At 41.4% G+C, this 576,716-nt stretch overlaps 8 protein-coding genes across 14 annotated transcripts in view; 5 read left to right on the top strand and 3 right to left on the bottom strand.

Moving 5' to 3' along the window:
* LOC125903130 (protocadherin-15-like) overlaps window positions 1-212,982 on the top strand; it is a 324,152-nt gene extending 111,170 nt beyond the window's left edge. Inside the window, exons 4-38 of the mRNA XM_049599840.1 lie at window positions 13,493-13,558; window positions 46,046-46,206; window positions 50,049-50,204; window positions 54,458-54,577; window positions 54,705-54,815; window positions 56,953-57,123; window positions 63,800-63,908; window positions 64,068-64,180; window positions 67,418-67,624; window positions 69,902-70,036; window positions 79,035-79,184; window positions 80,772-80,965; window positions 82,008-82,140; window positions 85,191-85,270; window positions 94,784-94,877; window positions 102,322-102,450; window positions 113,208-113,513; window positions 117,486-117,716; window positions 120,371-120,487; window positions 129,324-129,464; window positions 132,235-132,347; window positions 163,692-163,801; window positions 167,332-167,472; window positions 174,255-174,382; window positions 184,617-184,832; window positions 187,253-187,341; window positions 189,801-189,977; window positions 193,568-193,786; window positions 195,203-195,211; window positions 198,116-198,235; window positions 206,341-206,362; window positions 207,009-207,047; window positions 207,194-207,267; window positions 209,185-209,299; window positions 209,469-212,982. Coding sequence (XP_049455797.1) covers window positions 13,493-13,558; window positions 46,046-46,206; window positions 50,049-50,204; window positions 54,458-54,577; window positions 54,705-54,815; window positions 56,953-57,123; window positions 63,800-63,908; window positions 64,068-64,180; window positions 67,418-67,624; window positions 69,902-70,036; window positions 79,035-79,184; window positions 80,772-80,965; window positions 82,008-82,140; window positions 85,191-85,270; window positions 94,784-94,877; window positions 102,322-102,450; window positions 113,208-113,513; window positions 117,486-117,716; window positions 120,371-120,487; window positions 129,324-129,464; window positions 132,235-132,347; window positions 163,692-163,801; window positions 167,332-167,472; window positions 174,255-174,382; window positions 184,617-184,832; window positions 187,253-187,341; window positions 189,801-189,977; window positions 193,568-193,786; window positions 195,203-195,211; window positions 198,116-198,235; window positions 206,341-206,362; window positions 207,009-207,047; window positions 207,194-207,267; window positions 209,185-209,299; window positions 209,469-211,409 — 6,437 coding nt within the window. The 3' untranslated portion in view covers window positions 211,410-212,982. The remainder of the gene's footprint in view (window positions 1-13,492; window positions 13,559-46,045; window positions 46,207-50,048; window positions 50,205-54,457; window positions 54,578-54,704; window positions 54,816-56,952; window positions 57,124-63,799; window positions 63,909-64,067; window positions 64,181-67,417; window positions 67,625-69,901; window positions 70,037-79,034; window positions 79,185-80,771; window positions 80,966-82,007; window positions 82,141-85,190; window positions 85,271-94,783; window positions 94,878-102,321; window positions 102,451-113,207; window positions 113,514-117,485; window positions 117,717-120,370; window positions 120,488-129,323; window positions 129,465-132,234; window positions 132,348-163,691; window positions 163,802-167,331; window positions 167,473-174,254; window positions 174,383-184,616; window positions 184,833-187,252; window positions 187,342-189,800; window positions 189,978-193,567; window positions 193,787-195,202; window positions 195,212-198,115; window positions 198,236-206,340; window positions 206,363-207,008; window positions 207,048-207,193; window positions 207,268-209,184; window positions 209,300-209,468) is intronic.
* A 32,062-nt stretch (window positions 212,983-245,044) lies between these two features.
* Window positions 245,045-520,636, top strand: LOC125903271 (bifunctional 3'-phosphoadenosine 5'-phosphosulfate synthase 2-like). 2 transcript variants are annotated; one of them, XM_049600093.1, is made up of 13 exons: window positions 245,045-245,048; window positions 501,393-501,498; window positions 503,711-503,825; window positions 503,926-504,161; window positions 504,272-504,410; window positions 504,506-504,624; window positions 510,771-510,884; window positions 511,499-511,610; window positions 512,937-513,142; window positions 513,360-513,495; window positions 516,915-517,183; window positions 517,665-517,894; window positions 519,172-520,598. In XM_049600093.1, exons 2-13 carry the CDS (start codon window positions 501,472-501,474, stop codon window positions 519,311-519,313), a joined length of 1,845 nt encoding a protein of 614 aa, XP_049456050.1. In that variant the 5' UTR covers window positions 245,045-245,048; window positions 501,393-501,471; the 3' UTR covers window positions 519,314-520,598. The 2 variants fall into 2 exon arrangements, with proteins under 2 accessions (XP_049456050.1, XP_049456049.1); XM_049600092.1 differs by lacking the exons at window positions 245,045-245,048; window positions 501,393-501,498 and adding an exon at window positions 502,067-502,205 and having other exon boundaries at window positions 519,172-520,636.
* On the bottom strand, window positions 262,420-264,749 carry LOC125903280 (dickkopf-related protein 1-like). Its single transcript, XM_049600106.1, has 4 exons — window positions 264,016-264,749; window positions 263,744-263,888; window positions 263,428-263,562; window positions 262,420-263,307 (listed from the first exon to the last, which is right to left on the bottom strand). Exons 1-4 carry the CDS (start codon window positions 264,229-264,231, stop codon window positions 263,042-263,044), a joined length of 762 nt encoding a protein of 253 aa, XP_049456063.1. The 5' UTR covers window positions 264,232-264,749; the 3' UTR covers window positions 262,420-263,041.
* LOC125903270 (cGMP-dependent protein kinase 1) lies at window positions 266,304-409,810 on the bottom strand. 2 transcript variants are annotated; one of them, XM_049600091.1, is made up of 18 exons: window positions 409,139-409,810; window positions 396,588-396,754; window positions 354,693-354,806; window positions 316,735-316,840; window positions 311,215-311,278; window positions 302,314-302,391; window positions 299,266-299,360; window positions 286,021-286,086; window positions 282,070-282,144; window positions 274,933-275,029; window positions 274,682-274,821; window positions 272,451-272,540; window positions 271,756-271,897; window positions 271,105-271,268; window positions 270,762-270,884; window positions 270,595-270,657; window positions 270,414-270,480; window positions 266,304-268,847 (listed from the first exon to the last, which is right to left on the bottom strand). In XM_049600091.1, the coding sequence occupies exons 1-18, from the start codon at window positions 409,393-409,395 to the stop codon at window positions 268,749-268,751; spliced, it is 2,007 nt and encodes a 668-aa protein (XP_049456048.1). In that variant the 5' UTR covers window positions 409,396-409,810; the 3' UTR covers window positions 266,304-268,748. The 2 variants fall into 2 exon arrangements, with proteins under 2 accessions (XP_049456048.1, XP_049456047.1); XM_049600090.1 differs by lacking the exon at window positions 409,139-409,810 and adding an exon at window positions 405,353-405,920.
* sgms1a (sphingomyelin synthase 1a) lies at window positions 451,412-472,215 on the bottom strand. The gene is made up of 6 exons (XM_049600101.1): window positions 472,110-472,215; window positions 457,582-458,471; window positions 457,360-457,477; window positions 455,362-455,515; window positions 454,335-454,501; window positions 451,412-452,583 (listed from the first exon to the last, which is right to left on the bottom strand). The coding sequence occupies exons 2-6, from the start codon at window positions 458,193-458,195 to the stop codon at window positions 452,407-452,409; spliced, it is 1,230 nt and encodes a 409-aa protein (XP_049456058.1). The 5' UTR covers window positions 458,196-458,471; window positions 472,110-472,215; the 3' UTR covers window positions 451,412-452,406.
* On the top strand, window positions 478,497-495,446 carry LOC125903274 (multiple inositol polyphosphate phosphatase 1-like). 3 transcript variants are annotated; one of them, XM_049600098.1, is made up of 5 exons: window positions 478,497-479,205; window positions 479,286-479,480; window positions 481,740-481,837; window positions 482,862-482,992; window positions 483,354-483,818. In XM_049600098.1, the coding sequence occupies exons 1-5, from the start codon at window positions 478,605-478,607 to the stop codon at window positions 483,730-483,732; spliced, it is 1,404 nt and encodes a 467-aa protein (XP_049456055.1). In that variant the 5' UTR covers window positions 478,497-478,604; the 3' UTR covers window positions 483,733-483,818. The 3 variants fall into 3 exon arrangements, with proteins under 3 accessions (XP_049456055.1, XP_049456054.1, XP_049456053.1); XM_049600097.1 differs by lacking the exons at window positions 479,286-479,480; window positions 481,740-481,837; window positions 482,862-482,992; window positions 483,354-483,818 and adding exons at window positions 486,094-486,288; window positions 490,197-490,294; window positions 492,527-492,657; window positions 494,805-495,446 and having other exon boundaries at window positions 478,512-479,205; XM_049600096.1 differs by lacking the exons at window positions 478,497-479,205; window positions 479,286-479,480; window positions 481,740-481,837; window positions 482,862-482,992; window positions 483,354-483,818 and adding exons at window positions 485,317-486,013; window positions 486,094-486,288; window positions 490,197-490,294; window positions 492,527-492,657; window positions 494,805-495,446.
* Window positions 520,637-523,100: 2,464 nt separating the features above from the next.
* ptena (phosphatase and tensin homolog A) lies at window positions 523,101-536,751 on the top strand. 2 transcript variants are annotated; one of them, XM_049600099.1, is made up of 10 exons: window positions 523,101-524,009; window positions 528,035-528,119; window positions 528,238-528,282; window positions 528,384-528,427; window positions 528,634-528,872; window positions 529,211-529,352; window positions 531,233-531,301; window positions 531,870-532,036; window positions 533,938-534,219; window positions 535,628-536,751. In XM_049600099.1, exons 1-10 carry the CDS (start codon window positions 523,931-523,933, stop codon window positions 535,811-535,813), a joined length of 1,338 nt encoding a protein of 445 aa, XP_049456056.1. In that variant the 5' UTR covers window positions 523,101-523,930; the 3' UTR covers window positions 535,814-536,751. The 2 variants fall into 2 exon arrangements, with proteins under 2 accessions (XP_049456056.1, XP_049456057.1); XM_049600100.1 differs by lacking the exon at window positions 531,233-531,301 and having other exon boundaries at window positions 523,102-524,009.
* Window positions 536,752-573,069: 36,318 nt separating this feature from the next.
* Window positions 573,070-576,716, top strand: part of fas (Fas cell surface death receptor) — a 7,096-nt gene continuing 3,449 nt past the window's right edge. For both annotated transcript variants that reach the window (XM_049600103.1, XM_049600102.1), the window contains exons 1-4: window positions 573,070-573,211; window positions 573,637-573,731; window positions 576,370-576,504; window positions 576,633-576,716. The exon at window positions 576,633-576,716 is cut by the window's right edge and continues 34 nt beyond it. In XM_049600103.1, the coding sequence (XP_049456060.1) occupies window positions 573,141-573,211; window positions 573,637-573,731; window positions 576,370-576,504; window positions 576,633-576,716 (385 nt within the window). In that variant the 5' untranslated portion in view covers window positions 573,070-573,140. The remainder of the gene's footprint in view (window positions 573,212-573,636; window positions 573,732-576,369; window positions 576,505-576,632) is intronic.

Below are 576,716 nucleotides of genomic sequence, written 5' to 3'. Positions count from 1 at the left end.
CTCATCTCATTTGAGAAGAATAAATGGTGGTGCACATGAACGCTTTCTCCACACTTTTTCTTCAGTATAACAGTGAATAGACACCCTTTGCTGGTGTTGTAGTGCTTGAGATTGGCCTTGGTCTCAAGAACACTTTTTGTAGGTCTCGTCCTTGTCATGGACTCGACTGCATTTTACTCATTCTTGTCTCAGTCTCATTAAAAGAGGATTTTATTTAAGACTGGTAACTAGAGCACAACTGTGGGAATTAAGCTTAGGTGGTAGCTGTTTTTTTTTTTTTTAGCATATTCATGCCCTCCTCTAATAACCTTTCGCTAAGCCCCGCCCCTTTGTGATGGTCTAACAAGCTGTCACAGTAAGCATGGAGCCCACACTGCAACTAACTGCACTACCTGAAGAAATATTATCATTATCTTATTATCAATATCATCAATATCTTTTTCCAGCCTCTCCAGGTAACGAGTATCATTAATACACGACGTGCCCCAGGCACAACATTTAGCTCCAAATCCACAAAACCAGCCTGAAAATGAAGGAAATCTGAAACGATAGCATTAGAGTCAATGGAGCACAGCTATGTTGTTGGACCCTGGTCTGAGCTGGCCCAGTACTACGTTATGATTGGCCGGTCTGCATCCGGGGGCGGGGGTTAAAAGGTCAATTTGACTTTGGTGGTATCTATTTTTTTCCCGTATTCATACTTTCCTGGAATTTCACTGGGGTAAACAGTATACAATGGTATTAGCGTGTGGCGCTACCTAGTGAAGTTGATACCAGCTCCCTGATGTTTGTGTGCTTGCTGGAGAACAAAGGGAAATTCCCACACATAAAATTCACCTTGGCAATGCCTTTTGATTATTCTTCCTAGACATTTCTCATTGTACACTCATGCATGCACACATATATACAGTATATGGCACAAAAAGAGGTGAAAGAAGAGAAATCTTCATTTGTTTTCTTCGGGTGTTATTACAGGAATGTAGATCTTTCAGATCAATTCAAGGAGTGCCTATGGTTTGCATGTTCCATGGTATCATAACTGTGTCATGCAGTGTGGGACTCGCACTGGTCCTTGACTTTGTCTCAGCCACTCAAAGTCTTCATCCTGTCTCGGTCTCGACACATTGTGGTCTTAGTCATAACTCGGTCTTGGTTTAATTGGTCTTCATTACAGCACTTCAAGTTGACTGTTAAATTATTCTCAGTACTGCATATGGCCCAAAATGAATCTCAACATTGTTAAACAGTTTGATTCATTGAGTCATTATCTCTGTTTTGTTGAAATATTGTATATTAGGAGTTCATCTAAGGCTGAGTATGTATAAAAGTCCCTAAATGTCAAAGAGTTAGTGGCTGTTAAATGCGAAAATTAAAGTTAACAAGCATTTCATTGTTTTATTTGCATTGTCTCGTGAATTCTACTCAGCTCTTTATCCTTTTTGTTACATCTCATGGTTTTGCAAGGAAGAATCACAAACACAATTCTACAAATTGATTGAAGCTTGCTTGCGCTCATTTTTCCCCCCTTTTTTTCGCTGATTCCTCTGTGAGACAAACAGCGATCACTCTGTAATTGAAGTTTTACTGCTTCAAGTCAACATTGTTAGGTTGATTAGTGAGAAGATCTCCTTAGGTGAGCGCAAATTACCCAAAGGCCAAAATGAGAAGATTTTGATTGTCTTTGGATTAGAACTCTGAAGTGTACAGTGCCCTGATTACCTGTTAGTGATTGGAGGCTGCTTGTTGCATTTGTTATAATTCCCCCTCTTTTTAAGACCCTGGCTCCACCCCACTCCTATCCAATACTCATTTCAATTGGAACAGAGAGATCAGGTCGTTAAAAGAAATGCTTCCTGAGATGTATTAAACGTAGCCTGTTGAGCATCAGCTGAGGACTGAGAGAGAGTTACTACAGCCATACAAGCTGGAGAAATATACAGAAGTACACATTTTTATAATGAGGCTGCTTGCTTTGTTGAGGATAAGCACAGAACCTCAGCTCTTAGTTGTTCAATTTGAAGCCAACTTGGTGCAGCATGCCAACAAACCAAAGTAAGTCTGCAATGCTCCTGCTGCGTGAGATAAAAACCAGTGGAATCAATTTATTGGCTTTGAAGTTATGTTTTCTTGGTAATACAAAAATATATAGCATGGTCAAACATTGTGCAATCTACTTATCTATCTGGACTTAATTGTTTTGGCTTTTCTTTTGTCTCCTCGACTATTTGGCTTGTGAGTGTCGCAAACACCTGATGCACTCTTACAGATGCTGAAATATTAGAATGCAAACATGACAGAGATAAAGCCAATATTGGCCAAGAATGAGACAATGTTTTTTATGATAGTCGATGAAACTCTTCTGCCAGAAAGCCAGCTGAAGCCGGCTCAGTCTGCTCCTAGGTCAGTACATCCTCTCCAGTCCGTGGTAATTTTTTGCTTGTCTTACAAATGTGCATACTTTTATGTGTAGGCCTATATTTAATTCCACGCAGGAGCCTGGCCCTGTTCAGAAGGGTCAATCCAAACAATTTACACCCCCATATTAACTCTATCAGCCACTGTTGGTAACTATGCTAGCAGTGCAAGTTGCCTGTTATCACACTGCTGACATAGAAATTGTACAGTGTACAATGGCAAATGGACCTGCACTTGTATAGCGCCTTTCTAGTGTTCTGTCCACACAAAGCGCTTTTACACTGCTTGTCACATTCAACCATTCACACACTGGTGGCTGAGGCTACCATACATGGTGCCACCTGCTGATCAGTTTTAACACTCACATACCAATGGCACAGCCATCAGGAGCAATTTGGGGTTCAGTATCTTGGCCAAGGATACTATAGTGGAGAACAACCTCAACCCCTGAGCCTCGCTGCCCAATACAAGGTTACAATGTGTGCAATAATAGGTTTCAGAAATGTGCAATGGTGAATCTCTAAAGCACCATTGAGAAAAAATATGGTAGCTAGAATTCAGTAGGCGTCTTTTGGTTTCATCTTGGGATGTGATTTGCAATGTTTTTGCAACCCATCGCCAACCCCCGTTAACCAATGGGGGCAGAGGGTTGTTGGGACGGGAGTGTTACTCTTTAAAATTAATAAAACCTTGTTTCGAGTGTAGACTTGCGCATAGGGTATTGCTTCCCTTAGTGCCTCCTTGACTGTTTATCACTGTCGCGAGAGTATGAGCTCTGCACCTGGGACATAGAGTGTAGGTCCACCCTGTACACACACAGTAACAGGGCTAACTGTTAGCATCATATGGCTAATATTACCCAACGGTTTAATGACAGAGTGGAGCCGTTTCAGTTGTTTGGACCGTTTCACAGTTGGTGTCTGACGTTAGCTGCTGCTGCTGTGTTAGCTGATGCTAACTTGAGAGAGGTTCAACTGACCACTCTGTGTAATGGCAGCAACAGAAAGTTGGCTGATCCTTTCTACCAATGAAGAGGGTTAGTATCCATTGAGATGGGGATTGTCTCTCAAAGAGGAGTCCACCACTGCCTCTGGGTCATTAGCTTGTTGAGGGGTGCTGTAGTCCCAGGAGCAACATCATGAACTTGCCCTAGTGGCAGCGTTCGACTCCAGTCTGGACAGCAGAAAATGTTATTAACATCCCAAGTTTAATCGAATATTGCCTCCCAGTCTTCTGGGTCATCTCAGACTAGACATGTTTGTGTCCCTGATCGTGTTATTTACCACCCATTGAGTGGCTGTTTTTATGATTTAGTCACCACAATACTTATTTACTGACCTTAAACTCACACATTCAAGACACATTTCTTATGTCCACTGGAACATGATGTTCCACCACTACCTTCCACTTTTCTAATGCTATTGATTTTTATCAAGACCAAGGTCTACAGCTCTTTCCAATAACATACCCACACTTTTTACAATCACAACATTTGACCCAGGAAAAGAACCACATACATTGTATTCTTAAATCGGGTTACTGTTGAAAAAACACACACGACCCCGAGCCTGATGAGCAGATTTGTCGAAAATCTACAGACCTCAGTAAGTGAGCTCCCCACGCTGCTGCATACCCCCCTCTCCCTGAGCTGTGTGATCAACTGTGTCTTTCATCTGGTTCCCATCCTTCTGCTATGTATCGCTTTTGACTGTTTACCTTTTTAAACAACTGCATCACATTTGATCATGAGATAGACACAACATCCCCCAATGCAGATTGAAAAGGGCACATTTCATCTAATGTTACAGTTTGCTCTTTAACCCCTTCTTTTCCAGAGTACTCTGCACTACATATGTATATATATACTCTATATTTCTACAGCATTGTATGAAAAGCTTGACTCTACTCTGCAGTTTGACCCTCTGCTGCCCTTTTTTCTTCCTAAATCAAGGATGTAGCTCTTGTAGGATTTGTCATGGTCCTCTAGATAAGTAGATTAATCTATAAGTAGTTTTCCAATCATGTATGTTTACGGTATGTACGTATGTATGTATGTCTGCAGGTTTAATCCTACATTATTATCTTGAGTGCTGCAGGAAGCGGTGTACAGGAGATTTGGTAGAACAATTTCGCACAGTCTTGTATACCCTTGTGTACCCAGAGAGCCAGGGGGGAGTGAATTATTATTCTTGGAGGCTTCTTAATGGGAGGAAAGCTTGACGTAGAATGTCAATAGAAAATATCACCCCGCTGTTAAAAGGTGTAAATTTGGCAAGAGGCTGGCATCATTTCATTTTCGTAGTGAGTATGACAGAAAATGAACAGACTTTGCTGCTTCAAGTTTGTGTTTGTATTCACATGCATGTGTATGTGTGTGCCTCATTTGTCAGTGCAACATATGTTTGTGCTCTGATCGCAATATAGGCCCGTAAGCACTGCAAATGGAGGCACTATTCCTTTTCTCTGCACGGTTCTGCCTTTTGTCTTCAAAGCAGACTCCTCACATCTCCTTCCTACTGCCACAACTACCACTTAAAGCTGCACACACACAAACATGCACACGTGTGTGTGCCCGCACAAACACACACACACACACACACACACACACACACACACACACACACACACATTCGTGACTGAACACACATATGCAAAACTAACAAGGCAGACTGTCTGTGATCCCCTAAAAAGCTTCTCAAAATGAGCGCAAGTAACTTTTATACCACACACTCACACGCGCACACATGTGCACGCTCTTTCTACTTCACACAGCGTATATTCTCTCCGAGTGGATTTGCATACTTATTTTGATGTTGCTTGTTGTTTATGTCTCCGATTGCGAGGTGTGACCCACTTGCTCTGTTCATTTTGTCGCTATTAAAGGAATCCCTCATCCTTCTATTTCTTCAGCAGATAGGCACAGGTTTTCTAATTGCTGCAGAATCACAGAACTCTTAAAACGAACAGTGAGTACACCTTAGGAATTAGCAGTGCAAGCCAAGTATGTGTTGATAATTGTTCCCCAAGGATTTTAGATTAGAAAAGGTTCGGTACGCTTCGTGACATATTTTCTTGTACCGAGACAGGATTTTCACGCAGCCAGTCACATATGGAGCAAGGTGAGATGCGCTGCCTGCATGTATGTTAATCTCTGCTCTACATAAACTCTTTATTGAAAAACAAAATGTCCAGCTCATGACACGTGCTTAAATTAGATACAAGAAGATGAAAACGGAATCAACGATTTGCATGGGATGCTCCACGCTGTAGCCTCAGGTTTTCATTGCCATTTAATTGCTAATTATTGTGTGTGTATCTGCACTTTGGAAACAGCCATGATTAAAAATGCAGCAACATCACATCCTAAGGTTTTTATCTCTGATTAAAATGCACTTTTAAACCACCACATTAGTGAAGGCTCAGGGGCATGCATATTTAACAAGAAAACTATCCACTGTTATGCACCTGGCAACAGGTGCATAGTTGCAGAAGTGGAGTCAAGCAACAGAAGGTGGGTGTGAAACCAGAGAACGCTGACTGTTGGTTTGGTGTCATCGACCATGTGTCTCTTTTTTTCTGTCCGTCTCTGATTACACGTGATGTAAGTAGACACCACCTGACAGCAGGCTGCTTGAGATTCAATATATGTCAAGATGGAGGCAGAGCGATATAAGAAAGAGAGATAAAAGGGGTTTCAGTGCTGTCTCTAAAAAAAGAATTCACTGGTTTAACTTTAAAAGATGAGGGAGTCCTGTCTGTATTGAAAAAAAATAATAATAAATTAAGAGAAGGAAATTATAATTCAAGATGGTTACTTATTTATGAAACATGTAAAATGTGAAATAAAATAATAAAAGCCTTAATCATATAATGTATTTAATTTTTGATTTATTTATTTTCTTTCTTTGGTATAGTTGAGATTCTGGGTTATCCTTTGGTTAATATATGATAGGCAAAAATAAAACTGGGGCTTCAGCCTAGTCCTTTTGTTATTGACTGTCAGAAAATTTGTGTGAAATAATCTTTTTTTTTTCCAGATGTATGTAACCAGTCTATAGAGTAAATCTCATGAGTCTTATAGAAGAGCCAGTTTTTGATAAAGTAATAATAATGGAAAATTAATCTGGAGCGGCAAAACGTATTTGAACCTAAGGCAATGCAGCCTACTAAGTCTAATGTAGCCAATCAACATTACCCAGTGATGGCAGTGTCATTCATACCGAGTCTCAGCTGAGTCAAGCAACCAGACCCAGCCAGGCTAATTTCATTCGGCATGCCAGGTTTGGGCTAATGCTGGGCCAGGTCATTTCTGTTAACAGCCCAGTGACGGCAGTGTCGGCAGCCAGAATAGGGCAGCAGATTTGGCCTGATTCTGGGGTGTCATTCATACCGAGTCTCAGCAAAGTCAGGCAACTGGATGTAGCGTGGCTAATCTCATTCGGCATGCCAAGTTTGGGCCAGTGCTGGGCCAGGTCATTTCTGATACAGTTAAGGTCAAAATTATTAGCACCCCTTATGAAATCAAATAAAACCCTTATCCTTCCAATGACGTGGGCCATAACCTTAAGTGTTTATAGTTTGTGTGTGTCCGCAAGAATAAAGACAACATCTGCACATTTTTATTGGTTTGCTGAACTGAAACAAGAAAAAAGCAAAAAATGCAATGGTCAAAATTATTAGCCCTCTGACAACTAATAGTCAATAGTGTAGCCTTTCTGATCCAAAACTGACAACAACCTCTTCTGGTAGTTTCTAAGTTGGCACATGTCTCCGGAGGGATTTTAGCCCATTCTTCCTTGGCAAATTGTTCAAGATCATGCAAATTGCTTGGTCTCCGAGCATGGACCCGAACCTTGAGCTCCCTCCACAGATTCTCGATAGGATTGAGATCAGGGCTCTGAGAGGGCCACTCCAGAACCTTGATTTTGGTGTCTTTCAAAAAGTTTTTGACTAACTTTGATGTATGCTTCGGGTCATTGTCTTGTTGGAAGACCCACCGACGACCTAACCCTAGACTGGCTGCAGATGTCTTGATGTTAGCCTTCAAAATACCCACGTAATCCTCTTTTTTCATGGTCCCATGCACCCAAACAAGGTTTCCTGTCCTTGAAGCAGCAAAACAGCCCCACAGCATTATGTTGCCACCACCGTGCTTCACTGTGGGGACAGTATTTTTAGGGTTGAAGGCCTTGCCCTTCCTTCGCCAAACAAAAGCAGCATCCATATGCCCAAACAGCTCAAGTTTGGTTTCATCAGACCAAAAGACAGACTTCCAAAACTCAGCCTTATGTTTCAGATTGTCTCTGGCAAAATTCAGTCGGGCTTTAATGTGCCGCTGTGAGAGCAATGGGGTTTTTCTTGCACGATGACCACGAAGTCCACCACAATGAAGAACCCTCACAACAGTCTTGCGTGAAACATCATGTCCAGAGGAAGCCAGTTCAGCAACAGTCATCTTTGCAGAGGTCTGGGGATTCTTGTTGACATCTTTCACTGCAAAGTTTTGGAAATCTTGCGTTTTCTACCATGGCCAGGTTTATTTTTAACAGACTTTGTTTCTTTGTGCTTTGCAATGATGCAACGCACAGCTGTTGAAACGCTTGGAAATGGCAGTATATCCTTCCCCCTGAAGATGAAGATCCACTATCTTCTGTCTGAGGTCCAGACTGATTTCTTTGCTTTTTGGCATGATGATATTGCTTCTTACGAAGATTATAGAGCAACCCTGGAGTATCCCTTTCATTCAAGTGGTCAAGTGATACTAACTCTGCTTCTTGAAGTCACTTAAATAAGGTTCAGTGCTAATTGATTGCTCAGGTATGTTTTCAAACCTAATTGACTGCTCAGGTGTGGTTTCAAACCCAGTTAATTTGTTTTGAAAGCACAAAATCACATGGGGGCTAATAATTTTGACCATTGCATTTTTTGCTTTTTTCTTGTTTCAGTTCAGCAAACCAATAAAAATGTTCATTTGACCTTATGCAGATGTTGTCTTTGTTCTTGCGGACACACACAAACTATAAACACTTAAGGTTATGGCCCATGTCATTGGAAGGATAAGGGTTTTATTTGATTTCATAAGGGGGGCTAATAATTTTGACCTTAACTGTAAATGCACAGTCATGGCAGCTGGAATAGGGCAGCTGATTTGGCCAGATTCTGGAGCGTCATTTATGCCGAGTCTCAGCTGAGTCAAGCAACTGGACCTGGCCCGGCTAATTTTATCCAGCATGTCGAATTCAGGCTAGTTCTGGGCCGGGTCATTTTGGCTACCTGGGTACTCATAGGTCTAAATGAGCATTCATTGACATGTTTTACTATGTGGTGGCTACTCTGCAGTGGGCTCTTTATAATTATTTGGAACTTTAACCTCACAGAGTTGGCAGTGAAAGCAAATTAAGCCGTCCACACACTATTGAACTCTCTCTTCTCCCCCGAGACGTTCATTTTTTTTGGATTTTGAATCATAGCTAGCCAGGCTAGGAAGATTTCAGACGAGCCTTCGCTCTTGAGGTTTGGCAAAAATAGGAGGAAAAGGTGCCAAGCTGTAGATGTTTGAGCACATTTTAGTTGATGAAATATGAAAAATTATCTGTTTAGGCCTACAACATTAATAAATAAACATGTTAAAAAATAGCTGTTATATATATATATATATATATATGTATATATGTATATGTATTTTTTTTTTTTTTTTTTTTTTTTTTTTGGTCAAAGCCACAGGAAGCCACTGGAGAGGGGCTGAAGAGCTGCAGGGTGCCTCGCTCTGGTTTAGTACAGCTGACATGATTTGCTTCGACCTTGAAAAACCTAATTAAGTTGAATTAACTTAATATTTATTCAAAAGTTGTGTTAATATTTAGTGGTCAAACTATTTTATTCAAGCTATTCTAACTTATTTATTTATATTCCATCCTAGTCAAAAATGTTTTGGATTTTGCCAACTTATTTAAATAAGTTGTCAACTGAGTAAAACATGTTAATAAAACAAAGGTTTTATTTTTTAACGCTGAAAAACTTCTTTATTTTAAGCATTATCCACCGACCCCATGAATCATTTTTAGAGTGTTTTTCCCCTCTCCAGAGCACATGGTTAATTTACCGAGAGATGCTGTTTTAGTTTTTGAATTGATTCATATTTGTACTGCACCCCACTGCCTCCCTTGCGGAATAATGTCAGCCGGCAGCAACTGGCAGCGAGAGGAGATCAGCTGGCCATATTTGTGAAAACTGTGTGTGGTTCACTAACATACACCATTTGTAGAGCGGAGGCTTCTACAGAATATCTGTGCTGAAACTGCCTGTCCTTTCCCCTGTTTTCTAATATCTGTTCATTTTTGTATAATGATCTTTTTTTCTCCTTTCCTAACACTAAGAGCTGTTCCTCAACCAACTGTTTCATACTTTTCTTTTCTTCCATGCTTCTGCTCTGCTTCCCTCTGGCTCCACTAACCCCTGACCCCTTCAGACTGGCAGTACGAGGGTAAGAGGGCAACCATCCGTTGTCTGTTTTCTTTTTTTTCATCACATTCCTGTATTCTCTTTTACCGTCTCCCTCCGCCGCTGTCTCTCCCCTCCTCTCTTCCCTGTTGAAAGACATTTAATCCCAAACTTTCCTCACATCAGCTGCAGAGCGCGTCGCCTCGCAGCGCCTGCTCCTCTACACTAGACACCTTCCTCCTGTCTCCTCTTCTCCACCTCTCCTGCTGCCCCATCTGGTGCTGTCTGTCAAGCTGCCATTACCTGTGTCCCATGTGCTCGTACCATCTAGCTGCTGTGACCTCCATCTGTGAAGCCGCTCTCGTCAGTGCTCTGCTTATGATGTTGCCACATGCTTTGACCACCCTGTTTGTCTGGTGTCAGTATCATACAGTCCATTCCTGTTGATGTTTGTGCGCTAGCAGTCATAGATGCCACCTGCTATAAAAAAGATGTGTCAACTTGACAGCTTATGGCATGACAGAAAGGCAGCGAAACAACATTTTGAGGCTTATTTCCACAGACCAATGAAATATTTACAGTGTCAGTGATTGTATGTCATGGTTTGTTTTTTTGCAGTGCTGATCTAGCATTGCTGTAGGCTATATTCAGACAGCACTGTACTTCTCTCTTTCAATCTAAATTCTGTGTCAGTTAAAGTATAAAAATATTTACAGTAAAATGCATTTAAGTATCAAAAGTGAAAGAACCAATTCTCTTGAATAATACCCTTGGGACTGATACATTATCATATCCTCCTGAGACCTGAGCTTTTGTTTGGGGTGCATTTTCAATTTCTCCTTGCTATTTCAAATCAGTAGGACCTGATAAGTATAAAAAAACAAACATTTTCTATGATAATTAAGTCCCAATATTCTCAAATGAGATGTTAATAAAGTTGTTATGTCCTCAAATGAGACAATAATTAAGTCTCAATATCCTTCAACAAGCTGATGAAAAATTCCCAATGTCTGCCAATGAGCACTTTCTAATTAACAACGTCTTGGCTTGTTACTGTTGCTAAAATTGGTCAAATTTGTGTGACATATCAAACTGCAAATGTTATTATTCATAAAAAACAAGTTTCACCCATTAAATGTGATCAGGTTTTGGACCTTGTCTACTTTTGTGTCGCAATCGGCTGCAGATTGACTTGGCAGAGATAGACTCACAAGTCAGTCTTTAGACGCTTTGCTTAACTAAAGACTGATGACTTTCTCCCTGATTTTGTGTTTAGATGGGCGGATACAATTTCAGAGTTTAAAAAAACTCCCTACGTTGCAGAACCAATAGTAAATCCGCAGGGCGGTCCTTTGGTGGCTCGTTGAACTCTTGTGCTCGTAAACATAGTCCGCTGTAAGTCCTTCATTTCCACAATCTTGTGGACTGAGCACATGTAACGTTGGTAAAACGCAGTTAAATCTCTCGGCATCTGTTTTCAAGCTCTCTGTGTGTTTGTTTCCTTGTGGACGAGAAAAGGGGGAGTGCACATTTCCGGGAGGGCGTGTCCTTTTAAAAAATGCAAGAGGTGTTGCTTTGTTGCCGACCGTTTTCGCCGGTGTGTTAAACACACTTTAGAAAGGAGTGTCCCCAGACTATCAGAAGGTGGAGATCTCTGATTGTCTGGTGGCGAGACTATGGCAGAGATGGCTGCCATCTTGTTTTTACATGGATTAGTGTATTGTGCTCTAACTGACACGAGATGGCACAAAATATGTGTCCACAAACGAGGACAACAGGTCTAAGTTAAGCAGAATGACGCATAAGGTCCGGTAAACCCAAAATGTGATGTCCCCATATGAGGACAGAGGGTCCCAGGAGGATATGTTACAGTCATAAAGCATTAATGCTGATGCATTTACTGCTCAAGCTGGTCAAGGTGAAGCTAGTTTTTATTACTTTATAAATAAATTAAGGTACTTAAGTCCAGTGATTCCCAACTAATAGTAGAGCTTTGGCCCCAGTGGGTCCCAAGATAAATCTGTGGTTGGGAGTGGATTAATATGGTTCAGAAAGACGAAAAGCAAAGTTCTGCTACATATATTTGTGTTCATTTTTTGACTTTTACAGGGGTGCAAACGTCTCGGCTTTTGGCAAATCACCATTTTGAATCTAAAACAGGTCATTTGTGAGCTTCATGCAGATCCGATGAGTTTTTAAAATGGGCTTGGAGGGTCTGGGTCTGCAAGGACAGTTAGTTTTTGACTGCCCACATGCTTTAAGGTAAAAATAACTGAAAAATTGCCTGATATAAGCACCAAATTTTGGTACATATATGGCTTAATATATGTAGAGGACATCTGGATATTGATGCATCACAGATTGACTTTCTGATGACTATGGTGGCAAAATCCAATATGGCCGCCGCCTGAAAACCGCTTTGGCTAAAACTTTTGAATCAGATAAACTACAAATTTCTCTACTCTAAGCAGCTAGAGTCTGAGATTAGCAAGATTATAAAAAGAAGGGTGCTCCCATTGATTGGCCACCGATCATCAGCAGATATTTGTTCTCAGTAGCCAATCACATGCTACCATCTCCTTTGAGTGCCTTAACTCTTACAGTACTGAGGAGCAACAGTTTAATGTAAAGATTTTTCAAATAAATGAACAAAAAGTAGACAGTTAGCTGGAAGGGACCAATATCACTTATGATACAGTTAAATGGAAAGCTTAGTACAGGAGCATAATTAGTTTGAAAAGAGAGCAAATGTCAAATGTCAAGAAAAAAATGACAGAAGCTGAACTGAAATGACCTTGTGACAGTTTTTCTTTCAGTTATTGTGCTTGTGAAATCAATTTATCGTCGTATCAAAGCCCTGTCTTTTAATTGACCAAACAGGGGTTGCAACAGCAGTAAAGAGCAAAACCCTCTTGAATTTTTACGTAGTACAATGTACTTTAATAAAATTTTGGACTTTTGGCTTTGCACTCTTCTGACTGAACTGATGTACCACATACATTACGTTTGTAGCAGTAAGATTACATTGAGTCTATATTCTCATGCTAAAATCGACTGGAAAGCCACATATTAAAACTGATATTCTAAAAAAAAAAATGTACTTCCTGGGGGGCACACCTCTGTCAGGACACCCTTACAAGGTTTGCATCTGTGTCACCGTTTGCACCCCTGCTAGTTTAATTGTTGCTTTATTGGTAAAATATTCAATATTTGACATATTCGGGCCTCAAACAGTTATATGAATGAAATATACAAGAAGCTGAAGGGCAAACGTCTCTTTGGTGGAACTTCTAAAACCTCATAGACATCTGAGAAGTGACAAGGGGCCTGAAGTAGATACTTTTTAAGCCACAAAGGTTGGGGATCACTGATTTATTCTTTAACAATGCGATGCTTTTTAAAAGTTCATGATATACTTTATTTAAAATGTGCAATCTGGAGAAAGATATAGCTGTCAAATAAATGTAGTGTATGAGTAAATTGAATATCTCCCTCTGAAACGCATTTTACTCTCCACAATATGCAGTCATTTTCATAAGCTGCCATGAAGCACAGTTGAGATTGCAAAGTAAATTATGTAAATGCTGCAAAGAGGGATTGTTTTTCCTGATTGCTCATTTGCTTTTTCTTTCTGCAGAGTGTAAGCTGTCCCGGCCTGGCCCCCCTGCAACCATAGTGACCATTGATGAGGAGAGCCCCAACGGTATGTACCTGCAGTTTGCTCCTCGCTTATGTGTGCTGCGTTTCATTCTGTATTCTGCATGATAAATGCTCCTGCACTCAAGTGGCGTGGATTACACTGTTGGGATTGTTTCTCTCTGTTGCTTTGGTAATGCAATACATATTAATACTACTTTTTCTACTGGGACTGCTGCGGTGTTGTAGTGTAATAGAGTACAGTCGCTCAGCTGATGATCTCCTGGGGGCAGGTTGGTTGTGGGAGATGTTTTGTCAGACATATTGGATTGTCAATTTGATTGTATTTTAAATTAAAGATAAATAAATTCTAGTTGTTCTTGGTGTGTGTATTTGTTCTGCTCTCCCTGGGCAAAGCAGAGGTGTGTGTCTGAGCGAGTGAATACAGATGGTGTTTGTCATACAGATGTGACAGGGGGCTCCATTAATGAGTTGTGTGCTCCCCACGCAGGTTGTCTTTACTGTGGTGTACCCGTGCTACAGCAGCACAGGAATCGCTGATGCATAGAGCAGACACGCGGCACTTGAGTGGGTCAGGTGCAACTATTCTGCTCCTCTTTTTCTCTTCTTTCCCCATCTTCCCCTGGCCTCTCCATCACCTGCACCCACTTCTCCACTCTCTCTACTTTCCCTTCTCTTTTCCTCTCTCACCTTCATAGCTCCTTGCTATGAGTTCTGAGCGGTTGCCATCTGCATTTTGTTGATGAGTGTGAGAGTGTACGTGCGAATACATAGTGTGTATGTGAAGGGGAGTGCTGACTGCTGCTTTGGGAGGAGCTATATGTTCATTGAGGGAATGAGAAATGCATTCCTCTTAAGTGGAGCAGGTGTGTGTTTGTCTCAGCTCTCCCTGCAGATATTAGTGCTGGAGGTTAATAGAGTTTAATGAGCAGCTCTGACTGAAGCTAGAATCCAGAGCTTGTTTATACAATCAGAATAGTATTCCACAGATGCTCCACTCCCCTGCAATATGTGCTCTGGGCATTGCTTTGTGGGTGGTTGAGAAGGAGAGGAATTGTGTGTGCGCACATATGCATGCACCCTATGTGCATGTTTGTATCCCAAGAGTATGATTGGGTGGCTCTGTGTCAGATGAGGCTGCCATTCGTCAGCGCAATAGCCTCCAATTCAGGCTGTCATACTGTCTCACCTACTCCTTCCTCTCTGTGTGTGCAGCTGTGATTTGGGGCTTTGATCGATTGCCGGGGGAACGTGTGAGATGGAGGTAGCCAAGCCTGCATCCGAAAGCCTCCCTCAGCCCACATGCGCCGATGCTCTGTGTGTGGGGGATTTGCGCTAATCTTCCTCATAAAGCACTCATTTACCTGGGATACGGGTCTCTTCTGGCTCCACCGTCCTTTTATTTATCTCTCTGTGATGAAACAGCCCAGAGCCCGTCCTCCCCGTAATGGAATGTAAAACAGGCAACCAGCCGTTATTGACCAAAGCAATTATCCTTCTAAATGTGTTTCATCTCTTCTCTTCTGTCACACAGAAACCATACAAATGGCACGTAATAAGATTCCATCTTTGCCGAGCATTCGCCTTTATATTCATTCATGTCAGTGAATGGGGAAAGCAAACAACGTAATCACCCGTCTGTCTGGCTTTGTTTGGCCGAGGTCAAAAAAGATAGACAAACAAATACATTTAAAATCCTCGGCTGCGCTGAAGAGCAAATTTACCATCAGTCAGAAGAGCCAAGAAAGTATAAGATTCCATGTGGAAGACGGGTGCTGCTCAGAAGCATGATAACATTTGCAGGGGGCTATATTTTATCAACAGTTGTTCGCTCATTGATTGTCGGGGTGGAATTGTGCTTGACTGAGTTAAGACAAAAGGCCTCGGCTTAGGCGTTGTGAAATAAGCCCATTTTCTGGGTCCTGGCTTTGTTTTCATTTCAGCGTACTACTGTATGTTGTATTCTCGGAGGTTTTCACTTAAGAGAAGCAGATAGTCACGAGGGGATAGAAACCCAGTTGCTCAAATGAAGCGTAACATGTTTAATTTATCCAAGCTGCTGCTTCTGCGGACCCACTGACAGGTGCCAGACACAACCCATAAAGTGTAACTCACATTCAGAGTAGATCTCTATTGGGAAGACAAGGCTTGTTTTCTATAGGCTCCTTTGTTTACGCAGCCTATGAGCTAAATCCAAAAGCAGTTAATCAGATTGAAGAGATTTCTATCTCATAGGATAGGGGCAGCTGGATATGAGGAGAGAGAGGGAAGCGTGAGGGGTGTGTGTGTGTGTGTGTTTTCTCAATGACAGAAAGCTTCCGACAACAGCAGTGGGAAATCAGTGTGTCCATAAATGAGCATGCCGTCTCCTAGCTTTTATCTTGTCTCTGCAAATTCGTGATTTGTATCAGCTGTTGCCTGGAGGGTGTGGGTCCTCTCAGCCCACTGTATACTGAGCAACAGCTTATAGGAAATCAAAGAGCAGTGTTGGCTGAAGGGCTTTATTAAAAAGGAGTCAGTTTAGCATTCTTTTATGTGGTGTTCCTACCAAGGTGGATTCACTCTACACGCTGATAAATCATTGCATCTTGAGGAAGGCTGACATCCACTTGAATGAGTAAAAAACCTCCACAGGCTGATGATGCAAGTAATCGTATCAGTCGCTGAAATGCATGCTTGACCTTAAACATTATGCCCCTGGATACACTGAATGTCCACAACAAGTGGTTTAATCGAACCTATTCAACCAGCAGTAGGGGAATCCCTTCTGTTATTGCGTCTTTGCTTCGGTACAGTAGTTCTTAACGCAGTAGTTTGGTCTTTTTTCTCCTCACATGAACCTAAACGTGGAATATATTTTAATATATTTGCAAATTAAACTGATTTATATTGAATGTTTGACTCTTTCTCACCAGTGAAGTCCAGTGCAAGTGCCGGCCTGGGCTGCGGTCCAGCTTCATCTGATAGCCGCTGCGATATACCTTCAGTGGACTTACAGTAATTGTTGTGACAAGCTGTTTGAGTAATTCATCATAAGCCTCCTATTAAAGCCACAGTCATCAGCAGTCTTATAGCTGTGCAAAAGTAAGACAATAAAAACTTCATGTTAGCACCGCAAGCTGTTAATATTATGACATATTGAGGAGCTAGGCGTAAAATGAGACACGGTATCAGCTTGCATTCCTCCCTGTGTAGTAAAAGTGTGGAGATTATTTGATGGTAATTTAAGTCCAGTTTCAGTTTGCATGAGCGTCATATTTTGTAGTCTTTATATTGTCAGAGAATCCCAAAAACAAAGAAGAAATAATGCTTGTTATTTGAATTATATAGCGATGAAAATTGAGAGCGGCACTCCAACACAAAGCTCCCCTCACCTTTCCATCACTCTGTGCCCTTTTGTTGTTACAAGCCCTCAGACCAATCATTCATGGGATGGAAAGTACCCTCTTTTTGGAAGGAAACAATATCTTTGTCTCGTCTCTGCCTCGTCACGCTCATCTCTGAACTTGCACCAAAGACAGCCACACAAAAGCTCGTCTGATAGAAAGCGAAGTGACAACTGCGCCAGTCTGTGTGAAGACGAAACAAAGGGAGCAAGTTAAAACTTCTGCACTGTTTGAGCTGTTTTCTCAGTTTTTTTGTCAATGCCTCGCTTTCATGGCCTCATTCGTATGTTGTGCTCAGCCTCGGCGCTTCTGTTTTTAGACCCAAGACAACTGGCCACAGAGAAGCCTTGACACGGCATTAAAAGATTTGAGGGAGCTGAAATGATGGCAAACAGAGAAAATGTGGAGTGCGGATGCAAAATACCGTCTCTCCTCTGTAGCTCTCACAGAGCAGTGCAGGCTTTCCCCCTGAACAACACACCAGACCATGTGTCTGCTGGTTTGCCGCTAGGACTGAAGGGCTCGGAGGCAGCTGTAGAAAGTGTTAAATGTGTTAGCAGGTTTAAACAATTAATGAGATGAGCCAGCCTACGTGAGTGTTTTTCTCAGCCGCCCTGGACTCATTAGCTTCTCTCCTTAAAGTTAATTCAATCCCTCACACTCGTTCTCTCCACCGAGCTTGTGATTAGTTGGACCATACTCTGTTGCTTCTTATTGTGTTGTGTAGTTAGTCTGTTTGAAGCCTTGACCTTTTTTTTTTTAAGTCTACTCCTTTCCTTTTTTTATCTATATTTTCCAGACACATCATCTTGCCTGTTGTAGGAGCTTGATGTTGTGTGTTCATTTTCACTTTCTGATTTATGCACCTTTCACTCTTAAATCATGGGATGTGATTAATACGCTTAGAAATGATCTTTGAATTCGTGATGCTTCTTTTGGAAAGTGGATATTAGTTCAGAATTTTAAACTGAAGTTGTTTGGCTGGAAATTAAATGTGTGGTTCAAATTTAGGCGCAATTTCTCCTAATTAAAAGTGAACTTCCTCAGACCTACATGAGACAGCTGTAATTTTTATTCCATTAGTTGCACCTGGAAGGCAGCAACACGTCCTCTGAGGTTAGCACAACAGCGGGCTAACACTCCAGTTAGACACCCCCAAGCATGTAGCACCATGCCTTACTATGATGAATCTTCAGACACCCATAGTCCTGAATTCCCCTGGTTTCAAACAATAGTAGTTGTCAACAGGGGAACAAATTGATGTATGGGGCTTTCAGCGCAGCGCTGTACAAATAGCAAGGGCATAATTTGTAACCCTTTTGCCAAGTGGGGAAAAAAAGTCTTGATCCCTGCACAAGGCATATTGCTTTGTTGTTTGCCACAAGTGAACAGAGTTGACAAACTGTTCGCCACCTCGCTGCTTTTGAGTTGTTGCACAGGAAATTGGCAGGTGTGAGGATGTGTGTTTCAGGCAGAGACCTGAATTGGAAAAAAAAAATAATGTAACATCCAATTTCGTTATCTGAATATGAAAATGACAAATCAAATGTCTGCTTTTCAAGTACAGTCTGTCATCTGTGCTACATGTTTTTTTTATAGATGGATTGATACTTCAGTTACTCGCAGCGTAAGCGTAAGGACATTCATAATTGTTTTCATAACAATACTCCCTGTTGAGTCAAATTCCTGCAGGCTTATATGTATCTATATATAGTCCACTGTCACTGTTTACTACGTACACATTTAATTAGGTGGAAAGCACAAGCAGACTCATTTTATATGGTGAAGTGCCTGTCATTACTCCTGCCTGCTCGTTGTAAATGGAGCTGTGCAGTTTACTATTCTGCTGCTACACACTGTATCAGATACTTATAAAACACAGGTACAAATTAATAAGAAATTATGATCAAATTCTGCATGATCCCAACCCATAAATCTGTGTACTGTCAGTACATGCTTCACAGCATCCATTAGAATATAAAGCCCTTTTTAGACAGGAAAGCACCAATCAGTCTTCTTTCAGCATTGGCTGTATAAACACAAAATCGGGGAGTGCAGAAAAATGCTGCCTGCCTACTTTTGTTTATACAGAATGTACCTTTTTCAGGGTAATGGGGGGCGTGAGCAAGTAACAAAACGTGTAGCTCAGCGTGTGACGTAAACAGTGACGTGGGAGGGCAGCCACGGCTGGTCAGTCCTTCGGCGATTCTCTCGTAAGTCGGCCCATCCTTCACCGTCCCCGTCATCTGACGGTTAATGGCCTCTTCGTTTGCGAGGACAAGGAGGGCGCGCAATTCTTTGTCTCCCCAGTTGTTCATCTTTACTGTGTCTGTCAGGTTTGCGTTTCCCTCTTGCTACTAGCTGCTCGCTAATTCCTGCTATCAGCTGTTTCCTGTTTATCCACCGCCAGTGGCTCACATGTGTGGCGTCATCAACAGCTCCTCCCACAAGTCTTCAATAGCCCCTCCCGTTGCGGAAGGCCGCCTCAGTCTGTTTAAACTAAAAGGGTTCCGCCACTATGACTACCCTACGAGGCGGAAAATTGGGCACCTCGGATCAACTCGCCAATCCGGCTCTGTGTGTCTAAACGCTCGCAAAACGGCCCAACATTCGCGGAAGATCTGGCAGTGTTAAAAGGACTTAAGTTTCAATGCAGGCAAGGTAGAAACTGAAAGTCTGCTCACTGATCTGCTCCTTCATTTTTGTTGACATCGGTCTTTTAGCCTCATAACAAGACAGGTTAGCTATCAGTAGCTACCATGCTACCTGACGGCAACAGACCGAACAAAGTAGAATCTGCAGTAGGGCTGAGCAGTATATCAATATTATACTGATATATGAGACTGGATAGATTTTGGATATCGTAATATCCAAAGTGCTTTCTTTCCCTGGTTCAAAGTCTGCATCACAGTAAAGTGATGTAATTTTCTAAATGTACCAGACCGTTCTAGCTGTTCTATTATTTGTCTTTACCCACTTAGTCATTATATCCACATTACTTATCATTACTGATCAAAAATCTGATCCAAAACAGGAAGATATTAGGTCAGAAATAGTCCCTATATCCCCCTGCTCTAATCTGAAAACTCTTGAGTAGACTTCCATGACTTCATCTCTCGAAACTAGAGATAAAACACTGCAGTGGGTCTTCATATAATGTACCTTCATGTCACCTTCATTGTCACTGCAGACCGTTAATGTAGTGTATTATAATAAATATAATTCATGGTACATGTTGTAATCACTAGCTAAAATACTGTTCAGTCAGATTTACTCTGTATATTCTCCAGCTGTAGTTCACTGCCAACATTCAGTGTCAGTGTGCAGGCAGTAGTGTACAAACTCTTATATCCCTTGACACTAACATTGCCCTAACCCTTGACATCCCGAGTCTGGGTTTTGCACTGTGTCTTAGAGCTGGATGATCTTTCCTTAACCTCAAAATAGTTGGTATTGAATGTTGAAATATGTCTAATATCTGATTTAGTGCATTTGGTTTGGTGAGCACCTCAAGTTTGAAAAGCCATATCGAAAATATGTTTGATATTCTCACAAGGTTGGCTTTAATTTTGCTGATCAGGACTTTGGACCTCCCAGCTCTGCTTAATAATCGCAAAGTAGCAGGAGAGGAAACATCTGGGCGAATCTGGCTGGAGCTACCCAAGTGGCCAATTTGATTTTGTGGAGCTGTGAGTCTGTGTTACTCAAACAAAACGAGCACTGCTGCTCTGTATGCGCACGCAGCTGAGCATTTAAAGCAGTTGTGTTTGTGCTTGTTGATGTGCAATGCGTGTGTGTGCGTGTGTGTGAGTGATATGTGAAACGTGCTGCATTTTTTTTTTATAATTCAATGCACACGTCTGATAAGGGTTCGATCACGTTCTCTCTGTTCCCTAATCTGTCTCTTTCCCCCTCTCTCACACACACACACAAACACACTGGTCTTAATTCTATGATCACATCCAGTTGTGATGATTGCTAGGTCATCAATATATAATTAGAGCATAGCTGAAAGGCAGGATTAGTGCACAGAGCACCTGCTCCTTTTGGATTAGAGAGCAAACGGGAGGGCTGGACATGCAGCGAGGCTCAATTACACATTTACATACAGTGCATTGTGACTACCTCGGTACACCATTTATATTTTTGTATGGTTTATGCACCTAACAAGCCATTATTTTTTTTTAATAATTCAAGATATGGTAAACTGTGTCTGGTCTCCAGATGCTGAAGGTCTTTGTTAATCAGATTTAAAGTGGCCAGTAACAGCCTGCACTTTCCCGTCTACTTGCCCCCTAATTAGACCACTAGTCTTGTTAATGCTATTGTTTCTCTTTAGTAGTGGAGAACATATGTTAATGTTTGATGTGCAAATAAAGCCAGCAATTATAGAATATTGTGGAGATAAACGGTCAGCATAATTACTTCTGTTTCTGTTGTAAATCACTCTGTGCTTATCCTGATTGCGCCATAAAACGGGCCTTTCATGTGTTACGCTGCGCTGCAACGTTATTTGCATGAGCATACTTGGATTCACCGGTTTAAATATCATAGTAAAATATTCAATGCTCTGAGATGCAAATAATCTCTGACTCAAACTGCTTAATCTGATTTAATGTGTTTACTTCACGCGTGATCAGAGAAAATCACATTTTAAGTAAACAACCAATAAATTCAACCAAACTGTTTTGTTTTCCATCACCAGACTTTTTAAAGCTGATGGAAATAAATGTCTTTTTTATGAGTGCTGGCCCTCACTGCATTATTCAGCCAGTTTCCCCCAGAATATGGTGGGATTGTCAACTTAGATTAATAGTGTCATCATAGAATATGTGTTTTTTTTATTCCCCTCTCTCCAAGGGAATCCCTGTGTTCTTTCACTGCAGCATCCCCCCCCCATGTACGTGAAGAGACTATAGAGCAGAATGATAGTTGCTAGTTCTCCACACTGTACTGTGGCACAGACGAGCAGAGAGGATCACTGCAGTACGTAAAAAGTAATGTGTTGGCTTCAGCATGAGCAGCATCAGAGTAAAATCTGTTCCACGAGCACACAAAACAGAGAAAAGCGTTTACAGCTCATGTAATATGTGTGATTCTGTGAACAGAAAACCAACCTTTTTGTCTTGTAACTCACTTGACATTCAAAGACTTTTTCTCCCCCTAAAGCTGCAGAGCCAACACTGTATTGATGGCGTCGTCAGGAGAGAGATCCCGGAGCTGCTTCACTGAAACAATGATGCCAAGTTTGTGGGCACCATAATGATGCTTGGGGCGATTTTAATGATGCTGGCATTTTCTGGCTCATAACTGTTAACACTGCAATGAAATTAAGGTTAATCAAAACCTCCTTGAGTCTTTGGAGTTGCACACAGCTCGTTGTCAACAGAATGGCGCATGGTTTCTGCTCTGTGATGGTCCCTCGTTAGGAAATATTGATTGTAAATTCTGCTTTATACCAAAACTTGTAGGAATTATTGGTGGATTTTTGCTGCTCCTGTTTATTGTAGGAAGGTAATCATTGATTTTTCCATTGTAGGGAAACATATACTGAATATATGTTTGTGTGCTTGCAAACATTTTAGTAAAACATGTCCTTAATGCGTATTTGTTTTCTTTAAAATACAAAGAATCGTGAAATATTTGCATCACTTTCAAAAGAGAAACATCTGAAAGCTCTCTGTATTGTCAGATATATTTGGGTCGTCAGCTGGTAATTTGCATCCCTCGGTTAATAAGATATATGGAGCATTCACCAATTAATTTCCAGCATATTGTAGTGAGATGGTGGATTAGTTTAATCCTCACATTAGGCTGAACAGACATTAAAATGATTGGTCATTCATATTTTATGTTTGGATCTCATTTTCCAGCAATGCAAATATGCAGGCAGGGTACAGTGTCTGCTGTTCAACAATAGAAATGTTGCTCTAGAGATTGAACCATGCATCTCTTTCAGTCGTAAAATTGTGACAGTAAATGGACTGCACTTTCCTTTAGATTTTCAACCTTGGTAGGACAAAGCGCTTCACTGTTTGCTATTCACCCATTCACACACTGGGAGCAATTTGAGGTCTGTTGAGTTATTTGAAGAGTTGACCCTCTAACGCTGCGTTTACCCAACAAACTCAACTACCTCCTGACCTACAGCTGCCGCCTGTCAGCTGCTCCCCTGCAACAATGCAACATCAATATCTCCCCGTCTACTTGACCTTTAAAGCTAATGTGGAATGGCTGTCGGAGTTTGGTGAATGCTGTTGGCGTCTCGGCTCGAGGGTTGACGAAGTTGATGGACTGTGCGGTCACTTTCTAAACTGAAATATCTCAACAACCATTGGATGGATTGTCACGATATGTTGTACAGGCATTTGCAGCACCAGGAAGATGAAGCCTAATCTATGTTTTGGAGTCGTCCATCTGTATGTACATCCATCCCATTCTTGTGAAAGCTATTGTTTCGTCAAATTTGGCACAAACGTCCAGGTGGACTCAAGGATGAACTGATTGCATTTTGGTGGTCAGATGTCACCGAGACCTGGCATCTGTCCCATTCTTGTGAATGTTGTGTCTTTAGAGTGCGTTGAGGAAATTTCTTCAAAATTAGCACAAACATCCAGTTGAACTCAAGGATAAACTGATTAGATTTCAATGGGATAAGATCACTGTGACTTCACAAAATATGTTTTTGGTCTTAACTTAATAATTCATGTGCCAAAGGTTCAGTGTGACATCATGATCTTCTGCAAAAAACATTTGTCTGGCCATTATTTAACACCATACAGCCCCTATCAGAAATTACTTTGCAAGTTGCAAAAGGCATGGTGCACTGCCTTGTTTTTTTTTCTTTAATTGAATGCCACTAGTGAAAAAAATGCTTGCTGCACTGTTTTATTGTTGCCAGGCAACCACCCAAACCACCCAAAATGGACAAGCAGAGGGTACTTCTTCTTGCTCTGGCTAAGGGTGAGAGGCTGTCAGCAAACAGTGTGTTGGGTACAGGGAAACAGAGATATGTGTGGGTACATGAGACCCTAAAGAAGAGGGTGGATCACAGGGAGTACCACCAGTTGGTCCAGGAGCTACGTCTTGACAGCCGTACAGCTCTGGGTATGCAGCAACCGCTACCACTAGTTTCCCCTTGATTGTTTACCAACTGTAAACTTGTTGCTGCGACTACCACAGTTGGCCCACCTCTCAAATCATCAGATTGGACAATGGGAAAAATGACAAAAAAAGAGATGATTTGGGCTGCTTTTCTCCTTGAGTTGAAAACACTTCAACTCAAGGAGAAAAGCAGCATTCAGAGCAATCTGGCAAACTATATCAAACGCCAGGCTCTGAAAGCGCAGAAACGTGAAGTGGGTCGCAATGCAAAAACTGCAAACAAAAAGCTTCATTCTCATTAAAAACAATTACAAAAAGGCATCTCCTGCTGCTAAACCGCTTTCTGTGTGATCAGGGCCTAACTCAGGAAGAGAAGGGGAGACATTTGGTTAGATACTGAATTAGTGACGCTAATCTTGGGTGTCCACCTTAGACTCACAAGTCAGTCTTTAGACGCTTTGCTTAACTAAAGACTGATGACTTTCTCCCTGATTTTGTGTTTAGATGGGCGGATACAATTTCAGAGTTTAAAAAACTCCTTACATTGCAGAACTGAACTCTTGTGCTTGTAAACATAGTCCCACTAGAAACACGTGTAGCAGTACAAAATGGCTCAGCCGTGCTCGCAGAAAACGCCGTCAAAGTTAGTGGATGTTTGTCACGTTTGCGGCGACACATTCTCGCCAACTAAAAGAAACAAACATAATCTTTTACAAAGCCATGACTCATCCGTCCACCCGGACTATAGAGGGAATCACCTTGTTGTTTACAAGGCGATTCCCTCTATAGTCCGGGTAGAAAACCAGCAGAGTATTTAGCTATATATATATATATATATATATATATATATATATATGACTGAGCTAGCAAAGCAGTATTGTGTTGCTATGTGTGGTATTTATTCAGTTTTGGGAAATCACGATGTCTAGAAAGCATCAGTGGCTGCAGCTGACAGGGACAGCTAACAGCAGCAGCAAAGCTAACAACAGGACGTCATCTGTTAAAAGCCTCCCGTTGTCGGATACGACATGAAACTGCTCCAGTTAGCTCAATCATGCTGTAATTAAGTCATCCGCTGGAAAAAATATTTTCTTCACGGATGAGCACACGTTTGATAAAAGGAAGTTTAATCTCTCGGCATCCATTTTCAAGCTCTCTGTGTGTTTGTTTCCTTGCAGACGAGAAAAGGGGGAGCGCACATTTCTGAGTAGGCGTGTCCTTTTCAAAAATGCAAGAGGTGTTGCTCTGTTGCCGGCCGTTTTCACCGGTGTGTTAAACACACTTTAGAAAGGAGTGTCCCCAGACTATCAGAAGGCGGAGATCTCTGATTGTCTGGTGGCGATACTCTATCCACCTTGAAACACTGCTGATTGTATAGATCTTCTTTGCTGCCCTGCTGAAGATGTGTATGAAGCATCCAAGTTTTAGAATTCATAGCTTCTTTGCTGCAACATGCATATTTGAAGCGCTGTCAATTGTCATGGCCTCATATGAGTCTGGACAGACATGAATGTAAACTGTAATTGCAACTTGGCTGGTTTGCGGAGTAATTTTAGTTCATCTAGCTGCACCAGATGGATTTGCAAAAATTCTCTGACATACATTCATAAAGCCTAAGCAGTGCCAAAGGTTGACATTTGTGGTTTTGAGTGTAAAGTCTCAACAACTCTGGGATGGATTGCCATGAAATAAAGTACACTTTCATATATACACCTCAGGGTCATATATGTATATATCAGGTCACTGTGATCCATGCCTTAGTCCATGAACAATTATAGCAAAAATTATGAGATGCCTGACAGCCTCAGCTGTACTTTGTGTTTTTTGCCAATCATCAAATGTCACCATGCAACATGATAAATAATGGTGAACATGGTAAACACTTTGTCCTCAACCCCTGCTTGTGGACGTTGTTATTATGGGAAAACTGCATGCTGATGTATAGTTTAAAGCTCAAAGCACGGCTGTGTGCACTGCATGAGGACGGCCCTACACAGCTGTAGTCTCTTGCATTTCTTATTTAGCAGCGCCATACTTCTAAATCAAGTTGGCAGACTTCTTTTGAAGATTTATGTTACAAAGATAAGAGAAATGACTTGGTTGCTTCTGAGGCATTAAGGTGCTTATTACTATCTGCACTACATGCCAAGGCTGAGCTACGCTTGTACCAGCTTTCTTTATCTTTTAGCTGTTAGTTCAGCATAGACAGTAATCACAGCCCCCCTAGTTAGTTACAAATGAGGCAAGATGGGATAGAATATGAGTCATAGACATCACCGATTTTGAGAGGTAGACTGGCGGATGAAATTCTGACTTCTGTTTCCTTTGAAAATGCTGTGCAATGTTTGCATGCACACAAGACACCAGTCTGCTGGGAGAAATCAGGTTATGGCTGCAAATTGGAGTTTACATGCACTGCAGTAACCTGGTTAGTGTAAAACCCATCTTTAGTCAGTAATTAGATTTCTCCCCCGTGGTGCTTTGAAATATTTGTGAATGAAGGCTAGAATACTTAAGGAGTAACTAAACCCCAGAGTTTTGGCTGAAGTGCCTCTACCCTGAAAATTTGAAAAATGCCTCTAGAAGGGTGAAAAAGGTATCAACATGTGCAGGGCTGGGAGTGGAGCACTCCTTTGTGCTGGAGGAGAGGAAGGGGGGTTGGTTGGTGATCAAATTTGCTACCAAGTCAGCCAATAGGAAAGTTGAATTGCATAGCCAGGTTTCAACCAGTGGAGGGCAGTTGCAATGCATAATTATAACACCATATAAAACTCGAATCCTTTGCACTAAGATGTTAAGATATGAAAATGAGTCCATTGTCAACTCTACTAAGTAGTCATATACATTAGTTTTCAGCTGAAAAAAGTGGTGTGAGGGGATTCATGGATTCATTGTACTGCAGATCTTGGCGCTTTTTTCAGGTGTAAGTTGTGTTGCTTTATGGCGCACACACAAGTCTCATGCACTCTGTGAATGTGATTTGTTTTTTCCTAAATCTGAAATACTTCCAAATAGGGGTGTGCCATGTCATATTGTTCACAATAGTACCAGTATGATTTTTATTATGATATGAAAAGGGCATTTTGTGATACTCGCGATGTTTCCACTTATTGACATATTGACCTCATACTGTTACCCTCGGCAACAACAAGCATAGCTAAAAACTACATATATGTGAATGTGCGATAGTTCTGGTATCATAACGGCCCGTCACAGGTTGCAGCATGATGATTAGAGGAGAAATGGCAGAGCATAAAGGTCCAGGTGGAAAAAACTTAATCATTTAGGATTTTCCTGAAAGAGAAGGAAATCACTTCTTGATTTATAGACAGAGATCCCAGGGTACATTTTTAGTAGTAGTATTTGAGAGACATTTGTGCTCTAGTTTTTGTGTTAGATTTTGCTTTGTCTCACTCTGAGTTAGTGTTGTTTACAAACTAAATAAATTAGAGATCTTTTTTTGTTTTTACTGAATATTTGAAGACAGACTGTAAAACTATATCACTTATTTTGTTGCAATTGTATTTTCTTAGATTAATAATTAGATTTTTTTTACTAATTTGTCACATCATCACGAATATCATTATCACAAAAATACCCTGAAATATGGTGATGTTGTTTTAGGGCCATATCGCCCGCCCTACTTCCAAAGAACAGATGATGACAGATGATCAGTTATCCTTTGCTAATACAGGGCCAGGTTGTGTAAAAGGCTTCTCTTAATGCCTTATCTTGAATCACGAAACCTTGTTTCATAATCACATCATGTTTCTGAATTTAATTTACTACCAAATGAATCCACTGAATCATTGAATCCATCTGATTAACAGAGGCTGTGGTGGGACCCTAAGATGATCAGAATATTTTCACTCACTTCAGGTTTAGCACCAAGTAGAGTTATAAAAAATAATAAGTGACTGCAAAGTATTCAGTCATGTTGAGGAGCAAACCCCGCTCTTAGTTTTAGATGTGGTTATTGCATACTACAGTGGAGCTCCTGCAAATTGTGTCACACATAGTTATTTTTGTCCACAAGGAACGACTCCATCTTTCAGATAGTGTATTCCTGTCAGAGTGTGTTATATTTGTCAGAAAGAATGTGTACATTTTTGGCTTATGAATGTTTAAATTGCAGATGGCAAATATGGATATACATCATTAAACATGATCATGAAACATAGCCTGGGTTAAATCTAGCTGTCAGGAAAATAAAATGTCATTTCTATGCCCTGTAACACTTTGGAGTGTATTGGTGAATATTCATCACTCGCTCCCAAAGCTAGAAATAAGAGAGATGAGTTTGCCCCATCTCTGGTGTCATCCCAATGTACAGTTGCATAGAGAACTGCTTAAAAATGATGGCAGTCATTGGATGGGAGTCAGTTCCAATACCCCAGACATCTTTCAAGCTAACGTTCTAGGAATGCACAAAGTCAGTCTCCCATTCATTATCAATGGAGCAGCTCCAGGCTGTAAATCAGAATGACATCACAGATGAAAAGCTTGGTTCTTGAAATCTGAGCTTCGGACATACCACATTTATTTGAGATTCAGATACTAACTGAGGCGGTTACAGACACTTCGGCTTCATGCTGCGGTGCTTTATTCGATGCCCCAATTTTCAGATTTTCACTCTGAGAGATGCGGCCTCCTACCTAGCTTTACTGGTGAAGAATATATGACTCAAGGCTTATCCAGTTTCACATTAAGAATGCCCTGATGAATACTTGAAACTTAAATCAAATCCAAATCGTATCATTACTATGTCTCCTGCTGGCTGTTGGTCCTGATGTAAAATGGCACATCTGAATGGTTATAAACAGCCATTTGAATCTGCTAATCAGGAACAACCAGATTGTCATTCAGAACATTTAAGCACCCTCTTCAACTCAGCTAATAAAGACATGCCCTGCTTTTATGTGTTTAAAATTGTCACGTAATCAAGAAGATTACCAGAGCAGTGTCAACAGACAAAAGGCTATCTGGTATTCAAAAACTGATAGACATTCAGTCATAGATCCGAGCCGTCTGTTCTCTTTGTCAAAGGAGCAAGTATAGCTTTCACATACCACTTCATCTTACTCTAAGTAATGAATGTTCTTTCTATCCAGGCAACAAGGATCTTGTTTAATGTTTCAACCTGTTTAAAGGGCTGTAAGGGTGTAGATTATGGTCTTGGATTGCCTGTAATACTCATTCTAAGTAACCCCAGATAATACCATGTGTAATACCTGTGATGTGCAGTGTGAGGTCAAGATCAAGAGAAGATAAGATCAAGGACATATGCTAATGCATAACATCCTTTCCGAAAGTCATAAAATGTGACCGTCATGTGCTGGAGGCGCACGGACAGAGCTTTAAGGGAAAGTACAAGACAACAGTCTGCAGAAAAGATATTATATGCAAAGTGATCTCATATTGTAGCATCACATTTTTGGCAGCAGAGATATTACATGGATTGTTCTACCAAATAAAACTCCCAATATGCAGCTTAAGTAGCCAGTACCAAGCCAAGCAGACCAATAGTACAATTACCTTGTTGAAGGTGCTGTTGTTGGTAACCTAGGAAATGGTATATATGGTAGACTGTATTACACTGATAGGACTACATGTACAATATAGGTTGTAATATTTACCTTGAACATGATTCAGGACTTAATATATTGAAATGTTAAGGTTACTTGAAATTAAAAGTTACAAGCAGTGATGTCGATAGGTTTTCAACAAGGACCCACAGGTAGTCATATATACATATATAAAAATCCCCCTCTGACCCTCCCCCCCATGGAGGATGGTGGTGTGTCTTCCCTTTAGCTCAGGTCCTCTACCAGAGGCCTGGGAGTTTGAGGGCTCTGCGCAGTATCTTAGCTGTTCACAGGACTGCACTCTTCTGGCCAGATGTTGCACCTGGAATCTGCTGGAGCCACTCTCCCAGTTTGGGGATCACAGTCCAGAGTGCTCTGATTACCACTGGCACCACTCTTGTCTTTGCTCCCCACATCTTTTCTAGCTCCTCTTCCAGTCCTTGGTATCTTTCAAGCTTCTTATGTTCCTTCTTCCTGATGTTACTGTCGCTCAGGATTGCTGCATCTATCACCACTGCCTTCTTCTGTTGATTGTCAATCAACACGATGTGCAGTTGGTTAGCCATCACCAGTTTGTCAGTCTGGATCTGGAAGTCCCACAGGATCTTAGCTCAGCCGTTCTCAACCACCTTAGAAGGTGTCATTCGTTCTGACCTTGGGACTTCCAGCCCAAACTCAGCGCAGATGTTCCTGTACACTATGCCAGCCACTTGGTTATTGCATCCCATGTACGCTGGTCCTGCCTGCATCTAACACCCTGCTATTAAGTGCTGAACCTGGGGTCCTGTCTGGCCTGAGTATAGAGGGCACCAAAGTCATCTACACACTATGAAGTAGGCCTGAATCAAACGTGATATGATTGTGCTAATATGTGAAATTCATAAAAGTTTAAATGAGATAAATTTAATAAAGCTATAGATTTAATAGTCAAACATTTTAATAAATAAGCTCATTCTCGTTTTTTCTGAGAAGAGTTTTTGTGTTTCCCTTTCACTCATTGAGATTATGAACAAAACAGAATCTCGTAGTCTTGCGCAATATCTACATTTACATTAGGAAAATGGTGGCAGCTAGTGCCAGTCTTTCTTCAATGCACGGTGCTTCCCCTGAACAGTAGACTAGGCATCATCGGGTCATCATGGACATGAGTGAATACAGTATCTGATGTCACAGTAGATGTGACCTATTTGTCTGTAGTAATATCCTCCATATACATGAAACCAGATACATTATATGAATCTAAATATATAATGTTATTGTCTACTGGCGGTCCTCAGGAACTTCACAGGTTATTTCTCTTCCAGGTAGAAAGTTTGAGCAGGGTTTAGCAGGACATTCAGAGTGACAGCGATCCGAGCTAATGCATGCTAACTACACTAATGACGCATCAGAAATGTGCAACAATATTTCTTGCAGACTCTAGTCATTAAACAAAATCCAGAGATTGTTCCATATTGAGTTGCTATGAGCTGTAAATTCACCACTACTAAGCAGAAGGCATAATACACCATTATTCCTGAGCCTGACAGGGCAAGGTCTCTCTTCATTTGGGAAGCTGCCTAGGTCTTACTCCGACTCACCCTGGCTCTGGGTCTGCAGCTGCCTGTACCGGAGAGCAGCATTAAAGCGAGGAGTGCTCACTTTGTAGCTACATCTGAGGACCAAAACGTCCTCAGATGTACCCTGCACACTGACTGACAAAAAGCCCCCGGCTGCTCTACTTGAATAATCTCAGTCGACTGAGGGGTCTCTGAGTGATGATTCAAATCTTCAGCTTTCAGAGGGCAGCTCTAGTTTATATTCTGAACAGCAGCTATATCCAGTGGACTACCTGGAAGAGAAATAACCTGTGAAAGTAGGCTATGCCTTTTATTGTTGTTCAGGAGACAAAGCAGCAACAGCCTTGCTATCTATTTTAGTACTGTCTATTTAGAAACAGTGCTGATGGCTTAATGTACTTTTCAGCATTACCATTACGTCTGTGTTGTCCGTCTTTCCTTTCACCATTCAGTCTCCTGCAACAAAGTAGCCTTGTTTCTTTCTTGGAAAGCCCAAGACATCACTTGGTTCTGATGTTAATAACATATCCCCTCCCTGCAATCAGTATTGGATTTACAATCATGAAAATACAGTGTAGTGTAGATCATCGAACATATTGGCCTCTGTGATGGTTTGAGGCATATTTCACTATCTGTTGTTGAGTTTATGCCTTCTATCCACACAATGTGATATGACTGCTTGACCATTCTCACAACACTGTGAAAACCTCATCACATTATTATGAATTTATGGAAGTTGCACTGTCAGAACCAATTTGCAGGACCAGTTTGCCTCTTTGGCTTACTTTCAAAAAGAATAGTATTACTACACAAGAGAGATGAAATCATCCTGACCATGTGTGGCTCATAATAATAACAGTAATGTATTTCATTTGTCCCCGCAGGGAATTTCTTTTTCTCTTGATTTCCACACATACAGTATATGCATCAAATGTGCAGAGATGTGAAATATTTAAATCTTTTATCTGTCTTCAACTTGAGCAGTTGATGTAGGCAGCCATTTCTAAAACAAGCTGGCAAGTTATAACAAACATACCTATACCTACAGTGGATACGTGTATTGAAATATATTAAGTCCTAACTTTCTCACTATCCACATTTATTGCAACTGGAAACCAACGTTAACAACTTGAGAGACAAATCTGTGTGGGAACAGGTAGCAGAAGCCACAGTTGGCGGCTATCCAAAGAGGAACCTTTTTCTAACCTTGTAAGCATGTTCATCATTTGCAAAACAGCCTGGATCCTGCAGAGGCGTGAGGTGCAGCTTTGGAAAGTGTACACAAAGATTGTACAACCGTACGAGAGTATGTACCGTAGGCGGACAATGAAGTTCCCAGTGCAGGATTTAGTCAAAGAAATGAGGGTGTTTATGTGTGTGGTTATCAGTAATTTTGGATCGGACAGGTATCTATTATCTAGGCTTGATTACTCTAATAGTCTTTTCTCCAACTTGTTTGTGAATTACACATCAGAAGTTTCCAACTTCTAAAAACTGTTACAGCTAAAAAAAACTTGCAAAGACACCATGGCTTTCCTGCACTTGCTGTCTGTAGAAGCTGGAGCTGATTGGTAGGGTTTTCCCAAATCTTACAATACCCTGAATGGTGGAGCTGCATCATATGTGTGTCATATTGTTAGTGAATACACTGAGCTTTACTCTGCGCTCACTTCATGCACAGTAGTGCACCTGCCAGCACTGCTTCCTGCCCTTGTAACACAGAGTTAGCCTTGGATTTGAATTATTTAACCATGTTTGTTATGTGGCTCTATTTATGGCAATGGTAGGTTGTTAACCGTAATCACTTTGATGATTCCCTGACTTTACGATGTAGCACCATCAGGTCAAAATGATGTCCAGTACTGTGGTTTGTGACTGAAAACCAGCAAAAACATTGACATACCCGGCCTCAGCTGCCCCTATGTGTTCAGTGCTAATAAGCAAATGTCAGCCAGCTCACGCGCTAAACTAAGATGTGGAGCATGTAAACAGTGTATTTGCCGAACATCAGCATGTTAGCATTGTCACTGTGTGCATGTTGTGAGCATACTGACTTTAGCATTTGGCTCAAAGCTCCGCTGCTTGGCCCCGGTGGTGTGCGACCTCACAGGTCTGCTACCATGGCTGCTGACTGTTGAAACAGCCCTTCTTTTTGTTTGGAACTCATTTTTTATTTCCAAAATGCAGGAACACAAATTAAAGCATACAGTTGTCATCTTCGTCTTAAGTCTTAAGCTTCTGACGTGCCCAGAATGTATGAACATAGTTAGCCGACATCCTTCCGCATGCCCTCCAGCAAGCACTAGATGCAGAAGTATCAAATGTACATGAGGTATTCTAAAGAAGCGTACAATAAGTTTCCATCTGAATTCTCTCCATATATTTGATGTGATGACCGTGTGAGACCCTGAACAGATCTTATTCCAGGTCTCTGTGGGAATTGGTTCTGGTAATTGCAGCTCATTTTCCCATTTGGATTTAATATAGTGGGAGTCAGTCTTATCCATAGTCAAAAATGCACTATACATACTGGAGATCATTTTTCCCATTGAGTTATTTATTCGTAGATTCATCAACAACCTTTCAATTGCATTAGGAGCTTGAATCTTAATAAGGTCATCTTTTTAGTGTAAGAAATGTCTAACTTGTAAATATCTATAGAAATCTATCTGCAGAAGATAAAATTATTTTCTTATTTGTTCAAAAGACTTCATAGTTTGACCCAATTGATTAAAAAGCTGATGTACATATATGAACCCAAATCTTGACCAGTGAAACAGCCCTTCTGTAAGACAATAGTAGGGGTGTGTTGCTGGTAACAGATCCATGAGTTCGAAGGCTTATCAGATGCTAAAACGCTGCACAGAGATCTTTAATAATCAAATACAGGATTTCAGAACTCTAGGAGGTGTCAATAGCAGCAACAGTTTTATCTTTCATCACAACAATTGCTAGGCACACGTTGCAGCAAAAGTCCAGCCAGGTAAACTTTTTGCTGAATGAGCTTGCATTTTGATTGCCAGACTGGCCTCATTCCAATGGTGCAGGTGTTACTGGGCAGTGGCCTTGTGGGTAACCTGTGAGGGTGACATGTTGTTGACGCGTTGTGTGCGCAGCACTATGTAGTCAAAATGCACAATACTGGCAGTCACCACTTGGGGCAGACAACAGAAATATAACCCGGAAATCGTGAAGAATCTCATGAGAAGAATAAGAAGGGTCTGGTCTGATCATCCGGTCGGGTCACTGTATGCATACGCACCAGATATTGCATCTCAAGCACGTGTTGCGGTACCTCGTGTTGAGATGTGCGTACGATGCGTCAAACGAACGCAGATCACGCGTGGCAGCCATGATGCGGTTGCGTTTGCACTGTTTGCAGCAAGTATATTACGGCCCTAAGCTGTCTCTGAGGGAGGTAACACAGGGTAGGCTTGCGACAATTGGCGATTGATTGATTGGTGATAGATTGAAGGGAAGAGCGACAATTTGGATAACAAGTAGCTTTATTATTTACACACAACATCCTTTTGCTCAACTTTCGCATCAGCTTAAACCCAAAACTTCCCCAAATACAAGATGCTGCATTTTTCTTTGACACAAACTGAGTCTTCCATGCTAGCATCCTGTGACGCAGCTCCCCCCACCCCTTCCTACTTCCATCACCCCTGGAAATAGAATTGTCTATTGGTGATCTCGAGTAACCACGATTGGACGATAATAATAAGAATTGCCCGACCCTATAGCAGGCCTGAAACCTCTCTGAACATGTCTTTAGTTTCATTGTGAAGCAAGTGCGGTATCTGTTAAGTATATGTATGTGTGTGCAACCTTTTCTACCATAAGTGTATGGGTTTTCTATCTCCTGTGTGTGAAGTGTTTTAAGACTTCTCTCAGTGGAAATGTCCCCCTAAATGTATTAAAATTTATACGACGCTCAGAGATGTGGTAATAAAGAGGGCATGTGGTTTCAGACTGAGCATAGCAAGAGGCTTGCAGCAGCAGGTTTGACATCACTACGCCATTGTGCCATAGTTATTTTTATACATCAATTTGCAGTCACTAAATTATGTTTGTATTTGGGCTATTTTGGGCAATCCACTGAGGCAAATTAGCAGCCTGCCAAAATGATGGGAAAAAGTTGATAGTTTCACCCAGTCTGAAATTAACCCAATTGTCAAGAATGGCAGGGTGTTAATTTTATACCCTGGGCCCCATATAAGCTCAGCATGCATATATGCATGACATGCACCTCACCCAGTATGAAAAGAAATTAAAAAACACTTAATGTTTCTCCAGAGGAAGAGATTGCTGCAACACTGTTTTTTTTTTCAGAGCACTTATTGGGTTCTCTGTTTACTGAATGAAACAGCTGCAGCTTTTTTCCGTCATCTCTTTGACTCCAGTTTACTTTGGCAGACATGCATAAACAGACAGATGTTTTTCATGTCAAATTATATCAAAAGTAATTAGAGGTTATTAAGCATTTGGAGCGCTAAGAATGCAGCAATATTACATCCCTCCTCATTTGGTAGTGGCTGTAATACACATATTTTAGTTGTGGTGATGTGTGCTGCACAGCAGGCCCTTTGACAGCTGGTGCACATGTTTGTACCAAATGTGTTCATGAGTGTGAGGATTGTCGGAGACTCAAACCACCTAGTTTTATATTCTGACTGCGTCCTAAGTGCGCCTTCACAGTTTCCATTATTGCTGGTTGACCACCACTCACTGTGAGCACACAGTCATGTTCAGTTTTAAAACAGCTTAGGTGTACATCATCCTTGTCTTTCTCCTCTCAGTCATGTCAGGCACCATTGCTCAGACGGCAGTGATGCGCTGCAGATGCCCCACAGTCATGACTACACAAGACTTTGATGGAGAAAGGTGTCGGCTACTGGATATTTTTTTTAGCAGCATCATTGTGTACTTTCATTTTATATTTATCAAGGAATATGCCCTGGATGTTGTGCTTTTTGTCTGTGGAGTGGAACAGTTTATACTTTACAAACATTAAAAGGCGATGGACGAAGCAGGTGATATTAAAGGGAAAGATACAAATCCACGCATGGTAACCCTTATTACTGCATTCATTTTTTGGTTACATGTCATTTTCTTATTCTAGTATATGAGTGCTAATGAACACCCACATATTTAACACTATCACTAACTGCATATAAAATTAATCTCTGTGGCCACAAGGGAAAGTAATTTTGCATTACTTTTAAATATCTGCTTCAGTTCTCTGATTAAGAACCACATAGCAGTATATTATCTTAATGTTTCCGTGGCACAGTGTGGGGCAAGACAACTGCCAAATTTTATCTGTGATTGTACCCAGTATCACTATGATGAACAGTAAGCAGTGGAACAAAAAACAACTGATATGTTTTGTCAGGCCTGTTTAATTTATTTATGGACAGGCCTTCAAATCAAGTGAGTTCATTTAAACTCTTTTGGCAGCATTAAATGAATGAACAGTTTTTGAGACATTTGACAGTAATTTGATATCATGATAAGCTTAATGAAATAACAGATTATTGAGGAAAACAAACACACTGAGGCTTATCCTTTGTTACCATAACAGTAATTGAAATTCTGCAGATAGACAGCAACATGTCCTTGATCTGGAGGAGGGAAAAATAATGTCCATATTTCCAGGACAATAGGCTTAAACATCCGTAACTCTTGGCTACTTTGTGCAGTGATTGATTGATTGACATCATTTGATTCTCTGCCATAAGGTCGGGTGACCCCACAGCATTTTGAGTACGTTTTTAAAAACTTATAGAAATGCTTTGCGCAATAGTCCACCTTCCACCTTCTTTTCCCCTGTCTGTCTCTCTCAAACACACGCACATGAGACAGGAGGATTTGTCCGCTATGATGAAGACAAAAGTAAAGATTACAGAGCCCATTTAAATTTCAGTAATTTCCTCCTTGTTCTTTTGTTTGTGGGATATGTGACATATGGTGCACAGACTGCTGTCACATCCACAGCTGATTAACTGATCAACAGCACCTATGTACACCTGTGAAATGGGTGCAGCAGTTTCTATTTAAGCTCAATGTTGGAAGTAATGGTGTTGAACACTATTGACGAAGGTCCAGGAGGACCAAAACGTTAGTTACTAATAAACTGTGAAGCTGAGCAAGAGCAGTGTGCGGGATTTTCTGTTTTCTGTTTCAACACAACTGCATTGGACACAGTTGGATGTGCAAAAACCTGTCTTCAAACAAATTTCAGTAATTACAATTGCGTTAATTTGAAAAATGAATTAGTTATAGTTCATGTTTGTGCCAGAAGTAGTGGAATTTTTTAAATCCAAATACTGGTAACAGTACTCAACAGATACAGTTTGGTTCATAGCCCAGTTCAGTTTATTTATTTATTTATTTATTTTTTTTTTTCAAACAGATATTAGTGCCAAGTGTTAAAGATGTATTACACTGTATGAACACTGAACCAACACTTTACCAAAAGGCAACAAGTCACAACAGACTTTAAAACTGAAAAGCATCTCTTTTGCTGTGAAATTGAAAATACCAAAATACGTAGATAAAATAATTTGTATGTATTAGGAGGAGAGTTACAACTTATGTCACCTTGCCTGTATTAACTTTTGGGGCACCCAAAAATGTATCATCCCAGCAATTGGCAGATCTAAGTCAGTGGTCCCAACTGGTGGGTTGCTGTCTGAAAGTGGGTCGCGGGCCCATTCTGAATGGACCTCAAGTGACTCGCAAACGTGTCAAGTTTGAAAAAACAAACTTGATTTTTAAGTATAGTGAATTTACGGCACAGAGCTTTTGATTTAAGTGTCGTTTCCTGCTGTATAGTGAGTGACTAATGGACAGCTACTCAACAGAGAAAGCAAATTAGCTCGACGACATGGCTAAACGCAAGTATGACGCAAGTATGAAGTGTGTGGACCTTGAACTGAATCCAAGTGATTCAGTTGAATGAGCATTAGCATGTTGGATCTGTTTCCATTCACACACCCTATAATGGTGGAACAATGCCAGCACAACATCCTAAGTCTTATATGCAGAACAGGTGAGTCTTCTAGCTCTGCTGTTAATATAATGTGCTTGACTTATATGTGTGCTAAGCTCAATACATGTTGCTGACAGTATACAGCTCAGAGTTTCTGGGTGAAACTTGTAAACTGTGGTTCCACATTATGTGCCTCAGTCTATATACCCTGTATTCTGTGTGCGGCTGCATGCACCAGACCATGACCGTTAAGGCTCCAGTTGTTAGTAGAGATAGTGTTTGACTCTGAGATTCTTCATTATCAGGAAACTGGGCCAGGGTCCTAATTTATCTCATTCCACAGTCTAGGTACCTGAATTGCAAAGGCTGATCTCTTTGGTCTGTAGATTTTTGAACATCTAAAACAGGAACTTCACAGGATCTCAGACAAAAGGCTGACATATATGGAAGCCGCCCCCCTGTGCTTTTAAAGTAATCAGTAAAATGTAAAATCACTTCTAAAATTAATAAGTAACAAGTGAAGAGATGCCAGGATGTTCTCTCATATTAGTGCCAGAAAGATTATGTATTTATTTATATATTTATTAGCATTTCCAGAGGAAGGGGAATTAATCCAAATGGGGCATTACAAAGACAGAGACAGTCTTCAGGTTTGTTTCAGGTAGGAATGTTTAGTCTCTGAGCTAAAGTAGGCATAATCAGACAACTGTTTTTTTGTTCAACGGATTTCTCCTGTGTTAAGAAACACACTCGGTCAGAGGGATGCAGGGGTTAGAATCAGGTGGTTTGGTTATCTTGGCGGGTTATGAGGATCCCAAAATATTTTGGCATCAGTAATGGATGTCCTAAGGACAGCTGCGGCCACAGCACATTTGTGCTTGGTCATTGCCCAAGTAACTCCAGCCAGTCAAACACATAATGATGGAAAGAGATATTATGAGTGTGAATTAGATGTTAAAGAGGCAGTGTGGAAAATATGGAATAAAAATAGGGGTTCCCGCTGAGACATACTGAATTGACCTTTACACTCACTCAGGCATACACTCAGAGATAAAAATGAATACTGAAGCACTGTGTTGGTAATGACCACCCAGTTCTTAGTCAGACTGCTAATATTGCAGCTGTATCAAATGTTAGAAAACTGGAGAAGGATTTCTCTCACTGGATTATAATCATTCATTTATTGCCTTCAGGAGCGCAGTTTCACGTGAATGATAAGCTTTAAAAACCAGACTGAAACTTTTTTAGACATAAAGTTCTCATTTATTGAAGCCAAAAGTGGATATACAATTTGGTACAACACTGTTAACATCCCTGGGAACAAGTGCAGTCTGTTGCAACAGAGGTTAAAATTGGGAGCTGTGAGTAGAAGTAGAACCATTTAACAGCCGTGAAGGAGTGAGTTCATATTTAATGAACAACTGAAATTGTTGTTAATTAATATCCTGCATGCTGTCGAAGGAAGCTGTCTGTGCAAAATGATCACAGCTATTTTCTCACTAAATTAATTGCAGCTTATATTCTTTAATGATATACCGCTTACACATGTGCTCGTTAATTTAATGATCACGTAATGTCAAACAATTTTTAAAAGTTGTTTCACTGACTGATTTCAGCCTTTTGCAACAACAACCGTCTTCTTGCCATTTTAATATGTTGTAATAAGTTAACAGTTTTTTTTTACTCTCCCATATCATCTCTGTATTTTGGTGCGCTTCCTTGTGACAACCTTCTTAGACCATGGATTGAGCTCTAAGCCAGTACCAATAAACCTTAAAGGGGAACACCACCTAAATTAACATAATAAATCCCAATGTTATTTGTGTTCTCAACCCAGTCTCAATCCGAAGTTGTCAAAATCTGGTGCTCGGGCAGTGAATGCCAACATCAGACACACACAAAAAAGGCGCCCTTTATCGTCAGTATGATACGTGGCTGGTTGTAGTTGTGGTTTAACGGTGGTCGGCGGTGTCAGGGGGTAACGTGGCAAGACAAGAACGCAAGTTAAGACGGTGAAAGTCTGAGTAAGGTTGGCAGGAGGGGTGGTGGATGGGTCCAACAAACACCGACTTTCACCCGGAAGAGTGGTGTTTGTGTCCCATAAGATCATAAAGCCAAACCCTGTTCTTTTTTCCTAAATCTGACCACGTGATTTTGTTGCCTGAACCCAACCACATGTGTAAGTTGTTCTAGTCTATTCACATTGTTGTACTGCTGTAGTGCATTTATTTTGAAGGAGACTGCATGTGGACCGTAAATTTCATGTGAAAATTAGTTAGAGTATTTTGAAAGAAGACAATGCATGTAACGGGCAGAACCTCACACGGGGTCCCACGGCGTCAACAACCAACGCACCCAGGGTACCTTTTACGTCGTACCTGGACGTGGAAAGTCCATGACCAAACGTCGATATGGGACAATGCTGAAGTGAGAATATGTTGGTGTTCTGGGAAAGTTCAGTCACATAAGATACTATATCTCAAAGCCAGAAACCAGAGAAATAAGTCTTGTGATGTCATAGGGTATAAAGTCTGAAGCTGCACCATATACAATAAGATGAAAAGGAAGACTGGTTTTGTGGACCTGTAGAATGTTTGTTTTCATTTTTATTCCCAAATGAGGTTTATACTGTTGTAATATTCTCACTTCTGAAACAGAAACCGTACCCATAGACCATAGACACTCCTCTGGGTGCTCTCAGTGTCATCTGTAACATCTTTTATGATGTGCGAGAGAGTTGTTCATGTTTACTAATATTTTTTGGACTGTCTTAAAGCATAGAAGCAACACTTGAATACTGAAAATGGGTTTAGTTCCTCTTAGTACAACTAACTTTTTTCTTTTTCATACTAAAACTGGAGCCCTAACAGAAACAGGCTTCCAGTATTATCAGGGGCCATTATCTATGGATGCCAACATTATTGATATTTGGGATGAAAGCGAGCCCTCTGTGTTGTCTCTGTGGTGGTAGTTCACTGTGAAGCCCAGATCAGAGGCGCCTCTTACCGGAGATGAACCTGACTGAGTCACAGGCTACTAAACAGAGAGCAATTTTATTTATTTAGAGATGAAGTACCCGTACAGCATGGTGGAACTTGTTTGTATAGGTCTGACAAACTCTGGCATCCTCTCCACTGATGAGGACAATGACTTTGTTGTGTGACTGAGATTGAGAGAGGAAGTGCCCAAAACAGTGGGAGGAATGGCTGTTACGGGGAAAAAAGCTGAAGTTCAATTAACTTGAAAAAGAAAGGAGGTTCTCGGTGCCCTCCCTTGCAATATTATCAGTGGTGTAATTTACGACCTGAGAGTTTCAAAAAGATGTAGCTCACCACTCAAGTTACTGAGGCAGATATATTTATGAAAAGCTGTGTTTTAGATTAATGAACCAGGAACAGGGGGGTCTTTTGACTTTTAAATTAAATTTTTAGAAGATCCATTTTTCAGATGGAGTTTAGCCCAAGTGAGACAGATAATTATAGGTCCTTGTGATTACAACACACAAATGCATCAAAACCCGACTGCTGCAAACAGGCTGCCCAGTCATTAATAGTAGCATAAAAATGCAGGGTATTATAATTACAAGGCAAAAGCTTCCATCACACCTCCATCTGTGCTGCTTTTTGAGTATCTTAGAGTCTGAGTGCCTCTGTAAAATGGATGAACCTGCTTTATGAAAGGATGAAATTCAAGATGTTATGGGCAGTAATTAAAAAGCCCATTAAAATACCACCACCCTCTTAGGTTTTACAGCTGGTAGATTGGCGAGGCATGTCAAGTGCTTTTAGTTTCCACAGGATTTTAGCATCTATATGTGGTCAGGAAGCTTGAAACTCACTTTCGGGGGAAAACACAGTGCACTTTGAAGACTCATCGGCTCACTTTGGCATATTTGATTACATGTGAGGTGTGTTTTGCATGTGGGATGAATTAAAGTTGCACAAAAAAAGAAAACAGAAAATCCCATGCTCACATGGTTTAGCTTGTCACAGTGCTGTAACTCCTAAATGTATTGTTTGTCATTTGGTGTTGAAATGCCAAATATTTTCTGTCTAGGCATTTTAAAAAGCAGTATTGACCACTATTTTGTTATGCCACTGCGCCGCCGATAGCCGTAGCTGGAAACATTATGTTTTTGGGTTATACGTACACATGTACGTTGGCCCATCCCATTCTCATGACCACTGTATCTCATGAACACCATGAGAGAAATTCTTCTACGTCCCATTGGGCTCAACGATGAATTAATTCATTTTTGGTGGTCATATGTCAAAGATCAAGGTCACTGTGATTTTTTTACAGTCTCAATCTCATGAACACAATATCTCATGAGCATCTTGAGGGAATTTCTTCAAATTTGGCACAAACGTCCCCTTGGACTCAACAATGAATTCATTATTTTGGTGGTCATAGGTCAAAGATCAAGATCACTGTGACCTTGTTTGTCTCATTCTCAAAAATCGCTAAATCTCAAAAATGCCTTGAGGGAATTTCTTCAAATTTGGCACAAAGTTCCCTTGGTCTCGATGATAAACTGATTATTCTGGTGATCATATGTCAAAGGTCAAGGTCACTGTGAACTTGTCTGTCTCGTTCTTGTGAACACAATAGCTCAATAATGCCTTGAGGGAGTTTCTTCAACTTTGGCAAAACTGTTCACTTGAACTGAAAAATAAACTGATTTGCATTTGGTGGTTGAAGGTCAAAGGTCAAGGTCAGTGGGACCTTGCAGAACATGTTTTTGGCCATAACCCAAGAATTCAAATCTTAGTTTTGACAAAATGTCACACAAATGTCTAATAGGACATAATGATAAAGTGATGACATTTCAATCTCCAAAAGGTCAACATCACATAAAAAACACTTTTCTGACCATTACTCAACATCATAACTCAGGAACAGAAGAGGACATATTTGGTCAGATAGTGAATTGGTGACACTCATCTTGGGTGTCCACCATGAAACTGTGCTGACTGTATAGATCTTCTGTGCTGCCGGGGACAAGATGTGTGTGAAGCATCTGTGTTCACAGACATGGATGTAAACTGTAAGAGAAACTTGAGGCATGCAACCACGGGGCGCTAATTCTAGTTATGAATGTGATCAGTCATTTACATATCCAATCACAAACTGAAGTGATGCATTTTCCCCCCTCACTTTCTATTAACTGAGACACGCCATGTAAAACTACCAACAAGCGTAGACAGTGTAAACACATTTTGTCTGCAGTTTATCTGCCTGACACGGATCATTTTTCTACAGCATGTGTAAATAAATCATGTTTTATCCACAGTATGCGTTTGGTAACTGAATTGCTTATTCTTATGTGGCCACTGATGGAGACATTTTTTATTTTGGCTTGAAAGCACCGGCACAGAGTTTTGTGAAATATATTTAACTGAATCTGATATGTGATCTGTATCATTTTTTAAAACTGCTCAAAAGTTTAGCATACAAAAGTAATACAACCTGAATGATGGGCTTACTGCAACCTACCTGTAGTTGCTATATCTATCTATCTATTAGAGTTACTGGAATATCTCTGTAAACAGTGTGATACAGCAATAGTTTGTACATGTTTCTTCTTTGCTTGTGTTCTACTTGTTGTGGGCATGCAACTTTCTAATTACTTTCACTGAAACTTTGGAAACAGTAGTTTTGGAATGAGACACTTTGACTTTTTCTTTTCCAGCAAGGTGTACTGTAGTTAAAGGTCCAGTGTGTTGGATTTAGGGGGATATATTGACGGAAATGGTGGCACAGTGGTGCAATGGTTAGGATTGTGGCCTCAAAGCAAGAGGATTCCTAGTTCAAACCCAGGGTGGGGGAGCCCTTTTGTGCGGAGTTTGCATGTTCTCCTCATGTCAGTGTGGTTTTCTACGGTACTCCGGCTTCCTCCCACAGTCCAAAGAAATGCAGTTTAGGTTAATTGGTGACTAAACTGACCGTAGGTGTGAATGTGATTGTGAATGGTTGTCTGTCTCTATATGTCAACCCAGCGATAGTCTGGCGACCTGTCCAGGGTGTACCCTGCCTCTCGCCTAATGTCAGCTGGGATAGGCTCCATTCCCCCCGCAACCCCTAACAGGATAAGTGGTTATGGAAAATGAATGAATGAATGAATTAATTAATTGGCGAAAATACAGTATGATAATTATGTTTTCTTCTGTGTATAATCACCTGAAAATAAGAATCATATTATTATATTATTATTATTATTATTATTATTATTATTATATTTTTGTTACCTTAGTATGAGCCGTTTATGTCTACATAGGGAGCAGGTTCTTGGCTATGGAGATCTCCATGTTGCACTGTGTTTCTACAGTAGCCAAGGACAGACAAACCCAATACTGGCTCTAGATAGGGCCATTCGTGTTTTGGCGTTTTCGTAATGGTTCTTGTAGTTAGAAGCTCCTCAGTGATGAGCAGCATTGGAAAAAAAACACAAAGTTGTTAGGGTAAAACTGCATTATTCAGTGATTTTACCAGTCTAAATTACGAGGTCTGTTTGTTTGGGAGAGGAGGAGGAGACCTCTGCGGATAGTTCGGCTCACAATAAAACCTCCTAGACTTCTTGAATCTTAAGTTATCAGAGAAAAAGTCTAGGCTAACAGCCTGTTTGTTGCATGCCAAACAGCACCAGAGAATCTGATTTGCAATGTGAAACTGCTTTATTCATTTACTCATTGTCTGTTTGTTTTGGAGAGAAAGCGACCTCTGCAGATAATTTGGCACCAGCTAAAAACCTTTTAAGAATGAACACTGAAGGAATTCTAATCAGAAGTTTCAGCTGCTTCCAATCCTCACTAAATCTTACACACTTTTCCTTTAAAGGGATCATCTGCTGATTTTCAAGCAGGTCTGTGTTGCTGCTGTGTGGGGAGTGTGTGCAGATAAACAGTGTTAAAGCGCCCCCTGTGCTGCCTGCTCCCAGAGCTCCCCTCTTATCTGCCAACCAAAACTTGCTGGATGATTTACAGTGTGTCATTTTACATCATCTGGCAGATTTTTGCTCAGACAAACAGTGTTTGGCCTCCCCAAGTGCCAGCAACGCGCACATCTGAACACACTCCCCACAAAGCAGTAACACAGACCTGGTTGAAAATCAGTAGAGTATCCCCTTAAGTATGATTTTTTTTTTTTTTTTTTTTACACCACTGATCGCAATTGAAATACCTCATCACTGCTCCTCTGGATTTTCCTCTTTTTTCTTTCTTTCAGTGAACCACCAATTATTTTATAATTCCACTAAGTGTGACATTTAGGAGTCAAACAATCCTCAGATTTAACAGGCTTTTAGAGGGCTGTCCCAGAGGGCTGCTGTGGCAAAGTTTAATGAGTCACTGATTAAAAGCTGTGGAATATAACCCAGAAGTGTCGGTGCCCTCAAGGATGATAATTATCAATTTTTAAAGATTTGCCTATTTGAATAGTCTAGACAGATCTGTGGCATTATTTCCAAAGTCTTCTGGGGTTGTTGAATCGTCAGCGTGGGAGTATGTTTTAAAAATCATCTTATTTTTTATTTGGAAATAATAAAAAACAAGTTAAAAGACTAATGCAACTGTATCAGATACTATAAAACCTTGATTCAAAGAAGCTTCAGGGGGTCATTATTTAAGAAAATTGTGCTCCTCTTGTTTTTTATTTCTTTTCAATTGAGCTGATTGTTGGAGCAATATGACCTTCATTATCCAGTGTACTTGATTTTCAGCGTGACTTTACCACAACAAAACATTTTGTCAATGGGTAACAGGTCGTTTGAAAAACCACTTAATGTTTCATTTATTTTCCACCACCAAACTGATTTAATAACAAACTGTTGGAATAAAATGGTGATGGTGAATGGCCTTCAACAAGAGAGCCATTTATTAATTGAAGCGTGCTCTGGCTTTCCAGGTACAGTTTTGGTGGAAAATATGCAGATAAATGGCCGCGCCCAAGACCCAGGCAGAACCATCTCACTGACGTTGCTGGACAACTATGACTACTGGGTGATACTGGAACCAGCAAGACAGAGGCTCTACCTCAACAGCACCGGCCGCGTTCTGGACAGAGATGTGAGTACAGGAATAAAGATGGTGATCTGTGGTGAGAAACTAGGAAAAATTTCAAAAGAGGTTTGAAATTGTTTTAACTTCTTGTGCTCATAATATGGAGAAGAAAATCAGCTGTATCACAGGAAGTAGCTCATGAATAGTCATCAGTTTTCTTAGGACTTCAGAGCATTTAGTTTATGCCTTACAACATGAGAACACGATACACAGGCCTGTCATATCTCTGTTTATATGATTATAACATCAGTCTGATACCTGATTGAGTGTTAGCCACTTATTTCTGATCCAGTTGAGAACGAACATATTTTAGTTTTCGGCTATGTGGACTCTTCTTGATTTAGCTTTTCCAATACAATACAATTTATGATCTGAATTTCTTTGCTTAAGCCAATACATCATTTACCCTCATATTTGTTGTTTTACTGACAAACTACCACATAACTTGAAGAAGCACCTGCACACACTGATGATCAGAAACCTTGACGAGATGCTAACTTGCCAAAATCCTGGTTTCTTAAGACTGCTCCAGCTAGCATATCAAGGTTTCTTTAAAGCAGGATACAGGGTGATGCAGGACAGTGTTTCCTCTAGGCCAGGGGTCAGCAGGAATCAATACCTAGCCTAGTGAGGGACCTAGTGAGGCGAACTGGCCACCGCTATTTATGTTCGCCAAAATTTAGGAGAAGGCACCAGGGTGTAAATGTACCTCACACACTTTGGTTGACAGAATGTGTAAAGAGGCCTACACCAATGAAAAATTAAAATGTCAAAAAAAAAAAAAGAATTCATTTCCATATACACTAGATTTTTGTCAAAGTCACATAGAGCCTCTTGAGAGGAGCTTAAGTGCCTCATGTGGCTCCAGAGCCGCAGGTTGCCTACCCCTGCCTACCCCTTCATATCAGCATCAATTAGATCCACTGCAGAGCACTTTTAATAAAGAAAATGTGTCACCTTTAAAGCTGGTTTGCCTAGTACTCTCATTTTTTCCGTCTTCCAAAACAGTGGTGAAGAACACCAGTAGCAAATGCAGGGAGTTGAGTTTTTATCAGCATGGAGAACAGCAAGGGCAAAACAGCATCACCAGTATGTTTTAACTGTGTACTCCCTGGTGTAGCTCACCTAAAAACATGGAAAATGAATCCATCAGCACTTTAGCATGTTGTTTACAACATGAACTAACCATAGACACTTTGTCTCTTCGCCTTATTCATGTACTCTACTACACTATAATGGTTACTAAGTGTTATCTTTAATTTTGGCATTAAAAAAATATTTTTTTGGCATTGCAGGGGCCACCAGACCTTCACAATTATAAGGGAAACATTTCAGGATATGGTGTTTACATGCACAAGACATAACCAGGATACTCTTTTTGTGTTGCACTGTCACTTTGCCCTTTTTTTGCAGTTCTTTGTCATCTTTCATGCTTACAAACAGTGAACAGATAAGGAAGGCGATAAATTAAACTTGTCATGTGAGATAGCCTAGATTAGCATTTTGCAAATTTGACTGACTAGTCCATAGCCATTGGTAGCTTTGTCACCTTCTACCTATGCCAATCCTCAATGCCTATGTGCAGTTTCACAGACTGACCACGTCAGTGAGTAGAAAAACGTGGGACAGACAGAATGACACACTGACAGTTTCCATGATTATGTACAGCATACCATACCATGACTTAGTCATACCAAAAATTAGAAGAAAAAAACATTGGGCCACAGGGGGAGCCACAGCGATCAGTCGCATTTTAGCCATTTTTAAGCATTTTTCTGTTGTTATAGCGCCACCCAGTTGCCAATCAGAGTTAAATTTCTCCAGTCACCTTGAGGCGTCCTGTTCTACATATCTACCAAGTTTAGTAAAAATCGATATGGCGGTTAGGCCTATATAAGAAATTAGCTCTCTAGCGCCCCCATTTTGTTTGATGGGGTCAATAATGGAGGGGTCCCCTCAGATTATGTGTGGTCATATGCCTACAAAGTTGCGTGTTGATCGGTGAAACCCTTGAGATGTTATACACCTTTATGTGATGAGCCACGCCCTCCGCAATATTCATTGCCTTATAGAAGCTCAGTTTTAGTAAGTTTTCCAACTTTTGCCAAGAGGCAACTTTAGATATTGGTCCCTAGATTATGTTCACCGAGTTTCATGCAGATCGGTCAAACTTCCGAGGAAGAGATCGATTTGAAGTGTTTTCAAAAAATTCAAAATGGCGGGAAATCTATATAACCGGAAGTTATGGGTTCTTGAGGCAAATTTGTTCCTCATGAGGAGAGGCATCTCTGTGCAAAGTGTCATGTCTCTATGACATACGGGGCATGAGATATGCCCATTCAAAGTTTGCAATATCAATCGGTTGCTATAGCGCCCCCCTTTGGCCAATTGATGTAATATTGCTTCATTCACATCCTCCCATGACCCTCTACCACTGTGTTAAATTTCACATGGATTGACCAAGTCAGTGAGGAGAAAAACGTGGAACAGACACAGACACACACACATAGAGTTTTCGTCATTATATAGTATAAGATAAGATAATAGCAATCATGTCAAAATTACCAATACAATAAGGCAATTAATCTTGATTCTGACCAGTTGTTGTTACAGTAACCGTTTAATCACCACTATTTCCCCATTGCTCCTTGTTTAATAACACATTTTTATTCATGATGGGGTTTTTTTTAACTGTTGTTTTGCTACAAACTGAGTTAGCGGTCAGTGGTCTCAGTGTAGCATGATAATTCACCCATAGCGCTAAATACTGAATAGTAAGTGAATGAATAAATGCAGACGCTGTCTCTACGTCTGTATGTAATGTGTTCAGTTCTCGAGGGTATCCAGAGAACCTGCAGTGAATACAGATCAGTCTAAGTGGTACAGTATAGGATATGAGGTGTAGGGAGCACTGGGTGTTAAGTGTTGTGACTGCTGTGGGAAAGAGGCTGTATTTGACGTGTGTGGTTAGGCACTATAGGGAGGGAGCTATACATAAAGCTGCTAATGGGAAATCGCCGAAATTATGGCCAATTAACAGGAGACATGACAATACTGGAGGAGCACATGGAAGTCAAACCCCTGCGAGTGAGAAGGAGAGAGGGGAGGGAGACGCTAACCAGGCTGCATTACATCACTACTGTTTCTAAATTCAGAGGATGTCTGACAAGTAGCGGTGGCAAGGAGACAAGCTGCTGTTGTCCAATATACATTTTAAACAGAACATGGCACAAGGCTCGCAGCTCTCTGTTTGATCAGACATTTTAAGAATTTATTACATGTAATATTCAAAAAGCAAAATCAGACTGCGCAGTCCAGCTTGAAATTAACAAACACAATAGCAGTGATTTGTTTGTACTAATACTATCCAGGCAACGTGATTAACAAGACTGAAGGACAGTTTTGTTTGGATATTTCATCCAGACTTTGGTAGACTCAGTCAGGATAAAATCAGTGTTAGAATACTGTTCACCAAAACATACGGTGATTTAAGTGAATTGGTTCAACCCTGGTGGATGCTGGTAAACATGTTTTTATCAAAGCCTCTTTCACCTCTTTCTCATTACTTCGAGCATCATTCGTGCCCATTGTTTATTTGCTGTATTGGTTCGATAGCTTGTTCATTGTAGGGACCTGAAACCCATGAAGGTCGGTGCAGCTCTTATTTTACCATCTCAGACAAATATTGTTCTCCAGAAAACAATAATACACTTATATGCAACAATAATACACTTATACCTGAGTCATAATAAGGTCAAGTGCAGGTCTGTATGTTTGAAGATAGGACATTAGAACATAAATAAACACTTTCATTGTACGTCAATAACCTGTCCTTCTCTTTCTCTCAGCCTCCCAACTACATCACCACCATTGTGGTTCAGGTCCAGTGCACCAACGAGCTGGTCGGTACTGTCATTTTGCACGAGGTACGGATCGTTGTGAGGGACAGGAATGACAACACCCCTCGGTTTCAGCAGCCACGCTACTATGTTGCAGTGAACGAGGTAAGGGAGCGACGTTGCAGGATTTGTAACTCGACACATTTGTGCCAAATTTCAGTGTTTGCTTCAGCTTCTTTTGATTTTTTCTGATTGCACAAGTTTTTGTTAGCTTTGAAAAATGAGCAAATCCTAGAGAAAATTGGTGTGGTTTATGTGTTGGGTTCAGCCCATTCATCACAGTGTCCCTGAGTTGGTTCCACAAAAGGAGGGCACAGTGTCATGCGTTACTGTCTGCCACAGAATCGTTTTTTTGACAGTACCAGTGGGGTCACCAGAGCTCTCAAATCCAGCATAGAATTGCTTTGAATCTGAGCCCACTGGTGCCAACTGTTCAAATATTGTTGAGAAACTTCTTCTAGTAAACTACACATTATTGTTGGGTCTCGGTTTTGGTATTTAAAGTTAAATATCTTTTACCACATTTCTGTACAATATATTTTTCCAACATTGAGTGTGTTTACAATGATTACCTGTTTATGAGCCAGTCTGCGATGCCAGGGCTCAGCATGGCTGGTGTCTGGTCCCTGCTTGCTGCTTGGCACACACGGCACCTGACTCTGATTCCTGTCCTTGTGGATGGTGGGCCCATAGGATGGTGGCCCCGGTGTCTCCATACCGATCAAGGTACTCATAGTCCAAATGTGCCACATGATCGACGTCCTCTTGAAAGTGGGACCACTTTACCTTGGGGGACTACTATGTGCTTTTAGCCTTGGACAACACAACTCCTAGGATCGCAGGGACATGCAAACCCCTCCACCACATTAAGGTGCCAGTTACCCCAAATATGATTATGACCTGGGTAGGGCTACAACAATTAGTTGACTAATCGATGACTAATTGACTATTAAAATAATCTGTGACTATTTTAGTAGTTGACTAATCGGTTTGAGTCATTTTTCATAGAAAAGTATTATAAAAGTACTCCAAAATACTCTTATTGCAGCTTCTAACGTTGAAATATTGGCAGCTTTACACACTCTCCCATGACATTGAACTAAAACCCTTTAGCGTGAGTACGAAACAAGACATTAGAGACATAATTTGGGGTTTGGGAGAGACAGACCGACATTTTTTAACATTTTAACACATTTTTCAATGAAATGATTTGTCGACTAATCGAAGAAATAATCGACAGATTAGTTGACAATGAAAATAATCATTAGTCGCAGCCCTAGACCTGGGTAGAGATGGGGTGAGGAGCACAGCCATCTGGAGGGAGCTCGGAGTAGGGACGCTGCTCCTTCGCATCAAAAGGGATGACCCCTTTCGATAATGGGTGGTTCGGGCATCTGATCAGGATGCCTCCTGGGTGCCTTCCATTAGAGGTGTTCCAGGCACGACCCACTGGTAGAAGCCCCCAGGGTAGAACCAGACCATGCTGGAGGGATTACATATCTCATCTTGTCTTGGAACGCCTTGGGGTCCCCCAGGAGGAGCTGGAAAGCATTGCTGGGGAGAGTGACGTCTGGGGTGCCTTGCTTGGCCTGCTGCCCCTGCGACCCGGCCCTGGATAGTGGATGAAAATGGATGAATGGATGTTTAATGAACACAGAGAAATTGTGTTGTGCGTTTTCTCTCTATACATGAAAAATACTGGTTTCCCAGTTACTGATTACTGTGGTCAGTTTGCACAGGCACCTGTGATGCTTACAAAAACAAACCAGCAATGGGAGATGAGAGCGACAGAAAATATGAGACACTTCATTGTACATTTACCACCACTTGACAGCCTAACTGCTAATTCCTCTGATCACCAACAGCTGTCTGCTCTGAACACTGACCTCCGTCTCCCTGTTTCTCTCTGTCTCTCAGCCGTACACAAACTCTATACTAAGCTAACATTATTCTTGAAAGGAGCTTATGTTACACTTCTCTCATATTACTGTCATCTACACCCGTGCCAGACTGTCAATGTCACTATCACTGCGTAGGAAAGGGAGCAGTGGATGAGAATACACAGCCTCTTTCATTACCAAAAAACTTTCTTTCTTCATTGCTCCACAAGTGAGGTTATTCATGCCCATGTAAACACACTCACTGTTACTAGAACAGCATTTTAATGCACCACTTCCCTATAAGATATAACAGTCAAAGTATCTGTTCTTTTTTTCTAAAGTTTGTACATTTGGTAAATCTAGTATGTATTTATGCAAACTTATGGGTCAGAAGAGTTATTTAGTTTCATGCAAAAGTGTGGGCGCTGCTGGTCAAAATTTCATTTACTGTGAATAGTTAAGCAAGTAGGAGATGACCTGATTTCCAAATGACAGTATGTTAAAGATGACACATTTCTTCAATATTTTAAGCAAGATAAAAAAAAATAATTTCAATAATTTACAGTTTTAAAATGACAAAAAAAAGGAAAAGGGCCTGAAGCAAGAGTTGGGGCAGCCTGCATGGTCAGTGCTTGGTAGTGCCCCCTTTGGCAAGTATCTCAGCCTCTAAAGTTTTTGGAACCAGCAAAGAGTCTTTCAGTTCTTGTTTTTTGCCCATTGCCCTACAAAAGGTTTCTAATTCTGCGAGATTCCTTGGCCGTCTTGCTCTTTTGAGGTCTATCGACAAATTTTCAATGCTGTTTAGGTCGAGAGACTGTGAGGGCCTCGGCAGAACCTTCAGGTGTACCTCTTGAGGTAGTCCATTGTGAATTTCGAGGTGTGTTTAGGATCATTGTCCTGTTGTAGAAGCCATCTTCTCTTCATCTTAAGTTTTTTTTAAAGATGGTATGATTTTGGCCTCCAGATCTTGCTGGAATTTAACTGAATCCATTCTTCCCTCCACTGGTGAAATGTTCCCTGTTCCATTGGCTGCAACACAAGCCTGATCAATTCACCCCTGTGCTTTTTTATGAAACTCTGCACCCTTTTTTCTCCCAAAAAATAACTTCTGACATTGCGTCCAAAAAGATCTATTTTAACTTTATCAGTCCATAAGACCAAAAAGCAACAGGCTTGTTTCGATGTTTGCTTTAAAGTTCGAATGCTGAATTTTGTGGTAAGGATGCAAGAAAGGTTTTCTTGTGATGACTCTTCCATGAAGGTCATATTTATTCAGGTGTCGCTGCACAGTAGAACAATGCACCACCACTTCAGAGTCTGCTAAATCTTCCCGCAGGTCTTTTGCAGTCAGACGAGGGTTTTGATTTGCCTCTCTTGTAAAGTTTTCTTGTTCCTCCAGAACTCAACTTGACATGGACAGTTCCTGTTAACCACAATTTCTTAATTACAATATTACAATATTATAAACACTTCACTATTTTCTCAAAGCCTTTTCCTGCTTTGTGGGCATCAATTATTTTAGTATTCAGAGTGCTAGGCAGCTGTTTAGAGGAGCCCATGGCTGCTGATTGACAGGACAAGGTTTCAGGAGTCAAAGTATTTATAAGCTTTGAAGTTTGTATTACTTGGCCTTTCCTAACAATGATTGTGAACAAGCCTTAGCCCTAACAAACCAATTAAGTTGTCTGAAAGGTGTCTTGGGGTGCCTTTCCATGGTGCTCCTTTTCTTTTTTCACTCTAATATTGTACAAAACAAAAATAATCTTGCTTAAAATGTTGAAAGCATGTTTCATCTTGCCTTGTGGAAATCAGTCCATCTTCTACATACTTAACTATTCACTGTAAAGTAAATGTCGATCATGGGCGCTCAGACTTTTGCATGCCACTGTACAAGTCTTATGAGAACCAGATAGGACAACCTTTTTTGCCTCCAAAACAAACCTGCATCACCTGCCCTGATTTAAAACAATGCATCTTCTGACTTTACAGTTATGTGTTTTAAGACTTTAAGACTATATTTCCCTGCTGAGTCCTGGACAACAACTTTCATCTCCATTGTTCCCACATTGTGTACATCGCGTGTTTGGAATTCCTGTCACAGTGGGTTATCATAGCCATATGCAGCAGCCCCAGCAGTAGAGTGAGTCATTCTACGTTGCTGTCAACTTCTCCCCTGAACAAGCCCTCCTGCCCACTGCCTGGTCCTGTGGACTTTTTCTGAGGGCTCAGGGGAACAGCAGTGGTTCTCATACTTACTTTTTATTATTCTGTCAGCACTGTGCGTAAGCCTTCAGACTACTGCTGACTGCAACATTTCCCCGTTTTGATTTTCTTTTTTTCTTTTGGTATACTAATGGGCTGGAGTGGCAACAGTAATAGCTAAATGCATGGGCTCTCTGCTGTAAGTAGATGTTAAACTCACAGGGGGCTGCTTGAGCTGTTGACTTTTCATTCTCCCTGCTCATATTTTTCCTCTAGCTCACACCAGTTGGAACCACCATTTTCACTGGCTTCTCAGGAAATAATGGAGCTACGGACATTGACGACGGGCCAAATGGACATATAGAATACGGCATCCTTTACAACCCCAATGACCCGGTATATGGACAAGTCACGCCATGATAAACACCCTCTACACCATTGTAAATTTCCTCAACAACCAAGACTTATTGCTCCCATCCGCCTTTCCTTCTGTCTTATTATATCGACTTTGTTTTTCTTTCAGGCATCTAACAGCACAGTCAGTGTCGCAAACACCCTTTCAGGACACATTATTCTGGCAGAGAGGCTAAACTATGAGGAGAGAACTCGCTACCTGGTTTTGGTCCAAGCCAATGTAAGTGAGCTAATCTGCACAAGCACAATCACTTTTGATTCAGTGTCAACAGGTCAAAAATAGGCTTTGATTTTATACATTTCATTGAGTGTGTCTACCTCAGCTTTGACCTTGAGGGTAAAGAACTCTTCAACGCCACAAAATATTCACTAGCAGCAGCTGTATTCACAAATTTTCATTCGGAGTGTGGAATGGGAGCACTCAAGGACCTGTTTTTTCCCTGGCCTAAGAGGGTTACTGTGTTTCTTCCGTATTTCAAACCTTTCAGTTATTTTAGGGTTTTAGGAGGCGGATGTTTTGAACATGAAGTCAGTAGTTTGCTGCTTCAATGACTCAGGTCCTTACACTGCATAATTTCTATTCCTGAGTGCAGCTTTAAAGCAAGATCTGGTGTATATTCTCTTTTTTTAAAAAAAAAATGTACTCATCATTCAGCAAGCCATCCTTTTCATTTTCAGTTTCACCAATCATAAAAGGGATTCTTGTTCCTTTTTTACATATTAGTAAGATGCAATTAGAGATTTTTCAGTAACCAGTCAGTGTAAGGACATCACACAAACAAGCTGTTTAACTCACACTTAACTAATACTAATTCAGTGATTGCTCACAGTCAGCAATATTAAGATGAGAGGATTGAACCTTCCAAGGTTTCATTGCTACTTGATTGAAGCTGTCTTTGAGGCATTCTAAGAAAACTGTCTGCAGCCTACAGTGGAACAGCTGTGCATATCAGATGTAATTATGGATGTATAATTATATATTTTACTTGAGGGCATGACTTTTCCTTCACACTCTTCACAGGGCTACATATCTAAGAAAATACTGTAAAACAAGCACCCGTAATGATGCCACTAGAGTTACAGTGAAGGCAGTTGTATGCTTTTTCTCCAGGCTTTACCCGAAGCCATTAGGCAGTCGATGTCTGTTGACCAAGAGTCACCGCAAAGCCACTGGTCCAGAATTTGACTTTAACTAGAGAAACAGTTCTGGATGTTTCAAAGCCTTCTGCTTTCAAAGCTAGGAGTCTTGATATACAGAATCTCTCTTTAGAAGAAAAAAAGCATCTCACATCATTATATTCACTTTCAAATCACTGACTAATTATCCTAACAAGCAGCGGCCAGATATTACACTCTATACTTTAAAATGGAAGTACTGCAGGACAGATGATAATTCGGCAGTCAACAACATGTCTCCAATTCTCTCCATTTCCTGCATGAGGGAGCAAAAGACTTCAACCCTTTAGCCCGACAAGAGGTCCTTCAGGGAGATTTCATTTTCTCTTGCAAGAGGACGTCAGAGTAGAGAAAGAAGGAAGACATGGTATTTACTAGAACTCTGCGCTGCTTGTGTCAAGAGTTCAATTACACCAACAGCGCCAATCTTTGAAGTGCTGTGCTGTTCACTTCTCAGGGTACCACTCTGGGAAGCAACAGCACCACAAGGGGAAATCTTTAAGGGTAGCGGCTGAAAAGATATGTTTTATTGCCAAGCATTATTTCCTTAAGAAGGAAAGGTTTAGTAGAATGCAGAGGAGACGTGCTGTTCCATTTGGTTTGAGAAATGTTGGGCACGTTGTTTGCATCATAACTATTCAAGTACATGGACAAGAGGGAGCCTTAAAACTGGAGTTCAAGTTGACAAGCTCTCTACAAAGGATATACTTTTATAATGTAAAAATATTGTAGTCAACAAACCATTTGTTAGAATGTTTTTCTTAAATTGTTCCTTAAAGCCAACTTTTAAATTGTTCATTTGTCTATCTTTTTTACATATATTTTCCATATTGCATTAAGGCTGTTGTTTTGTAGCATTTGTTGTTGTGATCACACAGTAAAATTATTTATATTTTTACTGCAGAAAATATTTTAATAATGTTCAATGTGAAGCATAAGAAAATATGTTCCAGTGCCCTTTCCTTCAACCAAACAAACGAAGAATGAAAACAGAATTAATGCTCTCCGTGAGCTTCCATAACGTCCACCCCTGTAATATATGCTGAACATCTTCAGAGATCTGTCATAGTTTAACATGGTATATTGATTTAAGCCAGAGCAGTGTGTAGCCATAGTGCACAACGCAACAGTTCACCTGGGAGATGGAAGGTTTGAATTGAAATCATTTGTTCATCCTCCAGGACCGAGCTCCGTACCCGCCTAACAGACGAACAGCTACTACAACTCTGACTGTGGACGTTCTGGACGGGGACGACTTGGGCCCCATGTTCCTGCCTTGCATTTTGGTGAACAACACCCGCGACTGCAACCCCCTCACTTATCGTGTTGCCATCCCTGAATTCACTGAACCGGTAAGAACCAGGCAGACAGGAAAGTGTGAACACGCTGCTGCTCCACAAGGTCATTTTCACAGAATTCCTCCTCTTAATAGTATGTGCATATTTCTGTTTTCATGCATGCGGGTTGTGCTTTCATCTGTCATCCTGTGTGTGCATGGTGCCACATAATTCAGATATGTGATAAATTTGTGCTGCGTATGTATATCCCTGCTAAATGTCTGACCGTGCTACACCTGTTAAATAGCCTAATTGTCCCCTTACACCTTGTTTTTGCCTCCACACCTGGAGGCAGAGTAAGCTTTGCTGTTTTGTCTCAGCATGGTAATTCCAGGGGCATTTTCTGGTCTGTTGGACCAGCAATTAGAGCTGAAGGCTGAGTTGACCTGGGATGACAGCCAAACGCCACTGGAATTCATAGAGGCAAGAAAAATAGAGAGTGAGATGGTGTGGCAGCTGAGATAAATAGTCTGAGGTGGTGCACCAACAGAAATTATATGTATATCTGTAAACAGTTGATCTATTTCTAAAGAAATGTATATCTACTGTGTATTTCTGTGCATGAAAAGGTTGGACTGTACTGAATTATGGTATCGGATTAGACCAGTGAAAATGCATGTATTTGAGAGGTTTTGAGCATATGACTGGATAAATAAGATTTAGGCTATTGTGTCCTTATTGTTATTATTTGCTTAAATCACTGAACTTAACAGACCTATATTTGGGACAGGCGTCCATATTGGACCTTTAATTCCTTTACATGAAACTGTTACTCAACTAAGACGGGAAATACAATCAACATATTCTGGACACATATTCTGACTTTATGACAGCTTCAGAGAAAGAAAGTCACCACTTGTTTTTTGAGATGCCTGTAAATCTGAATGAAATAAGGTCTTCTCTGGTGCTCAGAGTATCAGTAAAATAAAATGAACTGTTTCCATGGAGGCATGCATGGGGGAAAAAAAAGGTGTTTTCACATTTTCAAGGTAAAAGAGCATGACTAATTGATACAGACAAATGATCATTTTGTGGGTGAAGTATTGCTTTACAAAACAATCTCACTTTAAGGTTCATTTAATACTGTTCTGGAGCTTTTGCTCATATCACATGATCCTCATCAGTAGATGGAGTCTGAACAGTTGCCATCGAAATAGAGAAGTATTAACTTTTCATGATTCAGAGGATGTCTTGGATAGGGCTGCCCCCGACTAAGAATTTTCCTGGTCAACCAGTAGTCGTCATTTAGGGCCATTTGTCGATTAGTCGCCAGCGTGTTTGTGATATTAATTTAATTATTAGTTTATATATTTTGGGCGGGGCAACACAATGGTTTGAGTTGAAGGTGTGAGAAAGAATAGTATCAGTAACATTGTTAACACTGTGCTACATTACAGAGAAATACAAAACCGTACTAATGAACCTTCATTAATATAGGCCTATATTTTATCTACAAGTGCACGTCACACACTGAGCGAGCCACCTGTTTTTGACGCTGTGGGCAAAGCAGTAATGATTGTGCTAAGTGGCTAATGGGCATGTAGCTACTGACATGTTTCAGATGATACGTCATGTTTGTAGTCGACCAATGAAGATGAGTTTACATATCACCTTGGGTTCGTCCTTCACCTTCTCAAAATGATCCCACACTTTGGATTTCCTGCCCGACATGTTATTAACTAGCCTGTGGAATAACCGCAGGTACCAGCCCTGGAAATTAATGTGACTCCTGTCTGACTGCTGAGTAAATACCTCCTGTGTCTGTCCTTTCCAATTAAATTCATTTAATTCATTTTGACAAGGCGCAGCTCCTTTCTGGTACCATTTGGTCAACTATTAGGAGGCAGCCCTGGTCTAGGACTCCTCATAAAAGTTGAGCCTGTTTATTTTTGATCTTGGAAACAGAGGCTGACAAAACAATCTCAGCTCTTACTTGCTTGTTCTGGGGGTTACAACAGTGTAACACAGTCCTCATCAGCAGTCTAGACTAGACGAGAGTGGACTGTGTTGAACTGAATTGAATTGGATTGGACTGGAGTAGTCTGGATTGGATTTGATTGGATTTACTGGACTTGACTGAATTGAGGTTGGCATCATGTTGTCCTTAGAGTAGGAACGTTTGAATCTTAGCCCGGCTCCTTTGTGTGTGAAGCTTGTATGTTTTCCGCATCATCACATGAGTCTCCTGACTGCTCCAGTTCCCTCCAACAGTCCAAAGGCACTGTAGAGGTGTGAATTGGAAACTCCAAATTGCCCAAAGGTGTGAATATTCTTGTCTGTGTTTTCGCTCTCGATCAACAAAAAGTCTTTTATTTTGTCAACCTGCCAGTATATTTTTTTCTCTGTTTTAGGCAGTATGTTATTAATGTAAAAAATTACTTTTATGTCAAAGCATTTTAGTTTTTTAATATATGGAAATGCTCTACAAATAAGTGCCAAGTTATTTTATTGTTTTTGTTAATTGTAGCTTGGCAGCCCAATTTATAGTTTCACTGGCACCACCAAGTGAAGCGTGATGAAATTATTGTATACACATATCTGAGAATGCTGCTGAAGCAGTTATGGGAAAAGGCTGCATTGAGTGTGGGTTAAGTGTACTGGCTTGACATATTTTGAACAGGAGAGTTGAAGTGAATTGAACTGAACTGAAAGAGAGATTAAATAACACAAAAGCCTGCAATAATGTCACAATGGGAGCTCCATAGATTGGTTGAGAAAATCAAATGTTGTAGATTGATGCCTGGAGGGAGAGAGGGAGTATTAAAAAAAATGTATGCAGTATAACTTATCGTGTGTGTGCGTGTGTGTCTGTAGCTGTGGTTAAGGGGAAGCTGCCATAGTGAGTCACAGTTGTTTGTCCAGACTTTCAATTCAGAGTTTGCCCATGTAATGTATAATTTATGATAAAAGGTTTGCAGACTGCTAAGTATGCAGGACCTGGGAGCACCGGCTGCACACACCAAAGCTTTTTTCATTGGTGTGAGAAAATGTTGGCCTTTCTCCCTGTCTTATTGCTTTTTCCCTTCTGAACATTGCATGGTTTCATCATGCCAAAGCTTCATACCAGTGAGGTCTGATGTTACAGTGATGGCACGTTCTCCTTCACTCTACAGTGACATCTCTCTCAATAGGTTGTTTCTTACACATTTAGGAATATTGTCAGTGTGTATTGAGTCTGTTTCATTACATTTACCTCCTATGTTCGTTCTTTTACTCTCCTTAAGCAGTGTGCAATTTAATTTCATAACAGTTTTTAAGGAATGGCCTACATCAGCTTTGCAATTTTCAGTCAGTTTTTTGCTGGTCTTTGATTTTTCTCCATTCTGCAGTGTAACCATTATGCTAACATGTCTGTCCACGGGGAGATTTGTCTTCTCATAATTGATGAGTGTATTGTAATTAATCACAATGGCTAGACAGGCATTATTAAGTTGATCTGTATTTATTTTTTGCCCTGGGGGGATATAATGTAGGCTCTGGAGTCCCCCGGATAATGACTGCTGGAGGAGGGTATTATAGCTAATCATCATTGTGCAGAGCTAGGGGGATTTGATTTAGCGCACCTCCAGACATTGTAAAAGCGAGAGGGCTGGTTAGGGAGGGGTGTAAGGATTACTTCAGAGCTGAGGGATATAAATATACCCCCTCAGGGAGGGATTCTTCCTGCCAGAGAGCTGTTAGCCATGTGCCTGTCTACGCTAAGGAAGTTTAGCACAGGCCTCTCAGCATAGTCACAGATACTGTATCAGCCATATGGAGGCATTGTGCATGAGGAGAGGTATTCTTAAATGTGATGTGCTAAACATATTCCCACTTAGCCATATGTTGTTGCGAAAGTGTCGAGGTAGAGCCGGGTAATTAGTGCTGATGTTGTCTGAGTATGCATGAGCAGGAAAAGTAGCCTACAGCACCACAAACAGATTAGCCTTGATGTGCAGCTCTATTAGGCATATTTAGAAACAGGCTGATGAGAAATAGATCTAATAGCACTGGCTCATTAATTAAATATCCTAATAATTGTCCAGTTTGCTATGGATTATGACTGCGAAGGCACTGGCCTACATCAGGAATGTGGTTCTTTAATTAGATAGCAGAGCAATTATTTTTACGTCTCCGTGCCAATGACAGCTGTGGCCTGGGGCATTATGTTTTTATGTTGTCCATCTGTTTGTATGTCCGTCCCATTCTCTTGAAGGCGGTATCTCAACAACGCCTGGAAAGAATTTCCATGAAATTTGGAGTCAGGGATGAACTGATTAGATTGGGGGCTTCAAGGTCTTTTAGGCCAAGGACCCTTTAGCTGAAGAAGAGACGAAGCAGTGACCCCTTACTACATATATTCTGAGTTGCACTTGAGAAAATTGTCAGAATATTTTTGGTATTTGCTTGTATCTGCTAAGTCAGCAGCGGTTATGGCATGACTAGGTGCTTTAGCCTTCCCCTCTGCACTTTTGCTAGTGGTTTCTGACCTGGACAAGGAAGTAGGGGCTAGTCCCAATACCCCCTCTTGGACCTACCCCTACATTTGCGCATTCCCGCGAGGGGTAGGGGTGTCCTTTTTGTGTGTAGGGGTAGGGGGCATAACGAGGGGTAGTGGGTATGAAACTAGCCCTTCGGAGCGAGGGTTTTCAAATGCTGCCCTGCCAGGGAGGGGTAGACGTTGCCATGGCTACCACCGAGCAAGAGACGGGGGAAAAAGTTCATACATAGCTAACATTACTGTTGTCAGGTTGCTTGTAAGCTAGCTAGCTAGCTCGCACTATCTGGCATCTGTCATCTGTCCTGTTCTGCAAAATTGTCGGATTTTTCACATTACGATAACACGCCAGCTAGTATAACAATGCTGCCTTGTAATGTTAGCTGGTTAGCTAGCTATCTAGCTAGCAGAAGTCCCCTGTCATTTGTTGTTCATCAAACAAAGCATGATGAATAATGCAAACGCGGGCGGTAGGATGAACTCAACTGGAGACTCCATTGTAGATGCAGGTTGGAAATGTAGATGGCTCGCAGCTTCCTGTTTAAAATAGTTATATATGCATGGATGTAATCTACGCGGTGACATAGTGAGTGGTGTTCCAATTCCTAGGGAAAGATTTCAACCCCTACCCCTCACTGCTTAATTTCGAGGGCCAAGGGGTTATGGGCAATGGCTAGGGGTAGGGCCAAGGGCTAAGGGGTAGTGGACAAGGGGGGGTACTGGGATTGGGCCTTAGTCTCTTGCTTGATAAGTTACAAAATGATCCCTTGTGGCTCACAACAATGTCTGTATGCTTGTAATAATAATTTTGATATAGTCAGTGGGTCAGTCTTTCAATATTAAATAACTGTTAGAGCTGGCCTCACTGTTACGGATATGTGCAGCACAGTGATTAAACATTAGCTAGGCCACTTGATTGCAAAAGGATCCAAGGGTAACAGTTAGTCTATCATTAATGTTTTGTACTGTGAATTAAATGTTTTCATGAATCATTATCTTTGCTCAAATATTGGATTCATGTTAATGTGTATTTTCAGACTTATTTTAATTTTGGGGGAACATTTTTATTTATCAAACAATAATTTAGCGTCCTACCCTGCAGCAACTCTGATAACTCTCTGTTAAAGACCCATGGATTAGATTGTGGAGCTCAAAGGCCAATGTCACTGTGACCCTGCGCCAGTCTCATTCTCGGGAACGTGACATCTCAGGAACACCTTGAGGGAATTTCTTCAAATTTGGTACAAACATTCACTTGGACCCAGCAGTTTAGTGATTAGGGTGGTGTTCAGAGATCAAGGCCACTGTGACCTCACAAAACAAGTTTTTTTGGCCATTAAAGAATTAATAATGTGACAAAATTGCTCACAAATGTCTAACAGGATAAAATAATGAAATGATGACATTTTATATCCAAAAGTTTCAGGGTCAGCTTCACTGTGATGCCATAATGTTCTGCTTAAACACTTTTCTGGCCACTTCTCAACCTCAGAACTCAGGAACAGAAGGGGAGACATTTGGTAAGATACGGAAAGTAATGACACTATCTTGGGTGACAAACTTGAAACTGTGATAACTGTATAGATCGTCTGTGCTGCCGGATTGGAGATGTCTGCAAAGTATCCAGTTTTCGATATTGTAGCTGTCTGGATTGTCTGGACAATTGTCCATTGATCATTGTCTGGACAGGCATGGATGTAAACTGCAACTTGACTGATTGGTGGAGGCATACAACTGCAAGGCTGTAATTATTTGTATTATTGTCTTTTCTTTTTTCAAGTCCTAATATTCAGTCTTTAAGAATGCCCAATCGCTCTCCCATCCCCTTCAAAAGCATAAAACAGTTTAATGAGGCAGGAAAAGAGTTCAGGGCACCTTCTCTATAGAGCTGTTTTTATCTGGGGGAGCACAATTTAAAGTGAGATACAACACAATGCATAAAATTATACAGCAGCCATACTGATATACTGCACACACAATATGTTTTGCAGAGCTGATGATATCCTTTCTAAGTGGAATTTTCCACTTCATAAGACACCGAAATTCCTGTCTTTGCATAATGATGCACTCAATGTTATTTTAGGAGACAATATCTGTGCGACTATAGGATACAACTACACAGTCAACAGAAAATGAACAGATTTGCATTTGATTGTGTCGCTGTGTTGTTGACTTGACTCCCCCTCCCTCCCTTCCTCCCTCCCCTTGTTGCAGAGCAAACTGAACCCACTGAATGTGACCCCTGCGATCCGGGCTGTGGACATGGACAGAAACATACAGCCCCCATCAGACAGACCTAATATTCTTTACTACATCCTGGTCGGTAGGTCCATCATGTATCTTGATTGATTGTACACATTTAATGTATTTGGTGTCGTCGGCTTGTCATGACTCGACTTCTGAATGTTCGTCCTGGTGTTTCTGATGTTTTCGTGAGGTGATCCGAGTCCAAACCTGTCAGTGTTCTTCTTCATTATTGCAGGTCATCCAGCGACATATCCGGAGTATTTCACCTTGAACAGAACCACTGCAGAGCTGCGTGTTCTGCAGCCAATCAGCAGGGACTTGTATCAAAGGTTCACACTCATCATCAAGGTAAATAATACAGCTCAGAATCAGTTTTACTGTGTAAAAAGTTACAGTCACTTTTACTGATGGCAAGGCTTACTGCGTGACTTTGATTATAACTAAACCCGCCACAGAAACACTGTTGAATGCAAATCTACTTGAGATTTGTTGTGGTTCATTTATTATGCATACCGTTCATGCTCGGACAGAAATCGTGAAATGAAACTCGGTTTTAAGTCATGGACACCCATTGCCCAAAATATGAAAGAAATATGTGTTGACTGAACCAGATGGAACGTGCAGTCTTATCAGGGTACAGCCCAAGGTAAAATATTGATTATGCTGCTGTCTCCACTTTAGGTCAACAAAGTTTTATGAAACAATTCTGTACTTCTATATCTTTAATGTGCTTGTGTCACATCAAGTTTAACTCATATCTCGATAACTTAAGCATGCACCCATACCCACTCCACCTAGATAACCTCAGTCCTGAAGGCCATTAACCTTATCTTTAACTGCTTTGGAGATGAGGGTGAAAAAGATGTTATGATTTATGGACTTAGCAGGAGGACAGGTTGCTGCGCTCTCATGAATCCTAATTTCGAGCAGAGTCAGGGATTGCCTCGGTGCTGCTGCTGCAGAGCACAAGTGCAGATGAACTTTCCATCCACCCATCACTAACCTCTAGACACCTCTAAGCGCTGTGTAACCTGCTGTTTACCGGGATAGCTGGGGAGCAAAGAGATGAGAGGAAGAGCTGATTTCCACAAGAGGGAGAAGGCGAGGCGAGATTGATCATGTGAGAGGCATTTTGCATGTCTTCAGGAGGATTGTGCATAGCCAGGGGAAGGGAGACAGTTCAAAGGGGGAGCAGGAAAACACCAAGATAGAGGGAAGTGTGAAGGATGGTACTGTAGGAGCCTTATCTACCTGACTCATAGAGAGGGGGAGGAACTATTGCTCAAGGACTCCAAGGGGCAGGGAAGTGAGAATTAGACTTGGGTATCTTGAGAGTGCTCTGATGCAGCACAGTATGTGGTGTACATAGCTAATGCTTTAGGAGAGGGGAAAAAAGCCTGTGGCGGAGTGAGCTGCAGCATCTTGAGAAAATTTTAGAAAAACACATCTATTGTTCTTCAGAAGTCATGATTGATGTTGATAGAGCCATATCCACCAGGATGACTGGAGTGGAATGAAGACAAGTGACAAAGGCAGGTGGAGATGGATAGAAAGAGTCTGGTTAAAGAGAAAAAAGAAAGCAAATAGATGCAGTATGACACTTTAAAGATGATGGAGTCAGGACAGGGGAATCAAGACTGATAAAGACTTGACTTTTGCCAGTAGTGAATCTCCTGCAGGCATGTGTGTTGTAGCAGTGGAGCGCAGGTCATTTAGCACTGGCTCCCTGAAATAGGGACACCGCTAAAGAGCGAAATCACCAGGGAACACTGTAATCCTACACCCCGTCTTTTCTATCTCAGACAAAAATGTGTGTGTGTGGACGTTGAGGGGAAAAAAAGGAGAGAACATCCAGACACACACTTTGTCTGTCAATGACAGCACTTTTCCCTCGGGTGTTTGTGCGAGCAGATTGGATCTTTGGGTCAGCGCCGTGTGGGTGTTCTTTATTATCGCTCAGATAAGGGAAAAAGGTAGGAGATGTTTGGGAGAGATAGTCTGGCATAACATTGCGATACCAATAAAAACATGAACTGGAGTGAAACGCAACTTGATGTGCCAAAACTTCAAAATTGTATAGAAGGGGTCTGCAGTGATAGGGAATACACACAAGCCAATAAACACAAAACTGAGAGGTTTTTTTTTTGGCCGCTGCACTTTACCATTTAGCAGTAGAACTTTATTCCTCTGTCACAATCGGCGCTCTGAAACACAAGCCCAGTGAAATCAAGCTAATGTGCAGAATTAGTTCCAGGTCATGGCTTAAACTGATGTCGCCTCACTCCCCCTCTCCATCTGTATTTTTAAAGCCTTAATGTTTCTGAAGCATCCAAGTGTGGGAGCCAATAGTGACATATGTGCCTGGGATAGCTGTGACAGCCTGACGAGACCACATTCGTTTAGTTTTGTCTTACTGGGCTGGTGTCAGGCACAACTTAGGGTAAAGTACAGCTTCTATAGGTTTTTGTACAGTTTGAGTAGCTGGGACAACACACACATTTTGGTTTGTGGTAGTGCACTGAGCTCCTTTAGCAGTCGTGTCACCCGCCAACTGTGCCGGGAAATGAAGGGGAAGGGATGTTTACATTCTGGTGATTGTGCGATACAGTGTGGTGCGTGTTCCCACTGTACGTGACACAAATACAAACTGGTTTTGGATGCAGGTGAGTCAACATTTCACTCATGCATTTTTGTGAGAGTGTACAGCCCTGGGAATTCATGTGTAAGCTGTGTTGTAACATTTATTATGTCCAATTACACTGCATCTTCTAGTGTTTTTGCAGTAGTTTATAGATTAAGGAAGTATATTGACTTCATGTGGTGGGATTTGTTTGGGACTGTTACCTGATTCAGCAATCTGAACCTCACTATTTATCCCGACTTGCAATGTGACATTTAAATTGAGTCGCGTTCCATGGCGAGACGCTGCATGTCAGTTTTTGGAGAAAGATATAAACATGTCAAAGAGATGAAGAGGTTGTCAACTTGGATTTTGTCACATCAGACTGTTTGACGGTTCATTCGAGCTTCCTGGCAAAACAGAGAGACACCTCGCAGAAACACAGAGGGTTCAGCTCAGTTGAATTTGCACACAGACGCAGACCACACTGGAAACAAGTACGAGTACCCTCGTTTGCTAGTTAATCGGTTAATTCTGGCACTGTCTTCTCGAGTAATATTTCCATTGAGCCTCCTTCTATCATTGGTCACCCATTCGACAGAGTAGCAAGAGCCACTAATTACTGCCTCTCCCCGACAAATGATGGTATTTGCGTTAAGTGCTCTGGTAATTACTAAGGCCTAATCCTAAGTGGACCCCTGATTAAATTTAGTCAATGTAGCTTTTTGTAATTGAAATGACACTCAGAGAAATTAAGCCTTTCTGTCCCCCTGCCGGCACAAGAGTTGGGACGGCCTAACTCTTGAGTGTGTAACTTTCATTATTAGAACTTCTTAATAAATTTCCAGGCGGCTGGTTATCAGATTTTTATTTGTAGACTTTTCTTACAGCCTTGTTGATATTTGACACACTAACTATGACTTTCTCTCCGTCTTTCTCTCTCGTTACTTGTCTTTTTATTTCAGGCCGAACAGGACAACGGTCACCCCCTCCCGGCCTATGCTGACCTCATTATCGAAATCCTGGATGAGAACAACCAGGCGCCGTATTTCCAGTTTGCTACCTATCAGGGCTATGTGAGCGAGTCCTCCCCCGTGGGTACAACTATCTCAGCCAGCGCTAACCTTACTGCACCCCTGGGAATCGTCGCTCTGGATAATGACATTGAGGAGGTAGAAAGAAAGTGGCCTTTATCAGGCTGTGCTCACTGTTGCATACACTTTACTCACGCCACCCGTGCATGTGTGCATACAAACACACAGAGCGATCATTAAATATTGATTAAAGGTCCATGTTTGTTCATGTGTTTGTGTTGTGTACTCACAAAACACATTCATGAGTCATTTTCCTGTATTCTTTCCCTTGAAGCTGGCTCCTGGTGATACACCTGTAGGTAAAGGGGTTGCTTTAGATGCAATGGCACACACACGTACACACGTACACACACACACACACACACACACACACACAGTGTAATGGGGATGTCCCGATCAAGTTTTTTACTCCTAATCTCCAGTGTGAGTCTTTTTAATATTGCGTATCTTTTGATACAGCGATTAATCCAATATTTATGTTTTCCTGCATAATACAGCTGCACTGTGCACACTTAATAGCTTGGAGTAGGCCTCCAGTTATATCAGTAAAGCCAATTCAATTAAGGGATTTGACTGCTTAACAGCTCTGCATTAAACCTGCATCACAGCCTTAATTGGGTTCGTACAATATTTAACGTATAGCGTCCTGGAGTGTTTTTTGTGTAGCATCTTTGCAGAGAGGAATGTCGGTGAGAGGCAGGGAAAGTTTTGACAGGAACTTCTCTTCATCTCCACTTAAAACAAAACGCTGAAGGTTAAACGCGTTTGTTTTGTTTTGTTCGCTTGGTGTAAAGTACTCACTTTGCTCGCTGTGGCACAATGTCACTGTGGATATTATTAATTGAAACTGACGTCGGCAGTTTATTTGTCGGCCATGCTGCACATTAGAAAGCGGTTCCAGTGTTTTGCACACATTGAAACGGGGCGGCTCTGACAGCTGCAGTACCTGGAGTGCAATAAGTTCCAATAAACAAAGGATCAGAAGTGGATAGGCTTTACATTGCCAATACTGATCCATTAAATAAAACCCTTGATCAGCTTGATTCCTGCTCTGCAGATTGACTCGGGACATCCCTACTGTTAATTCATGCATCACATAGCAGAAAGAGAAAACAAACTGAGAGCACTCATCACTGCTGGAGACATCCTAAACAGCAATTTGCGAGCTTACCAATGTGTTTGCAACAGCAGAAATTACATGTTTTCTGTTATTTCAAAATTTCATAAACGCTGAATTAAATACTGCGCAGGTCTCCAGTAATGACAGGTGTGTGTAGATTAATCTCGCTGACTTACTTTCGTATCCTGCTGGGAGTGTGTGTTTGGAGTGTTTTGCTGTGCTGTGTTTTTCTTCTTTATATGCAGATGGATGTGTTTTTTGCTGTGCTTTCTGCAGTCAGTCAAAACTTATGCAATTATTCTCTTTGAATATACCAAACTTTGCTCTTCAAAAGCATTTATATTTTATGAATTGATTGCATTGTGTTTGCAGTTGGATGAAGGCAGTGTTTTGAGATATTTGTTTGACACATTTAGCAAACTGTGTGGTTCTGTGTGTGCATGTTTGTGTGGCGAACGCTTTAAATTCCATTATACACGAACTGCACTGATGGATTTATATATGAATGGATGAAAACACACAGCCAAAACTAATGACTACTACCTTTAGTTTGTCTTTCAAAATCTCCCTATACTCAGTCTTTGGAGAAGATTAACAAATCAAAGCAGAGTGGAAACAGAGATAACAAAATCAATAAGCCACCCAGTCCTTGTGTTTACCAAACTCTCTCAAGAGGACTCATTGATGGACGTGAATCGAAGCCGACTCGCAGCATTGGACCACAATGGACTCCAGGTTTATTTGTTAACACAGTCTAGCCACAGCAGTGATGACACGTCTTTGGTAAATAGCTCTTCTTTAAAAAAAAAAAAAAAAAAAAAAGGTTTTCAAGCTTAGTTAGCGTCTGGACACCCTGAACGATAGCTGTAAAATCCATTCCTTAAAGGACTGCTTAATGCGGTCAATATTTTCTCCCTAAAAAGGAACAGAGGCTGTAATGGGTGGACATTGTTTTAGCAGAAGTAATTTCCTCTCTTCCGTCCCTTATTGATAACTTCATGTTAAAAATACATTGGTCTCTGGTCCTGTCCTCAGCTCCTTCACCACTGTTTTCTGAAGACAGATGAGAGACCTGCCAGTGGATTACTTTTTCAACTCTTTGGCAGATCAAAATGTACTGTTTGATAGGTTTTCTCAGCCCCACAGCTGCGGCCTTGGAAAAAAAAAAAAAAAATGATGAAACACTCATGTCACCATGGTAACATATTTCTTTTTGTATATCTTTCTGTTGGAAGACCAAAGACCCCATGGTGAAGATTACCCTGGATGACTACACCACGATCTTCGGCCTGACCCCAACAGGGATAATCCGCTACCTGAAGCTCATCAAACCTGTGGACCGGGAGAAGCAGATGGCCTATACTTTCACGGTAGGCCTCGGACTCAACGGTGGCTATCTGCAAGACAGCACTAAAACCCTGTGACCTACATCTCCTAGTCTGTGTATATTAATAGAAGTCACAGGTTAGCTCTATACCAAGAGGCAGTTGCAGATGCAAAGCTAACCTGACACTTTCAGAGCAGTATGACCTTTATCAGTGGTCAAATAGCAGTGAAGTAAAACAGTCTGCTCACTTGAATTTATATATTTCCATCCCAATGTGAACCACAGGCGCATCAGACCTCTATAGCTTTGTAGGTTCAGTCAGAAACAAGGCTCTTACCTCATGTCAACTCTGCTTTTTCACCATGTAGAGTACCATAAACTTCTTAAGAAAACTCACGTCTAAAGAAAAGCACAGGCAAATGAAGAATACATCTTCACTGCTCTGACAGCACGTAAAGAAATGTGTGCTGTGAAAACAGACAAACACAAACAAATAGAGACGTGCTGCAAGTTGTACAGAACATAATGAACATTTCTGGCCAATGTTGTAAACTGATGAATACTTCAACCAGTTCCAGCATTCTGTCTGTGATTCCGATATTATTGGAAGTAAACGTCCAAAGTTAACCACACTTGACTCATGGACTTTCCAGGCGTGTTCCTGGGAAATTTTGGAGTGCTTAGGGCTGTCCAAAGCCACAATCCATCCAGTCCACAGTGGCCCTCAAGCAGACTTTCTGCAGACTTCCTGAGAGTCCACTTGGGGTGCAGACTTCACCAGACCTCACTAATTTTAATTGCCCATATCTCATTGCAATACAAACGAGACATTGTAGTTTTTCCATTTGCCGCTATGAAAAACAAAACAACTTTAAAGCAGTTGACCTCTCGCTACACCCCGCCCCTTTGTGATGATCCAACAAGCTGTTGCAGTAAGCATGGAGCCCACACTATAACAAACTGCACTCCCTGATGAAATATTATCATACTGTTGGAAAACTGAAACAGTGTTAGAAGCTAAAACCGAACTATAGGCTACAGATCACAGTGTAAAAGTGAACCACCACATCACTGCTGATCGCCACAGAAGACAATGGGTCTCATTCATGAAACGTGAGCAGAAGGAATTTGTGTGTAAACTGTTCGCAGACGGAAATTTACGTGTGTGTCCGCATTCATCAATATTTTAGTAGCTCCGATCTTTTCGTAGCTACTAACAAAATCTACTCCTGCTCCTGACCACTCGTAGTGCTTGTGTAAATTTAGTAAAGCACATAAATATTGCTTGTCACTATTGGAAATTACAATTTTAATTCGTATTGCGCTCTGTTATGTACACAATACACAGATGCCTTTGAAACACGTAATCTAAACATGACAAAAATATTAAAAATATAACACATTTAGTTAAATCAGTTGGCAATTAGCAGGTTTAAGATCCAGATTAGGTTCATGATTGTGAATTATCTATGTAAATCGACTCAATAGATTACACGTTCTTACATGTTGAATGGTGATAATAAAAATATCCGTAAGGACAGCCAGATCACAGCCTCTTCGGCCTCGGTGACTGGGTTCAGCGGGGGAAAAGGAGCAGCAGGTGGTGGAGCCACGAAGGAGCACGTGCCAGCTCAAATAATTATTTGAGACAACACGTTTGTTTTTTTGTTGTTGTTTTTTTGTGGCTTTTTGATCATTTGAATGAATATATCTGATTTGAAAAATGTTTAATTTATGTTGTATAAAACAGAGCTTTAGGCTATTAAGATAATCAAATAATTTGAAGACGATGCATACAAACTGCTGTAGGCTATATGTTATGCGTATCATTTGTTATAATAAATGTTAAATAGCTCTACATTCCGACAGCCATCACTGATTTAGAGTTTATACATTACACACAAAACTTCTCTGGTTTCCCGTTCCCACTTCATTCAAAACCCCACCAATCTTCTGTTTGTTTGGTGACCGCTGTATTTTTTGTGTGTGTGCTTATGCGTTTCTTTGCCTCCAGTTTCATATCAAACCATTTACGCTTCACCTCTGACATGGTTCTTTGTACTACGGAGACAACATTAACAGCATCTGTTACCTCCCTCCAGGCCTTCACTTTGCCTATCCCTGTCACACCACTACTAACTGAAGAAAATAAAATGTTTTTTCTTAAGTCCACTTCACCCAAAATTATTTCGATCTCCGCTTCGGAAAAATTATTTTTTCTTTCTCTCTCTTTCTTTGTTTGCGCCATGACTGACAGGTCGACAGGATAGACCTACACCTCCTTATATGGTGGTCATTGGCTATTCATGGGCAGGGATTTATGCTAATTGCTGATTACCGGGAGCGTGCTGTCACTTTACGATGGATTGGCATTCATGATCATACATACGTGTTTACGATCAAATCTGAGTTTCCCGCAGTGCTCCTGAATCTGAAGTAGGTTTTTAGTAGAGTAGGCAAATCTACACACAGATTTACTAACTTTTCATGAATGAGACCCAGTGAATATAAAGGGAAGCTTTGCTGATATTGAACCAGCTGTGTGGCATCGCAGTGTGTGCAGATGACACACAGCTTGTTGAATATCAGCAAAGTTTCCCTGCTTCCCTTCACTGGTTCCTGTTCCTGTACAGCAGGGTCGTCTTTTGGAACAGGGAAGAAACGTATATCTTTTTCCAACCTCTCCAGGTAACGAGTATCATTAATACACGACGTGCCCCAGGCACAACGTTTAACTCCAAATCCACAAAACCAGCCTGAAAATGAAGGAAATCTGAAATAATTGCATCAATGGACTCAAAAGGTCAGCTATTGTTTTACAACCCTATTTTAATGGCATAGGCCAGAGAAAGGATTCAACCACATCATGACACAGATAAATGTAAGTAAAGGCTACAAAGGTAGCCTAACCAAAATGCATTTTATTATTGCACTCTTGCCTCCGGGCTAAAAGCTGTGCAGTGAAAACGCAATTAATAGGCTAAGAAAGTTGGCTAGAAAACTATAAAAGGTGCTCCAATGCAAGAACTACCCAATTTATAAAGTTATAGTCTGGTCCTTATTCACAAACATGTTTGTATTTGAATGTGCTCAGCCTATATGTTGTATAGAAATGTATGAACAACATTTAGAGCAGTCACAGAAAAAGCCTGTAGCCCATAGGGGATTTATATCTTGTTATCTACTTGCACAGATGAGCAGACAGAATATGACAGCAGCAATCACCTTGTACATGACTGTAGTTGTTGCTCGAGCGTTTCCACAGCAACGAGTGAAACGGCCTAAGTACGGTCCATCAGCAGCTGGCAGTCTCCGTCCTCACTCACTTTACATGATGACAATAAGCATGTCACAGAATGTACGACTGAAGTCTGCGAGGGCTCAGTCTGCATGTCCAGGGAGTGGACATTTGGATTCAGCCTATTATTAGTTTACCAGCAATAAGTTTCCCTGGAAACTAGCATTGTAACCTAGCTCTGTTGTTGTGAAGCATTTCTCTTTACGCTTGAGTCTTCTGTATTTGCAGCACATCTCTATATGTCCCTTTGGTACTGTCAGACTGATGAGTGTGTTTCTTAATTTGCTTATGTTTTATCTTTATATTTGCTCGTGGTTCTTAAGCTGCAGCTCGTCTCAGCCACCACAGACTTCAAATACACATCTTATTGTCTCTGCAAAATCTACAATAAAAAGAAATGTGGGTTACAAATCATTCCAACACTCGTGCAAACAAATCTCAACTAACTCACGGAAAGAAAGCAAATAAGGAATTTTTTTCCTAAAAAAACGTCAAACTATTCCTTTAAAGAGATGTATGAAGAGTATATTCTGTGGGAACTCTCTAATTTTTTAATATGTGAGACAGTTCACTCTCACTGAACTCCACAGCTCCCTTCATGTTCCATTAGGATTCTGAAGCGGGTTACGTATAATCTTTTTTAATGTTTTATTAATCTTCTTGCTCTATGGTGTTTTGAGTGGGCTTATTTAAGTTTCTGTTTTACTGCTGTCACATTGACGTCAACCGCCTGATTTACCAAAGTGGCTTGTTTCTGTGCTGCTCAGACGGATGGCAACGTCTTGGGAAATACAGTAGCTCCCTCCATCCAGGGGTATTCTTCTGGATTAGAGAGCATCAGCAAACCAACAGTGAGCTCTGTGGGAACGGTTCCCTTGAGAGTGCACAAGTTTTTGAACAGGCTGGGTCCAGTTCACTGTCGATTCGGATGTAATGCTGGATTTTGTTGGGTTTGTTTGGCCATCAACACTTTATGAAGGTATAATATGTTTATTGTTTGCGCAGACTAAAGTTGACGTGCGCAGGTTTGTTTATCTGTTTACTACTTCTGTTCGTGTCCAGTATAGCTTCCTCTTTTGTTTTGTGTACGAAGAACTCAAATGCTCTTTTGTGTTGTCTGTAAGTGCTTCACAAAGCTTTTACTCTCAGGATCCACTCTGACTACACTCAACAGTGTGAGCTGAGAGTGTGCTTCCGCTTTCCAGTGTTGACTGTTCAGTGCAGCTCTTTTGAATGCTTTCAGCGTTCAATACTGGATGTAAAGGAGATATTTACTTCCACAGTCATCAGCAGCATAGCACTCTCTATCTCTCACTCTTAAACATCCTCCACATGAGGAATAAAAGATGATGCTCATTTCCTTGTGAATAGTGTAGTGGTTGTTCTTGAAGATGTTTCAGGGAGCCCCGCTGTACGTGAAATGCTCGGTAGCTTCACGGGTAGATGTTTTGTGTAATGACCTAACCCTTTTACGCACACTCTTGTGAAAATACTCTAGATGTCTTAGATATATGGAGTAAAGTATCAGCCATTTGCCAGTAGGTATGAATCATTTACAAGAAAACTCTACTCGAGATGTGCAAGTTTTACCTTGCCTTATATCAGACAGAACTGTCTACTTGTTATACCGTTTCCATCTTCAGTCTGACACTGCGTCCACTCTAACTGATTTCCGAGGGGGATTATATTTTACCTAATCAGTCACTGAAGACCTATGTATACGCCTGAATCTAACATTATCTCAAGCCCACACTGATGCATAGCCATGCAAGCATACTTGTTTTGCCAGAGTTTTTGTGGAGCAAAGTAAAAACAGACCAGGATGTTGGCCGATATTGAGATTTATTTTAATATAGAACAGCCTCCATAGCAGTGTCTGTCTTGTCTGTACACTGTTTCATGGTGTCTTTCAGTTGCAAGGAAATGACTTTGTTTTCCACTTCTGCTCTAGCTACTACTGGCCGAAAACAGTAAATGAAACGCTGAATTTAAGTCCTCTTTAACTGAAATACACACATTGGGAAATACCAAAATTAGTTCAAGGATGTTACTGCTCAATACTAGGTTGTTCCTTTCAACAAGGTAGAGACTTAGGCCCAATCCCAATACCCCCCTTGTCCGCTACCCCTTAGCCCTTGGCCCTACCCCTTGGCCCTCGAAATGAAGCAACGAGGGGTAGGGGTTGAAATCTTTGCCTAGGAATTGGGACACCACCACTACGTCACCGCGTTCGTTACGTTCATGCATACATAACTATTTTAAACAGGAAGCTGCGAGCCATCTACATTTCCAACCGGCATCTACAGTGGAGTCTCCAGTTGAGTTCATCCTACCGATAGCATTTGCTGTATTCATCATGCTTCATTTGATGAATGACAGACAACAGGGGACTTCTGCTATCTAGCTAGCTAACCAGCTAACGTTACAAGGCAGCATAGTTATGCTAGCTGCCGTGTTATCGTAATGTGAAAAATCAAACAATTTTGCAGAACAGAACAGATGACAGACGCCAGATAGTGCAAGCTAGCTAGCTAGCTAACAAGCAACCTAACAACGGTAACGTTAGCTATGTATGAACTTTTTTCCCCATGTCTTGCTCGGTGGTAGCCATGGCGATGTCTACCCCTCACTGGCAAGTCAGCATCTGAAATCCCTCGCTCCGAAGAGCTAGTTTCTACCACTTCCCTAATGAAAAATGAACCTGCACAAAGCGTGGATTGTAGTGGTCAAAAGAAAGAACTTGACACTGTTGGGAAACTGTAGCACTCATATCATTGCCGGTAGGTTAGCTTTTTCAAGCTAATGATGGCTAGCCAACATTGTTAGCTTATCCAAGCTAACGAATTCTAGCCAACAGTCAACACAGGGAGAGCATTTGTATTTTTGTGTGCCATGTGTCTGTCTTGTCATTTCCATTCTTCAAATGTTGGGAGACTTACCGGTAATGAAATGAGCGCTACAGACCCTGGAGTTTCCTGACTGTGTCCAGGTCTTCTGTTTGACCGCTGCAATCCATGCTTTGCGCTAGTTTGTTTCTTTTGGGAAGCAGTAGACTTTTATTTCTGACATCAAGTTCGTATTTCGTCAAAGGGAAACAACCTACCATTAGAAACAGGAAACACCTTTCTTTCTCCCAGTGTGAGTAATTTAGTTTCATATGCTGATTACGTGGTGTGGTGGCTGGACCAGAAGTCTCAGTGGAACAATGTTGTAGTTTCCTAGCAACAGAAAGACACCTCGAAATGTCGTGTAGCATTCACCGTTGTAATTACTCCTCATTGGCTCCAGCACGCCGCTTGAAAACAGCTTAAGTTGAGCCCATGGCGCTGAGCGGTTAATCGTTAGTCCCCCCTCCTGCGCTCATTGGTCATTTTTATTTCAACTGGAAAAAAGCTGTTCAATATCACAGGGCCAGACGAATCAGCCCACAGGGTGGATTCAAAGGTCTGGACCCTGGCAAGGTTTGACCATAAACCCACAGAGGAACATCCTGATGATAACAACACATTACCGTGATTATCACAGTTTTCAGAGGGCACTGTAAACACAGCACAGTGCGCCTGGCACTTCACTGGCAGTTGAGTTTGTTTAGCCATATGGTAACACCTTTTTACTGGTCAAACAGGGACAGGGCCCACAGCAGGACCCGTGAAGCAGGCTCTGGCTACTGTGGCCACGATTTAATGCTGTTGTAGTAATTTAAAGATGGTGTGCAGAGGAGCAGTCATGCTAGTGGCTCGTAAGAGACCAGTACATTGTGTGCCACTGTCCATCACTGATGTGTTCCGATGGCCTTATAAACCTGGTTTTACTGTGAATACCAAGCAGGTGACAGTAACTCCAAGGGTCTTAAATTCCAGAAAGGCTGAACGTCTTGCAGGGCTCTGCTCAGCAGCTGACCCAGAGCTTCATGTAGACTCTTTTGACTGTTTATATATGTGTATAAAGTTTTTAAGTGTGCATGAAGTCAGATGTCTGGTGTATGACAGGTATGTTAGACCATAATTGTAAATTTATCAAAGATTCTTGATTGGTAAACAAAATTCAAGGCAGTCATAGTGTCAAGATGTTTCTGTATTTCAGCACTGATGGTAGTGTTTAGGACTAGTATGGTAGTATTGTGTTTTATTGGCATTTTACTGTATGACCCGAAGCGTCTTTTTAGGTTTTAAGTGTTTTTTCTTTCATTTTATGCACATAGCGTCAGCACTTTTGGTTCTGAGCGCTGCCAAAATGCAGGTGACCTACAGCACACAGCACAGCTGCACTGTGCCTGAATGCATCCGGAGGACTGAAGCTGCTGCTGCTGCTGGCATCCCGCTTTCACTACACAGGCTGTGCAGACAGTGTGTGAAAAGCATTTAATAAAAACGAAAGTGACCCATGACATCAGTTTTGTGTACCAAATCTCCACTGACATTTCACAACCTGCCGTCGTGTCCGAATATCACACACAGCTTGTTCAATATATGAGTGCATGAGTCAACAGAATGAGCTTGATTCATGAGTCAGATGCCTTTTTTCCACAACTCTAAATGATCTGCGAGACGAGAGACAGAATTTTGGAGGAATAATCTTAGCTGGGTAGATTATCAGACATAACACGTGAACACAATGCTTTCCGAGTTCTTGCTAAAAGCTTGTTAACGTAATGTTCATTAGATAACGACATAGAGGCTTTGAAAGTTGTGATTTTGCTTGTCTAAAATGTTTTTATTTCAGAGATTGTCATTAAGAGAAATCTTGTCTTTGCGTAAATGCTAGCATCGAATCAATTTTTTAATTACTCCATGCGTCCTGGACTGGAAGGCGAGAGTACACGGATCCAATTTAGATAAATATCAGCCTTCAAGGATAATAACGTTTATGTTTTGTTGTCAGCTCTTACTGTATGTGTGTGAGAGGAAGCTTGGGATAAGGCAGGCATGACGTTGTTTACATCTGTTTTGTGCACAAGCGTTTGTGCAGAGACGTGTCAGCACATGTGTATAACTGTGGTGTTTCTGTACATACAGTTGGGATGATTCAGTAAATCCAAATCTGTTTCCTCCCTCGGCTCCCAAAAATTGTCTGGCTTCTCTCTCCTGGGGCTGGCTGGAGAACAGAGACACTATTTGATAGGAGAGAAAGTCGCGGCTGTCGTGTACGTTGTCATGTGTTTATGTACAACACCGTCACTGTGTTTGGCTGTTGTTTGGCTGCCAGTAAAGGCACGCTCCTGATGTACAGTATAACCAACAAGACGTGTCATTTCCATTTCAACGCTGAGTGCAAATTTTTGGGCAAAAAGCAATTTTCCCCCACAGAAACATGCATTCCTTGCCGCTGCCACAGTTGTTGTTTAGATCTCATCTCTCTTACACTTCATTTGTTGCTCTACTCAGTCCATTTTCCTCCTCCCTGCCAAGTACTGGAGATCAGAGATGCCAAGGACAAATAAACATGCAGTTTGCTCAGTTTGCAGACAGTACTTTAGGCAGGCTTTGTACAAGCTCTCTCTTCAAAGGCATTTCCAATGTAAAAGGAATAAAGAATGAACATACACAAAGAAAAAGAGTACGTGACTTAATGGCGGTGGTACAGTAGAAGCACGTCCAAGTTTGACACGTTGTCTAATCGCAGCAAAACAAGCCCAAAAAGCGTGAAGGAAAAAAAACCGTTCTTATTCCAACACACGGACCTTGTTTACTTGTCTTCAGTTTTTAAAGCTGCAATACATATTTCTCTTTTCTTGTGTTTACAGATGGTGGCATCAGATGGCGTCCAGCAGAGTAGCCCAGTAACTGTCAACATCCTGGTCATTGATGCCAATGACAACACGCCCACGTTTGCCGAGGTCTCCTACAGCGTTGAAGTCTTCACAGACATGCAGCCGGGGGAGACGGTACTGCAGGTAATCAATCCAACGATCACTCTCTTGGCTTTCTACTTCTCTTTCTGTGTCTTGCTCTGGCACTCTGCTTTTACGCCTCCGTCTTTGTCCCCGTCACACAGAATCTCTCACGCACACACGCTCTCTCATGCTCAAAGTGAATAACCACAACAATCGAACGCATTGTGTTGACAGGCAAACCCCTGGAACAGTTGCCTTCGTCTCGTCTGCAGTCTTGACAGACAAGTCACTGAAAATGTTTCTCTTGATCCTCAGTGCACAGGCCAGGGAAACCTTTTACCCGGCAGATCATGACTGAAGTTAATTCTTTGTGGTAGGCATCAGAGATGACCATTTATCAGTCCTACTGCTTGAATAAAAAGGATTTTATAAACAGGATTTTATGTTTCGAATCACAGACTAGTAACATAGTTTACTTGATTTCATTAGAGCGCTGGCTCTAAAGGTCAGATTTTCTTTTTATACACACACATACGACACATCCTAATACCAGCTAAAGGAAGCTTTTATGCACTTGCACAGGGCATGTGTTGTGACATGCATAGGCACTCATAAATGCATAGAAAAAGTAAATCCATAACCTCTTTCTGCTCCATCTATTAATACGGGGGATTTTCATCATTTCTTTGTCTCTTATTTAGTAGTTGGAGCATGATCTTTTCCTCATTCAGCCGATCTGTCCTTTCGACACAGCCTCCCCAAAACAAAAAAATGTCAGACGCTGAAAAGGTCAAGTTTAATCTGTCTTTAAAAAAAAACGCAGCCGTTTCGCCCTCCCTGAAATGAGGCCAGGGGTCACAGAGTGTCTGGTATGACCGCTTAACCGATTTTTATAAGCCGTTTATGAGAGCCGCGGGCCCCTGGAGGATGCCGCTGCTTATTTGATGCTACAGCTTTTACTCCAACGTCAAGAGGAGCATGAAAAAGGAGGTCTGGGCAGCTTGGATTAAAGTTTCAAGGCCTTAAAAATATCAAGCCAACTACACCATGAGGATTCATAATTACAAGCAGCGGGATGCCCTAAATAATGGGATTGGAGGAAGTGGTGCCTGCCTAATTCATTTGATAACAGAGTATCAGATAAATTGCATATTACTATATTATTTTTTTTCATCTTTCTTCTGTCTATTTGGCAGTTGTCTTTCCACATCTGTGTAATACATCTCATATGAAAGGTAGCGTGTAATTAACTCCATCCAAACTAAACTTGATTGATCATTAAGGTCACCAAACTGCAATTACTGCGGGTAAGGTTGTTGCTGCCAACAGAAGTAGTTGGTCAGATTGCACCGGCAGTAGCATGTATGCATGCAGCTAAATGCCAACTATTTGTTTCTATCATTACATGAACCAAAGGTCATGTCTCTATTAGTTGATCATAGGGTATCAAAATGTATTCTTCTGTGGGCTGTCAACTTGGCATAAGTCAGTCGCAACCTCCTACTGAGAAATATTTTAATGCTTGACTGGTTCATTAAGCATTTTGTCGGCAGCTGCGCAGAACTCCCCCTGTAGAAGTACAAAGTAAAGCTAAAAATAACTTATTATAATGTGTATCTGTCTCCGTCTCTCTTTCTATTCTCCCAGTTAACAGCGACAGATGCTGATGAGGGACTGAACGGTCTGGTGACCTATGAGATACTGGCTGGAGCCCAGGGAGACTTCATCATTAGTAATCGCACTGGACGCATCACTGTGGCGCCTGGTGTCATCTTAATCGTGGGACGATCTTACGCACTGACTGTCAAGGCTTCTGACAATGCACCAGAGGTCCATAGAAGGTATTGTGCAGTCGCTCTGTTCTCTGAGCATCAAAAAAAAATGTCTGCATTTCATCGCTTTTTTACAAGAAGCAGATTTGTTACTAAGATTTGTTTCAGAGCTCATTCGCAGTCAGTTTCGTTTTCCTCAGGGTTGCAGAGCAGCTACCAGCTTGTGTTGTTTTACAAGTCCTTTTTAATTCAATATGTGCTCATATTGATTCATAACTTAGCTTCTGAATGACACGGAAAGTTTTCTCTGGGCAGAATTATTGAGGAAATAACATTTCTGACAAGCTGTTCTGAGCCAAAAAACAGATGGTCTTGTTCCATCTAACACTGTGGAGACTCTGGTGCGATATGTTTCATACATTGTCTCCTCTTTATCTCGTGATTAAAAAGCAAGAGCTCATTTTGTGCAAAAGCAAAAAAAAAAAAAAAAATCTGCTCAAAGTATAAGACGTTGTAGTTGGGGGTGGAATTGGTGGCCTCTTTGATTGCAGCAAGTAAAACAACGACACATTTAAACTCTGGATGAAAAGAAGCTACAGTAGAGCAGGCTGCAGGTCGACATGACGACACAGGGTTTATGCAAAATGTTTACCACACATGTTCGGCCATCTTCAAGTGCATTTGTGCATGTGTATAAACAGCAGTTCAGAAAAAGATGTCTCACACAGTGAATGAATAATCAACACAGTCAGTTCCATTTGCACATGTGCTGCTTTGAACAAAGTAGAACAAGCAAGCTGATTTCAAGCAGTTTTTTTTTTACTCATGATCAAATCATGAATGAAATGAGAGAGACATTTATGATACCATTGTGAAAAAGATAAAGATCCCACTTAAAAGAAATGAGACCAGAACCTGTTGAGGTATTTTTTTTTTTTTTTTTTTTTTTTGCTCTGCAATCAAAACTTCACCCGAGAGGTTTGATGTGGGATTATATAATATGAACGTTTTTCACTATGCTGTGGGCAAGGTACTTCAGTCCGGCTCAACAGGTTGTCAAGGAGAAAGCGGTGCTGTCAGTGGGCTGATGTGTGCATTTCTTTTCTGCTAGGAGCTCCATCACTACGGTATACATTGAGGTTTTGCCTCCCAACAACCAGAGCCCCCCACGCTTCCCTCTCTTCACCTACAGCCTGGAAGTCAGCGAGGCCATGAGGATAGGAGCTATTCTGCTCAATCTCCAAGTGAGTCACTGACAAGAAATCTCACACACACGCACACAAACGAGGCACATGCAAATCAGAAAATGTGGAATTGTGTAGATTTTCACACACAAGAAATTTGCCTCAGTGTTTTGGTGCATAACATTGTCAGAGGAAATGAAATTAAAAATACAAAAATTGAGCCACAGTTTTCAGAAGTGGTATTGTTTTGCAGAAATGTGCAAAATTGTCCAGGGAATGTGCAAATGTTCACAGAATGAAGTATAAAAAGAATATGCAATGTACAGAGATAAAGTCCCAAAGATGTGCATTGATGTAACTTATATAGACGGATAGGATGATGTTAATGTAATATGTAGGATCTATGGGAGGGGAAGGAGTCCATGACAGTCGGGGTCCCAGGCTTTGTTGTTACATAAGGCGAAACTGCTTCCTGCCAAAAGGGGATGATTCAAAGTTTGTGTTTGGGGTGGGAGGGGTCGGCCATAGACTTTCCTGCCCACCTCAGGGTCCTGGGGGCATGCAGGTCCAGAAGGGAAGGCAGATCTCAGCCAGTCCTAGTTTCAGTAAAGTGAATGATACACTACAGTCTACCCTCATCCTTGCTGTGGCAGTAGTGCACCAGATGATGATGAAGGAGGTGACAACGGACTTGATGGTGGAGGTGTAAAAGTGTACCATCATGTTGAACCTCTTCAGTTGTGTTTTGTTGCAGCTGGAGCTAAAGTCCAGCTCCCACTTGAGGTCCTGGATGGTGTTGGCGCCCAGGGAGCGGAATGACTTCGCAGTATCAACTAGGAAGTCACACAGGGTGACGGGGTGGGTGGGGCTGCCATCTCCACAGTCTTCGGAGCGTTGCACAAGTTGTTCTGTCTGCACCAGGTCATAAATGGTCAATCTCCCACCTGTGGGCAGATTCATCCCCTCTAGAGAGGAGCCCAATGAGGGCAGTATCGTCTGCAAACTTTAGAAGCCTGACAGGCCGGTGACTGGAGGTGCAGCTGCTGGTATACTGCGGCCTTGAGGGGGAACCAGCGCTGATGGTCAGGGAGTCTGAGACGTGTTAACTTTCTAAGGCTCCCTTCCACTGCAAAAAAAAGTAAGAAAAGAAACACCCACTTTCTTAACTTTCTGGAAGAGTTAGGATCAGCAGTGATGGATATACAACCGGGTTGAGGTGCTAATTTTAGCCCCTTTGCCAGTGAGAATCAATGACAGGCCACCACAAAATACCATCTGTCTCCTCCCCAAGCAGTGCTCGAACATCGCTCAAAACTAGTTGGCACCGAGTAACCAAAAACAAGCTTTCTACTGTTCATTTACAGTACCTGTTTTCAGCCCACTGTGATGTCAAACACCACACCAATAATCTGCAGAGCCTGATAATGTAAAAGGAGTCTATTACCTATTTTTAGCAGGTTTTCCTGTGTTTAAAAACCTGTGTACACCAGCTTATTGGAAAAGGGGTATGTGTGGACAGTAGTGGAGAGACCCAGGCCCCCGCTTTGTCTTTCAAAGCAACAGCAGAACTCATTCAGTACATTTATCAGGTGCAGGCCATTAATGGAATGGGGGGGCTTTAGCCTTGTAGTTGCTGATCTTTCTCAGTCCCCTTCAGACAGAAGCAGATTCATTAGCTGAAAACTGCTTTTGGAGTTTCTCAGAGAACAGTTATTTAACATCTCTCACCGCCTTGCTTAACCTGTACTTTGCCTCTTTATGCCTGTCCTTGTCCCTACGTTTAAACACCTCTGCCTTTGAGTTTAGCTATGAACCAGGTTTCATCATCGCTGTAACTCACCCTGGTACGTGATCATATTACTGTTGCCACAGAAGCTGATGAAGGACGTCACAGCTTCTGTGTGCTCACCCAGACTGTTGGCAGTAGTCCGGAAGACATATCAGTCCAAGCACACCTGAAGATCTCCATAGCTTTACTGGTCCACTGATTTGATGTCCTCATAACAGGTTTACAGAGCTTTAGTTCATCCGTGTATACTGGAATCAGGTGGACCATGATGTGATCAGGGAGTCCCAGTGCAGCGCAGGGGACGGCATCAAAGGCACTAATAATTGTAGTGTCACAGTGATCCAAGATGTTCTTGTCTCTGGTTGGGTATTTCATTAACTGCCTGTATTTGGGGATTTCATGACAGAGGTTACTGTTGTTTAAGTCACCAAGGACAATAACTAAGGAGTCAGGGTTTTGCTGCTCCACATACAGTATCTGGTTGGTGAACAAGGTCTGCATATGCAAGATTGAGGAGGAACATACAGTAAACACCGATCAGAATGAATGAAGCAAAATCACCGGGGAAGTAGAATGGTTTGTGGATTATAAAAAAAGGTTTCCAGATCAGATCAGTGCTGTAGAATGACTGTCACATCATTACACCACCCACTGTTAGTGTAAAAACAAACACCTCCACCTCCACCTTTCACCGGAGAGCTCATGTCGCGATCCACTCTGAAAAGCTGGAGGCCTGCCAGCTGCAGCACAGAGTCCGGTATTGATCCACAAAATCACGTCTCCGTGAAGCACAAAACAAGAGATGAAGAGAAGTCTCAGTTTTTCAACAACAGTTTCTCAAGTTTGTCCAGTTTATTGCACAGAGAACGCACATTAGAAATAAATATTCTGGGGAACGGTGCGCAAAGTGGACCAACCCGTTTCCTTTAGTGTCTCAGGATGCCCAGTAATGCCACTGAAGGGGTAAAAAAGGGGAAATAAATTGACTGCAGTTGATCCTCTCATCTTCATGAGCCTTTCTCTGGTGAAAGAGCTCTGGGTACCATAGCTAAACACTGAATTGACAACTAAACAAGACAAAATAAGGTGCACCAACACACCAAGGCAGTGTGACGCTACAGTTTGATGACATCTTTACATTATTAAAGTACATTGTATTTCTAGACAGCAACACATTTTTCCCCTTTTCTGTCATGTTTCACTCTCCAGCATCCAGACCAGCATCCAGCATCCTTGTTGCTCAGCTGCCATATCTCATTGCCTTCAATTTTAATGGTACTATTTGATCTTTAGGATCCTGCATTTCTTTTCCTCCCGCCAGGCCACAGACAGAGAAAACGACCCGATCACATACCGCATCGTGAGTGGGGATTCCCAGAAGGTCTTCAACCTCACTGAAACGTAAGTCCAGATATTTTTCAACAGACGGGCCCCATAAGGCCTTCCTGCCAAGGCCTACTGGATGAAAAAGGCTGATAACAAATTGATCTGCAGCATTTTGCTCATAAGTTTCATTGACTTTAAAGTGAAAATAAGAATATGAAACTGTGTAGAGTTTGCATGCTCGTCTTACGTCTGCGTGGGTGTCCTCTAGAGTGTCTGGTTTTCCCTTAATTCAACAACATGCAGATTGCTACAGGTGAACTGGAGACTGTTTGCTGGAATGTGTCTCTCTCCCAAACATGCTGAACAGGATACTTGTATAATCCTTTATCTATAATCCTTTTTGCAAGGATTATAGTATATACACTACAATAAAAACATAGTTTGCCAGGGGCTTGTTATGGTAGTTGGACTGCGATCTACAGAAACCTTGTTGAAATGCTCTTTAAACTCTAATATCAGTTTTTAAGTGTATTGAGGTTTCTGAGCAACAAGACAAAGTTGCTGTGTAGCGTTGCTGGTTTATCAAGGACAACTCAGCATTGAAAGTCTTTGTTAAGCTTGCGTGTTTCATGTTGTTCTCACAAGTGCAAAGGCTGCACACAGACGAAGAGTAATAGTATGTTGCGACACGGTGTTCATTCCTTCACAGTAACAGGTATGGACGAAATCCTTCAAACAAACCAGGCAGGGTCATCATTAGATTCCCTCTGATGATACAGACTGCTGGGGAGAGTGATGGTGGTGCAAAACAAGGGGTGAGAGGAGAAGGGATTGTCATGGTAGGGGGGTAGATGCTGACTTGCCAATTATTGGTTTTGGCTGAATTATTAGCCAGTATGTGACTTTGTTTTATGAACGCTGGCGCTGGCTGCTGGCACCCTCGAGAATCCCAATGAACCAAGTTGAAAAGCGTGCATGTTTACACTCAGCGGCTGCCGTGGGTGGTTATTTGTGTCCATGGTGTCAATGTTCTAGTCAAAGTTAGTTTAGCTTTATTTGTTTAGCCCAAGAGCAGATTTACAATATGTATAGCTTTAACTGAGATGAAAAAGGGAAGAAGCCTCAGAAAGACTCAGATGTAGAGAGCAGACAAACAGAAACAACAGTAGTGATAAAATAGAATCAAATAGGCATCAATATTTTTAGCGCGTTACTTTTAGATTTTTCTTTGTACAGTTTGTAAATTATATAAGAAAGTGTGTCATATTTGCTGAAACTGTCACTATATTCTGAGAGACGGAAATGATACAGAAAATCTGTGAAAAGAAATCATGTCCATCCTTCTCTTCTTAGTGTTTCTGTGCACTGACAACAACCAGTCAGAGCTGAGGAGTCTCTAATACAGCTGTCAATCATGTGAATCGCTGTTCATCTGCCGTCAAACTGTCAAACTCGGCATTCATTCATTCATTCATTCATTTTCCGTAACCGCTTAACCTGTTAGGAGTCGCAGGGGGGCTGGAGCCTATCCCAGCTGACACTGGGTGAGAAGCGGGGTACACGCTGGACAGCTCACCAGACTGTCTATCACAGGGCTGACACATAGGGACAGACAACCATTCATGCTCATATTCACACCTACAGCCAATGTAGAGTCACCAATTAACCTGCTTGTCTTTGGACTGTGGGAGGAAGCCGGAGTACCCAGAGAAGACCTACGCTGACACGGGGTGAACATGCAAACTCCACACAGAAGCACTCTAATCCCCCACCCTGGGTTCAAACCAGGAACCCTCTTGCAATGAGGCAACAATGGTAACCACTGCACGACTGTGTTGCTGTCAAACAAGGCAGCGCTGATTATACACGAATCAAATTTCTGTTACTGCATTGCCTATTTCTCACCTCAGATGCTTTCAGAAACATATTTCAGTGTACTGTTTAGCTGTAAAATGAGGAAGTTTGTCCCCAGGTCGCCATGTTGGAAGCAGTTGACCAATGTGCCAAGCACTGCCCACCGGCCAGACCAAATTTATAGCCAAACAGTACACTGAAATATGTTTCAGAAAATATTTAAGGTGAGAAATAGCCAATGCAGTAACAGAATCTTGATACATATTTAATCAGCGCTGCCTTGTTTGACAGTTTGACTGCAGTTCAGTGACTGACATGACTGACAGCTGCTTTAGGGGCCGTACACATGCCATGCCTTTAACCACCTGGAAAACACAAGGTCGGGAGCTGGGCACTACTCTTTTGCCTACTCTGTAGCAACTTCCAAGGGCGTGGGGGCAGGTTGCTTAGCGACCGTAACCAGCACCGTATCCACATCATAGTCTACTTACATGAAATCCTGAGTGCAGAGTTGATCTACTTCAATATCTAAAGTTCCCTCTTGGCAAAAGTTGGAAAACTTACTAAAACTGAGCTTCTATAAGGCAATGAATATTGCGGAGGGCGTGGCTCATCACATAAAGGTGTATAACATCTCAAGGGTTTCACCGATCACCACGCAACTTTGTAGGCATATGACCACACATAATCTGAGGGGACCCCTCTATTACTGACCCCATCAAACAAAATGGGGGCGCTAGAGAGCTAATTTCCTATCTAGGCCTAACCGCTATATCGATTTTTACTAAACTTGGTAGATATGTAGAACAGGACGTCTCAAGGTGACTGGAGAAATTTAACTCTGATTGGCAACTGGGTGGCGCTATAACAACAGAAAAATGCTTAAAAATGCTAAAAAGCGACCGATTGCTGTGGCTCCCCCTGTGGCCCACAACTTTTGGTATGACTCATGGTATGGTATGCTGTACATAATCACGGAAACTGTCAGTGTGTCATTCTGTCTGTCCCATGTTTTTCTACTCACTGACGTGGTCAATCTATGTGAAACTGCACATAGGCATTGAGGATTGGCATAGGTAGAAGGTGACAAAGCTACCAATGGGTATGGACTAGTATTTATAACAGACTGATATTTACGGAAGAAGGGATAGGTATCCTTCAGCTGTGACTGGCTGTTCCTTGTCACATGACATGTGGTGTGCACTGCTGCGTTCCAAAAGTAAAAAAAAAAACACAGTAAAACACAGAAACCGTTTATCTCAGGGTGCAGCCCTGAAAAAGAGACGCTCAGGAGTGCGCGCGCACCACCCTGGTGTTGCTCTGGCGTTGCTCTGGCATTGCTCTGGCGTTGCTCTGACGTTGCTCTGGTGTTTGAGCACGCCTACGTGTGTCTCCATTGAAAACAATGAATTTGAGGACGCAAAAAACGTGGCATGTGTACGACTTCTTAGGGACTTTTTAGCTCTGATTGGTTGTTTTCATTCACGCACAGTAAGGCTATTAGGAGCGCAACAATGTCATAGAGTACGCGGAGGAGTATGATTTTCTTTCTCAGTTTAAGAAAATATGAAAAAAAATTAATTAAAGTTACCAATTACAGCTCTAACTGTCACTACATAATTAAATGTGTCCTATAGTAGAGCTCTCTTGCTGTGTTATTTGTTACTGTTTGCAAGACAGTAATAGACTAAGTGGTATGGTGAGGTAAAAAGGATATGTTCTTTTCATATATCATGAGAATACCATTAGAGTATATGTAAGCTGAAAGAACACAATGAGAGACATAATATTTTACCCAGCCAGGGTGATTAGGTCAGAGCTACTGGCAGCTAATGGGCAGAGCTGACTCAGAGGAGCTTTGCAGAAATAACCACACAGAGTAAAACTTTATTTGATAGCTGGCTCTATTCAGAGCTTCTTTCCTTTTTCTCTCCAACCCTATCCCCTTCTCTGCCTTTCTGCTGACTGAGAGAGGACAGGACATAAAACACCACACATTTCTGGAGAGGAAGTTGACCCCCCTCTTGGCTTACCTCTCATAATCAACATCGGCATTTGAAAAACCCACCTCACTCAACCACTAGTCGAGAGCAAGGAAACGGCATAAAATATTAAAGTGCTGGGTGCTTTTTACCATTAAATAAGCAAGCATGTATGGAGGGAAGAGACGTGGGGAGACTGAAAATGCAGGACCCTGCCAGACACGTTTCTCACTAATTGATTAAAGCCTCTTTTGTCTGCATCCTCGGTCTCCCAGCTATGCAAGGACAGGCAGTGTTGCAGCAGTGTATCCCTGCCTTTTGTTTACTCTTAATCTGCCCCAGTGTTAAAATTGTTTGTTTTAAGAAGGGATGCTTACATTTGGTGTCATAGTGGTAATGGTAAGCAAAAACACAATGACACGTTAAAATAATAGGAGACTGCTATTTTTGCTGTTGCCACTGTGATCTTTTCAACAAGCTATGACAGAAATCTTTTTGAAACAGATCCGCCTCCTTGAGTACATTCTCCGTATGGCAGAAATATTACAATCCCATCACAAGCTCTCAGCTACCTTGCAATATAATAACTTCAAGCAGGTGCTGATTTAGCACATGATGAATCAAAGAATGATTAGCTGGTGTGCCTGATGAGTTTGCAGTATACAGAGCCCTACCTTCAGAACGCTGATATGATGCAGTGAAGAGATTTTCGCATTGCTGCATGTTTGGATTCAGGCTACATACAGGGCTGGCTCAATCTAGCTATTATGAATAATGAGCTCTCCAGTCTATAACTCCCTATAAATGGGGCAGGTTGTCCCGAGGGGATAGCTGGAAATGCATCAGATTTACTCACCATTATGGTAGAGAGCAGGGCACACCCTTGAATCAGTGGCTCTGAGTCTGTCAACCAGCAGGCGCCGTACAGAGAGCACTCAGTAATGACATACTAACTGGCAGAGACAGGATCACAGTTCACACATCATAAAGAAGTGTCAAGTGTTTCTAGTGAAGTCCAGCGTCTGGTGTGACTGATGATCACTTAAGACATGCTCCATTGTCAGAACACAGTACTCAGAGTAACTTTGAATGTTATAGTCAGGTTGTTTTTTGTGTGGCAATATTGTATTGATAGACAGCCTCCAAGCAATGATTTTTTAAATTCTATACTTTATTAATATTGCAAATACCAATTATACCTTTGGTACACACTTGACTATTAAAATCAGTTGCTTTTATAAGTCCACTAGAAACCTTTTGCTGCAATAAAAATGGCTGAAGTGAGAAACTTTATCTTTAAAACAGTAAAGTTGTCCTTTAGGGACATCTCACTAGCCACTTTATTAGGTACGCCTGTCCAGCTGCTTGTTACACAAATAACTAATCAATGAATCCTGTGGTTGCAACTCAGTGCATTTGGGCATGTAGCCATTGTCAAGACGTCCTGCTGAAATTCAAACTGAGCATCAAAATGAGGAAGAAAGCTGATTTAAGTGACTTTGAACATGTCATGGTTGTTGTATATCTCAGAAATTGCTGATCTACTGAGATTTTCACACACAACCATCTCTAGGGTTTACAGAGGATGGTCTGAAAAAGAGAAAATATCCAGTGAGCATCAGTTCTCTGGGTGAAAATGCCTTGTTGATGCCAGAGGTCAGAGGAGAATGGCCAGATTGGTTCAAGATGATAGAAAGGCAACAGTAACTCAAATAACCACTGGTTACAACCAAGGTCTGCAGAAGACCATCTCTGAACCAACAACACATCCAACCTTGAAGCAGATGGGCTACAACAGCAGAAGACCACACCAGGTGCCACTCCTGTCAGCTAACAACAGGAAACTGAGGCTACAGTTCACACAGGCTCACCAAAACTGGACAATAGAAGATTGGAAAAACGTTGCCTGGTCTGATGAGTCTGGATTTCTGCTGCCACATTCAGATGGTAGGGTCAGAATTTGGCGTAAACAACATGAAAGCATGGATCCATCCTGCCTTGTATCAACGGTTCAGGCTGCTGCTGGTGGTGTAATGGTGTGGGGGATATTTTCTTGGCACACTTTGGGCCCCTTAGTACCAACTGAGCATGGTTTAAACATCAGTATTGGCCTCAAAAGATCCAGTATCGATCAGGCCATAATCCACAGATTTTGCTGCTATCCTTTTTTCATTGATAACAGCATACCCTTTGAAGCTAAAGCTTTTTTTCTGTAGCTTGTCAGAGTCACAAAAACCTAACCTAGAGACCATGCCAACTTTGATTCTTGGGCTTTTTTCAGTGCCCATGTCTCCAGTTGGCAACCGATTGTCATTGCTTCACAGTGAAATTGAAACTGAAATTGAAAAGAGTTCAGAAGAAGTTGCACTTTTTATTGCCCTGTGAAACCAAACACTGCAGAGTCTGTTCTAAGTAAACAGACTCAAAACAAGTCTATTAAATGATGCTGCTCAAGTACAAATAAGTGTCACAAATTTGTCTTTAATTTCCTGTCATGGAATCACTGAAGTTTATCTTATATTGAGAGATTGTTAATGAATCAGAGTTGTTGGATCTAAGGTAATACATTAATGCCACCTGGCACTATCCCTCTGTACATCAAGACCAATTTACTATTTAGAGGCATGATCTGAGCAGAATGATAAATGGACTTAGTGCGGCTGGGATGGATAGCCTCTAACCCGCACCATTGTCGCTGCAGACGATGCTGTTAACAGCACCCTGTCAGTCTGACAACATCTTTTCATTCGGGGTTGCTGGAGAGAGGAGGCTGGACGCTATCACACATGATCAGTGAACCTCTCAGACCCAGCCGCTCAAGTGTGGTTCAACACTCCAGATGTAGTAAGGAATAAACTCCCCAGGCTGGCTAAGTGGCATTAATCATTCTAATCTTTGTCATCATCAGCATCAAGATCATCATCATTATCACTGTGATTATGACAATTATCACTGTATATCTTCATTATCATATTCAAATCAAAAGGCTTCCTGCACCTTTAGCTTTACTGAGCTCAGTGGCCTATTTTCAACTCTCATGCTTACGTATAAATAAACATGAGCACAGCGGCCAGTGTGGGATGGTGTGCTGCATTTTTATGGTGTTTTTAGAAAGCTGTTTGCCCTCTTGAACCGCCGATCACGAGGTGTATTGGATTGAAAGCAATGTGTTTACCATAACTTGGGGGCAAGTGCTTTGAGAAGTAGACAGTGTTAATCGAGGTTTCTGTAATTTGCCTGTCAGATTTTTAAGATGAGGCTCTATAGTTTGACGGTTATGGGCCAGAGAGACAGGAAAGAAGCAGCGGTCAGGTTCTGCTTGGACTGTTTGGCCAAAGGAGCTTTAAATTAGAATTGTGAAGGAGCTGGGGGACAGTGGGGAATTGCAACGGGCATTAATCTAGCAGTGCGTTCAGATGCATTCGTCTTTCCTTCCGTTTGCGATTCTGGCAGAGCCTCTCCTGAGTGTGGCAGTGAAATTGTTTTGTGCATGCTGTTTGTGTGTGTGTGGACGTGCACTCACGTGTCTTGCGTGCCTGTGTGTGCAAACAAAGATAATTCAGCGTTCTGCTTGGGAATGCATCCACACTTTGTGTTTGGAATGCCAGAGTGCCAAATTATACCTTGTGAGCGAGCGTGGAGGGCCGCTGTGTCTGCTGCAGTCATTGGAAAGGAAACATGAATCTTTCTGTCTGTAGTCCATGTGCTGTGGGAGCAAGAGGCGGGCTACACAGAGAGAAAGACAGAGTGGGAGCATTTAAAAGCCCACCTGCTCTTGCACAAAACTCATCCTCCTCTATCAGTGACCGTGTTTTATAAATCTGTCCAATCTGGAGGTAAATAAACTCTGAAGTGCAGCCCTCTCCATCACCCTCTGTTGCATCAGTGATAAGGTATCCAAAACCATTGTACAAATCCCATTGTACCAATAGAGTTTGCATGTTCTCCCCATGTGAGCGTGGGTTTTCTCCAGGTGCTCCAGCTTCCTCCCACAGTCCAAAGACATGCAGGGTCCAGGGTGTACCCCACCTCTCACCCAATGTCAGCTGGGATAGGCTCCAGCCCCCCGTGACACCTAACAGGATAATCTGTTATGGGAAATAAATGAATGAATAAATGTACAAATCCCTTAAGATGAATGCTCTTTCTTTATATAACTAGAACCAAATAGGGTTCTTCAGCTTGTCCCCGAAAGAGAACGGTCCAGTCCTACCTAGAACCATCTGTGAAAGGTTGTACCCAATACCCCCTATGAGAGGTTCAACAGAGATCCCTTCTATGGTGTAATGCTGCCACCCAGAACCCATTCTTGGGGTTCTATCAAGAACCTTTTCACCTTCTAATGCCCAGTTCAGACCAATGATTTGCAGCGAGATTAAAGTGTTTTAGAAAGTTACAGAGAAAAGTTGCAGCGGTGTAACCTGGCAGGTCTGACATCGACTCATGCCGGCTGATGTGTCACCTGCAACACAGCTGGTCAAATTGCTGGCTTGTTTAAGAACATGTAGCATGTCATCTGTTTCAACAGCCAGTCGGCTTGTAGTGAAGTACGTTGGTCAAGTCGAAATGACCGCAGACAGCAGGTGCTCCCTCCCCGTCAAGCCCTCTGTTATAGTCCAATGGTTTAATCTACAACTGTAAAACCTATGCAGGGGGTTCTAAAATAAATCAAATGGGGTTGTGTTTTCCGTGTTCATTAGAAAAGTCCATATGAATGTCCCCCTCTTGTGCTATTCACAACCTTATAACTGGATATGGATGCAGTTTTTGGTGGAAGTTAAGTGAATATATTGTCATATAGTCATAAAGAGTTTCTCTTTGTAATTTCTCTATATGTCTGAGCAAAATGTTGACATTCCCACCAGCCTCTTATTTCCCTCTGTCATCATGCCTTTACATTTTCTGCATTACCTTACCTACTTGCTAGCTTGCTAGGTTGTTGGCCTTGATGGTTTCTCGACGTTGATAGGTTGATAGTCACCGTTGCCTAGCAGCGGTGTTCTTCCGACTTAACCTCTTGAACAGCAAGTATATAGTGTGGACAGCTTCTCATGTCGTGACTAGAGCTGACAAGTTAAAAGTCCCACAGGCTTTGGCTTAATGAGGCTCCTGAAGGACTGGAACTAGCACAAACCACAGTGCTCATTTTGCACAACTACATTTCTAGGGGCTAGAGATTTAGTGATATCACGGCCACTACAGCCTCAATGGTGCAGTAGGGTTTGGAACAGAAACTTGGTTCCAAGTTAAAACCCAATACAAAATGCTGGCAGACTGTGTGGTATTGTATGGCATGAAATGATGGTAACGCTATCATTTATGGCTGAACACAAGTAAAATGGACTGATTAAGGGGATTCTACATAGATCTACATTTAAGAATATAATTCGAAACACGGGTAAACATTTGAATATTTGAGTATGAGGATCTTTTAACAACCATTCTTTCAGAAATTCTTGAAGAACTCTTTCTTCAACAAAGGATTATTTGGATGAAGAGTTCTTCATTGAACCCTTAGTCTTACAAAGAACCCCTGAAGGACCCTTTCTTCAAAAAATGTTTCTTCAGAGGCAATTGGCTCTGGGTAGAACCTCTACTGTGCCTTCAGGAACACCCTTTTTGGAACCATTATTTTTAAGAGTGTACACAAACCCCAGTATTATATTCTTATTCTGTGAGGTTGTTGTATCAATGTCTCTGGTTGTCTTTGTGTAATAATAACACACGTGTCTTCTCTGACCCCTCTCTACAGGATTGGCCTTCTGCTACTGGGAAAGCCTCTGGACAGAGAGACCACAGATCAGTACCGTCTGATTGTCACAGCTTCTGACGGCAACCCAGGAGGGGTGAGGCACAACCCTCTTTATTAAACAATTGGCCTGATTCCTCGGGGTCGGCAATCCTCAAACATTTTGAGCACATTATGCTCAAATAAGATCTCCTCATACAAGCTTATTAGCTCGGTAATTTGGCTCGCTGAACCCAAGAGCTTCATTAGCCTGGAAAATCTAATAGTGCATTTGAACTCGCAGAACCTGTGATTTTGTCACAGATTCATAAAATCTGCAGTAGCACTGGAGTTCAGGAGCACCACTTCTTTGTGCCAAACCAATGCGACACCAGGATAATAAGGGTTGCCTACTAATTTAAATCCATGCAGTGTATGTGGACATAATAATTTTGGTAAGCTGTTGAGGTCCTTTAGTGGAATTTCTTTACTGATTGATTGAAGTCATTGAAAAAAGGACAACTGTGAATACAACTGTGTAGGGGTTAGAGTTATTTTTTCCCACAGCACAGATTAAGGTCTTTGAGACTATTAGTCATTTTCCGTTTTTCAAACTCGAATGATTCTCACTCACCAAGCTTTGCAATTAATAAGGCAATGGGCAATTACTACCCTGCAATAATGCTAATATTTTTTCACTGGCAACGTGCTAAGTGATAACTACATAAGCTGGCAAAATATTTTGAACATCAAGGTTTTAAAGATTGCAAATTGAACTGCTGCAAAAAGGTTATGTTTTCTGTTCAGTTTGTTTGTCTGTCTGTTAGTAGGATTACAGAAAAACTGCTTGGCCCAATTTTGATTTAGCTCAGTGAAAGGGTGTAGCATGGCCCAAGGAAGAACCCTTTATATTTTGGAGTGGATGCAAATCACAGGGTGGATGCACAAATGGTTTTCACTTTCAGTAACATTGCAAGAACAGGCATTTTGGCCTTGGCGAAGGTGTGCACTCTCTGAGTTCACCTCTTGGTACATTTGCTGTTAAAATTTTACATCTGGGAAGTGTATTTAGTGAGTGGGTATTTTGCCTTTAGCTGCTTTCATCTATCAGTGCAGTTTTGCTTAACAGAACAGTTATGTGTTGTTTGAATGGCCAAAGGATCATGATATATCGTACATAATTTAGGTAATGTGCTAAATTCATATTAAGACAAGATAACAATTCTTTAGGCAAGAATTTCACTGAAATAGATCAAGAGCAAGTTCAATGTGTGGATACAGCTGCAAACTAGTGGAAGCAGCACTAGTGTTGTGTCTTGCTGTTGAGTTTTCTTGATACCCACTCGCACAGTGGCTATCCTGCATGCAAAGCTAATTCTTAAAGCAGTACTCTGGTGACTTTATATTGCACTTCCATAAAATGTAGTTTCTCATTTAAAAAAAAAAGGAGTCAGCAGCAGCAGAGGCCGAGATATCCTGACTTTTAGGTGCTAATATGGGTCATGCTCCAGAAACACTGTATACTGTATAACATCATGCAACCAGTAGCATATTTTAATTTAATCCTCCTTGTCTAGTAAATGCACACATTTTTTTAAACTCCACATCTCCAAATTGTATTCTGTTGACATCAGTGTGACATTATCAGTTATTTTCTCAGACTTGGAAAAACCTCTCAGAGCTTCAGAAGCAATTACACATCTCTTTTTTTTTCAGCTGAATACTGAATAGTAGTAACAGTATTTAGTAAACTGATCTTTAATTGTAAAATTGTTGGATTGCCCCTTTATAAAACTGCTGCCCTTAGGATGTCATCATGAGTTGTAACTTTTGGGTGTTTACATTCACAGAGCTGTCTTTGTAACTGAAAGTGAATGCTGGCTGCTCCATCTCCCACCGAGAGTTGATAATCATATAAACCGTCTTAATTTAATTAGACTTCACCTCAGTTGGCTCAGTTTTCACAGCTGTCTCTCTCCCAGGCAGAGGTGAAATGCGGCTTCCTTTTTTAAGATGCTGTGCGTGATAGATAATGAACATTAGCTGATGAGCTGTCACAGGAGTGATGCTGATTGCCCCCCTCTCACCTGCGCACACATAAACACTCAGAGCTACAGCTCCTGTTCGTCTGTTGGCAGGCTTTCATGTGTTGGTCAGGTGGAGCTGTATAGAAAGCATATATGCTACCGGTGTGCCCTAGTATTTGTTAGTGTCCCAGAACTGTTGAAGTGCAAAGCGGGGCAGTTAGAGTGGGCGGGACAGAGGAGATGGACAGTGACAAGGTCAGAAACAAGAGAACAGATAAATGAAGAGCGTATAAGGTGGGGCTTCACCTCACAGAATGAGGTAACCACAAGCTGGTGCTCTTTGTCCTAATATTGATGGACAGATTGTACAAGTCTTTACCTGTGTAGTGTGTGTATGTGCATGTGAGTGTGTGTGCGACACGTCTCATCCACAGAGAAAATTACTGGCTGACTCGTGTGGGCTAAATGTCACAGCTAGGAAGAAACGCTGTCACAACAGGAAGGAAGTCGAATGACTGAGAGGGGTAAAGGGCTGCGGGAGGGTGGAGGAGGGGGGCTCATTCAGCGAGACGAAGTGCTGTGAGGAAGGCTGGGGACAGGGAAGTGATCAAAATAAGCACAGGAGGAGGGCACAGAGAGGAGAAAGCGACAGAGAGAAGGAGGGGGACACCAGGGATTCGGATGTGTAATTAGTGCAGAACTTTGGTAACCATGGGAACCGGGCACAAGGAGCGAAGCGAGCCATCCTGCCTTCAGTGCTCTCTGAGTATTGTCAAATCTGCACACACACACACACATACACTCACAAACTTTTTCTCGTTATACTTGTTGAATTTAAACTCTTAATGTAGTGCATTTTGTGCATCCAATCCAGAATGTGTATCCACAACAGTGCAAGCTGTAATCATAACTGCCAAGCAGACTCAGATCCACAAAACTCACCCAGGGGTGTTGGATAAAGCTGTTCTGCTTGCCCTCAGAGGAGAGACGACTAACAGCCTGATCACTTTAGTCCCAACATAGCTTCTGGTCAGGGTTTGTCACTTGAAAAGCAAAAGCACCATCGGCCATTTCTGGATCCCTCAGACAGTGAGGACACAAGACGAGACATCACAGCGCTCCATCTATTTCATGTTAAATAAATAATAGCAGCTCATTAATCACACTCCTGGTTGTAGAGGTAGGCTTTTTTGGCTTTGATAAGAACACCCACGCCAGGATGGAGATGCTAATTGGCTTCAGGTCCTTCTGTTAAGTTGAAAAGAAGTAGATCCCATCACCGCACTGATGGTGAGCTGCGTCCTCTCGTACTTTAGTAGTGAAAGAGAGGCAGAGGAGGCATGAAGTGTGATGTTTTTCAGCATGGGCTGCCATGTCAAGTCATTCATGAAAGCACTTATAATGTATGTCTCAGAAGCCGGAACAAAGAAAACAACAATGGTGGAGGAATTCCCAACAGACAGCAGGATGAAGGTGACATTAATTGGGTCATTTCCTTCGTGACATTGCTGCTGAGTGTCTCATCTGCCAGGGCAACTTCAAACAGCTGTCTACTGGGAAGTATTTTTTCTTGCGAGGGCCAACTCCTCCCACAACCCACCCATCCTTCCTCCCTCAAAGGAGACCATTTACACCATTATTTGCATACAGCTTCATCCCAGTGCACCGAGAGCTTATAGGTTGCGCATGTTCAGCCATTTTTCTCTGTTGATTTATAGGAGTGCTATACGTGTGTCTAGTGTGTCATTGTTTGAAGGTTAACGGCAGTACCTTGCTACACATTGGCTCTGCAAATGAATGGACATCTCAAATGAGGCGGAGGGAATTTGCTTTGGCCAATGAGCTTTGAGATCGAACAACCCTGAACATTATACAAAACACACATAAACATAATTTAATTTACTGTGGACGTGACTGAAGTATAGTCGACAGCTACCCATCTGTCCATCCATTAGTTTTCCCCCACTTATCCGGGGCCAAGTTGTGGGGGTAACAAGCTGAGCAAGGTACTCCAGACATGCCTCTCCCCAGCAGCGCTTTCCAGCTCCTCTTGGTGGATACCGAGGCTTTCCCAGGCCAGATTAGATGTGTAATCCCTCCAGTGTGTTCTGGGTCTACCCCAGGGCCTCCTACAAGTTAGACATGTCCTGAAAACCCTCTGCCAGGAGGTATCAGATGCCTGAAGCATCTCAACCGGCCCCCTGTGACGCAAAGGAGCAGGGGCTTTAGTCCGAGCTCCCTCCAGATGTTCGAGCTCCTCACCCTATTTCTGATGCTGAGCCCAGCCACCCTTCTAAAGAAACTCATTCTGGCCGCTTGTATCTGCAATCTCATTCTGTCGATCACTACCCAAGGCTCATGACCATAGGTGAGCATCAGAATAAAGATGAACATTGAGGCCTACAACTATGATATCTTCCTATACCATAAAAAAGGTGCCAGTGTCGATAAACAGTTGTTGAGTAACAGAATTCTGTATCCTCTGCGCATTGAATCTTTGCCCTAAAAGTAAAAGCATATCATCAGAGGGAGGAAGATGTGATGGATCTGATTTCATGCTTTCATACCCCAGATAGTGGCCCACCCAATCTTACAACCTTAATAGTTTGCTCTTAATAACTACCATCAATATATCTCCCCAACAATGCAGCAGGTTAGTACATCCTGAATAAGTGCACCATGTTTTCTGCAAACAAAACATTAGTGTTGGCGTTTAAATACCACTTGAAATCGCTGATAGTATGTAAGTGCTTGTGGGTGTATTTCTCAACACATTTAATAGTTTTGTTATTCACTTTTACAGGGGTTATGACACCGTCGATGTTTATGTCAGCAATTTGCCATTAATTTGTGTTCCATGTAATAACAAGGCCAAGAGCCCTTTAGCAGCTCTGTGAGGTTGTACTGGATGGGACAAGTAGTGGACGGATTAATATTTTTAGAAGACGTGAGATGATAAGTCAGGGAATCACAAAGAGATGATTTGGGAATGTGAATATCTGTACAAAATGTCAGGGCAATCCATTCAATAGTGGTCATGTTGTGTGATTCCGTTTCCATTTCCATCAGGTGAAAGACTAACAAAAGCTTTATGATCTGCTGATCGGTGTACAGTTATAATGTTGCCTGTCAAAATCTTCAGCAGAAAGTGCCAACAGCAAGAGTGACAGCATAGTTTACATAGTTTAGTCTTTCTAGTGTTATAGTACCACTATACTATAAATTATATAAATATGATTTGAATATCCTGCCAGACCCCTTGTAACTTTCTGACATCTTCAAAGCATTACAGTAGTTTGACCAACAACTTGTGCAACATTTGAGGTACAGCTACATTACATTTGGGGTAGGGCTTTTTATGTAATGGGATAAGTTTTTACATTTTCCCCCCAAACAATGATTATTTATGAGTCTAATAGTGCATTTTGCAGAGTTTGCTGCAGCATATTATAACAGAAGTGGGCCTCAAGTGCAGTAAACTAAAGCTCAACACCTATTCTCACTAATGCCCAGGAGAAAACACTGCTTTACTCAGTTGGCAATACCTCCTAACTTAAAACTGGGGTATGCAGTTTTAATTTGGTGCTTATGGGCAAAAATCCCATAGTAAACTTTGAGTATATTGTTACTGAAGTGGTCTGAGAGAACACCAGACTTCTGCACCTCCTCTTGGCTCTGTTTTCAGACTGGAGAAATCCTGGGCTGTAATGGGAGACTTTGGCCAAGCACAGGTGATTTCAGAGAGAGGGTGTTCCTATTGGCTGTTCTACAAATGCAAATCAAGGTCCCTTCAGTGAAAGCCTGATTCAATGGTAGGGAAAGTTGCTCTTCCAGCATTGGCAACAACTGGCCACACTGCAGAGCAACCCAAAAATGGAAGACGGAATGACTCATCAAAAAGGGACTCTAAAAAAATCTGACGAAAAACAAAGTACGTGCCAATATCAGCAAAGCATTTCAGTGATGGAGAGAAAGTGTTGCTAATAGTCTTCTTCTAACCAGAGCCAAGGGCTTATGGGCCTCATGTCCGCTTCTGTGCAGCTCACGTTAGCTAGAGCGTCCAATAATAGTGTGTCCTCCGCCTCACTCCCCGCTGATGTGGACCACCTTGCCGGGAGGAGAGCGAGCAGCAGCAAGTGCAAACCCCTGACTCCCTACCATATCGGCAAACCTTCCGCTGCTGCCATTACACAGGTTAGACCTAGTACTGCTGCTGGCCACCAGCCCACTTTAACACCCAGCACTGGGGAATTTGCACTGGCCAAATTTAGCCACTACATCTGCCAGCTGACTGCGTCTCAAGAGCTACTGCCTTCTCTCCTTCCAGCAAAGCCGTCCATAGCAGCGGGGAGTAAGGCGTAGGGCCTGTGGAGTGGCTAGCCTTCTTGTCTTAACTCCACTCAAATAGACAAAGAGTGAATGAGTGGGTGTATTCTTAAGATTCTATTTTTTCATTTTTTGGCGGCAGCATGCTGTAGTGGTTAACATCGTAGCCTCACAGCAAGAGGGTTCCCGGTTTGAACCGGGGGTGAGAGGGGCTCACCCGCCCTGGGTTCGAACTCCCGGGCAGGGGAGCTCCTGCGGAGCTTGCATGTTCTCCGGCTTCCTCCCACAGTCCAAAGAGTGCATGTCTTTGGACTGTCTTAGGCTAATTGGTGATTCTAAATTGGCCGTAGGTGTGAATATGAGCGTGAATGGTTGTCTGTCTCTTTGTGTCAGCCCTGTGATAGTCTGGTGACCTGCCCAGGGTGTACCCAACCTCTCGCCCAATGTCAGCGGGGATAGGCTTCAGCCTCCCTGTAACCCCCAACAGGATAAGCAGTTAAAAATGAATGAATTCTGCCTGGCTATGCAGAAATCTTGGCAGATTTAATAAATAATGTATTTGTATTTGGCTGGTTGATGACATTTTCAGAGTAAAGCAACACTAGTATCTTCATAATCTTTTCTTAAATGTACAGATTTGTCTCTGAGTGCCATCTCTTTCCTGATCAGAATTTTTCAGCAGTACCCATCTGTCAGCAGTAACAGTTCAGCATTGGGACCCCTCTCCCCCAACCCCCATTAATATTGTGTCCTCATCCATGTCTACTGTTAAACTCTTGCATTTTGTTCACCAGTAATAAAAGAAGAGCTGGGTCATGCATCCCACTCATGAAAACATGGCCGCTAATCTTTTTTGTTTCTCTACAGCACCCCAGTTATCTTTTTCTGTCTTAAAATACCACCGGGTCAAATGTGCTGCTTAAAATCATTATTTGTTATCAGTGCGTTTTTGGCAGTCGACCTTGTTTCATTCTAATGCTTCTAAAATTATTACTTGAGCATGAGATAAGTTTCCAGAGTCATCACATAAATCATTAATTCAAAAGTTGGCTCCTCATTTTAGCCAAATGATATTATCCGATTTTAATATTATGTTTCTGTGGTTTATGCTGTGTTTATGGTCTCTGTATTTATAAAATGAATAATATTCAAGGGAACATTGGATAACATTGGTCTTCATTGTGCTCTTTGTTGTTGTTTTTTCTGTAGACATCCACTACGACGGTGAACATAGTCGTCACTGATGTCAACGATAATGACCCTGAGTTCGACCTCACCATACCCACTAATTTTACTGTCCAAGAAGAGGAGGCCAATTTGTTTGTTGGACAAGTCAGGGTAAGTCTGATGTCTTGTTCCTCCGAAATTAATAACCTCCTGTTTCACCAGCATCCACATAGGCCTCCTTTTTACATCCTTTCCACTGTTGTATAGCCATTTTTTGTTCCTCATAAATTTTACTGATCACTGAGTCACAGCTGTGCCTCAGTCCCTGTTGCTGTCCATTAAAAAAATACCTGCCATTTTTCATACATAGTCAATGTTGTTGGACAGATTTGTCACTCAGAGCTGGATCCCTGTTGACTAGCTTGGTTCAGCACCACTGAGCAGCCCAGCTATTCCAATTACTGTTGTAGATTAATTGGCCTGATGTTTGTCAGTGGATTAATCATGGAATAATGACAGGAGACATCGTCTGCACGTACAGTGCATGCTTACTGTACAAAGTGGCAATAAAATCAAGGGATCTTGATTTTTATTGTAATTGCCTCTTCTTTCTTTTTTTCAGAAATATTATAGCACCCCTAAATCCCAAGTAACTGTACTGTAAACATACTTCAGTAAGGAACACTTTCGTCAAAGAACACTTTATTTCCATTTGCAGTATTATATTTGGCGGTATAGCTCTGTTCTGGGGCCTCTCTGCCTTTCCTCAGGCCTGCACAGAAAGCCTTTTCCATGCGCCTACGTGGAAAGCATAAGGCAAAGAGAGCACACTTCTCTGCCCTTCCACGTGCCTGTGTGGAAAGCCTAAGGTGGAGAGGGCACACCTCCCTGCCCTTCCATGTGCAAACAATTAAAGTCTGAGGCAGGGAAAGCAGCAATCAAAGACTCACAGGGAACAGAACAGAGCAGCATCAATGACAAATTATATTGACAAGTCAGACACGTCACGAAAAGGAGGAGCTGGGGTGGAGGTGGGTTGCAAAGGTGCTTGCAGAGGAAGCAGCAACAGTAGGCAGGCCAGAGCAATTTAAATAGGGCACCTTGAATGAGATTTGCCAATTGGTTGCATAGAAAGGAATCATGATCAGCTGATGAAGCTGGGATGTGAGCTGAGCTTGACATCATATCCTGCCTCAACTAACGAAATGCTCAATTTTTGAAACTCAGTACAGTTTAGAATAAAATTTCAAAACTGTTAATACTGTTAAAATAAATAAATAAATTAAAAAAACAAAACAGTCTGGTCTGAGGAATGTCTCTTTGTTGCAGGTTCACAATATCAAAAAAATAAAACTGAATAATTATGGTCCATGGTGAGATAATTAAGAAATAAGTTTGATAACAAATGAATGTAATTAGTTTGATAATGAGTTACCCAATCTAATCAACTTGTGCAGGATGATTATTGAGTTAGTGAGTTGTGCTGTTTTACATATCAGTGTGTCTTGGACAAGATAATAGCTCTGCACATTTAATTCACAACACTATCTGTATCTCTGTGTAGGTGTTGATATTTCCAAAATATCTTCATCTTCTTATCATGGTAGATACCAAAGTGTGTGTGGCTTTAAATTTTCAGCACTGGAAAACTTTAAGTATTTTTGCAATCACATTTTGATCAGAGTTATTTCCTTTAATGCTTTTTCAATTTCTTCTCATATCCTTGTAATTCCTTATGCAAACTATAAATTTACCAAGGGTAAACAGGAACTCTCATATCATTCACAATTGTCGCCATTCAGGATATATACTTTTAACATTAGGCATCCCATTACATTTTCAGGAGGTAATAAAATGGACCACCAGAAAATGTTGTGAGTTTATGAACTGTGAAATAAGACAAAGGGACATGTGATGGAAGCTTGGTGTATGAATGAGGTGAAGCTAACTTCAATCTCACCCCCATGTCTTTCCTCACAAATGCAGCCAGCAGCTAGATTAGAGCTTAGACCACCCCACCGTCTCTCCTTCTCTCTCTTTCTCTCTGTTTCTCTGCCCTGCCTCGAAAGGTTTTCTCAGCTGGCTCCTTGCCGACTCGAGCTGAGGCTGTGCCTTTCTGACTGAAAGAAAAGTACATTAAAATACTTAGCTCAACACAATCCTGCTCTCCATGCACATGCACATAGAAAGGCAACAGCTTAGCCTGTTGTAGCTGATCAAGTAGGTATTGAGGCGGTTTCTATTTTGATGCAGCACTTTTTCATAACATCTCAGGAAAAAAAAGCACAATCTCTCCAACATAGACAGGTTACATACTGTAGACACACATGACAAAATATAGTAATGCTACAGTAGAATAGATTATATGGCAGTACCATGAGTTGGATGTGTAGATTTCACTTTTTTCTCACAAAAATCCTGCAAGAATGTAAGATTTCTTGTTGTAGCTATGCAGATGACACCCAGATTTACTTTGCTCTTACACCAAAAGACTTTGCTCTTAAAAATTCAGTGTAAATACTTAAAGCAAGTAAACAAGTGGATGTGATTTCAGTTACAGAGGGACAAATCAAAGATACTAGCTCTATATAAGAAATGAAGCTTTGCGTTAGTTCATACAGGACATGGAAGTCATAAGCCCCATTTCCACCAAGCAGTATGGTACATTACAGTAAAGTTCAGTATGCTTTTTTTCTGTTTCCACTGTGAAAATTTGTGGATGGTACTGTTTCATACCATCCCCATTTTTGGTCACCCCTCTGTTGGGGTACCTAGCACACAGATCTGGTACTAAAAGGTGGAGCTGTAAGCACTGCAGTCCATTGATTGGTCAAGAGGAGAACATTATCTCATTTCTGTGTATGCAAAGATATATAACGGCTATGACAATAAAACTGAACTGAACTCATTTTGTTCAGAAAATGTTTCCATGCAGCCTCGTTCTGTGGGTGATGAACGAGGTGCATACTTCCATCTGTGTCACGGGTAATGAGGAAATACAGTGACAACAACCCCGCCTACATTCACAGTACTGTTTGTAGTGGAAACGCTTGGGTCGAGGTACCATGTATGAGAGGTTACAGCTGGATGGATCGTTGTTTCTTATCAGTCACAGACCAATCACAGCCCATCCCCACAAAAGGCAGTCCATTTAGATATGGCTTCCTACTCACTGATTCCTGCTATACCGATGCTGCCACACACCCCTGCTCCTGCTGCTGCTGCTGCTGCTGCTGCTGGCAAAGCTTAACCTCCACCACCCCAGCCTCCACCTTTCTAATTCAGAGTCCTAACATGGCTCTAAGGTCAAAATGGTACTTAATGTCCTGCTTGGGCCCACTCTTGTGTACCCAGGGGGTTTCGGCATTGCCCTCCCTATTTTGGCATAGCATGCTGCCTGTCTAATCCAGGGAGCACCTCGAGAGCGAAGCCTTCGGTGCCAAACATAACTGTTTTTCCATTTGTTGCAATAATTGGTTAAATCTATAATGGGAGTGTTCCTCACTTAAATGTGAATAATTCTCTATATCAGCAAGGTGGTTAAGTTATCGCTCATTTTTCGATGATATAGGCCAAACACTAAATATTTTAGCAGAAAATCAGTGTAATTAGCCTGCAGTCCTTTTGTCATTCAAAACAAACTGAAAGAAAAAGACATTCCACATCCTCATTCATGGCTTCACCCCATGCTGGATGGACTGTTTCTGTGATCTCTTTTCTGGTCGTTCAACCATTCAACTGCTGCTAGAGTTCTAACATGACTATGGAGAACTGAGCACTTTACGCCTGCCCTTAAGTATTTCTACTGGCCTCCAGGTAGTCATAGAATACATTTTTAGAGCTGCTTTTATTTTACAAATCACTGTATGACTTGTGTCAAAAGGTTCCTTAGATCTTTAAGAAATTTGATGAACTTGACGTGAACCTGACAAGTTTTAGCCACTTTAAAAACGAAATTAAAAACTACGCTCTTTTCTTTCTTAATAAGATTAATTTATTACGACATTAACAGTTCTATAACTGTGCCATATCTGTCTCTTTAATTCATTTTGTCTTTAATCTATTTATTCCCTTTTAATTTATTTTCCTCCTTTTTGTTTTCCATTTCCACTGACATCGTTGATTAAATGGATTTTTTTTTAGCACTTGCCTTGTTTTATAAGGTGGAATAGAAAATGGTATGTCTTTTAATTAAATCAAAAACACTTTGGCTAAAACATGGAGAGAAAAAACAAATGAAGGCAAGTGAAAATATATATATTCACACAAACACACACACACACACACACACACCAAACCAGCCCACTACCACTGAAATCCAACCTATGAATTCTGTGTCCACCTGCAGACTTTTTCTCTTATCTTTCTACAGCTTCTTTCTGGTTTGTTTCCTTCACTTCACACTTTCATAGTGAGGTGACATGTTCCTCATATTTCATGCATGGAGACTATACTTGCATTTTAACAGACCATGCTCACTATACAGTTCTTGAGGAGACCGTGCCCTTCAGGGGAGGCCTCAATAAAAGATGACGCTTGGGCTGTAACGTAGATAACACAATCTTAAAGTGTTTAGTAATGGGTTGCAAAGTGTCTTTCTCTAAGATTTTATGTATAGTTGCAGGCAAGGAGCAAGGGAAACTACTCTTACTCTATAATAGCTCTGGGCTATTGGTTTAATAAATTACCCAATTTCAGCCATAAAGACATGTGGCATTTAGATTAAAAATGGCAATAACTGCATATAATGTATTTGAAAATGTCACATTTTTAACTCTCGCTTTGTCTCATTAAGTCATCCACAAGATACACAGGAGGTTAAGAGGGATAAAATATAGAAATGTCGAGGGAAGTCTTTTTTTTTTTTTCTTGAACAGACTCTACGATCTAAGGTTGCAACAAAGAAGAAAGACTCAGTGTTGAATGGTTTGTTAACTAATAATAGAGCTAATCAGGTGATAATAAAAGGAATGTGTGCAAGAACTCAGATCTGTCCAGTTTATACACCGGCGCACACAAACACACACCTCCACATGGCAACAGTCTTGTTAAAGAAAATGAGAAAAGCAAAGGGTTGAAAAAGAGAGCATCATCATTTAAAGGGACATTGTGTAACATTTTCAGTTGTTTATTGGCAAAAATTGATGTCTGCATTCAGAAATATGTCATCACTGGTGTACTATTACCTCCACCGATAATCTGACCTATTCTCGTAAAAGGAGAATTTCGGATTTGTCTGTACATTGTGCGGGTAAGTCGTCTGTGGGGTTCCATTACGTTTTGCCATCTTGAGAATACACCCGCCAGCAAGGGACATACAGCACCACCTTCGGCGTTTTCGTTGAGAGCCAGGCCAGCACTGCGTGACTGAGGAGCCGAAGGAGAGGAGCAAGAGGCACTTTGCTACTACCCTGGCAAATTTGAAACAAAGTCCCACTCTTTGAGCATAATGCAGGATCATGCATATGCAGCATCATGGGAGACGGAATCCTTGTCGCCAAGAAAGCGCAAAAGGGAATAGAAAGGCAGCGTGACCGGCGAATTAAAAAGCGAAGGCCCACATCGGGGTAGCCTTTCCCAGGTAGAGAGAGCTGCTGAGGGAGAATGGTAATGCAATCACAGGCCAGCGCCGCTGTTGGCTGTTAGCCGCTGTTAGCGGCCAGTTGCTAACAGCCTCATCCCTCTCCTCGCATCACTGCGCCGCTGTTAGCTGTTAGCTGTTAGCTGTTAGCTGTTGGCCGCTGTTAGCGCTGGCCTGTGATTGTATTCCCTTTCTCCTTCAGCAGCTCTCTCCACCTGGGAAAGGCAACCCCAATGCTGACCCTTGTTTTTTTAATTCGCCGGTCACGCTGCCTTTTTGATTCCCTTTTGCACTTTCTTGGCGACGAGGATTCCGTCTCGCATGATGCTGCATAATACAAGATCCTGCATTATGCTCAAAGAGTGGGACTTTGTTATGCGGCAGTAGTGCCGCTGGCCACTAACAGCTGTTAGCGGCGCAGTAATGCGAGGAGAGGGATGAGGTGTGTGAGGTTGAGCCACTTGTCAGTTGTCAGAGGACAAGACGTGATTGGTTTGTTTCAATTTACATCTGCCCCAACAGTCCTATGTTGTAAACACAGCCAGCATAGTGAGGAGGGGGTTTGTCAACTCGCGTCACGTGTGTCTGTGTAGGAGCCTGAACAAATACTCCATGTAGTATCGGATGACATGGTTTCATCAGTATTATCATAGCTTTTTGGTACACAGCAGCTACAGTTGTTGCAATACGTGTTTGAAAGAGTGAGGCGCTAGAGTGCGCCATCTGTTTGAATACAATATATGATTTCAGCGTTAGATGGGAGAAATTCCTACACACTGTGGCTTTAATATACGCCACTTGCGTATTTTTCAACGTTTCGTCATCTGGCCTGATAAATGTTCTGTAACTGCTAGCTCTCTTTCCTCGGGTCTGAACATAGATCCCCCCATGGGTTTGTGGACTCCAGTTTTAAAGCCTTGAGTTTGGCATGACGGCCGTTGGCATATTGGTTTTTTGGAGCCAGAAGTGGCCATATTTGGGTGAGAGGCTGTGGAGAAGTGAGGGGTGGATCTGACTGAGAAGCTTAGGACACTATCAGCAGACAGTCCATCACTCAAAGTGGCCCACCCATAATTATGCATAGAAAAATTGGGAAATTGACCCTTTGCTCAGTCCCGCCTCCAGATGCAGTCTGGTCAATCATAATGTAGCATGAGGCCTGCTCAGACCAGGGTCCGACAACAACACAGCTGTGCTCCATTGACTCTAATGCAGTCGTTTCAGATTTCCTTCATTTTCAGGCTGGTTTTGTGGATTTGGAGCTAAATGTTGTGCCTGGGGCACGTCGTGTATTAATGATACTCGTTACCTGGAGAGGTTGGAAAAAGATATACGTTTCTTCCCTGTTCCAAAAACAAAATCAAACCCTGAAAAGTGTAGGGTTAGCTAGCTAGCTACTGAAGATGTAGCCTACTGAATGTATACACATGCTGCTTTTGCTTTTTCATGATTATAACAGTGGAAAAAGACCAACCCTGCTGTACAGGAGCCAGTGAAGGGAAGCAGGGAAACTTTGCTGATATTGAACCAGCTGTGTGTCATCGCGTTGTGTGCGGATGAACGTTGTTGGACTTCCCCCAGAGATCTCTGCCCATCTGGTGGTGGAGGTGCGGGTGCTGGCAGTGGCACGAGGGCGAAGCCAAACACTGTTCATCTGCACACACTGTGATGCCACACAGCTGGTTCAATATCAGCAAAGTTTCCCTTTATATTCATTGTCTTGTGTGGCGATCAGCAGTGATGTGGTGGTTCACTTTTACACTGATCTGTAGCCTATAGTTGGGCTTTAGCTTCTAACTATCTTTGTCTTTTTAACCTGTTGTTGCTGCTGAGTCAGTTTGACATCCTGGATATATCCTTCAAACACAGACTGTAGACCCCTCTGTCTGCTTCTCTCTGGAATCACTGTTTCATTTGTCCAAAAATATGATAATATTTCATCAGGGAGTGCAGTTAGTTACAGTGTGGGCTCCATGCTTACTACAACAGCTTGTCAGACCATCACAAAGGGGCGGGGCTTAGTGAAAGGTCAGTTAGCTATAGAGACCAAAACCTTTTTTTGTACCAGGCTTTAAACATTTTTAATTATAACATCAAGTTGGGCATTTTACCATGGGTGTCCATTGGGATTGACTGTCTTCTGGAGCCAGCCTCAAGTGGCAATTAGAAGAACTGCAGTTCTCGGCACTTCTGTGCTGCCTTCATTTATCAGGACCGGAGATTGCAGCTTGTATCTAAATAAAGTCTTGTGATGGTCTTGGAGATTTGTTTAAGAGCTTTGTGTGCAAGTGCATGTCTGTTACAAGTTAGTCTTATTGAACAGATGTTGTCTCTATCAGAACACCAGCCTACAGCTCACTGTCACATGACACGCTAAGTGAAAGATGAAAGAATGTATGAGACACATTCGGCATGAATTAAGGTGCTATTTGTGTCTGCTCAATTATTTCATATTTGAATGTGATATGCTACTGTAAAATCAGTTATTTTTCCTTTCCTGTAGCGCCTTAAATTTCCCTGCAGAGAGGGAGTAATAATGCAGTCCAACCACAAGGCTGCAGGCAACTGCCAACGGTGAAGATGACTGCAGTGCAAATGCATAATGCTATTAAGTAGCTTAATGCTAGCCCTAAAGCGTTTTGGATTATCGTTACAGTAATTGGAACTGGTTCCCACCTGTTCTTATTTTACACACACTCACAGAGACCGGAGACGATTTGCTGGGTTATCACAATTGACAGCATTGCTGGTTGTGCTAATAGAGTCATTTGTTCTGTGACTGACAAATCCTACACCATACAAGCCCATTCTGTTTGCTCACAGCGGGGAAGCATAATCTGAGCATGCAGATGACCTGAGGACAGATTGATTAGCATTCGTGTCAGACGCATCATGAAAGCATCATGTACAATTGTTGCTAATTGGAGAGGCTATTGAGTGTAATGCCTTTTTGTTTCTCAGCCAAGCAGATTCCTTGATTAAGTGAGTTTGATGGGTTTATCTTGCAGTGCTATGTTGTATTTCACTTAACACACATACAGTTATCACACCTTTTTTCTCTGGTTTTGAGAGGGGGACAGCAGTGCTTAATGCTGTGTTTGAAAACACTGTGCCCAGGGTGCAGCGAGACATCATTCTGCCAACAGTGTAAGTGGGCAATTCAAACTAAATTTCAGCTTTCACCATTAATCATCCAAAGCAAGATGAATATGCTTGTTTTGTATGCAACAAGAAAAAAGAAACGCTGGACCCAAGCCGGCAGCACACAAAGGAGACACGTTTCTCAGGTACTATATATTAGAGGTCTGCGTGGGCTTGTATTTTTTTTAACACTGCAGCCACCTGCTCAAGCTGCTTTTTGTACTCCATCCACCTGCAGGATGTTCCTCCGCTCCCACAATCGATTTACAGAGCCTGCCCACCAGCTATCTGGAGTCTGTGCCTGTAACCATCACTAAATGAGCCCTGATTGGAAAACTACGTGAAAGATTGCCACACACGCTGCTACAGTGTGAGGAAGAAGATGAGCTATGATTTAGGGCCTCATGGTTAGAAAATAGAAATAATTTGCTCCTAATAATTTCGGCAAGCAAACCAAAGGCATGACAGTCTCCACAAAGGCCAGGCATCAGGACATGAATGCCAATATTTGCCGAATCTGCCAACATTAGCTGCAGGTCTGGCCAGACCTCTGCAATCCATACAACACTTTGTCCACTGGGAACTACAGAAATATGCACATTTGTTATTTGATTTAATTGAATAAAAATTGTGAATAAATTGGATTACACCCCTTACAAGGCAAGGAGCAGTGAGAGTGTTTGTTATGTAATCACTGCAGAGAAGTTGTGATCCGTATGCACATATTGACATGATGTGCTTTAGTCTGCTTTGCAAAGGCTTAATGCTGAGGTCCAATTTTAGCCCTGGCTTTGAATATTTGTCAGGCACTCTGTGTAAAATAACTCGGGGTTAGCTTTTAGCAGCCATACGTGTGTGTATGTGTGTGTGTGTATCCTCCTCCCCTTTTCCACTGTTCCTCTTCTCCCCCCTGTTTGTGCTGCCTTGTCCTTACTTGCACTGAGGTTGAGAAAATATTGCCAAACCGACAGATGAAATGTGGCTTGATCTCCCTTTGTCTTTTTTTCTCTCTCCCTCCTTTCCTCTCTCTGTCTCTCTCTCAATTACAACAAAGAATTACCACGACACAGGAGACCGTTGAGCATCAACACACACACACACACACACACACATATAAACATGCATAATAATGACCTGTCATACCCACGCGGGAATTAAAATTTGTAATTCAGATAACTTATTTTAGCCCAGCAGGATCATCACAGCAGTACTGCCTCTCATAAGATCATCAATCTGACCATTTCTTTTTTTCAGTTTTCATTATTGTACTCTTTCTATTGAGAGGCATGTCTGCTATTAAAGGGTGATTGAGCATTCGAGGATTTCCTTTTGTTACAACGATCCTGGCCTTTTGAACCCACAAATGATCACTAATGAGTCTGTGACAAAGACTCTGATCTCAATACGAAGAACAGGAAATGAGACTCAAATGTATGACAGTTGTTTCTGCGCTGTTGCGGCACTCTTGCTCAGTTGGGGTTATGCTTGGAGCCTCTGTAAATATGTAAGGTGTTAAGATAAAGCCAGGCTCTAATGGATCATGTAATGGATCACATTAACCTCACAACAGCTGTTTGCTTCGAGGGAAATACCTCTGCATTTCAGTTTTAAAACGTCTTATTCCTATGCTGAGTGTTGGTGGATATTTCTATCTCTCTGCTATCATTGATGCATATAAATGGATTTTCAGAGTTAACCACAGGTTGTCTGTTAACTTCAGCAGCGTCAGGACTCAAAGGCGGTTTACTGATGACATTTTATTGATGTTTCATTTAGCGAGCCCGCTAACTCACATTTTTTTTCAGCATACACAGTCTCTGAGTCCACTGGAAGATAATGGCTATCGCAACATTAGCCGACCATTATGCCTCCATTTGATTATCCGGGTTGTGTCTCTGTAGTTTGGCACAGACCACTACTCAAACAAGTGCAGATAGGCCTGTGCAATGAATTATGGCCATTGTAGTTCGCTTTCCTTGGGAGCTTGGCAGCATTAAATGGAGATTGGTTGAAAATTACATCAGCCAAAACCACAAATGTGAGACATCAGATGAGTCAAACTGCAGCCAAGCAAAACTCTAATTATGGGTGACCTACCGAGAAATTTATATTGCATGGGAAGCATTTCCTAAATTCCTAAAGTGAGTAGACAACTATATTTACATACCCATAATGGAGCCCTGTGTTCCTACTTCTCTCCACCCAGGCCACAGATCCAGATGCCGGAGTTAATGGCCAGGTGCGCTACCGGATATTAAATCATCCAGACTTGTTTACAATCAGCGCTAACGGCAGCATCTACACAAGAGTGCCTCTTGATCGGGAGCTCAGGAGCCAATATGACCTGGTGGTGGAGGCCTCAGATGGAGCAGTGGATCCACGGCGGACCACCTTGACCCTCTCAGTCCAGGTCTTGGACATTGATGACAACAGCCCAGTCTTCTCCCAGGAAACTTACGTGGTGAACGTACCTGAGAACAGCCCTGTGGGGACTGTGGTCCTGAAGCTAAGCGTGAGTACTTGCTCATGTGTTTGTTGCCATGTTCTTTTCCTTTTTGCATCTTTAAATGTCTCCTGTCTCCCTTCATATAAAGTAGCACGTTGCTTGATACAGCAGTTGTAGTAACAGGCTTTTAGCATCTCTTAACTTCAAGTGCGAGCAATTTAGTGTTTAAATGTCAAATGCTTCCAGACGGAAACATTTATTCAGACAGAAACATACACAGCCGTATATACACAGCAGAGAGAAACATTTTTTTTCTGCCGTCATGACAGCTCTTTGGGCATTTTTAGACTCAAACAGAATAAGACTTAAAGCTGGATTTTTCAAGTCATAACCAGCCTTTAGTGGAGGATCATTTTTCCATCTGTCCTGGCAAACATGAATATAATGCACCAGACATTTTGAGAAACTTTTCAACTCGGCGGAATCTGTCTTTTGGATAGATTCAACACTGCCATACGTCGGCTCACGTGTGCACACTGAAATGAAGTATAAGGACACCGTGTGCAGGCAGAGCAAACACAGAGTGGAGGGGCGAGTAATTGCCGGCATATTGTGAGTGACATTTCACAGAGAGGGATAAAGCAGCAGGAGAGGGTGAGGAGCAGGAGGGTTAGGGTTGGGGGCGAGGGGTGGGAGTGACAGTGGTACTGTGACACCATTAATCTCCCAGACAACGTCACCTCAACTCTAAACGGACGGGGGTGGCTGGAGAGACAGCTAAAGAGCAAAAGTGAAATAGACTCTGAGGAAAGGAAGTGGATGAGTCGGGTAGCTTGAAACTGACTGCTTACACCTGAATGTATGTTAGCTTTTTTGTATCTCAGTAGCTGTGGTTACATGGACAAAATTTCTTCAGTTTGACTAAAATCAATCTGTTTATTAGAGCAGATAGAAAGCACAATAATATTTGGTAAATCCCTTCTCAGCTCCCGCACATACTTGAAAAAGGGATCCCACATCTTGCAAAATTTCAGGGAGCCCCTCATTATGCACCTGGTTCTTTCCAGTCTGACAAAATTAAGGACCTCCCTTATCCATAGAGTGTGTGAAGGAGCTGTTTGGGACTTCCACATGAGTAACACCCAACGTCTGGATAATAAGGTAACAAAGGCTGTAAAAGTTTCTTCATAGGAAGAGAGTGGCACTGTAGGAGGAGTTACACCAATGCAATCATAGCTAAGGTTCAACAGATTTTCCAGTAACCCTTGACCGTGATCTAAAGATTTCCCCCCAGTTCGTCTGTAATGCAGGACAAGACTAGAACGTGTACATGGCTTGCTGGTGCTTGACTACACCTGTCACAAGTCGTGTTCACATCTGTATAGATCCTAGAGAGCCTAACCTTTGTGAAATGAGGAATCTCCTTGCCCAGATCCACTTCCCAAAGTGTTTTAATAGAGTTTAAAGAGACTAGCTGCAGGGAGAGAATGTGAGCATATATAGACAACATTTCTTTCAGAGTGGATACTTGGCTTGAGGAATGTGTCCAAAGGTGAATCAACTGGCAAATGAGGACTTACATGAACATGATATAAAGCGATCAGAAGTGCGTTTACATGCCCCAAAGTATGTAATCAAAATGTATTTTTAAATTGTGCAAGGTGGTTTCCCCAGCTGTGAAGCATCTAATCTGCAGGATTTATAACAAGTTTTTTTTTCCTGCTTTAATGAGATAATCCAATTCTATTACTGAATAAAGTATACAAGAAATGGTTCCGTCCATTACCACAATTAAGGAGTCAGTTAAGGAGAAAGTAATGTGAATGTAACCCAGGTTATTTTCTCTATCTTACAGATATCCCCTTAACACCTCACATGCAGACTATTGTAAACGCTATAATTTACAAATGTTCTCTAAATGTCACTGGTAACGTTAGCAATAGGTGATTGTTAAGACCAGCAACCCCACAGTTCAGCCTTGAGCAACAACGTTACGTAAGGCTGCTGTTTAAAAATCAAATAATCTATTTATTTTGTGATTTTTTTTATTTTTTTATTTTTTTTTATTTATTTATTGCATTTTTGAGGATTATTTAACATATGTAGAAACCGAAAAAGATAAGGTAAAGGGGAAAAAAAATACAGAAATACATACATTGAACATAAAACAAAAGTGTAATAATATGATGATAATAAATTTAAAAAATTTAAAAAAGCAATTTACTTATACATTATTTACTTTACATTATTTCATGTAGTTAAATAAATACATAAATTTAAATTTAATTTAAGTTAGAGGATACATTATATAACAACTAGGTATACCATAGGTACACACAGATATTAAAACACATAATACCCACATGCCTAATCATACATGCTCGCACCCATGTCTGTGTGTGTACCCAACACGGACACATAGTTAACCATATATTTATGTGAGCAATAAAGAACAAGAAAAAAAACTTTGAGTCAGCAAAGGGAGGCACGAAGAAACAGCTGTTGCAGTATGTCATTTGCAGCAAAGTAAATGACTTAATGTTACCTTTATGTGGGGCAAACATGGACAGAAATAATATATTTATTCAAACAGAAATCATCAGAATAAGTTTTGACATGGTTATTAAGTGCTACTGAACAGATTATCGAAACTTTACAGTACCACTCTCAACCTGAAAATTCCTGCTAATCAGGCCAGTCTCTTCCGATTGAGGTGGTTACACAAGGCACTTTAATTCTGATTGGGCTCTCATCTAATTATTAGTATTAGGATCCACGTTAACACACCTAATAAATATTATGTATGTGTGTGAGGGCGCATTGACACAACACCACGTGTTGCAGCATCCACACACTGCATCTAATCATCTCCTATCGCAGCAGCCTTTGAAAAATCTATCTGCTTTCAGAGTTGTGATTTTATGCAATGAGGACCAACTTAAGCTCCCCTTAGTGGTTTAATTTAATCAGAACCTATTAATGATTGATGTAAGTAACCCCTGCAGCATAAAAACGCAGAATTAAAATAGAAACATTAATATTCATTGTCCTCAGCCACACTGCTTATATGTATATGTAAGGTTCAAATTTTGGAGATATATGTTGCTCTTTCTCCTTCTGTCACCCCACGTTTTCTCCATGTGTCCTTAGATGTTGTTTGCACCCATGTGTCCACAGCCAACCATGCTATATTCCTGGGTATGATAGTGATGCCGAAATATGGCGTTAATACGAATGGGTCTAAGCAGCTTTTCTGCTTAGGGTTATGTACACAGTGTGCATTCATTCACTGGGGGGCAGCTGTGGCTCAGAGGTAGAGCGGGTCGTCCACTAATTGGAAGATTGGCGGCTCCTCCAGTCCGCATATCCAAGTAACCTTGGGCAAGATACTGGACCCCAAATTGGTCCCAATGGCTGCTCCATCGGTGTGTGAGTGGTTACTGAGTAGCAGGTGACACCTTATATGCTAGCCTTGGCCATGAGGGTGTGAATGTGTGTGTGAATGAGTGAATGTGACATGTGTTGAAGAGTGGTTGAAGGACCAGAAAGTCGCTATACAGTGCAGTCCATTCAGCAGCTTTATACATCCTGAAAACTGAAAATAATACGTCAACTAAGTCTAAAGACGATAAACCAACCCTGACTCACACGTGATTCAAACCTCTGTCTCCTGTGAGAAAGTCTTCTGCTAAGTCTCTCTAGCACATCTTACTAACTCAGTCAACTGTGTCGCTCTTTATACTACGTCATCTGCAGCTTATGTGTCTGCTTTTTCTCAAAAGATTTACCACTGTAATGTCAGAGATGGTCGAGATTGGATAGTAATAGCCCTAACCCTACCCACTGCTGACCCTAACACGTCAATGTGACGAGTATTACCCAATCACAGCACACAGTGGGATCCATAATAATGTGTTGTAGGGATGGATGTAAATAGCTGAATAGCTTTAGTGGGACTACTCCCACCAGGGTGCAAGTAGACACTCTGTTTCTTTAATATACTGTAACTGCTCATCCCTCTGCTCTTCCTCCTCATAGGCAGTGGACTCAGACCTCTTCTCCAATGTCACGTACCGGATCAAGACTGAATCGGCCAGGCAGCTGTTTTCTCTGAACCCTGTCACGGGGGAGTTAGCCGTGCTGCAAACCCTGGACTTTGAGGACCTGGCAGCTATGGGCATGGGGGCCTCTTACACTTTCCAGGTGGAAGCTGTCGACCAAGGAGGGGTCATGCCCCCAGGGCAAGCTACCGTCACGGTCCGCATCACGGTAAGAGCCCCCGGGTAGTCAGTCCACCATAACCCATCAGTGATCTGTTCTCCCATCTATCCTCATTGTCCCTCAGGAGCAGCAGCACTGTCGGTGAATATGTGGTGACTCATTAGCAGAGTTTTACAGTAGTAATAGCTTGTCTGAGCCACAGTCCAAAAGGGGATTGGAGACATATTGTACAGTGTTGCACCTGTGCTGCTTTTGTGATACGAAATTCATTGTCATTCTATTCAGAGCTGAATGCATTTCCCTTGTAAAACATGTTTTGGCCTCCCGACCTGTTTGTCCTGGTAGCATCAGCAGGACAAAGACAGTTTGATGGATAGGTGTTTCTGTCTCACACACAGCGCTGTTCCAGATCTGAATGACTCATTAGCTTTGTGACAGCAATTATGTCAGGTTTTTCAGGAGCTTGTATTCCCTTTACAACCTTTCAAGAGATTAACAGCTGAATCCCAACGAAAGGATTAGACGCCTTATGTTGTGGCACTATTCATGTGTGTATGCGTATGCGCGCCTGTGTGTCTTTTCGCTCGGCTTCTGCGCTTTCAAAATGTGTGCACTCACATTTATCTGTGTGTATGAATTCAGTCCACCCCTAGTGACAGTCTCAAAGTCTGCAGAATTAAGCTCTCTATATTACGCTGAATGGGAGGAAGCGTCTAAGCTTATTCAAGCAGACTCGCCGCATGGCCTGCCAACCTGTAGAGTGAGTTTGTCCTCTGATAAGGACACGCTTTGTTGTAGTGTTCGTGCTGTCACCCAGGAACTGTGTTTGATAGGATAAGGCATTGCACAGCCACTGATATCAAACCAATGTCTGCTATTTGAAATGGCAGACATGAATTAGAATGAGCCTAATGGATTCACGCAGGCTTCTCGGGGACTAGAATTGGAGCTGATTCCACTGATTCCATTTCCTTCCTCATATAACACCTCCAGAGGGTTATTTGAAGTCGTGTGCGTTTGATTTCCCCTTGTATTGTTTTGTTGTTGCCTCTTTCGTTGGATGCCTCACAGTGATGGATTGAGTGTCCTGCGTGTCTTTTTTTTTTTTTTCGTTCTGGATGAGTCTCCCAAACTTTTTTTTCTATCCTTGTACTCAACAAATGTAATCCAGACACCTTGCATTTGTAGGTACAGGATTGTGTGTGCTTGTGTGTAGGCGCTGTATGTCGCACATGTTTGTTTCAAGCCAACACGAGTGTGTCCGCGCTCGCATCTTATGAACACTTGCAGCAGAAGAATGGGGCTTTGTTGTTCAAAGTAAGATCTGGATCATAGATTTTCTGCTAGGAAACACTGAACCTGTGTATAGATCAAAGTTAGGCTGCCCTCCACTGAGTTTATAGAACACATACTGTTGCCCATGGCTCAGTCACAACAGTGGAAAGTAAAGAGAAAGGTCAAGAGAAAGGAAGATCAGGCTCCAGCTGTTACACTACAGAGCTAACCTATTCCTGAGGGATATGTGAATGGCTTGCTGAGTTTTTCTTTCTCACAAAGCAAAGCAAAGGCTGCACACTTAAGAGGATTTCATTTCTTTGCAGGCCCATAAAAATGCTCGAGCTCAGCTGTGCATTATTTACAGAGAGAAGGTGATTAAAAGCAACGGTGATGTTAAGTTCCCACATGTGTTCCAGGGAGCACTATTTCACTGGAAACAGTTTCATTGCCTGAAGGAGTAGAGAAGACGGCATAAGAGATCACTTTCCATTAAACGTCAGGCTTTATGTTCAAGTGGGTCAGAAAGCCTTGCTTGTGGTTGTCATCTTAACAAGAAGTAAATGCACCATAATGGTCCTCAGAATTCTTGAGAGATATCTTTGGAGAAAATATTATTTAATGCATTTTCCTTACAACCATTTAAAGCCTCGACACAATGAACAGCTTTTATTTTTATCATCTTAATTGGCAGTCATCTGGTACTATAGAAAGTAATGTGCATATCAGCAATAATATACCATACACAAAGAGAAATGCATTAATTATGAAACACTTAATTTCACAGCAGCAGCCGTATTTTGTCACTATTTAATAAGATGTTACAATGAAATACCAATACATTATCACAATCCTTAGAGAAAAGGAGAATGTTGTATTGGTTCAGTTTACACAACAGTTTTTAGTGTTAATCAGCCGGCTACAATATTTTCTCTGTTCACATATTTAGTGGTCAATTTTATGGATGTATGGAATGGATTATTTTCATCTGCAACGGTGTGATTACAGTAACAGTGTAGCTCAGATGCACAGTTCTTTAAATACATGGACAACGCCTCAGGCATGGTGAATAACTGCAAGTGGAAATTTTTGCCTGGATCCACAATAACTTGCTGGAAGTGTTGGCTGAAATCAAACAAAGCAGCAGCTGCAAAATCTGCAATGCTACAATATTACTCTTTCAGCATGCAGACAGCATCAGCAGAAGTGGTAGTAGAATACATTGATACACTTATTTGACCCTTTTAGCGCCAAATCTGAAGGGAGATGAGTTGCCCGTTCTCTATAACCATTAATCTGCTGGAGTGTAGCTGAACATTTTGCACCGTCCTGACCCAATGTTTTATACTGACATATAATTGCAATGTGGTTACAGATATCACCAATATATAACTGTATAACTGATACACCTATCTCTTTTTGTTTAGGACATGAATGACTTCTCCCCAATCTTCACCCAAGACTTGTATAAGGGCATGGTGGCACCCAACGCAGAGAAGGGAACAGTCATCACAACTGTTTTTGCAGAGGACCAGGACCCTCCAGTGAGTATAAAACAATAAATCTCATTTATAGACTATAAAATGGTCAGACTTAAAATGTATATTAAAAATGCAATGTGCACAACATTGGTGGTTAAATTTAAAAGTGTATGGAGCATGTTAACTCCATTTTATGTCTTTAATAAAGGTAGCGGAGATAAAAACATTCCTTGGTGACCTTTCTCTTTCTGCTACATCCTCTACCTTCTGAATATCAGCCGATTTCAGCCATAGCCTTATCATATTAGCATAGAAGAAGTATTTCACTGCTGGAAAGATGGTGTTTTTAATAAAACTGGGCTGTAGGAAGATGCGAATACTTTCGAAAATTGGTGTGACATGACCAGAAAAAAGTGGCTGTGGCATTTGCTTTTACTCAGGAAGTAGAAAACCGATAACTACTTGAATGCACTGTACCGAACCGAACCAGTAAACACTGGTGAGTGATGTCCGTTTTGACACAGGAAACAATATGGCACCCGGCTTCAGGGTAAAAATCTGTGCTCTGGTCTTAACTTTTCACACATTTATCTGCACACTATTGTTAGGTTGTCTTCAGAAGTCAGTAATAGCTCTGTAATGTAGCTCCAATAATAATGTGAAATTAACCAAAGCTTTAAGGGTCATTTCGGTACTTTTTAACCTGGACCCTATTTCCCATGTTTTTGTGTCTTGGTTGCTAATGGGAGCAGCAGTTTTAAGTGAGGGCACTGCAGCTGACAGCGCCGAGACATGCTGCAATGATAGGTTATTGGGAGATGTGCTCTGTCAATGTAGGTCCACAAGGGGTGCTTGATCTTGAATTACAGTTAAACAGTGAGCTAAAATATGTTTCTGAAAACATCTGAGCGAGAAATAGGCAACACAGTAACAGATTCTTGGTTTATAGCTAGGGATACACGGATATGGATTTTTTCAACCGATATCAATAACCGATAATTACCTGCTTCTCATGGCCGATAACCGATAATTTCACATTTTTGTATTTCAAAAAGAAGTATATAATCTCTAGTTTATGTACACCTGAGAGTAAGATGTAGTGAGAAAATATGGCTGATTTAATATTCCATAGACCAAACCAAATCAAACCAACATCACTGTTGTTAACACACCAAAAACGAAGAACATTTCTGACTGTTCATACCTACCAGCATCAGGCTGCGAAAAAGAGGGAACCTTTCTGGGGTATTGTCAAATGGCCTACCTTCAACACCCCTGTCCCCATATAACCCTACACTACAGATGAACATAGGAAATACAAAGTAATATGACTTTTAATCAGTATTAAATTTATAGTTAATGGTAAGAGAGAGGTAGATCATGAGGCCTAGTGTTACTGTGTGATTCTCTGGTGTAACAGTAAAGTATATAAACTACACTGCAGAGTGGAGTCTCTACTAACAGAGACAAACACTGACAGCTGATATGAATGTGCATCGGCAGGTCCGTGTTACATCTGGCACCGTCTTACCATCCCATGACTGACTAGCCTACAGCTACCAAGCAGAATAAAGATGTGCTATTGATTCACCTCAATATTAACACTCAACACAGACAAACAAGCGGCTGTGTCTCACACACATGCAGCCAGAGAGGTAACGACACAAATAATCGCTAACTGTAGCATCACATGGCTAGCAGTTATTAATAAGTTAAACAACAGAGTCAAGCCTTTTAAAAGCTTGGTGTTGGATGTAAGCCGCTGCTGCTAATTAGCTCGTGCTAACACTTTAAAGACAGTCCTTCAGCAAAATGTCTAACCTGTGTCAGGTGGTCAGAGATCAGGCCCTTGGTGCAATCCTGTTGTCTTCTTCTGGAAATATGACAGATGTCCACACCGCGGCATGTTTTGCCCTCTACACAGCGTGCGCCAGTTGTTGTTCTTCTTCTCTGTGTTTATTGGCGGCTTGCAAACCAAGTTTAAAGGTACATGTACCACCACCAACTGTGTTGGATGTGTAGATGCTGCCCTTGTTAAGTCAATGAAAGCAGTCTGGCTTCGTATTATGGTGCTATTTATCGGCGATTATTTTGATTATCGGAATAATAATTATAAAAATGTCCCATTATCGGGTGATAATTTATCGGCCCAGTATATATCGTGCATCCCTATTTATAGCTGATTAGTGCTGCTTCGTTTTGCCATTTGATCTGATTTTTTTCAGCCTCCGTTTTTACAGTACAGGAAACAGTGTTCTCTTTCCGCTTATTCTCATATTAGAGCCAAACAGTGCACTAAAATACACTTCTGAAGACATTTGGGATGAGAGATAGACAATGCAATAACAGAATCTTGGTTTATATTTGATCAGCACTGCCTAGATTTAAAGTTTGGTCTTGGCAGGCATTCAAAAATGAGGAAGTTCAATTTGTGGCTTGAGAAAGAGCCCTACTGCCAGCTGATGCGAAAGACGTCATCCGACAGATTGTAACTGGGAGGTCTGGGAGCTGGTTACATGGAGGGAAAGTTTACCACAGCTCATTTACACATACTACCCACATTGTTATGATAAAAGCTGGTTGAAAATCAGCAAAGTATCTCTTTAATAATGTTTTTAGGACTTTGCTGCTCTCATTTGAGCTACACTACGGTGCTGTGTGTGTTTATTGTAAGGGGGTCTTGTTCAGCGCCTTCACTTGTATGACTCATCTATCAGTTGCCTCAGACAGCGTCATGTTTCCTCAGACTCCTTCAGCTCAGTATATCTGAGCAGGTTCTCCTGGGACTGGAGCTATGAAGAGTTTCTTTTTTTTATGGAACCTGCAAACCAAGGAGCAAAATTACACAACTTGTAGGAGATACTGTGACACCCTGTTGAGACTAGAAATTGTACAATTAATAGGCACAATGGAGAACATTTTTGCAGGGATGGGGTGGGGGGTGCATCACATGACTTTTTAGCTTCTTGCTCTGTGGCGTCAGATGTATATTTAGATAGCACATGTTCTGAGAATGTTTGGCTCCACGTCATTCACCTCAGCTGAACTTGTTTTATTGGCAGTGCCACCCACCTTAATATTTCATTGCGCTTGGTGAGTCAGCAGTCTCCTTGTTCACATCTTCTCTGTCTTTTTGGTTGTGCTGAGTTTTTTTTTTTTCTTTATAGAGACTTCACCATACCAGCTTTTTCTCTCAAAACACACTCCGTCTTTTTTATTTATTTATTTTCAAATTTTCACTATGAAAAAGGGAATAGGAATCCCCCAGTGACCGCCCCTGTCTTGCCCTAATGGCTTCCAGCTCTGTATGTTTTTCAGTGAAGTCCTGTATGGCTGGACTCGATGCTTGTTATTAGTGGCCCTCCTGCTGATGGGATCTCACCAGGGCTGTGTGAGCTTTGTGTACTCTCCACGGCACATAAACACTGAGGGATATGAATGCCTGTCAGTCCCAGCTGTGGGTGGTAAAACATCTCCAGAGCACCACAATAACTGCTGTACGTCTCACTTCTCCTCTCAGAGGGAGACCCACCCTCCTCCTGCTTTCCCTGCCCATCCCCTCCCCACCTCGCTGTCTATGCAGCTGTGAAATCTTTTTTAATATGAACCTTTTTCCTCATACAGGATTTTTTTTAGTCTGAACTGCTCTTGTAGTGAAATCTTGTACAGTAAAAAAACACCCAGCAGCACTGAGGTACAAACAATTGGGAGGAAATAATCATTATGTTGCCATGAGCACAGCAGCAGCAAGCGAGACATGGGAGTGACTCTGGAAAGTGGTTTGACAGACAGAGGGATTAGATTTTCTAACAGGAGCTGACTAACCCAGTCTCTTTATTGACCTGGATTTGAGAGCTCAAAGCATTTTATTGACAGGATGCCTGTCATAGACACCTCTGCTGGAACGGGGCTTAGTCTAGCACTTGCTAAATACACACACACATTCTTTCTATTACACAGGCTCATAAAAACCTGTGCACACAAAGACAGAAAGAGAGGAAGAGAGTCGCTCTAGCTTGTAGTCTTGATGCGACAAACATGAGCCATGCATATCTTGTCTAAAGCGTTCCTTCTCCTATTTTTTATTTCCACAAAAGCCACGCTGTCCATCCACCTGCACCTTGAGAGAAGTGATACTAATGGTTTTTGAAAAAGTGGCAGTATTTTTGGCAGTGCCACTGGACCCCATACCGTGAATGTTAATATCACCCTGAATGAGAGAGGAGATCACCATGGAGACAAAGGTTCCAAGAAAAAGCTTTATCCTTCAGCACACGATTTGTAGAGCGTGTTCTTTGTGACTGAAAATGAACATTTATATTTCTTTTTCATTTTCATTTCATTTCATTTCATTGTTCACCACAGCAGAGAATGTTTACTGTTTGAGGTTTCCATCTTTTAGCTACTTGCGAATCAAATCCAATAATCATTTCGCAACCCTACCAGGTTTTAAGTTGCGTTAATTATGAAGGAATTTTTCAGCCGCTGCTCCTTCGCGTCGAAAGGGGTCAGTTGAGGTGGTTCGGGCATCTGATCAGGATGCCTCCTGGGTGCCACCCACTAGAGGTGTTCCTGGCACGTCCGACTTGTAGGAGGCCCCGGGGCAGACCCAGAACACCTTGGGGTCACCCAGGAGGAGCTGTAAAGCGTTGCTGGGGAGAGGGACGTCTGGGGTGCTTTGCTTGGCCTGCTGCCCCCGTGACCCAGCCCCAGACAGGCGGATATAAAAAGGAAAATGGAATGGAAGAAATTCTGTCTCTCATAGGAGTGATTAATTTGGGCATTGACATGTAGTTGACCTTAGACGCATCAGTGCACCTGGCATTTAACATGTTTTATGTTGGCAGGCTCCTGCCTGTCTGGAAGATAAGAGGTCGACATTGTTGGTGCTCCTGAGAAACACATGCCCTGCTTACACACTGGTATTAACACATGTCCTGGGTAATAGCTCTAAGTACAGATTGTGAATGCACCAAATGTGTCTGCAATGCGTATTGAGATCCGATCATTTAGACTACATTCAGCCTTGGATGCCTGTGGCCACATTCTTTCAGGAGTGTTACGCTCATTTGTTCCTTGGCCTCACTGAACAATTGCTTCCTTGCTTATCTGACACCCCACCGCATTAGAAAACTTTTGGTGGTGCCATTGAACAGACACAAAGCTGAAAGACAGTCTCTGGAACCACTCTGCTCCCAGCGAATAGTCACTTCAACGTCTGCCCAGTTAGCATAAGCTAGCACATCAGCAGCTACTTACACCTACACTGAAACAGCTCGACTTTGTTGTCAAACGCACCAATAAACGTCAGGTAATGTTCGCTGTGTGGTGCTAACAGTTATGTAGGATTTATACTTCCGCATCAAATCGATGCCGTACCTACAGCGTAACCTGATGTGCACCTTCCAAGAAATGCAACCACATGTCGCGGCGATGCAGACCTCCTGTCTATTTTTGTAAGCTGAAACCATTTCCCTCAGTGGAAACAAAGCTTTAATATACTTTAATTTCACATATAACAAACAATAAATTGTGAAGACAGTAAAGCCTCCACTAAATAGCTAGATTTATCCTGGCTTCATATGAGTAGATGAAATATCTGCTCATTATACAATGTAAAATGCCATAGGCTTGTGCTAATAACGTTAGCATGTTATCTTTGTTTCGAAAGTGTGTTTGTGTAAAGCAGTTGCTTTGTTGGTGAACCTTGTGAGTTGTAATGGAGCCGAATTTTGTAACGTTACCCTTGTCAAATGTTCCTTTTGTCCCTAGCTTCATATGAGTAGAGGAAAAGTCAGCTAGCTGCTAGGCTAATTCATACAATGTAAAATGCCATAGGCTTGTGCTAAAAACATTAGCATGTTATCTTTGTTTCGAAAGTGTGTTTGTGTAAAGCAGTTGCTTTGTTGGTGAACCTTGTGAGTTGTAATGGAGCCGAATTTTGTAACGTTACCCTTGTCAAATGTTCCTTTTGTCCCTAGCTTCATATGAGTAGAGGAAAAGTCAGCTAGCTGCTAGGCTAATTCATACAATGTAAAATGCCATAGGCTTGTGCTAATAACGTTAGCATGTTATCTTTGTTTCGAAAGTGTGTTTGTGTAAAGCAGTTGCTTTGTTGGTGAACTTTGTGAGTTGTAATGGAGCCGAATTTTGTAACGTTACCCTTGTCAAATGTTCCTTTTGTCCCTAGCTTCATATGAGTAGAGGAAAAGTCAGCTAGCTGCTAGGCTAATTCATACAATGTAAAATGCCATAGGCTTGTGCTAAAAACATTAGCATGTTGTATTTGTGGGGAAAATGTGTCCAGCATAAGACAAGTGCTTTGTCTGTGAATGCTGCGAGTTATAGTGAAGCTGATTTGTGTACTTGTGGTTGAAATTGTCACTGTTAAGCCATGTTTAATGTGTGTTTTGAATCAACTTAACTTTACAGCACTTCACAGAAACTCAACCGTCAACTAGTGTTTTGGAGGTGTACCTGCAGAGTGATATAGACACACCACCCCACAAGTATAAATGCTCACAATGGTGTAAGCCACATGCATTGGCTTCGGCGTAGGCTCTACACAGTGCTGACCACAAGCATAAATCCTGCTTTAGTCTTGCCACTGTGTGTGTGCACAACTGGGCATACTCTTACCAGCTGTCCCCAGCATGGCTCTTACCCTCCTGTAGTGGTAAACTCTTGGTGGCGCTTGTCTCATGATAAACCAAGAGAGATGGAGAAAGGAGCTGTCAATACACTGTGTGCAGCCCTACAATTAAATAAGATTATACTCATTTTAAATAAAGACTCTAAGTGTGTCTGCAGCAAGACAAACCTCCCGCTGGTTGAAAACAACAACACATTTGGTTTTTGCAAACAGAAATGATTCTCATACTTATTTCCATATAGAGTGGGGAAGTGAGATCAGATCACATGTGGTCACTCAAGATGCATTCTAATGCCAGGTGTGGACAGACAGACATGGAGCTGTCAACGTGTGATCAGATTACCCAGGACACATGATGATATCAGGTGTAAACAGGCTCAGGCACACTTTATCAAACTGTTGTCCTGGGACGTGATGATATGAGGATCTGAATAATGTGGGACAAGGCTGAAGCCATTGTTCTGTACTTTATGTCTGTCCATGCACATGTGTTGTCTCGAAGGCTTCTCTGATATCAGATTTGTGTTGTACTTAAACTTGTATATTCAAGTAAGAACAAATGAGCCTCATCGAGTTCATTTTATTGTCCATCAAAATGAAGATTGATAAGACTCCAAGTGTTTCTGCACCATTAATGTGTCAGCTTTGCCTTTTTACACTCTCAGCTCGAGCCTTGCTTTCGTGTAGCGTCTCTCTTAAGCATCATTCAGTGCTTTCCAGTGCTTCCTGACTTGTTCTTTAATTCATGAACTGCCTTTTCTGTGCTAAAGAGAATTGGATTGTTATAAAAAGAAATACAAGCAAAACAACAAAACAAAAAAAAAAAGCTATGTGTTGCAATAAGGAAGCATTATTTTGATTTAGATAGTACTATATGTCTACGTTTTTTTTGAAGCTCATCTGCAATGTTAATGACACAGTGAGTTCACTCTCACGTCGGACATGAAACATTCATGATCTGTGAGTCGGATGCCAGACGAGAAAAGCTGTTGTACAGCTGAAAAGTCTGTAGACAGAGACAGACTGAGATGTTACTGTAAGCACAGTGCATGCAGTACATTTTCAATCATCGTTCCTGAGACACTGTGAGTTGTGGCACGAAAACGTACTTTGGAAACAAATCTCGCTTTGAAACAGTGCAGCCTGCTCAGGAAAATACAAGACATATATTTGAATTGTATTTTTATGAGTTGAGGAAATTGTCTTATCATTGGTTTGCTTTCGCAGGGTCCTGATGGTCTCCAGCTAAGTCAGACATGTGGGTTTTAAAAGGCAATCTAACGATACAAATGGGAAGAACAAGAGCTAGAGGTTGGCTGCAGCTACTAAGTTGACTCCATTGTATGTTTAGCCTTGAGCAAAGTACTTTTAAGTTTCTGTGCTAGCATCACTGTAGAGCTCTCGCTAGTGAAGCCACTGTATTAGATTCTTCTGTGAGAGGTGTTTTTTTATTAATGGCCCTGTCCTGACATCTTTTCCATTTCATGTTGGAAAACAAGTTGAAGAGCTTTTAGAGATGAGGCCCCTTTTTTTCCGAGAATCCCCTTAGTGAATTCACTCAGATAGTTTTGTAACCTCTTAGAGACACATTTGTGTGAGTAAGCCTCCCAAGGGATCCGCTGCTACTACAGGATTTACCTCTCTCTAGCCCCGGGTTTTTACCCCCATCCCTGGGGAGCAAAATCAGTTCAGGCAGGAGAGCAGAGCTTCAAAAAAGCTTATTAAAAATCAGACTGAATTTTAGGTCCAAAGGGATGAAACTGGAATAAGATAAGCTATACAGATGATTAGTAATCAGGAACCGTGATTAATCTTAATCAAAGGGTCACATTTAAGTCCGGGCGCTCGCTAATGAATGTAAGTGTGTTACTCTGGAGACTGGAGGGATGGGTTTAATGGTTTTTTATTCCAAATGAAAGGGAAGAGGCCTGAATCAATGAATAGCAGTGAGTTTACATTAGGCTGCCTGATGAGGAGAGAGAAGAGTGAGACATTAGGGTAATTTTTCAGGTTACACAGAGAGGAGAGTAACTTTTCTCACTTAAACAACCTCAGCTCGGAGGAAATAAAATGTAACAACAGTAGCATTGTATCTAAAGCAAACTCACCCTTATAGCTTGAATACATTTTACAAACCTTTTAACTTTGACACAGTCTCTCCATCTCCAGGCTTCATTGGAAAATTCAAAACGTGGAATCCAGATAAGTGGATTTATGTGTTCATGTTCTTCTTCGTCCTTCCTCCAGGGCACTCCGGCCAGTTTTGTCCGCTACAGAGTGGACCAGGACAGGTCACCGTACAGTGGGAGTATCTTTGATGTGGAAGAAGAAACTGGAAGAGTCATCACTAAGGTCAACCTCAATGAGGAGCCCAGCGTCACCTTTAAGGTGAGTGCTGGTGATTACAGTGACAAACGCAAGTATGACGCTGAACATATTAAACTGCGTTGACCTTTAACTAATGACTAAGGAGAAATCTGGACCCTGTGGCTGGACCAGTTGGGAACCACTGCACTAGATAGCACCGTGTTTTCAAGAATTGTGACAAAACCAGTTCAAAAATCCAAGCTAATTTGGTGGAAAAGAGGTGTAAAGCAATCCAAGCTAATCCTTCTTAATAAAGACATGCACATATGACCACGAGATTAATACTATCAGTATCAATAGCAAAAATAAAGCATATAGGAAGAGATGGGTGTGGTGGTCGAAGCTGTGGCAGCAAACAGCGTATCAGCAGCATGATAGCAGCAGGTGTCAGGTTACAATGTCCTCACTGTACACCTGCATAATTACAAATGGACATTAGTAGTCAGCCCATAGCCACACAGCTAGTGAAACAGCCAGTGATTGCTGCATGAACAAAACAGTGGATGCCACAACTAATGCCAGTGTGTAGGATTTAGTGCCATCAAAGAGTGAGGTTGCACTTAACTTAAGCTCAGTTCAGGACAAGATTTGTGACAAGACAAAATCTTTTTAGAACGTTGCAGACCTGTCACCTGGCTCTACGTCCAATCGGCTTGTAGTGAGGTCCACTGTTTAAGTTAAAATGACCGCAGACACCATGTGGCCCTATCTAGAGCCAGTATTTGGTTTGTCCATCCTGGGCTACTATACAGAGCAATATGGCAGACTCTGCTGAAGAGGACCTGCTATGTAGGTATAAACTAGTTCATACCCATTGAGTGCACAGTTGCCCACGTACAGTTTCACATGGTGTGTGTTTGGGATACAGGTCATGGGAAATTGCAGAGTGTTTTTGTGAATTTGATAGTACGATTGCTTTATTGAAAGTACAGTAGTACCATTGTCAAGAAAGTAGCTTTGTCACCTTCTACCTATGCCAATCCTCAATGCCTATGTGCAGTTTCACATAGATTGACCACATCAGTGAGTAGAAAAACATGGGACAGACAGAATGACTGACAGACAGAATGACACACTGACAGTTACCATGATTATGTACAGCATACCATACCATGACTTAGTCATAGCAAAAATTAGAAAAAAAAAAAACAACAACATTGGGCCACAGGGGGAGCCACAGCGATCAGTCACATTTTAGCCATTTTTAAGCATTTTTCTGTTGTTATAGCGCCACCCAGTTGCCAATTAGAGTTAAATTTCTCCAGTCACCTTGAGGCGTCCTGTTCTACATATCTGCCAAGTTTAGTAAAAATCGATATGGCGGTTAGGCCTAGATAAGAAATTACCTCTCTAGTGCCCCCATTTTGTTTGATGGGGTCAGTAATGGAGGGGTCCCCTCAGATTATGTGTGGTCATATGCCTACAAAGTTGCGTGGTGATCGGTGAAACCCTTGAGATGTTATACACCTTTATGTGATGAGCCACGCCCTCCGCAATATTCATTGCCTTATAGAAGCTCAGTTTTAGTAAGTTTTCCAACTTTTGCCAAGAGGGAACTTTAGATATTGGTCCCTAGATTATGTTCACCGAGTTTCATGCAGATCGGTCAAACTTCCTAGGAAGAGATCGATTTGAAGTGTTTTTCAATAAATTCAAAATGGAGGAAAGTCTATATAACTGGAAGTTATGGGTTTTTGAGGCAAATTTGTTCCTCATGAGGAGAGGCATCTCTGTGCAAAGTTTCGTGTCTCTACGACATACGGGGCATGAGATATGCCCATTCAAAGTTTGCAATTTCAATCGGTTGCTATAGCGCCCCCCTTTGGCCAATTGATGTAACATTGCATTCGCATCCTCCCATGACTCTACACACTGGGCCTTTAATCTTGCTAGATTTTAATAAAAAAAAACAAGTGTTTAGCCAACAATGATGATTATAATCATGATGCTGGCATCGGCAAGTTTAATTCCATGCCTCATAATCCTGATCATCATTAAGCTCTCAACCAATCACAAATACAAGACAGTTCCTCTACACTGCATGGATGCTATCTGCTTCTCATAGTTGATGTTTAGTGCTCTGCCTTGTTTTAGTGTGCTTTAATTTGCAGTGAGGTCCAGCAGGTCAGAAATGTGCATATTGATTTTAAAATCGAAGAACATTTTTCGGGCATTATTACTAAATTGTCTCAAGGATCATGTCATTGCTTCTCTCGTGTCTGTGACCACTGTTATTGAGTTTCCTTATCGATTAAACAAATTCCCTCCCCAGTGCTCACATAAAGGTTTTTTTTACCATCTTAAGGTGGTCTTACATAGGTGTATCTGTGGTTGTCAACACCAGACCAGGTGTTCGACATAGTGGGTCCTGATGTGGATGTTGTCTTGCCTTTCCTCTATCCTGTGTCTTTTTTCCCCCTCCTCTGTTTTTCTTTCTCAGTTTCTTTAAACATTTGTCTGTGTTTATTCTCTTTCTGCCTATCTCTCCCTCTCTGCTGCCCCACTCCCCCTCGCTTCCCCCAGGCTCCATTCTCCACAGTCTATGAAAGTAGATCAATACATTCATACTCGCTCTCTGGGAGCTTTGCAGGATGCTCGCCAGATCCTATTTTGCCAGTCTGTCTTTATTAGGATGCTGAACATGTCTACAGAAAAATGCCTGGCAACCTCAGAAAGGGAATTATTTGTGTAGGGGGTAGTAGTGTGGTAAGAAAATAATAATAATAATAAAGATTTTGTGCTTGCATTTAAATGTGTGCATTGCTTATATGTGCTCTTCTGCCCGCTGCAGTTGTTCGTGATTGCCTTCGATGACGGGGAGCCGGTGAAGACTAACAGCACCATGGTGGAGATCACCGTTCTTCAGCCTTCTCGCATCCCAATTTTCACCCAGGAAGAGTACAGGTACGTCTCCTTGACACACTGTGGATGCAGCTGCCTCTGCCTGTAAATTCACACATCAAAGAGCAGCTTAGGCTGTAGCGGCCGACAGGGAGAGACAGTGAGAGGCTGGAAAGGGTGGACAAAGTATCTTAAAAAAACCTTGACACACATTTGCATCTGTGGTCACACCTTCCTGCCAGCTTCTGTCATACTTTGATTAATATTTGATGACTAGGTATATTGTATATTCTATCGTGAACTATTCTGCGTACAGTTATTATTTTGCAGTAACAATAGCTTTTTGCAGATTATCGTGGCCCCACTTTTGATTCTTTGTCTGTGTCTTTATCACACCGTCTCTTCCATGCATGACTGATTAATGAGTTTTGCATATAAATATGCATTAAAGCTTCAGGGTAGATGCTGCTGATCATCACTGCTGTAAACCACATTTGTTTCTCTCAGCGGGTAACGCCGGGCTTCCCTTTGAGTTTATTAGGAGTCTCCTTTGACAAGATTAAGTGTTTAGACTGTTAAACTGGCAGAGATGAGAGAACATAATCTATAGTGGACTGAGGTGACTGGCTGCTACACACGTGATACATACGGCTGCACTGGGCACGGGCTGGGTGGAGTCCGTCTGTACCGATGGGGCTCAGGAGTAGGCCAAGAGGTAATTTATAATTAAAAATAAACATGGATTATTAACACTCCAGCTGAAGCTGCTTTGAAAAATCTTTGAGTGCTAGCATTAACAGTTGCTGTCTGTTTTGTCGGGCTGCAGCAGGTACCTGTCTGCAGTGTTCAGGAGATTATATCCAGACTGTGAAGCTTTAGGGTCTGATGGCAAAGTTGCCTGGCACAATGCAATATCTGGGAGCTTTAAGTAAAGCCTGTTTTAAGTGGATTGATTTACTAACTTGTATGTCAGTCAAAGTAGGGAGTGTTGGCAGACTATCTTCAGTAACAGAATTTGATATGCCTTTATGCATAAGACAGGGGATGTAAATCCTGCCCAACCTGTCAACACATCAGCTGACGTGTGTGTGTGTGTGTGTGTGTGTGTGTGTGTGTGTGTGTCTTTGTTTGTGCACAGGTACGCCTTTCTGCCCATCTCGCTACCTTTTTGTGAATGTGTTCCTGTGTGTCTGTTTGTGTGGGTACATCTGTATATCCCAATACAGATGAATGTGTATGTGTGATTGTGAATCTTTTGTAATCCAGCACTTTGTGTGTGTGCTCACGTTCTCCCGCTGCTGCGCTTTATTCAGTGATTGATACACAGGCGCAGCAGCATAAGCCGTTGAAAGGCCATTGATTAACGCTTTGAATGAGTGCTCTGTCTGACGCACACACAGAAGGTCGGGACCATAGGCGCAGACCTCTGTAGGGTGTCACATTGACAGTGCCAACCAGAAGCAGTGGCAGGCCTGCTGTAAATTGTGAGCCATGAAAGCATTAGCCAGGTGCTTGAGCCTCTCCTGCTGGACGAGGCTCTCTCCAGCGGAGAGCGTCCAATCTGCTCGCTCCGCAATGAACTGTCTCCTCATCGCTCGGCGCTCTATCTCTCCCCATCGTCCTCTCCCCGAGGAACCTTCTGAACACAAATCACTCTCTAAACGTCCACAGAAGATCTCGTCTGTCTCTGTAAAGGCAGTTAGTTATGGCAGCAATCAGGTAAGCTATGCCTACAGCTCCAGAGCACACAATTAAAACAACTCTGCAGGGCCTTGGCTGACTTAATGATTTCTGCTCCTGCTTTATGGTGGGTCCCCTCCATCTGTCAGAGGGAAATGAGGGGCTCCTAGTCATTGTTGGCTGAAATAAATGGCTCGTGCTGTAGTTGCTACTGTGGCAGCATGTTGCCACTTACTTTTCAAAAGGTTTTGCAAAACACCTTGTGTTGTTTCTTTAGAAATACAAATGATATGTTTAAAATTCAAATTAAAGTTTGAAGGAATGCTTCATCCCCCAAACGACCATATGTATATCAATTACTCACCCCGTGTACCAATGCATTTGTGACAAAAACTTTGTTTTCTTGCTTGCCTCCACGGTGACCTCAGTATCCAAAAACTATATTGAGGCATCTGTTTGCAAACTCTCATACAACTCGTGCAGTATGATCCGCATCCCTTTTATCCATATGATTTGACTTCCCAAAAAGACATCCCTTTCCAGCGGGGAACTAAACTCCAAGGGAAACTTAACTATGCTCTCTTCAAAGCCAGACTCCATTAACAAAAACAGTAATTTTACATCGCTCAACACAGGAGCTGCTGGTCTACCGCTACCTCGATATGTTACTTTGTTTGTGTTACTGTGTGACTTACAGTGTTTGGGCTAACGCATTACAGTAATATTTTGCTTTTCGAGTAATATTATTACATTACAATGTCTCGTAACATGTCAGCACCTGAAATAAACTGTTTATTGTTTACATATTTCATTTATCCACACTGATCCACACCGTTTCACTTCCGCCCGTGTGCCACCAAAAAAAACATCCCCGAAGGTTGTTATAGTTATCATTCATTATACGTTCTCTTATAGAAGGGTGCTGATGATCATGTGTGTTACCATGTCCAATGTGTTTCCATTCATGTACCTACACTGTATCCCGTTATCCTTTTGCATCCTAAGATAAGGAGCTGGCCTCCAGTCTGTTTTGTCTTTGTCTCAATGATACCACACTGGGTAATGTTAGTATATGTTGAATGTGTTTCCATTCACATCCTGTACAACTGCAGGGCAACACTAGCACACCGTCTCAATCTTATGCATAACTCTCTGTGTGGTGCTGCTGTAGCTGACCGGCACACGGGGAACCCACATTTGGTGCTTCCAGCTCCGGTGTATTGATCTGCATTTGTCATTGTGACTGACTTGCCATTCTGTTTGTTGTGCTAACCTCAACATTTGTGCATTGTGTTTCATATTATAGAACAACAAATATTGATCTATGTCTCCTCTTGATCCTCTGCCTGATCCTCTGCCTGACCCTCCCTGTGCTCAAGGCTTTTCATTTATTTTAAAAGTCCAAGGCTGTTTAATTGTTCGATATCATCATGCTATTATTAATATAAGCAGGGGATTTTAATATAAAGAGGTAACTACTCTATGCGAATGAATGACTGGGTCAGACCTGAGCAGCACTGGATTCAAAATGAACTGTAATTAACTGGAGCATCTGTGAAACAACATGACCCTCGTCCATTTAAAATGCTTGCTAGTTCTTCTGAGGTCATTTCTGTGAAAGTAATGCAAAAGTAGTGTAATAAGTAACTCATTACTTTAATACTGTTACGTATTAAATTACATTTTACACTGGTGAGTTATTGTCGTTTTGCAGGGTGTCCCACAATTTCATTTATTTTTGGCAAGCCGCCATGATTAAAACATCTGCCGCCACTTTTTCTATTTCTGGAGATGGACCGTTCATTAGGTTCACCGCAGAACCATTCGGTTATTATTTGCTCCACAGACGGAGAGCGCAGATGGAGCAGCAGGCGCAGTGAAACATAACTTAAAGTGTGCTGGGTCTTAAGTTTGCTTTCACTCACTAACAGCTGCTCCTCTCATCTATCGATCTGATCTGATGAGCTCCCCCGCCCCCTACCATCGTCAGCTACTGCCACACATAGATTATAATTCTGTGGGAAACACTTGTGTGATTTGTACTGGTGAGTCTGAAGTAACGCTTCACAACACCAAAGTCGCACAATATCTTCTTCATCTTCAGCCCCGTTTCAAAAAATTTTACATTAGCAAATAACACTTAACAGACTAAATTTAGCTAAAGTGAATATCAGGTATTTGGCAGGCACTTTAAATCAATGATTTAATAATCAAGCCTTGAGTTTATGTTTTTAACTGCAGCTTGGCAAGACTAAGATAACAGCGCAGCAGTTCTTACTGAGTCAACTCCTCCACACTTCAGTTTTATGAGCAACCTCTCAGATGCTCTGGGACAGCTTTTCTTACTGTTCTCAAAGTCAAAACACAGAAAAGCAGAGTTCAGTTTTTATGCACCATATATCAAGAACAAACAGCCAGAAAACTCTCAGTTCTTTGAAAATATAGGGCTTAACTTCTGTCTGTTTGACACTCCATTTAAATATGGGGCTATTTATTCATATCTTGCACTCTACAATCATTTTTATTCTTCTGTTTGCTTATGCTTTTTCAATTTAGCTTTTTTAAATCTTTTTTTCTGTTTCACATTTTGTCATCCTATTTATGTGTGGCGTTTTTTTCATCACCTTGTGTTTCTTTTATATCTCGTCTTAAAAGCTGTAAAGCTGTAGTTCGTAACTTTAATAGAACATAACTCTTGTCATATTTAAATGAGACGGATCATCTGTGAAAAAAATCATATCCCTCTGCCTTTTCTATTGCCTGGTAGCACTTCTAATGGCATCACAGCAACTTAGTCTTTAATGCAGCTGTCAATCATGTAAATCGCTATTGTTGAACTACAGTCTAACTGTCAAACTAGGGAACACTGATCAAATTCTGTCACTATATTGCCTGTTTTGTGTGCCTTTTTTTTTTTTTTTTTTTTTTTTTCAAAAATTTTAGTGTACTGTTTAGCCGTAAAATGAGAATGCTGATACGGATGGTTGATGGTGTTTGGTACTATACACAGTGGCGCCAAGAGGGCACTTTAGCATGCATTTTGGCTCTCAGGAGGGCATTTTAGTGTGCGTTTTGGCTCCAAAGAGGGCACTTTAGCGTGTCTTTTGGGTCCCAGGAGGACACTTTTACGCGCGTTTTGGCTCCCAGGAGGGCACTTTAGCGAGCGCTTTGGCTCCCAAGAGGGCACTTTAGTGCGCATTTTGGCTCCCAGGAGGGCACTTTATTGAGCGTTTTGGCTCCCAGGAGGGCACCTTAGCATGCGTTTTGACTCCCAGGAGGGCACTTTAGTGCGCGTTTTGGCTCTCAAGAGGGCAGTTTTGCGCCCGTTTTGGCTCCCAAGAGGGCACTTTAGCATGTGTTTTGGCTCCCAGGAGGGCACTTTAGTGCGCGTTTTGGCTCCCAGGAGGGCACTTTAGCATGCATTTTGGCTCCCAGGAGAACACTTTAGCATGCGTTTTGGCTCCCAGGAGGACACTTTAGCGTGCGTTTTGGCTCTCAAGAGGGCACTTTAGTGCACGTTTTGGCTCCCAGGAGGGCACTTCAGCATGCGTTTTGGCTCCCAGGAGAACACTTTAGCGTGCATTTTGGCTCCCAGGAGGGCACTTTAGTGCGTGTTTTGGCTCCCAGGAGGACACTTTAGCATGCGTTTTGGCTCCCAGGAGAACACTTTAGCATGCGTTTTGGCTCCCAGGAGAACACTTTAGCGTGCATTTTGGCTCCCAGGAGGGCACTTTAGTGCGCATTTTGGCTCCCAGGAGAATACTTTAGCGCTCATTTTGGCTCCCAGGCGGGCACTTTAGTGCGCGTTTTGGCTCCCAGGAGGGTACTTTAATGTGCGTTTTGGCTCCCAGGAGGGCACTTTAACATGCGTTTTGGCTCCCAAGAGGGCACGTTAGCGAGCGCTTTGGCTCCCAAGAGGGCACTTTAGTGCGCATTTTGGCTCTCAGGAGGGCACTTTGTTGAGCGTTTTGGCTCCCAGGAGGGCACCTTAGCATGCGTTTTGACTCCCAGGAGGGCACTTTAGTGCGCGTTTTGGCTCCCAAGAGGGCAGTTTAGCATGCGTTTTGGCTCCCAGGAGAACACTTTAGCATGCGTTTTGGCTCCCAGGAGGACACTTTAGCGTGCGTTTTGGCTCCCAAGAGGGCACTTTAGTGCGCGTTTTGGCTCCCAGGAGGGCACTTTAGCATGCGTTTTGGCTCCCAGGAGAACACTTTAGCGTGCATTTTGGCTCCCAGGAGGGCACTTTAGTGTATGTTTTGGCTCCCAGGAGGACACTTTAGCATGCGTTTTGGCTCCCAGGAGAACACTTTAGCATGCGTTTTGGCTCCCAGGAGAACACTTTAGCATGCATTTTGGCTCCCAGGAGGGTACTTTAGTGCGCATTTTGGCTCCCAGGAGAATACTTTAGCGCGCATTTTGGCTCCCAGGAGAACACTTTAGCACGCATTTTGGCTCCCAGGAGAACACTTTAGCGTGCATTTTGGCTCCCAGGAGGGCACTATAGTGCGCGTTTTGGCTCCCAAGAACTTTTTCAACAATTGGGCCACCCCCTTAAATGTGGTTGGGGTTGTTGTCACTCACTGCTCTGTCAAGCACCTGATGTATTTCCTTATTACCGGTGACACAAAGGGAAGTTTGCACCTCCTTTATCGTCCACAGAATGGGGTTGTGCACTGACATTTTCAGAACAAAATAAACAGGCTGCAGTGAGAGTCTGTCTCCATGGCATATTTAAACATAGCAGGTATGTGCATTTAGTCCTTCTAAGGCAAGCACAGGGGTTTAGTGTTGTCGGAGCCCACAGGAACAACGCTCCACAATGCTTTTTTTTCTCCAAGTGAGGATAATCCAGTCGGAATTCATAATATTTTCAAACGCTTGAAGATCCACTCACAACTAAAAGTTTATGTCATCCAAGAGAAACAATAGAAACTAATGCAATGGTCAAAGTTGTCGAAATTTAAGGTGCACTGATTGATTAATGTTGTCAGCTCATACATTGAGTAATGTTACAAGTTAACGTTCCACCTTAAAATTCGCCGGCAGTCGGTAGCAAAACATCCTTTCATTTTATAGTTACAGTCTACTAATAAAACTCTCCACAGTACCCCAACAGGGGGGGAGACCAAAAATGAGGACAGTACAGAACGGTTCCGTTGGTACCATCCACAACTTTTTACAATGGAAACGGAAAAAAGAGTGTACCAAACTGAACTGTACAGTACTGCTCCATGGAAATGGGGCTATAGACCGCGCACAAATAATGATTGACATGATTGACATTTAGAAACCCCTCACTTCTGATTGACTGTCTTCAGTGCGCCAGGGTAGGTTTTACCAAATGCCGTTAGAGGCAGTAAGAAGATTATCTCTCTCGTGTTCTTCTTTCAGATTATAGTGACATTTTCCACAAATATGACAGAAAAATTACTCTCATAAAAGTTACTTACTTTAGCTTTAATACCTACCTGTTTAAAAAAAAACCTTTTCATTGCCTCGTCTTGCCTCGGCACAGTTAGTCATGTGTCATTTTTTGATGCAGCAAAGGGAGAAATTAAGAGCAGATCTACCTGTCAATCCACGAACAGCAGGACCGGTCATGTATGAATGAGGCTGCGTAGATGTATGAATGGAAATGGCGATTTTAATATGATTAATCATGCAGCTTCACCAAGTCCTACTCAAAAATCACTTAATGCAGCTTCAACTCATTTTGTAATTATTTAATGGCTTTTATAATGGCTTTTTTATTTCAAATTGAATATGTGAATCAATTATAGCTAATGTGCATGTAGACAGATATAAAGTTTTGGACAGACTTTGTTTTTTAGAGTGTGTGGGTGTGGGTGGAGGTGGGGGATCCATTTTGGAGCTCTATCATTAAACCACTGTCAAGGGCTCATTTACATGGAGCTCACGGACGCAACCCTTTAGGGAAGTATTTAGCACTGGGCACATGGGAAGGGAATGAATATTTATTTTCCCCAGTGTGCGTGGCTGGAGATGAGGAGGGGTAAACTGCTATCTAACACAGTCCCGCTATGTGAATTCCCCCCTCTTGTACCAAGGCTACTGCTCTGGCCCGGTGTTGCAAACCTGTGGTCTGAGCAGTTTTCCGTGCTCCTTATCTCCCCTGCAGCACTTCCCCTCCTAAATCTACTCTAAATCACATGAGACTTTTGCCTCACCGCTCCTGAGTATGTCATTTTGCTCTCCTCCTCCTTTCACCCTCCCAAGCCCCGACATCCCCAGAGTTTTTCCTTTCAGCTTATATCTCTCTCTGTCAGTTTCTTTCTCACTTTGTCTTCCCTTTGCTTCACTCCTCACTGTACAGTCTGTAGCCCTTCATTTTCTCCTCAGCAAGGGGCTGGATTTCTTTGTGTGTGGGTGATTCTGTGTGCCTGTGCTCACACTTGTGCATATCTCCGTATAGAGTAAGGTTTGTGCTCAGTGTAATTTAATTATTGTTAGTTATGCAGTGCTGCACATTAACCTCTTATGGCTCCAACAGCTCTTCATTTTGAGTTCAATAAAGCAATGTTACATGAGAGGGTGTGTTTTATTTCAGTCATGCGTACATATGCAGCATTACTGTCATGGCAATAACGAGGATGAAGCATACCCTCACATGTAATATTGGAATTATATAATAGTTTTTCTCTCAATTTTCTCTCAAACTAAAACACTTTCAATGCTGAGTGTTGTCTCCATTTCAATGGAAATAAATTAAGTCTGGCTTATAAGTGGAAAACAATCAGTCACGTCAGTAGTTTACTACCCCAACAAGCAGGCTGACCCTTAGTTACGACCTAAGAACAGAGACGATTTATAGTCACTGTCGCATCAGCCAGCCAACGTGAGCTAACGTTAATACACTGTAGAGATCATGGGATTTCCAAAATGAAAAGCATATCATGCATATAAAAACAAAATCTCGTTGTTACTAGGAGATCTACTGAAAAAGAAAATTCCGTGGACAGATTTATCTACTACGTCCACAAATGTCACATGTAGGCTAATTTTAAGATACCGTTACAACCCAGCTCTTAGGCTGCAACAAGGATGGGCGACAAGACGAGTTTACAAAGAGTTAAAAGCTTATTTGTTTCCAAAATAGTGATAAATAACTGAATAAAGGTGAAAGTCAGTCATCAGCCATGTCTGCATGCATGAGTGTGTGGAAATGTCTGCATACAAAAGAAAAGAACAGCAGCTGCACCATAAGGGAAGAGGAACCTTCTGTTGGAAGGTGGTGAGCTTTTATATCATGAAGCACATCAGGCTCAGGTGTGGCTCATGATGTCAACGATGACCCTCTGCCTTAATCTGCATCCTGTAACAAAGGAGAACAGCCAGGAAACAGGCACACCTAGTGGCGTGGAGGGGTCGTCACATACCGCCGTGTCATCAACTCACCAGCACATCTCATTTGATCCAAGCAATTCCTATAGCAGTTACCTCCAGAGCATTACAAAGCTATAAAGACAAAATTTATTGAAATAAGATAAATGTAATAATGTCCAAAATTCACACTATGTTTTGATCAGACAAAATAATAATGCTTTCATCTATATTTGTTGGCATGCAGCCTTACAAAGTCAAGAACTTCAATACGGTCACAAAACTGTTTTCTCTCCAACTTGCTGCACACAAGGGAGGCAGGAAGATCTACTAATGGGACAGTCTCGAGTCAGTTTAACAGCACCATAAGTGCTATTCATCAAAGAAAGTTGATTTGAATCAAAAACAACAACAAAACAATCAGTTTTGAATCAGTATTGTAGCCTCCTGGTTTTTTGTTCAGCTCTGGAAGGTACAATGTTGCCATGGAAATGGTGGAGTAACATTTTTAGTAATGAGGTAGGTGTGCCATCATGCTGACTTGATCAAAGGGTGATTTCACACAACGTATTTTTAAAACAAATGGAACGCAGTCCAACAGAACAACAAAAGTGCACCAACAGAAAAGGGACTCAAGTATTTTTGTTTTCACATGGCCAGTTAATTTCAAAATGGACTTCTCTTTCTGCTCACACTATAGCCTCTGTATAATATATGTTGACTTAGTTTTGTTTTTACTTTGACGTGGCTCTGCAGTGTGCCCCTCGCTTTCAGATGAACTTAAAATAGAAGGAAATTGGGTGCTGTAGGCTGTTGCCGTTTGATGTATTCTACATTCCACATCTGGAGACATGCAGTATCTTCAGTGGACCAAACTACTCCTCATCCTGCGTCTTTGCAAGTGTTACAGGCCGACGGGTTTTTGTCTGTTTTTTCAAGCGTCCCAGTACAACAGCATGTGATCTAGAGGGCTAAATAGAATTGGAAAGAGCAAAGTGAAGCTGGAGCACTTTGTGTTCACAGTGCACAGGTCAAGCGAATTGAGCACCTCCCAAAGTGGTCTGAGAACAGTTCGCTTCAGAGGGGTCTGAGTTCTCTTGGAGAGTTCACATATGTGTAAAAAATGCTGAGTCACCGCTCTGAGTTCGCTGAAAGGGCTGAAAAGGATCAAACAGGAAAACACCCTTAATGTCTAGTTGACTGTTAGATTACTGCTCGGATCTACTTGTTGCTTAATTGTCTTTTTAACACATGCTACTGGAGGTATGTGTCCATATTAACATATTTACAGTGCATCTGTGTTTCTGTATATATAGTATATACCATTTAGTGTATCATAAGAGGTAGGTGATGTATTTTACCTCTAACATTTTCAAAAGATGGTCTTTTTAGTGATCAAAGGGAGCATTTGGGGGTAAAATGTCATGTCATGTAATTGCACCAGAGTCAGCCACAAGCTAATTTGCATCTGTTGTCCAAAAACAACCACAGAAAAACAAATGCACTACATGAAACAGCACAACACATAAAAGTCCATCAGTCCATTATTTAACTCAGTGCAGTCACAGACAGCAGATGATTAACTCAGTGCAGTCGCAGACAGACAGCAGATATTCAACTCATTGCAGTCGCAGACAGACAGCAGATATTTAACTCAGTGCATTTGCAGACAGACAGCAGATATTCAACTCAGTGCAGTTGCAGACAGACAGCAGATATTTAACTGAGTGCAGTCGCAGACAGACAGCAGATATTTAACTCAGTGCATTTGCAGACAGACAGCAGATATTCAACTCAGTGCAGTCGCAGACAGACAGCAGATGTTTAACTCAGTGCAGTCGCAGACAGACAGCAGATATTTAACTCAGTGCATTTGCAGACAGACAGCAGATATTCAACTCAGTGCAGTCGCAGACAGACAGCAGATATTTAACTCAGTGCATTTGCAGACAGACAGCAGATGTTTAACTCAGTGCAGTCGCAGACAGACAGCAGATATTTAACTCAGTGCATTTGCAGACAGACAGCAGATATTCAACTCAGTGCAGTCGCAGACAGACAGCAGATATTTAACTCAGTGCATTTGCAGACAGACAGCAGATATTCAACTCAGTGCAGTCGCAGACAGACAGCAGATGTTTAACTCTGCAGTCACAGACAGACAGCAGATGTTTAACTCTGCAGTCACAGACAGACAACAGATGTTTAACTCAGTGCAGTCGCAGACCAACAGCAGATATGTATCTGTGCAGTCGCAGACAGACAGCAGATGTTTAACTCAGTGCAGTCGCAGACAGACAGCAGATGTTGTGCCGTACCTGTCGCTTAAATATGCAGTCTGAGAAGAGCACCACAGCCTGTTATTGAGCGATGCTCATAGTTATACTGTTAGCATAGTAAACAGTGTCAACACTAAGTATTACTACAATCAACGACATGCTGTCACTATTATGCCTGCCATCCCACTAATTACACAATTAGTGACAGTATGCTGAAATTACTGTGTAGCCATTCTGTTTTCTCCTCCTTGCATATGTGAACATTCAGAAAAACATTTCTTGGTTTCAGCCGGCGCTCATACAGGTGCCTTTCTTTGAAATAGTGATACAACATTTCTCAGCCCTGGCACAGCTTTTTCCTTTTTCTCCATTAGACATTGTTACTATGGCCATTAATGTGAATGTCAGAGGTAATAGCTCAGACTGTGGAATTTTATACAGCACGTCTCTTTCCTGCAGGTTCTTGACGTTTACAGACCATAGAGACTGCCTGTGTAAATTTTCTGCTGATGTCCGACCACGGTGTGACCATTGATTTAATGTTCTCAGCGGTCTGATGCACAAATGGCTACACAGCACCTGAAGCAGACATATCCAGTAGCTTGAAATGCCAGCCACACAGGACTCTGCAGCCATTAGCCACCGATCAAAAAGCAATAAATTACTCATCAAATTTGAGGCACCAAAAAAAATATGCTCGTTTCAGGGGAATTAAAACTCAACTCCACGCCCTCCATCAACTCTTCGCTGACATCTGCAGGAAAAATAGCATTTATCGTTTTTATAGAAAACAAATCCATCCGTATTTCCAATTCAGACAAGGCAGTAATTCTCACATAATTAGGCAGATGACATGCTTTCACAGCACACAGCTCTTTTACTGGCAGCCTTCTCGCAACTGTTGTCTTGCCAGACGTGTATACAAGTGATAGAGGTCCTCACAGCCTACTCATCCGCACTCATTGCCAGGCATTTAAAGGGTTAGCTGTAAACCCCACAGTGTGCTCTCCCACACACTGTCGTCGTGCCTCACTTCAAACATACATTTAAAAAAAAACAATCTCAGCTCTCTCTATTTCTTTCTATTTATCCATCCATCTATCATTCCATCCCTCCTTGTCTGAAGCGCGGGTTAAGGTGTGGAGCGCTTTCATACTTCTGAAGGGCATGATTGATTTTCAGCCACAGGTTTGAATCTGCTGCCCTCAGCCTTGAACCTCTGAGCACCAAGAGCGCACTGACCTTTCACTTGTCTCTGCTAAGTAGGCAGGCATCACTTGACTGTCTAACAGGCGCCAAGTTCCACTCATTGCACACATCCCACATATCAGCTAAAGGTCGGTGCTGAATGCCAGGGAAGAAAAGCAGTATGACCTATTATCAAAGGCTAAGTTCCCACATAATTACCAGTGACAACAAACAGCATGTATGGGTGAGAACTGTCATGTTTTAATGTGTATTATGTTGTTGTATTTGGATTTCTGCAGTGTTTGAACAGCTATTTTCATCCACAAGGGTCAGCAATTGCATTACCTGGTATTACTGAGAGCGATGTTGAAGCAGGACATTATTGCACGAGATGTTGTGTGTGCTTTGGTACAAATTAAAGTGCTCCTCTCGCATCTGACGCCGGTGCTCAATTTTTGTGACATGCAGGTTATTTTTACTCTACAATTTTCCTACTTTAAACAAAACAAGGGATGATAAGCAGCACAACAGTGGTGATGTGAGGGTGCAATGTAAGGGATTCATTTAAACAAATTTCAAAGTTTGTGACAAACACATAATTTAACTCAAACACAATTAAAAGTTAACAGCTCTCTCTGGCCTCGTATGAACTGAGATCCAAATTGGAGATTGAGCTACAGGCATGAGACAAAAGGGGAACATTTACCTGTCTGGTCAGACACTGAACACAAATGGAGGGACAAGGGAACATATTAAAGTAAAGGGATAACATTAACAGTAACTGGAAATAGTTTATGAGTTTATCACAAAATATTGCTCTTCTATGCATGATTTGAGAACAGAAGTCATCTTTGATGATACGGCAAATATAAAGTAATGACTTAAGCTGTGAGCTGTACTTGGAAATCACTATGAGCATCAACTAATGACCAAGTAAAAGTAAAATGAAATGGTCTGGGGATGAGCAGCTCAGCCTATGACAGCCATGTTGCCAGAAACAGTGTTGGCATTGTACGTTTCTGCAGACCAGGGATAAGTTACATGCGCACGGTATTATGTCGTGGATACATCAAAACTTTACGCTTCAGCAGTCTGAATAGCATTGTTAAAATCTGCTCTAAGATGACAGTGACACATTCCCCCGATCCCAAATAGATCCCTTACACACTCGTTGACTCAAGCCCTAAGCCCTTACAGACTGACGGAGAATTGGGACACCACTTCCCCTCATGTGAACGCGCGAAACTAAGGGGAAGGGCCAAGACAAGGGCTAAGGGGAAGAAATGGAATTGGTCCTAGGTCTGTAAGGGCTTAGGGCTTGAGTCAACGAGTCTGTAAGGGATCCATTTGGGATTAGGGGAATGGGACTTGACCGTTTATTGCAATCAACAAATCTTCCAGAAAGCCACAACTATTTTAGCTTCTTCTGGACATGTAGGCGTTACCTTTACCTGCTTGTAAAACAAACTGGTATTCAAAATCTTTTATTCTCTCTGCTATTCGTCTTTTAAATTCTCTGTCCATTAACTTTTATTATCTATTATCTATCTAACTATCTATCTAGATTACTTTATTCCACTGAACTCCTTGGCATATTTTCTGGTTTTTATTTTGTTGTTGATTAATTTATGCGTGTACATGTTACTGTATGTTATGTTATCTTATGTGTGCAAGGCAAGCTGTTCAAACAAATTGCCCCTGGTGATTAATAAGGTTGTCTGAATCTGAATCTGAAACAATGCATGCTTAGGTTAAGGCACAACGAACACTTGGTTATGGTCAGGAAAAGATCATGTTTTGGCTTGAAAAACCTGGTTTGGAGGGCGCTTTCTCAGCAGGAAAAGTAGCGACTACTCAATAAAAACAACAGCTTTTTGCGGCACTATTCTGGCAGGAAAGCAACAATTGCGCGTTAGAAAAGAACAGCTGGGGCATCGGTGGATTAGTGGGTAGAGCAGGCGCCCCATGTACAAAGACATTGCCCTTGCTGCAGTGGCCGTGGGTTCAGTTCTAGCCTGTAGCCCTTTGCTGCGTGTCATCCCCTCTCTCTCTCTCCCCTTCACGCTGCACTGTCCTGTTCATTAAAGGCATAAAAGCCCAAAAAAATTGTCTTAAAAAAAAAAAAGTGCCACTATCCTGGCAGGAAAACCAGCTATGTCTTGGTAAAAACTGCTTTTTGCGCAACTATCCCTGCAGCGATAACTCGTTAAAAAACAATTGCTTTACCTGCCACTATCTTGGCAGAAAAGCTGCAACAACTCGATAAAAAGCAACCACCTTTGGTTCCTAAAGAGCATCTGGAAAAAACAGTGACGGGTTGCTTAAAAAGCTGATGAAAACACAGCAATGCCTCACTAAATCCAAACCAGTTTTGTTATTTGTTGTCTCAAAGAGTTGTCTGCGGTGTCTGTAGCTTGACAGGCATCTCACAGAGGTGTCACGCCATCCATCATCCCTTTCACTTCCAGGTGAAAAAGTCAGTCAAATTTAAACATTGACATTATATTTCTGAAACAGGCAAATGTAAAGTATTTTAGGTTTGCAGAAAGCAAACAGCATTCCCTTCTGGTGACTGGGCTGCCCTCGCACCTCATGACACATTCATGTCATATTGCAGGTATCATAATTACAAGTTTCTGACTTGTAAGCATTCACGTCAGCATTTAAATCATAATTACAAGAGGGACACTCAGATCATTCTGAAACCTCCAATATATCTGACTTTTCACTCAATAATAATGGAAGTGCCTGAAAATCAGCCACAGTCTGCTGTTAAATGTAATTAAAACAAATTTGAATGCGCATGTTGCACATTATTTTAATCATCAAAAAACCTCCTTAGATAACCAAATTGATGACATGATCATACACAAGATGTTAAAGTGGATTCTTTCCTATTTCCTCCATCCCTCTCATAATGTGACGTGTGACTGGGCCCTTACTAAAAACACTCACAAATATTTTCTGTAATTAGTGGTAGCCAGTCCAACACACAGTTTCTGTTACTGATATTCCCTTCAGCATTCTGCTAGTTAGAGAGCCACTTATGTCTTTCTGTGGGTCAGGCCTCCAGGTGCTGGTGTGGGAGAATAGATCATTTGAGCAGGAGCAGTAATTTGACAGTAAAACATGCAGGATGGCATCAGTACCTACATGGCGCTGCGTGATATCATACTGCAAGCCTCAATAGCTGAGCCAGTTTGGACAACACACTCATCCACCAGCGTCCAAACATTCGCTGGCCAGGTCTCCTCTTGTGTGCTAAATGACCCAGTGGATGATATGTGAAGTGATGTCCTGTGGGCTGACATGGCTAAGCTGGCACAGAGCGCTACCACTGTCTGGCTGCATGGTAAATGTTGTTTCTCCAGCTTTGCTAATGTCTTCCATCTTGCCCTCCAGAAGATATTTTTGATTGAAGCCTCTTTCTTTCTCGTGGAACTCAGGAAAATGCCTCGCTGTGAACACAAAAGAAACTGGGTCTGGTGTGGCAAGATAAGTGATCAGAGGAATAGCTCAGGGAGGAACATGATCAGACGAGAGGTTGTAAACATTTTTTTTCCCTTGTTTTATAGAACATGATGGTTTAATGTGAATACTTTCTGAAGCATTACTTCATGTCAGAGGTGTTGGATTTGTGAGATGTTTGCGAGCACCAGAGCTTTTTTTTTTTTTCCTAAATCCTCTTAGCAAGTGTGAGTCAGCAGCTCATAAGCATTATGTGTTAATATCTGCTGGTGTCGAATTTGGTTTACAACTAAGAGAGCATTTGCTGGAGGAGGTGATGAATTGTTCATTTGTAGAGAATTTTAGGAATTTGAGGAAGCCTCGATTGGTATAGATAAAATGTGTAATAATAGTTTGGAACTGAAGTAGCGGGGGATAATGTTGTGTTTGAAAGCTGCAGGGCTTTCATATTTAGCATAAGCTGTGCAGTGCCGAGAGGCTGGAAGGACAAATTTACACTTAATGCATGACAAAAACTCCATTTTGAGATGAACATTTGATGCAGAATGATTTCCAAATCATTCCGGATCTTCTTTATCAACAGGGCTATTTCCTTGTCTTGCTGTGTCAGCAATTATGAAATATCCTGAAATATATTGCCAATCGAAATTTATATGAAACAAGAAATTGCTGCAATAGTCACACAAATAGATGACAGATCTCCTGAAACTGTTCTTTGACCAATTCAACTTATTATTTACTCATAAAGAGTATAATGATCACGTACACTTGAATAAGTTCTCTCTGAAAAGAAGAGCTGGCCTTCTCTTATCAGTGCTTAGGAGACATAGCTTAACGTGTTATTCATTCAGAGATTCTGCGTACCTTGGTTGTAACCAGTGGTTATTTGAGTTACTGTTGCCTTTCTATCATCTTGAACCAGTCTGGCCATTCTCCTCTGACCTCTGGCATCAAGAGGGGATTTTCGTCCCTTGGATGTTTTCTCTTTTTGGGACCATCCTCTGTAAACCCTAGAGATGGTTGTGTGTGGAAATCCCAGTAGATCAGCAGTTTGTGAAATATACAACAACCATGCCACGTTCAGAGTCACTTAAATCACCTTTCTGATGTTTGGTTTGAACTTCACCAGGCCGTCTTGTCCATGTCTACGTGCCTACATGCAGTGAGCTGCTGCCATGTGATTGGCTGATTAGCTATTTGCATTAAAGGGAAATTTCGGTTTATTTCAGCTGTCTCCTATCGTCCTAAATTTGTTTCAAGTGACTAGTGACATAAAAATAATAGTTAGCATGTTAGCCGTTAGCCTAGATACAGCCGGGGCGCATAGTAGCGTCAGACCTGTTAAAATGTAAGTGAAAGGGCATACTTCAAGTGCAAAGTTAGTCCACTAAACAAGCTTTTTTTCCACAAAGACCAGGTCATATCGTTAGGATAAATGTCAGAGAACATATAGAAAACGACATGTAAACGTGTTGTCTTACCTTACCGGTGTGCTGCCATGTTTGTTTACCGTTTAGCTCTGCTTTCCAAAGCGCAGCCGAAATATCGCGAGAACAAGCAGCGATCTCATACCGTGCCTGAAATCTCAACCAGTCCCATTCCTTGCAACAGAGGCATTCCTCTTCTGTGGGCACTGGGGCACAGCATTCACATGTACACCACCAATCTCCAGAGCTACGCAGCCTTGCAGCAGCCATTCCTCCTCTGTCGTCCTTTACCTGTTGCGCCTCTCTCTCTCCTCCTCCGTTCTTCAATTTCACGAAGCTCTTCGTCAGTGTATTCTGGCTCAAATAAATAAGGGCGGCCATCAAACTCTGCAAAATCAAATTCCTCCTCCACAAAGTCGAAGTCTGGCAAAAAGTCAGCCATTATTCTATAAATCTTTCATAAAATAAATAAATGAACTTTTCAGGCTACTGTCCGGTTCTGCTTTCCAGCTGTTGCTGCTTGTTCTTGTGAGATTTCAGGCACGCTATGAGATAGCTGCTTGTTCTCGCGATATTTCCGCCACGCTTTGGAAAGCAGAGCTAAATGGTAAACAAACATGGTAGCACACTGGTAAGGTAAGACAACACGTTTACATGTCGTTTTCTATATGTTCTCTGACATTTATCCTAATGATATGAGGCGGTCTTTCTGGAAAAAAAAGCTTGTTTAGTGGACTAACTTTGCACTTGAAGGATGCCCGTTCAATTACGTTTTAACAGGTCTGACGCTGCTATGCGCCCCGGCTGTATCTAGGCTAATGGCTAACATGCTAACTATTATTTTTATGTCACTAGTCACTTGAAACAAATTTAGGACGATAGGAGACGGATTGAAATAAACCGAAATTTCCCTTTAAGGAGCAGTTGAACAGGTGTACCTAATAAAGTGGCCGGGGAATACATATAATACCAATTTTTACATTTAAATAAGTGAACATGTGAATCATACAAATTATATGAATATATATTATTTTACCAGTATGTACACGTGTGCACCCACATACCCGTAAACGAATTAGTACTTCCATATAGATTATTTAAGATTTGCAGCCTTCACCACCTGCCATGTTTTTGCTCTTGAGCTTTTGGAGTAAAATCTTGATTTCACCTGAAGCACTAACAACAATGTATTTTCACTTCTCCCAACCCGGCCATGCAGGTATGTTTGGTTTTATGAAGTGAGATTTTAAGCTGAGATATCAGCCTTCAGATTTCTGCCACCACCACGATTCATTTGAAAAATTTAACAGCAGAAACAAGCTCCCTGTTTCTCTGGATAATCCACAGACTTCACTTTGGACGGATTTAATCAGAACTATCTTTTTTGTTGTTGAAGCACCGTCAAATATTCACATACAAGGCTTGCCCTGTGCTCTGATGATGTACAGTACATGCTCAAGACAAACACAAAGGCATCATATAGAGAGCTTTCTATATTTCTTGCCAGAGTGTAATAAGACCTTCGTGACATCTCAATTTACACTGTATCATAATGTGCGAGGACTTTTTTTTTTTTTTTTTTTTGTCCTAACAGCACTTTTGTATTGTAGCGGACAGCACAGAGCTCCTGTGGACAATGTGTGCTTTATCCTTTATGAAGCGTTAATGCAATTTAATCTGAACTTCCTGACAGGCAACACGACTACGCTGCAGTGCCATTGCGGATGTTGTATTCACAGTTGGATCTCTTTTTTTTTAATACAGAATGGCAGTAGCGTATTTTATATTCTAGGTAGAGAATTGACTCTTGACAAATGAAATAGCTGTGTAATACCCTGGCTGATAGACCCTGCACTATTTCCTGAAACCTTTTGAATATCTTGAGTGGTTTCAGAATCTCGTAATAGCTCTTTTTATCTCTGTTTCTCGTTTACCTTCCTCCCCTCCACCTCCCTGTCCCCTCTTTGGTCTTGCCAAACATAACCTATAATCTTTAAAGTTCACTCCTCAGTCAATAATACAGTACAGCTCAAACCCTGAGATAATATTACATTATATGAGGGGTGGTGTACTTCTTATTTCAGCTTGAACTTTTTATTTCAATGGACTGCAATGTTGGGAAAGAGGAAAATACATTGGACAGAGTTTGACTGAGCACATAATTTAAAGACCTCGATTGCATGGTATGAAAAGCAATATTTGCAATACTTAAAGCTATGGTCTACGTTTAGAAAGACTATGAGAAAGATTTGAAAAAAGCATCCCCCCCACACACACCCCTCCCTCTGTGCTCCATGATCCCTCCCCTCCGAGCTCGTGTCCCCCTCCCCTCGGAGCCTCCTAACGACAGCCTCAAGCAAATAAACACACTGATGTGACAATGTGTAAACATGATAGCAATTTTAGCTTACAATGCTAAAAATTAGGCTAACGTCGCCGTCGAACAAGTAAACAAGTGTTCAATAATAACAATATTGCAGACAAAAAACTAACGGCAACTTTCACAGTCATAAGCCAGCATTGGCATACAGTTATCTATGTCACAACATCCACATTAAAAACTAAATATTACCTGTTCAACAAAAACTCCGTTGTATCAGCATCACTTTTGAGGCCCAGATCTTGCCGGAGCTTTCTCCATCGGCCAAAGGACGACCTGATGTTTACTCTGCTGTAAGCCCTCAATTTGTCGCATTTCCTCTTCGTTTCTACCTTTTCAGAGGCAGACTTACGCTTCCTTTCGGCCTTTGCCGGTGGGACAAGCAGAGGCCGCTTGCTGCTGTCGCTCTCTTTATTTTCCATATCAACACTCTGTAGCTGAATCGCTCAGGGCCTTACAAACCGCTCGTACTTTCAAATGCGGAGAGGGGTTGGGACGAGGAGCGGAGGAGTGTAAAAATGGAGCGAGGGGATTGGACGGAGGGTAAGAGAGAGAGAGTGCAAATTTTAGCAAGGAGTAACTCCCATGCGGACCGGATGGCTGTGATTGGTCAGTTTCTGTGCAGGTCTGCAGCCACCAGAGAGAATGCTCTTCACATTGTGTAGCTAGCACTATTGGGCCATAACCACCATCTAAATGATGTTAATAATAATGATCAGTCTTTCTAAACGTAGACCATAGCTTTAAGTAATGAGCCAGTTGTTTTGAATGTTAGATAAGCTAATTAATTTTGAAAACCCATCGTAAGATTCAGGTTAAAAGGCTATTTCCTGTGTATATCATGCTGTGTGACTGAGCTGACTTTGCCTTGGCTGTCAAAATCACTTACAACTGTGGTTTTAATGGAGAACACGAGCTCTGGATTCACAGCAGTGGTTTTTTTTTCTTTCTTTTTTGTCTGCTTATGTTTCAAGGAGGAGCTGAAATGCATTCCCTATGTGTAATTTGTTTCAAGTCAGAGGAGCCTGTTTGTCACTCTCCCAGTTTGCTTCCAGGCAGGAACAAACAAGTTAACACCAGGGTGACATTAACAGCTAACTAACAAACTCTCAAGCACATATCCACCTCAACAGCCATTGAAATAGACTGATTCATAATTGCAGAACGAAACGTGCAGTATAATGCCACCATCAGTAGTCAGGCAGAAATGTGCTGCAACACATTTGCGAGTACATCTTTACGGCCATTTGCTGTTTTTAAGATGTTTGCTGGTGAGCACATTACAGTTAAATGACTCATGTCTGCCTTTGTTGTTGTTCAAGACTTTTATGCAGCACTGCATCCACACATCCACCAGAAGGACTCAGAGACTCGCACACAGCGAGGTCACTCTTTGTATCTCCTGGCGTCTCCATCGCTGCTTGTTCACTCGTTGATGCGATGCATGAACAGAGAGGGAAGGCGCAGAAGAAAGAGAGTCGACACGGTAACAGAGGCCCCTGTGGCGCACGACAAGGTTTATACGCCTCTGCCTTGTCTCGTAAGCATCACCCCGCCATTGGCCCTGGGGCAGAGTGCTTGCTGACACCTGTGTGCCGCCCGCGCTTCTCAGTGGCGTGTCATTCAACCTCTCTCATGTTGACACCAGGACTCTCTGCTGCTGCCTGTAGACATGTCAGCATCTTCCCGTTCTCTTTATCTCTCTGTCTCGCGTTCTCTCCTTCTCTCTCTTTCTGGATGGGATTTTTCCTCATCTGAATATGAAAGGAATGAAAAGTGGCTTTGGCCCCACTCAGTAGCACATGGTATTGCATTATGCATAATTGACTCTTTGAATTCGCCTACTACTTGACTCCTGAATACACAACTTATTTACCTTCCCTGGTATCTGCGAGTCTCAGTATATCAGCCAGCTCATAACTCCCCCCATTTAATTATCGGATATTATTGGAGTGCTTGTGCTCAAGTAGCTGTTTAGATCGTCATTCCTCCGTCGCATTTTATGGCCCTACTGTATATGTTTCTATTTTTTCTTCAGTCTGCCCCTCCTCTATCCGTCTACCTATCACTATCTACTGTATCTAACCTTTGTGTCATCTCGTCTGTGTACTTGTGGATACACCTTAATACTAATCTGCACACTTCATACACCTTCACACCCCCCTTGGCATTTCTCAGCAGCTTACGACCCTCAGGCAGAGTCACTTTGTAGGGAAGTGGTAACATGTCAGCTCTGCCTCTTCCTGGCAATCACACCATTCAGCCATGTGCGAGGCTCCACACAGCCTTTCATACCACAATCACGCTCAAAGAACAATAGGGGAGAAATGTACAAATGGGTCAGTACAGGTCATCCAGCCCTGCCTCAGACAGGAGTTTTAACAAAGCTGCAACCATAGAGGCTGAGCAAAGAAGAAAACATAGTGTTTTGAAATAATTGGGGATAAATGTCCAGACCCTCTGCAGGAAGTTATTGTGCCTCATGCAAGAGCTACTTATACAAATGGATTTGCGGGACTCATTCAGAGAAGTGCATGGATATGTATTCATGCAATTCTATTACTGTTCATAATTACGAGAATCTTTTCCATCCGTTTTTAGATCTTTTTCTTGTAATTATGAGGTAAGATGTCTGTCTTTCTTTTGTGAATGCAATTTGGTACGAACAAAATTGACAAGTTGTCCTGACCTGTTGGACGACTCACATAGAGACAGTCTACCCTTTTCCACAAGGGAAATGCACTTATTTGACTTATAATGCCTCAATTTAAAGGGTTTTATGGTTAAAATATGTCACATAAATCAACTTAAAATGAAAGCAAACAACTTAAATAAAACACATTGAAATTAACACTCTATTCCCCATATTTGTGTGACAACTTATCAGTTTACCCCTTTCACGTTGCCTCTTCAAGGCAGGAATATAAAAGGTACAGTCATGGAATGGGGGGGTTTGATTCGCCTTGAAGCCTGCAGTGGAGTGCCGAAACAGCGTCTGTGTAAAAGGGACAGCCAGCAGGGCGGGACCATGTTTGGGACAGGCATGACGTTATGACTAAGTGTTGTATATGCGACCCACCATGGGGGTTTTAAAAAGTAGTTAATAGTAGTTAGCAGCTAACTCAAAGTTGCTGCGAATGTCCGCAAATTAGGAAGCAATGAGGTGAGGGAGCGCCTTACCCTCCGAGCAGAGGACAAGGTCAGCCACCATATATAATGTTGTTGTTATAGTTTATAAAGCGCTGCCAACGTGTATGTTATATGTCACACGAGAGGCTGATGCTGTTGTGTTGCAAACATCATGCCCGTCAGGTCTCTTCTGTTTCCAGGATGCCAGCATGCCGTTGAAAATCACTCACCCGCAGAAACATGATGCTGCTATTGTTTTGTTCTGTTTAAAAATGCAAAGAGAGCGTAAAGAAGGGACTTCGTACTGGCCCTGTTGCGCAAGGTCTGTGTAACGCCTCTGGCCCTGCAGAGGTAAGCTGCCAACTGGCTCAGCTCCGGGCTTCAGAGCTGTACAAGCTGGATGCCTCTGGCCCCGTGGAGGAGAGCCCTCAACTGGCTTGGCTCCTGTCTTCAGAGTCATCCAAATGTCAATTTTATGATTGTTTTTCTTTTCTTTTTTTTTTGTGACTTTAAAGATTTTATTGACATATTTTCCCATGATAACAACAGTTCATTAGCTGCCAGGAAAAAAAAATCTCTCTTCAACACCTTCCTCAGTTTTGCAAGCATGTCTAGGGGAACACTCTCCTTTGCTCCTGACAGTGCAACATTTTATATATGGTTTGTTAAAAATTAATATATTAAGTATCTATCTATCATCTATCTCTTTCCATCATGGACAGCTTTTAGGATCTATAGAAAGCCACATTTGCTTCAAAGGTCTTGTCAATCTCGTCACTACAAGTTTCATCTGCTGAAGGTGTGGAGTTCTTCTTACTCTTGGGTAACGTTTTTATGTAAACGGGTGACTTGTTCCGCCCCATTCACCCTATATAGCAATCTGAAGGTGTTAAGTATGCTAATGATCAAATCTCATGAATGCAAACCTCCTCATGAACAGGTGGTGTTAATCAGATTGAAAGGAGCTATTTAAGTTTGTGCAGTTAAGAGAGTTTGGTAAATTGGGCTGGGAACACATGTACGACCAGATCTCAGGGAACAATAAGAGAGATGTCAGAAAACAATATGAAAATGTTCATGCATGAGGCCCATTGGGTTTTTCTAGATGAATTTGGAGTTTTAGTGACTAATGCCACAATTTATATGTGGTCTGGCAGTGATTTTGAAAGTGAATGTTTCATTAATAACACAGACAGGCTCAAAAACAAGTATTTTGGGGGTATTTTTGACTTAATTCAAGGTTTTCTTTTAAAACTCAGCTGGCAGCGTTGGTGCTTGCTTCTACCTCTGCTTCACACTGAGGCCCAAATTTGTTGTCCTGGCTGCAATAAATCTCAAGAATTGGGTGAGCAGAAAACCCTGTTTCAGGCTTCAGAAATGCTACACTATCTCAGTGTATGCAAGTACAGCAGACAATAGTAACAATAGATGATTTGCTGGATAATCATATTTATACATTGACCAAATAAAGAGAAGCAATTCAATAAATCCACTCTCATTTCTCTTGTCAACATCACAGCGGCCACTTACGGTTTTATCAAAAGGCTCCAACCTTGTTGAGCAGTGGCCTTTACAGCAAGTAGTTGAATAGTCATATACCAGTTGAGTCTGTGCTTTAAAACATACATGCACACTTGTGTTAGTCTCCACCACAGCCGCTTAGCAGCAAGAGAGTTGTTAGTGTGTGTTGAACAGTCTCATCTGGCCCGTGACACCCCCACCTCTGGGCTGTTAATCTCCACAACAGACATTAGATTGCTGAGAAGTCTATTAAAAGTGAAAGGCATATAGATTTAGTGACAACCATTGTGTCACCCTTGGTTCCAATGAGTGGCACATTTATATTACTGATTTAGAGTCACGTGTTGAGCCTCACCGTGCTCACGTTGTTCAAGGGCTTGCCTCTGTTGTTGTCGGCCTGTTCCCCAGCCAAACAGGTAATCTACTTATGTGAAGGCCACATTAATGAATTGGTTCCCATCAATGTGGAGCATGGCGTGGCTTCATGCTCTCGGATGCCACAGAAACAGCAATTATTCAGTGACAGGCCAACGGTACACCTAGAGGGAAATTGAACGGAACTGATTCAGTAATATCCAAACAACACATTATTAACGTGTCAATAACAGCAGTGCACTTTTTGTGAAAGGTTTTGTGAACATGTGGGATTAAGTTCGCTAAAGCCCACTCTCAGCAATATTATCTCTCAGGATGGTATGTTATTTCACTGTCTGTCCGTGGCTCAAAGTCTCCAGAATTATTCTCATTCTAAGATGTCCTTGGGGATTGTTTGTCTCCATGGACAGCAACTGTCGCCCCCGGGATGGATAGACAGATCTTTTTCACTCTAATGTCCTTCAAGAATGTACACTATATTGTACAGTGACTGTTATACCTGCCAACTCTCTAAAAACTTAGTGTTGTTTTACTCCAGTGAGCAGCGTAGATAGTATCATTTATTGTCGCAACACCTGTGTATCCTTTCACTCCTCTGTTTCTGTATGAATGAAGCTCTTCCCAGTCTTCACCACACTGGAAAACCACCCACAACTGCAAACCTATGTAATACCAGTCAACTCTTAGGCTGATCACGTTTTTGTTCTTTGAACAGTTTTATTAATTATGCAGTCTCACCCCCAGAAATATTTCCAGGTGACCAGATGGGGCCACTGAAATCCTGGGATGGCACACCTAGACCATGACTCTGCCAGTGCTATTGAAGCATGTACAGTAGGCCAGTTGAAGATTATGTTAATATGGAAAGTGAAGGAATCACAAAATGATATACCTTGTTTTCTTATTTAATTTATTTATTAATATTACTAATTATTTTTTGTGCGTAGACCTCTACCGTCAGAGTAAATATTTCGAGTTCCACAACAATCCTGTTTTAATGCTTTATGTATCTTTACACGATAGACAATTCATTGTTCTCCAACGAGGCTGGTTGTCCTTTCCCTTAAAAAAGACAAATATATAGTTTTAATTTGAAGAAGCACATTGAAAAGAAGGAACAAAACATCTACTGGAAACTAGGCGTGTGCCACATCATATCATTCAGGATAATGCCGGTATAATGTTTATATACAACAGTTAGTTCCGACCGAGTAATTTAATTGGACAAGAGGCATTCTGTGAGTGCTGATATAGAGTATAACATCACTGGGACATGTAACAGTAAAATCACTCCGCTCACAGGTGTTATAAATTTAAATACAACCGTTAATTAACCAACTGTCACACTCGCTACATTGATGCAAACTGACACTATAGCGTTACACCAAGAAGATGGATATTTTCCCCAAAATTACATTTGAATTAAATTATGAGTGGTCGTCAGGAGAGGACGAGGAAAAGGAAAGCCAGGACTCCTCTGTCCAGACCTCCAGGTGTGTTTGAATCCGGCCGTGCCAACATCCAGGTTTGCCAACGTTTCATCAACCAAACTGGATTACACAGTTGCAGATCAATGTAAATACAAAGTAGTTTGTGAGTTCCTGGCGTGTGTGCTGCGTTGCCTGGCAACAGACCGGGGAAACTGTTTTTTTGCGGAGCTGTTGTTGAACTGTTGTATAAAAGCAATATCACATTTGAGGTTGTGACGTTGTACTGTATATTGTCACGGCTGTGATTCAGTCGTAGGCACGAGGCCACACCAAATCACAGCCGTGATGATATACAGTACAACATCACTCCCTCTCGTGTGATATTGCTTAAATATGATATGAAAAACTCATATCGTGATACGGCAACAACAAGCATGGGTGAAAGCGAAATTATTACAGACTCCGCGGTGGTTCCAAAAAGAGGTGCAGCTTCAGTAGTGTGGAATAAACTGTGGCGTCCTGAATGTTTTATGAACAGCCCCGGACTTCTCAGACTCTTTTAGCGAGTTACCCTTCAGAGGGAACTCATTCAGCGGCTCCTCTGGCAACAGCACAGCGTCTCTCTGTCTCCTCTCTCGCCATGCGCACGGAGTCAAGGTCGTAAAGTTTTGTTTTGTCATAAGCCTTTGGTCATGTACACCTACTTGAGGCTCGTGGCTTGACAAAAAACTTATATGTGAATGTGCGACAGTTCTGGTATCATAACAGCCTGTCACAGGTTACAGCATGATGATTAGAGGAGAAATGGCAGAGCATAAAGGTCCAGGTGGAGGAAAAAAAACATTAATCATTTAGGATTTTGTTAAAAGAAGGAAATCATCTGTTGTTTTACATATATATAGTTCCCATATTGTTGAACTATTAATATTGTATACAGAACCTGAATCTCACTCTGAGTTACTGTTATTATTTACAAACTAAAGAAATAAGAGATAACATTTGTCAAGTTTTTACAGAATATTTGAAGGTCAACTGTTTGTTGCAATTCTATGTTCTTAAATTAATAGTAACATTTTTTTTCAGTCATGTGTTATATCGTCCAGAATATCATTATCGCAACAATACCCTGAAATATTGTGATATTATTTTAGGGCCATATTGCCCACCCCTAGTGGAAACAAGGCCTATCAAGTAGAGGGGAATCTTGTGTTCCACGAAACCCATTTTCAGGCAAGAGCTCAAGGGACCCCTTTGAAAATGGCCATGCAGGTGTTCCCTTGGCAAACTTTATACTTAATTTGGAGCGTTATTTATCCTGCTTCTAGACAAGCTCTGCTGACATGGTCGACATGGCTGACATTACTTTTACAAGATGCCACTATTTTTCTGCTAGCTTAAAAAATGAACGCACCACAGCCTCTTAAAGATCACAAAATCTGCCTCCAATTACTTTCACCAGTGGGGGTGCCAGCTATTGTATTCACTGTATTCATGTGTTAAAACTGAGGGGTCAGCAGAGTAGACGGTGAATGCCATGTTATAAACATGGAGGCTGGAGGCATCTTGTCCATGTTTATAACTTGGACTGCCATGATAGCATTTTCCCCCAAATCACCACGTAACGTTGACATTGATTGTAAAATAGAATCTGACTGTCACAGATTATGGTTTGAGTATTACTCCCACAACATTGTCACAGATTTTTTACCACTGCTGTGAATAATAGTCAAACTTTAAATGGAAACTGCAGTAGAAGCCATACCACCGTGCGTGCACAATCGCATACGCACACACCTCATATGAGGAGATGAGAGAGTAAGTGAGAAAGCAGCCACAGTATCACAAGAGGGGTGTCACAGTGAGAAGACATTATCAGCTTAAATCAGCCCTCGCCGACACACCGCCAAGACAGGGTTCCCTGCTATTTATGGCGGCAGTAATTCCTGTGGAGAGTGGTGACAATCATATCTGCTGGATATAATTACCCGCTTGTACGCCTGATAGTCAAGCCTAGTCATTAGCTGTTGCAAAGTCTCACTTATCAGGGGAGAAAACATTCACAGAACAATCCATGCTGCATTTACTATCAAATCTTTTATATGGATAATTTCTTTTATCTGGTAATAAAATAGTCTGGGTGAAAATGTCTTAAAGAACATTATATTCACAATAAATAGGAATAAATGGATAAATGAGCTCAGCATTTTCCCTTCATTTTCTCATTTTGGTCAGAGTTAAATTGGGGAATTAGAGCAGCCCAAACATGTTTTACCCCAACAACTTCCTCCAGCTCCCTCATTGTGAAAACCACAGCACTCTGAGGAGGGCTGAGAGATCTAATTCTTCCCTAATATGTAGGTCCTGCCCTGCTGTCTCCTCCCAGTAAGTCCCACCCCCTCAGAAGAAAGCAGTCAGGGTGCATCCTCACTCAGAGCCCAAACAAGCCCAGCTGGTTCGCACCAATACAAAGGAGCAGCACCTCAGTACAGAGGGTTTTTTTCTGAACCGCTGAACCCCTCGCTTTATCACGTAGAGTGAGACCAGCCGCCCTGCAGAGAAACCTCGTCTCAGCTGCTTGAATCTTCAATCTCATTCTTGCGGCCACTACCAAAAGCTCCAGACCATGGTCGAGAGTCAAAGCAAAAGCTGAGCAGAAAAAATGAGAGCTTTGCTTCATAGCTCGGCTCTGTCCTTGCCACCACGCTCAGATACAAAGCCGGCGTTACCATGGGTGCAGATCCCAGGGGGGACGGGGGGGGGACATGTCCCCCCCAAATTCTGAAAAACACAAATTGTCCCCCCCAATTCTAAATAGCTTAAATGATTGAAATTGAACAAATGTATACAGTAGTCCTATATACTGGGAGAAAGGGAAGATGATGAGGAGAAATGGGAATCTGTGAGAGGTGAGAGATGAGAATATGAGTGGACATAACATGCCTGAGACCCTGAAACTAGAAGTAGCATTAACTAACAGCGAAGCAGTGAAAAGGAGGGTGATGGCTGGTTCCATGTACTTCTGGCTGTTTAAGAGAAATAAACAGTAAAGGTAAGCGTATGATTCTCTTTGTAGTGCTTTTTGAATGACTTGGTGATGGTGATGAGCCTCTATGAAATCGTGAAATATGCTGGCAATCTCAAGCGCTCTGTGGGCATGATTTGCACGCGTGCAATTAAAAAAATCACAACTGACTGTGTCCCCCCCAAACTTGTCATCAGATCTGCACCCATGGGCGTTACTGCTGCTGATGCACCTAACCCACACTCGGTCCTTTGTGTGTTCTTATCCTCACTATGTAGTTATTACTGGATGTGTGGGGAGATTTGGCATCGGTTCAAGCTGTTGCAGATTATTTATTTATGAGGCTTTTTTTCCCACAAACTACGATGTGCTCCCTCAGAGGAAAATCGTTTACTTATTCATTTACCAGAGAGGAAAAAATAATGTGCAGTATTGTTATCTGGAGACAAGAGAGAAGTTACAGTGAACGGTAAAACCACTGAAAAAAAAGAAAAGAAATCAAAGCAAAACAAAATCATTGGAACAATAATTGACTGTTGTTAAACACTTTTACTGAGATAAATACGATTTTTTTTTTTTTTTTTTTGAAACTTCTATTTAATTCAAAGCAGATTTGAAAAATACGACCTTGACAATAAGACTCCCACTCAAACAGTGAATTATTAAAGGGAAATTTCGGTTTATTTCAACCCGTCTCCTATCGTCCTAAATTTGGTTCAAGTGACTAGTGACATACAGATAATAGTTAGCATGTTAGCCGTTAGCCTAGATACAGCCGTAGCGTCAGACCTGTTAAAACGTAATTGAACGGGCATCCTTTCAAGTGCAAAGTTAGTCCAGTAAACAAGCTTTTTCTCCACAAAGACCGCCTCATATCGTTAGGATAAATGTCAGAGAACATATAGAAAACGACATGTAAACGTGTTGTCTTACCTTACCGGTGTGGCGCCATGTTTGTTTACCATTTAGCTCTGCTTTCCAAAGCGCAGCCGAAATATATCTCGCCAGCTCTAGATAAAGCCCAGCTGGATACTAACATTACTCCAGGTGGAGGTGTCTCGTCCTCGGACATATCCAGACCTTGAGAATAAGGCTGCAACCGGTCCCATTCCTTGCAACAGAGGCATTCCTCTTCTGTGGGCACTGGGGCACAGCATTCACAGGTACACCACCAATCTCCAGAGCTACGCAGTCTTGCAGCAGCCATTCCTCCTCTCTCGTCCTCTAACGTTACCTGTTGCGCCTCTCTCTCTCCTCCTCCTCCTCCTCCGGTCAGGCGACCGTCCAGTTCTGCCTTCCAGCTGTTGCTGCTTGTTCAGGCACGCTATGAGATTGCTGCTTGTTCTCGCGATATTTCGGCCGCACTTTGGAAAGCAGAGCTACATTGTAAACAAACATGGCACCACACCGACAACAGACAACACGTTTACATGTCGTTTTCTATATGTTCTCTGACATTTATCCTAACGATATGAGGCGGTCTTTGTGGAAAAAAAGCTTGTTTAGTGGACTAACTTTGCACTTGAAAGGATGCCCGTTCACTTACGTTTTAACAGGTCTGATGCTACGGCTGTATCTAGGCTAACGGCTAACATGCTAACTATTATCTGTATGTCACTAGTGACTTGAAACAAATTTAGGACGATAGGAGGCAGGTTGAAATAAACCGAAATTTCTCTTTAGGAGGGGAAAAGCTGGGAAATTATATATATATATATATATTTTTTTTTTTTTTTTTTTTTTTTATAATAAATACATATATTCAGAATCAAAACCACTAAATGTCACTGCTGGGCAAAAGCTTTGTCTCGGGCAGATGGTTCCTTCCAGGATATTATGAATTATTATAAAAAATGATTGAATTACTTACCAAACATTTACACAATCACAGTAATTAATACCTGCTCTGTACTGAGACAGTTCCATAGCAAATCATTTTCTGTTCTGAATGTGAGAATTCAGTGATTGAAATCAATCCTGACTTAATCAGTTTGACTTTATTCCAAACATTTCTTTTTTCTACATACAGTAGATATACTGTAGCTTCTGTGGCAATCCTTGCATTCATCCTAACCATTTTTATACCTATACCTGTGATATGCAGCTGAACTAATCTCTCAAATCTCAATACCGTCTGTCTTATGATGTGTGCTCTGTGTCTTCCCAGGTTTCCTCCAGTTAGCGAGCTGGCTCCATTTGGTACACCGGTGGGAACAATTCTAGCTGCTGCAATCAATCAAACCATCTTCTACTCCATTGTGGCGGGAAATGAGCTAGGTATGTGCTGCAGATCATATACCCTACAGTCAATTAAGCCAATTTTTACAAATTATATTTCATTTCCCAACACTCACCGGACACTTTATTAGGTACACTTTGCTAGTACCAGGTTGGACCCCTTTTGCCTTCAGTACTGCCTTAATTCTTCGTGGCACAGATTCAACAAGGTGCTGGAAACATTCCTCAGAGACTGTGGTGACTGTGGAGGCCATTGGAGTACAGTGAACCCATTGTCATGTTCAAGAAACCAGTCTGAGATGATTTGAGCTTTGTGACATGGTGCGTTATCCTGCTGGAAGTAGCCATCAGAAGATGGGTACACTGTGGTGTTTAAACCATGCTCAGTTGGTACTAAGGGGCCCAAAGTGTGCCAAGAAAATATCCCCCACACCATTACACCACCACCACCAGCCTGAACCGTTGATACAAGGCAGGATGGATCCATGCTTTCATGTTGTTTACGCCAAATTCTGACCCTACCATCTGAATGTGGCAGCAGAAATCCAGACTCATCAGACCAGGCAACGTTTTTCCAATCTTCTATTGTCCAGTTTTGGTGAGCCTGTGTGAATTGTAGCCTCAGTTTCCTGTTGTTAGCTGACAGGAGTGGCACCTGGTGTGGTCTTCTGCTGCTGTAGCCCATCTGCTTCAAGGTTGGACGTGTTGTTGGTTCAGAGATGGTCTTCTGCAGACCTTGGTTGTAACCAGTGGTTATCTGAGTTACTGTTGCCTTTCTATCATCTTGGACCAGTCTGGCCATTCTCCTCTGACCTCTGGCATCAACAAGGCATTTTCACCCAGAGAACTGCTGCTCACTGGATATTTTCTCTTTTTCGGACCATCCTCTGTAAACCCTAGAGATGGCTGTGCGTTGCCACATTCATAGTCACTTAAATCACCTTTCTTCCTCATTTTGATGCTCAGTTTGAACTTCAGAAGGTTGTCTTGACCATGGCTACATGCCTAAATGCATTGAGTTGCTGCCACGTGATTGGTTGATTAGCTATTTGCGTTAACAAGCAGTTAAACAGGTCTACCTAGAAGTGGCCAGTGAGTGTACACTCAGTCAAATTCTAACACAAGCTCTGTGTTTGAAATACAAAGCCCTGTTGTCCATGTCCTTTATGTATTTTTCTACATAAGGTAAACATATGTTTGTGTCAGTGCGTCATCTTCTACAAAGCCTTTTGTTCTAAAACCTGCAGATGTCCACAAACCAGATTTTCATCACAGTAAGGAAATGTGCCCATCAGACTGTTTTGGAAATTGCAGGATGCATGTCATAGCTATAGGTACTGTTTGTACCTTCTTTGTGCAGAAGTAGTCAGTTTTGACGTACTTGCTGCTGCACAGTGCTTTTCACAGTGACTGGCAAATTCAGAAAGAATGGACAGCAGCTGTTAGCGCTATGAATTGTACATCACTTGCAATTGCTATCTCCCAGTCTCAAGGTCCAAATCACAATGATGTTGTCCTAATTATATTACAGTGCAAACACATCCAAGACATTTTGCAGCTGTGTGCAATTTGCCCTTTTTTGCTTTTATTGCAATTTTCCATGTGGCAAAATATAAATATTGCCTTTGTGCCAAGAACACTTTAAGCAGAACAACAGCAGAGAGGAGAAAATAATTGAAATTTTTGAGTCAGCGAGCTACAGGTCCTGATCGACAGGGTGCAAAGGCATCCCTCAAAACTTCAGGTAAGAAATTTAAACGAGACAGACAGAGAAACTGTATTTGTGAGTTAATATCCCAGTCTGTCAGTGCTGTTGGTGTTTTCAAACACACACCTTAAGACTGTCAAAGAAGATGACATGAGTTGAAGCGCATGACAAAAGGGGGACGGGGGGGGGGGAATCATTCGATGCCTCACAGGCTTCTCAAACACTTCACACTGCTGCCATTATTACTGGAAAGCCTTGGCGCGACATCCCTTATAAACGTGCCTCAGTTCCCACTGACTCTCTGAAGACTCTAATAATTTCCCTGTAATTGTGTGCGGCTATTAGCGCTGATCTTTGTGAATTGGACTGTTTTTGCAATTAGGCTAATTTACATAGTCAGGGACCGATGCACCAAATGTATGCATATTATCTCATTTAAATATTAGCAAGTAGGACAGGAGCGCTGAGACGTCTTTGCTTGGAAGCGCAGTTACGGGTGCATTTCACCCTTTGCAGGTGCTTTGAGTATGACTGTTTCTTTTTGTCTCAGCCTCAAAAGCTGTGCAATCTCATTCTTAATTTGCCCCTGAAAGTGTGAAGAACATAATTACACCATCGTAAAGAGAGAACACCAGAGTCAGAGTGGCCACCGGGAGCACTTTGATTGTCCCCATATCTGATGCCCTAGTGCTGCCTATGGCAAAGGGAGTAGTAGGAAGCTGTCCATCAGTAGCCCCTTCCCACCATGCACCTCAAGTGGTCCTGTAGTGGTCTGTGGCATGTGGAAACATGAGCTCGAGTCACTTTTCCTTAGATGCTGCTGCTGGAAATCGCAGGCTCAACACCTAATAAAAGTGCTATAAATCTACCTCCAGGCCCCCAGCAGTAATATTCTCAGGAAAAGCAATAGCATTCTGAAGTATGGCCTTTTTACATGGCCACAGTGGAGTTAGGTTCCTTCCATGCCATTGAACGGGGGGAAAAAAAAATCTGCCAGATGTATTTCTGTGATATTTCCTTTGTCATTGCTCCAACTCAACAGTCATTTTCCTGCAAAAGAGCACTTTAAAATCCACCAATTACACAGCTTCCATTAGAATTCAGGTAGTTTTTATGTGATTTCTGTTCTGTCCAACGGGTGCTCTTTTCTTCACTTGCCACCACGACAGACTGCTATTTTAAATTTTTCTATAGCACATGTTGAGAAAAGGTTCACACCTGTGTGGGGATCTGACTAATTTAACTCAACATTGTTGCAGCGTCTTTGTGTGAAAGGTGTTAAAAAGGCTGTATAGAGCTCGACACTTAAAGACCAATTGGCCACAAAGAGAGAACAGTATGAATGCATTCAGTTGTTAGACCTGCAGAGTCACATTTGATCAGATGTGTGGTGCCAAGAGTGCAAACAAAGACACACAGCTCTGATCAGAACTTTATGTACAGTACCATGCAACTAACGAGTGCTTCCATCCACTCCCTAGGCAACATTTGCATGTGGGGCTCATGTGGGTAATAAATGGGTCTTAGAGTATGCGGGATTGTCCTTGGGTTCAATAATGGCCCCATGTCAGTTGCCCACATGGATGGGTTCAACCAAATGGTCCATGCATGGGTAATGCTAGGGCTACCTGGGTACCAAGTTGGTATGGGCCCAACATGTGGATCTTATCTGGAGCTCACTTGGGTAAAATCAATCATGTTGGCAATCAGCATGACACCACTGTAGAACCTGTGGACACTCAGCCCATTTACACCCCACAAAAGCCCCACATAGAAATGTTGTCTGGGTTTGCTACTAATGTCTTCGTTTTGTCTTTTTTCTCCTCACTCTTTGACATGCTCTGATTTTGTTTCTGTCTAGGTCATTTTCAGGTGAACAACAAGACAGGCGTCATCTCCACAGCTAAACCTCTGGATTATGAAAATGTGACCAGCTACGTCCTCCGGGTCCAGGCAGACTCTATGGTGATTGTCATGTCCAACCTGCGCGTGCCTTCTAAAAGTAAGACATAGCATCCAATAAATGGGTGAATGCGGAGGTTGTGTTGTAGGAAATCAAGGATGAAATTCTGTTTCATATGATTCCAGATGCTCCATTTATATTTAATCATAATAATCCCTCAGTGTGACAGATTATGATTGAATACAGGTGTAGGATGTCTATATTTGTATCTCTCGTGTTTGTTTCACATTATATCTTTGTACATATGTGTGGATTATGCTCACTTCTGCCTTTTACATTTAATTTAATATATCTGTGCTACCTGCACTGTTAGGCTGCAGATTTGGATCAAAACCAGGGAAACATTGTGTCACAGGGTGTACGGCTGTATGCGTTATGCACCGTTGCCTTTTTCACTGCTCTGATCCATTTGTATAATTAGTGGCAGGTCTGCTGCAGCCTGTGTTGGGTTGTTTAGTGTCTCACTCCATTGAACCAAGAGCTGATTTTAAATTGACTAAGGACATACTGTATTTTGCAGTTTTCTCTTGTCTATTTGTTTGTCTTAAAATATTTGACCATTACGGCCTTTTCATACATTCAGGCTAAGATGAGTTGTCATATTACTTGAGTAACTACGTTGCAGTGCCGGCAGTTATTTTTATTCATTTGTGGAATTACTCAGTGCTTTTTAAATGTGGTTAATATTTGACCACCCTCTGTTCCACCCGCAGGGCGCTATAGCTCTGTGTAGACCTGTCACTGCGAGACTGCCAGTACTCTGAAAAGTTCAATGTGAACACGCAGAAATATGAAATATATGCATCGACAGATTTGACTCTGATCTGTCAGTCATGATGTCTATTAAAAAATAACCTTAAAAATATGATTTATCCCTGCCGTCAAAGCAGCATCTCATGAATCCTAACCAACTTTATGTGTCCGAATTCGTCGCAAGGGGTCTAATCATCAGAAATAGCCCATTTGTTTTAATTTAGCCAGACCGCCCTCCAAACGAGGGTGGGTGAGGAAACATTAATCATAGCAAACTGTGTGTGTTCACATTCTGAAGGCCTCAGTGTGCTTGAAACTGGATTGTGCCAGCCGATGGTGGTCACATTGTCACGATCTCTTGCTGGCTGAGTTTGGGCGTGATGAGTTGCATAATGAAGATTATGGTGCATCTTTTCTCCCCTTAGAGGGATTCATGACGGAGGTGCTACTTAGAGAGAGAAGTTCAACTTGCTTTTCCTTGTACCAATCATAAATTGGGCATGATTGTCAGATTTTCTGTTTCAGAAAGTTGCATAAATTGTCAAACCCACTTGCGGTCAGAGAGGAGGTTCGAGACGCTGTTTGATCGTCTGAGAAGCACTTAGTTTGAACTACACTGAGACCTTCAGACTGCACTCTTTGACGGCCATGCTTCAGCTGGAGCATCATTAGGCTTGTTTGTGGACAGTTAACTGACAAAAGTTTTGTGAAATGATGAAGTGCTAACAACACGTCGGGTTCATACCCCTCACTCGATCTATTTGAGCTACCAATGAATAATCAATGTCCTACTCTACCTGCCTCCCTCCGTCTTGCACTGACTGTCTCTCACATACTAATGATGGCAATTACAAGTGCGCAATACTCAGGCACACACACACATCACTTACCTGATAGATGTTAAGTAGAGGACTTCCTCTCTCACACACACACACACAAGGGAGAGAGCTTGCCTGGCGTCTACAGGCTGACATTCTCTTTTGGCCCAGTGTAGAGAAATTGTTTCTTTTGTCACTTGTCTCACTTGTATTACTGTACTGCAGATCAGGACTCCATGACAGGGACATCTGTCTTCTCTTCATCCAGTTTAAATAATCAGAGCATTACTGGACTGATTTGTCAGACAGATTTCTCTTAGGGCCCTGACACACCAAGCCGATGATCAGCCTTTGGTCAATGTCAGGCCGTCAGTGAGCGTCTGTCGCCCTAGTTTTGGTGGCGTGTCCCACATTGTTGGCACTAGTCGGCCCTTGTCTGTTACTGACGGTGAATGTAATCACCTGCCTGACGGTGAATGAAATCACTCTGATTCCAGTTAAGCACAGTGCATGAGAAGAGAAACAAAAGTGAGGACAGCAAACAAACGGCTAAAGACAAGAGGGCATGAAATCGGAAGAAGCCATTGAGCTCTGTGGCAGAAAGGGTTCATAATTGTATGTTGTTGTTGTACGGTAAATATCAGGTTGTGTATTTAATGTGTTATCTGGCAGGTAGCATCTTGAAGCTGTCTTGTCAGTTTTCTGGTTTCGCTAATGGCAAATGTCAGACTATGACTAATAACAGACTAATGTCACCTTTTGTATGCAGAGTAGTGATATCAGTTTCAGTTAATTTTGCTTTCAGTTGCCCTACACCCATCAACCAGTAGCTCAGCGGTTCATTTTTAAAGAAAAAAAAAAAAAGAGCTGAAATATGAGAGGCCTTTCCTTTTAGCCTCCTTTTAGCACGCATTTCAAAGTGCTATTCATTTAGAAGTGGTGAAATGAAATGTTTTGTTATGTAAATATCTTGCCTTTTATTTTATTTTCTCTTGGCTTTGATGGCAGACAGCTGGCTAGCTGTTTGAATGTACGTACGTAAACATAGTGCCCACTGCCCAGGCTCCAGTCTCGCTGGTTACCTCACGTTAGCCTTGGTCGCTCCGCACCGTGCACCACCCAGGTTAGGTGGGATCCAATGATAGCTAGTGGCACCGCTCATTTGAGATTACCGCCGATAATGCTATCTTGATGACGGGTGATGTTGCTGTGATGCTTGGTAGCCACCCTCCAGTCTCCCCCCAGGTGGCCCCGGTGACTATGTGGCTTCGTTTTGAGCCGCAGAGCCCCATTATCAGTGTTTACTTGGATTACTAGGCACTAGAGAGGGTTTGCCACTCAAAATTGAGCCAGAGCGACCTGGTGGGAGACTTGAGGGTGGGTAGTGTCTCCACAGCAACAATTTTGGGTGGGGATGTTGTTACTGGTGGTTATTGCCAAATGACTGCTGCTGCTAGGTAACGTTAGCTCCCGCCCGACCTGGCTGTCGCGCAGTGCATAGTGGCCAAGGCTAGCTAACCAGTGGAGATCAGAGGCTGGGCATTGAGCACTGTGGGTGCATTCGAAAATACAATTCGAGCACACTCTGGCACACACCTGACAATCTGTAAATTCAGTGCGCTGTTGGAACGCACCATTCGGTTATCCGGAACACCACACTGTCAGAGCAGCAGAGTGTACTCTCAACACTCTATCTGGGAAGACGGAGAAGAGCACCACACAGAGCAAATGTGTGATAAACATTACCAATCATTAATCCATGTAGAAGTAGAATTCTTTGTTTCTTCAGACAACAGGGCTTGATTGATTGATACAGTATAGTATCGCAATATTTTTGTGTCACAATATTGTATCGTCACACAATGCCAAGTATATTTTTTGATTATACAAATTGTTAATTTTAAAAATACAAATTAAAGTTCAGGTTGCCTACGAGAATAATATAATCAATTGCTGTTTCAGTTCTCTAAATACATCTTGCTGCTGCAAATAAATGGTTAAAATGAGATGAACAGACTGAAAAGTTATTGAATAAAACAGATGTTGACAGAGTTTTCCTTTGGTGACATAATTGACCAATGGGTAAGCCACGCCTCCCTCCACTCACCCGGACAAACTATCAACATTCAGTGACTGGTGCTATGGCAGGTGTCGCAGGAGGCAACTGATGATTTCTGGGGACATAACGATCAGATGTCATTGAGAAATAACCAAAAGGGCCTAACTACACATTGGAGGGATATATTCATCATTTTATTGTTGAGAAGGTCGATGAAAAGCTTAAATTAAAAGCCAAAATTTACAGGTCACAGTGTGACCCGCATCTAGTTGCCGTTGCCATCAAAGACAACAAGTTTAAGTGCCACTGAAGTTAAGGTTTTTGGCTCAGAATATGATAAAAGGATAACGGCCTTTTTCCATCTTTACCAAGAGTGTCTCTCCGTTAGTTTGGTGCTACATTATTTACACTGAATCATTCAGCATAACGTTTGCCAACCTTTGTTATCTCTGCGATTACAGATAAGCTAATGAAGCTAAGCTTCAGAAGTTAACGTTAGCTTAACGAGAGCCCTTTGGACAACAGCTAACAATGATGTACGATCACCAAAGTACAAAATTAGAACAAAATAGGCTAATGAACTCCCAGCAAACAAGGTGACATGATGAACAACGCAGCTAGGAGCTAACGTTAGGCTAACTTTAGCTAACACAATTTTGACTTACCTTATAACAGATATAGACATTAGTGTTAATCTTATTCACGTTGAGTTGATATTGTGTTCAAACATTACCACACAACTTTATCCAAAGGAGACACTTTTCTTGGTTGAGATGTGGTTTAAAGTGTAAAAAATACACCTTGTCGCCCAGCCTCTCAGGATACCTTGTGTTAGAGTTGCATGTACCCCATGCACACTGTTTGACCATTTTTAAACTTCAAATCTCAGAAAAAGCTCATAAAACCGAACAAAACTGACTTTCTGTAATGCATTTCAATGAACGTCCAGGCAGAGAATGTCCGAGTGTATGGGATTGGTTATACGCACTGTGATTGGCTCATCGAGTTTGAGGGCGGGACTTAGTCATAGGTCAATTTACAGTTGAAAAAAGGTAATAAATCACAATATTTTGCAATATATTTTATCGAACTACGCAATACATATATGGCAACATATTTAAAATTGCAGTAATATTGTATCGTGGATCCTCTGGTGATTCCTACCTCTATACACAGGCGAAGAGAGCTGACTCAACAGTCTGTATGCTTTGCCACTTGTTCTTAGGTGTCTGTTTGGGGAATCTAGGCCTTTAGCCCTATTAGGACCATTGCACTGTATTTGTACACACATGGCCTAGATTCACACTTACACACATGCATGCTGATATTCATATGTAGATGCACATATGTAATAGTCAAGTTTTCTAAATGGTAACGAACTCTTGGTCACACTCAAGCTTACTCTGCCTTAGCAGCAATCTCTCCCTTTAATGGGCGCGTTACTTTCATGCATCTTTATCAGTGTGTGTGAGAGACTGAGAGAGAGAGAGAAGGGGGGTATTTATGTTTTCATATCCTAATACTCTGAGGATGGAATATAGCCACTTTCTACAAAGAGAGGGAAGAGAGAGAAACTCTGCAGACCTCTTTTCCCGTCCCCTGGAGTCTTTCCTCTGTGCCTCACACTCCAGCTTTTGTGCCTGTAATTTGATGTGCTGTGTTTTTGTTTGTCCAATTCCCCTGGTGCATCCTTAGCTCCAATGCCACATGGCTTTACATTTTTGTATGCCGCCAGAAGAAAAATGGTCCTTGACACTGCATATTTTGTACCTAAACTGCAGTGTTGGAAGGTTTTTTTTTTGTGCTGTACATATTTATGCTGTTCATTGCATAGGTGTAACTGTGACAAATGATACGGGGGGGGGATGGTTATGCTCAGTGTATATGTGTTTTCCTTTTAAAGGGGCAGCAAGCCTCACAAAAAAGGCCAGTTAACCAGTAAATTCAGTTTTAAAATACCAAATGTTCTGCCTCTACTCACTCAGCATTTCTTCCAACTCCAGGGAAATTCTTCCTGCTTGATTATTGGCTGCCCTTCAAATTATTATTCCCAATAATGTGCAAATTGCTTGCCTGTTGAACTTTCAGAGCCTTTTATTGATGGTATTGCTCAGCACCAAGTTGTTGGGAAAACAAACTCTTCAACAATAAATTATGCGAGGTAGACCTCACTTAAAAATAATGGCTCGGAAGGCAAGATTTCATCATCGTTTTTATTATTTCACGGAGCCATATTTTACTCAAAGTGTGAGTGTTATCAGTATTTGGTTGGTAAACAGAATGCAAACTGGCTCAGTTGTTTTTCCTGCTCATCTACTTATCAGCAGCAGGGTAGAGAGGAGTCATCAACACACTCCAGACTTGTTTTTTTCTCCATCCAAAATTATTTGCTGTAATCTAAGCAGAATTAACCTCCTCATTATTGACTCAAAGTTGCACCAAAATAGCTTCGCACACTGTTTCATTAGAAAGGGATGAGTTAGGAAAGGGAATGTGTTTCTCTGCCCTGCATGCAATTACAGATTCACTTGGCAGTGCAGCTGAAAATTGCTACTAAATGAAGAGAGGTTTTCCCAAAAGTCCACTTTTGGTCAAAATGAAACAGCAGTGAAGCAGAGAATATTCTCGAGCAGTGGATATTCTAACACATTTAGGCAGATTTCAAAAGCTAGGTGAATCTGGTTCCTCAATTTCAGAATGAATCACATTAAATTCAAGATTGGTCAAAGCACCCGTCCTCAGATGATAAAAAACTATTACTTTATATAAAATTGGTGATGGCTGGTCATACTGTGATGTTCCCAGCGATGACTATCTTGCAATATACTCTGGGAAATGATTTATTTTTTAGCTCTCTTTTGAAGTTGTGGACCAGCCGATGACCATGCAAAAATTATAATGACGTGACAATTTTGAGGCTCAGTTGTGCAACATTTGATCAGCGTCAGTTGGGATGACTTCATAGATTTCTTTATTAGTGGCTGGGACAAGATAAACTTTCTGGGCTTGTGTGTCCCAGTTCTTGGGTGCAGCATCCTTGATTAGGTACAACGAAGTGCACCAACCAAGACTTAAATGTTGTGTGCTTGTTAGTTGTTTTCTGTTTCATATGAACTTTACTAGGTCTGTATTTAAAAGTGAATGACTTCCACATGGTTTAGATGAGTCAGCGTGCAATTTTGTTTTTGCAGCAAACACAGCCAAGGTGTATATCGAGGTGCTGGATGAGAATGACCACCCTCCCGTATTCTCCAGAAAGCTCTACATAGGCGGCGTGACGGAGGACACAAAGATCTTCAGCTCGGTGCTCAAGATAGTGGTAAGAAAACATCAGCTCTGGTATTTTGTTTTGTTGGTTTCGTGTCTGATCCTGCTCCCACCTCCTCAACACTTACCCTGCAGCCATGGTGGGAGAATTCATCCGATCTGCTCTGTGCTGCACAGTTTCATCTCCTGCCTCTATCGCTTTCTGCATCTCTTCCTCAATTTCGCTCTCCCCACTGTCTGCCTTGTCCAAGAGCAGGTGGGATCAGAGCGAGCTGAGTGGTGTAATCCCAGTATGTTCACAGAGGCATGGCTGGACATCTGATTATCAGCCCACTCTGCCAAGGAGCTTCCACTTTGTCGTCCTGTATACTACACTGTATGTCTATTTTCTGTATGCGTGGGTGAGTGTTAGTGTATACTTAAGCTTGTGTTTGTGTACAAAATCCTTTCAGAACCAGTGTCTTTAATGCCTACCTTGAATGTCAGCACTACAGCTGACACACTGTCATGCATTTTTGTGTGAATGTACAATATGTCACGACAACAGATTTGTTTATTTGTCAGGGTTTCAGGGGTTTTGGGGGGTTTATCTGTCTTTTTTTTTTCACAGGGTGTGTCATTTGTATTTGATGCACTTAAATACAGTCAACGTAAGGGCTAACTTTCCAAAATCCTTTTTTTGATCTCTTTACATTTATTGTTTCAGGTTGACTTTTACCACGACAGTCTCAGAATTCTAATACCGTCCAGCCCCGTGCTCGAAGTGGAAAAGAATAGTGCTCCCTTTATTTACATGTTGGAGTGTACATTGGGGGTGGGCGGGTCAACAACATGAACTTGGTTACTTAAAACAGCGGGTCTTCTCATCGTTGTGGTGGTAGCCGCAAGTGGTTTTGACGATGCCAACGTTACATCAACAGGCTCTTCGCTGCTGCTGGGAGTGACACTACTGTTGCTGCTCCCATCCTGCATTCCGTACATTGAAATTGACTTTTGAAGCTCTGTTGTGTCATCTTCTGGCTGTTTGTGTCTCTTTGTGTTGTCCTTTTGGAGCCAGGCCAACATCATCCTAATGTAACGTAATGTAAATAATTACCTGCTTCTCATGGCTGATAACCGATAATTTCACGTTTTTGTATTTTTAAGAGGAAGTATATAACCTGTAGTTTATGTTGTAGTGAGTTTAGATGTAGTGAGAAAATATGGCTGGTTTAATACTCCATAGCTCCTCAACGTCCATTCCCCATATAACCCCACACTACAAATGAATATGTTAAGTACAAGGACATGAAAGTAAAATGACTTTTAATCTGTATTAAATTTATAGGTAATGGTAAGAGAGAGAGTGGGAGATTTTGAAGCCTGGTGTTGCTGTGTATAAACTGCACTGCAGAGTGGAGTCTCTACTAACAGAGACAAACACGGGCAGCTGACGTATATGAACGGGTTGAATGCACATCGGCAGGTCCGCGTTACATCTGGGGTATGAAATTTTTATATCGTCACGCTACATTTTTATAAACACACCCAGGCGCCTGCTCACCGTCCCATCATTGACTAGCCTACAGCTACCAAGCAGAATAAAGATGAGCTATTGAGTCACCTCAATATTAACACTCAGCACAGACAAACAAGTGGCTGTGTCTCACACACACACAGCCAGAGAGGTAACAATACACTATCTGTAGAATCACATGGCTAGCTGTAATAAGTTTAACAACAGAGTCGAGCCTTTAAAAAACTTGGTGTTGGATGTAAGCCGCTGCTGCTAATTAGCTCGTGCTAACACGCAGGAGACAGTCCTTCAGCGCTGTGTCTATCCCCAGCAGGCGGTCGGAGATCAGATCAATCTTGTTGTGTTCCTCTGAAACTGTGAAAGACGTCCACACCACGACATGATTTGCTCTCTAGACAGCGTGCTGCAGTTGTTGTTCTTCTTCTCTGTATTTATTGGCAGCGTGCAAACCAAGTTTAAAGGTACGTGTACTGCTACCCACTGTGTCAGGTGTGCAGATGCTGCCCTTGGTAAGTCAATGAAATCAGTCTGGCTCCATATTAACGGCACTGTTTTTCAGCTATAATTATGGGAGTAATGCATTATTCTAAAAATGTCCCAATGTCAGCCAATAATTTATCAGCCCGATATATATCCTGCATCCCTAATCTAATCCTTAATATCAGTCTTGTGGGGCAGCTAACCTGAACCTTGAACTGGATTTACAGCTGAGTATCATTCACTTTACAATAAAAACATGAAATCTGTCCAAGTGGACAGCAGGCACCTGATGTACTAATGCTGTGTCCTTACTGTAGCGGCCGCAGATCGATTCCGTCCCCTCTACCTCCCCTTTTCACTCTTAAACGGGCACTGTGTAGGAATTTCTCCCATCTAGTGCTGAGATCATATATTGCATTCAAACGGATAGCGCACTCTAGTGCCTCACTGTTTCAAACGCGTATTACAACAACGGTAGCTGCTGTGTACCAAAAAGCTATGATAACATTGATGAAACCATGTCATCCGATACTTCATGGAGTATGTTTACAATGTAGGACTGTTGGGCAGGTGTAAATTGAAACAAACCAATCACGCCTTGTCTTTTGACAACTGACAAGTGGCTCACCCTCACACACCTCATCCCTCTCCTCGCAACACTGCGTCGCTAACAGCTGTTAGCGACCAGTGCCAGTAACAGCGGCTAACAGCTGTTAGCTGCGCAGTTAGCAGCGCTGGTCGCTAACAGCTGTTAGCCGCTGTGAGCTGTGATTCTCCTTCAGCAGCTCTCTCCACCTGGGAAAGGCTACCCCGATGTTGACCCTCGTTTTTTGAAATCACCGGTCACGTTGCCCTTTTGCCTTTTTTCAAAGGCACCGGCACTTGTGGCTAGCCTGCTTGCTGCTGCTTTTCGTCACTCTACCTGCAGGCAGAAACCGGAAACCGACAAGCAAAAACGCGAAAGACGATTCCGTATTTCTCAAGAATGTCCCTGTACATACCTGTATTTTCAAGATGGCGCACGTACGTGATGAGACACCAGTCGTAATGTATATGTAAATGAGAATTTCGGCGCTTACAGAGACATACTTAGATACGCTGATGGAGGTAAGTACACATGTGCTAGGACACACTTTTGACTGCAAAATTTGTTTGTTTGTCTCGAAGAACAACTGGAATTGTTACACAGAGTGCCTTTAAGCTGTCCTAACTGTGTGACACTCGTGAGGTTACAACACAGCACAGACCAACAACATAGTAACACTGTATTATGAGTTTCACTAATGCCTTTTCAGATATTTTAGAGGTGAAGGGAAACTTCACTGGGAGGAACTGTAGCCAGCTTAAATTAAACTGGGACCTGGCCAGAAACATGGGAGCTATATACAGTATAATGGACACCAATGGTGTCTAGAGAACGTCTCAGAGAAGGAGTGGGTGTAATATCTAGCTGGCAGGTTGAGGAGTACAAAGGTCATGAAGGAAGATTCATAAAAAGTATTTCAGACCTTCTGCCTCTGCCAGATGTGAAAATCAGCCAAACTCATCAAAGGATACAGAGAAGGGAGCTGTCACTCATCGTATATCCACAACCTTATTAACAAAATAGACGAGTTCTGAGAGCTGCTGCTAGAAGAAATACAGGAATAACAGGGGCAGTTTGAGATTTTATTCATTGTATTGATGATCGCAAATAAAACTCTGGGGTTGCTTTTTCAGCAGGAAATGAGCTTATTCCTAATCCTTGTGTTATAACTTTGAAAAAGGTCTTGTAGGACAGAGAAGCATTCCTCAAGGACTTGGTAAAGATAAGATGAGATGAGATAAAACTTATTTATCCAGAGGGAAATTGCTTTGCAGCAGTTGCAATCCAGAGTTGGGAGAGTGCAGATAGAAGACAGTGTAAACATACGAAGGACTAAAATAAGAACAGCGGGTGCGAAATATAAAGACATAGCTAACAGTAAGGTGCAATGTGTAATGCTATGCAAGTCATTCCTTACAGCGTTCGACAACTCCAAACATGGTATAAGCATGTGTTTACAAGACGAGAAGAGCTGCAAAGTTCTCATCAGATAAATAAAATTATTCCTGTGCATGTGCATGAAACTTGAACATAAACATTAAACCATTGTTACATGCAGGTTTTCATGGCCAGTATTTATTTAAAGTCTTGAAGGTTTGATCTGGTATTACAGAAGTGCACTTTAGCCACTTCAGGATATTCAGCCTTCAACCATCATTCAGTATATGATTGTTTGTTGGTGGATAGGTCTTTATGTAGTCTATGAAGTGTGTTTGTCTAAGATAAAACAGAGAGGTTAATAACCGGGCACATGGACAGTACATGTGGCATGCTATGTGCTATTCTTATGTTATTACAGTGTTGTTAAAGTTGTAAAAATGTATTAATGTGTCATACATGATCCCACATTGTCACGTTCAAACTGGTTTGCAATCTCATATTTGATTTTGGGCTGTGTTCCATAAAGCCGAAGTACATGGGGCACGGATGTGGCACGTCGCGTAGATGGGGCAGAGCGGGGTTTCATACCTGCTACACAGACTCCGTCTCTGTATTGTGTGGTTGCTGCCAGCTCCACTGTGTGCATACTGAGTTCTGCCAAGTGATAATGCACTTGTTTATGCAGGGTTTGGAAGCATATGCCATATGAACTGGTACTGAATTAATTAACTGGATCATTTTAACTACAGGATGCATTGATTTGAGCGATTTGTTTTAATGAGAACTGTAAACACAAACATAAGGTTACTGTGCTGCATCACATTTCCTCTGGTACAATGAGGTATTCATCTGAATCCTTTTTAAACAGATTGCACCTGTTTTTTTTTACACAGTCATATATAGTTTTTACCTGTTGGAGGGATGTGGAGCTGCACGCAGATTAGAAAAAATACACCAGCTGCTTAAAAATAAAGAAGAACGGCTTCCATGCTCAGTGTAGCAGCTTTACGTGATTATAATGGATGCGCTCTGCTGCAGGCATGCTGCGGCAAATTCATCAAACCACATCCGTGTCCCATGTATGTCAGCCGTTAAGGATGGACTAAAGATTAATGTAACTCAGAGCATTGTTAGCTGTACAATAAATAATTTTCAGAAGATATACACATTGAAGAATGTTGAGGGAACTGTCCCTTATTCAGTCAGGAGAGACTGGTTTTTATAGTCAAAATAATATTTATTAACATGTGCACATAAGAATGAAAAATGTGAAAAGACTTTGGCAATTGGACCCCATCGAGATGGTATGATTTAAGGAGGGTGATGAATCCATAGTTGAATAGGTCTGGTCACTGGTAGTGTTGGTGGTAAAGGTGGTGAAGATGAGATGAGAGGAAGATGGAGAAGTGCCGATGATCTGGATGAGTAGAGGAATGAGCCTTTGTTGAGCTTGTCCTGGACTCTGGATACGATGGCTGGAGGCGAACAGGGTGGAGGAGGTCGCGACAGTTCTGCCTAAAATGACAGCTGACAGCAGCAGAGGAGAGAGCAGATTTAAAATTTTGCAGTAGCATCCTGATTGGCTGATAAAGATCGTGGCAAAGTTTGACTGGATAAGTAGAAGAGTGAACACCCATAGACAGCTGATTAGAGGAAGCAGTGAGAGTGGGAGGCAGAGAATTGTGAAAGTCTTCCTGATTGATTTTTCGCTGAGCTTCATTAGACCTTTTTTCTCAGCAGACATTTTGTGTTGTCATAGCACAGGTGCTACTACTCTGAACAAAACTATAAACGCAACACTTTTGTTTTTGCTCCCATTTTTCATGAGCTGAACTCAAAGATCTAAAACATTTTCTATCGTTCAATCGTGGGAGAGTTAAAAGACATTGTTCGGATGATCTAAGAGGTCAGGACCTGGAGTAGGGACAAAGTTCAGCAATATACTGATGTGCCAGCCCATGTATGTCTTTAAAAACAAATAAAAGGTAGGGTAGAAAATTGGTGTAAACAACATGAAACTATTTTTTGTTAAACTATGCTGGAGTAGAATTCACACAATGAATGTTGAGCTAACAAATCTGCTACATTGAAATCCACACCACAGTAATCTTGGCTGCCAAGTCAATGTGTCCTTCAGTGGTCTGAATTGAATATCAGGCCAACAGAAGAACATTTACTTAATCATATTAGATTTCTTAAGGGAATAGCAAAGATTCGAGAAAACATTTTGAGAAAACATTCAGGGCTGGAGCCCAAGAAGCCACCACACCAACCCACTTCACTGCTGCGTGCCGGCAAATCATCATGCACAATACGAGGACCCTTTAAGTAGCAAATGTAAATGATGCAGACAAAATTACTGCCATTACATCTGTGTTCTTCCTGCTGTTACTTGTCGAAATGCCTACAGTGAAAACAGTCTAATTTACTTTACACCTGGCATAGATGCCATTAGATGCAATTACTTGCAACATCTTTAACTGACTGTGTGTGTGAGTGTGTGTGAGGGAAAGAATGTGTAGGCTCAGATGATGAACTAAACACTCTGCACCATCTACAGGCACTTGACCAGTTCAGAATCCTTTTTCTGCCTTTCCTTTTGCCTTTTGCTTGGAATAGACACCAAAGTGTGGAATTATGGGTCAAGTGCTATCTATAATTTCCCGAGAGCCTGGGCTTCTTTGGCTAGTATGGCAAGTGTGAAGTGTTTGTACTTGACTTCATTAGTAATGAAGCTGAGCGCCCCTTTCTCTGGAGATAATCATTAGAAATATCGTCAACATTTGGCATACTCTACTGACACTTCTGACCTTCTGTTTTCACTCGTAGTCAGAAATAGTTTAGTCACATAATATGGTCGCAAGCAGTAACTGGCAGACCTTTTTATACAAGCAAATGAACTCCGCAGTAGCAGACAGGTTTGCTTCATTTGCTGCTAAAGTCTAATTTCAGAGGTTTGGGGAAGTTAAATGGAAAATATTTCATTAAAAATTTTAAAGTCTGTTTAGAGGAAAATCTGATTGCATGATTACACCCTGCTCCTCGTGGCACTTCCTTGACCCTGTTTTTTAATCAGTAAGTAATTGCATTCACGGGTAGCCAAATGACAGTCACTTTTTCTCAGTGCCCTCTTCGACTTCTCCGCTCGTTGTTTTCAACACACTGGAGGAAAAGCTTTTTAAGCAAAAATCAGACACCAAAACGCCTTCAATTTTTTCCTAAGTATGACAGTTAAGGCTTAATGTCTCCTTAGCTGAGGGACTTAAAGTGATGCACAGAATTTCTTAGAAGTTTTCCAAGTTAAGGAAAATCATTAACTCAGATACTGTGTTGAAAGTGATTCTACAGCGGTAATAGTTTCCATGGAGATTGTTTGTTTGCTTGGACTCGCACATGTGAGGCCTGCTTTCATCTCACAAAGTTGACTTGTATTTAGTTAGATAGTGTTGATGAAGATTCTAAGTCATCCAGGTCATGGTAATCTTAAGTGTTATATCATAGGCAACTGGACTTGCTTGAGTTCTCTCATGAGACGGTTCACCTCTCATCCAAGAGGCTTCCTCAGTTCTAATGGACTGGTGCAGAGTCGCAGGCTTTATACTCTGTGTGGGTGTGAAGCCTTGCAGAGTCAATGAGGTCACATGTGAGTCATTGACCCACCCGGCCATCATACTGGCATAAAAAGTGAAGACAAGACAACCATATTGATCAGAGGAGGATAAGATTATACTTCTGGAGGAATATAATCATAGAAATCACAATCTACAGAGTAAAAACAGAAAACGACTGTAGGAAGAAATTGCAACAAAAATTAATTCAGTCAAATTTACAGTGTAAAATCAAAAGTGTGTCCATTGGGTTCTTCTTGGGATGTGTTAGTTTTTACATTTATTACCATAAACTCAGTCATGTTGCAGGTAAGATAGAGTCAGAGGTACCTTTTTTTTCTACCTTGCTTTGGTTGCTAAGGTCTGTTGTGCACCATTCTAGGGATTCCTCAAGAATACGACCAAGACAAGGAGAAAACCACCAAATACCTAAGTGAACATTTTAAGGGAACCTTAAGGAGAGGACTTAAGGGTGTTTGTGCAACCAATCTTATTTTGAGGAAACCTTAACCAAGACCTAAAGGAAGATCCTAACTTAAGGTGTTTTGTGAAAATGGCCCCAGATCTCTTAAAGTTTTTATTTTCACGTAAACCTTTGGGATTTACACATCTTCCCCTTGCTGTTTTATGGCAGCTTGCAAGCAAACCTCACACAGTCATAGGTGTAGATTTACAGGGAACGCCATCCATTTTCATCCGCTTATCCAGAGCCAGGTTGCAGGGGCAGCAGGTCAAGCAAACCACCTCAGACGCCTCTCTCCTCAACAAAACTTTCCAGCTCCTCCTGGGGGACCCCAAGGTGTTCCCAGGCCAGATGATATATGTAATCTCTCCAGCATGTCCTGGATTTACCCTTGGGCCTCCTACCAGTGGGACGTGCCTGAAACACCTCCAACTGGAGGCGCCCAGGAGGCATCCTGATCAGATGCCCAAACCACCTCTACTGACCCCTCTCAAAGCAAAGAAGCAGCAGCTCTACTCCGAGCACCCTCCAGATATCCGAACTCCTTACCTAATCTCTGAGGCTGAGCCCAGCCACCCCATGGCCACTTGTATCCACGATCTCATTCTTTCGGTCACTACCCAGAGCTCATGACCATAGGTGAGGGTTAGGACATAGATGGACCAGTAAATCAAAAGCTTCACTTTTCGGCTCAGCTCCCTCTTCACTACGATGGTCTGGTGCAGCGCCTGCATCACTGTAGATGCCACACCAAACTGCCAATCCATCTCACGCTCCATTCTAGCCTCACTTGTGAACAAGACCCCGAGATACTTGAACTCGTCCCCTTCAGTATTTAGAACGTGCATTTTTCCTCCAATAGAAACATGAAAGTAGCTAAGGACTTTTATTTTGACAAAATCAAAGACATAAACAAATTAGTGTGTTTCAAATGCATAAAAGGTTTGCCCTACATAAACGATGCCGGTACATATACTGTATTTGGTAAATTTGTCTTCACCCAATGAGGATATCTCACTCTGCTGATTTATGCAGCCCTTTCATCGGGACCTTGCCCCCCCTTCCCTCCTCCTCTTCCAATAGCCGGAGAAAAAAAAAGGAGATTGCTCCTATTCATCAGTGTCACTCTCTACAGACAAGCACTCCGAAAATTGATGCCTGTGTGAGAGCTCAGTGGCCAGTCAGAGTTTGTGCCTCAAAGGTCGATGGGAGAATTCTGTGGTTTTGCCAACAATGACACAGAGTGGTTGGAGAGACTTCATGCAGATTACTGACATTACTGAGGATTTAGTGGTTTTTGCTCCAGCCATTTTCTTGTTTTGATTTAAAGTCATTACTAGAATGTAATAGATTTACCTAATTTAAAGCAGCTGTAATTTATATTCAAATGTCAATGTCTAACAGAGGAGGGACGTCACTTAAAGCTCCAATCTTTCACTTCTTGTTTGAGTTTGCGGTGATCAAATTATTGTTAATAAAGAAAAAAAAATGAGCCAGACTGTCAGTGGATCCCACTCCAACCAGCTGTAGTTTAACGTAATGTTATAATGTTTCTCCATCAATGATTTTGACGTCATTTGATTACATAATTTAATAACATGGCAACAAATTACGGAGGCAATGCTGCCCTCAAAAAAAAAGTTTTATAACCAGACAGCTCTGATGCTTTGTGTTCATGAGAAAATTGAATGGTTTTGATTTGTCACATGCCTGCAGAACGATTGTGCGATAAATCACAGCAAGATTGATGCACCGTGGGTGAGTCGGACAAGAAAGGTCCGCCTGCAGTGTTTTCCATTCAGACTTCGTAGCATATTGCTCTTCCAGCCCAACTCACCAATGTCACAGCAGGTGTTTCCCGTCGGCTGTCAAAGAGCAGATAAATCCTGCGATATCACTGATTGGGAAGTGTCCAGAAGTGCAGTATGCTGGGAAATAACAGCCACCATCCTATTTAAACACTGTCATGATTTGTGAATGCTGGCTCAGGCTGGATTGAAATCTCAGAGTAGTCCATTTCTTAGTAGTATTTTATCTTTATATTTTTTATTGTTATTCTCTATTGTATTTTGTGGATTACTTATTTGAATTGTAATTGTCATTGTTATTTCTATTGTTCTGCTGCTGGCTGCACCACAGATTGCCCCTCGAGGACAATAAAGATATCTTGAACTTGAACTTATATTATTGTCTGGAGTATAACACGTAGATTTTCTCTTATCTAACTGTACGTGTGCTGTATGTGTGTTGCAGGCCACTGATAAGGACACTGGGAATTACAGTGAGATGGCGTACCGCCTGATTATCCCACCCACACCAGAGGGCCAGGACAGCTTCGTCATCGAGACCTACACAGGCATCATCAAGTCGGCCATCATGTTTCGAAATATGCGCAGGTCCTACTTCAAGTTTGAGGTTATCGCCACGGACGACTATGGAAAAGGTCTCAGCAGCAGCGCTGAGGTGGTGGTGAGTATCCAGTATGGTGCCTTTTATAGTGTGCACAGTATGTGTGCACTGATCAATATATATACTGCACTTGTAATGGTCTGTGTGCACACTGATGAGCACTCTGTTAGTCCTTGACTTACATGTCACCTGTACACCAGTGGCATATTGATCACACATTGTATACGGCTTCCTCTGTCTTATGTCTCTGCAGGGAACACTCCTGTGAAATGTGGGATTGGTTTTCAATATTAACATCTATAATTCATTGATACGGGATAATGAGGATGTGGGACTGGGATACTGTACAGTCTTATCAAAGGGGCATCCCACCAATTTTACACATCAAAGTCAGGTCAGGAGTCAGTGGGGAGCGCTGCATATCTTCTGAACACTAAGGAAATTAGTTTAGTAAACTTGAAAGCACTTTTAGGATTTTTAAAAGTTCAACATTTTGGGGAATAGGGTTATTTGCTTTGTGATACAGGTAGTAAAAAAAAGAGTGATACTGATGTATCATACTGATGTCTATATGACAAAAAAAAAAGCTACAGCTAGAAGCCTTTTAGCTTAGCTTACCACAAAGACCAATTAACAAAGACCAATTAACCTACCACCCCCTCTAAAGCTCACCAATGAACATCTCCAAAACCAAAGTGTAAAAATTACAATTTCGCATTTCAGGCCTTAAGTCCACCGAAGACATTTGTCTCAGCTGAAAATGCCAGGTGCTCCTCAGGAAACAACCAGCTGGGAGCACTTGAGAGATCTGTGTTCTGAGACACCCTCGTTGCATCTGGTTGCTATGATACAGAATATCCATGTAGCACGTAGGGAGAGAGGACAGACTTGCTGGCCTGTGTGGGTTCAAAATAGTAAACATATATTAATAAAAATATTTCTCCTCTATTGTTGTTGTTGTTCAGTACTGACAGTTGGTCTTTGTGGTATTTGTCCCACCTGTTCCCCACTGTGACTGGACAGCTGAGTAAAAAGGGAGAGTGACGAGCGCAGTATTTTAAAGTTAAACATTTTCAAGTCTAGGAATTAAAAGCAATACGTACAGCAATGCTAGCGGTTCTCAGCAAAAAGACTGTGAAAATGATCATTTGATAATCATATTGACACTTAAATTACCCTATTACAGTTTTATTATCCAGATCACTCACAGACATGAAGAAACATTACTTATATCTTTCTCAAACTTTCCCGTTTCCATTTCAAAATAAAAGCGTTCTGACTATGTTTCTGTGGACAGAACCCCTTCATTTAATGCAAGGCTTTTAATTGTGTCATATTGTCATGAGCCGCAGCAACAACACTGTATGTGTGAACGCCACAAGCGTCTTCCCAGTCTTTATGCCACGCTAAGCTAACAGAGAGCTAGCTGTAGCCTTATATTTACCAGACAGATATGAGAGTGGTATCGATCTTCTTGTCCTGATACTCAAACGCAGTATTAAATTTCTCAACTACTCCTTTTGACATGTTATTTATTTTATAGAGTAATGTTTTGTGAAGTAGAATTTGAGGTATGAATGGCTGTTTCAATAATTCTGTGTGTAGTAGATCAAAAGATGCCTGCCAAAAACAACCAAAAGCTCTGTATTTGGTTGATTAATTGTGAAACCTCTGCTCTGTTTTTCTTCATACTAATTTGTTCATTATGAGCCTGGATGGTGCTTTTTGTTTTTTGTTTACTCAGTGCTAAATGTTTTGGTTCCAGTCTATTGAATTATTCACAATAGGTACAGGACACACAACATGTGGCCTCTGCCACTGGCTGATGATCCAATTAGACTCTTTCTTTCAGCCGTGTGTATTAATTTGGTTCATATTACGTGTGTTTCTCTGTGTCCATGTGTGTGTGTCTGTGTTTGTCTTATGTCTATGTGTCCCGTCTCTGTGTGCATTTCTTTTTCCCAATAATTTCCCCACACACCCACTGTGATTGGGCTCAGCTTTGCCCTCAATTCAATGCTTATCTTTCCTGACTGTGGGAAGGCTTATTTTTCGTTTCAGTGAAATATGTCTGGCTAACAAGCCTCTAACGAGACAGAAGGAGGGTCTGGGACATTGCCTGGATATGAGAGAGCAGCGAGTGCGTAACCATGGTGCTTGTTAATTTTCAAGGGGAAACCTAATTTCACAGGAGCCGCATGGGAGATTTGGCTTCGGAGCACAGAGGCTGTTGCCTATGCGCTTAACTGCGGCATCAGAATTAAGTCCTGTTAAGTTTGCCGCATGCCACCAATGCAAGCAGGCAATTAGATGGTCCCATTTGGTCCACCGACAGAGATTTGAATGAGCCAACAAAACGCACAGTACTAGGACATATGTGACATACTGGCTTAATCGCTGTTTATCACTATTTTCCACTGTGTGTTTTTTACCCCTCGGTCTTTTATTTATCTCTTTCCCTCTGTCGTGCTCTCTCGCAGGTTTCTGTGGTCAACGCATTGGACATGCAAGTTGTTGTGTCGACTGTCCCGCCCACGTTAGTGGAAGAACACAAGGAGCAACTCATTAGGTAAGAGAACATTTACCATGGTTGTAATATGAAAGAAAAAAATGATCCTGTTAAACAAGAAGAAAACAATATTAAGTGTTCGGGGTTCATTGTAATATAAAGGAAGCTACCGTGTAATAAAAAGGTGAAACAGGGCCAGTGTCCACATGGTGTTGTTCTTTGTCAGAAAACGGATGACAGGGTGCTGAGGAGCGCGTCATCGCTACATGTGGGTTTTGCTTATATGACAACAGTATTTTGACATTAACATTAGCTCGGTAGCTAACAGCACCACACAGTTAGCAACAAGTTTAAGGTGGCAAAAGCACGACACTCTGCTGCAACATTCATACCCTTTATCCATTGTCACTTTTGTCCGCACCAAGTAAAGCCATGCTGCACCGATTTGTGTTCACATTGTCAGTTTAGACGCGCAGTGCCATGCTGTGCCACGCTGTGAGAGATGGAAAAGTTGGGCCGCACGCCCTCAAGCGGGTAGCAGTGACATCTCGCCAACCTCAGCCAACTCCCGATAACCCCCGTTCGTCCCCCCAGACAAGCGTGTGTGTTATGAGACTCTACTCACCTCTGTCTGCAGGAGACTAGAGGCGTTTTTAAAAGTCTCCATGTGTTCAGCTCTCAGTACTTTTGTTGCTTTTAAATTAATCTCTGAGGTTTGGAGTTCAGTTTTTCTCATGCATCCTGTTTTTACTTTAGATATCTGCTTTATTTTATTGTTTCATGTTCGCTCTCAGCTGTATTAGAAGTTGTGTGAAGTTGGTGCTCGAAAATTCAACAATTTCTTATTTTGCTTCTTCACAATAAAAGTTTATACATAACAAAAAAATGGGAGACTTTTATTGTGAAGAATCTGTAGTGGAACTGAATTGAATTAGCGGAACTTTGTTAGCAGCTTTTCTCCAATAAAGGCAAGTCTAATAATACGGCAGGGAGGGAGAGTAAAGGCAGAAATAGCCACAGTAAGATGTTGATGAAGAGCTGCAGACAACAGGCTCTTACTGCACCTCTGCAAACAGCTCACCTCCAACAGGTAAACCTCTTTTACCTGCCCTGCTGTGGAAAAACACATCAGCAAAAATAACAGGGGACTTTAATTGTGGATCAGCACTCTGCTTTTAAACGTCATCACTCAAGACAAACCATCATCAGATTAAGACACTTCCTCAAGAAGGTAGCCCTATCGTAATGGAAATGCAGATCCCTGCTGTGCTGGGCAGACGGCCCAAACAAAACCAAGCCAAGCCAAGCCAGCCCATGACTGTTGAAAAGGAGTATCAGTGTCCAGACAATGTGCTATCATAGATGTGTTTTTCTGTGTTAGTGATAGTTTCATCGAGCTTTGGGTAGACTAAATTTGCAGCTAGCATCTGTCTGAAAAGTTCAGAGATGTTCAACTGGTCTGAAAAAACACAACAGGCACTGTGCTTTTGTCTAGGTACCTGCATTTGACAGCATACACTGGTGTTTATATAAAAAACACTATGTGGACACAAACACAAAGACAGAAAATATCCCACCCTATGCCTATTCAACGTATTGATTTCTTGCCCTCTAATATTCTTTTCGTTAATTGATCTCAGAAGGAATTGACACTGGAAATTAATTGCATCTGTGCTGTGTTATGAGGTTAACTTGGCTCAAGCTGGAGCTTGGTTTGCATATAAAATTATTTTTCAAGGACATAGGAGTATGATTTAGCTGTCCCAAAAGGCAATCGTAAACAAACAGGGACTAATAAGAATTTATGTTAAGTACAACCTGTCTGTTGTGGTTCAATAACCATTGACCAATCAATTAAGATCATGGATTATCCAATGAGACAGTTGGGTCTATCCTCGAGAGTCTGTTTTCCTGGTCCAGATTAATTAATGAAAGAGATTCATGAAACATCTTTTCGCAGCTCTTGGGGCACCGTGTTTAGTCTAATTAGTCAATCTGAAAGGCAAATGGGTGTTAATAGTTGTTTTTCAAGAGCTTGCTGTGTCTCTGCCACACAAGTGACACCGCTCTTTAGGCTAAAAAATACACACATTAGTCATGTTAAGCTCTTTGCAGCAATGTCATTCGAGAGGTCTGCAATTTTTGCACAGTGCTGGTGATCATCCAGGGCCATTTTACCTGAGTGCTCAAACTGTTTATCCACCTTGGCAAAGGCAGACGGCAAGGCTTTTCTTTATTGGCTGTAATTTGAGGTGTGGATTTCTCCCTGCCTGAAAGGGATTATCAAAGCCAAGAGCCCAGTGTGGAGAAGCAAAATGCACCCCAACGGGACAGTCATTGCCAGAATAGAGTACTTAAGATTGGTGGCTCTCATATTGCTGTGGGTGCAGAGGTGCCAGAAATGGTTGGAACTAATGCGAACCCAGATTTTGGCTTATATAAGTCTAGGCATTAACTACTTTTAATATTTACAAGGTTATTGCTTTCATTATATAAGTCTGACTCTGTGTTTATTTTAGCATCCTGGAGCGACACGTCCAGGACCAGATTCCAGGTGCCAAGGTGATTGTAGAGTCAATCGGGCCTCGTCGTCATGGCGATGGCTATGAACTGGAGGACTACAGTAAGTCGGACCTGAATGTGTACGCCATTGACCCGCTCACCAACAGGGCCATTTCGCCCAAGGAGCTCTTCAAGTGAGTGGGTGAATTTTATTACAGGAAGTACAGTCCACCATTTGGTTTAAATTGATGTCCTAATGTTCCTGCTGTGTTGCACATCTTCCCTGCAGTCTCTCTTTACCCTCTGTCCATACAGTGAGTCAGCAGGCTCCCCGTGGCTTCCTCCTCTACAGTTTTTTTTTGTTTGTTTTTTTAACTCTGCCTGACTATCCTGCAGGTGCACCAGATCTTTCATATGTCACAGGAAAGGAGCAGATATGAGGGAGAAAAGGGGAGGGTCGGGGACAAAGTGAAAGTGAAGCAGGGAGTATTTCAATTAGTCCATTCAAACTGTCATGCCGGTTCCTGAAAGAGCCTGGAGATATGCCAACAATACATTTTGTTCCTTTAGTTTTGGGGGCATAGAGATAGAGGGATTTGTATGTGCTAAAACCCTGTTTGACCACAGAGAGGCCGTGTTCACATGCTATTAAAGCAGCCTGGAAAACATGCTTACAGGACACTTTTTCATCCCTTTAGAGGAGAAAAGGAGAAAAGACCTGAGCTGGCACCTGAGGACAATCTCACCTTAGCCTTGGTTCTTAGCCCCTCTGTCAAAGCGATCAGACACCAATCTTAAAACGGCAACTCCATCAGAGCATGAGAGTCGCCAATCAATAGGAAACACCCCCCTTCTGAGTTGTCCCCTTCACTCTCTACCAATTTGCCTCCCTGCTTGCCTTACATCGAGCGATCTGACACCATCTTCTGTCTTTGTTTCTCTTTCACTGCGGTTACTGCCAATTCTGTTTTATGTGTGGCTCCGAAGAAACCTCCCTCCTTCTCTTTGCAATGGGATTGTGACAATTTCAGTTGATTTAGAAAAGCTCCACTCAAACGATATTAGAGGTGCTTTGTGTATGTACTGAATTAATCTATAGGCATTATCTCAGTGTCCTTGACCATCAGAGTAGAGCCTCAACTGTTTTTAAGTGGGAGAAAGAGGCTGGAGTTACTGGAAGTGTGGCACTTGTGTCATAAGAACAGCTTTCTTTTTTTTTTGTGCCAAATCTAGCAACTGTCGCCATTTAAGAGAGCCAAGCTAATATTAAAAGAGACTTGCTACATCCCTGCTTTAATAGGAATCTGCCTCCTTAGATGCTGATACTGTCAAGGAAATCATTCAGGCCAGAGGAGAAAGGCTTTTTACGCATGCAGTGCATGTCTGACAATGTTGTGGGGTAATTGCATGTAATATATCTGCGACTTTGCTGTCATATCACAGAGGGAGAACGAGAAAGACAACACAGCGAGAGGATTCTTGCATTATGGAGTGTCCTTATGCCACCTTGAATACAGCACTCTCTACCATTTGAGCTCTCTGAAGGATAGATTGCTGGAGAGGCCAGTTGATAACCTTCATCTCCACTCATTTATTCACCTATAGAAAAACAAAAATGACAGTAATTGAATGTGGCAGTGTGCTCACTCCTTTGTGAAGCAGGATGTTTGAAAGCCACGCTGGTTATTGTTACAAAAGAAACAATGGGAGAACAGTGGGTGGATTGCTTTTATGCATGTTTATTTTACTACAATAGTGATGCAAATTCTGCAACATGTCTGTAATTGAAACTGTGCGGAAGTATGAATCATCAGGAGAGGAGAGGTCGTTATATCAGTTTGACATACCACTTGCACTTAAAGATAAAAATACATTTCCATGAGCAGCGTGCAGATCCCCCTTCTCATTTACATCATTCATAATGTGATGATCTAAATTACCAGATGCCACTGACCTTGAAATAATTGTCTCTCGGCAAATGAGCTACTCAGACCTGCAATAACAGAATTCTGTCGGGTACAACGGAAACAGTTGTTAAGACAGCACTGACATATCATCACCTTTTAAGCTGATAACCTGTTAGCACAGACACACTTTTACATAAATTTCGCAGTTACAGATGAGTGTTAGCATTCATTTAGAGACTCTTTTTTTCCTCTGTTTTGGGTCTCTACCAACTACTGAGGGGAATTTCGATCTCTTGAGCTGGTCACTTATGCCCCGTTTCCACCAAACACTTTCAGTATGGTACCTTTGGAACCAAAAGTAACCCTTCAGACATGGTACCTAGACACTAGCGTTTCCACTTCAAACAGTACTCTTAAATGTGGGCGGGGCTGTTGTCACTCACTGCTGCGGCCAGCACTCACTGTATTTCCTCATTACCAGTGACACAGATGGAAGTCTGAACCTTGTTTATCGTCCAGAGAATAAGGCTGCACACCAACATTTTCTGAACAAAATAAAATAGTCTCTCGCCATTAGATATTTAATAACAACCGGTTTGTCCTTCTAAGGCAAGCTCAGGGGTTTAGTGTTGCCGGAGCCCACAGGAACAACGCTCCGTGATGCCTTTTTTTTTTCTCCAAGTGAGGATTAGAATATATGCAGTTCATATAATCCAGACCAAATTAATGTATATAAACACTTGAAGATCCAGTCATTACTAAAAGAAACTAAAGTGATGGTTAAAGTTGTCATATTGAAATTGAAGGTGTGTTGATTGATTCGCGTCGTCAACTCATGCATTGAGTAACGTTACAAGTAAACATTCCACCTTAAAAGTCGCTGACAGCCGGCCGAGTAAATGAAGTTATTTTATTCTCCAACTACAGCTGCTGCAAGAGGCATTGATACATCCTTATAGTGATTGTCCCCTATTGACCAGTCAACAGACTGCAGTGTTCACAGCTCTACCTTTTAGTACCAGATCTGTGTGCTAGGTACCCCAAAAATGGGGCGGTACAGAACGGCTCCATTGGTACCGTCCACAACTTTTCACAGTGGAAACAGACAAAGCATACCAAACTGAACTATACTGTACTGCTTGGTGGAAACTTGGCTAAAAACTGAGCTAACACGCTCTGTAAAGCCGAGCTGCAGATTCAGGTGCCAATTCTCACCACTACAAACAACCTCTTTCACACTGGTCCTGCTTACATCTTGTTTTAAAATGCATTTTGGTGGTCTGAACACAAGCGGACAGCCGAGACACATCAGCTTTCACACCTGTGTCTATGAAGCGTCTCCAGCTGATTACTTGTGTTCAGAGTTTGTTACTGCCTGAGTCATTTATGCTACAAAGTCAAAGGCCTCCTAAGCACAGTTGCCAGACACAGTAAAGCTGGAGATATCGCTGTCGGCAGAATCAAACACATCTTCTTCCATAGGGAAAGACGATGGACGGGCAAGTGTTGATGCATTGTCACCAAAACAACCACCACATCCTGCATTTGTGCTGTATTTACCCGTTACATCTTTGTCAGGGAAACATCAGGACACATTAGCGTTTACATAACAAAAGATATCTGGTCAAATGCGTCCCAGACCACCCCTGCAAGTGGGGTCAGATCACAATGCGTCTTGGTGATTGTTTACACTTGTATTTAGCATCATCCACTTGTGATCTGATCACCCAAAGATGCATTTTAAATACCAAGTGTTAACAGGGTCATTTCATATATTATAGCTTCTTTAAGATTAAATATGATACTCAAGAGTTTGCAAGATTAAGAAGATGAAAACCACTTCCTCTCCTGTTGTCATTATATGTTATTAATCACAGATTTCTCGATGGGAATGTGCTGGAAATCAACAAGGAGTTCCAGCCGTACCTTGGCGAGGGTGGCCGCATCCTCGAGATCCGCTCTCCAGATATTGTGGCCAGTGTGAAGAAAGCAGCCCAGGCTGTGGGCTACACAGAGGGAGCTCTCCTGGCCCTGGCCATTATCATCATCCTCTGCTGTATCCCTGCCATCCTCATTGTCATGGTCACCTACAAACAGTGAGTAATCTCGCCTCAGTAATCATCTCTGGCTCTTGTAATCGATTAATCATCTTTAACTGGTTGTCAGGAAATTAAGAGGGAAATACATTTTAATTAAGCAGACCATTGTCTCGGGAGATATTGTGTTACACTCGGTTTTTGCAGAAGTGTTTTGGTCCTCACAGACAAATCAGATATTTATTGTGCGAATGTAAACCATTGTTTACATCCTGTACCCTGTGGCCTGTTAGAATAGAGTCAGCAAAACCACAAACAGCATTGTTGAAAAGTGTTTTTGTCAAGTATTTAAGATAAATCGAGAGCACTCCTTGCTTGGTTGCTGCCTTTTTGTGTGTGCGTCTCTCTCTATCTCTGTCTCTCTCATTCTCATCAGACATGCTGACTGCGCACTCTGCTGGGCTAATCTCCCTGCTCATGCTCTGTGAAAGCAGATTAATTAACACTCATTTGTGACAAATATCTACAGCCAATTGTGACCGTCACAGTGCGTCTTCACGCTACTTAATCATCTCTGCCTGACACGCACACAATAAACAGTGTCTGGCTTGCTGGCTTCCTCTCTCATCCACGCAGACTCTGTGCAGTTTACAAAAATATGATGCTTTTAGTTTCAAGCATCACTCAGATCAGCGAGGTAGTTGAACTTTTGCTCGGCTGAAGTCGAGTTCTCATCCCCTGTAATCGTTGGTATGCTGCGAGTGCTCCATAAACGGTGATGTTTGGGAAGTGTTTATTCACAGCAGATGGGCGGAGTGGTTGTTCTTACGCAAATGCACAGACCAAACACACAGCAGAAAGCTGTTGATTGTGACATTAGCCCCAACATGCAAACTGTCATAGCAGATGGTGCTTTGTTGGTGGCGTCATTACTTTAGTAAAATTAAATGATTTAGGGAGTCATTTTCTGCGTGTCGACATAACTCGCCGTTTGCCTAAATTTGGGAATGAAGGTAATATTTAAAACATGAATCTGTTTATTCATGTGGAATAATTGAATTTTGTTGTGAATAAGTCATGGTGACATGAAGCATAGCAGATTCACTTAAGGAGAAAGCAATGGCTACTTTTGCATGTAGCCCTGCAGTCACTGCTGGAGGCTTGAGTGCTCCCTACTTTGCATAGAAATTGGAGTGAACGTACAGAAAGTTTTCTCCTGTCGCTCCTGTTTTGTGGTTAAATAGATAAACATTGTATGTTGCACATAGATCTTTTGTTGCATGGAAAATGTTCATTGTTTGATCTAACATGTGTCTGTCCTTTAAAAAAAACCTCCCAATATTAAATACCTCCTATTATTACAATTGTATGGGGTTACCCTCTTGACAAACTGTGTAATTTGTCATCTTCTTTTGTCTCCTATCTCTCTCTCTTCCTGTCTCCTCGCCTTTCTTCTGAATCAAACCCCATCACCAGGTTCAAAGAGTAAGTAATTATTCTTCTTCCTGTTTTACAAGTGATCGTTCTTTCACTGCTTGAAGTGCGTATGTGTGCGAGAAGTACAGTTTCTCTCATCTTCATTATTCATTAGTTATTTAAAGATGAGTTGAGTGTGTGCGGGTGATGAACAAAATGCATGCTACAAGCTAATGCCACCCTTTTGAAATGTCTGCCAGCATCATGACATAAAGAAACACTGATTCATCTTGTAGGTTACGGAATGAATGTTTAATTTGACAGTTTGGAACGGTTTCTCTTCATGTGGAAAATCTGATGAAATTCGAAAAGGAAAATCAACCCAGAGTCAACAAGGCACATGTTTCTGTACTGATATCCTCTTTTCTCAACTCTAACTTGTCACTCTGTTGAAAACCTGTTCCCCATCAGTTCTGCGTGGGCATTAATGTTGGACTTCTAGTTGAGAAAAGTCTAACTATGCAGAATGTAACTCAAAAAACATGTTAATAAATCAGTGGTGGATCTTCTAATAGGCAGCATTGGCGGCCGTCTAGGGACAGCTTGCCTAGGGCGCCAAATGTGCTACAACTGGCACTTTTAAAAACAAACGAAAACTAATCGCGGCTGTTATAAACGACATTAAGAGGTTGAAGATATGTTTAGAAGATTTCTGATAAACAACATCAGCATAGTCCAGTATCAGCAGTAACAACTGTGTAACAATTAGGGATGTGCTCGATTAGACGTCTAAACGATTAAACATCTTGCTAGTCGGCAGCAGAAATATTAGTCAGTTAAACCAATTAGTGTTTTATTCATGTACAAGGCTGCTTAACTGTCATGCAGCCGCCTGCCACTAGTGGGGGCTACAGAGCCATCAGGCAGCAGTCCCCCTCCCCGCAGTAATGCTATTATTATTTGTTAACTTTAAGTGAGTTGTTGTCAGAAAATGTGCAGGGTTTACATTCATACTGCGCAGTGCAAAATGCCTCTTATTTCAGCTGAAATTTAATTATAAATTAGATGTTTTATTAACCTTAAAGTGAATTGCTATCCTTTCTGTTGGATAATCTGCAAGGTTCAATGTGCCTCACATTGCAGAGGCTATTTATTTATTTATTTTAGATGTTATTTTAGTGGTTAACTTTTGACTGAGTTGCCGTCATGTTCACATTCATACCGCACGGCGCAAAGTGTCTCGTACTTCAGGGGCATTTAAGATCCGACATGTAGGGTTGAGTCGGTTCTCGGGAATACCAATTCGGTTCAGTACTCCGTCTTGGACCGTTTTTTGGGGGGGGTTTTTTGTTTGTTTTTTTTTTTTGAGACCGACCAGACCGCATATGTCATTTTACAGCCTGTGTCTGCCTCTTTGCCAAGCGCACAGCGAGCAGGAGAGAAAGGGGGTGGGAGTGGGGCGGGGACTGAGCTAGGGGGTGCGAGTGCGCATGCGCCAAGGCCTCTACTGTAGCCTAGAGTTTGTTTAACAGTGACAGGGAGTTAATAATGGCAGACAATTTAGTCTTGAAGAAATCAAAGAATGTGCCAGTATGGCAACACTTTGGCTTTGAGCCAGACGAAAGAGGCAACCCTTGTTTGCACTGATTGAGTAAGCTGCAAAATGTATTTGTAAGGAATAAAAGTAGTTTTTTTATTTTAAATTGCGCCCCCAAGTGGTGAAAATCCGGTATTACCGACTTGAGGCGATTTTTCACAAAAACCTGACCGTTTTTTTTTTTTTTTTTTTCCTCATACCGACCCAACCCTACCGACATGGCTGTTGAAGATTGTGATTAAAGGCTACAAAGGGCTCTTAATGCACGCAGTATTTTTTGGGACTGTTTCAAATACTTAACAATAAATAATTTTTGACAGTTTTCTGAATGTTTTCCTCTTTTTAGACTAGTCGACTCGTCTTAATTAAAGCTTTTGTTAAGTCGACACGAAGATTAGTCGCTAGGAACATCCTTATAAACAATTATTTTCCTTGTTTGAAAATTAAAGCAATTTTTACAACAACAGTAGAGCTATATTTCAGTTTAATTTGTTGAGTATTAACTCAATAATGATAATAATAATCATGTCATGTAATGTCACGGAGAATTGCGTGTATTTTCCCTCAAACTGAAAATCTGAGTTACAGGACTATATTATCATAACTTCACGGCCGCCTTGCAATCTAAAACACTCCTGTGTTGTGCTTGTGTCAATCTCATGCTTCCTGCTCATTAAAAGAAATATATTCGGTTGTAGTACTGAAACAAATGCCTACCTTAAAGGTGAGGCTAGTACTGCCGATTCCATTAAGAACCTACACTTGCAGCTCTACACAGTTCTCTGAGTAAACAAGTCGCTGCTGAATTCAGTCGAACAAAGTAACATGAGCCATATATTTGTCCCAGGAGCTGGCAGAACAAGCCGGGACTGAAATGGCAGTAAATATTTGGACTTGAATAGCAGACACATGGTCATTAAGATGACTGAGTTAGGTTTATTTTGGAATCTTTCTGTTTCTGACCGTAACAGGGTGAAAAACTTAATGAGACTTTGCGTTGACATCAAATAGGAATAGATGCTACTATATTGAGCGATTCTTTTCCTCTCCTCAACATCTCTTTACACATGAGTCAACATAACAGCAACTTTCATTTTACCATCAGTCACTGCATGTGCCTCTTTTTTTTCCAAAAATGCCCTGTGAAAGCACATGGTTAATTCATGTAGAGGCTTCATGCATAAGTGATGTGTCTAACTTTTTAACCACACTGTTCTAGAAAAGAGGACATCATTCTTACTACTTTAGATGTGAAGAAACACAGACTTGATTTTTGGGTTGGTTTTTCTTTGTATGTTTGTGTTCTTTCATTTCTTTTTGGCATGTGGACTATGAGCACGTACCTCTGTGACTGTAAATGTTAACACTTTGCACAGGCGACAGGCAGAGTGTGCCAAAACTGCCAGGATTCAGATGGCTTTACCGCCGGGAGGGAAAGCAGCTCCGGCAGGTGCTCCCAGTGCTAATCTCTACGAGGAGCTGGGCGACAGCAGCATGTGAGTCAACCCTGACCCTTTATTGTCTGTCTCCCATCCCACCCGTGATAAGCCGCTGCTCTTGCTCCGCAGGTTTTGAATTTCTGCTCAAACGCAAATGCTTTCAGGGTGAATGCAAACATAACCTGTTTTTTACACCAACTGTTGTCTAGAACTCAAAATCACATCCCTCTGCTCTCCTTAAATTACCACTGGCAGCTCTGCATGTTGACCTCAGACATCCACCTACTGCTTTAGACATATTAGCCCCTGCCTCAATGGATCATCCTGCTCTTTAGCTGCCTAACTATGATCCACATGTCGCAGCAGAGATTGGACTTAGCTCATGTGTGTGTTCCTAATTCACTGCGTGCATTTTTGCACAACCCTCTCTCAAGGTAAGAGTGTTTCAGTTCATAAAATACTGGAAATAGAAACAAACACAGAGTCTGGCCTTTGCTTAATAACTGTTTTTCATGAATGACCTCACCTACATTGAATGTTTCCTGAGCTTGCCTTTATATTCAGAGTGTCTCGCCATTGGATTTCACCTTTAGCTTTAAATACTACCCCGAACGTGTAATGAAATGTTAATGCTCGCTGATTAAACGAGATTGAATTGAAACTGCTGCCCCGCTGGGTTTAATAATTTTGATTTACAGCATGTTAAAGAAAAAACTGCTATTAACATCACAGTCGCTGTTAAAGCGGAAAAAAAGGAAAGAAAATGGAAATTTAACGGCAAGCTGTAAAGCGCTTTTGCAATGTTTACAGCAGATGTTGACCAACACTCAACAACGAGCCGAGGCTTTTGATTCTGTAGCAGGAGAAAAGCTCTCGTGGGGATTGTATTGGAGCCGAGCAGCCTCTCTCTCTCTCTCTATATATATATATATATATATATGGAGGTTATTTTCCAGCTTGCGCCAGGAACAAGAGGAGTCGGTCCTTTAAACAGCCCCCGTTAAAACGTCATGTGTAAAACTAAGTTTTTTATGCAGACAGGTGTCGGTGTGTGTGCTGACTTTGTGTTTGTGCCAACAGTCCCGCGTACTCTCAGATGCACACAGCAAATAAATCAGTACAGTATTGACGTACCCTTGAGCTTATGCTTCATCCACACCTCTGACATTTCTGCTTTAGTCTTCTTACCATCTGTCTGTGTTTCTGTCTTCTCCATCATTTCTATTCCCCTGTCTCTCTGGATTCAGACTGCAGTAAGTAATCCCAAAACATATGACGTCTGTGATCAATACTATTTGTCAGTTTGGCACCGGAGCAGCACTCTCGTTTCCTCCCCTGCGTGTAGTTTTTGCTGAGCATATGTATGGACTATATATAGATGTGATTTTAACCTTTTTTCAAATGGTAAGATTTGTCTTTTAGCATTAGTGCCTTAATACGGTATTAACTGACAAAGCCTGTTTTTGTAAATTGATCTTGGTGTCGTGGTATTTTTTTAAGTTTAGTGAAACCCTTTAACTTCCATGTAGTCAGGAAAATTAAAGCACTCTCTGTTCTACGTACTGCACTTCAGTAGCCACCCCTTATATCCCTGTAGATAGCTCGTACCTTCACATCTCTTAGTGTTGTGACTGATCGCACTGCTGCATCCAATATGGGTCGATGCTGCTTGTTTATATTATACTGTATCTTTGGAGCAAAGCCCAGCATATCTGGGCATTTTACAGTTTCAATATTTGATCCTGTCACCTTTTAGTTTTTTTAGCATAAGTGCAGAAAGTTTTCTCAAAGTCAGCTTTTTCATTTTATTTGCCTTGAAAATACAGTCTGTTGGAGTCAGCTATGCAGATGTTCTGTACCAGTCACAATGCTTAGTGTCAGAAGCAGTTAAGTAGGAATAAATGATAGCAGTGTTGCTTTCACCTCACCCTCTCCCCTTCGCTACGTTCACTCCCAGATCATCAATCTTCATCTGTTTCAAGTCTTTTTTCTTCTTCACCTCCACCTTTTACCGGGGCAGGGCTAAAAAGTCTGTCATTGAGGAGGCTGACCACCAGAGGATTCTTAGCACCTTTGCCTGTCGCGCCATGGCAGCCCGCGGCAACGGAGCACTGCACGTCAACTTGCCCAAGTCGGAGAGCAACGTGACCTTCTACTCTGACCGCCGCCCACTCACCACTCACAACCCTGTGTACGAGGACAACAGCCCCCTCGGCAGTCCCGATGTCTCTGCGCGGGGGGAGAGCCCATCTGAAAGGCGGTTCTCCTTTTCTCCTTCCCACTCACCAAGGTCAGAGTGCGTCTGGTCGATGCCCGCTCGCATTCACGGAGGGCTGTACTTGCCAAGGAGACAAGCTCTTATGGATCCGGACGATTGGGAGTTTCAGTTACTCCAAGCTGGCAGGAGCGGCAGGCGAAGGCAAGACAGTTCGGACACGCTTAACCTGAGTGGCAGCACGGAGACCAAGTTGTCAGTCCGCGAGCAGGCCAGACAGTTTGAGCAACAGGCCCTCCAGGAACAAACCCTCAAGCAAAACAGAGGCTCCCTGGGCTCCCTCTCTTCCATCGTTGTCCGGGACAGAGACAGCGATGACATGCTGGAGCTGACCTCGGAAACTCTGCTCTCCATCATGGATTACCCCTACAGTCCCACTTCTGTGGGCAGGGATGTGCCCCCCAGCATTATCATCACTCAGGGAGATGACTTGTGGCCCCAGGCTAGCCAGAGACCCACTCCACCCGTCCTCAGGAAGTTCAGCTCGAGCATCTCCAGCTACATGACAGTTCAGCCTTGTCAGATCACTGTGGAGATCATACCAGACCCACCGGAGGATCCACCACCACCACCTCCTCCTCCACGGCAACATCCACCTCCACCTCCACCTCCACCTCCCCCACCCACACCCCCTCCCTCTACTCCACCTTCTTTTACACCTTCACCTTCCTACATTCATAAACCTCAATATGCCCCTCCCTCTCCCCCTCCTCTTGTCAATAAACAACCCGCGCCCCCACCTCCACCGCCTCTTCCTCCCCCACCCTCACCTGCTATCAGCGATCAGTCGCGCCCTGTGGTCCAGTTTGTTCCTACCTCTTTGCCGCCTTTGTCCTCGCTCCGTCCCGTTTCAGAACGAAAACACCCCCCTCCTCTTGACCCATCGCAAACCGACGTCGGGAGGAAGGAGCTGAAAGGGATCCTGAAAAACATCCAGAATCTAGCCGACATAGAGAGGTCTGTTGCCAACCTGTACAGCCAAGTAGACAAATCTTGCAAGGTGCCCAAGTTTAGCAAGAAACCACAAGTGACTGAAGAATCAGAGGGTTCTAACAAACCGCAAAGCTCTGATCCCTGGGATGAGCAGAGCACGCCAAAAACAACCAACTCCACCTCTGCGGTCCAAATCAACTCGACAACAAGTATGAACTGTGCTGAAAGTGGAACGAGTGAACTGAACATGGCAGCAGACGTTCAGCAGACAAGCCAATTGAACTCGAGCAGCCCAAACCCTGCTGAGCACTCTTCCTCTCAATCCACAGTGTTCTGACTCTTTCTCTTTGTCTCCTCACTCTCATTATTTCCATTTATACACATCCATGCCTGTTTTTTTTCTGTTGTTTCGGAATACTTTTTATTACTTTACACAGTTGGTAGTATTTTATATCAGCTTTAGCTTTCGTCAAAGATTTTTTTTTTTTTTGACTGTGTGGCTCTGTCAGACAAAATGCTTTTTTTTTTTACACGATACCTTGTGTGGAAATCAACTTTTAGTGCCACTTGCCAAGAGATGTACTCAGCTCTGCTACATTGAGTGTACAATATGCTTACAGGCTTGCATTAGGACATAAAAGAAGCTTGCATGTGCAGAATCACTTTGGCTCATTTGCATGTTTTAATTATCTCAACTGCCATGAGATGTATGATGGGGTTAAGCGTACCCCAGAGTTAACAGATTAGTCATTCCATCATGTTATAAGTATGTTATTTCAGTTCATAATCTCAACATTAACATTTCATAACCAAAGCCACTTTAATTAAATTATACTAAACACCAACATTTATAAATCCCACAACCCCGGGGTCTGATTCCTCAACCATTTGCTGGCTGCATATTGCTGATTTAAAAAAATTTGCTCTTTCACTTCTTCACATGAGATAAGAGCATGAACATTTAGGCATGCTGTTGCTTTGTGTAGAATCCAAATAAGGCAAAAGAAAAAATTATAATGTCAGACGTTTTTTGTTTTGTTTTTTTTCAAATGAGGGGGAATTACCATAACTGTTGAGAATTTCCTAAAGGTATGCAAATCCTATGAAATGAGCTTCAGAGCATTCAGGAAGGATGATCGCATATTTGTTGATGAAACATATTCAAGGCGTTGTTGCAGTGACTTAAGCTCACATAATATATGACATTATTTTTAAGTGTATTTAACAGGAACTATAGACAGTATGATGCAGTGAAAAAGAAAGAACTAAGCAAGGTTAACAGAGGACAATATCAACATAAATAAATATATATATATATATATATATATATATATATATATACACTGAAAGCCACATTAGACAAAGCTAAACTAACTGGATATTACACTATGGCAGGCTACAGGACACCCTTTTATTAAATGTACTACAGTCAAATTCAGATACGACAGAGCCAGGCACTTCTAAGTGAAAACATCTTATGTCAGCTGAAGCATCGGCTATAAAAGTACATCAACTGGGTTCCCCGGCAGGCTCATGTTGAATGAACAGAGCCAAGCTCTTGGGGAGCTGTCTGTTCACATGTCTGCAGAGATCCTCCCAGCATGATAAAGTAGTCACTGTGATGTTCGGCTGCACACTGGAAAAGGCTAATTAGAGAACCAATCAATCGTTAACTAGGGCCACTGCCGGTGGGACTGTCAGCTACTGTTACCCTCTCCTTTCCTTTTCCATCTCTCTGACCTTCTGCCTGTCCCATTTGTCTGTGTTTCTCTCTCCCGCTGTAGTTAGTTCTAATACTTTCCAATCCTTGGCCTCTTCTTGTTAATCTTTCCTTGCAGTTCTCGGGAGATTCTATTACCTTCTTTACTCTCATTGCAATGCGGCCTCTGTCTGTCTGGGTAATCTCTTTTGTAAAAAGGCAAGCAGCTCACATGCTGTTTTTTTCCAACCCAAAGAGCAGTATGCCTTAATGGATGGTATTCTTTATATTCAGTTTTTACAATAGGTTTTCATCAAACTCTTTTGTGTCGCGGCTGATAATTCAGTACAGTATCACACAGAAATAAAACCTTATACCACTCCTAATAATTAAAGTAACTCGAAACTTTATTTCCAGAGCCCTTTTCTCAGGAAAAGTTCCAAAATTAGGGATCAAAATAACAAAAATCAAGCTAAAATTAAAGAATGCCTTGAGAAGAAACTTCAAAAATAACACTGTGTGAACTAACCGGATCTCAGCATGGTATGTTCAAGAAAATACTAACCATATGGTATACAAAAAAATTAGACTGTGATTAATGTCCATGTAACCACAAAATGCTGATCAGAGAGATGAGATTCAATGCTGCATGAAAACATCCAGCTGCTCTTAGACCACTTACTGTATTTAGGTTTTTGTTACAGGAATAGTTCATAATTTTGGGAAATAGAAAAAGAAAGGAGTTTGATGAGACCACTCATGTCTGTTTGGTAAACTGTAAGCAACCCAATGGCCAGAAAAAATGTTTGCACTGAACGTTTCAGTGAATATTTTTATTTGTACATAACCGTTTAAGAGCGTTGCTGAGAAGAGTTGCAGCGGTGTTAACTGGCCGGTCTGAGCTTGAATCAAGCCGGCTGATGGTGTCACCTGCTACTCCACTGTCAAATTGCCGGTGGCTGGTTTTGGAAGAAAGGTTGGTCACCTGTTTCAACAGCCAATTGGCTTGTAGTGAGCGCCCCCTGTTTCCGTCCTCTCGTGTGTTGGTGTCGGACGGTGGGTCGCTGCTCGTCCATATGTGCTTATGCCCCTGCCCACACACACACACATATTCTCATTGACTGATTAATTGGAGCTGCTTACTCATATTACTGTGGTGTATTTATTTTGAATAAAATCCATCTGATGCTCTTTTGTTTATGTTTTTCACCATTTCATCACTACTACAAATGCAACAGTATCTCACTATCACTATCTTCATTCATATTTTAAGAGGCTACAAATTATATTCAGCCACACAATCATCCCGAAAAACTGGAAATCAGAACAGAAATACAGAGAGATGTTGCATAGAGATGATACACCATCTCATCTGGTTGCATTGGTGTGAACCGGCCATTTTTTAGAACATTGCAGAACCGTGCATTGCAAGTAGCTGCATGTTTCAACTAATCTTGTCGCACATCTTTGGTCTGAACTGGGCTTAATGCGTTGGTGAAAAAACACCCCGGTTGCATGGCTCTAATGTCGCAATGGGTCAGCAAAAAACACCCAAGTTATGTAACTCAAATGCCGCTGGGAGACACCACGATGTGTTGGTAAAAACACTCCAATTTAGTGCCACAAACACTGGTGGAAACGCTGCAAAGCTTTGTTGTTTGTTGGGTTTGATCAATGGTCTGCAGCTCGGCAAGCATCTCTCCAAGGTGACCTACCCTCCACCATCCACCTCCCCATGATAAAGTTAGCAAATACATATTACACTTTAGAAACGTTCATATAATACATATGCAAATTTAATGTATCTGGGGTTTGCAGAAATGTACAATGGCAACATTTTCTTGTGGTGACTGGGCTGTATGAAGCTATAGAAACAGGGAAACAGCTAGTCTGGCTCTGTCCAAGGGACAAGCACCTCTGAAAGTCCACTGTTTAATATGTAGTATATATGTTATCTTAATGTCAGCAGTCTAACTTCAGGCAAGGATAAGCATAGTTCCCAGAATGACCAACAATTCCTTTAACACATTTCTGCTGTAATTTGTGAGGTACATTTGTTGTGTTGGTTAAGGTGTTTGTGGCAACAGAATAATTAAGCATACATTCATTATTTTCTATATAAAAATATGCATTACAAAAAGGAAAGCTAGTTATTTGTAAAGCTGAGATCTCCTTCTTGTTGTGGATATAATACCCTGAGCTCTTCAGTATTCAAGCCTTGCTGTAATTCTGAGCTCACCCCTCTCACCTCTTTTTCTACAACATTACCTTATCACACATCTTCCCCCGAGTCTCCTCTTGTGCAAACTTCCTATGGCTGCTGTCCACTGGGCCATTTTTCTTGATGTTGCATGAAGCAGCAGTAGCCAGCAGCCAAGCCAACAGGCCATCCATCAGATCCCACTCCCATCATCCACTCTGCCTGGGAGGTGTGGCCATATGGCTGTGCCCTGTCCCCTGGTCCCTGCCCATAATAACAGATTACAGCTCTCCAGAGGAAGCTCACATCATTGCTTGGCCATATATCTGAGTGTGAAAGTCATCATTATTTATGGGCCCAGGCAGGTTACAGTTGTACGCTTGTGAAACTGGAGGGTTCAGCCGGGCTGCTCCATTACTCGCCGTTTCTCATTGACTCGTACTGAATGCACTGTAGATGCACTGTTGTCCTCAGGAGCAGCTCCGAGTTGTTTCTGTGTTTGACAGAGTGACATTCTGCAGATTTACTAACTTCAATTTAGCTAAAAAAACACTGCCGTGTGTTGGAAGAAAATGGCACATAATGACATGATAACCAAAGACGATTTTATTAACTTTCTTTGAGTCAGTAATTCCTCCCTGAATCACAATGTCCTTTTCATATCTGCGAGGAGATGCTCTAGATATGTCTGTATAAACACTGACTTCCAATCTTCCCAGCCTCTTTGATATTTGCATTTATTGTGTCTTTTTTTCCCCCCCTCCCTGTTTGGATGAGATAACGTGGGGGAAAAAACAGCCCACACCAGCACGATAACATTGTGGCCTAAGGCACCCTTTTTAAAACTGAACAATATCTGCAACTCTGTAATTTAACACTTGAAAATGCACAGTAAGTAAAGCTGCAATTTCCTCACTGGTCAGCAGAATGTAGAGCCGCCAGTGCTGTAGACTTAACATTTCATTTATCTAAAAGCACTTGAAATGTTGCTGTCAATCCATATTCATTGTTTGTCTTATTCTCCTCCCCCACCCCCCCCTTTCTGCGGCACTCAGGAGGCGAGGCTATGGCAGACAGGTAAGCATTCCTGTTGTGATGTGTTTTTATCTTTATGTTGCGCCGAGACATTTTGTCACTCTCAAGGCAGCTTGAGGCGGCTTATATCCTATTATTCTTATCTACAACTCACTTGATGGAAAACACTGAATGAGATTAAGATGAGATCCTGGTGATAGGACTTCTAAAACTGACATTACAGTTTCGGTTTGATTCGAAACGTCTGTTGTATTCCCCAGTGTTCCTGTCAAATTGCAGATAAGCATTTCGATGAGTTTTTCTCCTGTGTTGGTGAAAAACTAATCAGGGACCAAACAAAGTGACTCTGTTTGACATTAAACTATTTTTTTTTGTCACCTTCAAATAAATTGTGAACTGTCAGCATCTGACATGAGCTGGATGGTTTATTTTTTCTTTGCAATTCCTTACTTCTTTCATCGCTTGGCTAATGTCTTCCCTCATTTTCCGTGCTTTGTTCCCATCAATATTTTATCAATCTGCTTCACCATTGTGTATAATATAGATTTACCAATACTCCTAAGAGACGCCTGCTTTTTCTGGCTTTAAATCTGAAATGTATAGAGTGAACTCTTCCTTATGTTTGTGTCTCTCCTGACCATTCCTTCCTTCCATTACTTTATCCTTCTTCTGTACTAATCTTTGGCAGCAACAGCAACTGCTGAGGCCATCTCTTCTGAGACCTGAGGTAGAAACACTCCTGCTTTTCTTAATTCACAGGGATTGTAGTCATTCTGCTGTATACTCACCCTGTATGCTGCTGCTGCTCTTCTTCTTCTCGTCTTTCTCCGCCGAGTGCTGACTAATTTCTCTCTCTGCCTCTCTGAAATGCAGGAGCTCTCCATGGAGTCAGGTATCGACCCGGGCCAGGACTACTACACACAAGACTACTATAATTACGACCAAGGGTGAGGATGCAGCCGGCTGACCCTCTCATCTCTCATCAGTCTTACTATAATCCATGGAACTGATCTGCACCGGTTCATTTAAAGCTAAAAAATTACATCGTTAGGGCTTATTTATTGTGACCTTGCCTTCCGGCTCCCATTTCCCAGATCCTTGGGGAGAGTGGAGCATTTTAAAGAAGTTCAGAATAAAATGATGAGCATAACTTCCGCTGCCCCGTCAGCTGTACATAACATCCCGAGTGTTTACCCTCTCTACTCCCATCAAATGAGATCAATTATGCTGCCTTGAGTCGGGCACCTGAGAGTGTGAAAGTATTTTCCCATGGTTTAATAAATAGAGGGTGCTTTGGCTTGCCTGGAACATAGTCCATATGGTCTAAAGAGGAAAAACATGGAACTCAAAGCCGTAACAGCTGCTGAGAAATTGTTATTCATTAAACACTCCCGCTCTATGACAGGTGACTGTGGGGAATTACAAGAAGCTTTTGCACCTTACGGGCTTAAATCGCTGAAAGAGAATCTGACAAATGTTAAAAGCTGTCCATATTGAGATGAGGTGTTTTAATTGCTACTGTAGTTACTCACCGGCTTACCTTGCGTAATCTTTACTAACTCTAATTACCTCAGCTGTTGCTCATGGTTTCTGAGTCACGCCGGCCTTCATTTGCGACAAGCCGTAATTATATTTTAATAGTATGTCACAAAGTTCATTGTAAAAGCTGCTGTTGCTGATGGGCGTACCGTCACGGTGACCGAACGCCTTTGATGTGTTCCTGTTTGCATTGACACACACTTAAACAGCGGTCTTTTAATCCAGCAATCACCAGACCCTGTGGTGAGCTGGCCTTACATGATCCAAACGTGGCGGTGACACACATTTCCATCAGCCTCTTTCCTGTAGGCTTTTCTCTAATTCAGAATTGGAGAGTGAGAGGAATAATCCACATGTTCAGTATCAATGATCCAAACTAATTGAGGCCATTTACCACATTAATGCAGACAAACTAATGATGGGTAATATTTTGAAATATTAAAACTGTGAAGCAGAAAAACAATAGATAAATGATTAAATCTCCTCTCCTTTGTCTTTCATTTTGATGGTAGTTGGCAGAGAATAAAAGTCCATGCTGCTCCCTTTAGTGGGGAGTTGTTGAATAGATGGTCTCATTTAACACTCCCCTGATGAAAGCCATGTAGCCAAACATGCTCTGGAATTAAAAAAAAAGCCAAACAGCACATTGGAGAGGAGTTATGCAACAGGATTTTATTCAAGTGTTTTAATAGGCTTTTAGGCATTACTTATTTCTCCACAGGTTCCCATCTCAGCATGTGTTTGTAATTTATTAAACCCGTTTGACAAACACGGGCAAATATGTACTCCACTAAATTTATTTTTGGAAACGCTCAATCAGACGCTGCAACTTTCTTGCTCCCCGTTATATCCGCCCAAACTTACAGAGCAATTTCTATCGAGTGCAGCAAATCACCACAGCAATTACTGCCTATCTGATTGAAGATATTGCCAAATCTACAAAGAAAAGACCAAAAGCATTGGTGAATGGGGCCAGGCTGATATAGTAGAGGGAAACGTAGATGTTAATGAACACATTTATTTAAGATAGTAATTATCAAAAATAGAAAAATGCCCGTGCACAGCTGAAGTCAAGGTGCTGGTACTGCGGCAGAAGTACAAACATGTAAAGAAAAAAACACATAAATTGTGACTACGTACCGCACACAAGACAGGACTAAGAAAGAGGATCGAGAATTTAATAGAGCAACGCGTTTCGCTTACAGCTTCATCAGGCTCATGATAATTATAATTATCAGCTTGTTGCTGATGATGTCTGGTTTTCTGTGGGGATTATTAAAACTAAAGCAAATGTTTTTCATATTTTGTGTGAATCTATTTCTCAGGTATGACATTCCTCAGTATGGCAGCCGGAGGAGGCTGATATCACCCGTGTATGATGAGTATGGAGAGGTGATCATGGAGGATGACGGATATTACTACAGCCCCCATGGCCCTGAGGTATTACTTTTCTTTAAATGTGAATATCAAACTCTCAGTGATAATGTAAAGATTGTCTTAAAAGGGCCCCATTTTTGAGTAATGTATTATTGAAACAGCAGTATCAACCCTACTAACATTGTGGCTGTATCATCACAGATTGTTGCTAAATTAAATATGACTGTCTTAGGGCCGGGGCAGAGGCAGAGGCAGGGGCCGTGGTAGAGGTCCACCCAAGAGGGTTGCATTTAGGGACGAGCAGCCAGGGGATGAAATCGAACAAGCTGAGCCAGCAGAGGGAGGCGAGCCTTCTAAGGCTGCCAAGAAACTGAAGTCTGTCATGAAACTCAGCAAACTCCTGGCGGCCAGCAAGCAGCCGTCTGATGCTGGTCCTTCTGGCGCATCTCCATGGAAGAAAGCCAAGATGCTCAAGATGTTTGGTGCTGGGAAGAAGGACAAGGATTATGCCAAACTGATGTCAGCCCGCCGTATTGACAGCCAGGAGAGTCTTACAGGCGGACCAGCAGTTACGGGACCAATTGACAGCAAGTCTGATACCCGCAGCAAGCTAGGAAAGGTTTTGAGGAAAATAAACCTAGGCAACAAGTTGCAGCTTCGGAGGAAGTCACTAAGCAGCGTGAGCCGTGGCTCGGCCACAGGCAGCGAGAGAGACGAGGAGGCCTCGCAAGTAGCCAGCGAGGATGACAAGAAGTCGAAAGTGTCCATTAGTGTGACAGAGAGTGAGCCAGAAGCAGGTGCAAGTGGAAGCAGTAAGGAGAAAGATTCTGACGAGGTGTCCTCAGAGAAAAGCAGTGTTGACAGAGATTATCTAAAAGTAGATTTAGACCGGGATGATGCCAACGAAAGCACTGTGGACTCCGAGGAAGAGCCTGATGAAGAGCCAGGGGATTCAGAGGAGGAAAGCAAGTCCAAATCTGAAGAAGAAGAAGAGGAAACTGAGAAGGAATCTGTCAGTGAGAAAGAATCCGGGACTGAAAAAGAATCAGAGTCTGAGAAGGAGTCAGAATCAGAGAAATCATCAGCTACAGAGAAAGAATCAGAAACTGAGAAAGAGTCTGAGTCAGAGAAAGAGTCTGAATCTGAGAAGGAAACAGAGTCAGGAACTGGTACAGCAACAGAGAAGGAAACTAGCACAGAGAAGGAATCAGGGACAGAGAGAGACTCAGAGGAAGAGTCTGGGGAGGAAGAGTCTGAGGAAGAAGAGGCTTCAGGGAGCACTAGAGAAAGTGGGTCCTCTGCCCGCTCTTCCATGAGATCATCAGCTACTGAGGCCAGCAAAGGGAGCAGTGCTTCAGGCAGTGGCAGTGGCAGTGGCAGTGGGAGTGGTAGTGGCAGTGGCAGTGGCAGTGGGAGTGGTACCAGAGAAAGTGAGAGTGCAAGTGAGAGTGTCAGTGGTAGTGCTAGCAGTGCTGCATCCTTATCAGGATCGAGTGTTAAATCGTCACAGAGAACCAGATCATCAGGAAGTGCAGTAACTTCAGAGAAGTCCAGCGAAGAACTCAGTGAGGCTGAGTCAGGGACAGGGACCGCCAGCGAGACAGAGGCAGAGTCAGGGTCAGGAAGTGAAGGCTCTGTATCTCGAGGGTCCAGCCAGAGGAAAATGTCTGGGTCAGAATCTGGTGGAGGGTCCTCCTCCGGCAGTCAGATGACAGACCAGAGCTCCCTGGGCAGCGAAGAGAGTTCAGCTGGTTCTCGGTCCACCAGAGGTAGCCAGCATTCCGGTAAGTCCATCCTGAGCCGCGGATCTGAAGACACAATCACAGAGGAGAGTGAAGACGAGGATGATGACGAATCTCAGACTGCTGACGAGGGCAAAGAGTCAGCCAGTGAGCTCAGTGATGATGCACCTCCTGCCAAGTCCAGGGTGGCGTCTAGAGACCCTGGGCCCTCTGCCCCCTACGCTGGTCCCTCATACAGCTCCGACATCAGAAGTGACACCTCTGTAGAGACATACGGAGGACTGTCCCCTATCACTGAGGTGGACGAGGACGCCATCTCCTCTTCAGCCAGTGGCTCTGCTTCAGAAGCCGGCAGTGCGTCGAAGAGCTCGGGAGAAACAGGAGCATCAGATGCTGATTCAGACTCTGAAGGAAACTCAACTGCATTCTAGAGAGATATATTGTCCACTGTGAAGTAAGAGTGAATAAAATCAATTACCCTTGCATGGGAGTGAAGAAATATTGCTTGCCACTACAGAGTGTTTCAAACGTCCACTTTTTCCTCATTTCCCCTAAGCAAGGAAAACTTGGTGGTTTCCTGCTGCAAAATATCAGTTTTGCTCTTTTTCTTACACCTTTGACTTATTCTTCTCTTTGATGTTTCCTGGGTGTGATTTCATGCCTTTACTTTTTCTATGACATCATGCTCTTGTTGCTGCAGTGGGATTTTGCATGTTGCAGTGCCGTCTGCTTTGACTGAGTGTTTTCCTGGATACTGAAGTGATAACTTTATGCAGTGTCGCTCTTTTCTATAGAGAGATTAGATTTCTTGCCATGAATTATTTTCTAATCCAGAACTGCAGATACTTGATCATTACTTGGGTTTATTCTCATTTTCTGAGGATAGTCTGTCACATTTGCTAGACAATGAAAATTATTTGTTGAACAACAGTTCCTCTTGTGCATACTTATATTACTGTAATAACTAGGGCTGCCCCTGAGAAAGAATTCATCTAGTCCACCAATAGTCGTCATAAAGGGCTATTAGTCTACTAGTGGCTCAACACAATAGTTTGAGTTGAAGGTGTGAGAAAGAATAGTATCAGTAACATTGTTAACACTGTGCTACATTACAGAGAAATACAAAACCGTACTAATGAACCTTCATTAATATAGGCCTATATTTTATCTACAAGTGCACGTCACACACTGAGCGAGCCGCCTGTTAATGACGCTGTGGGCAAAGCAGTAATGATTGTGCTAAGTGGCTAATGGGCATGTAGCTACTGACATGTTTCAGATGATACGTCATGTTTGTAGTCGACCAATGAAGATGAGTTTACATATCACCTTGGGTTCGTCCTTCACCTTCTCAAAATGATCCCACACTTTGGATTTCCTGCCCGACAGGTTATTAACTAGCCTGTGGAATAACCGCAGGTACCAGCCTTGTTAATTAGGGGCCGTGAACATGCCGCATCTTTAACTGCCTGGAAACGCAAGGTCGGGTGCTGGGCACTACTCTTGTGCCTTTTCTGTGCCAGCTTTCAAGGGCACGGCGGCAGGTTGCGTCTGAGGTTGACCTTAACAAGCATCATATAGCCTGTTTACCTGAAACCCTGAGTGCAAAGCTGATCTTCTTCCAGGCACTGTTTATAAGTGTGTAGGCCTATCGTCCGTGGGACAGATGTAAAGCTCTGGGTAGCCCTGCACTAACATGATCAACTTTTTCGTGTTTATCAGACTGAATATTTACAGAAGAAGGGAAAGATATCTGTCGCTGTGATTGGTTTGTAACGTGACTCCTGTCTGACTGCTGAGCGTGGCCACTTCCTGTGTCTGTCCTTTCAGATTAAATTCCCACATGGTCCAGTCTTATAGGTTTTGTTTTATAATGACAAGGCACAGCTTCTATTAGTTTCACGTTTGTTTGTTTTTAAGTGACCAATGAAATCTTGCCGACTAATGACCTGTCTAGTCAACCAACGTTTGGTCGACTATCAGGGGGCAGCCCTAGTGATAACACCACGTTATGGTTGTATGTCAGTATTTGTTTTGTAGCATTAATTAGGTTTGTGAAAGGCATCTTTATTTCAGTACATGATAGTCCTCAAATACATAGGAGCATTAATTTTGCTTGGAAGTATTTTTGAGTGTATTTTCTGGGACAAAGAAGTAGACTATGGCAAGAATTCCCTGTGGATACCATGATCTTGATGGCTGGTATATAACCCAGCTAGCTCTCTGCAGTGTTTGCATGTTTCGTAGAGAAACTTGGTCTACTGTACGTCCTGAAAAAACAATATATTGACCTTGACCCCTTCTGTCCTCCTCAGCCGGGGAAAAAGAAGCGCATTAAGCTGGTGGTAGATCGGGAGAATGAGACCACCTCCACAGGAGAGGAGAGCACCACAGAGACCCAGCGGAACCGACTCCCCAACAGCCACAGCAACATCAACGGGAACATCTACCTCGCACAGAATGGCACTATTGTCCGAACTAGGCGGACACCCCACCCTAACAACTTGAAGCTGGGCTCCCCATGTCGGCTCGGTAAGCATTTTAAAAAACTCGACAAATTGGGCGTGACTCATGAAGAACCCCCTCCCGTTATTAGCATCGATGGCACAGGAAACGAGACAGAAAGTGGAACGGATACGTGTGTTCCCTCCAACGTGGACATCAACCTTAACACTCGGTCGTCCTGTGGCTCCCTGGGGTCCACCATCACAGAGCTTAAAAGTTTTGGGTCCAAAACCAACATGGCCAAGGCTTTGATTGACAGAAACAGCAGCGGCCCCTGTGTCAAGGAGGAGCAAGAGACTTCTGTTGACAACCACAAGGACAGTAGGGAGACACTGGAGTCCCACAGTGACCACACGTTATCAGACGAGGAGGAGTTATGGATGGGACCGTGGAACAGCCTGCACATACCAATGACAAAACTCTGACTGACCATGCGGAAAATTTATTTCCTTTTTTGTTATTTTCATATCTTTATCATTTTTTTGTTAAGAAAATAATCATTAAAAAAATGATTGTGTGCCTCAACTGGATAAACTCTGATCACTGTCCACGACAGCTGATTGCACTTATAGTCAAATTTTATTTAACCCTGATAAGTTCAAACTTGTACCAAGCGTTTATCAAAGACAGGGCTATTACAGATGGGAACATAGAGCTGCAAGGCAATGAGTGCCTCAAAGAAATCTGAAATTTTACGTGAACCGTGCTTGACTGTAATTTTAACTCTTTATGCACCACAGAAGATGGGCCTCTTTTATCCAGAAATTCCACGTTTGTTTCTTTTCTCAGCCTCAGTTTATTGTTTTAATCCTGAAACGGATCGCAAAGAGATTGTCGTTCATTTCACTAAAGATATTTCCAGAGAAATCACGGAGAGCATAATGAAGAAATTATGATTATATCCTCTATGATAAAGTAAAAGAAAACTTATTTTGCTAATAGCAGTTTACTTGCTAATGATTAAGATTGTCATTGATTATTTTATGTTGTGATCACTTGACAATGTTTTTGAAAATTTCTGAAAAATATATGAAATTATTTTTGTCTATTTTGTATCTAACAGAGATGGAGAATCTAACATATGACATTAAAGACATAATACCCACACGGCTGTCACCGCTGTATTTCAACAGTGAGATGTGACAGTGTGATCATGGTGTTTTTATATGGACATTTGTATCTACAGAATGTGGTATTTTCAACTCCTTTGCAGATTCATGATAATTTATTAACTGACACATCAGGACCCCGCGCAGGGGGGAAGAGGACTACCAAAAAATGTACCGGATTCAACAATAAAGTTCTAACCTATTTTTATGTGTATTGTGAAGCATAATTGCAGGTCCTCACTATTCCTGCCTCTGCATCCTAACCCCTATTTCAAGGTGCTTTAGTAAAGTGGATAATGCTCCAAGCAACTTGCAGTTTTGAAAATATTAAAGTGCATCAGCGTGTGTCTTTATGACAATGTGAACAATGCATGGAGCTCTAAAGATACAGTCCTTGAATTTCATAATAGGGATAAAAGTTGAATATATGGTAGCACACAGCAGTCAAACTCAGCAGTACGCTCATAAAAATACGATGTCTGCAGGGAGAGGTCTGTCAGAATGAGGCCTTCACCGTGCGGTGAGCGTTCGCTCTAAAGAAGAGCAATGACAGGTCACCAAACATGGGGATATGGATAGTTACTGTATCTCTGAAAAGCAGTGGGAAGTATGCGGGGAAGTATGAGAAACTGACAGCCTTCCTGAGCCCGCTCTTTCACCTGTCAACACAAACTGCAAAAAAAAAAAAAGAGAAAAGGAAAAAAGTGTTTTTAAAGATGGCAGTGATTGCAACCAAAAAGACGATGGAAATCTCGAGCACATTCTCTTCATTTGTGTCTTGGTTTATCGGAGATTGACACATCTAACACAACCGGAATGACATTTACAAAAAGTGTCCTGCAGTCAATCAAACTGTGAGAATGCCAATCAAGTTCACAGAGCTCTTTGGAGGCTGAAGTTCAGAAAGGAGCAGGAGCTGAATGCCAGAGTGAAGTAGCTTGAAAAAATGGCTCAGAAAATAGGTCAGGAGGGAACCTTGTTCCCACCACAACAAGCCCGGTGTCCTAAAGGATCAAAACAAACTTCAGCACTGTGCTGATGGAAGCAGAACAAAATATGGAAGCAAGACCTGCAAAAAAAAAAAATTGTTTTTTTTTGTTTTAATTATCAGTTGTGTCTTTTTTAACTGTTAAATGTGTGACATCTTGTGCGGATTAATTTTTGGATGGGCACAGACAAGAACAGGGTCTCTGTTGTGTTCACTGTCTATCAAGAGCCACCAGCTCCACTCTGCAGGCACACTGACAGGAGAGCAGCACTGTACAGACCCTGCTCGGGGCTCAAAATCATGCCGTTTTTGGCAAATTTAAACTTGTATTGTACATATTATTTAACAAAGCCTTAAAATGAGAGTGAAAAAGCAGCAGCCAGAGAGAAAAATAATTACCAGTGGATATGAAATGCATCTGTGCCCCCGTCTCCTCAAACACAAGGACATACTTCACCAATCTCTTTTTGGAATACTCTCCCGATGAATTGGATTACAGCTGGCCCGACGAATGATGGAAGCATTTCAGTCTGTCACAGGATTTTGTCCCAGGCTTTTTTTTTTACTCTTCACCCTGATTATTTCACTTAGTAGATTAAATGACAGCATTAAGAACGGGCATTTCCTGTGGTAATTAATTTTTGGTTCAAGAGGACCCACAATCCAATGTCTCCTCAAATAGGATTTACTTGTCATTTGAATTTCATATTCATAAAACAAGACTGTCAAAAGATGAAATGTTTCACACTGCCTGGAAAATCTGAAGTTTCATTACTGGTCACTGTCACAACAGTTCGGCTATCTGTCATAGGCTCGTGTAGGCAAGAGTCAGGAGAGTACAAAGTGATAATTGCAACGATGCAACGACCTGCTGTGATCTACAGAAAATCATTACAAAGTCTTGAACAGGTAATTTAAAATTAAATGAGATCAAACTCAATTTACCTGAAAGACAGGTTATAATTGGATGAGCGTAAGAGGAGGGGGGAGACATTAAGTTTATTGACATAAAACCCAATCTTTAAAACTCCACCAGCACTAAAATGCACGAGCCACTGAGCAAGACAAGACAATTTCATAATCTGGTTCATTAACGCTCGATGGTAAAAACATTTTTGACAATGCCAAGAGTTTCTGCTTTGGAAGGAAACAGCAAAAATATAGTTAAGTGGGATGTGGGCCACTGATGCTTATTGGTTCAGTAAACAATTCTGTTCCAAAGACATCCTAGAAAATAATTATTTGGTAGTTGGCATATGGGACTGCACAAATATAATCCAATCTCGCATTCTGTCTTTATCATGTTGGGACTAGATTATATTATTCACATCCAAAAGTTATGCAAGATTCTCACTCTTCTATTGCCTAACGCTGCATTTTCAATCACATACTTTACTCCATGACCTTTACTTAAAACAATGTGTCACCTAGTATAGATGTAACATCAGTGTAGATATGCAGGTGCATGAACAGCTGAGGTCAGTTGACTACTTTGGTCCAGACTGAAATATCACAACAACTATCAGATGGATTGCTGTGACATTTTGTACAGGTGTTCATGTTGAGAATTCATCTTAATGACTTTGATCTGCTGCCTTTTCTTCTTGCTCCACCATGAAGTTGACATTTGTGGGTGTAAATTAGATGTCTTAAAAACCATGTATAGACTCGTAAAGAAGTATTCCCTCTCACTCATCACTTCGGGCCCACAAGAAGTGTGTGGTGGTGTATTTTTCTGTTTATGCCTCCACCCCAGCAATAGACTGTTTTCGGGTTGTCCTTCCATCCCATTGTCGTCAACACATTATCTCAAGGATGCCCTGAGGAGATTTCTACAGATTTGGCAGAAAAGTCCTTGTGGATTTAGGAATTAGTTTTGGGTGGTCAAAGGTCAAAAGACATTTTTTAAATGGATTACAAACATTCACTTGGACTCAAGGATGTACTGATTAGATTTTGGTGGTCAATGGTCAAGGTCACTTTGACCTTGCCTGTCTCATTCTCTCAAACGTGATATCCCAACAACACCTAAAGGACATTTTTTTTTTCAAATGTGGCCCAAGTATTCATTTGGACTCAAGGATTCAATTCAATTCAGTTTTATTTATAAAGCCCAATATCACAAGTAACAATTTGCCTCAGAGGGCTGTACAGCATACGACGTCCCTCTGGACCCTCATAGTGGATAAGGAAATCTCCCCCCAAGAAAACCTTTAATGGGGAAAAAAACTGATTTTGGTGGTCAAAGGTCAAGGTTACAGTGACCTTGCAGCTGTCTCCTTCTCATGAAAGCGATATGTCAAGAACACATTGAGGAAATTTTCACATTTGACACAAATGTCCATTTGTACTCAAGGGCAAACTGATAAGAATTTGGTGGTTGAAGTTCAAAGGTCAAGGTCATTGTCACCTTGTTCGTCTCATTCTTGTGAACGTGATATCTCAAGAGGGCCTTGAGGGAATTTCCTAAAATTTGGCCCAAATGTCCACCTGTCCTCAAAAATGAAATGAAAATATCAACATATTTCTTGCCATAACTCAGGAATTCATACGCTAATTCTGACAAAATTTCACACAAATGTCTAATCGTATAAAGTAATGAAGTGATGGCATTTTGAATCCAAAAAGGTCAAAGGTCAGCTTCAATGTGTATAATAATGTTCTGCAACAACACTGACATTTAGTCAGATACTGAATTGGTAATCTAATCCTGGGTGTCCGCCTTGAAACTGTCCTGATTGTATAGATCTTAGGTGCTGCCAGGTTAAAGGTGGGTGTGAAGCATCCATGTTGTCACAGTAATGGAACTAAATTGTTACTGCAACTTGCAACATCTTTAATAACTATTTTGTGGATTGTCATGAATTCTAGTACATATTACCGTCTCATGTAAAACTGTAACAACTTTAGTACCTTTTCATTTAGCAAAGATTCTAATCCAGCACTTTGATTTGGGACCAAATATCTTAAAAAATAATGACATGCCCATCAGCCTCAGTGGAACTTTGTACAGTATTTAGTGCTAATTGGCAAATGGTTGTTAGCAAGGTAAGGGTTAGCTTTAAGCACTGTTGTCCCTCAGTACGGCATCACAGAGGCTAGCATGGCTGTGTGACCCTTAGTCTTGTTTGAAAATGTGTCCTTAACCTTTCTCAAAAAAAGAGATGTTACTACACATGAATGTAGACATCCACGTGGGTTTCTGATCATTCCAAACATGCATCGTTCAGGTCATGACAGTTTGTAGATGTGGGTGACAGCTGCAGTTATATACCGCCAGTTTTTGTGTCTGTAAATTGCTATGACGAATCTGGCTTTCACAGTAAACAAGATATGTGGAAATTCAGGTTTATGAACTGATCACAGAAGTGGCAAGCAGTATTTCTGTACCCCTGTATCATATAGTCTTCACCTCGGGGTTCATTTAAATGTATTTATACACCCTGCTAAACAGGTTCTGCCATAGTTTGTGTTTATGCGAAGTCATTTTCTGAAGCAGTAATTCTATAATAGACCTGCGGATGTAAATCATGACACAGAAATACTGCTGTGCTTCACAGAGATTCATAAATCTCAAAAGGTTTTATGAAGGGCTATTATTCATACAGCAGGGAGTCCTCAAAGTTAGCAATGCAGTGTATGCTCCAAACAATGGTAAGTCTGGCTCTATCTCTGTGCTAGCTTGTGACAGTTTGCTTATTCTAATTGGTCTTTTGAGGCCTTGTTCCCGGCCCTTAGTTTAATCAGCGCAACGAGCTCATGCATGCATTCAGCTACGCCTGACGCCTCCTTAACAAGTGAACAAATTCATTGGCTTGCTGAGGATGTAGTATCACTGCAGCAGACGGAGCCACACAGCTCCTGATATGTTAACATTCAATTTGACGGGAAGAAGAAGTGGGAGCAACTTCACAGAAATGCGTCAATATTAAATCACCTTATAATCAAATATTCATAGTGAATGTAAAATAGAAACATACGCTCAACAGGAATTGGGATTCTGGTTTTTCTTTATTTTAAATATACAAGTGTCAGTAGTCTGATATGCATCAACCCTGTGGAGTGACGATTCCCTGCTGGCATTATTTGAGCACATTTCTCATGCCATCTTATTGATGTCACAGGGATTATGTACTGAGCAGCACGGATCTCTTGTGTACTCTCCTGATGCTGTTGCAAAGAGTATAACTCGTATTATTATCACTAATGTTTGAAAACATAATTCAAATTTCAGGAATGTTTTGCTCTCAGGGTGATGAATCATTTTCTGTGCATCACTGGCAAACAAAATAAAAATGTAGCATTTAGAAGCCCAGTTTCACTCGTCAAAATCCGGCGCTTGGACAGTGACTTGCAGCTTCAGAAACAAACAAAAAGGCATCCTTTAATGTCAGCATGATACGCGGCTGGATACAGCCCCCGGTGGCATCAGGGGAAAAGGCAGTGGGACAAGGAAGAAAGTTAAGGTGGCAAAGGTCCAAGTGGGGTGTGCCTAAACCAAACCACGTGCTTTTGTTGCCTAAACCAAACCACATGCTTTTGTTGCCTAAACCTAACTATGTGTTTTTGTTGCCTAAACCTAACTACGTGTTTTTGTTGCCTAAACCTAACTACATGTTTTTGTTGCCTAACCCTCACCACGTTTTTATTGCTTAAACCTAACCACGTGTTTTTGTTGCCTAAACCTAAAGACTTGCTTTTGTTGCCTAAACCTACTGTAACTATGTGTTTTTGTTGCCTAAACATAAAGACGTGCTTTTGTTGCCTAAACTTAACCACGTGTTTTTGCTGCCTAAACCTAAAGACGTGCCCTTGTTGCCTAAACCTAACTACGTGTTTTTGTTGCCTAAACCTAAATACGTGCTTTTCTTACCTAAACCTAACCACGTGTTTTTGTTGCCTAAATCTAAAGACGTGCTTTTGTTGCCTAAACCTAACTACATGTTTTTGTTGCCTAAACCTAAAGACATGCTTTTGTTGCCTAAACCTACTGTAACTACGTGTTTTTGTTGCCTAAACATAAAGACGTGCTTTTGTTGCCTAAACTTAATCACATGTTTTTGCTGCCTAAACCTAAAGACGTGCCCTTGTTGCCTAAACCTAACTACGTGTTTTTGTTGCCTAAACCTAAAGACGAGCTTTTGTTCCCGAAACCTAACAACATGTTTTTGTTGCCGAAACCTAACCACGTGCTGTTGTTGCCTAAGCCTAACCACAAGTTTTTGTTGCCTAAACCTAAAGACGTGCTTTTGTTGCCTAAACCTAACCATGTGTTTTTGTTGCTTAAATCTAACTATGTGTTTTTGTTGCCTAAACCTAACTACGTGTTTTTGTTGCCTAAACATAACCACGAGTTTTTGTTGCGTAAAACTAACCATGTGCTTTTGGTGCCTAAACTGAACTGCATGTTTTTGTTGCCTAAACCTAACCACGAGTTTTTGTTGCGTACAACTAACCACGTGCTTTTGGTGCCTAAACCTAACCACAAGTTTTTGTTGCCTAAACCTAACCACGTGTTTTTGTTGCCTAAACCTAACCACATGTTTTTGTTGGCTAAACCTAAACACTTGCTTTTGTTGCTTAACCTTACTACGTGTTTTTGTTGCCTAAACCTAACCACGTGTTTTTCTTGCCTAAACCCAACCACATGCTTTGTTGCTAAACTTAACTACATGGTTTTGTTGCTTAAACACAACCATGTGTGTTTGTTGTTGAAGGAAAAAAAACATCAAATTGCAGTGTTGTACCGACGTATTTTGAAAGAGCCTGTATGTAAATGTTAAATTTCCTGTGAAAACTGAAGTGTATTTTGAAAGAAGACAATTCATGTTAACAGGCAGAACTTGACATGGTTTCTCTGAACGTTAACAACCAACACACCCAGGGTTGCTTGCATGCCGTATGTGGACGTGGAAAGGCCATGACCCAAATATCAATATGTCACAAGATCGGCGTGAGATTGTGTAGCATCGGGCCAGCTTCAATCAGGGTCCAACAACAACACAGCTGTGCTCCATTGACCCTAATGCAGTCGTTTCAGATTTCCTTCATTTTCAGGCTGGTTTTATGGATTTGGAGCTAAATGTTGTGCCTGGGGCACGTCGTGTATTAATGATACTCGTTACTTGGAGAGGTTGGAAAAAGATATACGTTTCTTCCCTGTTCCAAAACCAAAATCAAACCCTGAAAAGTGTAGGGTTAGCTAGCTAGCTACTGAAGATATAGCCTACTGAATGTATACACATGCTGCTTTTGCTTTTTCATGATTATAACAGTGAAAAAAAGACCAACCCTGCTGTACAGGAACCAGTGAAGGGAAGCAGGGAAACTGCTGTTTGACTTGACTGATGCCAAACACTGTTCATCTGCACACACTGTGATGCCACACAGCTGGTTCAATATCGGAGAAGTTTCCCTTTATATTCATTGTCTTCTGTGGCGATCAGCAGTGATGTGGTGTTCACTTTTACACTGTAATCTGTAGCCTATAGTTTGGCTTTAGCTTCTAACTATCTTTGTCTTTTTAACCTGTTGTTGCTGCTGAGTCAGTTTGACATCCTGGATATATCCTTCAAACACAGACTGTAGACCCCTCTGTCTGCTTCTCTCTGGAATCACTGTTAATATTTTCTCAGGGAGTGCAGTTACTTACAGTGTGGGCTCCATCCTTACTCTGACAGCTTGGTGGACCATCACAAAGGGGCGGGGCTTAGTGAAAGGTCAGTTGTCCAGAATGAAATCTGCCCTCATAAAGACTCCGAGGTCTTTGCATTATCATGTAGCGTAGACACAGTGTTAAGATTATTGTTTGTCTTGTGCGCCCGTGTTTGTTGATCTTTACCCCTGAGTGTGTGAAAAAGCAAATACAGCAGCCACACTTGTATCACATGTAAATACTGCGTGTCATAAATGTGTAAAGAGATGTTTGATAGCTGAAGCCATAACATAAGCATGCAGATTTGATTTTCTGTGTGCACAGAAGGAGTGGCAAATACGTTAATACCATTTCCACTTGCTCAGGAATGTGCTTCCTAGATACAGGTAAGCACTGTTCTCATTCCAAGTCCACCGGCGAGCCTCCTGAGTTTCACCTATTAGCATAGCCTATATGGGATATCCTGGCCTACAGCAGGCAATATGGTAATCTACCCATGACTCATTCTAAAGGAGATTATCACAAATCCCCAACGGAGGCAGGAGAAACCCCTCATAATACCTATCCGTCACCATTGCTCATTGCATGCCCAGACCTGGAGGGCAAAACTCTTCGTTTCCTCCAAAATAAAATGATCCATTTCTCTACTTTAGTCTTGGAGGTCACACATTCATTCACTTTTGCAAAATCAGTTGAGTACTGAAGACGAGGAGAGAAAAAATCATACACTTTCCAACCCTGAGCAAAATACAGAGGCAGTGAGTTGTGTGTTTTGAAAGCACCACAGCTACTGGTGAAATTACAGCTCATGCCATGCATCCGGTGTGTCATTATTTTTGTTGTGCAGTGAACTCTGGCTTTTTACTCATTAAACTAGATCAGATCTGCCCTGCAGCCAGCACAGGGACAGATGGGAATAGTTCAATCCTGCAGGAGAGACAAGGGCTGGTCGCAGGTTGGTTATTACAGCGGAGCCACATTAGAGGGTGCTGTGTGATACTGTTTATTCCAAACACACCATCTGGTGTAGGGGTCATTTCTTTGATAAACAGCAAAGCGGTGAGGTGAGGGTCTTTTTTTTAACAAGTCTGTAGCTTTGATGATTTTCTTTGAATTTAAACAAGGTGCACGCTGGAAGTTTTTCTGAATCTGGGATTTTGTTGAACACAGGTACAGTACAGGATGCTGTGATCAGTGTTTAACTTTAAATGTTACGCTGTTCATAGTGGCCTGAGGTCATTCAGCGGTGTGCAATAATGAGCTGATGATGGGATTTTAAACTGTGTCTAGGTTGAAATTGTAAATCTCTGTTTTGCCATTCAAAATATAGAGGAATTATTGTGAAAATGAGCTCAGGGACTTTCCAAGCTAAGGGTTGAGACCCCCCACAAGGGGTAGCAAGGTAAATCTGAGCAGTCTCGAGGTGATTAACAGGACAGGCAACAGAAACATCACTAAATTGTTTATTTTTCCTACTTTTTAGCTGCGACCAGCAGCTCTGCTCATTCCATCGGTTAGCTGGTCAGCCCACCAAAATTTTCCCACCCTTTGGCAACCACAGCTTCTGCCCTAGGAGGTTGAAATTTGGCATGAAGGTGTAGTGTGTCTGTGTGTTTGTGTTCATGCCAATTGGCTATAAAGGTGGTGGTGGTGGTGGTGGTGGTGGTGATGAGGGGGGTGCAAATGGATTCACACGCTTGCCCAAGATTGTGTGGAAAGATTGGTCATGGGCCAACGAACAGCTGATTAACTGGTGTGATGCCAGTTGGCAAAACAAGAGGCAACTAGTGGGTGAATGCGCATACATGGTTGCAGCTGTTGTGACTGTGCACTTGTTTTCTTGAGAATCACAGAATGATTGGACCTCTTCAGGTCTCTAGTGCATCGGTTTTCTGACTGCTGATCTGGCCTCGTCATTTATCCATGTTTTCATGAGAGCGGTGTTGAGTTTTTCTATTGGTACATAGGCTTCCTCATCATTGAGGGAGAATTTGGTGTTACTATCCAGTGAGGATTCAGTAAAATACATAAAAGGTCTTCGCTGTTATATGATGCTAGATGCCTGAAAATTCATAATCATAAATACCTGGCTACCAACAACCATTGCAGGGTGCAAAATTAAACAGCAGTAAAGAGTGTGCTGCTTTTAAACGTCATCAGCTCAAGACAAGCGCAACATAAGTTGAAGGCTCACCTTCATGCAGGTTGCCCTGTTGTATGGCGATGCAAATCCCTGCCGTGCTCGGCTGACTCACCGTTTCAGAGTCAAGCAAAGCCAGCACATGTGTATAAGAAAGGGCTAATGACCATTCCTCTGCAGAGCATCCCTCACAGCCAAGGTTTAATGAAATACTTTAAACTGTTTTATTGGTATGATCATGTCCGCAAAGAAACAGATATAGCTGGAGACAGCACTAATCAGCTCATCAATATGTTAATACCTTTTTAACCAGTTAAATCTTGAGACGCCTGAAGCTTTGCAACGGCACTCTCAGCCAGATCCCTTCTCTCTTTCATTTGAGCTTTACATCTCTTTAAATGTGAGCTGCAAGTTTAAATAAGAATATGGTCAAATGACCTGAGAGGGGGAGTGCTAGAGAATTTTATGCACCTTCAACAGAAACATAATAGACGTCTATTTTATGCTACTGTGGAGAGAGATTATAGATTACAGTGGTTTCACTCGCCAAAGACAAGACTGTGACATCAGGGGAGCAGGAGTGCAGAATTTGTGTTGTAAAAAGTATCAACAGTGTTTTTTGGACTGTATCGTGAAAGCCCAAATTGAGATTCAGTTGAATTGAACTGAAGCAAGCCCACTGCCCTGTGCTATACTGTGGTGTCAGTATCACTTATGGTGGCCAATACATTTTTAGAAAGCTATCCCTCAGGTATCCCAACAGAGATATCCACTTAAAGGTCCAGTGTGTAAAATTTAGGGGGATGTAGTGGCATCTAGTGGTGATGACTGTAGACTGCAACCAGATGAAACTTCTCTGGCTTAGAATTCCTTCAGTGTTCATTGTTCAGGGTGTTTTTACCAGATGCAAAATTTTCCTCAGAGGTCTCTTTTTCAAAACAAGTGGACAAGGTAATTAAAACCAGTAAAAAAACACTGAATAAAGCACTTGAATGTTGCAAATCCGTGTTTCTCCGATGCTGTATGGAATGTCAGAGACAGGCTGCGAGTGTAGCACCTGCTAATCTGCCCTCACCTTTTTTCTCTGACGTAGGAAACAGGCATGTTTTTACTGGGAGACAAAATATCCACAGAGGTGTCTTCCTCTTCAAAACAAATGGACCCAATGATTTCAACCATTAAAACACTGAATGAAGCAGTTCCACATTTTTCAAACTCTCATGTCGCAGAGGGGCTGCTAACTACAATGGCTGGCGTGAAAATGCAAAACGCGAATGGTCCTGTCTGAAGCCAGTGTTTGGTTTGTCTGTTCTGGGCTACTGTAGAAACACGGTGGACCCTGTGGACAAGGGCCCACTCCATATGTAGATATAAACAACTAATTCTAGAGCCCAGTTTAACTCCAAAGTCATCAAAATCCGGTGCTTGTCAGAAACCAACGAAAAAAAGGCATCCATCAACATTTGCATGATACACGGCCAGTTGCTGTTATAGTGTAACGGGGCAGGACAAGGACTAAAGTTAAGGTGGCAAAAGTCTGACTGGGGCAGGCAGGAGGGGTGGTGGATGGGTCCAACAAACACCGACATTCACCAGAGAGAGCAGTTTTTACGTCCCTTAAGATTCTAAAGCCAAACCCTGTTCTTTCCTAAACCTAACCACTTAATTTTGTTGCGTAAACCTAACCATGTGTGTTTGTTGTTGAAGGGGAAAAAAAGTTAATTTGCGGTGTTGTACCGATGTACATTTCCTGTGAAAACAGAAGTGTATTTTGAAAGAAGACAATGCATGCAACAGGCAGAACTTGACACAGTGTCCCAGAACGTCAGCAACCAACGCACCCAGGGTACCTTGCATGTCGTATGTGGACGTGAAAAGTCCAGGACCAAAACGTCAATATATCGGAGTGAGGATGTGTTGCATTCTACGATAGCAAAAACACAACAATTCTTTGTGTCAAGTGATTAAACATTAAAGTAAACATACTTATTGTATTATATTTCATTTCTGCCATTATAGCCTCCTCCATCCTTCACTCTGGACCTTTAAGCCAAAAGCTTTCTTTAATTTTTGAATATATTTTGTGAAACACAGAAACCACCTGACGTGAGCTCAAGACCACAGAAGAACAAACCCTGGTGGTCTACCCTCCAAGTTGAAGGGACACCTAAGTCAAGAAGAGCAATTAGTTATCTTATACTCAAGATGAAGAGCAGAGACACAGGTATGTGTTGTCCTTTCTGCTTCATTAGTGCCAGATGAAGTTACATACTATATTGCATTGTTCTTGTGCCCTTCTCTGTTTTGCTTACACAACTCAGACACTTATCGAGTTTGATGTTTTTTTGCAGCTCCTGATAGTTCATTAATCCTGCTGACAAGTGATGGTATTGTAGGAGCTTTGGCCTTTCCTGATCGATGTTAAATTCATCAAAGCTTCCCCACTGGCCATGATTCGATTAACCACACTTAAGTCCAATTCATAAACATTCTGCGAATTTTCTTCGAGGCACTCGGGAGCCACTAATTTCACTGGTGATCAATTTGGCTCTCACCTTCTTTTAGTTTTGCCCTGCAGCTCAGCCACCTGTTAAGATTACACTTAACCCAGCTTCTTCACATTTCAGCACATCACTGCTTGCTAATTAGATTTCCTCTGGAGTGCGGTGGAGTTGAAACTCTGATTGGAGAGATAGCAGGAGAAGCCAACTGAGAATAACTTCGGCAATCCCTGCATGACCCTGTGGAAGCATCGGAAACTGCTAATCCCACAGAGAGAGGCACCCTGGGAAATGATAAATGTCCGGCAAGAACATCAGGAGCTTGACTTTATTTTTGAAAGGAACTAAGTATTTGCAGCGAAATTACATTAAGTCACTTCTCACAAGTTCTTCCCATGCAGGCCTTGCATCATATACTTTTTTTTCTTACCCTGCCAGCACTGGCAGCAGCAACATTTCCATGGATTCACCAGTATTTTCTTTTCCTTTGCTCCTCTTGAAAAGTGAGCTTATAGAATGTCATAGTTATGAAATGTTAATTATCTCTCAGCCGCTGAGTGCTCCTGCTGCCAGTCATACAGAACATTTGATTTTCACATCATAAAAAGGGAGGCAGCAGAGAGAAGATAATGAATATTGGGTTGATTTAAAAATGTGCCATTTGCATTCACATTAGTGGCTTTTGCATAAATCAGCACCTAGCTGTCATTTAAGCCGCATTTAACTCTTTAAGAGGAGAAAATTAAACAATGTAAAAATCGACATGTCTATATTGTATTTATTTCCCATTTGTGTCTGAGTGAAACCAGCAAAAACAAAACCACTCTAAACTTAACTTATAATCTGATGTTTGGCTTGAAAATGCCCTGAGTGCAGTAAAACCGTCTGATTAATTCATGCTGCATTTTCAGCCTCATGTGAACGCAGATGTTTTGCAGACGTGGCCACAAGATGGCGCCTAAAACACACGGCTGCGGCTTGACATCTGCCTGTGAGATGAGAAGGCAAATGAAGTGATGAAAATTGCTTATAAAGAGGTGGTACTGACGGAGTGGAAAGATATATATATATATTTGACTTTTACTCTCTGAAGACATTAGAGGCTCTTCAGCATGGTGGCATATTTATCTTGTGTGGGTTTATTACACCGCTAAGTGAGGACATGCTGTAAACGATGACACTGGTAATTATCTTTGGAGCAAAATAGCAATGTGAAAATACTAATGATGAAATAGTTGTTGCATTGAAACAGTCTCATTTTAGGAGCCTTTTTGAACTGAACTTTTGTCTTGCTCGTGTTGATAATTTGGTTTTTAACTTCCCTGTCTTTGTAGCAGCCAATTAATATTAACACAAATTTGTATTAATTGGGTTTTAACGCCTTTGCTCTGTATAAACAAGGCCGTGATGGCACTGTTAACATCAGTGACTGCCTAATTAGTTAGATTTCTTTCAATCTGATTATTTTCTTCTTTCTCTCTGGCATGTGGAGGACAACAGATCACTCCTATTTTCAGAGAGCGGTGCTTAGGCAGAGGGTAGATTCAAGTCCATCATCATCTCCTCATTTCCTGCAGCTATTTAAGACTGTGCCTCTCCAAAATAGGCGCCCGATGACCGCAGCCGAAGCTATCTGGGGACCTGCTTTCAAACTAATTCGAGGATATTAGGATGTCTCCGAATGTTTTGTTTTGACATTTCTATACCTTCGTCGGCCGTCGTGTGCGCAGAGCGTGTGCCATCTGACTTAATGCCATTTTAGAAGTCATCTCAGATGTTTTTAGGGTTTCCATAACTATATATTGTACATCTTGAGTGCTTTATAATTTCTATGCTGCACATTGTTATTTTGGAAATGTACTCAAAACCCAAAGTAAGGTTTAACTGACAGACAGGTCACACACACACACACACACACACACACACACACAGAGTGCAGCTCAGCGAGCCCAGTCCTTCGACATCCCGCCCAAAGGTTATATTCTATCCGAAATGTTGGGTGTGTAGTAAAATACATGCTCCACACTGTCTGGCTCTCCTAATGAAGGGGTTTATGACTGGTAGTCCTGTGTTTGTACCATGTATCATGCACCGCTCTATCACTGGCTACAAGGTCAGATCATATCTCATCCTATATCTGCCAGCAGTGCAAGTCTGCAACGAGAGCCCAGGCTATTAGACTCAGTGGAGACATTACTCCAGGACATGAAGCCACTATTAAAAAAAAAAAAAAAAAGATTTTGATAGCTCCTGGGGCATAGAAATATAATTTAATGCCTTCTGGATGCTCTTTCTGCTCTCATTGTTTGCGATTTTATAAACAGCACATAATGGAGTTTTTCACAAAAAGCCTCTCTTGTGTTATTCTGAGTCAGACGCAGCTGTACGTGGCCAGACTTGTCAGACTGCAAGCTTTCAGCACCCACAGTGTTAATGTATAATGTCAACGCAGTAGGGAGCCTTGTTAAAAAGCAATTAAGCCAAAATGATTTAAACATTGTGCGGTTTGGCCATCGGCGAGCCTCGAGGTACACACTGTGTTGTTGTCTTAAAATGAGAATTTCACTGTCTGCTCACACTGAAAACCGCTATTTGTGTGAGTGTAGCTCTAACCACACTTTCCCACACCCGCCAAACCATACCAAACCACAGACTTCAGATGAGTATGCGCACCACACACACACACACACACACACTTACACACAAACACACACACACAGTATTCACATGAAGAGTAATTGAGGGGTTTGACTAGTTTTTGGTGCATTAAAACAGTAGCTGTTTTAAATGACAGGGGCTGAGACATACTTGCATTGATGTCTGTGAGGCTGGTAAAGATGGCTGATTACTCAAAGAGGACGTGGCATTCAGTAACTCTTATTATATTCCTCTTTATTCGCTGGAGTTTGACTGAATCACACCATTTAAGCTGTTCCTGACTGTAATACATTCTTAATCCGAGGCTTTCTCGCTTATTTCTTGAGTGATTTCAGGCACAAGCCTTTCTGCAAACACTGTTATACTTGGTCTTATTTTTGATGATCAAAACATTACTGCTGACAGTTGAGAGTCTTCGACAGGCAACCCATAGCTATTAAGTTGTTCGCCCTGTTTCCAAAGCAACAGCTCATCCCATATTCCATGTGATAATTTGCCATTATGTGTGTGTCTCCCAGTAAGTCTACCAGGGTTACGTAAGCAGCTTCAATTTTAGTTCCAGTGGCCGTTGTCTTAGACTAAGATTAGTGCTAGGCCATAGTCAGACACATTTTAGCTGTTGGCAGATTGTTAGCTAACACTCTGTGTGCAAATGTGCTCATCACAGCCAGACTGCTTGGATGTGGTTTGGAACATCTGTGTGGTCCCCACTCCAGAAGAAGACAGACAGGGGAGAGACAGAGTGTGAGGAACAGCGGAGGGGAGGGGAGGGGTGGTGGGACCCCAGGGCTGCTCAGAAAGAAGCCCTCAGTTTTTCCATCACTGCTGTCGCCACCACCACGGTGGCGATGTTGCCTGCGAGCAGAGCCAGGGGACAGTGTGAGGCAGATGCAAAGCGTGCGTGTGTGTGTGTGTGGGAGAGGAAGTGAAAGAAAAATGGAGGAGAGAAAGCAAGACTGGGGACAAAGCGACTTGTGGGGAGCCGTCAGTCTAGTCGATGACTGATGAAGTTGAAGGTTAGGTCTGGCAATCCGTGGAGCTGCTGGCGGGGGCGGGGAGAGGGGCGTTGAAAGGAGCCTTGGTCCAAACCTGCGGTCGGCTCCCCCACCACCAGCAGCAGCACCACAGCCCAGCTCCCTGCCTGTATGCGTGTGGTGTTTATTTACGAGCCTGTTTAACCACGGCGCGGTCCCTGTGGTGGACTGACACAAGATGACAGCAGCCTAAATGTCTTGCCCTTTAAATCCAGCCTAATGGTCGCTTAGTGCTATGGAGACAGGCACTGGGATAGGCGCCTGGGGTCTTTTCATAGGGGCCCTCTGAGTAACACATCAGCTAACACATCTATGGGCCACCATCCAGAGCCTTATTACTACCTGCTTCTGCGGCTGTGGCGCCACTGATTTAGCCATGGCTATGTGTGGGGGGACAATGCGAGCATGGGAATAGACACTATCCACCTATTACAGCTGCCTTAACAATGATTTTGGACGTGAATGTCTTTTTAATATCTGTGCCTGTGGCGTCTGGGACAGCTTGAATAGCCACTGGATGGCTGGTTATATGTGGAGTTCAAAAAAACTGCAATTTAATATGATGTTTGGGACGTCTGCGCTCCACAAGAGCTGAGTTTTTAATTCTAAACCTGCAATTTAATTTTTAGAGAAGAAAAATTGCAGTCTTTTTTTGTTGTTGTTGTTTTTAACATTGCTGTCCAGACGAGGACACAAATGGTTAATCCCTTGTGTTTTCGCCTGAAGTAACTCTGTGGTAAGTTAATAGCAGATGTGAGTGTTATTGGGCAAATTATATGCAATATGAGAGCAAACATACACTTCACATAAAAACGACCTGCGTAAACACACCATTCATAACTGCATACCATTCTGTGTGGGCTTGCCAGCCAATGCAATTAGACGCTTTCTGAGAGGAAGAAAAGATTATCATCCAAAAGCTTGTGCCTTGCTCAATTCGTGTGAAAAGGGAGATGTTTATTGTGAGTCAGAATCTGCCTGTCAATAATCCACTACAGATCTTAGTTAAAGTCATTCTGATCGCACCTCTGGGATCTCTGAGAGGAAACAGGCAAGGGGAAAAAAGTCAGCCACAAATCCCATGGGAATCCATCTCTGCAGAAGAGTCTTCTCCTGAATCACCTGTTGGCCTCTCTCACTGTTGTTACCCCGACCTCAACTTGTTGCTCAATGCAGCGCACACACGCACGCACACACACACACACAAAGGCTTTGAGCTTCAATCTGCATGCTTCGGTCCTGTGCAAACACAGATCAGACCATACTCATTGGGCCGTGTCTCTGGCACTCATCAGGCTGTTTGTACTGCAATTTCCTCCCCGCTCTTATCCATGTTTTGTCCACTGTCATTCCAATGGGATTATGGGATGCTTTCATCATGCAGGAACCTCAACTGAGGCAGAGGGGGGAAATGCAAAGGAGGCATGTTGTTTTGCTCCTCTCATCACACGTAGTGTTATCATCACATGCCGTAATGAATGCTGCAGTCTGGAGTTGTCCTCAGAGCTTATTATTATTTTGCTGCTGCTCTCCTGTCCATCTAAAGAAGTACAGTGTTTACAGCAAACTCACATTCGTTCCGCCTCGTCCAACCACCGGCAAACGCTGCATATATCGTGTGTATAATGTGTCCTTAAAAGCTATTGCAGTAAAAATAAGTTATATTGTAGTAATATTATCCACTCGCCAGGCAAAGTTGAATATTATGTCATTTGGATGAGTATGTTTTTTAGCTGCATTCACCCAAACATACCTGGCCTCATTCATGAAAAGTTCGTACACACAGATTTGACCGTAATTTGGATGTTTGAAAAAATAACTTTTGTGGAATTCAGAGATGTTTTCTTCAAGGTCCAGTGGGTAGGATTTAAGGGGATATTTGCCAGAAATTAAAGACAAGAAAGTTTGTTTTTATAATCACCTTGAACTAAGAATTATTGTGTTTTCGTTACCTTACAATGAGCCGTTTATATCTACATACGAAGCAGGCTGTCTTCCACCAAGTCCACCACGTTGTCTCTACAGTAGACCAGAACAGACAAATCAAACACTGGCTCTAAAAGGACAATTCACGTGTTCTCGCCAGCCACTGTAGTTTTTCTACACGCTTAGCAAACTGGAAAAGTTTCAGTTAATTGCAATCTGAAACTTCACCACTAGATGGCACTGAAAATCCTACACATCAGAGACCGGTTGCGCAAAACACCTTAAGATTTCGAAGTATGACAAGGCTTAAGGCTTAATTTCTCCTCAGCTGAGGGACTTACACAGTTGCACAGAATCCCTTAACTGTGTTGAAAGAGATTTTACAGCAGTACAAGTTTCCATGGAGACTGACCATATTGATCAGAGGAGGAAAAGATTACACTTCTGGAGGAATACATTCATAGAAAGCACAAACTACATGAATGTAGGAAAAAAAATTGCAACAAAAATTAATTCAGTCAAATATAAAGTGTGAAATCAAAAGCATATCCATTGGACCTATCACCATAAACCTGGTCATGTCGTAGTTAGGATGGAGTCAAAGGTACTTTAAGTGTTTTTTTGTCTTTTGTGCAACAGTCTAGGGGATTCCTTGAATATAAGGGGAAAAGAAATCTTACGGAGAAGATGTGTGAAGGTGTTTTGTGCAACCAATTTTATTTTGAGGAAAACCTTAACTAAAACTAGGACTAAATCTTTATTTAAGGTGTTTTGTGCAACTGGCCTCAGACCTTAAAATGTTTAAAGAACACAATTTACCAATGCAAACCATCAAACTTATTAGCTACCTTTGAACATAAACATAAGTTGGTGTTTTGATTCAATTTTTGGGATTTTTTATTTTATTTTTTATTTTTACTTTTTTGTCCTGTTTCATTTATCAGTTTTAGTTTTATTACATTTTCTCTCAATCAGTTTTTAAGAGCAAATTTAAGAGAAAAAAAATAAGAAAATATAAAATATTTGCGAATAAGGCCTATTTTTATAGTAACAGTACGGGCAACGATACATATCCCACCTGTCTATGTACATCCTTGTTGATTTATAGCGAACAAAGAAGACAAACAGAGAAATAATGCAACCAGCTTAAACCAGATCCAAACTAAGCCCAGCCTGAAGTACATAATTGTTCCAATTCAACACATTTATAGCCTCACATCGGCTCAGTTTAGAACTGATTTGGAGGTTTACTGATCACCTTTAAGGCTTTAACTGTTCTAAAACTAAACTACATCACAGAGCATTTGGGTCTATGTTTAATAGCAGCTCTGAATTCCAGATTAAAAACAAGACAAAACCTCTTTGTGCTACCAGAGGTACAAGTCTAAATTATGTCAAAACATGTGTCACTGTTAGGCTCGTGTCTTCTTTAAACTAGTTTTTATAGATGTGTTTTGTGCAACAATCTGTGAGCCTTAATTTTATGGTGTACAATTGTTTTTACTGTCAGTTGTGTGTTTATCTTTGTAGTAAGTGCAGTATACTTTGGCATTTTTTTGCATTTAAGCATATGTGTACACTTTAGTCGTGCGCCTCTACGTGTAATCTTCTTCCTAAACTAGACCAGTGATGTCAATATCCTCATCTGCAAGTTCTTAGAATAAGTCATCAGGGTAGATTAAGGCTCCGTCTAGACACAATCTGTGGTTAGTTTTGTGTTTTCTCTTCATATTAGTTAAGGCTTTGGTGAGGTTAAGATTATCCAAAGACATCGCTTCGAGGCTTCGGCCACTCGTGGCTCTAATCTGTGGGGGGACAGTTTAGTTGATTCAGTCTTTGATGAGGTGCCCTTCGTCTCCAATACTGATGAGCTGTTAGTCGTCACCACTGCCCAGCCTTGCTGCTGTGGTCTAGGCCTGCCGCCTCCTCTCTATCCAAGAGCCTCATTCATCCCAAGACAAACAGACACAGTCATTACAATTAAGCAGTGCTATTAAAGGGACAGGCTACTGGCAGATTAAGAGCGGAGAAATGAAGTGGCTCTTTGTGTTATTGCAAGCAGTCAACTCATTAAAGGTTGAGTTAGTGAAGTTTTGTTTGTTTGTCCATGAGTCTAAATATACTTATTAGCTTGCATGTGGGGATTTGTGCACGAAGTCACGCTCCTGGAAAAATAGCTTTGTGACTGGAGAAGTTTTTCTAAGTTGAAATTGCCCTGCTTTGTATCTCAAGAGCAAATGAAAACAGGGCAGAGGAGACACTGAGGGCTCAGACTCAGTTCTTAAGGGGCCTTGAGACTTGAAGGATTAAGATTATGGGGGAGGTTCTTTTAAATGACTGATAGCACAAAGTGAGAGAGGGAGCAAGGCAGGGCAGGGCAGGAGTCTGTGTGGCGGACCAGCAGCAGCTTTACTCTTCAATCAGTGAGATGAAAATTGCCACTCCTGTCAAAGTAGAGGTGTTTACTGAAAGGAGGACAAGGGAGAAAAAGAAATAAAGAGAGACCTCTTGAGAGGGAGAGTTATGCAACCTGTATAGTCCAGGGTTCCCATGGAGCAGGGTGGCTAAATTTGGCCAATCAAGGCTAAAGTTGGTACCTCTCAAAGTCTGCGGGCAGAAATAGCCGAGGTGTTGAGAGGTAGGATTGAGTATGATCCTGCAATGATGTATATTGACACAAAACCAAATTGCACATCTCTGAATGCGGCTTAAATGTGGCAAACAGAATGACAGTTTTCCGGGAATGAAAGTAGTGCATCAGAGTGTTGGACAGCTGTAAGACACACTCTGGATCTCCTGTGAGTGATTCCACAAAATATCAGGGAAAGTGAGGCGGAAAAGCTGCATCTGAAACTCCAGAAAACTGTTTAAGGCTATGAGAGGCTGTCGACATGTAAAATGTCACTCATGACCTCAGCTCTTAATCATTTACAGGGGTTTGAGCATAAGTGATTCCCATTAGAAGTAGCCTAAATCTAAGCCGGGTGCGGTTTGGTATCATGGTGGTCTCAATGGTGATTTATGATACAGTAGGGCCTCGCGGCAATGCTGCCCGCAGTGTATTTTGTGTCTGTCTAGATTTTATTGATCGGTGATGTGATGGAGAGCTGCAGTCAGGCCTCTTTGTCAAGGCAGGATGTCATTGTTAGGGCACTTCAGCTGTGATGAGAATCCCTAAAGTTTTATGACCTCTGTGGCCTCAGTGATTTGTTGTTTGTAAAATGTATTTTTAAATGTGAGTTTCTTTCAAATTTTTCTTTCAAACTCTGCCATCCTGTTAAAGAACTTTGTGGCCTCCATAATTCAGAGCAATTTGCAATTTGATGTCACCAAGAAAGGCCGCTAGATTAAATGCTCATCCATTTAGCTTTTTAGGGAAAGTGGATCATATTTTTGTGGAGTGCATTCTGACATCTTCATAAATCAGCCTAATCATAGGGTTGTGGTGCACCCCTGCCTTGTTTGTGTCTTTGTTAATGCCATGCACATGTGACCAATGACATGCTTGCATAGATGAGTGAGCGCCAGCGCGCTCTCTCAGCTGTAGAGGCGGTTAGACGTCTGCTTACATTCAAGAACGTATTGTGGGGGGACATGCCAGACGTTGTTTGGATGTTTTGCTGTGGGCTTTGGCACAAAGCCGTGCTCCACATCTTAAAGGTACTGTATGTAACTTTTTACATGTATACATTGTTCTTTATTGGCACTGACTGTAACGTCACCAAAAAACTGAAACCTTTCCCAACTTTCTCGGTGGCCTCTAACAGACTTCCATGTAAAGGACTCAGGACAAACTTTCCAGGAAAATCCAAACAATGTGATGAACCTTAACTAAGAAATCCTTTCTGGCAGTGTGCAACAGTTAGCTAAGAAAGTGAGTCCACTAAGGTCAACAAATGACTGGCATCGGCCACAACACAGAGCCCACAAATGCTGTGTTTTACATTTTGCAGTGGCAGTCTGGTGATAGACTTTTACTTACTGCTGAGGTTTGCACTGGCTGAATTTGAGGTGTTACAGCCACTGACTGAAAGTCCGTCTGCAGAGCTGCTGTCCACTCTCCTCCAGAGGAGGTCATCTCTGAGTGGCAGAAGTTGAAGCGGAAGGACAGCCTAGTGCACTAGCTAATTCTTGTCTCATTTGTGGTCTGATAAACAGCAAACGTATCAAATTAAGTGCCCCATAATTTCAGTGCCCCCTAGTGCTGACAAGAATCACAGAGGGAAACACTCGAATGTGAAATATATTGTAATATTGTGGTGTAAGCTGGCTAATATTAGCTAACATTGGCTTGTGTCCCAGGGATGATGTTTTTCTGTAGGCCGACGCAGAAATTAGCATTGCCGTGGTTCCCTTAACAAAAAGCCAATGGGATTTTTCCATTGGATTTTGGATTATTTCAGAAAATAAGCTTTATGGGAAACAATCATTTATGAAACGTACTTGCTTTGTTGAGCAAGATAATCTACACAAATGAACACCACTTTTATGCACTCTGAAGCTTAAATGTAATCGTCAGAAGTAAAAAGCTAACCTTAGGCTATGAACAAACTGAACCATGGTGATGACTTAACATCCCTACCTCAACCAGGCTGTAAAGCCGAGTATCAGCGTTGCCAGGTGGGAAATGTAGGATTATCGTACCAGAGGCTCAAACTTATCGTATTTTGAGGGAAATTATCGTACATCCGTCATAACCAAAATAACAATCCTACTGTTGCGCTATAGGCAAATATAGTCACTCTTGTGTTTACTTTTTTGGTTTACTTTTTTCCCATTTTCCTTGCTTCTGTTTTCCTTCTTCTTCTTCTGTTTTGAATCTCATTCTCGCTCGACTTCCTGACGGGTCCTAGCGCCTCGTGGGACGGGTACAGCTGACCATTCAGCCAATCGTGCTCATTGTTCAGAGACAAACGTCACCCGTATCTTACACTAAGCAAAGTGCAATTGGCTGGAAACATGTCACATGGGAACAGATGCCTTCAGGGCTCACAAAAAACTCTGGCATACTGATTACAACCACACATTCATGAAATGGTCAAATTATCGTACATTTGGCCTTTATTTGGGATTATTGATCGTACATTGTACAGAAGGCCAAATTATCGTACAAATACGATAATTATCGTACACCTGGCAACGCTGCCAAGTATGTTCTTTAGTCTCATTTAGCCACTTGTTTGCAACTGTCTTTTTTAAGACACGTAAAAGCTTCAAAATTCACAAGTTAGGTATCTACAGACTACTACTAACTATTTTATGTCACAGAACAAACAAAAAAATGAAAGTCTTTTAAGCTTGTGTTAACAACATACCTTATCAGGTATCTTACCAAAAAAACTTTTTTTTTTTGGAACCAAGAATTTACTGGCATTCGTATGTACTTACACACATATTTTGCTTACATCTGATTCTTCTTTGTTACATACATACAAAAAAAAACGAAGTTATACAAGAAATGTATAAACTAAACAGTTGAATCAGTAACAGTTTGGCAAACAACTCAGTCTTGTTGGATTGTTTCTGATATTCCTCTACACAAATCACAAATACACTCGGACAGTTCTCCTAAGACAGCACAGTTTAACAGTGTTTCACATTGGCAAATTTAAGTAAGCACTTATGGGAGACCATCTAGTTCTGAAAATGTCCATCTTAAGATGAAGGTGTGCTGTTATCTTCTCCATTACATATATCTTCTTCACCCTCTCATGCCACTGAAGTATAGTAGGAGGAAGTGGTTTAAGCCCTGATAGAGTTATCATCTTCCTGGCTACTAATAGAAGGACATGTAATAGATACAGCTTTCTTTTTTCCAATCTCCCCTTAGGGAGTGCTGCAATAATATAAAACTGTGGAGTCAGAGGTAAATCAGTATTCAATATAGAGACTAATTCTTTCCGAATCCCCTCCCAATATTTTTTTTAACTTTGGGGAGTCCCAAAATATGTGTGTGTGGTGACCTATCTGATGACATTCCTTCCAGCACAAATTCATTTTACTACTATCAAATTTGGAAGTTATGGAGGGAGTTCCCCAAAAACCCATTAAAAAAACTTTTAGATGAGGCAACTAGGAGTGCAAAAATGCTAACTTATTTAAGGGTTCTAGGATCCTAGAGCACTCTATTGGATGACGTCAGCTGATTCATCCAGACTCACAAGGCTGGTTTGCAAAGTCAGCTTTTTTATCAGCCACAAAGCACCCAATGCTACAAGTTACAGCTAGCTGGATGGCAGATGACTGCAACCTAAGCTAAGGTTAGCCAACTAGCTGTAATGCTATTGATCTGTAGTTGGTTGCTTTGTAACGTCAGCTGATTAAGTCATTTGCAAACGGCAAGCTAGTTAGAGCCAGTGGACTGAATGAAATATAAGAACATGCAGATAGTAACATTGCTGTATTCCAAATATGACTGTAATTTATTTGCCAGCTTTCTTTCCACAGGATGACGATCATGGTCAATTTCTTGTCAGTCAAAGTTGTGGAAGTTGTAGAGGATGCTGACTGCAGTTCACTTAACGGCCACAGAGAGGAGTGTCACTAAAAACAAGGATTTTCTGAAAGGTGTACACTGAACCTTTAAAGCTAACCTCCTAGAGAACTGAATATAGTAAATAATAGCTTCAACTTACCTGTGATCACCTGACCATGCCTATTCCACATTTCCCTTTACCTATTTGCTTACTACATCAATCTTGTTGATATATTATATAGATTTTGCCCTGTTGTTTCATACAGCAGATTATATGAGTTTATCTTCATTGAAAAACATTAGGAACACCTTTATTGCAGCAATATATTTTACCAAGAGGAAGTTGACTTGCTTCAGGCTGAACACAGCTGGGCACCACATGCCTTATATCCTTGGTGCGTTCCATGAACCGTTCAGAGACAAGATACTACTCCCGTCTTTCTCTCACATCACTGCCTTCTTATCTATTTTTGTCTCCTTCTCTTATCCAAAGATTTCTATCAGGCACTGTATCTACAGGCTGCACCCATCATCAGACACTGCATTTAAGTTCTCTTTAAAGAGCTCCGTGCAGTCTAAAGTGGAGGCAGGCCTCGTTCAGATGGCAGCTGATGAGCGCCGGAATGCTTTTGGTCTTATCATGTTGTCGTCACGATCCAGCCGCAGCAGGCCGAGCCCGAGTGACTCACGAGTGAGACACGATGTCATCTTGAACTGAAAGGTTTTCACTATTCCGTGAGTCACGCTTTAAATCAACATTTCCCTCTGCTGCTTTTACGGCTTCAAGTCACACACAAGCGACTCCTGTGAGAACAAGGGTGCCACTTTTCATATTGAGATGGAGTTTCCTGCTGGAGCATCTAATTTATGTGTTTTTGTGTTGAATTATGGCACTTTTATGGTTTGCGATCCAATATAAATAGCTCTTTGAAATGTTTATCAGTCATTTAAGTGCTGAAAACATGGAGCACTTACTGTATTTTCCCATGAGATCTATCCAGAGTATGTTTGGTTATCTTGTCAGGCTTATTAGGGACCTGTTTGTGATACAAAGAGCTCTTCATCTCCTGTCCTGTTCATTTAAATGTCCCAGTGTAGGCCCTGCTTGCTACATACCTCAATGTTTTCCAATAGTCTTGTTTTTCAAGTATCCATGTACTTATTTTATGATTATATCTGCTCTATATTTTAAAAGGAATGTTACTATAATCGCTAATGCTAGGTGACCACATGAAGAAAACAACCTATTAAACCCAGTGGGTGAATACATTTGAACATTGTGGTAACCATCAGTTCAGTCACTGAAATATGGCGAGCGTTTCTTTCATACCCAGAGTGCTGGTGACACAGGCGACAACAGTACGACTGGCTGTCTGTCAAAGTTTCCAGCAGTCGCTCGTAGCCCACGGTGAGCACAGATCTGGTTGTGATTACTATAACGGAGACAGTAAATCATGACGCAGCATGAGACTAATTTGTGGTGGGGGAAAAAAAAAGACCCGGCCCTTTCTTTATGGAGTCGTAGTTAACTACAAAAGACACATTAACACGAGCGTAAGAACGTTTCAGTGGCAGAAAATAAGACAAGAGGAGCAGCCGCAAGAATGGGAAAGAAATCTACTTTTGGTTAATGCTTGTGAAATCATTTACAGACAAATTAAGGGAAACACCAACATTAGGTGTCTTTGGAAGGTTTTGGGCCACCATGAGCTGCAAGAACGCCTTCAGTGCTCCTTGGTATGGGTCATAGCTTCTCAAAGTGCAACCTGAAAGCCAACGTCTGCCCTGAGAAATATTCTGTGCAGCCCCTGAATGTGACATGAAATGCATGCATTATATTTTAATCATCATCAGTCTGTTTCAGTACTATCACTTTCAAGTTTAATACACTGCTCAGCATCTGTCAAGTTAGGGTCCTGACACACCAAGCCTGTGGTCAACCATTGGTCAATGTAGGGCAGTCAGCGTCTGTCGCCCTAGTTTCTTTACGACGTGTCCTGCACTGGTCAGCCCTTGTCTGCTTTTTTTTTTTTTTTTTTGAGGATTCAGCATGTTGAATCATCAGCGCTGGAGTTCGTCAGTGAATGAAATCACTCTGATTGGCAGTTCAAGCTCCGTGCGCAAGAAGAGAAACAGAAGTGAAGAAAGCAAACACAAGGCGTCGAGAAGTCAAGAAGGCGTGAGATCTGAACACACTTTTTATCATGGGTCAGATTATTTTTTTTAGCCACTGAGCTCTTGTTTTCAACATTGAGTTGTGCTGTTTATGTGCTAACTGGCTAACAAGTGTCTTGAATCCACCCTGTTGGTCTTCTAGATTCCCTTTCTGAATAACAAATACAGACTACTGCTGCCTGCTTGTGTGGAGAGTTATTTCCTCTCATGCAGGCTCAGAACATACATGCTAACTGGCCATTCGCTGTAGTCTTTGCAGTGTGTTAAGTGAAACTTTTAGGCCCAGACACAAACAACATGAGGCAACGCAAAAGTTGGCCTTCATTGCCACTAGTTCTTTGATGTCGTTTGTGTGTCTGTGTCTTTAGGAGTAACAACATCTATAAAGCCACTGGGTTGCATGGCAGCTAGTGTTGTGGGAATTACGTTCTTTGATCAATGCTAATGCCGTTAGCTAATGTTAACGATTTTGGAGCGCAGCTTGGCAGTTTAATGTGGAAGTGAGACGCTGATTCAATCATATGTTGGCTCCTTAAACTGGCAAGTAGTCATCAAACTTTGAGGACCTACAAGTCTCCAAACTCTACTGGAGGGCTGAACATCTAATTTGATGCTTTAATGATGGTGGTGGAGAGAATGCATTAAAGAGCTTTGGCGTGGCTGGCCAATGCCTCCCCAAACACATAACTACATGCAGTAGTGTATTGGAGGGTATATGAAGGTATACGAGGTCTCATTCCGAAGTCTTCGAATACCAGCGCCTGAGGAGTGACTTCCATGTCAGACACTGATGAAAAAAGCCATGCTTTTATGTTGGCGTGATGTGCCAGGCACCGTCAGTGTATAACAGCACTAAGATTAGTTAAGGGGTGAAAAAGTCTGAGTATGATGGGTGGGAGGGGTGGTCGATAGGTCCAACAGTCACTGTCTTTCACCCGTCTTTCACCTAACCACATGCACTTGTTGCCAAAACTTTATCACATGCATATGTTGGCTAAACTAAACTACATGCATTTGTTGATGTAGGACAAAAAATGTCATTTCGCTGTGTTGTAGCGATAAAGTACATTTATTTTGAAAAAGACTGTATGCAAACTGTGCATTTCCTGTAGAAAACAATGCATGTAACAGGCTGAAGTTGAGACAGCATCCCAGAACGTCAACAACAGACACACCCAGGCTACCTTGCATGTCATATATCGATATGGTAGGTCCACAACCAAGCAGCTATACGTGATGAGGTTGGAGTGAGACTGTGTTGTATACCCACTTCCTCCTCAGTGACCTACCCATCTACCTCATACTACACCCACCTCATCAACTACCACTACACCACTGACTACACGTCGAGGCTGTGGCAGCTGCGAAGATGCCACATGGAGGCCATAACGAATGTGACTGGTTAGCTTGGGCTGCTTGTTTTCTCCTGCAATTTTCCAATTCTGGAAGAAACTGTTGGTGGTGACGACAAAATGTGAAAGTAACACACATCTAAAAAAGCCCCTTTGTGTCCTGTATGGAAGCATCTGTGTTTGTTATGCTTCTTGGCTTATTTATGCAGGGGTTTTTTTTCTTTAATTTGTGTGTGAGAGAATGTGTTTGTGTGTATGTGTTTGTATGCAGTTGCAAAAAGCCCTGAGTCACCACTTTACCACTCAATCAATTAGTCATCACTCATCTCCTTAATCGCATTACAACCGAGTGGAAAAATTGGAAAAATGCGACATGAGTCACTTTTGTTTGTTAGCTCACCTGTGTGCATGTTGTGCATTTACACAAGAGTCCCTCTGTCTCACACGCAGATCTAACAGCGTTTAAGTCAGAATTTTCCACTCTGGTTGGAGGCCTAGTGAGTCAGCATCAATAAAATTTTTAGGGCCATCATGCCCTCTGCGAGCCAAAATTCAGCGCTACAAACAGCAGGCAGATAAAGTGGGATTGCCTCGCATATCATCTTTCTAGGACAGCCTGAATGGCTTATTAGGACACTTAATCCCAGTCTGTTTGTTTTGGAACAAAAACATGTTGTTTTTTTACTATAAAACCACAAAATGTTTGACATAGCCCAAAGGAGCATCTTTCCAGAGAGGCTATAGGGGTATGGGATAACTAATAGGCGTTGTAAAGACTCCTTAATTTTTCAAGTCTCCCATAGAACACAAACAATGTTTAGAAGTGCTCAGTCTGCCCCTTAATCTTTGGCTGTTGAGATGTTTTTGTCTCTGCTGCTCTGCTTTTCAGTTTTAACTCCTTTGAATCTGTCTCTCTGGGTCAAATGATTCCCTGGCTTCACAGCAGTTCTGTGGTGGCTCCACTAATGGCGCTGTAATTTTGCATCTCTTTGAAGTTCTCCCCGACCGTTGTGTTACCTGAAGTCTACGCTTCTCTGAGGTTTTGGGATGGGGCAGGGTAGCTACCCTCTGCAGCCTAATTAAATGTAATTGCTCCATTTTGTAGTGGTGCCCGTGTGGAGAGGGGAAGCCTTGTAATAAGGGAGATTGCGTGAAGGGTCCGAGGATCACAGACGCCAAAGAGGAGCCACGAGGAGACGATCGGAGACGCTTCCCCCTCTGTCGCCTCCTCTGTCCTGAGCAGACCTAGTCATTACCCCCTCCACTCTTCTCACTCTGGCTCTGTCTCTCCTTTTCTCTGTTGCTCTCTTGCTCCTTCACCCTCTCTGTCATCATCACTCTTCCATCCACAGTCATGCATGTGCAGGAGTGTTTTGAATATTCCACTCGGGAACATGCTTCACATGCAGCTAATTTGTTCCTCAGCCCCTAAATTCTATCATCCGGACATGAAAGAGAGTCATGTTGCTGCTGGATGATGATTCCCGAGTGTGTACAGGAAGTGTCTGGTATGATCTCTATGGCATTCCCTCAGGTGGCGTCACAGTCGTGGGTGCAAAAGCTGGAATTCTTGGAATCTTTCATGCACCTCTGGGACTCCGTAACTGAGTCAGACACCGAAATGGGCTGTTTAGCCCCTTGACACTGACTGGTGGAGCGACAGGAGACACATTCTTTCCGGGAAAGAGGAGAGGGAAAAAAAGGAAATTACAGAGCAGGAGAGAGACAACATGACACACAGAGAGAGGGAGCGCCAGCTTGACCGTGACCCTGTGGGATGACAGGCTGACAGGGGATGTGTGATGATGTGTGTGCTGTGGGTGCAAAGGTGACTTAGATCGAGGGATAAGCATCATTCTTCCTCTCTGTTGTCTCTTCGTTTGGGAAGGTGCCAGAAAACCCTCCAGTGGGGATGATGGCATTCCTTCCTGCGTCTTTAGCTCTACATACTTTTCCTGCGTTAGGGTGTCCGGCGATTTGCCTCCTTCGCCTTCCTCCTCCTCCTCCTCCACCGCCCGTCTTCTCCGTTCTGTGGTGCCAGTGCGTCTGCCACACGGCCCGTTAAGGCTAATGCGACACAGGCTCCGGATCACATTTCAGCCTCACATGAGCACCCCCTCTACTTCATCCCCCCCCAGTCCTCGTCCTCCACACCCTCTCCATTTCCTCTCCTCCACGCTGACCAGGCCTGGCCCCAGGAAGTATACATTTGATCGGAGAGCGCAGATCAATAAAAGCACAGGATCCCAAAGCCATCATTTGGTGTTTTATGATCCAGGAAAGTGTCCGCTCAATGATTTCTCTGCTTGTTAAAATAGTTTTGTGAAGCTGGAAATGGGCAGCAGTAGCCAAGCTTCTGCTCAGATGAAGCGTGTGTGTGTGTGTGTGTGTGTGTGTGTGTGTGTGTGTGTGTGTGTGTGTGAGTGTGTGTCTGATTTCCTGACAGTGAGAGTAGGGGTCTCTCGAGGAGCAATGATAAAAGTTGAGGAGGGAAACATCAAAAGTGCGGTGGGGGAACGAGTGTGGTGAGATCGCACACAGTGCCGGGCCTGCTGTCTCTCTCATGACCTCCCTGTCATGTGGCTTCCATGAGAACCAAACATCCAGCCACAGTTGTTTCCATACAAAACCAAGCTGCTTTGGTGATCCGAATGCTTTTTTTTTCCCCCCTCTTTTTTTTTTTTTTTTTTTTTTTTTACTACCACAAAGCTAATCGTTTGGCTGTTTCTGCACGGCTGCTTTTTTCATCCTGTTGTGTGTGAGAGTCGCAGTATCACACACACACAGTGGCGGATTTTATCATTTGCTGCAAAGCGTCACAGCTATCTCTGTCACCTCCTGACTGTGAGCCAAATTCTCCGTGCTATGTGGTCAGCCCCTCTGTCACACATACCTATTCTGGCAAACACAGTTAAAAGACACTAAAAAAAAAAAAAAAAAAAAAAAAAAAAGCTTGTGATGTGTACGTGTGCTGCTGCTCCATAAATCTGCCAGCCTTATCATGCTCCTGTTCTAAACAGGGGGCATAACCAATTAACGAGGCCTACACAGTAATTCGCTGTCTGCGTGTTGAATAACTCCTCACTCCCAGTTCCCATTAGTGGCTTATAGCTGCAGAAGTTCATAATTATACCATGAATTGTATACGTGCTTGATTCGTAATTATACCATCTGTATAATTATAGATTCATGCTTCCTCTGCAACCTGTTTTGACACATATTTCTTGAACTCTTGTGATCAGAGCTATCGGTGTGTTAATGTTATTGAGTCAGGGATTGCAGTAGATCTTTTGGCAAATGTTTTTGTTGCCTCCAAACATTGGGTAAAAACTGTTTTGGTATTAAAAAGTGGAAACGGTTCAACTCCTCTTTCTCCAAGGATGAGACCGTCCATCCCTGTAATGAAGCCGAGTGGTTCTCACTTCTAAGGAGGCCAATTTCATTCATTTATTTTCTATTTTCAGCAAACATATGTTCTTTTTCCAGTTTGATGGGGGCTATGAAGTATTCGCAACATGAAACTGCATATTTCCTAACCACGTGTCTGCTCTATGATTACTGCCTTTTCACTCCACAGTCATGCTATAGTAGGTGCCTTGGAATTAATGTAATTGTTTGAAGTGTAAAGTGTAAAATCAGCATCAGATGGCATTCATTTATGAGTTTATCAAATCCAGATGGAGCCATATTTTACTCAGCATGATTCAAATATCCATCTCTTTGAGTCTGCTTGCAATTAAACCATTCAGTGAACGTTCAACAGCCTGAGAAAAATCCGGTCTTTCGGAATCAGTGGGACACAAAGCAGGGTGAGCTGTTAACACCGAGAAAGACCACCCCTGATTTCGACTGTAAATGATATTATACGTCCGTCAGGGCTCAAAGTCCTACATCAAAGCAAAGCAACAATACGACTGTGGCTGGTTTTTTGCCCTGTGTGAGAAAAATCAGGAGTGTTTTGAGTGCTGTAGAGTTAATCTCTGCTTTGGATACACAACAGTGATGGCATTCCTCTGGAGGTACACTGTATGAAACACAGCCATCAGGTGAAAAATGGAGAACGAGCCAGAGGACCAATAAAATGTGCATTATGGGAAACTCCAGATGTTCAGCGAGATCGAGAAAAACAAGAAGAATCCCTGTCAGAAATCGCCCTCGGGCAACATGGGGTTGTAATTTCAACCCCATTAAGATGCATTAGTGTTAATTTGTTTAAAGACAAGGAGCTGTTGTGTTGCAAGAAGAAGGCCTATTGTGCTGAGAGCGGGGTGTGGACAGCGGCAACTAGATTTATCTACAAATGAAAACGTCAGTTCTTAATGAATGGAAAATATTTGTGTGCGGTTGATTAGAAAAGAAAACTCAGAGCAAAGCCGCAGATACAATTAATTAGAAATGTGTGTTTTGTGGCCAAAGAGGAAGAAATAAGTGAACATTTTGATATTTAAAGTGCAACTAAATGACAGAATGGGGACTGCCTGTGATACAAATCATCTTCTAACCACATAATGAGATGGTATTAGCGTGTTCCTTTGAGATGACACAGCTAATCCTGACGACAGCAAATCTGCTGTGTATCTTTCTCATGAAGTTCAAAAGGTAACGCTCCTGATCGGGTGACAGGTAGCTCAAGGGGTTGAAACCGACATTAAAGTCTCTCTTTTATTTCCTTTCACTTTCAAATATTTACGGTCCCAAAAGTGTAAATAATATGAAGTTAACCAGAAAAGGAGGGAAACGTGGAAATAAGGCAGAGGGAATGTTTAATTTTCCCAGTTTTGTCCATTTGATCAGAGAAAAAAAAGATGAAAAAGGATCTTTTGAGTTAAGTTTGGACACACGTTTCCCACAGGGACAGAGGTGGACCACTGGATAAGCTTCACAGGGGTCAAAGGGGCAACCTCCAAATAAGAGAAAAAATAAAATACGTATCGGCCTCTCTCATTAGAGTGCAGCGCACCGTGGGGACTTCCTGGGTTAATAACTGGGATGGGGTTGGCATTACTTTGTGTCTCAGCAGCAGGAGAGGAACACAACCCTTTAATACAGCAGCTTCAATTACACCACATCAGGAAAACGATGTCCCCTTAGATCCCATTAACAAAAATAATACTCAGAAACTGTGGCGTGTCTGCATGTGTGTGTGTGTCTGGTGCCGTGTGTGTTCATGTAGGAAGAACTTTAGCGAGTTAATTTTGACTCCTCGGCACGTAGAACCGCTCCAAAATTTCTACATTTGTCAGAACTGTCCTTTAGCCAGCGCTGGAAAGACTAATGTGTTTTAAAGTGCACCAACATCTGTTAAATTGCTGCCATCGATAATCATCTCAACTACCGGCAAATTGCTGCATCTTATCGGGGGCAATTAACAAAATACGGAACTTCTAAAACACCCTCCGGCTGTCTTCTCTCTTCCTGAAATTCTCCCTTTCTGTCTCTGGCTCCCTCTCTCAGCTGCGCAGACATATGTGGCCTCATGTCAGGGGATGCCTCTTGTAGTGAATGCCCATTGAAGGAAGCTATTTTGCCAAATGCCAAAGCCATTGAGTTGCTTCATATCCTGTCAGATAAGCGGCCACAAAGAGCTCTCTTTTTTTATCCCCCCACTCCCAAACCGTTCCTAACATCTCTACATCCTCCCCTCTTCCTCCCCGCTCCCCTCCTACTCCTCTTGTTAGTTGATAAAGAGCGTTGTAATGTCAGGAAGGACACACATTCCTCACAATGTACTCAGATCTCTGAGGAGCAGGGGTTAGCTTCCTCGCAATGTGTGTGACAGATCAGAGGCAAGAAGGGGAAGAACAAGAGAGATGAAGATGAGAGGAGCAGCCATACGCAACATTGGAGCAGAACTGGGAAATACATGAGGCAGAATGAGGGGAGAGAAACTTTAAAGAACTTCACCTTAGCTTCATCATTAATGAGCCACTAATTAGTTGTTGTTTTTTCTCTCAAATGAATCAGCTTTTCTCCACTGTGGAAAAACTGAACCTCTGAACTTGGCACCGAGCTGAATGTCTCACAGCTCCAAAGTGCACCAAGTTGAAAAATGTGACTTTATGTGATTGCACCGCAGGAGTCAACAGTAGCAAGTTTTCTGAGTCCATCAGTTTGATTGTAAATTACATGCACAGCACAACAAAAAAGCCTCTGTGTCTCCAGCGAGCCAAAGTTTCAAAACCTCCCTTGTGGCAACATTTGGACGTCTTGCAAGTAGAACGCTCAATAAAAAGCAGGCTTGGTACTCGGCCCCAAACCATTAGTAGTGAGCTGAGGCACTCGGCGCGCTACACAGGCGTTAATTGCCTCATTGCCTGTAACTTTTTCTGGACTCATTTTTAACGCTGTTGTTTTTGTAAACAAGGTTGTTTGGAAGGGATTGTAAACACCTGTGTGCTGGGAAATATTCTATGTGATCGGGACTCTTGGATGCTGAAGAGTCAGGCAAAAAAAAGCTGTTTGTTCACAGACCAGTGATCTGTGTTATCTCACAGAAGCTTGTGGTTCTTGTTGTCCACTGGAAGATCTTTTATCACTTTAGTCTCTTTAATCTTTAAGCCCTGCTTTGGCTTCTTACTCATCTTTTATTCCAAACCTGAAGCTGATCTGAAAACTGTCTCCAGATGCTCCAAGTTGTTGTCACTGGCTCCATTCGTCTCAGCAAGAAAACAAGAAGAAACTGGCCAATAACAACATCAAATGGCAGCATAATTGCGCATTACAGTGTTAGAATCACCATTATTGAGATAGAGATAATAAGATTTTCACTCAAAGTGGATTAAAAATCACTAAGCTCTCTTTAAGAAAATATTCTTTCCATTCCCGTGCAATTAAACCTCGGCTCTTGCTCATTAGATTTACAATCCGTAACATTTTACAGTCCATAACTGCCTGGAGTTTATTTTAATTTTATTTGCACATTTTCAATTTGTCAACATGAACTATTTCAATTTAGCTGCCCCCGCTGACTCTGCAGAAAAAGCCTGCTATATGTAGCCCAAGCAAAAACAGTGTTACATATGAAGCCTTCCCAGCTTGGCTCCTATCAAAATGGCTGAGATGCTTGTGGCTTTGTGATTAAGCTGCTGCAAACCACACAGCCCAGGGAGAGTAAACCCAACATTTAAACCAAAACCCAGATACAGGCAGCCTGGGCAACAACAGTGGCATATTAGTAATTACCCCAAGACAAAATGTCCGTCATTTGTGTGTAACCCACATTCAGGCAATTCGGCTTCTCAGCACATGGAATTAAGTCTGGGAGGCTTGGGGGGGTTTTGGATGAGGAGTATTATGCAGCAATTTGACAGCCCTGAAATGTCTGGAGGAATTAAGAAAACTGGCTGATTAATGTTGGGATTTTTAGCTTCATTATGATGTTGTTGTGACTTTTCCTCCACTTTTGCTACTTTTTTCTTGTGTATTTTTATTGTTCTCTTTAATGGTCAGTTGGCCCTCACAGTGGGCAACAATTGGACATCAACAGCACCATTACTTACAAGTCCCTGTGAATCCCTTTCTGGCCAGTGGGACCTTTTCTAGGGGGGAAAATAACCCATCTGTCCGGCAAATGCTTCCATATGGACACAAAGAGTTGGGGCACATTCTTGTGGAAATGAAAGCAGGTCCTTTAATCTAAGAGACATAATCAATAAATGATAAGGCCTGTTGCCGCAGGGGAAAGCGGTAGTTTGAAGATAACTTAAGACAAGATTAGTGATGGGACAAAACAGGCGGGGGGTGGGGGGCGGTGATGTTGAATTAAAACATTATGCATGGAGGACTGGAGTTAGTTGCTTGGTAATCATGGGTTCCTATCAGCTCTTTAGATCACTTCCTGCAAGCTTAGCTCGGTCGTATTCAAGTGATCATTGTTTTATCTGGAAGGAATGCTAATTGGAGTTGTAGAGAAGCCAACCCTTGCCGACATCACCAAAATACACTATGTGGTCAGTTTAAATGAGACAATAGATGCCTTCGCAACAACTATTATGCAAAAGAGACATTGGAGTACCAATTTGGAATGCAATCTCTGTCTAGCAAATATTTACCAACAGCCAAAGACAAGAAAAAGAGCCCTAAAAGACAGCTAGCATGGTTAATGACCGAGTATAGAGAAGGGCTGAAATGTACATTTCAGTCACAGGGGGGGTTAGACTGAGGCTTCTGAGCATGATTCAAGCCCCTCGGGAATGTGCTGACTTGGACATTTGATGCGCAAGATAACCAAAATAGTGGGCATTTTCAATCAACGTGTCAACCCAAATTTCAGTCGGGATTCAAAAATAACACCAAGTATGGAGGGAGGTTTCAGGCTTGGCTTTGACTTCATGGTACTATAGGCTTAAAGACCAGAATTATATTTGAGTGCCAGGAGAATTTGTTCATCTCTGGAGCTGTTTCTAATGATATGGAATGACCCAGACGGGTGCTACTGGTCTTAAAGTCCCTAAAAATAGAGATGCTTATTTGCAATCCCACATTTGGGCCATGCACACAGAAAATGGCAAACTGTGACACCAGACAGGGAGTCTAATTTTCCCTTTTTTATAGTTATTGCTGAGAATTCGCTCTAACAAGCCTGGCAGCCTTTGAAATAATAAATATGGAAATATATCCTTTGACGTCTGTATTACTGAAGGTTGAGAGCTCTTGGCATTCACATTATGATTCAATCTCGGGCCATTCAGCTGTAAAGAAACTTTTCAATTGATCCTTTTTTCCAAGGATCCGTTCTCTTTTCTTTCAATTCAAAAAAATATTCACCTATTCTTTTCTCTAATTTGAGACCTGCGGTGTCAGGGTGATGTTAAACGCAACAGTGGCATTTTCCAACAGATACATGTGTAGTTTGCGGCTTGTACCAGCAGGGGGATTTGTGAACGGATCCCTTTGATGTCCACTGTTTATGAAATTAGGGGAAAAGATGTCATGCACGATAAACGTAATCCTTTGTCTCAGGCTGTGGCCGACAGCGGGTGCCGGAGTGTGTGTGTGTGTGTATGATTTATACCTTTCTCTAAAATGTCAGCTGTGAGAGTGACAGTAATATGATGTTTCCCACCCACAACGGAGGAACACACACACAGTCGGCAACCTCAACATGGCTGTTTGCTGAGGCTATAGGGTGTTCCCAATCATTTCCTTACCCACAACATAGACAATGAGCATGCTGCACTATTAAGGTTTGGTCCTGGAAGTGGAAGAAACAGGCAGCACATAAGGAAATAAAGCAGATTTCAGTCAGGCTGTAATTTGTGGAAAAGTTGCTGTTGGGAATTAACATCATGACGTTTAAAGTCGTCCACTTGGGGCGGGTTTAACAGTAAACGTTGGCAGTGACGAGGAGGAGAGCTGCGCAAACGTCTGTAGCAAGACGTGAACTTGACCACTTTGCTCATTTACATTCACTGGGTGTTGCCTTTTGTCGGCTCATTTAGCGCTCCTCAGATGTTGGTGTGAACAAATCAACATTTAGATAGTGTACTAATGTGCCGCTGAGAAGACCCTCTGAAGATAACTACCTTTGATATGACCCCCCGCGACTCATACTGTCCCCAGCTTAGTCCCACCAGCAGGGGCAAGACAATCCAATCCATTTGCCCCCCGGAGAGATCAAAGCCTCCTCCTTTTCATTCTATTACCAAGGACTCCACCTTTGTAAAGTCCCTACACAAATGAGATTGTGCATCAGCCATTTTCTTTGGTGGGGTTAAAGACAGTGTTTTTGAAAGGACAGAAAACAAGCAGGGACTTTAAAGAGTTCGGGTGATGAAGGAGAAGAGATGGACCAGGGTGGAGGGGGCATGAAAGGATGTGGCGAAAAGGCTCTGATTAAGGCCTGATGACTGTTAATGGGACAATGGTTGAACCGCTGGAGCCATTACTGTGCCATTGTCTGATAAGTTGCTTCCCTTTTGAGTAAAAGTATGCCATTACTCAACACTCAGGCCTTTTGATGCCCCTGCTTAAGCACACGGATATTCGTCCATGTCTCAGACAGACAGGCTCATCTCCTGTTGAGGATGTTTTATGAAATGAACCAAGGGCTCAGAGACCCCTATTTCCTGCCACTCACAAAAAGCAGTCTGCCTGCGTTGTGCATACTGAATTAGGCACGGTAACCGGCAATGCGTACTGATGGCGTGCTCTCATACTTTGGTTTGCCAATCATTGGTTAAACTGTCTCTCCTCAGTACTATAAGGTATTTTTCAAAGTGTAAGGTTTCTGCGGTCACCTCTATTCAATCAGCTGTGCTAATTGACTGTGACTCCATAAGCCTGCCGTCTTTCAATGTTATATAACGGCATATAACTTTATTTTTCACTGAACAGCGACTCAGTCCGTGTTAGTTTTCCACCAACTCTCTCACTCTGCAATATATTTTTTTGACTTCTTCGAAAACTACGTGAATAATGAGTAAATTATATGTGTGAAGCAGCTTTGCGCAATGTGGTTGTGGCTGAGGCAGACTTAACATAGCAGCCAGGAGCTGAGCCAGCTCTGGCCCTGGCCCTTGTCCTAGCCCCAGCCCCACGCCGCCAGCAGCAAGCTTCTGGACCAACCATAATGAAGAGTAGGCATTTTTATCCCCAGCTGTAGCTCTGCCCCCCCTCCTGGTGCATCTGTTCGCTCCCTGCTCCTCTGGCAAAGGGGGCAGACACGGCATATTGGGATATTATTTGTATAAACAATGGGCAGATTGTTTGTTTGCGCTGAATTGGTCACAGCTGTGTAAGCACTGGGATATGTTGCACATGGAGAGACTGGAGAGAGTGAGGGAATCCACCTGAAGGATACAGGTGGTGGAGGATGAAGTGAAGTGCCTACATTGTCCTTGAGCGCTGCCACCACTGGCTTTGCTGAAAAAGCCACTAGCAAAGGGAAAATAAACATGTACATGAGTCTAGAGGGCAACAGAGCGTAGCAAAACACAGGGTATTGTGGTCAGGTATCTCATGCAGTGTTACTGTAACAGGCAGCTTAGGCAATATAATACGACCACTTGTTTCTGTTTTAGCCCAACACACTTACCAACCGTGGGCCTGAACAGCTGAAGTCAGAGCAGCTGAGTTTCCTTCATGTGGTAAACGGGGACTCTAACATGGTCTGACATCATCAGAGAGGGACCTGAGACCACAGAGGAGGTGTCAGCTGCAGATGGGAGGAACACCAGGATGGATCAAACCAGTCATTCATGAGCCTCCCCCTGGTGAGCGAACCCAGTGTCACGGCTCTGTCCCTGGGATAGTATTGAGAGACGGGCTGGGCCTCATGGTCGCCACATGGAAAGCCCGACACGCAATTCTCTGATTAAATGGAAATGTTTCACAAGCATCGTGCTGATAGTGAATAGTTCAACATTCTGGGAAATTCATGGATTTCACAACTTACACTTTTGTCTGAAGCAGGACTTACAGCTGTGCATCAACTCTATGCAGAGCCCACACCATAGCGATACTTGTGGGGTGGTGTTTCTGTGTCACTCTGCAGTTGCTCCTCCAAAATACTAGTCAGCAGTGGGGTTTCTGTGATGTGCTGTAAAGTTTAGTTGATTCAAAACACACATTAAACATGGCTTGATAGCAACAATTTCAAACACAAGTACACAAATCAGCTTCACTATAACTCACAGCATTCACAGACAAAGCATTTGTCTTTTGCTGGACACATTTTCCCCACAAATACAACATGCTAATGTTTTTAGCACAAGCCTATGGCATTTTACATTGTATAAATTAGCCTAAGGACTAGCAGAGATTTCCTCTGCTCATATGAAGCCAGGATAAATTACACACAAGACTTAAAATGCTATTTTGTGGAGGATTTATTGTCTTCACAATTTATTGTTTCTTGTCTGTGAAATTAAAGTAAATAAAAGCTTCCTTTCCACAGAGGGAAATAGATTTCAGACAAAACTAGACAGGAGGTCTGTGTTGCCGCAATGTGTAGTTACATTTCTGGGGAGGTGCATGTCGATTAGATGCAGAAGTATGAATCCCGCTTGAGTTAGACCAAGCTACAGACAGCAGCTGGTTAGCCTAGCTTAGCATTAATATTGGAAATAGGTGGATTTGTAAAACTGTACAGAAGCACTGGATAAACAGATAACTCATCATTGTCAAGGAATAACTCCAACACATATCTGTTCCCAAAATCATGTAGCCATAGCCAGGCTAAATGTTTCCCCTGTGTCCAGCCTTTATGTTCAGCTAAGTTAAACGCATCCCAACTCCAGCTCTGCAATGCTGACAACACACCAAGCAGCAGCATAGTGCAAAGTTACATGTGCAGCAGAAAGGTGTGTTCATGTGTTTCAGACAAGAAGAAGATTCTTTGGAACACAGGTCAACGTGTCACAAGCAGGCCCCCAGGAAGTGCGCTGGGCTTTGAAGTCAATTTCATAGTGGCCAAACAGTATAATAACAGTGTCATGTGTTGCCCTGTTGCCAAAAAAGACTTTTTCCCATTGATTTACATGGCAAAAGAGAGGTTTGTAAATCAGCATCACAGCCCCTGAAAAATGATTTGCTTCACTATCAAATTTGATCCATTTGGTCCAATAACAAATCTGGAAGAATCGCACAATTAAATCATTTTATCCCCATTCACGTTAGTGGAGCACTAACCAGAAGTAGCCAGCTCGGCCATATATATAAATATATATATATATATATATATCATGCACCATTGAGCAACTGTGGGCCCTGCCTCCAATGCTGTATGCGGTTTTCTTGATACATCCCTGGTCACAGGGTTCTGTTTACTGATTGGCTGCAGGGTTTCTCCGAACGTAATTCACAGCTAAAAGTTCAATTGTCACCAATTTAAAGTCTGGCTGCACTTCACTGCAGAATAAAACAGCTGAAGATCGGAGCTGCCGACGCAGCTTTACATAGGCATTGCATTACAGCTCACCTTATACATAACACACAGACACGAGTGATGTTAACATCTCACTCTGGGAAAGCAAAATTGTGCCTTAAATTTGACTCAAATCTATGCAAAGATATGAGTCAGAGAGAGAGAGAGAGAGAGAGAGAGAGAGGTGAAACTCAATATAAAAATACGTAGGTGGTGAGTGGGAACAATTGTCACTGGAACGTAACATGAGACCCAATCAAAGAACAATACGTCATCGCCTCACTCTGTGAATACCCTTGTTTCCCCTGTTGTGTTGACATCACGCAGCAGTTAAATCAGTGCAGCAAACCTGTTCTCCACCTGCATTCACACACTCAACACATTGTGCTGAATGAGTTGTCCTTTGTTTAATTATTATTTCCCAAGTACAGGGAGATTTCCCCTTATTGCTCAATGCTCAATCAGGCAAATTGTCATCCCACAGAGATGAATAGTGAGCATTGTGCGTCGTCTCTATATAGTCATCAGTGCCAGCACCCAGAAGTTTCACACCTCCCTGTGAAATTTTGTTTACATAAGAGCTTGGTTTTGATCCGAATGCTCATTCCAGAAGTATGCCATCTCTTTCATCTGACAAAATAACATGCATTGCCTCTGTGTACGCTGCCTCGTTTCTTTACCCTTTTATCTCTGATGGTTCACTCATGAGTTTGTTAACTTAGGGATGTCTGTCAAGGGAGTTTGGCAGCGATGTTAGAATAACAATGGCAGATATGCCAGGTACTCAAGCAGAGAAAAGCTTTATTGTACCTCCTAGATCGTGAAGGGAGATAGAATATTTTAAGACAGCGATATAAACAAACAAGTTCTTAGTTTCCTCGCCAATTAAGTGTTATCATCCTGCACTTCACCTGAAACATATTGTTCCAGCTGAATCAGAACATTGTGTTAGGTTTGGAAATGAAATGCACGTGTTCATCCAGGCTTTAATTGTAGCATGCATGCTGTTAAGATAAACATTTGCTGTAGGTACATGTTTGCAGTTTTTGGAAGCGTACAGTAGCATGAAAACGCATGTCGTGGAACTGCTGATTCATTCTTGTGGTATGACAACACCAAATGTTGTTGCTTAAAATACTATTGCCTCTCACACCCCGAGATTCTCCCTGTGAGGGTGTGTGAATGTGTATACATGTGTAGACCTGTGTAAATGTGTTTGTATAGGTGTAATTGCTGTGAGGTGGCATGTGGGGACACAGTTGTGTGGGTCTGTTGTCGTGGATGCAGTTGTTGTTGTTGCCGTTGTTACTCTGGAATCCACTAAATGTACTGTAGCTGAGTGTGTGACACACACACCCTGGCCTTCCTGGAGTTAGGGCACATGCCTGTGGCCTGTGTTAGCCTGTGGTTGGTGTAATGATGACAGGCACACACACACACACACATACACGCACACACACTCGTACACACAAATTCCAGGACCCCCACAAACATGACTTGGCTGAGCCTGCATGGTATATTGTACTGCTGACAATGCTCCCATTACTCTTAATTACACTAAAGACTGGACACTAAATTGTTTAAATGGACTGTGTCTCTGTATGTCTGCCTGCCTCCTGTCAATGCATTTATCCTCAAGGGGGTACAACAAGTGCTCAGATCCTTTACTTAAAGAGATAGTTTGGATTTTTTGAAGTGAGGCTATATGAAGTACTTATAGCCACTGTCTTACATTACAGTAGATGACAGCTGACACACCCCCAGTTTGGAGAAGCTGACAGATCTAACACTACAGAAGCTCAGCAGTGCATTGATGTGGATGGGAGTTTGCAGCAAAACACACTTTAGCCACTTCAAAAGGCCGACCTATATGTCAGTCTAAGACAGGGGTCGGCAACCCTTACTATTAAAAGATCCATTTTTGGCTAAAAAAAAGAGATGCGGAAAAATCTGTATGGAGCCACAAAGCATATTTGAGCCTTATAATGAAGGTATCTAAATTAGCCTATCAGCATTTCTAATTGCTCCAAACAAGCAGTCATTAATATATTTTACCACAAGGTGGCTCCTCTGCAGGGGACTATTCACAATCATTTGCTACCTGAACTCTTTGAAATCCATAGTTAGCCTAGCGTGGGAGAATCAAGATGAGGCACTGCCGCTGAGGTTTGGCCAAATTTAGACAAAAAGGCGCCAGTTTGTAGACGTATGACACACATTTTAGCTGAAGCAATGTTTAAACATTTTTTTAATCAGTGTGCAGGCTACACATTTTTACAATCGGAGGTTGTAAAATCACTTTAGGCCCAGAGCATTGATGTATGAAAAATAAAAATATGTTATTTATTTCCTTTGTTTGACAAACCCATAGGGAGCCACTGTAGAGGAGATTAATCCGGAGCCACAGGTTACCTACCCCTACTGAGACTATTTCCACTGCTTAACCTTGCTATTAGACAGCACTTTCCAACACTTTCCAACCAACAACTTTCACCCGAGAGAATGGTGTTCGCATCCTGTAAGATTACACAGCCAAATCCTGTTCTTATTTCCTCAACCCAACCACGTGTTTTTGTTGCCTAAACCCAACCACATGCATTGGTCGTACTTGTGTCTCGTTGTTGTACTGACGTAGTGCATTTATTTTGAAAGAGACTATATGTAAACTGTAAATTTCCTGTGAAAACAGAAGTGTACTTTGAAAGAAGACAATGCATGTAACAGGCTGAACTTGACACGGCGTCCCAGAACGTCAACAACCAATGCACCCTGGGTACCTTTCACATCATATCTGGACGTGGAAGGTCCATAACCAGAAGCTGATATGTGACGAGGTCGGAGTGAGAATGTGTTGAAACTGGAGGCCAAGAAAGAGCAGAAGCTAACTGTGTAAACAAACCCATACTCAGAAATGCTCAGACCCAGACAACTACCAGTGGCCTAAGTGGGACTTGGGTACAACACAACCTAAGAATCATTTTGAATTTTTCGACTCTATCTCTTTGTTTATAATCCTCTCTTCTGTTTCTCTTCTCGACACCGATTAAGCATGAATGGACGGGAAAAGGCCAACCAGCGCCGAGGAGGGCTAACGGTGCAGGGCACACCACACTGACGAGGGCGGCAGATGCTCACCAATGACTCAGCATGACCGACAGCCTTTATAAAATCCTCTTGAGAGAAATGTTCACTGCAAACCCTGAGTTATCTCATCCTTGCAGGTTGATGTCTCTATTCAGTGCAAATAGCCACAGCTGTTTTCCATAATCCTATGCAAACACCCAACTGTGCTGTGCACAATATTACACCACAGGTTAGCTGTTTGGGTCAGAAAGTGCTGTTGCGCTACTAGACATAAGGCATTTTTCAACAGGAATTGTGCAAATTTATAGGAAAGCACCAATCTGTCTCTTTTCAACATTGGCAGTATAAACACAAAATCAGGGAGTGTGGCAAAATGCTGCCTACCTACTTTTGTTTATACTGAATGCGCCTTTTTCAGGGCAATGGGGGGCCAATCCGGCTCTGTGTGTCTAAACGCTCACAGCTTGCCGGCAAAATAGCCCAACATTCACGGAAAATCTGGCAGTGTAAAAGGGGCTTTAGACAAAACTTCATTTTTTAAGTTATACGACTGAAAGACTGTAGTGTCAAAGGAAGGGGCTGTCTGATGGCAATGTGAAGCAGTAAAAGTATTCTAAATATAGCATCCACTTTAACTGATATTGATTTCTTTTCAGATAGGCCTTTTTTCAGAACCTAAAATATGATTTGCTATTTTCTATTTGCAAACCCCAATCTATAGCAATGTATTGCTGAGCTTCTGTGGTGCTAGTCCTGTCTGCTTCTCCAAACAGGGAGCATGCAGACCGCCAACTTCTGTATGCAATACACTGACTATGGGTAAGTAGTTCATACATCAGAACTATCCCTTTAAGTACAAGTAGCAATATCAGAATGTAAAAACACTCCTGCATTCAGAATATAAGTAACATCAGTGACAGTTTTAAGTATACAGTGGTGGAAAAAAGTTTTCGGACACCCTTAAAATTTTACACAATCTCAAATATTATCATGAAATATTTGTGGAAAAATCTTTTTTGTGTTTCAAAAGGTGTGGCTGCATTAGACAGATACAAACAAATACAAATTATATTTTTTTGTTTATTGTTCACAAGAAAAACTAACAAAACTAAATTCTTGACAGTTTCAATATGTCAGTTCTCAACATTGTCGGTATCAAAGTCAACAAATAACAGAGAATGTGTTCAAAACTGAACAAAAAATAAATAAACCATCACATCATCAAATTAATATTTAGTAGTCCTGCCATTGGCACGTAGTAGAGCTCTAATCCTGGCTGGCATGTTCCCCACGAGCCTTTCACACTGTTGAGGGGTAATCTTGTCCCATTCTTCTTGAATTACTGCTTTTAATTCTTCTAAATTCTTTGGTTTATGCTTTGAAACAGACCTTTTGATAATCCACCACAGATTTTCAATGGGGCTCATGTCATGGGATTGAGCTGGCCACTCTAAGACCTGGATACTGTGCTCCTGCAGCCAAGTTCTGCTGGCCTTGGATGTGTGGCAAGGGGCATTATCTTGTTGAAACATCCAGTTTTTACCTCGACGGAACAGTGCATGTGCAGAAGGGAGCATGTGGGTTTCGAGAATGGTACAATACTTGGTAGAGTTCAATGTGCCATCACAGACAGATGACCAACACCAGCAGCACTCATGCATCCCCAAACCATGATACTGCCTCCACCATGCTTGACAGTAGGTACTGTACATGCTGGAGATAATGCTTTGCCTGGCCTTCTGCGTACCCTCACATTAGTAGGAGGAAGATAAAGCTGGAAACTGGACTCATCTGACCACAAAATCTTCTTCCAATTCCTGGCTGTCCAGTTCTTGTGTGCCTGGGCCCAACGACGCCTTGAGCTAACCTCTGTCTCTCATTGATCAGGGGCTTCTTGATAGCCTTGTAGGACCTTAAGCCATGATCTAAAAGTCGGCCACGTACAGTGCGGGTGGAACACTGGACACCAGTTTGGTTTGACCACTGCTGCTGAAGCTCCTGTGATGTCATTCGGCGGTTTTGCCTGCACATGCGGATCAGGATGCGGTCATTTCTTGCTGAAGAAACCCTTGGACGCCCAGATCTTGGTTTGTCTTCCAAGCTGTTGGTTCGTCTGTATTTCTGCAGAGTGTATCCAACTGCTGAAGGACTGCATCTGCACTTCCTGGCTATCTGGCGGCAGCTGTACCCTTCCTGGCTGAGAATCTTTATCTTCAGGCGTGTTTCCTGCATTAGGTTCCTTGTTTTAGCCATTTTTGTGTCTGAAGAACTTTCAAATGTGCTGGCTTTATGTAGACACGAAGCTTGGCAACAAAAATTGTGTCTTTTAATAAAAAGAACGACCTTCATCACTGGTACCAAAATGACCCAATACTCAAAATTTCTTATGTATTTTTATGGAACCAATCAATTTTAAGTTTTTAATGGCTTTTTTAGGATTTATTTAGTATTTTGGCTGTGACTGTACTAAAAGAAATTGCACTTGAAGACCTAAGAGTGATTCTTAATGCAATATTTCACAAATGCATGGGGTGTCCGAAAACTTTTTTCCACCACTGTAATTAGAACAACTGTACATAATCTTACTAATTTTTCAGGCAGAATGGTTCCTGCCAGTCGTATATATTATACTACCGTGTTTTTATTACAGATGCATTAACAGCTGATTTTAATGTTTATATATACTGGTGGGTAGTTTAATGTGCTGTTAAGCAAATGCATTGTATTTTATAAGCTTATTAAACTAACTGGTAACAGCAGTTTTCAGATAAGGGTTGTGGAGTAGATGGTACAGTGTGTTCCTTTAAACTATATGGAAGTAGAAGTATAAAGTAATGGAACTACTCAATTAAAGTACAAGTACTTCAAATACAGCACTTGAGTAAATGACATTATCCTGATCCCCAATGACAGCCGGAGTAAACCTCACCTTGTCTTCCTCTGACAAACTTCAAATGAATGCTTATGGAGGTAAACAGATGAAGAGGTTACCTGGCTCGGTCAGATGTCAAGAGCGTCTTGTGCTTCTTTTGATCTGACACGAGAATCAAGCAAAAAGTACAGTAATTTCCTCGCCATCTTCTAATCTAAACAGGTCTAATTACAGGCACCAAGGTGTATTTGGGTGGATTCATAGCCTACACATTAGAGCACATCCATTGCACAACAGCCAGGAAATGGGGTGTGCTGTGCGACCGGGCAGAGCGAGAACCAGGATCCTTCTTCTTCTTTTTTTAAGTTGCATCACAAAAACTGCGGTGCACCTCATTTCACGAATCCTTGTGTAGATTGAGTAAGATGAAGTAATTAGAGGCTTTAGTTTGGATAGCTAGCTATCTGCTCTGCTGCACTTGAAGGCAGGGAAGTTATAATTAGAAACTAGCCAGCAACACCAAAGGGTTAGGTGGCAAACACTCGCCAGGACACACATACTTTGTTATTACCACTCTGCAGTTATCATTTGATACGGCAGCATCCTGTCCTGTTTTTCATGTTCCTCTGATGACATAGCCCTGATGGACCATCATCTGCTTCCACAGCAGGATGTGGCCTGCTGAGGCTCCACTAATGACTCATCAAAGATTGCTGTTTGTTGTAAGTGTGTTTTTCCGTGTGTGTGTGTGTGTGTTTGCACATATTTCAACAATTGTGCGTAATGACTTTGAGAAGCATATGTAGGCCAAACATTTCAACCATCCACTCAGCCTCAACCGCTGATTTGTGAATACTGGGCTACGAGTTAAACACCGCCAAGTGATTGTTCAAATAACTCTTGCTTTCCAGAAGGGGATGGTTGTTGTTTTGCTGGAAGCATTTCCCACCGTACAAACCGTTAAGTGAATATTTGGACTAAATGGTTTGGACACTAACTGCTGCTGGAGAAGTTATGTTCACATCTAGAGTGCAACCCTGTGTTTTTGTATCACAGCAGATCAGAACAACTACAGGCAAAAATAAGGAGCAGAAAGAAGGAGTATGGTTATAACATGATGTTTAATAAAACAAATATATTCCAATTTTTCTAAACAATATATATATATATATATATAATATATATATAACACATTTACATTTCATGCAGCACCATGTCTCTATAATACTGGTGTTGACAGGATTCCATAGCATAAGTGCCACATTGAGGATAATATTTACAATACAGTAATTTACTGCAATAACTGTTGCACTGAAGTTCCATAAAAAGAGAAACAAAACAGCTCTGCCATTACCGACGACATGAATCGATCTTCCCAAGACTTCTGAAATGTCACTTCCTAACTTCCGACTCCTCATCTGTTGATGGGGAATCGGATCAGTCCATCTTTCACTGTTGCATCCCTCTGGGTGTATCACTTTTCCAGGAATCATGTCTATCCTTCCGGGTGCTGTTTGTGTCAGCAACTTTGGCAGGAAAGAATGTCTTAGGTGTTGGGTATCTATGTGTGTGTGTGTGTGTGTGTGTCAGCATCTCTGGTGTATGCAAAGCTGAAAAGTGTCTGTCAGTGTCTGTGACTGATTTGTGGGTTTGCTGGGTGTGTGTGTGTCTGTATATCTGTCCCTGTGTGTGTGTGTGTGTGTGTGTGTGTCCACTCTTTTGTGTCAGCGTCTCTGACAGGTGTGTAGGTTCCGGGCTGCTGTCCTGCTGACACTGTGATCTCGCTCTCCTTTCTCTGGTCGGCAGGCCAGACCGTCGCCACAGTCGCAGCGCTGGAAAAGCTCCAAGCCATGGGTGCCTTTCCTGCGGTGGCGCGTACACACCTGGCCCTCAGTCAGCACAGGCTTACAGATGCGAGACCAGAAGTGTCTGGCACAGCACAGACCCTCAGAGCAGTCTGCAGATCTCAGGCAAGTATCCCCCTCCTGGCCTGGAGATAGAGGGAAGAGAAGTGATGAAAATATGTCACATGAAACAGGCTTCACTGAAAAGCTGCTTGTGTTGTTACACTAACGTTATAAAGATTGATGATCCTTAATCTGACACTCACCTTTTGAGGCATGAGGCTGATTGCCGGGGGCACTGGGAGGCTTCTTGGCATGATGCTCCATAGTGTTGTTGTGTTTGTGCCAGCCAGTGGTGATAGATGCATCTGTAGTATCTATGTCATTTGCCTGACAAACACCTAGAGAGGTCAAAAGAAAGAGATGCATTCAGTCTGTGTCTATCACCGGGGCATATTCTAATTAATGGATAACTGGAAACATGCAGACAGTGTGGCCACAAGCAAACTATTCCCGGTTATCAGAATACAAATCACAACTTTGTTAATCATAAATGATTTCATAGGGGATGCCTCTGCTTACCATTGCTGCAGCGGTTTCCTGCACAACACATTGAGTCCCGTGCGCAACGCTTCCGGCTCTTACGGCAGGGCAGACAGGCGCCGCGGGCGTCGTTGCAGAATTCATCACCTCCACAATCTTCATCATCTGTGCAAACACCTGACTGCTACAGTGTGATAAAAACAATAGCACTGTGTCATTGGCGAGTTCAGATATTACATATACATTGTACGTAAACGCAACTTTTATCGTTACGCACAGAAGTGACTTTTACGCACGGGGAAGTTAATTACCTGCAAGGTGTCTGCGGGTAACTTGTGTCCCATGCCGCTGGAGGGAGAGGTGCGCGGACTCGGACTGACAGAGTCGGCGCCTTTGCCACCCGAAGCACCGGGCAAGTTTTTGATGGCATTGGAGTTCACCAGGACTGTCCCGGTGTAAACGTCCCCAAGGTATCCAAACAGCGTGAGATACACAGCCAAGAAGCGATGCGCTGCCGGTATCTGCATGATTCTCCTTTTAAATTCTGCTTTCTTGCAAAAACACACGGACAAAAAAAATCCCTCTGATTTACAGACAGAAAAAAATGTCAGTGCGACAAAGTCCAAAGCGGCCTTGGAGTCCCGAATCCCAAAGTTTCCAAAGAGTTTCGGCACGATGCTTTCGAAGCCTCCTGCCTCTCAGTCCTGGGATGATCTCTTTATACATGTGGACCTGTTTGTCTTCCCGCCCCTCGCTGTGCACAACAAAGGCGGAGGGATGGAATTTCAAAGAGAGAGCCCCACTGTACGGAAATGGCCATCCATTCTGCGCGACAGGACTGCGTTTCACAATGTTTGTGTAATGATAATGACCTGCAGAGTCTGAATGCCCATCTCTTAGGAACGCATACTGGCAATAAAGCATATCCAGTCAGGATACACTCAATTTAGTTGGAATTAAATCACGTTTTCAGTCATAAAAACACTGAATAAATGAGAAATGTTCCATTTTATTTATATTTTTCCCCTAACACAAGTGCTAATTTAAGTTGTGCGCCTTTTTCTGCTTTGTTTCAACACTAACTGATGAGCAGTTGTGGAAAACAGATGTGCCAGTCTCACTACACTGATAGAATTCTCTCAATAAAGTTTAATTATGGTAAATTTACTTCGAATAAAACGCAAAATATGAGTCATAAAGTTATTTGTTCTTGTTTTACAGAGCACTTATTCAAATGAGCAGTTTTTGTTTTTCCAGAAATCTTGATGCCAGCTGTTAATTCATTAATATATTTTATTTTAATGACTTTATTATAGGCAAAATATCGCAGCACATTTTATTTTTTTCAGCTATATAGCTGTGACAACACCTCACCAGTGTTCCCTCTTCATAAACTCACCCTTCTTCCCAAAAGCTGTTTGGTTATTCCACTTTCTTTGACATTCAAGTAGCCCAGCTGCCCTTTGGCTGTGTGAAGACAGTGATTGAAGTTACTTGCCGTCGATTAACTACTTCATTTGATCCTTGTGATTGCAGAGGGGGGGGCAATTATCCTCCAAAGTGCGCTTGATTACACCAGTGGCGGACATCAATGTGTGGGATATGCAGACCATTAAGGGGTGTGAAAAGTTTACCGAATTAATGGACTTCCGTGGCGAGGCCTTTCAGGGTTGACTGGCACTTTTGAGATTAAAGGCAGCTCTCTGATCTGCGCTGCTCTCTGACCCTTTGGGCTCCTCCACTGCAAGAAATATCACTGCTGGGGCGATGAATGTCCTGAAATATTCAGGGTAAATCTTTAAGGTGAGAGTTTGACTCCAGCCTGGATCATTCCACCCTTTGGTCAATATGTTTTCTTGACTTAAATCCCATTTTGCAAATCTGTGAAACAGCATTTTTGGAACTGGATTTCAGATATGCTGAGAAAAACAGGTGATGAGATGGAAACGAGCCCTTTTATTTCCCTCTGTGAAGATATCTTTGCACTTGGACGTCATCTGCTGGTCACGTAGCTCATGTTTGAGTGTGAGAACCTGTGTGTGTGTGTGTGCGTGCATATGCGTGTGTGCGTCAGAGAAGGAGATGCGCCATAGACACCTGACAAACACTGTAGCACTTTGCGCGTTTGAATTGCTGTATGTCTTTTGAAGTAGAGCTTTTATCTCCACTTTAGTAAATGTCAGTGCTGGTAAGGTGAGCTCCTTTGATGCACTTTGATCCCCTTTGATCTCACAGAGGTGTCACCCTGTTGTTATGGCTGAAGCCATTTCCCTGTCCCCCCAAACAGATTTGTTGTGCGAATAACACCGAGACCAGAGAAGCTGAATCATCCGCACTTACCAGTAAGTGGATGACATTAACTCCAGGACCGATTATTAAATCTCAGGCAACCTTAGCCAGTTCACACATCAGGCTGAGGCAGCTGGTTCTCACAGAGGTCCCTCTTACCTGCAGCTCCCTCTTGTGGCTACAACAGGAAACTGTAACATCTCCACACGTTCCCAACCACTCACTCCAGGTTATTTAAAATAACTAAGAGACAAACACCACTCAAAAGTATTGTTTTTACTCTATAATTTTAAAAATCTTACAGGTGGCACTCTGCAAAATTAATTTACAGCAGAATAAACAACAGAACACAAGGCAAATATCAGGTAACATTGCAGAAGGCGGTCAATATAAGACTCAAAACCAGTGGTTTGTAAAGTGATGGCATACATAAGGCTTTGTGATAAACATAACCTGCCCTTAATACAGCAAAATACTTATGGTATGCCCGCAGAGCTAAGATTTCATCTCGTTCTTAGCTCTCTATCAACATCATTCAGTGATTGATATCATTTAAATGTTGGTCTGTTTGGCTTCCTGGGATGAAATATGAGTTGAGCTATTATAAAATGTGGATGATGATGATACGTTATGATTAATGCTATCATACCGTCAAAGATTGTCAATATGATCAATGGAATATTGTTTCCCAATCTGTGAAATGATCAAAACTGCAAATCATTCCTGCTGTCTCTACATGCTCAGATTTCACGACGGACACAGGTGATGGATGATCCCTCTGAGCTGTGATTTATCGTTCACCTTATCAGGCCAGTTGTGGTTGACTTCATAAAAGAGTTTTAGATATGTAGAGAGAAGCATGTCATTGCAGCCATGTCGGGTATGATAGATTTTTATCAATTTCAGTGTTCATAAATGTTCCTGTGAGATAAATCAAAAAGGGGTGGGGGGGGGGGGGGGGGGTAACCAGGAAATGTGTTTCATATGCAGTTTTGTCAGCCATCAAATGACTAGAAGTTCTCTCTCGGTGGTGATTAATGTGTTTATTAGATATAACAAAGAATGAGAAGCAGCCATCTAAGAGGACATACTTTTTTTTTTTTTTTTTTTGAGGTGTATATGTGTTCATGCAGCATCGAAAAGGACTCGTGATGATAATTTTGTATGCCATTGATTTAAGGCACTTACACTTCTTCTGATTTTATGATCTGATTTTCAGACGTGAGAGGTGATGAGCTGGGTGAGAGATCATGGCGGTAGTGGTCAAAGTTGTGAGCTTTTCTCTTCTGCCACACATTTAGAAAATATCCATTAAAGATGAAGTTCAGATTTTCTTAAGATATTGTGAATGTGGAGAAGAAGAGGAGGATGGTTAATTCGTATGGATGGGAAAAAAAACCTCGAGAATACCACAATCAGCACAATTCAACATGGCGTCAAGTGATATCAAATTCTTCACTCAAGTTTACAAATTGACACAAGTCTCCAATTTTCTAAAGAAGGAAGTCAAGTACGGTACAAAGAAATCAAGCACAAAAAAAAAATCACCTTACAAAAACAATAACCAGTACTGTCATCTCACCACCGCTTAACATAATTTATCAATAACAGCACCAAAGACATTGAAACCAAGTTCACAGTCATATCAGAACTATACAGGGGCGAACAGAGGACGAGGCATTTGGTGATTTTAAAAAAACAAAATGAAGAAATATTCAGGTAGAGAAGCATTCATATGCGTGATTAAAAGCTTATTAAAGAACAAAAAAAGAGTGTGACTTCATCTTCTGAAGCTTAAAATTATCTGTAACTGCTGATTTTCTCAGTTAATGGTCTTAAGTGCGTAATGACACATTGCTTCATGGAAATACTCGCTGACATCTCATGTGTGTCAGTGTGTGATTCATTAAATTTTAAACAGGGCACTTTAAGAGTCACGTCTCTTTCCACTGAATGCACAGTGCTTGTGCTTTTCAAGGTAGGTTAATCTCATACAAACTGTACTAAGTATTTGATTTTGTGTTCACGTGTGAGGATGTAAGTTCAAATACTGCGTACCATACATGCTGTATGCCATATGGATGTTAAATAAGAAGAAAATCAGTGACATTCAAGTTAGTCTTGAGCACTTGATACCAGTTTCGCTTGCAAACTGTAGTGTGTAGATCTCTGGAAAGTATCGCAGTCTGCAGCCAGTAGCTGCGTGTCAAAAAACAGGGAGCAACTGCAGTAACATCTTACATCCTCCCAGCAAAGTCCTCCAAACATTTCAGCAAATATTGCGGAGAAACAAACAGAAAAAAAAATCAATCATCAGCCTCCTCTCTTTTTGAGCAGTTCTCTTATTTATCCTAGAACCGAAACTTAGACAGACTATCGAACATTCATCCACCCGCTAAACATCTTTCCCTGTTACATGGGAAAACTGGCTCCATTATCAGCCTCTGTTGTGTTGTGTGTGTGTATATGTGTATCCCTGCACTTTCTTTGCCTTTGCCTTTCGAGCCAAGTGTAAGACGACACTGAAGAAGTGCTACAGCAGTCCCATTATAAATGCTTGTTCCAGAGCCACAGTGAAATAAAGGCATATCGGTGACCCAAAGAGTTTGCCATCCATCCGTTTATCTTGTTTTCCATATCCTCTCTTTCTTCTTAAGCAGTTATTTTTTTTTTTACAACACAGCCATGTCTTCAAGATGGCCTCCAAGCCAACAAAAGAAGAGTTTCTTTTGGTTTTAAGGGGGAGAGTAGGACTTCAAAAATCAACGTCCCAGCCGGAGTTGTCATCAGGAGGCGGGTCCTCGTTGTCCTCTGGGAAGCTGTCGAAGTTACTTGTGTCGACTGCCGATGTGACCTGATGGACAGATGGAAGAATCGTTCACAGAGAGACTGAACAACCACACAAGAAATGTACCATGAGTACAAGACTGACTACAACACGTTGTCTACAGGTATCAGAAACTTCAGTTTAAAGCCTTTTAAAACCTTTTCAATATAATTTTAAACCGAATTTAAGACTGACTTTTGGACATTTCAGCTTTTTCTTATCCAAGTATTGCAGGTAGGTATAAAGTCAGGTAGTATGTATGAAGTCCCGTGCAGACGTAGGTACTCATAAGTAACTTGTAACTTGTAATTTCAAGTCTAAAGTAAAAAGTATGAGGTTCAGTGGTAGATTTAAAGACTTGTAACATCAGAAATGCGGACTTTCATTCAGAAGACAGAAAAATACATTCAAAGATGGATAAATGGAAGAAGATAAAAATCTTTGTGGCAATGAAGACCTCACAAATTAAAACTTAGGACTATTTAATGACTTTTAAGGCCTAATATTTATGAAATTGAATTTAGGAAGTTTTAAAGGAACAGTGTGTAAGATTGAAGGAGCTTTAGTGGCATCTAGTGGTGGGGATTGCATATTGCAGGCAGTTGAAACTTCCCCTCATTAGAATTCACTCAATGATCTTTGTTCAGGAGGTTTTTTACCCAGAGCAGAAATATCTGAAAAGGTCTCTTCCTCTCCAAATTAAACATACAGAGCCGTACTCCCTCTTTGTCCTACACATTCTGTGTGCAGTCCAAGTCTTCCTTTTTGTCATCATCATCCAGCTTAACGTTACTATCCAACCTGTTGAATGTGAGCCATCTGAGTTATGAAATCATTATGTACACTCTGTTCCTCTGTCTAGTCGCGGCTGTGTCCCGCCGCCACATTTTCTTCACTGGTTCTTAGTGAAACGTCTCTAAAGGCTTCTGCCGTATGTGCAAAATGCAGAAAAGTGAACCTGTTCTGAAAATTTTAATGACGGACAAAAGTTTCAGACTCACCAGCAAACGTGATTGACACAACGTGAGGTCGAAAAAAACAGACTCAGTGTGCAAAGGCCTTTTCCCTGAAGCTGTCTGGCAGATCGCAGACAGGCTGCTCGCCCACTACCTGCTAATGTGTGCTCACCATATTTCTGATCCAGACATTCAGGTTGTTTTTTTCCTCTGAGCCAAGTTATTGGCAGAGGTCTTTTTATCTCCAAAACAAGCAGACCTGGTCATTTAAATCGGTTAAAACACTGAATAAAAATCAGTGTTTTTGCAAAGCTCTTGTCAGTGAGGGTCTGCCAACTATGGTAGCCGATGCAGAAACATGAGTGGCTCTATCTAAACCCAGTGTTTTGTTTGTCCGTTCTGGGCTACTGTAGAAACATGGTGGTGCAACATAGCAATCTCCACGGATGAGGACCTGCTCCATATGTAGATATAAACTATAAATTATACACTGAAGAAAACATACTTATTATATTATATTTCATTTCTGCCAATAAATCCCCCTAAATATTACACACTGCACCTTTAAGAGTTTTAAGGAACTGCAGACACCCTGTACAAAAAGAGCAGCAAGAAAGTATGAGCAGTGTGCACTTACGTTAGGGATAATAGGAGGCGTCAATGTCCCCTTCTTCAAACCCTCCCAGTTAAAGCCCTCAAACCATCTGAAGAAAAAAATAACATCACTTCTTAGTTTCATCATCATGTTTCACCACACATCATGCTGTGAAGAGAAATTAATAAATAGGTGGATTATATCCATTTATAGGCGTGCTCACTTGTGCTTTTGGATGTCTTTGACACCATTTTTCAAGTTTCCCAGTCGTTCAGAAGGATTATCCCTGCAGTGAAAAAAAAACATATGATGACTCAGAACTCCGACCACACAGACCACTTAAATGAATTACTCTGAGTTTAAACCATCGCTGGGAGCGCAGACACTCACCTGCATAGCTTTTTAATTAGGTTGGCAGCATTTTTGGTAATTTTCTTTGGAAATTCGATCATGTCGATGCCTCTCAGGATGATGTTGTAGGTTTTCATAGGATCAGGGCCAGAGAATGGAGGGCTACATAACAGAGGCAAAGATATTAGTCCTGAGTGAAGAACACATTAGTATGGCAGAATTCAATCAACTGCTTGCTAGTGCGGCCCACTGTTGCTATCTGAGTTTCCAAATAGTTTTTCATTGGTTGTAGATCTCTTGTTGTTGTGTAGGATACCATGTGTGCCATCACAGAGAACACTTAAGATATTAGTTTCAAGGACACGCCCAGGCTTGTGTGTACCTGCCAGTTAAGAGCTCAAACATGAGGATTCCTAGGGACCAGTAGTCGGCTGAGATGTCATGGCCCTTGTTCAGAATGATCTCTGGTGCTACATACTCCGGCGTCCCACAGAAGGTCCACGTCTTCTTCCCAAACCCGATCTTCTTGGCAAAGCCAAAGTCGACCTGAGAAACAGAATTTTGTCCTGTCAGTCAGATGAAGCTGAACAGGATTTTGAATTCATGTCATAGCCTATAAAATACTCTGTTATTTATATCACATCATGCACATTCTCATGCATAATAACAGCAAAGCTGAAAATTGTGTAATCATTTCAGCATTACTGTTTTCACTCGATGCTTCGGCATGATTGATAGAAAGAGTCGAGCTGCTTGCCGCTCTGCCAAAAGCAACAAACTGGTTTCTCCGGCAAGAGAGGAGGGAATGGCATCACCCCAAAAAACATAGAACCTGACTTAACCTCAATTACTTTTCTTTATACAACCATAATTATACTTTCATTCACTGCCAGCATGAGGCAAGTGTTCAAGTTTCATTTGATCCTTCTGCGTGGCACCACAGAGAGATGAGTTTCCGGCTTTCACAAAAGACACAGAAAATGCAATTCTGAGTTTATTTTTCTGGGGTGGTAATCCCTTATTGATCTCGTACCAATTTGGCGTAGCCCCTGTGGTCCAATATAAGGTTCTCTGGTTTGAGGTCTCTGTAGATGATTCCTTTGGAATGCAGGTAGGCGAAGGCCTCCACCACACATGCTGTGTAAAACCTGGTGGTTGAGTCCTCAAATGAACCCCTGGAAACACAGCAGGACAGAAGATACTTAATGTTCTAGGACTATGTAACTGCGACTCTCTACATCAGGGGTGTCAAACTCATTTTAGGTCGAGGGCCACATACAGCCCAGTTTGATCTCAGATGGGCTGGACCATTGCACAATGACCTATAAATACCATCAGCTCCAATATTTTCCCTTTTAGTGTGTATAGAATTACAAATACTTTCTGTAGATGTTGATCCTTTTACAAAACAGATGAACAGCCTGAGATGTCTTGTTGTTATATCAGAGAACGCTATCCTGGTCAGGGTGGAAAAGCCTCCGAAGCAGAATTTTACAAGAAGTAGGCAATGCATTGTTTGACTTGCTCCTGAAACGTTTCACCTTTTAGTCTAGTCATCTAGTAGGCCGGATTGGACCCTTCGATGGGCTGGTTCTGGCCCATACGATGTATGTTTGACACCCCTGCTCTACATGGTGTGGAACTAACTCCTTGCATTACTAGCATTAACAGAAACATGGCAAAGCTAAAACAATTCAGTCATGTCTGATTTGGTGAAATAGATCTTACCGGTCTCGAAGAATGGTCCACAGCTCTCCTCCTAAACACGCCTCCATCAACATGTAGAGGTACTTGCTGTCCTTGAATGTTCTATAGAGTCTGGAAACACAAAAGTGGACATCATCTCAAACAGCCAAAATTATTTAGTGAATATCTGGTTGGAGAAGTGCAATTAACTCATATTCCAAAGTGAAAAGACGAGCTGAAATATACTCCCACAGAACGCCTGCTGACCTTAGTGTGTGCACAGAAAATCTAAATTTAAGAATCCAACCTGTATGCATGCTTTTGAGTGTAATTATTTAATTAACACAAATACAACCCCCAATTATGTAGGAAGCATTTTTACACCAAAATGCCATAGTTACTGTCTTTTAAACACAGTAAATGGTCATAAATAGAGCTATTTTGTTGATTCTACTAGACCTTTATATAGAGAGTGAAACATAGACATGTAGACTCATGTGCTTTCTTATTTTCTTTCAGGGTCAAACAAAGTTGGAGCATTATCCAGTATACATAGAAGATAGCAGAAGAAACATCTTATATAAGTCAGTATCTCAGGAACACCACAGGTAGACACACAAACACTCACATTCATTCTGTATCGATGGTACAGTGTAAATTGTTTCAATATACTTGATCTTGATGTGAAGAGGCCTTTATTAGAACGACAAAGAATCACGTGCTTTTGGTTCTGAGGTAATACAATACCGATCCTTGTGACACGTATGGAGTATATCGTAGCGGGAGTAGAAGTATAGATTTACATTTACTCTCGATCACTGCTGGGTTTCTGTAATACCACTACTTTGGTGGTACCTAGACACAGTTACAATTATTGAAACGTTAAAGAGCTTGTTGTTACATGTGTGTTTATCATAGCAGACAAACACAGCCTATTCCATGTATTTTCTTCAAAGGTTATGATCTACCATGAGAATGTCACTGCACACAATGAGCGACAGTTCAGATGATTCGAGCTTGCTTTCCTGGAAATATGGATATTATTTTTACCTCCTGCACTTCAAGGGCAAAAATATGTGGTGAACTGCCACAGACAAACTAAAATAATAGAGGTATGTATGTTGTGCACTGTTGAATTGCATGGTGTCTGTGAATATACAGTCAGTTTCCTCTGCTATATGAAGTTGTTTCTTAAATTCTAAACTTAAGTTTATTAAAACATGCTTGCGTTCAACAATGGGACAAGAACAGCTGGTGGTCTTTCTGTCATCAGCATCCATGCAGAACTCACTCAGAAGCTGTCATGCAGTCTAATGACCTCATTACTGCAGATGTTTGCCTCTGTAGAGCCTCCTGCCGGTTCTATAGCCTAGTTCTAGAAGAATGTACTGTCTCTGCAGAATCTTAAAGTTTTGTGACTTCTGCTTTGTGTGACTAATGGGACAGTTGTGTTTTTGTTATTATTTATTTGAACAATAATGGTATTGATATCATATTGTATCATATGATTGATTGTTTTTTGTTTGTTTTGATTTTGTTTTTGCTTTTTAATTTTTTATTTTTTTCCCCCATGGAGGGGAGGGGGACCGATTGTGCACCCAGATGTCCAGCAGCGTCCCTGGACTTGCACAACACTGCTCTCCTTGTCGTTTCTTTGTGTAGCCTTTCTGTACTATTTGAGTATTTACTTATATAGGCCCACTTTTAACACGTGTACACTTTGCTACACTTCAAGTCGCCTAATAACAAAAGTCACCTGAGTTAGTCCTAAACTGTGTAAGAAATTAACCAAAGAAAGGAGATCAATCAGCAGCTGCAGGTGTGTTTGCAGCCGCAGGAGGGCAGAGTTCCACACAGGTGACAGTCTGCAGTCAGCTGACAGTACGGAGGAGTTACCTGTTGGAAAGGTGTAGCCTACGCTCACCTGCCGAGTGGCAGAGCATGGGACAGGATGCGGAACGACGGCTGCTAGCAGCAGTGGTCATGGTTAGCTTTATTACACCTAGGCGTAGTTTTAAAAAGTTGCATCTGCCGTAATCAATTACTCACATAACCATCCACCTGGCGAGCACGCAAAGTGACCCACACCACACCTGCGCTGTTGGCGTGATAAATAAAAATATAAAGGGTCTGCTGACCGACTACTTTTGCTTGTACCTGAGTAAAGTTTCTTTAAAATGACAGTACTTTTACTTGAGTCCAGTATTGTAACACTTTTTCCACCTCTGTACAGTAGATTATCCATATTCAATGAAGCGCTTCAAGGGTTGTACCTAACGATGAAGTCTGAGTGGGCCTCCTGCATGATGAGTTTCTCTGAACGAATGTGCTCCTGCTGTCTTGTGTCAACAATGTGCCGCTTCTTCAAGATCTTCATGGCAAAGGTTTTGTTCTCATCGCTCTTGAGCTGAACCTGCAGTGAGAAGGAAAGAAAAGAAATACAAAGGTCAGCCAGCGCATTAACCCTCACAGCCCGTTAGACAATTGTTAAAGACGTTACTGTCACAGTGCAGCGCCCCCCTACCAGCTCGACACGACCGAAGCCACCAACCCCCAGAGTGTCGATGATGTTGAAGTCAGCTAGGTTGAGATTGAAGAAGAACGCATTCTCCGCTTCATACCTGCCGTGCCGGGAACAAGGGGGGGAAAAAAAGACAGAATGGGAACAGGATTAAAGATGAGATGAAGGATGAAAGACGAGATAATCCACTCTCAACAACCTGAGACAAAATATCCGTCTCTCCTTGAGCTCATTTGTTTGCAAATCTTAGAGGATTTAACTCGTAGTAATCTATCAAGGATGTTATTGAGGATGTGGAGGGTATAAATATGAACACGTGAACAGGATGTGTTGCAGTGTAGTCCTCTGGTACATCGCTTTGACCTCTCTTTGAACACGTTCCGTCTGTCCCCCAGCCTGTCCCCATTCTTGAAAGGAAACAAAAGACGGGACATTTGTCACGAGCTCACGACTCAGCTGGCTCTGAAGACATGCCTTGGCTCTGCCACCTGACACGCCAACATGCCATTGCAGTCCTGAACATGCTGGCAGTGGAGACTGTTTCCACGTGTCCACCCCTTATCCCCAGATGCCCCGTGTCTTCTCTGGTTATTGTTTGATCCAGACAGAGTTTCATCAGCTCACTCTCTGGATCAGTGGGCTTAGGACAGATCTGAGCCTGGACAGCCTTTTCTGGGTCACTCAGACCGGGCTATCGCCTCAACATCAGGCCTTTTCTCGTACAAAAGCAGTTCGCCTGTGTGCCAACAGACCAGCAGACATTTATCAAAAAAAAAATGCCCCTACATGGAAGACTTGTTTAGATAAGTAAGCAGTCTTCCTTTGTGGTGCAGCAGGGATTAACTTTATTTACAGAGAAGTTAAACAATGATTCATTTTATGAGTTCTCCTCTGGGTTTGAATGTGATGAATAAAATGGCAAATGAGATTTACTTCCCTCTCAGCTTGTGTGGCCATTTGAGATGTGGAAAGAGGATTTTACTCCATCAGATCCACCAGATACATCATTGTAAGCCAGAACAATAAAACCTTTTCCCTAAGCTGTATATCAGTGGGCACAGTGGGGGCACGTGTTGGCAGGTTACTGAGCCCCGGCGTTTCTCAGAAACACATTAGATAACTAGGACAGCCACTGTTTGTTTGTGTATAAATAGGCACTACTACTAGCATGTAAGATTCCCAGGTGATCCTTTCATCGAACACTCCAAATCCCAAAATGCTCTCTGCTTAACAAAAGGATGGAGAGATGTTATGGAGAGTACACGCATTCCTGTGTGTGGGACGGGATTACTAATAAAGTCATGGCGCCTGACACGTGCATATGCATGGACTTATGAGTACACATAATGGAGGAGGACAAAAAAGACATCATTTCATTTTATGCAAGTTTAAAAAAGAGTAACAGTATGATTCAGCCAGCAGATGGCAGTGTTGCTCCATTAGAAGTATCAAGGTAAGGCGCAAATACTTGAAGCTGGTGAACGTTAGATGACTCCAACCCTTTGAAGCTGAACCACAAAAAGAAGCTATTGTATTAAGTACGCAACTGAAGAATCAACCCATTCTTTTTTTATTTTGGGCAAAAGATTAACTCATCTTTACGCGGAGTACAGTAAGACAACCTTGAAACCAGCTGGTGAAGTTATCAGTACACTGCAGTGAATTGTAATGAATAGTTTTGTGACAGAAAAAACATTTGCCGTCGCTCTGTGTCTCAACCAAGGACACATAGGCTCTCTGGGAGTCGATGAATAGTGGAGATATTTACTAACCCAGCAACACAAATACTCATATAGATTTCTTTTCAGATAGGCAGAGAACAACACGGATGAAGCACTGGAAGGAATATGATACTGGCGAGCAGACCTTGTGGAGCTGGAGCCATACATCCACCTTAAATAGCTATCTTAAACATGACCTTGAATAAAAACAAACACAGAGCTCTGCTGAACAACACTGTAAAATAACCCTGGTTAGATTCACAGAACATATATTTCGTCATCTTTTATATGAAGCTGAAATGACACGTGACTTCTCGTCGTTACAAGGCAAATCTGTTCCCAGCACTGCTTCTCTGCAGGTCAAGTAGCCCCCCAGTGAGTGATAATTTGTATCAGCGAACGGATGAGATCATAAAAAATGATGCAATCCCCATGTGTCTTAGTGTGTGTGAGCGTACATGTGAGAGTGTGTGCGCCATTGTCCTCATTTCCGTTGGTCTAGTCTGACTCGAGGGAAGGAGTTAGAGACGGCATCTCTGACCTTAAAGCTGACTCTCATTAAATGTCACTTTTATTTACCAGTAATTCTCACTTATTGAACTCCTCCACCTGCTCCACAGACGCGGGACGTGCTGAGTCATTGTGGGACCATTTTTTTTTCCATCAGTCTTCGTCATGCTTGATGAGCCGTGATTAGCAGAAAGTGGAAAGTAAAGTGCAGGACAACTCCAAGTTTCATAAACTTTGATTTGAGACATTTTATCGACAGTTTGAGAGGAGAATGAGACCAAGTTAATCACAAAAAAGTAGAAAACAAAAGCAGCTGTTGACCTGCCAGAGGAAAGTCGAAATTGCTTGTTTAATTTCATCAGGAACCCAAAGTTTTTAGAATATCTTAATGACATTTTATGCCTTTATACGACAGATGGCAGGGTATGAGGGGAGAGGGAGCTCAGGGATGACATCCAACAAGGTCCCTGACCGAACGCAGGGACTATGCAGTTTGTGGTTGGAGCTGTGACCCACAGGCTCAGGGCCAGGAGACGTATTCTCAAATATTCTGAGAATACTCTCAAAGAGCTCCTATATTAGGAGTGATTTAGGAAGTTCTCAGAGCAACTCTGAGCAAGGAAGGGACAGAAACTTTTACCTTAGTGAATAGGTGTGGTTGACCCCGTTGCTAGGTGTGATGCTTGCTTTTAAGAGATATGATTGGTTGTCACAGACACGCCCTTTGAAATGAAAAGAACTGCTGACTGTGAAAGTGTTGTCATTAGCTATGTTTTTAATTCGAATTTTGGCGTTTCCATCATAATTTTCCAATGCGATACTTCTAGATGCGCATCTAAACAGGCTGATGGAAACATGGCTATTGTTTGTGTGATCACTCTGCTGATGGAAGGTTGAGACAGACCCAAGTCATCACTGCTGCAAGTTTCCAGTTTTCCAAACATCTTTGTGCTGTGATCATTTTATTTCTGGCGTTACAGCATTATTGCATTAGTTGGGAAAGGCGTGCCTACCCCTAAGGAGATCGACCACACATATTATCCCTGCACAAGCTAATCGGTCGCGTTTTATTCACTCACTGTCATCCAGCGTTTGGAGAATATTTCTTCTACCTCTTTGTGTTTACAGCGTTTTCTCCTCTGCTAAAGACACTTAAGCCTCTTAAAAGTCCTCCTCCCTGCTCGTAACAGCTTTTCATCTTAGGAGCTCTTTCAAGGATTGTGAATAACTTTTATGTTTACAAGGACCTAGTCTTAACTTTAAGGGGAAATTCTAAGAAAATGTCACAACTCTAAGAATTTTCTAAAGACAACTCTTAGCACTAGGAAGCTTTGTGAATATGGCCCCTGATGCATAAAACTCTGTGTAGATTCACAACCTAAACTGTGTGTATGCACAAAAGTAGAAATATGCATACATATTTGTCAGTTCTTTATGTTTTGGGGGCATTTGGGGGCTTCAAAGTGTCCATACATCACAGAGTTATAACATGATAAAATTTACACCCAGACCTTCAAAGATGAGCCGGACCTCTTGTGCTCTGTAACAGTCAATTAAAGGTGTTCTTGGGTTTCAGGCTTGTTACAATGAATCGTTGGTGACGTAACAGCTCCAAGACACTGCAGCTCTCACTGGGAGTCTACCTGCCGAAATCAGCCATGTGACGTCTCTGATGCTCTCTGGAATGTTTTTATTATTTAATTTATTCATTACTTCATTGCCACAATTATCAGATATATACTTGCTATCAGGCCCCCATATTTAAAAGAATTAATTGTATTAAAAATGTATTTGCTAGATAAACTACACCAATCAGTATTCAAATGTTGGTGTTCTGTAGAATAATCAGCTTATACCAATTTATAATGTAGGCCAAATGTGGCTCTCCCTCTCCTTTTCTCCACTATGAATGGTTTCCTATCCAAAGAGCATTTCTGAGGATGGCAGCTGAGACATTTTTAACAAAAGCAATCATTAAACTAATGCCCAGATCTATGGCCCCTAACCCCCTATATTCTTTGTTCCTATAAACATCTGTTAATAAACATCTGTTTGCATATCGCTACTCATTCCCCTCCACCGCTCATTTGACCTTCCAGTCAGAAATACAGTAAAGAAAGTGCAGTTTCACCGACTGGGTTGTATCAGCGAGGTTCCTGGATGCTGCCAGAGCAGCTGTCATTACGCACAGCTGCGGCTATTTGTGGCATCAGTGCCACTAATTCACCACATTTTTTGCAAACCATCATCGTGGTAAAATATGCATCATCATCATTATAATTAAATGTGAGAAGGATGATCAATGATTCATTCTCATGGCTCACGTTGAGATTGACCTGACAAAGTGACCTTCATGGGTTTACAAGACACCATCACAATGATGTTGCAGTAACAATTAAGAATACATGTTATTTTACTGCTCAGTAAATCTATCCCAGGCCTGGCAAAGAAATTCAGCCACAAAAAGGTTCGCGTTTTGAAATAAAACTCAACTTTTCATGATCAGCCAACCAAAAGAATTCAACATAGGTAGAGGTCATCTTATTGAAAACCTCCAGTTCTGTCCTCCTCTGGGTTCATCTCACAAAGTAACCTGTTCTGGAAAATAAATGACAAGTTGTTCAAATAAGATAATGACTTAAGCTTATTAGTCCAGGGATGTCAGTGGAAGATGTCCCAATTAAAAACCTTTTTTGTGAGTCTCTGATCTGACATCTTAACAAGTCTATTCCAAAGCTGCAGCATTTGACATTTATGCCGGATGTTCGGAGGTTCCCATCCCATATCTCCACTAATGGCCAAAACTCAAGTCAATTTATGGACACCCAGGAAAGACTGACTCGCTCTATAATGCACTGTGTTACAACTTGTATGTTCTTGGAAACCCCAAACACAGGACACACGAATTAAAGAGTTGTGTATAAGTATAAAATCCTAGATTGCCACATTGTTTAACTTTGTTCAGTACAGATCTCAGTGCTCTACCTGCTGACTGACCTAGAACACTGACAGTCCCTTTAAATGACATGCTCCTCCAGCATCAGGCCAAAGTATTTATACTTTTATAAATGTGCTTTTGATTGACATTTTACAGAGCACTGTGTAGCCTGCTAAACAACCAGTGAAATTGGCAAGCAACCTAAAAACAACGTTGTCTGTCTCTCAGCTTATATTTAATCTCGCTCTCACCACATCACCTGCAGCTATTTTAGCTAAAACCCGTGTGTACTCCTCATCTGAAGAATGTGTGAGGTGCACACATGCTCACAGCACATCCTTCCTCTATAAATACCAGTGTATGTGTGGGGAACAGGTGTTCGCATGGTTTTCGTGTGTGCACATAATTTCTGCATCTGGTCCCTGGGATGTCGCAGTTTATTGTCGTAGCTGTGACCCACGGGTTACTAAACCACCCCCCAAAAAACCTGATGTTTAAAATAAAATATGGCACTTTGAATAACATAATATTTTCCTGTCACGCCTACAGATTCTCACCGCGCATTCAGCTTAACAAAATACTTAAATCCTTATTTTATGCCGGCAGAAATAACAACGAAGACAGGTGTATTGGCTCTACTTTGCATCGAGAGAAGCTTGATCAACAGCAATGCGCGCATATATATAGTACATAGCAAGGAGGTAGTGTTTGAAGAAAAGACCTGTCAACCTCACAGAGAGCAGCTGTAGTTTTCAGTATAGTTACGGTACTGCTACATGGTGCTTATCCGCTGTGACCAATTAGAGATAGTTTCCATCACCGTGGGATCCTGACTCAGGCAGGCTTTCCTCACCAAGAAACAAATGTGCTCTGCTGGGCGGGGAGCGCCAGTAAGAGACGACACACACACACAGCACACGGCGGGGAGAGCTACCTTAATCAGGATGAAAACAACTTTGATGTGACAGATTTTGAGGAGCAGAGGGAGAGAGCGGCTTTATTTTAAGATAAACTTCAGTGGAGAATAGGGTTGATAATAAGGTTATGAATGATGGTGATGATTTGTTGCTCATTTGCATAAAATCAATCTTAAATTAGCTTCCCCACAGGCCCGGCGATGGGAGGAATGGGCTGGAGAGCACATGCTGCAGGTCTCTTTCGATCACAGACATTAGCTGGCAATCAGCAGTGGTAGTGAGCCATAAGAGGGACCTGGCCAAGGCTGAATGCCAGAGGCAAGCCTCCCATTACACCCCCCGATTGTCTTCTCTCCTTCCTCAGTGCCTCCGTCCAACACAGTAACTGGTGTTATGTTCTGCTCCTTGTTGACTGAATTCCACTGACTCGCACAAGATGACTGACACTCTGGGCAGTCAGCTTGAAATCCAAAGCTTCGGACAGAAGCCTGTGTCACCCGTCTTGCTCCCTCCCTGCCTCTCTTTGCTCAGTCCATCCATCCACGAACATCCCTCTCTCCCTTTCTGGTGTGATAAGCTGTTCCTGTTCTCTGTAATCTGTCATTACTGGGTTCTTGTTTCTCCTCACCTTGACTCACAGCATAGCGCTGCGTGAGCGTGGTATCAGATTATGCCAATATGTAGCGGCCTGTACCCCAAGATGCCCACCTCATTGCCAAGGTGCCTTCCACAGTGCCATTCTCTTGTTTCCATAGCGACGATAAATAGAGTACATATTAATTCCTCCAGAAATAGAGGCGGAGGTCATAGCCTCTGCTTTCTGGCCTGCCACAGGGGTATTGTGCTGTTATATAACAGACCTAAAGGCACGATGCATTAACAGTTGGCCCAAAGTATGTTCCATTATAAAAAGTTGCCACTGGCGGGCGGTCATGATATGGCGCAAAGCTTTAGAGATTTATTGAATCTGTGAATTAATTTGTGAAATTTAGACGACCAAAACAAAAAGCAAGCACAAAACAAACAGATATTTTAATCAATTTTTTTGTCTTACTTGGCTTTGGCGTCAGCATCCTCGTGACCTTTACTGGACACGTCCTCCAATCCTCCGATCAGGTGCTTGAATGAACTGCAACAGACATTACATCATACGATCAAACTTTCTGAGGCTATTTATTTTGTTCAAGACTCTGCAACCTATACCAGCCCACATGTTATCCACTTACAGTATGTTTTGAATGCAGTTTGTACACTGCAGGCAATCTGTATAAGAAGCTGCTGTAATATATGACCAGACTGCCATAGAAAAAAATAAAAAAAAAACACTGCCAGTTACTATTAAATATTCATCAGTCTGCTTTTAAAGACGAGTTTCTAAAAATCACTGTAGAGCAGATGAGAAGACAGAGCTCCCCTGAAGAGGTGTAAAATAGTGTGATAGCAGGCGGGGGATGAGTGTGAATTTTTCGAGACAAAAGTAGAGGCTGTGCATAAATGTTTTAATGAATGAATAATAGAACAGAAAACATACTGTGCTGAGTGATTAAAAAAGACAAGATAGTTATCATTAGACACTAAATTCCCACGGCAATATTTTTGTTCTTTTAGTACAAAGTAAAGGCAGTTAAGGTATTTGATTGACTACATGAAACACCTGTGTTCTTTTCAGACCTTAAAGGGACAGTTCAACCCGAAATCAAATGCACATATTTTCCTTCTTACCTGCAGTGCTGTTTATCAGTCTAGATTATTTTAGTGTGACTTGATGAGTGTTGGAGATATCGGCCGTAGAGATGTCTGCCTTCTCTCCAATATAATGGAACTAGATGGCACTCAGCTTGTGGAGCTCAAAGCGCCAAATAAAGTATATTTAAAAAACTCAACAGCAATGTGTCTTTCCAGAAATCATGACCCGGTCAGTCAAAATAATCCACAGACCTTGTTGTGAGCAGTTTCATGTAGGAACTATTTTCTTTCTACCAAACTACACCTGCCAACCATAAAAGAGCAACAGCAATATTCTAACTAATAGTTTCGCTACTGCTTGCTCACCTGAGCTAGCTAATGTTACTACTCAGCTGAGGAAGACACCATTTATCTCGCACATGAGTAGATGCACACTTCCTTCTGCGTGGTGATTCGGTTAATGGGTGTATTTCGGTAGAAAGAAAATAGTTCCTACATGTAACTGCTCACAACAAGGTCTGTAGATTATCTTTAGTAACCGGGTTATGATTTCTGGACAGAGACATTGCTGTTATGGTTGTTAAAATGTATTTTTTTTGGCGCTTTGAGCTCCACAAGCTGAGTGCCATCTACTTCTATTATATTTTAGAGAAGGCAGACATCTCTACGGTCGATATCTCAGACACTCAGCAACTCACACCAAAACAATCTACACTGATAAATGGCACTACTGGTAAGAGGAAAATATTTTTTATTTTTGGGTGTCCCTTAAAGTGTCCCTTTAAATATTAAGACCAATACAGTTTTTACTTGATATATCAGAACTTAATTATTAGTTGTGGGGGAAAAATTGATACAGCATAATATTGTGATATTCTTGTGTGGCAATATCATATCATATCATATCGTATCGTATCGAATCATATAATTAATTGCTTTTTCAGTTCACTAGATTTTGCTGCTGCAAAAAATGGCTCAAGTGAGATAACCAGACTGAAAACTTATTAGATAAAACAGATGTTGACAAAGTTTTCCTTTGGAGATGTAATTTATAGTTGGAAAAAGATAATAAATTGCAATATATCGCAATATATTTTATCGCGATACTCTGCATATCGCAGCGTATTTGAAATCACAATAATATTGTATCATTTAGTTCCATTTATTTGGGGTCATTTTCCAACTTATGAAACACAAATATACTGGTAGATATACAATACATAAACATTAAGTTAATGTTTATTTTAGCAATATGGGGGAAAAAGGACGGACAAGGTGTAGGGTGAAGCCTTAGCTTATTACACCTACCCTTTTAACATTCATTGTTTTTGTCAGCTCCCTTTGAATTACACAGAGCAAGAAACAAGAAACTGACAGAACTCAGTACATTATATGGGTCTACTGTCTGCCCAAATATCCCAAACACATTTCATGTACACTTTGGTGTTCACACTTCAGTTTTATATTTGTTAATTATCTTGTGTTTAAATATGTTTTAATCCATTGTGTGTATTACACATTTAAATTTCTGTTTCTAACCCATATCACAAATTTATTCCATATACTGACTTAAGTATTGTGATAATTCGTGGATCCTCTGGTGATTCCCACCCCTATTAATTATCATTAGTATAAACACAGAGGAATGACAGTTAAAGATTACAATGAGAGATTGACTGCAGAATAATAAACTACACAGTACTCTAAGTTGCTGAAATAAAACCCTCCAAAGTTGTCCTCATGGGGAGATCTGCTACATGAAAAACAACGCTTCGGCTCATTTCCCTCTGAGGTATGGCCGCCTATGCAAAAGACTCCAAACATCCTGGAAGAACAAGTAACTGAGGCTGTTTTCATGCAAGGCTCATCAAGCTGTCAGCCAGACGATGTAATACATCTGGTGTTTTCTCCTGTTGAGACCATAATGCCTGTAAGCTGGGGCTGTTTCTGAGCCGAGCTTTCCTTTAAATGTTTGGCTGCTTACGGTGTCTATTGCGCTGAGCCCATGACTCCCTGCCGTTTGTTTTTATTCCCCCATCTCGTTCCAACTGTCTCTCTCCTCCTTTTCTTTTCCCTCCCGCACAGCTCCTGTAATTATCCTCATCTAACCTCTGAAGATGCACCGTGTCGTTTTGCTGCATCACACATGCACAAACATATAGAAAACGAATAAGTGCACACAGACAGTTTAAAATACTGATAACCTTGAATCTGCACCAAAATTAGCCAGGCGGGCGTCATGCAGAATGAGCTAGTTCTTGGGCTGTGACAGTATTAGCTGCTTGTATGACAGGCAGAGTGAAAGGCAGTGGTAATCACCTGCGCCAGATGACTCACTCACTATCCCCTCTGCCGGCCCTGAGGAAGGCCCATTTGTGCCCGCCGTGTTCCCTGAGGCTAGAGGGAGGCCCTGGGTAAGCTGATACCATCTCCTCCCAATGCCCAATCCATCTGCCTCTCTATTCTCACCACATGACTTCATGTTAGTGACAAAGATGCTCAGAGACTGAACTGTTTCCTTCGATAGTGACCTGATATAAACTTCTGTGGATCTACATTTTTAATGTCATCGCAGCGCGAGGCTGAAAGTGTGGTTTTGCTCCTTGATAATCTCCTGACGAACATCAGTGGAAAAAATAGCCCTTGTTAGTCATTCCTGTGCAAATCTAGCATAAATCTTAATATGTTAGTGAAGGTGATTTAGTATTTAAGACACATGCCTTCTTGGCGTCACGTAAGGAGCAAATCTCATAAGTTAAGTAGTCTGTAAAACATTTACATGAGAATTAGATTGGTCCTGACTATAGAAGCTGAAGCAAACAGTAAGGTGACGAAGGAATTACCTTTTATGACTCCCGAACTTTGGGAGCTGACGATCAAACAAGGTGCTGTAGGGAAGTTTAAGGGGAGCATGATCCTGCAAATGCACGATCTATTTCTCACCTCACATTTATTGAAATTAAATTTAATGGATGATTTAGGATAAATTCGACTTTTTACGTGAGAGCTTTGATGTTTCTTGAGTTTGGAAATTGAAAGTAATGACAGCTAAATGTGCGCCACATTCATAAGGTGTAGCGAGGGTTCATGTTGATGTCTCAGTTACTCAGTTGAACTTGGAGAGCCTGTTCCAAGAAATTGAAGAAACTGTCCTCGCCTGACCATCAGGAGCAAAGCAGAATTCGGGTGCTAGTTTCGCATGGCTGCTCATGACAGACAGACGTTCTCACTGAGCTCTTTTACTACTTTAATGCTAAAGAAAAGGATCAGCAGTGCAGAACAGACATTGTGTTTTGTGGGAAATAACACTGATACTCACTCTCTATCGATGACTAGACAGGTGACTGCTTCTGCTGCAATGACGTTGGCTGTCCTGATGTCCTCCCTGGACAAAAAGATCATACAACACAGTCAGGCACAAAAGCAAAACTGGCACATTTGATTAGTATTATTCATTTTAAATGCTTTATCAGAGCTGTGATAATGGAAAGTGTCAAAAAGTAACACCTGTATATCAGTCTTATTCATCTCCATTCACTCCATAAATGGCACTGGCACACAATAAAAACATCACTCTCAACAGGCAACACACATCGCTGCAAGATTGGCATTACTCTTTATTATATTTGACATCAAGTTCATCTTCCTCCGATGATGCTCCTTCTTCAGAGGAGTCCCCCCAATCGCACGAGTCCTCTGAGTCTGTATCCCATGAATCCATCCTTCACTGTGAAAGATTTCCTGCACACAGAGTCCCACAGCGATAAGCTCTGAACCAGCGCACTGCCCAGGGCAGCCCTCCAACAAAAGACACGTCTGTCGCACTTGTATTTAAACCTCCAGTCCAAGTGTAGTGTTATCCACTTTTAACACGGACTAAAATATTACAAAAAGACAGGAAATTCTTCAGGGGATGTCATAAGCAGATTATTTCTTGCCCCATCTTTTTTGAAAAAGGAAAAAAGAGAGATCGTACTGTGGTTAAATTTAATATCCCGATGGGGAGGAAATAAAAAGGCTCTGCTCTAGATTCAAAAAGACTTGATTCAATTGAATTTTAAGTGCTAACAGTAGCCGACAATCACTCTCTGTGTCTGGTCTCAACTCGGACATACGGCAACCTATTTCAATGAGCTGAGGTGACAATTCCTCCTCGTGCTATGTCAACTCCCTCTGCCTTCCCTCTTCCAAACACACCCCCTCCTCATGCACAAACACACACACATACGTACAGTCTGCCTCACTCTTTTCTGCTGACCCCTTTGAATAAAGGTCACAGCTGGTGGGGGACACAACATTTGGAAAGGTGAGGACTACAGAGGAGAGGAGAGGTAGTGTTTGTCAGGGGCAAAGGATACATTAACAGGTTGACCATTGGGGCCCTCCAGCTAGCACAGCTCATACAGTATTTCATTCACCTCCGATAAGCCCCGATGGCCTGTATCCATGCTCTTCACACAATACTCTGGCAAACACTGCTCCACCTGTTCTTGTGTTTGCCCACAACAGCATTCAGGACCATTTACATAAGCACACTTACAGTATTAGTAACCAGGTTAATGGGTGAAAGAACAGCAAACGTCCCAGTTTGGATGGAGGCGCCGTGTTACACCGCGGTTGTTAATATTGATTATGTGATAATTCGTTTCGGGAACAAGAGTCATGATGAGTGGCAGTCAGTGGGAATGAGTTCTCAGTGGTTAACATTACACAAGACTGAGGTGGGAAGAGACGTTTTTGGATTTGCGTAATTAATAAAGGAAAGCATAAGAGACCTGCAAAGCATAAATTTAATGTGATGATTATTAAAATATTCAGAAGCTGAAAACGGAGTCAACTTATTCTGTTAAGGGCTGCTGAGGCACAAATGCTTGTAATGTCCCAGCTGTGGATTTATGACATTACACCAACTGTACAGTCATTTTTCAAAAGCTATTGCCACTACTGCTACAAATTTACCTGCCACTGCCAAACAAATTGAACAAGATTTTTAATCCTGTCATATACCGTACTGCATGTTTCCAAGGACAGTAGATATTCAGTCAAAATGCTGAGTAGTTATTGGTCAATAGTTCAAGAATGCCAAGGATTTAAACAACTTTAAAAGGGGTAGATTATGCTTTTCTTTATTTTCTATCACAAATATATGTCACAATGTTGTATGCTCACATTAAATGTAAAGTGATTACTGTATTTTGGCTGCAAGATGGCATCACCTCGTCACAGATGTCTTTATGTGGTCTCATGCTACAGGCACGCAACTGCAAATATTTTCATTACATAGCCTTCTCTTCTATATGTAGCTCCATGCTGACGTCAGGGAAACATGCAATCCTGGTCGCTAATGTTGTTAATTTCTCCCCTTTGAGAGAGGTTTTTATTGGTCATTTTTAAGAGGAGAAAGTGACACAACACAGTCATTTCCCGGCTGCAGGTACACTGCTGCATGTATATGCTGACGTCAGAGAAACATGTAATCTTGGTGGCTCAAGTAGTTAAATTGTCCCCAGTTTTGGATCGTGTTCATGCTTAAACACGTCTAGTTGTAAAGATTTTGGTTTAGAAGCTTTTATTGGGGGTTTTGCATGGTAGAAAGTGCAGCTGTTCTTTGTTACAAACCACGGCTACAATAGCGGTGGTGCAGAAATGCTGACCAATTATGGCTTTTCCATGTAGGGGGCTTAAAGAGATGGGTGCTAAAACAAAGCGTTTCAAGTGGGATTTATCCTTGTGTGTCAGCTTTATGCAGACCCTACGCTGTAGCCTACGCAAGTGGCCTACACCGTTGTCAGTATTTATACCTGTACAATGGTGTGTCTGTGTCACTCTGTAGTTACACTTTCAAAACACTTTAGTTTAGTTTAGTTGATTCAAAACACACATTAAACATGGCTTAATAGAGACAATTTCAAACACAAGTACGCAAATTGTCTTTGCTATAACTTGCAGCATTCACAGACAAAGCACACATTTTCCCCACAAATACAACATACTAATGTTATTAGCACAAGCCTGTGGCATTTTACATTGTATAAATTAGCCTACTGGCTAGCGGACTTTTCCCCTACTCATATGAAGCCAGGGACAGCAGCAACATTTAACAAAGGTAACGTTACAAAATTTGGCTCCATTACAATTCACAAGGTTCACTGACAAAACAACTGTCTTATACTTAATACGTTTTAAACAAAAAAATATAAGATGCTAATGTTATTAGCACAAGCCTATGGCATTTTACATTATATAAGCTAACCTGGCATATAGTGGAGATTTCCTCTACCCATACGAAGCCAGGATAAATCACACAGACCTAAAATGTTATTTTATGGAGGCTTTATTGTCTTCACAATTTATTGTTTCTTATTTGTGAAATAAAAGTAAATAAAAGCTTCATTTCCACTGAGGGAAATGGTGTCAGCTTACAAAAATAGACAGTAGATATGTGAGATACACACTTTTTTTAAACATTAAAGCATTTTCTGGTTTCATACCCAAAATACTTAAGTATGAACTTGAAAATGAACAAAATATGTCCACTTTAAATAACCTTTATCTGACGTTAATACATTTTAGAAGATCACGCATCACAATGATAGATATTAAAACTAAGAGCAACTCATCAGACACACACACAGTTTTCTTATTAGTGATAAGGAGCTACAATGACGGCGACACCCACAATCTGTCACATGAGTTAATTTGTCTCACAAAAGGAAGTGCACAGTGTTTGTATCATTTACTAACCATGGTGATCCAACACAACACTTTGGGCTATATTGAAATAGCGCTTACATAAGCGCGGATCATCCTTGAGAGACCTCAAGGGTTTCATATTAGAGAGCAGCTTGTTACACCTGTCTCCCGCTGCTCGAACGCAGCCGAGGAAAACAACTTAGTGTGCCATTGCGTTGATACTAGTGATGTTCTATGTGAAACACAATCACTAAACAATATCAGTCAGAATGAATTATTTGCATGCTGCTGAGCCGAAGTCATCCAGTAAGCCCAAGATGGCTCTGCACTTGTTAATTGCAGTGCAACGAGAAACGCATTGGAAAACAGACAAGCACACACACATACAAACACACACATGCACCAGCAAAGTCGCACTAAAAGCAGCTGCATGCTGTGTCTGGAATGTCCTTTGGACTTACACAGGAGGGAGCCTGTGGTGTTGATTTCCAGTAGATAGTTGAAATGAACCTGGTAATTGGACAGTGATCTGGTGTCCTGGGAAGGGGGTTATGAAAATAACGTACAGGCTTGGAAGCTGAGAGCCGGGCAGTAGCTGTGGGCTGCAGTGTGTGAAGTAAAGCCGGGGTCAGGACCGGGGCAAGAACAAGAGGTGGCTGTGGGATACACAGCCAATCATCTGCGCTTTAATTCTGTGACTGAGAGGTATTCAGGTGGGCTTGGATAGCTGCGTCACAGGTTGGTGTTGAAGTATGTAAGTAAGTGAATGTGCCTTTGTTTATGCAGCTTTTCTCCATTAACTACAAATGGTGCATTTTATCTGCAGTGTGAACACTTTCCAAGGCATACCAGACATTTTTACATTTATGAATATATTTTTCCTTCTCTTCCAGGAAGCCACTAGAATAGCATGTTTTAACATCACCTTGAAACCCCGTGCTGATTGGTGCATTTGTATTCTTGTTTTTCTAAACTTCACCAGGTGAAAGTGATAGCTGCGGAACATTATTTCACTCGCAAGCTATGCTGTTAGAGTAACCAAACACAGTGTGAAACAGATAGAAAGGTTACTCTCAAGCGTCAGATGTCTGAGCTCGCCGCAAACACGTGAAAACACTAACTGGGAACCTGTGTTTCTCATGTATGGACTTATTTTAGTGGCCTTTTATGGCAGCGTTTGTGTTCATTGTTTCTCATCCTGCATTTGACGGATCAGTGTGTCTGAGTGCTACTTCTGAAAATGTTATTTATTTTGTGAATTCGGGGCTCTGTAGCTGCAGCTGACTCTCAAAGCTTAATGCTGTTTTCAGCTCTCACACTCCTCCATCCCCATCCCCAACCCTCCCCTTGGGTTCAAACACCTAAAATACATTTCTGGCCTCTGGGAAATTCTGAAGAAACAGTCCCTGTTCATAACTGCATCACAACACAACAATAGTGCATGTTTCCAAAACAAAAAGGGACAACATGGGATTCACTCGACAAAGTACTTCCCAAGCAGTCTGGAAAAAGCCTCAAATCTTTTGATAGCTGATTTCCATGCTGTGATGGTATGAACTGAGAGCAGTGGCTGTATAAAATGAGAGATGGCTTCAGCCGTAAAATCTATGGTATGCCTCAGAGCAAAGTAAAATATACAGAGGATACAGGCAGAACATAAAGCAGCAATGTACAAGTTGAATACACAGAGGAAACAGACAGGAACATACAGCAGCAGTGTATGAAAAAACATACAGATTTGTAGCTGGAGATGGCAGAAGTTAATGCTTTGACTTGTGGGGAATGAGCTATTATAAGACAGAGGGTATGGCTCAGAGTGAAGGGAGATGGGTGATTCTACAAAGCCACATTCAGACTGACAAGCACTACATAAAAAAAAAAAGGAGCATTCATTTCAATGAGACCATTGTGTTGCGCATTGTGCTGCTGGCCAAAAATTTCTGTGCGAGAGAACAGACCTGGTAACAAGTCTCAAGCTATTGCCTCTGTAAGGCTGAGCTAAATGTTTACAGAATCACAATCAGAAATACTTTATTGATCCCTTAGGGGAAATGATTCATTACAGCTGCTCAGATGTAAAGAATAGAGCACTGTAAGAAATAAATATAAAAGAGTTTGAAATAAAAGTATGTAAATACAAAGCTATACAATAAAATAGAAATGAAATGAACATTAAAATAATAATGCATTATGCTACAGTGTACTTAAGACACTGAAAATTAAAACATTAAAATAGATATCGTCACTGTGCTGAGGCTGCTAGTTTGAAAATTAAACTACAATATATACATCAGGAGAATAAAACTGTAGAATTAAAGTAACCATAAGAAATATGTATACTAAGTATTGTATGTTGAACCGATGTATGTTTGACCATGTTCATTATCTTAGTTTAGCGTATTTTTGTAGCATATGCTAATTAGCCCAAAACACAAAGTAGAGCTGCGGCAGATGGGAATGTCTTTTTTTTTGGGTATGTGTGGTATTAGTCATGACCCAAAGTACTGCCCAAATTAAAGATTTGACTAAATGATGGTATTAGATGAAACGTTAAGGGATCACCAGAGTGATTACAAATTATATTATACAAATACGGTGATTCAGAGGAAAGTCAGGGAATTGCTCAAGTCATTAGGGTTCATCTTCTTGGGACCATGAGTGTGTGTGTATAACATCAGTGCTACTGTTAAAGGGATAGTGCACCCAAAAATGAAAATTCAGCCATTATCTACTCATCCAAGGACATCATTTGAACTCAGAGTTCAAATGACATTTTTCCAAACAACTTTTTATGTCGGGGCTTCAGGACACTTGGATCACTACGGACGAACAGTATGGAGATATTTTGTGGTTTCAATTATGTGTTTTTTGACATCTTAATCTGGGGTGCCGTCAGCCTCCATTAGGTGGAGTTGTGCTGCTACCCACTCTCCCCTTGGATCTCCGTAAGGGATGTGAGGACTCTAAAACTTCACCTGAGCCTCCCTTGGCATATGGGTGAGTAGATAATGGCTGAATTTTCATTTTTGGGTGCACTATCCCTTTAAGATTTTTCAGTCTGGACTAAATTGATGGACTGACCAACACTGCCATCCCTAGAGTCGAGCTGGCAGCATGGCTAAAGCCTTATAGAATGGCCCTTGTAGCCATAGGCGTAGATTTTTGGGGGTCACATGGGACATGTCCCACTCAAAATTTAGAACATTTGCCTTTGTCCCCCCACAATAAAAAATGAAAGTAGCAGAGGACTTTTATTTTAACGAAATTAAAGACATTTTTACCATAAATTAATGCAGAAAAATTCCCTAAAATGCAGGAACTCAGGTGTTAGACGCTCAAAATTTCTTGGCGGAGGAACCTAAACCCCAAGTTTTATGTGTGTCTGTCCAATTTTACAAAACTTAAACAAAAACAAAACTTACGCCCTTGCTTGTAGCGGTGTGCTTGGAATAATAATAATTCTTATTTATAAGGCACTTTTCAAAACAAAGAGCTTTATATGTCAATAATTAAAAGAGACAGGACATGTCAACAGCAACTTTTAAAAGAACTGATAGAAACACTATATAAAAACAGAGGAAATAAAAGACAGTCTGAATGAACATAAAACTCAAGTAAAATCAGGAAAGGCTCTCTGATAAAAGTATGTTTTGAGAAGGGGCTTAAAAGAGATCACTGAATCAGCCGACCTGATTTCCTGAGACTGTTCCAGAGCCTTGGGGCCCTGATAGCAAATGCTCTGTCCCCTTTAGTTTTCATCTGAGCCTCTGGAACAGACAAAAGGACCTCAAAGTACATCCTGGCGTGTATGATACTAAGAGGCTGGAAATATAGCTGAGAGAGGGACTATGAAGAGCCTTCAAAGTGATCAGTAAAATCTTAAAATCCATTCTAAAACATACTGGGAGCCAGTGTAAAGAGGCTTAAACTGGAGCGATGTTAGTCTCCTGTTGAATCAGGACAAACGCATGCTGTTGTATTAACGTTCCAGATTCCTAAAACCCTGCAACAAATGAGTAAAAACTCCTGTGCAGTGTTGATATCTGCTAAACTGTAGAAGTGGACTTCCTGGTTTGTCTCATCTTCCCACCGGTATCCGTGGCAACTATCCACACTGACATGGCCTCTCACTGTGGTTTATCGGTGGGCTATTGTTGGTCTGAGCATGGTCTGACACTGACACCAAACACATTTATGTCCGTGACATCACACTTTTTTTTTATATCAATCACTCATCCTGTACTGGAACACCCCAACACCCAACAGACATACACTTAATACACTGAGGAGAGGAGGTCAGGTCACATATTGTCCGTGCTATTGATGGATCTACACCTCAAATGAAAGTTCATACTTCACAGGAGGTGTGTGACATGAGATGTTGTTGGCAACGTACAAACAGTTTCAAACCGGAAGTCCATCTTTTCCTGGAACATCCACCAACGGCACATAAGTAACCTATTCATTAAGGGCTATACGGCCCTTTGGAGAAAACATGTAATCTGATATTTCTCAGCTGCTTTAATGTATACACATCACACACAGTGCTCCGCAGGCTCCAACAAAACCATTATGGCTGGCAGGAGAGCAGACTTTGATTTGTAAATATGTTGTTCTCACAGATCAAAGGCAGCGTCTTCAGATGGACAGAGCAGCCTTTGAGTAGGAGCTATTGAGTTTCATGAGCGAGGACACACACAGTTAACTTCTAATTACAAAGATGGCCCTGCAGAAGAGCCTTCTGATCAAAAGCCTGGTTCCAAGATGGCCAGCATCTCAATCATTTGAATTTGCAAGACATCCTTCACCATCAAAGGTGTCGTTGAATGGGCTTCTCTCGCTCAAGACACTCCAAGACAAAAGGAGTTTGTGACAACAGATGATAACAAGCAGAGCCCGAGGTGAGGAGAGCACTTTGTTTTAGTGAGGTGTAGGAAAGATATTGTTTCCTTGGTTAAACAAATCATGAGACGCTCTTAGAGGTGCTCTGAAGAGCTTTTCAAAGCTGAACACCATATCCTGGTAAACACTACAAATGCACTGATGTAAATATATATGGATATATTTAAAGTCAAAGTGAAACGGCATTTCAAAGTAATCTCGCTTCAGTATCGTGATGTATTTCCAAGTGAAACAGAGTAGGCAGGAGGGATATAACAGTAAAAGGAATTTGATTTGATTGTTCAGAAGTGGCCGTGTCATAATAGTTATAACAGTGAGGCCCTGACCCGAGGGACACAAAGGAATGACTCACCCTACTTCGCCTTAGACTGGCTAGCACTTATCCCCTTCACTGATTGGATTGGTTAGTTTAAGGCAAGAGGAGTAAGATAAGCTCAGGTTAGGGCAAGAATGGGGCACCCAGAAGGTCAGTGGGTAGAGCGGGCGCCCCATGTAGGGTAAGAACATCAGGGTAAGCCAATCAAAGTAAGGGTAAGGTGCGTCATTCTTTCGCTTTCCAGCAAAATGTGAATTTGCGACCCATTTGATATAACACTGGCCACACTGCTATCTGTCAGTACCTCTATAAAATGCCTTGCACCTAATCTAAAGCTTTCACAAATACCTCTTTCCTCAAGTGGATAAAGCTGTTTATAAAGCTTTAAATGACCTCGCCCCTCCATACATCAGAGATTTTCTATCATGTTATGTTCCAGCCAGATCGCTGTGGTCCTCCACTGCTTTACTTTTAAATGTTCCTCATGTGTCCCATAAAAGTCCTGGTAAGAGCACGTTCTGTTTATACACCCCTAAACTGTGGAATGTGCTACCTCTGGATATTAGAACGGCGAGCTCTCTCTGTATTTTTATACACAAATTGGAGACTTATCTTTTTAATCTGGCTCTAAATGTGGAGTAACGTTACAGTCTTGATTTAAGTGATTTATTTACTCTCTTTTTAGTCTGTGGAGTAGAAATCATATTTTTCTGTTAGTTTGTTCTGTTTTGGTTGGTTTGCTTTTTTAATATTTTATTGTCTTGTGTCTGTGTCATTCCAGTTTTGCCATGTGAAGCACTTAGGGCTGCATGTTTATATGAAAGGTGCTCTATAAATATAGCCGGGTTGAGTTAAAGGACAACTTCTGTATTTTTCAACCTGGGCTCTATTTCCCCATGTGTATGTGTGCGTATCATTCATGGGTACCACTTGTTCTAAAATTGGTTCAGTATTGAGCTGCGAAACAAGCTAAAACGGTAATGGGGGCAAATGCGTCCTGTATAAAAGTGCTTTTTTTCGCCACTGATCGGTTCAGATCACCAGTGCTATCTCTGTAGATAGCATATTGTAGCAGCCCTGGGGCAGTGGTGAGTGTGAATGAGTGGAGTCAGCTGTCAGTCAGTGTTGGAGCAGAGAGGCGGAGGGCATCCACGCTTGGTATTGTAAATGAGTATGTGTGTGTGAAGTGTGTGTTTTTTCGCCACTAACCGGTTCAGATCGCCAGTGTTATCTCTGTAAATAGCATGCTAACTTAGCCTTTCCCTTACCTCTGGGCTGTGTGATGTCACGAGCTTTGCTCCACTGTGTCTGTAGCTCTCTCTACTCGTGGGACAGCCATTTTCTTGAGGAAGAGGTGTTTTGAGATTGGATGTCTTCTCTTCTTCGGCGGGCAGTAGTCATCTTGGGAGAAGTGAGCACTGCAGACCCGATGGTCTGCAAGGCGCAGTGTCTGGACAGGAGTGTTAGCATCCATTTGTAGCACAACTAGCCACAACTTCAGCATCTCGCCGTCCGACAAAGGCAGCCTATGAAAGCTGTAACTTATGGGGTGTTGCGCGACATCCTGTTCTTGTGTTTGGGAAAAAGACCCGTTTATTTAAGCACTCCAAAAACTCCGGTAACACTCCAGGGGGTAGCACGTAAAAGACTCGTAAAAGACTAGCGTAACACACACTTCACACACACATACTCATTTACATTACCAAGCGGGGACGCCATCCGCCTCTCTGCTCCAACACTGACTGACAGCTGACTCCACTCATTCACACTCACCACTGCCCCAGGGCCGCTACAATATGCTATCTACAGAGATAACACTGGTGATCTGAACCGGTCAGTGGTGGAAAAAAGCACTTTTATACGGGACGCATTTGCCCCCATTACCGTTTTAGCTTGTTTCGCAGCTCAATACTGAACCAATTTTAGAACAAGTGGTACCCATGAATGATACGCACACATACACATGGGGAAGTAGAGCCCAGGTTGAAAAATACCGAAGTTGTCCTCTAAATTCAAGCCCGCGGACTGTAACCATAGTATTTTGGGGAATTGGAACCAAACTGACAGAGCATGCTGTTGCTGCCTTGCTAACTTATGCTTAGCTCTGTGCGGCTAAACGTTACAGATTGATTGATGGGTGAATGTCATTATATCATTGGTTGGAATTAGCAGGTACTAGATTATGTATGCAAAGGTCATTGAGTTTTTGTATTTTTGTGGCATATATTGTTAAATAGGTTAACAAAATGGCTGCAGATATGAAAGCAAAGGTTTAAAACGGCATTTTTTATTTCATCTCGACTTGAAGGATATGCGTTATATATCATGCATATATCTGTGTGTGTGTGTGTGTGTGTGTGTGCTCACATACAAACTCATCAGTATGATATTTTGCAGTCGTCCTTTCAAGAAGTCACTGAATTCCTGGAAAATTCGACACAAAAGCAGCACAGCTGCTCGATCCATTATAAATTAGTACTTTGTGTCATGCTCTCATTCATCAAACAGCACCTTTTTACATCCCATTAGTGTAACAGGATCAGATTTCTATTTGAAACCACCTACTCCTCCCACTGCCAGGAGTTCAACCTTCCCATGCCTCACATGTTCTGCATGCATATTAATGCTCTGTCATCTTTTATATCCTATGGCCATTAGCTTTAACATATGGGGAAGCCCAACCATGTGTGCAATGCCAGCTATCACCCTGACATCACATAGTGCATCTGGAGGGCTCCTTTCTAAAAATAAAAATGATTTATGGTGTGTGTTTTGACAACACATGAGATTACACTTTATATTTCACATGATAGTGCTTTGGTTCAACTTGAGTCTCTTTGTATTTTAAAGTGCTTGCTGTGTGCTCCTGAATTGTGCCTGTCGAGGGCTTGACAGCTTTCACATTCGGCCACAAGATGGCGACCTCTCCATTTTTTTTTTCATGTTAACACTGTTGGCCAGCGCATTCAAATGTTCTCTCATGTGTGCATATGTTCTCTGCTTCTACCTGACCCCTCACAGACACAATACACTTCAGACTATTTTTTACCTCTGCCCTGCCCCTGTTTTAATAATACATTGCGCAGAGAGGTGCACAGTCATGACAAGACAGGACAAACAGCAGGGTAAAAATATCACCACAGGGCACGGGGCTTTGATGCCAGAAGCCGTATAAAATATTTTTATTACACTGAAGTGTTCTTTCGGTGGAGGTATTTGTGTGCTCAGATGGCACCGAATGTTAGCAGCGGCTGTGAATCATCTGATCCGTGCAGTATATACAGCCTGGTTAGTTCAAACATGCTTCAGTACATCACAGCTAGGAATCCCTGGCACAGGCTGATATAGCATAGATGTTTATAATGCTGTGGGGCGTAGATTTTCAGTGGACGCAAGGGCCACAACCCCCTCGATGCTTATAACCCCACAATATAAACATGAAAGTAGAAGAGGACTTTTACTTGGACAAAACTAAATAAATTTGCACCATAAATTGATGCAGCAAGGGCACAAATGTTGCATAAAAATCACCAGAATGCAGAAAATGAAGTGTTTGATGCTTAAAATTTGACCCCCAACCCTCCCCTGTTAAATTTGTCTCCCTTCCCAATAACAAATTGAAACCTACTCCCTTGCTGGGGACTACTTGCACTTGGCTTACATCTGCATAATACATGTTTATCTCTGTTGACATAAACTGTCGTGTTAGTGACAGCCGCTGTGCTCACACACTTAAGACAACCGTTCACAAAAGATGGTGAAAATTCATTATTACAGTCAAGGACAGAACAGAGATGTCCTTGATAACCACGATGCTCTGGCAACCAAGACAGGAAGTGAGAAAGAAAAGACAAAAGAGGCACACAGATAATATTGTCTAAATGAAATGAGTCTCCAGCTGTGAGCACACTGTACGACTGTAGAACCCCATTAAGTGACTCAAAATAATGACTTCTTCCCCCTGTAGTTTCTGCGTGACATGGCCGTGTGCAAAATATAGCACAGACGGGTTGGTGTGGTTGTGAGGGGATCTCCACTGTCAGCCCGACATAGACACTTCTTTGCTTTTGGTTTGGGCAGAAAATAGAGCTTGAGAAAGAGGAGCACACCACATTAATCGTAAGTGCCCTCGTTTGCACTCTCTGAGAAGAGAGTTAGAACATTTAGAAATGTTACCTGCTCAAATCTTAAGACAACAGTATTTTCAGATGCAGAAACATCTAATCTGATGGAAAGCATTTTGATTTCTATGACAGACTCTTTCCCACCTGCTCAAACTTAACATGCTTTCTTTGGTTCAGAGATAGAATATGTGTGTCACATCTCTAATATGCGTCTGGAACAGCTACAGTAAATCAGGCCTGAAGTTGTGTAACGCGTGCCCCGGCTTTAAGAATTCCCAAACACTTGGCAAGTTATCACGCCTCTCAAGAGGAGTGAGCGGCGGAAAAAAAACAGGGACAGATAGGAGCTGGAGGCTGGCTGATAGCAAATTAGAAAGGATAGATGCACGTTAAGTACAAGAGGGAGGATATTAAAGAAAGGTTGCGAGTGAAAATTAGAAGGGAAGTGGGTGACAGTGAAGGAGACAGAAACAGCAGGAGAACAGAAGATTTAAATTGGAAGAGGCAGTGTTATTAAGAACAATCTTACCCTTGCAGTGCTTTCTCTCCGAACCAGTCGCCTTTTCCGAGGCTGCGCAGGTAGACGGGCTCTCCATTGGGCAAGTCTTCCCTGGTCACATTAACCTGGCGAAAAAAGGACGGAGATGCAGGCGGAGGAGAGTTAAAGAAAGCAGTGTGACAGGGAGGAAGATAGGAAGCAAGAGAAGAAAGACGAGGTCCCTTATAACAGTGTGAGGATGTGCGGCAGGTGAAGGAGAGAGTATTTCATTTACACATCACTCCAAAAGAAAGTGACACGTATGTGAGTTCTCACGATGACAGGTTAATCATACTATTACAAACAGCCGTGACAGATATCTCTGTGCATGAGTAGTCTGTTAGAAATAGGTGACTGCCATCTCTGTGAGGATCTGGGAGGCGTCTCTGACCACTTCATTAGCCAGATGACATGTGAGCGATGGCACTGTGCTGTGCCGCTAGACTTTACAAATCAAAGTGATGGCACTTGAGTGGATTTTAGAAGAAGTGAATGGAGACGGTTGTTACGCCTAATAAAGGATCTTGTCTTCTTCCATTAGTCAAGTTCTGCTCAGGTGTAGCAGCGTACTGAGCACCGGCGCACTGTAGCGCTACCAACACCTGAGTGACAGTGTAATTACACACGATGTAATATGATCATGAGGGAGGATAGAGGAAAAAAAGCAAAGAGGAGAAGAAGAAGAGAGGCTTAGAGGGGGTAAGAGGTGTAGGCCAAAGGGCGGGCTGTGTGTTTGTTGTGAGATGCCTAAATTTGGTGGAATGTCCTCTAGACAAAATGCACCGTCTGGGGGAAAAAGCCAAGCGGAAAGCATCGGTAAGGTCAGCAGCATATATGTGTGTTCCTGCGTGTGTTCATCTCTTTGTCCCAGTGCGTATTTGTTTGTGATGCAGTCGTGACGACCTTGTCAAGTGGCTTGTATTTGTTTGGGTCAAAAGACAGTAAAAAAAAGGCAGGAAACATAATGTATCTTCATCTTTTACAATGACACATCCTGGACATGTGAACTGATAGAAAATGCAGTGAACTTGTCTCACTCACTGGGATATGAGGGGGGATTTAAGGGATATATTTCGTAAGACATGGTAGCATTTAGTAAGTATATTTCTTTACTGTACAATCACTTAGTAAATCACAAATTTCCTCACGATACAGTATACCAATTGTTTGGACAATGATGTGACGTGCTTATATCACAAAGTCTGCCACAATAGGATTTTGACTGATTCAGTTCTTGGGTCTGTGATCAATATGAGACAATATCAGTAAATATCCTTATTGTCTTTTTCTTGGCTGCTCCCCACTGTCTGTCTGGTGCTAGGCCACCAACACTGTTTGAATGTTTAGGAAGGAGGTGTGCTTGGATGTTAATGGTGACACAGACGTGCCATGGGAATTTCAAAATAAAGGCGTATCTTAAAGATATGTCTTGATATTTTCAGATATGTATCACTGTTGTTGAATTCAGTGGAATCATTAAATCAATTTATCAGTCCAGACCGATATATTGTTACGCCTCTAATAATCACCTGAAAATAAGAATCATCATGTTTTTGTTATCTCAAAATGAGCCATTTATATCCACATAGGGAGTGGGACCTCGTCCATGGAGTTTGCCCTGAACTGACCAACAACATTGGCTCTAGATAGGGGCATTCGTGCCTTTGAGTCATCGTAATGGCTGCTGTAGTTAGAAACTCCTCCTTGATGAGCAGTTTTGGGGAAAAAAACACTGATTTTTTTTTTTTTTTTTTTAACCCTTTGACACCTGGAGCTACATCACTTTTCCTGTGCTGCTTTCAGATGCCTTTTGCAAGTATTTAAACCATTGAACCCTGAGGAAGTTGGTGTGATTTCTTTTAAAAACAAGGGGGAAAAAGGCAAACTGACTTAAACTGAAAATAAATTAAAAGAAAAAAGTGAAAAAAGATAGGGGAAAAACTACATTTATAATAATAATAATTATTATTATTATTATTATTATTATTACATTTTAAAATTATGTTACAGAATTATAATGTTTTCTCAGCAGTTTCTCTGGGTATTTTCCTTATTTGTTTGTTTCCAACTTTCTTTTTCTCTCTCTCTTTTTTTTTTTACTAATTTTCTTGCTTTTAATTTTCTCTTTTTACTAATTTCTTGCTTATTTTTTGGGTAATTTCTTCCTTTGTTGCTAAATCAAGCCAATTTTCTCAGGTTTCAAGGGGTTAATGTGAAACAGCTTTATTCAGTGTTTTTACCGGTTTAAATCACCTGATCCGTTTGTTTTGCAGAGGAAGAGACCTTTGTGAATAATTCGGCCCAGTAGAAACCTCCTGAACATCTAGATCTTAAGTTATCAGAGAAAAAAGTGAGCACACATTAGCAGATGTTGGGGTAGCAGCCTGTTTATGACGAGCCAAAATCACCTTATCTCTTTCTTTTGGAGTGGAGGGGACATCTGTGGATAGTTCGGCTCCCAGTAAAAAGTTTTAACTAGTTGCAATCTGCAATCATCACTGCTAGATGCCACTAAATCCTACACACTGCTCCTCTAAAAGACTGTTATCACAGAGAATAATGTTGATAATGTATGTATTGATGGTGAGGAAGAGGTGTGGATGAGAAACATGAACAGTGAAAGGAGCATCAGGAAAATGTTGAAGAAAATAAGGATGACGAGCAGGGAGAAAATGAGGAGGAAGAATAGTGGCATCAAAGCATGTTCACAATACAAGCACATGAAAGGCCACCAGCAGTGTTGATGCCGGAGTGGACGGCGTCTCATCTGTGCTCAGTGTGAAGGCCAGCGCTGATGACAGAAAGGTGAAATGAAAGTGACTCCATTCTCCTGTCTAGATGCTCCCAGAGCATCTGCACGAGATGATGACCGAAGCGGCCTCCCCCTTATCTCCAGATGATTGATGAAAGCCAACTTCCACCCCAAAATACTACCACTTTGCTTCAGAGATGGGCGTCTCTTGCCATGTGTGTCATGATGCTCTGCACCGTGATGGTGTGATGATTAATCTGGTGGTAGGCTATGGGCACGAATCTCACCTTTCCCTTACTGATGATGAAGAAGGTGTCTCCTCTGGCCCCCTGTCTGATGATGTACTCTCCATCTCCATAATGTGTCTGTCAGAAGAGAAGAAGAGAAGTGTTATGCAGACACACTATGTCTCTCTGGCTCCTTTCTCCTATCGGGAGAGAGCCTTTTCTCTCCAGAGACAAAAATGTACTCTTCAGAGGAAGTAAGGCTAAAGTGGGTGCAGGGAGATAAATTGCAATTAGATGCTTTTATTCTCGTTATTACAACAGGCATGCTGTCCAGGGTGCCTCTCATCCTTCCACTTACTGCGTGCTTGGAAACGTCCTGTGACCTTGAATAAGAATGAGCAGGTAAAGAATATGAGTGAATAATTGAATACTACTGCATCACATCTGAAGCCAAATCACACCCCTTTTCCCGGATAAAATCCATCCATCAATCCATTTTCTTTACCAGGTAATCTTGTTCAGGGTTACAAGCGCTGGAGCCTATCCCAGCATGCGTTGCTGAAGCACAACCTCCGGACTGGTCGCTGCTCTAACAACACATATAGATAGAGAAACTCATTCACACACACACACGCCTACATCCTGTGTTGAAAATAACCTTCAGGGCCAGATAGGGAATGCATTTGCTCCGAGCTGTATGGTGAAGTGATTCGTGAGATGTGACATAACTTAATATGATGTGAAAAATCTCTGGTGCTACATGGAAAACCAGATATAAAGCTTTAAATGATCTACAGGACCATACCAACAAACCCTGATGCGGACCTCAGGCTAACATGCATCACTTTTTGTTTTTCATGATTCAAGTCCTGGTGGGATTTTCACTTTACCAGCACATTACAAAAGATGCTGCACAGAGTCTGGACTGAAGACAGAGCTCACTATTTCCTGTTAGATTATAAGCACACTCAGCGCTGCAGTTGACATTTACCAGGTTTCTATTCTCACACCATTTCACGGGAAACGGTACCTCACATCTTACTTCACACTGAGCAGCGTGTACGCATTTCATGTCTGCTGTGCATCACTCAAAAGCAGAACTTCTTGGTATTAATAGGCTGCAGTACAGGTCCATGCATTTCTATGTGGAGCTTTTTCTCAAGCTTGTCGTCAAGGTGAGAACTGCAAAAAAAAATTCTGGTCTATCTAATCAAAAATCAATCACAGGCCAAAATTATCTATTATTATAGTAGAGGGCAAGACACAGGGCAGTTGGATGGATTCAACTACTATGTGACCCAGCACCACCAACCTGTACGACCTCTGCACAGCGTTGTACAATGTTGTAGTACTCAGGATGGGCCTCAAGATCACTTTCTGAAGGGCTCGGTCTCGTCTTGCATTTTTCTTGGTCTTGTCTCGGTCTCAGACAGAGGACTTTGGGTTTTATTTCAAGACCAGTGATGACCACAACTGCAGTGACTTCACTAAATTGCCTGAGCATTCTCTGATTTATTTGTTGAAATCATTACTGTAACTGGATGTAAAACTCCCTGCTTCAAATTCTGTTATTAGCGGTTGCATTTTTTGTGGTACACTTCAGTTCAGTTCACAATGAGATGAGCTGAAACTTGCAACTACCTGCAATGCACTGGTCTGCAGTGTTCTAAAAATCTGCCAGATTCCATCAATGCGACTAGACAAGACTGTATTATCTCCATAGAAACAACTCTCTGTACTTCAGCTCTAACCTCCAGCTTTTCAGGGTTATTTTGTAACTGAATATCATCTGTAGCTTCTTAAAATATGAATGACATTAGTGATAGTGAGATACTTGCAACAAGTGCATTTCTAGTAGTGATGAAACTGCAAAAACAAAACGAGCTCCAGATGGACCGCATTCATAATAAATACGCCACAGTAATTTGAATAACAAGTGCTGATTAATCAGTCAATGTGTATGTGTTGGTGACATGCACACAGACAGTGACACACTGTGAAGACCAAGACTGACATACGTAGGGAACGTAGATGGACTCAGGCTTTGTAGGGACGGAGGGCAGTTGTCTGAGAATGCCACAGCAACCAAACATGCCATCTGCAGACAGTTTGTAACTGACTTGGCCAGCTGACTTTGCTACGTGCTGACTGGCTGTTGAAACAAATGACGTGCCTTGTTTTCTAGCAGCTGGCTATTTGATGAGTCGCAGGTGACACATCAGTCTGAGTCGAGCTGAGACGGGCCGGTTCACACCTCTACAATGTTTTGTCTGCAATGTTCTTAAACAGTTTCGTCTTGTTGGGAGTTTTGGCTCTGAAGTGGTCTTAATACACACAAACACACAGGGTATACAGGATTCCCACGATCATGGAAAACCTGGAAAACTCATGGAATTTGACAATCACAATTACCAGACCTTGAAGAGTAATTGAATTAGTCAAAATCAATGAAAGTCTTGAAAAAGTCATGGAATTTTGTTGTGTCGGACACACATCTACTACCATCTAAAAATGGCTTAGTAGCGCCCCCTATTCAATTTCAACTGCTGCTTTGTAACAAGACATACAAAAAGCCTCTTGGAGGCATGCTCTAAACCCAACAGGAAGTCGGCCATTTTTAATTTACTGTGCAATTTTGGTGCATTTTTGGCCATTTCCAGGGGTCCTAAATGAACCAACTCCTAGAGATTTCATCGGATCGACTCCAAACCTCTGTTTGTCCCACCCCAAGACCATGAAGAAGAAAAGTTATTCAAAGCTTGAATTTTCGTCAAACCGTGTGACTGTGGGATGGCGTCAAACTTAGGTGTCTCGCCACAAAACAGGAAGTAGTTTATAACTCCAGCATACATGGTCCAGTCTTGCCCAAACTTCACAGGATTGATGACAGTCCCGCCCTGAACACATCTACATGTCAATAATTAGTGATAAATGTCATGTCATGTCATGTCATGTTTTAGACTTTGATGTACATCTCCTACAAAGTTGACCAGATCCACCTCAAACTTGGTCAAATAAGCCATAAGACGTTGATGATTCTTTATTGTGGAAACTGTGAGTTTTCATCGAAGGGCGTAGCAAGTGGGCCAAGACAAAAAGTAATTCTTGATCACAGGTCCTTGAAAAGTCATGGTAAAATTTGGAAATTTTGTCCATGAAAATGTGTGGGGAAATCCTGTATATGTGAATAACGTTTTCTATGGATGTTTTTTTGGGGATGTGGATTTTTCAGGTCAATTTAAGGAGTGCTTATGGTTTGCATGTTCCACATATTATTCTAAGTGTGTCATGTGGTGTAGGTCTTGGTCTTGACTTGGTCTCGCCCTGCCTTGGTCTCGTCCTTGACATAGTCTTAACCCCTCAAACTCTTGTCTCACTCTTGATATACTTGATGTACTTGATCTCAGCCATGTCTTGGTCTCGATTTAGATAGTCTTGACTGCAGCACTACGTCTGCACGTACAGGGAAAACATTAACTTATGTCTAAAAATAGATGAAACCCTGGATGGGCCAAGACAAATACCTCGCTCCACTGATTGGCTGATTATGGGGCGGCAGCAGTCAACAGTCTATGAAGCTAATAAACACAAATTCAGTCACCCTCCCAACACTAATATCTCCCTCAGTCAATAGTGCAAAGACATTAATCAGAGTAAATTTATAGGCATATTCAGAATGCCATGCCATACATCTAATTTTCGGAGGGTTAACATTGTGTGTGTTCTCTCAGCTCACTTACAAATGTCATCCCTGCACTGAGCCTAAATGATTATCTCATTAATTTAATTGCTGGCAAAATAGTTTGCACTCTGGTTAAAGAGGATTTGATCACAGGGATGTGAAGGTTGTCTGATCAGACTGTAGGTCACTAGGGGTGTTTGTTACAGGCTTGTTTTTGTGTGCTGTCAAAATATTTCAGATTAAAGCACCACAAGAAGTCTTGAAAACCCCAAATCTGTGAAACACTGCTTTATGTTTGCCTGCATTACCCTTAAGCCATGTTTCCCCCATTTGACACTTTCCAATTCAGCCGCTCAGTGTTTTGATGTGGGTTGCATAGCTTGCAGCCTCCCTCTACCAATGTACTTTACTTCAACCTCTTTCTTTTCCTTGATGGAGTTGTCCTTCACCATGGAAGTGGTTATGTGTAAACTAATAGAATTTCTTTTCTTGGCTGTCCTGCCCTTTGACACCCCATCTGACTGAACCAGATGAACTGAACTGCTTCTCTTGAGTAACATCTTCACCCTGCTAACCTTTTTATCTGTGAGGTCTCTGAATTATCGTCAGTATTACTTATATAACTTACTGAAAAGTTGCAAACTGTGATGGTCTTTGTACTGTGGTACAATCTATGCTTTAAACAGTGTAGTTATTATCGATCATAGTATAAATAATAGATTATGGTACCACCATGGACCAAGTCACAAACACTGTGCTATGGGATTTGCGATTTTGCAGTGGTGCGATATTGATCAGTATTGATCAATGAATAAATGATGCACAGTGGTTGTCTACTCATGTGGTAAAGCATACAGTCATGACAACTATGTGTATGTTTATCAAGTTGCTGCGCCAAGTAAACTTTTTATATTACCTGGGGTCATTATTTCTACATGTGGCCCCACCTCCAGAAAACTGGTTGTTTCAGTGACACTGAGAAGTAATTCTGGATTATTACACAGTCCAATACAGCCTCAGTTGCTGCTGCTGTTTATCATTATTCTGCAATTTAAGGTCAGTGGCTGGACATAATAGTTTTAAAATGCTTTTTTAATTGTGCTTGGCTCGAGAGGCTGTTAAAATAAGTGGGTAGCCTCGTGCTGCAATGTCAAGTGCCCTGAGCGTGGGAAAACAACAGTGCCCAAAGCCTTTCAAAATGAAAATGGATGGCACAAATTTGATGCCATGTGGGATTGATTACTTGTTGCTCCATTGCAATTTGATTGGCTGTTTGCCAAGTACTGTTGTTGTCATTTGCTAATAGTAGTCAAAAATAGGGCTGCCCCTATATTTTCCTAGTTGACCAACAGTCATCGTTTATTGCCATTAGTCAACTAGTCGTCTGCATGTTTATAATATAAATGTAATTACTAAGTTATATATTTTGGGCGGGGCAACACAATGGTTTGAGTTGGTGTGAGAAAGAATAGTATCAGTAACATTGTTAACACTGTGTTACATTACAGAGAAATACAAAACCGTACTAATGAACCTTCATTAATATAGGCCTATATTTTATCTACAAGTGCACGTCACACACAGAGCGAGCCGCCTGTTAATGACGCTGTCGGCAAAGCAGTAATGATTGTGCTAAGTGGCTAATGGGCATGTAGCTACTTCCATGTTTCAGATGATACGTCATGTTTGTAGTCGACCAATGAAGATGAGTTTACATATCACCTTGGGTTCGTCCTTCACCTTCTCAAAATGATCCCACACTTTGGATTTCCTGCCCAACATGTTATTAACTAGCCTGTGGAATAACCGCAGGTATCAGCCCTGGAAATTAGGGGCCGTACACATGCTGCGTCTTTCACCACCTGGAAAATGTGAGGTCGGGTGCTGGATGCTACTCTTGTGCCTTTTCTGTGCCAGCTTTCAAAAGGATTGCAGCAAGTTGTGTCTGACGTTGCTAAGCAACCTTAACAAGCATCATATAGCCTGTTTATCTGAAACCCTGAGTGCAGAGCTGATCTTCTTCCAGGAGCTGTTTATAAGTGTGTAGGTCTGTCGTCTGTGGGACAGATGTAGAGCTCTGGGTAGCCCTGCACTAAAATGATCAACTTTTCCGTGTTTATCAGACTGAATATTTACGGAAGAAGGAAAATATATCTGTCGGCTGTGACTGGTTTGTAACCTGACTGCTGAGTGTGGCCACTTCCTGTGTTTGTCCTTTCAAATTAAATTCCCACACTGTTGAGTCATATAGGTTTTGATTTATTTTGACAAGGCGCAGCTCCTAAGTGACCAAAGAAATCTTGCTGACTAATGACCTTTCTGGTCGACTAATGTTTGGTCGGCTATTAGGGGCAGCCCTAGCGATCACCATGAACAATGTGCATTATCTTCTACAGCACACATTTGAAAGTCTGCATTTTGATTATGAAGATCAAATACCTCAGGGCCCACCAGCCACGGGATATTCCTCTAAACCAAACCTCTTGTAACAATAAGCAGATGTAATGTAGAGTGATTCTTCAGGACAAAATGGCGAACTGTTAGCCTGCCAGAGAAGAAGCTGTTTCTGCTCTACATGTGTTATTCAGATGAAATGGTGCCTGGTCAACAACAGGCCTTTAGGAGCATTTTTCTGAGAGGATGACAAAACATGAAACCAGCAGGACAACGTGGTGAAATTGGGCTCCTCCGACAGAGCAAACATACCCACACTGCGCATACGGCACATGCAAACGGGTGATTGAGCACTGTAACAGCAAGACGAGGAGAGCAGGAAAACTATGTGCTCAGTGGGATTATCACCCATGTTAAACTGTGTGGGAAATATGAAATAGCCCATTATGTAAAATTGTGCAATTTTCTGGTTTTGCATTTCTCCAAAGTAGTTTTGCCCAACCATTTCTTTCCACCTTAAAGCGTCACTGATTACACAGGTACATCAAATAGTATTCCTTCACGTTTCGCTATGATGAAGTGATGCAAAGATGATTTGATAACATGCTGGCCAAATGAGAACCGTCTATTTCACAATCAGTGACCAGAAGAATAGAAACCCTTGCACAAGCCAGCACAGTCCAGTTTATAAATGTGACATTATGGTAATTTGTTTAGCCTGTTTAGCATACATTCATGTCCTTTGTGCCTGGTCAGTCAATCCACTTTGGTCAGTGTAATGACTGATGAAATGGGACACTGAATGTGCTCTTCATTCTTCTCTGTGGTTTCAGTGTTTCAGGAACTGATTGCAGGTTTTTGCAGTTGCTTGTTTTTGTCATTCTCGTTTTATTGGTTTATAGAAGCAGTATAAAATGTTAACAAAATCCAGAACCAAGTGAGAAGGAAATAGATAAACATAACATAACATAGATAAAAAAAAAAAATACAGTGGAGGGCTAAAAGTCACATCACAGGGTTTCTAGTACTTATCAGACAAAGTCAGATCTAATGTTTGAGACATATACCAGCTATTTTGTCCATCCATCCATCCATTTCTGTAACCGCTTATCCTCTTGAGAGTCACGGAGGGCTGGAGCCTATCCCAGCTGACATTGGATGAGAGGCATGGTACACCCTGGACAGGTCACCAGACTATCACAGGGCTGACACATGGAGACAAACAACCATTCACACTCACATTCACACCTACGGACAATTTAGAGTCATCAATAAAGCTGTCCCCAACCTGCATGTCTTTGGACTGTGGGAGGAAGCTGGAGTACCTGGAGAAAACCCATGCTGACACTGGGAGAACATGGAAACGCCACCGTGCCGCCCCCATTTTGTCCAGCTCTCAATAAAAATGTCCTTCTGGGTTCTCAGATTGAAAGTCAATCTCCCCATTACATAGATATTATGAACCAAGTCAATCACTAGGCATATCTTTTTTCAGCCATTTCTTGGTTAAGGATTTCTTACATGCCACCAATAGTATTCTCAGCAGATATTTATCCTTTTTTCTCCATCTGAGTTTCTTCAAACTAATCAGGTACATCAGTTCAAAATTAAAGGTTATTTTGGTCGAGGAAACCGTTTCAAGAATGCCATGAATTTTAGTTCAAAATGGAGCAACCAAAGGGCACCGCCAGAAGATATGGAATTGATTTGCTGCTTTATTCCCACACAATCGCCAACAGTCCATTTGGGTTTATAAAGATTTTTTCTGGGCAGGAGTACAGAAGTAACGCATGACATTCTTCCAACCAAATTCTCCCCAGGATGGAGAGCTTGTCGTTTTCCATTGTTGTCTAAATATCTCTTCCTATTCCCCTTGTGTGATAGTCAGGTTTCCCTCAGTTTCCCACCTTGATTTAACTGTAAATGCATTTTCCTTGTTCAGTTGTTGAAGACTTAAAATACAGTTTCGAAATGACCTTTTTATAAGGTTAATTCTCAAATGCTCTGGTAAATATTTGGAGTAGTTCATTTTCTGTGGCCATATTTTTCTTTATTTTCTTGTCAATGCAATCACTAATGTGTAAATATCTAAAAAAAAAAAAAAGGTCCCAATTTTGTAAGTTAAATTTGTCCTTGCAGTTGCTTGTTTGACAAATTTGCTGTTTCAAGATAACAAAAACAGCAATAATTTTGATCAGTTCATGTCCTTTATCTCTTCTCAAAAGCAAAATGATCTTGAACTTATTCATCTTAGTTACATAACGATTGCACATGTACAGTCAGTGACACTGAATAACCTTAAAAGAAGGCCGATGCCATATTGGAATGCAATTCAACATATTGACGGCCTCAATGTTAGCAGCACACATCAAAAGTGTAAATGAGAATGTATTTGCATAACTAAATTATGCTGAAAGAAACATCAAACGAAGTGGTGTACAGATGGGTAGAAAATGTGATAGTGAGACACATCTCAAAATGCACAGTCACCAGCGTGAAGGAAACAGTTAAAAGGACATAATAATGATTTTGAATGTTTTAGTCCAATTATGACGAATCGCTTGTCACAACTGCTGACCATTTTGCAAATGTGCCGTAGGGTTTCGGGTTATTAAATGTGTTTATCTGCCTTTCAGTCATCTGTTGACTTCCATCGGTTTATATTTCATTATGGATATTTGAAAAAAAACCAAAAAAAAAAACCACCCTTCACCTGCCTTCACCGGCCGATGCACACTAAATATCTCCTGAATCCCTTCCCGGTGCCCTGCTCTCACTTCAGTGAAAGAAAGTGAATGTATGGAAATCCATTAGGATGTGTGGAGTAGGCTTGTGACATCTGCTTTGTGCTGCAGATGTCACAGGCTTTGGAACAAGGCACTTACCTCCTCAAGGACATCGGCAAGCTTGCTCAGAATATCTTCCTGCAGGCCGTGGAATGTGGGAACGCTGCGGGAGAAAGAAAAGAGGAGGCTTTTAGATCCAAGAATAGGTTCATAGTGCATATATTACTGATTGAGTATTTTGTCGTCAGAAAAAAAAGAGAACGCAGTGTAAATGGCAGCACAGTCTTGGCTATGAAAGAGGTGACCAGTATTGTAGCTGACCTTTGATCTGAAGTGGACAACATATAGGCAACAGGAACACATAAAAATCATTAATATGCCACAGGAGCTGGCCTGTATATATTGTATTACAGTACGTAGATATAAATATTTCAGCACAAACTGGGCAACGTGTCTGGTTACACAGCAGGGCAGCTGATCCTGAGGTTGAATGCGCCCGTATGAGGCTCTGATGTTTGTTCCGTTTGCTTCCCAGCAGCCTCAATGAACGCTATCTCCGTGTTATCAAGCCTACTAAATAAAACTGGCTCAATGTTTATCAAGGAGGAGAGAAAATAACCCCTGCTGGTGAACAAAGGACTTATCTCCCCATATCATCGCTCTCTCTCCCTCTCTGTTTCTCCATCTCCCTCTTCCCCCTCATTTTTCATGCTTTATTACAGTAATCTGAACCATCTTGTCTTGGCCCCCCAACCCGGGCCCTAGCCACTGTGTTGATCCTTGTGCTGTTGCTTATTCGACAGAGGCACTAGTTAATCAGCCAGGCAGTGAACGGATGACCCTGCTCTACATGAAACATATGGAGTTTCACTCCCTGGAGCTGCAAGGCTGTTGACACAAACAAAAAGCCTCTGTTGTGGTAAATTTCCAATCCAACATCTTAATTGTGTTACAGGAAATTAATTATACAAGGCCAATGGGGAAGTGCGGTTTCACTGATGTTGTGTTTTTGATAATTTGAAGCTAACATGGTTACACTCATGACTTTGTGTGACTGTGAGGAAAGCATATAGGACAACCTTTAATAATTTCTGTACTAATCTCACAAACACCTCGAAAAACTTTATAAAAAAAAAGGCCCTTCTTTGATGAAGGGGTTTGATTAATGCTTCCCCATGCTCATTTCCTGTGCCATTTCACAAATCGTTGGGCAGATGGTTGCCTGCTTTTATTCCATGCCTTATAGCAAGACTTTTATCTTCGGTGGAAGAGGGCAGTGAGGAGTTAATATAGCTCACAAACCTTCAAAAATACCACTTCAAAGCAATATGCATTTTGCAACCCGTTCTCAATCCCATGGCATCAAATATGGGAGCTTGGTCAGTGGCCACCTGCATGTAATTCTGATGAACAGGGCACCCTTTGTCTTTATGAGACACACTATGCTCCAATATATACTCATCTGCGGAAATTATGTTGTATAACCTCCTGGGAACTTTTGTTTGGTATGCATTTTTAATTTCCCCTAGCCATTAGGGATCAGTGGGACCTAGTAAGTATAAAATACAAAACATTGTCAACGATAATAAAGTCCCAGTGTCCCAAAACGAGTACTTCCTAATTGTCTGTGTCTTATCTTCAAACTGCAAACATTATTAATCATAAATAAGTTTCAACCATTAAATCTGATCAGGTTTTGGACCTTGTCCTCTTTTGTGTCGGGATCGGCTGCAGACTGACTTGGCAGAGATGGCTGCCATCTTGTTTTTAAATGAATTAGTGTGTTGCGCTCTTACTACCACTAGGTGGCACAAACAGTGCCCAGGAATGGGGACAATGGGTCTATGTCAAGTAGAATTAAGTAAAAGGTCAAATAAATAGGAGGGACAGGTGGTGGATTGGTCAAACAAACACAGGACTTTTCACCCAGGAGACTGGAGTTCATGTTAAACTAAGAACCTGTTTACACCTGGTACTAACATGTGTCTTGGGTGATTCAATCAGAAGTGGACAGCACTAAATTAACTGTAAACGACCGCAAAGACGCATTGTGATCCAGTCACTCAAACCACTTGCTGAGGTGGTCTGGGACACATTTGACCACTTATTTTTTTACAGTGTAAATGCCAATGTGTCCTGATGTTTCCCTGACAAGTATTTAACAGGAAGATATGTCTGTACAGGACATGGTGGTTGTTTGGTGACAGCATGCTCACTCTCTGTAACTTGCCCATTTGAAGACAAGTTGGACAAAATGTTGCTTGACCATCCATCGTTTTGCCCCATTGAAGGAGACATGTTGAATTCGGCTGTTACACAGCTGGTAAAATGATTGACAAGCATGCTAGCGAGCAGTTAGCGAGAGTATGGTGAACGTAATAACTGTGTGCAGGGCCCTTTAAACTGATGTAGCCAGTAATGAAATCTGAACCCAAATGGTCAGCTGGAAACGCAAGATACAAGGCACAGGTGTAAACTGAGATGTGTCTCAGCTTTCCAGTTGTGTTTGGATCACTGAAACACATGTTAATATCAGGTGTGAACAGGCTTTAAAAGTCAATGTTGAGTTGCTGTCCAAAGTTGTCATAGAAGGCTACCTAGAGCGTCATAATTTGAAGCAAAGGGCCACTACCAAGCTGCCATATTTGATGAGTTGGTAGTGAGAACGTGTCACATTTTGTAACTCCAGGTGATGTTTCTCAGTTCATTAGACACTACGTTTGCAGCTACTCTTCCTGGAGCAATGTGTTTGAGTGATTTCACCTACATGCTAAAAAGAGGGTATAAAAAAAAGGTTTTCACAAGCGCAATCACTTCCCGTATGTTGTAGCATGTGGGATTTCTCTGTCAGTTTTTCAACTGTGTTCCACCTCCACAACTTGTGAGAGCAAATATATAATTTCACAGCAGTTTAACAGTGGGTTGGAGACTCAGGGACCAGCATGTGTTTGTTCTTACGCTCTGACTACAGCTCTTTTATTAGATCTGCTTCTCGGAAACAAAACAGAAGTATAATTATCTACATATTGTGAATTAACAGATGATGCTATAAATCTCTGATCTCCCCCTCTCTAAATACCTCTTTATAAGCCAAACACACAGTGAGCCCAAACCAAGCAATACATTTGTATATCTATTAAATATTTACTTATCTGTTGGACTGTTATATAAGAGCCGCTGGGAGGCAAGAGCTGCCATACAGTACATGCTCACATACTCCGTGAAGAGATAGAAATGTCTTTTTTTAGGCAAAGCCATCACTAAAATAGCTGCTTCAGTCCTGGGACAGAAAAGCAAGATTAATAGTGTTTTTATATCTGGGTGGAAACATACATTTTTAGTTGTATATGTTTTAAAGTCTCCCTTCATCACAAAGGGTACTGTAGATACAGCAAAGGTTGAAGAGGCTTTGTTGTAAGTGACCTAAATGTCACAGACTGTTAAACTGTCAGGAAGATTATCCGCTCCAGAAATACAACAGCATTTGTCATTATGGTCAAATGCGTAAAACAGTCTGTGTTTTGTTTCGTTAACTGGCGATATCATGCATTCCTGTAGAAAATGACAGTCTATTGAGAGGCAAAGAAAGAAGTATGATATTGTTATACTGTTACAAAAACCAAAACTAGTTCTGATTATTTACCCTTAGATTGCCCAGATAATTGAACTAGATGGCACTCAGCTTGAGGTGCTCAAAGGGCCAAATAAAGTACATTTCAAAAACTCAACAGCAATGGGTCTTTTCAGAAATCACCTTGCTGTGATAGGTTTTAGGAAGGAACTATTTTCCTTCTACCAAACTACACCCGTCAACCTAATCTTCACGCCAAGTGTTGGCAATATCAGCCGTAGAGATGTCTGCCTTCTCTCCATTATAATGGAACTAGATGGCACTCGGCTTGTGGTGCTCAAAGCGCCAGAGCACCAAAGTTCTACTCAACTACACCCGCCAACATCACCTTGCAAAAGGAAGCATGTACCTACTGCTAGCTTACCTAGCAACACTGAGCTAACTAACGTTACAGCCTAGCCTAGGGATACACCTTTAGTATTTGCATCTCGCGCTGTCATGAACCTCTCGTCCATGAGTAGATGCACGCTTCATTCTGCGCAGTGATACAGTTGGCGGGTGCAGCTCAGTAGAGTGAAAATAATTCCCAAATGAAACTGCTCACAACAAATGGTAAATGGACTGAACTTGTATAGCGCCTTTCTAGTCTTCCGACCACTCAAATGCTTCCACACTACATGTTGCTTTCACCCATTCACACAAGAATTTACACACTGGTGGCCGAGGCTACCACACATGGTGCCACCTGCCACTTAGTAACCATTCACACGCTCTCACACAATGATTGAACAGCCATCAGGAGTACTTTGGGGTTCAGTATGTTGCCATGGATACTTCGACATGTGGACTGGAATGAGCCGGAGATCGAATCGCCGATCATCCGATTAGTGAATGACCTGCTCTACCTCTGAGCCACTGCCACCTCCACAACAAGGTCTATGGATTATCTTTAGTGTCTGGATTAGACATTGCTGTTGAGTTTTTCCAAAAAATGTATTTTCAGGCGTTTCTAGCACCTCAAGCCAGGTGCCATCTAATTCCATTATACTGGAGAGAAGGCACACATCTCTATGGCAGATATCTTCAGCTCACACCGAAACAATCCAGATTGATAAATACAAGATGAAAAATATGTGTTTTGATTTTGAGGTGAACTGTCCCTTTAAAGGTTGCACAGCAGAAGCATCCAAAAGGAGTCATTTCTGGAACAGTAAAATAGGTCGTTTTGAAAAGTATTGGCATACGACCTATTTTGTAGTTAAGGCATGAGGATGAGGGGAGCTGGTTTCCTGCCTGGCTTGAAACAACTCTGTCAAATACTGTCAGGGTCTGATCATGATCACAGTGATTCATGAGGCTTAGTTCAGTAAAAATGATCCTAGGCAGAGTGTGTGCTTTTTTTTTTTTTTTTTTTTTAATGTGAGACCTTTAAACACACACGGCAGTGCATATATGAGAGACAGTGAGGAGACAATAGAGCAGCTTCTGATATCGGGTCCTGAAACAAAGTCATGAGAAGATGGAGCGGTGTATGAAATATAGGAAAGACGTGATATAATTTTCATAATTGACTTGATGAAGACCAAAGTGGATGACAGCAAAACAGGGAAGTCGAACAGAGATAGGGGACGAGAGAGATTTATACTGTAATTGCATCTCATGCATCTTGATCACTGCACACTGCTCTCCCTCTGTCTTTTGATGAGTCTTTCTTTTATCCTATACTCCATGCAGGCCTTTTAAGTGATAATAGGCTTCCGGTGGTTAGGGCGTAGGGCTCTCTGATTCAGACAGGGGTATTAAAAAAAGATGATACAGGTAAAAGGTATTTTTCCAGAGGGATGAATGACACTTTTAGTGACCCATCTGCAATTAATTTTGGGTTATATAATTTATTTGCCAAAAATGAGGAGTAAGTAGTCTTCTGAGAAGCAGCTCACGCATATTCCCCTGAAATCATATTGTTAATTCATTCATTGCATTTCAGATCAAAGCCCTATTCAGGGCCATTTCTCTGTCATTGTGGGACAATTTACAGGCTCCCTCACCTTTTCAGAAACTCCATGTATTCTGTGTGCTTGATGAGACCCGTCCTCATCATGATCGTCTGAAAACACTGTCGGTCGATGGCCCACAGCTTCACATTTGTTAGAGCTGGAAAAAAAAGAATGCACATAAGCAATGTCATGAAAGTTAGACTTCACCCTTAGGCAAACAGATTAATAAAACAGCATGTGCGCATTATACAGGCCCAACAGTTTGAAGCTTTATGCATGCACAATACGGATAGCCTATAGTGAATATCATATGCACTGTAAAAGCATTTGATATTGAACTTGAGATGTGAGAAGAATCACAGTTGTGCCATGGCGCGAAGCATGGGTGAATTTAAACTAAAAAAAACCCACTGAAATCGCAATTCAGAGAGTAGAGTGGAGAAATCTGTGGACCTTTACGTTTAGTTACTCTTTTGTTTGCAATAACCAGCATCCAATATTGCTGCTGAACAGGCCTGCAAAGCAAACAGGAGGTATTCTGGGCAATTAGTCTTTATTCAGCAGTTAGGAGATAATTGGTGTTTTTGGAATACCTTGCATGGATGGCTTGCTTCAAGTCACGCAACAGCATTTTAATTGGTTTAAGGTCAGGAGTCTGACTTGACTGTGTTCAAGTTTGCTTCTTTTTTTCTTTATTAGACAAAGCCCTTGAGTCACTGATTGCTCTTTGCGTTAAGGACAATTATCAAAGTGTGTGAAAAAAGTTGTTAAGTTTCAAATCACAAACAGCTACTCCTGATATTGTTCTGTCCAATTTCCTGAAACAATTTGGAATTAGTCATTCAACCAGTGATTACAATCTGCGCTAGCCCTGAGGCAACTCCGAACCATAAAACTCTCCACACATGGATTAGATGGAAGTTAAGGAGGTTTTTTTAGTTTAAATATAGCAATTTCAGATTTATTGTTCCATTGAGCGTCCAGATAATGTGATGCAAACATTAAAAGAGCAGCAATACTTTGGATAAGAGCAATTTCCTCTCAATTTTCTTTCCATGGACAAATTTATCCATCCATCTATTTTCATCCGCTTATCCGGGGCTGGGTCGCGGGGGCAGCAGGCCAAGCAAAGCATCCCAGACGTCCCTCTCCCCAGCAACACTTTCCAGCTCCTCCTGAGGGACCTTGAGGCGTTCCCAGGCCAGATGAGATATGTAATCCCTACAGCATGTTCTGGGTCTACCCTGGTGTCTCCTACCAGTGGGACATGCCTGGAACACCTCTAACAGGAGGCGCACAGTACCCATCCTGATCAGATGCCTGAACCACCTCAACTGACCCCTTTCGACGCAAAGGAGCAGTGGCTCTACTCCGAGCTCCCTCCAGATGTCTGAGCTCCTCACCCTATCTCTAAGGCTGAGCCCAGCCACTCCACGGAGGAAACTCATTTCAGCTGCTTATATCCGCAATCTCATTCTTTCGGTCACTACCCAGAGCTCATGACCATAGGTGAGGGTTGGGACATACAGATGGACCAGTCAATCAAAAGCTTTGCTCCCTCTTCACCATGACAAACTAATGTTAAGTGTTTTTCTTACTGTGGATAGATACATAGAATTTAAAGTTGTTTGATACCGAAACCAGTATCATAAATGCCTCAGATACTGCCTAAAATGCTGCATCTGGTTCCAGTGAGAACACAAATTTATGCACTGATCCAATACCATGTAATTTATGGATAAATTCTGAAGTAGTTTCACACCCCAATAAAACAGCAGCTTTCCCAGAAATCAAATATTTGCTGCTTTAAAACAGCAGCAAAAACAACAAGTTGTGGCCACTGGCAACTACTGTTTAAGAGCGTTGAAGAAAGTGTAACGTTCGCTGTTAGCAAAATGTCAGACTAGATAATAAAGAAAGTTCTATGCCATTCATTCTTGGTATTTATTTGTTCATGTTTTACAAAGGGCTTAACCTGAGCCATGCCATACATTGATAGCAATTATTTAACGTCCATATAAGGGTTAGTAATATACAGTAGTATACAGTAGTATACATAACATAATGGTATTGGATCGGCACTCAGTATCAGCCGATATGCAAGTTAAGGCATAGGAATCGGTATTGGGAGGGAAAAATGGTATTGGAACATCTCTAATTGAATGTAGTCAGTGCAAGAGATGCCTAAAATACTTTGCTGTTATGCCACATCTCCTTGACACCTCCTTGAATAATGTACAGTCCTCTTGAAGCAATCCTTGCAGAATACCCAGTCCTTCAAAGATCAGAAACGGTGCTCAATCTCTTCCATTTTTCCCCCATTTTTATGCCTGGCTGGTGATTGATGGAGGCCTGGGTCTTTTGAAATTCCTTTTCTTGCCATTTTCAGTATTTTGAGCTTCAACAGCTCTTTCTCTGAGGTGCTCTGTAGTCACTTTTGATCAGAATATGTTTCACCTCGACAGATCTCTGTTGCGAAGAGCCGACTGTGTTGGAGCCAGGCTATGTGGGTTTTCATTATCGCGATGGACCTCTAACCCACACCTGAATGACATTATATATCCACATTCATCCCCATTTTCTAGAAGAAATCGGGTCGCTGAGGCAGAAACTTTATAAGAAAACATGCCAGAACCCCATATTTCATCTTGCTGAGCCACACCATATGGTGACTTCCTGAATTCAGTGCTTTGCTAATAGCTGTTTATGGTAATTATTTCAAAATGACTTTAGGGTTTCTCCCAGTATCATTATCTTTTGCAAGAAATACTCTCATCCCGACTTCACGACTTCAATTGTGCAGTTTTACAGTAGACTGTGAGGAGTAATAAAAAGAAGATAGAGAAAATCTTCAGTCTGACCCCAAAACAAATCCGGAGATCCCCAAGGAAGGCTGTGGCCACAGGGACATGTATTAATATTAGAAGAAAATTCATCAGATAAGAGTCAGTCTACTTGGTATTTTGTCTGAGCGTGTGTGTGTCTGTTGCAAGAGCTTTTCATTCTATCTCATCCTCCCAGTGTGACACTTCTTCACAGAGTTAAAGATAAAATCCACTTTTGTTAATAACTGTGTGGTATTTATTGATCATGGGAAAATTATTTTTCGTTTGGTGTCCTCAGCAGTGAAGTCATAGTGCAGGCTTAGTTACAGAGCAGCACCCCTGCAGCTGATGGGCAATCAGTGTGTCATAGGCCTGGGCCTGCTGTTTAATGAGCATTCCCTGATAGTGTGTATCTGAAACTACTACAGTTAATAAATGTGATGCCCAGTCACATACACACACAGCACACTGACTTTTGATTCTGTCCTTTTAAGTACCGAGGTTTACCTCATGAGAGTGAGGACATTTTTGTACAGAGAGGGGATTTCCATTCATCCACATCGTTACTACATGCTTAGAGCAATGGACATAGTTTAAAGAGCGTGAAAGTCTGCTCAGGGTGAGTGGGAGTGGAGGTGGAAGGTTCCAAGAAAACACTGGACTTCGATCCAGGAGACCAGTGTTTGAAACCAACCAACAACGACCTCGGCTGTAGCATTTGTGCCACTCAAATCCATTTGTTTTTTTTAGCGACACACCACTGCTTTGACTCATGAGACCAGTGTTTGAAACCAACAAAAAACCAACAAACAATGATATTGGTTTGGCTTGTGTGCCACTCAAAGCTGGGTGAGTTTTTGTTAGCAATACACCAGTGCTTTTACCCAGGAGACCAGTGTTTGAAACCAACCAACAACAATATTGATTTTGGCGTTTGTGCCATTCAACGCCGGTTGATTTGTTTAGTGATACACCACAGCTTTGACCCAGAAGACCAGTGTCTGAAAAACACCGACAGCAACAACCTCGAAAGTGGCGTTTGTGCCACTCAAAGCCAGTTGTTTTGTTTAGTGACACAATACTGCTTTGACCCAGGAAACAAGCATTCAAAACTAATTTACAAAAACCTTGGTTGTGGCATTTGTGCCACTCAAAGCTGGTTGGTATTTTAATGACACGCCACTGCTTTGACCCAGAAGACCAATGTTTGAAACACAACAACAACCTCGAAAGTGGTGTTTGTGCTACTCAAAGCCGGTTGTTTTTTTCAGTGACACAAAACTGCTTTGACCCAGGAGACAAGGGTTTAAAACCGACCAACGACAACCTCGGTTGCAGCATTTGTGCCACTCAGAGCTGGGTGTTGCTTAAGTTAAATTCAATATCTTTTCCTAATCATAACCAAGACGTTTTGTTGCCTAAACCAAACCATGGACACCATCTTACCGCCAACCTCTTGAAAAGACTTGAAGTACTGTCTGAGATAACACACACAAAAATGAACATCTGTGCTAGCGTACAAACTCACATATTCCAGGTAATTATGGACATATAAGTGGGTGAACGCACCCCTGCAGACACCACAATCTTTCTCTGCAGACCAAGAGTTTGGCAGCACTTTAAAATAGGGCCAAACCACAGGAGAAATGCCCTCATTACGCAGCCTGACGCTGTTTTTAGTTAGAGACACTTTCTTGGAGTGGGAACCCCAAAACACACAGCAGGACGTAAGAATGTATACAGACACAGATATGCAGACATCCTGTACAGGCACACGCAGATATCCGATACACATGAGGATGTCGTAGATAGATGCACACATGCTGCACATATACATAGGCACAATGAACAGTAATCAGTCATTTGAAGTAAAAATGTAAATCTATACATTGTGGATTGGAACACTGATAGCAGACGAACATGTTCACAATATTTTATTTTTCTCCTTTTTCAAGCTTTCCGAGGGCACTTTTTCAAAGAAATAACACCATATCTGAATCTCGTTATGTCTTACTTAATCGGAAAGGTTACTGCTGTAGTAGTGATGTGGACAAATTACTCTGAGGCAGACTGAGAGCCTAACAAACCCGGTATATGGAGATAGGTCCAGAGAGAAATTATTAGAGTAGCCTTCTAATTTGACCCCAGAGCAACATGAGTGGGAGGTTAGACGTCACTATGCTGTGTGCAATGGAGTGTTGTGGCGTGTGGGAGTGTGGGGCACTGGGAAATAAGATATGTAGGGAGCCTGCAGCGCACCGCAGTAGGTAAACGTATTATTCGGAGCCTTGTCTAAATTGCAGTGAGACTCAGGGAGCTAGTTATCCTGTGAGTTCGCAGATGAATGTCTTAATGCTCATGGGTTGCCGACCATTAGCTTCACAGCTTTGTGGATCCACATAACACCCCAGGCAGTGCTGGAGAGATGCAAGGATGTTGTCTGTGAAAGGTTTTGAGGAATTGGGCAGTGTGTTGCTCCAGTGGGATGATAATTGGGGCTCTAACAGTTATGCAATGGACTGTACATGCAAGTGTATAATGTATATAGAGGGGGTAGACAAAAAAACAAGAACACATTAATGTAATGCAATTAAATGCAATCCAATAGAGGTCTGACAATAAGTACGACCTTTGGGAAAATGTGTATGGAGCATGAGTAAAGGCCAGTTGCTCCAGATTGTGTTGTGCTGGTGTTGCACCATGTTGTAATTTATATGCTTTCGTCATGCCCTCTTCACGTAATGAATATCGTGTTCTAGTCTTAAGCGGGATTTATACTTGTGCCTCAGATCCATACAGAGCCTAAGCTGTAGCCTACGGATAAATCACACAGAAGACTGTGGAGGCTTTATTGTCTTCACAATTTGTTGTTTCTTATCTGTGAAATTCAAGTAAATAAGAGCTTTGTTTCAACTTAGGGAACTGGTTTAACCTTACAAAAACAGAGACAGGAGGTTTGCATCGCTGCAACATGTAGCTAGTTACATTTCTAAGGAGATGCACGCTAGGCTATGACGTAGGGTTCAGCGTAGGCTCTCTGTCAACGCAGAGCCTTGAACTTTGAAGCAGAAGTGTAAATCCTGCATTAAGGCCCGGACACATTAAACCAACAGTTGGTCATCGGTCAGTGTTGGGCTGTCCGTGAGCATCTGTTGCCCTAGTTTTCGCAGCGTGCTATTGAGCTCTTGTCAGCTTTATTTCGGCTAACTCAATTTGCGTCGTAGATGGTAGAGTCTGTCGGTGAATGAAAACTCTAACTGGCAATTTAGCTCAGCACACCAGAAGAGAAACAGAAGCGAAGAAAGAAAATAAATGACTAAAGTCAAAGGGGCGCGAGATTGAAACAAACTTGTTAAATGGGTAAAACAATGTTTTAGCCCTTTAGCAGAAATGTATGTTGTTTGTGTTATTGTTTGCTAGCACATCCTTTGTTCTTTCAACATCGGGTTGTGTTGCTAATGTGCTAACTGGATAACTAGCATCCTTACAGCCTTGTAGTAGTAGAATGACGAATACAGACTACCGCCACCTGCAGGCATGAAGAGGTTTTCTCAGGCAGGCACAGAACATGCAACTTTTTGGTCGAGACATGAGATATGAGGCAACACAGCAGTCAGCCTTCATTGCCACTAGTTCTTTGATGTCAGTCTTTGGTGTGTCGGGACCTTAAGTTGGTGAATCTTGTATTTAGCATTTGTCAAATTTAGTCGTATCAGTTTTAGTTTCACAGAAGATATGGTGGCGAAAAGTGTAACTTATATGCATCCAATCTCTTTCCAGAAACAGACTGAGTTAAGGAGCGTTAAGGTATTTTGTGCGTGTCAGTTGATGCTTGTAGCACATATGCTGTAATCAAGACAGAGGTAGTTTTGATTCAGTTGCCTGGATGTGCCAATTTGGGGAGCAAATGTGATAAAATTGCTGTTTTTGTGAAAAATGTACTCCCATTGACGCTGCCAAAGTGGCCTCTTGACGTACATCAACCCGCCAGTGTGTGGGCTTAATGGGTGCAGGTGCTTTGATGCATTTAATATGCAGCAGGTGTGTGTTCAGCTTTATTGTTTATGACACCTAAAATCACATTATGATAGTTCCTTTTAACAATGACTGCTTTTTATGTGTGCATGTGAAGTGTGTAATTGACATGAATTTATACATTTTGCTCCCTTGATTAAAATCACTGTGACCTTAATACACACCCTGCCAACTACTGTTTAACACCTGTTTTCTCTTTGCCCCTGAAAGCTCCTCTAACTTGAATGTAATCCCACCTCAGACAGAGTAAAGGATGGCTATTCATAGCCACTGCCCACAGCCGAGCGTGTCATCATTATCATTTGCTCATGCTCCTCCTTTCCTTCCTTCCCCTTGGAGCAGTGATTCTCATCCCTCGTCCTTTAGTTTCTCCCAATTATTTGCAACAATAGATCAATAGTGTTGATTGTTAATGATGCAAAAACTGGACAACTATCTGCTTTGACATGTCAGGCCCCAAAAGAGAAGATCTGTGTATACAACTGAGGAACACTGACAGATAATATACATATGAATGTCGCCACATGACAGAGTGCAGGGCAAGGCATCACTCATTCATTTGGCTCAGTCATAATCATTGTAACTGAATTTCAGCCTGGGGCGTTATGCAAATGCTCCACGTGTGCTTGTTCTTGTAATCTAATTTTGGCTCATTAAATGCTATAAATATAGGATGAGTGAAACATCATTTCTTCTCTGTATTCTGCTCATGACAGCTGACATGCGGAGAGCGTGGGGGTTTGGAAACATCAAAACTTTGTTTGTTTCTGTGACTGTAATCTTGATTTTTGTTGAGCGTGCCATACCTTTTAATGGGGTTTTAAAATGCCTCAAAACAGTGTACGTCTGGCCCGCGATGATTCAGCTGAAGTATAAAGCATCTGCCATTTGCACTGCAGAAAATCTACACTCCTTTCCAAAATTACCACAGGGCCACATGAAAGTGGTACTTAAATAAAGATTAGAGCAGAGTTTAAGGCAGTGGAGTGTGCAGGCAAACTTGTGCACTCTGACGACAAGAAATATATTTGTTAGGAGCATAGTATTAACACAGAGTCATAGACTGCTCAGTGTACATCACTGTGTGTACATTATTAGACAGAATATAAGCTCTACAATAAGATCCCCCTCTCTCCACATTCATCTGCCTGATTGATGGAGGGAAATCTGCGTTTATTATCTGCCTACTGCCATGTCTGCATACATTTTCTAGAAGAGAAAAAGAACCCTGCTATAATAAGACCATGACAGACCATGATGTGTGTTTTGACACAATGCGGTATGCTGTTCACAGCAAAGCCTTAAGTTATGATTTCTGTTCATCCTCCTCTCCCACTTTTAAGCAGACCTGTCACCAGAAAAAATGTTGTTATTGTGCATTTTTCCAAACTGAATACATTACATTTGCAAGTTTTATATGCATCATATCAGTGTTTCTAAAGTGACACAGTATTTGAGCTGACTTTGCCATCAGGAGGTGGAGGTGGCTGTGGATGCAAGTCACCTAGGAGAGACGCTTGCCAGGCTGCAGACTAGGGGTGTGCGATATCATCTCATTCACGATAATAACTTTTAATGTGATATGAAAAATTGAAATTCATATAGTGGTACTCGCAATATTTCGACTTGTTGACATATTGACGTCATACTGTTACCCACGGTAACAACACGCATGGCTGAAAGCAACATTATTTCAGACTCTGTAGTGGTTCCAAAAAGAGGAGCAGCTTCAGTAGTGTGGAATAAACTGTGACGTCCTGAATGCTTTATGAACAGCCACGGACTTCTCAGACTCTTTTAGCGAGATACTGCTCAGAGGGAACTCATTCAGCGGCTCCTCTGGCAGCAGCACAGCGTCTCTCTGTCTGCTCTCTCAAGTAAGAAGGAAATCAGCTGCTGATTTATATATATAGATCCCAGGGTAAATTTTTTGTATTAGGGAGCTGTTTAAATGTGTAATTTCTGGTAGATTCTATTTCGTTGATCTATTAATATTGTATACAGAATCTGAATCTTACCCTGAATTACTGTTGTTGTTCACAAATTAAAGAAATTAGATCATTTTTGTTAAGTTTTTACAGAATATTTTAAGGCAGACTGCTAGGTTGACATGTAAAACTATATCACTTATTAACTAACTTGTCATATTGTCAAGAATATCGTTATCGCAAAAACTTGTCTGGAATATTGTGATATTATTTTAGGGCCATATCACCCACCCCTACTGTTTCCAGTGGCTTAAGGCTCCAAAGGGTCTCTTGTAAGAATCTGCGGGTGGTTTTCCAGCACTTTTTTAGGCTTCAAATATTGGTGTTTTGTCGCGACTTGTCGGCAAGGATAGTGCCACAGTAGTGGTTGTTGACATCACTGCTATTCCTGCCAGGATTGTGCCCCCAAAACCGGGTATTTTAATCAAAAATGATCCTCTCCTAACCATAAACAAGTGTTTTTTGTGCCTCAACCTAACCACACATACCACAGCGCCATCCACTTGGCTACACAATAACATGCAAATGTAACATATCTGTGGTTCAGAAATAAACAATGCCAAAACATCAACTGTCACAGGGCAAAGAACAGCCCAGTTGCCAGAAGAAAATTTTGGTATTGTGCACTTCTGTGCATGATGGATACATCACATTTGTATGTTTCATATGAATCATATCAATGTTTCAAAAACAAGATAATTCTGATTATATGTGTATGAGCTGTCATTGTAAGGTGGAGAGGATGGTGAATGGCGTGACTCTTAGACGAGACAGCTGCAGACCACTGTTCCAGACCAACAAACCAGACACTGGCAGGAATTCAAGCCTTGATTGTGCCACAAAAACTGGAAATTTTAAGCTACAACATGATGTTTTTCCATATCCAGGGGATTTTGTGCCGCATAAAGCAACATAACCACATGTTAACCAGAGCGTGACATGAAGAAACATAAAGTTTCAACATATTCGCTACATAATAAATGTCACATATCTGTGGTTTGCAGAAACACACAATGCCAACATTTAATCTGGCAATTTGGTTGCAAAGAAATTATGTTGGAAACACTGGAAATATTAATCAGCACGTGTCTTTGGTGCCATGTTGGTTATTAGGACCTGCTCAACTGTGAATTATCTTTTTAGCACTTGTAGATGATTAACCTGGGGTTACACAGCTCTGAGAAAAGGAGCAGTGTCTCCGAACTAATTAGCGGGAGCACCCACCATAAGAATTCTCACCCTGGAATGTTGTTTTAATGTTTGGGTTTGAGGGCATTTGGATTGGTTTTCACCATCACTCTAAAAACTTTTCTCACTGTCAGATCTGTGATTTGCGTCCTCCTGCAACTTAATTTCTGCCATTAACATTTTCTCCTCTTTCCTGTCCTGTAATGTCTAAGAAAATGAGGAAATCAACCATCCTCTTCTCACTGACTCTGAGACACACACACACAGAGAGTCACATAGACACTAAAATCACATAGTCACGTGAGGTCTGCTCCTTCGAGGCCTTCCCCATGTCTTGTTTTGGAAGGCGTTAAGAGAGCGATGCTGTCAGGGCTGCAGGGTGGAAGAGTGTAATCTCCTTTCCCCCTAAGTCATTAATAATATCAGCCAAGTCTGATTGCATCTGGATGAGCTCTTTAGAGCGTGAGAAAGCAGGACAGGTCATTTACGCCAGACAGTGTCACGGAGCCCAAAGAAAAAAGAAAACATAAGAGGGATTCTCTTCATAATTGTGGATCTAATTACTATTATTATTGAGGCCTTAGGGAACATAGGACAGTGAGGGAAATACAGATACACTGATCCAAGTGACTTACACTGGGGATACTCTGTTAGTACATATCCACATAGTACACTGTGTACTAAATGTACTTACTTGCATAATGCTTGAATCTCTACAGGTTGTGTCTCTAATCAAACACAGCTGTTGTGCACTTACAGGATATGACAACATTCTTTTTCTTCTTCTTTTTAATGACAGACTGCAACTGGATGGAGCATTACAGCTAACATTAGAACACAAATGTCACCTGCCAAATTATCTGCCAGCTTGCCAGGTGCTTATTCACCGGAGCGACTGCAACTGCTGCAGCTTCCTCAGCCACCATTTTCACAAATTTGGTGGTCCCCCCCCCCTTCCACTATGTGGCCAAGATGTCAACCATTGCTGTGAGAGCACCATCAAGGTACTTGTACCACCAAGCAATATGGTACGGTTCGGTACGCTTTTTTTCCCGTTTCCACTGTAAAAAGTTGTGGATGGTACCAATGGTACCGTTACATACTATTCCCATTTTTGGTCCCCCCTCTGTTGGGGTACCCAGCACACAGATCTGGTACTAAAAGGTGGAGCTGTGAACACTGCAGTCTGTTGATTGGTCAGTAGAGGACGGTCACTCTGCTCAGGGCTGAGCTGTGGCTGGTTTTGAGGCTCATGTAACCACTGTTCATACTGTGGGAAGTTTTATTAGTAGACTGTTACTGTAAGATTAAAACATGTTTTGCTGCCTCTTGCAGCAGCTGGAGTCTGAGACATAGAGCTTAATTCACTGGGCTGACTGCCGGCGACTCTTAAGGTGGAACATTTACTTCGTGAACGATGTTGACGACGTGAATCCATCAACACACTTTAAATTGCTGTGACAACTTTGAGCATTACCTTAGTTTTGATATGACATACACTTTTAGTAATGAGTGGATCTTCAAGTGTTTATATATGTCAATTTCGACCAGGTTATGTGAACTGCATATAAAATAGCGCCGCAAAGCGTTGTTGCAGTGGGCTCCGGCAACACTAAACCCCTGAGCTTGCCTGAGAAGGACTAAATGCAAGGTGCAGACTGATAAAAGAGGAAATACAGTGAGTACTGGACGAAGCAGTGAGTGACAACCCCACCCACATGAAAGAGTACTGTTTGCAGTGGAAACGCTAGGGTCTAGGTACCATGTCTGAGGGTTACTTTTGGTTCTAAAAGGTACCATACCGAAAGTGTTTGGTGGAAACGGGGTTACAGGGCCTTTCTAAAACCGAACCCTACCCACTCCCACCCTGTCCTGGAGTGTCACTTCGTTTGTAATCACGTTCACAGCTGAATGAAGCTCCCTACATCGAGACACAACACACAGTGGCAAGTTTCAGGACAAACTTCCCTCTCTGCGGCAGAAAAAGGAGCTGTTGTTATATATGGTAATCATGGAGAAAGTGAAATTACTCCCATTTTATGTTCCTCATATGTAATTTTATCACATTAATTTAATTTGTGCTGCTGAGAGTCACTGGTGATATTTCTTGTCTTTAACTTTTGCAAACATCCTCTCATTTTTCACTCTGATGTTTTGCTTATTTTTAAAGTAGTTCCTGTTACACTTTACCATAAAGTAAACACGGCTACCATTTTATAGAGACTAGAGAGGTGTATATTTGATCCTGAATACAATGCAGCATTTGATATGTTAACATTTGTATGACAATATTAAATGTCTATCTTAATTTGGGAAGGTTGATGTGTGTTAGGGTCGTCAGCGTCTTCCATGACAAACATACTTAGCATTGCACATGGTCTGTATGTTGGCACTGGTGCAGGCTCACTGCTGTAGGCTTTTATAACCCACTTCCTTTCCTCACTAGTTGGTTTGGGATGGAACTTAATGTGGCTGGCACTCCATGTTAACACGGAAACAAAGTGCAAGTGGATAGGGAGTGTGTGTAGGGGATGGTAAAGGCCTATTGTGTACTGCACTTTTTCACCTTAAAATGGAAAGTGTAAATATTGAAGAACACATATTGAAATGCAGCGTACGATTCCTGCACCTTTTGACTGACATGATTTGTTGTTACCTGGAGCATTGCGTGTCCTTAGTGAGGGTGCCAGCGTGTGCTACTATCACAGCTTTCACATTTCAGTGAATTCCAGCATAGAAAAAAGGCTGGCTTAATCAGATGCAGTCTCCAGCTGCCAGATCTGCCAATGTTCAGCCCATGTGGGAGACAGGACTCCATGGACTTGGAGCAGCAGCTGCTTGAGAAATATTGAGCTGAACATCATGCCACCCGCCATCCACCCACCATGCTCACCCACGCTATGCTGTTCAGAGCACGGAGGACAACCCATCTCTTGTTACTGGAGAATAATATATTTCATTGCGGTTATATTTGGTTTTTCTATTTCAGTGGTATATAAAGACTTTAATATAAAAACCATCTATGTTCAACATTGTCCACTATAAAAATGAAAAGACACCTAGACATGTGGGAGTCATAATATTTAAATGCATAAATCTAACACTAAGCAAAGACGGCTTGTTAAATTTCAGTCGGAAACTTCCTGTCAGAGGCTGATTGAATAGCAGTATTCTTAAAAGCGTGCTTTTAGCTTTCTCTGCCTCAGGGAAGATAAAAACAACATTTACCACTCATCTCTGTAACATTAACAAACCTCACTCACGACCTTTACTCATCAATTATGGCCGATCTTGTTTGGAAGTTCATCATAAACATGCACACATTTAGAAAACTGGAGTTTGGTCAGACTAAATAAGTGTCCCATTATTCCAAAAGGAGAGCGGAGTTAGTAAAGTCTGCTCTGTGATTGCAGATTTGCTTACATGACTCACATTCCGGAGCAAACAAGTAAACACTGTCAATCTTATGAATAAGAATCATTATTATTTAAAAGTCAAATTAAGCTGACCTCGTCATACTCTCTGATAGCATCTACCGAAGTCATTCAAAGAGCAGCGTCTCTTGGAGGGACGTGTTAGTTGTCGTGACAATGTCACCCGTCATGACTGATCGTCCACAAAGATCATTTGCATGCGCCATTAGCTAAAGCTATTTTAAAAACAGTGTTGTCACTTGAAGTTCTCGGTTAAAGGGACAGTTCAACCCGAAACCAAAAGTACACATTTTAACTTTTACTTGTAGTGCTATTTATCAGTCTAGATTGTTTTGGTGTGAATTGCAGAGTGTTGGAGATATCGCTCGTAGAGATGTCTGCCTTCTCTTGAATACTATGGAACTAAATGCTTCCTTCTGCACTGTGATACGATCGGCCGGATGAAGTTCGTTAGAAAAAAAATAGTTCCGGGGTGACCTCTAGGGGCAGCTGTGGCTCAGAGGTAGAGCGGGTTGTCCACCAATCAGAGGATCAGCGCTTTGATCCCCGAGATCTCCAGTCTGCATGTTGAAGTATCCTTGTGCAAGATACTGAACCCCAAATTGCTGCAGACGACGCTTCCATTGGTGTGTGAGTATGTTAAAAACTGAGCAGCACATGGCACCCTGATGGTAGCCAGTGTATGAATGTGTGTGATTGGGTGAATGTGACTCGTAGTGTAAAAAGTGCTTCAAGTGGTTGGATGACTAGAAAGGCGCTATATAAATGCAGGTCCATTTACCATCTACCATTACTCTAGCTCACCTGGTAGAGCAGTAATTCCCAACTGTTGGGTGGCGGTCCAAAAGTGAGTCATGGGCCCATTCTGAATGGACCGCTAGTGACTCGCAATCGTGTCAAGTTTGGGGGAAAAAAACGCACTTTATTTTTATGTGCAGTACATTTCCAGTACAGAGCTTTTGTTTTGAAGTGCTCTTTCCTGCTGTAGAGTGAGTGACTAATGGACAGCCACTTGACAGAGACAGCAAACTAGCTCAACGATATGGCCAAACACAATTACAACACTGAATGTAATAAACTGTGGGACCTCGAATTAATGACTCAGGAGAAAGCTGGACCCTACGGCTGGAACAGTTGGGAACCACTGTTGTAGGGTGAATCTTTGCAGTGTCCAGGTTTGATTCCATACCTGTGGCCCCTTCCCTGCATGTCAACCTCCTCCTCTCTGTCCCCTTTCCTGTCAGTCTCCAGCTGTACGACCATAAAGGCAAAAATCCCAAAAATAAAATAGTTCCTACCTGAGCTAACTGCTCACAACAAGGTCTGTGGATTATCTTGAGTAAACAGGTCACGATGTTTGGGAAGAGACATTGCTGTTGAGTTCTTTTAAAGGTATTTTTTAAGTGCTTTGAGCACCACAAGCCAAGTGCTATTTCGTTCCATTATATTCCGAGAGAAGGCAGACATCTCCACGGCCAATATCTCCAACATTCGGGAACTCGCACCCAAACAGCAGCCTTCAGGGCTGAAAAATGAAGCCAACACAGAAGTTGTTGTTGCCAGTTTGAATGGTCACTTGAGGTTGGCTCCAGAGGCCAGTTAGTCCCCTTAGACCCCCATGTTAAAGTGGTTTACAGCCTGGTACAAAAAACAGTTTTGGTCTCTATAGCTTATTTCCCTCTTTATGACAACTGTACGGGGATAACTCACCCATTTACATTTTATTAAGGCTGGCCACTTTGAGTGACAGACTTTCTGTTGATGGTGTTCTTGGCTTCTCACTCAGATCCACCTCTTGCTCCTCCACAGCACTGGCTTCTCGCCCAAGCATGGTCACCTCTGGCTCCAAAAAACAAAGATGGCAACAACCAAAATGCCATACTCAGGGCTTCAAAAGTCCAAAAATCCATTGGTGACATCACAGTGGCTATATTGTTTTTACAGTCTATGCTCACACCAAAACAATCTAGATTAATAAACAGCACTACAGATAAGAGATAAAATATATTTGTCCTCTCCATTGGCTGCCAATTTTTTCAACATTCAGATTTTCATTCGTCATCGTTGTAGGCCGAAAGTGATAATTGCATTCTACAACTGTAAAAATGTGTCGCCTATACATCAGATTGAATAATGTTTCAACAGGTCATCAGCTGAATAATGTGTCATATATCTTGGTCCCGGAGCTGGTGCCTTTTCCTCTAAATCTTGCTGAACTTTAGCAGCAGTGGCGAGCCTGGAGTCTCCAAAAAAGGAAAAGTCTTGGGGGAAAGCAAGGGATTAAATAGTGTGTGTGGACAGATTTATTTGCTGTCACCACCACTAAATAATTATAAATAGCCCACTGTAGAGTAGCCGCCATGTAGTAAATCATATTAATGACTGCTTATTTAGACCTCTTCATAATATTGACGGACTAAATTAGACTTAAGAGGCTGTTACCTTTATTCAAATATGTTTAGCGACTCCTGACAGATTTTTTTTCTTTTTTTGGACAATAATGGCTCTTTTAATAGTAAAGGTTGCTTTAAGGTGTCAAATATAGGTTTAAACAAAGCATAGGGGGGGTCTGTGCTCAACAGAGAATACAGTTTATTTGGGATATATAAAGGAAGTAAGGAGAGCACGGTACATCTGTGGGAACATGTTTTACAGTACAAAGAGAAGTGCAATCCAATCTTATGACTCATGATTAATGGGCTTAAGTAGTACTGGCATACATCACTGATGGCGAGTGTTACACATGGTGCAGAGTGAGCAGATCTTACATCACTAATGGATGGGAGAAACAGGCGTACGCTATATTTTGATCATGGGAATAAATGAGTGATGGCAAACCTTGGTGAAATAAACGTGTTTTCATTTCATGTATCAAGGCGTCTAAAATAGTGATTTGAGGATGCAGGTCACAGGCCAAGAAGAAAGGTGAAATATCTCTGAGGAGGAGTTAATGAATGGTAGACGAGAAAAGACACAATATGAATAGGAACCAAAGAACAGTGGGTTTTATCTTGGGAAAATAAAGCAAACTCTGTTAATATATTGTTCTTTTTCAAGGCTCTTAATCATCCAACAGGCTCCTGTCTTTTGTTCAAAACATTTTTCATTAAACGGAATTCTTCTTTTCTGCTCAGACTTCATTTCATGGTGTCATGACTGAAGTGCTGCTACCTGAGCTCATGACGTCAATGGTGAGGACAACCACTCCTTTGTAGGGGAGATAAGGAAAACCATATTTGTATATTTCCCAGCATCTGAACACCAATTTAAAAATAACACCTTTAAGCATAAATTGTTTTCTCATTTTAATTGTTTGTTGTCCTTGTCATTACATACAATCAACCAGAAACTATTCGCCACGGAGGAAATCAGTCAGAATAACCTGATAAATTTCACTCTGCCCGGCTGTAGAAAATCAAAGGGAGGAAATGAAGTGTGTTTGCAATTTATCAGCAGGTAGGTTATTTTTAGGGCTCTTGTACAGGTTGTATCAGGTGACACATTTCTCTGTACAGCTGCTTCTGTGGACTCAAACTGCACTCTGAAATCAGAACCGCAATCGTCAGGCAGTCAAATACTCCCAGAACACAAAATGTCACACATTGTCAGCCAGGTTTAGTCTCGTAATATCTCAAGATAATACCCTGCTGGATGAGAATAGTGTGTACACTACTATTACTACAAAAAAAAAAGAGTATGAGTATTTTTGTTTTTCACCTCTGACGACAAGAAGAAATAACTTGTTGTGTCATTGTTGAATTTCATCAGGCCTTCTGTCAGTCAAAGCTGATGTTTTGCAACCCGTCGAGGCAAAAACATCAAATCTCTGCACCCGAAAATACCGTGCGAAGCCGGAGTGATAATTCCCCCCGACTGCTTTGCCAGGATGTGATGAATACATGTTTCTGTGACTGTGTTTGAGCGAGTGACTACATGCCAGCATGACTGCGCACACACGTTGCATATGTGTGTATGCCAATCTTGTTCTTTTTTTTCTTCTTCTTTTTTATGAGACGCCAATTATTGTGACAAGAAGCCTTTTTACTCTGCAGGAGTCCTGCATTCAGCTCTGTTTCTGTGAGATCTGTCGAGAAACTGTTCATTATAGGAGGAAAAGATGCATAGCCATGCAAACATTAATCACACCGATGAGTGGCCCAGGGATTACAAATCATTCTCTCTTTGCACGGCTCCTGTGTAGACAAACAATTCTGCCAAGTTTTGAATATTATGCCATATAAATTAAAGAATTACAACTCAATGAGCACATATTAGTCTTTGTGTCCTGAATATTAGTCTTAATCCTTTGCACACTTCCTCCAACCTTGTGGACAGCACACATAAAGTCTTATTATTCTGCCATCAGCAGTTAGTCTCGTTTAACAGTCTGTTGCTAATAGCAACCAATACTAGCACAGTCCAAAGCAGTTTAACATTGGTACACCCGTCGTTTAGTCAGATCTGTGACCAGGCAAATATTGACAGATATCTTTTATCAACCATTTAAATGCCCTTGTTGGAACATTATACAGTACGTACTTCATTTCCTGTAGCTTTGTTTGTTCTTTCTCTGGTGACACTTTGTTTCTTTTAATGCAATGCCCTCTCTCTGAAATTACATTTTACCTATATATTACAAATTTGCGGCTGCAAATGTGTTTCAAGGGGCACATAATGCTGCCTGTATTGTGTTTTTATCAACATAACGAGGGACACATTTTCCATGAACGCATCTGTCAAATGTTTATATTGAACACAAGAGGAAAACACTGGCTTACAACATAATTAATTTGTTTTCTCTGCAATATCTGCTCTTAAAATACTTTGTCTGCCTGTAGCAACGAGATCATTATAAAGTATTTTATGGCTATGTATAGGCACTCAAAGCACTTGGTTAAAGGTGCAGGCTGCGATTCTAATCAAATACACTTATTGTCCACTTTAGCAAATGTCCCATGACTATCCGCTAGTTGTCCGTTCTGTGTATGTGTGCACTTGTGTTTATGCACAGCCCTGGCTCTGTAATGGGCCGGACACATGCCACTTTTTTTTTTGCACCCTCAAATTTATGGTTTGTAATGCTGACACCAGAGCGCCACTGTAGCACCCTGAGATAAACAGAATTCAACTTTTAGAACACAGCAGTGGGCACCACATGTCATGTGACGAGGACCAACCAATAAAGCCGACAGACATCTTTTCCCGTCTTCCGAAAATATTAGTCTGTGGTAAATATGGAGAAGTTTGTCATTTTAGTGCAGAGCTGCCAGAGCTTACATATCTGTCCCACGGACAATAGGCCTGCACACAAACAGCGCCGGGAAGAAGATCAGCTCTGCACTCAGCATTCCAGGTAAATCGGCTATGATATGGTGCTTGTTACGGTTGCTTAGCAACCTCAGATGCAACCTGCCACTGCACTCTTGAAAGCTTTTACAGAAAAGGCACGAGTAGCACCCAGAGACACGCTATGTGTACGGCTCTGAAGGCCCCGTTTTCGCAGCCGGGGTGTGTTTATGTTTTTTTGTAATTGTGTTCAATGAGAGTGAAGTATTTTGCTCACTACTTCTGTGTTGCATGCACCTATGCACCTCCTGAATTTGCTGGAGCACCCTGAACGCCTTGAGTTTAAAAAACTTCAACTCTAGCCGGAAAAGCCACGACGTCGTTGTGTTTTTTTCTCATTATCCAATCAGATGAATTGAGAGGTGAGCCCTCTATAGTGGTAATGGCAAAAAATGGCAGGGTACATGGTGTGTACTGAGCTAACATTAGCTCACTTTCATCGCCACCCTACAAGTCAGGCTGCAAGACAAATCTGAACAAATAGCCTTAACTACTTTCTACTTTCTATGTGTACCAGCACTTTAACTTCAACGAGAAGGCATGGCAAATTGCACAGCTCAGATGAGCAAATATCTTTTTGCACATTGGTCCCTATCTGGTTACCAGAATGTAACCAGATAGCTGAATGTTTTACTGTCTTTTATGTATTTTTGTTTGTATGTTTCGTGCTGTTTAAAGCAGCAGTACCCTGTCTCCAATCCAAATTTCTCCCAAGGGAGACAAATAAATGGACTTTGACTTTGACTTTCTAATGATTTACCAGCCTTGTTCAGTCCAGACCATTAACAGCAGGTTGTCAAAGTGTCACCATCTCGACCATCATCCTGGGGAAACTCCTGGACCAGCTATTGGTCCTCCCTGTGTCTCCTGAATCACGTACCCACACTGATCACCATTTCTGTGTTCATTACACTGTTTGGAAACAGCCTCTTAACCTCAATCAGAGCCGGAGCAAGTGCCTTTTGCTTTTCCATGTTTATGCAGATTTTACGGAACACATCAGTGAGTTTACTTCACAGCAAAACAGTCGTTAAACTAAAGGACAGGAATTAAAAAAGAGACACAGCAAGCTGCAAAAAGCACTCTGTCTTATTGGGGAAATAGAAAGAAATATAAGTAACATGGGAGATATAACAGTAGCTTCTGAAGGAGCACTGATGGGCGGAGTGTATATGTTTGTATGTTAACGTCAAGTATCAACAGTCTTTCTCAATAACTTAGACTCCACCTTTAAGGCTAAGGAAATATTGTAGTTGTTAAATATTGAAAAATTCAAATGACTTGAAGGCCATCTCGTCTTCAACCTCTATTAGAGGTGTGTTTAGCTCGCGGCAAAGGTAAGCACCTTAACGTATAATGAGGGCAGAAGAATTATAGTGTATAAATGATAAAGAATATCGCAGCGTTTTCACTATCATCCACTTCTCATGGCGCATGAAATTAAGATTGGTTTTGGGAGGATGGAGGTCAGCAAACAGAAACTTCATTGCCACTCAGTCAGTGTCTGCCTCATGCTGCAGTGAGACCAGAATCGGCAAAATAAAATTTACATGACGAAAGCAGGTAGGGCAGGAAATATTGTGGTCAAGGTTGCATGTATAAACTGCTAAACAAGCTAATATTAGCATTCCATAAATAAAAACAGTGATCCATACGTATTAAGCACTGTATTCTACTCTTGTAACCCGGCCCTTGCACTTGTTGCCAGCCATGTAGTGTGCTCTGCTGCTATGTATTTTCTTTCCCATCCAATTAAAAAACAGTAATCAGTCCCTCTTGGATGAAAGGTCAGTCGCACCTTCTCTTTCATGTTTGCTCAGCTTTAGTAAGTACGGTATTTTGGCTATAAATGGCTACACGGTGTGTGTCCTAGACTGCTGGACCTCACCTGATCTCTGCACTGGGAAAACCAAACTAAACTCCACCTTTAAATCTGTATCAACCTTCTTGTTCCTCACTCTTTGACTCTGATTCTCAAGGCAAGATTTTCCACACCGTGTCAGAAATGACTCATTTCAGAATTCCTCTTCCATAGATAGATCATCAAGCTCATCAGATCAATAAGTCCATAAAAACAGCCGGTGTGAGTCATACATGCTCCAGTTTCATCTGCGGAGGATTAACTTTCATGTTCCTCCCAAGCAACATCTTCCAGTGATCACCGTCCATGTGTGAGACCTCATTTACACTTGTCATTTCAATTGTCAAGTAGATCAAATCCAGATGAGTTTTTAGGCACTTCCATTTACACTTAGTCACATATATGCTCCTCCATTGGCCTGATCACAAATCTGATTGTAATCCATCTTTTCACACAAATCTGCTTGCAAATCCGGGTAAGCCCTACTCCAAGTCAGAGGGAGGTGGTGATGCACCTGTTTAATAACTGCCACAAACACCAGAGGACGAATATCTAATGCACTTCAGCAGGTTAGTTACAACCATTAGCTGTTAGCAGTTACAGCTAGCACTATTAACTATTCATTAACTTACATATAAGCATAGATAGGTGAATTGTATTTAGAATAACAAGCAGGATTAAAGTTTGTCTTGTTTCTTCGGTTACGTTCAGACTGCAGGCAAATCAGATTTGTTTCTCAAATCAGATCTATCAGACAGACTGTCCACACTGTTGTTTGCAAGTGATTTGATCAGATTTGTGTGTCCAGACGTCATCAACCTATCTGCATAGCTTGCCGTGGTAACAATGTAGGCATTAGTAGCTACATAGCTACAGTGTTGATACAGCTTTCCAAGGAGGAAGCATGGAAAAGATGGTCCATCGTGCAGTCAAGTCGTGCTGCAGAACTTCACAGTGCTCTGCTGATAGCGGCGTGGATTCTGCTTCGCACTTCCTTCGCTCTGGATTTCATGTCATCATCGTGTATCATGTTGAAAGTGACGCAAAAGACACTTTGGAATCCATTGAGTGTCCAGAGCGTCTGGTCTGAGATGCATCTGTAAAAATCTGATTGAAATTGCATTTCAAACCACATCCAAATGTGGTTTGAAATGTCACAATCAATCAATCAATCAGTCAGTCAGTCAGTCAGTCAGTCAGTCAGTCAGTCAGTCAGTCATATCTTGATGTGCCAAACAGATTTGCGCTGGAAGTCTGAACAAAGCCTTTGTCTCAAGTGATGGGGAGAATGATGCTTAATGTCAGCGTAACTTTAGCTGCCAGCAACACAGGGGACAGACCCTAAAGCAGTGATACATAACTTATGGCCATACGGCTAGTGGTGTGCCATATCATCTTGCTCACAATAATAGCGGTATACTTTATAATGTCATATGAAAAATTCATACCGTGAAACTTGCAATATTTTGACTTGTTGACATATTGACGTCATACTGTTACCCACGGCAACAACAAGCATGGCTGAAAGTGAAATTACTACAGACTCCGCGGTGGTTCCAAAAAGAGGAGCAGCTTCAGTAGTGTGGAATAAACTGTGGCGTCCTGAATGTTTTATGAACGGCCCCCGACTTCTCAGACTCCTTTAGCGAGATACTGCTCAGAGGGAACTCATTCAGCGGCTCCTCTGGCAGCAGCACAGCGTCTCTCTGTCTGCTCTCTCAAGTAAGAAGGAAATCAGCTGCTGATTTATATATATAGATCCCAGGGTAAATTTTTTGTATTAGGGAGCTGTTTAAATGTGTAATTTGTGGTAGATTCTATTTCGTTGATCTATTAATATTGTATACAGAATCTCATTCAGCGGCTCCTCTGGCAGCAGCACAGCGTCTCTTCCTCTGCTCTCTCGCAGCACCCACAGGATTCGGTGTCATCAAGTGATTTTGTCATAAACCTTTGGTAATGTAAACTTACGTGTTGCTCGCAGCTCAACAAAAACTACATATGTGAATGTGCGACAGTTGTGGTATCATAACAGCCTGTCACAGGTTACAGTGTGATGATTAGAGGAGAAATGGCAGAGCATAAAGGTCCAAGTGGAGAAAAAAAACCAACTCAGTCATTTAGGATTTTGCTAAAAGAAAGAAATCACCTGTTGATTTATATATATAGATCCCAGGGGACATTTTTTATAAATGTTTAAATGTGTAATTTGTGGTAGATTTTATTTTGTTGAAATATTAATATTGTATACAGAATCTCACTCTGAGTTACTGTTGTTGTTCACAAACTAAAGAAATTAGATCATTTTTGTTTCGTTTTTACTGAATATTTGAAGGCAAACTGTAAAACTAAATCACTTATTTTGTTGTAATTCTATTTTCTTAAATAAATTATTTTTGCTGTTTGTTTACTAATGTGTCATATTGTCAAGCATATCATTATTATAAAAATATTCAAAAATATATGCCGTTATTTTAGGGCCATATCGCCCACCCCTGCCTCCGGCCATATGGCCCACAATATGGTGTCGAGTGACCCACCAGCTACTTTAATTCATGATAAAAATAAACTGACTCACACTGGAAATATTTTGTTTACTTTTAATATAAAAATGTTCCCAATAATACATAAAAAAATGCATCAAAGTTGAGCTTCATTTAAAAAAGTGCCAGGGGGATTCCCTGAACCCCCGACAGAGGTCAAGGCCTGTGAACAGCAAATGAAGGTTGAAAACAGCCAATTAATTTATTATGTATACTGATAAATATTATTGTTTGTTTATTAAGTGGGTCGTGGCCTCCTGTCATATGCAAACGTGGCCCTCTTGCAAAGTAAGTTGAATATTCCCCACTTAGGGCGAGTTCCACAGAGCGTTTACTGTACAGGCGAATGCATTTACACGTTTTCAACATCTAGCTAGAAGTTTAAGAGCTTTCAGCATATCTTGAGTTCTTCTTTGATGCATTTACATTTAGCTTTTTAAATAGCAGACTGCTCTTCAATCTCCCTGAGACACACTGGGTGTAAATGGGGTATAAGATTCTCGACCATTAACACCTGATTCACTGAAATGCTAAGAGAAGCAGCTCCGCAACGTTTCCTGAGCCATGTTCCTTCACTGATACTGAGGTGTAACTCCTATAGCAATTAACTGTGTGCAGTACAGGTAGAAGGACACCAAAATAATTCTTCAGCGCAGAGACGTTCCCCCAGAGTGAAATTTGTGTTCACATTATTAGCCTGTCCATACTGTCACAGCAGACCATTAGCATAAAACATGAGAAGCAGTTGTTTAAAGCTACACCTGCAGGCCTGTCGTCTGACTGACTGTATATTGCTGCTGTCTGAAGTTGCTTCTCTCTGGGTGATTTAACCTTTCAAGCCGTCTAGAGCCCCAGAAGAGCCTCTAGCTCCAGGCTCACACCTGCGCTCCAACTGAGAGTCAGAACAACAACAGCAGCAGGGGCCCTCAGTCCAAACGCACGCACACACACACACACTGGGACCTCTCACACGCACACTGACACACAAAAGCACAGACAAATCCGGATGCCTTCATCCAACTAAAATAAGCCACACTGTCCGGGTTACAGGCAAAAAATACAAACAAAGACAAGCGTAACTTCAAACAGCTGAGTGGAGGGGCTACCCCGCCACCATCACCATTTTACCACCACATTTCTTGCTGCACTCTGGCAACAGTGTTACCATGGCAGCCATGGAAACGGAGAAGATTTTTTTTCCCCCGCTCTGTCCCACTGGAATTCTATCTACCAACGCCATTCTGTCTGTCTTCTTCTCTCTGTCCCTGTTTCTGCATTTTCTTCGCTTATCCAATGAAACCCTTTTATCCCACGGGCAATGTAGTTCTCCTGAAGCTCTGCACACATCAGCATGAGGCGCTGGAAAGAGAGAGAACGATTGTGGCTTTAACTTTTGCAACAAAATATCCAGACATCATTTCAGACATGTCAGTCACAGCAAACGAGATGCCAATTTAGCAAGCCTTGTTTGTCTAACAGTCATTAGTGATTCCTGTTGCTCTCTGTAGTGCAATTTCAGATATGTGTGTTATCTCCATTTCTCTGTTTGTCTAATTGCTTGTTTGAATTCTGATGAGTAATGCCGACATAAACGGTGTGCTATTTGTCTCATTTTTACATTTGCATGTTTATCTTTCGTGGCATTTGCATGTACGTCAGTCTCACTTCCCTGCTCTTGGTTACACCTCTAATTGTGGTGAGTAGCCTATGATTTGAAAAGACACAGCAGCACAGTCAATGGTGCCCCTGTGCTTCTTCTTAAGAGTGCACTCACTGGCTTAGAGCCCTTATCGCCAACCCTTCACAGCTTGGCCCGGCCTAATGGTGATGCTCGGGTTCGCACACAACCACCCTTGGTTCACAACAATCAGTATAATTTGTTGTTTCTTTTAAAAGCAGCAGTGGTTTTGAACCTCAATACTGTTATTATACTCTAAAGATATTCACATATACTCTCTGAGGTCATTCGCTCATTTATCCAACAGTACAATGTGGACCCTCTTCAGCAGTTGAGGTTCTTCTCTCACTTCGCACATACTGAGCATATTAGACCTGCCGCTAGATATTACAGTTTCAAGTTATCTATTGTCGTATGCACAATAATTACAGAGAAGTGTTGGCAATGGAAATCTTAGATGTAAAGCTCAGTTTAACAGTACTCATTAAATATTTATAAAAAGAAAGTTGAAAAAATGAGAATCTATGGCATAAAATATTGCATAGGGTGAAATATGGGGATAAAATATAACATAAATAATATATGTTTGTGATAGATTGTGTACAGTAATTGCAAAATAAATAAAATATAATGTAAATGGGATTGTGGAAATTGTATGCATAATGAGAAGTAATAAATATATATATATATACACAGGGGTGTGAACAATCAGTCGTCTATTAAACGATGCTACCCTCGCTCGTTGGCACCAGAGTTAGTAGTTGGTTAAACCAGGGGCTGCAGTGACTCAGTCCATAGAGACTTGGGAACTGGGGGGTTGTTGGCTCACACTAACCAAGCATGGAGCGTGAACTGGTAGCGGGACACCTGCCAGCTTGCCCCCTGGCTCCTGCCAAGGTGCCCCTGAGCAAGGCACTAAACCCCCATCTGCTCAGGGTGCCTGTCCGAGACAGCCCCCTCACTCTTAACGCATGTATAGGCCCTGTTTGTGCATGTGTGTGTATTTTAGGCCTGTGTGTGTATATGACAACAGAGTGAAAAAAATTCCCCTCGGGGATTTGTAAAGTACATCTTCTTCTTCTTAACCAATTTAAAATTAGAATTATTTTTCTGCATTTGCTTTCTTCAATCAAAATGTTATTGTAGTAATCAGGCACGTTTCCTAAAGAAAAAATGTTTTTGATAAATATTATTTTGTTAACTTTTACTTAGTGTGGTGTTTGTTGCGTTTCGTAAAATAATGTGCAGTGTGCAGTGTTAGTAACACACAGTGGAAAACACAGCACATTTTAGCGCCATTTAAAATACTGTAATTGAAAAATGGGCAGCATGGTGACACAGTGGTTTGCATTGTCACCTCACACTTAGAGGGCTGGGTTTGAACCCCTAACCCTGAGATTGAACCCTTCACCCCAGGTTAAAAACCTGGGTGAGGGGTTCAAACCCAGGGATGGGGGAGCCCCTCTGTGGGGAGCCTGCATGTTCTCCCCCGGTAAGCGTTGGTTTTCTGGGGGTACTCCGGCTTCCTCCCACAGTCCAAAGACATGCAGGTTAATGAGTGACACTAAACCGCTTGTGAGTGTGAATGGTTGTCCATCTCATTGTGTTAGCCCTGCGATGTCCTGCCTCTCGCCCAATGCCCCCATGACCCCCAACAGGATAAGCAGTGACGGAAAAAATGTTACTGACAATTTCAAATGGCTCTTATAATACACACATTTTTTGGACAATGTATAACCTTACAGATTAAATTGTGCTCAATTTTGTTTTCTGAGTGTGTATGAGTGTGGTCATATGCCTACAAAGTTGCGTGGTGATCGGTGAAACCCTTGAGATGTTATACACCTTTATGTGATGAGCCACGCCCTCTGCAATATTCATTGCCTTATAGAAGCTCAGTTTTAGTAAGTTTTCCAACTTTTGCCAAGAGGGAACTTTAGATATTGGTCCCTAGATTATGTTCACCGAGTTTCATGCAGATCAGTCAAACTTCCTAGGAAGAGATCGATTTGAAGTGTTTTTCAAAAAATTCAAAATGGTGGAAAATCTATAGAACTGGAAGTTATGGGTTCTTGAGGCAAATTTGTTCCTCATGAGGAGAGCCATCTCTGTGCAAAGTTTCATGTCTCTACGACATACGGGGCATGAGATATGCCCATTCAAAGTTTGCAATTTCAATTGGTTGTTATAGCGCCCCCCCTTTGGCCAACTGATGTAATATTGCTTCATTCGCATCCTCCCATGACCCTCTACCACTGTGCCAAATTTCACATGGATTGACCAAGTCAGTGAGGAGGAAAACGTGGAACAGACACACACACAGACACATACAGAGTTTTCGTCATTATATAGTAAGATACATGAATTTATGAATTGCAGCTACATTGGATGAATTTATCTCTATGATTTTAACAAAAATAAGCAGTTGAAAGGAGCAAGAAAAAATACAAATGTGTTTATTATCTATAAAAATATGAAATGAAAAACACCAGCATAGACAAAATTGATAATAATAAGTTGATACAAGGCAAGAAGTGTTCTCCAAGTATTTCAAAATTTGACATTCATTTTTGGCACATTTGTATCTGTGACCAGAATCTATTATACAGTCTCAAATTTAATAATGATGACTACACAAGAGGCACAACTTGTCTGCACTGTCACTGATTTCTTTTATCTTTATCACCACCAAATACCCTAAAGGCAGAACAAAGCCAGGCAGCAGAGACCATGGCAGCCTAATGTACCAAAACACCTCCACAGATGGCTACATTTATGGTTCATTCAGCTAGAACACCCAGCTAGAAAAGAGAGTGGCGTATACCCATCATAAATCATCATAAATGTTGTTCAGGAGCAGGAACAAGAGAGGAGCTAACTGCTACTAAGTGATTCTGCAAACTAATGATTATGCTTGCATTATATCATCAGCACCATAATGGAGTTTGTTCGAATGCTAAACGTGGCTAATGTAGCTGCTGACGGTCGCTAATTATTAGAATGAGAGCAAAAATATAATGCTTATGGAGCGTAGCTGTGTCAGTGTTTTGACATTCAGCTGGATTTATGGGAAATTGCCATATCTGAAGTGCAAAGTGGAAGTGCTCACTCTGGTTTTCAAAAAGCACAAAAGGAAAGTCTTTTGTTCCAAGGGTGCTTTTACATTCTGCACTCACTTGATTTTAATCACACTGAAAACAAATTGTATGAAATGCTGCTTTTCTTCTCTCCTGGCAAGATAAACAGCGGGTGCTTGGTATTCTGCGCCAGATCCAGCCTGAGAGTGAGAGGAGGCCAAGACTTTGCATTGCTGTTGTGGAATCATACAGCTGGGGTCAGCGAGAGGCTGGAGGTGAACTTACAGTCTGTAATCAATTCATGTTGGAGAACATGTTCAAGTGCAGAAAAAAAATGTTCTGTAGGTCGACTGCATTTCTTTGTGATGATAGCTACAGAGTTAGAGACTCAGAGGGTATGCTGACAGGCTGAAAATCATATGTTGTGTCATTTAAACACAACAGAGTCGCCAGAAAAAGCCGCCATCCTCCGCCAGTCACAGTGTTTAACTTGGTGCCGTTCTCTAAGGAGTCGAACCTGTAACTCATCACGCTCTGCCAAAACAAGATTCACTCACTGCGGACAGGGTGATTCCTGAGACTGAGCAGACGTAGTCTACTACACACACGCTCGCACATTTACACACACGCTCACATGCACTTTTCCCTGTCTCAGACTGATGAGGAAGACGACTGTTTGCTCACTCCCCAGCGGAAGGAAGGGCTTTCAAACAGCTGAGCTATCACTCTGTCACAAGGGCCATTCTCAGATGTCTCCAGGACAATGCTGCGGCTGTGGCTTAATTTTCTCTCTGTGATACCATGATATGAGAGGCTTTTTTTAGTAACGCGCGTGTGTGTATGAATACTGATGGCCAAACAATGGCTCTGTGCTAGCTGTCATGTTTAATCTATAAAGCAGTTTCAACTCTAAAACTGCACCTGGAGAAATGCAGCTTATTGTGCGTACATCAGAGAGTGTGTAGTTATACATGTCTGTGGTGTCTATAAGGAGTGTGAGGGTGCTTTCAGAAGCTCCGAACATTCAGTAGGTGAACCTCACAGGATTGAATTCATCCCCGTGTTGTGGAGAAACAATAGACCATAGTACACAGCAAACTCCTGGCAGTCAGAGCTCTGTTTTCACGAGTCAATGGCGCATGTTGCAAAGTCCCTCTCCCAATGTGCACGTCCAAGAAAACAGAGCCTTTATCTTAAAGGACAGATTCAGTCATGGCTTGAATGGCTGCCATCCGTATTCATTTTCATTTTCATCTTCACATTATCTGGGGGAGAGATGGAGCACAAATGTCAAATCATGGGAATCATTAGGAGAAAGGAAATGTCAATTTGAGATGAATATCTGACGCACGGTATGTAGCGTCTACGTATGGAGTGGCTGGAATCAATATGCACTGAATACATTTATACATTATACATACAGCACATCAGTGATTATTAACCTTTGGAGTCTGATGTGCACCTTCATCGACCACCAGTCACATCATGAATGTGTTCTTCTGACATTTATTCGAAACTGGATGTTATTTAATGTGTGTAAAAGTGGATTTTTTTTATGCAAGACATGCAGCTCTATCTTATACAATCAATGCAAAGTGCACCACAGAACAGTGCAAGTTTCATGGCTAGTTTCAGACCAATGCAGCTGTCATTTTCACACCCAGTGCCCATGTTGTGTAAGTAGCAAATGTACTTGCACCTTAAAAAGAGGTGTGGTCAGGTGCATTATTGGAGGAGCACAACATGCATACACTCTGCCTTTTACACACACATGGACACGTGCATGGGCTGTGGGTGGGTGACTTAATACATTGTCAATAATGAAAATATTAACAACATAAGGGCCGCAAACGGAGCAGGTCTTAGCGTGCGAGCAGGCGGATGGGCTTGCTGAACGACCAGTGCTGTCACCTTAGGTAGTGGCATCTGAATGTCCATATCTGACTGCAGGCTCACCCCCAAGACACCCCCAAGTCAATATATATGGAAGTTAAAGCACATAGCACAACAAGGCATAATCAGGGAAAGCAATAGCCTGCGCTCTTCCTCCTTTGTGAGAGTGCTGTAATGTGAACAGAGCAAAGCTGCTGTTCACTGCTGCTCCACGGCAGACTCTTAATTTGAAGGAAAGTTGTGCACATTTACGCACGAATAGCAGCTTAACTTAATTATTTCAGAAGCTAAAAGTTTAGTTCTGTTTTCGCTGTTAAGTTTATCACTACAGTTTTGAGTTTTGCTGCTTTAATGTCCCACGATAGCTGCTGTAGTGACATTACTTCTCTTACTTCATTACCCTCAGAAGAAAAGTGTTTGCTTCTCCAGTTTGGTAAATCCACTACATAAATAGAAAAGCTTTTAAAGGGAATGGGAGATGGGACTCTGATTAGTTCAAATTTAACGCTCAAAATACACCTATAGCTAATATAGGAAGTAAATACAACCCCTTTGCCCAGATTATGCACCATTTAACTTGCAAAAGTAGAGCTGGGCACTCCCTAAATGCACCTGCACCATGCACTTTAGACCAGTGGTTCCAAACTGATGGGTCGTGGTCCAAAAGTGGGTCGCTGTCTTATTCTGAATGGACCTCAATTGACTTGCAAATGTGCTAATGTTGTAAAAAACACACTTTATTGTGAGTACAGTGAGTTCCCGTCAAAGAGCTTTTACTTTAAGTGCAATTTCCTGCTGTAGACTGACCAATGGACAGCTACTTGACAGGGACAGCAAACTAGCTCGACAGTATGGCCAAAATCAAGTATGACACTGAATATATTAAACTGTATGGACCTAGAACTAATGACTAAGGATAAGGCTGGACCAGTTGGGAACCACTGCACTAGACGATGCACTGTAGATAGTTTAAATTGGGCCCATAGTAGTCCTGGCATTGTTGATGTGTGGGCTCTGTCTCTTTTTTAGAAGCTTTGGTAAAGTTTGAACTTGTGAAATTGGATGATTCAATCATTTGGCTTTTTATTTTTACTTCTTTGCACACTTGGTTGCACCATGTGGAGTCATATCTGAGGTGTTCTGTCATACCTGGTAGTTGTCGGTTGTTGTGGCTGAATATAAATCAGAATCAGGCCAGTTTGTAATCCTATGTGTGTGTGTTTCTCTGTGGATATCTCTTATTAGTAGATTCTAATTGCAACTAAGCTGAGCTACTCAGGCTGCAGAGGTTCCCGCTGGGGGACATTTACCCCTTTTGGGAGTTACTGCAAGTCCAGATGTCATAAAGTGCACATTCTCATTCTTATTGTCTGTAATAATTCCAGTAATAAGATGCTTAATACTCTAAAAAACCCACTAAAACAATTAAAAGGGATCATCTTCACCAAATTGTCCATTTATTGAATTACCTCCAGGATGACAAAGATGATGCTATAATCCACAAATTAAGCTTTTTACTCTGATTGTTTCAAATACAAAGAAAACAAACTCCTTTTTGATTTGTTTTGTGGGCAAAAAAAAAAGCTCACCATGCAACATCTCTCTTTTGTAATCTCCAGTCATTTAGTTTACAGTCAATTAAATACTGCAATTTTCTTAGCCATGCTTGTTTATCCCAATACCTGCAAACCCCACGCTCCTTTAAAAAGCTGAAGCCTATTCTTAGTGTGCACGGGAGCGTGACAGGGAAGGCGTGCCGCTGTAAAAACTGGCCAACCCGTATTGGACATTGATCATCATGAAAATAAATCCTTGTCAAACCTGACTGCGGCGTACAACATTCGCTGTGTGTGTGTGTGTCAAGAGTGAGTGACAGAGAGTGACTGAAAGTGAGGAGTATATGTGTGTGAAATGTGTGTGTGTTTGTGGCTGCTGCAGGCAAATACACAGCAGTATACTTGATGGGTAGAGCTGAAAAGGATTTTCTTTCAAACGCAGCGTGCCTCCCACCTCCTCTGGATCTTCCTTTAAATGCTCACTGGTGCTTCTCGAGATGAATTATGACATTGTTATTATTCGGATATTATAATCTGGTCATGTTAAAGCATTCATGTGCATTAGAAACGATCCCCACTGGGAGCACAGCTGAGTTTCTGTAATGACGTCTGAGACTGCTTTTTCCATCACTATCATTAAGATGGAGCACACAGATAATCAGTCTCGCTGATTGTGTTAGGAGTGACTGGCAGTGACCTCACTCTTCGAGAGGGGACTGGTCCAAAATAATGTCAGGGTTCCCGACACTCGTTTAGAGCCACTGTTATTGAACAATGCGCTTGTGTGTGTGTGTGTGTGTGTGTGTGTGTGTGTCACGATCTGATATCATATTTGTAAGAGCCATGATTTTATTTCTGTATTTTCTATTTCATTTGCTTGTCATAAAAAGATCTGTATTTAAAGGTGAAGGTTCAGTCGTTACCTTTAAAAAGATGATAGATGTGGTGATCAGCGACACAGGTTCACACATTAAAACTTGAGCCCACTACAGCCCCTTTCCCACTGCACAAATGGGAATGGTCTTAATCTGCATTTATACCCAGGTCAAATGACTCTGCAGTAGTCATAGGTATTAATCGTGTCCAGCTGCGATCGACATTGATGGGAACACAACACCCTGGTGAACGTGTTAATTTTAGCTCCTTTACCGGTGAGATGCAATGACGTGCCACCACAAAATACCTCTGCCCAAGCAGCACACAAATATCGATCCAAATTAGTCTTCACCAAGTTTGAAAGACAGACTGAGTAAGTAAGGGATAAATAAGAAGAAGTAACCACTGGTCTCCATGCTCCTCTCTACTGTTAATCTGTTCTCTTGTCTGTCCGTGACGTCAAACGTGACACACCAGAAAAACCCCCACACACACAGACAGGCACACTTGTCTCCTGGCAATGGGAAAGCCAGTTATAGCCTACTATAGCCTATTTTTAGCGGGTTAACCCGTGTTTAGATAACCTGCGTATACACGCTAATTTTGGTGGAAAAGGGGCACATGAGGAATCCCCAACAAGTCTGTGTGGTCTCCAGACTACGTAAACAAATACAGGAAGTGATATGGGAAAAAACAAAGCAAGACTACAAGCAAGACAGGAGTTCTTGTCTCCCAAAATGGATTGCTTCTAAAAGCTGTAGTTTACGTGCCGAATTGCAGCAAAAACCTAGAAGGAGAAAGAAATCAGTATGGAGGAGAGAACAGCTGGGGAGATGCCAGTGGCAAGGATTGTGTGTTCTTTATGCTAAGGTCGCATACAGAGCTAGGTCCAGATATTTAACCTGCTCGATATTATCTCTAAGTCGTCTGCAACGTATCTGCGAATTTATCAATCGTCTCTTTGAAAACTGACAAGTGTAGCGATCGTTGTTGTGGGACCAAAAACTGTCGGTGAGTAGAAAATCAGGGCCAAAATTCTTTATTCTTTATTTGGATCCCCATTAGCTTCCACCTCAGCGGTTGCTAATCTTTCTGGGGTTCACAACAAAAATCAAATCACTACAAACACGAACATAAAAACATGTCAGTTATGCAGAAACTGACTGACACCTTGTCAGTCTAGACAAAATTACAAATTAAAACAGACTAATCAAAGTGACATATAACTTAAACCTTACATATACAGAGGTTATCACACAATTCATGTACCAGGATTTAAACTGATTGTGGTTCTGAATTAAGAAACAGAAAACAAAAACAAAAACCATAACAGTTAGTATCCTTCCTCCTGTGTTGTCTCTCTCATTAACAAAATTGTTAAGTGTAAATTGCCATTAACCATTTACCGTAAAACTTATATTAAAAGCCTAGTCCCTATGAAACACCCAGTCCCTTTTACTAGCCTGGTGTAGCTACACATTTTGACAAATAAACACCTGTCTCAATTAGACACCTGGTCTGGTTGCCAAGCAGTTCATTTTTATAGAAGTTCAAAACTGGATTGTTGACCACCCACTAACGTTAGTTAGCTGTTAAGACCGTGCATACAAATATAATGTTTAAACATTAGTGCCAGTGCCCCATGTACAGAGGCATTGCCTTACTGCAGCGGTTGCGGGTTCAAGTCCAGCCTGCAACCGTTTGCTGCGTGTCAGTCCCCACTTTCTCTCTCTGTCTCCCCATTTCTCACACTGTCCTATCCATTAAAGGCAAAAGCCCACAAAAAATAATCTTTAAAAAAAAAAACAAACTTTTGTCAATATGGAGATGCTACACATTGTTAGCTTGGTTCAGTTCATTCATTCACTAAAACCGTGAGCACCAGAGAAGATTGTAAGATCATCTCATCTCTTCTCTTCTCTTCTCTTCTCTTGGGTTTTTAAGTGTTGATTGTACAAATCAAGACATTTGAAGATGTCACTGTTTGCTGTAGAATAATGGTACTGCTATTTTGCTATTTCTGACATTTATGCCAAACAAATGAATCGAGAGAAAAAAAAATCAATCATGGAAATAATTGCTAGTTGCAGAGTTAACCCCCTTTATTATGATTTTGAAGTTCCTAACTATATGCTTGGATTTTACAGCTCAAGTAGGCATTTCAAGAAATAGACCGCACCACGACAGCAATATCTTTTTAAATTGTTTTTTTCCCTTTGTTGTCAAGTGGCACAGTGATGCTTACTACTGTCAGCTGCTGCACAGCTTTATGCCACACCATGCTGAATTGCATCCTGTTATGCTGTCCAAGTCTTTAGGAAACGGTGACATTTTGATACTTTAAAGGAATATTTTTTCAAGCAGCAGGCCACCGTCCCTCTCTGTTGTCTGTCTGCAGACAAAAAAATACCAATTTTGTCCTGCATCCCTTGAGGTGGCTCCCTCATTTCGCTGTCACTGCTGTCCTTTATTTATCACCTCTCTCTTTTGTCTCTCACTCCCACCCTCCTCCTCCTCTCTTCTCTTCGGCCAGCATCTCCCCGATTGTTGTCATGTGAAAATGATCTGATATGGATTTGATGGCGAGGGGACGATTTTGTAAACTGACTCTGAGGCAACATTTTTCTCTCAGGCTGCATGTGAAATCACACCTCATCTGCCAAGACTGACAGAGCCCAAACCCCAGATGTGTCCATAACTCTACACTTAAGTGTGTGTATCTTGAAACTAAACACAACATATTGATTGGTGGAGCTTGATGGGGGACACTACACAGCCTGGGAGTCCTGCTCCAAATGCTTAAGAGAGGACGAACCTACTTTACAGGATTCATTTCTCTCGGGAGAATCCAAGCAAGTGCTCATACGTGAAATCACCTGAAGGCTGAAAAGGAGGAGAACTGATGGAAAACGAATATCCTTGTCAGTCCCTCCAGGCATTTGCATGGAAATGCAAGAATTAATACAAATTCAGCCAATCCCTATAATATTTCATAGCTTGTAACTTTGTCTCACCCCTGAAAAACATGCTCTTATGATTTTGTAATTGGACGAATACTTGCACATTTTGCTGCATAAAATGTTCTAATACCAGTTTAGTTAGTAAGTTAAAGAATTAAAACACTTTTTATTTATTTAGTGTATTAATTATGTGTTTTACTGAGTGTTCAGTTCATGCAGAATTTTAATTTAACAGAGTGCAGCAATAATTTTGCATTTTAGATATTTTTACTGATCGATTCTGCTCATCTCATGACTGCCAGCCATTTTCCAAAAATGTGTTTACCCTCCTTCCAGTCAATCACTGGTTTCTAATCACAACAGTGTAGTCTGACAAACAGCTTCCAAAGATTGAAAATTAAATGCGTGATAGACAATCTATCACAGTGAACGTTGTGTCTGCTTTTGTGGTTGTCAGAGTAGTGTTATCCCGTTTATTGTAAGTGCAGACTGATTTGGAAAGCCAGCAGACAGACACAATGCTCCCTGTGATGAATTTCCAAAATCAAGCCAGTCTCAAGTCAGTGATTTTCATAATGTTCTGAAATGAATAGAAACCAAATGATGCCTGGAGGCAGATAGGATAGTCACAATGGGAAAAAAATCCAGAAACTCTGTAGCATGCTTTGGAAACGGTTGGCAGTAATTTAAAGTAAATGGGCTAAAATACGTTCACTGTCACAGCGCTTTAAGACTACAGTAAAAGCAGCTGGACTACGACAGTTCGAGCTCATTTCACTGGAAGGAATAAAATCTCGCTTTTTTCATGCTGGCTTTAAAATTCAAGTCTGATTTTAAACATTTGTGCCAATTTATCACCACAACATGTCGCACTCAGCACCACAGTTAAAATAAACAATGCAAATGCCATCATTATGTCAGCTGCATAAACACTCTGTAGTGGAAAAACCCTTGAGTTGCTCTTGATTGGTTTGGCTGTGTTCAAATCAACTGCAAGCAGTTTCTCTAAATGAGTTATTGCACATAATTGCTCTTAATTGTTTCTGTGAGTTTTCTTAATAGACAGCAGACTCCAATAATCTCTCCATTATCACAGTTGGCAATAATATCATTATATTTTCAGTTACCTTGCAGTGAGAGAAAGGGGGGGGGGGGGTGCTGTACATAGTCCACATAAGCAGGTTCGTCATCTTAATTCTACAGAGAGGTAATTATTCATGCTTATGACTTAGGAGACCATGCAATGTAAATTGAAATTACACTGAGGATATATCCTCCTGCAGGGTTCCACATGCAGATCAAATTGAATTAGTTGATTGGAAGCTGAACCCCGATGCACATTCATCAGGTGGTTGCACGATTTCCATCGGAGGCCGTCACCTCTAATTTCCTACGCGGCGGCTGAATTCCTCGGTACGTTCTTGTACGGAGACATACATTAAACCAAGACAGCCCCCCTCTGAGACATCGCCAGTGACCCTGTCAGACTGTAAACACACTTCTGCCCGCGTAGACAATTACATCATTTGTTCCGTGCAGAGTTTTTATTAAGCAGACACCTCACCAGCAGAGCACTGATGCACACTTCCAAAGATTGTGGCACCAAGTACATGCTGGTGGGGCTGGTGGCAGGCAAAAGAATATACAAAAGCAAAAGACAGACACTCTGTCGCCTGTGGGAAGGGGAATATTTTATCCCATAAGAGTTGGCTCATCTCCCTGTGGGCACTTGTTGCCATAGCAACGGGAGCTGGGAGTTTCCGTCAGGTTGGCTGGACAGTCGTAGTGGATCACGGGACATGAAAGGGGTCAGTAAGGGGAGAGCAACCTCGCTGCCACCATCATCAACCTGGCTTTCCTCCACACTCCAACTCGCGCCTTCTCAACCTCGTCCACAGGCCCGAGGGACCCTCACCTCCACCTCCTGCCCTTCATGCATCCATACATACCAGGGTCACATGCAGAAATCAACCAACTCGCAGTGTGTGGAATTATTCACCACGTCAATAGTTATTTTAATGAATTATGGAAGCGTATGCTCTTAGGTGCCAACTGGAGCACACTCAGACACTGACCTACATTGATTTATCTCAATTTGAGCTGCATTCATCTGCACAAAAACACTTCCACTTGCCAGACCGTATCTCATCTCACCTTTTTGTCTATTTATTATTCTATCCAAAGACACATTTCTAGCTTTTTCCCATTTCCTGCCTCACATAAACACACATTTTTCATCCTGACACACACTCCTCTCGCACACTAGGTCTCAAATGTGCGTAGTCCACCATCTGTCCTGTCCTTTCTCAGTCTCCTCTTCCTTACTCTACTAGACTGACTGTTCAAATCACCAGTCTGATAGACCACCTACTCACCCAATGTGCATCCTTCATAGCTGGAGCTTTGACACATAAAAGAGTAGATCTTGACATTCAGCTCACGGGGGGTCTCGCAAGACACTTAACTGGAGTGTTGTGAAAACACAGAGTGGCGATGGGCGTTTCATAACTGAGGTACAATATTATCTGTGTTATACAGTGGCTGTGTGATCCTCCTCTCTGTGTAGGACTGATATCTTACAGGCAGAGAGATCTCTAATCCTCCGCACCCAGAGAACAGATTTCCGTGGATGTGTGTTTTGCATGTGTGAACAGGTGACATTATCTGTCACCGGGGGAACACGTGGATGTTCAGCACAGACTGATGTGAGCACTTTGGATGTTTTCTCCAGGTGTCTGTGAAGACTTACTCTTGACCGTGGCAGTCCTGGTGCAGTTGTAGAGAATAGCCAGCTCTCCGAACACCTTACCCGGCCCCATGGTGCAGAGCTTCAGGCTCTCCTTCGTCACCTCCACCTTCCCGTCTGAAACATGCACAGAAATAAAGCCATTAAGCATAATGCTTTTCAAATTGCACATTAATTTTTCCTGCCTGATTACCCAGGTGTGTGCAGGGTCCTCTGCTACATTCGATATGTGCAGCAAACAAAGTTTCAGTGATGAAATGGAGTGGATGATGGGTGTCTGAGGGCTTTTGCTTCATTTTTGGGGGCACCCAGCCAGAGTGCTCTTGATCACTGGGCTGGAAAAAGATGAGATTATTTTGCAAAGTGGAGTTTCCAAGGGCTACTTGCCTCCTACCAAGCCTGTGCAGGGTCATGTTTACTAGCAATGCAGCAGCAACAATGTGAGAAAATTCAACTTAAAGCTTAACACTCCATAACTCACAGACACAGTATGGTACGCCTTAAAGGGATACTTAAGATTTTTTGAAGTGGAGTTATCCATCGTCAGTGTATTACCTACAGTAGATGGCTTTTGGCATGCTCCCAGTTTGGAGAAGCAAGAAGACAGGAGTACCGCCATGGAAGCTAAACAGTGTACTGCTGAGGAGGGGTGCTGCACCAAAACATATTTTAGCCACCTAAAAAAAATCAATATCAGTTTAACCCTTTGAAACCTGGAGTAACATCACTTACCTCGTGCTGCTTTCAGACGCCTTTCGCAAGTATTTAAACCTATGAACCTTGAGCACACTGGGGCGATTCTTTCAAAGGTCAATGAGAAACTTGGTAAGAAATGTCTCACAAGTTGCAAAAGAAAAAAACAAAAACTTGGGAAAACGAAAAAAGCTTGGAAAAAATATACAAATTTATAATCTTTATTAATACATATTTTAAATTATGGTACAGAATTATTAGAATTTTTAAGCATTTTTTCCAGGTAATTTCCTTCACTGCTTTACCTTGCCGTTGGATATCCCTTTCCATCAGGGAACACAGACTGTTACCTGTGCTTTCTTTTAACACTGCTTTGACAAAAACTATAATTTTACCTCGCAGAACATAGGAGCTGCCAGCCTACTGCTGCCTCGATGAGTTAGTTTGTTTCTGTTATTGTGTGACTTTGATTTGATTTACCAGCGTCACACAAAAACACCAAGAAACTAGCTGATGAAGGCAGCAGTAGACCAACAACTCCTGTGTTCTGTGAGGTAAAATTACTGTTTGTAATAGGAGTCTGGTAGCTTATAAGAGAGCATAAATAATGGCTTCAGTTCCCTGTAAGAAAGGGCTGTCTGACGGCAAGGTAAAATAGTGGAAATATTATAAATATAGCATACAATTAAACTGATATTGGTTTTTTTTTATGTGGCTAAAATAGCTTTTGCTGCTTTTCCCATCCACAGCAGTACATTGCCTAGCTTCCTTTTATTGCATCATTCATTTCACTACACTGACGATGGATAAGCACCTCATACAACCAACTTCAAAAAATACAAACTTTCCCTTTGAGGTCGGTCCTTCACAATGGGTGCTCTTAAATATTTTTACTGCAGCATGTATGGATTTACATAGTCACCATTCAGATCTGTTTCCAAAGAAAATTGAGCATAGTGTTAGTTCAGGCAGGACACAATGTCAAGCTCAGCTCACATCCCAGCTACATCAGCTAATCTCAAACAGCCCAATCAGCTGATGGAGCAGCTGATTGATGGAAGGGAGTCAGCTGATAGATTACATGATTCCTTTCTATGCAACCAATTGGCAAATCTCATTCAGGATGCCCTATTTAAACTGCTCTGGCCTGCCTACTGTTGCTGCTTCCTCTGCAAGCTGCTTTGCAACCCGTCTCCACCCCAGCTCCTCCTTTTCGTGATGTGTCTGACTTATCAGTGTCATTTCTTTTTGTCACTGATGCTATCTCTGTTTTTTCCCGGGGATCTTTGCTACTGCTCTCCCTGTCTTAGGCTTTCAATGAAAGGGCAGGGAGGTGTGCTCTCTCTGCCTCAGGCTTTCCTTGTTTGCACGTGGAAGGGCAGAGAGGTATTCTCTCTCTGCCTTAAAGCTTTCCACGTGGGTGCATATAAGGGTGGAGAGGTGTGTTCTCTTCACTTTAGGCTTTCAAGGTAGGCGCATGGAAGGGCAGAGAGGTGTGGTCTCTCCGCCTTAGGGTTTCTGTGTAGGCGAGAGGAAAGGCAGAGAGGCCCCAGAACAGAGCCATAACACCAAATATAATACTGCAAATGGAAATTAAGTTTTCTGTGACTAAAGTGTTCCTGCCTGAAACATATTTGTGCATTGAAAAGGCATTACCTAACATTTCTGGCTTATGAAGAGCGATATTTAACAAATACATAACTTCTGACCTTTTCAGTTTTTAATAGGTTTTTGCTAACAAAACTACATGCTAAAAAAAACATGACTGCACTGATACAGCAAGCTGACTGGTTGGTATTGTATCCTCTGAGGAACTTATCTCTAATTTTTTGGGTGTACATTTCACCATAGCACAGCCACAAGTGAGCAGTACTGTGTTGAAATATTGAGCAGAGCATATGAATCTAAAATGTTCTTCAACACACGTCATATTGCTGCCTATCTTGTCATTGTCATTTTCCGTTGATCAGTCTGAATTCTGTCATGTTTGTTCACGGATGTAGAGGCTTGTTTACAGTCAGTTTTCCTCTTAATTGAATACTTTACATAAATTCACAGAGAGCAAGCTTATCTTGGAGAGTATTTGAATTTTATTGCAATATTCAGGATCACATTTGCAAATGGACCTCAGCTGGTCAGCCACGAGATAGAGAAGATGAGTCCAGTAACCAGTGTCTTTACATTATGCCTCCAATCTGTGAAAGCATAAAAGAAACACGCACGTAAAAGCAACTGAACAACACCTGTGTGCTTACGTGCAGCCCGGAGAAGCATTTCCTCTCTCAGGCTTCTTAACACTGTAAGAGGCTCTTTGCCCCCATGACGGAGGGGGTGGCTGTTGCCACCGTGTTTAGACAAGCCTCATCAAGCATGTATACTTTCCGGGAAACTCAACATTCCAGCGGAAACATAAGTCTGATTCACAGAGAGCAAAAACCCAAAGAAAACAGTTCAAGTTGGCTCGAGGCTACTGATGAAAAATGGCAAGATGATAAGAGCAGACGAGTCATCCTCAGAGGAAACCGTTTGACACGTTATCTTGTTAGAGAGGGCCGTAAACTTCTTTGACAAAAGGCCTCCAAAAAACTTGCCACGTTTCAGGACAAATTATTTTCTCCACTTTGTATTTTTTCTCCACCCCGTCGTAACGACAGAGCACCTATTTCGCCACGGTAGACAATATATCATCCATTAACACCCAGCATGAAATGATACATGCAGGGGAAATCTTCAGCTTACTGTCTACTTCCCTGCTGTTTTCACTGCCCATGTTTTACAGCCTTTGTGTGTGTGTGTGTGTGTGTGTGTGTGTGTGTGTGTGTGTGTGTGTCTGAGCTCCTACAACTCTCTTCTTTTTCCACTCAAATGGAGAAACAGCTGGAGATAAAAAAAACTAACAGGGACGTCTCTCCATTTAGCTTTTTAACAATGCAGCGCTTGTGCATCTTTCATTATCGTCAGCTTAAGTATTCATAAGAGCTTCCTTAGATTGATTGAAAAACATGCACAATAAATTCCTTTCTAGTCCCTCGCTCAAATGCTTCTTTCACTATGGTAATAATGGCTCATAATCACCGGACTGCTCACTTTCAGAAACTTGTTGAGTCTGATAAAGTCGACAACGGTGCTATGCTTTTGAAGCTTGCTCGTCAGTGCACATATTTGAAAACACTCATTTCTATTTTCTGCTCCTTCCAAACAGGCTTGTCACTTTCATGAACACAAAATATACAACTTCCTGTGCACCTCGGGATTTCTCCCAGGGAAAAAAAGGGAACCCCTGATGCTTGTTTGCAAAAGCGACTGTAAAAATGTTTCATGAACTGAGTATCGCTGAAACAATTTTTACAGCTTTGCAAACTCTATAAAGACCATAATTACTGAGCTCAATGCGCTTCAAGAATTAAGTCCAAAAGAACAGCCATTGAGAATTGATTGAGCCCAATGAATGTGTGCCAGACTAATCAGTGAACTGTGAGGAGTGTTAAGATGACTCGTCACCTCTCAAACCAAGCCCTTATTACGATGTATTAGACCCGGGTGTAATAGATAGAGAACGGATGATGAATAGTTTAGATGGACTCCTCAATGGTTGCCATGTTTTTCCAGCTCCAAGATTGTAAGCGAACACCCAATTAAACCCTGATGTACGTCTACAGAATGTACTTGTAATTCCTTACACACAAAAAGGAAAATATTGGAGCTGATGTTACTTATAGTTTATTGTGCGATGGTTTTATTGCTCCGGCCCATCTGAGATCAAACTTGGCTGCATGTGGCCTGTGAACTAAAATGAGTTTGACACCCCTGATCTGATCAGTTCTAGAAAAGATTCAAGATGATCCCTTGAGTGATGTAGGGGACTGTCTATCATCAGTTGTACACCCAATTGTCAGAATAAATATTGAAATTGTACATTGCTGCAAACCACGGATTCGTGACATTTGGTAAGGACAGTGGTTTTCAAATGTTTTGGTCCCAGTTCACACCAAAGGGCAAGCCAAAATCTCAAGGCACGCCTGCATTCATATCTGTGCACGACAGCTTCTTTAACATGTGTTAACATTGTTACCATGACATAAGACAATAAAAATAGGAGAAAAAAGGACAGGTAGCATTAATGATAATGTCTACTGACAGATTTTTTTTTTCTTCTTGTCTTTCAGTGGTAGATCGTCTTTGCTGGTGCTTTGTTGTAATTTGCTCCGTACAATAAAGCGATCCATTGTCCCACTCAAGGCTTTCTCCTTTAAAGTGTTATCATCCCTCACACTGGCTGCCAATCAGGCTTTTGATGTGTCACACACTAATAATTCTCATGCGCGAACAGTGACAAATAGGTTCCCTGTGAAGGTTTTTTAAATCAAAATGAATTAAATTACATTTTTTTTAGCTAGAGTTGACCTCTTTATTAGGAAACAGGTGAGCACAACATACTGATACATCCATTCATTCATTCACTAATTCATTCATTTTTGGTAACTGCTTATCCTGTTGGGGGTCGCAGGGGTGCTGGAGCCTGTCGCAGCTGACGCTGGGCAAGATGCAGGGTACACCCCGGACAGGTCGCCAGACTGTCACAGGGCTGACACATAGAGACAGACAACCATTCACACACACATTCACACCTATGGGCAATTTAGAGTCACCAATTAACCTGCATGTCTTTGGACTGTGGGAGGAAGCTGGAGTACCCAGAGAAAACCCACGCTGACACAGGGAGAACATGCAAACTCCACATAGAAGGGTTCCCCCACCCTGGCTTTGAACAAGGAACCCTTTTTTGCTGTGAGACAACAATGCTAACCACTGCACCACCATGCCTCCACATTTAAAATTAATTCATAACTTTTTGGGTAGGCCTGGTTGAATATTGCAATAATAATGTGTGGTTATCACAAAATCCCACGGCACACCTGGACTGGCATTACGGCACACCATTTGAGAACTACTGGGTTAGGGTAAGGAAAAGTTTTGGGGTTTTTATGTTTTCTTTTTTGGCTTAAAATGCCCAGTTCGGTCACTACAAATTGGCTAGGTGTTACATCATGCACCATCCCCTACTACTCGTAATGAGAAACTCAGTTCATGTACATGTAATCTGTACAAATGTAACACGTCCATGGTTTGTAGAAATGTACAATGCCAACATTATACTCTGGCAGCTGCGATGGTACACCTTATAGACCAGTTTACAATGGACAACAGAAACATTATCCTTTTGTCCAGTGTGTGTGAATGACATCAGCTGACAGGAAGTAAATGTGTACCCAAGCTGTTGCCTAGCAGTACAACTCCAGCCAAACGGCCTCATCGAAGTGCCTCGAGTGTTGCCGCATCACAGTAAGCAAAGCAAAAATTGTTTGACCCTTCAGCAAAAGAGTGGCAGTGTGGAAACAGAAAAGTTTCTGCAGTGACATAAAGGTGGAAATAGATGAAATATATGTCTGTATGAAAAATATCACTGCCTGATTCAAAAGGACAGAAGACACCAAACTTCATTAAGTACAATGAAGGGAGGTCTGTGGTTTAATAACAGCACTGTCTTGAGGATGGGTTCATGAAAGGACAAAGACAAGCTCACATCAGGTAGCGAAAAACTAAACGCTTGACTCTGGACAAAGCCAATAATTTCCTGTGGATGACCATGTAATTAATCTCTGAAAGAGGTGAGTAGTTGGAGCACAGTGCTTGGTTTGGACAACTCACACACTGCAGGCTGTGAGGGAACTGCTAAGAAACTAAGTAATCCAATTATTCAATTACTGGAATTCCACTAATGGTCTTTTTTTTTGTTGTTGTTCCAGAGAGTGTTATTCATAAGTTCACAGGAATCCACGCCAACACACGGTCCAGCTCATTTCCCGTTTTTGTGTCTAATAAAATCCCCTTTATCACGCTTCTTTATTACAACAGCTCCAAATTCACTTGTGATGCACCTCACACATGCAAGTTCTATTCAAACCTTATTAAAATAGCAACACCACAGGCAAATACATGTCCTCTCATCGGGCAGTTGATCTGATACCAAAGTACAGCACATTTACATCTCGCCATGCCATTTAACAACAGCTGTTTACTGTCCTGTCTCAATGCAAATTATCAGCGTAAAATTCAAAATGCACGAAATACCACATGTATTATGTTATCTGCCATTAGGGTTTCCCCCGTCAGTATACCATAGCTTGTGTTCTCCCCCTGAGGCGCTGTAGACGTGTTAATGGCTGACCATTTGAATGCACACAGGAGTGCGCTCCACATTGCGGGGGCATCAGGACAGACCTCGGAGCAGACTTCCTTCTGGCTCGAGATCAGATGTGATTCTGGCTGAATTCCAAATCAAAAGGCTGCTGTCTTTTAGGTCGACTTTATCTCACACTGGTGCCGAAGACTTCTCAGATAAGAAGTCGGCGTAAATGTGCTCTTACTAACCCTCAAATGGGAGTGATTTAAATAATCCTCTATGATCTGAAGGATATCTGACCAAATTAAAAATCTTTTTCCAGGCACTGGTGACTCGAGCTTTAAGACGTGGGCGGACAAGGGTATTAGTAAGTCACAGATTTATCCAACAATGTAGTCTTTAAAGTTTCGAGGATATAAGACAAATGCTTGGAATTCAGCCAAAGCACTTTTTTAAGTATCTCCAATTTAGAAAGTTTATAACAAAGACACAACACTCTCTAGGCCTGCCAAATCTTGAAATTTAAAAAAGAAAGCCCTGAGACATCTTAATGCAAGTGGCCAGATCCTCTGACTTTACCAAATTATTGCTGCTGCAGCAAAGGAATCTTCAGAGGATAAAAGTCTTGCTAAGTAGAAGAATGGCAGCTTATTTGTTTACAAAAGTCCAAACTATACACACTGGGTTTAAATTGCTTATGGATAATTACACTATACATTGCTCCAGTTTTACTCCATCACATCAACCTGAGTACACCTGATTTATGTATCAATGTGGTGAACATGTGGGCAGCTTGTTACAGCAGCCTTAGGGAACGCTCAATCATAAAACAGCATGGGAAGTAGACGATAACATTATAGGCTGCAACGAAAGAGGAGCTTCAACTATGCCTTAAACTATAGCTGGGCTGTATTACGATATCAATACTGTTAGATTAGAACAGATATCTTCTTAGATTTTGGATATTGTAATTTTGTAAGTGTTTTCTGAACTTAGCGCATTAGTGAGCGTGAACCCTTGAGTGTTTTTATACCATTTATCCTATGTCCTGCTGTCAGTTATCATGAGTTACACTCACTAACTTTCTTGTCTTTGTCCCATATCTCTTAATTTTTTTAATTTTCTGCCACTTAGTGTACAGGTTTGTCACAATATATATAACCTTTCTTACTTTATTTCACTGTTGTTTCCTTTCTTCTTATTTGGCGTTGAACCTTTTTTCTTGTTACTAAATATGTGATTAACTTACAGTATACAATTACATCATTTTCATTTGCAATTGGCCCTTTGCTAAGTCCTGCCCCTGGACGCAGACTGGCCAATCATAACGTAACATCAGACTAGCCCAGACCAGGGTATGACAATAACACAGCTGTGCTCCATTGACTCTAATGCAGTCGTTTCAGATTTCCTTCATTTTCAGGCTGGTTTTGTGGATTTGGAGCTAAATGTTGTGCCTGGGGCACGTCGTGTATTAATGATACTCGTTACTTGGAGAGGCTGGAAAAAGATGTACGTTTCTTCCCTGTTCCAAAACCAAAATCAAACCCTGAAAAGTGTAGGGTTAGCTAGCTAGCTACTGAAGATATAGCCTACTGAATGTATACACATGCTGCTTTTGCTTTTTAAGGATTATTACCGTGAAATAAAGATTGACCCTGCTGTACAGGAACCAGTGAAGGGAAGCAGGGAAACTTTGCTGATATTCAACCAGCTGTGTGTCATCACAGTGTGCGCAGATGAACATCGTTTGACTTCCACAATCTGCATACAATGCAATGCCACACAGCTGGTTCAATATCAGCAAAGTTTCCCTTTATATTCATTGTCTTGTGTGGTGATCAGCAGTGATGTGGTGGTTCACTTTCACACTGTGATCTGTAGCCTATAGTTTGCTTTAGCTTCTAACTATCTTTGTCTTTTTAACCTGTTGGTGCTGCTGAGTCAGTTTGACATCCTGGATATATCCTTCAAACGCAGACTGTAGACCCCTCTGTCTGCTTCTCTATCACTATATCATTTTTGCAGTTAGTTACAGTGTGGGCTCCATGCTTACTCCGACGGCTTGTCAGACCATCACAAAGGGGTTTAGTGAAAGGTCATGAATTCTTGAATTGCACACCTGGCTAGTTGTTGTTTTTTTTTAGCTCTATGTGACTATTTGCCTCATCCTCAGAGAGAACTCCCTATTTTTTTTTCCCTCATTGTGATGTTTGATTTTCTCTCTCAGAGCTCTAGACTGCGACTAAAGTGGTTGCATATGTGAAAGAGTTAGTAAATAGATGTTTTGATATAGTTTTGCTGTTGCTAAACATGGTCCCCAATCAATCTATAGGGATAAATCAATATATTTGCTGTTTTTCGTGGAGGAATGCCAGAAAAACAAAGTTTTCCTCGTGAGTTTTAAGTTAACACAGCATGACTAATTGATTTACAAACAGTAATTTTGTGGGTGAAGTCTTCCTTTAAGACATCTATCTTTGACATTAAACCTGATGGCTACAGTTAACATGATTAGAGTAAAGATGAAGGCTTTTTTGTAATGAGTGCTGCTGCAGGCTACATGTGACACAAAGTTCTCTATTACACCCAAATAAATTTGGATAAAAGGACATCCGTTGATTTCCACGTGGAGTCTTTTACACTGAGGCCTTTACAGGGTTGCATCTATAAATAAAGTTGGGTTTCATGGGTCAGACGCAGGACACTCTGTAATCCTTCCTCCTCTTCCTTCATTGATAGTTTTTTTGTGTGTTTCAAGCAGCACATCAAGAAACAGGATGTGGGGGAGTTCAAACCCCCAGAGGCTAACATGCAACCAACATCCCATCTTGATGGACCTTGTTCTTCCGCCGCTGCTCAGGGGTCAGATTACCCGATCCTATCCTTATCCATTAGAGCAGCGGAGAAACACTGGTAGCAGATCGAGCAGAACATTGTTACATCCTGCTTCCACTGGCAAAAAATGGGGTCAATTACTGAAGGTTTTAGGTGGTGCGACGCCACAGTTGACACTTCACTTAAGTGACTTTCAGGTCAGCAATGATATGTCTGTGAGGAAAACCAGTCACGTTCTGTCTGACAGTTTGAATGGCTCTGTGGAGGAAAAGCCATGGGAGAAACAGTACTGACGCCGAAAGCTTTTTGGTCGAGCGTGGGATCTATTCATCAGGGACTGTAATGGGTTTAGAAATTTCCAGGGTTTAAAAAATCACCACATCTGCTATGAAAAGGATATGATTTGAAATATCTCATAAATTGCAGCTTATTCAAAAGATTGACACAAAAAGGCCTCTGATTTGGCATCAGCCCCCAAGAGTTATTTGTGTTTTCACCTTGTTTCTCTAAGAACACAATGTGACCTCTCAAAGAGCACTCTCAGCGGAACAAATATTCAGAGCTGCCCAGTCATGAAAAAACGAGACACATGAATCAACACAGTGTGCAGACATCAGAAAATGAAAAATAAAATAAAAGATCTCAAGATGAATGCAGCCGCTCTGCTCCACACTCAGTATATTCAAAGGGCTGCATGTCAGAGCGGTTTTGTTTGGGTTTGGGGCTAATTAATGGCTTAATAAATTAATCAAATTTCTAAAGTTTTGTTATTCCTCCTGATCACGGAACTGTGACCGTCGTTCAATAATGAGGACTCACTGTGCTGCGGCGTTCAAGTTCAAGGCATTATTTTTCTCCCCCAGTTAAAAACAAAACAAACCCTAGAGTTTAAGAAAATACGGATGTAAGCCGGAGCCAACAGCAAGAACAAACACAAAGGGAGAGAAAAGCATTGTTGTGTTATTAATCAGGGAGGGTGGCTCAGACCAGCTGCTCAGAATGGGAGAGACTTGTATTGAGTTTAAAGCTCCCCGGTACTGGAAATGACAAACACTGAGCGTTGTTGTTCCAGAGAATCCCTGTGTGTATAACTGTGGGCTTAAGGAACACAAGCAACAGGATGATGTATGGCTGGTCACCACCACAACAGGGACAGAGTGTTTGGGGTGTGTTGTCTTTGACTCTCAGAATGCAAATGTTCAAATGCTTTCAGACAGTGAGCGGTTACCTCTGCACCTGTCAAACTGCAGTGCTGTGTATTTTGAATGGGCAGCAGCAGGCTGTGATCCTACGAGAAACCTCTACCGGACACTGCAAGCAGCTGCCTTCCACCTACTCTAAACATACCATTACTTTGCTAAGGTTGTAGCTTAAAACATAGAGAATGGTTGGCACTGTAACATAATTAATGCAGCAGTTTTAGCTAACTAATATCACAGTTCAATCCAAACATGAGCTGTTTACCTCAGGCACTCATTAACGCTACTGCTCCAATTACAAGCTGCACAGTTGAGTGCTTGTTTTCCACTGTTAACCAGATCAAAACAAGCAACAGGGCAACAAATGTTACGCTCACAGGCCGACTGAGCTGTTGATCTATTCTTTCATTTAGAAAGGGGCTGAGGGACACTTTGGATTATGATGATATTATTTTGTTGTTCAAGACCAAGCCCCGCTAGTTTTTTGTAGTTATTCATTTTTTCATCTCACTTATCGCTGTATTTATTTATGTGTTATTATTTTTCTTCCTCTTGTCAAAATCACAGGTCAACCTCAGACGCAACCTGCTGCCGCACTCGTGAAAGCTGGCACAGAAAAGGCACAAGAGTAGCACCCAGCACCCGACCTCTCGTTTCGAGGTGGTTAAAGATGTGGCACGTGAATGGCCCCTAATTTCCAGGGCTGGTACTTCCGGCCGGTTATTCCACAGGCTAGTTAATAACATGTCGGGCAGGAAATCCAAAGTGTGGGATCATTTTGAGAAGGTGAAGGACGAACCCAAGGTGATATGTAAACTCATCTTCATTGGTTGACTACAAACATGACGAATCATCTGAAACATGGAAATAGCTACATGCCCATTAGCCACTTAGCACAATCATTACTGCTTTGCCGACAGCGTCATTAACAGGCGGCTTGCTCAGTGTGTGACATGCAAACTTATGGACACATATGCATGAGATGCAGCTATGCATATATGATTTCTTTTCAAAATTCTGCAAAGAATTGAAATAAACATTTGATCACAAAAAAGACCACTTTGATCACAAAAGACCACTGTATAGCCCACTAGCTTACATTGCTCATGTTTGCAGACACATGTCGGCCTGAGTCACTAATGTGCTTTTAGTATACAATGAGCTTTCTAAAGTGTAGCAGGGTTAGACTGTGGCTGACTGAGGATGCAAAGCTCAGGATGCAGAGCGGGTCATCCACTTATCAGAGGACTGACAGATTGATCCTTTGGCTCTTCTAGTTGGCACGTCAAAGTATCCTTTAGAGTGCATTTGAATGTATGTCAGAAAAACTGAGTAGCAGGTGACACCTTGTACAGTACGGCAGCCTCGCCAATGTCATACAGCACCCATCACTGCCACATTTACTGAAAGGTTGACTGGCCACATTTGGCTGTCAGGCGGAAAAAGCATTGGTACTTGTTCATTTATGGCACTCGCTCACAGAATAGGTGAACTAGGAAGAATGTTGTTCTCTTACAGTGCTCCTTACAGATGGAATAATCTGCAAAATATCTCAAGGCAATTGAATCGAACGCAACTGGACTTGGTTTCTGCAAAATACCTTAAAGTTGGACACTCTGCCACCCTTATGGCTGTTCAAATGCCTTATTTCTGATCTTGTTTTAACTGAGTGTAAATGCTTTTAACTATATATCTACACCTCAGCATGTTTATCACCTTGTACTTAAACTTTTAGTGGTCATTTATTGCGATTGCTGTTTGTTGTTTTTTATATGATTTCATTTCTGTTTTAATTGATATGGATGGTGGCTCTATTTGTTTGCTTATTGATTGTTTTTAATGTCAGGTGCAGGTCAGGTCTGTGGTGTCTCGACCAGAGCTAGAGGTGTTTATCCATGCTTTTGTATCCTCCAGACTGGACTACAATAATTCCCTTTTTCCTTGTCTAAACAAATCTTCTCTGAATCATCTTCATATAATCCAGAGCGCTGCTGCTAGGCTGTTCACCAGGTCCAACAGGTCAACTCACACCACTGCCATTTTAGTTTCTTTTCACTTGCTTCCCATCAGGTTCAGGATTCACTTCAAGATACTAGTTCTCACGTGTAGAGCCCTCCACAGTCAGGCAGCTGAATGCATCAGTGATCTCCTCCATCCATATATCATCAGTAGGTCCCTTAGGTCTTCAGAACAGGATCTACTGGCTGTCCCCTGTTTCAGACTCAAAACAAAAGGTGATGGTGCCTTTGACGTAATGGCTTCAACACTATGTAACTCTCTTCCATTAACTTTACAGTCTCCCTAGAAACTTAAAAAAAACAAAAAAAACAACAACAACAACAACTGAAAACCCATCTTTTCAAATTGTCCTTTGTCCCACCCTAAATTGTCCAGTGCTTGTTCCCTGGTGTGTTTCTGTTTGGGGCCTCAGTGGCCTGTATTTGCTGTTTTACTTTCTTTTTGTTGCTTTGTTTTATTGTTTGATTGTATTTTGTGAGGCACTTTGTGAATTTCATTTCTGTGAAAGAAATCTATCTTACTATATAATGACGAAAACTCTGTCTGTGTGTGTGTGTGTCTGTTCCAAGTTTTTCTCCTCACTGACTTGGTCAATCCATGTGAAATTTGGCACAGTGGTAGAGGGTCATGGGAGGATGCGAATGAAGCAATAAAACATCAATTGGCCAAAGGGGGGCGCTATAGCAACCGATTGAAATTGCAAACTTTGAATCGGCATATCTCATGCCCCGTATGTCATAGAGACATGAAACTTTGCACAGAGATGCCTCTCCTCGTGAGGAACAAATTTGCCTCACTTAAAATCAATCTCTTCCTAGGAAGTTTGACCGATCTGCATGAAACTCAGTGAACATAATCTAGGGACCAATATCTAAAGTTCCCTCTTGGCAAAAGTTGGAAAACTTACTAAAACTGAGCTTCTATAAGGCAATGAACATTGCGGAGGGCGTGGCTCATCACATAAAGGTGAATAACATCTCAAGAGTTTCACCGATCACCACGCAACTTTGTAGGCATATGACCACACATAATTGACCCCATCAAACAAAATGGGGGCACTAGAGAGCTAATTTCTTATCTAGGCCTAACCGCCCTTTATGGATTTTTACTAAACTTGGTAGATATGTAGAACAGGATGCCTCAAGATGACTGGAGAAGTTTAACTCTAATTGGCAACTGGGTGGCACTATAACAACAGAAAAATGCTTAAAATGCGACAGATCGATGTGGCTGCAATCGTAGAGTACATTGCTCTTCTTAATGGGTTCAGTTGACTATTTAATCTGCAATTTCCTATGACCTGTATCCCAAACACACACCTTGTGAAACTGTACGTGGGCAACCGTGCACTCAATGGGTATGGACTACTCATTGTTATTATTAGAAAATCTGATGTGATGTAGTTGTATGTAATGTTGCAGATGTTCAGTGAGTAAACTGCAGTTGCCGCAGCTCCAGATGTGGTATTACTTTTATGGAACAGTTGTGCTATAACATGAATGGGGGGAATCATTGCAGCCTATAATGAAGAAATAATGGTGCAGCTCGCCTCTGCCACCCTATTTATCGTAACCTATCATATTTTGCTAAGCAGCAGTAAACAAAACGAGCTGAAGAGAATCACTGATTTATCAAATGTATATTTTGCGCTTTGAGCATCACAACCTGAGTGCCATGTGGTTTTTCTTATATTGGAGAGAAGGCAGGCATCTCTATGGCCGTTATCTCCAGCGCTCAGCAGCTCACATCAAAACGGTCTAGACTGATAAATAGCACTACAGGTAGGATCTTTTTAGTTAACTGACAAACACTCTGCTGCCATTTTATTAGGTACACTTAGCTAAGACTACTGCAGTCTAACACAACAGCCCTGCAAAAACTCCAGCCTTGATAAAGGTCATAATGTTCAGTTTGGTTGAATCTGTTTTAAAGAGACATTGATTCAACTTCAAGAACATTTTTGAGACTGCTGTTAATTGTGTCATACTGACAGATGCTTCTATTATTTTGTCCACCCCATTTATATCAGTGCGGACAGGCTAAATAACAGAAACACCTCTCTGTGTATTGTAACACAGTTCAACAGCACCACAAACAACTACGTCCTCCAAAATGACCACACACTTGAATCAATGCAATTCATTATGCAGTCAGATATTAATAAACCCAAAATTGCTGTATTAATTGTGTTACATTGCTAACCATTCTCTTAACTTTCAGCTATTAAGCTACGTGATGATATGGTTAGAGAAGGTTAATAGCAGTGGCCTGTTTGCCCCGAGTCCTCCATCTGTGTTCCACAGAGCGGCACGTCTGCATTATCTCCAAAAGATTTTGCTTGTTGGCTGTCATGAGCTTTCTGTCAACAAACGTGAGGAGCAGTCTGCAGCTTCAGGAATCTAAAGATGGAGGAGGTAGACTGTAGTTCCTGTTGTATGCAGCTAAAATTGAAACAACTTCTGCCTGCACACAAGCATACAAGTGATCAGCCCTGGTTCGGGACACTCCGGGACTCCCGTTGGTCTTTTTTGGGGTCATGTCGGTTGTTTTCTCTCAAAACTTTCCTCAACTCTTGAACTGAGCGAGAAGTGCAGAGTCGATTCAAGACTCAAAATAAAGATCAGTCAAATATTTACTGACTGACTTGTGGAGCAAAACTTTCATCTGTTATGGCTGGAGTGCACTCAGTTTCACTTTCATTTTTTTTTTTTTTTTTTTTAACGCCACCATTCCTCCTAAACTGACAAGAGCAGACAGCTTTGTATATATGCACTGCTCTACGGGTTGGCTCTTTGTGCAAATAGCTGACGTCAAACTCTCTTTTTTATCACAGGAGCAACAAAGGGAGAAGGAAAAAAAAGCTGCGGGAAGGCAAGAGAAGTGGGGTGAAAGAAGGCAGCGCTGAAGAGAAACAGAGGGGACAGCAGGGGAGAAAGACACAGGAAGACGGAGGACAGACACCTGATGCTATAGGTGAGCACTCATATCATTTGAGATGAGAGCACTTCACATCATTTTCAGTTCAACTGAGGCACCCTCACGCAGCGCTCCCTGCCATCGGCACGGTGGGAAATTGCACCTCAGTGTTTGTACAAGTGTGTGAGTCCTGAAGACACACAAAAAAGCGTGCCGTCGATGGGGTACGGGGACAGCTGGTTTCATTCTCTTTACATCATTTTACCTTGGAGACAGGGATTCAGCAAGAACACTCATGTCCACGTTTAGAGCCTCTCAGCATCATACTGAAGGTTACTTTTCATTCAGTGGCAGTAAAAGGACATGCATGGCGAGACAAGACAGTTAAATTCCCTCATCCAGAACCCTTCTCTATCTCTTTTTTCATCAAAACATCATAACAGTCCCTGTTCCTTTGCCGATACTCTCCTAGTCATCAAACTCCGATTATGGCTTTTGTGTTGACAAGCTGATTGATAGCCCGAGCAGGGGGCAGTGAAAATGATCATTTTGCATTCACAGACCAAATCACAGTGTTGTAATTAGCAGTTAGTGTCCATGCCATGCGCACATACTGTAGCTTTTCTTTTATGCAGACCAGACTTAATTAGACAGCATCAACATCAAAATACAGATTAATATGGCATCTGAAGTACTACAATAATGGGCCGCTCTCATTTCCGCAGCCTGCTCTCATTTCAGTCACCCGCTGCATCACCACAGACATGAGAAGGCATTCACGGGGAAATTTAGATTCCCTGTCAGTGTTGTCAGAATGATGGGGACACAACTAGTTATACAGACACACACAATGGGTTTTACATGCAGGAGAGTAGAAATATACAGAACATGACTCAGAGTTTAGTCATGCTGCCAGCTCTGTGAGGCCCAGCTAAATGCTAACATGCTGATGTTTAGCAGGTTTGGAGGCCAATCAGGCATGTTATTAGTTTCGTAGGTATTCAGACATAGCCCAAAGTATTGGATAATTTACTTTTGATCATAGTGCTTCATGAAAAATCAGAGGACTACCAGAGTTCATCCAGAGAAATGGACTGTAAATCCATCAAATTGATGCTGAGATATTTCAATCTAAAGCTAAATGATGAACTGACAGACTGATATTGCCATCCATGCTGTAGGCTGAAGAGTATTTCTAACTTTCCATTTTTGCCCCGACTCTTTAAAGTCTGCATGAGCTGAGAATTGTTTAACCTCTTTGACTCACTGATCATTTCAAAATCCCTTCAAAACAGCACAAAATGAAGATATTTAATGTTCAAACTGCTAAATTTAATTGTTCTTTGTAAATATACACTCATTCTGATGTTGATAACTGCAACAGGTTCCAAAAAAGTTGGGACAGCGTCATGTTTACCACTGTGTGACATCACCTTGTCTTTTAACAACTCTCAGTAAGTGTTTGGGAACAGAGGATGCTAATTGTTGAAGTTTTGAAAGCGAAATTATTTCCCATTCTTTCTTGATATACGATTTCAGCTGCTCAGCAGTCTGGAGTCTCCATTGTTGTATTTTGTGCTTCATGATGCACCACACACGTTCAATGGGAGACAGGTCTAGACTACAGACGGGCCAGTACAGTACCCGCACACTTTTACTATGAAGCTACTCTGTTGGAGCGCGTGCAGAATGTGGCTTGGCACTGTGTGTTGCTCGAATAAACACGGACAACTCTAAAAGTCGTCTGGATGGCAGCAGATGTTGCTCCAAAACCTGCATGTACATTTCTGCATTAATGGTACCTTCACAGATGGGAAGCTACCCATGGTGCCATGGGCATTAACACACCCCCATACCATCACAGACACTGGCTTTGAACTTTGTGCTGGTAACATACCCGGAGCACACGATGTCCATGATTTCCAAAAACAATTTCAAATCTGGACTCATCAGACCACAGCACACTTATGCACTTTGTGTTAGTCCATCTCAGATGAGCTCAGGCCCACAGAAGTCAGTGGGGTTTCTGGATGTTATTGATACTTACTTACTTTTGATGATATTATGGATTGTAGATGGTAAAATTCTTGAATTCGTTGCAATTGTTTATGGAGAAATGTTGTTCTTAAACTGTTTGACTTTCTTTCCCATGCAGTTTTTTACAAAGTGGTGAACCTTATGCCATCCTTGCTTGTTAACAACTGAGCCTTTCGAGGATGCTTCTTTTATACCCAGCCATGATCTGTTACCAGTTAACCTGTTTACTTGTGGAATGTTCCAACAGGTGTTTTTTGAGCGTTTCAACAACTTGCTAGGGTTGTACCAGATCAGTTTAATATGACAATTATTTTTTTTCCCATATGAAGTTTTGAAGTTTGACCAGGGCTCAGCAGGACATTCAGTGTGATAGCAGCATTCACATAATATGGTAAACAAGCTAACAGCGCTAACAAAAGATCGGACATGTGCTGCAGTTTTTGCCGACACTAGATTTCATACAAAAGCCAGAGAATGTGTCGTATTAAGTCACTGTGAGCTGTAAATTGACCACTTCTAAATAGCTGAGAGAAGGTAATGTTGTCACAGAGCCTTATGGTGTAAAGCCTCTCTTCCTCTGTGCTGCTGCCTGCTTGTCCGCAGTTCCCTGCACCAAAGAGTAGCGTTAAAGTCAAGAATGCTCACTCCACAGCTAAATCTGGGGACCCAAACGTCCCCAGGAGTACACTGCACAGCACACTGATGAGCAAGAAAAGAAAAAAAAAGACTACTTGACTTGAAGCAATCTCTGTCGCCTGAGGGGTCTTTGACTGATGATTTGAATCTCCAGCTTTCAGGGGGCAGCCCTGCAACTTTCCCACTATTTTGTTTACCCAGTTCCAGCTCTCTTTTGAAATGTGTTGCAGGCATCAAATTCAGTATGTGTGTGTATTTACAAAAACAACATTTTTAACCTTAAATATATTGTTTTGTATTGTATTCAATTGAATTCTGTTGAACATTCTGTTTTATTTAAGGCTTAAAGTTGCACATATTTTAGGGCGTAGCGACATTGCAAGGCATTACGACAGTCTGTGAGTCAGATCCAGCCCTCACCCCTCCACAGCTCCACCCTTTCATCCAAGTATGGTCACCTCTAGCCCCAAAAATAAAAGATGGCGACAACCAAAATGACGAATTCAAGGCTTCAAAATGGGAGTCCACTGTCAACTGAGTGGTTGACGTCACAGTGCCTACGTCCATTATTTTTATACAGTCTCTGTAATCAGGCTCAAAAAAGGCTGTTTTTTAGAAAAGTGGAGATAATTAGGATACAACACTGATGTGCCATCTGCATACACTAACACTATGCAACATACACACACACACACAAAGTCCACTTAGATCAGTGATTTGTACTTTGCACAAAAGAAAATGTGAGAATTCCCATGCTGGAGAGTATTTTGGCGGAGGCAATCAAAGTTCAAAAAGAGATCAAAGAGATGAATTTTAACACGGGAGACTCAATAAAAAAAAGTCTGCAGCGAGAGAAGAGCAATTTAAAAGAAAACCCTTATCTCAAAGTCTCCTGTAAACCTTGACTCCAGTGACATTGATTGATGAAGCTGGCCTTTCCCAGCTCACTGTACAACGGGCTTTCATAATAAAAGCTAACGCTGACCAACCTTCAAGGCTTTACACTGTCACACTGTCTGCAGGTAACAGTGCTGTTAACAGCAAGAACATACAACATCAGCAGCTATTTCACATAAACATATAAGCAACATGTGTGTACTGTGCACGTGCCAGTGTATGGGTGAAGGGGGGATTTATCTGTCAGTTTTGCACTCGTGCCCTATCTTGTATCCTCAGTCTGAACCTCGGCAAACACACAGCTTATCCAGTCAGAGCAGACTCTCAGCATCACTCCATGGCCACAACCTTCCCAAACACACACACACACACACACACACACACACACACAGAAAAATGTACTCACAGTAGCAAGCATACAATACTCTACAGTTCATACCTATTTAAGTTGAAGCAAGGAATGCCATTTTAAACATTACATTTGCATAATATTCGCCTCAAATGATGCTTGTGAGCTCTTTTTGTCTCCGTCTCCCTTTCCTTCCTCCTCCTCCGCTCCCCTTATGTCACACACACACGGACAGAAAAACGCACACACACTTCTTTCATCGTCTTTCCAGATGAAAAACTCTCAAAAGCATCGTTGCCCACAAAGGAGGGATGAAGGCTCAGGGATCATTCACAAATCACTCATTAATTCTTGCTCTGAGGTGCATTCATCGGCCTCTGCAGAGTGAAAACAGGGATCAATTCTAATTCTGGAGTTCAGGGGGAAAACAAAAAAAAAACAAAAAAAAACAAAAACAAAAGGCCATCTCAGACTAATCAAATGGAGAGGAGAAGACAGAAAAGAAAAGGTGGAGAATATGACAGAAAGGCGGAGAATATAAAGAGGAAAGCGGAATGAGAATGAGGTGAGACGGACAGGTGGGTGAAGAGAAACAAAGAAGACAGCTGTGGAAGAGAAGAAGTGATGAGCAAGTGGAGAAAGGCGGTGACAAGAGGACAGATTGGGGTCAAAGTCGGTAAAATGCGAGGAGGAGTGATAGAGGGAAACGTGCTAGCCTCTGGTTTTGTATTCAAGCATTTGGAATTGATAACTCGAACCGGTGTGTGAAAGGGAGAGAATGAAAGAGAGGCGAAGTGACAAAAGGGAACAACTTAGAGGCGGAGAGGGCAAATGAAAAAGACACTTGCCAGAGAGAGAGTATTTTCACTTGGCGTCCAGGGCAGATGGTGCACGGCTCGGCGTAAGTGAGATTATTAGTCTGCAGCACACGCATGCACGCCATTTGCACATAAATGGCACATTAGCGACGTTATATTCTTCTTGATAGAGGTATTTCAGATCATTAGGCTATTGTATGCCAGCAAATGCAGGTGGATGTTTACCCACCTTCCTGAAAGCCAACAAGCCATCTGAGTTTAGTGTAGTGTGTTGAGAACACTATTTTCTGCTGCTTTGCTCAGGTTTTCCGCTTTTTTCACTGCACTTTATGAATAAAAAAATGAATTTCCGATGTCGTGCTGATCTATAGAGGCTTTTCTGGTTAAATCTCAGCTAGGAATTAGAAATCAAATCACAAAGATGCCAGCAAGCAAAAATATTTCCTGCAGGCTCTCTTTCACGGTCATCGATTCTTCACGCCCGATTCATCTGCAGTTGCCGTCAGTCATGTGAATAAAAAGAATTACACACATACACATGCTGTATACATTTCTAAAGGTGTAAGTGAATTAATATATATGCGTCTGTGACATTTGAGGCAGCAGCAACATAGAAAATGTCATTACACACGTGTTTTCATTTAATAACTCGCAGCTTTCGTCAATCCGGTTTCTCTGCACTTGCTTTTATTTCATTATAAAAAGGAGGGGCGACCGCATTTAAGTGGACGGATACAAGGCTGCCACCTGATCCTGACAGTTGGTTTTGATGTGTGTGTGAGAGATAACTGGGGAGTGTTTAAATGTCATTCCAATTACAGACCCCTCACCTTTCCCCAGATGACGCCCTAATAAACCTCCAGCGACGGCCTCATTAGAGTTATCATGAGAGCCGATAGCCTTGAAGAGCACCGGCTATATGTGGCTCATTGTTGTGGGTATAATAGTATTGCATGCCATGTTCGTGAGAACACACACACACGCGCACACACACACACATGCACACACACACACACACACATTCACACACAGAGAAAGTCGATGCAGCATTTGATTTTACACCCAAGTAGCTGAAATCGAGTCCCCCTGAGAAGTCTTTCCAGCGGGTGGGGTGAGCCTGAGCCTCAGCAGAGGGTTAAGGTTCATTATTAAACTACAATTGGCTGCTGTACAGTGCTGTGAGGACACAATAGGCAGCAGTTGATGTATTGAATGTTGGCTGTATTCTTTGGGGCCAATCAAGCCAAAATCTGTGAGCCTCAACATTTTACTTTCCAGAGCTGCATTAGTTAAGTTGCCAGGCAACAATGCGCTGCAGTGGGTTTATGCACTCACGTTCCTGTGGCCCGATGCATTCTCAGTTTTCATATCACCTCATTAATATGCGAATGTATCACAATGATAATAGGCTGATCAGTTTATTAGCGGCAATAGCTGCAGGAGTTGTAGTGATAATACTGTGGCTTCTCATTTGCTTTACGTATCGTGTTCTTTCACACCTTTGACACTCAGTCACACTCAGGTGCTCCTGTTGATTACATCTCTATACCCTGCTTAAGATGAGAGAGGAGCCCATCTCCTTTTACTCTGCCTCATTGGCCAGTGAGCACAGAGGACGAATCTCTGAAGACTCCAGCCTACAGCCCAGCAAGGAGGACGAGTCCTGCTGTCAGAGTCTCAGACTGAGACATTCATTAATTTCGATTTCGAAATTGGCCAGCTCGATACTTGGTCAGCTGGTTGACTGGTTGGTCGTTTGGCTGGTGGCTGGTTAGTCAAATGACAGTTTATCCCCAATATCAGAAATACATCTTTTTTTCTCTTGCCTGTAGTGCTTTGATAGTTGTTATGTTACATTAATCAATGTATTTAAAGACTTGTCAACAAAAGTTTAAGAAGTACTCAGATCATTTCCTTCAATAAAGGTTGTAATACAATAATGTAAACAATACTCAAGAAGACTTAAGTCCAGCTTGTAAAAATAAATAAATAAATAAATACATAAGTATTATCAGCAAAATGCATTTCAACCATTAAAATTAAAAGTACTCTCTGCAGAATGGCCCCTTGGCTTTTTGATGTTGTTGTTAGTTGTGATAGAGCAAATGTAAACTACTTTATGAATATTTATTGGGTTGTTTAATCTACAACAATTCACCATATTCTATAAGATGATCATATTTTCAATATGTAATATTAAAATCTGCAACCAAGCTGTCAAATAAATGTAGAAACTAGTATGTTTGCCAGTGAAATTTAGTGGACTAAAAGTTTAAAGTAGCATAAAATGGAAATACTCAGGTGAAGGACCTAAAAGTGGTCTTAAAGGGACAGTGCACCCCAAAATCAGAAATGGATATTTTTACTCTTACCTTACCTTTGCTATTTATCAAGCTAGATTGTTTTTGTGTGAGTTATTCAGTGTTGGAGATATCGATCATAGGGATGTCTGCCTTCTGTCACATATAATGGAACTAGATGGCACTCAGCTTGTGGTGCTTAAAGCGCCAAAAAAATACAGTCAAGAAGCTCAACAGCAATGTTGCCTTACAGAAATCATGACATGGTTACTCGAGATAATCCACAGACCTTGTTGCAGGGTTCCTATGCAGTGTGAAAAAGTATGGAATTTGATTTTAGTAATTTTCAGGGGTGGATAAGAATGGAAAAAAGAAAAGACAGTATGGAAAAATATGTCCATCCATTTTCAGCTGCTTATCTGAAGCCGGGTCGTGGTGACCCTCCAGCATGTTCCGGGTCTGCCCCGGGGCCACCTACCAGTTAGAGGTGATTGGGGCATGTCCAAGTGGAGGTAGGAAGAATATGTGTCCCAGACTATGGCCCTTATTCTCTTGTCTAAAATATAAAACTTTGTGAAACTAATTTGATCATCCAGGCAGAGCTTTTTTCATGGCGTTTGGAGCAGAAAGCCATCGCAGCCAAATGTTTAGCTTGAAGCAAGGCAAGAAATATGACATCTGACTGAACACATACTCCTACGCAGAGCTACCTTTAGGCCCGTACGTAACAGCCTGCAACAACTCTGCCCCAGGTGCCTCATCAGTCAGCCAATTTCATACATTTGTGACCAAATTAATAAAAAAATAAAAAAAAAGCAGCAAAATCCTTGAAAAAAAACTTTTCACGAAACAAAATTCAAAAATCAAAAAACAAACTCACAAAACACTTTTTTGTTGTTTTGTTTTTTTAAATCATCTCTGCATGAGGTATCCATACCTTTATGGCTGCAGTCATTGTTGTTTCCATGGACACAGTGAATCGTAAAAAATATTTTTTCAAGTCGTTTTTGATTCTCATTTATAAAAGAGACAAAAAAATAGAGGGGACAATAATATAATATTATGTATTTATGCTAAGGGAAAACAATATGTGTCAGAGTAGCCCTGGTAAGTTTACATCCACTTTGGGCATAAAGATTCAGCAGTGGAACTTCGTCCAGCTTTCTGCATAGGAGTGTGGACTGAATAGAAATAATGGATGTAAATATAAGATTTCCAAGGGCTGGCTATTTGTATTCAGATGTTGAATATCAACTGACAAATCTACAGAGAAGTCTGAAAAAGTAATTTTGAAATCGAAAATGTGTAGGAATCCTGTTGTTGTGAGAAGTGTCCTGCAGAACAGTGGTTCCCAATGGGTAGATCAAGGTTGGAAAAATGTTGTGGGTCCACTCTGAATGGACCACAAGTGACTAACCAACACACTTTATTTTTAAGTACAGTGAATTTCCGGCATTTTGAAGTGCTGTTTCTGTGGAGTGTGGCTAATGGTTAGTAACTTGATAGAGACAGCAAACTAGCTTGATGACATGTCCAAATGTAAGTATGGTGCTACATGTATTAAAGGTGCTGTATGTAAGAATGTGGCCAAAATGGTTACTGCACTCAAATTCAAAATACTGCCGCGAGTCGTGTCCGCCCCCCCCCACACACACCTACAGAATCGAGGTTGTTGGACAGCGGCACGCTGGAGACTGATGTGTTTGCCCACGGGCGGCTGCCGTGGCAGGGCTGCATCGCCGCGTCCTTGATATTCCGTTTTCCAGCGGACCGATCGAGCAAGTCCGGCTTCTCTGCTGCTAACGCTGCTGCCGGGATACAGCTGAGGAGGCTGCTAATGCTCTGTACTGGGACACTGCTAATGCTGCTTGCCGTGCTGCTGTAGCTCAGTCGTAACTTTAACTGATGCTGAGACTCTACTGACTGTGTGAATGGTAGACGGCGGTGGGTGGCACAACAGGCCAAAACACAAATTCAAAACATAAACATGATTTGCGGACCGTAAAAAATTTTTTTAAATGCAAATATTCTGGCTGTACTATTGTTGTCGGTGAGATCAGTATGTTATATGAACATTATTCCTTAGTCTCTGTGACATATTAGGAGGATTTTATGACTATTTGCTTTAGATTTCTTACATATAGCTCCTTTAAACTGTGTGCACCTCAAAATAACGACTAAGGAAAAATCTGGACCCCATGGCTGGACCAGTTGGGACCTGCTGATGTAGAAAGTATTTTCTTTCTACCGAACTACACCCGCTAACTGTATCACAAAAGAACCAGGCATCTACTCATGGACGAGAGGCTTGTGCTGGTGAAGTGTGAGATGTAAGCATTGATATTGTCCTCTTCGGCTGAGCTGTAACGTTAGCTAGCTTGGTGCTAGGTGAGCTAGCAGTCGATGCACACTTCCTTCTGCGCAGTGATATAGTTGGAAGGTGTAGTTTCGTAGAAAGAAAATAGTTCCTACATGAAACTGCTCACAACAAGGTCTGTGGATTATCGTGAGTAACCAGGTCACATTTTTGGCACCACAGAGTGCCATCTAGTTCCATTATATTGGAAAGAAGGCAGACATCTCTACAGCCGATATCTCCAACACTCAACAGCTCAGAGAAAAACAATCTAGATTGATGAATAGTACTACAGGTACGTGAAAAAATATGTGTTTTTGATTTGGGGGTGAACTGTCCCTTTAAGATGATTGCTAGGTTAAATAACTAATATATTTTATTCCAGGACGGCTGATTCTCTAAATCTATAACAAAGTAGTGAACTTTGAGGAGCTCTGGATATTTGTTTTCATGTCAGGTTTTAATACATCAGCCTGTAAGGTGGAGTACAAGGTGACAGAGAAGTGATAAGGTGCTACTGGAAACTAACAGGGATTATCTCTGGATAAAACATGCCATGAAATGAAATGTAAACAGACACCTGTAGCTCTCGTTTCCCAGTGTTTATATTTGATTAGAGATGCATGCAAACAGATCAGTGGCGGCGGTTACACACACAATCTTGTCTACAAAGTGTCTTGAGTGTCATATGATTAGGAGTCAAAAACCATCAAATGCCCCCTCATAGAGAGAAACTAGTGTGGAGTCACAGTGGGTAAACATTGCTATTCATTGGTATTCAGAGATATGTCTCAGTAAAAGCAGCAGGAGGAGAAAAAATGACTGTCAAGAGTGCTTCAGCATAAGCCTCAAAACAACACATTTTTCTGTCATATTCAGACATTAAAGGATTTTATTTGAGCCTCACTTAAACTTCGAGTTTTCTTGAAGGAATCTGTCAAACAATTATATTTGCTTTGTGTAACAGCAGGTCAAATAAAATAATTGGGACTCTGCCCAATTTGTGTTGAGAAAGTGTCAAATCCTAGAGCGTATTCTCAAATCCCCTCAACACCTCCACCTGAATAAAACGGTCCACAGTGCATCAATGGTTGCACTGAATATGGTAACCTGTCAAAGGAACTGTCAATGTACTGCGAGCACTTGGGGTTTGGATCTGACTCATACTGTAACATTACCTCTCTTTCCCCTCACTTTTCACTCTGCCCTCCCGGTACACGTAGTAAAACTAAAAAAATATACACATGAGGGCAGACGGCTCGGCTCTCCCTAAAAGATAACAAATAGGAAAAAAATGCATAATTTAGAGTCAGTATCACGTATGCGTGCATCCTCCTGGCTAGGATTTCTTTTTCTTTGAATGCACCTGTTTCTCACACAGTGTGAAAGATAAAATGCAAAGAGGGAAGCTTAAGTGAATATTCAAAATATTCATATGTAAATGCAAAATTGGTAACAGGAAACCCAGTCAGGAGAGACCTCATTTATTCTCTCGTCATGATAAAGTTGTCAAAGCGAAGAAACCTGTTCAGTTAAAGGAGACCTTTCACACTTTGGCCTTATTTTCTGTCTTATAAAGAATGTCATATGTTCATATTAAAGGTGGATTCATGCATGTAAAAGGCTGTTTGTAGTCCGTGTGATATTGACCAATCACATTTGAGCCGGCTGCAGTGTTTGCCAAGTTAAACGGTCCGTGTGGTGAACTAACAAGGCGGAACATAATTGGTGTCACTGCAAACTCTGAATCCATCGCAGTGGTTCAGCATATTTACTTATATATAAACGGAAGTTGGAAACAGAAATTCGCCTCCTCCGCCCAAATCAAACCGGAATGCCAAAAAATCGGGGGTCTGCCCCCAGAGGCTGTATCACCGTCTGCCGGAAGTCAGACGCTGAATACAGCCGATGGGTTCCGAGAATGAGCTCTGGGTAGCCCGGCACTAACATGATCAACTTTTCCGTGTTTCTCAGACTGAATATTTACAGAAGAAGGGAAAGATATCTGTCGGCTGTGATTGGTTTGTAACGTGACTCCTGTCTGACTGCTGAGCGTGGCCACTTCCTGTGTCTGTCCTTTCAAATTAAATTAAAGGTTTCTGATTTATTTTGACAAGGCGCAGCTGGTCGTTTGGTCGACCATTAGGGGCAGCCCAGCGTCAGACCGTTCTCAATATTCGTTCGTTTTCTACTTTTAAGACAAGCTGACGTCATCTGCTCGAGGCACTTTGCAACACTCCCTTCTCAAACTCCTTCTAGCTGGCTAGAGAATTGTATTCATGAGGGTCCCTCTGAGCATAACTCAATATCCCACATTTCTGATACCCTACTGTCGTAGCCTTGCCCCCCCCCAGACCATCTGAAATTAAAATGGGAGGATGACTTTGGTGAGAGGATTTCAGTCTGAGCCGCGAGGCTGGGATCCTGCCTCTCTGTGTGTTAGACATAATGTTATTCGGTTCATAATACTTCACAGACTTCACCTGTCAAGGAACAGACTTGCCCAGCTGTTTGCTGAATTTGATCCAACCTGTCAACTGTGTAATCGGGACCCAGCAACTCTTACTGGGACAATTTTCTGACAAGATTTTTGAGACATTTTCGTACATGTATAACAAAACCATTACCCAGAGACACAGTCTGCAATATTTGGTGTGGCCAAAAGAGATCTGGGTCTCTCCCGAGCCCAGATCTGTGCCTTGGCCTTTTCATCTTTGCTAGCAAGATTTATAATCTGTCCCGTCTGTTTGGACACTGGGTCAATGATGTCATGGCTCATTTGAAGTTGGAAAAGCTCAGATATACCATTCAAGGACAAGTTAGTGAATTCCAATAAAGCATGGCAACCATTCCAGGACTATTATAATAATGTCTGTACTTGAGGAAATGTGATTTAATGCCTGTGTGTGCTTGGAAACATTGTACATTTTTTAAAGGTGAATTTATGTCCCCTTGTGTTATTTTATATATATATTTTATTTTTATTATTTTTATATATTTTATTGTGTTATCTTACTATATAATGACGAAAACTCTGTCTGTGTGTCTGTTCCACGTTTTTCTCCTCAATGACTTGGTCAATCCATGTGAAATTTGGCACAGTGGTAGAGGGTCATGGGAGGATGCGAATGAAGCAATAATACATCAATTGGCCAAAGGGGGGCGCTATAGCAACTGATTGAAATTGCAAACTTTGAATGGCCCGTATGTCGTAGAGACATGAAACTTTGCACAGAGATGCCTCTCCTCATGAGGAACAAATTTGCCTCAAGAACCCATAACTTCCAGTTCTATAGATTTTCCGCCATTTTGAATTTTTTGAAAAACACTTCAAATGGATCTCTTCCTAGGAAGTTTGACTGATCTGCATGAAACTGGGTGAACATAATCTAGGGACCAATATCTAAAGTTCCCTCTTGGCAAAAGTTGGAAAACTTACTAAAACTGAGCTTCTATAAGGCAATGAATATTACGGAGGGCGTGGCTCATCACATAAAGGTGTATAACATCTCAAGGGTTTCATTGATCACCACGCAACTTTGTAGGCATATGACCACACATAATCTGAGGGGACCCCTCCATTATTGACCCGATCAAACAAAATGGGGGCACTAGAGAGCTAATTTCTTATCTAGGCCTAACCGCTGTATCGATTTTTACTAAACTTGGTAGATATGTAGAACAGGACGCCTCAAGGTGACTGGAGAAATTTAACTCTAACTGGCAACTGGGTGGTGCTATAACAACAGAAAAATGCTTAAAAATGGCTAAAATGTGACTGATCGCTGTGGCTCCCCCTGTGGCCCAATGTTTGTTTGTTTTTTCTAATTTTTGGTATGACTAAGTCATGGTATGGTATGCTGTACATAATCACGGAAACTGTCAGTCATTCTGTCTGTCCCACGTTTTTCTACTCACTGACGTGGTCAGTCTATGTGAATCTGCACGTAGGCATTGAGGATTGGCATAGGTAGAAGGTGACCAAGCTACCAATGGCTATGGACTAGTACTTAAGAGATTCTGATCCTAGTTTGTAAAGTGATTAGAATATCATGAAAACACACCCCAACAGTCTGGTACATACAGGGAGTTCAGTTTCTTTTTTTGTATTAGGTTTCCCATGTTTTTACCTGTATTAAAATTTACTTCATCGGTCCATTTTGGTGTCTGTATCACACACTGTAACTCACCTTTATTTTATAATGCTATAAGCCCTTTGAATATGATCACACTGACTGACTGGACCTTGAAATAACTAAATATAAAGAGAGTTTCAAAAAATAAATGACGACTTCCCGCTGCCAACTGCAGGAGGTCGTTCTGTGCATGATCCTGTTTAAACACATCTACACTAACAACTATAATAGCTGGAGCATTCATTATTTTTGCAGTATAAAGCTTCTCTCCATCTAGCAATCACATCGGAACTTATGTTACCTTGCCTTACATGCAGGGTAAACATGGCATTTTGCCGTAATTACGCCGGTATTTTCCTGAGAAGTTGTTGTTTGCATAATCCTGGGTTTGTATCAATCTAAAATAAAAGCCATAAAAGCGAGAGCGTTTATTCTTTTTGCAGCAGAACAGCTAGAGCTCCCCGTCATCACGTCGTTACCTTATGTCACCTCACCTTAAATGCGGTAATGTAGTATTTGCCAGAATTACGCCAAAATGTCCCCATAACTGCAGAGATCAAAGGGTTAACAACACCAAACCATTAAACTTGACCATCTCAAGGTCAAATCAAACTATATCTAGAGCTGAAGAAATTCATTTGAGTTCAGTTTTTTTTGTGAAATTGCCCAAACTTGTGTAGCTCCGGCTTCTCACCTGGGGATATTTGCTAGTTTCTTAGCTTTCTGTGAATGTACATTGAATGGTTTGGATCACTAGTGGGACAAAACCTGTGATTTAAAATTGAGCTTCAACAGATAGTCAGTTAAGAAGTAATTACGTTATTGTCTTATCAGTGTCAGCAAATACAGCTGAGGTTACGTAAATATAGCGTATGATGCCCTTGTGTTTACATGCATGTTTGCTCACGGAGAAATGTCACCAACATTTTTTTAAACGGTAAATGGACTTGCACTTGTATCGCACCTTTTTAGTCTTGCAGCGCTTTTACACCACTTGTCACATTCACCCATTCACACGCACATTCATGCACTGATGGCCGAGGCTACGATACAAGGTCCCACCTGCTCACCAGTCAAACATTCACACACCCAGTCACCACTTGCACAGCCATCAAGAGCAAATTGGGGTTTGGGATCTTGCCTCAGGATACTTCGACATGTGGACTGGCGGAGCTGGGGATTGTAATTAGTGGACGACCTGCTCTACATGCTGAGCCACAGACGCCAACATGATGCCAGAATAGACAGCAGGGTTTCTCTGTCATTATGAGACTTGGACGCAGCGACTCAGCCGAATGAACAGGAAAAAACTATGCTGAGACATGCCGTTGCTGGTTAAATTAAATGTTCATTGCTCTTTGAAAGGGTACTATATTATATTATTATATTATCGTTATATCAATGGCATAAAATGGTCTTAAAAAGACCAACATATATCACAGTTATTTTAAGACAATATATCATTTAACAAAAGCAGATATTGTGACAAGCTGAGCAACTTTTTTAATAATCAGTTAATCATTTAAATTTTGTTTGTTTGTTTGTTTGTTTTTCCTGGGGTTTTCAAAGTTAAACAAACCGTGACAGTAGTATAAAAATGAAAACAATACCTAGTACAAAAATAGAGAAAATATTCAGCAAGTCAAAAATCAAAAATACCCTTAAAGGTGGTTTGTCATCTGGGGCGCCGAAAAGGGGGGAAAAAGGAGAGTAGGTAGCCAAAAACGGAAAGAAAGGAAGCTGAGAGAGGAGAAAGAAGCAAAGGGTCGACAGTATGTCACCCAGTATTTCAAAAAGCAAGGTGGGTTTGTTAGTGGTTCACGTGGTGGAAAGTTATGGAATATTAACTTTGTCCGTGGTCTATAAGCTAGCTCACTTTTCTCCCCATGTTAGCTCATATTTCTGAAGAAAACTCTGGATTTTCACATTTCACTGTTGTTTTAGTTAAATAATCAATACAGTCAAACGTTTAGCAAGCTGCTCATATTCAATCAGCTGACCTCCCCTCTGTCAACATGATGCCTCGTTCTGAACAGATACGTCAAGTGCAGCAGCAGCAGCAGCAGCAGCTGTATGTCAGCCCCCATCTCCACCTGCCCCTGAACCAGTACCCCCACATGAGGAGGAGGTGAGCAGCTGTGTGTTGAATTAATAATAATGATAAATTTTATTACAGACTCAAATGTCAGATAAGAACAATACACACAAAAGATATAAATGATGAATCTATTATTATGGAAAAGATTAATTAAAATAAATGAAATAAAAATCGTTCTGAACAATTTTATTGGTTTAAAAAGCATACATATCTCTCTATCCATCTATCTATCTATTTATCTATATATATATATATATATATATATATATATAGATATATATATATATATATATATAAACTTTTTTGTTTTGTTAAAATTCAGCTATCACTGAAATAGAAGACTTGCAGTAGGAACAGAGGAGAACATTTGTGGTGTGTGCAGCAGACTGGGTGACTGCTCTCAATCAGAGAAAAGTTTACATATTCTGGAAATCAGAAGATTAAATAGATTAACGACCATATAGCCTCATATATGTATTTTTTCACCCCAAATCCAATGCCACCACCTGTGAGTCTACAGTTTTGGAGATAAATTAGACATACAAGAAGGAGACAGGGAGCAGTGGAGGATTGTTCGTGAAAATCGCATTTTCTTTTGTTATTTTTGGTCAAATCACTGAAAGCACCTTTAAGTAAAACAAAATGGTGGGAGGCCACCTGAAACTATTACGATAGTTAGGCTACATTATAGGAAATACTATATAATTTATGTATGTCACGTACACTCTACAGAGCCAGGTCCAGGATCCTCTTCAAGTTTGTCAGGGAGGAATGTGGAAGTGAAGGGAGAGATTGTTCTTTTTTCACAAATATGGGAATGATAGTCAAAAATACCATCAAAATTATTTTTTATTTTTTTGTATGTGTAAGGGGCACAGTAAAAATTCTTTTCCTGGGGCCCAAAATCCCTGGCAGCGCCCCGTTTATCATAAATGTATAGAAAAAGACACAAGTTTACAAAATATACTATTTACGAGTTCTATTTAAAACAACAAAAAAGGAAAATAAAAAGATAAATAGTTGGGGTTTTTTTGTTTAATAAAATAAGATTAACAACAGAGAAGGATGTCAGATTGACCATATTTTGTTTCATTTAAACTCGGCCAGTTAGGGGAAGAACTTAGTGCATCTTTCTTAAAATGGTCTATAAAGTGTTGCCAGATCTGGTAGAATTTGTTTTCACACCCTCTTAATGAGAATTTAATCTTTCCCAAATGCAGGGGATACATCACATCCTTCAGGAGGGCAGGATGGACAGGAGCCTGCATTTGCTTCCAATTTAATAATGTCAATCTACGTGCTAGTAGGGTTAAAAATAACATCATATTATGTTGTGGGCTGGTTAGCACAAGATGAAAACCTATAATACCAAAGAGTGTGGTCAGTGGATCAGGATCCACAGGTCAACCCAGGACGTCTGATAGCGACAGAAAAATATTTTGCCAATATGTTGTGACTCTTCGGCAGTGCCAGAATATATGGGCTAGTGAGGCTGGTGACTGCCCACAACGATCGCATGCTGGACTAATATTTGGATACATTTTACAGAGCTTATTTTTTAATAAGTGAAGTCTGTGCAGTATTTTGAATTGCAAAAGTCCCTGTCTAGAACAAACTGAGGGAGAATGTACCAGTAATTAGGCTTTTGTCCATGATTCTTCAGATCTGGCAACCCCCAAAAATCATTTGCCCCAGGTTACTTTTAAATAATCTAGTGAGGCGTTAAGTTGTTTTTTAAGGGAAAAAATGCCCAAAAAAGTGATATTTCCAGGTTTAAAATGTGATGATTTGCTGTTTTCCTTGGTCTTTTATTATAGTAAACTTTATATTTTTGGGTTTTCACTTTGTAGACCAAATGGTCAATTGATGAATTGAGGATAGAATAGGTGGATTAATCAATAAAGCAGCCCTTAAAAAAACATTTTGAATATGACACTTAAAGCTGACTGGTCTGTCGCTTCAAACTCAGTCTTAAATAAACTTAAAACTAGTCCATACCCATAGGTAGCTTTGTCACCTTCTACCTATGCCAATCCTCAATGCCTATGTGCAGTTTCACATAGATTGACCACGTCAGTGAGTAGAAAAACATGGGACAGACAGAATGATACACTGACAGTTTCCGTGATTATGTACAGCATACCATACCATGACTTAGTCATACCAAAAATTAGAAGAAACAAACAAACATTGGGCCACAGGGGGAGCCACAGCGATCAGTCGCATTTTAGCCATTTTTAAGCATTTTTCCATTGTTATAGCGCCACCCAGTTGCCAATTAGAGTTAAATTTCTCCAGTCACCTTGAGGCGTCCTGTTCTACATATCTACCAAGTTTAGTAAAAATCAATATGGCGGTTTGGCCTAGATAAGAAATTAACTCTCTAGCACCCCCATTTTGTTTGATGGGGTCAATAATGGAGGGGTCCCCTCAGATTATGTGTGGTCATATGCCTACAAAGTTGCGTGGTGATCGGTGAAACCCTTGAGATGTTATACACCTGTATGTGATGAGCCATGCCCTCCGCAATATTCATTGCCTTATAGAAGCTCAGTTTTAGTAAGTTTTCCAACTTTTGCCAAGAGGCAACTTTAGATATTGGTCCCTAGATTATGTTCACCGAGATTCATGCACATCGGTCAAACTTCCTAGGAAGAGATCGATTTGAAGTGTTTTTCAAAAAATTCAAAATGGCGGGAAATCTATAGAACTGGAAGTTATGGGTTCTTGAGGCAAATTTGTTCCTCATGAGGAGAGGCATCTCTGTGCAAAGTTTCATGTCTCTACAACATGCGGGGCATGAGATATGCCCATTCAAAGTTTGCAATTTCAATCGGTTGCTATAGCGCCCCCTCTGGCCAATTGATGTAATATTGCTTCATTCGCATTCTCCCATGACCCTCTACCACTGTGCCAAATTTCACATGGATTGACCAAGTCAGTGAGGAGAAAAACGTGGAAGAGACACACACACACACACACACACACACACACACACACAGTTTTCGTCATTATATAGTAAGATATGAGCTTAACATGGTTAACAACACAAAACCAATTACTGTGCGTCATTTTTAAAAAATCCGCCAGCTGATGGCTGCAACAATCATTTTTAACGCTCATCAGACCGAACTCGTCAAGTGCTTCTCAGAGGTTTTGCATTTTGGTCTGAGCCCAGTTTTCAGTATGTTTATGCCATCCAGACTAATCATGAAATCTCTATTATCAAAGCAAAGGATTAGGCTCTGTTACAACTTCAACAAGCTTACGCATAACATTGTCAACACTGTCTTCATCTGCAATGTGTTCCTGACAGGTAAAGCCTATTAGCATACACACTTTCATTAGATCAAGCTGAATGATGACTATGAAGGAAATCGAGTGGGTTTTACTGTCAAGGAAATACTTGATAGTAATTGGGGTTGATTATCATCATTAGCCACCTGTACGGGTCTTCCCGGACGACACATCCAATCAAAAGCCCCCTCTCATCTCCATGGAAACGTCAGCTTTTGTCTCAGTTGCAATCAGTACTTTAAAGCGAACCGTCACTTGCAGCCCAGTGGATGCGACAAAAATACAACAAACGTCATTAAAGGAGCTGCGGCAGCCTCATCATAGCTGCGAGCCAGTGCCAGGATCCTGTTTTGTCTGATCTTTAATTATCAGGTGCATCTGCGACAAAAGCTAACTGCTCTGAGGTTGTTTAAACAGGGAGCACTGTGATATTCTCTGGAAAAAATCTGTCTAGGCTCTCAGGGCAAAATAAGTTCTGCACACTCTCTTTTTTTTTGTATTGGTGTAGTTTACTTGTTCCTCATATGGTTACATGATGCATGATAAACACTGTCAGCCCCGTGGCAAAATGTTAATGATTAGTCTGCCAAGTCTCAATAAGAAATGACACTGGTGCCGGAGCAGTGAGCACTTCATTTGCTAGGAAAATGATGTACAATGTTGAGCAGACGCAGCTGTGTGTTTGACATGGCATGGCGCACTCAGACATCCTGTCAGCGCGCATTACAAAGTCACAGACTATGATGGGCTTCCACAGACCTTGGCACAAAGTCGTCAACCCTTGGGCTAATGCTTTTAACATTTGTTTTTTATGCAAAGCAAGTCACGGCCAGGGACAGTTAGGGTGAAAACTGCAGGCGTGAGACACGAGAGAGAGAATTAAAAAGAGGAGACGAGCAAAGTGGAGTGAAAAGAGTTTGGGGCAGCAAGAGAGAGCCGAAGATAAATATGTTAAGCCGACCCTCAGGATTCGAAAATGGGAAATAATTAACCAAACATCTGATATTGGCGGCGTATGACCACTGTTAAATTGAAGCCCTGTTTTCAATTACACTACAGGTCCGTCCTCTATCACTGTCAGAGAGGAAATCACAGAGCCTCTCAACAATTATTTCTTCTGCAGATTTGTATCTTTTGTTTCTGTCTCTGTGTTGCGCTCCAGAGAAACCTATCCATCATGTCAGTGTGACACTTGCTCATTTGTGACCCAGCATGACGAGTCACCTCTGGTACAATGGACTGCTCTGCCTTCATTACAGGGAGAGATTAAAATCTACTCAATACCTACAGAATGGGTGACCGACGTTAAGTAAAAGACCACAGATTTTTAAACCACCAATTCAGCATCTGGAGGTTCTTGCCCTCGCTTTCTGGGAAAACTGCACCTGCTCCATTTTCTTGTTTCCATCCACAACTTGAACAGAAAACGTTGGAGCAATAATGGAGGATGTATTTTCTAATTAATTTCATTGGTTGTCAGTGAATTAAAGATACAATCTCGGCCTGGACGATTAATTGACTTTTATTTTCAATTACAATTTTGGCTTCAAACAATTATGAAAAGAGGATAATGGAGATAAAAATGATTATTGCGCAGCGTTGAATTTCACATTGATGCTCCTTTTTTGTGGTTTTAAGCCCAGTTCAGACCATGAGACGAGTTGAAACAGGCAACTACTGGCAATGCGTCGCTCTACAATGTTCTAAAAACCTGCCAGTTCACACCAATGCAACTAGATGAGATGGTGTATCATCTCTATGCAACAACTCTCTGTAGTTCTGTTCTGATTTCCAGCTTTTCAGGTTTATTTTGTGGCTGAATATAATTTGTAGCTTCTTAAAATATGAATCAGGATAGTGATAGTGAGATACTGGCTACAGCTGCATCTGTAGTAGTGATGAAACAGAACATAAAATGAGCATCAGATGGACTGTTTGTAATAAATAAACCACAATAATGTGACTAAGCAGCATTAATTGGTTAGTCAATGAGAATGTGTGTGTGTGTGTGAGGGGGGCATAAGCACATACAGCGAGAAGCAGCAGCGACCCACCGTCCGACACAGGCACACCATGAGGATGGAAACAGAGGGGTCAGCGGGGGTTTTGACCTGCGGAGTTGCAGGTGACCATCAGCCGGCTTGAGCCAAGCTCAGACGGCCAGTTCACACTGCTGCAACTTTTCTCTGCAACGTTCTTAAGCGGTTTCATCTCATCGCAAATCATTGGTCTGAACTGGGCTTTATAAATCCAGCACATCCCTTTCCTTAACAGCACTTTCATCCCTCCTTAAAAGCTAGGGATGGAAATCACCAGAGGCCCTATGACACAATATTCTCACGTTAATTAAGTCATGATACAAGATTATTGCGATATGAAACATTTTGCGATAGTATGGCGGTAACACATATTGCGATATATTGTGTTTTATTACCTTTTTTAAAACGCATATTATGTCTTCAACTTGGAAATCTGTGTCAACATATGTTTTATATAATAAAGTTTTCAGTCAGCTCAGAAAAATGGATCTAGTGGACTGAAAAAGCAATTCATTTTATTATTCTAGAAGGCTACCAGAAGGTTAATTTGTCTTTGCAATATTAATAATTTATACAGTTAAAAATGGACACTTGGTGTCTGTGTAACAATACAATATTGCAGTGCAAAATATTGCAATGCTATGCTTTTCCATTCTTTAACGCACTCTCAGCCAGGCTGTGGCATGTTTAGTTCACCTCGAGCCTGTTTTTCAGCAGGAAAATGCACTTTTAAAAGTTTTTTTTTAAAGTTCAATAAATGCCTGATGTCTCCACAGTCAGTGAGTGTTAAATAATTGTGATCTCAATATTAACCAAAATAATCCGGATTATGATTTTTGCCATAATCAAGCACCTCTAACACATCCAAACACATTTAATCCCTGATTTTGTTACAGTGCCCAGTACTTCCCCAATTCCCAAAATGTTCTCTCAGGTAACTGTTGTGTTTTGCATTTCATTTGCATAATGCCAGATACATGTTAGACTCTTTACATATCTGACTTCTCTCTGCAGTTTACAGATAAGGGCGACACATGATGTCATTCTTACAACAAGGCTGTAAATGGAAGCCCTCTGGTCCTTGATGTAAAAGTACTAATACCACACTAGTTGGGTTTCTAAATGTAGTGTGAATTTTAATGGGAATTTCAGATAATCGGCAAAAGGAAATATGAATATATGTGCTTTCCTCCAACAGAGCAACAGAGCACACCGGAAAATGGAAATAAAGTTTTAACAACTATTATTAGAGCTATGTGCCCTTGGAAGAGTTCTGGTAACAGCCCTGTGTGCAAATATGAGCATGTTAAAAGTCCAGTTGCATTTTTCTGTTATCGATACACCAAGTTTTCCACCTCCCGCAATGGTAAAACCTTTACAGCAGATTTTACAGTCAGGTATTTTAATGAACTAACTGAAAATGTGCATAAAATGACAGGGATGGAAACACACCCACTGCAAAAGTACAGAAGAATGATCAGCAAAATGTACTTACATCTGCGAGAAAATGGCCCCTGTGACTATTAGATGATTTAAGAGCCATTCTAGCATCTCAGCGAAATGAAACATCAGCCTGCTAACATGCTCACAATTACAGTTGCTAACCTGTTGTTTGACAGCTGCAATGTCTACCATGTTCACCTTTAAGTGTATTAGCATGCTAACATCTGCTAATTAGCACAAAATGTAAAGTACAGCTGAGGCTGATGGGAATGTAAAAAGTTTAGCGGGTACTTGGTGATAAAGTCAGTGGGATTCATCCTCTGGGCTCCATGATTTTACACATTTTTATGCTAACTCCATTCAATATTTGTTGAGATTTTTTCGTCTGGATTAAAGTAGCGAACCAACCTGCATTACCACCCCTTAAACCACGGCATGAGTGACTAAAATGTTCAGTTTTTTATTGTTATAGAAATACATTTATACTTTATTTCAGTGGTGGAATGTGACACTACCGTGCTGTACTCGAGGTACTTGTACTTTGCTAGTATTTTCATTTCATGTTACTTTATATTTCTACTCCATACTACATCTCAGAGGTAAATATTGTCCTTTTTACTCTCAGTGAAGCCCATGTACCTCCAGATGTGTTGGTGTTGAATGATACGCCACAACTGGCCTGTCTGAGCTCAACCAGGTCAGAGAGCCGTTGCACTGAGATGATACACTGTCTCATCTAGTTGCGTCGGTGTGAACCGGCAGGTTTTTAGAATGTTGCAGAACAGCGCATTGCAAGTAGCTGCATGTTTCACCTGGTCTTGTCACAAATCTGTGGTCTGAACTGGGCTTAAAATAAACTGACCTATGACGCGTTCCTTTATCTGAAGAGAAAATTCTCCTCCCTTTTAAGCAAAATAAATTATTAAAAAGCCTTCTTGGATCAGCTGGAAAATGCATCATCACAAAGCTGGAAGCAGGTCTGTTTTTCTGACACCATGAAAAGTTGACTTTAGAGATAAGTGGGTTTCACAAGACAGCAACACACAGTGATCTCACAGAATATGATGCACTGCAGTAGATTAAACCACCCAACAGCATATAAAGTAGTTAAAATTATCTTAACCTTTCACATCTACCACAGGGAAACGCAACATACACATGAATGCAGCAATAATATTAATTCAAAAACATCATATATAGTAGTAAAACACTGACAGGGTACTGCAGGACTTTTAATTTTCACTGTGTGGTATTAGTACTCTTACTGAAGTAAAGGATCTGAAAACTTCCAGCACTGCTTTTGTTGTATTGTACTGTATATAATTACACTTATCTGTTTCTCAAAGATGGCAGTATTCATCTAAGTCATAGTTGACAAAACACAGTCAAAGATCTCCGCTGGTTCACTGATCAATATGACTAAGTCATCTCCCTAATACAATAACCTCTAAAGTCACAGTTCTTCGACGCGCCACAAAGGGTTTTTGAATTCAGACCCAGTGAGCCACTAAAGACCAGATGAAGACAGAAAGCAGCCATAACACATCTGCTGGCATCCAAACACAGACGCTGTCTGTCTCGGGAGCCCATTCAAATATGATAAATCCTACCTGCCTCTATTCCAAGAGAGCCAAGTGCAGAGTATGTTTTTATAGAAATATAGATTTGTGGGAGAATTAAACTAAAAAAAAAGTCTAAGTTTAGTATAACTGCTTTATGTCATTCTGGTCCAACTTTCCCACAGATCTATTCCTAACGACGTATGGCCGAATAGGGCATCCAGGAATTGTCTTTCCAACCTGATAATAAAAGAAGGTGGGAGATGTGAAACAATCAATATCACCATTCTTCCTTGTAAAATATTAACCTTTAAATGCCACTGTGTGTACCAACCAAAGAGATTAAAGATTACAGCAGGTTTCTTTGCTCTCTTTCTTTCTCTTGTTGTAGCCATCTTGTTTAGGATTTGAAGAAAGTATTTCCACCTTGAAACATCTGGAATCCACATTGGGCATAGGTTTCATCTAGCACTGGGGGGGGGGACACATATAGGACTGGGCAATAGGGACAAAAATTTATATCTCAGCATTTACAGGCCGACTGGTGATAAACGATATATATCTCGGTATTTTTTATGAAATGGGCTACATGTTTTCAGTCGCAAGCCAAACCTACATTTGAGATGCCACTAGCAGTTTTATAAAAACAGACTGTGATCAAAATAAAATGCAAAGACAGGGATTTTACTCCCCTGTTTGAAAATATGCAGCTGCACAACAGTGACACCTCTAAAACACTAGTCGGCGGTGGGGTTTCTGTGAAGTGCTGTAAAGTTCAGTTGATTCGAAACACATATTAAACATGGCTCAACAGTGACAGTTTCAAACACAGTACACAAATCAGCTTCACTATAGCTGGCAGCATTCACAGTCAAAGCACTTGTCTTTATGTGGACACATTTTCCCCACAAATACAACATGCTAATGTTTTTACACAAGCCTATGGCATTTTATATTGTATAAATTAGCCTAGCAGCTAGCAGACTTTTCCTTTACTCATATAAAGCCAGGGACAACAGCAACATTTAACAAAGGTAACGTTACAAAATTCGGCTCCATTAGAGCTTACAAGGTTCACCGACAAAACAACTGTCTGATACCAAGCATGTTTTCCAAACGTGTACAACATGCTAACGTTATTAGTGCCAGCCTATGGCATTTTATATCGTAAAAATTAGCCTAGCAAATAGCGGAGATTTCCTCTGCTCATATGAAGCCAGGATAAATCACACACAAGAATTTATTGTCTTCACAATTTATTGTTTCTTATCTGTGAAATTGAAGTAAATAAAAGCTTAAATGGAGGTCTGCGTCGCTACGACGCATAGTTAAATTTCTGGGGAGGTGCACGTCAGTCTACTGCTTTAAAAAGTGTTGCTGGAGAACTTGCTTGAAAATATGTCGACATATCATACACAGTCGTTATATCACCCAGCCCTAGACACATATAAAATGGGGGTTTGAGAGTCCTCAGCCTATTACGCCTGTGAAGTTCACCTCTATATAATGGTCAGTTATACTACGCCGGCATTAACTGAGGCTATTTTTCCCCGAAGTCAAACCTATTGTCAGGCACGATGGCTCTCTGAACACTTCATAGCAGTATCTGTTGTGACAAATCATGTAGCAAAAATACCCTTTCACAAATCCCATCAGCGCCAGAGTGGACGTTGTGCTGTTGTTACTGTCATGAGAAGCTCTCACACTCATCGACGCTCATTTTAGAGAGGGGGAAAAAAAAGTGACGCTGAAACAATATGGCTAAAACAGAATGAGAGAGAACGGACTCAACGGGCACACAGCATCACACGAAAAAAAATTAATGGGACATGAGTGAATCATACAGCATCACAAAGTGTAGTTTTGAATTTTAGCTCATCGCTCTGCAGAAACCCATCAATAATGCCCTTTCATTTATTTTCTATCATTGTCGTGCCAGAGCTCTTAAAGCTCGTCAGACACAGCCGCACAGCTCCACCTCGATCCATTTAAAAAGGGTAATTATATCTTGTTCGGGTTTAAACTCATTCTGTTTGTGGTTTTCATCCCATCGCTGATATTTTACTTCTGTTAGATGCTTTTACCTTCCATGACGTAGACCAGTGAGCCCACGTCGCCCTCCTTAATGATACAGCTGTCCTTTCCATACTCCACAGGGTACATGCAGTCTACGATCTCTTGGATCTGCGACAGCTCCAGGTTCTTCATGAAGTCATTGTCCAAGATGGCCTCCTTGATCAGATCCTTGGACCTGGAGACGAGGTGAAACAAAATGACACCATCACTTTAAAAGCACAAATTCATATGGCTTTTTTTCTTAGAAGAAAGACATAATTAGATATTTAAAAGGAGAAATGCGTACAAGTCAGGTTTTGACAGTATATATATATTAAAGACAAGCCTCGAGCAACAACCTTGGCTGAGATTCAAATAGTTTCTTAAACCCAGTGAAGGATGTTGACCAGTTCAACAGGCACGCTGATTATTTCTTAGGCAATTAATTAAATCGCACTCAAACTGCACAGTAGCTTTTTAAAAAAACCATGTCCTCTTTTCAAAGACATCAAGGTGAAACCGATTTGTTCCCTCCAAAAGCTGGAACAAGTCAATAAATAGCAAAATCCATGCGTAATGGAGGCAGATTGTTTCCACTCAGGGTTGCGCTTCTGAAAGCCAAGCAGGCCTTCAGACTGTGCACCCATTAGGCCATTCCACAGTAAGTATTTTTTGCAGTGACTATGCAAGGACGGGAGGGAACAGAATTAACTGTACAGCTAATGTGCAGTCGTCAAGGTGCAGCTCAGCGCACAGAGCACTTTGTCAGGCGGGCTTAAGGGGGGGACATTACGTCGAGTCATCATTTAGTTTAGGTGCTATTTATGTAACACTGATGGAGGAGAGACATTTGATCATGAGAGGCATCCATGTGTTGAAAACAAGTTAATTAGAGCCACACGCTGCCCACGGTCATTAAATTGCATTAACAGACTGTTTTGGAAAAGTTTTAAATATACATTTTTGTGGCTGTTGTTTAAAATATGCTTATAAAAACCCCAAAACATGTCCAACGTTACGTGAAATACATTCCTAGTATTACTAATTTAAAATATACTGCTGCGCTATGTGAACAATGAAACATCACTGGTATCATGTGATACACATAGAACAGACCTGCATCGTGTCATGGCTGTAGCTGATTCAATCAAATATACATATTTGATTGAATCACAGGTATCGTGATCGGGACATCTATACACGTCGAGATCACAACATTAAGTCCAGTGTGTTTGGTCATAGATCCACTCGGCCAGTGGAAGACTGAAGGGACATGACGGCGATCAACCTTAATTTATCAAAGTATCATAAATGCTCAGGTTCAGGCAAGGTCACCAAACAATTATTAGACATGTCCTTAACGCAGACGTTTCTTTAACAAGAAACAAATGCACACAAAGTTATCAACATTAATCCAAGCACGTCAAATTACATTGACAGCTACAGGATTTTTGATTTTCTATCGCCAAAAAGGGCCATGCTGGTCTGGCCTTTTGGCATATGCAGCTAGTTGGTGGTGAGATTGTCCAATGAGTGAGTAAAGTTACAGGGCTTGAAATATCATGTACATATGCAAGGTATTGGGCGGCACGGTGGTGCAGTGGTTAGGATTGTCGCCTCACAGCAAGAGGGTTCCTGATTCGGATCCGGGGTGGGGGAGCCCTTTTGTGCAGAGTTTGTATGTTCTCCCTGTGTCAGCATGGGTTTTTCCAGGTACTCCAGCTTCCTCCCACAGTCCAAAGACATGCAGGTTAATTGGTGACTCTAAATTGTCCGTAGGTGTAAATGTGCGTGTGAATGGTTGTCTGTCTCTATGTGTCAGCCCTGTGATAGTCTGGCGATCCAGGGTGTCAGGTGGGATAGGCTCCAGTTCCCCCATGACCCCCAACAGGATAAGTGGTTATGGAAAATGAAATTAATAAATGAATGAATATACAAGGTAGCGCACTTAAATTTTGAGCTGTATTTCTCAGCTCTACATGCACCGGTGCACGTAACTTGTTACAGGAAATGTGTTATGCAGGGCTGCTAAATTTTCACGCAATGAAAGACAAATTTAGAACTGATAAAGCTGCAGCTTGGATTGGCCAAGAAGGAAGAAGAATATTAAATAAGTCTTGTTGAATATGTGACATCAGAATAAAAAACGTTTCCGTAATGGGTTTGTTTAGGAGTGCAATAGGATTTCTGCTGAAAATGTTTCTATGACCATACACAATTTGAAGTAGCTAGTCTAACTACTCATTACTGTACGGGCTCAAATGACATTCAAGCACACTAAAAAATGTCCTTATTCCTAATCTTTCATAAATCGGATCAATATATATTTTCCTTAAGTGGCTCAGAGGTAGAGCTAGTAGTAGTAGTAGTAGTATCCTTGGGCATGATTCTGACCTCCACATTGCTCCCGATGGCTGTTACATCGGTGTGTGTGAGCGTGTGAATGGTTACTGAGTAGCACGTGGCACCTTGTATGGTAGCCTTGGCCACCAGTGTTTAAATGTGTGTGTGTGAATGGGTGAATGCGCTTTGAGTGGTCGGAAGTCTAGAAAGGTGCTATACAAGTGCAGTCCATTTACCATCTACCCTAAGAGGTGTGCTGAAACTTTCAATGTAATTCTGTTCAGGAATACCCAGACTATGACCATGTCAAATATTACATTATTGTGCTGTACGGTTTTTGAGAAAATGAAGGGGAAAGTCAGCTCAAATTACATCATAACATAAACTATTTCCTCATATTTAAACTGTCATAAAAACAAAATTGTTGTAGCAGTCAATGTTGGATTTCTTATGAATGGATCTGGGACTACGGCCAAGGCGGCAGTGCTGAGAGAGAACAAATAAACCAAATGGTGCATGTTATTTTCAAAGTTACACATTTTAAACTACTTGAATAAAATAAACAGGGTAAAATGTTATGGAGACGTTTAGAGAATTCATTGGTAAAAATGCGTGTGAACCCTGGAGCCAAGCGCAGTGATACTGAAAACGTCAAAGCCAGAGTTTAAGAAGTGTCAAGAGACAGGAGAGAAATCTGAGGCAAGACGTTAGCAGTGAGTTAAGATCAGTCCTTTACAGAATCGCGTCATCACCAGAGTCAGAGATTCTCGGCCGAGCACTGCGTGGCCGGTTTTGACAGAATGTCAGCCGGACGAATGAGGTTAATATTATGTATCAGGGTTAATCCAACAAGGAGTCCCCTCCTGAGAAGCCCAACTTTTATACCCTTAAAGCACTCTCTATCCTCTGCGAGAAGGATTTAAAGGCAGTGAAGAGCTGCCTCTTGCCTCTATGCGCTCTGTGCCCTTTTCAGAAACGGATTTCTGGGTGCATTGTTGAGGCTGATCACCTGAGGAGCTTAAAGCTAAAAGGGCAAATAACCTGGAAGGCATTTATGAGGCGGTGCTCCCACAACACACATGCTTCTCTGCCCACAGCACCAACCACACAGCTACACAAACTTTACACTCTGAAACTTCAATGTCTGCCATGATACAGCAGTGTCAGCAGTGCCCCGGGTTTTGTTTTTTTATTATTTATGTATTGAGCACAATGCACAAGCATGCCTGTGTTTTGAGAAGCACAACAAACCCCTCTGCACATTCATCTGTATGTGAGGTGATGTTTTATAGTCAGTGTCTTACTCCTCCTCAAGGGCTTATATTGAACTTTTAAGGTCACACGAATGCGTCTCCATTAAATCTTGAGACACATTATCAAGTCAGTGAAGGAACACTGTTGCTCCTTCAGATGAAAAACACTCAGAGATGCACTAAGAAGCAGCTATCATAGCTGGCACATAAATTCCCAACCTTGGCCGACATCTACAGATCGTCATTTTTACTCCATCGGCTGAGTGATGAGTTTTGGTTTTAGTCTTAAAATAGCATGCTGAGATATTTAAAAAAACAAGGTTCTCCTAATGCGTGTTTAGCAATCAACAGTCTGGTGAATTTTCAATTAGGGTTTCAAGGCTTGTGGATCCCCAAACAGCTGTGCTTTTAATCTCTCACAGCAGTGATACTTGTGGATGAAAGTGAGCAGCTAAATGACTAAAGACCAACATTAGCTCGTCGTCACAATCTGTTGGGAGTACACTGATTACTTACTTAAGCTATTTATACAAACTGAATTAATATGCTAATCTCAGGGACAGGTCAGAATATTATATTGAATATTCAGTATTTGCCATGTATATCTCCACACACTGTACAAAACTCAGATTTTCATAGTATCTCCCTTCGGCAGCGTCACTATCCAAGACCTCTGTGTCATTCGTGGACATGCCTCTTCAGCATTTACCCTTGTTTACAGGTCAGAGACAGATGAAAGTGTCAGTGGGGTAACAAGCATCCAAAGCTCCAGGATTTTAATTTATTTGACAGAGCAGCAGCCGGGATGATCCAAAGATTTCTTGTTAGATATTTTTATTACGTCCTTGAGAGTCTGAACAAGGCACTCCTGGGAATGGAGTAGAGAAGACTGCAGGTGTTGCACTTATTTTTACATTCATGTCCCGCAATCTATGTTCTTCTAAAACCTTCTTTTTTCCAGCAGAGACTGCACACAGAGGAAAAGATGATTTAGACTTAATGTTGACAGCTGTCACTGGGTTATAGGGATTTCGCGTTAACAATAGGGACTTCGCAAATGAAGTTTTAGGGCTCTGGAGCTTCGGTAGTAATCAAGAGTGAATGTTCTTACTTTAGCTGGGAGGGGTTGTTAATTAAGAACTTTTCCCAAAAAGTATGCTGTGTTTTCTTATCATGAATAAATAATAGTCCTACATAAATGCTCATCTTGTTAAGCTCCAGGCAGTGGTGGATATTTCTGGAGTGTATGTGGAGAGCATTAGAGTAAGGGTGCTTTCACACCTGCCCTGTTTGGTTCAGTTCAATCCAACTCAAGTTCATTTGCTCCCTGAGTGCGGTTCGTTTGGGCAGGTGTGAACACAGCACTCGCACTCAGGTGTGCACCAAAACAACCGGACCGAGACCTTCTTGAAGAGGTGGTCTCAGCCCGGTTACAGACGAACTCTGGTGCAGTTTGTTTGTGGTGAGAACGTGTTCTGACCTGGATCTGAACCAACTGCAGTCACATGACACATTGTTTGGGTTAAACATGAGCATGTTACAGTCCTGGAGGATTATTAATGTGCACCTCCTCCTGTACTGCCTTAATATGCACATTCAGCACATCCAATGCATCAAAACATTGTTTTCTAGTTGGAGCCGCGCCTCGTTTTCTAACTGTATGGTTTGACTAAAATGAACAATGACAGCAATATAGTCCATGATGAGCAGCGATAAAATCAACCTGCGTAGTTGTCCCTCCATTGAGACATTAGAAAGTGACACATTTATCTTGCAAGTGTACTCTTTTTCAACGTTTTGTTTACTTCCTGGATTTTTCCCGCACCAATCAAGAGCAGCTTTCTCGCGCAAGGCATTTGATGTGGTCCACTTGTAAATGCTGCCGTGAGAACACGAAACAACTCTAGGCAATTATGCAACTTTGGTACAAAATTAGTCCCTGATTCAGACCAAAGCAAGACAACTCTAGGTCTGAAAGCACTGTAAGAGAAAATGAACGGGTAAAAGCCAACCAAGGAGCAGTACATTAGCAAATATACACATACCTTGTTCATTTATTGTTTGTTTCATTGCAAAGTTTTTTATTTGTGTTGATCTATAATTAGCACTTTTTCTTGTTCAAAATAAATACAATAAATATGAAAGATAATACCAATATTTTTGTTTTGGTTGGGGGTAGTGGAAGCTTGCCTAGACAATGCCTGACAAAGCCCCATAAAACAGAAGCACAGCAACATAGTAGCTCCTTACAAATTTAAGATCTGTAAGATTAGCACGAGCTGAAACAGCAGCAGCAGCTAACATCCGACACTGAGCCATTAAACAATCCCAACAACCTCACACAGACACCGAAATGGCTCAGCTCTGGAGTTAAACCTATTCATTAGCATTTGGTAACATTAGCCGTGTGATGCTAACAGTTAGCCCTGTCACTGTGTGTGTGTGCAGGCGGACTCTGACAAGCTGTCTATGCCGTGGAGCAGAGTGCTCCACGGCATAGACAGCTCTACAATGAAACAAGATTCAACCCATTTTAAATAATGAATTAAAAAAGAAAATCAAATTGTGGCAGTCAGGGTTGATAAATGTATCATGTCATTTCTTGAAAAGAAAAAAAAAAAAGAATATTTGAATCCCAAAATTGAAAGTCCAGCCCTGCTAAATATAGGTGTGCCTTTACTAAGCAGTGTCAGTCTGGACTGTGATGGTTCTTATGATGCGCACTGACCTAATGATGCTTAATTTTTGCTGGCAGAACTTGGCATATTATTAACTAAATTGTCAACAACAAATTGGAAATTATTATTTTCCAAAGTTGACCTCAAGTCCACTGGGAATCTGCCTCACTGACCCTCTTTCTGTTATTTTACTCCCAGGAGGTTTCTGGTCCTCTCAACCATGCTCTGGACCCCCCGACTTGAGCCTCTGATAGCAATGTTGAACAACGTCCTCCAACCAGACCCTTATAAAAACATCTGCCTTCCTCTCCTTTGTGAGGATGATATATTTGCCTTCATCCACTGGTGAAGTTTAAGGCTGAGCAAGTTCAGCCTTCCTTAAAAGGAGAAAATATGCTCTTTTAGGAGGAAAAAAGAAGAGGGGTGGCAGAAAAGTGGGAGAGGCTAACGGAGCTAAGAGGCAGGCAGGGGGAGAAGGATGGATAGCGTATGTGTAAGGAACGCTCTATGGGTCTTGTAAAGAAGATAAAGTGGGTGAGAATGAAAGAAAAGTCTAAACATTTAGCCAAATCCAACAGGCATTATCGCTGCACTTCAATAAGCAAAACAAAATGAAAATGTAATGGAGCTGTTGTCATCCCGGGAGGGCACTTGCGTATTTTATTAAAAAGAGAAAAGAAAACCTTGCTGCTCTCCACTGAGCAACAACAAAAGTTAGAAGACTTTCCCAAAAACAGTACAGCTTCAAATTAATTGCTCCAACTCTGGAGAACAAACAAGATCTTTTGCAAGTTTCTCACACACAGATGATAATAACGCAGAACAAATAAGAGAACAGGGCTCACGCACGTCATTTGCATTCAGCGGGCTGCTGCTTTACAGTCATAATTTGTTTATGTATTCGCTTATTAGAGGAGTGAAATTGAACAGAATGTCAGTCTGTGTGAGGAGGTGTGGCAGACGCTTGGCTTAACATTTTAGCTGCACTTTAGAGGCTCTGATAGAAGTTCAAACAGCCTTTTCAGCTCCATTATGACATTTTCTTTCAGTTTCATTCTTCGCTCGTAGTATTTGACAGGTGACTGTACTCTTAAATGGACAAGACATCAAACACCTCATGGAGAAAGAAGTCAAAATGCAGGACAAAGTCTATATTTGGGAGTTTTAATTATAAGAAATTTCCTATCAACATCTCCCTAAAAGCCCATATTGGGAAATCTTTCAATGGAAACAGGCACATACAATAGAAGCTCACTATCTATGAAATGGTCATCCCTCATTCCAAGCCAGAGTCCATGGTTTCACGCTCATTTGGCAACAGCAAGAGAAAAAGAACAAAAACACCACACGAGAAAAGAGTGTGCTTTCTGTGCATGGAGCTGACAGGTATAACAAAGACTAATGGCCTTTCCCTGCTTCAGATAAATAATCCCCTTCATTTTTGAACCTCTTTGATGAAATCCTTGGAGCTTTGTTTGTTTGCTTGTCGAGAAAATAATGACATTCATATCCGACACATCTCTCTGAAAGTACCAGCAAGAGGAGAGGTATATTTCACAGAGAGGATTTAAAAGTACTGATAATTTTCATTTGAGTGCTCCATTCTGCTTTTTTTTTTTAGATTTGACTATTCAGATAAATGTTTCAAAGCTGGGTTTGGATCTGAAAATGCATCATGTTATGCACCAATACACCAAAGCAAATTCCTTGCATGTGAAAACGACATGGCAATAATAATAATAATGACTCTGATTGTCCTCAGTTGGTCTATTTTTCAATGCGCTTGCAGAATGAAGAGTAGATTTTCTTCCTGTCCACCAGGGGGGCAAGGGAATTGATTCATAATAGCACAACCTTCAAGTTCAAACCCAACAGACGGCTGGATTATTTCACAACAGAGGGCTATTTCTGTGCCAGTTTCACTTTGAGAACCAGACCTCGTGATGCAGACCGAGCTGAGCGAGAGAGAGATGTTTGAAAAGGAGAGGGAGAGAGGGTGAGAGGGGAAGAGTGAGAGAGAGGGGGAGACAAATCATAAGGTAAACATGCAGAGAGGCTGTTAAGACTGCCTGTCACAGAATCACAGCTTGTATAAAATAGGCACTGGTACATTGCACAGAGCTGCCACTGCCAGCTCTCTAAACCTGTAATTCCCATCACTGGGTGACATTTCATTCCCCTCACATGTTAGGCTGTGATCAGGCGTATTGATATTCAGCTTCTTATCACTGGGCTTCTGATAATTCTATTTCTAACTGTCACTAATGACAGTTTCTTGTTTTTTCAAAGCTGATGGCACCATGTCACATTGTCCTTGTGTGTGTGTGTGGGTGTGTGTGTATGTGTGTCTGATCATCCATATGTGCTACAGGTGCCTTACCTGCTGCGCCACACATAACATTACGCACAGGAATCAGAAAGGTGAGAAAGGGTGAATGAGCTCGTGCGCAACAGCCAGTGCAAAACCTCATTCTCGTGATTCAAAAGTGAATATGATGCGTTTATAACGTGGACACCTACTGTGGGCTTTTGGGGTAGAAAGGTAGGGTGACATGGCTAAGATCCTGGATGTCGAAGGCAGTGGGTTCGGCCGAGATTGCCTGCCTCTTCGTCCGCTGCTGCTCGTGCAGCTCATTCTGCTTTTGGACCTGCTGGGTTGCCGGTTTGATCACGGAGCGGTATTTGTCCAGCTCGTTCTGTAGTCTCTGTATGAGCTCGTCCTTCTGGTCGAGCTCCAGCTCCAGCTCGTCGATGAGCGCGTCCCTTTGGCGCAGCTCCTCGATCTTCTCCTGGAGCGCGTACTGGAGGTCGCGCAAGGTGCCCATTGCTGTCGGCGACGAGCGACTTCCCGATAAGTTTATGGAAAGGTATGCAGTCTCGTCTTTATCCCCTCTCCTCTACCACGCTGCTCGTAAACTTTATCCGGCATGAACGGCTTCAGAGGATGCAGCCCCTGTCTCTCCTGAGGGGGGGATCCTCGCCGCTGTCCCTCACAAAGCGGATGTTGGGAATTTAAGCGGAGGTATGCTCGGTGGTGGCCAAGGTGAGCCCGTTAAAGCGTCTCAGCCACTATCACGCAAAGTTTGCCCTCTCTCTCTCTCTCTCTCTCTCTCTCTCGCTCTCTCTCTCTGTTGCTCTGTCTCTCCCTCTCGCTCCCTCCCTCGGCTGTGTGACAGCGGAGGACCGTCCTCCCCGAGTGCGTCAGGCTGCGACCCGGTGAGAGCGCATGGCGAGGAGGGCGCCTACAGGAATCTGTGGCACAGTGCAGCAGTCTGCCACTCCAGAGAGAGCCGCACTCGTCTCACATGAATAATGGACTCAGCGAGAGAGCCACTGTTCGGAGAAGCATGTCATCATACCTCAGCAGATCGCCCTGAGGCGGCTGAGTTACAAATAGATGAGCACCGGAGCCATAATGGAAGTTGAAGGTGATGGAAACTTAATGAACCTCAGTGTAAAAATAAACAACGCGTCTTTTTTTTTTTTGTCATCTATTGGAGACGGTGGCTGCTTTTTGTGACGGAGCACTTGTGTATTTTGTCTGCATGGACTGAACTGAGATGCCCCAGTGCTGCATTTAAACCCAAAATGATGCTGTAGTTGTGAAATGCCATGTTAAAGAGAAGATGAATCCCTGTTCAGCAGCTGTTATTTTAATGACAGACTCCATAGAGGAGCATTGGAGGTGCTAAAAGATGATGCAAAATGATCATTTTACAGATTGTGAAGCAGCAGTGGCAGCAGACATGAATGTGCCAAAGACACTGATGCTCACGACTCTCACAGCAGCTCCACATTCCTCATTTAATCTTGTGTTGTGTGTTGACTCTGAGCGCTGCTGGTGTCTGTCCACATTATCCCAATGAGTCATCTGAAAAGCTCAGCGAACAGCATTTGGCCTCATGCGCTCTGGACAAATTCGGAGGAGGATAAACTGTCAAGGACAATCTGATAGAATGAGGAGCTACTGAGGGCTAAAGCAGCAATTACTGAGCTGAGAGGCTGGGCAGTCAGCGGCTGACACAGAGGACAAAGAGAAGGGTGAAGGAGATTTCTTTGGCTAAAAGGAAAGGTGTTTGGTGGGGTGGTAAAAAGCATCTTCCCCCCCCTCTGTAAACAACCCAAAAGAGAGGGACAGTTGGTCTAATAATAGACCGCAGCTGCCCTCTTGTGGTGGGAAAGAATCAAGCAAACAGCAACAAGGAGGCATGCATCTGCTCTGCAGGCAAACAAGTCCAACACCTAATGATCTTACAATGTTGTATGTTTCACTGCCTTATAGTTTGTGCTGTGTGTAATGAGCAGTTACATTGCAAATACAGGCATGTGCACGAGTCCCGTGTGCAATAAGTGGAAACAAATGTGCATCAACAGCTTCACAAATAATGCTAAACCTGTTTTCAGACTTCTTAGAGCTAAAAAAAAAACTTACTGTGAGACTTTAAATGAGATAGAGCAACTCCTGTTCAACAAACACACAGTTAATTGTCTGTTTAAGCCATAGAAATAATCACTTTATGTATTTTTTACCCCCAAAAATATTTGTTTTCTCGTGCTCCTCTCTGGATGCAAAGTGCTAATAAAGGCAAGGCAGCCTTTCTCCTCTGAGCCAATTAAAAACCATCATATTTTCTTTTATCTCTATCAAGGGAAGGAGGGCGCGGGGCACAAAGCCTGAGCAGCAGCAGCAAAGTTTTTCCCTCATATCAGGAAACTGCAGGTGCCTGGAGACTTGAGTGTCTCTCCAGTCCAGTGTTGCATCCTCCCATCATCAAAAGGCCCTCCCACCGTCCTTCAAAGCACCTCTGCGCTTTAAATTTCACCTCTCTAACCATCCAGCTCAGCCCTTTTCCTATGCAGATCAATAGAAACAGGATCCGTTGCTCCATGCTGCGGTAATCCGATGAGCGGGGCGGGACGCCGGCTGGTGCCACGTCCTGACTCTAATGGGGGGGTCACACAGGGCCTGACCCCGTGGCGGCCCAGCGGGCACGGCGGCGCAGGCGGACCCCAATGGCATCATCTCGCCGGTGCTTTTTCACTAATGCAAACAGGTTTACTTCACCTTTACTGCACACAGTGCACGACCATGTTTGCTCAAGGCCCTTTCAAGCACTTATTGTGCCTCATCAGCACGGACATGTTTTTCAGAATGAGCGCTGGTCCTATAGAAAGGTTGACAACAGGTTACAAGCTTCCTTAATTAGTTTGTCTTAAATGCAGCTTCATTGTTTCTCAATGAACCTGAGTTATTCATAACCTCCGTGCTTCATTCTCAAGTATTTCTATTTGTATTTCTTGCCTCAGGGCACAGTTTTCTGTGGACTTGTGTGTTTGTCTGAAGGCACAGTGTGCATCAGGTAATGAGTGCAAATGAGGACCAGCCCAGTCTGCAGTTTATTAATGCAAATGAAGACTGGAAATTGTCTAGCCATCTTAATAAAATTAACCCCATTGTCTATTGCATTAATTGAGTCAGCAAAGTGGTTTCTGCCTGTGTGTATGTGTGTGTGTGATATCAATATATTAGCAAGTAATTTATCCTGATGGGATTGTTATAATAGAAATGGAGATGAAAAGATGAAGACAGAGAGGATCAAACTTTTTTGCTGGGAGTAATTACAGCAAACTGAATAGACTGCGAAAGTGATTTAAGTATGAGATAGTAAGTGATCACTATGCAGGCCTCATTTGAAACCCTCAAAATCAGGACAATCATACCCTGAAGCTAAAACGAGCACCTAAAGGTGATGAAGGAAGCATATGGTCAAACAAAGCGTTTTCTAATGGAGTATTAAATATCCTCAGACATGCACTTCGGGTCCTCAGCGTCCAGCTACTAAAAGCCAATAATGCATCGCACTTCCTCCTGTCTGTGTCCCGTGGGACTGCCATGATGGATCTGATCAATTAGGAGCTCTTTCTGAAGCTCGCCTTGGAGCTGCGTCATCGGCCCCCAAGAATGAAAGTGCTCGCCCATTCATGGCAAAACGTCTCCATCTCTCATTTAGAAAAAAAGGGAAAGGTAGAAAACAGAAAGAAAAGCTTTGTGGAGTGAAGCGCTCAGGAACATGTGTGTGTGAGTGTGTGTAGAGTTACTATCAGCACATGCACATTCATTTCAAGCGTATTTCTGTTCAGAGAGAGTTGTGCCTCCTAATGGCAGATTCACACCATCCGTGGCAAAACATTTTTCTGGGAGTGAGGAGGAAAAACACTCAAAGATATTTTAAGATGGGACTCAAATCTGGCACACACAGGCATTGGAGCAGAAAAAAGTACAAAAGCCTGCTCAAACAGACTTACCAGTCGGACTTGGCATATTTCCGAAACGCCTGCCTTGACAGGTCCTGGTGCGTCTGAGGCTCCGCGGAGATGCCCTGCGCCCTGCGGGTCCTCGGTCCAATAAGTTGAGCGCTGGGCAAAACAGACTGACATTTGTGTAATTTTCTCTTCAGTTCTTGAATCTCGTCTTCCCTGTCCGCCAGGCGCCTCTCCAAGTCCCGTATCCTCTCCTCCTTTAGCAGCAGGATCTTGGCAAAGTCGTCCTCCAGGTCACTCATGTTGAAATCTGCGTTAAACTTTGCCACGGATCTCCGCGATACGGACAGGAAAAACCGATAAAACTCCCAGTAGGTTGTGAAAACGGACACAAGCCCCCCCCTCTAAATACGCGCACGGTGGTGGTGGTGGTGGTGATGATGATGATGATGCTGCGAGAATCCCCTTCACTGCCCACTTGTTTATTTGAGAAAGGCGCAAAGCGGTGTTTAAAGCCGGGGAGCGGACGGCTGATAGAGCAGCGCTACGCTACAGTCCACCAAGCCTCCGGGGAGCCGCTGATGATCCTTCATTGAGAAACCAATTACAGTAGCTCTTCCTCTCCGAGGACGCAGGCAGGCCGTCAAACTGGGCACTAAAGAGCCGAGGCAACTCCTGTAGTTCACCGCCTTTCACACAGCAAACACACCACAGGAGCACAGAGGAGCCCAGTGCTGCTGCTGTCAAATATTTGTTTATCATCTATCTGCACAATCACGAGTCCCCCACATCACCTCCCCGACCTATTGCAAAAAAAAAAAAAAAAAATCAATTGTCCCACACCCGCACTCCCTTCAGAGAACAGTGGGATGGACTAAGCTTGTTTGCAATGGTCACACCAACCATATATATATATATATATATATATATATATATATATATATGTGTGTGTGTGTGGTGTAAGCACACATCAGTGAAGAGTGTAAGTAATATGGCACATGGTCTTCATGATAGAGCTTGCACTTCAGTATTGATGTGGAGATAATTTTATTTATAGGATGATTGCAGGTGGGTACTTTATCACAACCTGTCTATGTTTTCCCAACAGCTTTTTAGGCTCCAAACATGTCTTTTTTGTAGCCACCTGTCTGTGTTTCTCACACGGCATTTTAGGCTCCAAACATGTCTGTTTTGTAGCCACCTGTCTGTGTTTCTCACACAGCATTTTAGGCTCCAAACATGGATGTTTTTTTTCTGTGTTTTTTCTCCAGCTGGGTGTTTTGTATTGAGCCTTCAGTGTTTTCCCAGCTGCTTTTTAGGCTCCACGTGTTAGTGTTTTGTAGCAATCTGTCTGAGTTTTTCCAACAGCCTTTAAGGCTTCAATCATGGGTAATTTGTAGTGACCCATCTGTGTATTTCCACCATTTTTTTAGGCTCCTAATGTGATTGTTTTGTAGCAAGCTGTCTGTCTTTTTAGACAACTTTTTAGGCTCCAAATGTGATTGTTTTGTAGCAAGCTGTCTGCGTTTTTCCAGCAGCATTTTAGGCTTCAAACATGGGTATTTTGTTGTGACATCTCTGTGTATTTCCACCATTTTTTTAGGCTCCAAATGTGATTGCTTTGTAGCAATCTGTGTGTTTTTCCACCACCTTTTTAGGCTCCAAATGTGATTGTTTTGTAGTGACCCATCTATCTTTTTCCAACAACTTTATAGGCTCCAGTGATGGCTGATTTGTAGCAATTTGTCCGTTTTTCCAGCAGCTTTTTAGGCTCCAAATGTGATTGTTTTGTAGCAATTTTTCCAGCAGCATTTTAGGCTTCAAACATGGGTATTTTGTTGTGACATCTCTGTTTTTCCACCAGTTTTTTAGGCTCCAAATGTGATTGTTTTGTAGCATTCTGTCTGTCTTTTTCCAACAACTTTTTAGGCTCCGAATGTGATTGTTTTGTAGCAATCTGTCTGTGTTTTACCAGCACTATTATAGGCTCCAAATATGAGTGTTTTGTTGTGACGCCTCTTTGTTTTTCCACCAGCTTTTTAGGCTCCCAGTGTGGATGTTTTGTGTTGACCATTCAGTGTTTTTACTGTGGTTTCTGTAGGCTCCAGACACTGGTGTTTTGTAGCAACCCTTAAGTGTTTTTTCCAGGTGCTTTTTAGGCTCCAAACATGGTTGTTTTGTAGCGACCCGTCTGTGTTGTTCAAGCAGCGTTTTAGGCTTCAAACTTGGGTATTTTGTAGCAACCCATCTGTGTTTTTCCAGCAGCTTTTGAGGCTTCAAACTTTGGTGTTTTGTAGCGACTAGTCTGGTTTTTCATCAGGCTTTTAGGCTCCCAATGTAGGTGTTTTGTATTGATCCTTCAGTGTTTTCCCAGCTGCTTTTTAGGCTCCAAACTTTGATGTTTTGTAGCAACCCATCTGTGTTTTCACCGTATTTATCAAAGTGATTGATCCAGTTTTATCTGAGCCGAAAGGATGAAAAAGTTTGCTTACAAAAAATAACACAGTTGGATATGAAACCATCAATTCAGGCTCCCTCTGATAAACAAAAAAGTGTCCAAAATGAAATGAGAAATCCAGATCTGAACAACAAACTGGATGATTCATAGTTGCAGAAGATTAAAAGTGGCTGTTATTGTGTGCATCCAACATGAAGTAAAGTTAATTACACAACAGATGTTATCTCCCTGATTAGAGTAATCAGTAATTGCATACTTTGGCAACAGCGCTCATCACTTTCATCCTCAGTATGTTGAGCGGACTGAGGAGAGTTCAGTAATAGATCATCACTTCTCCTGCTGTAATATTAATCTCCAAACCCAGCCAGTCATTTCTATGCACCATTTTTCATTCTGCTGCCTAAATCTGTTTCAACTCAATGAATTCATTGAAGGAAAAAAAAAGAGGGAGCTCATGGGCGCTAGGGGGATGTTTCATTAAGATTCTGAGTTAAAAATAGAGTGAACAGATCTTCAGTTTGCTGGTGTAGTTCAACATATCTCACCCTTGTCTACTGCTTGCATTCTTATTATTCCAACCACTTCTCACTGGGTTAGAGATGAATGCTTGTTGCTGCAAAGTGTGGCTGTATGCGTCTCATTGAGTTTTAATACAGATTATTTTACATTTTCTTTCCCCCCTTTAAACCTGAAGATCTTCCAAATGCATGCTGGAGCAGAATGTTACCATAACTACCTGTAATCACTCATGTGAAGCTCGATAACCAGCTTAAATCTGATGCACTATCACAAGCCAGTCACCAGGAAAAAATGGTGGCATTGTACGTTTCTGAAGACCATATATATGTTACATTTGCACGTTTCATACGTATCATATCAATGTCTCTAAAGTGACTAGTATATGACTTGTCATTGGGAGATGGAAGAGATGGTGGATTATGTGGCACCTAGGAGAGATGCCTGCCAAGCTGCAGACCACTGTTCTAGACCTACAAACAACAAAACCAGCTGTGTTTTGATGAATCATTGACATGTTTTCAGTGGCTTTTTAGGCTCCAAACGTGGGTGTTTTGTTGTGACCCGTCTGTTTTTTCACCAGCTTGTTAGGCTCCAAATATGGCTGTTTTGTAGTGACTCATCTGTGTTTTTCTAGCAGCATTTTAGGCTCCAAACATGACTGTTTTGTAGCAACCCATCTCTGTTCTTTTTCACTAGCTTTTTAGGCTCCCAATGTGGGTGTTTTGTAGCAACCCTTCAGTGTTTTGCTGCAGCTGTTTAGGCTCCAAACATGGGTATTTCATAGTGACTTGTCTCTGTTTTTCCAACGGCTTTTTAGGCTCCAAACATAGCTGTTTTGTAGTGACACACTTGTATTTTCCAGGAGCTTTTTAGGGTCCAAATGTGGGTATTTTGTTGTGACCCCATCTATTTCCAACAGATTTTTAGGCTCCAAATATGGCTGTTTTGTAGTAACCCATCTGTGTTTTCCCAGCAGCTTTTGAGGCATCAAACATAGGTATTTCATAGCGACCCATCTGTGTTTTTTCAGCAGCATTTTAGGCTCCCAATATGGGTGTTTTGTAGCGACCTGTCTGTGTTTTTCAGCAGCATTTTAGGTTCCTAGCGTGGGTCTTTTGTGTTGACAATTTAGTTTTTCCAGGAACTTAGGCTCCAAACATGCGTGTTTTGTAGTGACCTATCTGTGTTTTCCAATTAGCTTTTTAGGCTTCAAACATGGGTATTTAGTAGCAACCTGTCTGTGTTTTTCCACCAGCTTTTCAGGCTCCCAATGTGGGTGTTTTGTAGCAACTCATCTGTGTTTTCTCAGCAGCTTTTTATCCTTCAAATGTGGGTGCTTTGTAGCAACAAGTTGCGGGGATAAGGACAGAAAAAGCAGTTGGTTATAAACGAGAGATTGCTGCTTTTTCTGCTGGGATTGGCCTCCAAAACAAGGTTCTGAAAGTCAAAACATGATCTTTTCCTTATTATTACCAAGTGTTTTTTGTGCCTAAACGTAAGCACAAATTAACCACAGCATTGTTGAAACCCTAAAGAATCCACTACATAATAATATTCAAATGTAACATATGCGTTGTTTGCTGAAACATACAATGTCAACATTTTGTCAGTGGTTCTCACATATGCAACACATATAATCCACGTCTTTACTGCTGTTTCTATCTGTAAGTGTGTTACATGTCTCAGGGTAATGGTGAATGCAATCAGCATTCAGAGACAAGGTGAGGACCCGGGTCGTGCTGTTATCAATGTGGAAAAACAGCGATCGATTAATTATGTATGCAGCAGACACTGTGCCCATTATAACAGTGGTAAATTAAGTGTCACCTCCTGCGACCCTATCCGTATCCACAGAGAATATGGTTGCACTGAAAAAGCACTATACTGACATCCTATTCAAGAAAAGGCCATTCATGCATTTGGACAAAAAAGAGGTGAATGTCATCAATCTAAACAGTCTTTGATCTTACCTTAGCACCACGATCAATACACCACAATTAGCACCTGAACCTATACACACTCATTACATCATCACCATGACTATATCAGCGTCACTGGCCTAAAAGGTGTATTTGTGCCGCCTCCATACTCGACCATTCCCCTGTTTACACAGAGTGAGTAATGCTGCACTACCAGTTTCAGCTTGTGTTGTCTGAGCACTACATGGGTCATCTCCCTTGGATGTTGTGGGTTGGGTAATGGACGCCAAGTTAACCTCACGGCACCCAGAGATAGATGCTCAGAGTTGCTCGCGAGAGTGGCCGTTCTCGGGTGCCATCGAGTTCATGATTGTTCAGTTCATGTGCTTGTCTTTGCAGTGTTTTTAGGGGCAGAGAAAAGCCGGTGCCCTCTCGTTTGCCTCAGGGACAGATCAGCTTACGGAAGAGAAGAGGGCAGACATTAGTCACTGTTTTCCTGTAATACGCTCACATACACACATACACACACAGAGAAGAAATAGAGAGTGGTATCTTGGGTATACCCAGACATATGCTTGCACATCATTATCACCCACGCACACACTTGCATGCAAAGATTTATGTAACCATTCACAAAGCTAACTCCCTGCAGACACACACACACAAACACACGATCATGCCAGTATGGAAACTGTAGAGGGGATTACTGTAAGTGCAACGGCAGGAGAGGTATGCTGCTGCGTCTCTGGAGTATCTTCCCCCTTGAGCCGCTGATGTCTTTGATACTACATCTGACTATGCTCTCAGTGTCTCTGCTGCTGTCCCAGTGAGACACCACCAGCTGGCCACCTGCCTGAGCCTGCCATCCCACGAGAGGTGTTATGAGCGCTGGGAGAAGGTGAAAGACGGAGAGAGAGGCGTCCTGGGACAAGGATGGGAGAGATGCTTTAGCCCGGGGCAATCTATTTCGGAGCCTCCCTAGTCCCGTAAAACACTACAGCAAATCCTGCACTTTAAGCAGCAATATCATACGCCGACTTCACATCACATCGATGTAGTCTCACACTGTAACATGATATCATATTCAGAACTGCAGATTGATCACTCGGCTCACACTGAAGATGGATAAAACCAGAGCTCAGGAAATTGACTTAGCAAACGCAATGATGATACTTCCTTCCTGCCATCCTGCATTATGTATTACTATCACAATCAGATAGGTGAGGATGAGGTGTATCGCACTGCTTTTATGGCTGCAACTTATTATTATTTTCATTCTTAATTACTTTTTTAATGAACCTCCGTAAAGATTGGACTTGGCGTAGTGGAGACTTACCATCTTTTGAGCTGCTATAATCAATATTTTTATATTAACAATGAGTCACACTCATAGTGACAAGCCAACAGAGGACCAATGCCTGACTTTGCAGTACCCCTCAGCTCAATGGAGTATTTTAGCATCTTTTAACCACCTTATAACTGATTGCTTTGATTTTACAGCCTGCTTTTCCAAAAGTAGCAACTCTGAAAGAGATGTAAACAGAGCAACTATTGGACTTACGTTCATCATGTGGGCAGAAACCACCTGCTTCACGACTACAAGGCAATGCTAATGTTGCATCACATCTGTTGGATGTGTGATTAGACAACAGTTTGCTGACAAGTTCCCTCTTTCAACTTTTGAAGGAGGTAATATGTCAGTGTTGTGTTTAGAGCTTGTTTCTGCTGCCACCATGTGGCCAAATATATCACCTTTTTAAGAATTCTAGTTTCCTTTGACTTAGGACTTCTAGCTGTCATTGAATTGTCAAATCATATAATCATTAAAAACTATAAAATGTGAGAAAATGATAGACACTGCTGCTAATTATTTGTTTATATTGACTTTTTTCATGACTTTATTGCGATTACTATTATATACTTGCATCCTTCGAGCCCATTGAACGTGAACTCATGACATTGCTGTAAGAGAGCTTAAAGGGAAATTTCGGTTTATTTCAACCTGTCTCCTATTGTCCTAAATTTGTTTCAAGTGACTAGTGACATAAAAACAATAGTTAGCATGTTAGCCGTTAGCCTAGATACAGCCGGGGCACATAGTAGCGTCAGACCTGTTAAAACGTAAGTGAACAGGCAACCTTCAAGTGCAAAGTTAGTCCAGTAAACAAGCTTTTTTTCCACAAAGACCGCCTCATATCGTTAGGATAAATGTCAGAGAACATATAGAAAACGACATGTAAACGTGTTGTCTTACCTTACCGGTGTGGCGCCATGTTTGTTTACCATTTAGCTCTGTTTTCCAAAGTGCGGCCGAAATATATCTCGCGAGCTCTAGATAAAGCCCAGCTGGATACTAACATTACTCCAGGTGGAGGTGTCTCGTCCTCGGACACATCCAGACCTTGAAAATAAGGCTGCAACTGGTCCCATTCCTTGCAACAGAGGCATTTCTCTTCTGTGGACACTGGGGCACAGCATTCACAGGTACATCACCAGTCTCCAGAGCTACGCAGCCTTGCAACAGCCATTCCTCCTCTCTCGTCCTCTACCTGTTGCGCCTCTCTCTCTCTCCTCTCCTCCGTTCTTCAATTTCACAGATTTTCGTCAGTGTATTCTGGCTCAAATAAATAAGGGCAGCCATCCAACTCTGCAAAATCAAATTCCTCCTCCACAAAGTCGAAGTCTGGCAAAAAGTCAGCCATTATTCTATAAATCTTTCATAAAATAAATAAATGAACTTTTCAGGCTACTGTCCGGTTCTGCCTTCCAGCTGTTGCTGCTGTTGAGATTTCAGGCACAGTATGAGATAGCTGCTTGTTCTTGTGATATTTTGGCCACGCTTTGGAAAGCAGAGCTAAATGGTAAACAAACATGGCAGCACACTGGTAAGGTAAGACAACACGTTTACATGTCGTTTTCTATATGTTCTCTGACATTTATCCTAACGATATGAGGCGGTCTTTGTGGAAAAAAAGCTTGTTTAGTGGACTAACTTTGCACTTGAAGGTTGCCCGTTCACTTACGTTTTAACAGGTCTGATGCTACTATGCGCCCCGGGTGTATCTAGGCTAACGGCTAACATGCTAACTATTATTTTTATGTCACTAGTCACTTGAAACAAATTTAGGACGATAGGAGACAGGTTGAAGTAAACCGAAATTTCCTTTTAATGCTAAGTCACTTTTCCCTGAATAAACAAAGGTTTCACTGAAAATAAAGAAAAGTAGCTTTCTCAATTTTTCAGACCTCAAGTTGCAACCCATTAAAATATATAAATCAATATAAGTGAATAAATGTTGGCATTGTACGTTTCTGCAAACCACAGATATGCACATTGTTATGTCACAGATATGTTGTATTTTACGTTTCTTTACCTTTTAACAACGCTGTGGTTAACGTGGTTATATTTAGGCACAAAACAAATTAGTTAGGGTAAGAAAAGATCATGTTTTTTGCTACCTTAGATGCCACAATCACAGCTTGAAATGCTTAAAAACATTTGGTTTTGGTGGTGTAATTCCTGCTGGAAATGCCGTGAAAGTCTCAATAAAAAACAGACAGTTTTGTTTGTTGGACTCTAGACTCGGAAAATCGTCTGCAGCTTGGCAGCCTTCTCACCTAGGTGTCACACCATCCACCACTCCCTCCACCAATGACAAAGTCAGCTCATATACAGAAGGAATCATTGATATGATAGAAATGTACAAATGTAAAGTGCCTGTGGTTTGCAGAAATGTACAATGCCAATATTTTCCTCTGATGTCCAACCAACAGTTTAAAACCCAAAGATATCCCATTAAGAAGAAAAGATAGAAAATACAAAAACAAAAATCCTTATTTTTGAGAAGCTGGAACCAGCAAACGTTTAACATTTAGCTTGATAAATGACTACTTAGTTTTGAAAAAAATGCTGGTTATTAGTTTTCTGTCACTGTTAATGACTGCACTGTGATCTGAAGATGATCCGACAATGAGTGTGAGAATAGACTCTATTCTGGTGTTACAGGGAGAAGAAATGTGTCCGTGAGGCGAACAGGAGGTCAGGGGTCACTGGTTGGAATGCTGCATTTCCCGTCATCTTCCAGGTGTGCTGGGTGACTAACAACGTTAATGACCTCAAGTCGTGTGTACGGTGGCCCTGAGAGCTCAAAGCACAGAAATAAAACACGGGCAATTTGGAAAACACAATGACCTATTTAACAACACGTTTGCAGCACTGAGAAACAAAAACACAGACAACACAACCAGTGTGAGAGAACACAGGCAAATACAGACGCTTGTGTAGTTACTGAATTTGGCTGATCGGTGATTTTGGCAGCGTTCACACCCAACAAGAGATCTATGTTCATACATATTAAAAGTTCATGTTCATAGCTCAAAGTTTTGACGTTTGAATAAGTTCACAGTCCCCAAAAATGAACTAGTTTACATTATTCTTTCAGTTTTTTTCAACTTGATGTGTTGCTTCAAATTTGTTGCTGATGTGGTTGACGTTCGGCTGCACACATTCTCACTCTGACCTCGTCCCATATTGACGTTTGGTTTCTACGTCCACATACGACATGCAAGGTACCCTGGGTGCGTTGGTTGTTGATGCTCTGGGACACCGTGTCAAGTTCTGCCTGTTGCATGCATTGTCTTCATTCAAAATACACTTCCGTTTTCACAGGAAATTTAACATTTGCATACAGTCTTTCAAAATAAACGCACTACATCAGTACAACACTGCAAATTTTTTTTGTTTTTTTCCTCCGACAAGTAATGCACATGGTCGGGTTTAGGCAACAAAAGGAAGTGGTTAGGTTTAGGAAAAAAGAACAGGGTTTGGCTTTAGACTCTTACAGGACGTGAACACCACTCTCTCAGCTGAAAGGTGACGTTTGTTGGACCCATCCACCTGCCCCACTCAGACTTTCGCCGCCTTACCTCTTGTCCTTGTCCTGCCACGTTTCCCTTTGACACCAGTGAGCACCATTAAACTATAATGGCACTTGGCTGCGCATCATGCTCAGGGTAAAGGCTGCCTTTTTTCGTTGGTTGGACGCCACAAGTCACTACCCAAGCACCAAATTTTGATGACTTTGGGATGAGACCGGGCTCTTCGGATATGTTTTTTTAGACCCAGTGGGCACAATTTTCAAAAACAGTGTGATTATTCAGAAAACACCGTCATATACTCATGTGAACTGGCCTCCAGTATTGGTAGCTGCATTGTCTGAAATGCCAGTTGAACTAGTCATGTGGTTGTTGCGTTGCAGTCGGTTCCTCTGTCGAGTCGTGTTGTTAAAATGTGTAGCACCCCCCTCCATTGTTAGGGTTAGCGATAAGGTTTGGTTTGGATTTTGTTATGGGGAAACACATATCAACGAGGAAACAGTCTTTGACACAACATCAGCATGCTAGATAACAAACCCTTGTGTTCATATGGAAAACAGTGAGAGTTAACTGCAGTCATGTTTACAGTCATTAGTTTTAAATGGATACATTCAGTTCACTGTTCACCAAAAGCCTGAGCATATTCAAGAGTACGCTCAAGCACAGCACTGGGTTTTGGAAAGTGAGCTAATGATTTAAGTTTATTTTAGTTTAAACATTCTCATTTTATGACTCAGATATTATTGCAGCTATTTACTAGCATTAGCCGTACTAGCCCCCAAAGTGAAATAAACGGATAAAATACACACAAATAAACTGAGTGTGTTTCCTTTTATCAGTTGTTTCTCTATTTGCTTGTGTTGCAAAACAAATTTGACATCTATCAATGCTGCATCAATTATGCTGCATGTGTGTTGTCAAATTGAAGGAGATGAGTTCTTTATTTTTGCTGTGTTTTGGCTGTGTGTTTGCCTTAGTTGCGTGTGTTGAGCTCTCAGGGCCACCGTACACTGATGGGGTTGTCAACCTTGCGACAGAGGGGCTTTGTCGAAGAGTTGCACCTTTTGTCAACAAAATGTCAGCTGGAAATGACAGGAAATGAATTTTTTTTTTTTTTTGTGCACAAGAGGTACTTCATCTCAGTGGCTTTTGTCTTGGTGATGCGAAATAAAATGGCATTAGCAAATTATTTTTTAAGTTTTATTTTTAATTATTTATTTTTTTTATTCATTTTATTTTGTGTTGTCGCATTTTTAGTTTGCTGACATTTTTTAGTTGTGATAACTAAGTGTTTGCTTCATTGAGTGGACACATGTATCCTGCGCTCTTATCCCTCTCTTATCCCTGCGCTTGATCCCACCATATCCATTCCAGATCTCTCCTAAAGCAGGTCATTTTTCTGGAGGAAATGGAGGCTAGAAACCAGATTATTTCCTGCTCCTCCAAATAATAATTCTTGGGTGCCTCTTTTCACGCCTGTCCCAAGCTGTCGGACACTTTACCATCAAGGAGTGGCGACAAAACGGTTGTCATTACAGAAAAATTGAGTGTTTACTTGTTGTTTTCCTGCATGTGTTTACTTAAACTGCACTGAGGCATGTGATGGTTGTGTCCATGTGAGGAGGCCTCAGCTGTAAGGAGGTTGATCTGGCTTTATTCACCCATTTTGCAGACACAATTGTGCGGTGTAAATATGGATATTTATTCATTTCAGTCAGGGCATCCTGGTCATCAGAGCTTGTTTATCTTCTTCTCATCAGGACTGAGATCCCTGCACTCAACATATTATTGATACCCATCTAGAGTAATGGACAAAGCCCTGGACGCATTGAATGAAAAGAGACATGTTATGTAAGCTGTGGAGAATCCCTCTCATCTCTCAGGCTGTGAGACAACAAATAGCCGTCTTCCCTCCCCAGCTGGCCGCGCAGCCGCCACACTAAAGCAACAAACTAATAAAGCACTAGAGGTGGGGTGTAATTGATGGTTTTGTGTGAAATGAAATGACCCCGTCGACATCTTTAGCTCACCTCAAGCCTCTCAGCCTCGCACATATACACACGCTGTTTCACTCTCTCCATCTCTCTCCCTTTGTGTTTATGTTGGCCAAAGCACGTGTTTGAAAAGGTCGTCACCTGCGACACATCGGCGATGAATAACTGCCTGAGAGGATGAGCTGCTTTGACTGTTCCTTGGAGCTGGAAAACATGTGTTGCAAAGCGTGGTAGTCCGTCTCCAGAGTCTTTTTTCTTGCGTAATAAGCTGTAAACACACCTGAGTGATGAGTCACATCACTGGAGAGCTGGGATCTACTAACATTATCAGGCTGTTAACAAGGAATGCGTTTAATGGAAGCTAGTTTGAGAGAGCACGTTCCTCCCCCCCCCCGGATGTAAACCATACCATATGGAGGCTATATGCCAGGCTCTCTTCTGCGATGGTCGGGACGTAAATCTGTATGCACAAAGCTTTCACATACAGTGAGCTGATTCTGTGGGTAAAAGACTGAGATTCAGGATGTTTCTTAGCCCTTTAAAGGCCCTCTCAATGTCCTCTCAACTTTACCCAAACTGACAGATCGTCATCTCGAGCACACAGTTGAAGTACATTAAAGGGACAGTACATATTTTTCCTCTTACCTGTAGTGCTGTTTATTAATCTGATTGTTTTGGTATGTTGGAGATATCGGCCATAGAGATGTCTGCCCTCTTAAAAAATATGGAACTAGATGGCACTCAGCTTGTGGTGCTCAAAGTGCCAAAAACATACATTTGAAAAACTCCACAGTAATTTCTCTTTCCAGAAATCATGACCCAGTTACTAAAGATAATCCACAGACCTTGCTATGAGTAGTGTCATGTAGGAACAAGGGTTGAGCCGAGTACACGGATGAAACTAGTATCCAACCGAGTAACGTGTCAGTATCTGTACTGGTGAAGATGGAAAATCCTTCTTTGAGTAGCTGCGTTCAATCTCTTACTCTTGTGATTGAAAAGATCTGGCTCAATCCTGAGATTGTTCTGTAAATAGTTTTTTAATAAGTAATAATTATGGCAACTTCTGATCAGTTTCAGGCTTAAAATAAAAACTTCTGGTTTGGTCCCACCCATTTCCAGTTTAAACTACACCTACTTCTAATTAAAAAGCCACCAATTCCGAGTACAGATGCAGATACTAATAACTTAGTTAGTTGAACAGACAGAGATAGGGATACAGGTACAGATGCAGATACAGGTACAGATACATATACAGTTACAGAAACAAATACAGTTACAGATACAGATACAGGTACAGATGCAGATACAGTTACAGGTACAGTTACAGATTCGGGTACATGCAGACACAAATACAGTTACAGATACAGCTACAGGTACAGATAATATACAGTTACAGATACATACATAGATACATATACAGATACATACACAGATATAGGTACATATACATATACAGTTCCAGATTCGGGTACATATACAGACACACATACAGTTACAGACACAGATACAGGTACAGGTACAGATACAGATACAGATACAGTTACATCAACACAAGAGCACAAACTTCTTGTGTTTATTTGAATACAGTTACAGATACAGTTACAGACACATGTACAGTTAAAGGTACAGATACATATACCGTTATAGGTACAGATACAGTGACAGATACATATACAGTTACAGATACAGTGACAGATACAGATACAGTTACAAATACATATACAGTTATGGGTACAGATACATACAGTCAGGTCCATAATTATTTGGACAGTGATACAGTTGTCATCATTTTGGCTCTGTACACCACCACAATGGGTTTTAAATGAAACAATGAATACCTGCTTAAAGTGCAGACTCTCAGCTTTCATTTAAGGCTTTTTTCAAAAATGTAGTATGAACCGTGTAGGAATTACAACCATTTCTTCACACAGTCCCCCCAACTTTAAGGGCTCATAAGTATTTGGACAAACTAACATAATCATCAATTAAACAGTCAGTTTTAATACTTGGTTGCAAATCCTGAAGCATTTAGCTGAATCTGAGCAGATAATGTAGTCCCAAACACTTCAGCTTTCATCCTGCTGCTCTTGTAAGCAGTCACATCATCAATAAATACAAGAGAACCAGTTCCACTCGCAGCCATACATGGCCATGACATAACAGTACCTCCACCATGCTTCACTGATGAGGTGGTGTGCTTTGGATCATGAGCAGTTCCTTCCCTTCTTCCTTCTCTTCTCTTCTCATCATTCTGGTAGTTGATCTTTGTTTTATCTGTCCATAGTATGCTGTTCCACAACTGTACAGGCTTTTTAGATGGTTTTCGACAAACTCTAATCTGACCTTCCATTTTTAAGGCTAACCAGTGGTTTGCATCTTGTGATAAACCCTCTGTATTTATTCTAGTGAAGTCTTGTCTTGCTTACAAGCAGGATGAAAGCTGAAGTGTTTGGGGCACCATTATCTGCTCAGATTCAACCAAATGCTTCAAAACTCATTGGACGATGCTTCACAGTGCAGATGGACATTGACCTGAAGCATACTGCAAAAGCAACCAAAGACATTTTTAAGGCAAAGAAGTGGAATGTTCTGCAATGGCCAAGTCATATCATCTGATCTGAATCCAACTGAGCATGCGTTTCTCTTGCTGAAGCCAAAACTGAGGGCAAAACACCCAAAACACAAGCAGGAAGTGCAGACGGCTGCAGCAAAGGGCTGGCAGAGCATCACCAGGGAAGAAACCCAGCATGTGATGATGTCTGTGTGTCCAACACTTCAGGCAGTCATTGACTGTAAAGGATTTGCAACCAAGTATTAAAACTGACTGTTTAATTGATGATTATGTTAGTTTGTCCAAATACTTATGAGCCCTTAAAGTTGGGGGACTGTGTGAAGAAATGGTTGTCATTCCTACACGGTTCATACTACATTTTTGAAAAAAGCCTTAAATGAAAGCTGAGAGTTTGCACTTTAAGCAGGTATTCATTGTTTCATTTAAAACCCATTGTGGTGGTGTACAGAGCCAAAATGATGACAACTGTATCATTGTCCAAATAATTATGGACCTGACTGTATATAGATACATATACAGTGACAGATACAGATACATATATACAGTTATAGATACAGATACAGGCATAGATACATATACAGTTACAGACACAGAATCAGATACATATACAGTTACAGACACAGAATCAAATACATATACAGTTACAGATACAGATAATGGTGTACTTGCTCATCCCGCAGATGGAAGTGTGCATCTACTGCTAGCTCACCTAGCACCACTGAGCTAGCTAACGTTAACAGCTCAGCCAAGGAAGATGCCATTCATGTTTACATCTCATGCTGTCATGAGCACAAGCCTCTGTTCATTAGTAGATGCATGCTGCCTGTATGTGCTGTTTAAAAATGTTTAGTTTAGAATGTGCATGATGCATAGCGTAACATAAATTATGAAGTAGCACATAATTTAATAAATACATGGATAAATCATTTAATTTGTCAAGGTTAAAAAGTAAATCTCATGTGATTGAGCTGAAATGTACATGATTACAGGGGTTGAAGCTACTAAGGCATTAGTTCATTGTTTACTTATTTGTATCTGTGGTGGAACTAATGTTCATTGTCAGGTGTATCGTTATGGCAGAATTTGCTGTTACAGGTATAGCACAGTGTTGGGGATGTCTTGCTAGGCTCAACCATTTATTTTTTTATGTCTGAGGCCGAAGTGGATGGTCTGATAGTCGGTGGGAGAGACATTTGAAGGACTTTAAGAGCTTTGGGAAACTCTTTTCATAACAAGTAGCCAAGGTATTTTATTCTACTTTGTTGCTCATGTTCATGCCGACCACCATTTTGTTTTCACCTCTGTCATGTTACACTTTGTACACTGTATTGATGCATTTACCGTGATGTTTATTCCTAAAAATAGTTTTCACAGCGTGGCAAGGAGGAGATGCTTCAGAGGGACAGAAATCCCTGAATAAATACCTGTTTGAAAGAACCAACCTGTGTCTGTTGTTGTGACAGGAGCTACACATCCTTCTGCGCAGTGATACAGTTGGCAGGTGTAGTTCGGCAGAAGGAAAATAGTTCCTACATGAAACTGCTCACAAAAAGGTCTGTGGATTATCTTGAGTTTGAGACATTGCTGTTGAGCTTTTCAAATGTATTTTTGGTGCTTTTAGCACCACAAGCCAAGTACCATCTAGTTCCATTATACTGGAGAGGACGCAGACATCTCTTCAGCCGAAATATTCAGCACTCTGCAACTCACACCACAACAATCTAGACTGATAAATAGCAACTCAGGTTAGAGGAAAAACATGTGTTTTTGATTGTGGGGATGAACTGTGCCTTTAAGTCCAAAAAGCACTACAGTTTTTAAATATTTGTTCCAGGTAGTTTGTTGTTGAAGGATGGCTTTTAGCATGGGGCCTGTTTATGGTTAAGTTTTGAGAACTAATTGTATATATTTATTTAGGTTAGTTTTAGAGGGGTTACTAATCAGAATTATGTAAATTGATCCCCCCCCCCCCAAAAAAAAAAAGTCAGGTGACTTAAATAATTATTTAGAAACATGCTCCACCAATAGAAATGTCTATTAATGGTGAAGGTACTGTTGATAACTATAAAAAAAGAAAGAAAACCAAAAAGTCCTTTGGTTATAAACTGTTAGTCAGTATGATAAATCTACCGTCATTTAATTAAAGATTTGTTGAAATTATTAAATCAGCATCGTTTTTTGTTTTTTTTTTAGACATTTTCAATAAAAAAATACAGTCACTAATCAGGTAAATAGAGAGTGACACTGATAATATTAGTAATAATGATTCACCAGAGCAAAACAGTGGACACTGATAAAAGTCACTGTGGTCACTGGCGGTAGGACAAATGCCCAAAATGTGTATCTAGATGGAAGTGAATGACATTTCAGACATTTCAGATTTCTTTATTTTCATTGTACAAATACAATGGAATTTAGGTGCACTTAAGGTCCAGGCTCATATATAAAAAATAAGTGATAAATAGCAATAAAAAATGATTAAAAAAAGATAACTGAATGCCTCCATTCAAATCACATTCTACACAATTGTAGATATCATACACTCATGCAGCTAAAATGGGATTTTAAAAAGTACTTATGGATATTATTGCACATAAAATAAGTCACTGCACTTAAGAAAAAGAACTGTAATGTGTTTTAGTGAGTTTGCTTCAGTCCAGAGTTCAGTATGTGAATAGCTTTGGGGTCAAGACTGTTTATGAATCTTGTGATGTGTGTTTTGATGGACCTGTAGTGTTTGTGGAGGGCGATGGTTCAAACAGATGATGAGCAGGATGTACAGGAATAAGTCAGCTCCAGTGTCGACTTTCACTATAATTTGACATCTCTTCTGTTCGGCAGAGACTCCTGTGTGGTCTGCTGAAAAGGACTGTTGCTGTTAGTTTCCAAAGAAACTAAGAAATACAAAAAATATATATTTTTTCCTCAAGGTTAGAAGTATGTCTTAAAAATTAGATTCTTGTAAAGATTTTTCAGGTCACCTCCGCCCGTTATTCAGCTCGAGGTGAACACCTGCTATGAAAAGGGAAAGTTTCTGTAGCAATAAATAAATAAATAAAAAAGGAAAATAGCTACAAGAGAATATTATACAAACTCCAAGGTTAATGGTTCATCTCAAAATTAATAGTTGACTTCTTAAACTTTATTAAAATAGAAGCTTTAAAATGAAAAACATGCACAGAGCCAGACAAATCACAAAATAAGAAGTCAAATAATAAAGATAACAAACATACAGACAGCAAGAATATGGAAGAATAATGAGGACAGACAATAAATAATACACAGTGTGAATAAGATCTTTAAACAACAACTGCTGGGGAAATGCGGTCCTACTGATTAATGAGTATCCTCAGTCTTTGAATTAGATGTTTCTTCCAGAGTTTGGGTCTCTTTTGACTCAATACTTCAAGAGAGCGTCATCACAACATGTTCAACAGCCCAGTTTATAAAGCATCACCAAAATGGGTCAACAACGATACTAAATAATGAACATCTCAAACTGTTTCTACACTGATTTATTATAATATCGCTGCTTCCATGTCAACAGGAATATTATAAATGATTTTTAATGAGGGATTTTTAATGTTTAAACACTTGAGCATGCATACCTTAAACTGTCCTCCACCAGGCCGTGTGCATTGTAAATTAATGTATGAATGAATGGAAAGGAGACATGCTGAGACTCTGACCAATAGCAGCGTCTGAAAGCGAGCATCATCCATACCTCTTCAGTGAGATAAAAGCTTCGCCCTGCTCATATACCTCCGTATCGTTCACTTCAAAGCTCTCGGAGCAGTCAGAGTGTATTCTCAGAATATTTATTAATTCAACCCTGAGCTAACTTGATTTTAAAAGCAGGCATCTCCTCTTATTACAAGAGGATTGCATCATTAGCTGTTAATAACCCCCTGCATTATGGTTTGATAAGCATGTGGAGAAGACAAAGTTGCATGTAGCTACAGCGGCGGAGGAAGTGCTCAGATCCTTGTGTAGATGTAGCAGTGCCACACTGTGATAATACATTACAAGAAAAATCCTGTATTGAAAATGCTACTTAAGTATTAGAAAAATATCCTTAAAGTATCAGTGTTTAAAAATGGTCCTTGTGGGTGCATATTATTATATTATAAATTATATTTTTAGAATATTCTTACTGATGCATTAATATATAAGCAGCATTTACTGTTGTAGTTTGTTTTTTTAAGGCAGAGCAGTCCTTGAAGGAGTAATGTGAAAGACTTACTGGGATCCAGCGATGAGATTGCAAACATCTGAATACGCCTCCGCTCACCCTACCTTTTAAGCGTGTAGAGAATCTATGGTGGCCTTCAGGTGACATAAATACACAAAATGTCCCCTCCAGACACAGTGTTTGGTTTGTCTGTTTTGGGCTGCTGTAGAAACATGGTGGTGCAACATGGCTGTTTCTGTGGAAGGGGACCTGCTCCCTATTTGGGTGTAATTGGCTCAGTCTAAGCTAATAAAAACACAACTATTATTAGTTTCAGGTGATTATACGCTAAAGAAAACAAAATTATGAATATTATATTGCATTTCTGTCTGTATATCAGAATGCCTGTGATTCGGTTGTACTGTATGCACAAGGCTGCAGGCCGAGTGCTGAAGATAATCACAGCTGTGCTGATATTCGCTAGCACAACCTTGAGTGTTATAAGTGCCATTTGTTAACAATAAAAAGCAACAACAGTTTGTGATTTGTTTATTTCATGATTTATTTGGCTTTGCCAACACAAATAGTTCTGCATCTGGACCGGGACTGTGCTGTTGCTTAGCAACACATAATCATTCCTGCACACTAGCTTAGCCTACTACTGTGTGTAATGCAGAATTTATCCTACTATAAGATTTTGTTTTGTCAGTGAACCATGTAAGTTATAATGGAGCTGAAATTTGTAACTATACCTTTGTTAAATGTTGCTGTTGTCCCTGGCTTCATATGAGTAAAGGAAATCTCTGTTGCTAGGCTAATTTATACAATGTAAAATGTCATAGGCTTGTGCTAAAAACATTAGCATGTTGTATTTGTGGGGAAAATGTGTCCAGATAAAGACAAGTGCTTTGTCTGGGAATGCTGCGAGTTATAATGAAGCCGATTTGTGTAGTTGTGAAATTGTTGCTCTTAAGCCGTGTTTAATGTGTGTTTTTATTCAACTAAACTTTACACCGCTTCACAGAAACCCTGAAGGCGACTAGTGTTTTGGAGGTGTAACTGCAGAGTGACACAGACGCATCACTGCACAAGTATAAATGCTCACAATGGCGTAGGCTCTGCATAGAGCTGACGCACACGTATAAATCCTGCTTAAGTCTACATGTTACCACAGACCAGCTACTTTGTATCATAAAGGCTTCACCTGTGTGTTTCTATGTACTTTGCGACCAGTGAAATAAGAGTGTGTTGACAGTTGCTTTGGTGTCATGTGTGTGATGTTGACAAGCTAAGCTTAATCAGTGTGTTGCATCGACTTCTGATATCATATGAGCATACATGGAGATTTACAGTGAAGTATTCAGGCTTCTTTCCGTCCCTTCATCCTCTCACAACCACTCATTATTCAACTCTGTTATTTGAGGATATATGTTCCTCAATGAAGTGCAAAGTTTCTTCTGACAACCTTTAATGTTGGCTAATTAACAGTTCATGTAATTAACGGCTCAAAGTGATACATGCATAGTTAAAAGTCCCGGTGCTGTTATACTGTGTGTCAGCACTTGTGAAATGCCTCCTATCCAGTCATATGGCTTGGTCAAAAACTAACTGTTGTATGATTGTATTTTTTGGCATAACAGTTCAATTCAGTCCAGTGCTTAAGTGACTGCAGCTATCCTTGAAATGAGCACTTTTCAGTCCTGCCCTCAGGGCAAAGGTAGCCCACAGAGTCCCTTGTGCAAAGAAAAACATCTATTGAAAATTGTTTGTCCTTGTTGCCATAAAATATCTTAATCAGAAAGGACAGCCAGTTTTAAGGCCAGCTTTCTACTTCAGCATGCAGCACTTTATATCGATTTATTTACCTCAGTTCAGTCCTCACATTGAGTACCTGCAACTCCTTTTAATATAGCTTATATTGTGTATTGTGTTTTTATGTAAATGTGTTTTAATATATTCTTTTTAATATCAGATTTTGCAGATGGAAACCAAAAAGAAAGTTCTGAGGTTTTTTTGCATGCAAAAGGTAAACAATGAAGTATTTTCTACTCTGTTTTATTCCATTTTTTTTATTAATCTACTGAGTGTTTTCTTGATTAATTGTTTGGCCTGTAGAATGTCAATAAATACGGAGAAATGTCTATCATAGTTGCCCAGAGTCCATAGTTATATAAAAGCCAACATACCTGATACCTATGATTCAGAGTCTGCAAATGGTTATTGACATGTGTAGTGACCGTTTCAACATACCAAAGTTCCTAGGCTGCTTAATTTGTGAGGTGTCTCGGTTTTGACTCGTCTCATATTTTTGTTCCCTCTCTGGAGATCCACACTTCAGGCTGTAAAAGGCTGAATGAGGTTTATTGGGAATCCAAAAAAGAGAAACAAAGCGACAGACCAAGTCATGAATGACTCGTTATTCTACCTCAACACTGCATAACGCTGTTAAAACACTTATTACGATCCAATTCAACACAAACGTCACGCACAACATTGTCAACACTCTCCTTTTGTCATGAGCACTGAACTGCCTTACAGCACCACACCTGGCATAGATAACTTGTGCCTGTATTCTAACACATAAATAAAACTGTAGAAGTCTGACACGACTGACAAAGAGCATCAGCCAATGAGAGGTGGGATACTTCCCACGTCAGCACGCAGGAGGACGGAAGAAATGTGAGGACAAGCTGCAGGGTTGACACTTGCCAGGTCCGCTTATTAGCCGCGACTTTGGGCCTGTTTCTAAAGTGGAGTTGCTTATTTGGGCTTGCTCTCTAAACGTCACCTTCCTCTATATATATCCGTCTAATAAGTTATTTAAATGAATGATAGTTGCTTCTTTTGGGCTTGTTTCCATAGCCCTGGTTGCTTGTTTCTCTCCCAAGATCTGGCAACACTGACAAGCCGGCAAGCAACAACAACAATGGCGACAACACGGGGAGCGCGTTGTGTTTGGACCCAGGCCCTGGAGGCAGATCTGATTCAACACTGGGAAGAATATCCAAGCCTTTACGATGTGTCGTCTCCAAGTTAAAAAACGTAGTTTGGTGACGTCACTGCGTTATCTGGGGCTCTGTCGGCAAGGTCTTGGTGGAGAAATCTTGGGTGTGCACACACAGGTCGTAACACAGTTGATGAGACTCCCGCTGACAGAAACATACGTCACCAGGTATGAACACTCAAAAGATTACGATAGTCTCTGTGATGCAAAATCATGGTGAAAATCGTGTAATGTGAACTAGGCTTAAGCCAGCAGCTAACAGTGATAACAGTGACAAAGGTAACGGTCCTGACTGAGCTTACAGTGTTAATCTGGAGTGGAACAGAAGGGTGGGTGCTACACTTCCAAGACAATGCCATCCCGATATAAGTGGTAACCACCCATAACCGCTGTATGAGCACAGTGCAGAGTGGCGGTGATTGGCCAGCCAGAAGGAGTGTGACAGAGAAGCTCAGATTAAGACACACACAGAGGTAGCATGACACTATATCTTTACATAGCAAAATGTTCGCTGCTGTTTTGATGTTCTGAAAGTTGTATACAGAACCTTCAAGATAATGACAAGCAGCAAATCCTTAAATTAAGAACTGGAACCATCCCAGCATTTTGCACAAAAAATAATTTCAGGGGAAATCACTCATCAAAATAGTTGCTGGCTCGTTTTTCTGTTGATCAACTAATAGTTTCAGCTCTAAATTTACATTTTCACAGAGAGGTAGTTCAATGTATAATAATGCATCAGGTTTTTAAAAGTCAATCACATATTTTGTCTGTAAAATTATAAAATTACATGCTGTCAAATAAATTCAGTGGCTTAAATAGTACAATACCCCCCTCTGATCTGTAGTGGAGTAGAAGCAAAAAGTGTAATCAAAAGGAAACAGTCAAGTTGCTCTTAAGTACAGCACTGGAGTTAATGTACTGTGATACATTCCACCACTGGGCAGCTCCCAGACGGTAGCAGGTCAGAGTCACAGAAGTCAAAAAACACAACTATTGGACCCCTGAATTCCTCAGCACATACCTATCTCTGCAGGGTTCCCGCCAAACTAAGCATGCTTTGCACAACCTGCAGGAGGACGGAACGTAAAGACACACAGCGGAGGCTGGTGGGAGTGTCTGGAGCGAGCTCTGACAACAGTGCCACAGCACGCTTTCACTCCAACAAGCTTGTAAAAGACTGAGCGGCTAAAGATAGACACAGGCGGCCAGAGGGACAGCAATAAATCAGTCGGATACCCCGAGGGCTCGACGAGAAAGGGTCCCTAGATAGTGGAGGTTAGCTTGCTGCAATTACGCTGATCTTCAGCCTGTCATTGAACTAAACCCGTCTCAACATGTGACCTAAAGACCTCGCGGTGCAGTGAGCTCTGAGGCCTTTTGTGGTGCTTTAATGGTCCTAATAATAACAAAGATTTGTCATGCTTTTAATGTGCTAACAAGACTAGCATTAGCTCTGTAGGAGAATCCTCTCCTGCCTGTGTGGTTGATCTTTGCACCTAAAGGGCCTCCACATTCCTGTCTCAGCTGGACATTCAACAGGCCACCACCTGCAGCATGTCAACAGACTGCATGGGGTTAACAATCCCCCCCTCACTGGGAAACCATTTACCATCACCCTAACTGGAAGGTGCTGTAAAAATAGTGTCTGTAAGCACTTAAAGGACTCAGTGAACGCTATCTAATAACAAAAAACATCCCTGGCAAAGAGAGGAGTCATTGAAAATGTAATTTTAAGCTAAACAGCAACACAAAGCAAAGAACAGAGATTATGTTGTACACAATAAAGAGACAGTACCAAAGAGATGTTCAGGAAGCTCAAGACAAAAGGCTGACATCTTTGACAGACATTTGCCCACCATGGCTGTGAGTGCTAACAGTGGGGGAAGGAGAGACACGCCGTCTTGTCTCAGCTGTCACTTCAGAGCCCGTGGTGGGAAAACGTGAGAAAAAAAAAAAGAAGCCCACACTCTCAGTCACATCCAAGATCCCTTCCACCACCAAAATAAAACCCCACTGGAACATCTTTTGTTCCTCTCCATCTCTTTGTCTCACTCTTATTGTTGCCTCGTTCAGGTTGGTGGGAGTCAGAGTGTGGCGGTTTGAGAGTTTGTGTCCATAAGTCGTCCTGTTGAAAAGATTTGAGTGACTGTATTAAAAAAAGAATCGTTAATTTTCTCTGGCAGCTGAATGCGCCAATCTGCTTTGATGTCTGATTCAAGAAACCATCCTTCGGCAAGACGGAGCTGGCTCACTGTGGACTACGTGCAAATGTGATTTCCATATTTGCATAACAAAGACAAGGCTGATTGATATTAGGAGAGATTGAGATCTTATCTGAGGCTCCTCCTGGTTTGCGCTTCGTTGCAGTTGCCTAGTAGCCAGCGACGCCCTCTTCATTTCTAATCGACATCACATGGCGCCAGAAGAGCTCACCCAGAATAACTGGACGGGCCTCTGGAGGCAACTGCTCACTAATGTAATATGTACGAGCTGAGTGGCCATCTCTTTCTTGGATATCACGGCAGAGAGTTAGTGTGAGAGATATTAACAGAAACACAGAGACACTCTTCATTGATGCTCGGGTGAATCTGTGCCTATATCACATGTGTACAGTACACAGAGACCCCCAGTGAAAATCTGACCATGTTTTCTGCATGAGCACAAATCAGTGTTCACCGCTGTGAAGAAGACTGGTGGATGACTCAGCCTCAAGGAGTGCTTGGAGATATCTGGTTAAAAGTCAGGCATGGCTGCCAGGAAACACTCCTCGTCTTCATGGTCCAGGCGTGATCACTCTTCATTTGCGTGTGCTGCAGTAAATCAACCTTGTGGGTCTCCATTATGGGAACCCTTTGACCTTGTACATGCTCAACAAGCCAAACAGCATCACTCAGTGGACACACTCATCATCTATTATGGACTTTATCATTGCCTTTTAAAGGATAGCTTCAGTATTTTCCAACCTGGACCTCTTTCCCATGTTTTTGTGTCTAAGTGACTGATCGAGACAACAACTTTTAGAACTGGTCCAGTATTGAGCGAGAGCGCTGCAGCCAACAGCCATGAAACAGGCATCAATGTAACCGAATGGGGCATTTGTGCACCGTCAGTTTATGTCCACTAAAAGTGCTCGTTTTTGCCACTGACAGGTTCAGATTATTATTCTTAGTGTCTGACAACATTATGGAAAGGATCCTTACAGAGAAAGGCCTTTCTGTTAAAGAGTAGTATCCTTCTTGTTTAACCCACCAGACTCTATTTTTAATAAACAGTAATTTTAGCGTGTACAGAGCCTGCATGTTTTCACATCTGACTTGGTGAGTTAAGGGTTTATTTCAATCAAACCAAAGCTAGAGATTGTTGGAACAGTAGAAAGACAAATCAAGATGTTTTTTGTGACTTTCAATGAAGTGTATTTTTTGAGAATAGTATTTATTTAACTATTTATTTAAATACAGTGTAGCATTTATCTCCAAACATACCATGAACTGCAAGGAAACAATGAAACAAAACGAAAACAAATATTGCATTTCATTCTTAGCATAACAAACTGTAGGCACACTGAGCTAATAGCAACGTAGCATCTTTTCTAGCGTACACATGCTCATTTAAACTCACAGAGAGTATTGAAACTATTATGAAGTCATACAATATAAAACACATTACGAAATAAAATGTAGACAAACATTGCGCCCTTATCAGCCAGGCGCTAAACCTTTACTCTCGTTACGAAGATGTATTTACGCTGCATACAACATTAGTTCGGTTTCTCTCACACTACCGAAAAAGAACCCTTTCAAAATAAAAGCACCCGCCTTTACTTTTTTAACTTCCTGGCTTTCCCTTTTGTTAAAGCAGAAACAGCTCTGAAATTGCTATTGTCAAACCGAAAAGCGTTATTGTAAATAAGCAATAACTTTATCCTTGTAAAACACACTTCATTCACAATACTAGATAGATAGATAGATAGATGTGGTTTGGTTGAAATAAGCTCTTAATTTACCTGGTTAGATGTTAAAATATGTGGAAAATCATTGTAGGTCTACAGTCACATTCACCTGACAGGGACATGTTAGACTACTGAATACGTAGCAGATTCAGATTTTACTCCAAAAATATAGTAATTAAAACTAGTCCAAAGCCATTGGTAGCTTTGTCACCTTCTACCTATGCCAATCCTCAATGCCTATGTGCAGTTTCACATAGATTGACCACGTCAGTGAGTAGAAAAACGTGGGACAGACAGAATGACTGACTGACAAAATGACACACTGACAGTTTCCGTGATTATGTACAGCATACCATACCATGACTTCCAAAAGAGAGTCATACCAAAAATCTGAAAAAAAAAAAAACATTGGGCCACAGGGGGAGCCACAGCAATTGGTCGCATTTAGCCATTTTTAAGCATTTTTCTGTTGTTATAGCGCCACCCAGTTGCCAATTAGAGTTAAATTTCTCCAGTCACCTTGAGGCGTCCTGTTCTACATATCTACCAAGTTTAGTAAAAATCGATGTGGCGGTTAGGCCTAGATAAGAAATTAGCTCTCTAGCGCCCCCATTTTGTTTGATGGGGTCAATAATGGAGGGCTCCCCTCAGATTATGTGTGGTCATATGCCTACAAAGTTGCGTGGTGATCGGTGAAACCCTTGAGATGTTATACACCTGTGATGAGCCACGCCCTCCGCAATATTCATTGCCTTATAGAAGCTCAGTTTTAGTAAGTTTTCCAACTTTTGCCAAGAGGGAACTTTAGATATTGGTCCCTAGATTATGTTCACCGAGTTTCATGCAGATCGGTCAAACTTCCTAGGAAGAGATCGATTTGAAGTGTTTTTCAAAAAATTCAAAATGGCGGAAAGTCTATATAACCGGAAGTTATGGGTTCTTGCAAATTTGTTCCTCATGAGGAGAGGCATCTCTGTGCAAAGTGTCATGTCTCTACAACATGCGGGGCATGAGATATGCCCATTCAAAGTTTGCAATTTCAATCGGTTGCTATAGCGCCCCCCTTTGGCCAATTGATGTAATATTGCTTCATTCGCATCCTCCCATGACCCTCTACCACTGTGCCAAATTTCAAATGGATTGACCAAGTCAGTGAGGAGAAAAACGTGGAACAGACACACAGGCAGAGTTTTCATCATTATATAGTCAGATATGATGCATTATTCATTCAGTTATTCAGAATTATATGAAAACTGAAAGCTTCACCTAAAACAAATGTTAAGTAAATGTAAGTAAATTGTGCTGTTAAGGCCTGTTTCTCACTCTTCAGTCTAAGTAAATATTTGAATGCAGCATATTTACTGCGCAGTATTAAGAGTTTTTCCGTTAGTAGTGGGCCTTTTTTCTTCACCACTGCCAGTATCAACATTCCCACTTAGAGAAAAGGTGTAAAGTAAAGCAGCACGACATTTGCTCTGGCCCCCAAATCACTAAATGCTGCACTGAAAACACACCCAAGTCACAGCTCACAGTTACAAACACCGGTGATAGGGTAGAGCATGGATTCATTACGGAGATATTTTGCTCGCGGTTAGGTTATTAGTGTTTAAAGTTAGTATGGTAAATGTAGCCTACACTATGGACTTAGGTAAAGACATGCTCTACTCAGTCAGCTCCACCCTGGTTATAAAGTATAGCATGGGTTTAAATAGAGGATATTTTTAATTTTCTGGCTAGATTTAGTGACTTAAATTCAGACCTTTTTTCCGACTCACTGCTCAGAGTAATTTCTGCAGCAGCATAGCATCTCTCCCGTCTTCTTTTGTGTCGCTGTGCACACACGGGCAGGTTATCAGTTATCAGCTGCTCTTTGAAACAACTTCAGATTCTTCGGGTGCCCGCACAGAAGTATTTATTCATTCTCAAAGTTCACTGATGCTTGAAATGTTTGAGACTGATACAATATATCATCCTGAAGCCCCGCCCCCACGGCTGCACACAGCGCTGTTCCCTTGTTAATTCAACGTTTGTTAATATTGAACGTGTCGCTTGCCCCAATCGCACCAAATTCAACAGTGCACATCTTTCAGTCCCCAGCAATACACCTGCCAAGTGTGAGGTAGATTGGATGAACGGTTTCCAAGATATGCAGATGAATAACACACACATTCCCACACAGACAGAGGTTCCGTGCTTTATAGTTATAAAGTTATATTGAGTCTGGTGGGTTTGCTGATAGCGAGTTCAGGGCTGGTTCTGGTTAAACAAAAAGGATCTTACTCTCTGACAAAAAGGTCTGTCTCTGTGGGGGTCCTTTCCATAATGCTGTCAGATACAAAAATTTTCAGTGGATGTAAACTGACGGTGCCAAATGCCCTAAATGGTTACATTAACGTCTGGTGTGTGGCTGCCAGCTGTAGCGCTCTCTCTCAGCACTGGACCGATTTAAAGAATTATTGTTCCCATTAGTCACACACAGAAACGTGGGAAAATGGGATCCAGGTTGAAAAAAAACTGAAGTTACCCTTTAAGCCTTATCAAACATATATATTTCTCTTTATCTGATCTCTATTTGTCACACGAAGCCCTTTTCCTTTTTCAGTTTTATAGCAGAGTAAAAGGTAATGTTCCCACGGCCGAAAGCAGCGTGATTACGTAGCAGAGTGGACTTGAGAGGATCAGGTACATAAATCAGCTTTTAAAAAATACAATAAAGATGAGACGGCGACTGAACCCGCTTTTATAGGCTCTACCTCTGAGTTTTTAAAATCCCTGATTCAGGCAGCTACAGAACATCTGAACGGAGTCTCCTTTGAATGTCAAAGATTACAGATTCAGACGTAAGAAGTTCAAAGTAACAGCAGCCTTGAGATTGTTTGATGGGCTGATATCTCTTCAGCCTTGTGCTTTGGTGCTCCACTGAACTACAGAGGAGCATCTCTGCTGCTCCAGTACTTTGCTCAAGGACACTTCAGCCTCATCACTCTCTATGTATGGTAATTATTTCATCCCCGGTCACGCTCTAACTTGTTGAACTGACATGACAGTCGCACACAGTGTTACATAAGACTTTATATAGTCTGAACTTAACGCTGACATTTGCCTGTTTCCCCATCTGCTGACCAAAGCTTTGTTCTCCTTTCCAAATGCCATCCCAAAGCTAAAAAGTCACAACGACATCTTGGATCAAAGGCAGCTCTTGGCTTTTTGTGGCTTTTGAAAATGATCCACGTGCTGCAGTCCGTCAGACAGTGGGGCTTGATAGGAAGCACGGGAGCATAAGAATCATCATCAGTGCTACTCACCGACCCACTGAGAATAATCAAAGCAGGAGAAAATATCAGGAGGGAGGCTCGCTTTCAGGCGACGTCGCAGTTGGCTCCCATATTTCAAATCAGCCGCTTTTGATTGATTCCCTGCTGACGAGGGCGGATTATGAGACAGTGGGCCCCTTGGCCCAGACATGCAGGAGGCCCCACATAGGAGCAAGACACACAGACTTTATTCTTGTTTGGCCTCTTTTTGTTGCTTTTTTGCGTCTCTTTGTAGTCGTTACATCTCTCTTTGGTTTTGGGTCTCTTTGTAGACATTTTGAGTCTCTTTGAGGACATTTTGAGTCTCCCCATGGTAATTTTGTTTTTCTGTAGTTGCTTTACATCTCTTTGTAGTCGTTTTATGTCCCTTTGTAGTCATTTTGATACTCTTTGAAGTCATTTTGTGTCTTGTTGTCATTTTGAGTTTCTTTGTAGTTGCTTTCTGTCTCCTTGTAGTTGTTTTGAGTCTCTTTGTGGTCATATTGTGTCTCTCTGTGGTCATTCTGAATGTCTTTGTGGACATTTTGATTTTCTTTGTAGTCATTTTGTGTCTCTTTGTAGTTGCTTAGCATCTCCTTGTATTTGTTTTGTGTCTCTGTGGTCATACTGGTTCTCTTTGTGGTTATTCTGAGTGTCTTTGTGGACATTTTGAACACATTTGTAGTCATTTTGTGTCTCTTTTGGTGATTTTGTGTCTCTTTGTGAACATTTCAGTCTCTCCATGGTAATTGTGTCTTTCTGTAGTTGCTTTACAACACTTTGTAGTCATTTTGTGACTCTTTGTGGTCATTTTGAAACCCTTGGTAGTCATTTTTTGTTGCTTTTGGGAATTTTCTGTCTCTGTTGTCATTTTAGTGTCTTTGTAGTTACTTTGCATTTGTTTGTGGTCATTTTGTGTCTCTTTGTGGACATTCTGAGTTTCTTTGTAATTGCATTGTGTCCTTGTGGTTGTTTTGGGTCTCTTTGTGGTCATATTGTGTGTCTTTGTGGTAATTTTGAGTCTCTTTGTGGACATTTTTTGGTCATTTTGAGTTTCTTTGTAGTTGCTTTGCATCTCTTTGTAGTTTTTTTGTGTCACTTTGTGGTCATTCTGGGTGTCTTTGTGGACATGTTGAGCATTTTTGTCGTCATTTTATGTCTCTTTTGGGCAATTTGTGTCTTTGTTGTCATTTTGTGTCTCTTTATTGTTGCTTTGCATCTCTTTGTTGTCATTTTGTTTCTTTGTGGTCTTTTTTTGCCTCTTCCTGGCTGGTACGTGTCCCTTGAAGTGACACGTCGACCTGTGTCTGGCAGGCCTGTTCAGTAATCCATCCATGCCTGCTGATGGGCCTTTTAAGGCCAGATCATGTCTGTGACTCAATTTATACTGATACAAAACAGTGCAGGCTTTCATAAGAAGTTGTGAATGTGTCTAATAACCAGCAAGAGGAGAGTCAGTCTTAGTTTCCCATAATGCCTTGGGAGGCATGTGCTATAACAGGGCCGTGCATCACATGATCATTTCCTGTGTGAGTTCAGGTGACAGGAGTTGACCCCACAGCAGGACAGTACAAGGCCACACCCTGCTGCTGCGGTTGCCATGAGCAACACACATTGGTGCTGCCTTCACATGTTGTCTGTCTCTCAGCCTAAAGCCCAGAACGCCATGGACTGAAATATCATGGCATTATTATCTTTATATTATTATTATTATCATTAGCTTGGATGTAAAAACATCTCTTCTGGCAATTTCTTCCACATTTGAGCAACATAGAAGCTAAAAACAGCATCACCATGTTTCGTTTTGACTCTGGGAACAACCAGTACGACTAACCACCCGACCTGAGAGGTCTGCCAGGGTTGCACTGGGTCAGGAGATCTGCCAAGTGTCTTGGACCTAAACTGTTCCGTTATTTATAGACAAGAAATATAATTTTGAAGTTGATTCTGTGAGAAACTAGTAGCCGATGTTGTGATCTGAGAACTGGGGTCATGTGCTGAGCCTGTCCGGTCCTTGTTACAAACCCGGCAGCTAGATTCTGGATCAGCTGAAGCTGTCTAAAGCCCGGTATATACTGCGTGATTTTGGGCTGTCCCAGATAATAGATGACCAACGTGAAAGAAACGTGGCGATATCTTTGGTCGTGGCTTTGAAATGGTGGTCCAGAGAGGTTTACGGATGGTTGTTTGTTGTCACGGTCTTCTACAAAAGACGACGATCAAAGACAGCCTGGGATAAGTGTCAGAAATTTGGGATGACCATCTCACTGTGGGACTGCTGTTACAACCTACATCTACTAACCAACCAATAGAAATGCAGTATGAAATGAGGCACTGATCAACATGACAATGCTAAGTGCTAGTAGATGCTTATACACTTCAAACTCGTTGCAAACTTAACATGCCAAGATAGCCTCTTTTCCCCATCCAAGACCACGTCCACATTTTCCTTCTCCTCTTCTTTAGACTTTTTCAACACACATAAATGCCACTATAGTAAGGGCTCGATTCATGTTTTCATTCTTGTTTTACCACTACAGCGGCGTAGATGGATGATGCACGCTGATGACGTTTTGTTCTTGCACACTGATGTTGATGGACACATGTCATACCCAAGTTTAGTGGATCCATGTCGCAGTGTAGCTTGAATTAAACTTCTAAGATAGCTAAAATCTCAGTCTGGAGGAGGCTTTAGATGGACCTATGAGTAGTCCAGTCTGCTAGAGACAAAAGTATGTACAAGTTTCTCTAGATACTGAAGGTCTGAATCCAAGATAACACCAAGGGGTTTAGCTTGACTTTTACTCTGCAAGGGTAAACTATCAAATTACTGTTTTGATTCACTCTCAGCGCCATTTTCAAACACAGCAGGAAGTTGCTCCCGATAATATCCTTTTTTCCCCCACCAAATTTAGGGTGTGTGCTGCTTAGACGGAGATGCACAGTATTTTGACACGGCTTGTCATTGCATCATGCCAGCAAAGGGGCTAAAAGTAGCATCCACCTGGGTGTTGCACTTCCATTACCGCCAATGGAAGCTGATCCGACCTGGAGCTTAATGCCGATTGTAACCTTTCCCATTAACTAAAAAAAAACCCAGGTGATTCTGGGTTTGTTTGGAGGTTTTGTGCAGTGAGAAAGAGGCTCAAGAAACCCATCCAGCACCAAGCTAACAGCTAACCTTTAACCAGCTAATTTTCCCCTCTGTAGATGGTGGAGACCCAAAACAGAGCTAAAAGAGAGTGAATATTGGACATACGTTTGCCAAGAGAGCAGCATTTTTGAGTCTCTTGTAGTTGGTTTTTGTCTCTTTTTGGTTATTTTCTGTCTTTTTTGTCATTTTGAGTCTCTTTTGGGTTAAGAGTTGCTAACACATTTACCATATCTGGGTGAAAATATTTCAGTGCTGTGTACACAGCTTGTTGCATTACACCCAAGCAGTCAAAAATAGTGATTTAAGCATGTTTAAAGAATGACTTTGCCGACCCCCATTAGTTTAATTTGGTGATCACTTGATGCAGTACTGTGCAGATGTACTCCAGGACCCTTTGACATCACTGTTGGGTGTGGTTACAAGTTAGCAAAGCACTGTTCTGAGCACATCTATCAGTGATTGCAGCTGCAGTCAGAAACTTTCAACTAGAGAGGACAGTCAAACATAACCTGATGTTAATTTACTTTTTAAAGTAAGGCACGTTGGAGGACAAACCAAATCCACATCACTGTGCTCAGTAGAGCCAAAGTTCAGCGGCGGTGTGGTCTCCATCTAAATGAGACTTTGACAACCTGGATGTGACAGTAATCAGACTGCCATCTGCTCACCCGAATGTGTCGGCAACATGGCCTGTTTCCCAAAATCCCTCAGCAAAAATAAACTAGCCAGAGATCAGATTGTCTGTTCAAGGATGATGCATTAAAAATCAGCCTTGCAGGTAGAGTGGTGAGACGACTGAGGACATCCGTATTTGTTCGCTCTACTGTGCCAGCACTGGTGGCGAGGACTGTGACAGATGGCACAGAAACTGTTTCCATCAGTCATGAGAAAGGCCCCTCAGTTGGCGTGAGTTGACTTTTGACTTGTTACATCACACAGTATGTCGCTCTCAGAGACGATTCCAGCTCGGACAGGGACTCACTCCAACACTTGTAAGAATATAAAAGGTAGAGGAAGCAGTGTCACAAACCGTGTCCCAACTTAAGAGCACAGTCTGAGCTGGAGTCTGACTTAAAGCCTCACCCCTTCTTAGAGCGCGCCATGTCCCGGGGATGACCTCCACCACTGAAAATCACCACCTTGTCATATAGGCTGTTATGACTGCCAGTTACTGAGTCACCTCTCCAGTGGTAGATGGACTGAAACTGCAATACAATTTCAAGTGGTCAGAGGCTCGAGGGAGTGTTGGCCCAGCTGACAGAGCGTGGCGAGATGAGCAAGCTCTGAAGCGAGGATAAACTTCAGTGGTTAGCGGGCGACGAGGGGGTGACACGCTCGCCTCTTTAAGCTCCGGTCATTTCATGGCCTGTTGAGATGTGCGTGGAGCCCTGATGGCGGTGGGGGGGGGGCATTACATCTCGGCAGCACTGATAGTGGCATGTGTGATGAAAATAACTATTATCATTACAACTGTCGCCATCTTCAGAAGCAGCAGCCAAATTCGTTCTGGTTCCCAAGTGTTTGATCATATCAGGCCTCTTGAAAGAAAAGTGTGTTGTTGTTGGAGGTAAGTGTTGTTTCTCTCCTGATCTCACCGCATTATAAAAGATGTTGGCAATAAAATGGAAAGAAAAACTTATCTTGATGTTTTTGAATGCTGATATTTTGGCCTTTTTGCCATCCATCAAATCTGTGCTTGCAGCAAAGTAGGGCAAAACAACACAGAGAATGTTAAGCTGCTGTATACTTAGATACTATGCAAAAAACGGTGTATAGACTCAAACATAATCGCTTTTAATCATCACTTATCTTCACTCTGCCCTCTGCCTGTACTTTCTTGTTTCCCTCTTATTTTGTTGTGTTTGGCACATTCCTGGGCAGAGCACACAGGTGAAGTTGAGACTATGTCAGAAGGTAGCCCCAGGTGTCAGACTGTAAGCAGAATGCAGTCCAACAGGAAGCTACAAAAATAGCAGACATGGTGCAGAAAATACCTGCAAGTATAGCGAGGCAAAATGCCAAGCTTGGCTTTCACTTTCATTTTCGCTGGTGATATTTTTTACAAACAGTAGTCGACAATTCCTGCACTGTATCAGCTATGGGCAAAAAAAGTCTTTCCGCAGTATTGGTTCCTTCAAATTGATTCATGTAAATGGATCAAACTTTTTGAACCTTTGAGTTTTGATAGTTTTTGTGAAATACAGTGTCAGCTTTTTCCGAGACACACCATTAAAGTAAAGGCTAGGATGGCGCCATATCATCTTGTTCACTATAACACCGTTATAATTTTTGATATCATACACATACATATCGCGATATGTTGACTTGTTGACATATTGACATCATACTGTTACCCATGGTAACAACAATAATGGCTGAAAGTGAAAGTATTACAGACTCCGCGGTGGTTCCAAAAAGAGGAGCAGCTTCAGTAGTGTGGAATAAACTGTGGCGTCCTGAATGTTTTATGAACAGCCCCGAACTCTTTTAGCGAGTTACCTCGAGTTACCCTCCCTGCAGAGGGAACTCATTCAGTGGCTCCTCTGGCAGCAGCACAGCATCTCTCCTCTCTCACTGTGCGCACAAAGGAATCAGTGTCGTCAAGTGATTTTGTCATAAACCTTTGGTAATGTCAATTATGGTTATGCTCGCAGCTCAGCAAAAAACTACATATATGTGAATGTGTGATAGTTGTGGTATCGTAACAGCCTGTCACAGGTTACAGCGTGATGATTAGAGGAGAAATGGCAGAGCATAAAGGTCCAGGTGGAAAAAAACAACTCAGTCATTTAGGATTTTGTTAAAAGAAGGAAATCACCTGTTAATTTATATATATAGATCCCAGGGGACATTTTTTGTATTTGGGAGCTGTTTAAATGTGTAATGTGTGGTAGATTTTATTTAGTTGAACTATTAATATTGTATACAGAATCTGAATCTCACTCTGAGTTACTGTTGTTGTTCACAAACTAAAGAAATGAGAGATCATTTTTGGTTATTTTTACTTAATATTTGAAGGCAAACTGTAAAACTGTATCATTTATTTTGCTGCAATTCTATTTTCTTAAATTAATCATAAAATATATTTTTTTACTAATGTGTCATATCATCAAGAATATCCTTATCGTAAAAAATACCCTGAATTATTGTGATATTATTCAGGGCCATATTGCCCACCAGTAGTAAAGGCACATCCGACGGCCAGTGCCATCCGCCCAACAAAACTTCTCTTCAGTTATTCACCAGTCATCATGTTTACATTAATAGAGATAAAAATATTCATTATATTGCACTGATTCAGCATCACACTTGTATGTAGGTAGTCTATGTGAGCTCCATAAGATGTTTCAGAAGTGTCATTGACCACTGATCTGTCGCTCTTTGAGGGGCAAGTAGCAGACTTCCCAGTTACTGCCACAGCCTTGTGCTGCATTTGTGTGGTGTCAGAATAATCAGAAAAATTAGTTCCCGGTCATATTTGATGGTTCAGCTGATTCCTTTACTCTTCATTATCATGTTGTGTAAATGATCTGAGTAATAAAATGCAACACATCATCTTTAAGCGTTCATGTTGTTTCCACATTGCGACTTAAAGCTCATGAACACACAAAAGTTGAAGGAACAACTGTCTGAGGAGCATGTGAATGCACCAGTAGCCTTGACTGGTAGAGGTCCCGACTTGGACCTGACTGAATCATTCATTTAGTGCCATTACTGCAGTATGTGATGATACATAATGGATTCATAAGCACTTTAATGTTCAACAAGGCTGACCTGATTCAACCAGACACTAAAAAGAATTATTTGAAAAGATTTGTCCATTCATTTTCACCAGGGGTTTAATCTGCACCTCTGCTCGGCTTTATTTAGCTTTGTAGTGACTTTCTGCTCATTGTTTAGATGTCTGGACCACAAATTTACTGTTTGTGTCACTCTCACCGCTCTCATAGTGTCGTATTGGGCTCAACAGGTAGCTGTGTTCAGAGAAAAGGCTGCAAATTCCCACTGCACACTACCTGCTAAGCACCAAACAGTCAACAGGCACATGCTGTGTCTCAAATCACCTACTTCTGTACTTACACTTAATATTTTGAGTGCATAAGTGCACTCACACTGAGAAGTATGGAAAAATGCAGTGCACTGTGAGTACCCGGATGGTGCACTCAAAATGGTCAAGAAGTTGAGTGTGGAACTATGGACACTTCTCGCCCTCAATGGTCGCCATCTTGGCTATGTAGCGGAAGGGGAGGGAGCACTTTTCAAACTGGAAATGGCGGCTGAGGACTGTGCGACTGTGAACGTCGCTGCATTGTACAAATACATGTGTTTTTTGCATTAAGCACCACTTCACTGTTGTCGGCTATATGCCAGCAGTATGTTTATTGGGTTAATTTAGCAGTCTGTAATGATTTGGTACAGCAAACAATAACGCGAATGCTAACTCTAGTTTGCTAACTAGCTAATTTGCGGTCGTCATTTCCGGTGAGTGCACAACGGCTGTGTGCCGAAATTCTGTCGAAATTCGCGCACTACGCCAATAAGTACATAGTGCATATAGTATACTACATGGAAGTGTACTAATGGAAGTACGCGTTTTGAGACACAGCAACAGTTAGGGACTAGCTAGTGAACATAGTGGAGCATTTAGCAGCTACAGAGCCATACACCCCCGTCAGGAGGTGGTAGAGACCAAAAACAGTTCTAAAAGAGAGTGAATATTGGCCTTGCATTCATCAGGTAGCAGGAGACATGACTCCATGAATAATAATGTTGTAACGCAACTGTTTGCTAACAGTTGCCGAATCAACTTATAAAGGTGATTCTGATGATGTGTAAAACTATCTGCTGCCCCCAAGTGGCCAAAACAATCAGCTATAGCAGGTTAAAGTATATTCTGAATGCTATGTCGCCTCTTGTGTATGCGTTTTTAGCATCTTAAACCTTTTGTGTAGCACTTTGTTCAACGTGAGTTGTTTTTAAATGTGCTTTATAAATAAATTTGAGTTCAGAATTCTGACTTGGACAAACGCAACATCACCTATTTAGGAGGAGGATATGCATTCTCATTCACACGCTTTACAAAAACACTCCACAGCACTAGAGAAATGATTGAAAACACAGAGAGAAGTGTGGATGAATTAATGTTCAAACTGAAATAGTTAACGGTTAATAGTTCATGTGTGTCTTCACCGGTACACGCACAGGAGGAGCTGAGGACCACAGTCTCAAGTGCGATTGTATACACCATGGCAGTTTTATTAGCCGAGTCCCTCTTTCTCATACCACCCACTTTCAGAGCCATCCATTAATAGACAAAACGCCATTTGCACTCCAACAACGTTATCTTCACAGACTAAGTATGGTATTATGGCAAAAGGCTGCAGCACTGCTGAGAATAGAATAGAATTTGCTTGTGAACCCATGAATCAAACTGCTGTTTCTCTTGGCTTCACGGCCCTGAGGGAGGGTAGGTTACTCTGTAGCAGGAGACATTGTGGTGTGATGCTGGTGTGTCACTGTAAAAATAAAGTCTGCATTTTCACATATTGAGGCCCAGGCTGGAGGAATATTCTTCTTCAGGAGGATGATTGATGGACAGCAGAGCGAAGAGAGTGGGCAGATTGGAAAGCAGGCTGCTGCAGCGCCAACAACGCAACATGCGAACATATTATTCATGTTGCAAAATCATTTACAGAATAGGATTTGAATAATACCCAACCACTGCAACTACCTAAAAAGACACACAAAGCATTTCACCACTCCAAACTCTAAAAATCAAATGCAAGGTGACAGTAATTAGGAACACAGCGTGTTTTCTGCACACACCTGCATATTTAAAATATTTTCATCCATGTAAAACTATCTTGAGAGCATCACTCTGGCCTATTTAACGAAGTCAGCTGAAACTAGACAATGTTTAGAGCACAGGCTCCCCCCTCCCTCTCCCTCATTTGTGTACAGTAGTAGTGTGTGGGAGTTATGCTTGGCTGGCCAGCATAATCTCTCCAGGGTGCCAGCAAATTCTCCAGCGGGCCAAGGAGCCAGCCCGAGATAAATATACCGTATGCCCCGTTTTTCATGCAAGGAATCATGAGGACCCCTTGCTCTTTTAGAAAGGACTGTAGAAAACTCTCCAAATCCCCCCCTAGCAACAATTCATCAGCACCTGAGGTCGTGATCTAATTAGCTTTTGTTTGGATCTCTCGTATCCCTCAAGGCTGTTGTGGCGAGATTCCACAGCGTGAATCAGTCATTTGATAATTTGCAAGATAAACTTTTTGGACACATTTACTTTCAACTTCCAAGAGTACACTCACAAGTTCATTCCTGGAGTGAAACTGGGTGAAAGTCAGTAGCTAACTTTACATTTTGGCTGTCGTAAGGCCCAGAAAACCTATTTTTGTAATCAGATTTTTAGCACCAGTGATGGACATGAAGACTAACTTCTCTGACAAAGTTACGCAGTGTGGGTTGGCTCACACAAGATATTTTCTGTAGTGTAGTTATCTCTTCTCACTCCTTGCACTGCTCAGGATTTAGCAGCATTTAAATTAAAATGTGACGTGAGGTTGTTTGCTTATCAAATCTGATCAGAATACACCCACACAGTCCTGATGAGGCAGATTTTGAGTGTTTAATTAATATTAAATTATGCCCAACCGTGCCTTTTCCTAAAGTTTACTCATTACTCAGTTAGTAATGAATATTCATTGTTAAGGGCACAAACCTTGGTTTTTGAAACAAATTTTCAGGCAGTTTAAGTGGTGACTTTAAAGACTGTTACAGTTGCTACATACATGGATGGATTACTGAACAGGCCTACCATGCACACGCTCAGGGGCCTTCCTGACCTTCACCTGTAAAATGTCACTCAAAGTAACATGTACTGACCACAAAGAGACTCAAAATGACCACATAAAGATGCAAAGGAACAGCAAACAGCCTAAAAAGATACAAAATTACCTCAGTTGAGACACAAAACAACCAAAAAAAGACAGAAAATAACCTCATAGAGACCCAAACAACTACAAAAGGACAGAAAACAACCACAAGTAGACACAAAATGGCCACATAGTGACACAAAATGATCAAAAAAGACACTAAATGATCTTTAAGAGACACAAAACAGCCACAAGGAACCACGAGATAACTACAAAGAGACGCAAAACAACCAATGAAGACAGTGATGACCTCGATACAAAACAAAATCACCTAAAAGAGACCCAAATGACTACAAAAAGACTCAAAACAACTACAAGGAGACGCAACATGACAAGTAAAAATGACACAAAACATCCAAAAAGACACAAAATTACCTCAGAGACCCAAAGGACTACATAGTGACACAAAGCAATCACAAATCGACACAAAAGGACCAAAGAAAGACACAAAATTACCTGGATATGATACAAAATCATCTAAAAGAGACACAACTACAAATAAAAAAAGACAACTGCAACAAGACAAAACAATCAAAAGGGATACAAAATGACCCCACAAGGAAACACAAAATGACTACAAAGTGACACAAAACGACCAATGGAGACAGAAAATTACCTAAAAGAGACTCAAATGACTAAGAATAGACTCAGAACAGCTACAAGGAGACACAAAATAACTAATGAAAGAGACAGAAACAACCAAAGATACAAAATTACCTTAAAGCAACCAAAAAATGACATAAAATTACCTGAACAACTACAAAGTGACGCTTAACAACCACAAGGAGACAAAAAATGGCCTAAAATCAACACAATATGACCAAAAAAAGACACCAAAGAGACACAAAACAACCAATGAAGACAAAAAAATAATCTCAATATGATACAAAATCACCTAAGAGACCCAACTACAAGAAGACTCAAGACAACTGCAAGGAGACACATACCAACCTGAAAGGATACAAAATGACCTCAAAGAGAACCAAGCGACTACACAAGGGCAGAAAACAACCACAAGTAGACAGAAAGTGAACGAAGTGACACACAACCAAAAAAGACACAAAATTATGTCAGAGACAAAAACAAGTACAAGGAGACACAAAATGACAAATGAAAATAACACAAACCACCAAAAAGTTACAAAATTACCTTAAAGCAACACAAAACAACCAAAAAAACAAACAACTGCAAAGAGACACAAAACAATCAGAAGACACAAAATGACTACCAATTGACAGACTTGACCTAAAAAGACACAAAATTATCCCAGAGACACTAATCAACCAAAAAGGATACAAATGTACCTCATAAGGAACCAAACAACCACAAGGAGACAAAATGAGTATACAGAGACACAAAACAACCAGAAATTCACAAAATTTCCTCAATACGACATAAAATCACCTAAGAGAGACCCAAACTATTTTGAAGACACTAAACAACTACAAAGAGACACAAAACGACTAAAAAAGACACAAAATTACCTCATAGAGACACAAAACATTTACAAGGAGAAGCAAAATGACTGTGAAGCAACCCGAAAAGACCAAAAGAGACACAAAATAACCACAAGGAGACACAAAATGACCCAAAACAGGCACAAAATGACTTCAGTAAGACACAAAATTACCAGACACCCAAATGACTGCAAAAAGACACAAAACAGAGAGACACAATGACTATAAAAAAAAACTACTATAAAAAAAAAAAGACACAAAATAACCACAAGGAGACACATAATGACTACAAAACCAAACCACTATAAAATCTGTGTCTTGCTTCAATGTAGGGTGGTGGAGAGCTTTGCATATCTGTGCCCAGAGGCCATTGTCTCATAATCTACCCATTGCTACACAGGACTAGAAAGCATAAGTGTAAGTGTGTGTTCATCCAAACCCCTCATGCTAAGCTGACTGAGAGTGTACAGGGAGAGTGAAGTATGAAACATGAGCAAAACATGTCTGAAGGATTAACAAGAGGCCCAGAGTGAGTCAAATTAACGGAGGAACTAACTGTGTCAGACATACTCGCAGTAGGTGGAGTGCACAAATACAAACTAGATACAAAAACACATTCAGGAGGGGGAGACCAGCCCTCACTGTACTGGTGTTATTTTTACAACTCAATGTGTCCATCTGCTGGATGTTAGCGGGTCTGCCATGACGTCATCCTCTGGCACAATGAGTCGACACAATGAGAACATGATCTTCTGTGGCAGAAAGAAGGAGGCCGACAGTGAATTAAATACATTATAGTAAAACATTTTTATTCAAAAGCGTCCCAAGTAGAATCCTTTATCATATCTTACAAACATCCGCACAAAAAAAAGGACGACGTGGGTGAGAAGTTTACAGAGAAACATACAGGAGGACAGAAAGAAAAAAAAAAAACTTGATTGGCAAACTAGAAGACAGACATTAACTCCAACCTTCATCTTTACCAGAGCCCTCGCACATCAGAGAGCCGTGTTTGGACCGTAACTTCAAGCATAATCTGTAATCAAAATACAGCTGAATGCGAGGAACCTGCTGTGCTCTTTAAAAACTGAGAAGCCGTTCTCTGTTAAAGTGAAATGATTAGACGATGCTACAAGGAGGAGGGTCGTTTGTCTCAAGCATTAAGACTCTTGTTGGCATTGAACGAGATTAGCTCCATGAGTCCCTCCTTTAAAGACATGAATCACATTATTATGTATTTGGGATTTATATAATCTAAAGTTTAGTGCAGTTTCTCTTCATTGTAACTAATCAGTTTAATTTGAAATCAAAGTTTCACAAAACAAGTTAAATCTTTCCCTATAGACGAACTTGTGCAATACTTATTCTTTACACTTCAGTCGCAGTCACAAAAAGCAAAAAAACAAAACATGATTAGGATTATCAATAAGGACGCGTTTCACATTCATGGAAATCAACGTTAACCTGCACACACATGGTCGAATGAATCACCAGTTCTACTCATCGTGCTTCAGCTTCTTCCCCACACACGAGCTCCACGTTGAGTTTGCTACTTCTAGTTTTGGCGTTGCACTTAAGGAGGCAATGTGGAAGATACACTGTCTAAAAACTGGAAGGTAGCAGCTTGATTTAGTGACAGGAGCCACACAGAAGTACAAATTCATTACGGATATGATCAGAAACTTCACCTGAAGCTTCTGTTTTCTCTGCGTCTCGTCACCGCCGGAGAGGTTACAAGACCAGACAGCGCTGAGGGAAAGTCTGATTTCAAAATGGGACTCAATATGGGGAACAAGAGAGGGGCTTGTTGTCTGCAGAAGACACGTCCAGGTCCAGAGTAATTTAACTCTGCACCTCAGAGACATGTCTTCTCCAGTGTCCGATCAGGCAGTGGTGTTTCGCAGGTAATGTCGTGGTGGAAAAGTAATACTAGCAGATAACCGAGCATCAGTGATCAGGCTCTGAACATGGCTGGTGTTGGTTAAAGACTGAAATGTTACCGACATAAAAAAAAAAAAAAAAAAAAAATACAATTAACAGTCATTATTTTCTGTTAAAACAGCGCCGACCAACTAAGCACAGACTGACATCGTAAGCTTCAATAAATAAATGGGACATTTCACTCACTGCACTGAATTTTGGGAAAACCAATTCTCTGGTAAGGCTGGCGTAGTTGTTTTTACATTCATGGGAACGAGGACTGTTAACTAAGTACCACCTCGCACCGCGGCGTGGTCGCAGCCCGCGGCAGAGAGACACAAGACACATAGTACTTGAACTGTTTTACAATCAAGCTAAGAAAGGCACTGGAATATCGTTATACCACATTAGATTCTTATGCTCTCAGTTATCCATCTTGAAAAAGGTAAAAATCTAAAAATCTTTTTTTGTTGGACATCATTTGTTTTTGAAAAATAAAGTTTGACATACTTAAAAAAATTATTTTTTGCACCTTTTACTCATTTTAGCAAGGACAGTTTACAAAAAGTAATTTGCTATATCAAAAAAAAAAAAGGGGAAAAAAAAAGCTTATGGCATTTTGGTTATCAAATGAGCATTTGATTGACACCATTTGCACTAAAAGTCTTGTAAGAACATGAAGACGTTAACTATGGTTTTGTGCAGAGAGGGAAAAAAGTATTTGAGTCCTTTAGGCCAAAAATCTTTGAGTTTTAGAAGTTTGTGGAAATGCTTCATAAACTGTTGCGTGGCCCACGAAGAGGAAAAGACACAAAACAAATATAAATTAGTGCTCTGTGTTGGCAAATACTACCAGAAGAGAAAGAGGACGAGAGAAAACAAAAATAATACATATATATATATACGTATATACACAAAGAAAAAAAAAATACTAGGTGGGTCACAGTGCTACCCATTTGGACAGAGATGTGTCTGTTACTAGAGGTGAAATGACAGCGCTACATTTAACAGTGCCATCTTCCATGGGTATAAACAGCACTTATGGAAGTCATAGTCCTCTCCTACTTCGACATGATAAGGGTCACTGGATGTCCAGTTTGCTGTACTTCACACCGCGGTTCCATTGCAACGACCGCAGTGACAACGGCAGCTGGTAGTTACGAGGGACCGTGCCGTTGACGTTTTCTTCAAAGTATTGGAACAGTCTGTACCACCACACCCGCGAGAACGGGTTACTCTGTGACGTCTCCTTTAGCGACTGAAACAAAACACAAAACAGACACAAATACTGTCAGGGTGGTCGCTAAATTTCAAACGCAACATTCCTTATAAGTTAAATTTGAGCATGACGTCAGAATAATCGTAACAATTAGTTCCTAACTGGGAAAATTCACGTTAACACCCCCTCAAGTCAAAACAGCAATTGGAAAGTTGGTTGGCAAAAATGTTGGTGCACGATTTGGTTTTTATTATCGCATTTAATTTTTTGCTAACATGTGATTTGTAATATGGTTTTAGGTTGTAACTTTTAGTTGCTGTACGTGTAGAGTGACCTGAATTACTTGTTAGAGTGTAGGGGGTACTACGGCTTCCTCCCACAGTCCAAAGACATGCAGGTTAATGGTGACTCTAAATTGCCAGTAGGTGTGAATGTGAGTGTGAATGGTTGTCTGTCTCTATGTGTCAGCCCTGTGATAGTCTGGTGACCTGTCCAGGGTGTACCCCACCTCTCGCCTAATGTGACCCCTAACAGGATAAGCAGTTAGGAAAGTGAATGACTGAATTAAGTTCTTTATCAGCATTAATCAGGTAAAGCAATATTTTAGTAGTTTTAAAGGATGTTTTGGTGTGGCAACAAGTGTTGGACAAAATCACTTGTAATATAAAGCTTCAAACTGTTATCACCAAACTGTTTAAATACTCTCAGTCTGCGCAATAAAATCCTCTATGTAGTGACCATGCTGTTTCCACGTTACAACTTCAAGCTCATGAACATTTTGAAGTCAGAAAAAGCATTTCCCAACTTAAGAAACAGGACCATTCAAGGAGCACGTGAATGCAGCGTTACATTGAGTCAGCTGCACTTTCTGTTCCTAAAATCTCTCACGTGGACTCTTTTATATATAGATACAAAAGCAGACAGTGGTGGACGAGCAGGAACCAGATGCAATGTTGAGAAATAATTCAAAGCTAAAATAACCAGACATAATGTTTATTTGGCTAATTCAGTGAATTATATACCTGAAAACCAAAGATACTTCATCATATTAATGCTAAAATAGATAATACAGGACATTTTCAGATCACTAATACATGTACAGTGCATAATAATTATTTGTGCTCTTTCAACACATAGATGAGAAGACTGATACCACTCTTATGACTGTACGCTAAGCATGAAGTGACAGCCTGCAGCCAGTTAGCTTACAGTAGCAAAAACACTGGAAACAAGGGGAAACAACTAACTCAGCTCTGTCCAAAAATCCAGCCAGCAATTAACACATCATATCTCAATTGTTCGTTCAGTACAAAAGACGAATGTTGAAAACCACAGGGATGTTAAGTGCCACATTATGTTGAGTCTTTAAACTAAGCTAAACTAATCGGCTGCTGACTGTAGCTGCATTATAAGCCGAGAGATTGGTATCGATCTTCTCAGATAGCTCTCGGCAACAAAGAGGAACAAATTTTCCACAATGTTGAGCTTTTCATTTAAAACAAAAGCAGCTTCAGTATAAAAGTAGGAGAAAGTCTCTTGCATCTTGAGCGACAATAAAATGTGTAGATGATTAACAATCCATACAACTGTACACTGCAATGGCTCTGCACGCAGCTGAGAACACAAACTCACATTCAGATGGCAAATTCTCTCCCCTAGACCCTCCTCTTTGTGTACATACTCAACATGTACATGCTACTAAAATACAGCTTACCTTCTGCTCCAAGTTCTGATTTACTTGACTACAACTTTAGTAAAATTGTTGTGCTTGTGCTGCGTGCTGCACTCACCTGCTGGTTGGCCATTGTATGGTACCACCAAAAGAGGCGTGTAGTGATAAAATATGCAACCACCACGTCCACAGTATAGTGGTCATGGGCCAGAAGGATGCAGAAAATCCCTACAGCGCTCAAGGTCCAGCAAAACCAGTGGTACCACCAGAACCGCTTCGGTGAATCTGCCAACAAAACATAAAAAAAGAGCAGTGTTAGTACACAAGAGACACAGATCAAACCTAACAGTATCTACTAGAGAAGAGGATGAATTCTCTTTAACATCTAAATGGGCCATTAGGGCTGCTGTAGTTGCTGGAAAATCATCTGGCCTCAGAGGTACAGACTGGGCACTGTGGCACCAGAACTGTTAACCAACTTTCACCACTAGATGTCACTGATGTGGTGGCAAAGCAGCGCAGCACCATGTGATGCAGCAGAGGGAACAACTGTTTACTCAAAGCATGAGAAATGTAATAAAGTCTACAACTTGACCCTGCCATTAAGAAGCAACTGACTTCTCACTCTCGTGCTCTGTGGTAAACCAAGTGGGTGTGCAAACCAGGAACGTTAGATAACGGAAATGCCTGCTGAGGAACAGAAAATGTGGTTATGTAACAGAGCAATGTCTTAACATGCTGATACTAACATGCTAACAGACGTGCAAGAGGATAGCGCTGCAACATTTCCTTTCTGTGTACATTTCTTGATACGATTTAGAGAAGTTCTGTGAAAGCCAAGCGGTACTGGGCTTTATCAGTGAGATACAGATGGGACTGAAAAGTGTAGTGTGTGTGTACCTCAAACAACAGTTATGAAATTGAGCATATGTTGTAACCATAAGTGCCGACCTGCTTAGTCTTGACCTTCAAAAGCACAGTCGCCACTTCTGATAAATTCATCTTTCTTGTGACATCTAATCTGACCTTCAGAGGGAAGTGTGCACTAGATTATAGCAGATGAGGTTGTCACACTGAATGAGCTTCTTATGTGGCTTTATAGTAAATTCTTACATAAACCATATTAAAGACACAGAGGTACTTACATTCCTTGATGAAGAGGTACGTTAGTGTCAACATGACTGTGTGGCCACTATACAAGTAATCTCCACACATGGTGTGGGAACCTGTAATGGAGAGGCCCCCACCGGCGATCATCTTCATTATTCTCCTCATCTGTGCCTCCCAGTTCCCAAGAAGCTGAAAGAAACACATCCAGTCATCACACAACCCGTAGATTATTAATAATAAATGAAGTATAATGACTGAGACAAAGTGCTTCCTGTTAAAAAACATACATTAGATGTAAAAGTGGGATGAGGTGATCATCTCAGTAAGACTGAAAGTTAAATAACTGTATTCAAAGTGTGCAGAGTAAAGGACACATGTACTGGCACTCCAAGTATCAAAAGCAAAATTACAATTTAGAAAACTGGCTACAAAAATTGGCTTTTCAAATAACTATTTAGCCATCAGATAAATTAAGCAGCTAAAAAGAAGAGTCGTCCTTTGAAATACTAGTAGTAGTATTTTTGAAATTAAAAATAGCAGAAATTTAAAAGCGCATTTCCAGTTACTGCCATTTTGCCTAACCTGACTGGCTCTCGACCTATTTTGTTTAAAGGACCCCTAAATTGACACGCATTTGATCACAGACCCCACTTCGCTCTCGGGACTTCAAACTAAACAGTTTTGGTTTGATTAAGATCAGAATTCTGGTTTTCAACGACAGTTAGAGAGATAACAGTGGAGGAAGTGAAACTTTTGGGCAGAATAGTCACTCTTACGACTCACATTAGGCTCACTTCTATAGTGATGAGTAAATGGTAAAAGTAAACTGAGTAGACTGGGTTTTTTTAGGGGACATCCCTGAAAGTCCCTTAAGGGCTCCTAGTTGAGAACCATTGCTCTTTGAAGTTGTCTCTCATAGCATCCGTTTGTGTCTCACTACGGGGAACGCCTCCCGCATGACCTCATCAAAAGCTCAAATAACACTATGCAAGTCCTAACTGGCTGACACTGGTGACAACTATGTCTAGACCCTCCTCCTTTATATATACACAAGAGTGACATAGCATCAGTTGTCTTTCAGAACACTCCCTCACTTCGAAAGCAATGAGTGTGGTCTGGTGAGACACACACCCATGCTAGTCAAAGAACTGGGGTAACATCCATAACCATATGGTTTTTTCACCACTGTTTTTTTTTTTTTTCTTTTTCTCGAGTGTGTATCCATACTGCTGGTATTCTGTGTTCTAGCAGCACAACACTATCTCATCTCTCATCCCTACTCTTCATAATCTGCCGCTTCAGCTGAAGCCTTGCAGCAGCGGTCAGCATCCAACCTCGAGCCATTAATCTCACACCGACACCAAAACAGCTCAACTCTGTTGTTAAACCGTTTGGGTATGTTAACCGTGTGATGGTAACAGTTAGCCCTCTCACTGTGTGTGTTTGACTTTGTCCCAGGCACAGAGCTTCAGTCCCGCAGTCTCTTGATAAAAACAGAGAGTGAGGGGCTGAGCGAATCAATGAGCTGCGTGCAGCTCCATAATGAAATGAGATCTTTTTTAAATAGTCAAATTTGCTGTCAAGTTGTGGTGATTGGACAAAATTGCAATGTCGCGCAGAATTCAAGGGGTTTGGCTGAATTTTGTTGTTGCCATCAAAACATCCTGGAGGGACTGCATGATCCAGCAACCCAACTGAAATGCTGCCCACAATAGTTTACATAAAAGAATATGAAACTGCATTTCTAGAAGAGAATTTGTAATATTACATTGATAGGAACTACAGAAAAGTGAAGCAACCACTCGAAGCTCTCGCTCACAAAAAATGGACATGCACATATCTTACAATCAGTGGTCAGTGGAGAGTACTCAGAAGCTTTTCAGCTCACAAATGAGATGTAATTTTTTGCTGAATTCGCCCATTCAGCATGCTTGTCCCGACAGCAGTTAAGTAAGAAAGAAGCCTTTTATGCTCAACCAAACTACAATGGCGAGAGAAATAAAAGTGTGTGTGTGTTTGTGTGTGTATAATACCTTTGGAGAGCATTTGAAGTGCATCCCGGGAACAGGCAGAGTGGTGATGTACATTGTAATACACCGGTACAGATAAAGTGTGCCCACAATGAAAAAGAACCGCCTGCCTATAATTGACCTGGAAAAAAAAATGACAGGGAAAATGAATCATATGACATTTTCATTTAGCTGCATTTCAGATTCTATCTAAAAAATATTTGGGCTGACTAAACTAGAGTGTACCTGTGCTTGAGTAGAATCCACTGTATCAGCCAGAGTCCCACCAGCAGCATGCCATTAATCTCACAGATGGAGAAGGCCCACTCCACCCTGTCAAACAGGTCGAAGAACTTATCAGGCAGCGGTGGGGTGTGCTCCTTTGGAGGTACTCTCTCATGGACCACTGAGATGACAACCGTTGTAGTAACAAAGCACACCACAGCATAGACGAACGCTATGCCTGTCTTTCCCCACTCAGCAGGGAACGAGGAGCGCGTTTCTATTGTAGGGATGGGGATGTGGACCATCTCCATCCTGAAGTCCTTCATCCCCAATGTGCCATTCCTCTGAGGCTTGGTAGTTCCATTAGGTAGTCCACCAGCATGCCCGTTTGCATGCCCGTTTTTGTGAGCCTCGATATGAGTCTCTATTCGCAGCGTCTCAAGTCGCTCCAACAGCTGCTGCCCGCCATCAGACGACACCAGTGAGAGGGGAGGTATCTGGAAATCTGTCTCATTGATCCTGAGCAGAGCAGCACCGTCCGTCTGACGGAGGGCATCAATGTACTCCGGCATCCCCTCTTTGCTCAGCCAGTCAGAGACGTCCTCTGCTGACCATGCTGCCACCTTTTTCATCATGGCCAGTGGGCAATGCGGAGGTTTAGGAGCGTCCTCAAGCTAGAGGGGAAGGTTCTCAAGAGGTTTGGCGGTCTATGGGGCAGTGGTAAGTCCTCTCCAGTTTTGGCACATGGTGTTTCTTGCACCCAGAGGGAGCCCAGCCTCCTCCTGAAGTGATGGAGGGAGAAAGTAGGCAGCAGGGTCACTCAGAATCAGGACCAATAGACAGCAGGTGAACCACAGTGGCCTCCTTTGGCTGTCTTCACCTCATCAGCTCTTCCTCCACACACTGCGCCCCTGTTAAAGGAACAATAAAATGCTGTGAACCAGAATACAGTGATATCTTCTTATACAACTCTACTGGGTGTAGTCATGGACCGGATGCCTGGTCAGACCTGGAAGCTATTTTGTATACTCTGAATAATAGAACAGCATGACGCACAGATTGTTTGGCCAAGTCCGAACTACTGAAAATCACAGATGAAACCACTTAAGCTCCATTTCACAGACATGAAACATTAAATGAATTATTCACATCATTCTATAGCTTTTACAACAATAACAGCAGCAGCGTGAGGACTCAGTCAACCAGTGGGTTTCCCCTCTTTGATCCTCACTTCAGGGAAATCTTGTCATACATCACTGGCATTAGTTCTTTTATACATGACCCGCTTCTCCACTGTGAAAGTGTAAATGAGCACAAGGACTGCATGCAATGGTGCTTTTGAACTACCCTCATGAATGGGTTTAAAACCACTATTATTGGACAGCGGTGTGTAAACAGATCCAAGGTGCACTGAAGGGAGAGAAAGTGATGGATGGGAAGAGAAAAGAAAACAGAGGCAGTGATTAATCATTCATTTGATAACGAGAACAGACAGGGCCAAACAGATAAATCTTAATTTATATAGTTTGATGGAGTGGCCATGCCAACTGACCGTGTAATTCAGGTTACTTTACCACTTTAAACTGTAGCTACAGCAGATAAATGCTATCCTACCAGTTCTTGCCTTTTCGATTTAGCTTAACTTTGTTTTCTATAGTGTTCGTTTCTCATCCAGGCTTCAGGCAACAGCCAAAGTTTAGCATTCACAAGGACAGGAACTCACACATCTGCTGCATATCATGCGGTTGTTTATAGACCGCGATGTCGGTGGTGGACGCAGGGGTGGCCCTGCTTGTGTTCGGGGGAGTGTGAGGTACAGCTGGAGGCAAGTCCTGATCTACTGCATGGATATGAGAGGGAGGATGGGAGGGGTAAACAGACTGCAAGAAGGAACTCATAAATCAGAGTGAAGGTCAGCACCGAGCACTGAGACAGCCCCACCCCTGTAAAGAGGGCAATCAGCCAGCCGTCAGGCCCCGGCACAGCCAGCTCAGCTAAGGCCAATAGCAGCTAAATACACTGGCTGGATGGCTGGTTGGCAGGACAACAAACTGCACATCAGTCAGCTCGGCTCAGAGGCCTGTTCATTTAGGCCAGCAAAACAGGGCCAGATAAATGGGCTATAAGCTGGGTCGTCTACGACTCTGACAACACCTGGCATCAGATTTATTCCTGCTGAGGTCTGGAGAACAGTTTGACCCAATAACCCCAGGGTTCAGACCTAACATACAGAGCAAGTGTGAAAACAAACATATGGATAGCATGCAAACAACACAGCTGGAGAGTCCTCGTTGCAACAGCTCAGCTACGTGACAACCCAGCTGTGTACCTTAACGTAGTGTGAAGAGTGCAAAGGAGGGCAGTATTTAGTGGAAATAAAAAAGAGAAACAGAGACAAAGAGCACTTGCATCACTTGAGACAGATCAGAGATTAGCTGTCACTGAGTCAGCTGTGTGCTGAGGACCTTTGGTCTATGAATCAGCTTACAGCGGGCTTGGTGAAGAAATAATCTCACTCGACTGCACTGCCTAAAAGGGAAACAAACTAATCCTGAAACTAATGCACTAACCTGTATTTACCCAAGTGTCTGAATGCTGCGGCCTCCCCAGAAATCCTGAACATAAGGGTGCTATTTCAAAATAAGATGTGCTTTGTATTTTGTTAGAAGAGAATATGCATGTCCATTTTGGTGCTGGAATGATGTTATTGTTCTTTTATCCAAGCAAATACCTGGACATGGAGAAATAACAAGTATCTGGCAAACATACACTGACTCACTTCTCAATGGCTGTAACCTGACCCTGCAGGAACACATAGATCCTGCAATAACATGAGATTGTGGAAAATACATATTTCTCCCAAGCAAATCTTTGTGTGCGGAGGTTAACCGACACCTGACGACCATGAAGCAGGCCTTCATACAAATGTTTCTGCCAGAAGCAAAGCAGATGGAAATCTTCATGGCTATACTGTTTGAGGGCAGAGAACTACAGAAACAGAGGAAAGTCTGGAAATGCTTAAGCCTTATGATGTTGTGAATTTTGATCCGAGATAAAAGAAAACATCGAAGCAACTCCCTAAACAAAGGATTCTGACCTTGAAGGCCTTTTGTTACGTTTCAGAGCTTCAGTAAATATGACAGCACGAGAGAAAGACAACACAGGAGGATTGTTTTTCCAGTGTTGAGGTGTGTACTTACTGAGCAGGAGGAGTACTATTGTCATTTGTTTACTTATTGTAGGCCTGCTTTAAAAGGGCTGACATCATTCTTTTGAGGATGCATAAGGTGCTGAGGGAAGTGGCCTTTTGTTTTATGTGACCACCAAGAGACAAGGCACACGCACTCAGCACTGCACGCATGCACGCGCAGAGAAGATAAAAGCACCGAAGTCTTGGAGGGGTTTTAAAGTGACGTAACTTTAAACAGCTGAACTTTGAATCTTAACACTGCTCATAAACCACGCGGAGTTCACACGTACTGAACTGATAAATCAGGCAGCCACTTGTGCCTGTAGATTAATAAACAGGAAGAAGCTCTCGATGCAGAGAGCTGGATTCAAAAAGGTTTACTTTTCTTTCTCCAACACTGCATTCACTTCTTCTTTAATCATGTAAATCTGACTACTGGAAAATTCCCTACACACTTTAGATGTGTGCTAACTACAAGCCCCCTCCCTCTCTGTGTAAGTGTGTGCATCCATGTTTTACAGCGCACACGTGCTAATCTCCAAGCCTACCAGGAACTCTACTGGTTTCACTTCTTGACATCCACACGCGCTTTGCTGTCATTGTGGAAATGCTCGAGTCAGTTGTGGACAGTCCTCAACAGTGGTGCATGATGGTATCATGGCCCACCACATGTTTCACGCTGAAAGGCTCGTCCATTATGTAACTATAACCCGACTGTCAAAGAATAATAATATATTTGGCCAGTGTCTAAATTAAGCACTGATAACACTTGTACTTTTAGCGTAAGGGCTGTGAACTGTACAAACCTGCCCAAAGACACTAGGCCAACTGTAGTGACTGAGTATGCAACGCTTACCTTCTGAGGGCTTGAAAAGTGGTTGTAAAAAGTCTGTAGTTTAATCCATCATGTAAATTAGGCTGTGGTCAGCTGTATTGATGGATTCTTAGATTATAATAGTGAAAAGTACATACTGAAGGCACCTAGGTAAATATTAATTGATAACAGCAGTTAAGTTATGTGTTCACTTCCCTGAATCTTCAATGAAACCTCTATCAAACGACTTAGTCATAAGTCTGTTTTGCTTAAAGGAAGTGGAGCATCAGGGTTTTGAGTGGTGTGTCACTACAGCGCTTGCTCAATAGCACCTCAGTGGTGGAGATGCCATTGGAGCAAAAACTACTTAAAAGGGGCTCGGTGGAGTTTTCTTGTAAACAAAGAAAACTAGTTAACAAAACATTGCAATGTGTCCATCCTTGAGCTTTAACAAGCGTGCCAGTTGCCTTTCCCTCAAAACAAATTTGCAAACCCAAAGTATTTTCACTCCAACACTGCTTAAGATAAGATAAGATAAGATAAAACTTTATTGATCCCACACTGGGGAAACTCACATTACAGCAGCTGAAATAGCACAGATAGAACCTACGTTCACTGGTTTCTTTTCTGTCTTTGCTAATGCATGCACATATCTTGGCATGTTACCAACACTTGTTGATTATTGAAACAGTGCGGTAGGGCTGCGATTCTTGCCAGTGGCATTGCATGTACGTCCTTGTGTACATCCACAAGAAACAAACGCAAGACCCCTGTAGAAAATTATTATTATTATCATTATTATTATTATTATTATTTATTGCTGTTTCTTGTATTTTTTTTTTTGCCTTTTTTGCATGCCCAGTTTTTTAAGTTTTTAAATACTGAAATCTTTAATCTGACTATTTCCCCTTGACTGCTGTAACACTGGAATTTCTCAATTGTGGGATCAATATAGGTGTATCTTATCTTACCTTATCTTATCTTAAAAACAGCTGAACAGCGCTACTAGAGGTCTGACATTTAACAGGGAACCTTTGAGTTGCCAGTATGTGTCTTCAGAAGCACTTGTTGGATGGGCCAATACCTTTCAGACGTTACATTAGAGGGGCTTTGTCCAACAATTTCTGTAACTTTCAGACAATCCGACATTAACACTTACCTCCCACCACAATCGGCCAGCTTTGTGGTGGTTAGAAACGAGCCAGGGTTTAAACTTCTCTCTAGTTCTCCCTTGTTTATTCCTGACACAATTAATTTCAGTTTTCAGAGTGCAACACTGCTGGAAACCACACGGTGTTGCACTTTTCAGAGTGCAACACCGTGTGGTTTCCAGCAGAGATTCTGAATATGTGCGCCTTTATCTCTATTTAAAAAAAATAGCACACCACAATCTGAAGTCAATCAATTTAACCCCAAACTGATTTACAGATCGCTTGCTTCTTCTATTAAGTGAATATTCCATCTATATCACTATCAAAAAAAGACACAGACCCCAAGAAGCAGCATTCAAAGATACAGCGTAGCTGAAACACCACAGGAGGATAAAAGCTGTTTCATGTCACCACTTCCTCTTACTTTGACATCTCTCTCTGCTATACAAACCTCAATCAAGCGGAAATACCACCACAGATTTTTAAAACCAATATAAAATTGTGTTATTAAAGTAAAACTGACAACAGTACTGGGAGCACAACTGCTAAAGTAACTGTGCTCACTCGAAATGAAGTGAATCATAGTCAAATAAAACATTACCGCCACTGCACTTTTCCCTCGTGTGGTAAGACGCTCCCCTCAGAAGGTTGTTGAGGCCAAGCCTAGGGGAAGGGGGGGGGGGGGGGGGGGGTTTCACAACAACAGCGTGTCTGTGCTTGAGCTAGTTGCTGAACCAAATCTCAAACCACTCTGGTGTTTCCACCGAGGAGGAACCCGTCATAAGCTCAAGATAACATCATTGTGTAAAACTAAGCTCAAGTACAGACAGTGAGTAGCAAGGAGAGCTCTGAGGTATGACTGGATGGAAAATGTAATTCAGTTGTCCTTAAAGTCAACTTGTGCACTGCTGATCCTCGAGAAATTGAGAACGGGGAAATGTAAAAACCAGCAGCAAATAAAAAAAATAATTGAGGATTCAACCCAATAAAAAAAGATGCTGACGGCGTAAAGACTACTTTGTCTCCCTGGATACAATCTGATGAATACACTGACAGAGCCATTCCCTATGTTTGTTTTTAGCAGCCATGTTTGCTGTGATATGAGAGTTGCCATCAACCATCCTGAGTTCTCCGTAGTTGCAGTTGTTAAAAAAAATAATCAGCTTCAGTCATTTTTCAAGGTCAAAGGCCAAATGTTATCTGGTTCCAGCTTATCAAATGTGAGAATTTCTTTGCCTTTATTTGTCATATGTCACAGCAAACTGACTATCTTCAGATTTCAGACCATTGATGGAACATAACAAGCAATTTGAAGACATCACTGTGGGCCTGGAGAATTTATTTTACTAGTATTTCATGAATGAAATAATCCGTTGAGGAAATACTCTTGATTATTCGCTAATGAAAATTATCGTTAGTTACAGTAAATTATTTCCTAGGTCTGATTAGGGCAACTTTTAAACTGGTACAAATGTGGGCCAGTTCACAAAAAGCTTGCTGGTGCCCGGGTCCAGCACCTGTGATACAGAAACTAAAGACGGAACTGGAACCACATCAAATCTGTGCAGTCCCGCACATGGTTTCAGTGAAACTTCTCATGCTTGAATGTTTAACTGCTCATGTTGCATTTAACCTGGATATGTCAGCAGACATGACACTGCACAACCAGCAAACACTCACATAAAAGCCAAATGAAGATAATATTCCCCCTCGAAACCCACTTTTTAAAGAACTGCTTTGTTAGCTCTCGCCCTGCCTTGTGTGCTGGGGGTGTTGTCCTTTCCTTTGTACACCTTTTTGAAAGGGTAATATCCCTTTACAGGTTTTTTTATCTTGTGAGGCACCCTGACAATGGCTGATCAACGCACTCTCACCTGTATCCCTTTACACCTAGTGTACAAACGCCCCACAGGTAGACAATGATAGGCCAATATTTACACAACTGGGCCAGGCTGGTTAAAGTGATCATGGTTAAAGATTAACTGTGTATGCTCCAGCGTGCAAAGGGGTTCAGTTTAACTGTTTGAATTTGCTGATACTTAAACTATGCTTTATAGAGTATGGTGCTGTGGCTCCTGCTATTTCTAAGAACCTGTAAGTTAATAGCCAGAAAAACTTTGGGAGAAAAATCACTCACACACCTTAAACAACTTGGGTAATGCACTGTAAACTTATACAGCGCTCAGCGACCAGCAGCCTATCGTCTTTGAAGTATTTGGGAAGGACGGACTAAATGAAACAGTGTTTGGCTTCAGTGAATACAGAGGAGATGAATAACATGCTTGGAATGTGCAGCATTTTACAGATTAAAGGGTCAACTCATCCAAAATCACACACACAAGAAAAACATTTCACCACTTGCTAACCATGCACATAGTTTTAGTTTTATATGCCAAGTCTTTGAGATTTCTGCCATCGACCAAATACAGCACTGCTCCAGCAATTTTAAAAAGGAACAAAATTAAAGATTAGAAACATGTTTTTATAATTACAAGCAACAAAGAACATTAATAAATTGACTTGACTTTGTAACTTGCTAATGAATTAAGGGCTAATGTATTTCTAGTGGTTTTTCCAGGTATCAGACACTTAACTTGAATGCTTTTTAAGACCTTCTCAAGATAATTTCGAACCAAATTTAAGATTGCTTTTTGGACAAATCATCTTTTTTTATTTAAGCATTGCAGGTAGGTACAAAAGGTAAGGCGTAGTGAGTTAGGTTAATCTAAATTTTGCCAACAGGTCAGTGCAAGTATTAAATAAAGTATGAGGTTATGTGGTAGGTTTAAAGATTTGCACCATTTTTCATGCAGAAGAGCTTGACTCATTTTGACATAAAGAAAATCAAAAGATGGAAATTCAAATTTAAGACTATTTATTGACTTTGAAGGCCCAATATTTATGAAATTGAATTTAAGACAATTTAAGACATTTTAAAGACCTGCAGACACCTTGAAAAATGTCTAGTTCATTGCAAGCAATAAATAGGACCATAACATCACATGACTGTATTGACTAAATGATTATTGTTGTGTATACAAGCAAACAATTACGGCTGACACAACTGTAGATTGTAAAAATCAACATAGCCTTGGAGCCGTCAACAAGACCAAAATCAATGTAAGAACCAATGCAGATGGGTGTTGCAGTGCAAGATGGCCTTTAAAGTAAATCAGAATCAGTACAGGCATCAATTTTACATTTTAAAAATCATGCCTAAACTTCCACGTTTTGCATCCACACTTGGTTTTCTATTGTCAAGAAAAAGTGTATACTCTACAGCGTCCTTGAGCAACACATTAATCCTCAGCTCAGGGAACAATGACCTACACTAATCTATCAATATATCTGGCATGTTGAGCAACACATGCATACAACAAGCATAAAACAGCTCCTGGACACAACACCAAGCTTGATGTGATAGCACATACATAAGCCTGTATTAGATACAAAGTCATTCAATTTGCATAAAATGTTAGAGCTCTCTTGTCACATCAAAGGTCTAACAACAGATAAGCTATTAGAGAGGTCTTAACACCATCACAAGTTATTCAGAGCAAGAAAAATGTATGAAACTGAGAAATTTAATGTCTGATTACAGCTTTGACTGAGTACAGTTACTGTGAAGTTAAGACCACAGGCAACGACGTCTGATATTTATTTGTGTCAGGGAATAATCAATCTGCTAGCCTTAACAGCTGACAACAGAAGCTCCAAAACACGTGTTGCATAACATCCTCCCACTACTGCCAAGGAATATTGCACTTCTAATTTTGTCAGATAACTAGACTACAGTTGTAGTGGGAGGATGAAATCTAAATAGGAGGTAGAACAAATGATTGCAGTTTAAATGCTTCCAGGGTGGGTAATTTAAAGTGTCGCTTAACTGTGGTCATAACTCCATGATTGACAGACGTAACTACATTTGGAAGGTGTGATACCATTTTTTGTATCATTTTAACACAAATACTTTCATTAAAATGAGCTATTTCAACTCATTTGCATATCAGTTAAAGTGTATTTGCGTGTCTAAATACCTTGATCTCCTTATGATTCACCCTTAAATCAAATAAGTTAAAGCTGATTACGTGTTACAAGGGCAGACGCAACTTTTTCCTCTCCTGCCATTTTACAAAACCCATGAACTCATCTGTCATTACATGATATTATTACAGAAAAAACACAGATTAAGTCTACAATGGCAAATAAACCTAGTCTAAAATGTGCTTCATCATACCGACCTTAGCAGCTCTGCCATCACAGAACAATATTATGTCCTATCAGTCTGTTAATTAACAGAGCAAGCTGTTCGGCCAAGGGTAAAAATCGAGACAGGCCATAAAGCATGGATGGCTCTTACAGAAGTCTCGGGGGAGCTGAGCTGAATGGCACAACAACCACTGAACTGGTAGGTGCTATCTGCTAATGAGAAAGCCACCTGTAGCTTTATGAGTCACTGATTAGGATGTCAGACCCTCGCAGCCCCAGAGGACCAGCACGCCTCTCCCCTCTCTGTTCAACTGCATGTGGTGCAGACACATCAGAAATTATATCTGGCATAGCACACGGGGGACTTGTTGTCAACAGGGGGTAATTAGCGTGCAGCGCGGCATTTAGCCCATCTTTTTAGATATCAACTTTCCAAACTGTGAGTGTCAACAAGACTGACAGCTTAACGGACTTGAAATGACTTTGCATGTTTGAGCAGAAAGATGCAGTTTCCTAACTGTGTTTGGCTGACACTAAAAACTTCTTAATGACACTGTTGAATCCTTGAAATTGGCGACACCCTTAACCACAGAGAGAGTTATCAGTCTGTACACTATCTTGTACAGTCATGTATAGTCAAAAAGCTTATTCCCATGTAGGCTGGAACTATGTTATTTCCAATTTAGAAGATTTATGGACACACCATATGCAGAAAATTAACCCAGTACCTTCCTAATGTCAACTGTTTTAAAATAAAAACAATATTCCTCAAGTGCACAACAGCTTTGGAAAGTTTTTCTGCACAAAAGATGCACTTTTGCACTCTTTTATTGTCCCTGCTTTATTAGTTAGTGTCTCCTTCACATTCACACTTTGTACACACATAATTTGGTTTTAATCTGTGCTTCTTCAAGGACAGCTGTGAGCACAAAATGACACACTGGCCTGCCACTGGCCAAAGTCATACCAGCTATCCTCGGTGCAGCATCATGTTGCATTTAAGTAGGCCAAAATATGCACAAATCAGGGCGGGAGTAGGTCTACAGCGATTAGGCTATTTGAGTTTTTACCTGATGATATCAACTTGCTGCCCCATTATTTACACCAAACACTCTGTGAAACCTGATTAACATAAGAGGAACGCAGGAGGACGTTAGAGACAAGTCAGGACAGGGGGATACCCAGCTAAGGTGAGCAGGCTACACAATAGCACAAAGCAGAAAAAAGCTTCCCTTCACAGGGGTGGCTTGCACTACTTAACATTCCTTACCATCACTCCATTCCCTACCCCTGTCAATGTGCATTTGTCATGTACTAGCATCGTCTGGTGTAATATAAAACCTTACATATCCTTTCTAATCTTCAAACTCTGCTAAATTCACTTAGTCTGTTTAGCTCCTTCATTGATTCAAGCCCAGCTAAGTAAGATGACATTAGACGCCTTAAACACCGCCCTTCTGTCCCACAAAGCTTATTACAATTCATCTCATATTTTGACATAATTTCTCTTCTGAAACACACAAAATAGGCTACATAGAAGTGCCACTAGCCTAGATTTCCAAAAAGCAGTTGTAGGCCACAGGAAACTGGGACATCATGTGAGTGGCGGCAAAACTTCATGTGTTTCTAATTATGGCAGAAACAAGATTAAAGCCATTACATATTGTTTCTCTGGAGGCAAACCATTGATGGAAATCAAATGATCAATGGCTATTGGCTGGCACTAACACTGTAGTACCATATGCCAGAATGACAAACAGGCCAATGCCATCAAGTAATAACATTACCCCAGCTGTGGTTTGAGAACTGGGGCTCTAGTACGCTGGAGAGGAGGAGATACACACATTTGTAAAATGTGTAATTGTTTTAGAAAAGACCAAAATAATCTTAAGTGCCAAACTTGTACCAATTTTAGCACAAACATTATTTTCTGTCTTGTAAGCTATCTAAAAACAAACTGATAGGCAATATAAAAAGATGAATGTTGAGGAAGTTCTACTGGGGTTAACAAACCTTATCAGTACCAACCAGCGTATTTAATGCAGAGTCATCGTGAACCCACAGAGATCTTCTTCAGGGTTTGTCAGGCCGTTGCTAACTGTGTTTGCACTGGCAGCCATGTGTATAATTTGGCTCAACTTAAAATTTACCCTGAGGCTTACCTTCCAGGTGAACAGGTGGTTAGATTACATTACATCTACGGAGGGGATGTTCATATTAGTTGACACTTTCATAGAGGTGTTAATTTAAGTGCATGTTGTAGCATTTAAGGTCATAGTTAGTGGTGTTGCACAGGACTGTATTGTACTGAAAGATGCTGCTTATACCTCACTCCATGTATGTCAATGGAAAGGACAACAAACAAATACACCTCTTAACGTATTGTAGTCTAGTACAAGAACACTTTTAACCATGACCTCAGTAATAAACATGGCATATAATTGAATTTATACACTTCTGACAATGTCATCTAAAACTGATCATTATAAACTTTAAGAGGAGAATTTAGTTTAAAAAAACAATGTGTTCGTACAACCAATTAGAGTCAATAAATCAGTTTAAAAAACTATACAAAAAAGATATTTTTGGCAGATCTATAGACGAGGAAAGGTTGTGTTAGGGGAGTGCATATTTATTTTGTAACACTGGGTAGTACTTGGACCATAAATAAACTGGGTTTATTACTTATTTATTTAACTGTGTGGTAAATAAACTGGGGGTAGTTGTATATTAGTTCGGGATATGTTGAAATAATATATGCGTTAAAAGAAGAAATGTAAGGAAGGGGTAGGCACATAAAAGTTTTACTTCTACCAACTACTTTTTGGACACTGTTATCTTTGTCTTGTTTATTTTTTTATTTTTTATTTTGGTTCTAAATAAAGTCATTCATTCATTCAAGATAGATGTTGTGGCATTGCTGTTGCATTAGATAACCTCAGACTGTATTGGTGTGCCTAATAAAAGTAGCTCCTGAATACCTTGTCATTGACACTGAATGAAGTCTATTTGTGTCAACTGGGTGAAGAGGGATACAGCCTTGGCACATGTTTTTCCTAGTTTTATATCTAGTAACAGCACTTTAATAAAAGTATTTTAATGATGGTGCTCGCTCTAGTGTTAAAAATATACTCATGCAGCTTTAAACTGCTGAGTGAAAACATCAGGAGATCATCTACTACATTCAGATGTAAGGTTTTGAAATGAGAATCTGATTCTGACATTTTTGGCTGTTTGTTACTAATATTAATTTGAAATACATGAATTGATGGTGAGTTATAATAGTTGCTGAGCTGAGGTTTAAATCTAAATGTCCATCCTCCTTGTCTGCTGCAGTCTCTCTCCTGGTTGCTGTTGGAGTCTCATCCGTCTGCCTCTCATCCTGTCCTTATGATATCTGTGTGTTTCATAATTTCCTGGAGCTCTGTTTCTCTCCTTCAAAAATCAAGATCAGACATTTGCACGAGCTAACACTGACATGAGTTGCAGATAAATGCAAACATTGCTGAGGGGGGTGCTAATACCAGTTAGCCATGGAGTCATATTTTTACAAGCTCGGACTGATTCATCAGTCATATCCTGTAAAGCTTTGACAGAAATGACACCTCGCTGTAATGTCTTTAGGGTAATCTGAAGCCTCTATATAGAAGTGGGAGTGTGTTGCATCCAGTCCAGAAATATACATTATTTTTTGGTTCTGAATTAAAGCAGAAATCTTTATTAAAATTACTAAAGACATTAACATTGTTCCACTTTTCCAGAGGAAGTTGATGATCCATGATTGCCCAATATGTTTGGTTGTCAGCTTACACAGTTTTCCATAGCTGTGCCTACAGAAAACTCATTGTTTCCACTTGTTGATAGTCTGACATGCTTTGCTTTGGCAATGAGGCTTTCTCAGCAACCGGGCTGCATGCATTGGCAACAATAAACCCCATTGACTCACTTTAACATTTTGCCCCCTTGACACTCACTGCAGTCATACTGTTTGTGTCTGTGCAAAGTTGCTTTCTCACCAGTTCCGCCACACAGACACCTCTCTGTTTATTTCGATCAATGTCTCCCTTGGCTCATTTTGTCTGCCCTGGCAGTTTCGCAGTGGCCTCAGTGGATCTTGGGTTAGCATGCCTTGCTAACAGGGCAGTGGCTTCTGTTTTTTTCCTAACGACACAACTGTTCAAACACATCTGTGATCAAGTTTTTCCCCCTCTTTCCCCAAAAGGGGAAGAAGGGACGTGTCTGTGAAGCCATGCTAACGTTAAATCAGGTCACCCGCTCCGCCCTGCTCTTAGGGCGAATAAACGAGGCAAACAAATAGACCCAGCCAAGAGGCGCCGGTGAAACAAATGTTTGACTTACTACTCCGGGTTAATATTTGCATAGAAAAACAGCAGCTGCGAATATAGTCGTCGATTTACTTCAGCTGTAATGTTAGTCGGCACACCTGTGAGACAGCGTTAACAGTTAGACCAAAATCATGGCTGACACAGGTGGCTCTATTTGCATAAAAACAATGCTTTCATTCACATTAGGGCCTCGGCAGTTACTGTATAGTATGGCTTAAGAGCTTATAGTCTGACCACCTAAAAATAGATAGGCAAGCTGGCGTCTTCGGTATTTTAGCTAGCTAGCTTGCTAGCTAAACACAGCATACACTGGGGTCGTGAATTCCTAGCGCGATTTGGGGTAACGGTTAGCTATACATGACTGTGGATTACAAAGCTGGACAATGTGTATGTGTTTCTGTAACCTAAATATTAACCAACTTAACGTTTTGTGTGGGTTGAAATGAACGCAGCGCGACCTGAGAGTAACGTTAGCTTCCCTGCCAATCACGTTGGATCGGGATTAACGATAACGGAGATGGTTTGTCGTCAACTGATAAAATGTTTCAACACAAGGCCAGTGAGCAGCAGTACTTAATGCTAGCTAACATTTCGTTTTTTTATCAGATAAAACGTTAAGAAGTGGTCGGTCACATAGCGCATACCGACGAGCTACGCACACAACAAAGGTGTTAAACTGAGTTTGTGCTGAAGCATAACACATTAACTAACAGTTACCTTACCACGACTTGGAACCACAGTCTTAACTGAGCAGCCCCACACAGGGCTGAGAGGACTCGGCGGGTAGCTCCGTGTGCTCTCGACAAAAGAGGAGTAAACATGTGTGTAGTAAAAAATACCTTGCCGTCGAAATGTTGAAGGACTTCTCTTCAAATTGTAGTTGATGTCACCGCAATGTGGTACGAATCCCTCTGTGGGTCTCTCCGGTGTTTTCATGGGTAGGCGGCTTGTGACTGGAGAAGCTGGGAGTTCCCTTCATACCGTCACCCGTGCTGCCTTCATAAAAATCGGAAATATGTCACACTTATGTGATCAGACGAGAAATGACGAGGGAAAAGGTGTGATTTGTCGTAGCAACACATACACAAATTACACTGTGATGAACTGCATACCTCAAAGCATTTTTATTTGTTTCGATCCAGTTGCAGAACTACAACGACAACCTACAGTCTATGGCGACAACGCATTTCTACACAAGCGAGATCAGATGTCGGAGCACAGGAGGAGCACATGAACGCAGCAGTGGTAACAACTGCGAAGAAAATGCAGCGTTGGAAGAGCACGAGCCAACCCGCTCACTCATCTGAAGCCATCTATTGGTGAAAGTCTGAGCAACCCAAATATTTTAAAACTGACACTCATTTTTTAATGTAAACTATTCTTTGATTTATTTATTTTATTTTTTTTTTGGTGGGACAGTGCAAATGAATAAATACATATGGTACTGAAATGCCTGAATTAGCCAAAAGGCTTTATTTCATGTGTAGTACCTTGGCCAAGATGTCACACAAGGCTACCTAAATTACAACAAAGCACCAAAAACAGAAGAAATAAAATGATAGCTTAACTATATGGCAAAAACTGCCTCTTATGGATCTATGTTGATTAGGATGACTAACCATGCTCAAGGGCCCATCTATTTATTCGTTTTCTATATATGCATTATTATCACTTTTATTTATTCAAATTTGATTTTATTATTTTGATTGTATTTTGACGGTGTACCGGTACCCTCTTGTACGGATCTCTGCTACCCTGTTGGCATTATTTCTGTCAGTAGAGACTGAAGGTCTCATTTGATATCTAGAACCGTCATCTTCATGTAAAATCCTATTTCAAAATCAATAAAAATTTGAAATATTTTTAAAAACATGCACCAAAAAAAGAACAAAATACAAACAACAAAAACGAAAGCAAAATGACACCAAACAAAAGAAAACAAGGCATGCAGTTTAAAAGAAGAATGTAATGGTCATCAAATGTATAATGCATAACTCTAATGGGACAATAAAAAACTGGAAGGATAGATTTCTGAAACCAAAGCACACTCAGTCTGAATGCATTGATTATTTAGCTAATTATATATAATTTTTGGGTAAAAGACTCACTGAGATTTAAAACCTTTTTTAAGAGTGATCAAGCCAAGAGGACAGCATAAACATTGTTATATCAGTAACACAAGCAGACAAGTACAACTGTGACACACCATAAGTGAGCAAGCACGACATCCAGTCAAAAAGCAACACAAACATAATAATAAAATAATAATCTTTATTTATTAAGCTCCTTTCAAAACAGAGTTACAAAGTGCTTTATATGTCAGTAATTAAAACAGACAAGACATGTAAACAGCAACTTTTAAAAGAACTGATAAAAACACTTTAGCATATAAAAACAGAGGAAATAAAAGACAGTCTAAATGAACTTAAAGTCAAGTAAAATCAGGAAAGGCTCTCTGATAAATGTATGTTTTAAAAGGTGACTTAAAAGAGATCACTGACTCGGCCAACCTGATTTCCTCGGGCAGACTGTTCCAGAGTCTCAGGGCTCTGAAAGCTAACACTCTGTCCCCTTTAGTTTTCAGCCAGGCCTCTGGAATAGACAAAAGACCAAAAAGAACTGTTAAATACATGAACATGTTTTACTAAAAATGATTTCAGTGAACATTTGAGTAGCAGTCACATTGACCAAGAGTGCTATTGCCTCCATCCTTTATAACTGACTTGAATTCTCCCTAGTAATCAACTCAGACAATTTCAGGTCCTTCTGTACATTATTCCAGGAACGAGGGGTAACGTAGTGAGAGCGCAGGCCATATTGGTTTTGGTTTTTACACATGTATTTACACAGATAAGAAGATCATAACAAGATCATTGGATATTTTGGTTGTGAGGGCTTCACCAAAGTTCAGGAGGAGAAAAAAGGGAGGAAATGGGTCATGTGATGGGTCAGGCAGTGATTTACTGAAATTAGTATTACAATATTTACCTTTTTTTCAAGTACCAACGTAGCAAATAATCACAGTCAACAATGCAATCAACTTTGTTCCACCATTTTAAATTACATCGGACAAAACTGTTAATAAATGCTGAGAAAACCCTTCGATAACTCAAATTTCAATATGTTTCAAATCATTAATTTTGACAAAACAATAACACACATGATCAAATCATCACGATACAGCCGACTGTTAATAAATTATAATATTGAACTGAGTGGGACAGAAGCTTTTGTCTGAACTTTACAAGCTTCACTTGACACCTTAATGAATACTTGCACTCATTCTCGCTCTTCATTCACACTGCTGCTGCTGATACCACTGATCAGCTCATAATGCTTGATAAGACATTGAGTTGGCATATCTTGAATAACCACTGAGTACATTTTCTTCTGTTTAAGCTGAAAAACCATTCAGTGTCTCTACAGATAACCCTACAGCTTATCAGTGTTGATAACACGGTTACTAACTAACTAACGTGATCCCCTCATGGATCAACAGTGGATCTGTTTTAAATAATCTCTTAGGACGTAATCTGTAGTCACCTCTTTACTGTGTAAGGCATGATTATTGCCTGACTGCCACTATCGCACAGCACAGAGTTTTCTCCAGCTAACTTTAAAAAAAAAAATACAGGAATGCTTGTTATACCCCCAGATGAGTCATAAAAAGCTTTACAAACAAGCACAGGCCATGGCTTTTATTATAAAATCTAACCCCAACATTCTTTGCATTCACTTTCATTAGGCACTCAAGCTTGATAAAGACACGATTTTAACAGTACAATATGAGCTTCATCCAGATTTGAACCAGCTTTGCAATGGAAACCACATGGATATTCTCCTAATTGGACTTCCACAAGCCTTTATGCTGTCATTGGTCACTTCCTGTTATCACTTACAGCTACAGAAGACTGTTCATTGGCTCCAGGAAAACAGACCACATCATCTCAGTGCTTGCTTCCCTCTACCGGCTCCCACTGCATGTCAGAATTTACTTTCAGTTTCTATTGTTGTTACTGTTATAGTTTTGAATGGACTGGACACTTCAGGAGACCCTCTGTAATGTGTGAACCAAAACTGAAATATGGATTAGCAAATCATAGATACTGAAGTGGCAATTAATGGATCTTAATAACTAGAAGTATTGGATGTGACACTGGTTAAATAATCAGAAATTATTGACAAAATGTTAACAGAAATTAAGATTGAAAACAGAAGCCTTTTTACTGTTGATAGTGGTGCAACACTCACATTTCCCAGCATGCTGGACTGAGTAGTTTGTAGCTGTGTGTTCTTTCTGTGAAGTGCTGTAAAGGTTAGTTTATTCAAAACACACATTAAACACACATTAAACATGGCTTAATAGAGACAATTTCCAACACAAATACACAAATCAGCTTCACTATAACTTGCAGCATTTACAGACAAACACTTGTCTTTATCTGGACACATTTTCCCCACATATACAACATGCTAATGTTTTTAGCACAAGCCTATGGCATTTTACATTGTATAAAGTAGTCTAGCAACTAGCAGAGTTTTCCTCTACTCAGCCAGGGACAACAGCAACATTTAACAGAGGTAATGTTACAAAATTTGGCTCCATTACAACTCACAAGTTTTATACTAAACACGTTTTCCAAACAAACATGCTAACGCTATTAGCACAAGCCTGTTTACATTGTATAAATTAGCCTAGCGATGATGAGCGGAGGTTTCCTCTGCTCATATGAAGCTTTGTCTGAGGAGGCTTTATTGTCTTCACATTTATTGTTTCTTATCAGTGAAATTAAATTAAATAAAAGATTTGTTTCAACTGAGGGAAATGGTTTCAGCTTACAAAAATAGACGGGAGGTCTGTGTCGCCGGGACATAAGGCTACGTCGTAGGCTCCATGCCTATGTATATGTATAGCCTGCGCCATAGCTATGCCATCGATTCAATGTAGAAGTATAAATTCCACATTAAGTTTTCTGTTTTCGGTTCCATAACACAAATGTCATTTTTTTGTTATGTCTTTGGCGTGTCTGTTCAGAACATGATGGTTTGTGCAAGTTATTGTCATTTGTGGGTTACATTATAGTTTGCACACTCTGGCTCCATATGCAGTTTATTTAAATCAACATTTTGGCTACATGGCCTTCTTCAAGATTTGCACTGTTCACAGACGAAGAAAACAGCCTTTCTTTGTCTGTTACTTTTATCACTTTTTTTCTTCAACTGATCTTCCTCCAGTGGTCAGCACTTCAAGAGTATTTGGTGTGCGTTTTCTCTTAAAATTTGTACATTATAGTTTGCACCATTAGTGAGTTGGCTATTGTACCTCTGATACCACTGTGACAACTTCTAGCCTACTTGTCCTTTGTGAAGCAGAAGTGGTCACAATATGTTAAAGCCTGTGATATTATGTTTAACAGTTTATAACACTTTGCAGGTACAGATATGGCAAATATCAAGTCAGTGTTTAATGAGAGTAGTTCATTTGCAGTCCCTTTCTCAGCTATATGCATGCTGACATGCTAGTGCTATATATTAGGGTCTAAGTATAAGAAGTACATAGAATACATCAATCAATAGCTGCTGCGCAGCGATGGGTCGGCATTTTTAGGCAATTCTGAGCAACAAGCAGAAGAATTGGAAGACATTTAGGAATTTAGCAACACAATCTGCCTTTTGTATCAGCTGAGGCTTGAACTCACAACCTCTGAGACTAAGAATCAATTTCTATCTCACTGAGCTAATTAATCAGTGACAATTCATGTGTAGCTTCATAAATTGACTATGCCAGATGTGCAGGTTTAGCAGCCGTCCATGCATGGAAAAGCAGATCTAAAACCACTGTAAAAAATTCAGTTATAGAAACAAAAATCTGAAAATACACATATTGCATCTAGACAGCATGGAGATGTTGGTAATTTGTTTGTAACAATGATTGATTTGCTCCATAAGTGAAAAACTCATGTTTAAAATTGCCATTTTTACATTGACTCCAATTGTTCACATTAGAGCAAAATTCAAAATGCTGTCAAAAATTTAGTTTTTGAGATGAAATTCTGAAATTTGCCACACATCATCTACCATGACTCTAGAATTTTGTCATTTTTTTTAATGAACATTGAAGATTTATTTAGCAAGAATTTGCATGTATATGTTTACAGTACCGTTTACAGTCAAACATTTTGATGCACTGTAGGCTCAATTTTTGATATATGAAAAATCTGAGAAACATAGTTTGTGTAGGACAGTCGGAAGATGCTCTGTAGCAAGTTTGGTGTCAATTGAGCAAAAATTGTGGGAGGAGATAGGTTTAAGAAGTTTTACAGTTTTTGAAAAAAAAACAGAGTGATGAACTTCATAATTTTTAATTGGTTTAAATGTACAAAAGTTTCTTCAGTATTGGGCCTACAGTTTGATGAAAGTTGTGAAGTTGTAGCACGTATGGTTGATTTGTTATGAATTTTCAAAGTTTTGAACTTTAGATGCTTGCTGTAGCGCCACCATCAGGACTATTGGCTTGAGTATACAGCGGAGGATATCTGGCATGAGACTGGACCTTTGTGCAGAGTTTGGTGAGTTTTCACCCATGGGAGGTATGATTTCCTCGGAAGAAGAAAGAAGAAAGAAGAAGAATACCTAGGATTACAATAGTGTCCTGGCAGCTTAGCTGCCCGGACCCTAAAAAAGTGAAATTCACCTGTAATATTGAGTTTTTACCAAACAGCATCTAGTGGCAGTTACAATCTAACTGACAGTAAAAAGAAAGAGCAATAACGTAGAGTTGACAGGGAGATACATGACAAGACAGAGGCCTATGAACCTGCACAATGACTTTGCCCAAATACCAACATCACACTGCATCTTAATGAGTTTCTGAGTTCTTCAGGCTCTGTGGTAAATGTTTTATTGTTTCACTTTGATCTGACAGTGGTTGAAGTGAAACTTTAACTGAGTGTAAAAAGGTTAAACTAGGGTGTCAAACCAGAGCGTTGTGGTAAGAGAGTAGGTAAAACAAAGCACATCCCAAAAACAATACTGTAAGATATCAAAACATTATAAAACCACACGATTGGTGTGAAAGTGGAACTGATATTATAATGCAGACAATGCGACATTTACATAAAAGGAACTGGGTCATAGAGGATCTCTATAATCTGAAAAGACTATTGTTTAAGTCAGTCAAATAGTGGCTCTTGTGTAAGAACCTGTTTAGTTTGCACTTTGGGATAAACTGTGAGGGAACTGGGGTAAACAGACTAGACTGGACTCTGCTCAGTCCCATTTTTTATACCGTCAAATGCCATGTTTTAGAAAGGTTTTGAGGACAGCTGCTTTTCATGCCTCTTCTTGGGTGCATCATGCCGACTTTTCTTTGGAAATTCACTGTCCTTTATCTCCCCATCATCTCTTGTTCTCTACTTGATTATGTGAATCCTGAAGACAATCTGGATATACCAGCGATCGCTAAATATTTCAACACCAAAGGAAGGTACGAGGAGGTGAACCCGCACCTCATAGAGGACATACTGTATGTAAACAGATCTATGTTGCAGCCTCCATCTGAGCAATGTCAAGAGATTCATCTGACCGCGATCATAAGACATGGCACCAGGTACCCAACGCCCAAAAACATCAAGGAGATGCAGCAGCTCTACAACATTGTCCTACACAATGCCTCAGGCGAAGAGAGCTGGTTGCGTGAGATCCAGACCCAGTGGAGGATGTGGTACACTGAGGACATGGACGGCAGGCTGGTGCAGAAAGGTGTGAACGATCACAAGCATCTGGCCGTCAGGCTGTCAAAGCTGTTCCCCTCACTGATCTCTGAGGAGAAGCTCCGAGGTGGATTCATCAAGTTCATAACCAGCTCAAAGCACAGGTGTGTCAACAGCACTCTGTCCTTCAAGGCAGGACTGACTGAGCTGTGGGCTATCACAGGTATGACCATCATCACAACATATACATCATCATCACCACTTACATGTTTCATTATAACCTGTCCCTTTGTCTCTACCCAGATCAGCAGTTTGACCACGCAGAGAATGATGCTCTCATGAGGTTTTTTGACAAGTGCACCAGGTTTGTGCAGGAAGTGGATAATAACGCCTCAGCAGTATCAGAGGTGGACAAGTTCAAGCAGGGACCAGAGATGAGGAGGGTCACGGAGAAGATCGCAGACCATCTCAGAGTCCCGCACAGTCTCATCACACACGGTCAGATCTGCAGAAACACTGCCTGTTTATGCTGTTGAATGTGTTGTGCGCATATACCTTTATGATCACTCCAGAGGATACATGCTCTCAGGGGTCCTACACTCTGGGCTTCCTGAGTGACTCAAGACTGTAAATTAGGGATGCACAATACTGATGCTACATGCTATTGCTGCTACATGAAGTCTCTCCTGTAATGGATTTAACTCCTAAAACCCTGTGTCCTCATGGACATCACATTTTAGGTTTACCGGACCTTATACTTCATTCTACTTGACTTAGACCTGTTGTCCTCGTCAGTGGATCCTTTTTTGTGCCACCTAGTGGTAGTAAGAGCACAACACACTAATCCATGGTAAAATAAGATGGCAGCCATCCCTGCCAAGTCAGTCTGCAGCCGATCCCGACACAAAAGAGGACAAGGTCCAAAACCTGATCACATTTTATGGTTGAAATTTACGGAAGCGTATTGCATTCACTTGACAAATAAAAAAAAATCTGTTTAATTGAGTAATTTTTTCTGTTTTTCGGAGTAATTGTTTTATTCTTCTGTTTTTCGGTGTAATTTTTTCTGTTTTTCGTGGTAATTTTTTTGTTTTGTTTTTCAGGTTAATTTTTTCTGTTTTTCTGAGTATTTTTTTCTGAGTTAAGAGAGCAATAGAACAACAGACGCTTTCACTCCCATATGTGTCCAACTGATTCTGGAGAAACACTGTAGTGTCCAGCAGATCTGAATGGGCTTTTCATCTGAACAACCGCAAAGTCTTAAGGTGCCTGCGCAAAGTCGACAAACTAATGATAACACCATCTATATGACTTAAAGACAAGAGTATCTCCCAGTGTCTCAAACCCAAAACAAAGTAAAACTAGATTAAACTAAACAAGTGGGTCATGTTTGCTTCCATTATATCGAGCTCTCAAGAAAGGAATGAAAACGTCTGTTGTTCTATTGCTCTCTTAACTCAGAAAAAAATACTCAGAAAAACAGAAAAAATTGCCCCGGAAAACAAACAAAAAAAATACACCGAAAAACAGAAAAATAAAAAAATTACTCCGAAAAACAGAAAAAATTACTCAATAAAACATTGTTTGTTTGTTTTTTTGCCAAGTGAATGCAATACACTTCTGTAGAAACTTGTTTATTTATGATTAATAATGTTTGTAGTTTGATACGGCAACACATTTGACCAATTTTAGCAACAGCAAGCTAACAAGCTAGGACGCTGTTAATTAGAAAGTACTAGTTTGAAGACAGACAGACATTTTATTGTTGTCTGGGTTTAGGACACTGAGACTTAATTACTGTTGACAATGTTTAATTTTCTATAATTATTGGGTCCTATTGATCCTAAATAGCTAGGATAAATTAAAAATGCATACCAAACAAAAGTTCAGGTCTCAGGAGGGTGTTGTGACGGCCCACTGGCAGATGCAGACATAAAATACATCACTTTTAATTTGTTCACTAGCCGAGTAAGATCGTTTCTTTAACTTAGGTTAGCCTAAACTTGGGCAAATTTCACCTTTTTTACTAATTAAAGTCACATTAGAATTTAGAATTTATTTCAGTCTGCAAATAGAAAAGAGAACATCATGTATTAATCTACAAATTCATGTAAATAAAGTCACAGCCTCTCACAGAAAATGGCAGATATTTTAATAGTACAGTGCTGAACATTACAGTAAAGTAATTTAACATAACTTAGACACTTCTGCAGTCCGAAAAAGGTGTAGGCTCCTTTAACAACACATGATATGTAGCAATCAATGAAAGCATCATCTTATCAGCCTGTCATATCAGCAGCAATGTTTGGGAGGATGCTTATATTTAATTTAATTTAATCATGAAAAGAGTAAGCCTGTAAAATTTCAAACAGAATTGAATCTGTGTTGCAGAAACAGACTATAGACCCAGCTTATACTGATTAGCTACTACATATTAGCAATTATTTGTAAGGTTGAAGACACAAAACTATACAGATGTCAGTGCGCAGAACACCTCAGTGATCATGTTTCACACTGGGTGGAGCTGTTTACTAATTTGGAAGTGCTGAGGTCTCTGCACCAGTTTGTAGCGAGCCTTGTCACTCATGGCCTTGAGTTAATATCCTGTCTACATGCTTCAAGATCAAGGCAAACTACTCTCTGTAGTGTCTGTGTAGTTCTCGCTAGTTGATTTTGACAGGATGTCAGTTTTTTGGCATCTCAAATTTCCTGCATATTTTCACCACTGAACATGTTATACCAACCTCCCTCCTGCAGATTTGACTGAGGCTGCATTTTACCTGTGTGCTTATGAATTTGCAATCAAAGCAGTGAACTCGCCCTGGTGTCGGCTCTTCGATGAGGACGATGCAAAGGTAGGGGCAATTAGTGGTCAACTATGTAGATTTAATGTGGTAGCAGCAACTGTTTTATTTGATTTTGGAGGCTCTGTTCTAGTCAAGTGTTCCAGTCTCAGTGAGCCAGCATGCACAATACCAGGACCCTGAAACTGAAGCAGTTAAATGGAATTCAGCCATCATCAGTTTTTCACACCTGTGCTTTCTCGACTGCAGCATCTCAAAATGTGCATTAGACACTGCTGCAAAAATGTCCGTACTCTGCAACTTTGGCAGCAAATGTATGTACTATTTCACCATTACAGGTCCGCTTATATATAGAGCTCTTCATCACTAAGTGTAGAACAGGATGTTTTCCCACATAAGCCAGTAAATGTTTAAATTTATCACAAGCGAGTCTCTCAGGACTTTACAGAGGGGAAAAAGAAACACAGACGTGATGAAAAAAGCAGAACTTATATTGGACACAGGATTATGTTCTGGGTTTATGGTCAGAAAGACACTTCAGCTGATCTGTCAGGCACTTTGGGCCGATCAGAGGAGCACTTGGGTCAAGCTGGGGCACAGAACCGACTATTGAATCCAACACAAACAGGACAAAGCAAACAAACAGCCATGTGTTATCTAGGTCAGAGGTACACAGCACCCGCAGCATTTGACGATATCATTCAGATATTCTATTGCTGCTTTGTAAGGAGTATAAACAAAAGTCACAATGCCTTACCTTTTCTGAGCCCTGTGACAGTCTGGTGACCTCTCCAGTGTGTGCCTGCCTCTCTCTCCCAATGTCAGCTGGGCTCAGCTCCAGCGCCCCCACAACCTTTTATAAGCTGTTTGGATGGATGGATAGATGCATGACCTCCTCTGTTTGGGCACACCGTTCATTCATTCAGAAAGTTTTGTGTCTTGTGTTACAGGCTGATCTAACACTCAGGAAGCCAGAAACATTACCTCACAGATTGCTATTTTGGGAAAATGTTCTTTTCAAAGTCTTTAAAGGCCACCCACGAACAGGCTTCCTTTGAACTATCTGCACCAACAGGTTTTGGAGTATGCAAGTGACCTGAGGGAATTCTGGAAAAGGGGTTACGGTCACGATATCAACAGCAAGTCGAGCTGCATTCTCTTCCACGATGTGTTTAAACGACTCAACAAGGCAGCCGCAGAGAATAAGTAAGTAGCCTTTAAATGACCTGCGATCCGTATAGCACGGATGCAGGTTATACTTGCTTGATGAAAATGTTCAGTGGAATGAAAAGAATGATGATGTAATCCCCAGTATCATTGGTTTTATCTGCTTGTGCCTCAATCTTGGTTGCTTTGCTGTTGTCAAAGGTTCTGTGTCCTATCCCTTAAAGTTTAAAATGTGTCCTTAAATGCATATAAGCAGTGGTTTATAAACAACCCAGACATTACTTGATACAGGTTGCATTCTGCTGCTATGTGACAAGAGTTTTCTCTTCTCTTGTGTCCTATTTACAGCTCTGTCTATGTCACATGTTAAATTCTGAGCCCCATTTTTCATGCATGTCAGGTCAGGCCAGCAGGTGACCGAAGCCGTGACAGTCCAGGTTGGCCACGCAGACACCCTCCTGCCACTGCTCACCCTCCTGGGCTTCTTCAAGGACAGCGATGCCCTAAACTCCACCAACTACGCCACACAGGCCCAACGCTCCTTCCGCACCAGCCACATGTTACCCTATGCAGCTAACTTACTCATGGTGCTGTACGACTGCGGGGGAGGCGACCTGAGACTGCAGCTGCTGCTCAACGAAAAGCCTGTGACTTTCCCCGGTTTGACTGGCCAGCGGGGCTCCATGCCGCTCTATCAGGACATCAGAGATCACTACAGGGAGCTGCTCCAAGGATGTGACTTTGAGACTGAGTGTCAGCTGGTAAAGAGTCCTGCGTAAGTTTAGGCAGACAGGGTAGATTCTGGAAAAGAGTGCATTATAGTGGCTTTATTTTATTTTATTTGCTAAACAGAATAAACAGAATGCTTCTGCCATGAACATGAATTTGCAGTTTTTTAGATGTTCTGCTTTGGAAATTTCACTTTGTTGCTTGTTTTTCTCCCCTGACATGTATATGGAAGTCCTGACAGGCAAGTGTGGGAGAAAAATATGGTGAAACATTTACTATATATTTTTGCCTTCTGTGTTTTACGGCTTACAAACCGGTGAAAAAAAAAGGTTTGCCAGGATTATGTTTCAATGTGGCTCTTAGTCAGTGAAAATGTGGGGGGGGATGCGTGTGTTTTTATTTATTTATTTTATGGTCAGGTCATTTGTTGTTTTCACACTCATTTCTACATAGGAATTGAAGCATGTATGTTTTCGTCCAGGTGAAAGACTTGACAGCTACAAAACTTGCGAACGCACAATACTGTTTATAGGGACTAGAGAAATTTCAAAAGAACTCACATGGAAGGAAACACGTAAATCATATCATATCATACATATTTAGAAGTGTAGTGGTACCCTTCAGCCTCTTGTGGCTGAAATAATCCCCCTGACAGAGGTCCAGGCGAGACCCTGAATTTCCCCAAATCCTAGAAACGCCCCTGTGTGCACCTGGCCTTTGTGGATCTGTTGCAACTGGCCCCTGACCTCCTTTCATTCTGCAAAAGTGGCCCCTGGGCAAAGCAAAATGAGTATCCCCAGCCTTCAGTTTAAAAAAAAAGAAAAGTTACCAGTTGCAGTATTAAAGTAATGATCATATCCATGCATCCATAATATAAAACTTCAATTAAACGCCTGGCCTCTTTTACTAGCCTGGTGTAGCTACACATTTTGACATATAAACATCTGTCTCAATTAAACGGTTGCCAAGCACTTCAAATTTTTCTTGAGATGTATAAAAGCAGGTTGTTGGCTACCTCAGATTATGTGTCCATTCCTCCATTACCCTGTAAGTTATTCATATTTCTTCAAAATCAAAATAATCAAAAGAGGTTTTTCATAAAAATGAATCCGGTGTGAGTATTGTATAAAGTGGCATTGTGTCTGTATGCAGGGGCCCGTAATCCTCGAGTGCTGTAACTGTATGTCTGTCTGATACGCTGTCTGTCAGAGCTAGATCCAATGAATGATTCATACTTGATATATTTGAATATTCATACTGGTTTAAATGAACAGTTTGATTGTATTTCCTGAACTTTGCCGAGCTACAGTTTCCTGTGAAAGGAATTAGAGGCCTGTCCCAAGTATAGGCCTGTTGATTTCATTGGTTTAAGCAAATAATAGCCGGGGCCAAGTAATATAAATTATTCTAAAATAGGCCATGTTGCATAAAGACATCATCATCCACTGGAAATTATTACCAAAAGTCTAGTCTGCAGACTGCAGTTTTAAATGTTAATAAGCTGATAAATGCATTCTGGATTTTGAGCTCTTCAAACATTAGCCTACTGACTAATGTACACGCAGTCATGTGATTAAAAGTGGTCAATGTCCATTATGGTCTGTTGAGCAAGCTCCGTTAGGACAGGCTCTGTGTAACGGATTGGCTGTACAGTCCCACGTATGGATGACGTCACTCAGTTTTGGAGTCCGGTCGGTGGGGGTGCACACGGCCAAACAAACAAGCCATTTGTCTGCATCATGCCGATCAGATTTTGGAAAATCATAGCTGTTCATTTCGCCATCACAGCTGGATTTGGCTGCTGTTTCCGCAACGATGTGACGCCTGATGATTTCAACCCGAACATACCAGCGATCGCCAAATACTTCAGCACCAAAGGGAGGTACGAGGAAGTGAACCCGCACCTCATAGAGGACATACTGGCTGTAAACAGATCTATGCTGCAGCCTCCGTCTGAGCAATGTCACGAGATCCATCTGACCGCGATCGTAAGACACGGCACCAGGTACCCGACCAGCAAGAACGTGAAGAAGATGCGGAAGCTGTACGAGCTGGTGAAGAGCCGCGCGTCTGGCAAACAGAGCTGGCTGCGTGAGATCCAGACCCAGTGGAGGATGTGGTACACTGACGACATGGACGGCAGGCTGGTGCAGAAAGGTGTGAACGATCACAAGCATCTGGCCGTCAGGCTGTCAAAGTTGTTCCCCTCACTGATCTCTGAGGAGAAGCTCCGAGGTGGATTCATCAAGTTCATAACCAGCTCAAAGCACAGGTGTGTCAACAGCACTCTGTCCTTCAAGGCAGGACTGACTGAGCTGTGGGCTATCACAGGTATGACCATCATCACAACATATACATCATCATCACCACTTACATGTTTCATTATAACCTGTCCCTTTGTCTCTACCCAGATCAGCAGTTTGACCACGCAGAGAATGATGCTCTCATGAGGTTTTTTGACAAGTGCACCAGGTTTGTGCAGGAAGTCGACAATAACCCCACAGCTCTGTCAGAGGTGGACAAGTTCAAGCAGGGACCAGAGATGAGGAGGGTCACGGAGAAGATCGCAGACCGTCTCAGAGTCCCCTACAACAACATCACAGATGGTCAGTGGTGGTTGAACTGTTTAAAAATCTTATTACAACATTATAAAAATGATCCTATACAAGCCCTGCGTCCAGTATCTGACTTACAGGTAAAGTACCTAAGTGTGTTCCAGAGGTCGACCGATAGCGGATTTTTTTAATGGCCGATATATTAACAATAGTTTGGAGCAGGAAAATAGTCGATCAATCGGCCAATAACACCTGACAGCTGTCCCCTCTGACAAAGTCACATTCTATATCGCCCGAAAAATTCAGGGATAAGGAGGCGATCACACCTTCAAGGAGAGCTAGAAATGAGACACCAGTAAAACAACTGATACCCTATGATACGGCGCGTCTGACTGGTTTTCAAGCATTTTTTATGACGAGCGTCTTTCTGCCGTCTTTTTAGACACGCGTTGGTAGACGCTGAAAGTTTAAATAATCTCAGCTTTTGGGCTTCAGGCACCAGTAGCACCATAAGGGGGTGATCAAACAGAAATGAGACGCTAGAGACGCGGACGCTTCAAAGACGCTTGAAATGCTGGAAGCGCTTATTCAATGCACACTATCTACCGGCGTCTGACGCTCAATAAAGTTGAAAATATTTTAACTTTTCAGTGTCTACGCGCGTCTAGAAACGTGCGTCAAAAAAGAAGTGTCTACAAAAACGCGCGTCTAAAAAGACGCTGGAAAAACGCCCGTTTAAAAAAACACTTGAATGCCGGTCAGACGCGCCGTATCATAGGAAAACAATGGTTTTACTGGCGTCCTGTTTCTTGTGTTTCATCTCGGTGTGATTGCTTCCTCACTCGGTCTTGGGTCCATTTTCAATGTTTTGATCGCCTGGTTGCGCACGCACTCCTGTTTCACAGGCGCTCCTCGTCAGGAGCGCTCCTTGAAAGGGCATTTCAGGCATTTCAAGCATCTTTGAAGCTTCTGCGTTTGTAGCGCCACCTGTAGGTGTGATCGGCCCCTAAAAGTAGGGCAACGGCAAGTGCCCTCCTCCGTTTTGGGTCCATTTTCAATGTTTTGATCGCCCAGTTGCGCACGTACCCCTGCTCCACAGGCGCTCCTCATAAGGAGCGCTCATTGAAAGGGCATTTCAGGCATTTCAAGCGTCTATGAAGAGTCTGCGTTTGTAGCGCCACCTGTAGGTGTGATCGCCCCCTAATTGCTTTCTGAGAAAATTACAAATGATGTACGGTGGGAAACCAGATTGAAAGTTTGCTGTGCATTTATGGCTGGAGCACACTGAGTGCTGGTCCATCCTGGTCTCGAAGTTATTATGAGTTAATAGTCATTTGGATTATCAGAAATTCATTCTACACACATTATTAGTGCTAGGCTTGCTACTTAATTCTAGCGAAACTCTACTGACCATAACTGCTAGCAAAACAGAGAAAGCACATAATGCTATCCTATAACTAATGCTATTCTATATAATGCCTCTAATAAAGAGGTAAAGCTGTCCTACATAAGTTAACTTTGATTTAAATCATACACATTCATGCTTCAGGCTTATGGCCGTACTCACGTGACCAATGGAGGTTACAGCTATCAGCCACTATCTGAGCCCTGTTCTGCCATTAACAATAGCTTATACAAAGTCCCATCGGCGCTGATGAATCAGCCAAACTGATGAATCGGTCGACCTCTAGTGTGTTCTACCAAATATAGAGTAACTGTGGTATTTTTTAACTTAGATCATAGTTTCCTCTGTTCTTTGTGTCTAATGCTGCGTTCACATGAAATCAGGCAGACAGTAGACAAGTGATACTTAACTTCCAGTCTGTGGGCCAAATTTGGCCCCCAATATGCATCAGAGTGGCCCCCCAACCTTTTTTTAATTCACAATTAAAAAAGCCTGATAGGTGATCCATTTAGCAGCATATAAATATGTACACATGCACGAACACACTCACATATTCATGCCATAGTGCATAAAAAGGCATCAAAATAGAGTTTCTTTATCAAAACAGTGCCAGGAGAGGAGCCCCCGAAACCCCCAGCAGAGGTCTGATCTAAACCCTGAACGTCCTCAATGCAAGTTGAGAATCCCTGCAGTAGAAGGCAAAAAGAAAACGGGAAAAACAAACAGTACGACAAGCACAGTAAAAGCTGACTTTTTATTTTGTACTTATGTGATACCCTGATAATTTCTTAAAGGCCCACTGAGTAGGATTTAGGGTGATGTATAGTTTGAAATGGAATATCATAAGTAAGTTGTCTTTATTGTATAATCACCTGAAAATAAGAATCACTGTGTTTTCATTACCTTAGAATGAGCCATTATATAGATACCCATTGGACCTGCTCTCTGCGTACATCTATATAGGGAGCAGGTCCCTTTTCCAGAGAGATCACATTTTGCACCGCCATGTTTCCACAGGAGCACATAACAGGCAAACCAGACACTGGCTCTAGATGGGGCTATTCGTATTTTCACGTCAGCCACTGTAGTTAGCAGCAATCACGTTGAAAAAATGTTCAGTGTTTGTACTGGCTTTAATCACTTGTTTCATTTGTTTTGGAGAGGGAGAGATTTCGGCATATAATTTGGCTTCTCAGAGAATCTCTTGAACAGTGAACACTGAAGGAATCCAAAGCAGGAGTTCATTCTTGGTGCACAGGAGAAGTTTCAGCTGGTTGCAGTCTGCCACTAAATCCCACACACTGCTCTTTTAAATGAATTCATTCATTCATTTTCCGTAACCGCTTATCCTGTGGGGGGGTCACGGGGGGCTGGAGCCTATCCCAGTTGACATTGGGCGAGATGTGGAGTACACTCTGGACAGGTCGCCAGACTATTACAGGGCTGACACATAGAGACAGACAACCAGTCATGCTCACATTCACATCTACGGCCAGTTTAGAGTCACCAGTTAACCTGCATGTCTCTGGACTGTGGGAGGAAGCTGGAGTCCCCGGAGAAAACCCGGAGAGAACATACAAGGGCTCCCCCACCCCAAGGACTGAACTCCATACCCTGGGTTAAAACCAGGACCCCTCTTTGCTGTGAGGCAACAATGCTAACCACTGTGCCGCTGCTTTTAAATGAATGAATAAGATTGAATATGGGTCCCAGGTCTGTTATTTACCCAAAAGAAGGGAGCTACTTCTGATTGGCAAGAGTTGTTTCGGTCCTAGTCAAATGTATTTTTCCTATATGTCCTATTTTTAGAGCACAATACATGGTGGCTTTTTATTTTACTCTTTTGTAGCATCCTAATAATTTCATAAGAGATTTTCTGGGGGAAAAAATATGTAGAGACAAAGTTCTGGCGTATTTGAGTTCATACAGAATTGATGATTTTCAGAGATTTTTCCTTAAAAACTTCCCCATTTAAATCCATAATTATGAATTTATTGATCGAAAACTTTACATTTCATAAATGCTGAACTGTATGCACAATGCACTGCAAATAAGTGTCCCATTCAAACACTGTCTCCATTTCCCCAATAATTTGTACCAAATTACATAATACTTTCCAGGAACCTCCCCAATGATTTCACAAATACATCACTTCCTTTCCAGTAAATTCTAAGAAACTTTGGGCCCCTCTGAAATAAAGCATTTGTTAGAGTCTAAAAACCGACTCAAATGTGTCTAAGGTCGAAACTCAACAATGGACAGTCACTAAAGCAGAGGTAGAGTTGTCAGTATTGAGGAAGACTGTGTCATCCCATTGGTTATATTTCACAGTGGGCTTTTGCACAGTAGGTGGAGCTGTTTTCTAATTTGAAAGTATTGAAGCTTCAATAGACGGCACTGCAGCCAGTACTGACTTTATGTGTGGCCTTATTGAAACCCCACTGGCCACAAACTGGTGCAGTATTTAAACAACACATAGCATGACGTTCAGGTTAAAGCAGGTCAGTGCTTTTGATTGCGTTTGTTTAAATGGCTGCCTCACTTTCTCCTGCAGATATGGCCGAAGCTGCATTTTACCTGTGTGCTTATGAGTTTGCCATCAAGACTGTGAACTCGCCCTGGTGTAAACTCTTCGATGAGGTCGATGCACAGGTAAGAGCCTCGGCTACTTAATGATTGTAGATTTATTGAGCCAGTGTGGAGGCAAGTAGGAAGGATGCTATCATGGAGAAGGGAGAAGAGGATTGTGGGTCAGTCACCTGATGTAACCTCTTAATCATTTTTCACAGAGGACTGGGCTGTGTTAAGTTTATTTATTTACAGGCCTTTTTTTTTTTTTAAATCTCAGCGATGTCGTTTTTCTTGGTTTACAAGATTTTTGCTGAAATTTATTACAAGCAAGTTTGCAAGAAACAAAAGAAAGGAACACAATGGAAAAATAACAAGGTTTAAACACTACAGTTGGTAACTTTTATTAAAATAAGTTTTGTCATATTTGCTGATATTGTCATTATATTCTTAAAGACATACATGAGACAGATAATCTGTAAAAAAAAATCATGTCCCTCCTCTTCCTGCTGTTACTAAATGCATTTACCAACATGTTTTATCTATTCGTTTGAACCTGAATTTAAAAGCCTGCTGCAAATTGACTTCTGCTAGACACCCATTGTAATAATAATAATAATAATAATAATAATATAGTTTTATTTGTATAACACTTATCTAAACACTGTGGTACTCAAAGTGCATGAAAATAACACAACAATAATCCAATGTTGAAAAAAATGTTAATGGCTGAGCAGAATCCTGTGTACAGAGGCAAAAAATAGGAAATAAAACAAAACAGCAAGTCAAACAATAAAAATTATGCGTTAAAAGAGAAAGCTTTCCTATGAAAATACATTTCATGCAATGATTTTAAAATGGATAATGTACTAGTCAGCCTGATCTCCTCAGGCAGAGAATTCCAGGGCCTCAGGGCCTAAATGGCGAAAGCCCGGTCACCTTTAGTTACCAGCCCTGATCTAGGGACAACTAGTGAGGGCAGGCCCAAGGATCTCAGGTCTTGACTTGGAGCACAGGTAGTCCGAAGCTCAGCTATATAACTGCGGGCTAAACCATGTTGAGCTTTAAAAGTTATTAAAAGAGTCTTAAAATTAATTCTGAAGCTAACTGGTAACCACTACTACTACTACTACAATACTATTGGACCAATCAGCCTAATATTTTGTGTGCCCATTCATGACCATTTGCTCAGGGACCTCTTGTGGTTGGGGTGATTTACAATTGTTGAAAAACTCTTAACCGACCGTTAGAGGCCACAAGTTTTCCGTAAAACGTCTCCACTAAAAACAACAAGCCGTACTGCCTGTTGCAGGCCATATTTTGGGTTTTGCCATGGTTCAAAAACTGGCATCCATAGGAAAGTTTGGTCTCATCTTACCAAAGCGTCTGCCGGATAATTCCATACCCGTTATATTATGATGTACCACAGTTAGGCACGTTATGAGATGAATCAGTCCCCGTTTTTGTTATCTTCACCGCCATCTTGACTGTTAAGGAGCTAGGATGGACAAATCCACTGGACTCCGTGATCCAGCTGCGACCCAGTTTGGTTCTGTCCTTCACACAGCGTCATACTACTTCAGGAGCATTTCAGAAGCAGAGCATTTTGCATGCCCGGTTTTGTTGATGTGGTCTTTTTTCCTTGATACTTGTGCGTTACCATGAGTAAGTAGGCTACGTAGTCAAACAGTTTATTTTTTGGTCTATTTTAATGGTGTTTATTGTTGTTATTTCATACTATGTTGCGCTGCAGACTACAGACAAAGTCAGTTCTGTTTAAAGTCCAATTATGCTGCAGCTCCATCAAAAATAGACATGGTACACATTTTCCATAGGTTCTAGGATCTTCTAAAATGCGTCTGCTGGAATTAAAAGAACAGTCTAGAGTGGCTGCAATCAGATCAGGCAACCACTTGGCCATGATGGAGATCTGTGCTCTACTGTGTGCACTTCTATAGCTGGATCTTTACCGTCTCTGTTGAATAAACAAACAAAATGCAGTAAATAAAGTGGGAAGAAGGTCAAGTTAGACAAAGACTCCTGCCGTATCTACTACTTTTTTCTTTTAAAAGAAAGGGTTTAAGTCATGCTTTCCATGCTTTGCCACATATCCATTCTTTGAGAGGCTTTTTGGCATTATCCATGTCACAAAGAGTGTTTTGTGTCTTGTGTTACAAGCTGACCTAAAACTCAGGAAGCCTGAAATGTTACCTTGCATAACAAGAGACTAAACAGATTGCTATCTTCTTCACTCATCACACAAAGCCCACCCCCTTCATCCAGACTGGCAATGATTTGTCCTGTGTGGTCCAACAGGTTATGGAGTATGCCAATGATCTGAAGCAATTCTGGAAAAGAGCCTATGGTTATGATATTAACAGCAAGTCGAGCTGCATTCTCTTCCATGACGTGTTTAGTCGACTGGACCAAGCAGCCAGCGAGAACAAGTGAGTAAATGCCCCTCATGACAAAAAGGTGAAAGGTGCTGTTGCTCTGTGATTTTGTCAATTTAACAAATCCAGTGAAAAGACAAAAAACATTAATTCTTCTCTCAGTTCTTCACAACATCCAGACCCTGCGTTAAGCTCTCAGCCCCGAGAACATTCATTCGAAAGATGTAAAACTTGCAGGGGGACTATTGGCAGCTGTGGATGAATACACATTTGGTGCTCAAAAAGTATATAGAGACAGGACGGTGTATATGAAATGGACTCAAAATAAACTACAGTGCCCATATTCTTTGGAATAACAGAAGATGTCTGATGAATGGCGGTCTACACAATAAGCTATATCATGCACTGGATACACAGACAATACATGTTAGTAGGATCAGGTTATTATTGGCTCCTGTCTATTCATGGGATTTGTTGATAATAAGAAAAACATAGTATATAAACAGCCTTTTCCTTTAAATCACTGCATGGTGGGACACTGAGTAACAGAATAATACGCTGCATGTGTTCAGGGTCATCCACACCAAATAATAACCATAACTATAACAATGTGAGCATCCACACCAATGAACGCTAACGTTCTGTGAATAGTGGCGTCAAGCAAGCGTTTTGTGCTTCAGCTGCAAAAGTGATCCCAACAAAATTTTTCACCACTGTCATTTAAATTGTGGTGTGGACATCGCCATCCAATTGAGTAAGGATGATTTTTAAAACACCACATTTGTAGTTATTCTTATAGTTATCGTTCTTCGTGTGGTCGAACCTTTACTCAATGGCAACCCTTTTAATGTTTAATCTTTAGAGGTAATAGTAACGTGCATTATTACAGCAATTGCTTTTTGACTAGTTAGAATACCAAGCTAGCTTATTCTTAACATTATGGTGACTTATAACAACTCTAGTTAAAGACATCTCCAATTCATTTTCTTACGAGTGGATGTTCTTTTCTTTTAAGGATTTTTTTTTTTTTTTTGGCCTAAGTATGACAGGACAGCGGCATGGTGGTGCAGTGGTTAGCATTGTCGCCTCAAAGCAAGAGGGTTCCTGGTCCGAACCCAGCATGGGGGGTTCAGATCCTTGGGTGGAGTAGCCCTTCTGTGCAGAGTTTGCATGTTCTCTCCATGTCAGCATGGGTTTTCTCTGGGTACTCCGGCTTCCTCCCACAGTCCAAAGACATGCAGGTTAATTGGTGACTCTAAATTGTCCGTAGGTGTGAATGTGAGTGTGAATGGTTGTCTGTCTCTATGTGTCAGCCCTGTGATAGTCTGGCGACCTGTCCAGGGTGTACCCTGCCTCTCAACCAGTGTCAGCTGGGATATGCTCCAGCCCCCCCCCCCCCCGCCCCCCCCGCGACCTTCAACAGGATGAGCGGTTGTGGGAAATGAATGAATGAACTAAAGACAGAACAAATATAGTGTGATGGCGGAAGAGAGAGTGGGGATTGTTATCAGTTTGTGTAAATCAGTTTAGTCTAAATGTGATTTCTACATGTGAACATATATTATGAGCATGCCAAAATTGTTTTATAGATATCCTAAATTAACATTTTGAAATGTCAGAATTACATTTTGACATATCGAAATGTAATTTTCACAAGTGAAAACTAAATCCCTACGAGTCAGCCCCATTGATTAAATGCTAAAAGGGACTGCGTAATAGCAGACTAAGTCTTATCAAGTAATTAATCAATTATTCCCACACTTAATCTTCTATTTAGTCTACAAAATGTCAGAAAATTGTTTTTAAAATGCCAAAAGCTGAATGTGATGTTGTAAAATGTCATGATAGTTTGAAACCCACAGATGTTAAGTTAATGATAAAAACACAAATCCTCATATTTGCAAAGCTGGAGCTAGAGAGTGTTTTTGCTTAATAAAAAGTCTTTAAAGATTAATCAATCATGAAAAATTTCTGGCGATCAACTAACTGATTAATCAACTAATCATTTCAGCATTAATATCTACGACATCTATTATTTGGGAGAAATTTCGGGCTGAATCGACTCTTGTGTGGATGTTTTTCAGACTTGCTCCTTGTAGTGAGAACTTGTCTGACTAATTTACTTTGACATTCCTTTACACTTTTGACAGAGCTCATTATGTGTTAGACCTGAAACTGATGTCATATATCCTGTATGTCAGGTCAGGCCAGCATGTGACGGAGGCCGTGACAGTCCAGGTCGGCCATGCAGAGACCCTCCTGCCACTGCTCACCCTCCTGGGCTTCTTCAAGGACAGCGATGCCCTGAGCTCTACCAACTACGCCACACAGGCCCAACGCTCCTTCCGCACCAGCCACATGTTACCCTATGCAGCTAACTTACTCATGGTGCTGTACGACTGCGGGGGAGGCGACCTGAGACTGCAGCCGCTGCTCAATGAGAAGCCTGTGACTTTCCCCGGTTTGACTGGCCAGCGGGGCTCCATGCCGCTCTATCAGGACGTCAGAGATCACTACAGGGAGCTGCTCCAAGGATGTGACTTTGAGACTGAGTGTCAGCTGTTCAAAAGTCCCGCACAAGTTTGAGCAGACAGGGAAGTAACTGGAAAAGAGCATTATAGTGGCTTTATAGTGTTTATTTGCAAAACAGAGTTTTAATTATGATCCTAATAGGAGCATCTTAGTCTGAATGCCTCATGTAAACCATGAACACATCACTGTTTGGCCTGGCCAAATGAGGAATTTCAAATCCACCTGTACCATCACAGTATTACCACTGAGATGCTGCTTATTTTTGAAAGGTTTCTTTCCAGGAATAAAAGAATCTATTTTTGCAGTGTAAACATTTTATAACGCTTTAACCCAAATCTGTTACCCTTGGTTTTAAAGAGCACACAAATCTGTGGTCATTGTGACGTGACAGTTGATGGTGTTTACAAGTCAGTTGATCTTCTAGTAAAATATATTTAACAGGGCTTCTTCTGGACATTTTCCGGCCTCTCTGAAATCAGTGATACTTTGATTTAATTCAACTTTATTCAACTTCACTTAGCTTCTATGTCTATATCAGGTCATTAACAACAGCACATACTACCTTTAGGAGAACTCTAGTCCTTGTTAAGAGCCTTATCCTGGCTTTATTTGGGATATAATATAGAGCAGTGGTTCCCAACTGGTCCAACCAGGGTCCAGATTTCTCGTTACTCATCAGTTCAAGGTCCACACAGTTTAATTTATTCAGCGTCATACTTGCGTTTGGCCATGTGGTTGAGCTAGTTTTCTGTCTCTGCTGAGTATCTGTCAGTTACTCATTCACTCTACAGCAGGAACCGGCACTTAAAAAAGAAAGCACTGTGCCAGGAAATCACTGAACTCTAAAATAAAGTGTGTTTTTGACAAACTTGACACATTTGTGAATCATTTGTGGTCCATTCAGAATGGACCGTGACTCACCAGTTGGGAACCACTGATATACAGTAGAGGTTATTCATATCTCTGTATGATTTTAACATCATCCAGGTGTCTTCTACTGTAATAAGGCTCCCTTTATACAGAGCTAATAGGTTGTAAATAATGGCTATATTATTGGAAAAGTTAATCATTCATGACGTCTTTTTAGATCAGAGGCCATTAAAAAGAACAACATTTGGTTTTACAAGTTGTCCAAAATCTATTTATGAACATATTAATATTTAAAACTGCAGACTAGATGGATTGAAACAGATTATAAAGAGTGATTTATAAGAAAATGGTACCTTTTTGGTAATAATAATTTCCATAGAGACATGATGTTGGTGTGTCAGCAAGGCCTGGATACTGGAAACGTGACAAAATACAAGTAGTGGAAGTAAATGTAACAATACCACAGTGGAGAAGTACTCTGTTATAAGTAGAAACCCTGTATTCAAAACTTTACTTTACTGAATAAGTATTAAAATAAACTTAAAGCTAAAAAGTAAAGGTACTTGTTCAGCAGAAAATTTCCGTGTTATATATATCTTATTATTGGAATATAATTATTAATGCATTAATGTGTGAGCATCACTAATGTTGCAGCTGGTGAAAGTGGGGCCTGTTTGAACCACTTCATGCACTGCCAGGTGGTTTAATCCACACAAATACATCATAGTTCATTAGTTGATTGTGTTTTATAGCCTACTGATAATCTGACATATCTGGCAAAGTAGCTAAAACTAATTAAAGCCATCAAAATGAATGTAGAGGAGTAAAATATATAGCACTTGCCTTCAAACTGTAGCAGAGTAGAAGTATTAAGTACCATAAAATGGAATTACTCATGTGTTGCGCTCCCATGTTATCATGAATTGTGTATTTTATGAGAAAAATGAGAAGTTAGTGCATACCAAGGTTCTTGTCAGATGTGGAGGAAAGTCAGATTTGACCTCTGACAAATCCAAGATGGCCGACAGTCCACCAGGTCTAATGTGCAGTGGTCTAATTTGGAGCTAAACAGTGTGGAAACAAAATGTAGATGTCATTTCCAGTTAAACTGGGGATGCCCATTCATTTGGTTATACTTCTGAGATCGCCAGAGCCCAGTATATTTAAAAAAGACAATGGTGCTTAGACAAGAACTGGTAAAAATCTGGACTGGTTCATTTTTTTTATTAACAGGAGGTGTAGGGACAGGAAAGAGCCATTTAATTAGAACGCAACAATATAAGGCATTGAGGTTACTATTGACACTGTGTCATCACCCCGAGGCCATTTGTGTATTGTTAATTGCTCCAACTGAGATTGCTGCACACAATTTCAATGCTTCAACTATTCAAAATTATGTAACAATGGCGTGGATATGTAATTACCTTACACAGCTGTGGGTGGGGAATCGTTTTAGTATCAAATGCCGTAATCTGTTCATTTTAATAGTTGAAGAAATATAATAGTTGATCATAAATTGATGGCATATATACATTGCAGATTATGGCAGATCACACAAAGTTTTCCTCATTAGGTAATGTATGCGTGACTGCTGTTGGAGATTTTTTCCAGGTGCTTCCAGTGAAAGGAAAGCCGCTTGTTGACAGTGTTTGTTGACCGTGTAGGTGTTAACCTGCAGGGTAATTTTGAATTTGAATTTGTCTGATTAAAGATTATTTACAGGCAGATAAATGTTGTTTGCAGAGTTAATAAATAGATTGAGTAAACATTCAAGAGGAACGCCATCATAAGCAAATGCTGTAGATTTGTTGAGGAGGCCAAACAGGCATGGACACATCATCACATTTTACCCACGAATGCTCAAGTTAGTAATCTGGAGCAAGTTTTTAAAACATGTCCAGAATATGTAGAAATTGATGCTCAGAGTGTTTGACATACTAAAGTGTATAATACATGTTTAAGAGCACAGTACTAGAGCAAGCTACTTATCAACAGCGGCACTTGTATGCAACTGTATGTTACCTTGCCCTGAAAGAACGGTCCAGTTGACATTTAAATCCACCTGCTAGTTGCTCACAGACAATGATTTCTTAACAGGTTTTGCTTCAGTCTGGTAACCACAGAGATCTGTTTTTGTAAGGGACTGTTTGTTACTTATTAGGAGGGAGGGGGTGGTGCAAAAGGTGGAGACATGTTGAAGAATTGTCTAGGCACTCGGGAGGGTGCTTTTTATTTTGGCTTACAGGAGGGATACACAATTTGGCCTTAACTTGCCTTCCAGGTAATTGGACTTGTTTGAGTTTCTTGAGGCTTTTACAGTTGAACTATCATGTCTCAACCAAGAGGCTTCTTCAGTTCAAGAAACTCACGCAAGCTCCAGTTGCTCATGATAAAGCACTAAAGATTACCATGACCTGGATGACTCTGTTCAATCAAACTCAAGTTCATTTGCCCCCTGAGTGCGGTTCGTTTGGGCAGGTGTGAACACAGCAATTGCACTCAGGTGTGCACCAAAACAACCGGACTGAGACCTTCTTGAAGAGGTGGTCTTGGTCCGGTTACAGATGAACTCTGGGACAGTTTGTTTGTGGTGAGAACGTGTTCTGACCTCGATCTGAACCAACTGCAGTCACATGACACATTATTTGGGTTAAACATGAGCATGTTACAGTCCTGGAGGATTATTAATGTGCACCTCCTCCTGTACTGCCTTAATATGCACATTCAGCACATCCAATGCATCAAAACATTGTTTTCTAGTTGGAACCGCACCTCGTTTTCAAACTGTACGGTTTGACTAAAATGAACAATGACAGCAATATAGTCCACGATGAGCAGCGCTAAAATCAACCTGCATAGTTGTCCCTCCATTGTGACATTACAAAGTGTCACTTTTATCTTGCAAGTGATTTTTCCCGCATGGAAATTTTATCCAATCAAGAGCAGCTTTCTCGCAAAAGGCATTTGATCTGGTCAACTTGTAAATGCTGCCGTGAGAACATGAACCAACTCTAGGCAATTATGCAGCTTTGCAACTAAATAAGTCCCTGATTCAGACCAAAGGAAGACAACTCTAGGTCTGAAAGCAGCCTGAGAATCTTCACCAACATTTTGCCAAACAAAGCTACATATATGTGAATGTGCAATAGTTCTGAAACATGGAAATTACTACGAGAGCAATGTCGCTCACCTCTCCCATGAAGTACAACAGTAAAATGGGAGCGGTAAAGTGGGAGACACGCCTTTATAGGTGGGGTACCCCCAAAAGTGAATGTAGGGGTACAGAAACTGAGTATCAAATGTTCTACAAGTTGGCTATGTAGGCCTTAGCGTGTCAGGTAATAACAACTGAAACAAATATTTGTGTAATTAAATGCTTAATATTACAAATGTACATTTGACTTGTTACATATAATACTGAGATGTTTACAGTTGCGCAAGCCATGGAGATGTTGATGGACTCCGACTCTGACAACTCCTGATCGACATTCTGAATCTGATTTTGACGAAGAAGCAAACCAGTTTGGTGGGACGAAATGGGATCCCCATGACAGTAACAGTGACTTAGACTTACTTTATTCGTCCCAGAGGGAAATTCGTTTCCACTAACTGTACATTTACAGAGATCGATCACAAATATCACAGGCACAGACATATCACAGACATCACAAAACATCACGTTCATTTACAGAGGTGAACACTTTGAGTCAACAGGATCTCTTGTTCAGTGCAGCTATGGCTGCTGGGATCAGGTTTTCCTGAGTCGAGCTTTCCTAAATTTGAGTGTTCAGTACCTGCGCCCTGAGGGTAATGGGATGAGGTATTGGTTGAGCTATTGATTTTGCAAAGCGAGTAATGGACCTGTTATTTAACTCTGTGAGGTTGGGTGTTGGACAAGACAACCACAAAGGAGAGAGGGGCAACAGAACACTGTACGATCACTGTACATGGCAACGTGTTACGCTATACCTCAAAGAGAATATTATTTTCATTGCTATTATTCATTCATTCATTTTCTGTAACCGCTTACCCTGTTGAGGGTCGCAGGGGGGCTGGAGCCTGTCCCAGCTGACATTGGGCGAGAGGCAGGGTACACCCTGGACAGGTCACCAGACTATCACAGGGCTGACACATAGAGACAGACAACCATTCACACTCATATTGACACCTACGGACAATGTAAAGTCACCAGTTAACCTGCATGTCTTTGGACTGTGGGAGGAAGCTGGAGTACCTGGAGAAAACCCACGCTGACACAGGGAGAACATGCAAACTCTGCAAAGAAGGGCTCCCCTACCCTGGGCTTGAACCAGGAACCCTCTTCCTGTGAGGCGACAGTGCTAACCACTGTTCCACCGTGCCACTATTACTATTATCATTATTTTCATTATTATTATTTTCATTTTAATTGATTATGAACTTGAAAATGACAATAAAAATGCATTTTCTCAGCTTTTTGTCCATGATGTTTTGGTTTTTTTGTTGTTTTTTTTAAATTTCATTAAAATGCACAAATTCATGTGATGATAAAAAAGTAATGGAATAATAATAAAAAAAAAAAGGAATGGAAAATTCATAGAACAAATTATTCTGTGGGTCTGTGGGCAACTTGAAAAGCGTTAAATAATCTAAATAAACTAAACCAGTGCTTCCCAACCTTTTTCTTTAGGGACCCCACCCCTGTACACACGTTACACACACCTGTATCCTTGCGATATGGATTTTTAAAACTTTCTATACTCATTTATTTCTTAATAAATGAATAAGCTTTTAATACAACCCTTAAATCTGTTTGTTTTGACACGAATTAATTAAATTTTGACACGTAACACATAAGAATCATTACACTCCTTAAAATCAAGAGGGCTTTGTGGCCCCCTGTGGCTCTTTGGCGTCCCCCTGGTTGGGAACCACTGAACTAAAGTGAACTTAAAGGATTTGAAGCTTCAGAGAAGATCTGAATAAATAAATTAAAAAAAAGAAAAAGTCACACTCCAGCCACCCTCTCCTCTGGTATAGTAAGTAGAGAACAGTCCCTTACTGTAGTGTCCTGTTACTGACAGAATAAGAACAACAGCAAACATAGCTCAGGGGTGGTATTGCTGTAATTTAACACAACATTTTAACAATACAATAAGGGAGTAATATGCCCAGCCTCTGTCCCGGTCCTGCCGGTTTCCCTGCTCGGCCCCGTCGTGTCGTCGTGCCCGAGCATTGGCTGCTATACAATAAAATATGCAGATTTGTGTCCGACGGAGGAGGAGGAGGGCCGGAGGCTGGGCCAGCGGAATGCTACGTGTCTTGGAAGTCCCGTTTAAAACCCCCTCCGTCTTCTTCGAGCACCAAATTTTTTGGAGGCTTTACAGCTCGACTCCCTCATCCGGGCCTGTGTGTGTGAGAGAGGCGGTCGGAGCCCCTGTGTTCAGCTGTCCGTCGGCGGTGTTTAACTGGCAACAGTCGTGCGAAATGTCCGGAGTGAAGAAGCCTCGTACGGTGAGTAGATAACGGGGAGACAGAGACAAAATTCAAGCTGTCATCAGATTAGATATGTTTCTGAAAAGTTCAGCCAAGTGTGTGTGCGAGCCGACAGCGCCCGAGTGACTCCTCCCGAGGAGCTACAGCCTAATAAGTTTCTTATAATGACTTCAACTATCCGCTATGCGCTCTACAGTCGATGCCTTTTTTCCTTAAACGCAACATTGTTGCTTTAAAACTTCCCTGCACCGCCTTGCTCACATTTCTACCTCTTCACTGTAACTTTACCACCAGGTGTGATGGCCACAGACTTGCCTTACAGACCGTGAATAGGCCGGTTGTTGTAGTAACGTATCCATGTCAATTTGGCCCATTCATAACGCAGTGAGGGGGAGAAAGGGGCCACTGTGAGTCTGATGCTGCACAGGAATGCTGCCAACTTGCAGAACATGTGTGGAGTCATCCTAAGAATGAGAATAATGAGCAATATATGGAAAGTTTTCCCTATGCACAAACCTGTTTGTGTAGGTGAGAGCTTTGGTTTTATAAAGCTGCACTGTGTGGATACACCCACTTAGAGGTGGTGCGCACCTTTGCAGACAAGGCGTGACTTTGATTCCACCATATAAAATCAGATACAGCTGAGTCTCAGCAGCTGTTTTTAGACAGCTGAGATGTCTGCGGCACTCTGGAGGCACAGATTTGCTCCTGCAGGCCCCTTGAAAGTGAGTATAGACTCTTGATTGGACATTTTATACACAGATCAATCAATTTAGATTATGACACATGTTAAAAATAACTTGTTGCAGGCCTAAAAACACCTGTAATTTTTGTTAAATTACCCAATATCCTCACTGTTTTCCCATTTGTGCACACATGCCTTCAGTTAAGACATTTCTGACCATCTTATTATCATAGTTTTATCTGATTTCCTGAGAAAGAGGATATAAGTCTGAGCTGGAAGCGACAGGAAAAGGGTTACATAAGGTCGTCTAGATTTATAAAAATAAGAGTTTATAACACATTTCTTTCGCATGAAAGCACCTAAAAGCAATTTTAAACAGGAAAAAATGTAAAAGCAAGCGTAATGAGATAAGATGAATAATGTTACGTTGTCTCTCAGTGAATTTAAAGAACAGACTCAAAAGATACATCATGTTCCCGCTGCTGCTGAAATGAAGGACGAGAGGATAAGCAGCAGTGTGTTGGCAGTGGGAGTCTGTGATGAACGCAGCGAAGGTGTCTCCGGTGTGTGGAAGAATAGTGCCGTTTGTCTGCGTCTGTGGGTGTGGACATGCACAACCTGCAGACTACGGGTCCTGCAGGGAAGGTTATGCTCATCTTTAGAGCAAGTATTTTTGTCCTGCTTGCTAGACGTGAGTAGGAGCAGCAGGTAACTCTGAAGTGCCCCAGGTGCACTAAGACCAGACAGTGGTGTATGTTTCCATCCTCCCGCAGTGCTTGAATGAAACCAAATTGTGTGTTTTTCAAAAAAAATTTTAACGTGTAAGTCATATTTGGTGTGGTTTCAGACTGGTTATCCATAAACCAAAAGTTTTTATGGATACCCTTCACTTGGAAGTCAACCATAAAATAACTTTATACGTGATCTTCCTTTCCTCCTCAATAGAAACACACCTTTACGTGTGAAATGTCAAGGTCATGTTTTGTGTGGAAAAAAACTCTTTAACTGCACATTGTGAGATGGAGACTGGAACCCCGCGAGGGCAAATAGCAGGGCATGTTGAACTGAAGTAACACTAGGCGGAAGCAGGTTACAAGCACAGGGGTTAGTGACTGAGAGGATGACGAGGGGCGGGATGGACGCAGCAGGGAAGAGAGGAAAGTGGGTGCAGAGGGCGAATGTGTGGGCACGAGCACTGCCACATCATCGCTGGGCTGCAGGCAGCACACTGGCCACATTGTCCAGTCAGTCCTCTCCCTCCCTCCCTCCTCTACCACCCCTCCCCTTTATAAGTCAATACAGCCCTATTTATCCACAGCCTGGTCCACAGACTCACTTTGGACGGAGCATGTTAAACCAGTCGCTCTATGTTCAACTGAGCGTTAATCACTATGTAAAGTGCCACACCGTGCTAGTTTACATATGACAAGACTTGTTAATCTACTGCAACCAGACCAGTTCTGTTTGCCTATTTTTTGCATTAAGCTGTCTGTATCATAAGTACTTTATCTTGCCTCTGTCTGAGCCTGTGTCCTTCTTTTTTAGGATCTCAACAGGGCAACCAATGTGGTGTACCAGGCCCACCATGTTAGTCGGAGCAAGAGAGGGCAGGTTGTGGGCACCAGGGGAGGCTTTAGAGGCTGTACCATCTGGCTCACAGGTGAATCTCTACAGCCTGATGTGCTATCCATGGACTGGTCATGAGGTTGTAATCATTTAAAAACAGTGCCGTCATGCCTCTGTGTCTGTTTTCGGTGCAGGTTTGTCAGGTGCCGGGAAGACTACCATCAGTTTTGCCCTGGAGGAGTTCCTCGTGTCTCACGCCATCCCTTGCTACTCGCTAGATGGAGACAACATCCGCCACGGCCTGAACAAGAACCTGGGCTTCACTGCAGAAGACCGCGAGGAGAACATCCGGCGTGTCGCTGAGGTGGCCAAACTGTTTGCAGACGCTGGGCTGGTGTGCGTCACCAGTTTCATCTCTCCTTTCGGCAAGGTCAGAACACATGAAGTGACAGTCATGTGCGGATGCATATCCTGCACGGTTTGATCTAAGAATGTTTTATCTAAGCAGTGTGGAATTATATGTGCTGTGTTCTTCCGCAGGATCGTGCTGAGGCAAAGAAGATCCACGCGAGCGCTGGGCTGCCATTTTTCGAGGTGTTTGTCCACGCACCTCTTGAGTTGTGTGAGAGCAGGGATGTAAAAGGACTTTACAAGAAAGCTCGTGCCGGAGAGATCAAAGGTCTGGTCAACTGCAGGGTGGTTCACTCAAGTACAAGTGGAATATGACCGCTGATGGGGTTATAATAACATTTCTGTTCATGGTTTCATTGCCAGGTTTCACTGGGATTGACTCTGATTATGAGCGTCCTGAGGCACCAGACCTCGTGCTGAAAACTGGAGAGCTCACAGTGAACGAATGCCTCAACCAGGTGTTGGAGCTGCTAAAGGAGCAGGTGGGTGTGACATGACCTAAACATGTTGTATCTCACACAGGCCTCGGTCAGTGTGCACTGTCCCTGTTTACAAGACAAATGTTACAGGACGCAGATCTCGACTGTGTTGTGTGACAAAGGGGCGCTGATGCAAGTAATGTAAATGTCACACGTTAATACCTATTTGTCAGCACACGGAGTCATATATCCTTATTTAAACAATCAGCTTATTTCACAAAGGAAGTTCAGCATAGACAAGGATGGGCTACACTCGCTGCTGTTAGATGCTGAACATGAAGAAGACGTAATGCTCTTTGTCACTTCTTGATTTTCCAGTCCAGCTTATTAAGGCACTCGCATGAAAGAGGAGGGGTTTGTAAAAACTGGGCAGAGGACGTCAAGGGTGGGTGTTTGGTTACTCAGAACAGATGATGCAATTGATTAAAGAGGAAGTAGTAGGCCACTGCTGCGTCAGAAAACTGATTCAGACTACAGCATATGCACATTTTTAATTATTATTGCTGTACAGTACTATAGGAAAATATTCTCACCACACATTTACACCTTTCACAGATGAGAATAAATAACAACCTTTATTTAATCAGGTAAGTCTTCAAGAGAGACCTGATTACATAAATAACAACATGAAACAACCGATTTTAAAAAGTACAATATAGCACAATAATGAGTCAGTTGATACAAGAACAGTAACAGTTAAAATCAGTCAGGTTTTTGACTACATTTCTGAACTGACCCATTGTAACCAGAGTATCAAGCTTCAAAGTACACTGCGGTTCGTTCCAGGTGTGTGGTGCAAAGAATCAAAACTCAGTCTTTCCCAAGTCAGTAATAGTTCAAGGAACACACAGTACTAACCAGTCCTGCCAACGTGTGTCATGTGTTACAGCTCTCCAGCGTTCTCTAAACACTTTCTGATAAGCAGCATTAATAAATGCTAAATTTAAGATAAGATACACCTTTATTGATCCCATAATTGAGAAATTCCAGTGTTGCATCAGTCAGGGAAAAAGAGTCAGATTAAAGATTTCAAAATTAGACTTAAAAAACTTAAATAACTAGGCATGCAAATAAGTACAAAAATCCAAGAGTCGGCGATAAATAACAATAACAATAATAATAATAATGAAAATAATAGGAAGTGGATAATAATGAGCAGCAGTGAATGAAAATGAGCAGTGGATAAAGGGAGCACATCTAGTGCAAGTGATTGTATGTGCAAAACAGCAGACAGCTGTGGTGTCCATAAAGTGTCCATAGTGTCAATAAAGTGTCAATAAAGTGTCCATGGTGCAGTCTACTGTGAGCAGTGCTGGTGATGTAGCCTGACAGCAGCAGGCAGGAAGGACCTGCGATAGCGTTCCTTCACACACTTTGGGTGAATCAGTCTATCGCTGAAGGAGCTCTCCAGAGCTTTTATCTCCTCCTGCAGAGGATGGGAGTCATTAGTCCTCAGAGATGACAGCTTGGCTGTCATCCTCCTGTCTCCCACCACCTGCACAGAGTCCAGAGAGCATCCCACGACAGAGCTGGCCTTCTTGATCAGCTTGTCCAGTCTCTTCCTATCTGCAGCCAAGACACTGCTGCCCCAGCAGACTACTCCGTAAAAGATGGCTGATGCCACCACAGTGTCAAAGAAGGTCTTCAGGAGCGCCCCCTGCACTCCAAAAGACCTGAGCCGCCTCAGCAGGTAGAGTCTGCTTTGGCCTTTCCTGTACAGTGCTGTTATGTGATTAGTCCAGTCCAGTTTATTGTTAAGATGAACACCCAGGTACTTATAAGATGTCACCATCTCAATGTCCTTTCCCTGGATGTTCACCAGTGTTGGGGGGAGGAGTCTGTGCCTGCGGAAATCCACCACCAGCTCTTTGGTTTTCCCCGCGTTGATCTGAAGGTGGTTCCTCAGGCACCAGTCCACAAAGTCCTGGTTCAGTTCTCTGTACTCCCTGTCGTCCCCATCTGTGATGAGGCCGACTATGGCAGAGTCGTCAGAAAACTTCTGCAGATGACAGGTGGGGGTGTCGTATGAAAAGTCTGCAGTGTAGAGGGTGAAGAGGAACGGTGCCAGCACTGTCCCCTGCGGGGCCCCTGTACTGCAGACAACCAAGTCCGATACACAATCCTGGGTCCTGACATACTGCGGCCGGTCCGTGAGGTAGTCCAGGATCCAGGATGTGAGGTGATTAGCCACCCCTTTGTGCTCCAGTTTGTCCCTCAGAAGCGCAGGTTGTATGGTGTTGAAAGCGCTGGAGAAATCAAAGAACATGATTCTCACAGAGCTTCCAGGCTTCTCCAGGTGAGAAAGAGCTCTATGCAGGAGGTAGATGACGGCGTCGTCCACCCCAATGCCAGGCTGGTAGGCAAACTGCAGCGGGTCCATTGAAGGGCCTCTGCGGGGCGAAGACGAGACAGGACCAGGCGCTTCAGAGTCTTCATGAGGTGCGATGTTAATGCCACCAGTCTGAAGCTGCTGAAGTCCTTGGGGTATAGTGTTTATAGTGAAATAGACTGTAGTTAATCATTATTTACTGTGAACAAGCAATGACATCATAATTAATAATATTTACTAATCATTAGTAATGCTGTAAGATATTTAAAGCATTATAGTGTGCAACAATAAACTGAATATTTGGTAATGGTTAATAATTGGCTTGTAAAACATCTGTAAATATTATTTGAGTGGCTATTATAATATTGCAGCTGATGATGGTGACACCTTGTTAAATGGTTATTACTATTACTATTGTGTAGTGTATTCTGTAAACACTGAAACTTTATAGTGACCACCTTATCATTATATATTATATAGATGCACTACATAGTATCTGTTAACCATTTAAAGGTCCAGTGTGTAGGATTTAGTGGCATCACGCAGTAGGGTTATAGAACTGAAACTTGTCTCATGTGCCAAGCGTGTAGGAGAACTATGGTGGCCAATGCGAAAACACAAAAACGCAATCAAAGTGTTTGATTTGTCTGTTCTGGGCTACTGAAGAAACAACATGGCGGACTCTGTGGAAAAGTGCCCGCTCCCTTTGTAGATACAAACATCTCATTCTAAGGCAACGAAAACACAACGATTCTTATTTTCAGGTGATTATAAACCAATGAAAACATTGTTATGAATGTTATATTCCATTTCTGCCAAAGGATGCCCCTAAATCCTACACACTGAACCTTAAAATGGTTGCTAAATACTTTTTAGTGCATTCTAAAAATATTGCAACTTTATAATGACCACCAAAATAATGTTTTTAGATGCACTGCACACTATTTATTAAAACAAAAATACAAAATATTATTCTTAGGTGGGAAACCATTAAAAGACTTAAAGTGAGGAAAAACAGAAGAGTGACATTACTTCTGCTGCCAAGGCTCAAGCTTCCCTGGGGAAAAAGTTACTGATAAGGTAAATGAGTAAACCCACAAACTGGCTTGTTTGGTTTTTATGACTCAGTCACTGAGGCAGAGGTAAGTTAGTTTTAAATAAAACAATGCTGTTGCTCAACCAAGATTTTCTGAAGTTGGACTCCTGTTTGCTGCGGCTATATATCTCAGGAATGTGTCACGGGTATAAGAATGAATGAATTTATGAATGGAGTTTTATTATTGTGTCATGCATATAATTATGTCACACGTACTGTATATTCAAAACTATTTGCAAGAAGCCGTTGAGCACACACAAAAAAAGAAAATGAGGATTGTGGCACTCAAGCCAAAAGAGTCAGGAGAGAAACAGAAGAAAAAAATAAGTTGTATGATTTATTTTTGAATAATAACCAACATATAAGTGTAAGGGTGACAATTAGTGGATTAGTGAAATTGAAAAAGGTGAAGTGTACACAGCATATCTCCACACATACTGCATTTTGCAGAAAAATCTAAAAATGCTTTTTTACACCAAGAACTAAACTCTACAGGTGCAGTTCAGGATATAAAAATTCATTTCCATGCATGTCTTAATAAATGCTCCAAGGCATGTCTGTGTCGCAGCAGGTTTTTATTATGCTGAGTAATTAGTATGTACTGTGTTTGCTTTGTTCAAACCGAGCTGTGTGTGATTTGCCTCACTGCCTCAACAGTCATGTGAAAATGCTGATTCCTTTGAAATGTCACAGGAAGTGGTGGGAGTTAAATGACGCATAATGACACATAACGCCACTCTTACACCATAAATGCGACTGTTGAATGCTGATTCAGTGCAGTATTATTAGGCAACTGGTAATATTATTGCATTTCCAAAAGTATAACTTTATTTGATCTGCTAAGATTAAATGCCAACAATCTTATTAGGCACCGGTATGGGACACTGACATGTGATGGCATGTTCATGATCTCTGAATATGTTTTAATGCAAGGTTACACAAAACTAGGATGCAAATATGTATGCAATTATACATCAGAACAAAAATGGGTGGCAGGGATTACCTTTCTTTGTTTGAAGGTGAAGGTGAGAAGGAGGCGGGAGAAAGGAAAAGGAAATAAAAATGCTGGTGCTAGTGTTTGATAGTAAAAATGGGTGTCACCTACCTGGTATTTGATAGCAAAAGTTGGTGTCAGCTACCTGGTATTTGACAGAAAAATGGGTGTCAGCTACCTGGCATTTGATAGTAAAATGGGTTTTAGCTACCTGGCATTTGACAGTAAAAGTGGGTGTCAGCTGCCTTGTATTTGATAGTAAAGGTGGGTGTCACCTACCTGGTGTTTGATAGTAAAAATGCGTGTAAGCTACCTGGTATTTGATAGTAAAAGTGGGTGTTAGCAAACCTGGTATTTGATAGTAAAAGTGGGTCACAGCTACCTGGTATTTGATAGTAAAAATGCGTGTCAGCCACCTGGTATTTGGTTGTAAGAGAGGGTGTTAGCAAACCTGGTATTTGATAGCGAAAGTGGGTGTTAGCTACCTGGTATTTGAAACAGTGGACCAGATGTCAGATTTCGCAATAGGAAAGAATCCTTATAAGAAGTTGTTTTTGAGTTGGTGAACTTTCAAGTTCTTGGAAATCAAACGGGACAGAAAACACTTAGGTTTCCTAAGAAATCAAACCTATTGGGACAATTAGGTCATAAGCCCAGACCTGTCTGCACACACACACACACACACACACACACACACACACGCACACAAACGAACAGACGCCCCCTCACTCAAATAGTATAAAAACATTTGGAAGTTGGATAAGCGGGGTTGTTTTCTGCTGTGATCTACAACCTGTATTCTACTGAGTTGTATTTTGCAATCAAAGTAATCCCGTTGGCTGTAACTTTTCTCCGTGGTTCTCCGAGTCTCTTCATTTGAGTGTTTGCTGAAGTTGAGCATTTTCCTTACACCTGGTATTTGATAGAAAATTATATCTCCATGGCACTCAGCTGGGGACTCGGTGCCAGGGACACCAGCTTTGGCTCCTTCCCTGCCAGAAAGGTGACATTCCATGTCCCAAGAGCCAGTTCGCGACACCAAGGATCGGCACGTACGAGTAATGTTGGGGGGGTTTTGGTGCAGTGGAAAAGGGGCTTTAGAAGTATAAGAAAACACAAACCACCACACGCTTCTAGCAGGTCATAAGTAATGATTAAGAGGGATTACATTTGTACGAGTCTATACATTGTTTTTTAAAAAAAAAAATTTTTTTAAGGAAAATCCTGCATAGTTTATCTTTCAGTAGTAGTTTTAAAGGATTAATTAAATATTTCCAGTCCATATTATGGATTCCATGCTGACTAAATACAACACTTTCCACGTGTTCTTATTCTAAAAGTTAGCCAAAATATTAAACTAACTAAAACTGTAACATCTATAATTAAAGATCAAACGCATTCGGACACGTTTCAGGCATTTTTCAAGCAAAACTGCAAAATGTTCTCCCCTTTCAGCTTCTCAAATGTGAAGATTTGCTACTTTTGTGTGTCATATTTGATAGTAAATGAAATATCTTTTGGGTTAGAGTAAGGGTTAAAAACAAACAATCTGATGATGTCACTTTGGATACCGGGAAATTGTGATGGCCATTTTTCTTTGGACATTTACAGATCAAACAACTAATTGATCAATATGGAATTGAATCATCAGATCATTAGTTGGAGCCCTACCTTACCAACCTTATCATTAATTTATAATATTGATATACCCCTTTTCTCCTTGTATGTAGAATATTATACCAGGCGAGATCATGGAGGAGGTGAATGAACTCTTTGTTCCGGAGAACAAGCTGAACCTCTTTTTGGCTAGAGCACACCATCTTCCCACCATCAACATCACCAAGGTAACCCACTGCTCCAGTACTCCGGCCTATTTTTTATCACAGAACAAATGGACAAAAGGGTCAATAGAGGACATGGCAGAGAGCCTCTCATGATGAGCCCATAAACATGCCCCCCTGTTTGGACCCCATGTACTAATGGTCTCCTCTAACTTCCCTGGATAGTAATAAAGACATAAAAGCTCAACAGGTGTACGGCAGGGTGGAAATAAAGATAAATGAATCGGGTAGCACTTCGTCTACATGCGAGTGCTTTGAAGTGAACTTTCTTTTTGATTATATCTTCTCAGTGAGTCTAATCAAAAGGTTATTTCACTCTTAATTTGAGGCTGTGCATGCAACATGTTACCTCACTCTTTCTTCTTATGGTTGAGTGAAAAAGTTAATATATTGATCATAAATACGTCAGCAGCATGTCTCATTCGAACGCAGCACAATGAGGCTTCTATATGGAGATGAGTGTAACCCTGTACCATCCAGAATTCATTGATTCTTTCATGTGTAGTGTACAGACTTGTTGGTTGTGTATCGATATTTACAATACACCGAACACCATCAGAGCAGTTAAATCCATACTTTAATGCTGTTTATAATGAGTAACTATCCTGTGTCCACAGTTGGATCTACAGTGGGTGCAGATTTTGTCAGAAGGCTGGGCTAGTCCTTTGAAGGGATTCATGAGAGAGAGAGAGTTCCTCCAGGTCATACACTTCGGTAATCTGCTGGATGGTAAGAGACGGTCACACATATCTACTCGTTACCTAAGTAACGATAAAAATGCACATTATTTTACTCTTGTGCAGTTTATTTTAAAATAAGACAAATAAGACAACAGATGTACGTGAATGATTGGAAGTCATTCAGGGTCATCCACTAATCAGAAGATCGGTGGTTCAATCCGTGGCTCCTCAAGTCCACATGTTGAATTACCTTTGGCCAAGATATTAAACTCTGTGCTCCTGATGGGTGTTCCATTGCTGTGTGAGTGTGTGTGAATGTCTAATCTGAGTAGCAGGGGGCACATTGTACGGTAACCAGTGTGTAAATGTGTGCCATAAGACAAGTAAGGAGCTGTCCATTTAGCCGTGTGTACTTGAGTGTGGACTGCATGACTGTGTATTGTGGCACTTTCTGACATATGACCCAAATCTTCACCAACCGTGTTCCAGCAGGAATATGATCCAAAATCAGGGACATATTAATAATGTCGGCATCCATGATTATGTGTTTTGTTGATGTTAGCATGTAGCTACGTGTAGCAGTGTACACAATGTAAACACTTGCAGTAGTGTGCTTGGAGCAGATGACCATTTAAAGAAATCTGTCACAATCTGACGTCAGCTTGCCTCCAAAATAGCATAAAAACTTCGGAGACAGAGCATTCGGGACGATCTGAAGCCTGAGTTTTCATACAGGGTTGTCCCTTGTCTCCGATTCTGTTCGTGATATTCATGGACAGGATCTCGCGGTGCAGTTGGGGAAGGAATGAGTCCGGTTTGGTGACCTCAGAATTGCATCTTTGCTGTTTGCAGATGATGTGACTCTGTTAGCTTCATCACACCGTGATCTCCAGCCCGCACTGGGGCGGTTTGCAGCCGAGTGTGAAGCAGTCAGGATGAGAGTCAGCACCTCCTAGTTTGAGGCCATGGTTCTCTGCCAGAAACCGGTGGATTGTCCCCTCCTGTACATTTCAACCTTTCATTCAGCTTACTTTTGAAACAGTTTCAACTTCTCTTGTTCTCTAACTGGTTTTAACACATTCTCAATTGAAACGTGGTGTTCAAGTGTCCTGTAGACTTATTATGTGGATGTATATTCTCAGATTAATGGGTCATTTCTAATTAAATGCTCTACAACCTTACCACGTACCCCCACTGCAGAAGTACCCCCATTGGAAATAACTGCCCCGAACATAAATTGTAGTTTACTTAAAGGTTGTGATGAGTGCATTGTGTTTGTTTCTCAATGTTAGTATAGTATTGTTTAAATAGCATTTCTGAAATGATTTTTGCTTTAGATCACTGGTTGAGATCACTGCATCCTCTTCTGTCTCAGGCGGGGCCATAAACTTGTCCGTTCCCATCGTCCTGCCTGTGAGTGCCGAAACCAAGCAGGAGCTGGAGGGTTGCGCGGCTGTAGCTCTGGTGTACCAGGGTGCACGTGTAGCTATTCTCAGGAACCCAGAGTTCTACCAACACCGCAAGGAAGAACGCTGTGCCAGACAGTGGGGCACCACTTGCCCACAGCACCCTTACATTAAGGTGATAAAGCATTCATTAACACGCACAGTTATAATTTTAATGTCTACAGTGAGATCCTCTCTTCCCTATACTATTGTTTTCTTTTGTGATCTTGTGTCAAACAAAACGTAAATCAAGCCCCAGGAAAATATTAACATAATTAGACTCAATTTAAAGGCATTGATCTTACCTGAATATTAACAGTAAAGATAAATATTTTAACTATCCCCTTGTGCAGATGGTTATGGAAGGAGGTGATTGGCTGGTAGGAGGTGACCTGGATGTGCTGGAGCGAATCAAATGGAACGATGGACTCGACCAGTACCGCCTCACTCCACTGGAGCTCAAGCAGAAGTTTAAAGATATGAAAGCAGGTTAGAAAATCTAAATATACTTAATCACAAAACCACAGGGAACACACAATGGCATTCAATGTGTTATACTGAGTGTGTGTATACTCTGTGTGACACTAACAATTAATGCCGTTCCATGAATAATCTCAGCTCATGAAAAAATGAACAAACATGAATATGAAAGCAGTGTGCACCGTTTGTCTTTCAGAAGAACTTGACAAAGGACCGGATGAAAAAAATAAAATGGTAAATTTAAAGCTGCATGACGACGTTTGTGTGTTCAGTGATCAATGGAGACGCACAGTATCTTTATGAAAAGTAAAGAACAAGGAAATGTGATTACCTTGTTTTACTCTCACTTGTCACTTTGACGTGAATGCTGTGTTCAAGACTGTCTTTTATTTATCCACACCACAATGAATCTATGATTTTTGTTTTTCAGTGTTCTCTTTGCTGCTCTGTGGTCCTGTCCTGAGTTTTGTTACTGGTGCAAGCATGTTGTGATGTGCACTTAACGGATCAGGCTGACAGTGTTCTATTTTTTCTTCATGTTCACAAACCCCATGAAAGGACCAGAACTAACAACTATGTCTTATGTCTTTGGCTTTCATTCCCAAGTCTGAAGAACTAAACCTTGTAGGATGTAGTGCATTTGTTGAGGACTATTTTCTGCAGCAGATTTGATGTGCGAGTGAAGATTAAGGATGTTATTGTTGGGATCAATATGAAATATGCAATGCTGCCCATGTTTGTGGAAATTATGTTAATTTTTTTAACATAAGGGATTGGCGGACTTTTCTCAAACTCTCTTATCTCTTCAACTGTTTCTTTGTTTCTTGTGTGTGTATCTCACTCACTGGAGTCGCAATGCTCATCTGAATGCACAAATTTGATTAGCTGAGTTGCATCATGTGAGGCATTTAAGGCATTTAATTGGTGTGTGTGTTTCCTGGTCATCAAAACTCTCCATCAAAACTGATTAATTCTTAATAAGTTATTGGTTATAGATCTGGATCCAGATAGGACGGCATTTGGGTCCGGACTTGGGGAATGGAGAGGGATGGCAGGTTAACAAGAGGGTGGTATAAGAAATACCTGCACACCAATTCAGTTGAGCTGGACAGCCACAAAAAAGGCTCATTGGATGAGTTCAGAGCCAAAAATGTCAATTTATTCAGAACATCTGTGCACAAAAAGAATGGTGCTCAAAGAGCAAAAAAAATTATAGCTGCTGCGCAGCAATGGGTCGGGTCTGGGCATTTTTAGGCAATTCTGAGCAACAAGCAGAAGAATTGGAAGACATTTAGCAACACAATTAGCCTTTGCATCAGCTGAGGCTTGAACTCATAACCTCTGAGACTCAGACTCAATTTCTATCTCACTGAGCTAATTAGTCAGTCCATGTGTAGTTTCACAAATTGACTAAGCCAGATGTGCAGGTTTAGCAGCCGTCCATGTATGGAATTTATTTTAACAATGATTGATTTGCTTCATAAGTGAAAAACTGATGTTTAACTAGTTGAGCTATGTGCAAAGTGAGAAGCCTGAGATGGTTTCACGCTGAAGTATTGACACTGGATCTTTGTGCAAAGTTTGGTTTATTTTCAAGCATGAGAAGGCAGATTTTCTAGCAGAAAAAAGACTTGAAGATGATGCAAGTGATCAGTCACGCTCAGGTAATTTTAAGCAATAAGCTGGAGCACAAGAAGATGTTTATATTACAATGTGGATTCTGCACCAGTTGAGGCTTGAATCTGCAACCGCTGGAACCTAAGACGGTCATCTACCACTCTGAGCTAATTGGCAAGTAGCAACTTGACAGTGGCTTCACAAATTGAGTAAGCCATTCACTGTTGTGTATTAAAGCAGCCATCCGTGCATGGAAAGGCAGATTTGAAACCACTGTAAAAAATTCAGTTATTAAGACAAAAATCTGAAAATACACATATTGCATCTAGACAGCATGGAGATGTTGGTAATTTGTTTGTAACAATGATTGATTTTCTCCATAAGTGAAAAACTGATGTTTAAAATTGCCATTTTTACATTGACTCCAATTGTTCACATTAGAGCAAAATTCAAAATGCTGTCAGAAATTCAGTTTTTGAGATGAAATTCCTGAATTTGCCACACATCATCTACCATGACTTTAGAATTTTGTCATTTTTTTTCATGAACATTGAAGATTTATTTAGCAAGAATTTGCATGTATATGTTTACATTACCGTTAACAGTCAAACATTTTGATGCACTGTAGGCTCAATTTTTGATAAATCAAAAATCTGAGAAACATAGTTTGTGTAGGACAGTCGGAAGATGCTCTGTAGCAAGTTTGGTGTCAATTGAGCAAAAATTGTGGGAGGAGATAGGTTTAAGAAATTTTACAGTTTCTGAAAAAAACACAGTGATGAACTTCATAATTTTTAATTGGTTTAAATGTACAAAAGTTTCTTCAGTATTGGGGCTACAGTTTGATGAAAGTTGTGAAGTAGCACACGTATGGTTGATTTGTTATGAATTTTCAAAGTTTCGAACTTTAGACGATTGCTGTAGGGCCACCATCAGGACTATTGGCTTGAGTATACAGCTGAGGATATCTGGCATGAGACTGGACCTTTGTGCAGAGTTTGGTGAGATTTCACCCATGGGAAGTACGATTTCCTCGGAAGAAGAAAGAAGAATAATACCTAGGATTACAATAGTGTCCTGGCAGCTTAGCTGCCCGGACCCTAATAAGAAGAAGTGATAAAAACAGCTGCAACTGTTTCAGTCCTTGACTGTCATCACTGTTACTCAAGGACTGAAACGTTTTTGTGGCTGTCCAGCTCAGCTGAATTGGTGCGCAGGTATTTCTTCTGCCATCCTTTCTTGCTTGTCCATTGTACCGATGCACCCAAGATAAACTTTTTTTTTGTTGCCCTGAGTAGGCGTGGTATTACAGCAGCCCTAAGACTTTGTAGGTTTGCAAGAGGGATCATTTTTCTAGCAAGGGAGGGATAGTGTCCCTCCTTATCCCCTCCTGAAATCGCCTACTGGATGTCACCCATTCCAGCACTGACAAGTTTTTGATCAATAGAGATTTATGACATAACGAATAAGCTATATATTAGGTTTTGCTACACAGAAAATACTTCTTAAGATTACTTCATTGTTGCTTTGGGTCTTTTTATGGGATTTGTTGATGGGGAAAATGTAGAATATCAGCAGACTTATCCTTGAACACAAACCACAAGCAGTTGTGATGGCAAGTGTTAGTTATGTGAAAGCATTATGAGCATGTTTGCAGTGACAGTTCTTAAAGTGCACAATATTCTTCACGTGTTTTGGACTGCACAGATCATGAAGCTCAACAGTTTCACTGTACTGTAATACTGCTGCTGTTACCACAGATACTTTTATGTGATTTTTTTGGTTGTGCTTCTCCATGTCGTCCCACTTAGATGCGGTATTCGCATTCCAGCTGCGTAACCCGGTCCACAACGGTCACGCCCTGCTGATGCAGGACACCAAGCGTCGTCTACTGGAGCGAGGCTACAAGAATCCAGTCCTGCTGCTGCACCCGCTTGGCGGCTGGACCAAAGATGACGATGTGCCCCTGGACTGGCGGATGAAGCAGCATGCTGCGGTCCTGGAGGATGGCGTCCTGGATCCAGCCAGCACCATTGTTGCCATCTTTCCCTCACCCATGATGTATGCTGGACCCACAGAGGTAAGGAGTAGTGTTGATGAGTAAGGCTCTCAACTGTTCAGCTATTTACCCATGATGTTTAGGTGTGATTCAGAATTAATCATGCAACAACCTCTGGAGCTGAAAAACAAAGCCAATAAGGATGTTCCAAAAACTGCAGTTTCTTAAATGACCACTTCAGACTGTCTCCAAAAGCGAGTCAGTATCCATAATTTTGTTTTAATGCTGTCTGATTTTTGCTTGCGGAAAGAAGCAGTAGTGTTATCACAGTTAACCAAAGATTATAAATGCACTGTGCTAACCAAGCTAGTAGCTAGTGTTAAGGTTAGCTCTGTCCTCTCGTGCAAATATGGTCACTTCTGGCTCCAAAACTCCAAGATGGCGACAGTCAAAATGTCAATCTCGAGCCATCAAATGGGAGTCCACAAACCAACGGGTGACGCCACAGTGGCTCCACTATTTTTATATAGCCTATGATATTAACCTGACAACGTCTCACCAGGTTCAGTGGCACTGTCGAGCTAGAATGATCGCCGGAGCAAACTTCTACATTGTTGGCCGAGACCCTGCAGGCATGCCCCACCCTGAGACCAAGCAGGACCTGTATGACCCCACCCACGGAGGAAAGGTCCTCACCATGGCCCCGGGCCTCACCTCTGTGGAGATCATCCCCTTCAGGGTCGCTGCCTACAACAAGACTAAGAAGGCTATGGACTTTTACGACAAGGAGCGGTGAGTGGAAACAAAAGATAAAATCTGCAGATTCTTCTTGTTTGTCCTGTTGTCTTCTACATACTATCTATTTTATCTTGTTGTTAATCAATGTAGAACATAAAATCTACTGACGTGATTGTCCTGGTGTGAACCTGAGAGCAGCTAAACTGGAGCAAATGTAAAAGGCAAAGTGCGACTGATAGTTTGTGCTCACCACATTTATTTAAACATGCTGTCAAACTGTTATACAGCATTACATCCTCCTGCACACATTTTTGGGCCCAAATCTCTCAAGCAAAAACATAACTTTTGTGGAAATGTGACTCATCTGTGACCCTTTGTCTTGTCTTTTCTTGTTGGCACTGCAAGTGGATTGTAATATGACTCTAAAGGGACAGTGCACCCTCAAATCAAAAACACATATGTTCCCTCTCACCTGTAGTGCTGTTTATTAATGTAGATTGTTTGAGTGTGAGTTGCCGAGTGTTTGAGGTATCGGTCGTAGAGATATTTTCCTTCTCTCCAATATAATGAATAAAAATGTCTCATTCAAGAAATCAAGACCCGGTCATTCAAGATAATCCACAGACCTTGCTGTGAGCAGTTCAATGTAGAAACTTTTTAATTGTCACTAAACTACACCTGCCATTGTAGCACCACACAGAAGGAAGTGTGCATCTACTCATGGACGAGAGAGTCCTCCTCAACTGAGCTGTAATGTTAGCTCGCTCAGTGGTGCTGGATGAGCTAGCAGTAGATGCACTCTTCCTTCTGCACTGTGATACGGTTGGCAGAAAGAAAATAGTTCCTACATGAAACTGCTCACAACAAGGTCTGTGGATTATCTTGAGTAACCAGGTCATGATTTCTGGGAAGAGACATTGTTGTCAAGTTTTTCAGATTTATTTTTTTGGCGCTTTGAGCACCACAAGCTGAGTGCCATCTAGTTCCATTATATTGGAGAGAGGGCAGACATCTCTATGGCTGATATCTTCAATACTTGGCAACTCACACCAAAACAGTCTAGACTGATAAATAGCACTACAGCTATCAGGAAAAATATGTGTTTATGATTTGGGCGTGGACTGTCTCTTTAAGACAACTCCCGAATCTCTAACAGTGTAAATTAAAAGGCTCCCTCTTGTAGATTTAAATCCACCATTGATATTTCTGCGCAGCTTTAATGATGGCCTCATTATATGAATTTTTAATGTTGTTACAGTTCACAACACTTCTAATAACCTATCCTGCCCACTCTCTCCATACTGCCCTTTCCTATCTCCTCACTCTCTCAGACATGCTGAGTTTGAGTTCATCTCTGGAACCAAGATGAGGAACATGGCTCGCAGTGGAGAGAACCCTCCAGATGGTTTCATGGCCCCCAAGGCCTGGGAGGTGTTGGTCCAGTACTACTCCTCTCTGCAGAAGAACGAGTAATCGACGCCCAGCTCACCAGTGGAAAGCATCGGTTCTTAAAGGACGTTAAATATACACCCTCCCCTCCTGGAGTGTTTTCGATAGATTCTTGTTTCATCAAATACAAAAATACTCATTTAGATTGCTACAAATAATGAGTCATTCCTGCAGGGGCGGGTGTATTTTTAACAAATCACCAAATCAAAATGACTTGTCTTAAACAATGGAAGCAGACAACTACATGATTTAGAAACCCATTGTATGTTTATATGCATATTAACTTAAGCTATGTATTTTAATAAATTAAAGGTAACTTGAGATTCTTCTTTTTTATTTTTAAATTTAGGAGCACTTCCCAAGGCAGGTAAATCATTTTTTGATATTTACATGTAATATCTGAAGGATGCATGATGAAAAAACCATGTCAATTTCACTTTTTATAGCATTTTATGACATTATATATCATACATATCACTGTCCGTCCTGTTATTTGTGCAACCTGAATGAAAGTTACTTGCAGTTTCATCACTACCGTCAGTGCCTATTTGTTGCACATGTATGGATGGTAATTAATTCATCATGGTAATGTTATATATTGTTGTGAAATGCAACATAGATTTTTTTATAATGTGAAAGTGCCTTTCTCTCAAATGTCGAAACAGAAATTGTTTAGCTGGCGTTTGGTTGAAATGTCCCAGAGATTTGTGTGATTTTACAGACTGGGCATGTGCATTCATGGAATAAAGACCTGCAGTTTTAGGAAGACAAATGCAGCAATAAAGACGCTTATTTGTTTTATTGGTTGCCGCCTGATACCGGCATATTGTGAACTGTAACTTAAATGAGATGCCTTTTATTTATTTGTTTTATTTGTTTCCTTATCAGTGATATCTCTGTCCTAATTTAGCGTCTGTGCCAGTGGTTGTGCAACACACGTTAAATCAAATCTGGTCTGTACAAGGTGCATGCTTATCAACTGGAGGTTAAAGGTTGAACTCAGCCTGCCCTGCAGTGGGGCATTGTGGGGCTGCAGAGCCAAAAGTGCAGTGCTGCCATCTGCTGGCCAACAGTGGTACAGGAGCACATTGAAACATGCGTGGAACAACTGAATGTAAATGCATGTTGAAGGGCACAATCACTGTGGGTTTCTCTCACAGGAGATGCACTCATCATGATAACATCTCTTGCTGACACCAGACCCAAAAACAGTCCTGTGTTGCTACCTGTTTGTCTGTTAAATGGAGGGTGAATTTGGACAAGCAGCAGTCAATAGTAAACAGTGGAGACATTCTTTACAGTGGTCTGATATCTTGTGCACGTTGTTGTCAAACACTGTGTTTGACTCTGGCTTGGCTTTGCCAGCCAGATCTTTTATAACAGATTAAGGAAATCCTGAGACGCTTTCAAATTATACTTAAGAGATGGTCGAGTGAACTTGAAGGACTGATTAATTTTGCCAGTCATTAATCTGCAAAGGCTTACACCGCTACGAGACGAGTGTTCTTCTATGAGGAGAACCAGTCTCCCCTGTAAGAAGCAGATTCCTAATTAGCTTCACATAGGATCAGATCATTTAATCTGCAATGTTCCAGGTAACCCCATTTAAATCTGCTGAACTGCACCCTCGGTGCTTTATGAAATCTCCAACTACTGTACATCCAACATGTCATGTCATGGAGGAATGACCACGACAGCTCCTGGTGTGAATCACTTTGCATCCTACAGGCCGAGTGTTTCTGAATGTAGACTAACTGTATTTTAACATCCCAGAGTTTGATGTACTGCACAGGTCACATTTCCACTCAGGTTGCACTGGTATGAAATATGACATGCTAGGCTGCTTATTTGAATATGAAAATGTCAATTAGTTATCGCAGATTTGATCTGGGATGGTTTGCACAGCTAAGTTGCATGAAGGTGAGCTGCCTCCTTAGTTCCAGATGTAGCTGATGTGTGCGCACAGGTCATTAGGAGACACTGTGTCCTTATTAGTTTTCATTGCAGATGTGAAGCCCGTCTCATTCTGTGACTGGTGCTGTTTAGTTTTAACGAATGAATGAATGATCTTTATTGTTATTATACTAAGTTAAAATGAAATTTCACAAGGCTTCTCTCAGTTGTTGAAATAAAAATAAAACATAAATGGCAGCATATAAAGACTTGTGCAAGCACAACTTCAAAAATAAAATGAGAGGCACTAGTTTAATTTATGTATTTACAAAGATTACTTAAATGTTGAAAATGCAGATGTGTGTGTAACAGGTTATTAATCAATAGATGTTAAATCTCTGTTAATAATAATGTAAAAAAATATATGTAATTCAGCAATGATGGGTCTCCAAAGCCATTTCCTGAGAGGCAGGACATACTGTAGTCACATGAAGTGATTTTTGCTGATGAGAATTGAAAAATCTGAGCTGCAGCTAATGAGTATGTATTGTTATCGCATAATTGCCAATTGGTTTTCTTGCGTAATCAATTTGTTTATAGCTTGTCAGAAAACAGGGAAAAATTCCCATCACAAAAAGGTGACTTCTTTACAACAGGCCAAAACCAAAGATATTCAGTGTAGGTTACAATCATAAAGGACCCACAAAACCAGAAAATAATTACATTTCAACAGCTGGACCAGTGTATCTTTAATAATTTTAGATCTAATCCAAACCAAGGCAGTAACTATAATATATATTGGGGGGGGACACATCCCCCTTGGTGTACTCATATGCTAAAAATGGCCACCCATGTATTGATAAAATATATATATATATATATATATATATATATATATATATATATATATATAAATGCTATTCTATGACAAGCAGGAATTCAGTGCTGCCTCAAATTTAATCATAATTATAAACATCAAACAAATCACCATTTTTATTACAACTGGTTCTGGTACTGTACTGCAGTTCTGCACGTGGTTTGTCCAAGTAGTGTTGCCGTACCTCAGCAGAACACAGCTCATCGGTGTATTCAACTAATATTAATATCTTTATTACATGCATTATACTTGTCAGAAAGCCCACTGAAGCCTGAGTAAAGTGTCAGTCATTTATGTGCGTGTGTCATTTATGTAGACAGTTCATTTGTACAATATACTTTATAGCTGTATTTGCTTATGATAAATAATTTAATAATTTAATATAGAAGGAAATACGTTTTTAAAATTAGATTTTTATTATTATTATTTTTTTTTTTTTTAGTTCGGGGTGGCAGATTTGGTCCCCCCAATGTTGACTCCATGGCTATAGCCTTGATCGAAACCTTATGAAACCCTATACCTCACTAGTTACTTCAGAGAGCCTTTATATTTTGGATGCATTCCATATTTTTTATTTAGTCTATTTTATTTTACTTTTGTGTGTGTGTGTTTTAAAATTGTAATGATATTTACATTATTATTATTATTATTATATAAGTGTATCTTTATGCCTAGCAGTAACATTACAGTCTATGGTCCAATTAACGTTGCTATGATTTCGTAGTGATTTAAGGAGATTGTATGAACATAGCAATGAGTGTATTTCAGAGCGTATTAATTTTCCATTTTAAATATAATAAATGTCTCATGGACCGATAGAGTATATTTTATATTGCCCAAAATGACAGTTTAAACCGCGAAAAGTGACATTATGTTGGAAACTTCCCTAATTACAGCCACACGTGATCACTTTGACAGAAGGGAGCGTCGCATGCGGACTGGCTTTATCCTTCCGCCAGAGACACGAAATAACTCCATTGTTGCGCTTTTTCGTGTTAAAACAATTACACGTGCGAGTTGTTGTTAATCGGTATCTAATATTAATTGTTGAAAGAACATGAGTTAAGGCTGCTTTTGCCGGTTTTAATTACACAGTGGGACTATATGGTGAAGGCGGTGGGATATTTGTTCTAAAATCCCAGCCTGCTCTACCTTCTTTTTTTCCTTCGGTGGAGGCCATGAAGGGAGCCTGAGAGTTCAGCTGGAGCGAGAGGAGCGAGAAAAGAAGATGATTCCCCGGGACGGAACTGTCAAACCAATCTGTGCACATTTCTGATCTTTGTATAGTCCATATACATCTAAGGTGGAGCCTGTCACTTTTTTTCAGATGTGTTCTTGGCAATCAGTCGATGACAATGTTGAATCGTTAGGAGGCTTTTGGATCGAAAAAGGAGGTAGCATTAGCTATTGTTGCTAGCTAGCTGCGCTAGCTAGCTCGTTAGCTAGCGAGCTAGCTACGTCTGAGTGACTGGATGCGGGTTTCGGGAACCGGTGAGTTCTCTATCCTCTCGCTGTCAATCGCGGCGGCTGCGATTGAGCCATCGCTTTGGACCGTGTCTGGCATCTAAAGGACAACTGCATGTATTTTAATCGGGGGAATTTGCAAGACGAATTGCAGGATTGGGAAAGTCGGGCCTGCACGGAGGAGCAGAGCAAGGCCCGTCTTTATGATCCAGAGGAAGCCTTTCTAATCCTTCCGACAGCCTCTGCTAGCTCTGCTGGCTAGCACGTCTCTGTGAGGACCTGCAAAATTCAGAGAGCAGCCAGCGACCGGGAGCAGACCCACTGACTGCGACATATACGACCAGACAGCTAATACTAGAAAAATCTGTTTTCATAATTTACCCCATATAGACTCCTGTCATGCTACAATGGCTTCGCTTTTAAAAGAAATGGTCAGCCGGAACAAAAGGAGATATCAAGAAGATGGGTTCGACCTGGACTTAACATGTATCCTTCCCTGTGTTCCCTATTCCCACAGCAGCCGGGACACGAACCAGTAATGTGTGCTAGTTGCTTTGAGTGGTTTAACTGGAACCAGAATGTCAGTGGAGTAACGTGAGGGTTAGCTTCCCTGCTACTTAGCTAGCTGGCTAGTTGGTCAGACAGCGCAGCTTTGCTGTCACCCAGCATGTTTGAAAGATGGTGGATCTGTCAAACCAGCACGCATAAATGTCACAGTCATATTAGAGCTGGAAAAACCCTGCTCAGCTGCACATATGTGTGTGTGTTTGAAGAAATGACAGGGCATGTAAGCTGCATACCAGGCACCCAGCGGTGGACCTAGCTGGAGGTTGTGAAATTGTTAGTGGCATTAAGTCAGGTTTTTTTTATCAGTAGGTGTTTGAAGCCAGGTAGATGATGTCTACTATCATCTCTAAATGTCTTCCTAATTAATATTTTTCATGGTTATACATCAGGGTGGAATATGTGTATGATCACTATATGCTAGGTTTCTGATTTATGATGCAAATAGCTGTAAAGGCTGTAACATCCCTGATGTAGGCTCAGCCTCACCTTGCCTCACCTCACCTGTGTGTCCTCTGTGGGTGAGTATTCATTGATGGATCTCAGCAAGTCTTTGCAAATCTAATTAACATTTTCCTTCCCCTTTATGGAGAGACAATCATTTCCAGCTTTAAGAATTGCTATTTCAGGCCCCTCTGCAGGACTCATTTCTCATCTATTACCACTGATAATAGTTGACCTGGTTCCCTAGTGCAGTATCTCTGGCACTGAAGTTGGTGCTTGTACTTTTTTTTTTTTTTTTTTGGCTGGTGACAAACTGGAGAGTAGACACTGATGTGGTTCACGGTGAATGCAGAGTCTAATGTGTGACAGTAACAAGAGCGGGTCATAGTTATAGCTAGATATACACTTGAGTGTGTATCAGGATTTCAAGCTACCTTTTTGGCCTTTTGCCCCCTGGGTTTGATATTTCTGTTTTCAGTGTAACAAGTCATCAATAGACGGGTCAGTTGACACGACAAATGTGCAGCAATTTTAACAGCTCTTGGTATTTTTTGTGCAAAAAATCCCAGCTTCATAATTCCTTTTTAGTCTTGTGTGAGAGTATATTGGATATCTTCGTGTGTTTGACTATGGGATAGACAGAAATGTGAAGATGTCAGCTTGGGCTCTGGGACACTGTGATGCTATGTTATAAACCAAGCGACTAATCAAGAAAAGTGTTTGGTAGATTTATCGATAATTAAGATTTTTCCAAGTTGCAGCCCTGTCTGGATCCATACAGCATGTAAAAAAAAATGGATGATTTGCTCTGGTTATCATCAGTATTGTTGCACTATGTAGATAATGTCGCTGAGTAGCTTTTTCCTTTAGTAGAAAAATGTAAATGTAAAGCTCAGTGCTAGTTACCTTGACTCAGTACTACATATTGAACTGAAGTGTCAGCTGGGATGTACGTGTGGCTGCAGACACCAAAGCGTTCGCATCACCAGTATTTGATCAGATGCTTCTCACCTGGTTTTCTAATGTGGTGAAGCTTGTGGCAGGACTTGTGCCTCTAGAGCTTTGTGCAGGTGTGACAGGGGCACACCACTCAAAAGTAGCATCTCTCTTCGGCTTGAAGTCTCCTCTTGTTCAGATGTGGGCCCTTTCTAACCATCCTTTTATCATTTTTGGCATGGCGTCTAAAAACAATATGGGCTCTCTGCAGTTATGTAATGCAGTATCACAGTTCTGGGAATTGCCCTTAAAATAGAGTTGCCAGTGATCTTGTATCAGCATTGCCGTCTGAGTGCTCTCTCCCTCTGTTACCCTCTCAACCCACCACCTCTCCTTTGCTCTTTTTCTTTATTACTCCCACTCTAATTCTCCCTCCCTCTGCTTGCCCCCTTTCCTCTGCTCTCCTCCTTTCCTGTCCTCCCCACCCCCCTCCTCACTCGGCGCTCGCCGGTTCCCACTCTCCCTTTCCCCCCCTCTCCCTCTTTGCTCTCAGTTGTGGATTTGGCGTATGCATAGAGCCGAGGCAGGGCTGGCTTTAAAGAAAAGGCGTGCCTGAAACGGCAGATTTTCTTTCTTTTTTTTTCCTCCTACTTGGAGCTTCCGTCGGGGGTCCCGTATGTGCGTTTCCTCCCAGCTGCAGAGACCAAGCCCCCCATGCCCTGGGTTGAGGCTCTCCTGGGAGCTCTGGAGCTTTTTAAAAACACTTAGAATAGACTGACTGCAATCACTTTGCCAGTAGGTCCGAGGGTTAGCATAGCCCATCACATAGCATAGAAAAGCTGTATTTGGCTCTTAATTAGGTCTTTGAGGCATTAATAGACGGGATTATGGCACAGTATGTACAGATAGGCTTCTCTGTTGTGTGCTGTGGGGAAGAAGTTTGGCAGTATACAAATAATACCATAGATTTGCTATTGGGCTTGTTGAATTCATGCATCAAGGCCTGTGTTGAGCATACATCAGTTGCATACAGCTACGTTAGGGCACATAATGAATTCCTCTTAGAGGGGTTTATTGAAGATTGTCATTTGTTATTTTTTGTCTTACTAAAAATGTTTGAAATTGCTTTAATCTCTGGGTATGTGTCTACTTGTTCTAGATTCCAGCATTTTTTTTATATTAGCAGGTCTGCTGATTGCACAGTGAGTCGAGTGTACCATGAAAAAGGCAGTTTTTGTGTGTTTTTGCATGTGCAGGTATTTGTGTGTGTGCACACCAGCTAAGCCAGGGTTGTCAAATGCCTGTGTCAAATTTTTCTGACCAGTTAAAAAGTGCTTTGACTCTGGAAGAATAAGTCCCGCTCGAAATGAAACAGACACATCCAATTAGAAATATTCAGCTTTTCTATTTTTGACACCATGGCACAGGAAGTGTAAGAAAAGGTTGCCCTTTAGTCAGTGGTTAAAGTGTGAAATCCCACAGCTTATAGCGACAAGCAGACTTCAGTTACAGGTAGGCGTTGCAGCTGAGCCTCAAAGACATGCGTGCCAACTCAATTATTCTTTTCCCCGCAACATGACGCTGATGTGTGCCTTTAAGATTGTATGTATGTCTGCATGTAATTGGCCGCGACGTTTTCCATCACTATGCTGCGTGGAAACACGGACCCCCGGTCGATGATGTAAGGCGACTTCAGAGGCAGACAGGTGTAGCAGGAGTATGGTGGTGCAACCAGAAGTGAAACTTGTAGTGGAATCTGGTGTGTGTGGTTCATTAATTGTTGCTTTCCGTTTGTGTCCTGTCCATCGCTGCGTGTCACAGAAACCACCCACTGTGGCTTGTGCAACATGTACGTGACAAGACAAAGGCTTTTTTTTTTTTTTTTTGGTTTATTTTTTTCCTACATGTTCGTCTTCATGTTGCCTGCGTTTGATCTCATATACATATATATATATATATATATATATATATATATATATATATATATATTCAAATTTCTCTAGCCAAGCTTGAAACAGAGATAAGCCGAACATTTGCAATCATCCCAATATAACTTTGGACTCTAAAAATAAATGCAGGTCAGAGAGCGGAGACTCTCCTCGTGCACCCACATGTGGGCCTGGCTCGTGCAGGAGCGCTGTTACTCCCGTCCTCTCTGCCTGCTTCTCACTGTCAAGGCCATCTGTCACAACACACACACACACACACACACACACACACACACTGATCAGCGCCCCTCGTCTGTGCTCCCATCTATCCATAACTACAGTGACACCCTCATATTGACATTGGCTGAAACTTTTTAACGCTCTGCTGCACGGCTCTGCATTCTTGTAATTGTGCTCTAATGGCAAATTCTTTATAGATTGTAACTTCTTTTAAATAAAGAAATGCATTTCTTTTTTTGTTGCGCAGCTGCTGAAAGCATAGGCAGACCTACTTATACTTGATGTTAAAGATTTGGTGCTGGGAGCTTTGATGAAGCCGCCTTCATGCCTACTTTTCTGAAAGGGCTTGATTTCCACAGTCATGCACAATGTACATTTCCTTGACCCCCGCCTGAACAGATATCTACCCAAACATCATTGCTATGGGCTTTCCAGCAGAGAGACTCGAAGGCGTGTACAGAAACAATATAGACGATGTAGTACGGTGAGTTGTTATGTGGTGATAGAAAAAGGGAATGTAAGAGAAAAGCGTTTTTATTAGAGAATATTTGTTCATTTTGCTCTGGCAGATGATTTCATAATATCTTCTCTCCTGCAAACAGGTTTTTGGATTCAAAGCATAAAAACCATTACAAAATCTACAACCTGTAAGTGTTTCACATTCTGTTCGCACCTGAACTGCTGCTTTGTCCGCTTAATAACTTCCTCTGTGTGTTCGCTAACTGGATTTTGTTCTTCCCGTTTTCAGCTGCGCAGAAAGACACTACGATGCTGCCAAATTTAACTGCAGAGGTAGGCTGCTTTAGATGCTCTCCCCTCCTTTAAAAGAAAAGTCTGACCTAAAAGCCTGATGACACACAAGGTCGATAAAATCCCACAAAATGTCTGCCGATGTCTTCCTCCCTGTCTTGTCTCCTCTGACCCGTCTGCTCTGTGTCCACATCTCTGTTCCTCTCTGGTTACAACTTTGCGTGGGCCTGCATCCCGTCACGCATCAGTTGCACAGTACCCCTTCGAAGACCACAACCCTCCTCAGCTGGAGCTAATTAAGCCGTTTTGTGAAGACCTGGACCAGTGGCTCAGCGAGGATGACAATCACGTGGCGGCCATCCACTGTAAGGCTGGGAAGGGCCGGACCGGAGTCATGATCTGCGCCTATCTCCTCCATCGCGGCAAATTCCTGGAGGCCCAAGAAGCGCTTGACTTTTACGGAGAAGTCAGGACAAGGGACAAGAAGGTGAGGTCTTGGTTTGAGAGGAAGTGTCTCATACATATTGTTGCAAATAGGGCTGAAACTAATGATTAATTATTCATCAGCGTGCAGATTATTTCCTGTTTTGTCCAGTTAATGTCAGAAAATTGTAAAAAAAATATCTGATCTATGTGATGCATAGCAGAAAATAGTAAGAAAATCCTCTGCTGTAAGGAGCTGGTCCCAGAAATATTTGGCATTATTGCTTGAAAAGTGACTCAAATGATTATCAAGATAGTTGAGTCATTTTTAGTAACACAGGAAACAGAACATCACTTTGCATGCTCAAGATCTCTGAACACTGTTGCTGTTTGTTGTTGCAGGGAGTAACGATCCCGAGCCAACGCCGCTACGTCTACTACTACAGCTACCTACTGAAGAACCAGCTAGAGTACAAGCCGGTGGCGCTCCTCTTCCACAAAATGGTGTTCGAGACTCTCCCTATGTTCAGCGGGGGCACCTGCAGTGAGTCACGCTCATGTTCAACTTTAACTCCAAACTAGGGCGTAGGCATGCTCACCGCTGTTCAAACGGAACGAGAGCCTTGGATGTGTTGTGCACTGTAGGGCTCACCCACGCTGCTGCAGTTTAGCACCAGAGAACAGAGCAGGTCATCTGTGGTAGAGTTGAGTCGTCCTGCGCCGGGTTTTTTTTTTTTTTTTTTTTTTTTTTTTTAAATCAAGTGTGGCTGAATTCAGCTGCGGTATTTTTGGACCTTTTGACTAACAAGGGCAGCTTCTTATTGATTAAGTCCTCTCCTCGCTGCTGACAATGAGGCCAGCTCGTTCTCGGGCCACTTTACATCAGACTTTCAATCAGATCCTCCTCTGTCTGTCATAATGAAATTTTCAGATGTTATTAGGATCATAGGATGTCTTTTTCTCTGGCTTTTCCTGCTAAAGAAAAGCACATGGAAACAGAAATTGATTTCTAATAATCTCACTCTCTCAAAATCCTCCGAACTCTTGCTAAGTTGTGCATTTTAGCCATTTTTCTAGCTTCCTCAAAAGATTTTATAGGCTTTTATAGGAGTCAGGTTCTGCTTTTATATGTTCATTTTCTGCTGTGTAATACTTTTCTGTGCACAGCATTCAGAGGAATTAACATCATGCACTGTTTAAACAGAGCAGGGCACTTACAGCCTTGCACAGGGGAAGTATATGTGCGCACACACCGGACAGTACAGTGTAACTTTATGTGCTTTACTTGCACACAACCAGGAAATAACATCAAGTCTGTGAAAAAATTCAATATTTTTTGCAGTGATTTCATGTCTACATACAGTAACGCAGCGCTCAAGTGTTCATAAGTCACTGTAGTTAGTTTCAGTTGCTCTGTCGTGAGTATTTACATATCACTGCATGTTTGCTCAGAGCTTGAGTGGTATGACTTTGTTGTAAAATGGTGCGTATGCAAACAGTGGCACTTGTTGTCTCCCGCGCTCAGTGGCAGAGTGACACATACACATAGCAGTCGGACTCAGAGCAAGCTTGGTTTTAAAGGTGTGCTGATTTTCCACATCAGCAGATTTATTCAACTTAATATTTCCCCGCGGAGACATTTGTCAGACCTTGGGTACAGTTTCTGAGCAGATAATGAAAGTATTTTTATTGTGCATGTCCATGCTGTGTGTTTTACTGTCAGATGGGTTTAATAGTTCGCACATTATCTCAAATAATCCTGTTTTTTCCTCCTCGAAATGTGTCTTAAGTAGCTCAATGTTGTGCCTGTCTTGTATCCTAATTTTGCAGTTTTTAACTGTCGGTCAGAAAAATCTCTCCTCCTTTAAATCTCTTGCTTTTTCACCCTTAACACCTGACCGCACTGAAAACCCCCTGAACTGTATTGATCCTTCTCTTTCCTCCTAACACTCCCTTGAAAAAGGCCCTATTCTGAGTTTGACGTCTCAATACATGTACACACATCACCCTTTTCTAGCCTCAGGTTTTCAGCTCAACACAGCCGTAAAAGAAGAGACGCTAGTTTGATAAAGCTGTCACAAATAACTCCACACCACACGTTTCTCTTTTAAGCACACCCAAGACAACTGATTTTTTTTTTTTTTTTAATTTTTTTTTTTTTTTTTGTGGTCGTCAGCAAGTTCCCCCTTTTTCCTCCTTCCCCTTTGTGTATCTCACATCACACCAGGTCAAACATTTTAGGACGCACATCTTTACTTTAAAGCTTCTGTATGTTTGTTTGTTAAAGAAAAAGGAAAAGCTATGAAGATGCAAAATATCTATAAATATTTGTGCAGAGCTCTTGTGTTTGTGCCTGCTGTGCTGTCAAGCCCCTGACGGGCCAGCCATGTCCTGTTTGTGATAATCTCCTTCTTTCTCTCTAAGGGGACAGTACCGTTAAAAACAGGAGCGAGCCGACCCCTCAGGGCTTCAAGAAAGGGAATTGGCATTGGGGTAAATGAGCCTTTCATCCATTATTATCATTTCACTCATTTGCTTTTATATGGCCCCAGAGATCCACCAGGCAGGAGCAGCAGTCAGAGGTAGACATGTTGCCTAGCAGGATAGGACTAGTTTATAGGCAAGTCATTGCCAACACCACTCCCACCCTGAAGGAAGGGTTAAACTCATGTATTTGCAACGTGTTGCGCTGGTGCAAGACCAAACGGTGACTGTCTATCAGAATAGGGTCGTATGCCTCTGGTTCTGGGTCTCTTTGGGTGTTTTATTTTGTGATCTTTCCCTTTCCCCTCCTTAATTTTAATATAATGTTTTCCACTTATATTCAGAGGGGTGAGGTGGTGGTGTGCTGTGCTGTTTTCCTTTTGTCAAACTCATGTAATAACACTGGCAACCTGTCTTGCTCTCTTGATTCACTCCCTGCTCCTCCTGTCACTCACTCACTCTTCTTCTTTTGGTTTTTTTTTTCCTGTCTCTTCTCCTCCTCCTCCTCCTCCTCCTCCTCCTCACACGTCTCACAATCTTGCTCCCCTCCGGTGCAACGTTGACTCTTATTTTGCAGACCCCCAGTTTGTGGTGTACCAGCTGAAAGTGAAGATTCACACGTCGAACCCCGCTCACACGCGGCGCGAGGACAAGCACATGTTTTTTGAATTCCCCCAGCCGCTGCCCGTTTGTGGAGACATCAAAGTGGAGTTCTTCCATAAACAGAATAAGATGATGAAGAAGGTCAGTCGTGTTGGTGTTTGTGTGTTCAGGGTCTTCATATTATATGTGCTAAAGTTTAAAATAATGAGGTAAAAGTAAATCTTATTTTGACGCAAATATGCAAAATGACAAGCAGCTTCAGTGGTTCAGCATTTCCATATTTTGATGTGATGAACGACATGTTAGGGCACGTTAATCGCAGTATGCATGACTGCATGTAAACAGAATATAGTCTTTATTTTCATTAGACATTTAAACAGCTTGGTAGGAATATTGGGCGGCATGGTGGTGGAGTGGTTAGCATTGTTGCCTCACAGCAAGAGGGTTCCTGTTTCGAACCTCAGGGTGGGGAAGCCCTTCTGTGCGGAGTTTGCATGTTCTCCCCATGTCAGCACTTCCTCCCACAGTCCAAAGACATGCAGGTTAATTGGTGACTCTAAATTGGCTGTATGTGTGAATGTGAGTGTGAATGGTTGTCTCTATGTGTCAGCCCTGTGATAGTCTGGTGACCTGTCTAGGGTGTACCCTGTCTCTCGGCCAGTGTCAGCTGGGATAGGCTCCAGCCCCCATGAGCCCCAACAGGATAAGCAGTTACAGAAAATGAACGAGTGGGAATATTGTCTTTTTCGGAACAAGGGCAAAAACCGGAATATTTTGTACATGTCCACACTACATGTAGCTACATGCTAACGTCAGGGAAGCATGTAGCTACATGCTAACGTCAGGGAAGCATGTAATCTTGGTTGCTGATGTTGTTAATTTCCCCCAGTTTCGAATCATATTCCAGCTGTTAAATGTCTAGTTCTGAAGATTTTGGTGTAGGAGCTTTCATTGGTGATTTTTCATGGTAGAAAGTGCCGCTATACTCCATTACAGTCAATCTCCCAGGTGCAATGACTGTACAGGCGTCATGAGTGTGGATGTGGAAGATCTGTAAACGCTGACCAATCAGAGCAGACTGGGCTTTTTCTTGAGGAGGGCTTAAAGAGACAGGCGCTAAAACAGAGTTTCAGATGGACGGTGAATACAGGTGTTCTAGCACAGACTGTGTGAGGAAAATGAAGTGTTTTTGAACATGTAAGCATGTAAAACATGTTCTAGTAGAAACTCAAAATACAAGTATGAACCTGAAAATGAGCATAATAGGTCCCCTTTGATTTGACATGTTTCTGTCAGTCATTAAGAATTTATTTTAGCTGTTGGTTGTCATGACGTCTGTGAGGTCAAAGAACAACAAGCAGGCTTTTTACTGAGCATTTTCTCACCTAGCTGGGTGCCAACAATTACGCTTTTTTTAAAGGACAAGGCTGGTAACTTTTTCTTGTCTTTTTCTTTTTGAACAAATATCATGAAGTACCATATGAGAAACCATAAGTATAGTATTTATTTACTTGCAAAAGCCTGATAAAAGCGTTTTGCTCCGTCCCACAGATGTCTTTTGTTGTCTAAAAATGATTAAAAACACACCGATTAGCCACACTGTTGCACTGCTTTACATGTTCCTTTATTAGCATGAGCAGGACACTAGTGTTTCTTGAGTTGGTCTGCCCTGCAGTCATCAATACTAATGCAACAAATGTATGTGTGGTTCATAATAGGCTCTGACAAATGCTTTATTTACTCATGTTTTAGAGCTAAAAACGACAGTGGCTAAAAGCTCATAAACTAAGTTGAACTAATTGTGAGCAGTTTTTAAGGATTCAGCAGAAACAAATGGGCTCATCGCTGAGTGTCACAGACGTGTTAGGGAAGTTTGAAAGTGTTGAGAGACGGACTAACCCATTTTTGACTTAGTTTTTAATTGAGATTTCTTGACAACAAGAAAAATATAGAATGACGCAGCTGTGGAAAGCTTCTTTTGAATTCTTTATTTTGCCCAGTTTCTCATCACATCTCTTCTCTCATTGCCTCTTGCCCTCCAGGACAAAATGTTTCACTTCTGGGTGAACACCTTCTTCATACCTGGACCAGAGGAGAGCGGGGACAAGATGGAGAACGGGGCAGTGAACAATGCAGACAGCCAGCAGGGGGTACCGGCACCGGGCCAGGGCCAGCCGCAGAGCGCCGAGTGCAGGGACAGCTGCAGGGAAAGCGGCAGGGAAAGCGACCGGGACAGGGACTACCTCATCCTGACGCTCACTAAGAACGACTTGGACAAGGCCAACAAAGACAAAGCTAACCGCTACTTCTCGCCAAACTTCAAGGTAAGGATTTAATTTGGATATTAGCTGGTGAAAGGATTAACTGTCTGTGAAAGCCGTTTGTGCGATGTGAAAATGTGACAACTTTTCACACTGGGTACAGTGTGAAATATCTGCATTGCTGTGCCATTTTTGTCCTAAATAAATAAATGGCTTATTGTGAGAAGAGAACATGATTTCCTCCTAAATGGGGCCCACAAAAACAGATCCATACAGAGATGGGCTAGCGTTAGTCACACAGTACACAAACTAATCGACCTCAAATTTGAGGCTAATGTGAGCTGTTGTGGCTAGCCTTGTTTTGTGTGACCAGCACGTAAAGCTAGCAAGTGCATAGTAGCTACATTGATATCTTGATTGTGTCCCAGCTGCTGGGCGAACTCAAGCCATTTATGGTCCTTTATTTGGTTGTTGCTTTTCGTGGTACAGTATTGGGCGTTCAGAAACCAAATTGATAAGATGTTGTCCCATTTCAGCAGAAAGGGCTTTGACCTGGAGATGTGACATCAGTTGGAACAAAGGGTTTCATTGGTCAAACATACATTGATCATTGTGGGTGAAGTGAATGACATTGAGCACTGTTACATTGTTCTGCTGGGGAATCCTTGGTCTAGGCATTCATGTGGACGCCACTTGGCTCTCTCCACCCAAACACTGCTGCAGGCCATTGCAATGACACTTCCTGATGGCAGTGACCTTTGCCATACTGCTCAGGAACGGCCCGAGGAATATGACAAAGAGCTCAAAGCATTGACCTGGCCTCCAAAGTAGACCAGTCCCAATCTGATTGAGCATTTGTGGGATGTGCTTGTACCCTAGAGGTGCCCCTGATTCATGGTAGGGCCATGGTGGACACAGTACCTCTGGGGGTGTGCTGTGGTGTCCACAAGGGCGTTGGCGGCAGATCGTTTGAGTCCTGTGGGTTGTCTGGTGGGCTACCAACATGTCCCACAGAAGCTTAGTTGGATTGGCCAGCGCCTTTTAGGTTCTACATAGCGTTCCTCAGGCCATTCCTGAGCAGTTTGTGGAGTGTGGCATGTCGCGATCGGGGAGGGCTGTTGCCATGAGAGGGTCAGGTGGCATCCTCTTGAATGCCAGGACCCAAGGTTTCTCAGCAGAACACTGTATTGTAAGGAGATGATCAGTGTTAATGACTTCACCTTTCAGTGGTTTTAATGTTTTGGCTGACTGGTGTATAAATACACAAGCTGAAATCCATTCAATTCGAACCGTCTGTCCAAGTATTTTTACCCCGCACGAATGTTCTTTTTTATACATTTTCGTGCAAATGTTTCAGATAAAAATCCGTGCTTGATGTGAAACAGCTTGTAGTCTGTCAAATTAGTCATTATAGTTGTTGTTTATATTACTTCATTTCACAGACTGAAGTTAGTCTCCTTTTAATTTGCAGGTGAAGTTGTATTTTACGAAAACCGTGGAGGAGCCTTCGAATTCTGAGGCAAGCACTTCAACATCCGTCACCCCGGACGTTAGCGACAATGAGCCAGACCATTATCGATACTCTGACACCACTGACTCTGATCCGGAAAATGAACCTTTTGATGAAGAGCACCACACGCAAATCACAAAAGTGTGAACTCTTTTTAAACAGGAAAAGAAGAAATTATACACCAGAAAAAAAGGAGAAAACTTGAATATAAACTCAAAAGAAGAACCTTTGTCCCTTCCCTCCCCCAGACGGCAATAGAATATCATCATGTCAAATGCCAATTTTAGGGAAAAAAAGATAAATATCCTGACCAATATATTGATTTTTTATTTTTCTTTTTTTCTTTGGCACGGCCATGTACCATGTGCGAGGTATTGACACTGTTGCCCCATGGGAAAAGGTGCTGTAGCTATAAAAATGTGTTTATATATATCTATATACATACGTATATGTATATACATATATACATGCATAATAAACAAACTTTTTTTGTGTCAAAGACAATGGAAAGACTACCACAATCAGGAGACGGGAGTTGAAGTGTGGGAGAAGTTAGAATGATATACTAGGACTATGCTGCTCCTTCTCCTGTCTAAACCAAGGCCAGTGCTGCAGTCACTTTGTTTCACTCCCTCTCTTCTCCTCCTCCTCCCCTCCTTCTCCTCTCATCTTTTACTCTCCCTCCCCTCCATCCTATCCTCCTTCCTATCCTCCTTTACTGTGAATGCTTCTTGTGCTCTTTGCAGGCTGTCTCACGTGACTTTTGGTCTTTGTGCAGTGCAAACTGCATGCGGGCAGTGGGTTTGGGGTGGGCGGGGTTATGAAGAGGCTGTGATGATGTCTAAAGCATTGCCATTCCTGTTCCCACTGTGTATACGTTAAATTATGCAGAACAAGGCATCCCATGTAATTGTTAATGTTTTTTTTTATCCTAAGATAATAAAAATATAATACACAAAACAGCAGGGAGACAAGTGTTTGCAATAATGTCAACACTACATTTAAAGGACAATGGTGATTTGCATGTATTGGAATTGGCGTCCATCCCTAATAAATGTATGCAATGTTGTCTTTTCTTAAAGAAACCAGCTTTGAGATGTGTCTTCTGCATGGGGTTCCCCTGTGCTTTGAGTCATGCCCAGAAAATTACATCAGAGGTTTATGTAATATTCTCCCTTTTGCTGTTTCCGCTTAATCAAAGTCATGCAGAATGAAAATTAATTTTGCAATAAGCAGTTGTCATCAAACAATAAGGCCAATGCAGACTTTAACCCACCATTGTTGCCAACTGAGGTCTTGATTTTAAAGGAACAGTGTGTAAGAGTTAGGGGGATTTAGTAGCTTCTAGCGATGAGGATTGCAACCAGTTGAAACGTCTCCTGGTTGGAATTCCTTTAGTGTTTATTGTTCAGGAGGTTTTCACTGGGAGCCGAATTATTGGCAGGGGTTGTCTCCTCTCCGCAACAGACTGACCTGATGATTAAAACTGGCAAAAACACTAAGTAAAGCAGTTTTATGTTGCAAATTGGTGTTTTTCTGGTACTGTTCGGCATTCTGCAGACAGGATGCTCGCCCAGCATCTGCAAATGAATGCTCGCCTTTTTTCTTTCTAAGCGCTTTCTCACCTTTTTTCCGACCTCGAGGTTTAGGAGGTTTTTACCGGGAGCTGAATTGTCCGCAGAGGTCTCCTCCTCTCCAAAGCAAACACACCAAGTGATTAGTTTCATGAGACAAGCAGCTAGCAGAGCACCTTGCTAATGTGTGCTCACCTTTTTTCCAATGATAACTTTGGTTCCAGGCGTTCAGGAGGTTTTTACCGGGAGCCGATCTATCCGTGGAGGTCTCTTCCTCTCCAGAATGAACTGACCTGGTGATTAAAACTGGCAAAAACATTCTTTAAAGCAATTTTCTGTTACAAATTGGTGTTTTTCTGACGCTGTTCGGCATTCCGCAGACGCGATGCTCGCCCAGCGTCTGCAAATGAATGCTCACCTTTTTGCTTTCTAAGCGCTTTCTCACCTTTTTTCTGATCTCGAAGTTTAGGAGGTTTTTACCAGGAGCTTAATTGTCCGCAGAGATCTCCTCCTCTCCAAAGCAAACACACCAAGCAATTAGTTTCATGAGACTGGCAGGTAGCCCAGCACCTGGTAGTGTGCGCTCACCTTTTTTTTTTTTTCCTCTGATAACTGGTTCCATACGTTCAGGAGGTTTTTACCAGGAGCCGATTAATCCGCGGAGGTCTCATCCTCTCAAAAACAAAAATCACTACCTAAAGCAGTGTCATTTTAAAATTGGTGTTTTTCCGACATTGTTCGGCATGTCACAGACTGGATGCTCGCCCAGCACCTGCTGATGTGCGTTTACCTATTTTCTGATCTGGACGTTAAGGAGGTTTTGACCGGGAGCCGAATTGTCCGCAGAGGTCTCCTCCTCTCCAAAATGAACTGACCAGGCATTTAAAATGGGTAAGAACACTGAATAAATCAGTTTCACATTACAAATCATTGTTTCCCTGATGCGCTTTGGCATCTTAGAGATGGGTAGCCGGCCCAGCGCCTGCTAATGTGTGCTTTGCTTTTTTCTCTGATAACTTTGGATCCTGATGTTCAGGAGGTCTTTACCCAGAGCTGGATTATCTGTAGCGGTCTCCTCCTCTCCAAAGCAAATTTAAATTTTTGATTTAAACCGGTTAAAATGGAAATCAAAGCAGTTTCCTGCTTGGCAGTGGCAGTGACAGTTTTTGGTTTATCCACTCTGGGTTACTGTAGAAACATGGCATAGATAAACGGCTCATTCAAAGGTAATGAAAACTTGATTCATACTTTCAGTTTCATACGCTATAGAAAAAGCTTTATCACAGTCTATATCTGCCTGTAAATCCTCCCTAAATCCTACATACTGAACCTTTAACTCGACACCATCGCTGCCCACTGAAGTTCTGATTTTAAGTGGTAGCACCCAGACCCCACAACCTAAACCTGAGCGTGTGTGTTAGGTGAAGCATGTGCAGTGAGTTGGTGGAGGAAAATGTGCACAAGCACCGCGCTTGATGAGAAAAATGCTGTAAAGCAGGTTGTCGTTGCAGCTGCTGGAGCTGTGTTAACAGTCACTTCCTGCTTTAAAGGTCAGCGCTGCAAATAGCGGGTGGGACCTGAGGTAGGGAAGTGATGGAAGGATTATTATTAAAAGTTCAACCGAGGGCAAAGAGCCCACTTCAAATAAATGAGTGACTCAACCAGGCGGCTGAGCATCTACAGTGCGTTAACGTCAGTCTGTCAGTGAGGAAAAACACATAAATCTTTTGATTATCAGCAGCAGTTTACGTTCATTCAAACTTGACTACTAATTGAAGTTCACACGACTGAGCTCTCACTTATGTGGACAATCTTTGTTTTGATATTTCTGTCAAGTAACAGCACATTTCCTGAGTGGATTTCAAAGCAAACTGACCTCTGAACTCTGATAAAAACATGAACATTTATGAGCCAAAATCAGCCTGACCTCGTACCAAACCACCAGTGTTGCATGCAGAGTGGCTGCCGCTGGTTAATCAAGGCGTTCTCCACATGAAATGAGCAGAGGAAGGAAAAGGCTACCAGCCCAGGAGGGAGGAGCGCGAGGCCTCGGGTAGACGGAGCCTGCTCCACTCGCAGGCTTGTGCAACTCCACCAAATGAAAGAGTAACAGGATTAACGAGCATGTCACTGTGATAGGAGAGCAGAGAGTGGCAAGACCCTGGCTAAAGCATGGCCCAAAGTCTCCTGATAATAAAATAAAGTATGAATTAAACATACATATATAAAAAAAAATGTTCCACCCCCAGAGGCAGGCAGTCACATAATCCCCTTCTGCTCTATTAAGACTCTGTCCTCGGCTCTTTCGTGTTGATAGAGACATCAAAGCCAAACCAGTGCAGCGTCAAATGAGACAGGCAGCAGTCGCAGGGGCCCGACTGTAATTGGCTGAGCTGAGAAGGAGGGAGAGACTCTGGTAGATTAATAATGAATGTGCTGTGCTGGGTTGAGAGAGACCAGAGAGAGATGCCTCAGCTCTCCACAGGCAGGCGAGACTGAAGAGGGCTGACTTCAGTAGAGCTCCAGCTTGACAGTTCACATCTTTAGCTTTTGATTGCCCTCCTCAACGCAGACACAAACACCGACACACAGCAGCATCTGAAATATTAATCTAATCAATATACTGCTTCATTTGTATGTCTTGAGCACGGGCTCCTCTAAAAGTTTGTTTGATTTTTATGCATCAGGCACCTCTCTGGAGATGAGACAAAAATCGAAACATGAGATTTGGATGGAGGAATATTTACCTTTGTGTATTTGAATCTGAATTATGTGGGTCAGATGTTATACATCCAGCCAAATAATGATGCAATACAACAGACTATTTTAGGGTATGACGTAAAGAAAATGTATGAGGATAGAACATTATATTTACAATCTGTTGGTCTACTTCTCCCACTGAAGCCTGAAACGCTTGTCTACAGAAGCCCATACAGGAAGCGGTGAAAATTGAAATTTGAGATAGCCTACACTACTACAGATAATATGTCAACATTATGAGACTGGTCAAAGTTGATAGACACTATAGACATGGTTACACAAGCATTTAATTTGATGAAACTTTGTGTCAAATCCAATTTGTGTGGAAAGAAATCTGTGTGAAATATTCTCGTGTAATTCAACTTTACCAAGCTTTGACCTGCAAATTTACACCATCAACTAAAAACCAAGCTGTCCTAGCAGCGTTGACTCTTGAGGAGCTGGAGAGAAGAAGCTATAGAGAGGCGAATTCGCTTTCCTTCCTGTGGACCACCAGGGGAATTTATTTTGGAAAAAATATAAATTGTAGTCAATGGCGAGAAATTATTTTTTGATCCTGTTTGAATCGTGCTGTGGATTACACATGATTTTTGTCAATTAAAAACATAATTTTGCAAGTCAAGAAAGTCGCAGATTGTTGTAACGCTGTTAAAGCACAATACTGTGAAAATATGGAATTAGAAGGACTACACAAGTAGTGGCTGTCATGACAACTTTTTCTCTTGTTGAAACTACGATGCCTGTGTGTTTTGTACTGGGATGTACTCACACAATCTTGATCTTTTGTTTCCTGGCTTATAAAAAGATCAGGAGTCGCTGGATAAAACATGTCAGCTAAGATAACGTTGTACATGGAACATGTGGATGTATAAAGAGAACTGGATACAGCGCTGGAGGCGCATGAAGCATTCAAAAACATTCAACTGCTGCATAGCCAGGCACACTAGGGACTAATGTAGGCCGAGCTTGCTGCTTCTGGTTTAGCACTCTGCTAACTTGAATGGGGATAAAATGATTCAATTGTGCAGCTCCTCTAAACTTTCCAAATGTAAACGGACCGGATGGATCAAATCCCAATAGTGAAATGAGTCATTTCGTGGGGGTTGCAATGCTCAAAAAAATATATCCTCTGACTCACAGATGTCTCCTTCACCATGTCAGTCTGTGGGAAAAAATAATTTTGGCCCCAGTGGCATGGATGGATCTGGAAGTTGTAATTCCACCGTTTGGCCACTACAAAAATTGTCTAATCCAGCACACTTCCTTGGGTCCTGATGGAACATAGCTAAATTATGTCGCTCACTGGAGTAGGTGACGCATATCGTTACAGACAAGAGATGCAGTGTAGCGTGGTTTCATACAAACCTAATTAGTACTAAAACAAACTAACGAGAAATTTCAACTTTATTGACTTGTAAAATTATATTTTAGACTATCAAACATCATATGATCAATTCATGGAACGATTCAAACAGGATCAAATCATTAATTCTCTCAGTTGACTACCGTATATATTTATATGGAAGTAAGGTCCCATGGGGGACATCAGCAGGTGAGGGACTTCACCTTATAGGTTGCTTATTAACTATGGTGCAGCATTCACTTTTATTTAACCCCCTCTATCAGAGTATAAACTGCTCATCAAAAGACGAATGGTTGTTTTATTGCTGCTCTGATGCTGTGTTAATGGTTCTTTCTGAAAATGGCATTAGGAGTATGTTTGTTAAGGAGTGAGTAGCTGCTTTTACACTGCCTGTTCAAAGCAGATATTTCATGCTATTATTCCGCTTTGCTGTTTTGTAGAAAAGATGCAATTGGGAACGGGGGTACAGAGTTGTCTCGCCTTTAAGCCGTCAGTGGAGGTAGTAAAAGTGCTAAATTGATGTCTTTGGAAAGGATGGGATGGCTGTGACGTTTTGACGATTCGTGTGCAACCCACTGCCAGGAGATATAAAAAGCAGCTAGCAGTAGTTAGCAGCTAACTGAAAAGAAAAAAGAACAGTGGCCGAAAATGTCGCAAACTGGGGAAATAATGAGGTCTGGGATCTTGAGATCAGCTGCTATATAACAAGGACAATAAATTATTGTTATTACCATGATTGTCATTGTTATTGTTTATAAAGCTCTGTAGACGCTTATATTGTATGTCACACTAGAGGCTGATGCTGTTGTGTTACATGTCATGCCCGTTACACCTCTTTTTATTTTGTTTGCCTTTAATTGGTAGGATAGTTGTTTTTTTTAAGGGGGGCAAGAGGGGGAATGCTATCCAGCAAGGGGCCACAGGTTGGAATTGAACCCGCAGCTGCTGCGGCAAGGGCAAGGCCTTTGTAGATGGGGTGCCTGCTCTACCAGGTGACTTCTTTTGCTTCCACCATGCACGCTGTCTAAAATCACACACTGGGGCGACAAGATGCTGTCGTATGGTTCTGTGTAAAAATGCAAAAGCAGCAGAAAGAAGGGGCTTCGTAGCGGCCCTACAGCACGATCTTGAGTGGAGCAAATATGTCTTTTGGATAAACTGTGTGAGCTTATTGTCCCGTTGGCACTGGCACTTTATTTTCCCTCTTCAGTAACTCTTTTATCAAACAAAATGGTGTACAATGGAAGAGTAGACAGAACAGTAGAAAGAACACCGTGTCCCTGGGTGGCTAGTTAGCGGTTAGCTCACCACAGCTAACAGCAGTTTACCAACCAGCCTTGTAATGGTCATGACATTACGGAGCTTCAAGAACCAACAGTGTACCACTTTCTGATTAGTGGATGTTTGGTTCTGGCGCAGTGGTTCATATCTCTGACATAGTATCTCATACTATTGATTTACCATGAGCATTTATCATGTTCATTATGTCACGCTTTGTTTTTGTTTTGTTTCTCTGATGGGTACTGCCTTCCATACTCCACGCATCAACTACTGTGAAAAGAAAAAAAAAGCTAACACCAAAATATAGAGATTTAAGCATAGTATTATGACCAAATGAGGGGGTGGGGAAGTGTGTGTGGGGGTCAGTCTGGCCTACAAAGAGAAGATAAGCCCAAGCTGGTAACCCCATTTCCCTTCCATCTGTTGGTAGCAGTTGTAGAGCATGGCTGCACTCACCAGGACCTGGCAACCCATCCCCCAAGCCCTCTTTCTCTGGCTGACTGCACAGCTGTGTTGCGTTTGGATTAGGCCAAGAATAAAACAGGAAGTAGAAATTAAACAAAAGCTTAAACACACACACACACACACACACACACACACACAGAAACACACACACACTCACACAGGCAGTGTAAGTTACCAAAGACTCAGCAGCAGTGGCAGCAGCGCGAGTGACAGCCTGTGGAAAAAGTGCACACACCCACACGTGTAGACCATCGCACACAAATATACTACAGTATGAACAAAGTCATACTCTGCCTCCCACAGACTCACATAAGCCCAGGCAGGACCACAGGCATATCATTTCTCTGTGCCCACACTCATGCTCACACATATGGTCTTTTTACATGCTAAGTGCCTCTGCGCCTCTCCTCCCCTCTTCATGGTGGTCTGAGGAAAACTAGCAAACACGCTAAATCAGTCTTGGAGCATGCCAGTGTAATGATGCTAATATGGGAGTATTTTGGTTATGAGGTGACGTGCAAACATTTTATTCATAACACAAATGACTGAATGAGACAAAGACGATGCAAGTAGCTCTGATTACTTATGCATTCACTTTGATTACCATGTAACCATCCAGAGACGTTCAACACTTCATTTCTCACAGATTTTTTAAATAAATCCTCACATCCAAGAAGATTAAGATGAATATTAGAACAAGTACTGTTTTCATCAGCGTATTGTTAAACTTTTTGTTCTTATGCAAGATTCTTGATTAATGTCTTTTAGGTCAAACTTAATGAATACCTCATGGTCATCATAATCTATCTCTGAAAGCACCATCCAAACAGCATAAATCTGACTAAAACCTTAATAAGAATACATTAGGTGCTGGATATTATCACTCCGCTATCCTTGTATAACATTTTAGCTCATTATTTTCTCTGCTTGTGAACTTGCTCCAACTTTCAGCGAATCCTCTGCGTGGTTTCTCTTTTTGTGTGAATGCACCAAAATAGCCCGGCGACAGCACACAGGAACTATGGTGAATAAGGGAAGTGGAATTGGGAAGAAGAAGGAGATGTTTGGAAACGCGTGGCTGTAACGTGTGCGCACGAAGCAGCACCACAGACTCGGCGGAGCTGGCAAGGTGCTATTGATGGAAATCCATTAAAGTGCTTCTCGTCATGAGTTGGACCAACTGTTAATGAATATACGGTAAATGTTTTCAGATGTTATTTTTACTGTCAAGACCTGAGTCAACTAATGAGTCACACCAGCTCTGTTTTTCTGTGTGTGTGTGTGTGTGTGTGTGTGTGTGTGTGTGCGTGTGCGTGTGCGTGTGTGTGAGTGTGTGTGTGTGTTTGTTGACATGGATATGCCAGCATGCTTGTCAGTCTGTGTGTGTGTTTATGTGTGTCTTCATGAATAAGAGAAGCACATGGAAACACTTACTGTATTGCTGTCGCCACTGACCCCTCCCCTTCCTCAACATGCATACACACACACACACACACACACACACACACACACACACACACACACACACACACACACAGAGTGCTCGTTCTCTCTATGTGATCAATGAAGAGCACATGTGTGTCCATTGTACTGAATAACACTCAACATGCACAGCCCGAGGCAAAAAACATGGACAGAAGCATATCAGCTTTACCACAGAGCTCCACATACGTATAGCCAATGCGCACACACATTTGTACAACAGGAACCTGCATTGTGTTTAGGGAACCCAGTAGTGAAAAATGCTCCTGCTGCAGGGCTTTTTATGTATACATATCTGTGTGCATATGAAAACCTGCGTTCATACACTAGAGTCTGTGCATTTATCAGACTTTACTCTGACAGCCTCTGTTCTCTACCTGACTTTTACCCTGAAATCTTAGAGCAGGCGTAATCCTTCCCCCGAGCCTCCTCCTACTCCTCCTTGCTCTCTCTCCTCTCTCCATCTAGTGTCACCATGAGGGTAATATGAGGCATATGGCTGCTGATGACAGTCCCTAATCCTCACGCTGATGACTGATAGTTACCCGCGCACTCCTCATCCCCATCTCATCCTTATATACCAGGAACAAGTGAGGGATACGCGAGCGTGTCGGCTGACACTCTTTGCTCAGCCTCCGAGTCCCTCCGCTCTCTGTCTCTCCCAGCTGAGAGTCATTATCTGAAATGACTGATGGGAGAGCGGCTGATGGACAAGACCGATATTAGTGTTTGTGCTGAGAGTGAAAGTTAGAAATGGTACTGCAGACTTTCGGAGTTTCTGAGAAGAGGAATTGCTCCGGGGATTTACAGGTCATGAGATGCATGAAAGTATTTACTGTATATCATGAGAGCTTGTGGAGGATTTAGTCAGAATAAAGGATCAACTTGAGTTGTGGTGCATTTTTATTTGTTACCAACACAGTAACTCAATTGGTGATGTTCAGCACCAAGCATTCAGCATGTAAGTGAGCCTATCAGTTTCCATCCACCTGATTTAAAAGAAAGAGCCCAAATAATGTGAAAGAATACAAAGCTTGACTGTGGTTGAAAAGTTGGTGTCATATGGGTTTGTTATGTCAGTAATTAAAACAAAAATGAACATCGCACCCATGTGAATGGACTGGACGGACAACAAGTAAAGGAAATGCTTCTGATCACAACTGTCGCTAGCACTGAGGCGTGAAAATTCATCTTGACTGAGGTTTAAATGATGGTTTAACATTAAGGTAAAGTATGCCATAAAAATGTCATTGTATAGTATATCATGAAAAATGTAATAAAAATGTCATATTTTGGTGTGTCAACAATATACTATGTTATAAGAGGTTAAGAAAAAGTATTAGATTAGTATGTCATGAAAAACATATAGTATGCAATAAAAAAAGTCATGGTTAAAATGTCAAAATGCTCAAAATGTCATGGAAAAGTCCCAGTATAACATGTTGTTAAAAATGTTATAAAAAGTCATGGTATACTTTGTCCTAAAAAGAATATTATAAAAGGTCATAATATAGCATGTTGTTAAAAATGTCATAAAAAAGTAATAGCATAGTATGTTGTTCAAAATGTGATAGAAAAGTCAGAGTATAGCATGTCGTTCAAAACGTCATAAAAAAGTCATAGGATAGCATGTCGTTCAAAATGTCATTAAAAAGTCATAGTATAGCATGTCGCTCAAAGTGTCATAAAGAAGTCATACTATAGCATGTCGCTCAAAGTGTCATAAAAAAAATCATTATAGCATGTCGTTATTAATATCATAAAAAATACATACTATAGCATGTCGTTCATAATATGAAAAAGTCATAGTATAGGATGTCGCTCAAAATGTCATGAAAACGTCATAGTGTATAGCATGTCGCTCAGAATGTCAAAAATGTCATAGTATATAGCGTGTCGTTCAAAATGTCATTAAAAACTCATAGTATAGCATGTCATTCAAAATGTCATAAAAAAAATTACAGTATAGCATGCCATTCAAAATATGATAAAAAAAAGTCATACTATAGCATGTTCAAAATATGATAAAAAGTCATACTATAGCATGCCATTCAAAATATGATAAAAAAGTCATAGTATAGCATGCCGTTCAAAATATGATAAAAAAAAAGTTATAGCATAGCATGCCGTTCAAAATATGATAAAAAAAAATCACAGTATAGCAAGCCATTCAAAATATGATGAAAAAGTCATAGTATAGCATGTCGTTCAAAATATGATAAAAAACGTCATAGTATAGCACGCCATTCAAAATATGATGAAAAAGTCATAGTATAGCATGTCGTTCACAATATGATAAAAACGTCATCGTATAGCACGCCATTCAAAATATGATGAAAAAGTCATAGTATAGCATGTCGTTCAAAATGTCATAAAAAAGTCATACTATAGCATGCCATTCAAATTATGATAAAAAAGTCATACTATAGCATGTCGTTCAAAATGTCATAAAAAACGTCATAGTATAGCATGTCGTGATAAAAAAAAGTCATACTATAGCGTGTCGTTCCAAATGTCATAAAAAAAAGTCATACTATAGCATGTCATTATTAATATCATAAAAAAGTCATAATGTCATAAAAAAGTTATAGTATAGAATGTCGTTCAAAATATGATAAAAAAAAATCATGGTATAGCATGTCGTTCCAAGTGTCATAAAAACGTCATAGTATAGCATGTCGTTCAAAATATGATAAAAAAAAATCATAGTATAGCATGTCGTTCCAAGTGTCATAAAAAAGTCATAGTATAGCATGTCGTTCAAAATGTCATGAAAAAGTCATACTATAGCATGTCTTTATTAATATCATAAAAAAGTCATCGTATAGCATGTTGTTCAAAATATCATAAAAAAATCATCGTATAGCATGTCGTTCAAAATATGATAAGAAAGTGATAGGATAGCATGTCGTTAATAATATAAAAAAGTCATAGTATAGCATGTCGTTCATAATATCATAAAACAGTCATAGTATAGCATGTCGTTCATAATATCATAAAAAAGTCATTGTATAGCATGTCACTCAAAATGGCATAAAAAATTAATAGTCTAGCATGTTGCACAAAATGGCATGAAAAAGTCATAGTATAGCATGTTGTTAAAAATATCATAAACAAGTCATTGTACAGCATGTCGCTTAAAATGGCATAAAAAGATCATAGTATAGCATGCCGTTCAAAATATGATAAAAAAAAAGTCATAGTACAGCATGTCACTCAAAATGTGAAAAAAAACGTCATAGTATAGCATGCCATTCAAAATATCATAAAAAAAGTCATAGTATAGCATGTCGTTCAAAATATGATAAACAAAAGTCATAGTATAGCATACTGTTCAAAATATGATAAAAAAAAAAGTCATAGTACAGCATGTCACTCAAAATTTGAAAAAAACGTCATAATATAGCATGTCGTTCAAAATATGATAAAAAAAAGTCATAGTATAGCATGCCGTTCAAAATTTGAAAAAAAAGTCATAGTATAGCATGCCATGCAAAATATGATAAAAAAAAAGTCATCGTATACTATGTCGTTCAAAATATGATAAGAAAGTGATAGGATAGCATGTCGTTAACAATATCATAAAAAAGTCATTGTATAGCATGTCGTTGATAATATCATAAAAAAGTTATAGCATGTCGCACAAAATGGCATAAAAAAGTCATACTATAGCATGTCGTTCATAATATCATTAAAAAATCATAGTATAGTATGTCACTCAAAATGTCATAAAACAGTCATACTATAGCATATCATTAAAAATATACAATTCATTGTATGGCATGTCGCTCAAAATGGCACAGAAACGTCATACAATAGCATGTCGTTCAGAATGTAATAAAAGAAGTCATTGTATCGCATGTCATTCAAAACGGCATAAAAAGTCATACTATAGCATGTCGTTAAAAATATAAAATTCATTGTATAGCATGTCACTCAAAATGGCATAAAAACGTCATACCATAGCATGTCATTCATAATATCATAAAAAAAAGTCATACTATAACATGTCATTCAAAATGTCATAAAACGTCATACTTTACCTTGTCGTTCATAATATCATAAAAAAAGTCATACTATAATATGTCATTCAAAATGTCATAAAACGTCATACTTTACCTTGTCGTTCATAATATCATAAAAAAGTCATGCTATAGCATGTCGTTCATAATATCAGAAAAAAGTCATACTATAGCATGCCGTTCAAAATATGATTTAAAAAAAGTCGCAGTATAGCATATCACTAAAAATGTCATAACAAAGTCATAGTATAGCATGTCGTCTAAAATATGATAAAAAAAAAGTCATAGTATAGCATGTCACACAAAATGTCATAAAAAAGTCATACTATAGCATGTTGTTAAAAATATCATAAAAAAAGTAATTGTATAGCATGTCATTCAAAATGTCATAAAAAAGTCATTATATAGCATGTCGCTCAAAATGTGATAAAAAAAAGTCATAGTATAGCATGTCGTTCAAAATATGATTAAAAAGTCATAGTATAGCATGTCGTTCAAAATGTCATTAAAAAAACCTAGTATAGCATGTCGTTCAAAATATCATAAAAAAGTCATAGTATAGCATGTCATTCATAATATAAAAAAGTCATAGTATAGCATGTCGTTCATAATGTAAAAAAGTCATAGTATAGCATGTCATTCATAATATAAAAAAGTCATAGTATAGCATGTCGTTCAAAATATCATAAAAAAGTCATAGTATGGCATGTCGTTCATAATATAAAAAAGTCATAGTATAGCATGTCGTTCAAAATATCATAAAAAAGTCATAGTATAGCATGTCGTTCATAATATAAAAAAGTCATAGTATAGCATGTCGTTCAAAATATGATTAAAAAGTCATAGTATAGCATGTCGTTCAAAATGTCATTAAAAAAACCTCCTAGTATAGCATGTCGTTCAAAATATCATAAAAAAGTCATAGTATAGCATGTCATTCATAATATAAAAAAGTCATAGTATAGCATGTCGTTCATAATATAAAAAAGTCATAGTATAGCATGTCGTTCATAATATAAAAAAGTCATAGTATAGCATGTCGTTCATAATATAAAAAAGTCATAGTATAGCATGTCATTCATAATATAAAAAAGTCATAGTATAGCATGTCGTTCATAATATCATAAAAAAGTCATAGTATAGCATGTCATTCATAATATAAAAAAGTCATAGTATAACATGTCGTTCAAAATATCATAAAAAAGTCATAGTATAGCATGTCGTTCATAATATCATAAAAAAGGCATAGTATAGCATGTCGTTCAAAATGTCATAAAAAAGTTGCATGGCATTTAAAATATCACAAAAAAAGTTGTAGTATAGCATCTCATTTAAAATGTACTAAAAAAAGTCATATTGAAGTATGTTGTTCAAAATGTCCCAAAAAAACTCATAGAATTGTACGTCATTCAAAATGTCATAAAAAATCAGTGTAGTATGTTGTTAAAAATGTCATAAAACAGTCATAGTATAGCATATCATCAAAAAGTTATAGTATAGCACAACACAAAAAAAAGACATTAAAATGTCAGTATTATAAAATAACATGGTGCAACAACAATCACCTGAAGCTCAATACCAGCAAAACCACCGAGCTTGTGGTGGTCTACCAGAGGAAGAGGACGCTCCACGGCCTCATTGTCGTCCAGAGAGAGGAACCGAAGAGGGTTGACTCATACAAGTTTCCAGAGTCAAATTCAATGGATGTGTTCACATGCTTGGTCAATAAAGCTGATTGTGATTGAACACTAAGTTGTAGCCATGACAGCAAATGACGACTCAAATATGGATATTGCTGCAAAGAAGAACTCAACTTCTTTAATATGGATACTTCACACACATCTTCAACCTGGCTGCACAGTGTGAATGTGGGCACCCAGGATGAGTGTTAGTATCTCACCAAATGTCCTTCTGTACCTCAGTTATGACATTAAGAAATGGCCAGGAAAGTGTTTTTGCAGAACATTATGATGTCACAGTGAAGCTGACCTTTGACCTTTTGGAAATAAAATGTCATCACTTCATCATTTTATCTTACACTTTGTGTGTTTGGGGTGGCTGAACCTCTATCTTGTGCCAACCAGAAGGTCTCTTTTTCTAATCTGCCTGACACTATGGTATCCATATATTGAAATCTGTCCAGTTGTCTGTAGATGTTTATGGTTAAAGCTATTTTAACTGTATTGGACAACACATCTGGAGACGCAGAGTGCAGTGGAAATTTCTGGTGTGTGTATGTACATACTTGTACAAACAAGTGACATACTTTCTGGGGGCCGAGTGGATGTCAGTCATGGGAGTGGGTAAGCATGGTCCATCCTCTCATTTAGAGCCTGCCAGTCAGCCAGCCACTCAACCAGCCCCTGAACCAGCCAGCCAGAGCTTTTTAAAGGGCCTGTGATTTGACAGAATCCCGTGGGGGGAGACGGGGGGATTAGGATTAGCAGCTGTTTCCCCTCAAACACTGGAGAAGATACGTTATAGCTACACCACGCTGATGGCAAATTAATAGATGAATAGAACATGCGTGCGTCGTCTCAGATAATGTGCTAAAGCTCCCCGTTTCATAAATAGTGAGGAAAGTGTCCTTTTCTTGAACCCGGCCGTGTGGATCTGCTGTCACACACATACTGAGTAGCAGGGAGGGAAGCAAAGGCATATTGCGGCCGTGAGAAAGGTTTAAAACATCATCACTTTAATCTGGGAGCACAAAGCCAGCTACAGATTATGCTTCTGCCTCTCAAGCGATTCTACTGCAGATCCGGTTTAGATGACCCCCGCTAACACCCTCAGAGACAGGGGCTTTTAACCCCAAACAAACACTGATAGCAAGCAGCCATCAAATGAGAACACACAGTAAGCACACACACACACACACACACACACACACACACACACACACACACACGTTATCCACATCCATGGCATGCACATCAACTGTACCCACCTACAGCATCCAAAAACACACACTCAGAGGACACCCAGAGCACATGCTCACAGCCGCAGACAATAACAGATAAACACACAGGCTTATGTCGGTTCCACTTGCATCCATTTCAGGCTATTAGGGAAGACACGAAAGGCTCAAACTGTTGCGTAGCTAACAGGTTTTGAGGTAAAAATGACACAATCGCTGGTGTGAAGAGACAGCACACAATGCGGTCATCCCTGAGACTGTCACGGAGACCACCTGAAGTGAGGATGACAATGTCAAAATAAAGGGCACAAATGCACTTGTGACTAAAGATTTACATCAGGATCACAAACAAAAGATGCTAAATTCAATCAATCAATCATTTATTTGTCACATGTAATCATACAAGGTACAAGTCCAGTGAAATGCGACTGCATCAGCTCCTTTAACTTGTGCACTGTAATTTAGCCCTTCTTTTTCTGTATTCTTACATTGTTGGCTGCTTTTATTTTATTTTATTTCATTTTTAGATTCAATTTATCAAGTTGAGGATCATAACAATACAAAATAAAGGGCATGGAAGTTATACACATTTTTATAGACATCCTCTTTTCCAACTTATTCACAAACAAACACATAACACATTCTCCACACTTGAAATAAATATATATATGTACGTCAAAGAATCAGTCAAACAGTATGACCAAACTAAACCAAACCAAACAACCAAAAAAAAAACAAAAAAACAAAAAAACAGACAGATTAATAAAACTCAAAACAGACAAAACAGAAAGAAGAAAAAAAGACAAATAATAAATGAGTGATGGTTCACAGCATCACAGCTCTCAGTGGTTTATTGAGAACATAAGCCTACATAGAGATGTGTTTTGAGACCTCAGTCCATGCTAGTCCATACCACTCCTAAGGGCCCCATCATTTCCAATATAGTCCAGAAAAGGTTCCCAAATGTGAAAAAAACTGAATGGCTGGTCCTTGAGCCAGGAGCTTATGGCTGCTTTTATCTATAACCTCTCCGGATGGTTTTGGTAATCCATGGTCTCTGGTTGTTACTGTCCACGCATCTTGACTCCAACAAGAAGGCCGCATGGTCGCTCCTCCTGAACATGGGTAGCGCTTCAGCTGCCTCTGCATGTTGTATAGCAGTGATCCACAGCAGGAACAGGACAGCACCTCACACTCCCACCGTCACACCAGTCCTTATTCACCGTAAAGCACAGGCCTCCTCTCCTGCTCTGCTTTGTTGACCTGGCATATAGAAAAAAAAAAAGTCACCTGGTTGAATGGGCAGTATACAATGAAACGTTAAAGATGTCAGAGTGAGCTGGTCTCCGGTTGGTATACAAAACCTACAACACTGAGAACATGAACTGAACCCATACTATTAATCTGTACCCTAATCTCCCATATTCATATACCCCTACCACCCTTACTAGAAGTGATAATAATAAAATAAATATTTGAATCAAACATCAGACATACATTGAAAATGATAATAGTAATAAGGGAAATAAATAAAATAGATAAATAATAAAATAAAATAATATTGAAATAAATAAATAAATAAATGACTAAAATAAAATAAAGAATGAAAATAAAAATAGAATAAAAAATAAAAATAGAAAGTACATAAATAAGAAAAGTCATCATTTGAGTGAATTGTAGCTTTCCAGGTGTCATCGAAGGATTAACCATTGACTCCAAGGGAAAATCTAATCTTTTCAAGTTTGAGGTGGTTTAGGATCTCCTGAAGCCAGCCAGAAGAGTGTGCTTCCATTTAAACAAGATGAGGCGCCTAGCTAATAGAGCTGTGAGAGCCAAAGCACTACTGAAAAGTCTACGAAATTTTAACGACAGCTAGCCAACCCAAGCATACAGGACACAGTGATGAGTTAGTGGCTAAAATTTGGTAATAAATCTCAATGCCCCATGGTACACAGAGTCTAGAGTCTTTTTTTTTTTTTTGTATTGTTGAGGATTATTCGACATATGTAGAAACAAAAAAAAGGTAGAAGGGGAAAAAAATACATATACATACATAAAACATAAACAAAGAAATGCATATACATTATCAGGAAATAAGCGACAATAATACAGTGATAATAAATCAAAAAAGCAAAAAAAGCAAATTACTTGCATTATTTCAGAGGACACATAACACAACACATAATTGAAACCACAAAATATCTCCATACTGTTCGTCCGTAGCGATCCAAGTGTCCTGAAGCCCCGACATGAAAAAATGCTTGGAAAAATGTCATTTAAACTCTGTTTTTAGCCTCATTGTAGCATTGTAGCTTGGTGTACACAGAAGCAGTCAGAGCTACAGGCTACAGTGAGGCTAAAACAGAGTTCAAATGACGTTTTTCCAAACAACTTTTTATATCGGGGCTTCAGGACACTTGGGTCACTACGGATGAGCAGTATGGAGATATTTTGTGGTTTCAATTATGTGTTTTTGGACGTTTTAATCTGGGGTGCCAAGCCTGCATTAGGTGGAGTTTTGTTGCTAGCTCCTCTCCCCTGGGATCTCCGCAAGTGATGAACTTCACCTAAGCCTCCCTCGGCATATGGGTGAGTAGATAATGGCTGAATTTTCATTTTTGGGTGCACTATCCTTTTAAGTTAGAAGATACATTATATAATATCTATGTACGTATATCATTGGTACACACAGATATCAACACACATGATAGCCACATACCTAATCATGCATGCTAGCACCCATAAATGTGTGTAGTTACCCACATATTTACTACAGTTCCTGATATTCCATTGAAAATTAATACGGTACGGACGTTGTCCACTTTATTTTCTATTGTCTGTACAATGGCAGACGGTGCTCATTCTTCTCCATCTTTTCCTTGCCATTTACTGATGTTTACATTTGAAAACCTTGATGGTGCTAGCTAGCAACTAGCTAGCTAAAGTCAGCAAGAGGAGAGTTAACAGACCAGTAAACTGATTTCCATATCCTGATATGGTGGTGGTGGCCACACGCCACCACCGTCCAAAGCTAACCACAAAAGGCACCACCAAAACTTGCAAAGTAGATATAAGAGCCTAAATTTAGCACAAATTTAGTGAAGCTGACAGAGAGGCAACTGGATACGCCCATGCCTACGTCACTCATCCGCTGTTGACCTTGTGGACCTGTATTTACCTGTATTAAAGGAGCTGAAGCACCCTGATGTAGCACACATACACACAAACGCACGCACGCACGCACGCACGCACACACACACACACACACTTTTGCTCTTTTACACTGAAGCATCAACCACACAATTAGCTTCCTGTTAGTTAATGACCAGTCTTCTCTATTGCTTATAAAACACCCAAAGGCCACACTGACTGCAGAAAGAACTCATTGCACCCCTGTCTGGCACTTCTGTCCAAATATTTAACTATTTCAGCTCACACCATTGACATACTCTGTATAATTTACAATATTTTCTTTAAAGAAACAGCTAGCTCATTTATATTTAATTGCCAATGTGCATTATTCAAAGCTATCTACACTGAACTAGAACTTAACCTTTGCTAAAGAGAGACAGGCGCAGAGCGAACGGAAATGGAAAGAGGGGGACATGGGAGAGAAAAATGATATTAAAATTGAGCGAATCCGACGGCGGTTCGCCACAATGCACTTGGGACCTGAAGGATGAGTCAGAGAGGAGATGGCCATGTTAAAGAAAATTGTGAAAGCAGAAGACAAAAGGAGGAAGGGGGGGTGATTTTTCAAGTGCGAGTAGCATTCTGATTGAACTTTGCTCTTGATTTTGAACTTAAGAGAATCAAATTACAACAATGTCATTATATCTCAGTCAGCCTCAGGAGCACCAAAGCTCATGGAAACGTTATTCTCTGCTGTGACAAGGGTGTTTTTTCTTTTGCCAGTTTTTGCCCAACACTCCAATGAGCCTCAGACTAATTGGTCTCACCCCCACTCCACTTTAGCCATTTGTGACTTTACATAGAGCAGATCTGGCAGATTTTTTTTTTCTTTCACACTTTACAATTGCAAAGCTTAACCACTCAAACCACATGGAAAATGTCCCCACACCCTTAAATAACGGTTTGTGTGTGTGTGTGTGTGTGTGTGTGTGTGTGTGTGTGTGTGTGTGTGAAAAAGAGGTAAAGAGAGTGAGAGCACACCCTGATGTTTCCTGTCTCCAAATAAAGACTGATAGCTTCTGTCGCGCATTTGTGCATGACTACTGTATGTGTGTGTGTTTGTGTGTGTGCTGAGATACACACATTCCACACGTGCAAATCTTGACATCTCACACATGACATGAAAACATGCAATCAGCTCTTATAGTCGAGATGTTAAAAACCACTGACATATTTAAATATGTTAGTGCATCTATATACAGTGGGGGAGAGCGGGGTCGGTTGGAACATTTTTTCTATCGACATGAAATAACCTTCCATTGCACACAGACTCATTTAACAGTTATGAAAATGATTTGATACCTCAACAGATACAGGTGTCTAGTAACAACAGTGGGACAGTGTGAAGGGTTTGGACACCTTGTGCTAGGCTAAAAACTAGAATTTAAATTGAAAGCAGTATAAATTTAAACACCTTATATTTACACTTGTTCAAGTCTTAGAGAAAAAGGAGACACTTGTAAAATGTTTTCATTTCTATCATTGTCTATTTCAGTGGCACCTTTCACCTCAATGTGGTCACCATGTGCCTCATGTGGTCTATAAGTTTATGTAGGCTATTAAGTTTGTTTCATTTTGCAAACTAGAATTACCGCCTCGCAACTGCATGCCTCCCCGCACCAGTCAAGTTGCATTTGCAGTGCAACACTTCCACGTCTGTGAAAACATGGATGCTTCAAACGTAGAAGATCTATACAGTCACCACAGTTGCAAGATAAGTAACATCAGTTTAGTGTCTGACCAAATGTCTCCCCTTCTGTTCCTGAGTTAAGACATTGAGTAATGGCCAGAAAAGTGTTTTTGCAGAACATTGTGATGTCACAGTGAAGTTGACCTTTGACCTTTTGGATAGAAAATGTCATCACTGATCATTTATCCAATCATTTGTGTAAAATATACTTAGTAATAGTAATAATAATACTATAATCAATCACTTTTCAGTAGTTAAAAAATGAGCACAAACTAGAGCACAGTAAAATACACACGCCATCATTAAGACGTTTTGAAAATTGAGTTTTGATGAGTGATTTGAACTAAGAGAGGTCAGTTAGTCTCCAGTGTGTTTGGGGAGAGAGTCCCAGAGAATGCAAATGTATTCTTGAGTTATAGCCAAATATATGTTTTGTGAGGTCACGGTGATCTTGACCTTTGACCTTCAATCACCAACAACATTTGTGCCAAACTTGAAGAAGTTCAATCAATCCCTTCCTGAGATATTGGGTTTACGAGAATGGGACAGACAGACAGATGTATGGACGGACAAACAACCCCGCAGAGGCATAAAAAGTCAATAACTTGAGAGTTAATAAAAGGTTAACTGTTGAACTCTGCATATTCAAAATATCCTCAGGGGGTACTTTGCATTGGGTCTTATTCAGTGAGGAAAAGCCTTTGTCTTGTTTTTGTCGACTGGTTTGTCAAAAATGTACTTACATGCTGTAAATTTCAAAAGTGTACAAGTCAGACGGTCTCCACTTTGAGGTTGAAAGCGAAGAGGGTGTGGCTGAGTGTGAGCGTGATGAATGGCATAAGCATAGTTGCCGTATTACTTGCTAAAAAGGAACTGTCTCAACTGTCCCCCTGTCCTAACCACCCCTGCTCTCCCTCACATATAAGACACACATTCACACTCACACACCACTTGTGCCACCGCCACCCATTTCTGTGGGCGCTCCAGTTCAGATAAGTCAGATAAATCAGACATGAGGCCATACCTTAAAGCCACTGAGTATTCTCTCTGCGGCACACAGAGCCAGATTGGATCAGACTGAATACACACACAAAGAAGCTGCACAGTATCAGCTCTCATCTCGGCAATTTCTCGCACATCCTGATGCAACACGGGAGACGTAAACACACCGTTTCACATCATCGCGATTGACCCAACATCGCGTTATATCTGAATGATTTCAACCATGACAGAGACTTCCATCAGATAGAAAATGACAAAGTGCTGAGGTTTCATGTCTGTTCACTTCCTCTGTGATTTCTAGAGAGAGAGAGTGTGTGTGCATGTGTGTGTGTGAAAGAGAGGCCCTATCTGTACTAACACTCACCACTACCACAAATAAGTGAGTGTGATTCATCACTTCCTTCCTATTAAGCATGAACAGTGCAAGAGCGGAGGGTGTAAACCAAACACTACAGCTCAGAGCGTCACGCCCCTCTGCATGTATGCACTATATGTATAGCATGCACCTGCACGTGTCTATTACATATAAAATACTTGTTTTTATTTGATATAAAGTGCATTTAGTGTGTAGTTGGTTTGCTTTTCTGATCATTCGGTTATTCATGTGTGTGAAGCTTCTGTGCTTGTGTATGTGCAGTGTGTGTTGTGTGTGACAAGGCCTCCAAAAAGTTCTGCTCTCGACCTCTGGTGCCATCTGCCAGTGACAGGGCAGAAATGCAAATCAGATGCAGTCAGATAATACAGCATGCTCGCTCCCTCCATTAGAGCAGCCTACAGAAATAAACTAGGTCAGACAGACCAGCAGCCAGCTGTGTGTGTGTGTATGTGTGTGTAATAAGGCACATGCGCCTCTCTTTGTGTGGGGAGACAGCTATACATGTGTGTGCGTGGGGGGATGGGTTTCCAGTTAGCATTGAGGGTTCATAATATCCTCACTTGTGATGCTGCACACTGAACAGCTCCAAGTAACATATAGACAAACAGCCGCTCATCCAGTCAGCACTCCTTCAAAGATTTCAGACAGAGAAGGCACTTGGAGGCTGTGTGACGGGGCAAAGGAGCCGGGTGACAAATAAAGGCTCTTATCTGAGGCTGAAATTAGCCACAGCCAGAGCGCAACTGATAGGGAGCGTATTAAACTCTCGAAAACGAACCACCCGGGAGGGTGATGCAACGCAGAGGCAACGCTGGCGTAATGCAGACAGATGCGTCCTCCTCTCTCATATCGCTGCGACGCCTCTGAATTATGAATGAGGCCCCGTGCACCTCTTCAATGCAAAGCCTTCTCCTCTTCATGCTCACAATATACTGTTTGTTTTCGTTAATGCCTCACACTCAAACGCAGCCTCCCATCGTCATTGTTGGTTGTGCTAAAAATCTTAAATAAAGGTTAACAGAGCGTTTAAATCCTCTTTGTCTGAGGACAGGCAAACGGCGCACAAAGCAGATGGCATATAGGTGCTGATCTAAGACAATCAGGTTGCTTGCTATTTCATTTGAGGAGCTGAACTGATTTATGATTTACAGGGATGCAGCAGCCTTTTGGCAAATGCAGTATTTGATCTACTAATTTAAAGCTTCATTTTTGTGTCCTTTTATTTGATGCATGCTGATGCTGCAGCACATTCTGTAAGTATTTCATTATTGTGTTAATTCAGGCTGCACATGTAAATCAGAGTGTATTCACCTAAAATACTCTGTGTGTCTTTCAAAATGTAGCCTATCACTTGTTTTAAATGTGCTATTGTCAGAAGATAAATCTAGATTCCACACAGGCATGTCAGGTTTATAAGTTTCTTTGATTCTATGTGATAAACACAGAGCAATATGAGCTGAATAATAAATGACTGCATGCCTTTCAGAATCATTTCAAACGTGGGCCTTCTATTTATAGACGCTCAAACATTTCCTTCTCCAGCTAACTTTCTCTATTTTCTTTCTTCCTCCATCTGATTTCAGGCACAGATTGTAAATTCGGTCACAAGGGAGGGTCAATGATTCTCATTTCCTGCAGTTTGGTCCTCTTTAACCAAATGACTCTCCACTCCCTGAATTCTCTCAAGTTCCTCTGAGATATCTGCAGCCGTTTGTGTGTCTCTGTGTGTTGGTGTGTGTGAATCTGTGTGTGCCTACACCAGTTCATCATGTGCGTGTGTGCAGCGTGGCATGTGTCTGTAGGCATGTGAGCATGAAGTTAGACAGAAAGGTGACATGAGATGAAAAGGTTAATATTTTCCAGGCTGGTGGGTGGGAGGTGATAGCTTTGTGTGTTGATGTGTGAGCGTGGTGTGTATCTGTGTGTGTTTGATTACACAGTTATGTGTATTTTCTGTGTGGGTGAAAAGTTTCATGTAAAATGCTGCTGTGTTCTGAGAAGAGTGGATTCATTTCAGTGAAGTGAATGCGCTGCACAAGATTATTGGTTGGTTATGTGTCTCTGTTTGTTAGTATATGTTAAAAAGTTGTTGAACATTTTCTCTAATTTCTCATGAACTATTGCACCTGAAAGAAATCTGATGCATGTATCCTGTGATTGTCTAACACTGCCTTTTGATTCCAATCTAGATGCAAAATTTCTGAACATTTTCTGTTGTTAGAATAAAGTGAAAGAAAAAGGAAAGGTAGAAGGCCTTGGTTATGCACTCACTGAAAGTGCAGAGTCATATTATCTAGATCAGTGACCCCCTTTACACCATGATTTGAAATGTTTCTTGTATCAAGATTGTATTTAGATATGATTTAACCTGATTACATAATATATAACATAATAGTATGTCTCCAGTGTTCACATTGAGATCCAATCGCTCTATCAAACTTGATATTCCCTTCACCAGGGCAAAACGCAGGTCGATCCCCCAGCACTGCATCCAGTTCATTAAAAAAGGACAAGTTACCGTGTTCCCGCCACTTCTCTTGTTGTTGTCCTTGGCCTCTCTGTATGCCAGTTTCTTTCAAGGTCTGAAAGTTAAAGCCAACATGGAAGTGTCTTAAATCTGCATTCTTTCTAATGGGCAACAGGAAGTGACTCCACTGGCTGTAAAAAACAGTCAGATGGTAAAGCGGGATTTATACTTGTGCATTAGAGCCTACACTGTAGCCTACGCACATGGCCTACGCCGTTAGGTGCATTTATACTTGTGCGGAAATGTGTCTGTGTCACTCTTTAGTTACACCTCCAAAACACTAGTTGGTGGCGGGGTTTCTGTAAAGTGTTGTAATGTTAAGTCGATTCAAAACACACCCAAAACACACATTAAAAATGGCTTAAAAGCGGCAATTTTAAACACAAGTACACAAATCAGCTTCACTATAACTCGCACCATTCACAGACAAACACTTGTCTTTATCTGGACACATTTTTCCCATAAATACAACATGCTAATGTTCTTAGCATGAGCCTTGGGCATTTTACATTGTATAAATTTAAATTAGCCTAGTTTCCTCTTCTCATATGAAGCCAGGGACAACAGCAACATTTAACAAGGGTAATGTTTGGCTCCATTACAACTCACAAGGTTCATTGACAAAACAACTGTCTCATACTAAACATGTTTTCCAAACAAATATAACATGCTAACATTATTAGCACAAGCCTATGGCATTTTACATTGAATAAATTAGCCTAGCATCTAGCAGAGATTTCCTCTGCTCATATGAAGTCAGGATAAATTACACACAAGACTTAAAATGCTATTTTTGTGGAGGATTTATTGTCTTCACCATTTACTGTTTCTTATCTGTAAGATTAAAGTAAATAAAAGTTTTGTTTCCACTGAGGGAAATGGTTTCAGCTTACAAAAATACACAGGAGGTCTGCATCGCTGTGACGTGTAGTCACATTTCTGGGGAGGTGTTCATCAGGCTACAGCGTAGACGTCGATTCTACACAGCAGTATAAATCCCGCTTAAGTCTATAATTTATTAGACTTTAAATATAACATTTTCCTATGAGTTTATGGGCTCGCTTACTAGTTTCCTGTCTGCTTAAATACAGCATGATATTGACTTTATAACTCATGGTCCCATTTAGAGAAAAAAATGACGTAAAGCAGGTATGCTTTAGGGCCTAGCTACCTTATGATTGACAAGTTGCTATCACTCACCCGTGTACTCGGGTTCTCAGTCAGAACCACCCCTCACTCCTCCACAGCTCCACCCACCTCGTTCAAATATGTTCACTTCTGGCCCCCCAAAAAACAAAATAGCAACAGCTAAAATGCCAAACTCGAGGCTTCAGGACCAATCACAATCCAACAGGCGATGTAACGGTGGCTACGTCCACTTCTTTTATACTGTCTATAGTGTTGTGTTTAATTTTTCATTGACATTGCAGCCAGGACCAGTTGTAGCTGTTCTCCATTTGCTTAGCTGTTAGCTTAGCTCCAATCTGATCACAATCTGTCCTCAGTCCTCAGTCAAGTGGTCAAGCACTTACTGACTGCAATGCCATCGCATGAGAGGTGTAAAGAGGTCATTGTTACAATATTTTTTTCCATACAATTCAACTTTAAATTTTTGGACAGTTTTGGTCAAGTTTGCATTGCTACTACTATTACTTTAAGGAGCAGAAGCTGGATGTTTCAGGCATGACATATCTATCTTTTTAGCTTACTATTTCAACATTTTATTCATCACTTTTAGCTAAGTATTGACTTCTAGTTAACTGTTTTAACTTCTCTGTTTGCTTTCTCACCGTTAGCTTTTACACACTGAAAAAAAAAATGGTATTTTGTACTTTTTCAAATTAACTGCGCCTCTCTACAGTTTTACCACACAACCCCTCACTACTCCAGAGGCACAACTTGTGGTGCAATACCCCTAGTTGGGAATTTCTGATGTAGATCCCAGCTACAGTTTATGCTGAGGGGCTTAGGGGCTATTAGGACCACAGACATATAAAACGTTCACATATTCTGCATGATGGCAGACTCAGAAATGAGAAAGGCATTGTCCTTGAGGTCAAATGCCCTTTTGAGTAATGATTTAGACAGAGGACAAAAGACTAGAGTGGACCCACTTAGGGGACGGAGAGGACAGGTAAAGGACAGGACAGGCGGGGCTGGACTCAGTTTGGCCTGGCCTACAGGCTCAGCTCAGTCTCCCTGCTGCCGCTCTGTTAAGATTAAGTCCCTAACCGGATTTTCCAATACCAATAGTCCCAATAAATCCATCTCTATGGGACATTCAACCGGCATTATTCTTGTCTTTCCTCTGTGCTGGGGAAAAGCGCTCAGCACAGTTTGGAACAAGACATCCAATCTGCACTCCTCTCCATTGTCTCCCCCACCAGACAGCCCAGTGAATGAATGCTCTTGGCCAAATCCCCCCTTCCATGTGCAGACGCAGACTCCCTTGCCCACAGATGTGCTCGGCTCTAATTAGGCAGACCGCTGGACGTGTTGCGAGGGGGAAATCTCTCTGCACAGACATATCGTCTAGTGGCAGCTTTACAGATTTATGACTTTTCATCTAGTTTGTGTGCAGTGTGTGTAAGCTGGTGCTGAGGGAGAGGAAGACAGCGAGATATTGTGGTTGCTTTTGACGATTAAGTGATGAACACAATCCTTGCTTTTAATGTATCGCACAAAACGACACTCAAAGAAATGTGGGACTGAGTGTGTGTGTCCGTGCTGCAACATGTTGCACAGCTTTGCACAGCCCTGCCATTCACGCAGTTACAGAATGTACAGTATGCTTCAGATCTAAACTTGCTGAGCATTACCCCTGAGACCTGCGTCATCAGCACAGAGGTTATTTCCTGTAGTTGAAGAGCAGCATGACTCTCTTCCTGTTCTGTGTGTGAAGAAGCATCAGGTTTGTCCCACTCAGTCCCAGTTTCGTCTGTACTGGACACAGGTTACACAGCAGCAGATACATTTTTGCCTCATATTAGTTATTTCTTCTTTTATTCTTAATGCATTCTAGATATCCAAAATACAGATACCTCTGCCTGAATTATGCAATGCCACAGTTTCAGCCTCCTGAATTCGAGCACTGAACACAGCGAGCCTTGTCAGTCTGGTTCTTTTTCAGGTGAATGTTTCAAATATTCACTTCAAGGTGGAAAAAAAAGTGAAAACTGTCACGGTGGTTATGTTTAAATGTCAAAGTCGCAGCAGTATAGCTACTCTGAATTGAAAGAGCAAAGCCAAACCCTTTGGAAATATAGTTTTCACATTCACTCTCAGTGCATTCACGGATTATGATTACTACCTGTAGGCCTAAAAGCTTTGGCTCTATAAAAGAAGTGCTGCAGCTCAAGTTAAAGTAGAAGCTCAACCTCAAGGAAGTAAATATGAAATATGAAGCACTCTTCCACAACATGCATGAAATTTTAAATTAACAAATACATAGCGCACTTTAGGGGAGAATATCTCAGAGGGTACAAAACGTGGCACCGACATTGTTGCTTTGCTTGTTGTTTAGAGTTTTGAGTTAACACTGTTGTGACCCAATTTCCCAAAAAAGACACATTGCATCGTGACTATAGTTGACTAAATCTATAAAACACACTATCATGCGACACAGCATTAATGAACTTCAGCGTGCAGAGGCAATCACAACCAGTGAAGTCTCCTCTTTCTTTTACCCAAACAGAGGAGCTGTTACCTTTTGCTTCCCCGACTCATCTCCTCCCTCTTCTTCTGTGTCCCTGGGGAGACTTTGCAACACGGTCCCTTCCAGCAGCTTCCTCCTAACAACAAAAACATTGTCTTATTCTATTTTATTTTTCCTCCCCTCCATCTCAGTAGAGCTATTACTCTGCCTTATTCTGCATATGACCCGGGGGCGATGGGAGGCGGAACACATTGGCCGTGGATGATAATGTCTTTCCACCGAGCTGAAATCTACGAGCTGCACTTCTCTGCTGGTGGTTTTGCAGCTATTTGGTTTTGTTGCAGTATAGCGGAGTGGCCTATTGGTAACAGTTTTATATGCTGTTATTACATTAAGCATTAGCCCACTCAAAACAGAGAATGAGGCACCAAAATACGAGCGTTTGTGCCAAGAAGCCCATGTCCAACTCATCCACATATTTATTCTCAGAGCTCACAGCTGAGGGAGGAGGCCATCAGGTTTACTTCCTACATTTGAATTGTATGATGTCCATATTATGCTACCATCCTTTAACAGATCTGTTTTCTCTCTTTTCATAGCTCATTTTGTAAACAGTTACTTCTGTTGATAAAAGAATGAATCATAATGAACAAAGCTGCAGAACCAAATGCAAGAAAAAATCGTTCCGTCATCCACCCAGCATGGTCTACTTGCTTATTCAAGCTATACAACACATGTAAACTGTTTCAGCTCTGAGAATATATGAAAATAAGTCTGCAGAGTCCACAGCAGGGGCGTAAATATAAACAGTGCATTTACTTCTGTTTTGAATCATAATGAACAAAGCTGCAGAACCAAATGCAAGAAAAATCTTCTATAACAACATTTTATGCTTATTCTGTAACTATAAATCACCTGTTCTATAAATTAAATATTCTGCAACTATAAATCAACTATTTAAGCAACACATGTAAACTGTTTCAGCTCTGAGAATATATGAAAATAAGTCTGCAGAGTCCACAGCAGGGGCGTAAATATAAACAGTGCAGGCAGTGCAGTTGCACAGGGGCCCATGAGGTAGGGGGCCCATAGAGAGAGTGGGCCCTCCAACAATGAGGTGAGTGGAGAATGGGCCCTTATGAGTGATTGCCACCTTGAAAATATGCCTGTGTTCAAAGACGAACTCTAATGAAATTAAAGACAGTGCCATTTGCTATATACGCCATTGAAAAAGGCAAACCCATCTCTGTCATGTTTTTCTTTTTTTGTAAACAGTAGAAAGCTTCTATAACAACATTTTATGCTTATTCTGTAACTATAAATCACCTGTTCTATAAATTAAATATTCTGCAACTATAAATCAACTATTTAATCCATTATTTCTTAACTTCTTATTTTCTTTGGTATTTTTTGTTATATACAGATATGCAATGATGATTGCTGGGTAATACGTATGTTGATGTTATCCAATGTCAACTCTCTGATCATGTCACAGGACGATATGTGCACAATAGCGTGCACTAGGGCCCGTCATAATAGTGTGCACCGGGGCCCATCGTGACTACCTTACACCGCTGGTCTACAGCTATGCTCTAGTGCATCTGTGAGAACATACTTACGCACAGTGGTACTTTGAGCTACATGCTAAAATCAGCAGGCTAACACACTGACAATGATAATAACAAACAAACTGATGTGAAAAAAAGCATGTAAAAAATATGTTAAAAACACATAAAAACATGGTAAAAAACAGGTAAAAATAATATGTTAAAGGGCCAGTGTGTAATATTTGGCATGGTTTATTGTCAGTCTGAATCTGAATCTGAATATTCTACCCATTAATATGTTTATACAAGTGTATAATCGCTATAAAATAAAATTTGTTTGGTTTTTGTAGCCTTATAATTATGCTTCTATACATATACAGTATATAGCAAGGGCCTTGCTTTAGAGAGGTCGCCATCTTGCACCGCCATGTATGTACGGCAGACCGAGCGGACAATCCAGCCAGCCAGAGAACGCGTTTCGTGTGTATAAATGAACCAACGAAGACAGCGGAAGGAAGAAGGAGGAGGAAACAGCAGAGAGTGTTAGTAGTTCATTGATAGAGAGTAGTGAAAAGTTTTTTTAGTTGTAAAGTTTGCGAATGGACCACACTTACCACACAACAGGAGAGAATGAACCCGAACTGTCACCTGCGAGGAAAAGAAGACGCAACTTCACTCCTTGTGATGCACTCTCTGCGGCGCTTTTCTTCCTGATGATATATCTCCCCAACGATGGTAGCACCGAATCCCATTCTGTGCAGCCAAATGTTCAGCCTCTCTTCTCGCCCGCTCAGCATCAAACACATGTAGTTCCTCATCTGTATGCTCTGGCTCAAACAGGTATGGCTCTGGGTCTGTGGTCGCTACAAGAAACTCTTCAAAATCGCGTTCAAAGTCGTCCATTGCAGCTACTATAGTCCGGAGATATTGCTAGACTAAATAAACAGCTGAGCTCTGTTTACAGGCTAAAATCACATTAAAGAAGACATAAAAAACATGTTAAAGAAGACATTAAAAAAGCATGTAAAAAAAATGTCAAAACATATAATGTTTATGACTTTTTACCATCTTATTTTAACATGTTGGCATGCTAACATTTGCTTTCAGCACAAAACACAGCATACAGCTGAGACAGATGGAAACGTCATTAAACGTTAAATGGAAATGACTTTTTAGTCTTCCGACCACTCAAAGTACTCCTACACTTCATGTCACATTCACCCATTCATACACACGATCATACACTGGTGGCTGAGGATACCATACAAGGTGCCACCTGGTAGTAAGTTAAACATTGACATGCATTCAATAGGCCTCCAGGTGTGGGGCTTTGAAGCCACTTTGACATAGTGGCAAAATGTGGAATTACAACTTCTGGGTCCGTCACGTAATGCCACTGGGCCCAAAAAGACTTTTTTGCAATAGAGTTACACTGGGAAAGAGACATCTGTAAATCAGTGTGTCATTTTTTTGAGCGTCACAACCCCTGCAAGATGACATGTTTCATTATCAGGATTTGATCCATTCAGTCTGATAGCATTTCAAAAGTCGAAAAGAGGTGTACAATTAAATAATTTTATTCCCATTCATGTTAGCAGGACGCTAAACTGGAAGTTAGCTGCTCGGCCAGTGGAAGTCTCCAGTGTTCACTGGGCCCTGTGGTTCTAGATAATTTCATATTGGCTTCATGCACCTCTAAGCAGCTTTCACAGGAATGAACGGGGCCCCATATCCAATGCTGTATCCAGTTCTCTTTATACATCCATGGCTCTCACACAGTAAGGGTTAAGTATGTTGCCAAAGAATACTTCAGTGTGCTGGCTGGAGGAGCCGAGATTGAACCGCAGATCAGATTAGTGGACAACCCACTCTACCTCCTGAGCCACAGCCACCCCAATAATAGAGATATGCCTAATAATAATTACAGCAGTGGATGTAATAGAATACTAGTATTAGTAGCAATAATAGCAGTAATAATAGTAGAAATATGACTGATGGTAATAACAGTGGCAGCAAATATACTAGAATAATATTAATAGTAGCAATAATAGCAGTAATGATAATGGAAACTATGGCTAATAATGAAGTTAGTTTTGCACATATTTGTTCATAAACTTGAGGGAATAAAATGACTTGATCATGGGACTAGTCAAAAGTTCTGTCTGTCCAACAGTTGTGGAAACATTTAAGCCAGAGGCACCAAAGTTAATGTCACAGTGATGTCTAAAGAAAAGTCAGGGAATCACCAAATTCATTGGCCTTAATCCTCTGGGGACCAAAACAAAATATCATGTCCACAAATTCAACAGTATTTGAGATGTTTCAGTCTGGCCCAAAGGAGTGGACCAACAAAAAGTTCGACATTGCCATCCCTAGAGCCATGCTGGTCACATGGCTAAAAATATTAATTCGTAATTCGTAAAAACACTTGTGTGTGTGTGTGTGTGTGTGTGTGTGTGTGTGTGTGTGTGTATCTTGCTCTCTAAGTGGGCCAAATGAGCAGGCAGCAGACTGGTACAAATCTGACACTGGGACTCACTAGGACTACAGTGGGATGAAATCTGATACATTTGCAAAAACAACAAAATCCTACAGGAGCTCTACTTCAATTTTAGCTCTTATTCCCGAGCCAAATACATTTTTCTTAACTTCTGTTCAAAGATAAATTCGCTGTTAACCACACTTGGCAGAGCTCGAACAAATATGGCATATTTTGGGAGGGTTTGAGGTGGAGTTGAGGCATTCGTCTCTTAATGGCACAGACAGAGAGGATTTCCTGCTACAGAATTGGCTTGTATAGCACACTGAGAGCTTCGATAATTCACCCCACAAGAACTTTATAAATCACAAGGGTTTTAACAGGGTGTCTACGGATATCAGACAGTTAAATTTAATGCTGTTTAAGACCCGTTCAAGACACCTTTTAAGCAAATTTATGGCAAATTTATGAACAAATCATGTTTTACTTATCAGGTAAGCACTGCAGGCAAGTAGTATATGTGGTCCTGTGCAGAGGTAAGTGTTATGTAGGAATATGGTTATTAGAGTGAGTTAAGTATCTATATTTTGCAGGTAAATGCAATGTATGAAGTAAAATGACAGTATTATAGTTTTTTAATAGAAAGTCTTCACTCAATTTTACAAAAATAAAATAAAAAAATGAATAAATGAAATAAGATAAAATGTTTGGAGTAGTTTATGATTAAAGGCCCGTTTTCACCGCAGGAACTTTGGGGTAATTTTACGGGGCCAGGGCCGTTGGTGCGTGTCTCCACCGCAGGAACCACCCCCGAAGGACAGAGTTCCGGAACTTTTACAGGGGCTAAACAAGTCCCTGCCTCGGGGTAGGTACTCAGAACGTTGATATGTGTAGTATTTATTCAGTTATGGGAAATCACGATGTCTAGAAAGCATCAGCTAACAGCAGCATCAAAGCTAACATCAGGATGTCATCTGTTAAAAGCCTCCCGTTGTCGGATACGACATGAAACTACTCCAGTTAGCTCAATCATGTTGTAACTAAGACATCCGCTGGAAAAAAATATTTTCTTCACGGGCCATTTAGTGAGTTATTACAGACACCGCTATCGGCTAACGGCGTCCCTACGTCCCCCAGCCAAAATGGTCGCGCAACGATTACGTCACATCCAGAGCCCGTAACTTTACAGGAACCTTCCTCGTACTCCGCTCTCTCAGTGGAGACATGGCGGTTGAGAGGGCCGAGCGAGAGGACGTTCCTGTAGTAGTTCCTGCCCCCCAAACAGTACCAGGAACTTCTTCAGTGGAAACGGGCCTCAAGTCCCTGCCTCGGAGTAGGTACTCAGAACGGCCCCGGAAAACTCCTGGCTGGGCCTTGGGGTTTACTTGGTGCTGATTGGATATACTCAAGGCAGGATGTGACGTCAACAGAAAGCGACAAAATAGCCGGCATTTTTAAAATTCAGCAGACGAGAGTCAGCTCGTTCATAGCTTCCATCGCCATGTAAACGAAGAGACATGCCAGAAACCCAGCAACCACCTTAGCTCCTTCCATGTTGATTATTGTGTTTCTTATGTCTGCTTTCTTCTTCTTACTTCTGCTTCGTACTTCTGCTTCTTCTTCTTTGTTGTTGTTCTTCTCTGTTTGTTTCTTTGCCGCGTCACCCCAGTTAAAATGGTCGCACAACGATTATGTCACATCTAGAGCCCGATAACTTTACAGGAACCTTCCTCCTACTCCGCCACACAGTGGAGACAAAGCAGTTGAGAGGGCCAAGCGAGAGGATGTACCTGTAAAGTTCCTGCCCCCCAAATAATACCAGGAACTTCTTCAGTGGAAACAGGTCTTAAGACTATTTAAGGACTTTTAACACTGAATTTAATTTATTTTATGACTTTTTAAGGAAATGTAGACATCCTGTTAAATGATACTGATTCATGTAGTATCATGAAAATGTGCTTTCATGCAGGACGTTGGCATGGTTCAGCTGTGCAGAGCTTTGCTTACCTGCGTCACCTCCCTTTTATCTTAATTGTGGTGATTTCCTGTTCAGGAACAGAAAAAAGAGAGATGAGTCAGGAACTGGTCGACACAGGTCAAAAAAGTCACCTTACAACTGTATCCCAAAAAGCATTAGTGCTAGTAACACAGGTGAATTATGGAAATGATGTAAAGGAATGCATTACAAACATAATTCAGCCAAGTAAGCTCAGTCATTGGTGAGTAGGTTTTGTTCAATCAGTTTAAACAGTTTTCTTACTTCACACTGTGTAGTTGATGGAGCCTCAACTGTAAGAGCATCATGCCAAACAAAGAGCAATAACACCTCCTAGTGGCGGCTTTCCATTCAAAATGATTTCTTCCACATAGAGATAGAAGGAGCACGAGTTGAGGTCATGTGTTTTAGCAACTTTCCGGTAGTTTCCAATCAGCAATTAGAAATTTACAGAATGTGTGTATTCTCTATGCCCATATCAGTGCCTTTAATTTCATAGGTTTAAAACTGACTTCCTCTGTGCTGACATTTAAAAGGAGAAAGCTGTGAGTTGGACAATGGATCGCTTTACTGTACGGAGCAAATCACAACAAAACACCAATGGAGACGACCTACCACCAAAAGAAAAGAGAGAGAGAAAAACACTGCATCATTAAAGCTACCTTATTTGTTCTCATTTTTATTGTCTTATGTTGTGATAAGTGTAATAACACATGTTATAGAGGCTATTGTGCACAGATATAAATACAGGTGTGCCTTGAGATGATGGCTTGCCCTTTGCTGTGCCTTGGACACAAAAAGTTTGAAAACCACTGTAATAGTGTAACTACATTTTGCTGTAGCTTGCTGGTAGGTCAACAACATTTATATTTGCACAATGGTTCAAGTAGTTAAATAACTTTTTTTTTTTGCCAATTTTTGTGTAATTAACTACTGCGATCTTGGGCCATGAAGGGAAAGGAATGATCTTTTTTATTCAGTTTTTTATTCTTTTTTATTCTAAGTTTTTATTTTACCATTGCTTCTTTACTGTAATTGAACCCCCTTTGACCAGCCCCACAATCTTTCTTTCATTCTGACCACCATGAAGGCATCTGCCCGGGCAATGTATTCAGGCAAAGAGTGTAAACAAATGTTCAAAGTAGTTATTGCATCCTATTTTAAAACTTAATCCTGCTTGGTGCAATACCTCCACCTGGACTCTGGTTTCTGGAAGGCAGGTGTCTGATGGACATTGTATATAAAATCAAAGCTGACATACCTTGTACCTGTCCATAAAGAGTGGGATGTTTGATTCTTTTTGGTTTAATTTATGGTTTACTTTTTTCAATAGCTTAATTAAGTGGCATTTCATACTGGCATGTGACTTATTTGTAGGTACTATATTTTGTTATTATTTCATATCACAAGTAAATTGTCAATTTGATCTTTTTTCAAACAAAGTTTGAACTACTTAGTAGCTTTAGTTAATCAAACTAGATCTCTATAGGATAGCTTTGCTGTAGTTCATCCTGTTACAGTGTTAAGTAGCTTGCAAAGCTATGCTTTCAAAAGGAGTTTCCCCAACACTGTGGGGGGTTCCCAAACACAGAAATGGTAGGCTATATTTGGCATGCAGATAACCAAAAACATAAGCTACCATCCTATCACTCCTTTAGTTAGGCCTACATAAACTACAGCTGGAAACATACAGTGGGGCTTAAAAACTATAGAACTGTTGATAATTGTTTTATAAACAGGGTATATTGTAAGCTAGACATAGTGCCTACTAAGCAGGACATGATTCAGTGTCTATAGTGATGGGTGAAAATGGACGAACAAATCTTTTTGAATGACTCCTTTTAGTGTTCCGTTTGCACTGGGTCAGCCTGTCGAACGTCCAGGTGCTCATGAATCTCTGACTTTTCCCAGTTCCCCAGTCGCTGTTATTGTAGGGTGCTGCTCATGCTGCCTGCTAAGGTGAGTGAATGACAAGTGTTGCATTTCGACACTAGTCCAGACAGCCAGGCAGCTTCACTCACTGAACAAGACCGAATGAACTGTTCTCTTGAAGCAGGACATCTGCTGCTTGCCCAGAAGAATAACAACTCAATGCAGTAAGGTCACATTTCTGTAACATCTGTTGGGCTTACATACAAATAGGATGCTGAATCGTTGTGGGGATCTGCTTATCCGGGTACTGGGTTGAAGGGGGGCTGGAGTCTATCTGAGCTGACAGTGGGCAGGTGACCAGACTATCACAGGATTGACACATAGAGACAGACAATCATTCACACTCACATTCACACCTATGGGCAATTTAGAGTCACCAATTCATCTAACCTGCATGTCCTTGGTTGCAGTGGTATACCGCTTTTACGGTAGGCCATACCGTGATATGAAAATTGAAGGTTATCATACCATGTACATTTGCTTATCTAAATACTGAAAAAAAAATGCAACTGGACAGAGAATGTCACCTCCATTTTAGATACTTTCAAAAGGGAGGCTTTTTTTTTACACATTAAAAATGGTTCCAAGTTTCAATTATAGTAATAAAAAATTGATTCAACAAAAATAACCCTTCCATTTTTATTTCTTACGGGTCCTTCCGACTGATAATAATAATAATAATTCTGTAATACCTTGATAACGTGATATTTTCTGAGACAATTTATTGTACTGTTAAAATTGTTTAACCGTTGAAACCCTGGTCTTAAGACAGTGAGTGAAAGCCAGAGCACCCAGAGAAAACCCACATTGTTACGGGGGAGAACATGCAAACTCCACTATACACTCTCGCTGTGAGGTGACAGTGTTAACCACTGTACCACCATGCCACCCATAAATACCCTACTGCAGTGGTTTCAGTGGTCCAGCCCACTTGAGATCAAATCGGGCTGTATGTGGCCCCTGAACTAAAATGAGTTTGACACTCCTGCTCTAAAGGTTTGAAGGGTTAATACTTTTATCAACTCAAAAGAACCAATCCAGTGAAAAGACTCGGTTCGCCCATGACTATCTGCCTGGTGCTATCAGAAACTGAAACAGAAGTTGAGAAAAAAAAATCCCCCCGTGAATCTCCGCCTACCATGCTGCCCTGCACTAGGGCGGTGACTGTAAACCCCTAACCAGTTGCATCAGGTCACAACAAGTGTGTCAGCAAAATGGGAGCCGATTCGACAAAGTTTCCTGCGTGGTTTTTCACCTTTAACGTTATTCTGCTCTGTGTGTCAGCGTAAGTACCCAGACCACACATGTACTGCATTTGAGCCATTACAGGTGTTATTTCGAGACATGTTACTGCACCTAGCGTCACCCCTCAACAGCGTTTCCGGGATCTGGGTTAACAGCTAGGTTAAATTTAATATTAGACACGACTGTTGCGGTTTAGAGGTGAGGCTGAGGTTGAATATTAGACTATTTAACACGACATATTGTTGTTGCTACGGGCTAAGTTTTCAAGGAGGAAACAAATCGTTGGGTGACAGAATACGCGGTAACACCAGAGTTCAGAATTCTACGCAAAATATAACCGTTAGGAAAATGTGAAGGAGTAAACAAAGATAATACGTGTGTTAGGTGATTGTTTAATAGATTATTTCTTCGATTGACCATACTGAGATGTTTAACTCACTTTTACTTTCGTTTTTTCATGTCCAGCTCCCTTTCCTCCGCTCAATTGACAACCGGAAGTCGAACTTGTAATGATGGCACCTACGAACATAACGGGAGGATCTGTTGTCTGTGCGGTGCTGGTAAGTGTCAGTGTGGGGACAGTATCCTCCTGAGACCCTGGGTCCTCACATGTGGACGTCACATTTTGGTTTTCTTGCACCTCATATTTCATTCTGCTAAACTTAGACGTGTTGTCCTTGTTTGTGGACACTTTTTATGCTCAGTAGCTGATCCCAAAGTGGAAAAGGTACAAAAAAAACTCACCAGATGTTGTGGTTGAAACGTGTTTATTTGTGCTAAATAATCTCTGTAGTTAGATATGGAATACAAATTTGACCAATATTAGCAATAAGTAACAAGCTAGTTAATTGGGAAGTACTCGTTTGAGGACACTGGGACTTCATTATTGAATTATTCCAGCACCTCACACAGCCCAATTAGGTGTGACGAACTGTTCCTACATACAAAAAGGTCATTCGTAGACTGGAGTATGGAGCAGGGCAAATGCAATAGAGAGTTATAAAAAGAGCAAATCACAAGGCTTTCAGATATGTTGCATTATTTGCAATTTTGTAGCCAGCCATGTTCAAGCATTGAAATTAATAGTTTTCAGTAGTTTTACACCTGAACAGTAACCTCTAACCCTGACAGTTACAACACCTTAAACAATTGTTGCATTGTTTTTTTAGGTGTTTTTTTGTTTTGTTTTTTGGCACAACAATGTCCAGGTATTGAAATAAACAGGTTTATAATTAATTAAACACTTGTGGCTATTACAAATAAACCCATTGTCCCTATATGAGGACATCTTTTTCCCCAAAACTACTTCCTGTTCAAAGACAATGCTTAGTTTTTCCAAAGATACTGGAATACTACAAGATGGCCCACCTACAATATACTCCCATTGTATGAAATGGTATACATTTCCGGTCTCCTAATTAGGTGTTGTCCCCCATACCCCAATCAAAGACTATGGAGAACCACCAATCAAAGACGAGTATCCCCAACCTCACTTCTGTCAACATGTGTGTACCCTTACTGGCTGTAAGCTAAATAAATAAACAGTCTGGGAAAAAAAATTTTTTTCCAGCGGATGTCTTAGTTACAACATGATGAGCTAACTGGAGTAGTTTCATGTCGTATCCGACAACGGGAGGCTTTTAACAGATGACGTTCTGATGGGTCCAATATTTACTTCCGTGACTATGGGGCGGCCATAATCTGTAATCACGTTCATTTCTCCCACTGAAGTCAATGGACTCAGGACCTGCTGTTAGTCTCCTAAAGGGGCGTGGTGGTCGCGAACCCCACGTGACACTGATACAGTAAGCTGACTCGCAGTGGACCGTCTTGGTTTATCCACCATCTTTGGTTTTTCACACTTATCAGGTCCTACATTCCCAAATAGCTTGGACAAATTAAAAATGCACACCAAACACAAGCTCAGAGGATATGAAAATCAGTTAGCAAATGTAGCTGCCTTTGTTTTATTTGTTTTTTTATTAAGATGCCGACAAATGATCCAAGTCAATTTGGTAGAAATGTGATTGCAAATTCTTCCTCTTGAGACCAAGGAAATTCATTAAGAAAAGATATATATAGAAACTATAAAAGTTTTATAGTTCACTTACCTGAGACCCGGAAGAAAAAAAGGTTTGGATATTTTTGTTTTTTAATTTATTTTTAACAGAATTTAAGTAATTGTGATGTAAGAAATATACCACACAGATTTTTTCTCATATATGTGATTAATTCATGTTTTATAACATGCCCCTTGTTGTGGACATCAGGCCAACCTTTTCCACAGAATTTAGGTCTACATTACAGTACAATACATTTACATTATAAAACTTCCATAAAAGCCTTGTCCCAATTAAACGCCCAGTCCCTTTTACTAGCCTGGTGTAACTACACACTTTGACAAATAAACGCCTGTCTCTGTTAGAGACCTGGTCCGGTTGCAAAGCAATTAATTTTTTTTAATAGAAGTTCTTCAGATGTATAAATGCAGGTTGTTGATTACCTCAAAGTATGTGTCCATTCCTAGATTACCCTGGAGGTTATTCATATTTCTTTAGTCGATAAGGGTCCACCGATTAAAAGAATCAAAAGGGGTTTTTCATAAAAATTAATCCAAGTTGTGAGTATTTTTTAACAGAATAAAGTGGTGGCTACAGTAATCTTCGAGCGCCGTAACTCTTTCTCTCTCTGTTGCGCTGTCTGTCTAGATCGGATGAATTATTTAGAATTGATATATTTTCTGAAGCCTAATTTTTAAACAAGTAATATTCATACTAGTTTATATAAACAATTTGATCATATTCCTGATCTTTGCTGAGCAACAGTTAAGTGTGAAAGGAATTAAAGGCCTGTCCCAAATATAGGTCCATTGATTTCAGTGATGTAAGCAAATAATAACACGGGCTGTTAATTGAAGTTTTATGGTAGTTAAATTTCCTTTTAAAGGAACAGTGTGTAAGATTTAGGGGGATTTAGTGGTGAGGATTGCACATTGTAACCAGCTGAAAAAATTCAATGAAAAATTTCATTCCTTCAATGTTCATTGTTCACAAGGTTTTTAACGGGAGCCGAATTATCCACAGAGGTCTCTTCCTCCCCAAAACAAACACACCAGGTGATTAAATGAAATGAAAACACTGAATAAGGAAGTTTCACGTTTCACTAAATCTCATTTGCTCATGTGTGTCCATACTGTAGGTCTGTACCTGGAGCAGCACTGCACCATGAATCTACAAGTTGGAATATGCAAGACCTGTGATCCAGGGACGTACAACAGTCAGCCTAACAGCCAGAGGTCCTGTGAGCCCTGCACATCCTGCACACAACCCAATGGTATAGACATAATGGAACATTAACGTTTCTTTTTTGTCTTCCAGTCTTTAAAAAAAATACAGCTTGAAGCAATGTGAGAGTCTGTCAGTGCTTCTAATGCCAGTTGTGTGGTTTTACTGTCCTTTTAGCCAATCTAGAGGTGGATGAACGCTGCACCCCCGCCAGGGACACAAAGTGTCGATGTAAAAAGGATCACTATTGCAGCAGTGGCC

This window comes from Epinephelus fuscoguttatus, linkage group LG16 (genome assembly GCF_011397635.1).
Source record: "Epinephelus fuscoguttatus linkage group LG16, E.fuscoguttatus.final_Chr_v1".
NCBI classification, from domain to species: Eukaryota; Metazoa; Chordata; class Actinopteri; order Perciformes; family Serranidae; genus Epinephelus; species Epinephelus fuscoguttatus.
The sequence above is the reverse complement of the archived record's forward strand: the minus strand, read 5'-3'. Positions and strand labels throughout refer to the sequence as shown.

Bases quoted from the DNA above. Each gene is read 5' to 3' on its own strand.
- ptena (XM_049600099.1), top strand. From the start codon at position 523,931: ATGGCTTCGCTTTTAAAAGAAATGGTCAGCCGGAACAAAAGGAGATAT. The intron at 524,010-528,034 runs GTATCCTTCCCT...CCGCCTGAACAG, and splicing joins GTTCGACCTGGACTTAACAT to ATATCTACCCAAACATCATT. The intron at 528,283-528,383 runs GTAAGTGTTTCA...TCCCGTTTTCAG, and splicing joins CATTACAAAATCTACAACCT to CTGCGCAGAAAGACACTACG.
- LOC125903270 (XM_049600090.1), bottom strand. From the start codon at position 405,657: ATGGGCACCTTGCGCGACCTCCAGTACGCGCTCCAGGAGAAGATCGAG. The intron at 299,361-302,313 runs GTGAGATTCGTG...TTTTTTCGCCAG, and splicing joins TCATCATCAGTAAGGGAAAG to GTTAATGTGACCAGGGAAGA. The intron at 268,848-270,413 runs GTAAGTGCACAC...TCTGTCCATCAG, and splicing joins CGCCTCCTATTATCCCTAAC to GTCACATCGGCAGTCGACAC.
- LOC125903280 (XM_049600106.1), bottom strand. From the start codon at position 264,231: ATGCAGATACCGGCAGCGCATCGCTTCTTGGCTGTGTATCTCACGCTG. The intron at 263,563-263,743 runs GTAAGCAGAGGC...TGACCTCTCTAG, and splicing joins AGGAAACCGCTGCAGCAATG to GTGTTTGTCAGGCAAATGAC. The intron at 263,308-263,427 runs GTGAGTGTCAGA...CTCTATCTCCAG, and splicing joins TCAGCCTCATGCCTCAAAAG to GCCAGGAGGGGGATACTTGC.
- LOC125903271 (XM_049600092.1), top strand. From the start codon at position 502,155: ATGTCTGCGGCACTCTGGAGGCACAGATTTGCTCCTGCAGGCCCCTTG. The intron at 513,496-516,914 runs GTTAGAAAATCT...CGTCCCACTTAG, and splicing joins GTTTAAAGATATGAAAGCAG to ATGCGGTATTCGCATTCCAG. The intron at 517,184-517,664 runs GTAAGGAGTAGT...ACGTCTCACCAG, and splicing joins TGTATGCTGGACCCACAGAG to GTTCAGTGGCACTGTCGAGC.
- sgms1a (XM_049600101.1), bottom strand. From the start codon at position 458,195: ATGATGAAAAAGGTGGCAGCATGGTCAGCAGAGGACGTCTCTGACTGG. The intron at 455,516-457,359 runs GTATTATACACA...TGTTTCTTTCAG, and splicing joins ACTTCAAATGCTCTCCAAAG to CTTCTTGGGAACTGGGAGGC. The intron at 454,502-455,361 runs GTAAGTACCTCT...TTTTGTTGGCAG, and splicing joins GTACCTCTTCATCAAGGAAT to ATTCACCGAAGCGGTTCTGG.
- LOC125903274 (XM_049600096.1), top strand. From the start codon at position 485,344: ATGGATGACGTCACTCAGTTTTGGAGTCCGGTCGGTGGGGGTGCACAC. The intron at 486,014-486,093 runs GTATGACCATCA...GTCTCTACCCAG, and splicing joins TGAGCTGTGGGCTATCACAG to ATCAGCAGTTTGACCACGCA. The intron at 490,295-492,526 runs GTAAGAGCCTCG...GTGGTCCAACAG, and splicing joins TCGATGAGGTCGATGCACAG to GTTATGGAGTATGCCAATGA.